Source organism: Aotus nancymaae, unplaced genomic scaffold, assembly GCF_030222135.1.
Source record: "Aotus nancymaae isolate 86718 unplaced genomic scaffold, 86718_ANA_hifiasm-v0.15.2.pri h1tg000040l, whole genome shotgun sequence".
NCBI lineage: Eukaryota > Metazoa > Chordata > Mammalia > Primates > Aotidae > Aotus > Aotus nancymaae.
In genome coordinates, this window is record NW_026988454.1 from 56899093 (window position 1) to 57475808 (window position 576716).

The 576716-nt window shown below is 40.6% G+C and overlaps 6 protein-coding genes, 1 non-coding gene and 1 pseudogene across 18 annotated transcripts; 5 read left to right on the forward strand and 3 right to left on the reverse strand.

The window, feature by feature from the left end:
• The first annotated feature begins 611 nt into the window (after positions 1-611).
• SLC22A16 (solute carrier family 22 member 16) lies at positions 612-50715 on the forward strand. The gene is made up of 8 exons (XM_012438480.2): positions 612-703; positions 16293-16772; positions 26559-26676; positions 31139-31670; positions 35033-35160; positions 37853-37962; positions 43727-43826; positions 50316-50715. The coding sequence occupies exons 1-8, from the start codon at positions 651-653 to the stop codon at positions 50526-50528; spliced, it is 1734 nt and encodes a 577-aa protein (XP_012293903.2). The 5' UTR covers positions 612-650; the 3' UTR covers positions 50529-50715.
• On the reverse strand, positions 34038-34099 carry LOC135268552 (U7 small nuclear RNA). Its single transcript, XR_010336857.1, has one exon. It is a non-coding gene; the product is annotated as a U7 small nuclear RNA (small nuclear RNA).
• Positions 50716-60346: 9631 nt separating the features above from the next.
• Positions 60347-89732, forward strand: DDO (D-aspartate oxidase). 5 transcript variants are annotated; one of them, XM_064360783.1, is made up of 6 exons: positions 60498-60606; positions 62950-63125; positions 68351-68459; positions 71827-72003; positions 84103-84238; positions 88909-89728. In XM_064360783.1, exons 2-6 carry the CDS (start codon positions 62954-62956, stop codon positions 88945-88947), a joined length of 633 nt encoding a protein of 210 aa, XP_064216853.1. In that variant the 5' UTR covers positions 60498-60606; positions 62950-62953; the 3' UTR covers positions 88948-89728. The 5 variants fall into 5 exon arrangements, with proteins under 5 accessions (XP_012293889.2, XP_064216853.1, XP_064216854.1 ...); XM_012438466.3 differs by lacking the exons at positions 60498-60606; positions 88909-89728 and adding an exon at positions 60347-60448 and having other exon boundaries at positions 84103-86491; XM_064360784.1 differs by lacking the exon at positions 71827-72003 and having other exon boundaries at positions 88909-89732.
• A 28475-nt stretch (positions 89733-118207) lies between these two features.
• METTL24 (methyltransferase like 24) lies at positions 118208-235604 on the forward strand. 2 transcript variants are annotated; one of them, XM_021670490.2, is made up of 5 exons: positions 118208-118602; positions 156328-156426; positions 163410-163549; positions 179091-179319; positions 228865-235604. In XM_021670490.2, the coding sequence occupies exons 1-5, from the start codon at positions 118285-118287 to the stop codon at positions 229177-229179; spliced, it is 1101 nt and encodes a 366-aa protein (XP_021526165.2). In that variant the 5' UTR covers positions 118208-118284; the 3' UTR covers positions 229180-235604. The 2 variants fall into 2 exon arrangements, with proteins under 2 accessions (XP_021526165.2, XP_064216851.1); XM_064360781.1 differs by lacking the exon at positions 163410-163549.
• WASF1 (WASP family member 1) lies at positions 229228-363853 on the forward strand. 6 transcript variants are annotated; one of them, XM_064360780.1, is made up of 9 exons: positions 229228-229245; positions 336251-336411; positions 350670-350804; positions 355356-355509; positions 356558-356675; positions 358154-358326; positions 360166-360345; positions 361488-362116; positions 363001-363853. In XM_064360780.1, exons 2-9 carry the CDS (start codon positions 336279-336281, stop codon positions 363156-363158), a joined length of 1680 nt encoding a protein of 559 aa, XP_064216850.1. In that variant the 5' UTR covers positions 229228-229245; positions 336251-336278; the 3' UTR covers positions 363159-363853. The 6 variants fall into 6 exon arrangements, with proteins under 6 accessions (XP_064216850.1, XP_012293844.1, XP_012293843.1 ...); XM_012438421.2 differs by lacking the exon at positions 229228-229245 and adding an exon at positions 291814-291833; XM_012438420.2 differs by lacking the exon at positions 229228-229245 and adding an exon at positions 291999-292230.
• On the reverse strand, positions 242066-291289 carry CDC40 (cell division cycle 40). Its single transcript, XM_012438423.3, has 15 exons — positions 291032-291289; positions 278736-278822; positions 270988-271117; positions 265769-265852; positions 264172-264311; positions 262585-262681; positions 261106-261245; positions 260219-260293; positions 258235-258280; positions 255788-255889; positions 254123-254238; positions 253748-253881; positions 247403-247479; positions 245339-245483; positions 242066-244352 (listed from the first exon to the last, which is right to left on the reverse strand). The coding sequence occupies exons 1-15, from the start codon at positions 291218-291220 to the stop codon at positions 244175-244177; spliced, it is 1740 nt and encodes a 579-aa protein (XP_012293846.1). The 5' UTR covers positions 291221-291289; the 3' UTR covers positions 242066-244174.
• A 66767-nt stretch (positions 363854-430620) lies between the features above and the next one.
• LOC110568203 (heterogeneous nuclear ribonucleoprotein A1-like) lies at positions 430621-431609 on the forward strand (annotated as a pseudogene).
• A 55821-nt stretch (positions 431610-487430) lies between these two features.
• GPR6 (G protein-coupled receptor 6) lies at positions 487431-489843 on the reverse strand. Of its 2 annotated transcripts, XM_012438361.2 has the most exons (3): positions 489687-489843; positions 489352-489460; positions 487431-489063 (listed from the first exon to the last, which is right to left on the reverse strand). In XM_012438361.2, the coding sequence occupies exons 2-3, from the start codon at positions 489376-489378 to the stop codon at positions 487951-487953; spliced, it is 1140 nt and encodes a 379-aa protein (XP_012293784.1). In that variant the 5' UTR covers positions 489379-489460; positions 489687-489843; the 3' UTR covers positions 487431-487950. The 2 variants fall into 2 exon arrangements, with proteins under 2 accessions (XP_012293784.1, XP_012293785.1); XM_012438362.2 differs by lacking the exon at positions 489352-489460.
• Between the last annotated feature and the right edge of the window lie 86873 nt (positions 489844-576716).

Consider the following 576716-nt stretch of genomic DNA (forward strand, 5'->3'; position numbering starts at 1 on the left):
GCTATATGTTGCCCAGGCTGGTCTCAAACTCCTGGGCTCCAAGCAATCCTCCCGCCTCAGCCTCCCAAAGCGCTGAAATTACAAGCCTGAGCCACTGCGCCGGCCTAAATGTACCTTTTAAACCAAGTACTGCAGTAGATTCTTAGGCATGAAAGTTTGAGAGCCACGGTTGTGAGGGGCGTCACGCTGAAGGCCGTATGTTCTTGCGGCCCCCAGACCGAGCGTGGCCCTTGCATTCCCACCCTGGGCTCTTTCTCGGTGACAACTTTTCCGAGGCGTTGGGGCTTCCCTCGAGCGTGGCGACCCCGCGGAACGTGGTGTCAAGAGCCAGGCTGGGCGGCAGGGCGGGCGGGGGAGCGGCGGGGCTTGGGGCGTGGGCACCCTGGGACCGCGGGCTCCGGGGACCACAGCGCCCGGGGAGGAGGCGGGAAGAAGCCGAAGATACTTAGGGGGACGAAGGGGCCGAGCGACGGAGGGAGGAACAGAGTCCAGCCTCGCTCTCGTTCCGAGCACTGGGACTCGCCGGGAGCGCAGGAGGCCAGGCGGGGAGGTTCGGGGTGGTCCCCGCGCCCTCTGCGCAGGGCGGGCGGGGCGCGCTGCCCGCAGCCCCCGGCGCTCCGATAACTCTGCGCCCAGTGCACCGCCGCAGCATGGGGTCCCGCCACTTCGAGTTGATTTTTGACCACGTGGGGCACTACGGCAGGTAGGGGGCGGGGTGGGGAGGGGGCGCCACGCGGGAGGGATCTGTTTCTTTCCGTTGCGGCGGGGTTCTAGCGCTGCACTCGCGATCCAAAAACATCTCCACTCCCTCCTTCCTCCGCGCAGTCGGGACTCTGGCGTCCAGACGCGGGCCCGGAGCTGGGCTTGTCCCCTAGGACTGGCAGCGGGTCTGCTCTGGTGAGCAGAGGCGCTGGGCTCGCTCGGGGCGCGCCTGTTGCCGGAGAGGTGGGACCTGGCGACTGCTCTCCGTGGCAGCCGATGCTGGAGGCCCCCCCGGAGGGACCGGATCGCACGCGTAGCGGGTGCCTGTGCCTGGCCGCCGGTTTCTCGAATCCGCCGCCCCTTCCCTATACTGCTTGCTGCCCCGTTCCGCCCCGCGCCGCCTAGGGTCTCTGTCTGTGCCTGGCAGGTGTTCCCCAGAGACAACCGTTAGTCAGAGTTGGTTGCAGTTCATTGAAACTTAACATGTATACCGGGCGCTTACACACAGTTCTTCATTAATGTTCACAGGGACCCTGCCAAGGAAGTGTTCAAATTCTTATTTTCGTGATTGGGAAACTGAAGCTGGCGGGGTCAAGGGCCCATAGCCAACGCATGGTGGAACCACATTTAACCTTCGTACACCCTCTTTTCATTTGTCAAATGGATTTAAAAAAATTTAAATTATTCATTCATTCATTCATTCGCGTATGGAGCTCCTCTGTGTGACTCAGAGTGTTTTGAGAGGGGGAGGCAGGCGGGTGAGGGCCATGCAGCGTGGTGGCCGGAGACTTGGAGCTGCATCTGAACCCTGGCCTGCTGCGGACCTCTGATGCGATTCTGGGGATACTTTGTGTCTCAGTTTCCTATGCAGAAAATGGGAATCAGGCTTAGTGAAGAGATGATGTGGTGCTGTTCTTCAAGGTGGAAGGTTGTGGGCATTTTGGTTTTGATTCCCAATGTCTGCGAAAAGGAACAGTTAGGACAGAGGAAAGGGGCAGGAAGCCCCAGCTCTCGCCTGCTTCCTTCTGCTGCTTGCATCATTGAGCACTGCTTTGTGCCTGGCTCGGTCATAAGCCGTTGGTACATATTGCTTCCTTTAATCTTCACTACAGCCTTATAAGGTTGGAAGTATCACCCTTGTTTCACAGATGAGAAAACCAAGGTTTCTGCCTAAGCACAATTCTAATACTAGCAGGGCAGAATTGGATGTCATTGGATGCCCATCACCTCCACAGCCCTCAACCATGATGCACTCCTGAGCACGGTTAGGTAGCGGCCCCTTGGCTGGGCCAGGCCCTTTATGTATGAGCTCATTTTAGTCTTCTGGAAGCAGAATAGCACAGAGGTTAAAAGTTCTAAGGTTGGACGTCTGAGTTTCCCTTCGGGCGCTACCACACATTAACTATATGGTCTTGAGCATCTTATTTACCACTTTCTCATCTGTAAAATGGGGCTAATAATAGCAGTATAAATGTTTTCAAAGAGGAGTAGTGAAATGTTTCTATGAGGACTCAACGTGCAGTTTCTCATCCTCACAGTAACTCAGTGAGGTAGGAGGTGCTAACACCTTAGCTCCCCTGTGTTTTTTAGGGATTAGCTGAGTTAATTATATTAGTTGGTGTTTGACTAAGGTGCCCTATCAAACAGATTCCTCAACTGGAAGTTTGTACCTCTCCAGTAACTGCCCACAGCAGGATCTGTTCCACGAGGTCATTCAGGGACCCAGGCAGGTGGGGCAGCTCTGTCATCCATGGCATGGGGCTCCCTGTCTGTGCTTGGGGCAGCCACTTCCCCATGGCGACAGCTCACCATGGTTAAGAGGGGGCAAATGGGTTTGAGGAGACAGCTCTTAGCTGGCCACCATAATGTATGCAAAAGTCTTACTATTCAGTAAGTCACCACTATCATTGTTACCTGAGTTCCCATATTAGTGGGCAGGGTTGATTGTGAAAGCAGCTTACAGGAGGGAAAAGGGTAACAAACCAATGCTTATATAGCAGAAGGTGAAGACAGCATGACTGTAATACAGTACCCCATTTTCCTCAGGTATTTGCTCTAATTGATCTCTATTCTTTATAAACAGAAAGGGAAGTTATCGTGATGATTATTTAGTCCTCTCTTTAAGGAAACCTACTGAAAGTGCTAAGTAGAGCAGCGGTCCCAACCTTTTTAGCACCAGGAACCGTTTCGTGGAAGACGTTTTTTCCACAGACCTGTGGTGGGGTCAGCAGAATGGTTTCAGGATGAACCTGTTTCACCTCAGATCATCAGAAATTAGTTAGATTCTCACGAGGAGCATGCAACCTAGATCCCCCACATGTGCAGTTCACAATGGGATTCATGCTCCTGTGAGAATCTAATGCACCACTGATCTGACAGGAGGCGGAGCTTAGGAAGTAATGCTGGGTGGCTGCCGTTCACCTCCTCCTGTGCGGCCCAGCTTCTAACAGGCCACCGACTGGTACTGATCTATGGCTTGGGGCTTGGGGACCCCTAAAATAGAGAACCCTGTTTTCCTCTCATTTCTCATTGGTCATTTCTAGAGTAAGGAAGCACTACTGTAGTCACCTTGAAGAGGGGAAAACAGGATACCTGAGAAGAATTAAAATACCATTCCAAGATTGGTTCTGAAACCATATCATAGTTCCATAAACTTCACAGCTTAAGCCCCCTGTGAAAGGAAATTGCGGAGACTGAGATTCAGGCATCTGTATTGGGAGAATCTGAACCTGGATCCCTAAGTTAGTTGTCCCAGGATAAAAGTAGAGACAGTTTAAAAGTTGAGAGTTGCAATGTGGAGCCTGTGGGAGACCTTCACTGATGGATAGAGGTAGGTTTTGTTTTTCGATATATAGAACTTTTCTGGCTCTTCTTTTTTGACTTTAGCATATGAACATCCTAACAGCTACCACTTAGATACAGCTGTGGTGTGCTTTCCAGGTGTTAACTCATTTCATTCCCACAAAACCCATTGTTCAGATGAGGAAACTGAGGCACAGAAAGGATAAGGGTCTTGCCCATGGTCCCTGGTGGTAACAGGGCCAAGACCAAACCTTGGCAGTCTGGCTCCAGAGTCCATCCTCTTAACCACAATGGGCTCCATCAGTTATGCTTTTATGCAGAATGGTGTAATCTAGGACTGAAAGCAGTTTTCTTCATCTGTCACCCAGGTTGCATGGGTCCAATCCCTGGGGCTTCTGGCTGCCTTTGCTTTTCCTCACCTCTGGGTTTTCTGCTGATTATGTTTGTGCGGTTCTTTTTACATTAGTGTGTTGTATCTATAAGCCTGTTGTCCTGGTGGACCCCTAGGTTGGGTACATGAACGACACTTCTGAGGGCCAAGAATCTTTGTAAAGGAGAGAGTGATGTGTTAGAATGCTAGATGCCACTTTGGGAGGCCGAGGCAGGTGGATCACAAGATCAGGAGTTCGAGACCAGCCTGGCCAATATGATGAAACCCCATCTCTACTAACAATACAAAAATTAGTTGGGCATGGTGGCGGGTGCCTGTAGTCCCAGCTACTTGGGAGGCTAAGGCAGGAGAATTGCTTAAACCCAGGAGGCGGAGGTTGCAGTGAGCCAAGATCACACCACTGCACTCCAGCCTGGGTGGCAGAGTGAGACTCCATCTCAAAAAAAAAAAAAAAAAAAAAAAAAAAAGCTAGGCGCCTAAAGAAATAGGGTTTGGTTTTTTCAAGAGGTTATTCTTACAAAAAGGAAAGGGGAGTTAGAATTGAAGGAATGCTTAGGGCTTTTCTAGCACATGGAAAGCATATTTATGTGAACTAACATGGCTTGATTGGGGGCCACTTAGTGGTTTATTATTTCTGGGGTATAAAATATGAGAGTGAGAGAGGTAGGAGGTTACAGTCATCTCCACGAGTGTTTCTGATGTCATGCTGCAGAGTTTGGGTATCGAGTAGGGCAAGGGGGCCAGTGAGGACCTCGTAAGAGCCCAGGTGAGAGAGAAAGGGGTCTGCATCGTGGGAGTGTGGGCGGGGAGGACAGGACAGTATTAGCAGGTGGAGTTGATGGGACCTCTTGGCCCTAAGGCATGAAGGAGAGGTGAAAGGGACCACATGCCCCTCCTAGCCCACCCCGTGTCCCTTGCCCTAGATTTCTAGTTTGTGTGGGTGATGGTACCCTAAACTCAGAAAGTTACCCTCCAGGCGGGGCAGGGCTAGATATAGAGTTCAGTTTGAGATTGGTTTACCTTGAGTTCCTTGTGGGAATTCCAGGTGGAGACATCCAGTGGGAAGGTGGGTAGATACTCTGTTGCTCAGGAAAAATGCCCCTTTGTCAATATGGATCAGGTGGCCACCCAGGGCTGCAGTCCAGCTGGCAGGCGCCTTGTGGACAGATTAGGCATGCCTTGGCACCAGCTGTTCCTCGGCAGGGGCGTTGCTGAATACTTTTTCCTCTCCCTGCGCCCTGTAGATAGAAAACTTTTAAATTGATATATTACATATATGCAGAGAAGTGTGCACCATAATCTATGAGCCAATGAATCATCAAGCAGTGAACACACCGGTGTTACCCCTGCCCAAGTCATCTCTTCCCTCCGTCCCTGTCCCCCAAGCTCACTATTGTCCTTACATCAGCCATACTAAACATTACATAAGTGGGGTAAAAAGCACGTGCTCTTTGGCTTCTTTTGTTCCACACTGTTTGTGAGATCCACCCATATTGTGTATCACAGTAGTTGGTCAGTTTTCATAGCTACATAGTATTTAATGGCATGAATATTTTATGGTTTATTCATTTACTGTCAACAGACGTTTAGACTCTCTCCAGGTTGGGCGTATTATAATTTGCCTTTCTTGCATATGTCCTTTAGGGTACGGTTATGTGTCACTTAATGACAGAGATACTTCCGAGAAATGCATTGTTAGGTGATTTTGTTGCTGTATGAACATCACAGGCTGTACTTACACAAACCTAGATGGTACAGCCTGCCACACACTTAGGCTCTGTGGCGTAGCCCACTGTTCCCAGACTACAAACCTGCACAGCATGTTATTGTACTGAATACTGTATGCAGTTCTAACATAATGGGAAGTATTTGTGTACCTAAACGTGGAAAGCATACAGTAAAAATGTGGTATTAATATTATCTTATGGCACCACTGTGGTATACGTGGCTCATCATTGACTGAAACGTTGTTTTGTGGCATGTGACTGTACTTGTGCCTGCATCTCGCTGGGTGTATACCTAGGAGATGCTGTCATGGGGCGTGCATGTGGTCAGCTGCCAGATCGTTTTGCAAAGTGGTTGTAACAAATGACACCCTCACAAGCTGTTTATTGGTTTTCTAGTTGCTCCACAACGATTGACCAATATTTTGAATGTCAAACCTTGTATCAGTATATCATTAAACCAGAAAACTAGATATCCTGGGGCAATGTTTTCATCCGTACCTGAATCTCCTAGGAAGCTTCTTAGGCTTGTAGAGGCCTTGACCCCACCTTAGACCTCCTGCATCACAACTGCTAAGAATGGAGCAGAAAAGACAAATCCTAGCTTCAGAGGCCTGCCAGAGTGGGTGCTGTGTTGGGGCGTGTGTGTACGTGTGTGTGTGTGTGTGTGTGTGTGTGTGTGTGTACAAGAGAAAAAGAGACAAAGAGAGAAAGAGGGGGAGGAGAGAATAGTTCTGGTGATGACTGTGGGGGTCAGGTGGCTGAGGAAGAAAAAATCTGAGACCAGGAAGGTAGCAACAAACTGAGGAAGCTGGTAGGATCTGAAGACTGGATGTCTGAATGGTGCTGGAAATGGGGCCAGTGGGAAGGACGAGGACGAGGACGGGGGAGGTAAGAGGGTGGGAGGTGATGGTCAGAATGGGAGCTGTTCAATGGTGGAGCAGCTCCACGTGATGAGACTAGTCAGGGAACAAACCCAAATGCCTCAGGTAAACTTTAGCCAAGTTAAACATGTCTTCTGTTTGCAGGGGCTGTGTTGTCATTTGCTGAGTTGAAATTTCGGTGATGGGAGTCAAAGAATTACAAATATGTGCCTCATACGTACATGATTTATGTTCTATTTCTCATCATATTCATATGGGATTGTTATTATAGGATGCCTCTTAGGCCCTCAACAGAATTTAGTTTCAAGAAAACCTGATTCCCATGCCCCTTATTGCCGTGGTGTCTAGCGGGTAGACGCTGGTGTCACAACAAGCCACGCTGTAATGATTGGGATGGGCTGATTCTCAATCTGGTTTGGACCTTAGGAATGCTCCTTTAGTTAAACACGGCATGCTGACCTTTCTCTCTAGCATCTCCTAGGAGTATCTATACTTTTATCTTACTTTCACCATAATTTCCCTAACCAGTCTCCTGCCAATGGACATTTCAGTTTTCGATGTTTTGCAGTTGTAGACAGTGCTGAACATAAAATTTATAAATTAACTTTGAGAGAGATGATATCTGTGTGATGTTGACTACTTGCTACTTTCAGAGAAGTCAAGTTTAAGTATTATCAAGAGCAGACAGTAACACCTACTAGTGTAATGTCTTTTAACAAAGCAGAGACACAGAGGTGCTTGATTTTATAAAAAATTAGTACATATGAACTGTTTTCTTAAGCAAGATAAGTTTTCCATTTTATTACATCAGTGATTCACCAAGCAAGGATTTTTTTGATCTGTACAGTTCAGCAGGCTCACAAACTCTGATGTTTGTTGAGATGATTAAATGAGATAATGAGTGTGAACATGCTTTAAAGCATGATCGAATGTAAGATGTTAGTATTATTTTATTTTATTTTATTTTTTTGAGACAGGATCTCTCTCTGTCACCCAGGGTAGAGTGCAATGGCACTATCTTGGCTCATTGCAACTTTTGCCTCCCTAGTTCCAGTGATTCTCTTGCCTCAGCCTCCTGAGTAGTTGGGATTACAGGTGCACATCATCACGTATGTGCCTGGCTAATTTTTGTATTTATAGTAGAGAAGGGATTTCACTATGTTGGCCAGGCTGGTCTCGAACTCCTGACATCAAGTGATCCACCCACCTCAGCCTTGCCCGGCCTAAGATGCTAGTATTATAGAATATGCACAGTGACCAGGACAATGCTGAATGAGCTGTAATGTGCAGCACAGGCAGGTGTGAACAGAGTAGAGTGGAGAGGGGAGAATTGACTTCAGCTGTGTAAGATGAGGCCCGTGTAGAACCTGTGCAATAGAAGCAGACTGGATGGCACTGTAGGGTAAGAGAGCCATTCTTATTGACTGGAAGATGCTTCCTGAGAAAATGTCAGGGAAGGAAGAGACACCCCCTGAACTGACAAGCCTGCTGCCTAGGGGCGGGTGACTCATCAGCAATGCCAGGTGCTCACTTCATGAGGCCACAGGTAGTATAGTGACCCCAAGGCTCTGTGGTGACACGGCAGCCAGGGCAGGGGCTGGGGGCGAGGGAGTCTGACCTGCGGGGAGAGGGTCAGCACCACTCCTTCAATCCAAGATCCTGATTTGTATTTATTTATTTTTTTTGAGACACATTCTCGCTTGCTCGCTCACCCAGGCTGGAGTGCAGTGGTGTGATCTTGGCCCACTACAACCTCTGCATTCCAGATTCAAGCAATTCTCCTGCCTCAGTCTCATGAGTAGCTGGGACTACAGGCACATGCCACCATGCTTGGCTAGTTTTTAGTATTTTTAGTAGAGATGGAGTTTCACCATGTTGGTCAGACTTTCTCGAACTCCCGACCTCAGGTGATCCACCTGCCTTGACCTCCCAAAGTGCTGGGAATACAGGCATGAGCCACCATGCCCAGCCTGATTTCTGATCATTTTACTAGTGGCAGGGACATATTAATATTTTCTGGAAAAACAGAGCTAGCTCCCATTAGCTCATCAAGCACTGGGGCTTCAAGCTCTTCTCTTGGCTGCTCATCTCAAAGAGACCCTGAGAATAGGAATTAGTGTGTTCTCTCTCATTCTGGAGCTAGAACACCACTTACTTCCTGTGTTTTGCTTTGTATTTTTCTTTCATGGACTAGCTAGCTAACAGGGCCAGTGCCATAGAAGGAGTTCAGTTTTGAAACTGTGGCCAACATGACCAGCCTGTGGTGTCCTGATAGCTGCAAGACTTGAAAGTCACTCCATTTAACCTATTATTTATCCACATGAGGTTCTATGAGAAGTGAGGAATGGTGGCCATGTGCCAGCCTATCTGTGAGGACTTGGAGGGGTCACTAGGTTGCAATAGCCTCCAAAGTGGGGCGTGTTCACCAGTGGAGGGTTGAGATGATCCCTTGGAGTGCCACCAAGAAAACACCCATTTTATATATGAATGTGTGTACACAAGTCAATATGTACAAATGGAAGTTTATATTTCAATTTACATAATATGTTAATTTAGCATTATATGAATATGTGATTATATGTTCACTTTATATGTGTGCATACACATCTGTGCACACACACACTTTTTAAAATTTAACTGATGGAGAACCAAGGCTAAAGTTTTGGATACACTGGCCTATTGAACATCTCTCTTCACCAGAGTACTGAGCATGAGTCAATTTCAGCGCTGTTCATTTTCAGCCCAAGGTATTCTCCAGCATTCTATAGCCACTGCACTACACACTGTGCTGGGTGCTACAGGAGATACTAAAGTGACTGAAGCACAGTTTCTGCTCTGATGAGACTTTAACTCAACCTTTTACAGGACTTCTGTTGTTGGTTTGGTAGAGAAATAGAAAACAGTTGCCTGGTGTTCTTTTAAAAAATCAACATAAATAACAGAATGGTACTTCAGTTGCATATTGTGATCATAGAAGAGAAGGAAAAATTGGGGGTTAGAAAATGCATAAATGAGAGTGGGAAAGAGGGACGCAAGTAAAAAGATGGGACTGAGAGAAGCTGGCAGTGAAGGATAAAGAGACTGAAAATTGGCATTTAGGTTGCAGGGAAAAAAGGATGGAGAGAGAGGAGCAGGGGAGGAACAGGCTAGACCAGCAGTTCTCAAACCGTGAGAATTCTTGTAGGTCTCTGAAGTCTGCAAGGGCAAAACTTTTTCCTAGCAATACTAAGATATTAGCTGTCTTTTTAAAACTCTCATTCTCTCATGAAAGTACAGTACAGTTTTCCAGAGGCTAGATGATGATAATGCATCAGATTGAATGCAGACACAGACAAGAGAAACCAGCTGTCTTCTGTTAATGCAGATGTTAACTGGAACAGTGCCACTCTTCTTACTAATTTTGTTTCATTTTGTTTGGATAGCTATAGCTATATGTTAATGTTACTATGTAATGAGTTTATTATATTTAAATGGATTAGTAAGCATTTGAAAATTTCTCCATTTCCAGCCCCCTTTTTTGCCTTAGGAATTGCATTTATTTTTATTTTTGTTATTTTATTTTGTTTTAGATTCAAGGTTACGTGTATGGGTTTGTTACATGAGTATATTGTGTAATGGTGAGGTCTGGGCTTCCAGTGAAGCCCTCATCCAAATAGTGAACATTGTGTCCAATAGGTAATTTTTCAACCCTCATCCCTGTTCCCTCTCTTCCTTCTTTTGGAGTCCCCAGTATCTATCATTTCCATCTTTATATCTATGTGTACCTATGGTTTAGCTCCCGCTTATAAGTGAGAACATGTGGTATTTAGTTTTCTGCTTCTGAGTTATTTGACTTAGGATTTTCCAGCTCCATCCATGTTACTGGAAAGGACATGATTCCATTCTTTTTTATGGCTGCATAGTATTCCATGGTGTGTATATATACCACATTTTCTTTACTGAGTTAACCATCAAGGGACACCTAGGTTGATTCCTTGGCTTTGCAACTGTGAATAGTGCTGTGAGAAAGAGACAAGTGCAGGTGTCTTTTTGATATAACGATTTCTTTTCCTTTGGGTAAATACCCAGTAGTGGGATTGCTGGATCAATTATTTTTGGTTCTTTGAGAAGTCTCAATAATGTTTTCCATAGGGGTTGTACTAATTTATATTCTTGCTAACAGTGTATAAGTGTTCCCTTTTCTCCACAGCCTCACCAATATCTGTTATTTTTGACTTTTTAATAATAGCTATTCTGAATGATATGAGATGATATCTCATTGTGGTTTTGATTTGCCTTTCTCTGATGATTAGTGATATTGAGCATTTTTTCCTATTTGTTGGCTGCTTGTATGTCTTCTTTTGGAAAATGTCTGCTTATGTCTTTTGCCCACTTTTTAATGGTTTTTTTTAATTATTAATTTGTTTGAGTTCCTTATGGATTCTGGATGTTAGCTCTTTGTTGGATGCATAGTTTGGTTTGCAAATATTTTTCCCATTCTGTAGGTTATATACTCTATTGATTGTTTCTTTTGCTGTGCAGAAGCTTTTTAGTTTAATTAAGTCCCATTTGGCTATTCTTGGTTTTATTGCATTTGCCTTTGAGGACTTGGTCATAAATTATTTGCCTAGGCTAATGTCCAAAAGAGTTTTTTCTAGGTTATCTTCTAGGACTTTCAGAGTTTCAGGTCTTACATTTAGCCCTTTAATTAATCCTGAGTTAATTTTTGTATATGGTGAGAGATAGGAATCCAGTTTCATTCTTCTGCATGTAGCTAGCCAGTTTTTCCAGCACATTTACTGAATAAAGAGTCCTTTTCCCATTACTTATTTTTGTTGATTTTGTTGACAATCTGTTGGTTGTAGGTGTGTGGCTCTATTTCTGGATTCTCTATTTGGTTCCATCGGCCTGTGTGTCTATTTCTGTACCAGTTCCATGCTGTTTTGGTTACTATAGCCTTGTAGTATAGTTTGAAGTCAGGTAATGTGATGCCTCTGGCCTTGCTCTTTTTGCTTAGGATTGCTTTGGCTATTTGGGCTCTTTTTTGGTTCCATGTGAATTTTAGAAAAGTTTTTTCTAATTCTGTGAAAAATGATGCTAATTCAATAGGAATTACATTGAATTTGTAGATTGTCTTGGGAAGTATGGTCATTTAAGTGATATTGATTCTTTTAATCCATGAGCATGGGATGTTTTTTCATTTTTTGTATCATTTCTGATTTCTTTCATTAGTGTTTTGTAGTTCTCCGTGTAGAGGTCTTTCACTTCTTTGGTTAAGTGTATTCCTAGGTATTTTGTGTGTTTGCATGGCTATAATAAATGGGATTGACTTTTTTATTTAGTTTGCAGCTTGAGTGTTAAATAGAAATGCAACTGATTTTTGTACATTATTTTTGTATCTTGAAACTTTACTGAAGTTGTTTTCGAGTCTAGGAGTCTTTTGGAGGAATCTTTAGGATTTTTCTAAGTATAAGATCATGTTATCAGGGAAAAAAGATAATTTCACTTTTTCTTTTCCAGTTTGGACACCTTTTGTTTCTTTCTCTCCCCTAATTGCTATGTTTAGGACTTCTAGTACCATGCTATTTAGGAGTTGTGAGAGTGCAATCCTTGTCTTGTTCTAGTTCTTAAGAGGAATGCTTTTTACTTTTCCCTGTTCGTTATGATGTTGTGGGAGGGACGTGGTGGGAGATGATTGAATCATGGGCAGGTAATTCCTGTGCTGTTCTTGTGATAGTGAATGGGTCTCACCAGATCTGATTGTTTTTAAAATGGGAGTTTCTCTGCACAAGCTCTCTCTTTGCCTGCTGCCATCCACGTGAGATGTGACTTGCTCCTCCTTGCCTTCCGCCATGATTGTGAGGCCTCCCAGCCATGGGGAAGTCTAATAAACCTCTTTCTTTTGTAAATTGCCCAGTCTCAGTACGTCTTTATCAGCAGCATGAAAACAGACAAATATAGAGCTGTTGTTTCCTATTTTTGAATTTGCCAACATTTGAATGAGGCTTTTAAATTTTATATTCTTTTTTCCCTTGAGGATGTGACTGTAGTATAGATTGTGTATGATTGTTTGGCTTTGTTTCTGGGTGCTTTCAGGGGGCCAAGGGTCTGTCTGGGTTCCTTGGTTATGGATATCATTTGTGTGGTGGCTTTCCCAGATGCTGCTTGTTGTAGTGATATATAGGAGGTATGAGTTGACACACTATCTTCTGTAGGGCTAGGAGTATGGAGGTCTCAGGAAGCTTATCTCATACACTAGCACTGTGCTTTTCTGACAGCAGGTTTTTTGTTTGATGATGCAGTTCAGTCTTTTGTCCAGTAAGTGATGCTTAAGGGTAAGAGGTACCTCACCGTCAGGTTGTTTGATGATGAGTGGAAGCCCCTGCCTTGATGGGGGTGCAGAGGTCTTAGGGGTGGGGGTCATCAGAGGGCTGTACCAGCTCCTCATCCTGGGCAGGCAGGAACACAATCCACTACCTCTCATGCTCCTTTCACAGTGCTTATGACCCTCAGTTCATATAAACACTGTCCTGTGGCTCCTGGCTGCTCCTGAGGTCTATGAGAATGCTTCCATTGTGGCTACCACCAAAATGGCCTCGAGTCAGAGCCTCTTTTCCCAGGCCAGAGCAGTCAGCTCTGTGGCTTGTCTGTCCTCTGTTGCAGGGACATTGCTACTTTGTGTAGGGAGGGGGAGATGGGGCCCTGCCTTTTCTGAAAGCCCAGGCAGTACTGTGCCTCACTTTCAGTGGGGGTGCAGCCACTGTGAAAAGTGCTAGAAAGCCTCTCTTCAACTGCACCAGTGCCAGCTCCCAGCAGGGAAAGCCTCTCTACATCTGCAACAGAGATGGTCCCCTCTCCATGTCCCTTCCCAGCTACTACTACTGTCCCCTTCAGAGATTGGTGCTGTGCCTACATTTTTTTTTTTTGTCCCAAGGGGCACTTTGGTGGGCTGTGCTCCCCTGTCTCCTAGAAGCAACCTGCACTGAGGGCCAGATTTCTAGGGTTCCTGCAGCTCCCCAGGGTCCTGGCAGTCCCCCATGGATGCCGAAGTCAGAGTGGTTGTGGGGTATGTTTCCGGGGGATCTGGTGATACAACATCACAAAGGCTGAGGTTGCTTGGACAGGGCAGTGGCTCAGAACAGGTGTACAGCCAGTATAGTGCCCACCATCTCAGTTCAGGCCTGAGGGGAGTGCCAGCGCACCTGCATGAGTTGGTCACCTGGTACTCTATTCCCAGGAAGTTCCCAAATCACCACTGACAGCATTGCCCAGTGTCATGAAGGCAGAGGGGCTCTCCCACAATATGGCAGTCAGCAGTTTGTTACGGGGGTGAGGTGAGAAGAGATGCACCCTCACCTACCCTTTCTGTAAGACTCCAGGCTCCTCAGGGGTCAGTGTCTGCCAGATTCTTGCTGTTTTCCTTTTCTCTGTCCCAGCTTCTTCCCGTGGCCTCCCTGGCAGACCCTGGCTCTCTTTCCTCTGCTCTTTCTTAATTTTAATTTCTAATACATAAATAGTGATAAACATGACCCACATAAGGAAAGGCCTTTTGGAATCCTCAAAATTTGTAAAAATATAAAGGCTCCTGAGACCAAAAAGTGTGAGAACTGCTGAGCTGAGGGATGGTCAGAAGCACCTTCCAGTGAGAGAGAGCATCAGGATGCAGTAGGGTGGGCAGGTCTGCAAAGGAGGAAGGGCGATGGAGATCACATGTGTCAGTGGTACGATTTGACCTCAATTTGATCTGACAGGACCTATCTCCTACCTCCTATTTTAATGGTTTTATAGCAATGTTGGTGACTGTCTGAACTGATTCTGTTTTCAATCTAAATAATTAAGTCACCTGCTCAAAGATCTGCTATGCCTCTTAATTTCAGGGATTGGGATTCTGTGGGGCATTCCAAATTTTATCTGTTCTATCCTGCTGTCCTGTGGGCATAATTGTCCTTATGAGGCAGTTTTTATTTCAGAAAATATGTCACTGTTGGTTGGAGTTTATAAATTTGGAGACTGTATTTTTAAAAAGTTTTTAAATAAACTTTTTATTTTTGGATAATTTTAGATTTATGGGAAAGTTACACAGATAGTATGGAGTCTCCATATGACCCTCACCCAGTTTCCCCTATTGTTAACATCTTACATTACTATAACATATTTGTCAAAACTAAGAAGCTGATATTAATATGTTACTATTAACTAAGTATACTAACTGTATACTTCATTTGAATTTCGCCAGTTTTTCCAAGTGTCCTCTTCCTGCTCTGGGAAGTCCAGAGCACCACACTGCTTTTGTCTATAGCAGTTTCTCAGTCTCTCTTTATTTTTTATGACCTTGACAGTCTTTAGGTATATTGGTCAGGTAACCTGTAGATGATGCTCAATTTGGGGTCTTTTTAAAATTATTAAACTCGGAGTACGGTTTTTGGAAAGAAAACAACAGAGATGAAATGCCCTTCTCATCAGATCATAGGAGAGTTACAGCATATCCCCATGATGTCACTGGGGATGTTAACCTTCATCACTTGGTGACATCAGTGTTTGCCAAGTTTTCAGGTTTCCCCATTGTAAACTTACTATTTTTCCTCTTTTCCTGCTCTGTTCTTTAGAAGAAAGTCAGTAAGTCTAGCCCACCCTTTAGGAGTAAATTGCAGGAATTAAACTCTACTTCCTGGAGAGAGGGAATGTCTACAGTTAGTAATTGGAATTCTAATTTAAGAAAGATTGGTCTCTTCTCCCCCTTTTATTTTTTCATTCATTTATTTATATGAGTATGCTGTATTGTATTTGTCAGGTTTCTCCAGAGAAAGAGAACCAATAGGATACACACACACACACACACACACACACACACACACACACACACACACACGAGATTTATTATAGGAATTGGCTCACATGGTTATAAAGGCTGAGAAGTCTCATGACCTGCTGTCTGCAAGCTGGAGACTCAGGAAAGCTAGTGGTGTACATTCAGTCCCAGACTAAAGGCCGGGTGTAAGTTTTAGTCTAATTCCAAAGCCCAAGAACCAGGAGCTCTGATGTTTGAGAGCTGAAGAATATGGATGTCCCAGCTCAAGCAGGGAACAAATTTGCTCTTCCTTCATCTTTTTGTTCTATTTAAGCCCTCAAGTGATTGGATCATGCCCACCTCAATTTGTGAGAGTGATCTTCTCAATTCAGGCTACTGATTCATATGCTAATCTCTCCCAGAGACTCTCAGAGACACACCCAGAAATAATGTTTTGCCACCTATCTGGGCTTCCCTTAACCCGGTCAAGTTAACACATAAAATTAACCATCACAGTATGGATTCATGTATATTTGCTTTATGCTTTGGCATATACTATGTGATTTATTTTGTTGTTCAAATTGTTTCAGCTCCCAACTGGCCATTGGGAACTTTTTCAGGTTGCTACCTAGGACCCTTTCATATGCCCTTATCCTTTTGTTTTCTGAGTAGTTCCTTACTTTCTGGTGTTATAAGATATTCCAGGCTTATCTTGTGTTCTTGTCCTGGTTTTAGAATCAGCCATTTTTTCTGGCTTTTCTCATTGGAGAATAGTATTTAGAAACTAAGATCTGGGCAATGGGAGTGCTTGTTGCTATTGGGATGTCATTGCTTCCAGGCCTTCTCAGTAGACGGAACTAGGTAATATATTAACCCATAGATATAAATACATCTATAATTATTTCTATGTTTATCTATTTGTATATATGTTAAGATAAACATAATAAAGACCCTTCAAATTTGCTTATGTTCTTTTTCAGCCTATAGACCAGATATAATATTTAGCTTTTCTTCTCTTGCAGATTCCAGAAAGTCCTCTATTTAATATGTGCCTTCCAGAACATCTCCTGTGGTATTCACTACTTGACTTCTGTGTTCATGGGAGTCACCCCTGATCATATCTGTAGGCCCCCAGGCAATGTGAGTCAGGTTGTTTTCCACAATCACTCTAACTGGAGTTTGGAGGACTCTGGGGCCCTGTTGTCTTCAGGCCATAAAGATTATGTTGCAGTGCAGTTGCAGAATGGTGAGATCTGGGAGCTCTCAAGGTGTAGCAGGAGCAAGAGGGAGAACACATCAAGTTTGGACTATGAATACACCGGCAGTAAGAAAGAGTTTCCTTGTGTGGATGGCTACATATATGACCAGAACAAATGGAAGAGCACTGCAGTGACCCAATGGAACCTGGTCTGTGACCGAAAATGGCTTGCAATGCTGATCCAGCCCCTATTTATGTTTGGAGTCCTACTGGGATCGGTGACTTTCGGCTACTTTTCTGACAGGTAAAATGAAATATTTAGGATTGTTGCATCAGTGTAGGGTTTATTTTCCTATCTGGTTTTCTTGGGAGACAGGGAATTGTGTTTAAAACTTGTCATTTTTATACTTCCTATCTAAATACCTACCTCTTTGCTGATCCATTATTTAGGGATGCATAATGATAAGGATAGGTGCTGAAGACAGTATAACTGAATCCACATCCTGGTTCTACCACTTACTAGCTGTGGACCCTGGGCAAATTGCCTAACTTACCTGTATTTCAGAATCTTTGTCTATAAGCTGGTGAGGAAAATAATATCACTTACTTCAAAGAGTTATTGCAAAATTAATACAGAAGAAAGTACCCTGGGCGTATAACCATTCAATAGATACTGTTTATTACTTTGAATATTTTCTCTTCTTGCTTTTTAAGAAGAGTAGTGTGATTCTAAGCAGTTTAACTGTAAAATTATGGGCTTGATATAACAGCCGCTTTTAGTCTTTCTGTGCTGCTGTAACAAAATATCACAGACAGGGTAATTTACAAACAATAGAAAATTATTTCTCATGGTTCTGGGAGTTGGGAAGTCCAAGATCAAGGTGCCAGCGGGATTGCTGTCTGGAAAAGCTGTTGTTTGCTTTCAAGATGGTGCCTTATTGCTGCATCCTCTGGGGGGGATAAATGCAGTGTCTTCACATAGAAGAAGGGATGAAAGGGCAAGAGATTGCCTTCAACCTTGAGCCCCTTTGCGAGGGTGCTAAGGGCTCTGCTGTCCTGACTTTATCATCTCCCAAGGCAACCTTTCTTAATACTGTTGTACTGAGGATTAAGTTTCAACATGAATTTTGGAGGGAATACTATCATTCAAAGCATAACATGATCATGCTTTTTAAAAATTTACATTAAAATGAATATATAATTCTTAAAATAAAGCAAAGCTCGTCTCTGTATGAACATGGGCCACATCAAAGCACAGAGATGAACTTATTTGGTCTCGATAGTTGTGGATTTTACAGGCAGATGGTGGGCACTGAGGACCTAAAGGCAATAGCTTAGGTCGGAAATCCCTGCCCTTGAGGTATACCAGTCTAACGGGGCTGATAAACATGTCAAAAGAAAAGTTACACAGCTTTGTCATGGGCAGGGCCATACGTCTCACAGTATGTTCAAAGGTGCTAGGTCTTACTGTTTTCATTCAGCAAGCTGTTATACAAATTATCACTTGAGCCTTTTCTATTGAAATGTGTTCACTGCTTGACTCTTGAAACTCAAAATATTTGCAATTACATGTATGAAATGTACTAAAATACATTTGCTGTATGACAAAAGCAGAATATAAATAATGCTTATAACAAGGTCAGAGTACAAAATATGTTAAACGAAAATAAATTTAGTTCCTTTGTCTGAACTTGGTATAGTTATAGAGACATATATTGAACACTTACTTACAGTCACTTTGATAAATGCAGTATATTAGATTATAATATATAAATAAATATATATTAGTGAAATTATATACATATTTCAGTGAAATATGTATATATATTAGTGAAAGCAACTTTATTAAGAAAGTAAAGTAATAAAGAATGGCTACTCCTTAGGCAGAGCAGCCATGACGTATATTTTTTAAAGTCCTTGAGAAGTTGTAAACCATTAACTGGTATTCATTTGGCTATGTAGCTTGAATTAACATGACTTGGGAGTTCCAGAAAAATCTTAAGCTAAAAAATTGGTTTGACATGGTCCATGACTCCCAGTGTCTGTATTCTCACAGCAGAACTTTTTGAGACAGACAGCCTCTTTACACTTTTTGTAGTCTTCTACACTTCTTGCTGGATGTGCCAAGATGGCAAGTCCCTGACCACTTTTTTACATGGGCCATTTCTCAGAGTTGTCTATGCAGCCAGTACCTTAAAAGGTGAGTACTTTGGTTTACATATGATTTGTCTGTTCCCACCAAGGCTCATGTTGAAATTTGATCCCCAGCGTGGGGGTGTTGGGAGGTGAGGTCTAGTGGGAGGTGTTTGGGCTATGGGGGCGAATCACTCATGAATGGTTTGGTGCTGTTCTCATGGCAGTGAGTGAACGAGTTCTTGCTGCCACAAGACTGGATTAATTCTCACAGGAATTTATTAGTTCGTGTAAGAACGGGTTGTTTTAAAGTGAGGACGCCCCTCAGTTTTCTCTCTCTTTACGTGTGTCTGATTCACCTTTGACTTTCTCTGCCATGTTGTGATCAGCACGAGAGCCCTTGCGAGAAGCCAGTGCCCTTGAACTTCTCAGCCTGCAGAACTGTGAGCTAAATAAACCTCTTTTCTTTGTAAATTATCCAGTCTCAGGTGTTCTTTTATAGCCACATAAATAATGTTGCTATAAAAGATGAGATAATGTCCCTTCTCTGCCACAAAGAGTAGGCTTCCTAACTGCCTGCTACAAAACCAGTGGATTCCCCACATCCAGTTTTCCTCCTCTCTAATTGAACCCACTACACCCGAAGTGTCATCTGGGTTCATTGTGGGACCTGGGGATAAGAGGAACCATCACAAAGATGCTGCTGCCCTACTGCTTGCTAATGAAGTAATGAAGTTCTTCATCTCTGACCCAACTGTCTTGTGTTTTTGCCAGCATCACTTAAATAGTACAGATTAATGTATAAACTTAGTGTAAAATAAAATTTAATACCCTTTGTTTACCCTCATCTTGGGCCCACATTAACATATTAGAGGACAAAAATCATATGATCAACTCAATACATATAGGAAAAGCATGTGATGAATTTCAAAATTCATTCATGATAAAAACTAAAAATAGAAGAATGCCTTTAACCTGATAAAAGATTTCTACAGTAAGGTTTACTTTGAAAATTGTAGTTTATGACAGGATTCTCATAAATTGTTTTTCAAGGTGAATAAGTAGCTTAGTGAAAACCAAAACACATGATTAAAAGGCACCATGAGTGAGAATCAACAAAACAGTTGGCAGCAGAAGCAGACTTCTGCACAAAGACTTTAATTACTAGAATTAGGGCACAAATAATAAAATAACCACACTTTCTATTTTTAAAGAAATAGAAGACAAGCTTGAAAATATTGATAAAAACTGAACATTGTATTAAAACTGAAACAAAATTGAAGAATACCTAGAATATGTAGAATAAAAAGTGAAATAAGTGAATAACAAATCTCCTGGATAGTTTTAACAACCTGCTATACGCAGCTACAAAAAGAATTCATGAAATGGATGATAAGTCAGAAAAAGTTACCAATATTAAAGCTCAGAGAGACAAAGAGGTAGGATATATGAGAGCATAAAATTCATGGAGGCTGAAAAAGGAAAAGGTCTGAAATGTATTTAATTTTAGAAACTAATCAATAGAATTTACCACATTAACATATTAGAAGACAAAATTCATACGATCAACTCAATACATACAGGAAAAGCATTTGTTGAATTTGAAAATCCACTCATGATAAAAACTAAAAATAGAAGAATGGCTTTAACCTGATAAAAGGTTTCTACAATAAGATTTGCCATAATTGTGACATTTAAAATATTAATTTCTTTTCTTTCTTTCTTTCTTTCTTTCTTTCTTTCTTTCTTTCTTTCTTTCTTTCTTTCTTTTTCTTTTCCTTCCTTCTCCTTCCTTCCTTCCCTCCCTCCCTCCTTCCTTCCTTCCTTTTCTTCTTTTCTTTTCTTTCTTTCTTTTTTTTTTAAGAGACAGGGTGTTGCTATGTTGCCTAGGCTGGTCTTGAACTCCTGGGCTATGCAGTTCTCTTGCCTTAGCCCTCCCAAGTAGCTGGGATTACAGGCATGTACCACTGTACCCAGCTCTTAATTGTGAAATGTTAAAAGTTTTCCTTTGAGATTAGGAACAGACAAGGATGTATGAAACTTGTCTTCTACTCAGCATTGTACTGGAGAGTCTAGCCAGTGCTATAAGGAAAAAGAGAGAGAAAGAGGGAGAAGGAAAGGAAGCAAGAAAGCAATAATGATTGGGAAGGAGGAATAAAAAGTCATTATTTGTAGTCATTACAATTCTGTATGAAAAAAGTCCTACATATGATTTATTAGAATTAACGAGTATTTAAAATTATATTTCTATATACCAGTAACAAATATAAAATTTTAAAAATTTTCATTGTAGAAGCCTAAAAATATGAAATATAAATGAATAAATATAACAAAAAATGAGTAAGGCCTTCTGTGGAGAAAATTAGAAACTTTAAGAATCAAATCATTAAAGTAAATATATTACTAGACAATCAGATTGAGGCTCCCTTAGAGTCTCCTGGAATAGACTTGTGCATTCATAAACATAAGTATAAACACATAAAGCATTGTATATTAGCAAGGAAAGGATCAATCAATAAGTGGTGCTGGGACAGATGTCTAGCCATATAAAGAAGGACATATAATTGGATTAATTTTCTCAAATTTTACAGCACAATAGCAGTTCCAGAAGGACTGAAAGTGCATATGTGAAAAGCCGAACTATGCAACTTTAGGAAGAGAATTTAGGAGAATATTTTCAGAACCTAATGGAAGAAAGGATGATTTTTTCAAAAAAACAAAAAGCATTGAGCATGAAAGAAAAGATGGATAAATTTGACTTCATTACAAGAATTTGTGTCCGTCGAAAGACACCATTAAAAGAGGAAAGACATGAATGTGTGCACATAAGAGAGAGAAAATATTTGCTTTACCTATAACCAAATCATTAGTGTCCAGAATAATCAAAGGATTTTTACTTACATCAATGGGAAAAAGGCAACCCAATAGAAAAATGGGAAAAAGATTTGAATTCACTTCATAGAAGAGAAAATCCAAATGGCTAATGAAAAGATGAACTGTCAGTGATATATAATCACACCATTTATTTTTGACCAGTTGTCAAAGTCTTGTAATACTAAGTGTTGGCGAGGATATGGAGTAACAGGATCTCTCATCCTGCTGGTGTGAATGCAAATTGAGACAATGTTGAAGACTGATTTGGTATCTCATAGAGTTGGTGATGTGCACAGCCACATGTTCTAGGGCATATACCTTGAGCTGCTCTTGCACAGGTCCACAGAGGTACGTGGATAAAAGTGTTCCCAAGTATTGTTGCTAACGGCCCTGCACTTTGAACAACCCCGGTGTCCTTCAATCATCTCATGGACACATGTTTTATAATATATTCATACAGTGGCTGGGCACAGTGGCTCACACCTATAATCCCAGCACTTTGGGAGGCCGAGGCGGGTGGATCATGAGGTCAAGAGATCAAGACCATCTTGGTCAACAAGGTGAAAGCCCGTCTCTACTAAAAATACAAAAATTAGGAGGCTGAGGCAGGAGAATTGCCTGAACCCAGGAGGTGGAGGTTGCGGTGAGCCGAGATCGCGCCATTGCACTCCAGCCTGGGTAACAAGGGCGAAACTCCGTCTCAAAAAAAAAAAAAAAAAAAAATATATATATATATATATATAAAATATATATATATATTCATACAGTAGGATATGTGTCAATGAAAATGAATGAGCCACAGCTACGTGAAACCACATAGATGAATCCCCTAATGTTTGGTAAAAGAAGCAAGTCATAAAATAACACATGTGGTGTTATACTGTTATAGAAAATTTAAAATCATATTGCAAAACTGTTTATAAACAGTAACCTGTATTGTTTAGCATTGCTTATAAAATGGTAAAGTGAAACAAAAAACAAGGGGTTATCACCAAAATTAGAAAAACGTTTCCTCCTAGAAAGGGCAAGGGATTTGTAGTCATAAAGAGAGGTGCAAGAAGCTAACAGGGGGCTGTCAATCATCTCTTTCTTGCCTTGGGTTGTGATTTCTAGGCATTTGATTTTTATTATTCTTGAAATTGTACATATTTTATGCATTGTTATATATGTATAAAATATTATAATAAGAAAAGCAAAGTAATAAGATCTGATCCCATACTTAAGGAGCTAACAGGGAATAATATAGACTATTAAACAGGTAATTTCAATGAAATGTGGTAATTTTTTTTTTTTTGAAAAGAAGTCTGGCTCTGTTGCCCAGGCTGGAGTGCAGTGATACAATCTTGGGTCACTGCAACCTCTGCCTCCCAGGTTCAAGTGATTCTCCTTCTTCAGCCTCCTGAGTAGCTGGGACAACAGGCATGTGCCATCATGCCTGGCTAATCTTTGCATTTTTAGTGGCGAAGGGCTTTTACCATGTTGGCCAGACTGGTCTTGAACTCCTGACCTCAAGTGATCTGCCTGCCTTGGCCTCCCAAAGTGCTGGGATTACAGGCATGAGCCACTGTGCCCAACCAGTAAATGTTTTTAAAATAATAAAAAACTCACACTTATGGACAATTTACTTATACAGTAGGTACTACTTTAAATGTCTTATATATCATCTCATTTAATTATTTAAGGAAGTCTGTGAGATAGACACTATTGCCCACCCCCACCACCTTTTAACCAATAAGGAAAAGGAAGCATAGAAAGTTCACATGGAAAATAAGAGATGGAGCTGGGATGTGAGCCCAGGCCAGCATCCCCAACTACTGCATCACACTGTTTCTGAATTTCTGCTATGAGACTCCAAAGGATGATCAATGGAAGTTGTCAGATGGAGAAGGCCCCAAGGGAAAGGAGGAGCTTTGTGTCATGCAACAGCCTGGCAGGTTTGGAGAATTGTGGGAAAGTCAGTGTGGCAGAAGTACAGAAGGGCAGATTGTTCAAGGAAATGACAAGAGACAAAACCACAATGGGGATTATTTTATTTTTAGAAAGTGTGCAAGGTATACTGGTGTGAGATTAGGAAGATCAGCTGGGGAGCTATTGGGATGAATGATATAAGAAATGGTGAAGACTTGAGTGAAAGTGGGAAAAGCAGCGAGGAAAAGATGAAGACATATTTGGGAGGCATTTCTAAACTGACAAAATTTGATGACCAATATGCAGGAGGAAGTGGAGGAATGTATTAAGGTTTAGAAGCCTGATGGAAGGGGATGTTGCTAACCAATTCAGGAAATACTAGGGAGAGAGCAGCTTTAGAAGAGAGGGGAATACGTTTGGATATATTCCAATGAGCTTGTCCCATTCCTATACTAAGAAAAACAAAGGGAAGACGTATTCAAAGTTAATACCTTCTAACAGCAATAAGAGATTGCAGCTCTGCAGGACATTAAAGTGGAGAAGAACAACTGGGGCCAGATGGTGAGTGGGGAGTTAATAGCTCATACTTAGGAATCAGAGGCAGGGAATTAGATGAAATCACAAGGGCAGTATGTGCAGCAGAGGACTTTAAGGAGTGCCAGCATTGAGGCAGGTCGGTCATCAGGGAGGTACAAGCGGAACCAGGAGAAAGGGATGTTTTGCAAGCCAAGGGACAGCAGGAGCCTGATGAGTAGGCATGGTCAGTGGCACTAGGGAAGGCAGGCAGAAAGGACCAGGAGAGGCAATGTGAAGGTCCCTGGTGACTGCAAAGTGAGCTCAGAAAAGCTGGTTGCACCTGGTCATCACTGGCTGAGGAAACAAGTAGGAGCTGAAGAAGGAGATACTCCCTTCTGATAAGTCTGTCAAGGAAGGAAATGCAAGGTGGCCAAAGGAGCAGTGGGGTCAAGAGAAGGTTCTTGTCTTTGGTTGGAGGAGACTAAAACTGAAAGGAAGAAGTCAAAGGAGAGAGAAAAAATAAAGGAAAAAGGAGTGATGGGTTTCAGAGGAGGTGGAAAGAGGCACAGTCTGATACTAAGATTGCAAAAGGGTATTTGGAGAGAAAGGGGCATGTGTCTTCAGAGGGGCAGGAGGATGAGAAGGCTGAATGCAGATGCAGGTTGTGTTGGTAAGTGGACAGAGCAGGAAGTTGTGGGGCTTCCTCTTTGATGGTCTTTGTTCTCTGCAGGAGATGGCTGCTCATCTACTGAGAGAGAAGACATTGGAGGTGGGAGAGAGGGTCGAGCAGTGGTAGGTTAAAACTGTTTTAGGTGGCATTCAGGGCTAAAATTAGACTGGGGAACATTCATGCATAGGGCCAACAATCCCCACTACTGTGCAAAGGAGCAAAGAAGGCTGAAGTGTGAAGAAGATGACAGTTTCTTATTTATTTGCATATCCTCTGCTGCACCAAGCAAACCTGTTGGTTGCAATTTCCAGACAATATTTTTTTGCCTTAAACTATCTATCTATCAGAGACAACCCATAGGGAGAAAATATTTGCAAATTATATATCTGATAAGGGTCTAGTAGCCAGACTATATAAAGAATTCTTACAACTCAATATTTAAAAAGCAATAGACTAATTCAAAAATGGGCAAAGAATTTGGATAGATATTTCTCTGAAGAATATATGCAAATAGCCAATACGCACTTGAAAAGATGCTCAACATCATTAATCATTAGGGAATTGTAAATAAAAACCACAGTCAGACACTGGGATGGCTATAACAAAAAAAAAGGCAGACAATAACAAGTACTGGGGAGAATGTGGGGAAATTGGAACCCACATACATTGCTAGTGGGAATGGAAAAATGGGCCGGCTGTCTTGGAAACCAGTTTGGCAGTTCCTCAAAATGTTACACATAAAGTTACCACATGACCCAGGAATTTCACTACTAGGTGTATACCCAAGAGAATTGAAAACATAAGTTCACACAAAATCTTGTTCATGAATGTTCAGTGCAGCATTATTCATAGTAGCCAGGAAGAGGAAAATGACCCATCAACTGATGAATAGATAAAATGTGGAATATCCATATAATGGTGCTACTCAGATATAGAAAAGGAATGAAGGACTGATACATGGCACTATGCAGATGAACCTGAAAACATCACGCTAGGTAAGAGAAGCCAGACACAAAAGGCCACATATTGTTTGACTCTATTTATGGGAAATGTCCAGAACAGGCAAATCTAGGGAGACAGAAGGTAGACGAGTGGTTGTCAGGAACTGGAGGGAGCAGGGAATGGAGAGTGGTGGCTCCTGGGTACAGAGTTTCTTTTGGGAGTGATGAGTATATCCTGGAATTAAAGAGCGATGATGGTTGCACAATCTTGCAAATATGCGAAAACCCACCAAATTGTCTACTTTAAAAGGTTGAATTTTGTGGCATTTGAATTATATCATGATTTTTAAAATCCAGGTGAAACCCCGTCTCTACTAAAAATACAAAAATTAGCCGGGCATTTGGCACGCGCTTGTAGTCCCAGCTATTTGGGAGGCTGAGGTGGAAGAATTGCTTGAACCCGAGAGGCGGAGGTTGCAGTGAGCCGAGACTGTGCCACTGTGCTCCAGCCTGGTGACAGAGCAAGACTCCGTGTCAGAAAAAAAAAAAAGAAATATTATTTGTTTTTTAGACAAAGAAATGCCTCTTTCAATTATGAAAAAATAGGGCAAATAAGCACATTATTCTAGAAGCAGAAGGTTAGCAAGACCTCTGTTTTTAGGGGGGCTTGGCAAGAGCTGTCATAACCTTGGTGAACAGAGCCAGCCTGGTAGGGAAGAGGATCCAACAGAGAGCCAAAATCTTGGAAGCGAGAGGACAGATTCTCCCCTCTCTTCCCCCAGTTCCAGGTTAAGGGGTACTGCGGGAACAACTCAGAGTGATCAGGTATGTATATTAGCAGCTGAGGTAAAGGCCTCTCCACTGAACAGCTGATCTTTTAAAGAAGCCATGGAACTTATGGTTTGCTCAAAATAAATAAAAGAAAAACAATCAATACCTAAGCTATTCAAGGTATATAGGTAACACCTATCTTTCATGAATTGGAGTGGATGTTTAAACGGTTACAATGCTACCTTGCCTCTTCCAATGTGTGACTCTTATTTTTCAGGCTAGGACGCCGGGTGGTCTTGTGGGCCACAAGTAGTGGAATGTTTTTGTTTGGAATAGCGGCGGCGTTTGCAGCTGATTATTACACCTTCATGGCCACACGCTTTTTTCTTGCCATGGTGAGTTGTTGTTTTTTTACCTGCTTAATTCTGCTGCAGTATTTCCATAGGAAACCTTAACTCTCTTCATTTTGCTCATTTAAGAGCTAGTGAGCGAGATCAAGGACTAATCTTTGTCCACGCCACTGCAGAAGTCTGTCTACAGAATATCAATGCCTTATGTTTAGAATGGAACTAATTAAAATGAAAAATTGTTGCTGGCTAGGCAGAAACTTTGTGTTTGCCTCTGTGTCTGGCACGTGGCCCACATCTCACAATTACTAAGCCATTATTTTATTTCTGAGCAATTATATTGGTCTAGTCAGGGCCTGTTCACATGAGCGAACACACAGTTAAGGTGTGTGGGTAAAGTCACTTGTATAATGTGCAGGAAGAATGAAAACAGGAAGGCATTAGGCCCTTATGTTAGCAGGAACGGGAGTGTAGTGGAAAGGGCGTGAGTTTGAACACCAGCTCTGTCATATATTGGTTTGTTGCTCAAGGTCATATTCATTATCCTCTTTGAACCTTAGGTTGTAGTCTGTAAACTGTAGAAAAGAATCCCTGTTTATTCTTCTTCTCAGGATTCAGTGAGATTAAGTGTAAACAACCCTAGCACCACCCCTGGTTATAATGTTGACCGTTACTAGAAATGGACCAGCGAACAAGGAAGCTGTTTCCAGGCTCAGTGAGGCTTCCAGACAGATTTCCAACTATCAAACAACAGCAGCAGTGATTTTCAATTGCAAATCACTGATCAAGAATAATAGCGGGAAGTTTCCACCTGAGGGAGGCACTTGTGATCTTGCTAACCGCAAAGCAGCAGCTTGGATGGTCTGAGCGTCCGGAGAGAAGCAAAGGACTTAAATCTCTCTGCACTCCCTCAGAGAACAAGATGGGGTGTCAGTTTTGGAGTCTTTATTAATGGATAGAAAGGGTTCCTAGCAAACCATACAGATGGCCAAGAATAAGGAAGATGCATAAAAATAAATCTAGGAGAATAGAAGGTGCTGTACCTCATCAAAAAGTAAATACATATCTTTGGGACTGTAGAGAGTTTTAAATACAAGATAGCAACCAGTAATTCTGCTTCCACTGAGGACATAACTCTGGAACTGTGGAGTGAGATTTCATGAGAGAGACCTTCTGGTGGGACAGAAGGTTCCACGGAGGCACAGATACTGAGGAAGTATAAAGATCATCTTTTGGAAGACGTAAGAGGATATTTCCGAAAATATCTGTTTCAGTCTTGCAAAATACCCTGCTTTGGTTTCTAGAGCCAAGGAAACAAGACCACAAACCCATAGAATATATCTGTGAAATGTGACCTTAATTTTCTGTGACAATTTCCTTTGATGTTCATGGGAAATTGGTTTGTGGTCAAAGTCTGAGTATGGGAGATGCAGGCAGATTCATTTACTCAATGCATTTATTGATCTGTCTACAGAGTGTAATGCTGAGTAAACCCGACCCAGCTATCTCAATAAGTCTAGTAGGAAAGGCAAGACATTGATCGGCCATCTTCAAATATAAATAAAATGTTGACAGTGAGGGCATAACAGCAGTGGGTCTGGAGGGTTCACCAGAGTCTGGAGGGTCAAGGACTTTTTCATTGTGAGGATGGGTGAGAGAAGAAGATTTCAGCAAAGGTAGAAGCAGATGAAAGGGCCCTGAGATGAGAAAGAATTAAAAATCAGAATGTCTGGAGAATAGAGAGGAGGAGGGATGCATTGATGAGGCTGAAAGGGTCGAGGCGGTTAGGTGGTACCTTGTAGGATTGTCAGGATTTTGCTCTATCTCCTAAAGGCAATGGCAGTCCACAGAGAGGGTTCCAGGGATTCTGGCTGCTATGAGGGGCTGGAGTCAGAGAAGATGTGAGGAGTAGAGTATTATCAGTGGTAGGGATGGGTGTGAGTGGAGTCACAGAGTGTTTTGGAGTTAGATATTTGTATATAACTTTTCTGAATCCAATGACAGAGGAAGTTGTAGCTGACACATGAGAAATAATGAACATTGAAAAACATGACAGGGACAAATATTACAGCTTAATTTAACTGGGAAATTTATAGTATTTGAAAGTTATCACAATCTTTGTTTACTCTAACAGCAGCACTTACCAAAAGCGACTTCTGGATTCTTGGATATAGGGTACTAGTGATCTGAGTCTTATCATTACAAAGTTGCACAGGGAAATAAAAGCTGTTGTCACAAAAATGTTAAACTGATTATGAATAGAGTAGTTTTCATAATCAGCACCTCATTGAGCACCTTCCTGCCTTCTGCTAGTGTCAACCTTTCTGACAGCAGGAATATCCTTGTAGGCCAGCCTATTTGTGACTTTCTGATGCAAGATGAAATTGCAGATATTATGAGGGATGCGTGTTTACAAAAAGTCTTTAAAAGCAATGAGGGAACACTGCCTGAATCCTACCCACAACCTCTGGCAGAGATAGACCTATTAACTTTTGAAGAAACTAACATCTGCAAGGATAATCACATGATGAGCCTTTGAAATAGTATGATTCAAATATCTAATGATTATGAGAGGCCTTTGGGGAAATTAGTGGTGCTCTTGAATAATTTTACAAAAATTAACTTTATGATTTGTGTTGAAGTCAAATGTGAAATAATTTTGTAGAAAAAAATTTTAGCCCCTTCCTCCCAAAAAAACCATCATTGGACTCATTCTTTGTTTATCCCAAGAATGATCACATATTATATTCTAATCACATATTGTAATCTAATTTTAATTTAAGATAGACATATTTTCAAACTAAAGTTCTTGCCTGGTTTTCCTTATTGTGGTAAAGTACACATAACACCCAATTTACCATCTTAACCATTTTTAAGTGTACAGTTCAGTGATATTAAGTGCATTCATATTGTTGTGCAATTATCACCAACGTGCATCTTCAGAACCCTTTTCATCTTGCAAAACAGAAACTCTGTCCATTAAATCATAACTCTCTATTCCCTGTCTCCCTAGCCCCTGACAACCACCATTCTACATTCTGCCTCTATGAGTTTGGCCACTCTCAGTACCTCATAAAAGTGGAATCATACGATATTTGTCTTTTTGTGACCGATTTATTTCTTCTTACCTGTTCATCTGTGGACAGACACTTGGGGGTTGCTTCCGTGCTTTAGCTATTGTGAATAATGCTATGAGCCAGCGTGGAGAAATAACTCTTCCAGGCCCCACTTTCTTTTTTTTGTTTGAGACGGAGTTTCACTCATTACCCAGGCTGGAGTGCAATGGCGCGATCTTGGCTCACCGCAACCTCCGCCTCCTGGGTTCAGGCAATTCTCCTGCCTCAGCCTCCTGAGTAGCTGGGATTACAGGCACGCGCCACCATGCCCAGCTAATTTTTTTGTATTAGTAGAGACGGGGTTTCACCATGTTGACCAGGATGGTCTCGATCTCTTGACCTTGTGATCCACCCACCTCGGCCTCCCAAAGTGCTGGGATTACAGGCTTGAGCCACTGCGCCCGGCCCAGGCCGCACTTTCAATAAGCATGGAGAAATATCTCTTCCAGGCCTCACTTTCAATCCCTTTGGGCATATACTCAAAGGTGGAATTCCTGGATCATGCTGTAATTGTTTTTTAAGGACTCACCATATTGTTTTTCCTAGAGCCTGTATCATTATACATTCCAATCACACATGACACATGGGTTCCAGTTTCTCTACATTCCCACTAAAACTTGTTAATTTTTTTTTGTTTTTGTAATTAGCCACCCTAATGGGTATGAAGTGATATCTCTTTGTAGCTTTGATTTGCATTTCTCGATGATTGGTAAACATTTGTATTTCTTCTAAAAATGTCTATTCAAAGCCTTTTCCCATTTTTGAATTGGATTGTTTGTATTTTTGTTGTTGTTGGGTTTTAGGAGTTCTCCATAAAATCCCTTATCAGATGTTTGATTTGCAAATATTTTACTCAGTTCTGTAGGTTGCCTTTTCACTCAGTTGATAGTGTTCTTTGATGCACAGAAGTTTTAATTTTCATGAAGTCTAAAATTTGTCTAATTTTTTGTCTGTCAAAACAAAATTTTAATTAAATCTGTTTTTCTTGCCACTAGTTAGTGTAAATTTTTTGTCTCCATTTAGCAATTAAGATTTAACAAAAAGGACCTCCTGGATACAGATAACTTGATGTGCTCATTTACAAGGGACTGAGAAATACATCGACATTATAATGGAATGTTTAGATGAAACAAAAGGCAGTGTCTAACATTTATATTATAAATAATCTATCAAGTTTTGCTATTTGGGGTGGGGAGGATGAGGGAAGATGAAAGGACTTATCAGAAGAAAAACGATAGATTGGATTGAATGTCATTTTATGCATGTGATATGGGTTTCAGAAAACAAGTCTTTGTCATTTTCTTTTTTGCCAATATGTGATTTGCAGTGGGGTCAGACACCTTAATAGTTATAAGTGTGACCTTAAATACAGATCCCTATTCTTTGTTTTTCAGGTTGCAAGTGGTTATCTCGTGGTGGGGTTTGTCTATGTGATGGAATTCATTGGCATGAAGTATCGGACTTGGGCGTCTGTCCATATGCATACCTTTTTTGCAGTTGGAACCCTGCTGGTGGCTTTGACAGGCTACTTGGTCAGGACCTGGTGGCTTTACCAGATTATCCTCTCCACAGTGACTGTCCCCTTTATCCTGTGCTGTTGGGTGCTCCCAGAGACACCTTTTTGGCTTCTCTCAGAGGGACGGTATGAAGAGGCACAAAAAATAGTTGACATCATAGCCAAGTGGAACAGGACAAGCTCCTGTAAACTATCAGAACTTTTATCGCTGGACCTACAAAGTCCTGTTGGTAATAGCCCCACTGAAGTTCAGAAGCACAACCTATCATATCTGTTTTATAACTGGAGCATTGCGACAAGGACACTTACCGTTTGGCTAATCTGGTTCACGGGGAGTTTGGGATTCTACTCCTTCTCCTTGAATTCTATTAATTTAGGAGGCAATGAATACTTAAACCTCTTCCTCCTGGGTAAGTAGTTAAAGTGTATTTAAATTTTGCAGTGAAGTGAGATTTCTACCATTTATGTGTGTTTCTGTGTGAATTTGAGAAAAAGAGTATGTTTTTAATAGGCCTTTTAAAACCAAGAGCAGTCGGGCGCAGTGACACCAGCCATTTAGTCCATCTCTAAAGAACTGAGGGTCCTGAGAATGCACCCATGTCAATGCAGTCTTATTTACACTATTAACTGAAGAAAAATGGGTGCCATGTACAGATTTTTTTAAGATTAGGAAACAGAAAGAAGTCAGAAGGAACCACCATGAGGACTGTAAGGTGACTGCCTAGTGCTTTCCCATTAAAACTCTTGCAACATTGCCTTTGATGAGAGGAATGAGCCGGACCATTGTCACGGAGGAGAAGGACTCCCCGGTGATGTATTCCCAGGCATTTTTCTACAAAAGCTTTGGCTAACTTTCTCAAAACACTCTCATCATAAGCAGATATTTTCATTCTTTGGCCTTTTAGAAAGTTAACAAGCAAAATGCCTTGAGCATCCCCAAAAAACATTGCCATGACCTTTGCTCTTGACTGGTCCACTTTTGCTTTGACTGGACCACAGCCACCCCTTGGCAGCCATCGCTTTGGTTGAGCTTTGTCTTCAGGATCACGCTGGTAAAACGGTGTTTCATCTCCTGTTAGAGTTCTTCCAAGAAATGCTTCAGGGCCTTGATCCCACTTGTTCAAAATTTCCAATGAAAGTTCTGCCCTTTGCAGCTGATCTGGGCACAACTGTTTTGGTACCCATTGAGTGGAAAGTTTGCTCAATTTTAATTTTTCAGTCAGAATTCTGTAAGCCAGACTAATTAAGGTGTCTATGGTATTGGCTATTACTTCTTCTATTAATCTCAGTCCTTGTCAATAAGGGCATAAACAAGATGTATTTTTTTCTTCGATGTGGTTGCTCTGCCACTGTGGGCTTCATCTTCAATATCGTCTTGTTCTTTCTTAAAATAAGTTCTCCATTTGTAAACTGATGATTTATTTAGGGCATTGTGCCCATAAACTTTTCGTAAAGCATCAATGATTTCACCATTCTCCCACCCAACCTTCACCAGAAATTTGATGTTTGTTCTTGCTTCAATTTTAGCAGAATCCATGTTGCTCTAGTGGGAGCTCTTTTCAAACTGCTATCTTCTTCTCCTCAGTGCCTCAAACTAGCTCCTCTTCAGACATGTTCTAAGAAGTTAGTACAAGTTTCTTTTGGTGCAGAAAAAAATCTGAAAAAAACAATGCACAGCTTTTTCATAATTTGCACTTTTCATGAAAAAAAAAATTTTTTTTGAGACAGAGTCTTGCTCTATCACCCAGGCTGGAGTGCAGTGGTGCTATCTCAGCTCACTGTAGCCTCTGCCTCCTGGGTTCAAGCAATTCTCCTGTCTCAACCTTCCAAGTAGCTGGGATTACAGGTGCATGCCACCATGCCTGGCTAATTTTTGTATTTTCGTGGAGACAGGGTTTCACCGTGTTGGCCAGGCTGGTCTCAAACTCCTAACCTCGGGTGATCTGTCCATCTCGGCCTCCCAAAGTACTGGGATTACAGGCGTAAGCCACAGCATCTGGACATCCATGACCTTTTTGAAGACTCCTTGTATTTTTCCATTTGAAAAAAAAAATGCATCAGAAGAATTTAGTTGCTCCATTTCTGGCTTCTCTCCTTGCTCACCTTCTTCATACCCGTCCCCAGCCCAGAATTCTTCCCAGGGGTGACTTCTATCATGTTTGGCTTGTACCCTTTCAGATCTATTTTTATGCATTTATACAGACATAGTGGCACATGCCTATAGTCCCAGCTACTCGGGGAGGCTGAGGTAGGGGGATCGCTTGAGCTCAGGAGTTCTGGGCTGCAGTGCGCTATGCCAATTGGGTGTCTGTACTAACTTCAGCATCAATATGGTGACCTCCCGGGAGTCGGCAACCACCAGGTTGCCTAAGGAGGGGTGAACTGGCCCAGGTCGAAAACGAAGCAAGCCAAAAGTCCCGTGCTGATTAGATTTATTTCTATGCATTTCCATATACTTGCGCATATAAATGTTTTATATTTTAACACAAATGAGATCACTTATTATATATTGTTCTTTGTAAGTTGCTTCCCTTTTAAAATTTAATATGCCTTGGCTATCTCACATCTCTCAACCTTTAGGTGTCCTTAATTTAGAAATTTTAGTTGGCAAAATAACTTTTAAATACATGCAACTATAATTTATGTTGTCATTTCTTTCATTTCGATGGCAGGTTAGATCGCTTTCGATAGCTTGAGATGTGACTCCTAGTATAAACCAAATTTGAACTAAAACGTGAGGGAAATATTAGAAACCTCTTTCTTTTTTTTTTTTTTTCTGGGGCTTTCTGGCAAATACTGGAAAGCCTGCCAGACAAATTCTAAAAGAGCTGTAACACTGCTTAGAAACCTCTTTTTATCCATCTAGTCTTAACTCCTGGTTATTTCCATGTAGGCTGCCTGTATTTTTATATTATCCTCAAAACATCTTGCTTCTAAATTTTTATACATAGGTATTGTGCCTTCTCAAAAGCACTCTGATGACACATCTGGCTTTCTTTTTGATTTCCTCAGCAGACACATCTATTTTGTTTATTATAGCTCAGCAGGAATTATGAGAGAAGTCTTTTTAAGAAAAAAAGATTTACTCTTTTTTTTCTGAAGCAAACTAACAAGTTTCTAGAAAGAGCCTGTCTTGACTTCAAACCCATTCTCTATGACAATCTGGGATGGTGCAGTATCCCTAGAACAGAGTGGCCAATGGTAGGTGGATCAGGTGGGGTGGAGTGTGGATGTGGAAGCTTAGGTAGGCTAGAAGTTTAGATCTTCATGACATAGTTTCTTACTTTTGCCAAAGACACAAATTCTCAAAAAACTGGGCAATCTCATAAATACAAAAACGTTTCCAAAGACAAACACACGTGGTTTTATATTAGCCACTGTTGTGGATTTTTCATGTCAGTATCCTTCCCATTACTATTCTTGCAGACGGCTGCTTCTGCTCAATAGTTCTCTGCTGTGAAATTTTTGAATAAGTTTTTATCTCCGGAGATGATTTGGGGCTGGTGGGAATTTGGGCTCTGGTTTTGTGCCATTCGCAGGTACCAGGTGGATTATGAGCATTAGAGCATTTCACAGGAAATGCTTATCCTCGCTGCAGTGAGTTTTAAAATGGAGGGACCTGCTGCCTCACAGCAATCCTTAGAGAGTTTCTAAAGGCCCCTAGAAGTGAGGAAAGGGCTGCTCATGCCTTTTGGGTGGTGGGTTAGAAGGCAGGGTCCCCTTGTGCAGCCAGATGCCTAGCCTTATAGAGGGCCTGCTTGCTCAATGACAGGTGTAGTGGAAATTCCTGCCTACACTTTCGTGTGCATCGCCATGGACAAGGTCGGGAGGAGAACAGTCCTGGTTTTCGCCCTATTCTGCAGTGCACTGGCCTGTGGTGTCACTATGGTGATCCCCCAGGTGAGTTATTGTATGTTTTATTTAGGGAATTGTTAGTTATACTGTGACAGTTTGATGGGAAGAATTTTAGCTTATTACAGTTAAGTTTGAAGGTCAATTCAGAGTATGAATTGGGCAGAGTATATAATATTTAAAAATATGTTTTCTTTAAAAAATTCTTTCTCTCTTATGTAAGTAATATATGTTAATTGTAGAAAATTTAATGAGAAAAATGTCAAAAAAAAAAAAAAAAAAAAAGCCCGACCTGGGTGCAGTGACTCACACTTATAATCCCAGCAAATCAAGAGGCTGAGGTGGGAGGATGGCTTGAGTTCAGGAGTTTAACGCTGCAGTGAGCTATGATCAAGCCATTGTACTCCAGCCTGGGTGACAGAGTGAGACTCCATCTCAACAAATAAAAAATAAAAAGTCCATAATCCAATTCCCAGAGATGACCAGTGTTGCATTTTGTAAACGCAATAATCTTGTGTGAGGAAAGTCTATCACACCTTCCAGCGTCATCATCATATTGAACATTCACTCATTTATTAATTCGGCAAACATTTACCCACCATCTTTTATGTGCCAGGTGTGGGGAACACACAGTGCATCAGGTTTCTGTAAGTGTAACGAGTAGGCATAGGGCAGGTGTGTGTCCTCTTTTGTCTAGGGTGGTCAAGGATGATGTGCCCCTCAGAGGAGGTGACATGTGATCAGAAACCTGAATGAGGGAGGCAGCCATGGAGACATCTGAAGGATATGAGTCAGGTATTCAGGACTTCACCACTCTGTTTTTCATTGCAGGAGACTAGTAGTTTCCAGTGTTTGGTATGTATAAACACCCCGAGGAGCTTGTTTTTAAAAACAATTTCCTAGTGAGAAACCCTGCCCAGAAACTACTGAAATGGTTTTCATATTTCTATATTTTGGCAAACTGCATCCCCCCAAAATACCTTTTGCATCCAGAATTGCTTCCTCTCTGCCCCAAAAAGATGTTATCAGACCTGTTTTAAAATTCTTGATTTGGAAAATGTCACTATAACAGAACTTAAAATATTTTATTTAATGTTCTCCTGTGATTATATAATCACTAAGCAATAGTATATCAGCATTTAGAGCAAAGCATTTTAAGTTTTGCATATGGTTTGAAATGTAATTTAAGCTAACGAGTGACTTCCTTTTATAGTAGCACTTTACTTAATGATTAGGATCGATGAGCCAAATATTTTATGTAACTAAATTTCCAGGTGATTGATACACAACTCACAATGCAATAAAACTATTCAGGACAAGGAGGTCTCTGCTGATTTGAGGGAACTTCATCACATCTTTTAAAATGTAGTTTGCAGTTATGACGGTTGAGTAGTTGGCCACTGCCTTTAGGTTGGTGAAGAGTTGGGGAACACCAGAACCTTTGAGTTCTATAGTAATAGGGAAGATGAGAAAGAGGCTGATGGAGATTTCTAGAAATAGAGCACTAATCCACAACCACAGATTTCTTCCCTTCAATAAAATTTTCCCCAAATGATAATGCCAACACAATACAAATACTAATTTAATTAACAAATAATATCTACAATTGTAATTAAGGTGACATTAGCTGCTTTAATAGAGACATTCCAGAATCTCAGTGACTTAACATAAAGGATGTTTGTCACCTGCTCATAGAAAGTTCTATGGTTGGCCTGGTTGGCCAAAGTGGGAGTGGTGAGTGGGTGTTCGGGTCCATGGAGTCATTCAGGGATGCAGGCTGACAGAGGCACTGCCTTCCTTAACAGGTGAACCCCAAGGCTACCCTGGGTCTCAGCATCCAGCTGGCAGGTGTGGGGGGGGAGATTTTGGAATATGGGGTGTCTTTGTTAGTTTCCTCTAGAAGTGGAACACATGAGGGAGAATAGAAACTGAGGTGGAGATAAAGGTTTTGCTGTTGAGGAATATATCAGCCACAAACAAACAGTCTGTACTAATAATTCAGTTATCACTTTCAATTTATTTTCTGAAGATACTTTATAAGCCAGGAATTACTGCCACAAAGGGTATAAGTTTTTTTTTTTTTTAATAAATAGATTAAATAGAGACAAGATCTCACTCTGTCACCCAAGCTGAAGTGCAGTGGTGTGATTATAGCTCTCTCTAATCTCAAACTTCTGGCTTCTCCAGTAGCTGGGACCACAGGCATATACCATCACACACAGCTAATTTTTTTTTGTTTTTGTTTTTGTAGAAATGGGGTCTTGCTCTGTTGCCCTGGCTGGTCTAAAACTCTTGGCCTCAAGTAATTCTCCTACCTTAACCTCCTAAAGTGCTGGGATTACATGTGTGAGCCATTGTGCCTGGCCGACAATTGTTTTTATGGCTCCTTGATTCATTCTGTTGGATCAGTTCCAGAAGGAGTGGGGAAATTCTTGGTGCCACCAGCACTGTCTGGGCGTGTCTCCTTCCAAAACAGTCTTCCCACCTGGCTTTTATCACAGTTCAAACCCTCCAAAGTGGACGGAGAGGAGAGGCACACTTTCCTCTACATTTCATAAAGATGGAAAGCTTTTACAGACTTTGAGTAGAGTTTCATATATTCAAACAGAAAAATATGGCTCTTCATTGTTCTGAAAAAATACTGAAGGAATTAGAATGTTTTAAATAGTGATTTTGAAGATTTTATATTTTCCTTTTAAAATATTACTTGTGATGATCTATTTTGCTAAATTATTTTCAGAAACATTATGTTTTGGGTGTGGCAACAGCTATGGTTGGAAAATTTGCCATTGGGGCAGCGTTTGGCCTCATTTATCTTTATACAGCTGAGCTGTATCCAACCATTGTAAGGTAAGGATGAATTATTTTCTTATTGTTTTCCTGTTATCTTTTCACTTGTGTGCCATTTCATTGTATTTGGCCTTTACATGTAAATGCTGGATTTTTTTCATAGAAGTCACCTGGATCTCTGAGATGGGAAAATGACATGCTGATGCTAATTCCGAGTCTGAGGCTTTGTACCTTATTAGCAAGGATATCAAACAAATTATTTTGAAATAAGACTCTATTATTCCAAAAACATTTTAAGTTTCAAGTACCATAGACTTTCACTGAGTCTCTGTATTGACTCAAAGCTAATTTCTCAGGATGTGTCTCTCGATGTTCTGATGCCAGTTGTGTTAGTCGGCTTGGGCTGCTGTAACAAAATACCACAGGCTGGGTGGCTTAAACAATAGAAATTTATTTTCTCACAGTTCTGGAGGCTGAAATCCAAGAACAAGGTGTCGGCAGGTTTGGATTCTCCTGAGGCCTCTCTCTGTGGTCTTCAGGTGGCGCCCTCTTGCTGTGTCCTCTCGGGTCTTACCTCTGTGTGCACCACTGGTGTCCCTCTCTCTTCTTATAAGACATCAGCCGGCCGGGCGCAGTGGCTCACGCCTGTAATCCCAGCACTTTGGGAGGCCGAGGCGGGTGGATCACGAGGTCAAGAGATTGAGACCATCCTGGTCAACATGGTGAAACCCTGTCTTTACTAAAAATACAAAAAATTAGCTGGGCATGGTGGCACGTGCCTGTAGTCCCAGCTACTCGGGAGGCTGAGGCAGGAGAATTGCCTGAACCCAGGAGGCAGAGGTTGCGGTGAGCCGAGGTCACGCCATTGCACTCCAGCCTGGGTAACAAGAGGAAACTCCGTCTCAAAAAAAAAAAAAAAAAGACATCAGCCATATTGGATTAGGGCCTCACCCTAACAGCCTCATTTTAACTTAATCAGCTCTTTAAAGACCTTATCTAGCAATGCCATTACGTCATAAAGTACTGGGGGTTGAGACTTCAACACTTGAACTTTGGTAGGCACAACTCAGCCCATAACACCAGCAGTCATTGGCTCCCTGAGAAGATCACCTTATCTGGAGGCTCTCAAAGCTGGAAGCTCATAAGAGTCATTGAGGCATTTCATTAAAAATACCAGTCTTGGGTCCTTACACAAGACTTGCTGGATCAATCCAAGAATGAGACTCAGGATTTTTTTTTTTTTGAGATGGAGTCTCGCTCTGTCACCCAGGTGGGAGGGCAGTGGCATGATCTCAGCTCACTGCAACCTTGGCCTCCCAGGTTCGAGTGATTCTCTGGCCTCAGCCTTCTGAGTAGCTGGGATTACAGGTGTGCACCACCACACCCGGCTAATTTTTGTATTTTTAGTAGAGATGGGGTGTCACCATGTTGATCAGGCTGGTCTCAAACTTCTGACCTTGTGATCCACCTGCCTCAGCCTCCCAAAGTGCTGGTATTACAGGTGTCAGCCACCATGCCCAACCGAGACTCGGGATTTTTAACAAATCTGCAGGTGACTCTGAGTTGCCGCCCCCTGTCTTTGGGAATATCTGATGTGATTCCCACTGATTTGGGAACCTCAGGGACTTTCAAGGTTTTAAAAAGCTTTTCCAAACAAGTTTTACTTGGAAACTCTTTCTGTGGTGAAGAGGACAGAGATCCTTTGTGGAAGCTCTGCTGGGGAACCTGGAATCCCCCCAGTGCTCCTGCCTTCTTGCTCCAGGGTCCTGCAGCAGAACTTCAAGGCCTTAACAGAGCATTCTTTGTAAACCACAGTTCTTGTTGTAGCCCAGATAAGACAGCTGAAAGCAGGGAGATCAAGTACCTGGTGCAAGATGCACAGCTGGGTCCCCAGCTATAAAGGGAAGGCATCCTTTCTCTGATTCTCCATCGGACTTGTTTTTTTTTTTTTTTTTGAGACAGAGTCTCACTCTGTCACCCAGGCTGGAGTGCAGTGGCATGATCTTGGCTCACTGAAACCTCTACTTCTTGGGTTCAAGTGATTCTCATGCCTCAGCCTCTTGAGTAGCTGGGATTATAGGCACCACCACACCCAGCTGATTTTTGTATTTTTAGTAGAGAGAGGGTTTCACCATGTTGGCCAGTCTGGTCTTGAACGCCTGACCTCAAGTGATCTACCCGCCTTGACCTCCCAAAGTGCAAGGATTACAGGTGTGAGCTACTGCGCCCGGCCCATCAGACTTTTTAAGTCTTTCTTCGCAACATGATCTTGTATTTTAAAGTGTAAATAGTTAGGGTCACACTGCGGCCAAGAGACCTTTGTCCCGCAGATCTCCCTCTGAAGTTTCATAATAGTTTCCTATCAGCAGTCCTCCCTTAAATCCTCCAAGTGGCATTTTCCTAACACCTGCTTTATCAAATATAAGATTTTCTTTTCTTTTCTTTTCTTTTTTTTTTTTTGAGACAGAGTCTTGTTCCTTCGCCAGGTGCCAGGCTGGAGTGCAGTGGTGCGATCTCAGCTCACTGCAACCTCTGCCTCCTGGGTTCAAGCAATTCTCCGGCCTCAGCCGCCTGAGTAGCTGGGACTACAGGCATACGCCACCACACCCAGATAATTTTTTGTATTTTTAGTAGAGACGGGGTTTCACCATGTTGGTCAGGATGGTCTCGATCTCTTGACTTTGTAATCCGCGCGCCTCAGCCTCCCAAAGTGCTGGGATTACAGGCGTGAGCCGCCGTGCCCGGCCAAGTTTTTATTTTCTAAGGGAAAAAATTTGTCAGTGAGCTTGGACAATTTCTTAGCCTATTAAAGACCCAATCTTAACGACAACAAATACACAAACAAGATATTAAGTTTCCTCACAGGAAACTTTTTCTAAAAATCTAACTGCTCAGCTAGTGGATTTATCCCTTTTAGGAGAATAATATTTGTCATGTGTTACAAGTTTGAAAGGCAAGTGACTTTCTGTAGAGATAAGTCCACATAACACCAGCCCAGAGGTGTCTCCTCCTTGTCTCCACAAGCAGGAGGGATACACGAATTGGAAAATCCATTAGTCAAAAGATAGCATAAATCTTTCCCTGGGAATTTTCCATGCCCACACACCTGCCTGCTGAAATGCTAGGGCAGGCAGCCCTGTGGACCAGGATGGGTAAGTACATTTGTTTTGGCTGTAGACAGATAAATGGATGGATGGATGGGTGGATGGATGGATGGATGGATGAATGGATGGATGGAAGAATGGATAGATAGAGTAGGTACACACATATATCTAAGAAAAAGTTTATCAGACTAATATGTGACCAGGGGTATAAATAGCAGAGGAATAACTCCCTATGTAATTATCTCTTAACCCAGTTGTCTGAGAGTAGAGTTTTTCTTCTTCCTTCCTACTTTGCCTCTAGGTCACCCAGAGTGCTTGGGGGAGCAGTCTAAAAATAAATACATCTTCTGTCCATTTTACAGGTTTTGGAACTGAGATTCAGACAAGATTAGGGTCGTGGCCAAAGGCACCTGGCTAGTCAGTGACCCATCAGAACTCAGATCCGCATCGTTTGGCCCTTTCTGCCACCCAGTGAAATACACGAGAATTTTTATGGGAGACAGTGCTTAACATTAGCCAGGGATGGTTGCTAGCAGTAGAGCTTTAGTAGCAGAGGGGAAGAAGGTATTTTGGGGTAAGGGCTTTGTGAACTCTTCTCAGATCATATTGTAAACGTGGCAGGCAGAATACCAGATTACATTCTAGCGCTTACGGGGTGACAATGGTGGAGACTAGTTGAATGCAATAGAGTGAAGTTGTGTAATCGCCAATTCATGTTGTAGCTTTGGCTCCCTTGTGGCTGACCCAGGGAAGAAGCTGCTCTAAATCAGGGAGAATGTCTTTGGCATGTCCTGTGGGACCCTTCTGGCCTCTCAGGTGGATTTCTGCTCAGCCAGGAAAAGCTGCAGATTTTCCCAGTTCAGAATCCAGATTGGACCAGATCCATGCAGTGTCTGGCATGTATTAGACTCTTGACACACATGTGCTAAATGAATGAATGTTATATGCTAAAAAGGTGACAATCCAATCAAATAATGTCAATATGCATTGCAATTATGAATATTATAGTCTTTTTAAAGATTTTTTTTTGTTGGGTTGGTTGTTGGTTTACAACCACAGTTACATGACCTCAAAAAAATCTAGTATGTAAATATTGAATATAGGAAATCTTTAACCAACTCTATGAGCTCCCTAAACACCCTAACATTACATGCAAAACTTTACTTATATATGATTGCTTTCTCAGAAGAATGCCATACTTTTTATCAGTTTTTTATAGATGCATATGACCCAGAAAAGATGAGGCACCATTAATTTAAAGAGGTACTTACTTGCATAAAAGAAGTCTTTCCTTACTAACATTCTATACGTTTTCTCTAAGTAACCTTTAAAGAAAAGCACATTAAGATATTTCTTGACTTGGCCGGGTGCGATGGCACATGCCTGTAATCCTAGCACTTTGGGAGGCCGATGCAGGTGGATCACGAGGTCAAAAGATCGAGACCATCCTGGCCAACATGGTGCAACCCAGTCTCTACTAAAAAAATATAAAAATTAGTGGGGCATGGTGGCTTTCACCTGTAGTTCCAGCTACTCAGGAGGCTGAGGCAGGAGAATTGCTTGAACCCGGGAGGCGGAGGTTGCAGTGAATCAAGATCTCACCACTGCACTCCAGCCTGGCGCCTGGTGACAGAGCAAGATTCTGTCTCAAAAAAAAAAAAAAAAAAGATATTTCTTGACTCTAAAAAGTTGAAATAGAATAGTCCACAGGTATACAGATACTTTGTTCTCTCCCTGCCTGAAACAAATTCCTTATTATTCCCACTCCCTTCCTGAAACAAATTCCTTATTATTCTCAATATTAGTCTGGACCAATACACATAAGGGCCTGATCTGCACAGCAGATGAAGGATGGCTTACCTCCACACCTCTACCTTTTTTTGTCTTTTTTTTTTTTGAGACAGAGTTTCACTCTTGTTACTCAGACTGGAGTGCAATGGCTTGATCTCGGGTCACTGTAACCTCTGCCCCCCAAGTTTGAGCGATTCTCCTGCCTCAGCCTCCCAAGTAGCTGGGATTGTAGGCATGTACCACCACGCCCGTCTAATTTGTATATTTTGGATAGAAACAGGGTTTTACCATGTTGGCCAGATCCGTCCGCCTTGGCCTCCCAAAGTGCTGGGATTACAGGTGTCAGCCACCACACCCGGACCCTTTTAATGTCTTGAATTCTCTTGAATTGTCTTGAATTATGTGCATGCTTGTATACACCACTGTTTCACACAACGTAGGTATTGTGATTCTTGAAAACTAAGTAAAATTATTTTCAAGCTTACATTTTTTTACGGTCATGTGTTGCCTAAGGATGGGCATATGTTTTGAGAAATGCATCCTTCGGTGATTTGTGGTTGTCAGAACATCACAGAGTGAACTTACACAAATGTAGATGGCCCAGCCTACTACCCAGGCTGTGTGGTACAGCGTGTGGCTTGCTCCTCAGCTGTGATCCTTCATACCATGCAACTGCACTGAACACTGCAGGCAGTCATAACAATGGTAAGTATTTGTGTACCTACACATATAGAAAGATAGAAAAAATCGAGTAAAAATGTGCTATTATAATCTCACGGGGCCGTCGAGGTTGAGCAAAACGTTGTAATGCGGTGCCTGAACACCCTTATCCTTGCTGGGGAGGTGGAAAAGGAGCTGCAGGAAGCAGGTCCATCACTCCCCACGTCACTTGTGTCTTACTTGTCTCGGCCTCTCTCCTCTGTTTCCAGGTCGCTGGCTGTGGGAAGCGGCAGCATGGTGTGCCGCCTGGCCAGCATCCTGGCACCGTTCTCCGTGGACCTCAGGAGCATTTGGATCTTTATACCACAGGTTGGCTTCAGTTTGCAGACCCTTCCCAAGGTGGCAGGGAGGCACAGTTTCTAATTGCTTATTAGCGACTTCTCTACTGTTATTTATTGAATGCCAGTTCATAATTTCCTAATGGGGTTTGTAGAAACAACCCCATTATCCACAGCTCGCCAGTTGGTGAGTAGGGTGGTGACTGCTGTGCGACTGGCTATTGGTGGCCTTCCACCACTGCTGAGCTGTGCATTACAACTCTGTCTGCCACAGAAAGGTGTGTCCTCACTCTTCCCTGGAAGCCAGGCCTGGGGAAGGGAGAGCTCTGATCTCTGTCCTCCCCAGGGCATCTGTCCCTACCCTCTGGCCTGGCCCTTGCCTCTGTGTTTCCACTGAATGCCTGCGGGGCAAGACGAATTCTGGAGGCAGCCTGCTTCCTAAAGATTCTGTGGTGCCTAATGGAGAGCATTAGCAACCCATGGTTCTCAGCTGACCTGAACCTGAGGGGCTCCTTGTGGGTGAGGCTTCTGGCTCCAGCAGTGTGACCTATTTGCCTGGTTTCAAAGAGTAAGTGCAGGGACACTTAGTTTGCAGATCCTCAGGTAGGGGCTGAGAGGCTGGGAAGGCACGTGAGCACTGCTGCACCTGGCTTTAGCGGACTCTTCTACTCAGGAAGAAGATGCTGGACGGGTGGAGAGCAAGGATGACTTCCGGGCCCAGAGCCCCTCCCCCTCCCTCCCGTCCAGTGCCTTCTTTCTTTTTTCTGATTGCGCTTTTGATAGACTCAGCCTGCAGGATTCCCTCCTGGCCTCCTCCCCGCCCCCTGAATGCATGACCTCTCCTCCCAGCTGCAGGCACACGTTTCCTCCAGCCTCATGGGCATTCTCCCTGGATGTCTTACCACAAACTCAGTGTCTCCCCACAAACTCAATGTCTCCCAAGCAGAACTGACCAGTGACATCTGTCTCCCATTTTTAGTTAAGGATAAGTCAGTGGCCTCAAGCATGACACGGTGGCATCGGCTTCTTATTGGTCCTGTTCTTTCTCCTACCCTTCTAACCCATTCATCACTGAATCCTCACATTCTCTTTCAAGACTGTGCCAGCCTGCCTCCAGTGACTCCCCGTCTTCTCCCTGTAGAAAGTAAAAAGTTCCGGCTGGGTGCAGTGGCTCACGCCTGTAATCCCAGCACTTTGGGAGGCCGAGGCGGGTGGATCATGAGGTCAGGAGTTCGAGACCAGCTTGACCAACATGGTGAAACCCTGTCTCTACTAAAATTACAAAAATTAGCCGAGCATGGTGGTGCGCTCCTGTAGTCCCAGCTACTCAGGAGGCTGAGGCAGGAGAATCGCTTGAACCTGGGTGGTGGAGGTTGCAGTGAGCTGAGATTGTGCCACTTTACTCCAGCCTGAGCAAGAGAGTGAGACTCTGTCTCAAAAAAAAAAAAAAAAAAAAAAGAAAGTTAAAAGTTCCTCTTCAAAATCTCTCTTCTTGTTAAAGAATAATAATAATGAATGCTGGAAATAATAGTTTGTTTTAAAGACTAACTTTCTTCAAAGCCTTCTTGCTTTTGCTAATAACTTTGTTAAGTACTATCCTATGTAGCTGTTAGACATGCTCACAAGCACGTAGTACATTCTATGTCCTTGTACTTTAACCAAGATATCTGTGCTGGACGTGCTCACAGGCATGTCCCAGCTCTCGGCCTATGCCCCTTCCTTATTTAGACTTCCTCTTTTCCTTTGTTCTCTATTGCCTTTACCTACTGAGAAAAGTTTTAAGTTGTTAGCCTATCAAGTTCAGTTTGAATTGTGAAGTCTAGCTCCAACCAACAGAGATCAGACACAGCAGTAAAGACCCGATGCATAAAGAATAAATATGCCTGCCTTTCCTTTGTTCATTATATTCTCATAGCAAGATAGCTAACCAGAGCACGCTTTCTGCAGTAAGTAAAATTGCCTTGCTAAGAAAACATTTTGTCTGAATGCTAATTTTTCCTTGCAGTACCTAAGAATGAGCATCTGTCTCTAACAATCCCCACCTCATCAGGGTAGCATAGACGGCACCATGGCCATGACTTAGTGCCCCAGTCAGCTTCAGAATAAAGATCCAAACTCGGCCGATACCCAGGGCCTTTCCCGATTGACCCCCCCTGCCCATCTCCCCTGTTCTGTTCCTCATGCGGCTTCCCCTCCTCTCCACACTCAGCCACCATGCTCAGCCCCTTTTTTTGTCTTGAACTGTCTTGAATTATGTATGTGCTTCCCATCTCCTCCCTGTCCTCACCCCATCTCCTCCCCTTCCATGCCACTCCCCAGTGGCCCATCCAAAGAGAATGCTTCTCTCTCATGTATCTGTTAAGTAGCCTTCCAGGTATCCTGTTTCCAGGAGGCCACCCAGATCCAGTGAGCCCGCCTCTCCTTTTCTCAAGCATGTCTGTACAGCATTTAGCAGGTGCCTCTTTCCAGTCCCTGTTCACAGTGTGGTTTTATCACTTGCACGTGTGTCTTTGTCGCCTCAGTCAGGCTGCTGTGCTTTGCAGAGCAGGGCATTTTGCATCCCCACAGCTAGGGCCAGCAAAGTGTTTCCCTCAGCTTGTATGCCACCCATGCTGTCATTCACCTACTATTTTAAAATCAAATAGATTGCCTTTTGGAAATTAGCTTTGTCCTAAACAATAATATCAGTGAGATCATGGGTGTTATACTAGTTATGTGTTTTTCTAAAAGACACTAACATAATTTCACAATTAATAAAACAGTGCTTGGTACCCCCCGGAGTCTCCTTGTACACACAGCGGGTACCCATACTGCTCTTCAGGAACTGCTGGCTTGGCACAAGTGTCTCCCACGTCCCAGGAGCAGGTGCTCAGTAAAGTGCTTGGATGTGTCATTGGGGTGTTAGATCCCAGCCTCTATCTCAGGCTGACTCAGGTTAAGAAACCATATGGGCTGTGTGGGAGGTGTTATTGGGGAGTCTATCACCCTTTTTAGGTCATGGACTTTTCCAGAAGCATCTCCTTTGTGCTAGCACTTATTTTCCTTATTTTGTTTTAAGAAAAGATAAAATGGAAAAGTGTTTATTAAAACAAGTTGAAACATGCAAAAATGAAATAGATAAATTTATAAAAGCAAATTACTATAAATAGACTAAAACCAAATAAAGGTTTTTTTAATGGATATCTGTAAGGCTCAATTAAGGACTATGGACTTAAAAGGGATCTCTAATTTTATTTAACAGATATTTAAACAAGCTCTTTTCATTTTTATTGTTTTTCTGAGACAGAGTCCCGCTCTGTCAACCGGGCTGGAGTACAGTGGTCTGATCCCAGCTCACTGCAACCTCCACCTCCTGGGTTCAAGTGATTCTCCTGCCTTAGCCTCCCAATTAGCTGAGACTACAGGCATGCGCCACCAAGCCTGGCTAATTTTTTTTGTATTTTTTAGTAGAGATGGGGTTTCACTACGTTGGCCAGACTGGTCTTGTACTCCTGACCTCAGGTGATCTGCCCACCTCAGCCTCCCAAAGTGCTGGGATTATAGGCATGAACCACCACGCCCTGCCTAAACAAGCTCTTTTTAAAGTGCTTTATAAAAATTAGTCTTAATATAATGCAGATACTGTTGTTGTTCTCATTTTACAGATGAGGAGACTGATGGACAGAAAATGATCATTAGCCCAGGGTCACACACCTTAAAGGTGACAGAGCTGGGATTTGAAAAGTAAAAACTCTGATCTGAAAGATGTTTATATTTTCTTTTCTGAAAAGAGGCACATGAAAAATCACTCATTCTGATGCCATTATTTTCTAATAATCTAAAAAAGGTGGACACATAATTAACTTTTTGTGTGTTCATTAACTCATTTGGCAAACATTGACAGAGTGTTGATTTTGAACTAGCCACCCTGCTAGGTGCCAAGGAGCAGAGATGAAAGAAACAGACTGTCTTGAGAGATGTCCAGTCTGGTAGAAAGGGCAGGAGAGCAAACCATCACCAGCCCCGGAGAGAAGGGCTGGGGCGGGGAAATGCCAGGTGTGGTGATTTAAAAGATATAACAGCAGTAGTGACGAAACATTAAGAAACATCTTGTTTTTCAATATGTAATGGCAGTAATGGGAGCTTACGTGTATTGGCTGCTTACCGCGGCCAGGCACTGTTCCACGTGCCTTTTGTGTAATATTTAATTCCATCCTCTCAACAGTACTTTGCGACAGATACTACTCTTTCATCTATTTTACAGAAAAGGAAACTGAGGAGCAGAGAGGTTAAGTAACTTGTCCAAGGCCACACAGGTAGCAGGTGGCAAATAACCCAGGCAACGTGGGTATGGAGATTATAAAAGGGTCAAGAACATGTCTTTTTCTTTTTTTGAGACTGAGTCTCATTCTGTCACTGAGATGGGAGTGCAGTGGGGCGATCTCAGCTCATTGCAACCTCTGCCTCCTGGGCTCAAGCGATTCTTCCACCTCAGCCTCCCAAGTAGCTGGGACCACAGACATGTGCCACACACACCTGGCTAATTTTTGTATTTTTCATAGAGACAGAGTTTTGCCATATTGCCCAGGCTGGTCTCAAACTCCTGATGTCAAGTGGTCCACCAGCCTTAGCCTCCCAAAGTGCTGGCATTACAAGTGTGAGCCACTGCACCCAACCTTTGAGAACCTTTTTTTTTTTGAGACGGAGTTTTGCTCTTGTTGCCTAGGCTGGAGTGCAGTGGCACAATCTTGGCTCACCGCAACCCCTTCCTCCTGGGTTCAAGAGATCCTCATGTCTCAGCCTCCCAAGTAGCTGGGATTACAGGCATGTGCCACCATGTCTAGCTAATTTTGTAATTTTAGTAGAGATGGAGTTTCACTATGTTGGCCAGGCTGGTCTTGAACTCCTGACTTCAGGTGATCCACCTGCCTTAGCCTCCCAAAATGCTGGGATTATGGGCATGAGCCACCATGTCCGGCCCTTTGAGAACTTTGCTTTTTGCTGAGGGAAAATAACTGGCAGAAAGGAAAAGGTCAAAAACATGTGAGAAGGAGGTTAGACCACTGATGGAGGGAGATCTCTGAAGAGGAGGTAAGAGGCGATGGGGTCTGGAGAGTGTAAAAGGATCCACCTGACCAGGAGGAGGGAAGGGTGGGGAAGTGGGGGATTGTTTCAATGTTTGGTTTGGGGTTTGTGGGATTGTGGGGAGCTGGCCAGGGGAGCAGGAGTAAGGAGGAGATGGAGATGTATGATTTGTTTACTGCCTGACTATTTTTACTACCAAGCTAAGAAGAAAAATTCCATTCTGTTCTGGATCTTCCATTTGATTCTACTTTGCTTTTAGACTTACTCAGTGTTTTTCAGACTCTGACATCGGGCCCTCCTGGGGTTTCTAGATCACTGGATGTACTTGCTATGTCTTGAGAGATCAAAAAATGCCTTTAAAATTCCTTTAGAATGTCACTTGAAATTCTGCTACTGCTTCCAGGTTAAGCTTACTCATATATTTCTTAGAATTAGGTTATCAGTGCTCTGCAAACAAAATAAAAAACTGCCTTCCCAGTTCTCATCTGTTATGGATGTGTTCTGGCATCACTCACTTGCTCTATGTATTTTATGATTCTCATTCTCAGAGGCTATAAACAAACCAAGTGTGAAGATTTATCAGAAAAGTCATACCTTAATTTATTTTTATAGGGTCTTTCTAGCAAATATATTTTGCTAAAGAAGTTTAAATTAAGTAAGGATGGATTATGTTTTTACAGATTGTATAGAGATTTAGTTCTGTTAATAAAAACCACTTAGCATCTTCATAATGATAAACAGAGAACAGATATGCAGACTTTAATTTTTAATGTGACCTACATTTTTAAAAGCAAACGCCTTGGCGCTAGTCTAAAAGGTTGCCTTTTATGTGTCAAAATCTGGAAAATAAAGAAATCATACCGAACTATATAGGAAATCACATGGATCCCTCCCCCATAAAGTAACCGTTTGTTTTCACTGTCTTTGCTTAGCTTCCCCCAAATTCTGGTTTGTTGAAACCTGTATTCATTCATTCATTCAATCATTCATTCCCTATTATTTCCTGAACTCTAATAGTGTACTGATTATTGGGGCAGAGACAGGCTTGACTAAGACAGTCCCTGCTTGGTGTGTCCTAGCCCAGGGCTCAGTTGCTTGTCTCCTCCACAAGACTCTGGGGTCTGGAAAGATGGGGCAAGGATCTTTTTCCTTGGAGACCACAGCTTCTAGGACAGCGCCTCCAGAAGTAATAATGCAGGCAGCAGCTGGCAATTGAGTAGGCGCTCCACTGTGGGTCATGAATGAGTGAATGAGTGAGTGATGAGATTAAGTCTCATTGATGAGGAAAAGAACTTGAAGTCCAGCATAAGTAACCAAAGGTCTCACCGAGTAATCACAATGACAACTGTTATATCAAACTCAATTTCATTACCCTCTGACAACAGTTAGGAAATTCTATTATTTGATGAATGCGTTTCTTGATGTGTCACTTATCATTATTTTTAATTCCTTCTAGGTGTTTGTTGGGACTATGGCCTTCCTCAGTGGATTGTTAACACTGAAGCTTCCAGAAACCCTTGGGAAGCAGCTGGCATCTACTTGGGAGGAGGCTGCAAAACTGGAGTCAGAGAATGAAAGAAATTCAAGCAAATTACTTCCCACAACTAATAATATTGGGCTGGAAAAAACAGAAGCGTTTACCCCAAGGGATTCTGATCTTGGTGAATAAATGTGCTGTGTGTGCTGTCTTAGCACCTGAAATATTATTTACCTTAATGCTTTTGTATTTGAGGAACCTTATTCTCATCTCCCACATGTTGTTTGTATGTCTTTTTAATAAATTTTGTAAGAAAGTATTAAAGCAAATGTGTTATAAAAGAAATAAAAACTAAGATGAAAATTCTCATTTTTAAAAACTGCTTTCTTCTTGCTGCAAAATATTTTTCCACATTTGTTTTTCTATGTTGCTGATTCTCAACGTTTCCCCACCACCACCCCACCACGCATGCCAGAGGGGGTTCACCTATTTCTATCCACACCAGAGCTGCCCCGTCACGGCTTCTGAAAAGAAGGGGGCATGTGAGAGTGTGTTTCTCTTGACAAACTTCCTCACAGATTCTGTTTCTGATATTTTTTCCCCTCTTATGAGAATCATAGCTCTAAATACAAGTCTCATTCAGAAATGCCCTGTCAAAAAATGCCTGTCTTCACAATCAAACCTTAAAAAATCAGAGCTACAAAAATGATGTCTTGCTTTCCAGAACCTTGAGGCAAGAAGGCTTGATGTACAGACGATTGTGCTTGTGTTTGGTCTACATAAGGGACACGCACCTGCTGGGGTCCAAGAGTGAGCTTTCTAGTCTGGCATTCTCATTTTTCCAGATTTACCAAATTCTCCCTGTAAGTCTCCTTCACAGCCCAGAGAGGCTGCGACATTTTAGTGCATTGCAGACTTTTTCAGTTTGCAGATCATCCAGGAAACTGACTTGAAGTACCATCTGGATTTCTGGCCAATGTAAAAACATTTGTAAGTAATCTTGCCTTTAAAAAAATAACTTACGTGAAGATTTTACTCTTTTTTGGTATACATTTTTTTCCAACTCTACTTAAAACCATAGTCTTCCAAAAACATTAATATCCTGGACATTTCAACTGCAAATTATGTCCTCATTTATCTGTGGAAGAATGCATTTCAGATTTACAGTCAGTTTCCCATAGGTTTTGGGTTTTTCTTTACTGTGGTTTCATCATAAGTTCATTATTTTTTTCTTTGCTCTTGAGGTTTTACTGTTAGGTATGTCTTACCTCCTGCATTTGAATTGGTGAAATATTAGCGTTATCTGCAGAGGCAAGTAGAAGAAGGCAGTTATATAGACGTTGTGAGTTTACAAAGCATTGCCAAGGGGAAATAAAGGAGGAATTTAACCTGAATTATCGACTTTGTATATGAGTTTAGTTCCCTGGGTAATTGCTTAGTTCTTCGCTTGGACTTTCCATTAACAAAGTAAAAATAAAGCCAAAAATTTTTCTCCCTTTATAAAAGAAAATAAAATATATAGGAATTTATGGGAAAAAAAGGAAGAAGACATTTCTTGAACCTTTCATTTCTTATTTTGTCTCTTTTTTCTTTTCCTTTGGCCTGTTTTTCCACTGCCATCAAAATTTTTCATCTTAGTTAACATTTCATTCTTTCTTTCTTTGAGACAAGGTCTGGCTCTATCCCCCAGGCTGGAATGCAGTGGGCTCACCGCAACTTCCACCTCTTGGGCTCAAGTGATCTTCCCATCTCAGGATTGCAGGTGTCCGCCATCATACCCAGCTAATTTTGGTATTTTTCACAGGATTTGTATTTTTTGACAGGATTTCACCATGTTGTCCAGGCTAGTCTCAAACTCCTGAGCTCATGCAATCCACCCGTCTTGGCTTCCCAAAGTGCTAGGATTGCAGGTGTGAGCCACCGCCCCCGGCAATACTTTTTTGACTTTACTTTTATATTCTGTTCATTTGCTAAGGTGATCATAGCAGAATACCACAGACTGAGTGGCTTAAACAAGAGAAATTATTTCCTCAGAGTTCTGGAGGCTGGAAGTTCCAGATCATGGTGCCAGCACAGTTGGTTTTCTGATGCCTCTCTGGCTAACAGCTGGTTGCCCTCTTGCTGTCTCTTAACACGGTCATCCCCTTGTGCATACATACCCCTGGCTGGTATCTTTCCCTCTTCTCCCCTTGTGCATACATACCCCTGGCTGGTATCTTTCCCTCTTCTCCCCTTGTGCATACATACCCCTGGCTGGTATCTTTCCCTCTTCTCCCCTTGTGCATACATACCCCTGGCTGGTATCTTTCCCTCTTCTCCCCTTGTGCATACATACCCCTGGCTGGTATCTTTCCCTCTTCTCCCCTTGTGCATACATACCCCTGGCTGGTATCTTTCCCTCTTCTCCGCTTGTGCATACATACCCCTGGCTGGTATCTTTCCCTCTTCTCCGCTTGTGCATACATACCCCTGGCTGGTATCTTTCCCTCTTCTCCCCTTGTGCATACATGCCCCTGGCTGGTATCTTTCCCTCTTCTCCGCTTGTGCATACATACCCCTGGCTGGTATCTTTCCCTCTTCTCCCCTTGTGCATACATACCCCTGGCTGGTATCTTTCCCTCTTCTCCGCTTGTGCATACATACCCCTGGCTGGTATCTTTCCCTCTTCTCCCTTTGTGCATACATACCCCTGGCTGGTATCTTTCCCTCTTCTCCCCTTGTGCATACATACCCCTGGCTGGTATCTTTCCCTCTTCTCCCTTTGTGCATACATACCCCTGGCTGGTATCTTTCCCTCTTCTCCCCTTGTGCATACATACCCCTGGCTGGTATCTTTCCCTCTTCTCCCCTTGTGCATACATACCCCTGGCTGGTATCTTTCCCTCTTCTCCGCTTGTGCATACATACCCCTGGCTGGTATCTTTCCCTCTTCTCCCCTTGTGCATACATACCCCTGGCTGGTATCTTTCCCTCTTCTCCGCTTGTGCATACATACCCCTGGCTGGTATCTTTCCCTCTTCTCCGCTTGTGCATACATACCCCTGGCTGGTATCTTTCCCTCTTCTCCCCTTGTGCATACATACCCCTGGCTGGTATCTTTCCCTCTTCTCCCCTTGTGCATACATACCACTGGCTGGTATCTTTCCCTCTTCTTTTACGGCCAGCAGTCATATTGGATTAGGGCTCCACTCCAATTACCTCATTTTAACTTAATCACCATTTGAAGGCCTCATCTCCATATATGGTTGCATTCTAAGGGTTGGGATTTCAACATATGAATGTCGATGCATTTCTTTACATTTTTATTGCCCACTGTCTTTGTCAGCTTGGGCTGCTATTCAAAAAATACCACAAACTGGGCAGCTTGAACAACAGAAATGTATTTCTTACAGTTCTGAAGGCTGGGAAGTCCAAGATTAAGGTGCCAGGAAGGTAGGTTTCATTCTGAGTCTTTTTCTCTTGACTTGTAGGTGGCTGACATCTCACTGTGTGCTAACAGGACCATTGCTTTGTGTGCACAGGTGTGGAGAGAGAGCAAGCTCTCTTGTGTCTCTCATCATAAGGGCACTAATCCCATCAAGGACCCCACCCTCAGGCCCTCGTCTAACCCTAATTACCTCCCCAAAGCCCCATCTTCCAATACCATCACATTGATGGGGGTAGGGCTTCCACATCAATTTTCAGGGGACACATTCAGATCATGACGTCTACATATGTATCACTGTATCAATGTCTAGTCAGGAAAACAGAAACCACTGGAGATAATTCAGAGAGGAATTTCAGGCAGTTAGTTATGAAAGTGTAGGAAAAACAAAATGGAGAAGTTACCTAGCTATCAGGATGCCACTACTAACATGGCTGGGTTGGGAGCCTACAAGCCTGCACTTTCTGCTTCCACTGCTCAGGCTGAAACCACATTCCTGCTGCTGACCAGAAACCTAGGAGCCCATACCCCCACTGATTCTACCTAAACTGCCTATTATGCTTTCAACTGGAATGAGTTGAATTTTTACACTAAGTTAGGGGAAATTCACTCTTTTTTCTGGTGTTGACTCTTCTATCCATTATCATGGGTTATCTCTCTTCATTTACTTGGGTCATCATTAATATCTTTTAATGAAGTATAATTTTCTTCATAAAGGTTGTACACATTTTTGTTATATTCTTATATATGAATTTCCATTATAATTAGAAATGAGAAGTTTCTAATAATTATATTTTCTGGCTGTATATTGCTGGCATGAAAGAAAGTGATTTTTATATGTTGATTTTGTATCCATAAATCTTGATTAAAGTATTTTAATTCAAAAGGAAGAAAATTTCTTTATTGGGGCTGGGTGCAGTGGCTCATCCCTACAATTCCAGCACTTTGGGAGGCTGAGGCAGGTGGATCAGCTGAGGCCAGGAGTTTGAGACTAGCCTGGCCAAACATGGTGAAATTCCATCTCTACTAAAAATACAAAAAAATTAGCCAGGCGTGGTGGTGTACACCTATAATCCCAGATACTCAGGAGGCTGAGGTAGGAGAATTGCTTGAACCTGGGAGGCAGAGGTTGCAGTGAGCCAAGATTGCACCATTGCACTCCAGCCTGGGCAACTCTGTCTACAAAGGAAAAATAAAGGTTTTTTTTCTTTATGGGAAGAAAAATTAGGCTTTTTGTTGTAAAAATTTACAAATGTTTATCCTGCAGGAAGTCAAACATACTTTGTTCCTTCAGCATTTCTTATATGTGCAGCCTTCTGATTTTATACTTGGAAAATGGTGATATTTTGTATAGATATATATCTATAATTGTTGGAACCTAGTCATAACACATCCAATCTGTCTCTGATTACAAATATTTCAAGGCATACTTTGCCATAGCATTGGAGTGATCAGAAAACAAACCACATACAAGTAGGTAAATTTCAGAGAGGTGACCTTGTGTCTCAGTTCTGTGTAACCGAGGTTCAAGCACTAACTTGACTTTGATAGGTCATGAAGTGTGAGGGGCAATAAAAGCCTGAAATAAAAAAGCCCTGGCCATAAGTCTTCCCACGTAAGCAAACCAATCTCTCTTTACCTCAGTCTTCTCATTTGGAAATTCAGGATTATAATACAATGTCCCTCTGGAAATGGGAATATTAAATGAAATAATACAGCGACATCATTTAATGCCTCTCTGCACAGCCCTGATATTTTACAAGCCTATTTCTCCGTTCTCTGTATGCGACTCCACCCTCATTGGGTGTCCTGCCCAGTCTTGGCCCTGGCACGTGGGCATGGGGGCCCTCCTGTCAGGACTCCACATGCTGTCACTGTCCGACTGTGCCTGCTGCATGCTGTTGTCCTCCCTTGTGGACTCTGCAGTTTAGCTACCTAGAGGTACTTCTGTGGTCTCCGCTGTGCCCTGATGGTTAGTTTTGGTCCATGATAGCTGCAGGGAAGACTCACTGTGAAACTAATGATGCATAAACTTCAGGCTCCTTGAGTTGCAAAGGCTCCTGTGATGGAGCTTAATAATGGGTCCACTTGGACATAAGCTTTCGTAAAATTTTGTAAATTTTGCAAAAGTAAGATCTATTCACTACAATCAGCTGTGACCACTGTCTTTTTCCACTTGGTATTCTATCACATCCCCCCTCTGTCATATGGCATCAAAGTGGTCACAGGCATTCTTTTCTTTCATGATTTTGTATTTTTTTCCTCTAAAGAGGGCTCTTGAAACTGTATAAATTTCAAGACCCCAAAAAAGCTGAATCTGTCCCCTGAATCACTGTTAAAAGGTATGTTGTCAGGGAGGTTCATACTCAAAATATGCTCTGAATGTACTCAATTGAATGCTCTGTTCTGAGGGGCACACCTATGCCCTTTCTCTCACTCCTATCAAATATGTACTGAAAACATACTAAATGCAAAACGGTGTAGGCAAAGGAGTACTTAATAAATTCTTGTACATGGTGAAGAGGAGTATTTTCGTATCGAAGCTGTTAAAGCTGACTATGGCAGCCAACATCTTTAGCAACTTCCCCCAAGAGAATGTCTGGAAGTTTGGATGTTTGTTGTTTTACCTGAATTTGCCAGAAGTCAGTGATGGTGCTGTTTTTACGTCTGAAGTCTACAGTGCACCAACATTTCACTGGCAACTGTTCACTCTAAGTGAATTAATTTTTTTCATTCCCGGCCTCTCTCTGGGCTCACCCATGCCAGCTGGGTCAGCCATTCTGCTGAAATTGCGGCTCTGAAGAACACCTTAAGCAATTCTTGGGAAAAAGATCCACTGTCAGAGATTTTTATCTATAGGAACAAGACCTCGGGGGAGCAGGTAGTCAGCATGCTGCTTGATTCTTGATTAGTTAACAGTTTCAGGGAAGTGGATCAAAAAGTGCACCAACCCACCCTGGTCAATGTCTAACTAGAATTCTCCCTAAAGCCTGACTTAAAATCTCATTAACCCTGTGAGGACAATTTCACTGTCCTTCTTCCCTGCCCCAAACTGCTGTACACATGGGAATCCCTGGCTCCTGAGCCTGGTATCTTCAATAGTCTTCTGAAGAATGTAGGCTTAGGTCCTGCATTTACTGGCCACGGGCACACCAGCAAGGCTAACACCCTGCAAGCCAGCAACACCCGTGAAGATCACAGCAGGATGTGCTGCAGAAGTGAGGCCCTGGGACCTCTGCAGCCCAAGTTTCAAAGTGTCTGAAGAAGCGTTGGGAAGATTATAAAGCCCAGCTCCCCTGCAGTCTCAGGAAGATGACGTCAGCTCTTTGGGCCTCAACCACTTACCTGGAAATCAATAACACTGATTCTCCCCAGGATGTCCTGAGGTCCCTCTTAGAAGTTACTCTCAGTGATATCTAAATCAGTTTTCCTATCCATTTTCTGAAGGACTCTTCACTCAAGTCATAGTGCTACAGCTCTGTGCAAAAAAGAAAAAAATAAAGGATTTATTAATCTTATCTGTATAGACTCTTACTACTACAAAGAAGCTTTCTTTCTGGGTTTCATTTCTAAGTATTTCCTCCTCTTCTTGCTTTTCAGGAAAACATGAGTCCTAACCTGGGCCAGGGGAAGAAGGAGCCTTCTCAGATCTCTTCCATGGCTCCCGTTACCTTTTGAGGACAGTCTTGCATCCTAGCCAGATTTCCAGCACTTTCACACCGTGGTCTTGTGCAAACCTCCCCGTGAACCCCTCATTCTTTCCTCAGCTCATTTCGAACTTCCTGCCTCTGTGGCTTTCTGTATCCTGAGACTTTTCTCCCTCCTCTTCTTTGTCCATTGAAATCCCATTCATTGTTTGGGGCCTTCCTCACTTTCCATTGATGCCCCTGGACTGGCCACTTGGGTCCACTGTACTCCTCTGTCTCCTGAGCCTTCACAGCAGCTGCAGTCTGTGCTGTTGGTTAGAGGACAGTCTTATTCTGTCTTGTTTCCTTTCTTGAGGGAGAAAACATCTCAGAAGTCCTAAAATATCTTATAGCCCTTGCAGAATATCTTGGACAAAGTGACTGCTCTGTAAATGTTTGTTGATTGATTTTTTATAGTAGGTGCTCAATAAAATATGTATACCACTTGTGATACTGGGAAATAAGTATTCAGTTTTCATTCCCATTTCCTGACATACAGATCCTAAAACATTGGAATCTGCAGAGTGATGAGTGTCTTTTGTATGCTAATGAGAGATCTAGTGGCTGGGACCCCCTAGTAAGCTTTAGGGTGGGAGCTGATCATTTGGAAAGGACAAGATATGATCAGAGAGTGGGGACTTTCAGCCCTATCCCCAGCCTCTGGGGAGAAGGGGTTGAAGGTTAAGTTGGCCACTAGTGGCCAATGTTTTAACCATCAGGCCTACATACTCAAGTGTTCATAAAAAAAAAGAACACAAGACAGTGTTTGGGGAGCTTCCAGATGGCTGAAAACATGGAGGTTCCTGGAGGTGGTGCCCCCAGAGAGGGCACAGGAGCTCCTTGCCCCTTCCCACATGCCTGGCCTTGCCCTCTCTGCCCCGTGACTCTCCATCTGTATCCTTTGTAATATCCATATTAGTAAACGTGTAAAGGTAAGCAAAGTGGTCTCCTGAGTTCTGGAGCCACTCTAGCAAATTGAACCATTATTACTTGAACCTGAAAAGAGACTTGTAGGGACCCCAATTTATAGCCCATCAGTCAGAAACCCACAACCTGGGGCTTGTGATTGGCATCTGAAGTGAGGGAAGTCTTGTGGGACTGAGCCCTCAACCTGTGGGATCTGACACTATCTCCAGGTAGCTGGTGTCAGAATTGAATTGAATTAGAGGACACACAGCTGGAGTGTCTGCTAGGGAATCTACAGAATGGGATACTTGGTATGCAGGGAGACAACACTCACCACCTGGTTACAGGAAGTGTTTTGTACTCAGTGACTGACAGTATTGAGCATAGCTGGAGAAAAAGCTGCTTCCTCCCCCTGCCCTCAGACCTTACAGAATTGTACAGATCTTAATTTATCAGAGACCTACAACAACATGGCATCAAAGTGGCCACAGGCATTCTTTTCAGTTTTTTTTTTTTTTTTTTTTTTTTTTTTTTTGTGAGATAGCATTTCACTCTATCACCCAGGCTAGAGTGCAGTGGTGCAATCTTGGCTCACTGCAGCCTCAATCTCCCAGGATCAAGTGATCCTCCTACCTCAGCTTCTTGAGTAGCTGGGACTACAGGTGCATATCTTCATTTTTGTAGAGATGAGGTCTTGCCATGTTGCCCAGGCTGGTCTCCAACTGGCCTCAAGGAGTTGGAGACCAGCCTGGGCAACATGGCAAGGCATTCTTAGTTCATTCTCAGTTTTCAGATGGGCAATCAAACTCAGAAGTTAGGTGATTTGCTCAGGTAAAAAGGCAGGTCTCTTGAGACCAAAGTTTGTGCTTTGGTTAAGAACTTGAGCCTTAATATCAGATACCCAGACTAGGTTTTACCACTTAAGAGACCCTGTGTCCTTCCTTGTTGTCTTAGAGCCTCAATGTACTCATCTGTAGAATGGGGATAGTGATAATAGTACTTGCTTCATAGGGTGGTTGTGATATATGATGTCATACATGTGCCTAGGACACAGTTAATGCTAAATATACATTATTGGAAACATTATTGTCACTATTTTGACACATCGCACTGCCTCCCTGGAAACAAACTTGTTAACTGTAAAGTGCTTCATGCCTAGAGCACAGTAGACACTCATCAAATACTGAATCCCTTCTTTGAATATATGGGTTAAAGCAGGGATCCCAAATTCCTAGGCCACAGACCACTACCTCTCCACAGCCTGTTAGGAACTGGGCCTCACAGCTGGAGGTGAGCCGTGGGTGAGTGAGCGAAGCTTCACCTGTGTTTACAGCCGCTCCCTACCATTTGCATTACCGCCTGAGCTCCACCTCTTGTCAGATCAGCTGCAGCACTAGATGCTTAGAGGGGCGCAAACCCTACTGTAAACTGTGTACATGAGGGATCTAGGTTGCGTGCTCTTTATGGGAATCTAATGCCTGATGATGTGTCACTGTATCCCATTACTTCCAGAGAAAAATATCTAGTTGCAGGAAAATAAGTTCAGGGCTCCCAATAATTCTACGTTGAGTTGTGTAATTATTTCACTATATATTACAATGTAACAATAAAAAAAGTACACAATAAATGTAATACACTTGAATCATCCTGAAACTATCATCCCATCCCCAGTCTGCGGAAAAATTGTCTTCCACGAAACCAGCCCCTGGTGCCTAAAACGCTGGGGATGGCTGGGCAAAAGAATCATGTGGTTCTATCCTAGATTATCTCCTGAGTGATGTTTCCAGCTCCAATCAATCAACAACATTACTCAGCCCTCACGCCCTCCTTCCTGCTTCCCCACCAGCTGACCCAGCAGAGCCAGGCAGCCGGCTGACTATGGGCAGCCAAACAAGGTCGGAAGTTGGACAGGCTTACCCGTGATTCACCAGGCCTACAAATCAGCTGGAGAAAGCCCAGGCTGGCGGCCAGATGGAGGGTTTGCAGGCCAGAAAGGGAAGGGCTTGGCAGAGACAGTGCCAAGGAGGTGGCAGGTTGAGGTCACTTGCTCCTTTCTCCAGGGCAATGGGTGACAGAGACAGCCGTACAAGCCAATGGTAAGTAAGACCAGGGGGAAAGGTCCTGAATAAGTCACCAATGGGAAGCAGTTTCGCTTTCCCTCTGTCTCTCAGGGCACGAGACCAGCTAAGCACCGGGAAACAAGTTTTGGTGCCAGAGACTTTGGTGGCTTCCAGGACTGCTTTTTCAGAGACAGGTACTTGAATTCCTGCTTTCAGCTGAGGGGTCATTCCATCCAAGCTCTGGGAGTGTGGGGGTGCATCTGAATAGGGTCAGGGGACAGTGACGGACAGGCCATTGTGCCAGGACACACTGCGCTGCTGGCTCACTCCCCCTCCCTGGCAGCTGGTTATTCTTAGCCACAGATTGCTTGCCCTTTCAACCTGGTTTATTAGAGCTGTTTTGAGAGAGTTGCTGGACACGGGAGGCCGACGTGCAACAGCAAAGCCAGGAAAGGCATCGGTGGCTGCAGGGCTGCCGTCCTCAAAACTGCCCCCACCAGGCTGCTCCAGCCCGGGTCCCTTCCCTTCTCTTTCCTCGGCCCCGGCAGGTCTGCTCCTTCTCAGCTGACAGCCCACTGTACTGCAGTCAAATTAACAAATCAAATTAACACAGAAATGCATAGACTGCTCGAGGAATAGGAATAACACATTAAACCTCATTGGAGGGCTTTAAAGTCTCATAGTGCGAGAATCTTCAGAACTGGAAGAGAAAGCAGAGACCACTAACAACCAAGCCCACGTTTGTCCTGCCAACAGCCCTTGCTGAGGAAGCCGCCCACCCTCTCCGGAGGAAAGGTGAACCTCTGTGTGTGGGAGGTCATGGTTTGTACCTTGTGGCCCAGTGCCCTGACCACTGTGCTGTGGACAGAGAAGGGCAACTATGCCAAGGGCAGACTCAGAGGCTGGCTTAGCCCAGCAAGCTGGCCTGGTGCTAGAATTTTGTCCAACAGGGGTGGCAATGACCAGGTGGGACAATTGCATTTTCTCTGTCTGGAGTTTAAACCTGAGCCATACAGAGAGAGTTAGAGCAGGAACGGATGGGGAAAGCCAAAAACAGGGAAACAAAGGCAGGCGGGGATGCTGACAGTGGACCAAGGCTCCGTGGGTAAGGGGTGGGACACTGGGTGCCAGCCCCAGGATGCCCAGCTTGGGCTCCGGGATGTCTGCTACTGAGTTCTAGCTCCGTCGGGAGACTTCCACCCAGGCGGCACTGAAGGCAATGAGAAGCAGACATCCAGACAGAACAACAAAGTGGGTCTATCCGGGGTGCCTAGCGAGCTGAGAGCCTCAGGAGCTGACAGCATTCCAGGCTGAAGGCCCCAAGCAGATGCTGATCCATGTATTTATTCTCTCTTAATAAGTGATTATTATTAATAAACAGGTGTTCTGTATTCACTTATAACGCAAAAATATTCCAAGCAGGCAGCTGTTACCCATTTACCACTAATCACAAACGAAAAGGTATTCTCCACAAGGGAGCCATGGGGGCAGGGTAAATTTAATGTTTCTCAACAGTCTGCCTCCTGCATTTCCATTCAGACTCTCCCAAGGAGCCCCCTTTATGAGACCACCTCACTGGGTCTCTCCTGTTTACCACTCAAAGGAGCAAGTAATCTGTCTGTTCTGTGTTACAGATGAGGGAGTCGAGGTGAGGAGACCACAAGCTGCTCCTGAGGTTACAGGACCAGTCCAGGACAGAGAAGGGGCGGGTGTCAGAGGCAGATGACAGAGGAGATTGAGTTCAGCTGCTGAAACTTTCTGTGACGTCCTTCTTATTAGAAACACGTTTGTAGACAGAGTTGAGTTTCGAGTTGCTCATGGGTCATGCCCCTCACCACCGCTCCTCAGGTGGTTTCTGGGAGCAGAGACTACAGCTCTGTGGTTTTTCATCAGCCTTCCTAGGTTGTACCCTTAAGGAAAATGGTTTCGGAAAGGGGGAAGAGGCCTGGTGTGGTGGCTCACTCCTGTAATCCCAGGACTTTGAGAGGCTGAGGCGGGTGGATCATGAGGTCAGGAGTTCAAGACCAGCCTGGCCAACATGCTAAAACCCCATTTCTACTAAAAATACAAAAATTAACTGGGCATGGTGGTGGGCACCTGTCATCCCAGCTACTCAGGAGACTGAGGCAGGAGAATTGCTTGAACTTAGGAGGCGGAGGTTACAGTGAGCTGAGATTTTGCCACTGCACTCCAGCCTGGCGACAGAGCAGGACACCATCTTGGGGAAAAAAAAAGGAAAAGGGGAAGAATGAGTAGAAAACTCCCTCCAAATGCAGAACTACTTAATGGCTGTGTGTTCTAAAGGCAAATCCAAGCCGGTTTTGTACTACTCTCTAAAAACCCATAGAGACCTTGTTGCCCATACCCCAATAATTAATGGAAAGCGAGCTTATAGGGATATCCTCTTTATCCCACAAGAAACACCAATAGACTAAGTTTTATTCTGAGTGGCTGAAGACCTAAGGGAAAAACTGTCAAGGCCAAACTTTGTCTGGATGGGATAATCCTTAAAACAAGGTGTATATTTCCCTCTACAGGCCCATGGACACAGCACAGATTGCAGTTGTCGGGGCAGGTGTGGCAGGGCTCTCTACGGCTGTGTGCATCTCCAAACTGGTGCCCCGATGCTCCGTTACCGTTATTTCAGACAAGTTTACTCCAGATACCACCAGCGATGTGGCAGCCGGAATGCTCATCCCTCACACTTATCCAGGTGAGAGATTTCAGCTCCTGTGTCAGACACAGTAGATGTCTGATGGAATGATGTTAGTGGAATTCTGTCGACAAAGATGGCTGGCTGTAGGTGTAAAGGGTAATACCTGTTTTTTTTTCTTTTTTTCATTTTTTTTTTTTTTTGAGATAGGGTTTCACTCTGTCACCCAGGCTAAAGCACAGTGGTGCGATCTTGGCTCACTGCAGCCTCAATCTCCCAGGCTCAAGCAATCCTCCTACCTCAGCCCCTTGAGTAGCTGGGACTATAGGTGCATACTTTCAGACCTGGCTAATTTTTGTATTTTTGTAGAGATGAGGTCTTGCCATGTTGCCCAAGCTGGTCTCCAACTCCTGGTCTCAAGCGATCCACCTGCCTCGGCCTCCCAAAGTGCTAGGATTACAGCTGCCATGCTTAGCCATGATGTGTAGTTTTCACATCCTGTTGGTTCATCTCTTAGGACAGCCTCAGTTATGCTGCAGGACAAAAACAACCTCCAAATCTTAGCAGCTTAAAAGGCAAAGGTTTGTTTGTGCTCACACTACCTGTGGGTTGAGCATCAGCAAGGGGCCAGCTTGTCATCCAGGGACCTAAGACGATGGAGCGACTGTCATCCTGATTGTCATCAGCGCATGTGCCCAGGGGCAGGGATCTCTGAGGGTCTCACTTCTATGATTAAACACTCTGGACAGGAAGCAACTTTTAATACTTCTGATGATAGCTCTTTGGCAGAGCAGGCCACATATCCCCACCCTCAGCAGGAGGCCAGCAAGTGTGACTCTATAGTTCCTAGAAGATGTGTAGCAAAAGCACGTGATGAACAGCACTGACGACTACACGATTGGTGGCTCTGCCTTTCCGCTGACGTTCAGTAATGACCACCAAGTCAGAAATTACTTGTAGTGGAACTAAAATTATCCTGACTTCTAAGCCTGTATAAGAATAATTATCAATACGTTTGTAATCAGTCGATCATAGTTAGTCAATATGTATTAAAACCTGAAGATGCATGGATTTTTTTTTTTTTTTTTTTTTTTGAGACAGAGTTTGCTCTGTCACCCAGGCTGGAGTGCAGTGGCATGATCCTGGCTCACTCGCTCACTGCAACCTCCACCTCTGGGGTTCAAGCAATTCTCGTGCCTCAGCCTCCTGAGTAGCTGGGACTAAAGGCATGTGCCGCCACGTCCAGCTAAGTTTTGTATTTTTAGTAGAGACGAGGTTTTGCCATGTTGATCAGGCTGCTCTCGGACTCCTGGCCTCAAAGTGCTGGGATCACAGACGTGAGCCACTATGCCCCACCAGTGCATTGATTTTTGAACAAGTCCATGCATCCTTTCCTTTCTGCATTTTCCACTTGAAATGAGAAGAGGAAGAAAATAGCATTAAATAGAAACCAAAATCACACTGCAGAAATGAGGTTTATACTCACTGTCCCCATTTTCTCATTTCCATTGTCTTTTTCCTCTTCAATTTTATTTTTTATCAAAGTTACGTATGTCCAAAGTGTAAATGATCAAATAGTTTACACCATTGATTACAAACCCCAGCAATCTGGAATATAAAAATTGCCCTGTCCTTTTAATCTGGAAACTCATGTTCTTCAATTTGAGAAGAAGTCTTGGAGTTACTCAGTTGTTAACTTCCTCCCTGCTGAAGTCCTTTTCCCTCTTTCTGGAACTGTTAATATGCTGGACCTCCCAGACTGGTCCTCCAATTCTTTTAGCTTTTTCCTCCTCCTATTTATCTTTCTTTATTTTACTTTCTGAGAGACTTTCTCAATTTTATCTTTTATCTTGCTATTGAATTTTTTATTTCTACTATAATATTTCTAATATTCCAAAGCTCTTTTTTGTTCTCTGAATTTTCCTTTGTTATAACATCTTATTTGTGTTAGAGGGTTGCAATGTCCTCCCTTATCTTTATGAAGATACTAATAACAGTTTTTAAAAACTTTCTCCCTGAGTAGTGTCTGAGTTTCTGTCATCTCCAAATTGTGGGGGCTTTTTGTTTTATGAGGTTCTCCTTTTTCATGATAGAGGTTTTTCTTGGCCGTGTGGTATTCTTTACCTGTCTACTGATGTTTACGAGTGGAACCCTGAACAGCAGATAGGAATTTCTGAGTGTTTGCATAGGGCTTGTTGCCCGTGAGCTTGCTGGAGTAAGAGGGCAGGGCCATTTATTTGGAGACATCTGTGATGTCATTCAGTTTAAGTTTTTCTTCTTGGGTGGGTCATGTTTCCCAGGGAAGAGGCTTCCATGTCCTGCCTGGGGAGAGTGAAGGCCCAGATGCCAGCTGGCATTCTAGAAGGTGAGGGGCAAAGAGGCTGGGGTCCTAGCATCCAGTTTGCATGGGTTTCCTTAACCCTCCTGTTTTCAGCATGGCACCCCTGCCTTTGCTGGTGCTTGGTATTTTCCAGCCCAAAGACCCCTAAGAAAGAATAGACACATCTTTTGTTAGGGTGGTAATTGCAGTGGCCTTTGCATTGCAGGTCCAGGAACTTGGCTGGTCAGCTCCTGGGCACTGCCTGCCAGGAAACAAACACAGGTACCTGGTATGTCCACCAGATGCCAGCTGATATAGTTTGGCTGTGTCCCCACCCAATTCTTGAATTGTAGTTCCCATAATCCCTAAATGTCATGGGAGGGACCCGGTGGGAGGTAATTGAATCACGGAGGCAGTTACCTCCATGCTGCTGTTCTCACAATAGTGAGTGATTTCTCAGGAGATCTGATGGTTTTTTTCTTTTTGAGACGGAGTTTCACTTTTGTTACCCAGGCTGGAGTGCAATGGAGCGATCTCGGCTCACCGCAACCTCCGCCTCCTGGGTTCAGGCAATTTTCCTGCCTCAGCCTCCTGAGTAGCTGGGATTACAGGCATGCGCCACCACGCCCAGCTAATTTTTTGTATCTTTAGTAGAGACGGGGTTTCACCATGTTGACCAGGATGGTCTCGATTTCTTGACCTCGTGATCCACCCGCCTCGGCCTCCCAAAGTGCTGGGATTACAGGCGTCAGCCACCGCGCCCGGCCCGATCTGATGGTTTTATAAGGGGCTTCTCTCCCTTCGCTCAGCTCTCATTCTTCTCTTTCTGCCACCATGTGAAGAAGGACTTGTTTGCTTCCCTTTCCATCATGATTGTAAGTGTCCTTAGGCCTCCCCAGCCATGCTGAACTGCGAGTCAATTAAACTTCTTTCCTTTGTAAATTACCCTGTCTGGAGTATGTCTTTATTAGCAGCGCCAGAACAGACTAATGCACCAGCTTACACTAGGTGCTTTTCTTGGGATGAGAGTTCTTGGTACCGTTTTCCAGGTTCTCCCTTGTCTGCTCCAGGCCTGAGTGAGTGTTCAGAAGGCTGCCAGCTAGTCATAGAATCATCCCTCAAAGAGGGTCACTCATCTAAGGGTTCATCGGGCCGTCGAGGCCCAAACTCTCTCTTTGGCCAGGTGGCTGGGTCTCCTGGCCCAGGGTTTTTATCTCTGTGGTGCTGCTAGATAAAGACTTTGGTCTTCTCATTAGGTTTGTTTCTAGACACTATTCAGATGAGCCCCAGTCATAAATATCTCCTGTGCTCATAAATGCCAATACCGTATGGAGGCCATGCCTGTCCCATAGGGTTGCTGTGGGGATTGAATGAGTTGATATATGTAAAGCATTTAGAAGAGTACCTGGCACATTGTAAGTGCTATATTGGCATTTGCTATTATTCCCACCATTCCAGCTATAGTTTGTGTTACCAGCACTTGAACATGAATTAGGTTACCAGGCTTCCTAGACCCACTGTTGAATGGGAATTGTCTGTTCTTTCGGGATAACTTCTGCAGCATGTGAGTCTCACCCGCTATTTTGTTTTTAAGGTTTGGGGTGAGAACAGGGAGTTGCATTTCAATACAACCTCACACATTAGCATAGATTGTTGGGTAAAATCTACTTGAGGTCTAATTTAGTTCTCCCTGAAGCTTATAATTTATTTATTCCTTATTTCTAAAGCAGCATCCCCAGTGTGCAATTTTGGAATATAGTGTTAATTTCACATGGGCACATGTTTAAAATTGGCAGTACAGGTTTGCTACTAAAGAAATATTTATTGGCCCTATAACAAGTGAATTGTCTGAAAAATCCCACTACTGACATGCCTTCAGTGACCTGGGGGCTTTGCCTGGGAAGCAGGATATCTCCAAAGGTCTTTCTATCTGTTCCTTGAATTTCAGGGACACCTCTCCAAGTGGAGCCAACCTAGCATCCTGTCTGCCTCAGTTTCCGTGTCTCCTCTGTGGCTCCCCTCGTAGCACCCCCTCAGGCTTGTTGTTCCTTGGTCCCTGCCCTAACACTAGCCACTCTCTCATGATCCTTCCACAGGAATCAGATGGCCACATACTTCAGCCACAGTTGGATTTGTCTGTGATTTGGGGTCATTCCTGCTCTCTCTGTGCCTACACTGGACACTATTATTTTGAGGCTTAAACTCTGCATCTTGTTTCTTCCCCAACAAGCCTGGCACCCTTCTAAAAGCTGTGTCTGGGTCCAACCTCATGTGCTCTGGCAGAGATGCCTGGGGGATGGTGTAGTCCCAAATACTGTGCTGACCTCAGAAATGCTATTCTGGCTGGCGCCTGATTCCTTGGTGTGGAGGTTAATGGCAGCCCCTGCTGGAAAGTCTGGCCTGCAGGGGGCTGCCTCCAGCATGCAAGGCTTGTTTCCTTGTACCAGGAGGCGAGCCCGTAGGGCTCCCAATCAAGGTGCAGTCTGTTCCCTGTCCTGGTTGACCTGGGCCCCACACACCTACCATGTCATCCATTATGTTTTCAGTCCCCAAGAAAGAGGCCCTCAGTCCTTTGTCCTATTGTCTCAACTGTGTGGCCAGCTGGATCCTGCAGCCATGAACTCTGCTCAGGTTGGTTATAGACCTGCCAAGGATCTCTGCAATATACCTAGTACCAAAGACCACCTTCCAGCCGGCTCACAGGTCAGGTTTGGCCCTTATTGGCCTATTTTCCTCCATTGATTAATCATACGAGCAGATTTGGACAGCATGTGTCAATGCAAATCTCTTGTTGCTGACAGATCCTCCACGACACTGTGGTACTTTATGTTAATGTTCCTCCCTGCTTCCTTATTTTATTTTTGCCTCATTTTTTTTCCAAGTTTCTGGGAAGGAGTTTATTTGAAGCACTGTCATCATCATCATTTTCCTTTCTGTTGCACTTTGCCTTTCTCCATGATTACAGACACACCCATTCACAAGCAGAAGCAGTGGTTCAGAGAGACCTTTAATCACCTCTTTGCAATTGCCAATTCTGCAGAAGCTGGAGACGCTGGTGTTCATTTGGTATCAGGGTAAGTGAGGAAATCTGAAGTTGTTTTAGAATGTAGAATGATCTTAACGGGCATTAGAGTTCAACATAAAACATTTATTGAGTATCTACTGTGAGCAGAGTGCTGACTTAGATGCAGGAAGATTCAGAAAGAGCATTATAGGCTTTACCCCAGAGAACTTAAGAAAGACAAGTTGTGGTATTACGCTTTTTAAAAATAAACAACAATCACAGTTTCACATCACAAATACGATTGATTTTGGGTTTCCTCAGAGACCATGCAGTGATTTGCAAATTTGGTTAAAAAAATATGTGGAAGGTAAATGCTGGGTGATGTGGGGATGGTGCAGCCGATGGAAAGCAAACAGGTATGACGTTGGGATGGCTGCAGAGACCTAAGGGAGAGGGGCTTCTTATTTATTTGGTGTCCTTGGAGAATGAGATATTCCAAAGAAGTAAATTTTAGAGGTCACTAAACTTGTCTTTTGAAGGGCCATTTGGAAAAAAATATTCCTGAAACTGTTAGCACACTTCTATTTCATTTTTAAGGTGTAATTTCAGTAGATATCTATAATTAAATGAAAGTTTGAGAATAAATACTATTTAACATTTCTGTTAGTAAGACTAGCACTTAAAACATGACATTTTAAAATATCTTCTTAAACAGAGATCACTAAATATTCTATTACTTTCAATTTACGTCTCAGTGTCATCAGATCATGTAACATACATGTGTTATCCTGTGTGATAACACAGTCTTTTTGCAGCCTTCTGAAAAAAATGTGTCTTACCTCCTCTTTCGATGTGAGGCTGTCCACTGACATTTTCTGCTAGTCTAGTGTATACACTTGCATTGGGTGAATTTCTACCCTTTTTCTCTTCTTGCTTTCCCTTACCATTGCAAACACCAAGACGATGTTGACATCAGTAATTTCCCAAAAGCCCCTTCCCCAAGTAGCAGCTTTGCTTTGCTTTTCTATCAATCTATGGATCAATTCTTCTGTATAACTAAATTTAGAGCCAGTTGCTGAGCCAAGTAGAAAAAATGTCTCGTTGATTTACAATCACACCGTCTTTCTCCCAAAACCAACATGAACCAGTCTCATTCACAAATTTTGGTTCTAAGTAATTTTTGGAAATAGCCATGTCCAAAATTCAAATGTCCTGTGCAACTCTGGCATAAGTATATAGCCTTATTCATCTATTCATTCCTTCAAAACAATATATTCAGCATTCTTCAGAATCAGATTCTTTCTTAGGTATTAGGGTTATAGTAGTGAGCAATTTAGTAATACTGCTTGGTATATAGTACATGCTTAATAAATATGTGTTGAGTTAATTTTTAAGGAAGCCAGACACAGTCCTGCCCTTATGTAGCTTATGGTCTGTAGGGAATGCACTAAATTGAATGAATTACCAAACTCACTGGGACATGAGTTACCAAGAGGAAGAGGCTAGGGTGCTTTGGAAGCATACGTCTGGAGAAGAAATTTGCTCTGGGAAGTGGTGAGAAACGATCCAGATCAAAGTGTTTTATCTGGGACCATCAGGAAGAGTGTAAGTTAGACTGGTGATGTTGTAGAGGTGAAGTGGGGGCAGAGACCGGGTGGGAGAAGAAGGAGACAGCATTCCAGGTGGAGGGAACAGCACACACCTAGACCTGAGTCTAGGGCGACTGTGATACGTGGGAGGGACTGAAGGAAGTCCAGAGAAATGAGAAGCCATTGAGGGAGTTTACACAGTGAAGTGAGTGGTCATAATTGCATTTCAAAGATGTTTTCTGCAGTGTAGAGAATAGATTTGTGGGAAGAGACAATGATGAGATAGATTGGGTGTGGGTAGTAGAAACAGAGAGTAGATGGACTTGAGAAATGCCTAAGAGGATATTTGCTGGGACTTGACAGTTGATGGTGTGTGAGAGGTGAGTAGGGAGAGAGAATCAAAAGTGATTCTTGGGTTTCTGGGGATTAGCGCCTGCCTGCATGGATGGATAACTCATTTTCTGAGTTACGTAGGACTGGGAAAATTGTGTGTGTGTGTGTGTGTGTGTGTGTGTGTGTGAATACATGAGACTTCTAAGTGGACTTATCCGGTAGGGAGTAGGTAATATGGGTCAGGATCTGTTTTTGGAACTCGAGAGAGAGAATGGACTGGAGATATAACCTTCTAAGTGCTCAGGACTGGAGAGGTGGCCTTCTATATGTCTAGCCTGTAGGTCATGGTGAGGATATGGAAGAGGGCGATCTAGCCCACGGCAAGAGTGGGCCAGCACAGAGCGCTGCAGTAAAGGACATTTGTACCTTCATGGGGACTGCTCTGAATCAATTACCTAGAGATGCACATTCTGATGTGGGAATTATTAGCAACTATGCACAGCACTCAAATTATTTTCCTTGCTTTTTTTGAGTAATGATGATTTATAACATTTATTCTTTTTTTTTTTTTTTTTTTTGAGGCAGGGTATCACTTATCTAGGCTGGAGTGCAGTGGTGCAATTCAGCTCACTGTAGCCTCCACCTCCACCTCCCTGATAGCTGGGACTACAGCCTTGTGCCACCACACCCGGCTAATTTTTTTTTTTTTTTTTGTAGAGATAGGGTTTCACCATGTTGCCCGGACTGGTCTTGAACTTTGCCTCGGCCATCCAAAGTGCTGGAATTATAGGTGTGAGCCACAACTCCTGGTATTATAACATTTATTCATTTACTGATAAAAACAACCCAATACTTACCAGTCTAAACATTTGCATAGCAGCTATTAGTAGTACTATTACAGCCTTCTTGTTAACAACCAAATCTGGGCAAGAGCTTTTTAGAAAAGAAGTATTAAATTCAATCTTTAAAAGGCATGTTACTTTTAAGATATCTTATTTGCCCAATCACCAACATCTGCTATTTATTTAGCTACTGAGTTATCTGAATCCAAGAGGATAGTAAAATAGATCATTTTCTCTTTGTGTTTATAGAAACTACACTTTTTAAATGCTCTAGGCCAGGTGTGGTGGCTCATGCTTATAATCCCAGCACTTTGGGAGGCCAAGGCAGGTGGACCACTTGAGCCCAGGAGTTTGAGACCAGCCTGGGCAACATAGTAGGACCCTGACTCTACAAATAATTTAAAAAATTAGTTGGGTGTGGTGGCATGCACCTCCCAGCTACCTGGGAGGCTGAAGCTGGAGGATTGCCTGAGCCCGGAAAGTTGAGGCTGCAGTGAGCCATGATTGTACCACTGCACTCCTGCCTGGGTGATGGAGTGAGACCCTGTCTCAAAATAAAATAAAATAAAATAAAATAAAATAGAATAAATGTTCTAGAGAATGTCACATGAAGTTTACTAGAAATACGTTATTTCACAAATTTCAGGAAAATTTTTCATTTAATGTGTTTGAGTTGGCAGATATTTCAGAGCACTCCTACCGAAGAAGTGCCATTTTGGGCTGATGTGGTTCTGGGATTTCGAAAGATGACTGAGGCCGAGCTGAAGAAATTCCCCCAACATGTGTTTGGTCAGGCTTTTACAACCCTGAAATGCGAATGCCCTGCCTACCTCCCCTGGTTGGAGAAAAGGTCAGTTGAAATGCTTCTTGTTATTTCCTTATCTGTCACAGCCACAAATCATTTCATAGCTATTCATAAAATACATACTGAAAAGTCTCTGCCATCCCTCAGAGCTCTTTTACGTTGTCTTGTTGCTCACAAATGACTAGGGCTTTGTAAAACAATCTGAAGACAGTGTTTGTGTCACAAGGACTAAGTCACACCATGCTTATAGTAATTTGTCTGTCTTCTATTTTTGGTGTGTACCTTGATGCCTGACTTATTCCCTACCCTTCTTGTCCCAGGTAAAACCCTCTTGTTGAAACAGTATCTTAGTTTTCCTCATCTGTAAAATGGAACAGTTTGGAAAATATGTTTCCAGCTATAAAATGATATGATTTACTCTAATTCTTTGGATGAGAGAATTGCTTGCTTATTATAAATTATTTTTGTATTTTTTTCTCATTTGTGGTAAAGAAAAAAAGTTTATTTCCTTTTGTCTTAAATCAGAACTCTAAAACCGAGGGCCTATCCAAATTATGTCACTGCTTCCTCACTAAGTTCAGCCCATAATACCTCGAACTTGCGTTTTGGCTTAATTTCCAGGACTTTCGAGAAACTAGTACCTATTTTCCAGTTAGGAAACACATCAAGAGTGTCTTCATTTGAGAAGCATCAATAAATCTGTCTTTAGTTTATTCTGGACTTGCAGGCATGTTGAGGGTTGTGAAACATTGGTCCTTTCGATGCCCATATGTGTATATTTGATAGGTAAATAGAAACAATGTGAATTATTGTGTAAATGTTGGAAAAGTGACTTGAAGTAAGCCGGGGCAACAGTGATCTGGTTCCAGATGTAGGTTATAGGATAATTGATTCATGTAATTCATTAATTACACAGTTTTTTGTTGAACACTTATATATATAAATGGCATCATGCTAGAAGCTGGTCAAAAAGAAGGATAAAATATGATTTCTTTTAAAAATAATTGGTGATGATTATGTGTGTGTGTGTTTGTATATTAATTAACAATGACAGTGACACACATGGTAAAATAAAGTACAGACTTATGCAGGTTGGAATGGGAGCACAAAGGAGGAAGCCTAGGACTGCTAGGCACATGTCAGTGGCATCAGGATCTAGTTTTGTAGCTTTATAAGCACTCTTCTCACTTTTTCCTCTTAGCAATTTATATAGGACATTTTGCTTCTGTAAGTTTTAGTTTTGTAAAACCCATGCCCTTTTGTGCCTTGTTCACTGGCCCATAAATCACTGTTTATGTGCCAAGTTTGGACTTGTATTCATCAGCTGATAAACGTATGTTTTGAGCTATCACATGATGGAGTTGCCTGCCAGCCAACATGCAAATTTTAGCAGCATCACCACCTTTCCTGAGAGGCAATAGTGTGTAGTGTTGCATTTTTCCCCTTACAAAAATGACTAGAAATAGAAAATTGGAAACACTGATGCTAGTGATAGGAAATTGAGGCATCAACCAGGCGCGGTGGCTCACGCCTATAGTCCCAACACTTTCGGAGGCTGAGGCAGACGGATCACCTGAGGTCAGGAATTCGAGAACTGCCTGGCCAGCATGGCAAAGCCCGTCTCTACTGAAAGTATAAAAATTAGCCATGTGTGGTGGCAGGCACCTGTAATCCCAGCTACTTGGGAGGCTGAGGCAGGAGAATCACTTGAACTTGGGAGGTGGGGTTGCAGTGAGCCAAAATTGAGCCACTGCATTCCAGCCTCGGCTTAGTGAAACTCCATCTCAAAAACAAACAAACAAACAAACAAAACAGAAAAAGACAAAGAAATTGAGGCATCATATACCTTATCTTAATAAAATCCAAAAAGTAAAACAAAAAAATTAGAACATGTGAAAAAAGGCAAAAAAATAAAAATAAAATTTAGGTAAGTAGAAATTATTAGGTATGCCAAAAAATGGTAGAGTTTAGATTCAATACAATGCGTAATGTTTTGGATTATGAACCCAAAGAAGCTGAAAATGGAAGAACATCTACAAAATATTGTGTATAAAAGGTAAAAAAAAATTAGCCAGGTGTGGTGGCGCATGCCTGTAGTCCCAGCTACTCAGGAGGCTGAGGCAGGAGAATCGCTGGAATCTGGGAGGTGGAGGTTGCAGTGAGCCAAGATCTTGCCACTGCACTCCAGCCTGCACAATGGAGGGAGACTCCATCTCAAAAAAAAGATGAGGTGTTATTCGGGAGTTTAACATTTTTTTTTTTTATATTTTTAGTGGTCTTGGGCTAAAGTTTCATTATTATCCCCAAGTCCATTGTGTGGCTTTCTCATCTGGAATTTTTGTCTTAATGATCAGGAAGGTCTCTAGAAAACGGCTGGAGCCCTGTGGTCTCTGGCAAATCAGGAAGATGCAGATCAGTGAGAGCCTGAGAGTGTTGTTCTCCCTCAGTAACATGGTCAAGGGCTGATCAAGGGTGTGGGGACGGTCAGGGGTGTGTGTCAGGGATGGTAATGGACACAGCTAAGGGAGATAGAGGAACTCTGACTCTTCATCCAGATTCCTAACATTTTGCTTCACTATTTTCTCCTTTTTACTCCTTATACGTATTTTCCTTCAGAACCATTTGAAAGTAAGTTGCAGATACAATGCCCCATTATTGCTAATTACTTCTGTGTTTGTTAGTTAGTACATTTATTTATTTATTTATTTATTTATTTATTTTTATTTATTTTGAGATGGAGTTTTGCTCTTGTCATCCAGGCCAGAGTGTAATGGTGCGATCTTAGCTCACTGCAACCTCCGCCTCCTGGGTTCAAGCAATTCTCCTGTCTCAGCCTCCCAAGTAGCTGGAATTACAGGTGCACACCACCATGCCCAGCTAATTTTTGTATTTTTAGTAGAGACGGGGTTTCACCACATTGGCCAGTCTGGTCTTGAACGCCTGACCTCAGGTGATTCAACCATCTCAGCCTCCCAAAGTACGGGGATTACAGGCGTGAGGCACTGCGCCTGGCCCCATGTTTAAATACTTAAATACTTGTTCTCAGAACAAGGGTATTCTCTTACATAAACACAGTACTATAATAATATCAATATCATTATATTGATACAACACTATAATCTATGGACCTTATTCATATTCTGCCAATTGTCCAAATAATGTCCACGCATAAATATAAATACACACAACACGTAATTTTTTCCGTCCATGATCCAATCCACAATCACACATTGTCTTCAGTTGTCATGTCTCTTGAGTCTTTAGTCTGTCTTTGTCTTTTATTACATTTACAACTTTGAATAGTACAGACCAGTTGTTTTATATAATAGAATGTCCCTCAATTGGGGTTTGTGTGATGTTTCCTCGGGATCAGATTGAGGGCCTGTGTGTTGGCATGAGAATGCACAGAAGTAATGTTGAATCCTTATTGCCTCATAGCAGGAGGCCAATGATATCAGTTTATCCCCTTACTGAGGCTGTTAACTTTCGTTACCCAGAATGCCAGGTATCTCTACTGTGATGTTACTACTTTTACTCTTTGTAATTACTAAAGATTTTGTTGTGATAGACCTGAGAGTATGTAAATATCTTATTCCCATGGAATGAGTTTCTATGAAAGTAGTACTTTCATCTATGAGTTTTAGCATCCATTGATGATTCTTGCCTGAATTATTTATTACTGTGATGTTTGCCAAGTGATTATTTCATAACTCCATCTACATAGTTTGTTTTCTACTGCGAAGAAGTTTTCCTTTTCCTATATTTATTTATGTCAGCCTGAACCGATGGATACCTATTTTATAAAATGAATTATAATCTACCCCATCTTATTATTTTGATGTTCAAATTGTCCAAGATTAGCTGTGTAGGAGCCCCTTCAAACTGCTCCTGTGTCTTTTTGATATGTTCACTTGATTTGCTTTTTTTTTTTTTACTTTGGGGCACAATAAAATTCCACACACACCCAGTTGCGAGAAGAAAAACATTTTCTTTTCATGAATATTTTCCACCATCTTTCCCTTAACACAAACCTGAGGCAACGCCACAATTTTAATTTATGAATTCAGTGCAGGAAGAAATTGTCTTTACTCTTTTTCCATTCTTTTTTCCTCTGTCCCCTGAAATTTTCTGTCTGTTGCAATGTAAATCCTGATTTGAGGTGTAGCTAAAGAACACACCCAACATCAGACCAACCTCTACCACAACCAGCAGGAAGGCCAAGTTGGCATTTAGAATTTATAGAGTCCTGAGAGTGTAGCATCTTCACATGGCAGCAACAGGCCCAGGGACATGGCAGGAAGCACCTGTGCTCCATCCATATTTTCCCTGAAGACAGTTGTCCCTGGCCACTCCGTGGGCTCTGGGGTGCACACAGTGGCACGGTCTGCCCCTGGGAGGAAGACAATGCAGGCTCTGGAAGAGGACAGGGAATATGGGGATCCTGGGTCCCCAGAAGACGGGCTGGAAGTGAAGGGAGAGGGCTCTGGGTGGGCACATACTCACTTCCTTAAGAAGAAGGGCATGGCTGGAGTAGGGCCAGAGCCGGGTCCTCCGGGTGCCCAGCTGAAAGAAGGTGCGGCTCAGATGAGCCAGGGTAAGTTTTGAGTCCTAGTGATAGCCTTGAGCTTATGGGTAATCAGGGAAGGGAGTGTGAAGCATTTCTTCACAAACTTTCTTCTGCCCAAACTTTCATTAAAGCATTGGCTCTAAAGCCTAGAAGTGCAATGCAAATGGGTAACTCTTCCTGGGGGAGAGGGCTTAGTTGCTTTCATTTTGCTTTAAAGGGCAAATTGTTGATAAGGCCCTGGGTAGATGAGGAGAGTTCTGATGGGGCAGGGACGAGGCGTGAAGGCCCAGGGCACCTGAAGGGGTGTCACTGTGGAAGGGGGCAGAGGCAGGCAGGGACACGCCAGCTTTCTCCCCCAGTGCACAGTCACCTTCTCTGAGGAATCCTCATAAGACTCCCAGTTGGCCTGGTGCTGCCCTGCGTCACGGGCAGCGACCTCCTCTGCGGGGGCTGGGGGTCCCCCATGTGGGACTGTGAGTGGGCGCCAGCCCTCGCCTCGGCCCGCTCCTGTGCACCCTGCCGGCTCCCACTCCTCCGAGAGTGAGTGTTTTAGCTCCAAGTAGCCCCCGGTCATTTCCATACCGAACCAGATATTATCTGAACAATGTCTTCTTCCTGCTTCCAAAGCATCGCCTTCTAGAAGACAGGCCTGGTAGTTCCGTCATCGCCGTGTTTTCAGGCCTGACCCCTGGCTGCGGCAGGAAGGCCTGGGAACAACACTGCCACCCGGTCCTGAGCTGCGGGCCCGCAGTCAGCGTTTCCCGCCACTGAAAGTGACCCCCGCCTGGGGGCTTAGAGCTTGGCGGGGACACAACGCCATTGGCCTGACCCCGGCAGAGGCGGCGCTACCTGGGAATACGCCACCTCCCGGCTGTGGGTAGGTTGTGGACAGCGGGGACTAGAGGACCGAGGGCTGCCCTTGTCCCCCGGAGTCCTGGGGAGACCTTCGGTCCGTTTGATAAGCGTTTCCTCCAGGAAGGCGGGTGAGACTTGAGTGCCTCAGACAGAAGGCACAGGGTCTGCTGCGGGAGAAGACTTCAGCACCCCTGCCCCTTACCCCCGGTTCCCCTGAGACCTGGCTCCCTCCTGCCCCCCGGTGTGGGCCTCCACAGACAGTGCCGGGTGGCCCCTTGCCATGCCGATTGGCTCCCTGCAGCCCGCAGCCTGGGTCCGACTAGGCTGGTGGAGGAACAGGGACACGTGTCCCTTTTCCTCCCACGGAGGCTTTCAGGGCGAGCCTTTCAGGCGGGGTGGGCCCCGGTGAGAGTGAGGGGGCGACACCTGGGGCTCACTCTGGGCTGCCACCCACTGGCCTCCCGCCAGGTGTCGCAGATGGAATGCCTCACAATCCCTGCTCCGTCCTCACACTCGGGGTCTATGCTGTTGCTACCTACGCCTCTTCCACACAATGTGAATGTTCAGCCTTCAGTGTTCTCACTCAAAAATAAGCATTGGCTCAGCAAGCCACACAGCAATGGCTTCAGCCTAAGCACCATTCTTCTGAAATAATACAAACTTCCACCACAAAAAAATTTTTGTACTGCAAATTAGATCTACATTATTTTTCAAAAGATAGAAGTGATCATCTCCTTCGCAAACAAAAAATAAGACCATAATGCCCAATACTATACAGAACAAAAACAAAACCCCCACAGAGTTTGAATCACCCATGCGGGTCATATTTTATATCATATTCTGCCAGTGGAGTTCAATTCTGCTGCTTTTTAACTGGTGCCTTCCAGGAAATTAATCAGCAAGGCAGTAAGTCTTCCTCCAGGCAGCCTACCTAAATCCATCCTCCCGGAGGGACCAAGATTGTCCTGCCTCTGATGACATTCAGAAGACTGGGTGGCCCATTTCTGTGCTGGGCCCTGTAACATGGACACATGGATGTGTTTCCAAGAGGCCACAGCTTATCCTGTGTCCTCTAGGAGGCACCCATGCTGACTGCAGCTCTGGTCACACGGAGCTCCTTGCCCGACATTTCCCTTGCCTCTCCTCGTCTGATTAGGTTTCTCTGTGACTTTCTCTGGGAGACTCCTCTGGCGCCCATCTTTTTCTTCTCCTGTATCTTGTGTTCTACTGCTCGGCCTGACTCACAGCAATGCCTACGAAAGAAACTGACTTCCTCGGCACCATCATTAACCCCTTAGCCAGCAATGTGTCTTTCGCCTGTCCCTGCTGCCGGCCATGGGGTCTCCAGGTCACAGTCCCCACCTCCCTGTTTAGTGCTACCCAAGATTCCTTTCTCACCAGGGCTTCAGCTTCAGTGGGGTGTGGGAATCGTCTCTGATTCCAAGAGCCAGAGGGGATGAGGGGACTGTTTGCTCCTGGGAGGCTGTGTGTGTGTGTGTGTGTATGCATTTAAGATTTGCTTAGTGGACCCTTGTTTTTCTCAGGGGCACAGCCAACTGAATTTGGGCATTAACTCCTTGCTGAAACTCCCAGTGAGGTGAAGGAAGGGCGCTGAGGACAACCATCCTCCATGTTCGTGGGTCAGGCTGAAGCAGTCCAGCAGGGAGCTAACTTAAGCTTGGGGAAATGAACACTCTTATGTTTTAGGGTGAGGACCAGAGGATGCTGGGCTTGGGCTATTTCATGAGCCCTGCTTCTTGAGTGACCCCCAACCCCATTTCCTCATGGGAGGTTGGGACAAGGGTATACACTTTCTCCAGGATGAAGTCTTGCTCAGTTGCAAGAAGCCCCAAGAGGAAAGTCACCATGCTTCTTGTACCTCTAACCATGTGACCCCAGACTTCCGGATAACTACCTCATATGGTCATAAAAGCAGCCTGGTAGGCACTTGGTCACCTAATTTAACATCTGACTTCTGGGTACAGTTCCCTCCTATGAACTGGTGCCATCTGATGCATTGCCCATGGGATATATAATAATGACTGGGCATCACTATGTGGTTGCATTGCAACAGTGTAAAGGTGACCAGTCTCCAGACATGTTTAGTAAGTTTCCCTCTGGGATCCAAGGCCTGGGAGCAATCCAGCCCAGCAAGCCTGACAAGGCCCAGCTACTAGGATAGCTTAAGAAGTCAGCAGGCACAGGTTGGACTTTTATTAGTAGCTTGACCAGCAGGGAACCCTTGAAATGAAAAAGAAAGACATTTGCACTTATTGAATTCTTGCATAATCATCATAAAAACTCTGTAAGCTAGGCGCTCTTACCCCTAGGAAACAATTTCAGTGAGTTTTAGAAATCTGCTGAAATCCCAAGGCTGGCAGATTCTCTTATTCCCTTGAATTAGGAAAATAATTCTGAGTTTTAATTAGGATATCTGAAGCTCAGAACATAATGTTCAAATATTAACACATGGAATCTACAATGTAAGAATAAAAACAAACCCCACAAAATCAAAATAATGTTCAAATAATGATCAGTTAAAACTTTCCAAAATTGAAATATCATCCTTAATAAAATGTAAGTGATATACAGGTGTGGAGGGTAAGAATACTCAGAGATGATGCACTGGGTCTCGTATTTTATAATAGCATGAAAAAACCCTAAGCACTTTTTTTTTAAATAAACAGTCTTTATTGAGCAGCTGCAGTGTGTTTTGTACAGTGTTATGCTTTTTTCAGATATTGTCTCATTTCATTTTCACGAGCCTAGGGAAATCAGTATTATTACCCCCGAATTATGGATATGTGATTAAAGCTTAGAGAAGTGGAATGACTTGACCAGGGTCGTATGAATGGTAAAGGGTAGAGCCCTCCTAAGCCATTTTTAAAGGTATTTTCTTCGTGTTCACTTTTTACAAGATTCTAAAAACACTGAAATGTGTTGCTCAGTATTACTACAAAACTCCAATTTACTCTTCTTTCTATGCCAATGTTATGGGAAAAAAACCTTTACAGAGTTATTTTACGTTTAAAAATATTTATCTATTATATGCTTAACAATGTAATTTAAGCTTCTAAATTGGTTATTCTTACTGAGAGAGCAAAAAAAAACTTATCCCCATAAAATTTGCTGCATTAAATACTTTCTATGTATGAGTAGTTTTATTTATAAAACAAACAAACAAAACAATCGCTCCAGCTTCATTCTCTCTCTTCTAACTACTTTTAGTTATACCAAAGAGTAATCCATTGGCTCTGTCGGTTCTCCGTGGCCCCAAAGCGTAGACGCTTGCCAGATTCTTTTCTTTGGTTTCCTCATCTCAGGTAAACAACCACTGCTTTCCGTGGATTTTTAGAATAAAAAGCAGCAGCATTTATGTTCTGTTGTTTGAAGCATTGATGCTGGCAATGCAGCTTGCATTTAACAGGAAGCGTGCTGCGGGTTCCTGTGATCTCAGAGCAAGCGTAGCCTCTGAGTTCTTCTTGCCTCCCAAAGGTGCTGGGAACAGTATAGGCTCTCAAAAAATATTTGTTGAATAATCAATGAATCTAATCCAGAGGTTTCAAACTGTTCTTGAAACTGCTCAGTGGAGATACCTTAGAGGTCTCTGCAGAGGGACGGAGTGTGGAGAGACTGAGCAGATGGAGCTCTACCCAGCAGCTTGGCCTTCAGTCAGATGCAGAGAAGCTGCAAAAATGCTGAGACAGCCTGAGGCTGGTACTTGATGGAATAGGCAGCTGAGCTATTGGGGTTAGGATCTAAGATGCTGTGAGCAGCAATATTGGTCTCTTCCATTCTCACTCATCAATGTGAGGCTCACTCTTTTTCTTTCTTTCTTTTCTTTTCCTTCCTTCCTTCCTTCCTTTCTCTTTCTTTCTTTCTCTTTCTTTCTTTCTTTCTTTCTTTCTTTCTTTCTTTCTTTCTTTCTTTCCTTCCCTCCCTCCTCCCTCTCTCCCTCCCTCTCTCCCTCCCTCTCTCCCTCCCTCTCTCCCTCCCTCTCTCCCTCCCTCTCTCCCTCCCTCTCTCCTTCCCTCCTTCCCTCCTTCCTTCCTTCCTTCCAATGGTGCCTTGCTCTATATCTCAGACTTGAGGGCAGTGGTGCAATCCCAGCCTGAACCTCCACCTTCTGGGTTCAAGCGATCCTCCCACCTCAGCCTCCTGAGTAGCTGGAATTACAGGCATGCACCACCACAAACATGAGGAATTTTCTAGAAATGCAACCCAGCATCAGAAGGCCAGTTTTCTGCTGATCTTAATACAAGTTTCAATTAAACTTTCCAATCAGGAAGTGGGGTGGAAAGTTAGAATCACTTCAAAGAGTCCCTCCTTGCTAAGTTCAAATTAGTTGTCAAACCCATGCTGTTCATTGACCATCATTGACCACCTCAGCTTCTGCAGAAGTTTCTGTCTTTTCTTATTATTTTCCTTCACATTAAACCTGTTTATCTGGCCTTGAAAGTAGATGGTGCTCAGAACTGCCAATGATGATCACTTCTGCTCTCTTAGGGGCAGGCAGGATACAAGCACTCTGCCTCCATTTTTAAGGTCAACCCTTCCCGGTTTCTCCCTGAAACAACAGTCAGAGAGAGAAGATGCCAAAGTTATGCCACCCTGTATTTCTCTCCAGATAAAAAGAACTAATAGTATGTGTAAGATCAGCAGGATGAGTTGGCAGGCAAGCAGGAGACCCAGGAGAGCTAATGAAAGGCCAGCAGGCTTGAGACCCAGGAAAAGCCAATGTCCCAGGCAGAAGGCAGTCCAGCAGAAGGAATTCTTTCTTCCTTGGGGAAGAGTCAACTGTTTTGTTTTATTCAGGCTTTCAACTGATAGGATGAGGCCTACCCACGTTAGAGAAAGCAATCGGCTTTATTCTGCCACCAATTTAAATGTTGTTCTCATCCAAATACACTTTCCGCAGAAATACAGAGTATGTTTGACCAACTATCTGAGCACCTCATAGCCCAATCAAGTTGACACATAAATTAACCATCGCAGGTCCCAACCAGGAAATCATATTGTCTTTAGTATTGGCTAACACATACTTCCAGTCTACTAGGTATGGGTCACTTAGCTGGGTCACAGGGATGGTAAGAAGCATAAGAAACAATCTCTTCCCCTGAGGAGTTTGTGATTAATTGATATCAGTCCTCTAAAATTTATTGTGATTAATGACTTTTCAAAGAAGTGGCCATTATTTCACTGGAAACTCACAAGCATCCTGTGAGACAGGCAAGGGAGGTATCCTCCCCATGATGCAGATGAGGAAACAGATTTGGAGAAATGAGGTGAGTTGGCCAAGAGCTCAAAGCTAATGTGAGGCAGAGCTGGGACATAAAGTCAGGCCTTCTGATTCCACATCACTTCTCCTTTAGGACTTAGTCCATTCTGCCAAGCATTTACACTTCTGTCTGCCAGTTCCTCAGTCAGCCCTTGAGGAAGGGCACTGTCACTCACACCCTTCTGGTCCCTCTTAGCAGTGCCTTGCATCCAGGCATTCGGCCTGCGTCTGTTGAACAGAGCTGCTGATAGCAGCTGATAGCTTTCTCATATTAAATCTCCTATATTCTACAAGTGACCTATGAACAAGATTACATGTCCTGAGGGTTATTGCTTAATGGGTACAGACTTTCCATTTTGCAAGATTAAAAAAGTTCTGGAGGCCAGGCTTGGTGGCTCATGGCTGTAATCCCAGCACTTTGGGAGGCCGAGTCAGGTGGATTGAGTGAGCTTGTGAGTTGCAGACCAACCTGGACAACAAGGTGAAACCCTGTCTCTATCAAAAATACAAAAAATTAGCCGGGCATGGTGGTGCACACCTGTGGTCTCATCTACTCAGGAGGCTGAGGGGGAAAGATCACTTGAGCCCAGGAATTCAAGGCTGCAGTGAGCCAAGATCACGCCACTGCACTCCAGCCTGGGTGACAGAGTAAGACTCCCAACTCAAAAAGAGTCAAAATGTTCCGGAGATGGATGGTGGATGTGGATGGTAATTACGGTTGCACAACAAGGTGAATGTGCTTAATACTACTGAACTTTACACTTAAAAATGGTCAAAATGGTAAATTTTATGTTATGTGTATTTTATCTCAATTTAAAAGAAGACTACAGGTACAGAATAAGCCTTTTATTTTCATTATTGATGTACTTCGTCCAGAAAATACAATAATTATCAACCACAGCTGCCATTTAGCTCATCAGCTGCAAATATTTTGTGTTCTTCTTGTGCTAACATACTCATAGACATAAAGCAGGTGGGGATATGACCCCGTACCTTTTAGTTAGGGAGACCAGGCTAATACAGAGGAGCATGCAAAAGTTAACAATATGAGACAAAATGTTTAAGGTGTAAATTTAGGTGTTAAATAAGTGGTATAAATAAGAAATGCCTGGACCCTTAAAATACCAGATCAACTTTGCATTTATTCAGCATCTAGTATAATATAGGAACTCTACAAAACTTAAAAAGGTCAAAGCGTATAATCTCCCTTGTTTTGAATTTTCAAAAGTGGTTTCCATTTAGATTCAACTTTAGAAATCCCTAGTTCCTAGGATGTGAAGCAGTCGATGGCTAGAATTTGGCCTGATTGGGCCCTGGAAGCTCTTGAGGTGTCTGTTCATCAGACTATCATCTAATTTTTGTTCCCGGGTTCCTTTTCTTTACTTCCTGGAAGTAGTTGATCAGGATGCTAACAAAGGATCACCTCATGGTCTCTCTTCCATAGGATAAAAGGAAGTGGAGGCTGGACACTCACTCGGCGAATAGAAGACCTGTGGGAGCTTCATCCGTCCTTTGATGTTGTGGTCAACTGTTCAGGCCTTGGAAGCAGACAGCTTGCAGGAGACTCAAAGATTTTCCCTGTAAGGGGCCAAGTGCTCCAAGTTCAGGCTCCCTGGGTGGAGCATTTTATCCGAGATGGCAGTGGGCTGACGTATATTTACCCTGGTACATCCCATGTAACCCTGGGTGGAACTAGGCAAAAAGGAGACTGGAATCTATCCCCAGATGCAGAAAATAGCAGAGAGATTCTTTCTCGATGCTGTGCTCTTGAGCCCTCCCTCCATGGAGCCTGCAACATCAGGGAGAAGGTGGGCTTGAGGCCCTACAGGCCAGGCGTGCGACTGCAGACAGAGCTCCTTGCCCGAGATGGCCGGAGGCTGCCTGTGGTCCACCACTATGGCCATGGAAGCGGGGGCATCTCAGTGCACTGGGGCACTGCTCTGGAGGCCGCCAGGCTGGTCAGCGAGTGTGTCCATGCCCTCAGGACCCCCACTCCCAAGTCAAAGCTGTAGATGACATAAAATGATAGCAAATAGACTGAGAGATTGTTGATCAACGCACAGAACAGATTCAAATAACTTTTCCACTGCATGGAAGTTTAATTAAACATTTCTTTGTTTTCTGCATTAGAAGTGGCACAACATGTAAGCTGATCATGGTGGCATGCCTAGAGTCCCAGCTACTTGAGAGGCTGAGGCAGGAGGATCACTTGAGCCCAGGAGTTTGAGTCCAATCTGGGTAACATAGCCAGTCGCCACCTCTAAAAAACCCAACAACAACAAAAGAAATGGTGCAACATGTAGACTTATTTAGGAAGTCTAGTATTAATGACATAGGGCATAAAGCTCTATTTTTTCTTAAAAATACTTCTTACAGAGTAAAATTTCTGTAGATCTGATGTCCAAGGACCTATGCAGATTTATATGAATGTTGGAAGCTATACAGATTTAGATATCATTTGGCTCATAAATTCACAGAAGGAGATAATGTATGGAAAACATTTAAATCACTGTCAATTGCAGAGCTGCCCATGATCTTCTTAGGTTATAGCCAAGTCATCAATATCATTCCTCTAAATAAAATTACACGGTGATCACACAATGCAGGATTACTATGTTTAATTGAAGACAACCCATGCTTGCTGTTAGTACTAGCGGCAACCTTTTCCTCCCCTCAGCTGGTAATGATGGTAGGAGACAGAGATGAAGTTGCCTATAGATGTCGTATATATTCAATAGCTGCTTGGGGTCAAACACCTAAGGGTTGTACGTTCGATTACTGTAAGTGATTGAGAGCTGGCTTGCCATATGATTGGCTTTGCCTAAGCATTTTTGAAGATGAACAGCATGTGCAGCCAAATAACTAATTTGCTAATTAAGGTGGAACAATCATTCTGAATGAAATATAATCAGAGTATTCTGTGGTTTGTAAAGAAGTATTGGGAGGAGGGGAATGTGTCTCACAATAAAATGAGTTGGAATTGTCGAGTTAAATGAATTTAACCTGATTTTTGAGTCAGACCTACTCAGAGCCTTTAATGTGTGCATGTGTATTATGAATCCTCTAGAGGATTTGGGTGGATGGAAAAGGACGTGCTGGATTGAGGTAAAGAGGCTTGAGGAGGCCGGGCGCAGTGGCTCATGCCTGCAATCCCAGTACTTTGGGAGGCTGAGGTGGGTGGATCACCTGCGGTCAGGAGTTCAAGACCAGCCTGGCCAAAATGGTGAAACCCCATCTCTACAAAAATACAAAAATTAGCCGGGCATGATGGTGGGTGCCTGTAATCCCAACTATTTAGGAGGCTGAGGTGGGAGAATAGCTTGAACCCGGGAGGCAGAGGTTTCAGTGAGCTGAGATCGCACCATTGCACTCCAGCCTGGGCCACAGAGCAAGACTCCGTCTCAAAAACAAACAAACAAAAAAACAAAACAAAGATGCTTGAGAAAGGGATTTAATTTTAATTTTGGGGGAAGACGACTTCTGTTAAATGATACAATAAGATACATTTTGGACATCCAGAGTGAGATATAGGGTTGCCAGTGAAAGTGTGGGAAAGAGAAAGCTCTCAGCACAGTTACAGCGCTACTGCTGTGTTCATCCAGAACTTGCATATGATTTTGTTTGCAGAGAACATTCTGCTAGTAGACAGTGAGAGAAGCCCACCAGTGTTTTATGTGATCATAATCATTCCCTGCAGTATTAATATTCTCAAGTAAAATCAAGTGTGGGATCTTTCTATGGATTTCCACCAGGGGGTGGTGTTGTATCAGATTCAGATATAATGGTACATTCAAAAATTTAGAAATGACTAGAAATAAAAGATGGATACCAGGTGTATAGAGTGTGTGTGTGCTTCTTTTGAGGTTTTGGAGTTTATATATCCCAAGTGAAATTCTTCTTAATTCTGTTTTAAGCATTTGAGAAATGTATATGTTTAGACTGAAAACACAGATCACTTCATAATCTGTGAAAAATAAAATGTTATGATAAAATGGCATTTTTAAAAAAAGGAAGTAATTTTTAATAGTTAAAATTGCAGGATACTATTCAGAACAGGTAGAATTTCAGTCATTTTGAAGCAGCTTTAAGTGTACTCCTTTGTTCATTATGCCTGTGGTTTAGATCCTGTGGCATTTTTATTGTGTGTAGTGGGCTCACGCTCTATGACCTTTGCCTATTTGCTACTCTAGTTCAGCTTCACTCTGCATTTTATATTTCTTTTTATTTTTTGAAATGGAGTTTCACTCTTGTTGCCCAGGCTGCAGTGCAATGGCACCATCTCAGCTCACTGCCACCTACACCTCCTGCGTTCCGGTGATTCTCCTGCTTCAGCCTCCCAAGTAGCTGGGATTAGAGGCATTTGCCACCACACCCGGCTAATTTATATTTTTAGTAGAAATGGGGTTTCTCCATGTTGGTCAGGCTGGTCTCAAACTCCTGACCTCAGCTGATCTGCCCGCCTCGGCCTCCCAAAGTGCTGGGATTATAGGTGTGAGCCACTATGCCCAGCCTGCATTTTGTATTTCTAAAGCGTAAAGCTACAAGAATGCAAGATTGGAGGCTTCTTGAGAAAGTGGTCATAGCTGCATGTCCTGATTTCATTTTCACTAATTGCTAAGTATTTGTTCCCATTGTCTCTGAAATATTATTCATTTTGGTCAGCAGCTGCCAACCCGGGCTGTACCTTAGAATCACCTGGGAAGTTTTTAAACAATGTTGATGCCCAGCCCTGCTTTATGAAATTAGAATCTTTGGTGGGTGGGGCAGAGTTGCTGCATCAGTGTTAAAGCTGTCCACAATGTTCTGACTGAGAGCCAGGGCTGAAAAGCATTGAGCACTTCTTTCCTCTTCTCCTCCTAGGCCCCCACCGCTAGCATCACCATTATCCTTCCCTTCCTTCCTCACCATCTTGGTGCATCAAGCTCAGAGGGATGTGCTCACTCAGGCAGCTGTATCCTTAGGCACTTCTGGGCAGGGTGGCCTAGAGGAATTAGCTTTCTCCCAAAGTAATTCTCTAGAAATACTGGAATCACCTTGCTGGCTATCGGTCAGCTGCTCAAGACAGCTATCTGTCTTCATCTGAAAGACAAGAGACTAAACACACAAATGGACAATGGCTAGACTATATAATATACAAAAATAGAACTCCAGACCACAAGCTGTAGCAACCTGCCCAGGAAACCAATTCCCTTATCTGCACTAAATAACACAAGAAGCCAGCCTGCTATGTGAGTATATCAGACTTGCAGGAAGCCAGACTACTATCTCTAGAAATAATCCAGAAAGATAATAACTTGTGTAACAATTGGCACAAAAGGGCCAGGACTTGATTAATAATTGACAGCATCCCTAATTTTTGCCCCCACTACTAACAGAACAAATCAGAGAAAAAAAAATGCGTTTGACCTCACTTCTAACTTAGGACAAACCACACAGGATGCTCTGCTTCCAGTTAACTCACCTGCAGTGTCCCCGTGCCGACTGGGACGTATGTGAAGTCTTCTCTTTGTTCTACTGTGAAGCTTTCTCTCCCCTCTGCCTACCTTTGAATCTCTGCCAAATGTAAGTGTGGTGGGCTGACTCTCTTGCCATAGTAAAATCTAAAGAAATAGCCTTTGCATTTCTCATTTGACTGGTATATTAGTCAGGGTTCTCCAAAGAAACAACCAGCAGGACATATGTAGACATATAGAAAGAAATTTCTTATGAGGGTTGGCTCACAACAATTATGGAGGCTGAGAAATCCCATGATTTGCTGTCTGCAAGCTGGAGGCTCAGGAGAGCTGATGTAGTTCTAGCCCAAACCTGAAGGCCTGAGACCCAGAGGAGCCAGTGGAGTAAGTCTGAAGGCAATGGTGCTGATGTCCAGGGACAGGAGAAGACAGATGTCCTAGCTCAAACAGACAGCAAATTTGTCCTTCCTCACCTTTTTCTTCTATTCAGGCCCTCAACAGATTGGATGATGTCCACTCAAATTGGTGAAGATAATCTCCTTTACTTAGCTTACTGTTTCAAATGCTTAGTGCTTCCAAAGATATCCTCATGTATACACCCAGAAAGAATGTGTTTGCCAGCTAGCTGGGCACCCTTAGCTCAGTCCAGTTGACACATAAAATTAACCATCACAGCTGATCTTCATTTACTTCAAAGATTTCAACAATGTTTATGTAAGTTGAGGTCTTCCAGGGTGATCAGGGCGACTGCCTGAGAATAGACTGCTTTTATTTTTCTTTCTTGTTTTCTATTTCAGAACACCTTTTGTTTTTTTCTGAACATGGAGAACAAGTGATTTCCTTCTTAAATCTCTGCTTTCAAGTGTCTGGCCTTTGTGGCTGAGTGTCTGCCTGCTGTGTCTGTGACCCAGAGGAACGAGGCTGCTTTGAGCTCTGTCATTGCCTGTGTGCTGCTTCAGTAGGCAAAAGTTATGCACAAGCACAACTTTTAGGATTTTTTTTAAACTTTTGGGATTTTATTTGCTTAGGAAGAAAAAAAAAAATTTAAACAGAAAGGCCATAGCCCAGTTGGACACAGTTGTATAGAAGAAAGGCTGTTTTTAAAAATGACATATATTCTTCCTTTCATTGAATAATGCATTCAAATCAACTGATATTTGAACCAGTTTTTCTCAATCAATTAAAAGATTTTAGAAAAAAGGAACAAAAGAATGGTGGAACCTGTGTCCACTGGGAGTTGTAGTTCTTAGAAATCTGTTCCAGGACTTTCGTAACTTGTCAAATATTTGAAATGAATGTAGCATTTTTTATTTCTCTCATCTTTCTTCTTGAGGGTGTGAATGATGGAGACACATTTGAAACCTACTTCCCTAGGATATCATTCACTCAAGAAAAGCCAATTTAGATATTTAAGCGGTCTCCTTCTTCTTGAAAAATCTCAGCAGTTTGCCACCAGACCTGGGGGTTTTATTATCCTAAGTGACTTTGCTGCCTATAAATCACAGCCCTAAGTAGCCAAAGGGAATGAGTTAACCAGATCTCTTATAAATATAACCAATGTTTCTTCAATTATTAGCAGAACAATTGACTTCCGTCTACTCAGGGCACCTGTCAACCTGGCCTGCAGCCATGATTCCCACAATTCCACCTCCCAGAGCCTTGAATTGTCATTTTTGTTCCCCTTGAATTATAATTTTTTATACTGGTGCATGTTCTATGGTATGAGCCCATTCCCCAATTTTTCATGTATCACAGTGTTTCTCTTCCTTGCAGCCCCAAGTCGTCTGGCAATGGAACTCAACTATCGTGGTTGAAACTCCACATGGTCCTCCTGTTCTGCCCAGGCCTCCTTTCCTGGGAAATCTGCTCAGGCCTGAAAGAATCACTGTGTGGGGAGTATCCCACAGGCCCTACCTCTCCGGTCACAGCTTATTGAATCAGAGGAACTGTCAGATTCAGACTCTGTTGCAGGTAACGGAACCCCCCTAAATATTTGCTTAAACAAGGTGGGCATGTATTTTGCTCACATAAAAGAAGCCTAGATATAGGCAGTTTAGGGCTGTTGGTGTCTCCAGTGGTCATCAGTGATCCAGGCTCCTTCCAGCTCATACTATGCTATCTCAAGGTTGTGGCCCTTTGCCCACATCCAACAGAGCAGTCAGAGCTCCAGCCATCACATCATTATATCCACCCTCCAAGGACACTTCCCAGAAGGTTCACATAACACTTTCACTTGTATTTTACTTCATAGGATTTAGCCTCGGGATTACACTGAGATACAAGGGAAGCTGGGAATGTTGTCTTTGGTCTTGGTGGCAATGTAAAAGTCAAAGTTTTAGCAGGCTTTGCAAAAGTATCAAAGTATAAATTGAGTTAGGACAGTGTTCGGGCTCAGAAACTGAAACCCCAGAATATGGCACTTTGACATGCTGAAATGAAGATGTCTCAAGGTCTCCCTGATCTCTTCTACCCCAATCCTCTGTCTCTCTCAAAGCACAGAATGCAGCTGCTCTCTGAAGTTCCCTTATCTGTCTAAAGTCCAAACCACCAAAGAAAAAAATCAATTACCTCTGGTCCCTTCCCTGAGTTTTCATGAACTGAACTCATATGACAGGAAGAAAGACTTAAGTCTGTCAACACACCTGGACAGACTTCTGTCACAAACCATTGTCTGCTCTGCAGGCCCAACAAACTTTGTCCCAGGCCATTATATGTTCTTTAAACCCGTTGAAATCCCCTACAAATCATTTACAACTCCCCTAAAATCATCTACACTTCCCCATCTTCCTTTCCCTTAAGAAAAAGGTATAGAACCATCTGTACCCCATTGCATGGTGGAGACTCACTCTGATTCTCCCCTGTGCACATTAAGAAATTTGTATCCCTATTCTTCTATTAAACTGCCTTTTATCAGTTGGTTTCCAGTGAACCATTAGAGGGTAAAGAGGAAAATTTGCCTTGGCCCCTACAACAGTCAGATTCAGAATTTACACTAAGGATTTCCCGGTGATGGTAGGCTCTATAGACCTGTGGATTGGGGCTTGACAATCCAAGTTGTTTAGATTTAGGTATACAAAAACCCTTGTATAAGCAAATTTATAAAAAACAAGGAAGCCAGGAAGAAGAAGAAGAGAAAAGGCAGAGATGGAATCACCAGGACCCACGTACTGTTGGGGAAGCGTTGAGAATGACCTCAGTTCTGATCCAGCCCTCCTTCTTATCTTCTGTCTCACTGGACAGTCAATTCTATATTCCTCAGAAACCTCACATTAAAAAAAAAACTACTTTTAAAACAATTATTGTTTTAAGAAGGTGAACAAAAAGAGAGCTGCAGAATTTCAGTTTCCCAATAAAGTAGTTGTTTTTTTCTGTAATAATTTCAATAATAAGAATGCTTTTTATAGCTAAAGAGTAAAATCTAAACCTCACAGATCAAATCCAGCATTTGGCGACTTTTGCTTAAAAATCTTGTCCCTTCTTTTCCTATCACTAACTTGTGATATTTTATAAGTCCTTATTTCCTTTATTATTATAACCCAGTGTTAAGATAAATAGAGTCAAAGCTACCCAAATAAAGCCTTTGCATTGCTCAGGCCAACAGTTGTTTTTTTTCAATTGGTGCTAGCTTCTAAATGTATTATTAGTTCCTAGTCAAGATTTTGCTATAACCAGTAGTGACCTCAGTAATGCAGATTATGTTATTTAATTAATAGAACTGAATTATGTCCAATTTGTGTGGCAAAACTTGTATTTTAGGAGTAACGTCTGTATTTAGTTTCCTGTCCATGGATTCTATTGGGTGAATATTTTATCACAATCCTCCTTTTTCCTTGAGCCCATTAAGTGGATTCTCTCCTTTCAACCAAAAACACTTGTATAAGTAAATTTATAAAAAACAAGTGGATCTGCTGGGTGCAGTGGCTCACAGCTGTAATTCCAGCCCTTTGGGAGGCCGAGGTGGGTGGATCACCTGAGGTCAGGAGTTCGGGACCAGCCTGACCAACATGGTGAAACGCCATCTCTACTAAAACATACAAAAATCAGCGAGGCATGGTGACAGATGCCTGTAATCCCAGCTACTTGGGAGGCTGAGGCAGGAGAATCGCTTGAACCTGGGAGGCAGAGGTTGCAGTGAGCCGAGATGGTGCCATTGCACTCCAGCTTGGGTGACAGAGCGAGATTCAGTCTCAAAAACAAACAAACAAACAAACAACAACAACAAAACCAGTGGATCACTGTGATGGGAAAGCAGAGTTCAACTATCCACTAGACCAAGGGCAGCAAACTGCTTCTGTAAAGAGCCCAGTGGTAAATATTGTGGGCTATATGGTCTCTGTTGCAACCACTCAATTCCTCAACTTTACCATTGTAGTCTGAGAGGCGTCATAGACAATGCATAAACAAATGATCATGGTGTGTTTCAATAAAACTTTGTTTAAAAAAACACAGGCAGAAGACCATATTTTCCCTGAGGACTATAGTTTGCCTTATATTAGACAATAAGCTCCATGTGGTCAGGGAGATATCTGATTTAGCACTTTATAGCCAGCTCAGGCACCAAGCCTGGTACTTGATAAACATTTGTTGAATGACTAGGTAAGTGAGCTATTAATGCAACATCAATGGTTAGATTATCCCAGTTTAAATTTGATTTTTTTAAAAAAGCAGGCCCCATTCAACAAGCTCTTGTTTTGGCCTGCTGATTGATTTTCCTTAAAACTGTAAAAATCTATCTACTACTAAAATTTCACAGCTTGAATATACCATTGAGAATACATTCATGGCCTAGATTCTTAGGCAGCTGAATTATCTAACCAGCTAGAAGAAACAGGCTGAAGAAAACTTTCTTGGGAGCAAAGCCAGCATGTGTGTGCCTTCGCCCAGGTCTGCATATCTTCCTGGCATTACTCTACTAAGCCATGAAGCAGGGGCCATGAAGCAAAGTAAGGGTGCCTCTGGTAGAGAAGCAGCTGAAAGCCATGTCTCTCCCCTGTTTTTATGACTTCTGCAGGCTCCTACCACAAGAGGAACAAGATAATAGTTTTTTTTTCTTTATTTCTTCTAAAAAAAAAAAACACACACACAATGGGATACGTGTGCAGAATGCACAGGTTTTTTATATAGGTGTGTGTGTGCCATGGTGGTTTGCTGCACCTAATGACCCATCCTCTAAGTACTCTTCCTTCAAACCCCACTGCCCAACAGGCCCTGGTGTGTGATGTTCCCCTCTCTGTGTCCAAGTGTTCTCAGTGCTCAACTCTCACTTATGAGTGAGAACATGCAGTGTTTGGTTTTCAGATCCTGTGTTAGTTTGCTGAGGATGATGGCTTCTAGCTTCATCCATGTTCCTGCAAAGAACATGAGCTTATTCCTTTTTATGGCTGCATAGTATTCCATGGTGTATATGTACCACATTTTCTTTATATACTCTATAATTGATGGTCATTTGGGTTGGTTCCATGTCTTTGCTATTGTAAATAGTGCTGCAATAAACATACATGTGCATGTGTCTTTATAGTAGAATGATCTATATTCCTTTGGGTATATATCCAGAAATGGGGTTGCTGGTTCTGGCAGAATTAGAAATGATATTTCTGGTTCTAGATTCTTGAGGAATCACCATACTGTCTTCTATAATTGTTGAACTAATTTACATTCCCACCAACAGTATAAAAGTGTTCCTATTTTTCCACAGCCTTGCCAGCTTCTATTGTTTCCTGACTTTTTAATGATTGCCATTCTAACTGGCATGAGATGGTGTCTCATTGTGGTTTTGATTTGGATTTCTCTGATGATCAGTGATGTTGAGCTTTTCTTCCTATGTTAGTTGGCCACATAAATGTCTTTTTTTTGAGAAATGTCTGTTCATATCCTTTGCCCACTTTTTGATGGGGCTGTTTGTTTTTTTCTTGTAAATGTGTTTAAGTTCCTCATAAATTCTGGATATTAGACCCTTGGCAAATTGGTAGATTGCAAAATTTTTCTCCCATTCAGTAGGTTGCCTGTTCATTCTGATGATAGTTTATTTTGCTGTGCAGAAGCTCTTTAGTTTACTTAGATCCCTTTTGTCAGTTTTGGCTTTTGTTGCCATTGTTTTTTGTGTTTTAGTCATGAAGTCTTTGCCCGTGCCTATGTCCTGAATGGTATTGCCTAGGTTTTACTCTAGGATTTTTATGGTTTGGGGTTTTATAATTATGTCTTTAACCCATCTTGAGTTAATTTTCATATAAGGTGTAAGGAAGGGATCCAGTTTCAGTTTTCTGCATATGGCTACCCAGTTTTCCCAGCATCATTTACTGAATAGGAGAGCCTTTCCCCATTGCTTGTGTTTGTCAGGTTTGTCGAAGATCAGATGGTTGTAGATGTGTAGTGTTATTTCTCAGGTCTCTATTCTGCTTCCTGGATCTATAAGTCTGCTTTTGGTAACAGTACCATGCTATTTTCATTACTGTCACCTTGTAGTATAGTTTGAAGTCAGGTAGCATGATGCCTTCAGCTTTGTTTTTGTTTTTTTTTACTTAGGATTGTCTTGGCTATACTGGGTCTTCTTTGATTCCATATGAAATTTAAAACAGTTTTTACTAATTCTGTGAAGAATGTCAATGGTAGTTTCATGGGAATAGCATTCAATCTATAAATTACTTTGGGCAGTATAGCCACTTTCATGATATGGATTCTTCCTATCCATGAGGATGGAGAGTTTTTCCCTTTGTTTGTGTCCTCTCTTGTTTCCTTGAACAGTGGTTTGTAGTTTTCCTTGAAGAGGTCCTTCATATTCCTTGTTTGTGGTATTCCTAGGTATTTTATTCTCTTTGTAGTGATTGTGAATGGGAATTCATTCACGATTTGGCTCTCTGCTTGCCTATTGTTGGTGTAAAGGAATGCTTGTGATTTTTGCACACTGATTTTGTATCCTGAGACATTGCTGAAGTTGTTTATCAGTTCAAGAAGCTTTTGGGCTGAGATGATGGCGTTTTCTAAACATAAAATCATGTCATCTGCAAACAGAGACAACTTGACTTGCTCTCTTTCTATGAATACTCTTGATTTCTTTCTCTTGCCTGATTGTCTTAGCCAGAACTTCCAATACTATGTTGAATAGGAGTGGTGAGAGAGGGCATCCTTGTCTTGTGCCAGTTTTCAAAGGGAATGCTTCTAGCTTTTGCCCATTCAATATTATATTGACTGCGGGTTTGTCATAAATAGCCCTAATTATTTTGAGATATGTTCCATCAATATCTAGTTTACTGAGAATTTTTAACATGAAGGGATATTGAATCTTATCAAAGGCCTTTTCTGTGTCTATTGAGATGATCATGTGGTTTTTGTCTTTGGTTCTGTTTATGTGATGGATTACATTTATTGATTTGCCTATGTTGAACCAGCCTTGAGTCCCAGGGATGAAGTCAACTTGATTGTGGTGGATAAGCTTTTTGATGTGCTGCTGCATTCGGTTTGCCAGTATTTTACTGAGGATTTTCCATTGATGTTCATCAGGGATATTGGCCTGAAGTTTTCTTTTTTTCTTGTGTCTCTTCCCAGTTTTGGTATCAGGATGATGCTGGCTTCACAAAGTGAGTTAGGGAGGAGTCCCTCCTTTTCAATAGTTTGGAATAGTTTCAGAAGGAATGGTATTACCTCCTCTTTGTATTTCTGGTAAAATTCAGCTGTGAATCCATCTGGTCCTGAGCTTTTTTGGGTTGACAGGTTATTAATTACTGCCTCAATTTCAGAGCTTGTTATTGGTCGATTAAGGGATTTGACTTCTTCCTGGTTTCGTCTTGGTAGGGTGTATGTGTGCAGGAATTTATCCATTTCTTCTAGATTTTCTAGTTTATTTGCATAGAGGTGTTTATAGTATTCTCTGATAGTAGTTTGTATTTCTGTGGAATTAATGGTGATATCCCCTTTATTATTTTTTATTGTGTCAGTTTGATTCTTCTCTGTCTTCTTCTTTATCAGTCTAGCTAGTAGTCTATCTATTTTGTTAATTTTTTCAAAAAACCAGATCCTGGATTTGTTGATTTTTTTGGAGGCTTTTTTTCCATGTCACTATCTCCTTCAATTCTCCTCTGATCTTAGTTATTTATTATCTTCTGCTAGCTTTTGGGTTAGTTTGCTCCTGCCTCTCTAGCTCTCTTAATTGTGATGTTAGGGTATTGATTTCAGATTTTTCTGGCTTTCTGATGTGGGCATTTAGTGCTATAAATTTTCCTCTTAACACTGCTTTGGCTGTCCCCAAATATACTGGTATGTTGTCTCTTTGTTCTCATTGATTTCAAAGAACATCGTGATTTCTGCCTTAATTTCATTATTTATCCAGGAGTCATTCAGGAGCAGGTTGTTCAATTTCCATGAAATTGTGTGGTTTTGAGTGCATTTCTTAATCCTGAGCTCTAATTTGATTGCACCACGTTCTGAGAGACTGTTATGATTTCTGTTCTTTTGCATTTGCTGAGGAGTGTTTTATTTTCAATTATGTGGTCAATTTTAGAATAAGTGCCATGTGACCCTGAGAAAATGTATATTCTATTGATTTGCAGTAGAGAGTTCTGTAGATGTCTACATAAAGTCTACTTGATCCAGAGCTGAGTTCAAGTCTTGAATATCCTTGTTAATTTACTGTCTCTTTGATCTGTCTAATATAGACAGTGGGGTGTTAAAGTCTCCCACTATTATTGTGTGGGAGTCTAAGTCTCTTTGTAGGTCTCTAAGAACTTGTTTTATGAAACTGGGTGCTCCTGTATTGGGTGTACATATATTCAGAATAATTCGTTCTTGTTGAATTGTTCTCTTTACCATTATGCAGTGCCCTTCTTTGTCTTTTTTGATCTTTGTTGGTTGAAAGTCTGTTTTGTCAGAGACTAGGATTGCAACCTCTGCTTTTTTTTTCTTACCATTTGGTTGATAAATTTTCCTTCATCCCTTTATTTTGAGCCTGTATGTGTCTTTGCATGTAATATAGGTCTCCTGAATACAGCACACCTATGGGTCTTGACTCCTTATTCAATTTGCTAGTCTATGTCTTTTAATTGGGGCATTTAGCCCATTTACATTTAACATTAGTATTGTTATGTATTAATTTGATCCTGTCATCATGATGCTATTTGGTTATTTTGCATACTAGTTGATGCAGTTTCTTTGTAATGCCATTGGTCTTTATATTTTGGTGTGGTTTTGCAGTGACTGGTAATGGTTTTTCCTTTCCATATTTAATGCTTCTTTCAGGAGCTCTTGCAGGGCAGGCCTAGTGGTAACAAAATCCCTCAGCATTTGCTTGTCTGGAAACAATTTAATTTCTCCTTCACTTATGAAGCTTACTTTGGCTGAATATGAAATTCTGAGTTGAAAATTCTTTTCTTTCAGAATGTTGAATATTGGCCCCCAATCTCTTCTGGCTTATAGAGTTTCTGCTGAGAGGTCTGCTGTTAGTCTGATGGGCTTCCCTTTGTATGTGACCTGGTCTTTCCCTCTGGCTACCCTCAACAGTTTTTTCTTTATTTTGATGTTGGAGAGTCTGATGATTATGTGTCTTGGGATTGATCTTCTCATAGAGTATCTTAATGGTGTTCTCTGTATTTCCTGAATTTGCATGTTGGTCTATCTTGCTAGGTTGGTGAAGTTCTCCCAGATAATATCCTAAATAGGTTTCCAGCTTGTTTCCTTTCTCCCCATCTCCTTCCGTTACTCCAATGAATCATAGGTTTGGTCTTTTTATAAAGTCCTATATTTCTTGGAGGCTTTGTTAATTCCTTTTCATTCTTTTTTCACTATTCTTGGCTGCATGTCCTATTTCAGTAAGGTGGTCTTCAAACTCTGATATCGATTCTTCCACTTGGTCGATTCAGCTGTTGATTCTTGCGTATGTTTTATGAAGTTCTCATGCTGTTTTTCAGCTCCATCAGGTCATTTGTGTTCCTCTCTAAACTGATTATTCTAGTTAGCAATTCCTTTAACCTTTTATCAAGGTTCTTAGCATCTTTGCTTTGGGTTAGAACATGATCCTTTAGCTCAGCATAGTTTTTTATTACCCATCTTCTGAAGCCTGCTTCTGTCTATTTGTCCATCTGACCCTCCGTCCAGTTCTGTGCCCTTGATGGAGAGACATTGCAATCATTTGGATGAGAAGAGGCACTCTGGCCTTTTGGGTTTTCAGCATGTTTTCATTGATCCTTTCTCAGAAACGTCGTGAGTTTGTCTAGTTTCTGTCTTTGAGGCTGCCGACCCTTGGATGGGGTTTTTGTAGGGTCTTTATTGTTGTTGTTGTTGATGATGCTGTTGTTGTCGCTTTCTGCTTGTTTGTTTTTCTATCAATAGTCCAGTCCCTCTTCTGTAGGGCTGCTGCAGTTTGCTGAGGTTTCACTTCAGGCCTTATTCATTTGATTCACTCCCATGCCTGGAGATGTCACCCAAGGAGGATGGGGAGCAGCAAAGATGGATGCCTGCTCCTTCTTCTGGGACCTCTGACCTCGAGGAGCACAAAGCTGATTCCAGTAGAATCACTCCTGAATAGGGTTTCTGACAACTCCTGTTGGAGGGTCTCACTCAGTTGGGTAGCACAGGGAATGGGACCCATTTAATAAAGCACTTTGCCCTTTGGTGGAGAAGGTATGCTTCACTTGGGGGAAACCCACTAGTCTGGGCTGCCCAATTCCTCAGAACTACCAGGAGGTGAGGCTAAGTCTGGTGGTCTGCAGAGACTGAGGCCACTTCTCCCCCTAGGGGCTTAGGCCCAGGGAGATCCAAATTCTGTCCCTGAGCCTCTGGCTGGTGTTATTGGAGATCCTGCAGGGAAGCCCCACCCAATGAGGAAGGATGGGTCAGTTAGCCCTGAAGAGGCACTCTGGCTGCAGACTGCCACAGCTGGTGTGTTGGGCTATGGGGACAAGTCTTGGGACCAAGCCATCCAGCCTCCCTGGCTCCAACAGGGGCAAAGTACAGCCTGGAGCTACAGAGATAGGTGCCACCCTTCCCTGGCCCAGGGAGCTTAGCACATTAGGCAGTTGTGAGTTTCAGTGCTGGCTGCTGCTCTTCCCACAGGGAGCTCAAAGGGCTTAGACAGCAGGCATCTGCAGCTGGTGCCGGTCACTCCTCCCACCTGGGAGGATTTGGTAGGCTTAAGCAGATTCCAGCTGAGAGGCTGTAAGAATCTGCATCTTCCATCATTGGGATGCTAGGTCCCAGCAGTGTGGGTTTGCGAGTGGGATCTTTCGATCCATGGGTTGCACAGTTCTGTGGAAAAAGGACAGTTTCCACGGCTGGGTAGCCTACTCACTCACCACCTCCCTTGACTGGGGGGAGAGGGTTCCCCTTCCCCATGTGGCTCTCAGGTGGGCTGCACACCACACTGCTCTTCCTTCTCTCTGTGGGTCACACCAGCCTTCCTGTCAATTTTGATGACAGAACCTGGATACCTTGGTTGCTGGTGAAGGATTCACACACTTATTATGGTTTATTTTTGATGGGAGCCTCTGAGTGCCATTGCTTCTAGTCGGCCATCTTGGCCCCCAATATAATAGATTTTAAAAAGTCAGACCTGTGTCAGCAAATTGCTTTGGCCAGAAAGTCTTCTGGTGAGGCTGTTGGTTCGTCTCTGCCTGGCCCTTCTGACACTGCCCCAGGGCACTGCTGTCTACCTGGCCCACCAACAGCCCTTCAGTATATCTGGTTTCCCCGAGGTTCGCCATGCCCTTGCACTCACTCAAATATGAGTTAACTTCCCCTAACAAATTCCTCTGGACCAGGGGTCTTCAACGCTGACTGTGCATTAGAATCACCTGGGCAGCTAAAACCAACCCAACACCAACCAACTGAATAAACAAAAAACAAACCTGAGCCCACTGCCAGATCAAGAGAATTAGAATCTTTATGATGCAGATGGCAAGTATTAGTATTTTTTAAAAATCTGCTCCCACTCCCACCTTGGTGATTTTAATGTGCATCTAGGATTGAGAACCACAGATTTAGATTTTCAGCACTGGTAATGCATTAGAATCACCTGGGGAGTTAAAGATATACAGATGTGTAAGCTCTATTCCAGACCTCACAAATAAAAATCTCACAGGATGGGACCTGGGAATGTCTATGTTTGACAGCTTCTCTGGGAACTTCCTGATGAACAGCTAAGGCTGAGAACCAGGCTTTAAGTCATGCTGAGAACATACTGTTATAACGTGTCCTGGGCATGGGCATGCTACAACCTCAGCCACCTGAGCCCATGGGGATGAGAGAAAACCTGGGGTAGACCAAAAGATGGATGGCAATGCAGCCCACCAGTCCACATCCCAAAGACCTCTGACCCAGACACCCGCCTCAGTCCCTCTGCCACTGCTGTCCAAGCCTGGCAGTGTGGGGGATGCCCATCATCAACTATGCCCAGGACATTGAATCAGCCATGGCACTGATGATCAGTCCATTTTCTTAATCAGTCCATTAATTTTATCAGTCCATTTACATGCTACTGATAAAGACAATTTTGATACTGGGCAATTTACAAAAGAGAGAGGTTTAATGGAGTCACAGTTCCGTATCACTGGGGCAACCTCGCAATCATGGCAGAAGGTGAAAGGCACATCTCACATGGCGGCAGACAAGAGAAGGTAACTTGTGCAGTGAAACTCCCCTTTATAAAACCATCAGATCTCGTGAGACTTATTCACTATCACAAGAATAGCATGGGAAAGACCTGCCCCTATGATTCAATTATCTTTCATTGGGTCCCTCCCACAACACGTGGGAATTATGGGAGCTACAATTCAACATAAGATTTGGGTGTGGACACAAAGCCTTACTATATCAGGCACCAAGGCTGGCATCTGGGAGGCCTGAGCACTTGCCAGCCAGCCGGGCTGAGGCCAAGCTCTGCAGATCTGGTTTATCTGCTGCCTAGAGGTTCTGGTATATCACTGGCTTCTGTGCCAGAAGTAGGATCCTGTGTTGAACCCCATCTCGTTTTCCTGAGAACTTAAGCCTCTACTTAGATCTTGCCAACTCCTTCCCTCTTTCTTCTCAGGAGCAGACTTGCTTCTTGTACTCGAGAAGCACCAGAAGAGATTTTAGGTTATACATCCTAGGTCCTACTGCTTGAAATTGTGATTTATTGAGTCTGGAATATGGCTCATGAGTTAGGATTTTGAAGAAGCTCAAGTGATTATGATGCCAAAAAAGAAAAAAAAAAAAAAAGCCTTAGAAATGTTTTCTCAACCTAGGATCTAGTCTTCCCTCCCGCATTCCACCTCCCCGTCAAAACACTAGGAGCTTCTTTTCCTTATAGCTACCAATTAGACTGCTTGTCTAAATAGCCAGTCCAGCTGAATTACTCAGTCTCCCTTCTCCCTTGATCTGTGGTTTGCCCACGGTCCCTAGACATGATGCTACAGGATTTTTTAAGCTCCCTCCCCCATTCCTGTCTTCTTAGGTTGATCAAGTTTTCTTTTAGTTCTTCCCCCTCCCCACTGCCACTAGTTACGATGTTATACCTCTCTCCCTCCCTCTCTCTCTCTTATTCCCTGCCCTTTTCTCCTTTCCTTCTTACTTCCTATGTCCCTTAGTAGTTAACCTAAATATTGTATATGCGTACTTGACTTAAAAAGTGTAAAGTTAACCTCCTCATTTTCCTCCCAATCAATACAATAATCTTAGAATACTGTATTCCCAAGCACCTCACCTATCTTCTATGTTATTGTTGTTTTATATTTTGCTTCCACTTGTTTTTACGTCCTCCAAATTTGCTATTAAGAGTTTTAAAGGCTGGGAGATGTGGCTCATGCCTGTAATCCCAACATTTTGGGAGGCCGAGACAGGTGGATCACCTGACGTCAGGAGTTCGAGACCAGCCTGACTAACATGGTGAAACCTTGTCTCTATTAAAAATACAAAAATTAGCCAGACGAGGTGGTGCATACCTCTAATCCCAGCTACTTAGGAGGCTGAGGCAGGAGAATCACTTGAACCCAGGAGGCAGAGGTTGCAGTGAGTTGAGATCATGCCATTGCACTCCAGCCTGGGTAACAAGAGCAAAATTCTGTCTCAAAAAAAATAAAATAAAATAAAATAAAAATAAAAATATTTTTTTTAAAAATCAGTAACTACTCAAATGAAGCCATACTTCTGCTTACATATTCATCACTTCTTGTAGTTAACTTCTGTCTGATTCAACGTCCTTCTTGAAGTGTACTCTACTTTCCTCAAGGGTTCATGACTGTTAAACTCTCTTGGTAATTAAAAATGTCTCCATCTTGACCCCGTTTCTAACGACAGGTTATTTGTGCAGTAAATTCTGGGTTTGAAGCTATTTCCCTCTGCTTCTTGAAGATATTACTCTGTCTCTCTGGCTCCCATTGTTGCTGTGGAGAGGTGTGCTGTCAGTCTAATGGCTGTCCTTGTGTAGGTAATTGTTTTTTCTTCTCTGATTGTTTTAAAACATATTTTCCCTTTGTCTTTGATATTTGTTCTGCAGTTTATTTTTAAATAGTATGTCTAGGTGTGGATTCTGTTTTTCTAGACTGCTTCTTCAACCTGGGGATTTAGGCCTTTATTATTCTAGACACTTCTGCCACTATTTGTTCAAAAATGTCATCTCTTCCTTTCTCTCTATTCTCTCTTTCTGGATCTCCTATTTGACTTTCTCCAGCCCGAATGCCTATTAATTTCATGTTTTAAAAATCTCTACCTCTTTGCGTTCCATCTCAGTAACTGCTTTAGATTAATTATCCAGTTTTTAATCTGTCCTCGCCTGGGTCCATTCTGCTTTTTAACCCATCCAATTAGTTTTACATTTCAATAGTTGTTTTTTAATTTTAGAAGTTTTATTTAAATGTATTTAAGTTCTATTTCTTTTAAACATTCTATCTGTTCTTTTTTCATTATATCTTATTCTTTTCCTGTGGTATTAATTCTTTCTTTTATCTCCTTAATCACTTTAAATATACCTATTGTATAATCCAGTATTTTAAAAAATATTCTAGTTTAAAATTTATTCTATTATCTCAAGACTTTGGGGGAGGGTGCTAATCTTCCTATTTGATTTATGTAGAAATTAATACATATGGTGGATTATGTCTTCATGTATTTTGTAATTTGGGAGTTGTGGGACTATCTTAAGTTGATATTTTCCGCTGTGGAAATCCTATAGCCTGGGTTGGCGAACTGTCTTTCCAGAAACATTTCGAATTGACTTCTGTCGACACAATCACCAATCTAAAATCAGTGTTTATATTAATTTCTCTTTGGGAATTTCTGCATCATAGGAGATGCCCAGAATCCTGGATTGAGGTAAGCTTCTTTGATCAGTTTGTCAAAGATGAGATGGTTGTAAATGTGTAGTGTTATTTCTGACTAACATGGTGATAAATCTGTGAAAATATGTCCAATGTTACTTACACTTAAATAATTATAGCTCAACAATAGGATTTAGTTTTCCACTTACCAAACCAACAGAAATTATAGGGAAAGTTGATTTCCAAGGATGTGGAGAAATAGGCATTTATAAATAGTAGGTGAATATATAAATGACTTTTTAGAAGAAAATAGTCTCGATTGTTTTAAAAAATTAAAAAATACTTGGTCCCTTTGACCCTATGTTTTTCTTCTAGTAATTCATCCTAAATAAATAATGGTACTTCTACATGATGGAGTACTATGCAATCATTCAAAACATTGTATATCTATATATACAAATATGGAAATGTGGCCAGGATGCACTAAATAGAGCAAGTTGCAAACAATGACCTGTTCTAATATCTTTTTTGAAGAAATATTAATAACAAAGTATAAATATTTATATTTCAATGTATACCAAAGAAAAATTGGAGATGTATCCTCAAAATGTTAACCTGGATTATCTTGGAAAAGAATTGTGGGAGATGTTTCTTTTCATCTACACTTAGATTTACAGTGATTACATTTTGTGTTATAAAGGGATGTTAATTGTATAATTTTTAAAAAGAAAAACATAAAAAAGGAAAAGATCTCCTGTTTTTGGAATTTAGGAGGGTACTGGGGGCTTTGCCCAATAGTTTCACTGGGGAGTTGCAAGTGAGAATCAAAATACAGGGGACTGAGGAGTGAATATGTTGTGAGGAAATGAAAACCGCAAACAATACTCTTTCAAGAAGCTCATCTGTTGGTTTCTATAGGAAGCAAGATACGGGGGAGTCATTTCAGATGGGAGAGACTTGAAAATGCTCAGATGCTGAAGGAAACAGGTCCTAGGATGGGAGAAAAGGAAGATCCAAGCCACGGAGTGTTAATGTACGTAAAGTTCAAGGGAATTTGATGTACAGTGTCCCTTGGGGAAGGACAAGGAGAAGATGGTAGACAGAGCTCCTCCACTAAGGCAGAGGAAGGCTAGCAAGGGGAAGTGGATGTAGCCACGTTTATAGGCACAGGTAAAGACTCTGCTGGAGTTCACGTCGGATGACCTCGGTTGCTCCCTGTAAAGTGGGAAGCAAAATCATTTGCCGATGTGGGTGGGATACTGTAGGATGGAGGAGTCTGAAGAGAGGAGTGAAGTTTTAAAAGAGTCATATGAAAGATATCTGTCCAGGGGCACAGGAAATTGATCACTAAGTAATGCTTGGAGGTTGGTGATCCTAAACTGGTGGTGTCCCAAATCTACAAAACTGATTAATTAATTAAACAAAGGCGTATTTATTAAGTGCCAGTGATGTGGTCAGCAATGTTTTCAAACAGGGGGAAAGAGTGGTGAATGAGACAAAAGTCTTGTCTTCATGGAGCTTATATTCAACTGGGGGAGACACCATACATAAGTACATATGCTAATTTGAGGTAGTGATAAGTGCTATGAAGAAAAAAACATGTTTTTAATAGGGAAAATCAATGTCTGTTATTTTACATAGAGCGCTCTGGTTGGGCCTCTCTGAGCAGGTGGCACTTGAAGAGAAGCCTGAGTGAAGTGAGGGAATTATGATCCATGTGAATATCTGGGGAAGGACATTCCAGGCCAAAGGAACAGCAGGTGCAAATGCCCTAAGAGAATGGAGTGTGCTTGGTTTGTATAAGCAATAGTAAGGAGGCCAATATGGCTGGGTGCAATGAGCAAGAAGGAAGTGGGAGACGATTGGGTCAGGGATATAGACCCAAGTGAGATCCTGCAGGATTTGGGGCCATGGTAAGGCTTTTGGATTGTATATTAAGCACAATGGGAGGCTGTCAGAGAGTTGAGGATAAAGAAATGACACGATCTCATTATTCTGGCAGCTGTGTAGAAAACTAACTGAAGATGAGGCAAGGAAATGAAAAGGGAGAAAGCAGTGAGGAGGCCATTGCAATAGCCCAGCAGAAAGAGGAGAGCGGGTTGGTCTAGGGTGGCAGAGGGGACAGGAAGTGGCTGCATTCAGTATGTATTTTGAAGGTTGGAATTACAGAATTTGCTAATGGATTAGATGTGGGATGTGAAAATAAAAAAGGAGGTAAAGCTGACTCCAAGGTTTTTTGTCTGAGCATCTGGATAAATGAAGCTGCTGTGTTCTGAGATGGAAAACACTGAAGGAGGAGAAGGTTTAGCAAAGGGGCAGGAGGCACAAATAATCAGGTGCTGGAGAAGCCATCCCCACCATTCAGTTCTCAGTGCCTTGAAGCCATGCACTGCAATCAGGGCCAGGTTAGCCTGCAGGTAGACTGAAAAGGAACCAAGCCCAGTGACTTTGGGATACTTAGAATATCCTCTGTTTCTTGACTTTACTGCCCTAAATTTCACCTGAAATTTTATCTGTTATATGAATTGATTTTTAATAGAAAGAGAATTTCTTCTCTGTTCTTCTCATTGGGGGTAGGTTGTGGGAGAGAATATACAGGGAGACTTCAAAAAGTTCATGAAAAATGAAATTAAAATATAGGAAGTATAAACTTTATTTGTCATCAGAAGTTTCATCAAGCTCAGGACACCTTTGTAAGCCATGTTACCAGCCATTTAGTTCACCCCTAGAGAACTGAGGGCCCTGAGAATGTGCCATGTCAATGCAGTCTATTTTACATTACTATCTGAGAAAAAATGGGTGCCTTTTACACATTTTTTGTTTTTGAAGATTAAGTAACAGAAAGAAGTCAGAAGGAGCTGCGTTGGACTCCTAAGTCTAATGTGGATGCCTAATGATTTCCCATCAAAACTCCGCAAAATCACCCTTGTTTTAAAGCAGGAATGGACTCGAAAAACAAACCTCTCGAATACGGAGCTGGGAAGGAAGGGGTGATTTGTTGGGCGGGAGCAAGGCGGTATAGCTGCCTAACAGCCAAACTCAAATATAACAAAGAAAATCCCTGCTCTTACAAAGGCTCACAACTCTAGAAATTACATGAGAAAGGGTCTTGGGTTTACAGCTTTAGAAATTACATGTGAAAGGGTCTTGGTCCAAGGAGTAGGCATGGGGTATGTGGCTTAGGTGGGGGTTTGATCCTGTTTAAGTAAAAACAATGCCTTCTGGAAAGATTCCTCCATACCATGCCTGTTATTTATAGGAGGGCAGTTAGGGTGGCTCCCAGTCTGCCAGCCTTTACTTCTCCTATTGAAATGTAATGTGGAAGTCAAGGGGGAGGCGAGCTTAGATGCTTATGTCTCCTCCCTCAGTTTGATGAGTGGAATGAGTGGGAGCATGGTCATGGAGGAGAAGGACACTCTGGTGATGCTTTCCCAGGCATTTTTCTGCTAAACTTTTGGCTAAATTTTTCAGAACACCCTCGTCATAAGTGTATATTATCATTCTTTGGTGCACTAGAAAAATGTTTTGAGCATCTTAAGAAAACATTGCCATGACCTTTGTTCTTGACTGGTCCACATTTGCTTTGACTGGACCACAGCCACCCTTTGGTAGCCATTGCATTGATCGTACTTTGTCTTCAGGAACACACTAGTAAAACCATGTTTCATCTCCTGTTACAATTCTCCAAAGAAATGCTTCCGGATCTTGATCCCACTTGTCTAAAATTTCCATTGAAAGTTCTGCCCTTCTCTGCAACTGATCTGAGCACAACTGTTGCGACACTCATCAAGTGGAAAGTTTGCTCAACTTTAATTTTTCATTCAGAATTCTGTAAGCCAGATCAATTGAGATGTCTACGGTGTTGGCTATTGTTCGTGCTCTGTCCTCTTCAATTAGGACACAAACAAGATTAATGTTTTTCCTCACAAATTGACATGGATGTCTGCTGCTCTGGGCTTCATCTTCGACTGTCTCATCCCTTCTTCAAAAGAGTTACTATTTATAAACTGATGATTTCTTCAGGGCATTGTGCCCATCAACTTCTCATAAAGCATCAGTGATTTCACCATTCTTCTACCCAAGCTTCACTGTAAATTTGATTTTTGTTCTTACTGCAGTTTTAGCAGAATTCGTGTTGCCCTGATCTGGGCTCTTGTAGACTGATGTCTTATCCTTCTCAGTACCTTAAACTAGATCCTGTTCAGTCACGTTATAATGAGTTAGTACGAATTGATTTTGCTGAAAGAAACTTTTGAAAGTCATGCATAATTTTTTTATAATAGGCACTTTTCATCAACTTTTTGAAGATCCATCGTACATGAAGTGTGGAGAGACTGTGTGTCAGAGACTGAAGGAGATGCATAGAAAGTAAAAATGCCTGAGAAGGCACAGCTCTTCAAGCAGACACTAGTGGTCTTACAACCTAACGTGAACATGTTGCAGGTCTATGCTGAGAGTTGGTTTTGATAATGTAGAATTGAGGATGAGAAGGGTTGTTGTAGTAAAAGGTGGAAATGTTTGAGAAATCCACATATATTGGGTCTCTGCTCAGGTCTGAAGTTTGTTGCCAAGGGTAATGGTGTGCTGAGCACAGAAATATAGGAAGATATATTTTGTTGAGGCTGGGCCAGGCCTGTACCCATTAAGGCTTACGTGAAAGAGTAGAAAATACTGACATGTACAAATGTAAATTGGGTATATGAACAGCAGGCAGTGCATTTGCTAGTTCTTATATTTGGAAGGAGACAAAGGAAAATGTATTTAGAAGAAAGGATGTGAGGGGGTTACAGGGGAATAGTTTCACTCCTAGACAAGGCAAGGCTGCTGAGATTTCTCTGTGGGATAACCCAAGAAGGGTTTGTAGGAACAATGTGTGGGTTTTTTTTTTTCCTTTTTGTCAGTCGTGTATTAAATACTTTGGGGCTATGAGTGGAATGATTTAAAAGAGCTATTCAGAGACAAGGGAAATGACTGCTTGATCAGCATAATCCTGGGCTTTTAGGGAGAAGGCTGAGACAGGTTCATTACGACTATTTTAAGCTTGCAACAAAGGGGCTTATCCACAAAGCATTTCTGCAGGTTTCCTATGAGAATTAGAAACTTTCACAACTATCTAATTTTAATCTTTCCAACATCCTTGTGAGGTAGGTAAGAAGAAATATTTTTACGCTGTTTTTTTTTTTAACAAATCATAAAATTTCATGACAAGTATTTTCCAAAGAAATCACGTGGGGCCAAAGTGCAAAGCCAGTTGGAGAAGCCTGAGAGCAAAGCTGTTACTCTTGCTGAAGCATTTTGTTTAGTGTGTACTTTCTTTTTTTTTTTTTTTTTTTGAGACGGAGTTTCGCTCCTGATACCCAGGCTGGAGTGCAATGGCACGATCTCGGCTCACCGCAACCTCCGCCTCCTGGGTTCAGGCAATTCTCCCGCCTCAGCCTCCTGAGTAGCTGGGATTACAGGCACGCGCCACCATGCCCAGCTAATTTTTTGTATTTTTAGTAGAGACGGGGTTTCACCATGTTGACCAGGATGGTCTCGATCTCTTGACCTCGTGATCCACCCGCCTCGGCCTCCCAAAGTGCTGGGATTACAGGCTTGAGCCACCGCGCCCGGCCTAGTGTGTACTTTCTACTTTCTATTCTGATCTTATGGCTGTTGATGGCCTTCAATCTAGTAATGTAGAGGAGTTTAGCACTGACCACCTTAGTTATAAAGGCTTCCTTATGGTTTTGAGGGGGACTGTGCATAGTGTATGTATGTATGTTTTCTCTGATACATGAAGCTGCTGAACCTTAGGAGCAATCTTTTGTTCAGCAGCTCCAAAAGCCTTTCCTGGAACATGAACTGCTAATGAAAGGCAGAAATTTTTTTAAGTCATTGCTAGTCATTATTCTCATACTTCCTATTGTCTGAGGGGAGAACTAATTCTATTGATCTGCCCAGCTAAGTTTTACCCCTGTCAGTAACAAAGACTTAAGCTCTAACAATGGCAATGAATAATAGACAAACACAGCCAATTTATCCTGGGTTGTTAAAGCCTGAAACATAATGGAACTTCTCCCCTTTGTTTAACATGGGATTTGAGGCAGACTACACAGAAATAGTTGTACTTCATTAAAGCATGATGGTCAAAAAGATAAAGAACTTTGTGTTAAAGAGGGTTTCTGTGTTTTAAAGAGATTTGATTGTGATGGGTTATAAATTGGCTTTCATTTTTATTTCTTATCAATGAAAGTTTAGGTATCTCCTTTTCACATTTAATTTGTAAAAAAATCTCAGGGCTAGAGACCCCTCAGGAAGTCAACACCCTTTTGCTGTTAATCCAGAATTAGGCAAAATGAAGGATTTAACTGGTCATATTGTAGTGCTTAATGCTCACCACACTCCCCCTTATGCTGAAATTGAGTGCTGGAATATGAGAATGTGGCTTGCAAACAATTTTCATGATTGTCTACCAAACTTAGGGAGGCTGTAATCTAATGAATCAAATGTACAAAATCAAGATTCCCTTGAAATTTCATCACTGTAGCTTTTAAGTGCTTCAAGAAAGACACTTCAGATGTACATTATAACATTGCTATGAGGCTATTCTTGGTGCATTCCATGAGGCTGCAGCAAAAAAGTGAGAGGATTTATTCTGAAACAGTTTTGCTACATCATTATCTAATTCTGTGTGAAGAAAATGCACAGTTGGGTAATGAGCACTTTATTTATTAAATCTCTGTGTTCACAACTTTTAAATTCTATAAGTTTCTGGGAGAATGTTCTATGGTAAAGAAAGAGACTCATTTTAGTTTTTGGTGGTAAGAAGCAGAGAAAGGCCTGGGAAAAGGTTCTTTTTGGCTTCAGAAAGATCTAGAATCAAGCTTTTTCAATGTCAACATATCTGATGTTTTGTGTTTTACAGTTTGGTACTGCTTTATTTTGAAGTATTTAAGGTGGGGGCTTGGGGAGTACCACAATCTGCATTCTTGGACTCCATGCAGATCTTAATGAGATCCTACTTCAAATCATGCCAATGTCTTCTGCTCAAAAACCATCAGTGACTCCCCATGACCCATTTAAGGCAATTAAAACTCCTCAGCCTGCTCTTTTCCAGACCTACCTGGAACCATTCCATTTCCATAGCAGGGCTCATAGTGTTCTTTTTTGGGCAGGGGGAGTGACAAGTTTCAGAGGCAGGAAAGCACAGCAGGTGCTGGGGTACAGTGAATAAGGGCACCTGAAGGTCAGATCCACATACACCAAGTTCAGTATTGTGGGTTTCTTGAAATCCTCTGTTGCATGTGTTTCACTGAGCTCCTCTCTGTGCCAGAGACTGGTTACCAAGAGGGAGGCAAAAATGAATAATTCACCATCCACATCCCACCCTGCATCTGCTGTGGGACTTAGGCTGGTAAACAGTCACCGCAGAGGCAACTACGTGCTTTGATACCTGGTGGGGCCAAAGTTATAGCAATAATGGGAATTTGTTTCCTGATTTTTACATGCTCTTTCCCTACATTAAGGCAGAATTTAAAAACCACAAAGACATTAAAATACAGACTGCTGCTATTAAAAACCTTGCCAGTGATCTCATAGTTGGTGGTTGAAGCAGTTAATGTGCACACGCTGGCAGTAATAGCAAGACACAGACTCTTCCCCACTCTTCTTTGTCGTCCATCCTACAGGAGCTTTTCTCCTGGCTGCACTTTGTGACACGGAACTATTTCTCCTTCCTTCTCTCTTAGCAACAGCAACATTCTTGCAGACAGCGTTTGCCTCCCTCTCTGAGCAACCACCCAAGTCACTGGGGTGGGAGAGGTGGGGTAGCCCCTGGCCTTCTTCTCCCTGGGGAGGAAGCTGCTCTTTAACACTAGAAACATTCTTGAGGGAGGGATGGGGTGAAGTGTCCTCTGTAATTGGATTTGTATCGAATTCTGATGGTGCAAACTCACACATGATCAGGGCTGAGGCTATTCCAAGAGGCCAATGATAAGGAACCAGGTGATGGAGCTGGAACAGTACCAAGAGCATGCTGTGAAGAGAAAAGCAGTGTGAAGTGAGCACAGAACACAGGAAGAGAAAGGTGGAGGAGGAAAAGTGGTATGGTTACATGGCACACAAACCCCACAGAAAACAGAGATGAAAGGGAAGAAAGGAGCTGTTTTAGAATAGCACAGGTCGGAAGGGGAAGGGAAGGATCCACTAGTTAAATTGGATTAATGTGCTTTCCCAGAAATAATAGAAACGTTAGTGAGATACTCTTGGAGTCACCACATCCCTGGCATGTGATGACTGCAAGAAAAAGACTAGGGGTTTGGTCGGAACAATGGCAGCATGACTCTGGTTTCCATTTTCCTTTTCTTTCTCTCTCTCTTTCTTTTTGTAACAGAGAGGGGGTCTCACTATGTTGTCCATGCTGGCCTCCAACTTCTGGACTCAAGCAATCCTCCCACCTCAGCCTCCTGAATAACTAGGACTACAGGTACACACCGTGGTGCCCAGCTTCATTTCTCCTCTTATTTCAGTTGAGTCTAAATCCAGTAAGGCCAAGCCCCAAACAATTCAACCTGAAGGCAAGAGAAAAAGGAACATAAATGAGTGCAAAATTAAAACAAATGTCCTGTATGATTTATAGTGAATGACAACAGTAACAAATTACATACGATACCACCATGTGCCAGGTGCTTCAAATATATTAGCTCGTTTAACCATCATGATAATACCTCAATACCCTATGAGGAAGTTACTATTATTACTGTTATTATTATCCCCATTTTAAAGATGAGGGAACAAGGCACAGAGGGCAAGGGTAACTCGTGAGCTGATGGGCATTGCATCCCAGCTAGGGCACTGAAGATTTCTGGGTGCTACTGCCTCATCAGAAGAATTAAGGGACAGGCTCTAACTGTACAAGGTACCTATGGGTAATCAAAACTCCTTCCTTTCACGCTACAGCTTTGAGAAATTCTCAGAGCAACTAGGGGAAAGAAGGAAGGAGGAAAGGAAGAAGAGGGAGAGGAAGCGAGGAAAGGAGGGAGGAAAAGAAGGAAGGAAGAAAAGTTCCTTTTGCAATCCCTTCACTTCCCGGTGAGGTGCTGGGGGGAGAACGTAATGGCTGCCAAGGGGGTGCCTGTGCTTTTGAATATAAAGAACCCTCATTAATGCCTAAAACTTTGCTAATAACTGTGCTTGGAGGGTTGAGGGAGAACATTTGCACCCATGGATACAAGGACACATTGTAATAAACTGCTCCCTACCTTTTGCTCCCTACCCTCAACCATCACCACGGTGGAAACCACTGTGCCAGGATTTCTAAAAGTTTGATCACGGACCACCTGAAGCTTACCTTTGGGGGAGTCAGCACTGACTTAAAACTCTCTGGAGGTGGGGCTTTTGAACCTGCCTTTGAATAACTCCCTGGGGGATTCTCATGTACACTTAAATGTGAGAGCCTCCACATCATGATCTGAAAATAATATAGTTCTTAGCCTTTCCCCAGGGCAAAAGCAGTAATGTGATGAGAAAGAAAAACGGCTTTTGACCTCTGGATTTTTAATATATTCACAAGCTGAGTTGAGATGACACAGCCCTGAGATTTTCGACTTTAAGCATGCTGTGCCTCACTTTATCCTGTCAGTTCCCTGGTAATCTTTTTTTGACCTTAAAAGGTTTTGTTTTTAAAACCCTTGACTTTGGGAACATTTTAACCAGGAATGTTTTTGACTTCAAAGTGATCTGTAGCTGGGAGATTATTTCTGGCATGCGTCATCATGGTAAGATGAGTGGAAGGTGCAGGAGGGTCAATGCAGTATAGGTGGTCCTATGAAAAAGCGATGTTTTGATAATTCTTAACCTAAGCCCCTTCATTGTTGTAGAATCCAAGAATGTCTCACTGTGGGAGCGAATGCCTGTAAATAAACCTCTCTAACAATGTCTCAGATGTGTTTTCCGAACATATCCATGAAAGTGTGTGTGTGTGTGTGTTGTGTCTTCCATCAGAACTTCCTGCCCAAGGCTCCAAAGTCTAGGGTTTCCCTCAGAGCCGCCACCACAGTGTTTACCCTGTTCTCCCCACACCCACTTCTTTGACCTTAGTTCTTTGTCCCTCGATGGCTTATGTGATGCATTCCCTGATTCTTCCCAAGTTCCTTCAGAGAAACAAAAAGGTACCAGGTTGCAGATATTATGATTTGTGAGCCAGCCAGTATGGGTTTGACTATGATTCTTTTTAGGTTAGGATGGATGAGCAACAAGAACTTTGGTATCTTGAGTCTGACTCCAGCAGAATTGGGGTACGAAGTCTCTTGTCTGTTAATGATTCCAGAGACATGATTAAGGCCTACCCCATGCAAGGCATTGCTGGGGGTGCAGAAGTGATTCAGACCCCCATCCTGATGCCTGAGAGACATCCACAGTAGAGGAAGGATAATCAAGTCCACAAATGTTAATGTAAGAAGTGAGGGGACTCAAAAGAGGCAGGGAAGCTTCGTGCTCTCTTTCCCAGCCAGGCCTGGGCATTAAGACATTCCCCAGGCATTTTCCATAAAACCAGCCCAGAGCCAGCTGTATTTGGTTGTGGAATAGGCAGTGGTGTGATTTTAGGCAGGTTTCCCAGCCTCAAATAGCAGTTCCAGTGTCTGTCATTCTATTATAACTTTGTTCTTCTAGGTCTTGAAAGCTTTATCTTGGTGGGGTCTTCCTTGAACACAGATGTTTCTGTTAGGGTCATTAAGTCGTGGTGAACTAGTATCTTATTTATTTATTTATTTGAGACCAGGTCTGGCTCTGTCATCACCCAGGCTAGAGTGCAGTGGCATGATCTTGGCTCACTGCAGCCTCAACCTCCCAGGCTCAAGCAATCTTCCCCCTTCAGTCAGCCTCTTGAGTAGCTGGGACTATGGGAGCATACCACCATGCCTGACTAATTTTTTATGTTTTTGGTAGAGGTGGGGTTTTACCATGTTGCCCAGGGTGGCTTTGAACTCCCGAGCTTAAGCAATCCACCCACCTCAGGCTCCCAAAGTATTGGGATTACAGGCGTGAGCCACTGTGCTCAGCCTGAGCTAGTATCTTAATCATCTGCATGTGTAGGATAGCTATCTCTGAATCCTGTTATTATGAATGACTGTTGATATCTTCTTTTGCTTGTGTATTTTTCCCACAGTGAACATGTACATAGAGAAAAGGTGATGAGGGGATGGGGGATGTTGATGCCAGACATTCTAACTTCATTCTTTTGTAAATTTAAACTTTAATTCAAACCGGGTAATATGGTTTGGATGTTTGTCTCCTCCAAATCTCACGTTGAAACGTGAACTCCAATGTTGGAGGTGGGGCCGAGTGGGAGGTATTGGATCATGGGGATGGATTCCTCATGAATGGCTTAGCACCATCCCCGTTTGGTGATAAGCGAGTTCTTGCTCTATTAGTTCTTGGGAGATCTGATTGTTTAAAAGGAGCTGGCAGCTCCTTCCTTTCTCTCTTGCTCCCATTCTCACCATGCGGTGTGCTGGCTCACCTTTTGCTTTCTGCCATGACTGTAGACTTCCTGAGTCCTCACCAAAAGCAGATGCTGGCACTATGCTTCGTGTACAGCATGCAGAGCTATGAGCCAATTAAAGCTCTTTTGTTATAAATTACCTAGCCTCAGGTATTTCTTTATAGCGACACAAAAAAGGACTCACACACTAAGTATGTCACATTGTGAAATAGAAATAACCACTTGATGGAGGTGAGGATACTGTTGGCTCTATTTTCTCTTTGGACAGTCTATAATTTAAAATGGCCACATTAGCATTTATAGTTACAGCAGGTCTTCTCAACTTCAGTTCTCCTGACATTCTGGGCTGGACAAGTCTTTGTAGTGGAAGGCAATCTTTTGCACTGGAGGACGCTTAGCAGCATCCCTAGTCTAATGGGTAGCCATTAGATGCCAGTAGCATCCTCCAGTGGCAACAACCAAAAATGTCTTCAGACATTGTTAAATATCCCCTGGGAGGCAAAACCACCCCTGGCTTAGAAATGTTCTATTTCACGAATTTTGCTGGCTATAACCTCAAAGAGGATGTAATTTGCGATCTGATAAAAGCTGCTCTTGTGGTTTACTGACCCGATTGTTTAATTAACCAACCTATGACATGGCGGTTAATAATTATCTGCATTTTTGAACCACATCCAGAAAGGACTGAGACAAGTTGAACTGTATAAGAAAAGTAAGTAAAGGTCGTGAATGAAAGATCGCTTCTTAGCTACAACAGTGATCCGTTAGATTTGCCTCTTCAGCCCACAGACTGACCCATTTTACTATTCATTATCATCCACAACACAGAAAAACACTGTGTGGAAGTTAAAAATAGATTTCTTCCAGAAAATTAATGATGCTACATATATATAAACAGTTCCTGTTTATTAGTAATAAACACATAGACATAAACACAACTGCAAAAGATAAAAGGCTATTTAAATATTCCATTTAATTTGAAATATTTTCCATAATGAAAACATTTTATTAGAGAACTGTGGAAATGAGATAAAGGAAAATATGAGCTCATCCTGCCCATTCTCTTCAAGAACTACACTGTTCTGTACACACCCCCACTCCATCCTCCACCCCCAGCCCGTAGTCTTATTAAATATCCCCATTTTAATAATATAAGATACTGCTCATGCGTTCCCCCGGGACAGAAACTCAACAGATGAGCAGAGGGCACACATTAGCGGTATCAAGATATTCAAAAGATTACTTTTTTTTTTTTTTTTTGAGACGGAGTTTCACTCTTGTTACCCAGGCTGAAGTGCAATGGCACGATCTCGGCTCACCGCAACCTCCGCCTCCTGGGTTCAGGCAATTCTCCTGCCTCAGCCTCCTGAGTAGCTGGGATTACAAGCACGCACCACCATGCCCAGCTAATTTTTTGTATTTTTAGTAGAGACGGGGTTTAACCATGTTGACCAGGATGGTCTCGATCTCTTGACCTCGTGATCCACCCGCCTCGGCCTCCCAAAAAAGATGACTTCTTTAGTTAGCGGCACTGTGTTGACTACATAGAAAATAAAACTTCCAGCAAAGTCTACATCAGACATTGCCAATCCAGGTTTATCAAGCACCCTACAAACTCTGTCTTAAAGATCCTTATACAACTTAACAGAGTTCATTTCTTGATGCTTAATGGTTGTTTTCTTGGAATTATTGGGTACTCTGAATTCCAGAGGATACTGTATAAGTTATTTTTAAATGTCCTTATACTTTATCTTTGCCCACTTTGGAATCAATGCTTATCTTTTGTTTTTCATGACAACATCCAGGATTTTCTTTAATGGTACATAACAAAATCATTACTGAGACCCTTCTGTGAGCCAGGTATTATTTGGGCATGAAACATATAGTATTCTATGCAATATTTATAATCCTGCCATATATATATATATTCATGGGAAAATGGAAGCTCAGAGCGGTCTGGTACTTGGTTGAAAGTCTCACAGTACATGAATGGCAGGGTCCTGGTTCAAACACAGTTCAAGTAAATAGTCACAGGATGTGAGGCTGGCTCTCAGTCTGTGTAAGGAAAAACTTGTACTTGTTTAGATTTGTTAAAATAGAACCCATCTGCAATATCCCCTGGACTTATCTAAGAAAAAAATAAAAGTCAATCCTAATGGAACATTCAGGAGCCTGAGGACCTGGTGTGGCCAGGGGGTGGACTAGACTGGGTGGAGATATTTTGTTACATGTAGAGAAACAGCCCAAGTGCTTTGTTCACTAGCAAGGAATAAATTTGGTCTTTCTTAAGCCTGGAAGGGAGGAGGATTTTAGAGACGGGGGCTCCCTATGGAAAACACCCAACATTCAAAAGGGCAAGGGGTAGGGCGCTATATTTGTTTTCTCTCGTCCATGTTGTAGCCTGTTAAGGGGGAAGAGGATAGGTCCGCAGGCGCAGTCTGCATGAAATGCAAGAGTAATGCAAGGGAAAAAAAGAAAAGTGACCACAGCTTAAAAAATCCAAACCCAAACTCAAGCTTAAACCTAAAACTCAAACCCACCCCAAATGCGTTGTGGGAAAGGATTCTACTAACAGTTGAAAAATGGAACACACAACTGGACTTCAGGCTGTGAGAGTGCAGTCTGATTAATTAAGGTCAAGGTGGTGAGGGAAATACCAGCTGGGGAGCATTTTGCCGAAAGATAAATTTGTCCCTCTGTATTTCTGCGAGACAGCAGGGAGGTGTGTGTTTGGAGCTAAATTAATTTGATTTACATCATGCCATGGTAACTTCTGTTCTCTTTCCCCGCTGTCAGATGTCTTAGCTGGCTTTTTCCCTCTCCTCCTTCACCCCCACACATTTCATAACACGGAAAGAAAGCACGAATTGGCTTCAGGCAGAATTTAGACATGGAATAACTCTAATTTGATTATTCTACATTGAGTGCTATTCTCTTCGCCCCAATCCTCTTCTTTCTTGAGAGAGAGAGAGAGAGAGAAAGTTGTAAACCCGAGCATAAGTGCTATTTATTTTTATATTGTGCTTAACGGCGCACACCGCTTGACTGTTCTTGTATGCTCACCTACCCTCCTGTGTTTCTCCAACAAACTAATAGCAGAAAATGAAGTTATGGCCCGGATCCCGTTAGGAATGCGCTTTTCCTGGCCCTGTATCTTTCAGCTCCTTCAGGCTTTGGAGGCCGGGGCGAAGGGCACCTCTTGAGGGACACTGCACAGCCCCGCCCTGGCACCTCCGGGCAGGGTGAGAGGGCGCCCTGTGACCGCGCTCGGCCCACCGCCCGTCGCCCCTTCCAGCGGCGGGGCGCGCTCGGCAGGGCAGGATAAGGTTACGCCGAGGCTTCCTCGGTCGCGAGGGAGGGAGGCGGGTCCCCGGCCCGTGGGGGAGTTCCCAGAGTTGGCCGCTCCGGCCCTCGGGGCCATATCCCTGCTGCCGGCCAGGCGCGGCCCGCGGGACCCTGAGAGCAACGCCATGGCCCGGGAGAGGCCGCCCAGGAGGGGCTGCGGCGCCCTGCGCCGGTGTCTACTCGGGGCCGCGCTCCTGCTCGGCCTGCGGTTCTTCGCGGAGCTGCGGCGCGCAGGGCCCGGGTCTCCCGCCCACAGCGCCCCGCCGGGCCCGGCCTGGCGGCCACCTGGGCCGCACCTGCTGCCCGCGGCGGGTCCGCTGCGCGGCGCCAGCAGGAGGCAGGTGATCTACGTGCGCAGCGGGCGGCGGGTGCCGCCGGGGGGCGGCGGGAGCGGGACGCTGGAGCCGAGCTGCTGTGCCCCGCGCGGGAGCCCCCGCCGGAAGGTCAGTGGCAAAGCGGGCGGTGTTGGGCCTGGGACCAGAATCCCCCTCCCGACCGCGCTACGGAGCCTGGCGCTAGGGTCCCGCAGGCCGCCCCGCTGGGACCTCCGGAGGCTTCCGCTTCTTCTCTTCCCCCTGTGCTCTCTTAGGCGGCTCCACGGGTCGCATCCCTCAGTGCCCAGATAGACTCAAGTGGGGCCGAGCGGAGTTCATTCACTTTTCAGCCATTACTTGGGGGGCGTCGTGGCCGGGCGCCCTTCCAGGCTCCGCGCATCCCGCGAAGAAGGACGGAGCTCTGTTCTGGTAGTTTAGTAGGGAAGGGCTTGCTTGACAGGCAGGGAAAGGGGAAGGCTGGAGGTGAGGCTGCCATTGATGTGGTGTGCTGCTGCCAGCCTTCCGCTCGAGGCCTGGCCAGAGCTGGGTGGGTATCGCCGTGAATGGCCTGTCCACTCTACTGCCCTTCCTCTCGCTGAAGATCCACCAGCTGAACGAATTTCCCTGCAGTCCCATTGCAGGCTTTGGCTAGGGGCTGGGAGGCTGGAGCCCGGTGAGAAGCAGAGCACCCGGCCCTACTTAATGAGAAGTTAATTGGATCCTCAAGGACCCAAGTAATAACCTGAGTTTGTCTTACAACTCTCGACAGTGTTGTGCCTCCTACCTCATTAACTTCTTGGCTCACACCTCACTGAGTGGTCCAGTTTTAGCCTCTGATGGTTAAGGTTTTGGCCACTTATCTCCTCTTTGGAGCTCGGTAACTTGCGTCGTACTTGGAAATGAAAAGAACTACAGGTATGAGCTCGGCTTGTCCTTTTACCCATCAGCTCCTCCTTCTAGCCTCAACCACGTTCTCCGAAGCACTACTCTCTGTTTCCCGGCTTTTCCTCGTGTCTTTTAGACAACTACCCCAACCTCCACCCCGCTTCCCACCTCCGGCCCTGGAGGGGAGAGAACAGCTCATCCTTTGCCTCGCTGCTGTCTTCGGCTGCCCAGTGCTAACCTCCTTCTCAACACCACAGCCCAGCACTGCTGCCGCGGCCTCCCTTCCTCGCCTCCTCCGTGCCTCGGTCTCCGTCTTTCCACGCCACCGCTGTTCCTTTCTGGGCCGTCAGTGCTAGCTTCCTGATACACTGAAATACCTTTTTCTATCTCGCAAACCTCCCCTCCTATGAAAAGTCTTAATTAGCTCTTCCAGAGGAGAGCAGCCATTTCCTCTCCAAGTTCCTAACTCACTGTCCGTGACACCATGTTAAACATTCAGCACAGTTTTGCCAAGGGCTTACCAGATAGGCATCAGGTGCTGGAGGCACAAAACGAGTTCAGATTCTCGTGGGGGAGGCTCTTAGCACAGGTATCCGGTGATTTCCAATCCTGTAATTGAGGCCTTCAGCTCTGCCTGGGGAGCAAGAAAGGCTGCTCAAGGCGGGGGATATTTGACCTACAATGTGGTGTTTCTTTTTTTTTTTTGAGCCGGAGTCTCACTCTGTTGCCCAGGCTAGAGTATGGTGGGATTACAGGCGTGTACCACCACGCTGGGCTAATTTTTGTATTTTTAGTAGAGATGGGGTTTCACCATGTTGGCCAGCCTGGTCTCGAACTCCTAACCTCAAGTGATCCAACCACCTCTACCTCCTCCCCCACACACCGAGGTGCTGGGATTACAGGTGTGAGCCACCATACCTGGCCAACAGTGTGATGTTTCTTAAGAGTGGAACTTCTTTTATTCCCCTGTGGATGTCCTCCAATGTCCCATCCTTGATACCCTCAGCCCACCCTGTAGTTTTCCTTTCAGATTCACTCTCAACATCCGTTGTTTCTGCTGTCACCTGTCAAAGAATTACTCTTAACTCTGTCTCTACCTCAGACAGCAGTATTGATGGCTGGACCATGTTCTATAAAAGACAGGTTTGGAATGCATAGACTCAGTGGGGCACTGGAGGGGAGGTTCACACCCATCCCCACTAGGAGCTAGGAGGCTGCCACAGTGATTCATGCTGGAGATGGGGGTGGCTTACCGTGGTAGGTGTGGGAGGTGGTGAGAAGTGGTTGGTTTCTGGATATGTTTGGAAGGTAGATGAGGAGGAGCAGTTATTTCTCTCTGTTTTGTTTGGGGGATAGATGGAAAGCAGGAGTTCGGTTTTAGGCACTTCGTTTAAGTTTGAGAGATCTTTCAGGTATGCATGTGAAAATGTCAAATAGGCAGCCAGAGGTGTGAGTCCAGAGCTTGGAGGAAATGTCCAGGTGGAAGGTGGTGATTTGGGAGTAATCCAGGACAAGTGGCACTAAAACTGAAAGATAGTATGTGATTATCTAGGAAGTGAGTGTGGCTGACAAAGAGAATCAACCCGAGCCTGTGGCCTGGGGCTCAGTTTTATTAAAATTAGGAAAAAAAGTAAAGGAAATGTTTAGCTTTGTGCCTGGCATATTTAGCTCTCAATAGTGGTAGCTTTGCTTTCTGTAGTCTGCCCCAGCTTTGTAGCCTCAGCCAGTCTCCACATGTCATTCACTGTAACCTGCAAAGGTGGCTTATGCTGACTCCTCTACCTGCAAGGCCCATACTCCCCTTTCTTATGACTCCTGCCCTTTCCATCCTTGGACATTCCTCAGGTCAAAGGTTCATAGCCCAGAAATCTTCCCATAGCAACCCTGCTTCATGCTGCCCCCTCCCCCATTTGGAATGACAACAGAAATAGAGTCTGATTTGTGCATAGCTTTGTACAAGTTGAGACCTGATAATCCATTTCAGATGGAGTGTTTTGTCTCCACAGTTGTTCTTGATGGGAAGGATTGCGTTTCCCATAGTGACCCCTAGTAAATATTTACTCCAGAGACCCCAATATGTGAAAGTATAAGAATCTTACTATTTCAGCCTATTCCGTAACTGTAAATGTCTTTGGTTAAAAATGTATAAGAAATAAGTGGTATCTTTGCTATTTCTAAAATATTAAGTTTTTAGCCTCCTAAGACAAACATTTTCTTAGATTTCCTTCTCCATAGCTATGATTTTCAGGATATACATTTAACCTCCCCAAATCCCTAGGTAGTGGGGATCTTGAATTTGTTTTATTCTCCCATTATTTCACAGTTGAATTAAAATATTCCCTAAAACTCTAGAAAGATCAGTTCTCTAATCCATCCTCCCACTTCTGGGAACAGAGCTCAATACCCCATATCTCTCTAGGGATAAGTCTTGTTTCTTTTTCAGCCTAACATCAAGACAGCAGTGTAATATAAGATGAATGTACCATTAAGTATTTGAAATAAAATTAGGAAGCTATTTGTTAAACTCCTTGGATCGTATTTTACTTATATTTCGTTTGTTGAAAATACTCATCAACAATATTGTTAGGTTCTTGGTTACTTTGCCCCCGGTACCTCCCAGATTAATAAAGGAGAAAAAGTTCTATTCTATTTTGAGGACAACTTTCCGGGTAGATGAAAACCTGCGTGAAATAATTGGATTGCCAAGTATTTCTTGTTACTCTGCTTCCATTGCAGGTGTTAGAAGCACCAAAATTCTGCCACTTTCATCATAGCTTATGTTTCTCTTAAAGAAAACAATCTATTATTAAAAAAAGTAGTGAAGCATAGCCCTCATGTAAATCTTTCTTTCTTTATCCCCTTCTTCATGGAGTCATCCAAGAACTAGCTCTAAATATTTTCAGTTCTTTGACATCAGGGGTTCTCATCTTCAAGCTTTGTGAAATGAGAGCCAATGACAGCTGATGGATAAATACTCCCCTTTTCGGTTATGTCTACCCTGGAACCTATATATTCTTGTGTATTACAGACTCTTTAAGCATTCTGTTGGGGCTCTTCCTCTCCAAATTTTGCATACTGTGCATGCATAAAAATATCACTGTGATGCTTTTTCTTTCTCTTCTCTCTGTTTTCTTCTGTATGTGTTTCTGTTTGGGTTTTTATTTTCTTTCTTAAATGAAACAGACCTTTACTATGATTATGGATAAAGTTCTTTGTGAAGGGATTTATAGAGAAGTAGATACAGTCTCCATGATTTATGCTTTTTAATGCAGCTCTTAGGAGGATGTTTTGTCTCTTATAGGTTGGCAATCCACCTAAAAGGCAGATGCAAAATACAGGGCTCATTTGCAAAGGAGAGACACTCACTCAGTGGCCAAGCTTCCCGTAGAAATTTCATTTCTCTTATCAGATATATTTTACTTGACATTTAATACGTTGGATAGAAAAGTGACTTCTGAGTCACAGAGCTCCAGAACCCAGCAATGTGCTGGCTTGGTTCGTCAGTTACAGATCTTTTGGAACAATGTGTCGGGGGGAAAAAAAATAGAACTGTTTCCCCTTCTCCTGAAAAACCATATGGCAAATTTGGTCTTTCTTCCTCACTTCTTGTCATCCTCTTAGTTTTCTAATTCTGTGATTGTCATCAAGAAGAAAGAGGAAAAATGGCATAGGATGCCCCCCGAAATATCCAACTGCCTTAAGAGTCCTTATTCTTTACAAAAATATTTGAAGGTAGGTTTGAATTGCTTGTGAAACCTGGCCCAGCAGTAGTTTCCAGCTCCTCAGGTTTCTGCCTGTGTACCTACACTTCTGTTCTTCAGGGAGCAACATTAATCAGTCCTCTCACACTGTCCTTAGGAGGCAAAGCATTTTCATTTTAAACAAAGTCATTGAGGGTAATTGAATAAGCTCAGCAATATGTGGGTGTGAAACAGCAGTTGCTTAGTCGCACAAAGAAAAGCAGGTTTTTATTACAACTTTGGTGTGTCCTGGATAAGGAACAGAACCCCATACTTTTTCCAAACCCCATAGTTCCTCAGAGAGCATTCTGTGGGCAAAGGAACTATTAATGGAGGCTCGATTGTTTTTCAACCACTGGTGGTGGAGATTTTAGGGTTTTGTGTGTAATTTGTCCCAGTCCATTTTCTCCAAGGAAAAGAATGTCTTGTCAGTTTTCTCAAATAGAATTGAATTTCCTTTTTTAGTCTGTGAAGAGAATCAGGTCAAGTAGTTAAACCAAAGACTGTCAAGGGTAGGCATTTGAGTTTTCCATCTGTGCTGTAATACCTTTGGAGTCCTTGTGTTTCTAAGGAGTTTGGCATGCTTTGTTCTGCGGTTCATAGAAAGTAACATGAGCCTGCTTCACTTACCATGAGACACACTGAGGCAGGAATCTACCAACATTGATAAGCTTCTTTTAAAAACACCACTTGGGTTCTCTAGATACCTCACATTGGCTCCATTAATGTCTTATGTTCTGCTAAAAAAGAGTAGGAAAATTTGCTGTGCAAGAAGCATTTTTATCCTGCTCAAATGATTGAACGAAAATTGAATTTTAAGGGCCTTGTAATCTAGACCCATATGTAATATAAACCAGTGGCAAGCTGGATTGCTACTTGACAGTTCAGGAGGTAAATTTGGCCCACGAATTTTATTTGAACGACAAGTGTTTTAAGTATTTGAACATAAATATTTTTATATGGGGCATATAGTGTCTAGTGAGATCCAGCTCACCATTCTCTCCATTTACCTCACCTGTGTGACCTCTGAGGCATTTGAAGTTACAACTGTAAGCCAGAGGTTGTTAAAAATAGTATTTTCCTAAAAAGTGACAAGGCTAAGGCTGCTGCCAAGCTCAGTGATAGCATGGCACATGACTACTAGGTTCAGAAAAGCCAAAGGTCCTTTTATATTGCTCCCGTTAAGGAAGATGAGTTACCTAAGGCTGGAGCTGGATGTTGGTGAGATGATAAGATTGTAGGGGAATGGACTTAGTTAATCTAATATTCTTTTGGTTATAAACAGGAACTGGGCTCTAGCCTAACTTAAACAAAAAAAGGAAGAAAAAAAGAATTAAAGAATAAACAACTGTATGTGCCTATGATAACTAACAAATTTTTTTTAGAATTAAATTTATTGGGAAACCTTGGGATTTCTCACTGAATTGGAGGAAGAGTTAATGACTACCACGTGGAAGAGAGAAGGAATAGGGCCGCTGTGGAAATCCCAGCTTTCTGAATTCTTTGATCTTCTCCCTCAAGTGCTATTATAATACAGCTCACCTCACTGGACTCCAGGGCTTGGTCTCTTTGATATTCACCCTGAATCAGCCGGCTCAGGCCGCTTGACCTAAACAAAGGCCAAGGGTCCCTGCCCTATCCTGGAAGCCATTCTTAGAGAAAAGAGAAACTTTAAGTTACCGTAGGAAGGCAAGTCCTTGGCATGCCATAACTATTCAGTATAATTTTTACACAGTTTTGCCCTTAGGTTTTTGTGTTTCTCATATTTTATTCTATTATTTCAACCAGCCCTTGGACTTACCTAGAAATAGAGTATAAGGCAGTTTTGGTTTTACTAATCCTAGACCCTAACATCAATGTGTGTGTGTGTGTGTGTGTGTGTGTGTGTGTGTGTGTGTGTGTGAATATATACATATCTATACCTAGCTAGATCTTTCTTTAAATATTAACTATACTTCTCTATCTATATATAGTCTTATAGATAGCCTTATTTCCAAGTAGCATTGGCAATAAGTTGGCACCTTGGGTATACTACTGACATTTTAAATTCAGTGAATATATGCACACAAGATCTATGTATAGGTAATATTTTTTGAAGTAAAAAGTTATTTGTGAAGACGTTTATTAATTTTTTACTTATTTGTTTATTGTTTTTAGAGACAGGGTCTCACTCTGTTCCCCAGGCTGGAGTGCAGTGGTGCAATCATGGCTCACTGCAGCCTCGACCTCCCAACTCAGGCCTCCCAAGTAACTGGGGCTGTAGGCATGCACCACCACACTTGGCTAATTTTTATTTTATTTTATTTTATTTTGTAGAGACAGGGTCTCACTCTGTTGCCCAGGCTAGTCTTGAACTCCTAGGGTCAAGTGATCCTCCCACCTTGGCCTCCCAAAGTTTTGAGATTACAGATGTGAGCCACTGTGCCCAGCCCCCATTTCAAGGACTTTTAATAGAGAATGTATCAGTATTTAGCCTATGATCCCAATTAGTGTTCTCAAACCAAACTTAGAGTCTTATATTCTTTGATTTTTTTTTTCTGTCATGCATAGTTACCTTGCAGGAAAAAAAATCTGAAAATTTCTTCAGAGCATCTGAATATTCACAGCCCCCCTTGCAACTGGCTATGCTGGGATTCTTTAATGCATGATTATTTCCGTATCAGTTAGGACTCTGGGTTGCAAGTGACAGTCCCATCTGAAACTAGTACAAACGGGGATTGATTGAAACCCTACTAGAGAGAAAAAGAAGAGCTGCAGAGACGAGGAAGGCTCTGGAAGTTGATTACGACTAAAATGAGCACTGAAGACCTTAATTATCCATATCAGCCACTACTACGGATATAGTGGGTATTTATTATTCTTTTTGGTCACACCTTTGAATATCTTTCCTGTGTGTGAGGAATTCTCTACCTTCCTAAGAAACAACAACAAAAAAATCGTCCCCACTTTTCTTTGCACCCAAACTGCATTCATGTGACCTAGGCTTCATTTAGATACACCTGCATGAGAATTTGGATTGTACCCTACAGATGCAAAGCAGGTGGCACGAGGGCCACAGAGTAGCTCAGTGGCCAAGGTTCTAGCAGAGGCATCCAGAGCTCAGGATGGTGTCTGTGCCCAGCAGTGAGGCTGTGCAGTCTACACTGGCATGTCTGGAGGTGGTGTCCCTACCCTTGAGATTCTGTAAGCTAATAAATCTTTAATCAATTCCTTTACTGCTTAACTAGCCAGAGTGGTTTCTATTGTTTACAACTAAGAACCCTGGCAGACCAATACATTAGAACTGACCGTCTGGAAGGTTACAACTGTAACTTTTCCTTTTCAATTTTGCTTAGGTCTATTTAATACAGATTTTGGAACATGGTGATCGAGGGTGCAAGTGAACTATGGGCTGAAGGACCTTTCACTGACAAGATAATAACATTTCACTTCAGATACTAAATTACACCAATCTGCTAACTTATTACTAGATAAACTCAATTTAATCAACACCAAGCCCTTTTTTCATGGCACCATGTGCCTGAGGCATTGGGTGGGAGAGGCCAGTTTATGCTGTGGTCACAAACAACGCTCCAGCCTCCAGGCTCATGCTAGCAGAGGTTTATTTCTTGCTTGCACCAGATATCTGTTGCCGGGGTGGGGCGTTGCTTTGTGCTGTCACTGCATCTCTCTGGACCCCAGGCTAGCAGTGTAGCTGCCATCTGGAACGTTGCTGGTCACCTTGGCAGAGGAGGGGTGAATGCTCTGGAGGATATTTGCGTGGCATTATTAAAAGCCCTAGCCTGGAAGCAGCACACATTACCTCTGCTCACAATCCAATGGTCAGAGCCAGTTGCTCAGTCCCACCCAAAGCCAGAGGGACCATCCTGCTGTGTGCCACAATCAGGGAGGTGGAGATGTGTGGCAAACAATGCCGGCGATCACCACAGTGTGTGGTAACCCTTCAATCATCCGTGTCTAAATGGACATCATCCAGGTCATGTTTCACGTTCGCTGTTTTGAACGCCTCACTGAATCTGCATATTTGACAGTATTGAACACAGCACAGGAGCCTCTTTTCAGGGGACCGAGATCTAAAATGAAGCAGACATCTAAATTTAGCAGAACAGCAAAATAAAACAAGACTCCATTTGCATCTTTTAAACAGTGCCATGGTGCATCCTGGAGTTTGTTAAAGGCAGTGATCCTTGTTGACATTGTTTATGTTAGATTCTTTGCACAGAGCAGGGGTGGGATGATGGTCTGCTGGTCTTTTTCTCTGGAGGGAGAATAAAGCAAATTATTTGAATAAATAAAGTCATGAGTGTAAATGGGCCAAAGACCCCTGATGAGATGAATCAAACTCCATGTCAATCCATCTTCATGACCATCACTTACTCATTTTTAGTTGGAGCTGGTTGAACGACTTCCAAACATGTTTTCAGAATCCAGCCACAAATCAGAGGCAATATTCATGCTTTATAGTGTGTGCTATTGTGCATGATGCGACAGCAAGTCATTTTAGTTTATTTTTCATGTACTTTGACTAGAGCACAATCACTTAAAAATCCTGATTAGCAAAATACATGCTCATTCAGCTCAGAGTAATTAGGCCATAGGAGAAAGACTCTTCCTCCAGCAGTTTTGGGAGTAGATTATGGGAGAAGTCAGTGAAAGTAATGCGTGGGATCTTGGAGACCTCTTTACATGGTTTTACAAATTTCATGAAAATACTTCAGTATGGTGCAGCCTCATCTATAAGATGGGCTCACATTTCCATACTTGCAGTCAGCAGTTTAAATTCTGCTCTCCTACTTACTGAATATGGACAAGTGGCATATCCTCTCTGAACTTGAGTTTCTTCCTTTGAAAAAAAAAATTAGTAATACTTAACTCACAGGGTTCTTGTGAAGATGAAATGGGAGCAGGTAGGTGAAAAGCACCTTGCAGGTGTCCTGGCCCATGAAAATAGTTCAATGAATATGGTCTGTGTTCAGTCTTGTGTTTCCAACTGGGGCACTGGCCTGTGAGTACCAAAAAGGTATAGATATGTGTGCTTATGGTGAGTAAAGCCCAATATTCATTGCAATTTTTAATATTTCTTTTATTGTCCTTGAAATGTAAAGCATATATAATATGCTCAGGGATCAGCAGAGTTAGAATTTTTCTTTTTAGTCTGAAATAAAAGCTAGCCATAACTAGTACATTTTTGTTAGTGTTTGTATTATAAATGTATTCCCCATAAAACTCATTTATTATGAAATTATTAAGGCTTATTGTTCACATTAGTTTGTGATTTTTTTTTCCTCTCAGAACTAATTACAAATATCTTTTACAACATTCTGTTCAATGATTTTGGTCCATAGTAGGATTAACAGTATAAATGGGATTCTAGGGTTTTGAAATACAATTTTCCCTCAAAAGAATGTTTACAAATTTCCTATTAACTGGGTCACTTACTACCACTCTGTTACCTCTCTAGTTCAAGGGAGACCAGTTGGAGTAATTGTGTGTTAAAGAGCTAATTGCTAAATTATTTTTCTGGTCCTGTCTTCCACATTTTAGGCAATTAAGTGCACATTACTATACTTGGTATTTTATATACATTTTAAAGTTAAACTCGGTCAGCACAATTAATAAAGTCTAAGTATCAGGGTTGCATGTGGTTTTATGGGGAATATAATTTCTTCAAGCAGCTTATAATTTAAGAGTGGGGTGGGAGAGGAGCCCATTGTACGAGGAGATTTGCATATGTTCTTTCATTTAATTCTCAAGACAAAACCTTGAGGTAGGAATTGTCCTCATTTTGCAGACAGGGAAGTCAGGGCTCAACACTTTAATAAATTTGGGCAAGACACAGCTATAAGGGATGAAATGAAGGTTTAAACTAAAAATCCATGATTTTTTTTCTGTATTTCCCTGCTGAAAAGCGAGCTAACAACCAATTCTTATATAGAGTGGATTCTTTACCAGATAAAAATTAAAATCTTGTAAACAAGAGGCACTACAAAATTAAAAGACAAGTCATAATCTGGGAGAGGATATCTGCAATGTATAGCATCAATAAAGGATCAATATCCAAAATTTTAAAAGAACAGCAACAAAGTGAAAAAAACAACAGAAAAATAAATGAGAAATCAGGGATTAACAGGAGGAAAACTGAAAGGTCAAAAAATATACATTTACATATAATGATGATTAATAAGAAGGGGAAGAAAATCAAAACACAATGAGATTCTATTTCACCCCTATAATATTGGAAAAAATACAAATGTCTGATTGAAAAACAAGATTGATGGCCAGGCTCGGTGGCTCATGCCTGTAATCCCAGAACTTTGGGAGGCTGAGATGGGTGCATCACTTGAGGTCAGGTGCTAGAGACCAGCCTCACCAACATGGCAAACCCCCATCTCTACTAAAAATTCAAAAATTAGCCGAGTGTGATGGCACATGCCTGTAATCTCAGCTACTTGGGAGGCTGAGGCAGGAGAATCACTTGAACCCAGGAGGTGGAGGCTGCAGTGAGCCAAAATTGTGCCGTTGTACTCCAGCTGGGTAACAGAGCAAGACTCCATCTCAAAAAAAAAAAAAAATAGTATTGAGAATAATATAGGGACAAAGGAACTGCTTATTGCACTGCATCATTCAAAGCAGCTCCCTATCCCCACTCCTCCAATATATTCTCTTATTTTCTCCATAGCACTACTGCTCTCTGACAATTTTTTCTTGTTTTAACTTTTGTTTGCAGTCTCATCCCCATGAAGGCAGGGAGCTCATCTGTCTTACTCACCACGATATCTCCAGCGACTATGATAGTTCTGGCACATAGTAGGTTCTCAGGAAATACTGGCTGAAAGAATGGTTGTTTCTATCACTGGGGTACTAGACTGATGGGTTTGAGGAACAGCTGGATCTTTCAAGTGCTACTTCAAAGTCCATTTGAGGTCTCTAATTTCTGAATCAGGGTATTGCATTACAGACTCTTAGCACGGATAGCCCAGCATTCAATTTGCTTCAGATAACGGTGGCTGCAGAACAGAAGTTGAGAACCACATGTAGCCCATGTTCAGCCCATAAGCTAAGAATGGTTTCTACAGAAGAATGTTTGTAGTCAGTTTGATGTTAGGAAACACTAACATCAAAGTTTGTTTTTTGTTTTGTTTGTTTATAACTTTTATTTTAGGTTCAGGGGTACATGTGCAGGTTCACTATATAGGTAAACTTGTGTCTTGGGGGCTTGTTTTATAGATTATTTCATCACCCATGTACTAAGCCTGGCACTCAACAGTTATTTTGTCTGCTTCTCTCCCTCCTGCCACCCTCCACCCTCAAGTAGGTCCTAGTCAGTGTCCGTTGTTCCCTTTTTTGTATCTATGAGTTCTCATCATTTAGCTCCCATTTACAAGTAAGAATATGTGGTATTTGGTTTTCTGTTCCTGCATTAGTTTGCTAAGGATAATGGCCTCCAGCTCCATCCATGTTCCTGCAAAATATGTGGTCTCATTCTTTTTTATGGCTGCATAATAGTCCATGGTGTATATGTACCACATTTTCTTTATCTGCTCTATCATTGATGGGCATTTAGATTGATACCATGTCTTTGCTATTGTGAATAGTGCTGCAATGAACATTCATGTGTATGTGTCTTTATGGTAGAATGATTTATATCCCTCTGGCTACATACCCAGTAATGGGATTGCTGAAATGAATGGTAGTTCTGCTTTTAGCTCTTTGAGGAACTGCCACACTGCTTTCCACAACGGTTGAACTAATTTACATTCCCACCAACAGTGTATAAATGTTTCCTTTTCTCCACAACCTCACCAGCATCTGTTATTTTTTGACTTTTTAGTAATAGTCATTCTTACTGGTGTGAGATGGTATCTCATTGTGGTTTTGATTTACATTTCTCTAATGATTCATAATATTGAGCTTTTTTTTGGTTCATATGCTTGCTGGCTGCATGTAAGTATTCTTTAGAGAAGTGTCTGTTCATGACCTTTGCCCAGTTTTTAATGGGGCTGCTTTTTTTCTTATAAATTTAAGTTCCTTATAGATGCTGGATATTAGACCTATGTCAGATGCATAGTTGCGGACATTTTCTCCTATTCTGTTCAGATCGTTTGTTAACTCTGTTGATTTAACTAGATCCCATTCGTCAATCTTTGCTTTTGTTGTGTTTGCTTTTGGTGTCTTTGTCATTCCATCTGTCATTGATCATTCCTATGTCCAGGATAGTATTGCCTAGGTTGTCTTCCAGGGTTTTTATAGTTACAGGATTTACATTTAAGTCTTTGATCCATCTTTGGTTGGTTTTTGTATATGGTATAAGGAAGGGGTCTAGTTTCAGTCTTTTGTATATGACTAGCCAGTTATGCCAGCACCATTTATTGAATAAGGAGTCCTTTCCCCATTGCTTGGGAAACACGAACTTTGAATTCCAATGTAAAAAAAGGCTATCAATAAATAAATTTTGAGGCAGAGATCCAAGGTGGCTGATGATTAGCAGCTCGGGCACGTACCTCCCAGTGAAAGCGCAAAGAACGAGAGGACGCCACACTTTCAGACGAATATTAGTTGCTCACGGACCAGGAGATTCCCAGTGGAGGAGCTCCACGGGTCGCCAGGGCGACTCTTGTGGCCGGCGTGGCGGTTTTGCGGGTGCCTTAGCACGCCAGTTCTTGGTGCAGAGTCCGGAGATTCCCGGGCAGAAAAGCACCATCAATCTTAACACCGCTGTTTTGGCCGGCTCAGTGGATTGCTCAGATTTCGGCGCAGGGAATCAACAAGTTGGACGTCAGAGACCCAGTTAGAAAGTTGGTAATTATAAAGACGACAGACGGACAAATATATAATGAAGGGAAGAAACCAGCATAAAAAGGTAGAGAATACTCAAAATCAGAATGCCTCTCCCTCTACAGGGGATTGCAATTCCTCATCAGTAACGGAACAAGGCTTAATAGATTACACGTGTGTTCCAATAACAGAAGCAGGTTTCAAAACGTGGGTGATAAGAAACTTCTGTGAATTAAAAGAACTTGTTCTAACCCAATGCAAAGAAACTAAGAACCTTGAAATAAGGTTTGACGAAATGTTAACGAGAATGGACAATTTAGAGAAGAATATAAGTGAATTGATGGAGCTGAAAAACACAACACGAGAACTTCGCGAAGCATGCACAAGTTTAAACAGTCGAATTGATCAAGCAGAAGGAAGGATATCAGAAGTCGAGGACCAGCTCAGTGAAATGAAACGAGAAGACAAGAATGCAGAAAAAAGGATGAAAAGGAATGAGCAAAGTCTCCAGGAAATATGGGACTATGTGAAAAGACCTAATCTACGTTTGATAGGTGTACCTGAATGTGATGAAGAGAATGAATCCAAGTTGGAAAATACTCTTCAGGATATCATTCAGGAAAATTTTCCCAACCTGGCAAGGCAGGGTAATATTCAACTCCAGGTAATACAGAGAACACCACAAAGATATTCTTCAAGAAGACCAACCCCAAGGCACATAATCGCCAGATTTATTAGGGTTGAAATGAAGGAGAAAATACTAAGGACAGCCAGAGAGAAAGGTCAGGTTACCCATAAAGGGAAACCTATCAGACTTACAGCAGATCTCTCAGCAGAAACCCTACAAGCCAGAAGAGAGTGGGGACCAATATTTAACATCCTTAAAGAAAAGAACTTTCAACCCAGAATTTCCTATCCAGCCAAACTAAGCTTTATGAGCGAAGGAAAAATTAAATCTTTTGCGAACAAACAAGTACTTAGAGAGTTCACCACCACCAGGCCTGCTTTACAAGAGCTTCTGAAAGAAGCACTATACATATAAAGGAACAACCAATATCAGCCTTTCCAAAAATATATCAAAAAGCAAAGAACTTTAACACAATAAAAAATTTACAACAACTAATGGGCAAAACAGCCAGCTAGCATCAAACGCCGGTATTAAACTTATATATATTTTAATTGGATAAAAAGCCAAAACCCATCGGTATGCTGCATCCGGGCCCATCTTACATGCAACAATACACAAAGACTCAGAGAGAAGGAGGAAGATTTACCAATCAAACAGAGAGTAAAAATAAACTAATAAACAAAAAGCAGGGGATGCAATTCTCGCCTCTGATAAAGTAGACTTTAAAGCAACAAAGATCAAAAGAGGCAAGGAATGACATTACATAATGGCAAAAGGATCAATGCAACAAGAAGAGCTAACGATTCTATAGATCAACGAGATAGAAAATTAATAAGGATATTCAGAACTTGAACTCAGACCCGGAACAAGTAAACTTAATAAACATTTATAGAACTCTCCACTTCAAATACACAAAACATACATTACCACCTCACACCTATTCCAAAGGTGACTATATAATTGGAAGTAAATCACTCCTCAGTAATCGCATAGCATTTCATAGGTTTAAATTAAATATTGGTTGGCTGTTTGTTTGTTATCTTCTTCCCTTATTCCTTCCTGACTACATCATTAAGTATAATTATCAGTATAAAAGAGGTTTTCAATACCCATTACTAAATTGCATTCTAGCCTGGGCAAGAAAGCAATACTCCCATTCTCTCTCCCTCTTTCTTTTCCTTCTCCCTCCTCCCCATTCTCTCTCTCTCTTTCTCTTCCTTTTTCCTCCTTCCTATTCTCTCTCTCTCTTTAAAAAAATAAATAAATAAATAAATAAATAAATTTCAGTCTTCTCATTAACAGATCTGTATTACTAAAAATTGTGCACAATTGTTTAATTTCATCAATAAAAATGTGGAAATTTCTCTTGTTATGTAAGTACCCATTTATTAATAATATTCTTGATTTTGCTTCTTGGCTCACAAAGGTTAAATTATTTACTGTGTGGCCTTTTTCAGAAAATCTTTGCCAACTCCTGCTACAGAAGTGGCCTCAGTGCCTCTTAGCTGTGACTGGCAGGAGAGTGGGTGAGAAAAAAACTTCAGTGGACCCAGTCATGTCCAGGAGACTCTCGTGCTAGAGTTTTTCCATCTGCAGCATGAGAACAGTCCTGGACTTCCACAGGGCACTGAGAGAATGTTTTGGTACTGTCTGACCATTCATGGGAATGGCACCATAAAGTCTTGAAGGTCAAGAGTCCATTGTTATGCAGTGAACATTAAAGTGATAAATCTTGGATTTGCCTCCTACTCCCTGTTACCCACCTTTATAACATAACTGTTGTGTTGTTGGGCAGATTATAGTATGAAAGGCAGGTGATCTCATCTCTTCCAGCTTCTGGGGTCACCCTTTTTCCTAATACTTAAAATGGCTTGAACCATGTACTATAAGTTCCGTACCTTTTCTTCCCTCCAATATTCTGATAATAATGGGGCTTACCCTTCCCAGTCATCTCTCTTTGAATTCCTGCTGCTAGCTCAGTGTTTCACCTCTGACCACTGCTGTCTCCTCTTCGCTCTGCATTGCCCACTTCTCTAATATTCCAGAGTGACACCAACACAGGCCTTACTGAAGGTCTCAGGGAAAAGCAGGAAGATATCAACGTGGTTCAAAACAGAAATCAACTAAAACTGATTAAAGTTTTCTTGGCCATTGGGATTTCTTACAGGCTGTCTTTTCTTCTTAGGCCCCTGCTCCATTGCTCCTGCCTTCTTTTATCTACACATCAATCCCTTTTCCATTTTCAAGCCTTCAACCACCCCACTCCTTACCTTGCTCTAGCAAATAAATGTCATTTTCTTCCTCAGGCAATTTAGCTTCCTCTGTTTTCCCCTTTCCTTACAGGCCTATCCTAGACATGAATTACGCCACTCTGGCAGAAAGCAGAATTGGCCTCAATGAGTGAGTGTTTTCAATCATCCTGTTTCCCCTATCCTCTCTACTATTAGACAATCTATAAAATGTGCTCAGCACAGTGCCTTGTGCATAGGAAGCACTCATTACTCATTATATGTTCATTGTTTTTTTTACTTTTTTTTTTTTTTTTGAGGTGGAGATTCACTCTTGTTGCCCAGGCTGGAGTGCAATGGCACTATCTTGGCTCACTGCAACCTCCGCCTCCCAGGTTCAAGTGATTCTCCTGCCTCAGCCTCCCAAGTAGCTGGGATTACAGGCATGCACCACCACACCTGGCTGATTTTGTATTTTTAGTAGAGACTGGGTTTCTCCATGTTGGTCAGGCTGGTGTTGAACTCCCAACTTCAGGTGTTCCATCCGCCTTGGCCTCCCAAAGCGCAGAGATTACAGTCATGAGCCACCATGCTGGGCCTCATTGTTCTTATTATAAAGAGGATTGTGCCAACTGAGGCCCAGTGCTGCATCCTAGCTACAGCTACTGCTGTGTTATGGTGCAGGGGAGGTATATTATTAATGGTACTTTGAGAGCAGCAATATATTGCTTCATGCAGAACCTTTTTTTCCCTTTCTACCTGTCTTCATTTTCTCCTTTGACTTTTGGGGTTCCTGGTGAACTATCTTTCTTTCTGTCTGCCATGGAAATGGGTACACAGAGGGTGATGACATAAACTTTAGGGTTAAAACATGCCCAGAAATGACCCAGCAATTGCATTCCAGGTATATACCTAAGATAACTGAAAACATGTTTACACAAAACTTGTTCATGAGTATTCATAGTGGCATTATTCATAGTAGCTAAAAGTTGGAAACCATCCAAATGTCTATCAGCTGATGAATGAGTACACAAGATGTGGTATACCCATACAGTGGAAACTTATTCAGCTATTGAAAGCAATGAAGCTCTGATAGCTGCTACAACATGGATGAACCTTGAAACCTAATGCTAAGTAAAAACAATCACAAATGGCCACATATTGCATTATTCATTTTTTAAGGAAATGTCCAGAATAGAGAAATCTAGAGAGACAGAAAGTAGATTAGTGGTTGCCAGAGGCTGGGGGTAGTGGGGAATGGGAAGTGACTACTACTTGGAACAGAGTTTCTTTTGGGGTGATGAAAGCATTCTGGAATTAGATAATGGTGTCAGTTGCACAAGCTGTATATATGCTAAAAGTCACAGTGAAATGGTAAATTTAAAATAGTAAATTTTGTGGTATGTGAATTATATCTCCATTTTTTAAAAAATGCTCAGAAGCCTGTGGAATGTATGACAGGTGTGAAAGTACATGATTTTCTCTGTTCAGATAAAGAGAAATGAACTGAGTGCACCCTGAGACTTCAGCCTGATGGTACTCACTTGTGAGCACAGGCGTGTTCAGCAGAAATGTGGAGCCCATGTGCTGGCTCTCTAGGTAGCACCTAGCCTGGCCTCTCAGGAATCTTCTTCTGGCTGCTGGTTATCTTCATGATTCTCCCTCTCCCAACAGCTCCTAAGGCATGGCAGATGCATTGCAGAATCAGATACACAAAGCCTTGCATTAGAAACATAAGACTTTGCTCTTTGCCAGAGGAGAGAGAGCCTCAAGCTGCCATCACTGTGAGCTTGCTGACCTCCTAGTGCATTAGTTTTTTGCACAAAGCACTGACACTGAGCACCAGGGGGTTGTCAAAAGATGTGGCCAGGCAGCTGTCAGCCCATTGCACCTCTTATGCAAGGGAGTGCTTGTTCTGCTAAGGATTTGGGCTACCTTGGCCCTTCTTTCTCACCTTCATTCTCACACAGATAACCGTTGTCACCTCATTCTAATGACTTGTGTGCAAGAAGCATACTATGCATTTTGGAAGACTTTTGCTTTCAAAAGAGAACAGCAGTTACAGTACCTTGCTTTTAGATAGCTCTTCCTAGCTTACAAAGGCTTGCTCTGTTGTTATCCCAAGTGATTCTCATCATAGCCTTACGAGTGAGATGGATGTTATTTCCATTTTACCAAGAAGGAATCTGGTTAAATTGCTGGATTGAGAGAAATTGAGATTATAATCCATGTCAAATAAGGTCAGATTTCATGTTGTTTCTGCTCTACACTGAGACTGCCTCTATGCTGAAATCTGGATCTCAAAAAAATATGTCGATTACTATACATTTTAGGTTTGATATTAAGGCTTCTTAGAAATCTTCCTAATGAACGAATATATCTTAAAGCTTAATTTCAGCGATTTTGTCAGGTTGGCATTTCAAGTATGTCTTACATTTCTTAAAAACAAATTTGAACTGGTTATATAATTATGATAGGGCATGTTCTTTTGAATAGTGAATATTCATTTTGCTCAGAAATAGTAGAAAATGGCTTATCTAATGTGCACTTAGAGGAAACTCAATCAGGGGCAGATAGCTACATCAGTTTTGAAATCGAAATGCTTGAATTGATTTGGATACCCTGGTTACAGAGAGTTGTTTTGGAAAATCTGAATGCTTGGGCCTTATTCCTGGACAGTGAATGTTCTTATTTATAAAACCAAATTACCAGCACAGATTGGAGCCTGTTTTACACATACAACATTGTATCCTTTCCTGTTATGGTCATGTGTTTAGACAAGACACAGGAGAAAAGAGAGCTATCTATATGTATAATCTGTAATTTTAAAAACATAGGTAAGCCATGATGCTGACAATTAAAATAAATACATGTATATTTGTTCAAGCCGTTAACTTAATAGGAAAAACAGACATAAAATGCCCTTCATGTTTTTTTAAAAATGTTTTAATAATAAAACCATACAGGAATGTGTGAGAAGTAGGGTAAGGGAAATTGGAAATTTACTTTTCTGTGTCTTTTATCTGAGGAATTCTTAGGTTATAGTTATTTTGAAACCCAAACTTTTCAGTGTAAAAATAGAAGTGAAGAAAGAGGAACAGATTGGAGTCTGGAAAAAAAAACCAGAGAGAACATACAGCAGGAAGGCTGTGTACGGGGGAATGCTGTGTTCAGCCTCATCTCAGATTTCCTCAGGACTGTGGAGATAACCAGGATGGTGAAGACTTGAACTGAGTTCAGAACAGTGGTTCTCCATGTTTTTGAGTTACAAAATTTTGATGAAAACAATTTGATGGAAGCTGTGGACAAGCGCTCCAGAATACTGAACATTTGCACACATGCACATTCATTTGCGGTGGATTTCAGGAGATTTGTGATTCTCATGAAGGTTGCTCATGAAGAGAGGGGTCAGAATTGTCCATAGGAGTTTTCAGAATACAGATACCTAGGCCTTTCCTAGCCCAGGCTCCTGTGATGGACCACTCTGGCAGGGAGGCATGAGTGCCGGGGTAAGACATGGCCCATGATGGTTGTGATGGTCGATTTCTAAACTTGGTGTGGAGAGTTCAGTAACTGGTGTTCATCTTTAACTGAGAGCTGCCCCTGTGTGATGGGTTTCTCTCTTCTGGAATCACTTCACGGCTGGCTGGACTGAACCCTCAGGAGGTGGACCTGCTGTCCTGGACAACAGCCCCTAGAGTCAGGACCCCTCCTGTCCACCCCACACCTTTGCCCCTCAGCACCCCTGGCCTGGCCTAGCGACCTCCTCGTGGTGGTGCCAGGTGTGTGAGCACTTTGGATTCCTTAAGTTAGACCTTAAAGAAGATCTGTGTTTTCTTTTCAGGATAGTAGCCAATGGTTCTTCCCTGCTATTGATGTCTGTGTTGTTTCATTTGTAAATAAGTGCTTGTTCTAAGCTGTAAAAATGATGAATGCTTAAACAGTCTTTAAAGGTGGGAAAATTCATAGCTTCTTGAGAAAATAAATATAAAGGAAGTTATGGGTCATCTCTTCAACCTTGTCCACATCCTGATGTGTGTTCATATTCCTCCAGCTAGGCACCAACATTACTCTGGCATCTTCTAAGTTGATTAATAACATTGCACTGCCTCTATCTATACACTTGTGTCATCTCTACAACCATTTAATTAATAAGTGAGTAGAAGCCTCACACCAATTTGTAGTAATTGATCAGTTATATACAATAAAATGTAGTTAAAACAGTGAATCACAAAAATATATACATAGACCATGTGCTTTAACTGAAAATATATACATGTACATTTGTTTGCCGATCTTTTGTTGTGTGTATTACCCCTGGCTGGAGTTATGATCTTTCTTGCACGGAGCCATCTAAACTATATCAGTCATCCTTCCCAGTTTTGATTTCTTCTAAGTGGAGCAAGAATTTGACACTTGTGAACAATCTAAGTGCAGAACACCTCCAGATTTGAGTGATTTTGTTACTCTTTTTTACAGTTACCTCACCCATACCTAATACCTATTTAGAAATAGCACCTAGCCTTTATTGATGTGTTGCTTAATAGAAAAGAGAACCCATTTTCTTTCTGTGCACACATTTCATTGGTTTACCTAATTTTCAATTAAATTATGTCGTTTCAGTAACTTGTACAACTGATAGGAACTGGTTTTGGAGCAAGCCAAATGACTCCTATGGGGAGAATTAACCAAGCTGTTAGCAGCAAGAGCACACAGATAGGGAAGATTCTGAGTTGGTTTTGTAGAGACAGATGAAGAGTGCTTCTACTGCAATATTATTGACGAAAATAAAAGTTGTGCACCATGTTTTAAGGTATATTGAAGCTACTTTATTTTACTTGTAAAATAAATTCCTATAAGGAGGAATGCATTTAGTTAACTTTAAGAGAATCTGCACAACATCACTCTCCAGGATGGATGACTAGAAGTAGACCAGACCAGTTATGATCAGGAGGTTATCTCTGAGAGGTCATCTCTCTGGGATCAATCTTCCATGACAAACACTGTTTTCATCTTGACCTTCACCAACTACTTTTTCTACATTTAACCAATAAAATTTGCATAAGAAATATTGATAGTTTCAAGATTACATACCAACAGTCTTTGGAATTATGAAAGCCAACTTTCAATATTATAGAATAATTAGCTCAGTGCTCTAACCTTATGATTTCAAGTAGAGAACTTACACAGATTTAGCTTAAAGTTTATTATAACTGGTATGTAAATATTTAACTTTTTAACCTATTAGAAACAAATGCTAATTTTTAATGAAGTGTTTTAAATTCTCAAAAATGCTTTCTTGTAGTTTTTCTCAGGGTTCCTGCTAAACTACTTGTCCTCTCTGATTTTAATTTGAATTTGAACAAAGCTGAATTAAAGACATGTAGGGTTTTGGTTTTTTTAATGGAGTCTTGCTCTGTTGCCCAGGTTGGAGGGCAGTGGCGTGATCTCGGCTCACTGCAACCTCTGCCTCCCAGGCTCAAGCGATTCTTCTGTCTCAGCCTCCTGAGTAGCTGGGATTACAAGCACATGCCACCAGGCCCAGCTAATTTTTGTACTTTTAGTAGAGGTGGGGTTTCACCATGTTGTCCAGGCTGGTCTCGAACTCCTGACCTCAGGTGATCTGCCTGCCTTGGCTTACCAAAGTGCTCAGATTACAGTTGTGAGCCACTGCGCCCAGCTGACATGTAGTGTTTATAATAATATATTTCCACCTAAAGAAAGAGTACTATGTATATTTAGCTAGATTAAGGCATTACTGTAAAGTCCAGTTAGTGAATTTCTCTACTTTCTTCCAAAGTCATTAAAACAAATTGTCCTCAACCCCAAGGATTATACCATGTTCTTTCTTCCCTGGCATTTAAATCAGTGTAAAAATGTCCTTTGGAATCATTTCTGTGGGGGACTGTAAAAGCAGTAAAACACATGGCATCTTCACAGGGCTTGTAGTCTGGTTAGAAAAACAAGATTGACATACTTGAAACAGATTATACCAAATGTTTGATTAAGTATAAAATGGGAAGTGAGTAATAATTGCTGAAGCACCTGCTTTACATGGTCTCTTTTGCATATAGTAGAGGCTTGAAGGGTTAGGAAATTTGAGGGAATATGTGGAACTAAAACTAGAGTCTGAAGAATGAGTGGAATCTGAACTGACTAGTGAATAAGCAGGAGAATTCTGGGCAGGAGGAAAAAGGCCCAACACAGTACGTAAGGGGCATGATGCACCAGGGCTTGTTTTGTAACCCGAATTTCCTTATGGTCTATCTGAGCACTTCCGAACTTCCCTGAATCTGATCTTGACACTGACTTGCCCTTGGTTATACTTTTCTTTCCCTAGCCAGGAATCTGCATAAGACCAGTGGTCTGTTCTAGCCTACCATTCAACCTCTGATGGTGTGGCATCGGGAAAGTGCTCTAGGGGTGCATTCATAATGATCACCATTTCTTTTGTTTATTCTGTGTACTCTTTTTTCTTTTATTTTAGGTTCCAGAGTACATGTAAATGTTTGTTACATAGGTAAACTTGTATCACAGGGGTTTGCTGTACAGATTATTTCATCACCCAGGTATTGAGCCTAGTACCCAATAGTTATTTTTCCACTCTTTTCCCTTTTCCAACCCTCTACCCTCAAGTAGACCCCAGTGTCTATTGTTGCCTTCTTTGTGTCTATGAGTTCTCATCATTTAGCTCCCACTTCTAAGCGAGATCATGCAGTATTTGGTTTTCTGTTCCTGCATTAGTTTGCTAAGGATAATGGCCTCCAGCTCCATCCATGTTTCTACAAAAGATATGATCTTGTTCTGTTTTATGGCTGCATAGTATTCCATAGTGTATATGCACCACATTTTCTTTACACAATCTGTCACTGATGGGTATTTAGGTTGATTCCATGTCTTTTCTATTGTGAATAGTGCTGCAATGAACATTTGTATGCAAGTGTCTTTATGGTAGAATGATTTATATTCCTCTGCGTACATACCCAATAATGGGATTTCTGGGTTGAATGTTAGTTCTGCTTTTAGCTCTTTGAGGAACCACCACACTGCTTTCCACAATGGTTGAACTAATTTACACTCCCACTAACAGTGTATAAGTGTTCCCTTTTCTCTGCAACCTCGCCAGCAAATGATAACCATCTTTTATCGAGTGCCTTTTAGTAGGTACTCACATAAATCAGGATAGGCTAGGTTATGATGTAGTAACAAACATTCACGTGGATGTCTGGATTTCAAATTTCAGTGGATTAAAATAATGAACTTTTATTTCTTGCTATGCTACATGGCCAGCATAGGTTGGTAGGGATGAGAGGCAAGGTTTCATCTTGATGCTGTCATTCAGGGACTCAGGCTGGCCTCTGCCTCTACTTACATACACTACTGCCACTCATCAGAAAGACCCAAATCCTTTCCCTAATCCTTTCACATTCCAATCCTCCTTTTTAACTCATTAAAGATTCCATCCTCCATGACATTTTCAGAGTCACTAGTGAACTTTTCAGTGTGTTCTGTATTTTATGGAGAAATAATTTCGTGAATTTCTTACCTGTTGCACTGAGTTTATCAGTGTAAGACAGCTATTGTGGTTTTTACCTGGGAATCCTTTCTGAATTACTACTGGGCATGCCACGTCTGTATTATCAGCTAGCTTTGGGGAAGATAAAACTCTGAGACCTGGGATGGAGGCAGCATGGGGTAGTGGAAAGGCCAGAATCTATCACTGTCACCTCCTACTATAACCGGATCTGCTGTTGTAGGGTTCACAGCCTTTGCCATGTCTAGCTTGGGCTCTGGGCTCAGGTTCTTGGCTTCCCTTGCTCGAAGAATTGAGCAAAGGGCCTTACCCCCAGAGTGAGTGTTCCAGCTCCAAACAAGCATTCACGGACCGAGAGAGTGAGCAGCAGTGCAGTTTATTGTGCAAGTGAAAGTAAAAGCTTCCACAGCATGGAAGAGTAGAAGGGGACCTGAGAAGGTTGCCATTGTTGGCCAAGGCTGCCTGGGCTTATATCCCCAAGTAATTCTGAGTTGCTGAGTGTTTGTCTCCTAGTCCTGTGTGGGGAGAAGGCTTGTGACCATGAGTTGCCTAATTTTCTCTTTCTGGTGATTGTTTCCTGGTTTCTTTTGATCTTGCAAGCAGTATCAGAATGTGCTTGAACAGCTAACTGATACTTTGAACACAGCCTCCTGATATGGTTGAAGTACCCATCTTGACCTTTTCCCATGCTAGGGTTTCCCTCACGACCTGGGTGACTTTGGGCCTCTGAACTTCATTTTCTTCAATTAGTCTAGACTGTTGTTAAGGTCTCTCTTAATGCGAAGATCTCCCACCAGTACAATAGGTGCAGCGTAGTCTCAGCTACTTGGGAGGCTGAGATAGGAAGATCACTTGAGCCCAGGAGTTCAAGTCTAGCCTGGGCAATATAGTGAGACCCTAGTCTTAAAAAAAAATACAATGATTCCAAACAAGTACAAAGCAAGTAAAATTTAAAGCTTGAAATTATTTGTGTCTTTTGGATTTTGTAACCTGCTTTTTTTTTTTTTAAGTTTTTACTTATGGATGGAAGGTTGTTTTTCTTTAATGAAAGGAATATTAATCACTTCTCATACAATTAAGAAATATGTTTAAGATTTCATTGGCTCCATCTGCCCTGTTAGTACGGTTTGTCCCCTGCGCTCTTATTTACAGTCTGAAATCGGGAGGGGGCCTGGGCCAAGGTCAGTTGCCACTTTGGCAGCTTCGCTTCTAACCTTGGAGATTCTCACTCCCATTCACCAAAGACTCCCGAGTCCAGAGAGTTCCACAGCAGCAAACCCAGTCAGAGTTATTGACTTCCAAAAAGGTCTGCTTCCTTCAGCAATTCTTCATATTCCTGAAAAGGGCTGCTTCGTAATTAAGACAGTGGATTTTTCCTTCCATTTAGGGTTGAGGTGGAAATACTTTTGGTTCCAGAGGAGGATTCCAGTCAGCTCTGCCTGCCTCGTTCTGCCCTGGTGGCAGCTTCCCAGAGATTCAAAAGAAGATTTTATGTAGCTTCTCCTAACTTGTCAGCCACTATAACTTATAGTGCATGCGTACAGAAAAAGTTCTATAAATACAGAATCATGCGAGGAATGTCCTGGAACCAGTGTTATCTCTAATTGTCAGGTAGGATTTACTGAGACTACCAAATACTGTATCACTGTCTAAGGGCAAGAGAGTAGGATAGGCCAGTATGAAACATAAACAATATGAAAATGACAAAAGAATTAATGAATGAAGGAATGCACACTGAGAACTGAGAAATACATACATGTGTACATGCACAGTTAAGTGCAACCAATGACATATTCAATGGGATGTGATAGCTTCATGAGGGAAACAGCTGCTATTTTTTTTTTTTTTTTTTTTTTTTTTGAGATGGAGTCCCGCTCTGTTTTCTAGGCCGCAGTGCAGTGGCATGATCTTGGCTTACTGCAACCTCGGCTTTCCAAGTTCAAGCGATTCTCCTGCCTCAGCCTCCCAAGTAGCTAGGACTACAGGCACATGCCACCATATCCAGCTAATTTTTTTGTATTTCAGTAGAGACGGAGTTTCATCGTGTTGCCCAGGCACGTCTCGAACTCCTGAGCTCAGGCAATCCAACAGCCTCGGCCTCCCAAAGTGCTAGGATTACAGGCCTGAGCCACCGCCCGTCACTACTCTTTAACCATGAGGTGAATGATGTGTGGCTTTGCTCTCCCCCATCCCCCAACCCCTGGGGCTGTCCTACTCATGGCAAAGCACTTTATGTCCTGCTTGCTTTTGTCCTGTCTCAGAAGAGAGAATCCAAAAATCATCCATCTTCTACAACTGGTTTCCAAGAGAGACTTTGCTTCCCATCAATGTCCTGTGCCACATGTGTCCTTTGTCCCCTCGTCAGCCTTTGGGGTGACTGTGGGATGCTGCCGCTCTGTGTTTTGGGTGCTCTCTGTGGCCTCTGGGATACATTCCTTCTGCCATTATCCCTGTTCCCCTGCACTTGCTAACTGGGTGAGGCATTTTAATTATTTTTGGTGATAAAAGTCACTTCTGGTTTAGAGCCTAGAATGGAAACACTTTCCCTGACTTGATTGAAGTTGAGACTGCCGTGGGCTGAGAGCCACCAAAGAGACCCCGGGGAGCCCTGTGGACCCCCTGGGTTGCAGGTTCTCTTGTGGGGAAGATGGAGATTGCTGTGCAGGCGTTGCTGGAAGATCTCTCTTTCCTCTGTTTTCTCTCAGGCACCCCTTTTCCTGCTCTCTTTTCCATTCCTCTCCCTGCTTTTTTTCTCTCTGGCTTATTTATTTATTATAGAGAACACTACTCTAAGATGAAAATAGAATATATAACTTCTAAATTACTCTTATTAAAAATGATGAAATACAGAAAAATCAGAATGCCAACATGTAGGGGGTGGGTGGGAAACTTAAAAAGAAAAGCCCCAAAATAAAAGTATAAACAAAGTAATGTAAATGCACTTAAGTATTTCAGTTATCAGGAAATATAACTGTTGAAGGGCAAAGTTTATAAAATTAAATCAACCAAATACTGTATACAAAAGAAGTATTCAAAATAACATAGGTTAAAAATCAAGACTGGGTGTGGTGGCTCACGCCTGTAATCCCAGAACTTTGGGAGGCCAAGGTGGGCAGATCATTTGAGGTTAGGAGTTTGAAACCAGTCTGGCCAACATGGTGAAACCCCATCTCTACTAAAAATACAAAAATTAGCACACACTTGTAATCCCAGCTACTCGGGAGGGTGAGACAGGAGAATCACTTGAACCCGGGAGGCAGAGGTTATAGTGAGCTGAGATTGTGCCACTGTACTCCAGCCTGGGTGACAGCGAGACTCCCCTCAAACAAACAAATAAATAAATAAATAAAATAAAAATCAAGTGAAAAATATGTCAAGAAAATACAAATCTAAAATAAAAACATGGTTTACAAATATCAACCAGGCAAAATTTCAAGGCAAGAGTCATTAAATGGAGCAAACTGGTGGCTTTTATGTCCTCCCCACCCACTGCCAACCCCCATTTCCCTTTGGTTTTAATAGCAACTAGGATCCCAAGCATCATTGAAATGGGTTTTTAGGGGTGCAGCAGACCTTCCTCCCAGATACTTCGAAGTCTCAGAGCTGGTCAATGTTTGGGGGAAGATCAACTGACTGGAGTTTTCTGACTGAAGTAAGTGGATGAACATAGCAGATTGGTGTTGATTCAGATGATGTTAAACTTCTAAGATTCAGAGTTGCTGAAAGTCCAGGTAGGCTTATGTATTTTGAATAGGATGTGTATATATGTGGGGGCAAGCTGTGTGAGAGAGACAGAGACAAGGAGAGGCAGAGAGAGAGAGATAATCCTTACAAATATGGTTAGTGTTTCCCGGTAAACTTTTTTTGTTTTGTTTTGTTTTTTAGACAAATGATCTCCTTCTGTTGCCCAGGCTGGAGTGCAGTGGTGCAAGCATAGCTCATTGTACCCTTGAATTCCTGGGCTCAAGTGATCCTCCTGCCTCAGCCTCCCGTGCAGCTGGGACTACAGGCATGCACCACCACACTTGGCTAATTTTGCAACTTTTCATAGAGATGGGGGTCTCGCTTTGTTGCCCAGGCTGATCTTGAACTCCTAGCCTTAGGTCATCCTCCCGCCTCAGCCTCCCAAAACTTTAGGATTACAGGAATGAGCTACCGTGCCTGGCCCAAACATTCTTATATAAACTTACTTTCATAAGAAAACTGAAACTCATTTCTCCTTTCCGGGTTGATGTGCAACTTCAATAAAACCCATAATTTGATATCTGAATCTTTACTATGTATGCAGACACTGTATCGTTTCTACCTCATGAAAACCTCTGGCTTTCACTAGATCCACTCTAGGTATATGGCTTCTCCTTTTACTGCCTGTGATAAAAATCTGAAATACATTATGTTTTATTCTCTTAGCCATCCCCTGGTGTGTTTCAGTCTCACTCATGTTTGAACCATTTTGACCTACACAGAAAATGTGGTGAATTTAAAGATGTCAGTTTAAAAACAAACTCCAACTCAAATTTGTTTAGCCACTCTTTCCAACTTACCAAGATAACTTAGGGAATAAATCCAGAGCTGAGTGTTTATCCCTTCTTGTCTTTTATTTTTGTATTCCTTCCTAAAAGTTATCAGGGCCTACTTGAATTATAGTGCATTTCTCTTGTCAGAGCTGATTTGATTTCTGGCTCCCCTGCCTCCCAGCCTACCCTCTGTGTCATGCTGCAGAGGCGGCAGATTGGCGCTCTGGATTTGAATTTCAGCATGCCTGCTGTCTGCTGCCAGAGACATTTAGCAGATGGGCTTGCAGAGGGGGAGCTGGGTCTTGACAAGGAGGGGGCCTCAGGGGAAGAGGCTCCTGTGGGACGGGCTGGCTCTGCCTTTTCTCACCTTGCTGTTTTGACCCTGGCCCACTATTGGGTCTGTCACAAGATTAGCAGATGCTCAGTTTCTTTTTGTTGTCTTTAATATCCAGCACTTTGCTTATGATGCATATGGGTATGGAATTCTTTGAGTTTTCCTCTAAGGGGTTTGCAAAGCTTCTTGAATCTTTATGCTGTATCTTCCATCATATTTGGGGATCTTTCCATCATTCTTTCTTTTTCTTCCTCCTCCTCCTCCTCCCTTTCTTCTTCTCCTCCTCCTCTTTCCTCTTTGTTTTCTCCTACTTCCTTCTTTCTTCTTTCCCCCTCCTCCTCCTCCTCCTCCTCCTCCTCCTTCCTCTTCCTCTTCCTCCTTCCTCTTCCTTTTCTTCTGAGGCAGGGTCTCCCTTTGTCACCCAGGCTGGAGTGCAGTAGCACAACATGGCTCACTGCAGCCTTGACCTCCCAGTCTCAAGCAATCCTCTCACTTCAGCCTCCAAAGTAGCTGGGATTACAGGCATTTACCACCATGACCAGCTAATTTTTGTATTTTTGTAGACACAGGGTCTCACCATGTTGCCCAGGCTGGCCTTGAATTCCTTAACTCAAGTGATCCGCCCGCCTCAGCCTCCCAAAGTGCTGGGATTGCAGGTGTGTGCCATAGTGCCTGGCCTCATTATTTCTTTAATTTTTTTCCCCGCACTGCACTCTTTCTTCCCCTTCTCTGGAGTATCAGTGACATGAATGTTAGACCTCTTGGTATTGTTGCACAGGTGCCCAAGGCTCTTTTTGTCTTCCCCCCACCCCACTCTCTGTTGTTCACACTGGATACTTTCTATGATCTATCTTCAAGTTAACTCTTTCTTGTGTCACATTCATTCTGCTATTGAATCCATCCCCTGAGATTTTATTTCAGTTATTGTATTTTTCTGTTCCAGAATTTCCATTTGGCTCCCTATACCTCCTGTTTTTTTGCTGAGACTTTCTATCTTGCCTTTGGTTTCAAGCATGTCCACCTTTACTTCATGAATTATTTTGTAATAGTCGCTTTTAAGTCTTTGCCAAAAATTTCGACATCCGTGTCATGCCTACATGGACATCTGTTGATTGTCTTTTTCCCACATAAGTTGGGATTTTCCTGATTCTTCATGGGCTTAGTCGTTTGGGACTGTATCCTGAAAATTTCGAATATTATAAGGCTGAGTTTTCTTTAAATACTGTGGATAATGTTGATATATTTAACAGGCGATTATCCTGGTTGGGTCCAGGCCTCAAGTTCCCCCCAGCCTTCTGTGGGTTGTAATTTCCACGTCAGCTCTGTTTTCAAAGACTTTGTCATGGGTTTCACCTCTGTCCCATGTGCATCCCACCCAGTGGCCAGTCTGGGGCTTGGGCAGAGGTCTGTCTGTGAGCTCCCGAGGTCCATCTGTTAGCTCAGTTCTAAAAGTCTTTGCTGTGCCAGCCAGGATCAGATCCACACATGTACAGTTCTAGAGTGAGCCCGGGGGTTTACAAACCCTTTCATGGGGCTGCTTTCCCAAGCTACTCCTTCCACCAGTTGCCCTAGTATTGTCCAATTCCCTGTGGTTTTTGAATCTATGGCCAGAAAGTTTGATCTTTCACCCCTGCTTTGCCTATGCTCTGCTGCACACTTCCTGTGACTGTGCCTGAGTCCAAGACCAAGCTGTGGGAAGAGAGAGACAGGAATAGTCAATGAGGATTCACCCCACTGTCTGGGGGCCACTGCCTCAGATGGGAGAGGAAACTTCCATTTTTGCAGGGTTCTAGGTGCCTTCAGGCCCCCACTGTGGCTTCTACCATCTTAGTGGGATTACTTGAGAGGGAATTCGAGAACAGAGAAAGGAAAAAAAAAAAGGAAGAAAAGTGAGGATTTCCTCTACTTTCCCTGAGCATCAGGAGACGCCCTGCCTCCTGGAACCTGAGCTACCGGACTGCTCCTGGCACTTCCTGGCTGTGCCAGTGCCCACCACTGGTGCCAGGCAGCCTACAGTCGGGGCGAGCAGGATACCAGAAGGAAAAACAATGGTGACCTGGCTCCTAGTTTCCAGGTACTTTGAATTCTGGTCTTCTTCTGCAATCTACCTGCTAGTGTTTACTTTTCAGATTCCTCAAATAACTGCTCTGTGCATTCTGTCCAGGTTTCACTGCTGTATTCTGTGAGAGACATGGGGTGGGAGTGTGCTTACCCAGAACAGAAACTGAGATCCTTTGTTTTTACATGAAATTTTTGCATGGGTTACCTGAATTTTAAACATCATTGCACAATTTATAACTGACTCTTGCTCTTTCTGAAGCAGGGCCAGGTCTGAGAAACAAGCCAATTACAGGAGAATGCTGAGGGGAAGGGATGTGAACTGCACCCTGCACTCCCCCTCCCCACCCCCTCCCCCCTGCACCCCCCTCCCACCCTGCAGCCTTCAGAAGCCCTGGGCACACACTGAGGGTGTTACAGAAATGTAATGGCAGCACTCACAGTCTCAGCCAGGAATGGAGTCATGTTCTGTCCAGATACCATTCTATGCCTCTCCCTCCCCCAACTATTCCCACCCCTCTTCTAAAAAGGAATAAACAATTTCCTTCAGTCATTGTTTCCTGCCCACTAACAGATGCTCTTAATTAGCACAAAATTGCAGCAAAATTGCTAAATAAATCTATTTTATTTGTTTTGGATTTGTTTCTCCCAGAAAGCTTAGGCTTCTCCATCATCAACACATCAACACACACTCACTTGATTGTTTAGTTGGAGTCGAGGACTGAAAACCTAGTTCCTTGTTCATTTCCACTTGCACAACTGTGATGCACAGAATCGAGGGTTAGTCATCTTTCCCAGCAGAAAACTGCTGCTTTTAAAACCATTCAGGAGCTTACTAGGGGTGGGAACATGCATCTGAGAGTATTGAAACTTTATAAAAAATATCCCAAACACTCTATCCGTTATCTGTCATGATAAAGAAACTGATCATTGACATCAGTCATCATATAATTTCATCCTCCAAAGGACTGTAGCCTTGAAACACATAGGAATGGAGGCTTAGAAGCATCCTTTAGGTTTATTTTATATAAAAAATGTAGAAACATGCTTGTAAAGCTGATGGTGGCACTATTTTTTGATAATGTCTTCATGGGCTGCCTGAGGTCATTCATGGGTGTGAGGGTATGGTCTGTGAAGGAGGATGCTTTTATTCCAAATTTTAAAACAAAGAAAGCTTCTGCCCAACACAGAATTGATAGCTCCCTTTCCTAGGTCATGAGTAGGCCTGCTTTTTCTGTGTAAATTTTTTAAATGCTACCAGTTTTGCTTGAGGCTCATGATCTTGAATTAATATATTTCTATTATGTGTACAAGTGTAAGCTGGTAGGCAAAGGAGTATTTTAAAAGATTGTGGGGTGTTTTTGGCATTATCTTTTAGGAGTAAAATCTTGGAATTCAGCTTCATGGCTTGAGAGAATCATTTTCTTTTTTTCAAGAAACAAAACTTTATGCTGAGATCACAAATGATAAAAATATCCCAAAGCCTCATGGCTGTGCTTGTTGCAGTCTTTCTGAGTTAAATCCATTATCTCTATGCACTGAATGTCTCGGTGATCACTTTTTACCCTTCGGGAGGTAGACTCTCAGATATCTGCAAAATAGTCACTAAATAACTTGAGTTAGTTGTATATGGAATCTTCTGCTGTCCTTAATCTAAACTTTTGGATTTTTTTCCTAGTAATGAAGACATTTGCCTCTCATTAGAAGAAGGCTGCTCACTTTTCAATGCACATTTTCTGGACAAGGTGCCAGATAAGGCCTTTGCAAAATGGAAAGGGGGCTGCTTCCTTACTTTGGAAATCAGGACCACACCTGCCCTGAGAAATCCTTGTCTGAGGTGGGGCAGTCCCCTCTGTATGAATGTCCTGGTGGTTTAGAAATAGAGGGGGTCCCCATTCCTGCAGGAGTTCAGGAGCAAAGCTGCTTCTCTGTGGCAACTCATTGTAACGCTCCATTTGACATTTCATCTCAGGCCTGCTGAGGACAGACAAACAGACCAATCCAAAATTATGGTATTTCCAGCCACCTCTTCTTACACTGCTGTTTTACCTGTCTGAAAAGGAAGTACAGGTGGCAGGTGGGATTGGGAATCCACGTTCCCACCTCCTGGGAGCAATGGGGCTGGCGTTGTTATGGCCACTTGATATTTGAAGATGTGGATGATAGGCATTTAATATGCCCTGGCATTTAGAGAATTGTTTGGAGTAAAATCACAATGATTTTTTTTAAAAAAAAGCTTTTAAAAAGGGAAAGATGATTTTTGTCCTTTTCTATTTAACCTGCCATTGATGTTTTAAGGTGCTCAGAGAATTCTCTTTGTGGGAATTTGGGAAGGACAAATGTTGATGTGTACACTAGAGAATTAAGACAAATGATAATTGAAAGAGATGATAAAAGCTAGTGGTTTCCATGGGGAAATAATCACAAACTGCTGTCAGACTGATTCCAATAAGAACATTGCTTTATGTGAAATGTTTTTTAAACAGCTCAACCAAAGCATTAAGCCAGAGCACTTCTGAGGGCATCTATTTGCAGTGTTTCTATTATATCCCCATCTGAGACTCCTCAACTTAACATTATTCACTGTTCCAGCTGCTGCACTTAGCTCCTTTGTGGTCAACATTCAGTTGGAAATGAAAAATATTAGGTTGCAAGAAGAATACTATTTGTGGACCTTTAAGATAATTCTATAGTTTCACCATATTGATTTACCATATGGATTTGAAATTACTGATCTGTGAAGTTACTTTTGTGTGTTAGCCCAGGTTAAATGCTACTACTGTGTTTAGGGTGTCTCTTTAATAATGCAGGAAAAACCTTTGATGTGCTTTTGGGCTTCTAGCAGTGGAGACTGCTTCCCACGCTCTGCCTTTGTATTTTCAGGCATTTATTCTGGAGTAATACTCAGGCACTGCACCTTTCTGTGCCCCAGTGTACCCTGTTGAGATTTCTGTCAGAGCCCCTATAACCTTTATTGCATTCATTGGTTTACACAGCTGTAGCCTATATCAAATTGTAACACAGAGCCTGGCATGTGGCACAAATGCCCACTGAATGAATGAATGACTCCTTGGTCAAGTCTCACTGCCTCTTTCCAAAGAATGCTGGAACAAGAAACCTTCCATTTGCTCCTGCTGGCCCAACCTCCACCCTGCTCCACCCCTGGGAGGCTGACCCGCAGGGACCAAGCACAGTCTTACTTTGAGTTTGACCAACAGGAGGCAGGAGATTGTTGGGTGGGGCAGACAGCGTGGAATATGTAATAGGATTGTCTGTATTCCTCTATTACAGACTTCTCCATGTAGTTCCCTTTAGGCTTGTAAGGGCTCTCTGGTGTTACCAGACACAGATATTGCATTATTTATTCCTTATTGGTTTCCTTAAGCCCTGCCCACACCTTCGTAAATAGTCTTTTTGTTAAATTCTCTCAAATTAGCCAGTTTGAATGAGCCCACTGGATCCTGCTGGGACCCTGACTGACTGCCCAAGTCACCCAGATGACAACCTTGGTTATAATCTAGACATCATAGGGGCGAATGGTGTAATACCTTTCCTCACTCATTGTACGCACACAGCCAACACTCCTTTAACAAAAGACAGGTTAATGAGAGAAAAGCACAACAAATGTATTTAATCAAAATTTTACATGACATAGAAGCCTTCAGAAATGACCCAAGGATGCAGAGAAAATGATCTTTTTAATGCTTAGTTTCCATGAAGATGTACAGCTACATGGAAGTGTGATTGGACAAAAGGATCTGATCTCATAGTAGTAGACCGAGTGGGGAACTCCAGCAAGGACTGTCTGTTCAGCTTTTTCTTGGTCTCTCTGTGTAGCGTTTCTTCATCCTGGGTATGGGGCAAGATCCCTCTGGAACAGAGGTATTGAGGGAGAAGGGAGAGAGTGACCTTTATAGATTTTATGGCTTGCTTTGGGGAAGAGTGTCTCCAGTTTCTCTCACCTGCCTTGCAGAAGAGGAATTCTGGTTTCTAGAATTCACTTTGGGGAAGAAAGAGGAGTGAGAGGCAGGAAGGAGAGAAGGTCAGAGATAACTTTCCTTTGAGGCCCATCCAATGCCCTTTTGAGACAGCCAAGTATAAAGCGGACCCGGGAGAAACGCTGACCGGCCTGCGCACTGGGAGGAGTGCACGCTGGGGCGGAACCTCGGGAAGTTGGCAACGTTTGCAGCGGGGAGGAGCCTGGCCTCTCCTGTTCTGGGGTGGAAACTGGGATTCAATCTGTGAGGCAAGAAGCCAGCTAGCAGAACTTTTGCTTTGCTGAGAGTCCCTGTTTCCCTCTTTTCCTTTTTGCTCAAAAAACTCCATTTTTCTCACCCTTCAAAGTGTCTGTGAGCCCAGTCTCTCATGGTCATATGACAAGGAGTCCATTTTATCTGCACTAAAGAGAAAGTCCTACAACACTTTAAAGTATATAACATGCCAAAGCACTAGACTTTCGGGAATCATGTTCTGAGCCCCAACAACATCATAGTCTGTCTCCCTTGCGTTATTGCAGTAACCTCCCTTTTCTAGGCCAGCCTACCTCTGAATTAGAATCAGCTGGAGCAGGAGTCGGCGAACTACAGCTTGCAGGCCCAATTCAGCCTGCTGCCTGTTTGTGTAAATGGAGCTTTATTTGAAGAGAGCCATGACTATTTGTTTACTTGCTGTCTATGGCTGCTCTTGAGCTACAACAGGAGGCGAGGAGTTGCAACAGAAACTGTGTGGCCTGCAAAGTCTAAAACATTGGCTATTTGACCCATTATAGAAAAGGTTTGCCAACTCCTGATTTTGAGGAAAACCATAACATGTGAACTTCATCATTTTCATCCAGGGCCTCCTGGGCCAGATGTTGGAGGCCCTTGTGAGTGGTCCATGACAGTGAAGTGGGAGGTTTTAAATCCCGGGCCTCGCTGAGTGCTCTTGGGACATCATGTTGCTGTGTTGGCTGCTGCAGCAACCTGGGAAGCACTCACTTTCTCAATGTGACCAAGCGGGGCTGGAGGCATTTGTGTTTAAATGTGTTTGTAATTTATGATTCCAGAATCGAATAATTTCCTAAAGAGAACAACTCTCCTGAATATTTTAGCATTTTCCTATCAAAGTTATTTTGCACATATCTGTCTCCACCACCTGACCATGAGTGCCTCTTGGGAGAGCCTGGGCTTTAGTCATATCTGTATTCACCAGGGCCTGGTACAGAGTGTCTAAGGCTTAATAAATATTGTTTGCCTAAATGGTAATCAACATCGAATTCAAGGAAGGAAAAAAGAAATGGAGGGATGGTGGGAGGCATTAACTGGGAAGGTGTGTGACTTAATGTTCTCCTGCTCTCTTACTCGAGTCTCTGCCTGCTCAGCCTGCACAGAACAAGAAGAGCTATAAGAAAAGGCTGTTCTTCCAGGAGGTCCCCCTCGGGGAAGACTGGCTACATGATTTGTGGGCCCAGTATAAAATGAAATGCAGGGCCTCTTGTTCAAAAATTATCAAGAATTTTGACTATAGGCGTACTGCCTATGAGTTCGCAAGGAGCAGTTATTAAAAACAAAATTACTAAGAATTTCAAGAGAGCATCAGCAGAGCATTAAACTGAGCATGGCCTCCTAAGACTGCACTGGTTGCATGCCCATGCAGCTGGCCCTGCTCTATGGGTTTCTGAAAAAAGGGAGCCTGTGGAAACCAGGGAAGGCTCCTTCAATCTAGAGGGTCTGCATGGTGCTCAGCCCCTACAAGGGCAGTACAGGCTGTGGGGATGTAAGACTGGGGGCTCTACAGGGTTTCTGCAATGGTGTGTGTCTAATGATGCCTACACTGAATAACACTTCATCACTTCCAAAGCGCATGCATTGATCTCAGACCCTCATGTGAGAGTGGATTCCTCTTCCCCAAACCCAGATAGATGGTCTGGCCTCACACAGACTAACCTTGTTCTCCACTACTTCCTTGTTTTCCGTGTAACCCCGAGTTACCTAGGCCACCCCATCTAGGGGCAACAAACCACATTTGTACTAAAGTGTCTCATGGCTGGCCTGTCTAGATGTTTCCTTCTTTGGGTTCAGACAGTTCCCACCACAGTACCTGACTGGAAAACACTGTGTATATGTGAATGATCCCTTTATCTTCCCCCAGAACCCTCCCCTGCCCACTTCTTCACCATAAAAAGGGGCTTAGGGGCCCATTCTCGCCACACTGCAGGAACGCTATGCTATGACACCCAAAGCCTTTCCTGGCGCTAGACATTGACCCCACCAGCTACTGGAGCTCTCCCTTCCCCACCCTGCGAAGGCCCTCCCTGCCCTGGGAATTGCAGCGAACCTCCTGCAGGTCTCCCAGTGGTGACAAGGGAGTTCTGAGCTCTAATAAGGATTTCCTGACTAGTGCCCTCTTCTCATTGAAGGGGCTCCCATTTTTGCTTTCTCCAGACCACTGTGTTCCCCAGCCCTTCATCCACTGATCCTTACTGCAAAAGGGGGCTGAACGGGTCATCCTTAACCACTCTGCTTATGAAAGCACCCATAACTTCTGCTAATAGGTGGTGGTTAGCAGTGTTTCTAACACTTTCATCCCAAAGTGCTAGAAAGCCACCCGCCCTGGCAATGACAGCTCCAGGGTCCTCACTTCGCATATGCAGGGTTCCAGCAGCCAAGGGGTATGGCCCCATCTCCTTGTACTGCGGAAGATAAGCAAGTGCCCAGAGCATTTCTTTCCCACAAAGAGGAGTCCCCAGCATTATGGTGCTTTGCTTAGGGAGGCACATATTCCTGAAGCTCTAAGTTTTGGGAAACTGTTGTTGATAGGGAGTTTTTCTTCCCAGTGGAGCACGGCCTCATATAAAATAAGCTGCAGTTAAGGGAGAGCCCAATGGGATCAAGTGGAGTTTGCCTTTGTTCATAAATGCATAGTCAGACCTTCCCGGGGCCTTTGAACTCTCCTGCTTAACCTGGGAGCTGGGTTGCTTCAGGCCTCATTTGTCTCCCTGTGACTGATGTGGCCTTAATGACAGCAGCTCCCAAAGAGCCCGCTGCTGCCTGCGTGCACATGTGTGTGTTTTGCTGACAGCTAAAGCAGCCTCACGCCCTCTCTGATACCATGTCCTTCTCCTCCCACCCAGCTCCTCCTTCCTTACACACAACCTGTGTTTTCTGTTTCTTGCAGGGTCCCCGGTGGCATATAGATCTCCAGCCTTGGGCAGGCCCTGCTCAGTCCCTGGATGAAGAAGCCTGGAGGTTCCTGAGATATATTAGCACCACCCAGGTTGTGTTTCAGGCTCAAACCAGTTAGAGAAGCATGTAAAAGATCCTGATTGCCCCTTTGGAAAGAAGGAGGTGGGGAGGTTCTCAGCGACTCCTGATAAGGACTTGACGGGGAAGTGTGTTCAGAGGCGTTGTTGCTTACACTCATCCACTCATTTGGAGGCAGATAAGATGCTTTCCATTTGCCAGGGCATGTTCCTACTTCCAAGAGTGTTACCAACCTGAAATGTTTAAATGATTCATCCCAAAGTGTTTTAAAGATCCACTTTAGAAAATTGCTTTGGAAAACCATTTGAAATGACAGATTGGTCCCCGTGAGTAGGCAGTCGAGTATGTCACAAAATAAAACCATCATCTAGAGGTTCAAGCACCATTTTGTATTTGGAGGAACTTGCCTTTCCACTCTTCTGCCACAGATGCTTGGCAGCCAGGGACGTGCTAGGCAAGAGAGCAGAGGAGGCTTTGCAGGCAGTGTGCTGAGGAGTTAATGAATCCAAAGGCTGTCTATCCTCAGAGCACTTTAAATCGTTACTGAGTACAGGCCTTTATTAGTGACTTAACACATTTTGGCAGCTCCTACCCACCTCAAGGCTAAGCCAGTGCCCCAAGCAGGCAAAGAGACTGTCCATTAAGGAGAGTCTATGGCTTTTGACATGTTAATCAGGAGGTTCCATTCTCAAGTTGCCTGATCCCAGGGGGAGAGAGAGACAGAAAAGGAAATCAAGGCCCAAGGGAAATTTAGCCCTGAACTGAGAGGTGCTAGCAAATTAGGAGCTCAGACTGCCTGTGAGCTGCACATGGGCTGGCTCAGGAAGTTGCACAGTGGAGCTGGTGCTGTACGGGGGATCCTGGATTTAAAAAATCTCCCACAAGCCTACTCTTGGCATCCCTCTTCTCCTCCCCAGCCTCGCTGGCAGCAAAGCCCACTTTTCCTCTGTGGGAGAGAATATATTTCTAGATCTTTAGGAGGTTAGTTTAGGGGTAAAAGGAAGTCCCATTTCTCATATAATGCAGTCAGACAATCATAGGGATTTTAATATTTGTCACTCAAATGTGGACGTAAAAGCTTGTTGAATTAATCATGAGTGATGGGATAATGAATTAGTCCCTGTGCGTCTCATGATTTTATCTTATTTTGCTGCTGCAAATTAATTTGATGGACTTAGGCAGACTTAATTAAAATACTGAAATTTTAATTTTGTAGTTTCATTTTACATAAAGGATAAGAATCTGGACCTCTTCACTGTGATTTTCAAAAGCTCTTAAAGGCTCCAGAAGAAAATAAGAGGTGTTAATTTTATGAATTGTGTTTGAGAACTATGGGCTTCACCTGCCAAAATAAATTTATGTAGCGCAAGCCACCAAATTCCATTTCTATATGTATTTCATATTAATGTTCCATAACTTATAAAAGGCATGTTTACTTAGAAGTTATTGAGGCATGAAATGGTCATTTTTAGATCCCTCTTGGCTCTTTCCCGGAAATTATGGACTGAGAGGAGAAAAATTCTTTTTTTTATTTTTTGAGACAGAGTCTCCCTATGTCATCCAGGCTGGAGTTCAGTGGCACAATCTCAGCTCACTGCAACCTTTGCCTCCCGGGTTCAAGCAGTTCTCCTGTCTCAGTCTCCCAAGTAGCTGGGATTACAGGAACCTGCCACCATGCCCCACTGATTTTTGTACTTTTAGTAGAGACAGGTTTTGCCATGTTGGCCAGCTGGTCCTGAACTCCTGATCTCAGGTAATCCACCTGCTTTGGCTTCCCAAAGTGCTGGGATTACAGGTGTGAGCCACTGCGCCCGGCTGAAAAAAAATTTTTTTTCAAAGCATCCTCTGTAGTCCAATCTTGTAAACCTGGGTGCTTTACTTTGCTTCTCTGGCTCTCCTTGTTCTGATCCTAAAATGGAAGAGATTATATCAAAATTATTTCTACGATCCCTCCCAGTTCTGTGAGCTTGTAGTGTGCATAGAGTAGTATAGAATGGTTATTAACCAAGTATTTTTGAGTGCCTACAAGGTGCCAGGAACTGTTCTGGGCCCTGAGGATACAGTCTCTGCCCTTAAGGATCTAACCAACTGGTTGTGAAGGTAGATAACTGGATGTATAATTATTATTCAGCTTGATGAGCAATAAAAGAGAATTTGTTGTTGAAGCTCACTAGAAGGATTTTTTTGTCCTCTAAAAAGAATGATGTAAAGTTCTGGACCTCACAGTGGTTTTTAATGGGTGGCCATTTTAGTCAGGTAAGGTTCTGTGCTTTGATGTACTTCTGGGTTACTGGAAGACCAGCAGGTGGGAGTCACCAGAGATGACGCTGAATGATTCTTAATCAGAATCCTTTACTAACCAATACTCCTTCCCCTTCTGTATGTAATGCAAAGTTTTATGGTTGCTTTTGTGGCTTATGCCTTGTTTAGAACTCATCTTGACAATGAAAGCCTGCAAAACTGGTAGAATATTAGAGTCACTCTTACCTAAAACTTCCAGTTAGCAGAAGTGAGTCATAATGGGCAAGGAAAAAAAATAAAAGCTCTGAAGGTACTAATGCAAATTCCACCCCCATCCTCTTATGCTGCTTTTTAACATTAAGAAATATACTTCCCCCAAATCTGTGCTGAAGCTTGTACAGCAAGGCCAGCATCTGATATGTGCATCGTTGACATATGCATTTCTCAATTCAGAAGGAATTTGTTGAACACCTGCTTTGTGGCTGGCCTTGTGCTGGGCCTTGGGATATTAAGCCTCAATAAAACACCCCTCCATACTGGTAAATAGCTAGGGTGCAAGAGAGTTGAGTGTTCTCTAACAGGGGGCAGACGGATGGCTGGGGAAAGTTTCGTAGGCTATGGGATCTTGGGAGCAGAGGCTTAGGGTATAGGACAGGGTGGCACGAGATAGCAATGGGCGTGGTACCCCTTGACTTGTGCGTTGTGGTCCTGGAGGCATGGTTAGGGCCATGCATTTTTAAATGAAAGTGCAGAGGATATGGTGTTTGGGTAGAGTATGCAGAACATCAAGCTCAGTTTAATTAAGTATTTGTTATTATTATTATTTTAATGTGAAAGACCATGATACATGGCAGAGTTCTGCAGTCCATGGTACACTATCTGCTGCTAACAAATAGTTAAATCATAAATACAGTGCTCTGCTCTAAGGGAAGTCTCCAGATTCAGCTTTTTATGGCAACCCCCAAACCATATGCCTCCAGGAAATATGCGTTGCAGTATAAAATTAATCTAAGCAACAGTGGCTGTTTTAAAAAAGAAAAAAGAAAGTATGTTTTAAAACCTGTTTATCTATCTATCTATCTATATCTATCTATGTTTCTATCCATCTATCCATCTATTCATTCATACCTGTCTCTCTACCTAGTTATTTACCCATCTGTCAATTTGTAAGAATAACCTAAGAATAAGAACCCATGCTCTGGATATTTGGACTATAACTTTATAACAATAGTATCTGTTGTATTTACTGCTACACACACACACACACACACCAGGATAAAAACAATAAACATAGAATTCTGCCCTTGAGCCTTTCAAAAATAATGGTACTGTCTAAACATACAGCTAGAGTTGATTATTCTGTAAACATGCAGAAGATCATTGAAGTGATTCTTAAGTTCCAAAATTTTAAGGGCTCCCTTTGCCAGATTCTACTTATGGGTTGGCAGAAATGCCATTCAAGCTTTTGGGATCCAAAATGAAATGAAAATAAATTAGATCCCTTTAAGTTAAATAACTAAAAAACATTTCAGAAAATATTTTTTCCTGGAGTCTGTTTTCCTTTGTCTAGGCCTAATTTGCTTTATTTGGCTAAAATTACAAGGGGAATTAGAGAGACAGAGAACATAATTAGTTGAGTTGGAACTTAGCTAGAAGTTACTGCCCTCACTTATTTTGCTTATAAGAGAGTTTATTGAAGCCCTGGCCATAAGTCTTAACTAGTAAGTTTGAAAAATCAATGCTTAATTAATTTTTAGGAGCAGAAGTTTATGGAGGACTTTCAGTTGTTTACAAATCTAATGTTTATCAATGAGATGGTTAACAAATGGTTAAAATCGAATAATTCTTGTTTTTTTTTTTTTTTTTCTGAGCTAAGGAAGGAAGAGGGGATGTTATCAGAGGGAGTGAATGAAAAAGAATGTCTCTTCAATAGGGATATATCTGTCCAAGATGAAATCTGTAGAGTAAGAAGAAATGCTTAAAGTAGACAAAGTGTCATCTTTATAATAAAGTAAATCCCTAGTTCCTGACTTTAGCAAAGGAGTTGCAGCTGGATCTGAAAGTCCTGACTCCTCATCTTCAATGCCTACCTGACTCTCAGAGGCCTCTGGCTAATTGTCAGTGCCAGCCCCTTCAGCCCATTATTAGGGGTGGGGGTCAGAGGGGCTGCTGTTTACAGTTTAAAGCTCTGGCCCAAGTGTAGCCTCTTTTAATTTGCTAAGGCAGAGATGTGATTAGACTGGAAAATTTCGCTGGGGCTTTACAAAAGACCTCCAGTAAACTCAAAAGGTCATCTGCATAAAAATCACCTAGGGGAGCTTATTAAAATGCATGTTCTCAGGTATCAGCCTGAGAGATTCTGAGTTTGTAGATCTGGAAGGAGGCCCAGGAATCTGCATTTTAAGTACCTCCCGGGTGATTCTGATGTAGGTGGACCACGCCTTGAGAAATACTGTGGGAAAGGCTAGAGCTAGGTTTTGATGGCATTAGAAAGGAATAATGAGCAAGGACCTGCAACACATCATATCTTGATCTGTCATTATGGAGGTCTTCGGGGACATGTACACAAAGAACAATAGCAAATGGGAATCATCATACCTCTTTAATAAAAATATCTCAGGAGGCTTCCCCAAAGCAGATGGCTCAGGCTTATAAGGTCCAGGCATGCTTTTGGGGTACACAGAACTGCCCTGGACTAACTAGCTTTCCACTCGAGATGGGGCTCAGGAAGGTGCCCATGTTTAGGGCACAGTAATCTGCCCACTAGCAGAACAGGGTCCAATGAACACATTGAGCTCTGACTAACTAGATTAGCAACTTCTCTTCCCTTAGGCGAGTGGGTGGGGAATAGGAGGTGGGCAGGCAGAGACATAATTTCCATTTATCTGTGGGAGAATAGTAGGAGATGAATTATCAAATTAACATGTTGATGCACCCAGTTAATAAATGTATTCTGTAGCTGTTGCTTGAGAAAAGATTCAATTCCATTTTCTCTGATTATTTTTTCCGTTAAACAGTAGTTGAAGATAGAGAAGTAGAAAAATACTGGATTCAACGAAAAGATACATAGGGGTTTGACTTTTTCAGCTTACCTCTGAAAAAAAGGAAATATCCTAGCAGAAGACTCACATTCACTGTTAAATAGTGCAGGATGGTATTGCCAGGCCAGCTGTAGGTGATAGCAAGAGTAATGCCGATGCTGTGTTAGTCAAATAGGCTCCACCTAATATGATCTTCTTAGATTAAAATTTTGGAAAATCAGTTAAAGGATTGAACAAACTTAGAATATCTTCTTTTATTTTTTAATTTTTATTTATTTATTTATTTTTTGAGACAGGGTCTGGTCTTGCTCTGCTGCCCAGGCTGGAGTGCAGAGGCACAATCATGACTCACTGCAGCCTCAACCTCCCGAGCTCAATCAACCCCACTGAGTAGCTGGGACTATAGGCACACACCACCATGCTTGGCTAGTGTTGTATTTTTTGTAAAGATGAAGTTTTGCCATGTTGCTCAGACTGGTCTCGAGCTCCTGGGCTCAAGCAATCCCCCTGCCTCGGCCTCCCAAAGTATTGGGATTATAGGCATGAGCCACCACGCCTGGATCTAGAATATCTTCTTAAGAAGAAAATTGCTTGCTGTTAATGTTTTCCAATGCATGAAAGCAATGATTCTCAAAACATTCTTTGCATCTGGAGTGGTCTGTGGTCTATGCTGTGACAGCAAAAGCTGCTGCATTCATGGAGCATCACGATGACTGAGAGTTTTAAGGGATTGGGGGAAAATACCGTTGCTCGGTAAGGTAACCACAGAACTTATTTTCCTTATTTTCTTTGGTTTCAACAGCCTGCGTCAGCTGTGCAAAATGTACCAGCCTGAAACACAAGTCAGAATCCCCTATGAAGTATATTTGCTTTGTGTGCAGTTGAAATTAGAGACTTGCTTCTGTTTGACTTACACACACATTCCCTTTGGTTTTCTTATCTAATTTAGATGGATGAGTTAAGAAAAGTGCTTCTGTTAGCTCAGGAAGAGCCTCCTGCCTGGGGCTCTTGCCCTTCTTCCCCAGGAGGAAGTACATTAGAGCAGTGTATCACAAAGAACACTGCCTTATCAGCAGGGACTGCCAATTAATTTCACTTGACCCGCGATCAGCTATTTACCCTGGATGACACCTGCCACCTTTTGGGACCTTAGTGGCCCCACCTTATCTGCCTGAAATAAGGGATAGCTAATCTTGAGAGTATGCTTCTGAGATCTCTGCTTATGATTGTGCCCCACATCTTATAGCAGGGACTCTGGGTAACAAAGACCTCTATGTATGGTGAGCACTGTTCTCTGTGTCTGGATGCATGGTGAGCACAATTCTCTGTATCTGGAATGCCCTTCTTGGTCCGAGCTTCTCAGTTCATCCTCCAGGACTAGCACCCCTCTACAAAGCCTTCCTGACACCCCCACACCTCCCACCTTTTGCTTCTGATTTGTTCTCTCCTGTACACCTGCACATGGCTACAGCAGCTCTTAACTTCCCTCCAAACCTGCATATAGTCTCCATGAGATTACTTATTATTTGGTAATTGAAATTCCTCCAAACACTTTATAGCTGTCTTGTGGTTCCCTGGGGAGGAGAGTAGTTAGCAGTGGAGAAGGATATAACTTTCCTATTATGGTTTTCAGGGATGGGGAAGCAATAAGTCCCTACCTGCTATTTATCATCCAACATTTCAAATTATTCACATTGATTTCCAATCTTTACAGATTGCATGCAATCACATGAATACAGACAGCCTGGCTACTGACTCTAGTCCTACACACAAGCCCTGGTCAGTGTGTCTTGACGACAGGTTCAATTTAGCTCATCAAATCCGCAACAAGCAGTGCCGCCTCTACTCCTTAGGGTGAGTACATTTTATACAGCAGAAGAAAACACAAACACTCCTTCAGGCAGCCCAGGCCTTTTCAGCAACACAGAGTTAGAAGTGGTTGCAATGTATAACAGGTGCCATTCTTTGCCTCCTGTCATCATTTCAGGCTGATCCGTCTGTTGTGTAACTGGAGGCACGTACAGATCACTGAGGTCTCCTTGGCGAGAGGCACTTTCCCTCTCATTCTGCTCGTAGCAAGTTGGCAGCCCCCATTCTCAGCATGCAGATGATCCTCTTGGTGAAACCAGTGATATCCAGTTAGAATAAGAGCATCCTTAGTATTAAGAGAGAGAAGAATATTACTGTGTGCAGCCAAAAAAAACAAAAGAGTATGTTAGATTTTGTTTCTTTTCTTGAGAGGGGATCTCACTCTGTTGCCCAGGCTGGAGTGCAGTGGCAGGATCACGGCTCACTGCAACCCTTGCCTCCCAGGATTAAGTGATCCTCCCGCCGCAGCCTCCTGAGTAACTGGGACCACAGGCATGCACCACCACACTTGGCTAATTTTTTTGTATTTCTGGTAGAGACAGGGTTTTGCCATGTTGCTCAGGTTGATCTTGAACACCTGAGCTCAAGCGAGCCACCTGCGTTGGCCTCCCAACGTGCTGGGATTACAGGTGTGAGCCACTGCACCTGGCCGTATGTTAGAAATTTTATGCACAGTTATGATGTATAACAGAAAACAAATAATGACCATTGTTAGATTTGTATGTTTTATACCAATGATAAATCTATATCTAGTTACATTTTTAAAAAAAGGAATAAAAGGGAACTCTTATAAAAAACCATGTCATGTTGTCAAAACTGAGAAAGAATGGTATCCAGTTATTCAGGTTGAAAATGACCTAGATGTACAAATGGATTAAGAGAGCTTTTTTTGTAAAAGGGTGACTACAAAGTAATGGGACTATTTTGCCAAAATATAACAGTACTTATATAAAAACAGTTCTGAACTTACAAATGATATATGACTCCAAAAAAAAAAAAGGAGGAAATTATTTTTGTTTGGAACTCTTTGTAAGGGCAATGTAGATCCTCAGGCTAGACCACTGAAGTCTTTTACAAACAGCACTGGGGACCTTAATGTGATATTGATCATTTCCATGTCACATGCTTCCTCCTTACCTGTAGGTTTCATCAACTCTAGAGTCTACATTCAGGCCCAGGTACAACAACCACCAGCCAGAATCCTAGGTGGTCAGGGTTAGGGGTAGACATCTGGGTGATGTTGGATGTCAAGGTCAAAAGGATGATTATCACTGTCAAACTGTAACAAACAAGAATTACCAGTCATTGTGGATTTTATTTTTTAAAAAACAAAATAAGAGTTTAAAGATAGGGTTCTCCTGTGGGTTAAATGAAGAGCAATGGTGTATATTGGTGGAGCTTGGCACCTACTAGGCACACAATACATATTTGCTGTGTAGACGATGGCTTGAGAGGAGAGTCCAGGGAGGGAAGCTGGTTATGCTGTGATTAAAGTGTGGAGGGTGTGGATTAGAAAATGAGATGCTCAGCTAATTGATTAGAACAGAGCTCTCTTTCTGGAAGCCCACCAGCTATGCTTCAAGATTGGAGGGAGGATGGGAAGTTGTGACAGCAGAATTTGTTTTATGTCACATTAAAAATGTCTGAAAGTGGGTCATTAAAAAATTGCATAGTACCACATGCAAGTTGGTTCTATTTTCTTGCTCCAAATTGCCTCTATATTTTGCTGAATGTTTTATGCCCTGTGATAATTTCATTTAAAGGTTATAACTGAGTAAAATAAAACTTAGAGAGGTGTTTTGGGGGAAAGTTTCTAAATTCCTTTTTGCTTTCCTTATACTTCAGAGCTGTTGGATAAGATAGTTCTGCAGTAAGAGTTCAGATTATTACATGTAAAAAGGTAGTTTCCTATTTTAAAATATTTTTATTGACATATGATATTTGTACATGTTTATGGGGTACATGTGATATTTTGTTGCATGAGTAGTAATCAAGTCAGGGCATTTAGAGTATCCATCATCTAAAGCATTGATCATTTCTGTGTTGGGAGCATTTCTAGTCCTCTCTTCTAGCTATTCTGAAATATAAAATTTGTGGTTGTTAACTAGTCACCCTACTCTACTTTTGAATATTAGAACTTATTCCTTCTGCGACAGGAAAATAGGGTCTGGAGGCAGGGAATACAAGTCCAATTCATACTTCAACTATGACAGGAAATATCCTCTCCCTAGGGCATACACCGAGTAAATGACTTTGTAACTTTACTTCATCCTCTTCATTTACATAGGGTGTACACCAGGTAACCAGTGGAAACCTCTAGACGGTATTTAAAAGCTCCAAAATTCTGTAACGGGGCCCTTGAGCCCCTGTGCTCAGGCCTGCTCCCACAATGTGGAGTGTACTTTCATTTTCAAATAATTTCTGCTTTTGTTGCTTCATTCTTTCCTTGCTTTGTTTGTGCGTTTTGTCCAATTCTTTGTTAAAGGCACCAAGAACCTGGACACGCCTGCACTGATAACACTTTTATCTAACTGTATGTTTGTACCCGTTAAACAACCTCTTTTCACTTCCCTCTAAACACCCTTCCCAGCCTCTGATAACCATCATTCTACTCTCTCTACCTCCAAGAGATCAACTGTTTAGCTCTAGCGTATGAGTGAGAAGATCCAATGTTTGTCTTTCTGTGTCTGACGTGTTTCATTTCACATACTGACCTCCAGTTCCAAACGTGCTGCAAATGACAGGATTTTATTCTTTTTTATGGCCAAATAGTATTCCGTTGTATATATGCGCCACATTTTCTTTATCCATTTATCACTAATGGACACTTAGCTTGACTCCATATCTTTGTTATTGTGAATAGTGCTGCAATAAACATGGGGGTGCAGGCATCCCTTTGATATACTGCTTTCCTTTCCTTTGGATACATACTCAGAAGTGGGATTGCTGGATTGTATGGTAGTCCTATTTTTGGTCTTTTGAGAAATTGCCATACTGCTTTCCGTAATGGCTATACTAATTTACATTCCCATAACCAGTGTGTAAAAGTTCCCTTTTCTCCAAATCCTTGCCAGTGTCTGTTATTTTTTGTTGTTTTAATAGTAGCCATTCTGAGACAAGATAATATCTCATTTGGTTTTGATGTACATATTCCTGGTGATTACTGAGGCTAAGCAGTTTTTTATATATTTGTTCAAAAGAAATATAGACAAATGGGACTGTATTAAACCAAAAAGATTCTGCACGCAAGAGAAAGAGTCAACAGAGTGAAAAGACAATCTGTTGAATGGGAGAAAATATTTGCAAACTATTTATCCATCAAGTGACTAATATCCAGAGTATACAAGGAACTCAAACAACTCAATAGCAAAACAAACAATCAACTAATTTCATGAAAAAGTGGGCAAAGGATATGAGTAGACATCTCTCAAAAGAAGTTTCTTATTTTCACTTAAATGTTTACCATTAAAAATCAACTTTGGGGCTGGGCGAAGTGTCTCATGCCTGTAATCCCAGCACTTTTTGAGACCGAGGCTGGCAGATCACTTCAGGTCAGGAGTTTGAAACCAGCCTGGCCAACATGGTGAAACCCTGTCTCTACTAAAAATACAAAAATTAGCTGGGAGTGGTGGTGCACACCTCTGGTCCCAGCTACTCGGGAGGCTGCAGCTGGAGAATCACTTGAACCCATGAGGCAGAGGTTGTAGTGAGCCAAGATTGTGCCACTGCACTCCATGCTGGGTGACAGGGCAAGACTCCGTCTCTTGCCCTGTCAAAAAATAAATAAAGAGAAAAAGAAAAGAAAAGAAAATCAACTTTGTAAAGGGCATCTGAATTCCACTGGGAAAAGAAATGGATAGATTAAGAGGGCCAATATTTGACTAAAAACATGAAAGCACTTAATTGAAAACTGAAACTAAAGAAAATATTTCTGATGCCTAAAAAAAGATGCTTTGGGTTGTGGGTAATTATGTTGATTGCACTTACTAAGGCTCCAGGACCCAGACAAATATGACCCTGTTCAGGTGAATTGCTTGCCTAGGGCGCAAGTAGATAGCTGGCTGACAACACCTCAATTGATACCGAGAGAAGAGAGAGACCCAGACCAGAATTGGTGTTCCTGAAATGAGGAGTGAGAACAGGGAAGGTGGCCCCGGGTTCCTAGCACCAGGGAGTGTTGGAACGGTTTTGAGACAGGCGAGGAGGGCAGGTGGTAAGTGAATCGTTCAGGCAGTACATGCTCCCAGTCACAGGGCTGCAGCAGCAACAAGAAGGTGCCACTGCTATACCCAGTAATTCCCAGGCAAACCGAAGACAATGGATGCAGCTGCAGCTGGGAGTAACTTCCTGGCAGGAGGGAAAGGAGGGCTCTAAGGACGCAGGAGTCAGAAGGCAGAGGCTGATGGCCCCACTTTTTGATCTGTCTCATCTCCTTTCCTCCACCCTCAAGAACTGAAGCAGGTGTCACCTCCATCTTCTCTCTGATGACTGAAGTTTATTTACTAGGAGTCAAAGGTTTTTATTCCACAATTAATGGAAAAGGCATTTGTCTGTGAGAGTGCATTCTGTATCATGTTCAGTTGAAAATGAAAATCAGAGCATTTTCAGTTTTGAAATGAGGTAGACTAGACCAATTAAGATAGGGGAAAGCACTGAAAAGAAAGGTGTATATTATGGAGAAAGGGATAGAGAAGAGGGAAAAGGAGAGGCTGTGGGTTCAGATGATAATATCGTCTACATAATGACTTCAGACAGGGCGTGGCCTGCAAGGCTTCTCTTGTCTGGAGCAGGGAAGGGTGATGGTGGGGCGGTGGAGGGAGGGTGGGGTTGAGAGTGGTAGATAAAGCAAAGGGGGAAAGTCACCTTTTCTCCTTTTTATGTCAAAGATTGTATTTTGGGGTAGGAGTGGGCATGAGAGGAAAGATTTGAAAATGGCTGATACATAGGTACATATTTTTTGTCTCTTTTTTAGTTCTGTAGTAGGTTGTGCCTTTTAGTTTCAAGACACAAATTCTCAGTCTAAGATAGTAGATGATTTCATAAGTGACACATGGTTAGATTGCAAGAGCCCATATCTTATACAGAGAATCTGGGAGCTTTGGTTATCATAACGATCTAGATCTGCAAGCTGCCAACTATTAGAGGGGGAGAAATAGGCTTTCTAAAGCATAAATGACACACTAATGGGTAAAAACACTTTATTATTGCTAATTTTTACTAAATAACCTTGCAAGAAATGCCACGTTTCATCTAAAATATGTTCTCAACAGGGGCAATATATTAGTTCGTTTTCATGCTGCTGATAAAGACATACCCAAGACTGGGAAATTTACAAAAGAAAGAGGTTTAATTGGGCTCACAGTTACACATGACTGGGGAGGCCTCAGAATCATGGCAGAAGGCAAGGAGGAGAAAGTCACATCTTACATGGATGGCAGCAGGCAAAAAGAGGTTGTGTAGGGAGACTCCTGTTTTTAAAACCATCAGATCTTGTGAGACTTATTCACTATCATGAGAACAGCATGGGAAAGACTTGCACCCATGATTCAATTATCTCCCACCAGGTCCCTCTCACAACATGTGGGAATTATGGGAGCTACAAAACGAGATTTGGGTGGGGACACAGCCAAACCATATCAGACAATATCATCCCCAAAGGAGTAAAATATATTCTTAGGGGCAAAAAAAACCTTTCCTCTTTTTATGTATAAAGCACAGATATGCACATATTACATAAATAGATACACAATATATCTATGGTTTTAAATTTTAATGGAGAGGGTAACGGGAGAAGATACCCAAAAAGCGAGCTTCAGGTCCACGGTTTTCTGATTCTTCATTCACATACACCAGACAAACCCTCTTTCGGCTATGTGAAACTATTATAAGATGAAAAAATTTGGCTCTTTCATTCTTCTGGAAATTGAGATAATCATGTGGGTTTTGTGTTTGATTCTGTTTATGTGATGAATTACATTTATAGACTTGAGTATGTTGAACCAGCCTTGCATCCTATATATGAAGCCTATTTGATCGTGCTGGATAAGGTTTTTGATGTGCTGTTGGATTCGGTTTGCCAGTATTTTATTGAAGATTTTTGCATCAATGTTCATCATGGATATTGGCCTGTAGTTTTCTTTTTTAGTTGTGTCTCTGCCTGATTTTGGTATCAGGATGATGTTGGTCTCATAGAAAGAATTAGGAAGGATTCCTTCTTTTTGTATTGTTTGGAATAATTTCAACAGGAATGGTACCAGCTCCTCTTTGTACGTCTGGTAGAATTCAGCTGTGAACCTGTCTGGACCTGGACTTTTTTTGGTCACAGGCTATTAATTGCTGCCTCGACTTCAGACTTTTTTTATTGGTCTATTCAGGGTTTCAGCTTCTTCTTGGCTCAGTCTTGGGAGTGTGCAAGTATCTAGGAACTTACCAATTTCTTCCAGATTTACTAGTTTATGTGCATAGAGTTGTTTGTAGTAATCTCTGATGGTAGTTTGTATTTCTGAGGAATCAGTGGTGATCTCCCCTTTATCATTTTTTATTGCATCTATTCAATTCTTCTCTCTTTTCTTTTTTATTAGTCTAGCTAGTGGTCTATTTTGTTGATCCTTTCAAAAAACCAGCTCCTGGATTTATTGATTTTTTGAAGGGTGTTTTTGTGTCTCTATCTCCTTCAGTTCTGCTCTGATTGTAGTTATTTCTTGTCTTCTGCTTGCTTTTGAGTTTTTTTTATCTTGCTCCTCTAGCTCTTTCAACTTTGATGATAGAGTGTCAATTTTGGATCTTTCCTTATTTCTCATGTGGGTATTTATTGCTATAAATTTCACTCTAGACACTGCTTTTAATGTGTTCCATGGGATCTGGCACATTGTGTCTTCATTCACGTTGGTTTCAAAGAACATGTTTATTTCTGCCTTCATTTCATTGTTTATCCATTTGTCATTCAGGAGCAAGTTGTTCAGTTTCCATGTGATTGTGCAGTTTGGAGTGCTTTTCTTAATCCTGAGTTCTAATTTGATGGCACCGTGGTCTGAGAGACTGTTTGTTATGATTTCCGTTCTTTTGCATTTGCTGAGGAGTGATTTACTTCCAATTATGTGGTCAATTTTGGAGTAAGCGCAATGTGGTGCTGAGAAGAATGTATATTCTGTGTTTTTGGGGTTGAGAGTTCTGTATATGTCTATTAGGTCCACTCAGTCCAGATCTGCATTCAAGTCCTGGATAGCCTTGTTGACTTTCTGTCTTGTTGATCTGTCCAATATTGTCAGTGGAGTGTTAAAGTCTCCCATTATTATTGTGTAGGAATCTAAGTGTCTTTGTAGGTCTTTAAGAACTTGCTTTATGTATCTGGGTGCTCCTGCATTGGGTGCATATATATTTGGAAGAGTTAGCTCTTCTTGTTGCATTGATCCTTTTAGCATTATGTAATGCCCTTCTTTGTCTCTTTTGATCTTTGTTGGTTTAAAGTTTGTTTTATCAGAGACTAGGATTGCTACCCCTGCTTTTTTTTGCTCTTCATTTGCTTGATAAATCTTCTTCCATCCCTTTATGTTGAGTCTATGTGAGTCTTTGCATGTGAGATGTGTCTCCTGAATACAGCACACCGATGGGTCTTGACTTTTTTTCCAGTTTGCCAGTCTGTGTCTTTTGATTGGGATGTTTAGGCCATTTACATTCAACTTTAATATTGTTATGTTTGAATTTGATCCTGCCATTTTGTTACTGGCTGGTTGTTTTGCTCGTTAATTGACATGGCTCCTTCATTGCATCGTTATTTTTTACCATTTGGTACATTTTTGCAGTGGCTGGTACTGGTTGTTCTGTTCCCTGTTTAGTACTTCCTTCAGGAGCTCTTGTAAGGCAGGTCTTGTAGCGATGAACTCTCTCAGCAATTGCTTGTCCATAAAGGATTTTATTTCTCCCTCACTTATGAAGCTTAGTTTGGCCGGATATGAAATTCTGGGTTGAAAGTTCTTTTCTTTAAGGATGTTGAATATTGGCCCTCACTCCCTTCTAGCTTGCAGGGTTTCTGCCGAGAGATCCACTGTGAGTCTGATGGCCTTTCCTTTGTGGGTGACTTGGTCTTTCTCTCTGGCTGCCCTTAGGATTTTTTTCTTCATTTCAACCCTGGTGAATCTGACAACTATGTGCCTTGGGGTTGCTCTTCTTGAGGAATATCATTGTGGTGTTCTCTGTATTTCCTGGATTTGAATGTTGGCCTGCCTTGTTAGACTGGGAAAGTTCTCTTGGATAACATCCTGAAGAGTGTTTCCCAACTTGGATTCATTCTCCCTGTCACATTCAGGTATGCCAATCAAGTGTAGATTAGGTCTTTTCACATAATCCCATAGTTCTTGGTGGCTTTGTTCATTTTTTTTTCACTCTTTTTTCTCTTTTCTTGCCTTCTCATTTTATTTCATTGATTTGATTTTCTATCTCTGATATCCTTTCTTCTGCTTGATCAATTTGGTTGTTGAAACTTGTGTATGCCTCACGAAGTTCTTGTGCTGTGTTTTTCAGCTCCATCGAGTTGTTTATGTTCTTCTCTAAGCTGGTTATTCTAGTTAGCATTTCATCTAACTTTTTTCAAGGTTCTTAGTTTCTTTGCATTGGGTTAGAACATGGTGTTTTAACTCAGGGAAGTTTGTTATTATCCACCTTCTGAAGCCAGCTTCTGTCAATTAGTCAGATTCATTATCTGCCTTTTGTTCAATTGATGGTGAGGAGTTGTGATCCCTGGGAGGAGAAGAGGTGTTCTGTTCTTTGGTGGTTTCATCCTTTTTGTGCTGGTTTTTTCCCATCTTCGTGGATTTATCTCCCTTTAATATTTGAAGTTGGTGATTTCAGGAGGAGTCTGAGTAGACTTTTTTTTTCTGTTGAGGTTGGAGCTGTATCTTCTTTGGCCTGTAGAGGGCGTTGCTGGCCTCTCTGGGGTTCAGTCAGGTTGTTGGGTGGGTGGTCCTTCCCTGGAGTTTGTTTGCAGGTGAGATTGGCCCCGCATTTCCAATGGCGTCTCTCCCAGAGCTTGATCTTCCTGGTTGGGGTCAAGCTGGTGTATTTGCTGCCAAGCTCTCTAGCCAGGGCTTCAGTTTGAGTTCGGTGGAGGTGGGGCCTGCCAGGCCTTACGGTCTGTTTCCCTGCTTTCAACTCTGCCTCCCTCTGTGGGACAGTCCGTGGCGCTGGCGTTAGTCTAAACTCCTGCCCAGGTCCCTGTGACAACTTGCCGTGGGGCAGTATCCGGAGGTATCTCTGCTCAGATTTTCATCAGCTACCCACCGCGCCCCACTGTCTGTCAGGGCTCCCGTGGACCGTGGGTTGCAGGAGGGATGATGCAAGCACAGGATCTGAAAGGGAGCACCAAGGGAGCCAAGTCCCCCGACCCTCCTAGCCAGTTGCAGGTTTCAGGTGGGGACACGCCCCCCTGCACCCCTTCTTGATTTGCCACCCCGGGTGGCTGTGCCCTGCGGCTCCTTCCCTGGGCCTAATTCTGGTGCCCTGTCAGTCCCACAGAAAAGAACCTGGCACCTTGTTTGGAATCGTGAAGTCCTCTAGCCCTCTGTGTCTCATTCGCTGGGAGCTGCATTCAGGTGCTGGCTCTCGGCCATATTGGCGCCCACCCCACCCCGCAACAAGTTTTTATGTGGACATATGTTTTCATTTCTCTTGGGTATATACCATTTTGCATTCCCAAATCTATGAGAGTTCCAATTTCTCTATATCCTTGCTACACTTATTATTATTTGTCATTCTGATTATAGCCAGGTCATTTTGGTATCTCACTGTGGTTTCGATTTGTATTTCCCTACTGGCTAATGATCTTGAGCATCTTTGTATGTGCTTATGTTCTGAGTTTTTTGTTCCTGGAAAACATAAAAGGCCACTCACTTTAATACTTTCAGGAATATTTTTAAAAGAATAATCAAGGGCCTGAAACAGTGCCACAACCCACCGCTTCTGCCCTTCAGCAGCGTTAAAGGGCGTGGGGCTGCGGTACCACATGCAGCTTGTCCAAAGAACACCTTTATACAATTTGGGAAAGAGCATCACTCCCTCAAGAACTTTTACTGCTAGAAAATCATTTTTATGGTAATTATGATGGAAATGACATTTCCCAGAGTTGTTCAGTGCACAATCCACACAACCACCTTCAGGGATCTTAGTTGTTTTTCTCCAAGACATTGGAGAAAGAGGACCAAGGTGGCTCCACTATTATTCATTACCTTTGAAAATTTAGCCCTGTAAATCTCCCTTTTCCTATTTCTTCAAGAGTTCTCAGATTTAACAGTCCTTCTATGTTGAAAAGTGTGTAGTTACTTCTAACCCCAGCCTTAATATATGCAGAATAATATTGTCAGGATGAGTTACATAATTTTGTTTCTTCCCCATAGGGAAGGAGAGGTTGCAGTCTTAATTCAAAGATATATAAGAGCTTTGAATACACATGTTGACTGCTTAATTATTTCAGAAATGGGTTGTAGCAGGAACTACTCATTGTCCCTCAATATTTATCCTCCCTTTCTTTTTTTGGTAACAAAACTCCTGAGGTTAGCAGGGCACATGGCCACCTTTCTGGTGGCTGTATTTCCTAGCCTTCGATGTAGCTGTAAATGGCCATATTAATAGCTTTAAGCAGTGAGCTACGAATGGAATTGATGTGTGAGACTTTTAGGCCATATCCCCAAGGGGACAGCATGAGACTATCACTTTCCCTTTTACCTTTCCTCATGGCCAAGATACAGACAGGTTGGCAAAAAATGGAATAGTTGTTTAGACCCTGAGATGGAAGCCTTGTGATCTATACTTCTTGCTTCATTAAATAAACATTAAATGAAATATTTCTATCAAGTAACATTTTCTAATGTATTCCTTTTCTAGTAAATAATAGCAGAACATGATTTCCTTATAGATTAAATATATTTTTTGCTATAAATAATGGTTTTCCTTTTATTATAATTATTTCTTAAAAAATCTTTCTTCATTACTACTTTGTGAACCTCTTCAGAGCAAGGACCACTTTTAATTTATCCATTTGTCCCTGGTGTCCAGTGTAGTGCCTTGAACATGTAAAATGCTCTATAAATATTTGTTTATGAATATGAATAAGTCAGTGAAATGTAGCTCACCACAGTCAACATTTGGATATTGAATATTGTACTGTGTATTCTGGGAATTCCAGACCCTGCATCATAGTTTATTTCACTTAGGGCAGCATTTTGTAGGTCTGACTGTCATTCATCTATTCAGCACTGGGGATTTAGAAATGAGCAAGATTGACACAACCCATTTCCTCATGGAGCATTACCATCTGGTAACTGACAGTTCCCTAGACCTAAGATCACAAATATTCCTTTCATGATCCTGTGATCTGTGCTCATTGATAGCGAGGTGGTGTGTAGAGAGCATGTGCTGTGGATCTGCTTGGATTGGATTTGACTCCTGGTTTTACCTCTTTGGCCATGTTTTGCAACAACTGTGCGTATTACAATTACTCCTCCTCTTGCTTTTCACACTGACCACAAACTTGACCAATTTCAACTACACTTGAAGAAGCACCATTTTAAATAAACAAAAGTAAGAATTTTATGTATCAATTAAATGAATATAGTTTGTTACATTCTAATATGGTACATGTTTATATATTAAGATTATAGTAAAAGTAACATAAATTAATCATAAAAATTACAAATTACAAATAGTTTTATGTTATCTAATGTATTATACAAAGCAGTTCCTCATTATTTAATGACTAACTTATGTGTGTATGTGTGTGCTTGTGATATTTATAATAAACACTTGTATATATGTAGAAAAATTCTGGAAAGATATATAAAAAACCTGCTAACCAAGATCATCTCTGGAAATTAGTGGCTAAAATTTCTAATGGTAAAAAATTCTTTTTATTTTATATACTTCTTAAAACTTGAGTTATTTATATGTATATTTATTTAATTATAAGCAACTAGTTTAAATAGAAACCATATCAATATATTAAAAGGTCTTACTAAACAACAATTATTTAAGGAATTGTATGTGGCTAATTTAATTAAGTTTCTTGAGAACAATATTCTGAAAATTCAGAGGAAAAAATTATTTACATATTTTACTCCAGATTTAGATACAAATTATATGTAATGAATACTTTTTTGATATAATGTTCTCTTAGTGAAACTATCAAATTGCCCTTTTCTACTGGTGACCTATTATAATACTGCTTTGTTCATCTAAATTTTGACAAATTTAATTAAGTGAAAATTCCTTTTGGATAATTGAATTCTACAATATTCTGATCGCTATAAAAACAAATCTATTGGCTAGGCTTGGTGGCTCACACCTGTAATCCCAGAACTTTGGGAGGCTGAGGTGGGTGGATCACGTGAGGTCAGGAGTTCAAGACTAGCCTGGCCAACATGGTGAAACCCCATCTCTACTAAAAATACAAAAAATTAGCCAGGTGTGGTGGCTTGCACCTGTAGTCCCACCTACTTGGGAGACTGAGACACGAGAATCTCTTGAACCCGGAATACAGAGGTTACAGTGAGCCAAGATCGTACCACTCCAGCCTAGGTGACAGAGTAAGACTCTGTCTCAAAAAAACAAAAACAAAAAAACTATCTACTAAAAAATGCTTTGTAATTTCAACTGCAACTCTTGAATTTATATTTAATGCCAGACATCTCAGTTAGCTATTGGTGTGTAATCACTCTAAAACTCAGTGGCTTAAAAATCACCATTATTTACTATTGCTTGTATGTCTTTACCGTTGCTTGTATGTCCGCAGGACAGCTGGGCCTCTGTTGATCCAGGCTGGGCTCAGCTGGGAGGCTTTCTTTACTTCAAGCTGAGATGGCTAAGGGGGGGTTCTGTATTTCATAGAGGACTGGGGGACTGGCTGGATTACAAACTCTTGAGGGCACATTTTTATGTGATGATAGTGCAAGAGAGAACAGAAGCACTCAAGGCCTAGGATCTGGACTGGCACACTCCCACTTCCTTCAAAAAAGCAAGGCATATGGCCAAGCCAAAAAGTCAAAGGGCAGGGAAGGACACTTTCTCACAATGAGCATGGAGTAGTATGGATGGTACAGGGTTGAAGGAGCAGAGTCACCGAGGCCGTCTGCCACACCAGATTAGATTATGGAAAACTGGAGTAGAGACTTCAGTGGTCTGAGCTGTGTGGATTCAATCAATAGGAGGTAGAACACAGGGAACAGGATCTGTTAAGTGAAGAAATGGAAGTGCTTGTGAGAGGAGTGCTGAATTTTCTCCAGGCAAGAAGGGTTGAAAGAGCTATGGCTGAGGAACATCAGAGGGCTGACTTCTCCTGGGATCCAGTGGGAAAAAGAGCAGTATAGTTGGGTGAAGGGAGAGTAAGAGGCAAATAAGACTATAACCACCCCTCAGCACCCGTTGAAATTGGTTGCAGGACTACTGCAAAGACCAAAATCTAGGATGTTCAAGTCCTGGATATAAAATGGTGTAGTATTTGCATATAACTTATGCACATCCTCCTGTAAAATTTAAATCATTTCTAGATTACTTATAATACCTAATACAATGTAAATGCTATGTAATAGTTGTTATACTCTATTGATTTTTATTTTTACTATTTTTAAATGTTGTATTATTTTTATTTTTGTTTTTTCAAATATTTTCAATCTGCCGTTGGTTGAATTTGTGGATCAGATCTGGGGATACAGAGGGCTGACTGTATTAAGAATGTCTAGGTGGGGTGCCATGGCTCATGCCTGTAATCCCAGTACTTGGGGAGGCTGAAGAGGGTGGATCACCTGAGGTCAGGAGTTCGAGATCAACCTGGGCAACATGGTGAAACCCCGTTTCTACTAAAGATACAAAAATTAGCCAGGCATGGTGGTGCACGCCTGTAATCTCAGCTACTCGAGAAGCTGAGGCAAGAGAATTGCTTGAACCCTAGCAGTGGAGGTTGCAGTGAGCTGAGATCACACCACTGCATTCCAGCCTGGGCGAAGGAGCCAGCCTCCATCTCAGCGGGTGGATCACCTGTGGTCAGGAGTCTGAGACAAGCCTGGCCAACATGGCAAAAACCCGTTTCTACTAAAAGTACAGAAATTAGCTGGGTGTGGTGGTGGACACCTGTTATCCCAGCTACTCAGGAGGCTGAGGCAGGAGAATATCTTGAACCTGGGAGACGGAGGCTGCAGTAAGCCAAGATGGCGCCACTGCACTCCAGCCTGGGCGACAAGAGCGAGACTCTGTTTAAAAAAAAAAAAAAAAGAATGTCTAAGTGGATGATCTCTGAACTGAAGCCTTATTTTAGTTAAATAGTTATTATCCACTGAACTTGTGTATTTCCAGATTTTGCAATAGTCAGTCATCCCTCTGTATGGGGTTGACGGTTGGCTCTAGGCTACCCTCTCCCCTGCAACAATACCAAAATCCATGAACTACCAAGTCTGGCTACAGAACTTACAGATACAAAACATCAGCCCTTTGTATTGGTAGGCTCCTGCATCCCATCAATGCTGTATTTCTGATTCATGTTGGTTGAATTTGTGGGTGTGGAAACCACAGTTGTGGAGGGCTATTTATTGAAAAAACATCCACTTACAAGTGGATCCATGCAATTCAAACCTGTGTTGTTCGGTGGTCAGCTGTAGTAGAATCTACGAGAATGAAGTTTTTCTGCACTGGGTTCAGGTTTGGCCAGTGGCGTAGCTACTCTGCAGGATTTTGGTATCCTAAATCACACCTAAGTACAGTATTTGGAGCAGGGAAGACATAATCACCATTAAAAAAATCATTCTCAGTTAATGTCATGCTTTTCATTAAAACTGGCACTTTAATCAAAGTAATGATCCTTGCACCATTAAATAGGGAATATTTCTGAGTCAATTCAATATTTGTAAGTTTATAATTTTTCCATGTGATGTGCTGCCTGTTGAGTACTTATGTACAATTCATTTGTAATTTCTTCCCCTTTTGATGTGAATTTAGGTGAGGAACCCTTCTGCTTCTTGAGTTCTGGATGCAGTAGAATCACATACCTTTGCCTTTTTTCTTATCTGCACTGTTTAAAAATATTTTCCATTACTAAGAAAACAGCTGTTGTCTTTAAGTCAAGCTGCATACACAGCACTGTGGTCATTAGAATGGAGACAAATTACCTCATTAGTAGAACACACTTCTCCTCAAGAGAACTAATCCTAGGGCTTATATTTTTGGACATATTCTGAGAAAATCTCTTAAGACTACTGGATAGTCTTCTTTGTTTCATTGCTACTGTGATTGACATCATTAAAAAGAAAAACAATTTGATGATGCATCTACATGTTTGAGTATGTGATTCTCTGGTCTTTGTTTAGCAGATAATTTCTCTTTTATCTCTTTGAGCAATAATGCTTTTTGTCAAAGAAAGTTTATTGAACGTGTACATTAGCCATGTGTTAAAACAGGAGAAGCTTGATATAACTAAGAACATTGGCCTTGGAGCTGTTATCTTGTCAGTCGAACACTTTTTGTTGTTGATGTCCGTCCTCTTTCTTTCTAGGCTGGGAAGTGATGATACCCACTTTGAGCTTAGCATGGCCAACAATGGATGTGAAGTGCATCGTTTTGATCCTAGTGTCAAGTCAGCTCACATTCTGGAGAGTCAGCACCTTTGGTATCACCGCTTGTCCATCGACTGGCGGGATCCCCATCCAGCTGTTGCTGCCCAGAAACCACACAGCAACACCAGAAAACTGGGAAGCATTTTGAATGAATTTGGGCATCAGAAGGTGAGATTTTTCATTTGATTTTATACTTGAATAAAGTGAACAAATCCATCAGCTTTTTAAAATGCAAACCAATAATAGCAACATTGACATTAGATAGTTGAAGTTCCAGTTATTTTATTTTATTTTTTATTGTACTTTAAGTCCTGGGGTACATGTGCAGATCTTGCAGGATTGTTGCATAGGTACACATGTGCCATGGTGGTTTGCTGTCTCCATCCCCCCGTCACCTACATCAACCATTTCTCCCAGTTTTATCCCTCCCCAACCTCCCCGCCTCCTGCTGCTCCTTCCCTGGCCCCCTACCCGCTAACATACCCCTGTGTATAATGTTCCCCTCCCTGTGTCCATGTGTTTTCATTGTTCAACACCTGCCTATGAGTGAGAACATGCAGGGTTTGGTTTTCTGTTCTTCTGTCAGTTTGCTGAGAATGATGGTTTTTAGATTCATCCATGTCCCTACAAAGGACATGAACTCATCATTTTTTATGGCTGCATAGTATTCCATGGTGTATATGTGCCACATTTTCTTTGTCCAGTCTATCACTGATGGGCATTTGAGTTGTTCCAGGTCTTTGCTATTGTAAACAGTGCCACAGTGAACATACATGTGCATGTGTCTTTATAATAGAATGATTTATAGTCCTTTGGGTATATACCCAATAATGGGATTGCTGGGTCAAGTGGAATCTCTATTTCTAGGTCCTTGAGGAATCGTCACACTGTCTTCCACAATGGTTGAACTAATTTACACTCCCACCAAGTTTTAATCTCACTAATCACCTAACATTAGAGAGTCAACTCTAGACATAAAGTGTTGACAAGGATAGCAATATTTAAATTGATTTGAAGATTTTAGTTGCTGTTGAGTAATATTAATGGTCTTGGCCAAGACTAAGCAAGAAGACTAAGAAACTTACTTCTGGCATAGGCTGAAGAATACCATTTTCATTTGGCAACTGATTTACACTTTCCAGAAAGAGCAAACTACTTATGTTGACCTCAAATAAAAAAAAAATAATTGGGGTTATGTTTAATAAGATATTGCTGTGCATCATGTTATTCACTGTTGTTACATGTTTCTCACTATTTTGAACCTCTAGGCTCTATACAGAAAATATGTATAACTTTGATTAAAGTTTACTTTATAAAATTGAACGGACATTATGTATGTTGAAATTATATATCAAAGGATATCAAATCTCTGCAAACATTTTATTATGAATGAACAGCAAAAAAGAAACTCAATCTTTGAACTGTGTTCTTTGAAAGCAATTTTTAGTGTAGCATACCCCAGCTGATTGTATTCTGAGGTAGATGCTAGGGAATTTCTCCTGAGTGTAGTTGGCTTGTGTTTGATCTTTAGCCCTTCTTGGGTTTGGCTATTTTGGCCTGTGTTCCCAGCCAGAGATGCCACGTAATTTAGAACAGATCACAATGGGTGTTTCTATTTGAGAAACAGTGTACATGAGACTCAGTTTTAAACTTGAGTTGGCTTCTTGATCATCAGCAAGAGTCTTTTCCCCACATTGTTGTTCCTCCTCCTGCTCTTTCCCATCTTCCTCCCTTTTCTCCTTTTCCTTTCTTCCTCTTCCTTCTCCTTCCTCCCTCTCTTCTTCTTCCTCCTTCTCTTTCTTCCTCTAAACAACCTTTAATTAGATAGCCCATGCTTCATCAAGAATAACTTCAAAAAATTTGCTATTCTTTTAACACACTATTAACTATTGATCTGTACCTTGCTTTGCCACCAAGAGTAACTGGTGGCATTTAATAGTCAAGAGGCTTAGTGAGGCATATGTAGGATTTTTGGGTAAAATCTCAGAACAGAATTCCTTTTTACATGCTGTTAATGTTTTTCATATGTGTGGGAAGAAGCAGGAGCATTTTTCAGAACTTTATTTAGGGTTTTGTTTTTTTCTTTTCTGTTGCTTGTTACCTTTGTAGACCTGTTTTTTACTGCTGAAAATTACAGGCCTGTTTCTCTAATATGTCAACTTTAGATTATTCAAAGAGCTAAGTAGTTATTCTTTGTGTTCAGTTAGGAGTCTTGCTGTTCCTCTTTTATGCTCTTTACATCCTAGCCTTCTCCAACCCCACTCTTCAAAGAAAAGACTGAGTAGGAAAGAGAAACTCAATGCCATTTTGCTTATAAATAGTATTTTAGCAAAAGATTTGGTAAAGGTGAGGATAAAATAAGACTTTGAAAAAGGGATCTGCGGATATAATTTATCTAACTACGTTTCCTATGGGAAATGTATTTTTAGATAACAAGATATGTACCTGAATTGTGTTTGTTTAGCTGCAGTGGGCAAACCCTTATGCTAAGGGTAATGCATGAGGCCTTTTGTAATGCTGCTCCTGAGATAGTAGAAATATTTACAGTGATGTCTAAAAAGGAGAAATGCTTTAAGGGATTGCTTATGTTTCTAAGGCTACTTTTTTTTTTTTTTTTTTAATGTTTACAATGAAAGTGATCTGGCACAGAATTGCCAGGAATGCATTTGTTCCTTTTTTTTTTAAATTTCATATTGAAGAATTTAAAAGATACTGCCATTCTTCCCTAGAGACTTTTTTTTTTTTTTTGGTGACTGCTTAAAACAAAAACAACAAAACTAAACCCATCAGTGATTGCTTTCCTTAGGAACATGCTTCTAAGAGCTATGCGGGGCCAGATAAATGGAAACCTTTTTTGTGGCATGCAGCAAGCATGGTCTGTTTTCATTTTTCTGCACATGTGCAGACAGTGGTAAATAGGATGTGACTGTGGCAGGGGAAGCAGATAGAAAAAAACACAGTAACAAATGTCAGCGTTTCTGCCTTGACACCTTCATTCATTTATTCTGAAAATGAGTGTAGAAACCAAAGCATTTTAGCTGTTTTGTTTTCATTTCATAACTTTAAAATATCTCATATAGTTTTGTAATAATTTTCCTACTCGGCTGCTAGTTTTCCTTTTCCCTATATCTATACCTGGATTCCAGCCACTCAAGCAAAATATGGGCAAAAATGAAAGCAGTCTTCTGAGATAGTGACAGAAAGACGCATACGGCTTTCGTACTGCTTTTAAAACTCTTTGGTAATTTTAACTTCAAACTATAAATCAAAAGCTTTTCTACAGCATTGGGTTAGAGCAGCTGCATCAGCAAAACCATGTGGACCAGAAGCCCAGTCTGTCAGGAAATAATATCACTTGGATCCAGCATTATGTGAGATGATTAACTGTCTACTCTTTGCAGAAGTGGTTATTGTTAACTAAGCATACAATTTCTTTTCAGACTGCAACTAGAAATATTGAATCTGAAGTTTCTGCTCATATTAATCATAATGTATGTTTTTTAAAAGTCTTTATTACTTTAGATTTTGTTACACTCAGAGTATCCTCAATGATCCAAGCTAGTTAATGAGGAATTATAACTATTATTTTTGGTCTTAACCATGCTGCTGATAACTCTGAATAACAGAGGTGCCTGAGGGTTTCCCTATGTAAGCTCATCAATCTAGGTTTGAAGCGTGATCCTCTTGTTGGCTTTTGGTGTTGGCAGACTCATTTAACCTCTCTGGAGCTCAGTTTGATTGACAGCTAAATGAGGACAGTGATACTTTCTAAACTGTGGGTTGTTTTTGAGAAGTAGATCTCAGCACACAGTGTGAAAGTCTCCAGCAGAATGCCTGGTGTGAATTAGTCATTCAATTGTTTTCAGTAAATTCAAAGGGTTTTTATTAACAATTTTAGTAAATTTTATAGAAAACCTTTTTTTTTCTTTGTTATCAGGGAAATGTACATGAGAGATTTCTCTGGAAATTGCTAACTGTAGCTAGTTCCAGTCAAGAGTTCTTAATGAGAGCTTTGTGTGAAACTGAAAGGCAATTGGTCTTTCAGATGTGGTTGTAAAGAAAATATTGTTTGCTGCCTTCAGGCGCTGAACAGCTTTAAGGGTGACTGTATAGAAAGTAAATACTGTGCTGTATAGAAATTAAATAAACTGCTGAGAGTTAATTGAGATTTATTCCACACAGAACAGATAGACCTTTGGGCTAGGGCCCTCTGGTCAGATGCCCTGGGAGAGCTGGCCTCCCTGTCTGTCAGCTCAGGGAACTGTGTCTTCCTTCACCTGCCCCTGTCACCATTCAGGACATGGCTCAGTGTCCACTTGGACCCTCACAGGACTACCAGTTTCTGCCTCTCTTGGCTGGGAGCTCACCTTTGATTCCAGAACATCAGTTTTGTTGTGTGTTCACTATGATTGCATTTGAGAGAATATGGGCTTTGAAATGAAATTACACAGCTAGGGCAACATAGTGAGATCTCATCTCTACAAAATATTTTAAAAATTAGCTGGGCATGGTGGCATGCTCCTGTAGTCCCAGCTACTTGGGAGGCTGATGTGGGAGGAGTGATTGAGTCCAGAAGGTGAAGGCTGCAGTAAGCCATGATCACTCTGCTGTACTCCAGCCTGGGTGACAGAGCCAGATCCCTCTCTCAAAAAAAAAAGAAAAGGAAAAGAAATTAAAGATTCACTCTTGTTTTTCTTTTTACTTACCAAATTGCTAAACATAAACAAGATATTGATACTGCCCTGTATTGGAATGCTTGTTGGAAATAATACACTTTGCTACTAGAAATGGAAAATAATATACTCTTTCAGGAAGATTTCACCATATGTATATAGTGTGTCAGTTTTTATTTCTAGAAATATTTTTTGCCTTAAATTCTGTTTTATCTGCTGTTAGTTCTGCCATACTAGCTCTCCTTTGATAAGTGCTTATATGAAATAACATTCTAGATTATTTTCATTCTTTTGATATAGTTTTAATTTATGTATGGCTTATAAGAGACATGTATTCAATCTATGTCCGGATTGTGTTTTTAAACCCAACCTGATAATGCCTTTAAACAGGTGTGTTTAATTCTTTTATATTTATATTTATTGGGATTACTGGCATATTGCGAATAATTTCTACTCTTTTAAATTGGGCCTTTGGTTTTCTGCGTTTTCCACCCTCTTCTTGGTAAAGCTTATATCTATTCTTCATGCTTATCTTTAGATTTAAAAAGTATATAATTAACTATAAAATTTTAATACATGTAAAATCATTCAGTATTTCTATATTTCTTCTGAACATACAAGGATCATAAAACGTTAATACCTATTGAACCTGGGTGCCCACATTGTTATTATCTGGAGTTTTACATATTTTTATTTAAAAAAAATTTCAAATGCCAGAGTTGCTAGAATATAATGAACCCTCACAGATTTTTCACTAGGATTCACCATTTGTTAATATTTTGCCATACTTGCTTTCTCTCTCCCTCTCTTGCCATACACTTATCTCTGCAACATAAAAAAAGATTAAAAACTCAATAGAAACTAATGGATGAGGACTTCCATAATAAATCTATCCGTATATGTGAGTTTAATAGGTATTATGTTTGCTGATATATTTGGATTAATTGCTTCTTACTTCGGTATATCTCAGTCCAAGAGCTGACATCCTAATTAATGTGGAAACAGTAGAAATATCCTTATTAAAGTCAGGGAAAAATAAGGATTTTTATCATCACCATTTAAAAAGAAACTAGATTAGAGCTCTTTAAAAAAACAACTTAACATTTTGAGATAGATTCATATGCACTTGTAAGAAATAATACAGAGACTCCAGATACAGAACATTTCTGGCACTATAAGATCATGTTTCCCTTTTATAGCCACACCTACCTTCTTCCCCTTACCTCCTTTCCTAACCTCTGGTAACCACTAATCTGTTTTCTATTTCTATAATTTTGTCATTTTTAAGAATGTTATATTAATGGAATCATACAGTGTGTAATCACTGTTGTTATTTAATATAGTTCTTAAGATAATAGCTGATATAATATGAAAAGAAAAAATTGTAGGAGTATGAATTAAGAAATAGGTAAAAATTTTACTATTTGCAGATATTATTATTATTGAAATACATATTAGTTGAAGATAATATGATGGTATACTGGAAAACTCAAGGTAATCTAATGAAAAACTATTAAACAATAAGAAAATAAAATGAGTTGTCTGAGTACAGTATGCCAAAAATTTTAAACTACACATTTGTGAATAAAAACCAGTTAGAATATAAAAAGGAAGTAAAGGTTATTTACAAAAGCAACAAAAATAAAGCTAAAAATAAACTTAGTGAGACATGTGCAAGGTCTACAAGAATAAAACTTCAGCCACTCAAGGACTTAAAGGAAGACTTGAATGAATTCAAAGACATAGTACATGCTTTGATATAAACACTAACCAGCATAATGATTACCTCTTTCTTATGTTAATCTATTGATTTAACATGATCCCCATAAAATTGTCAATAGGATTTTTTTTTTTTTGCAGAACTAAAGAAGCCTATTCTATAGTTCATCTTGAATTAACAAGCAGAAAAAGCCAATCAAATTCTGATAAAGGAGGTTAACTAACCCTATGAGATAATAAAGCTTCTTATACAACTATAATAATAAAAATGGTACTATTGCATGAAGAGATAAAAGTGGATAAATTTTAAAAATCCAGAAATAAATCGACATACCTGCAGAGTTGATATATAATCAAGGTACTGTCTCGAATCATAGGGAAAAGATGGATGTTTCAGTAAAATTATGAGTAAGCCTTTATTTAAAAAAATGTTTCTTTGAGCTTTATTTGATGCCTTTGGCCAAAAAATTTAAACCAATAAAAGTTTTTTTAAGACCATAAAAATATTAGAAAGAAAACTATGGTGATTAAAAAAAAAATCCCGGAGTTAGGAAGTCACAAAGAAAAGAATAATTAATTTGATTGTGTACAAAATTTATACATGGTAAAACTACCAAAAACAAAATTAAAAGACAAATACCAAGACAAATATTGACAATTCATCTTATAAGTAGAGAGTTAATTTCACTGGTATAGAAGGGCTTCAACAAATCATTAAGAAAAAGATATACAACTTGATAGAAAATTGGATGAAGAAATAGTTGATGAAAAACAGTTCACAGAAAAGGAGATACAGATAGCTTATATGAAAAAGTATTAAAACTTGCACATATGAAGAGAAAGACAAATAAAACTATAGTTAGATACAATGTTTTTATCAGATTATCAAAGATAAAAATCACAGGAATATAAATTAGTACAACCTTTCTGCAGGGCAGTTTGGCAATATCTATCACATTGCAAATGCAAATCCAGCAATTCTACTTCTGTGAATTTGCCCCACAGTCATATCCCATATGTATGAACCAATATATGAATAAAGTTATTTTTTACAGTATTGTTTGTAATAGAAAAGGCTAGAAAACAATCTGCATAGCCCCATTGTGGAAGTAGTTAAATGGAGTATTGTATATCTTTTGGACAACTTACAAAGCCACTTAAAAAAAGGACAAAGCAAATTTTTATGTACTGATGTGGAACAATTTCTGAGATATATTTTTAAGAAAAGAAATTTATAATGCAAAGCAATTACTAAATAATTTTGAAAACAAAAAACAAAGTTAGAGAACTTATACTACTTGATTTCAACACAACATAAGGGATAGTAATCAAGATAGTACGGTACTGACATGAAGATAGACGTATAGATTAATGGAACACACCAAGAGAATTTGGAGATGGAAACACATATATACATTATCCTTAGCAAGCTAACACAGGAACAGAAAACCAAATACTGCATATTCTCACTTTTAAGTGGGAGCTAAATGCTGAGAACACATGTACACATAGAGGGGAACAACAGAAACTGGGGCCTATCACAGGGTGAAGGGTGGGAAGACGGAGAAGATCAGAAAAATAACAAATGGGTTCTAGGCTTAATACCTGGGTGATGAAATAATCTGTACAACAAATCTTCATTGTACAGGTTTACCTATATAACAAACCTGCACATGTACCCCTGAACTTAAAATAAAAGTTTAAAAAATTTTTGCAATGAAGAAAAAAAGAAAAAAACATATATAACTAACTGATTTTTTATAAAGGCATCAACATAATTCAATGGGAATAACCTGTAGTCTTTTTCAACAAATGGTGCTGGAACAACTGATTACCTGTATGGGAAAAAAGTAAAACCTGACCTGAACCTCACATCATCATGAAAATTATTTTGAAGTGGAACATAGACCTAAACATAAAAGCTAAAATTATAAAACTTCTAGAAGAAAATATAGGAGAAAATCTTTACAAGTTTGACATAGGCAGAAATTTTTAGACAGTATATTTCTTAGCATAAACCATAAAACAATTTTTTAAAATATAAATTGGACTTTAGCAAGATCAAACCTTTCTGCTCATCAAAAGGCATTGTTAAGAACATAAAAACTGGGAGAACATATTCACCCGCAAATATATCAGAAAGGACTTGTATCCAGAATACATAAAGAACTCTTATAGCCAAAAATAAGGAGACAAACAGTTCAATTAATAAATGGGCAAAAGATTTAAACTGGTGCTTCACCAAAGAAGACATACAGATGGCAAAAACATGCATGAAAAGATGCGCAATATGATTCATTATTAGGGTAATGAAAATTAAAGCCGCAATGAGATACCACTTCACAACTACCAAAATGGCTAAAATTAAAAAGATTGATGTTACTAAGTAATAGTGAGGATATGGGGTAACTGGAAATCTCAAACATTTGTAGTGGGAATGCAACCTCTTAGGAAAAGAGGTTGGCAGTTTCTTAAGTTAAACATATATTTACCAACTGATCCAGCAAGCCCATTCCTAGATATTTACCCAAGATAACTGAAAACATCTATCTGCACAAAGGCTTGTAACTGAAAGTGTATAGAAGCTATGTTCATGATAACCTCAACTGGAAACAACTCAAATGTCTGAAACATGTGAATAAATAGAGAAGTTATGGTATTAATATATCTCTTAATAGTACCATAACCACACATTCATAAGGATGAAATAACACTGAGCAATAAAAAGGAACAAGCTTTGTGATACATACAACACAAATGAGTCTCACAGACTTTATGCTGAATGAAGGAAGCCAGATTCAAAAAGCTACCTGTTATGTGATTCTCTATATGAAGTTCTAAAATAGACAAAATTATTCTATGGTGATAGAAATCAGATCAGTGGTTGCCTAGGACAGGTGGTGAAGGAGCAGAGTTGAAGACTTACTGAAAAGATCAGAAGGAGATTCTTTTGGGGTGATGGAAACATTTTAACATTCTATATTTTGAGTATGTTTGTGGTTACATGAATATATACATTCATCAAAAGTTGTCGATTGGCCAGGCATGGTGGCTCACACCTGTAATCCCAGCACTTTGGCAGGCTGAGGAGGGTGGATCTCTTGAGGCCAGGAGTTTGAGACTAGACTGGACAACGTGGCAAAACCTCATTTCTACAAAAAATACAAAAATTAGCCAGGTGTGATGACATGCACCTGCAGTCCCAGTTACTCGGGAGGCTGAGGCAGGAGGATCAATTGAGCCACTGCATTCCAGCCTAGACAACAGAGCAAGACCCTGTCTGGAAAAAAAAAAAAAAGCCATTGCCAATATACTTAAAATGTATGAATTTCATTGTATATAAATTATATTTCAATAAAGGCAAATTGCAGAAGAGTGTGTGTAGATTTTCACCATTCTACTATTCACATAATTGTTTTTTAAATTACATGCAAGAAACTAGTGATGCTGGGAGCTTCCAGGGAGAAGAACTAGATGACTGAGGAAGAAACTCTGTACTCTTTATATCTCTTGAATTTTGTACCTTGTGAATATTCAAAAAATTAAAATATTTTCTGTGGTTTCTTATCTATTTTTCTTATTCTATACTTTTGGAGTACTTTTCAGATGTATTTTGGAGGCTCTAAGTCTATCCTCCTTGTCTCTTCATTGCTTTTTTCATTCACTCTGTCCTATGTTAAGATGCATTCCTCAGAACTAGATCCCAATTCTTTAATTTTCTTTTTAACTATATCCAGGCTATAGTTTATACCATTTATTGGTATTTTTACCAAAAAAGACTGTATTTTTCACTTCTAAGGTTTCTAATTGGTATCTTTCCTATCCATTTGTTCATTTCTAGTTCTGTATGTTTTTATTGAAAATGTGTTGTCACTGCTTGGATGTTTGTGAAAGTCAATGTTCTTATTGATTGAGCTGAGTTTCCCAAACATACTTATTTTAAACTTTTGTCAGACTTTTCAACACAATTAATCTTGGAACGAAGTAACATTCTAATTATTGCATTGGTTGACTCTTTCTCTTATCCTTTGACTTCTGCATGTATTTTGGAATTTTGGTTTGCTGGCATATTTTCAGTAGAAGGTTTTTGGTTTTGTTTTCTTTTTCTCTTTCTTTTTGGCTTGCCCTTCTCTGTCTAGTGACTTTGCAGTTACATTCAGGACCTGGTCTTTTAGAAGCACTTGTCTCCTACTTTCCCAGTAGTATGTGGACTATTCAAACACTGAACCATCAGAAGTCCAGCTCATTTGCTATTTGCTAGGGCATGTCACTCTCCTCTCATCTTCTTAGGCCAGCAGCTAGTTTTGCGCCATAGCTTCCAGCCAGTGGTTGTTGGCAGTTTATTTCAGTCTCCTTTCTGCAGCCAAGGAGTTCCCCTCCTGCCCCTAGCTTTAAGCAATGAATGGGCTCTCGCCACTCTCTCAGGGGAGCACCTTGAGTTCTTATTTCCTGTAGGAGATGCACACTCAGCACCACTGCCACCTGCTCTACCATGGAAGCCTGCCATTTCCTGCCTGCCATCCTGCTGACCGCCCTGTGTTCTGGTCCACAGAGATGTTCATACTGGTTTTGAGCCCTGCTGTGTCCTTTTTGTTTCTTTTTTTCTCTGTCTCCCTTTCAAATAGTTCTCCCTATTTTTGCTTTGTGTTTGGCATAGGGGGAAGGTGCACATGTCACCTTCATATTTTTTTTAAACAACTTTAAATGGAATGAATTATCTGAATGCTGTCCATAGACTTGTGAGTCAGCTGTCCTAGGTTTGTTAAAACATTTAAAACACCTAACAAATGAAAGATCCATATTGCCTCCAAATCATATTCTACATCATTATTTCTTAAATTTAATGTATATATGAATCACCTTGGGAATGTGATTAACATGCAAGTAACAATTCAGGAGGTCTGGGGTAAGACCTGAGATTCTGTATTTCTAGTAAGCCCCAAGATGATGCTGATGGTGCTGGCTGGGAAACTGAACTTTGAGTAACAAGGTGTGTACCACATTTGGAGAAACACAGGACCGGAGCAGAAACATATTGCCCATGCCTATGACTTCATAGTCATGTGCAATGCTGAGATTTGAACGCAGTCCCTGCAGAGCACAAGCACTGGGCTACTTTGTGTCCTGTTGATGTCTTTCACCCTCAGCCTGAGACCCTGGTATGAAGGACAGACACTGTCATAGTTTCATTGTTTTTATTTCCATGAAGCCTATCATATCCGATATCTATACTAGCTGTTGTCCTGGAACAGATTTTTTTCTCAGGAGGGAAGCTCCTTGTGTTCCCTGCTGGTCTGCCATACCAGGTCAAAACCCAGGCATACCTGAGTCTTAGATAATGATTTACCCTCGAGCTGGAGCCCTCCTTCTGAGATGTATGTTCCTAAGTGGGCTGTGTGGCTCACAGGCAGAGATCCCTTATTGTACGGATTCCCATTCCAAGTACCCAGCAAACACTCTGGAACTATACAGGATACATGTTGGCCTAACTTTTTCTTCAGCACCTTCCTAAATAAAACATACAAGGAATGAAAGTTTGAATACCTTATCTTTGAACACAATCTACCCTGGAATTAAGAAGCAGCAGCCTTGAGCATCCAGAGACCTTAGCTCCTGATATTTCAGAATGCTTGGGCAGGAATCCTTACAGAAAACCAGATATACTATGGTAAAGGTGGGAGTCCAGGTGATTCTTTCAGGTCCCAGGGCAATTTCTATCTAAATTTGTCTAAATTCCTTTTTCAAAGAGAGGTGTATATCTTTCTGTGTATTTGAAGGCAATTTCATCTTGCAGAATTGTGATTTAATCAGGAAGGTGCTATGTTTCTGTGAAATAAGCCAGTGGCAATTTAGCAGTAATGAGTCATTCACGGTGCTGAATTGCAATTTGAAATGTGGAGACATCCTTTGGTCTCCATCAATCTGCAGTGGACCCTAAGGACAAGCCATCTTGGGAAGTGAGTCAGGAACTTCTGAACTCAACATTTAGGAAATGAGTTTTTTGTTTTTTTGCCAAAATTCATCCATAAAGGTGAAATTTGCAGCGTAGCAAAAATGTCTTGGCTCTTCTGCATATTTTTCAAACCATTCAGTATTTAACTAACATGGAGTTGCAATAGAGTAGAATGTCCATCTAATGAGAGAATTAACTACTAACTACATCTGGCTTTAGCTGTTGTATTAGAGTTCTCCAGAGGGACAGAACTAATGGAATATATGTGTGTGTGTGTGTGTGTGTGTGTGTGTGTGTGTATATGTGTGTGTGTATATATATACATTTGTGTGTATATATATACGTATATATGTGTGTATACACACACACACACACACACATATATATATAAAGGGAAATTTATTAAGTATTAACTCACATGATCACACGGTCCCACAATAGGCCATCTGTAGGCTGAGGAGCCAGGAGAGCCAGTCCGAGTTCCGAAACTGAAGAACTTGGAGTCCAGTGTTCAAGACCAGAAAGCATCCAGGTAGTCCAGTCTCTCTTTTTCATGTTTTTCTTCCTGATTAGATTCTACCTGCGCTGGCAGCTGATTGTGCCCACCCAGATTAAGGGTGGGTCTGCTTTTCCCAGCCCACTGACTTAAATATCAATTTCCTTTGGCAACACCCTCACGGACACACCCAGGATCAATCCAGTCAAGTTGACACTCTATTAACCGTCAGAGCTGTGGTTAGTGTTGTCTTTGGAGGTAGAAGCCATGACTGGCAAGGTTGTAAGCACGTGGTGTTCTGGAATCTGGGGACCACTCCCAGCTGTAGGACTCTGTGGTACTTAGACTCTCAGAATGGGGGATGCTGGACAACAAAACAAAACAATATCAATAATACACCACAAACAAAGAATTCAACCACAAAGGGAGCTTGATTCAAATATCACCCAGGCAGGACCAACCCCAGAGACTGTGATGTAGTAGTTCTGGGATGGAGCCCAGGAGCCTGCATTTTTAACCAACTTCACCCACCTCTAACCCAGGTGATGTGAAGATCACCCTTTGAGGAACCTCTGTGTGTGGAAAGGACTTAAGTGACTCAGCCTTCCCTCTGCAAATCCCCCACCCTCTTTTTTGCATAAAGCCCTTAAAACAGGAAGTGGGTCAGGAGCCTGGCTGTCAGCTTCTGCAGCATCCCCTCTGTCTCCCCACCAAGTTGCTGAGTCCCCCATTCCCTAGTTTCCCTTATTGCAAGGTGCATTATATGAACCCTTGCCACCGGAGAATGTTGTGGAAGCAAACAAGCACGTGTTAGTGAGAGGAAGGAGCAAGGAATTTTCATGAGACCAGATTTGTGATTTTATGGAGAATGATGACTGACTATAGCTTCTTCGAGATTTTTCAAAGGACCTAGTGTTATTACAATAGAGGAAGATTTCACACGTGGAAGAAATCAGCCCTCAGGGAGCTGGCATTTTTCTTTGTTGCTGTGGACAAGGAGTGGGCGTGCTTATCTGATAATCTTGCCATTTTCACATGTTTGGGGAATGAGAACCAAGTGCCTCTTGAGGGAGTGAAGGGCCGTAGGCCCATGTAGTTCACTGGGTTCCCTTTGTGTGACTTACTTTCCTAAAGGAGATGATGGGTCTGTAGAGGAATGTTATGTTCAGTGAGCACAGCTCAGATTTGCAAGGTCATGCCACTCTGCAATTCCTTTTTGAGTGTTAAAGAAACAGTTATTGCCTTTTGACTGTAAGAGCATTGAGAACCTGCTATCATATTACTGAATTCTCTGAGGGAATCTGTATTCCTGAGCAAATCCTTCCAGGTCACACCCATGCTGGCCATTTCTGCCTTGGGAGCTCAGCGGTACCAGTTTTCATAAGTGCCCAAGCATAATAGACACACCCATGAAACAGGCTCTGGGTGCTTGGGAAAAGGCGGTCATAGTTTCATAGAGGTAAAACCTGATTTATTTTCCAGGCAGTGAAAATATCAGGAAAGAAAGGTTTCATTTCCCCCTTTTTAGTTAAAAATATAAGGGCTTTTTAAAAAACACAAATTTCCTAGCATGGATTGGCATTCAACAGTTTTGCAATTAAAATGATAATGAAACATTTCTTATAAGAACTTCTCTTTAAAATCAGCATGATGGGTTCACAGCACACTATTAGAAGGAATTATGTAAAGCAGCCTCTCTGTTCCCAGTTTTATTTTAAGATTTAATTTATTCCAGATTCTGCAGGAAAAAAAACGCCCATGTGACAAGCCTGCTAACAGATGTCAATTTAGTTTTATAGCACATGCCTGCACTTCAGAGTCAGAAAATGGAGATTATTATTTTTGCCTGCTGTTTATTACATGCCGCAGCTTCATAACACTATGCCCCAGAGGCCAGCTGATTAATAACCTGTGGGCCAACAACGTATCCTTGCTTCTGTCAGTCTTCTGCAGTGTTAAGTGTAAGCTTTCTTTCACATTACCCTTTTGGATTAAGAGAGGTGCTGGAAAGAGCAAAGGTGACAGAAAATGGATGTTTCTTTGTTTTAATGTCATCTAGCTCAGAAGATGGATTATACTGTAGTATAAATAGCAGAAGAGAAATAAGATTTAAAAATAAAAATTATTAGCTAGACAGTACCAGATTTATACTAAAATTTTTTGTGGTGTTGGTGGGTAAAACAAAGTAACTCTATATGATAAATATTATGTCAAATTCAACCATAATAAGAAACCTTCACTTCTTCATATTCACAGGGATCATTTCCCTACATGGTCTAGTAATTATCAGCTTATATGTATATTGCCTTTCCGTTCATATCCCAATCCATCTTTCTCTCCGTCTGTCTGTTCATCCATTCATCCATCCAATAAATATTTATTAAGCATCTTCTATATGCAAGGTCCTGTGCTTAAATAATAAATATGGAAGGATAAGGAAGTCTTTTTAATTTTTAAAAATGTTTAATGGAGGTAAAAATACACTTACCATAAAATTTATCAACGTAACCATTTTTAAATGTACAGTTTAGTAGTGTTAAGTACATTCACATTGTTGTGCATTCAATCTCCGGAACCTTTTCATCTTGCAAAACAGAAATCCTGTACCCATTAAACAATAACTCCCCTGGCCCCACTCCTACCTGGTAACCTCTAATCTACTTCCTGTCTCTATGAATTTGCCTATTCTAGGTACCTCATATAAGTGGAATCACACATTATTTTGTCCTTTTGTGTCTAGCTTATTTCACTTAGCATAATGTTTTCAAGGTTCATCCGGGTTGTAGCATGTGCCAGAATTCCCTTCCTTTTTAAGGCTAAATAATGTTCCATTGTATTAGGTTAGTGCAAAAGTAATTGTGCTTTTTGCCATATGCATAGACAGCATTTTGTTTATCCATTCATCTGTGGATAAACACTTGAGTTGCTTGACTTCTTGACTATTGTGAGTAATGCTACTATGACTGTGGGTGTACAAATGTCTCTTCAAGGCCGTGCTTTCAGTTCTTTTGGGTATATTCCCAGAAGTGGAATTGTGATCACATGGTGATTCTATTTTTAATTTTTTGAGGAACCACCATAACTGTTTTCCATAGCAGGTACATAATTTTACATTCTCATAAACAAATCTTTTAAGATGTAGCTGAAAAGACAGAAGTATGATGAGTGCTATGAAGAAAAAGTACAGCATGCTATGGGAATGTTTAATAGAGAAAGCTGGTCTAAGCTTCATTGACTCCTGTATTTCTGATGCCTAGTCCACCATGGAGGCTTGATAAGTGTTGGATGGGTGGGTGAATGAGCCATCCAGACCCTTGATCATTAGGCCTCTTTCCCTTGTTTCCTTCTTTCTATTCAACTACCCTCCTTTCTATAGAATGGCTCTGGGAGCAGTGAGAGGGTTTGTTAGCTTCTTCTTGGTTGCCTCTGTTGATCTCTGGCAAGACTATGGAAAAAAATTTCCTAGTAATTTTTTTTCTTATTCTGTATATGATCTAATATTCCGAGATGTTAAGATAGTTCTACCAGATATGTGCCTGCCTTCTCCTGGGGGAGAAAAAGGGAAGCTGCCTGTGGATGTAAGATGAAAATGTAGTGGATACAAAATAAAATTGTAGTGATGTTAGGGAGTGGTGGGGTATTCAGGGAGAAAAATGTTCTTTCTATTCTTAGAGCATTGCTTCTATTTTCTAACGAATTTTGTTCTATAAAGAAAGCAAAAAGGTCTTTTGCTCAGTTTCTCATTTCACTTAAATCAGTAGCATTTTGCCCAATTATATGTTATTCATAGCTAGTTTAAATGGAAATTTCATTCTTGAGCTTTTTCAAGAGAATTCCAGATATTTAAAATAAATAGACATTATATTTGAAGACTTAAACGTCTTGTTTATGATATAAAAAGAATCTGTTTATCAGATCCCCAAACTAATGAAAGACATAATTATTATTCTGCCCAGTTTTTAATTTTGCTAGCAATTGAGGCAAAGAAAGAGGCTGGCCACAAAAATATTTGTCACAGCTCTTTCTTTAGAAATTCGTATTGGTTTTGAGGTTCGCCATGGTGTTATTATTCTGATCAGCTAGAGGGATAAGTTGTTGGTCTGAAATGAGTCCTGAGGGTTTCTTATAATTGCTGTGGTCTTGGTATTGACACAGGAGAGCAATGTTAATGACATTTTCAAGATGCTGGCTTTGGGTCAGGTAGCAGGCATGGGGCCATGGTGCCCAGTGGGAGTTGCTGGCTCTCAACCCAAGACCTGAATACCAACTTTACAACCTGTTTGTTGTATGAATAGCAAGGTGAATTAAGTTCTCTGAGCCACATTCTATTTTTTTCCATGAAATGGGGTGATAATACCTTTCATGCAAGACTGTTGAAGGGATTAAAGACAAGAAGGACTATAAAGAAACTAGCACAGTGCCTGGCTGGTTGCTCCCCAGATGGGCACTATTTATTAAATAGTTATTGGGTTGGATTTATTTGAATTGTTTAAGGCCAATATTCAATTATTGGGGAGGGAGTATTATAGTATGGATGATTTGGTATATTTTATTGCTCTTTTACTTTCTTAGTATTGGGGGAATTTCTATTAGGTTAACCATTTACTGAAGAAAACGTTAAAGAGCATCAATTTTCTGGGTTGGATTCTGAAAGTATTTAGAACAGCAGCAGTGTGCTTCTGATGTCCAGACATCACTTTAGTGCCCTTGGGATTCATCTTTCTCCATTGACAGCCATTGATGTAACTGGTGTATGTTTCAAATAGTCCATTTGCTTCTTGGCATTGGTAGACATCTTGTAATTTAGTGATCTCTCCCCTGTGCATCTCATCGGTATAAGTATTTAAAGTCACACAGCCTTATTGAGGATATTTTCATGAAATAATATAGGTGGTGAGTATTCACATCTTTGAAATTTTTTTTTTTTTTTTTTGAGATGGAGTCTCACTCTGTCACCCAGGTTGGAGTGCAGTGACGTGATCTCAGCTTACTGCAACCTCTGCCTCCCAGGTTCAGGCGATTCTCCTGCCTCAGCCTCTTGAGTAGCTGGGATTACAGGCACACACCACCACACCTAGCTAAGTTTTGTATTTTTAGTAGGGATGGGATTTCACCATGTTGGTCAGGGTGGTCTCAAACTCTTGACCTTTTGATCCACCCTCCTCGGCCTCCCAAAGTACTGGGATTACAGGCGTGAGCTATCATGCCTGGCCTGAAAATATTTTATGTAGTGAAAGTTCAATACTTTCTATTACATTTGCCTTATGTCATTGTATTTCCCTTATGATTGAACTCTTTCTGATGCCTTCTGTTATGTCATTTTCACTCCTTCTGGGGACACATCAAATATAGTGCCAAGTGTTGGCTGAACTAAGTGCTCAGGAATATGCTGGATAACTAAATTCTCTGACTACATGGAAGTGGTGTTGCTACCCACCTTGTCTTTGTTGTTCCCCTCCTGTGCTACCCAGTGTATTAAATGTAATCACCCCATTTGATGTGCGAGGTCTCAATTCAGTTTCCCAACCTCTTTATCTTCCACTACCTTCCTATGGCTATCCCATGCTCTAACCTAGATGGTTTTACTTCCAAGTTGCCTAAACTTTCTCATCCTATGTAGCTTTAATTATAATTCCTGTTATCTTTAATACTTTCTCTGTATCTGAACAAGTAAAAAAAAGTCACCCATCTTTCAAGTCCTATCCCGAATGCCGTCTCTTCCACAAAACCTTTCTCTAAATCATTTATTTTAATATTTTAATAACATAAGTGGTGTATGTTCACTGTAGAAAATTTATATAATAGAGAACTCCAAAGGTTAAAGGATGACAATTAAAGTCACCTGTAATTTTGCCACTGAGATAACTACTATTAATATAGATAATCTCAGGCCAGGTGTGGTGGCTTATGCCTGTGATCCTAGCACTTAGGGAAGCTGAGATGGGCAGATCACAGACCAGTTTGGGCAACATAGTGAAATCCTAGCTACTTGGGAAGCAAGAGGATCACTTGAACCCAGGAGCTTGATGGTGCGGTAAGCCAAAATAGCACCACTGCATTCTAGGCTGGGTGACAGAACAAGACTATGTGAAAGAAAGAAAGAAGGAAGGAAAGGAAGGAAGGAAGGGAGGGAGGGAGAGAAGAGAGAGAAATCTCTCCTTGCACACTTTTCCCCTGCTGCATTCTAGGCTGGGTGACAGAACAAGACCATGTCTCAGAAAGAAAGAGAGAGAGAGAAAGAAAGAAAGAGAGAGAGAAAGAAAGAAAGAGAGAGAGAAATAGAAAGAAATCTCTCCTCGAAAATTAGGCTTTTTTTTTTTTTTTTTTTTTTTTGAGATGGAGTCTAGCTCTGTCGCCAGGCTAGAGTGCAGTGGCATGATCTCAGCTCACTGCAACCTCTGCCTCCTGGGTTCGAGTGATTTTCCTGCCTCAGCCTCCCAAGTAGCTGGGATTACAGGCACCTGCCACCATGCCCGGCTAATTTTTGTATTTTTAGTAGAGATGGGCTTTCACTGTATTGGCCAGGCTGATCTTGAACTCCTGACCTCGTAATCCACCCACCTTGGCCTCCCAAATTGCTGGTATTACAAGTGTGAGCCACTGCTCCCAGTTGAGTCTGAGTTTTTTAACTTAAAATATCTTGAACATTTTTACATAGTATTAAACATTTCACCTAAATATATTGCAGCACTGTTTGTAGTAGCAAAATTCTGGAAACAACATAATTGCTTTTTAATAGGGAAATGAATAAATGAAGTATAATAAAACCCATGCAGTTGAGTACTTGGTGACTATGGAAGTACATGGTATATATCTGTATTTTGCTGACATGGAAAAATATCCAACATGATTTGTTAAGGGCCCAAAGCAAAGTGCCAAACAGTGGGTGGGTATACTACGACACCCACCACTTGAATAAAAATAAAGAAATGTTCGTAAAGTACGTGCTTGTTTATGTACTCTTAAGCACAGGTCTTTGGGAAGTGATTTTGGGTAAAAGTACTGGGAATTCTTTGGTAAAAGTACTGATGTAATTTGAATATGTGTGTCCACCCAAATCACATGTCAGATTGTAATCCCAAATGTTAGAGGTAGGGCCTGGTAGAAGGTACTTGGCTCATGTGGGTGGGTTTCTTGATGTTTGGCACCATCACTGTTGGTACTGTCCTTGCGATAGTGAGTTCTCATGAGATCTGGTCACTTAAAAATGTGTAGCACCTACTCCCTGTCTCTTGCTCTCCTCTGGCTGTGTGACGTGCCTGCTTCCCCTTTGCTTTCTGCCATGATTGTAAGTTTCCTGAAGCCTCACCAAAAGCCAAGCAGATGCCAGCATTATGCTTCCTGTATAGCCTGTGGAACTGGGAGCCAATTAACCTCTTTTCTTTATAAACAACCCAGTTTCAGGTATTTCTTTAGCGCAATATGAGAATGGACTAACACAAGTACTTTGGGTTTTTGGGCTAAGGGGTGACTTTGGGTCAAGGTACTCTGGGTAAAGTTACTAGGGATTCTGGGGTGGAGAAAGATACTTCATTGTCCTCTTGAAGAGTCTGAACATTTTTCTTACCATATGTATTAATATTTTATAGTTTTTCCATAAAATCTTATGAAATACTTACCTACAATGTAATTTGTAATGCCTACTTATATCCTAATGAGTAAATGTATCATAGATTATTTAACCACTTCCCAATTGTTGGATATATAGATTATCTCCAGTTTTTTACTGCCATAAACCGTACAGACTTAAGGCTTTTTATATGCTTTGCTAAATTACCCTCAAGAGAGTTTGTACCATTTCACTCTACTGGGATTCTTCCAATGGATGTAATTGCTTACTTATTTGAATGCCCATAAAGCTTCGTTTGTGTGTCTTTTATGGAAGTTAGCTAGTTCCTTGCATCATAAATACCTGGGTACTTAGGGTATCTCTTGGATACACTATGTATCTGTCCGTACAATAATACATCATGTGTCTATTTATACTGTACACTTTGAAATTTTTGAGGTAGCAATTTTGTCATATTTGCCTTTTTCCACAGCAGCCTACAGCATAGTACCTGGTCCATGTGAAATGTTCATTAAATAAATACTGGATGCATTGACATGAACCAGTTTCATACTGCTAGTGAGCATCTTTCTAAAATGATAGTAGTGAATCTTGTTCAGCTGGCTGAGTATGCAGTGACCATAACCCTTGTTAGAGACCACCATACTCTGTGGAACATCACTGTTGCCCAGGCTGAGTGTAAAGGCACAATTACATCTCACTGCAACCTTCACCTCCTGGGCTGAAGCAATCCTCCTCACCTCGGCCTCCCAAGTAGCTGGGACTGCAGGTACATGCCACCATGACTGGCTAATTTTTCCTTTTTTTGTAGAGTTGGGGTCTCACTGTATTCTCTAGGCTGGTAATGAACTTCTGGGCTCAAGTGATCCTCCCGCTTTGGCCTCCCAAAGTGTTAGTATTACAGGCATGTGCCACTGTGAACAGCCTGTTTTTATTTTTAAAATAAGATTTCCTATATGCATCAATTCTCTTATAATGCAGCTCCCTTATAATTAATCTGGAGAAAAAATTATTTTAGCATATTTTTAAGCAGTGTCCAAGACAGTGCTTTGTGATAAATAAGAGTTTTTCTCTTATGGTGAAATTCTGGTTAATTGTGATTTTGCTCTTTAGTTAATGGCTATCATTTCAGATATGTTCAACTAAAGAATATGTATTTGAGGACAAAAGTCTTTGGTCTAGACCTAGTACAGCCAGGCTCTAAAATTTCACAGAAAATTTAACTCACCAAATTACTGATTATCACCACTATAGCCATCACTTTCAGTTGCTTCCCCAATCTAGATTTTAACACAAACTGTTTCAAAGAGGAAAGTGCAGAGATAAAGTTTAGCCTCTTCTAGCTTTGGTGTAAAAAGTGATCAAGTGTAGAGAAGCCAGAGGCATTAGCAAGGAACATAAACAGGAGGAATATTCTATCCACAGGAGAGGTAGCACTTGGAATGCCCTTTTCGCAATTCACACATGGGAACCAGAAATAAAAGACTCAGCATGCCTGTGAAATAATTACCTTAGCCTGAAAGAATTACAGAGCATAGAAAGGATGGGAATTTGGCCAATAGTGTTGTTACTAACAATGTTAAAAAACAAACACGCTGATACCATTGACGGTGCTTTCAATATGCCTCCCCCTGACAATAACACAAACTTTTCTATCTCATGGTTGGGCTTATAACAGGCAAAATTTGGAGAAAATTTATCATTGAAGAATCGCAAACTCCCTTCTTTTTGCTTCTTACACATTCTGTTATGAAGGATATTTTTTCTTAAATATTTGGGGGTAAGTTGGAATAGTTTTGCATGGTTTAGTTCAGAATAGAATATTCCTATTTATATTTTTTGACATGCTAAGATAACTGTTTTAATCTAAACAAATTCATTTATTTATAAGAAGACTCTACATTCAGGAATCAAAATGAAGAATAAGAAGAATAAAATCTTCTATCCAAGCAGAAGAAGGTTTACTGGGACAGCCAGACATATTAAAGGAATTTTAGATTTCTATAACATTTTCCTGACAAAGATTTCTTTACTATAACTTAAACAGCACTTTTTTGAGGGCCTTTTCCACTTAGAATGAATTTAACAATCATAGATTTAATATAGGGTAGCAATTTCCAAGAAATTATTGGACAGCAAAGGATAAAGGAAGCCTGTTCCCTAGGCAACCTCATGGAGGGGTATAACATCCTTCAAGCTCCTAAAATGAAGTTTAGAGTTGCTACTATTTTTGGTTTCAGCTTCCTCTGGAAATGGTTTTTATTCCTTGAAATTATTCTTGTATAGAATGAAGTCTGAGCTCTTTCCAGCTCTTTTCCCTGTAACGCTAGTCTTGTATGTAACAGCATCTCCATCCTTTGATCTCAGCATGCGTGGCTATAAGAGGAATGGCCGCCCTGGAAATAAAATCAAATTGGGGATAGCAATGAATCTCATGAGAAGCGAAGGAAGAGCTGTGACATTTCCAGCCATTTGTTAGGCTTTTGTAATTTCGCGAAGAAAAGTGCTCTGGGATTTTCTGACCCACGCAATCTTTTGTGATTTTTTTTTTTAAAGCTAATGTACTACAGGACACTCAGGTTTAGGTAGAAAACATTTTAAATAGAAAAAATGTTGGAAATGGGTGCATTTCTGATTCTTTCAGTAGACTTCTTGTGTGTGTGCCAAGTGCCATCCATCTGGGCCTGGCAGCTTCTCTGTGGTTCCCCCAGGATCGTCACCCTGTCTTATCTGCCACTTTTCTCTTGGCCCCTTTTCCCTTGCTCTCTTTGCCCTAATTCTATTTGTTTTATAATTTTTCTCCCCCACTAGGCCAGCAGTGAATACTGAGGGATTGCAATTTTAGGAACACTAATTCCCTAAGGAAATCCCTGCAGAAGGGCCAGGTGTCGGAAACCTTTCAGAAATGGGGGACTGGGGCCTTGCTGCTGACCCCCACCTCTTCAACATGTTGGAGATGGTGGTATCTTGTGGCCTTGAAAGTCCAAGGGACTTCTGAAAGTCCTTCCAATGAAAATATCTCTTAAAAAAAAAAGAAAAAGAAAAAGAAAATATCTCTTCAGCATATTCTACCAGTTAGATTCATTTGGGCTATTGAGCTAATCTTTGAAAGATATTTCTCTCTGGGGACTGAGTTTATTCTTGACAGAGTACAACTACTTAAATCATGTAATTCTTTTTTTTTTTTTTTTAAAGACACGACCTTCTTACTCTTTCACTTAGGCTGGAGTGCAGTGGTGTGATCACAGCTCACTACAACCTCAAACTCCTAGGCTCAAGGGATCCTCCTGCCTCAGCCTTCTGGGTAGCTGGGACTATAGGCACATACCATTACACCTGGCTAATTTTTTATTTATTTCTTTTTAATTTTTTTTGGTAGAGATGAGGGTCTCACTGTATTGCCCAGTCTGGTTCAAACTCCTGGCCTTATGCAATCCTCAGGCCTTGGCCTCTTAAAGTGCTGGGATTATAGGCATGAACTACCACACCCAGCAAGTTATGTAATCCTATTGGTTTCTCACATAGTTGTTTCATGAGGCTTGGCTAAAGGAATGGAAGGTGGCAGAGGTGGGAAAGGGAGAAATGTTGACATATGGCTTGGTATGTGCATTCTACAATAAGAGCTGTGACCAGCCAGAAGTCATCTGACCATGAATACTGTGGGTGGGAAGGCACAAGAGGTGGGAGAGAAATGCAGAAGGCAAGTGTAAGGAGCAACACTTGACTATCATTTGCCTTCTTTGCCATTTTGGCTGAGGCTATAGACATGTGTCTGTCTGAGTGTCATGGTATGATTTCCTCATGCAGGTGAACCATATGTTGTTAATTAATGATTGTTACATATTAACTACTATCTAGTTCATATTCTATGCCATAGGTGAAGAAGAAAGACTGGATTTTTTTGTTGTTGTTTGCTTTTGCTGGATAATACTGATAATTATTTAGGTATTCTGTAAACACTTTTTGAAGGCCTCATGTCAATCAGGAGCTTAACCAAGGACAGAAAATCCATGCTGAAGGTCCTTGCCCACAAAGACATCATGGTCTCTAGGAGGAGATAAACATTTGTACAAAGATTATATGATAAAGTACTTGGTGCCACCACAAGGGAAGCAGAAAAGAAGTAGCTTATTTTGCTTGGGGAGTTAGGGAGGGGGCATAGAGGAGGTGATATTTCAGATGGCTCCTGGAAGTTGACAAGGAATTTACCAAAGGTAGAAGAAGGAAGAGGAAATGGTAAATGCAAGGGCATAGAGGTGAGAGAAAGAAGGAGAAATTCTGAGAATGGTAGAAGACTCAGCATGGCTGGCACAGAGGGTAATTTGTGGAGGGAACAAGGATGTGAGGCAAGAAAGGGAGGTTGGGCGCAGGCTTTGAAGAGCTGGAGTGGCTGTAAAGGCATTCAGATTTATATGTAGTTGCAGGGAGCCAGCAGGGGCCTGAATCAAGGGGCTGAAATAACTAGGTTCAAAATTAGATAGATAATTCTGGAAACATTGTGGAAGGTGGACAATTCAAAGCTAAGATCTCTTGAGAGCGTAGACATAGGTCATTAAAAATATCGAGCAAGCAGCCAGGCACAGTGGCTCACGCCTGTAATCCTAGCACTTTGTGAGGCTGAGGTGGGAGGATCACTTTAGTGAAGGAGTTTGCGACCAGCCTGGGCAACATGGTAAAGCCCTGTCTTAACAAAAAATACAAAAATTAGTTGGGCATGGTGGTGCGCACCTGTAGTCTCAGATCCTCGGGAGGCTGAGGTGGGAGGAATGATTGAGCCCGGGAGGTGGAGATTGCAGTAGCCAAGATCGCACCACTGCCCTCCGGCCTGGGCAACAGTAAGACTCTGTCTCAAAAAAAAAAAAAAAAAAAAAGGCTCTACCAAGATTTGAAACGTGGGCAGGCATGAGGGACTTTTACTTTTTGCTTTATACATTTCTCTCTTAGTTGTATTTTTATAACCAATTATTTTTTAACTTAAAAAAAATTTTTATGTCAATAGTTTTTGGGGAGTGGGTGGTTTTTGGTTACATGGAAAAGCTCTTTAGTGGTGATTTCTGAGATTTTGGTGCAACTGTTGCCTGAGCAGTGTGCACTGTACCCAGTAGGTAGGCTTTTTTCCCTTATTCCTCTCCTACCCTTTCTCTTGATTCCCCAAAGTTCATTGTATTATTCTTATGCCTTTGCATCCTCATAGCTTAGTCCCACCTATAAGTGAGAACATTTGATGTTTGGTTTTCCATTCCTGAGTTACTTCATTTAGAATGATGGTTTCGGCCTGGTGCAGTGGCTCCTGCCTGTAATCCTAGCACCTTGGGAGGCCAAAGAGGGTGGATCACCTGAGGTCAGGTGTTTGAGACCAGCTTGACCAACATGGTGAAATCCTGTCACTACTAAAAATACAAAAATTAGCTGGGCATGGTAGCAGGCACCTGCCATCCCAGCTACTTGGGAGGCTGAGGGTGGAGAATTGCTTGAACCCAGAAGGTGGAGGTTGCAGTGAGCCGAGATCATGCCATTGTACTCCAGCCTAGGTGACAAAGCAAGACTCTGTCTCAAAAAAAAAAAGAGTCTTCAACTCTGTCCAGATCGCTCTGAATGCTATACTTTTGTTCCTTTTTAGGCCTGAGTAGTATTCCATATGTATCATATTTACTTTATCTACACATTGGTCGATGGGCATTAAGATGGTTCCATATTTTTGCAATTGTATATTGTGCTGCTATAAGTGTGTGTGTGCATGTGTCTTTTTCATATAATGACTTTTTTTCCTTTCGGTAGATACCCAGTAGTGAGATTGCTGAATCGAATGGTAGTTCTACTTTTAGTTCTTTAAGGAACCTCCATTCTCTTTTCCATAGTGGTTGTACTAGTTAACATTTTCACCATTACTGTAAAAGTGTTCCCCTTTTTACCACATCCATGCCAACATCTATTTTTAAAAAAATTTTTAATTATGGCCATTCTTGAAAGAGTAAGGTGATATCTTGTGGTTTTGATTTGGATTTCCCTGATAATTAGTGCTGTTGAACATTTTTTCATATGTTTGTTGGCCATTTGTATATCTTCTTTTGAGAATTGTCTATTCATGTCCTTAGGCCACTTTTTGATGGGATTATTTGGTTTTCTTTCTTGCTGACTTGTTTGAGTTCCTTGTAGATTCTGTCATTAGTCCTTTGTCAGATGCATAGTTTGCTAATATTTTCTCCCACTCTGTGGACTTTCTGTTTACTCTGCTGATTATTTCTTTTGCTGTGCTCATGTCCTTTGCCCACTTTTTAAAGGAGAAAGGTCAAATCCTACTGCAATAAAATTTTGTGCTTTAGCAGAAAACACTTAAAATCTCCATTTGAGAACCCAGAAATACAGCCAACAGATCTTCAATAAAGCGAACAAAACATAAAGTAGGGAATGGACACCCTATTCAATAAATAGTGCTAGGTAAACTGGCAAGCCACATGTGGAAGAATGAAACTGGATCCTCATCTCTCACCTTATGCAAAAATCAACTCAAGATGGATCGAAGACTTAAATCTTAGACCTGAAACCATAGAAACTCTAGAGGATAACATGAGAAAAACTCTTCTAGACATTGGCTTAGGCAAAGAATTCACAACTAAGAACCCCAAAGCAAATGCAACAGAGACAAAAATAAATAATTGGGACCTAATTAAACTAAAACCCTCTGCACAGCAAAATAATAATAATAATAATAATCAGCAGAGTAAACAGAAAGCCCACAGAGTAGGAGAAAATATTTGCAAACTACGCATCCAACAAAGGACTAATATGCAGAATCTACAAGGAACTCAAATCAGCAAGAAAAAAAAAACTCAAACAGTGGGTGGTAAAGGACATGAATAGACAATTCTCAAAAGAAGATAAACAAATGTCCAACAAATATATGAAAAAATGCTTAACAATACTAATTATCAGGGAAGTGCAAATCAAAACCATGATGAGATACCACCTTACTCCTGCAAGAAATGGCCATAATTTAAAAATTAAAAAAAATAGATATTGGCATGGATGTGCTAAAAAAGGAAGAATTTAATACTGCTGGTGGGAATATACATTAGTTCAACCGCTATGGAAAACAGAATGGAGATTCCTTAAAGAACTAAAAGTAGAACTACCATTCAATCCAGCAATCCCACTACTGGGTATCTACCCAGAGGAAAAGAAGTTATTATATAAAAAGACACATGCACACACACGTTTATAGCAGCACAATTCGCAATTGCAAAAAATATGGAACCATCCTAAATGCCTATCGACCAACAAGTGGATAAAAAAAGGTGGTATATATACACATGAAATACTACTCAGTCATGAAACAGAATGAAATAATGGCCTTTGCAACAACTTGGATGAAGCTGGAGGCCATTATTCTAAGTGAAATAACTCAGGAATGGAAAATCAACTATCTCATGTTCTCACTTACAAGTAGGCTAAGCTATGAGGATGCAAAAGCATAAAAATGATATAATGGACTTTGGGGACCTGAGGGCCAGGTAATGGATGGGAGGAGGGTGAGGGATAAAAGACTACATATTGGGCACAGCATATACTGCTTGGGTGACAGGTGCACCAAAACCTCAGAAGTCACCACTAAGAACTTACCATGTAACCAAAAACCACCTGTACCTCCCAAAACTATTGAAATAAAATAATAATAAAAAAGCTCTATTCAATAATTTATTTGTAAAGGAAATACTCATTCCTAAAGTATTTAAAAATTCCTATAGGGCTTGCTATAAACAAAATTTGAACTGGGTTTTTTGTCTAAGAAGAAAGTGGACATATGTCTCACTCTCCACAAACAAATCTGTTTTTGCACTATCAGCAATTTATTATTTCCCCAGGAATCCTATTAATCTAAATTGTAGATAATGCCAAATAAATAGTTTATATTTTGCTATGAACTGTGCATTTATAATTGCATTTAAATGTGGGTTTGGAAATCACCCTATAGATAACTGAAAATTGACTTTTTAAAAAAATGTAGATTATATAGATTTTTTTACATGGACTATGAACTCACTTTATTGTTGATCCTTCCCTGTGAACTGTATAAGTTCAAATGTATGCCTGGGTGAAAATTTTCAGTGTATAGATCAAGAAGATCATCATTAATACAGCCTTGTTCATCACACTCAATTTTTTGGAAACAAAAAAATTGAAAATGTATGCTCTTAATCAGCCAGGTGTGGTGGCATGTGCCTGTGCCTGTAGTCCCAGCTACTTGGGAGGCTGAGATGGGAGGATTGCTTGAGCCTGGGAGGTGGAGGTTGCAGTGAGCCAAGATTATGCTACTGTACTCCAGCCTGGGCAACAGAGTGAGACCCTATCTCAAAAAAAAGAAAAAAAAGAAAAAGAACATGTATGCTCTTAACTGAAGATACTATAAAGCTGTCTTCAGCACAAACTTATTAGTTAAACATCCACTTACAGTCCTTTAAAGTTAAGTAACCAAATTTGGCAACTGCACTTCAAAAGAACCAAGATGACCGGGCGTGGTGGCTCATGCCTGTAATTCCAACACTGTTTGGGAGGCTGAGGCCGAGGCGGGAGGATCATCTGAAGTCAGGAGTTCAAGACCAGTCTGGCCAATGTGGAGAAACTCTGTCTCTACTAAAAATAAAAATAAAAAATTAGCCAGGTGTAGTGGCACACACCTGTAGTCCCAGCTACTCAGGAGGCTGTGGCAGGAGAATCATTTGAACCCGGGAGGCAGAGGTTGCAAAGAGCCAAGATCATGCCACTGCACTCCAGCCTGGATGACAGAGCAAGGCTCCATCTTAAAAAAAAAAAACAAGATGGCACTGTTTTTTTCCTCTCATGTAATGTAAGACAAGACAATTAGAACTCATTTGTCTTCTTTAAGATATTTATGGGAAATGATGGTATGAGGATCCTTAGTAATTTTAAAAATGTAGAGTCACTTAAATTTGCTAATATAATGTCTTGTAAGAGATTTGGCTTTACAGGAAGTTCAAATATTGTTATATGCATGAAAGAAGCCATTAGGCTGTGAGGTTGTGGGTAACACCCCCCATGGGCACCAAGGAAGGAGAACTGTCCAGACCCCAGGCACAACCAGTGCCTGAAGAATATCTTAATTTATAGTGTTATTGCTCAGATGTTTCCTTTATATAATCCTGCTATATAATCATATATTAGTTTATAGAATTAGTGCTTGAAGTATAACTTACTGCTTACATATATCTAGTTTATATAATCATACTTCATACTTATATCTATTAGTTCTATATAATCTTTCTATATAATCGTATAGGTATTGTAGTTGGAGCTGTACTGACACATTTAGTGCTGATTTATATAATCCTTCTATATAACCATATAGTATTTTGTGGTAGGAGGAATGCCTAGAGCAGTCACAGAACAGAAGCAGTACATGGGAAAACAGCCAGATCAAGATGAAAACCAAAGATCCAGGTAGTGGTGTCCCTGCCTGAAAGGGCATACGCTGTATGGCAAGAGCCTCTCCTCCTGATAAAGGAGTTGTAGTACCTTGCATCCAGTTCCTGTGGAAAGTAGGCCTCAGGCCTGAGATCCTGGAAGTAACCGAGGGAGAAGAACCCCTCTGGTGTGACCAGTCACGGCGGCTGTACACCCTGTCAGTCTTTTCTCACTTCTATGCTAGTTAAAATCATCCTCCCATGAATATCTTAAGAGAAGATCACAAGTCTGTCAGCTCCCACTGCATTAAGCTTACAGTATCCTTCTATGAGAAATCCTTTGAAGTCTCCAGCCCCCAGATAAGAAGTGTAGCACACGACACCTGTTGCACACAGCCCACCTCTTTGCCTCGGTGACCTAATGGGGGTGAACCCCTTTTCTGTACATGACCCTCTACTACTGCGAACGGCACGGCCCTCTGCTGTGCACGGCCCACCTCCCTGCCCAGGTGACATAATGGGGTGGCCCCCTTGCTTGTGACTCACATGATTAGATATGCCCTATTACTAAGCCTATAGATGATAACCTCACTCATGACCCTGCCCCCTGCTTGTACCTAATAAATACAGATGCTCTGGGGCATTTGGGGGCCGTCGCTGATCTCTGCTCACAGGTGGTATGGCCCCCCCACTCCAGATGCTCTTCACCAGTTCTTCAGTGTCCTGTCTCTTTACTTCTCGGATCCTGCACCTCAACACAGCACAAGGGACACCCCACGAACCTGTGGGACCCCAACAACCCTACAGAGGTAACAATTCTCATTCTATGTAACTAAATTCGGAGCTCTCTTTGGTGCCTAAAAACTGTCTGCTTGAAACCACCCACTCCTCAAAATGTAGAGCATACATTTTATTTTGAGAAGGTGTTCATGGCTACAGGTTAGCAACTGACTGGCTGCTTAGCTCCATAAATGGCGTACGCACACTGGGGAAGCTGTATTCTACCCTTTGTTTCCATTGAAAAAAATGCCATTGGAACCCCACCCCTCCCCCCACAACCAGCTCCAGTAAAACTGCATTGCCTCCTGGCTGAAACCTCCCAGGCATCAGCAATTTCTTTAAGGAAGGAGGATGAGAAAGAGGATAGAGAATCCTGGAAACTTCAATCTAAAAATTATAAAACCAGCCACCACCAAAGTCAAGTAAGATGACACAGTCCCTAGTTGACAACCCATAAAACTTTAACGATTATCTCTACTCTCTCTGCTCTGAGCCAACATATGCACTCAAAAAAAATCCATTTATGTATTGATCTCTTTGATTCAGTTAGAAGTATATATTTTTGGATGATTTTCAAAAGATCATCGTTTGCCAAAGTCCCCAACAGTTTGATTCATATCAAACAAAGACATAAAAGTGTCTTTTTATTTTAACTATTAGACAGCCATCTTACTCTTTTCTCTGTTGTGAGACTGAGGGCAGTCAGGGAGGAGAAATCTCAAGCAGGAGTCCTGTAGAACACTCCTCTTCCTTGTTCTTTTCCTTTATATCCTCTTCTTCTGCCTCCTTCTTGTCAAACGAATGAGGCTTTTGACATCATATGACTGTAGATGACTCACTCCTCCACTTCTCCATCCCTTCCTTCCTTTTGAATTTGCAATCTTTTCTGCTTCTACAATTCAAAATTGCCAAGTGTGAAACAGTGGATGTTGTGAAACATGAAAAAAAAACCAACTTCTTCCGAAATTCATATTGGCGTAAAAGTACAATGACCACAATATTTTTTCAGGATGGTCAGCTCTCATTTTTTATCATAGCTCTATATAGGTTAAATTGTGTGGGCACATTTTTACTACTACGTGATCAAAAAGTCCCAGGACAGCCTACTGAATTATGCCCAAGAGAAGCTTAGGCTGTTTGCAGTCATCAATGAAATGCTGAATTCAAAATTTTGAAATGATCTTTTCCTGAAATATAAGGGAGCTGTTCAGGAGTATTAAAAAAAGATGCCCGATTAAAGGGAAAAACAACAACAACAAAGAACTCACCAGAAACAGATTTTAGAATAATATCTACTTTGATCGCAACTATTAATATTTTCTAAAGTAGATAAAATACTGCAAGAAATATAACCAAAAGTTGATAGATATTTCCTCTTGGGACTGGGATTTTGGACAATGTTTTCCTTCTTCTTTGTGTCATTGTTACTTTTCTGATTTTTAACAATGACTGTATCTTAAACAGAAACAGTTTCCCAAATTACTGTCCCTTCCTAAGAAATGGAGAGGCTTGGGGTGGGGTTGGGATGTCATATGTTTGTTTCTTGGTATATAGGGTCTCAAATAATTTTCTTTTTGACACTTTAACGTGCAGGATGATGTGGGCTATAGACCTGGCCTCTTAAAATTAGACCTAATCCTGAATTTAAGAATGAAAGAGAATAGCACAATCCATTTTAGGTGTGGAAGGGGATCAGTGAGAGGGAAGAAACCCCTAGTGTAGCAGAACAGGGAGGGGCTTTGTGGCAGTTATTCCAGGTTCTACAGATGCAAATGGTGGCTCTCTTATTATGTAATTATATTAATTCATATGGAATTTTATAAAACATGAAATGGCAAAGAAAATGTCCCAGCCCCAAATTATCCCATTTGGTCATACAGAGCCTATGAAGTTAATATGAATGGCAATGTCATTACTCAAAAAAAAAAAAAAAAAAAAAAAAACATGGAACGAGGAGGTGGGAGAGGGGCACTAGTTCTGATGAGGTAATGAGCTACAACTGCTGAAATGTGTGTGCCTTGTTTGCAGCCAGGCTGGATTTCTGCCACTCATCCCCAGGAATGGCAGCAAGTGGGCCATGCACATGCTAGAAATTCAACAAAAACTCAGATTAATAAATACTCCACATTTGCTTTTCTCCTGTCAATCATTTTTATCAAAGGAACTGTTAAGTTATAAACCCTCAATACTGTTGTATTTTGTGCTTGGATCCTTCAAGATTGTGGGGATGTTAAGAACATACTGCAAGAACCCCTGTTTTGAAGTCAGACCCAGTTAGAATCCAATTCCACTGCTTAATAGATATGTGTGATCCTGGTGGGTTGTTTAATCTCTCTGAATCTCAGGTTTGTAGGGACACTGATTGGTGTTGGTCTTGGCTTCAACCCTTTCTAGGTCATACAGCTAGAGTTTTCCCATCTGTAACATGAGGATAACAAAAGGGCCTATTTTATTTGCTTATCTGAAGATTGATTGAGGCATTCCATGTAGTGTTTAGCATGCTGACTGGCTGGTTACATGATTTGGATGTTTGTCCCCTCCAAATCTAATGTTGAAATGTAATACTCAGTGTTGGAGGTGGGACCTGGTGTGAGGTGTTTGGATCATGGGGGTGGATCCCTCATGAATGGCTTGGTGCTGTCCTTGAAATAGTGAGTGACTTCTCACTGAGCTCATGCAAGATCTGGTTGTTTAAAATAGTCGGAGGTCTATCCACTTGCTCTCTCTTGTTCCCTCTCTTGCCATTTGACATGCCTGCTCCCCTTTCACGTTCCACCATGATTGTAAGCTTCCTGAGGTCCTCACAGAAACAGATGCCAGTGGCATGCTTGTACAGCCTGCAGAACTGTGAGCCAAAATAAACCTCTTTTCTTTATAAATTACCTAGCCTCAGGTATTTCTTTATAGCCTAATACAGCTGGACACAAAAATGGCCTAATACAGCTGGACACAGAGAAAGTGCTTAATTAAAGTTAGCTATTGGTTGTGACATTATCAGTAGATACAAGATAAACAGATAAACATCGTGTCTGTGGAATGGTGCATCCAAAGCAAATATTAGGAACTTTTCAACAATATCCAGTGAGAGCCTATGCATGGTTATTTCTGCAAGTAAATTGTCCAAGCATTTTTACTAAGATGAAAGTTTAGATCTACTCTATATCTGATATCTGTTTTATTTGTTTGGTTATTATACGGGTGATGTGAATAAGTGGTATGTACTGATCTTTCTGTGTTTTTCCCCTCTCATTCTAATTGCTACGTAAATTTAACAGGAAGTTCAAAACTTGGACTGCTTGAACTTTTTCTTGCAGGTTTTTCTTTTCTTATTTTCTGGCCTTTAGCCATACATCTGTTTATAGTTTGCTTTCACTTAATCCTTCCTTTTCTCTTGGACTGGGCCTTGTATATATGTGTTGATTATAAGCAGAGGTGACTTTACCATAAATTTAGTGAAACTCAAGCTTTGGGGCCTGTCACTTGCATAGGCCACAGGCTCCTTCCAAGATCTTCACTTAATTCCATATTAGATGTTATAATTTTATATTTAATAAAAAAACAGGGTCCCTCAAGTTAAATAAGCTTTAAGCCCCACAAAATCTGGATCTCCCCCAATTATAATTTACATCTTTTTTTTTCAGGTTAAAGACTCGACACATTCAACTTAAAATTGTCTAAAGTTAATGTTACTATGGGAGCATTATGAGACTAAGGATATTTTAATTTTCTTGTTCTACTTGAGCTCCTGATTACATTTTGCTCTGTTTCTTCAAGAAACTAATCTATGCCTTCATTAAGATCCATTGGCTAGTCAAAATAATGTCAGTGTCTGGCTTCTTAAGTATATTCTAGAATTTCAAATGTATAGAATAGATAAAAAGAAACCTAACTTTGTGAACATGCTGTCTCAAGCTGAGATTTTTCAGACTAAAGGAAGTGACCAGGTATGATTTTGCAGCCCAGTTTTGCTATGCATTGTAGTTTCCAGAGTAAGAAAGGAGGGGTAGTGCAGTGTGGTGGTCATGTGAACTGTTGCAGGAGAACTGCCATGATCCTGGAGCAAAAGAGGAGGAGGTAAGAAGGAAGGATGTAGGGAATCTAGTCAAAGAATAGAGATCCCAGAATTAGAAAGTTGCTTACCAATTTGGCAGTGCTAAATAAGAATAGTAGATGTTTAAGTGGGAACTTTAACCTTCAAAAGACACAGGTTATTGGTCTACTACACATCCACCAACCACTTCTTCACTAAAGCTTTGAACTCCCATTAATGTTTCCAATTCGGATATCACTCTATAAGTAGCCGAGAATACTAGAATATGTTGAATGTATTTCAGATTAGATTGAGTTGCATTATAGATAACAGAAACATTGTCTTCCTGCTAGGCACAGTGGTTCATACCTGTAATTGCAGCATTTTGGGAGGTTGAGATGGGAGGATGGCTTGAGGCTGGGAGTTCACAACCAGCTTGGGCAATATAATAAGACCCCATCTCTACAAAAATATTTTTAAAAAGAGCCTGGTGTGGTCATATGGACCTGTAGTCCCGGCTACTCAGGAGGCTGAGGTGGGAGGATTGCTTGAGCTCAGGAGTTTGATATTGCAGTGAGCCGTGACTGTACCAGCATACTCCAGCCTGGGTAGCAGAGCAAGACCCTGTCAAAGAAGAAGAAGAAAGAATAAAGAAAGGAGGAAGGAGGAAGGAGGAGGAGGAGGAGGAGGAGGAGAAAGGAATAAAAAAGAAAAATTTTCTTTCTCCTTTTACATAAAAGAAGTCTGGAGGTAGTACAAATCTTGTATGGAGACTCCACAGTCATCAAGAACCCAAGCTCCATCCAGCTGTCTCCACCTCCACCCCTAGCATCTAATCCTTCTTCTTATGGGTCAGTATTGCTGCTGGAGCTTCAGCCATTACATCCTCACTCCACTTGAAATGATGGAGGAAGAACTAAGTATAGCCTTTTCCTTTAAGGAAACTTTCTAGAAATCCCACATGACACTTTCACTTATATCTTTTTGCTCAGATTTTAGTTACATGGCCACACAGTCATAAAGAGACTAGAAAATATAGTCTTTTGTCCAGGCAGCATTAAGGTCAGCTAGAAGTCAGGGTTTTGTTGTTGAGGAAGAAGGAAGAATGGATACATGGGCCAGCAACTGCCCTGCCATCCTATGTTTGCCTTTAAACTAGAGTATATGTTGCTATTTTCTTTATTTTATAAAATGCATTCCTCAGTACATTTCATAGGATCTACATTTGTATTAATGTGCAAACTGGTATTGATCAGAAGTAAATTTAGAACACACCAGATTGTGCTTTTCTGGGCACTTCTGGTGCAGAAAGATTCTTGGCAGAGAGGGATATTACCCTCCAAAAGATATTGGGGAAAAAAGGGACTGTGCTTCTTTCTAAAATATTGTGGCTGTCTTTAAGGTTACCTAGCTACTCCTTAAGTTCCGAGCGAAATGAAGGCTTAGAGTTGTAGACTTGCCTCAAGGCCGTGTTTTGTGTGTGTGTGTGTGTGTGTGTGTGTGTGTGTGTGTGTGTGTAAATGCATCTAAGAGTCAGAACAGAGGAATGATGTTTGGGCTGTGGACTCTCTGTACTAATAATTATTTTGTGATCTTGAGTATGTCATTTGGTTTTATCTGTTAAATAAGGAGTTGGACCAGATTTTCACAAAGTTCCTGCTGGCTCTAATCTTCCATAACCTAGAATCTGTGAGGTCCATTTAACCAGCCACCTATCCCCCCATCCACCCATCTACCTCTCCATCTGGTTTGTTTGTCCACACATCCATTCATTCACCCACTCACCCATCCATCTATCAAATATTTTTGAGCACCTGGCAAGTCTGTATAGTGTGCTAGAGGCTAGGTATTCAAAAATAAATAAATATCAGCAATATAGTCCAGCATAAGGCATAAGGAATACATACCTCTTTGCCTCTTGTCAGATGAAAATGCAGTTAAAGAAATTGTTTTCAATTTCATCTGTTAATGTACTGTATATAGATGGCTTTTGGTGATCATGTTTGAGATACTTCTGTATATTTCCTGTACCAAATTTTAATTTTGCCCCTGAGCCACCTCACAAAATATAGCTGCTGTGATTCACAGAAGGCATATTTTGATAGACAATCTTAATATTTTTTGGATTATGGACCTCGTGGAGAATGGGTGAAAATAATAACAGCTAACACTGATGGCACTCTTACTCTGTGTGAGGTACTGTGCATGGCGCTTCACATGCATTTCTTGTTTAGCCTCAACACAGCCCAGTGATATGGATGACATGGGTCCTGTTGTTTTCTTCTGAATCACTGAGAGGCTAAACAACCTGCCTGAGAGTCAAGGCCCTCAGTCACCACATTGTTCTTAGAAAAGTGCTTATGTGCACAGACATACATTTTTTTGCATACAGTTCCAGAGAACATAAGCCTTGCTGAAACCTAGGCATGTGTTTAGGAAATTCCAGTCTCAATATATCATAATTGAGAAAGCAGCTGGTTAGAAAACTATCCTATACCTTCCAAGGCCAAAGATTACCAGTAGGTGGATATTTTCTGCATCTGATCATGGGCTGAGGCTGAGTGTTGTGCACACATACTGTGAAAAGCTCACCTCATGTCATCAGCCAAGGCCAGTGATTCTCAAAGTGCCATAATTGTACAGCAGCATCACTGGTACCTGGGCTCTTACTAGAAACACAAGTACTTAGGCCCCACTTCAGATCTATTGAGTGAGTGAGAAACTGTGTTTTTTACGAGCCCTCTCAGTGATGATGCTGCTGTTTGTGATCCTCTGAGTAGCACAGTCCAGTAGAACTTTGTGTGGTAATGTAGATGTCCTGTGGCTGCACTGTTTAGTAAGGTAACCACTTACCATATGTAGCTACTGAGCACTTGAAATGTGGCAGAGAAGCTGTAATTTTAATTTGATTTAATTTTAATGAATTAATTAAAATTAAAATGGCCACATGTGGCAATCTTCTGCTGTACAGGACAGCAGCTCAGCGGCTTTCCTAAACATTCCTATGCCTTATGTCTGAACAATTCACTTCCTTGTACACACCCACAACAAAACAAAAAACTGAATACCATTTGGAGAATTACATATTGATATTATTCATTTCCTTATTTCAGTGCTAATCTCATTTAACTAGAAAATATATTTGAGATGGGAGCCCTGTAGTTTAATGCTAATGAAATATTCCATAAGATAAAACCAATTTGTATCTATTTCTACATCCTGTTAGAACTTATGGTAAGTCATCCTTTTCCAGACTATTGCCCCTGCTTTAGATCCTAAGAGTTTTAGAAAAACCCAACAATTCAAATTTCTTGATGAAATGCAGCCTGTACTTGAAGGACAGTTGTTGTGCCCTGTATGCAGACAGAGGGGGAGATGTCCAGCAGAAATTCTGGTGTTCCACATAAAGGAAGTGGCATGAATAAAGAAACAGGGGCAGGAAGGTTAGTGGCATTTTGCAGAATAGCAAAGAATTACATTTAGCTAAGTGTTGTGTTCGTGAAGAGTTGAAAATCAAGACCGTTACACAACATATGTGCCCCGTGGGACAATGGAATTGATAACTACTGTCATTCCTAACTTCCAAACCTTGACCTCTCTTGTCTCCTCTCTTTCCATCAGTGAGGTCTGAAGCAAGGTCATCCTTGAGGTGGAGGGTGAAAGGCCAGGGGGAGGGTATTACAGAGGCAGAATAACTGGGACTCGTTATCTGATAGGATCTTGCACCTGCTGTGAGCCAGGACCTCTGATTGATAGGAACTTGATACCCAAAGAGAGGTTAGATTCCTGGCCTGAAGGAACTTACAGCCCAGGTAAGGGCATCAATCAATCAACACAAGAGTGACCATGCTACCTACTTCACTAGAACTCTGCATGGGGCTCAGAAATAGAGGACATTAAGGTGACTCTGACAGGTCTAGTGTGAGCTTTTGTGCTGGGGTTAACTGTAGCACTGGGACTCATATATTATATGAGCCAGGAGGGAATGTTGAGACTTTGAGGTTGATTAGTATGGGGTGACACTAAAGTCTGAGGTGAGGTTAGGCTTAGTGGTAAAAATAATTTCCTGTAAATATTTTTTCAAAGCTGCATTCTTTAGTCATGTGTGTGTGTGTATGCATGTGTATGTGTGCACTCACATCCCAAGACTTCTTAATGTTCTTTCATCTTCTCTCATTTCTGGCTTCTAACACTTGACCCCACTCACTGCTGATTATTTGATTATTTTAGTTTCTTCTCACTTATATTCTAGGATACGCTTAAAACACAAGCAAAAACTAAATACCAAATGAGTTTCTTTTGTGTCCCTCTAGATTAGTGCTTGCTTTTTGCATTGGGACCGTGTTTTTTGTGGCCTAAGTCACATTGCTGGCCCCAGCATGCTCTGGGGTTGACCCAGTCCCACCATCTAAGGGCAAAGATTCTCCTACTGAACCCCAAGAACATGTCTTCCTGAAGAACATTTTATTTGGCTGTTTACTTGGTTATTTGTTTATACATCTATTCATTTAGGAATCATGTATAGATGTCTGAGTTTTATGTTCTATCTCCTTCCAGAAATACTTGCAAAAAAGTTAACCAGGTGGTATAACTTTAAGGCATTGGATTCTGATCTTAAGATCAGAGATTTGTTTTCAGCTGCCCAGGGAAGTAGGGTAGAAATGAAGACATAAAAGCGGCTGCCTGGAGCTGTCCGTGGTTCTGCCATTGCCCTTCTGCCTGACTCTGCCCTTGGTCAGGTCCCTTGCTACCGCCTTGGTCTTGCCTATATTTGTGCTGCTTGGTTCCTGCTTGGTTCTTTGCTGTTGCCCAGGAATCACCCTGCTGACTCCTGATATTTTGGTTGGTCACCAGCTCACCCATCATCTGTCCCTGACTTGGGTTTCTGGGGCTACGTATTCTATCATCTCACCCAGCTCAGAAGATTCTTGCTCAGCAGCCTCAAATTGGATTCTTTCATCAAGCTGGATATCTGGCCAGAAAAGAAGAGTCTGTTTGTAAATGTTTTTCTCATTTCCTTTTTAATTCATTTGTAGAGTGTTGCTCCCTGCAGAGGTCATTTTTGTGAGCTAATTACTACATAAAATTATTTTATTTTATGATTAGTTCAGAATTGGTCCTACATTATCTTAGAGTGACCCTTCATATTTCTCATAATCTATAGGGAAAACCTCATCTCTTTTTATTCGTAGTGATAGCAAAAATCTTGTACTGTTACATTTCTACCAGTCGACAGTGATAATTGAAATTGATTTAGTGTGTTTAAAGTCTAAGGCTCTCAAAGAGACTTTTAATACTCTTGTTCACATTTACGATAGATTAATTTGTTCTATTTTTCTGCAACAACAAGATCCTCTTTCTAATGCATTTAACTTCTAGTTTTGCAGGTACAGATGTGTCTTTCTTTAAGTAGACTTGACATATAAAAGCCTAGATAGATTTTATTATTAAATAACAACTTTTCACAATTAAACTAAAAAGCAAGAAGTTTTATTGAAGTAATTATTTTTAAATTGTGATTGAATATTGACCCAAACTGTAACGCATATGGAGAATGACCATTGATTTGTTAAGGTGTTAGGGAATTGATGATAATTGAATTTTTTTATTTTTATTTTTTGAGACGGAGTCTCACTCTGTCACCCAGGCTGGAGTGCAGTGATGCTATCTTGGCTCGCTGCAACCACCACCTTCCTGGTTCAAGCAATTCTCTTGCTTCCCAAGTAGCTGGTATTACAGACACATGTCACCATACCCAGCTAATTTTTTTTGTATTTTTAGTAGAGATGGGGTTTCACCATGTTGGCCAGACTGGTCTCAAGCTCCTGACCTCAGGCAATCCGCCCACCTTGGCCTCTAAAAGTGCTGGGATTACAGGTGTGAGCCACCGCACCCAGCCTTCAATTATTTATTTATTTATTTATTTTATTTTATTTCTTTTTGAGACAGTCTTGCTCTGCTACCCAGGCTGGACTGCAGTGGTGTGATTTTGGCTCACTGCAGCCTCTGCCTTCCAGGTTCAAGTGATTCTCCCGCCTCAGCCTCCCAAGTAGCTGGGACTACAGGCACATGCCACCATGCCCAGCTAATTTTTATAGTTTTAGTAGAGACAGGATTTTGCCATGTTGCCCAGGCTGGTCTTGAACTCCTGGCCTCAAGTGATTTACCCGCTTCAGCCTCTTAAGGTGCTGAGATTACAGGTGTGAGTCACCATGCCTGTCTGATAATTCTATTTTAAAAAATATTCATAAAAAACAGATGATGTAGCCAAAAATAACAGTTCTTAAAATAGGAACTCAATTACAAAACTTAATTTCCACACTTCCTTTCAGAATTCTGTTTTACAAAATGAGAAATTTTGTAAAAAGACATCTGTAAATGACTTATAGTATATGATTCTGGCCCCAAAACATTGAGGCAAGCAACTTAATTTTCAGGTCAGTTAGAGCCTGAGTGTAAAGTCCCTCATTCTGGGTTAGGTGATTGATAAACTGCATAGTTAATATTGACATTTTATTGGTGTTACTTATGTAGATTTGGCTTTTAGTCAGGGATTTTGATTAATATAATGATCAGTTGTCTTCATAATTGATGGTAATTGCCAGTTTTAAACTCTAATATGCATGTTCCAGGTGGAAAAAATCTATATCCTTTTAAAGGTTTAATATAGAACAGTAAGTTAAAGCATTTTTATCAAAATATTTTAAATAAAACATAATATAAAGGCAGTTTAACATGCATTTAGTTAAAATGGATTGTTTTCTCTTCCTTTAAATCGCATGCAGGTTTTTGTCTACTCTAGGGAATTGTTCAGACATGGAGGCATAGGGGGTTTAGGAATGCCCCCAAGTGTCATGTGGCTTCAGGATGAGAAAACCAGCAAGGTGCTGACTGGGCTGCTGGCAGCAGAGGAGGCTTTTATGGTTTCTCTGCACTGGGTTCCCAGCTCCCAGCAGCACAACCTGCTTTGTCCTCAATGTCTCAAGAGCCAGGGACAGGAAGGCTTTAGGACAATTAAAAGTTGTAAACCATACCCATTTTTTGCACCTGCTATCCTGCTTTTGGGGATTTATTCTAAGAAAATAACAGAACACACACACACAAACTTGGTTACCCAGCTTGTTGATTGCATCGGTTTGTAACTTTAATCACTTGGGAAAATATCTAAATGGCCACCAGAAGGAGGATTGATTAAATAAATTACGTTATTACAAAAGCTATTAAAAATAAGTTATTGATAGAGCCTTTTGTATTTTTTTAAGCAAGAGAGCTCTTTTCCCAAGTGAAAATATGTGACGGATTCCAGATATATCAAGGAGATGAAAGGGGAACTGCTCTTGAATTGAGGTCTGAGCTTCACCCACTTGACACCTAATCCTCCTTCCTGGGGACCCGCAATCACCTCCTTCATATCCTGAAAGCTCTGAGGGACTCTGAGAGTAAATTTTAGAGGAAAATTTATTGACATGGAAATATATTTATGGTCTGTTATGTTAAAAAACAGATTTGAAAACACAGGATAATTTCAATTTTGTAGAAAATGTGTGTGTTTCAGTTATGCTCAGGTGTGTTAGAATCTGTCTTGTGTGTTTATATAATGATCTGTCTTGTGTGTGTTTATGGCAAAGAAAAATGTTTGGGAGTTCAGAAGTAAACTGTTTCAAAATTCTGGATTATAGATATTTTACTTCTTTTTTCTTATCTATAATTATAATTTTTAAATAATGACAATGTATTGCTTTTATAATAAAATATTTTTGGTTAAATGCATATTAATTTCTAGAACTCACAGCTTTGGAATATATAGTAGTTGATACAATTCAAGTAACTTTTAGATTTTGAAAAAAAAATTTCATAAATAGCACTTAGTCTCTGTTCTAGTTATCTATTACTGCGTAATGAATCAACCCCAAAGCTTAGCTTTTTAACCCAACAGTTGATCCTTCGATGCTCTCTCATAGTTTATGTGGGGCAGAGTTTTGGGAAGGGCTTTGCTGGGTGCTTCTTGCTCGGGGTCTCTCATGCAGTTGAACCGAGATGAAGGCTGGAACAGCTGGGGGTTGGCCAGGCATCTCTCTCTCTCTATCTCTTTCTGTTCACTCAGGGCCTCTTTATTGGTCTTTCTGCAAAGGCTAGTTTGGATTTTCTCATAGCAGGACAGCCTCAGGGCAGACACCTTTCCAGACAGCCAAAGTTTTCAAGAATAAATATACCCATGAGCAAGGTAGAAGCTGCATCACCTTTTACAGCCTAGGCTTGAATGTCACTTAGAATCACTTTTATCAGACTGCGTTAGTTAATCAATCATTCACAACTCATCACAACTCTGGAGGATGGGCTACATAATTTATGGTGCCCAGTGCAAAATAAAAATGAGGGGTCCCCCTTGTTTAAAACTAGTTAAGAATTTCAAGACAGTGACAGCAGAGCATTAAATCAAGCACAAAGCCTTTCTAGGCTTGGGGCCCTGTGTGACTACGTAGGTCGTAGGTTGACCCCATGTCTCAATGGTGGGAGTGTCTAGGCCAAATGTAGAAAAGCATGTGAGACGGGAAATAATGGTGTTACATCTTTGGAAAATAATATCTACTACAGTCTCTGTGACTCACCTCCAATTAATTTGGTGGCTCACACTTGTACTACCTAAAACCGGAGTTAACCATTAAATACAGAGGAGATGCTGCAGGCTGCCATAATAGTATCTAGGATGTATTCTAAAAACACTTATGGAGATAGTGGTTACCTCTAAATAGAGCATAGCAAAATTACTTGTTTTAGATCTGTTTTGCGTAGAAGAAATTTATAGATTAAAGCCCTAATTCCCAGTGTGACTATATTTAGAGATAGGACCTTAAAGGAGGTGATTAAGGTTAAGTGGGACCCTAATCCAACAGGACTAGTGTCCTTGTAAGAAAAGGTAGAGACACCAGGAGTGCATGCAGAAAGGCCACAAGAAGACTCAGGGACAAGGCAGTCATCTGCAAGCCAAGAGGGGAAGACTTAGGAGAAACCAAACCTGCTGACACCTTGATCTTGGGTTTCCAGCCTCCAAAGCTGGAGAAAATAAATTTCTGTTGTTTAAACCACCCAATCTGCTCTGGTTTAAATGTTTTTGTCTCCTCCAAAATTCATATTGAAACTGAATCCCAATGCAGCACCTTTTGTTTTGTTTTCTTTTTTAAGGCAGAGTTTTGCTCTGTCTCCCAGGCTGGAGTACAGTGGCGCAGTCTCGGCTCACTGTAACCTCTGCCTCCAGACTTCAAGCGATTCTCCTGCCTCAGCCTCCTGAGTAGCTGGGATTGCAGGAGTGTGACACCACACCCAGCAAATTTTTGTATTTTTAGTTGAGATGGGGTTTCGCCACGTTGGCTAGGCTGGTCTTGAACTTCTGACCTCAACTGATCCTCCCGCCTCAGCCTCCCAAAGTGCTGGGATTACAAGCATGAGCCACTGCACCTGGCCCAATGCAGCAATATTAAGAGGTGTGGCTTTTAGGATGTGTTTGAGTCACGAGGGCTGTACCCACATGAATGGGATTAGGTGCCCTTATAAAAGGGCTTGATGGAGGGAGTTTGCCCCTTTTCTCCCCTTCCATCCTTTCTGCCATGTGAGGATACTTAGGTGATGCCCTCCCAGAAGGACAGGTTCTCTCCATACACCAAACCTGCCAGCACTTTCCCAGCCTTTGGAACTGTATGATATAAATTTTTGTTCTTTATAAATTACTCAGTCTAAGATACCTTGTTATAGTGGTGCGAGCACACTAAGACACAGACCAAGCAGACTAATACAGTATCTAACTTAGACTTACAAATATTTATTTTGGTTGTCCTATTTATTTTTTTCTTTGTTAGTCATCTTAATCCATTGAATATCCCAGGTTCTCTGTTAACTGTCAAGTAAAACCAAATTTGAAAACAGATGTCATGTTTTATTAATATTCCATCTTTAATAACATTCTGATGAATAAAGCCTTTACTATTCATTTTTCCTGGAGTATTAGTTGTGTCCAGTAAAGGTTCCTGTCCACTATACTACTGTAGTTGATTTATGGATTTATATAAAGTAATATTGCTTTTAATTACTAGGGTCAATTGTTTGTAAATTTAGCCATGAATAACTTCTCTTCCCCTCTCTGTGTATGCCACTTCTCCCCTCAAGGGCTAGAGTTGCAATTTGCCTTGACCAATGGAATGCAGTGGAAGTGATGTTTGTGACTCCCAGAACCAGGCTTTACTTGAAAGGTGTTACAGCTTCCATGACTGCCCTCTTGCAGCCCGGCGAGCATGTCATAGAATCTTCGTAGTTTGTTTGTGAGCCCTCTTAAAGGGGAAAAGGGTCAGATCAGGAGCTGTAGATGTGAGGATATTAAGTAGTCATTCAGACCAGTTAATATCCTCACATCTACAGCTCCTGATCTGACCCTTTTATATAGGGAATGGGAGAGCACCAAAGACAAACTGCCCCTACTGGGCCTGGTTGTTTTTGCTGAGAAGGAACCAAGGAATGAAGTAGAGGGACTTCCAGGTGGTGGTTTCTGCTGGCTTTGGAAACTTGTTGACCTGCTCTGGGTGTGGCACTTGGCAGGGCCGGAGCTGTTAGTGTTGGCTGATGTAAGGACTTATCCATTAGTCAGAATGGTAATGGTAATTGTGTTAGATGGTTGCTGGCCCTTGGATCGCTAGAGCAGGGCACTTTTCCTAACCATTGGCCCTGGGAATTGGCTCCTAAACACACTGCAAAAGCCCTATTGCAAAAGTTACCCCAAACACTGTTATGAGTTGAACTGTGTCTCCCCCAAATTAGTATGTTGAAATTCTAACCCTTAGTACCTCAAAATGTGATCTTATTTGGAAATAGTGTCGTTCCAGATATAATTAGTTAAAATGAGGTCATACTGGAGGAGGGTGGGCCCTATTCCAGTCTGACTGATGTCCTTATAAAAAGAGGAAATTTGGACACAGGGAGAGAACACCGTGTGAAGATGAAGGCAGAGATCAGGTGATGCAGGAGCCAAGGAATGCTGAAGATTGCTAGCAAGCCACCAGAAGCCAGGCAAGCGGCACAGAACACATTCTCTCTCAGGGCTCTCAGAGGGATACTTAATATTGGAATTCTAGTCTTCACAACTGTGAGACAATACATTTCGATTATTTAAACCTCCCAGTCCCTGGTCTTTTATTATGGCAGTTGTTGGAAACGGATACGAGCACCCATGCCTCTTCCTCCCCTTTCCTCGAATCTCTGCAGTTCTGGGTAAATGATCACAGGGATAAACTTGAGCCTGTGATAAGGAAGCTGCCAGATGGCATCAGGTAAATCTGATGCCAGTTAAAAATGAAAATTCTCATTTCTTCAAAAGGTTTCTGAAAGTCAATTTATTGGATATTTCAGGTACAAAGAAAAGGTGACAATTTTTGATAGGAGGACCACTTTAATATATTGGAAATTATACCAAATAAGTTGTTTCATCTACTCTCTTTGAAACCTTTTTACCCAAGAATGTCTTCACTTATTCTAGAGTTTTCTGGGAGTTAAGCTTCCGTGGTTTTTCTCCAGAAACCTGATTTATCCTAACTGTATTAGGATTGGCACTTGATTATTCCCATCTAATCATTTGTATGATTTTAGTGCCATAATTGTCGAAAGCTGATATTAGAATCTTTAAAGTGGCATATCCTATTCAGCAATGTTTAGTGCTTTATAATAAAAATAATATTGGATGCATTATGCAGTAATAATGGAGATCACATTTGCAAAACCATTGCAGTAATGGGATGTTCTAAAATGTGAGAAATAGAAAAAGCACACTGGAAGAGCAGAGCATGTTTTATTCACAGCCTTTTGGCTGCCTGTACTCTCAGGTCAGAAGGCAGAGAAGAGCTTATATGCTCCCCAGGGGGGCACCACATTGGGCTGCATGATGTAGACCAACCTATATAATTCTGATTGAAGTGGGGGATTTTCAGTCACTGGAATCAAAAGAGGGTGGGAATGTTGTGTTTGAAAATACTTTTTGCTCTTTGGAATAGATTAAAACTTTATAAATGAAAACTGGATTTTCAAAGAAAGCCTATATTTGCTACGATTTGGCCTAATAATTTGGTTCCCTTTGGGTTGCTCATAACTTCTGATTGATAGTTTATTTTTAAGATATTTGCAATAAATATACAAAACATTTTCCTTATACATCACTAATAGAGTTTTTAGGTCAATTTAAAGCTGATGAATTTTACTCTGTCTTTAATATTTTGATGTATTCCTCACATTCAACATATGCAAACTCACAGAAGACCATGGTGAACACGAATCTGTAAGGAACCTAAGACATTCTTGGCTATGTGAATCGACACAAAAAATGCTGGCTTTGAGTTTTGGATATTTTCTATACCAATTGGAAAATTTTATAAAATTTTGATTAAATATTTCCTTTGGCAGATTAATTCCCCTTAATCCTGGAGTATTCTGTTTAAAACTGTCAAGATTAAACAAAGCTATGGACATGCCAGGGCAGCAGAGATGGAAGAAAGTTAATTTCTTTATTAATAATGTTTTATTTATTTATTTATTTATTTTCATTTTGTAGAGATGAGGTCTCACTATGTTGTCTAGGCTTGTCTTGAACTCCTGGGCTCAAGTGATTCACCTGCTGGGATTACAGGCATGAGACACTGCATCTGGGTAAATTCACTGTGTCTGATTCACAAGAATTATTTTAGCCTGGTGTGTGTTCATATGCAAGCTGTCTTTGCTCAGTTTCTCTCATGAAAAAAGGTTTTGTTTTGTTTTAACTTTTTCTCTTTCGGTTTGGAACTATTGAACTGACAAGCTGCTTTATAGACACTCAGTCTTTCCTAAGGCACTCAGTATTCTTGGGGTATTACCATCACTTTTTCCTTGGTGGACCAGGAGGTACAATCCAAGGCAAGAATGTGAAACCATGTCCCACAGAGTCTCAGGCATCAGGAGAAAGCCCATTTTCTTATAGCTGTTGTATATAAATTTTGTGTACCTTCTCTTCCATTCAACTCTGAAATCACCCAAGGAACGTGTGTTAGGCTGTTCTTGTGTTACTATAAATAAATATATAAGCCTGGGTAATTTATAAAGCGAAGAGGCTTACTTGGCTCATGGTTCTGCAGGCTGTAATCATGGTGCTGGTATCTGCTCCTGGCAAGGCCTCAGGGAGCTTACAATCATGGTAGAAGGTGAAGAGGCGCCAGCCTATCAGATGGTAAGAGAGGGAAAAATAGAGCGGGCACAGATGCCACACTCTTTCTACACAACCAGATCTTACGTGAACTCAGAGCTAGAACTCACTTGCTATCTCCAGGACAGCACCAAACCATTCATGAGGGACTCACCCCCATGACCCAAACACCTCCCACCAGACCCACCTCCAACATTGGAAATCATATTTCAAGATGGTATTTGGAGAGGACAGTTATCCAAACTAGATCAGAATGTTTCTGTGCACAGGGAGCCTCATATGAGAAACGTATCAAACAGACATGCCATGAGAGGGGAGAGAATGGGCAGCCTCCATCTTGGTGTTTATCTGTTTTTTCTAAACAACCAAAGGTATTGTCACTTTCCTGGGGCAGGATGTTTCATGACTTCAGTCAGCAGCTTCCTGAAGGGCTGCTTAAGGTTCTGCTCTCCCCTCTTGGGGCTACAGCCTTTGCTCTTTTGTAATGATTTCCTCCTGCCTCATGATTCCAGTTTATGTCTGAATGCTCTCAGCTTTCCTCTGTGTGGTAAAATTATCCCCCTTGAGAAGTGCTCTGCAAATGTCAGGTGGCAATATTGATAATAACACTTTACTCACTGACACATATTCGCTCTCCAGATAGCACCTTCTTTTCCAAACCCCAAACCTCTCTGGGACTCTGAGTTACCCATTTTTTCTCTTGGGTATATTGGAAGAGGCAACATTATATAGGGGTTAAGAATGCAGGCTCTGTAGACAGACTCTGTTCAGAGTTCACCACTACCTCTCTAGCCATGTGAGTGGCAATGGGTTCCTCAATGAGTCTGGTTTCCTAAACTTTAATTAGGGATACTCACAGAATCACCCTTACAGCATCGTTGAGAGACTTAAATGGAGATTGCAAGGGGAAGCCCTTAGCATGGCGTCAGGCACATATAACTACTTGGTAAAGATGAACTTTCATTGATTTCTGAAGGTGTTTAGGGTTATGGTGTTCTAATGGATTTTTCACACAGGCAGAAAAAGGGAGCTGATTCCCATAACTTCATTAATTGCAAAATATTGATCTTCCAATCCTCTTCTTTTATTCTGTCTCACTTGAATGTGAACCTGTGTTCACTAAATAGACAGAGGATGGTGTTGCTGCTGCTTTTTGTTTTAGAACACTATACTGGTATGTACATTTTAAAGAAATCATGGAATAATATATATATATATATATATATATTTTTACAGTCCAATATTCAGATACTCAAGAACTTCTTCCTTGGTGTCCAGTCTTGATGAAGTTGGGGTGGGAGGATGAGGCTTGCAAGATAGTCCCTGCAAAGAGTGGCTCTCTGTCACTTCCTTTCCATAGACACCTACTGTCAAGACTTGGCTGAGTTTCCTAGGGTGGCAGATAGTTTGCGGGGTGCACAGAGGTCTGCGATACACTCACGCTACCTTCTCCTTCTCAGGTATCCATTCCCATTGTGCAGAAAACAAGAGGGTCTGTTGTGATTTTTGCCTGGCATTTCATCATTTGTATATTAACATATATTAATGTAATAGACTCACACCTGTAGTCCCAGCCACTCAAGAGGCAGAGGCAGGAGGATTGCTTGAACCCAGAATTTTGTACTAGCCTAGGCAACATATCGAGACCCCCATCTCTTAAAAACTAGAACAAAACCCAACAACTCAAAACGTTTAATATGGAATGAGGTTAGAAATTTATGTTGTAAATGGCCACTTGAAAACTACCCTCAACTCCAAAATTTTAAAAATTCTGCTTCCTTCAGAGGTAGTTATAATGTGAAACTCCTGATATCAAGACGGTTTTACTATATCTGCTAATCTCATTTGATTGCTTTGTTACAGATTGACGTTCTCAAGGCAGATCTGGAAAGTGCAGAATGGAAAGTTCTGGAAAATCTTATTCTGGAAGATGTTCTTGAGCAGATTGGACAGCTCATCTTTGAGATCCATCTCCACTGGCCTGGGTTTGAGGTCAGTGGTAGCGACAGCAGTGTTGTGCGGTTCTGGTACAGCCTTCTCAAAGAGTTAGAACAAAAGGATTTCAGGCTTTTTTACAGTTACAAAGATTTATCTAAACCTCAGCTATTCCTGAAGAAAGACATTTTCAATGCAAGTAGCTGTTATACTCTGAGTTGGGTGAACACAAGATGGAAATAGGAGGCAGGATGTCATCAAGAGCGCAAGAAAATATTTGCAGAATGGAGCACGTCCACGATTCTAATCGTGAGTGTACTCATCCAGTCTCCTGCTAGCCCGTGCCCTGCTTGAGGCAGGGAGTATGTTATTATCTTTGCAGTACATGAAGCCTGGTGCTTGGTATGTGATAGGGGTACAGTTAATACTTGCTAAAGAAATGAACGCAGTCACCCCCATTTGCCCAGACTCTTCCTTCACCTTAACTTGGAAGATGATACCCCACTCATCTCAGTTTTTCCTAAAATTCTCTATGTATCTATAATCTATGAATTCACCAACATTGAAATGAAATTATATAAATTTCCGTTTTTACTAGGTTGGTGAGATTTTTAAGTTTTTGCCTACTGTTTAAAATAGGGCTTTAAATTTGAATTTGACTGTCCTTTTTCAAGGTTTTTCTTATTTACCTTGTCAATGATATTCTTTACAATCTTGTAGATTTCAGTCATACCTTCTCAGCCTTTGCTGAGGCCAGGGTGTGGCTTTATAAGTAGCAATACTTCTGATTTCTGGGAACTCAAAGCATCAAATTCTGTCACTGAGTTAAAGAGACTAGACTATTAAGAGCTTCAACTTGAAGGTGTAAATTCCAGTTTGAGACCAAGTCTGAAGGCAGGAGACCCATCTCCTAGCTTGAAGACAGCCAGACAGAGAATGAATTCTTCCTTACTCTGCCCTAGGTTCTATTCAGGCCTTCAACCAGTTGAACGAGGTCCACTCATATTGAGGTGAAGAATCTGCTTTATTCAGTCTACTGATTTAAATATTAATCTCATCTAGAAATATCCTCACAGATACACCTAGAATAATGTTTAATTAAAGATCTGAACACCCTTTAGTCCAGTTAAGTTGACACATAAAATTAACCATTATAGGTAGGTAGGTAGGTAGATAGCTCGATAGATAGATAGATTTTCCTACTGGCATGTTTCACCATTTTCTTGACTTACATATTCTTTTTTCCATCTTGTTCCTTCAGTCTGTGCTCTCCTCGCGGAAGTAAGGCCTTTAATAATTACTTTATTATGAGTCCATAGGTGATAAGGTTTGGCTATGTCCCCAACCAAATTTCATCTTGAACTGTAGTTCCCATAATCCCCACGTGTTGTGGGAGGGATCCTGTGGGAGGTAATTGAATCATGGGGTGGTTTCCCCCGTTATTCTCATGATACTGAGTAAGTTCTCAAGAGATCTGATGGTTTTAAAAGGGTCATCCCCCTTCACTTGGCTCTCATTCTTCTCCTTCCTGCTGCCATGTAAAGAAGGACATGTTTGCTTCTTCTTCCACCATGACTGTAAGTTTCCTGAGGCCTCCCCAGCCATGCTAAACTGTGAGTCAATTAAATCTCTTTCCTTTATAAATTACTCAGTCTCAGGTATATCTTCATAGCAGTGTGAGAATGGACTAATACAATGGGTATTTTGCTTTTTAGATTTTACGTATTTGAAAAAGCACTTGCTTTTCATACCTGAATAAAATTTATTTGTGCACAGAAAAAAAAGAACTTCAACTCGAGATGCTTTTCATACTCAACCTTAATTCCCCTTCACTTCCTATTAAACTAAGCACAGAGCAGAATCTGAGTATCTTTGCTGTTTTCTCTTCTGCCTTCAAGCATGATTTTCCACCCACAGATTTGCCTATACTGTCAAATCTTTTTTTAAAAATACATTATCTCTAATAATGTTAAGTGCATTTTTTCTTACTTCCAGTTGGCATCACTTACACAATTGTGGTCTGAGGACCTCGTCTCACTTTCCTAGGTTAGTTAGACAGTTTTTCAATAGCACCAAGCCTTTCTACATTAAAAATTAAGTGGAAAGTTTAGGTTCTCAGTGGTTCAAATGCTCTCTCTCATTACTAGTTACAGGATTAAATACATGCATAATTTTCTAAAATCCTATTTCAAATAAATAGCATAAAAGCCAAATGATTACCGTATTGTCAATTAAATATATTTTTGGCATTTTTATAACCTGAGAGAGTATAAAACTGTATGTACATTGTTCAAAAATTAGGGGAGGCAGTAGAATACTGATTATTACTAGACTTTACCCCTTCTCCTAATTTTGCACTTCCTTCTATCCTCAGACATTCCCCAGGTTGGCTCTTTGTTCCTTGAAGTGGTTTGAAAATGCCATTCCTCAACTGAGAAATCAAATTATATTAGACTAGGATGATCTTACTAGCTTGAGTTGAAAAGAGAACAGGACTTTCTGAGTTAGTTGTGATAATTAAAAAAAATATAGACATGAGGCTTTTATTTTAAAATTTATAGTCCACTGATAAAAAGTTGTTGAGCTGAGAGGACCGGCTTGAGTAAGTGTGATCTGAAAAGGCAGTTAGTCGTTTCAATGTACAGAGGTATTTCAAATGTGCAGAAAGGTCCACACACACTCTAAATTTTTTTGTACTGTTAGTTAATATGGTGTCTCCAAAGCAAAGCTAACTTTACCCCAATTCTGTTTAGATTATATAACAGATTTATTTTCATAAAATTTTTGTATGCTGAAATATATAAACATTTATATATATTAAAGTGTAGAAAGTGTACTCATCTTATGTCCAGTCTGATCAGCTTTTAGACATGTAACACACCCATTTTAAGATTTTTAATTCATGGAATTGGAGATGTAGGGCATTACTGAAAGCCCCTTTGTCTACAGCAAGTTAACCGTTTATTTCAGGTTGGTGGTGTCACACATTGACTTCATCACGCTATCTATATCTGAAGCAAGAATGAATGTACTGTTAAAAAAGAATAAATAACAAATGTACCCACCCACACTCAAGGCAGCCTGTTTAATAGTTATTAAAACTTATTTTATGCTTATGTCTAAAATGGTCCTTCACTGCCTTTGTGGATAGTTTGAAATCTATGATGAATATTCTGACAGTTGTTAAGGTTTCCCTGCCTCTAGAGTTTATTATGCTTATCATGTAGGCCAGGGTTTCTTAACCTCAGCACTATTGCCATTTGGGCTGGATAATTCTTTATTGGGGGAGGGCTGTTCTGGGCATTGTAAGATATGTCCCTGCGGGGGCAAAGTCACCCACTGCGGAGAACTGCTGGTGCAGGCCATGAGAAAGGGACCAGGCTACTGTAGCACTGTTTGCTTGTGAACAGGCAAACACAAGATCCTCTTATGAGGAACAGGCAAAACCGTAATCATCACCACCGCAACCACCACAAGAGCAACACAAACAACACACAAGCAAACAAAATCAAAAGTAACTCTTTACTGAGAGCTTACTGTCTGCCGGACCATGTGCATAGCTTATTCCTAATTCCCCTAACAAGGAAGTGCATTTTTTTCCCCAATATCATGGGTAAAGAAACTCTGAGAGGGGTTGGGCATGGTGGCTCACACCTATAATCCCAGCGCTATGGGAGGCTGAAGTGGGCAGATCACAAGGTCAGCAGATCAAGACCATCCTGTCTAACATGATGAAAACCCGTCTCTACTAACAATGCTAAAAAAATTAGCTGAGTATGGTGGCACGCACCTGAAGTCCCAGCCACTTGGGAGGCTGAGGCAGGAGAATTGCTTGAAACTGGGAGGCAGAGGTTGCAGTGAGCCGAGATTGTGCCACTGCACTCCAGCCTTGGCAACAGAGTGAGAGTCTCAAAAAAAAGAGAAACTTTGAGAGGTTAAATGGCTTATTCAGATTGCTCGAGTTGTAGATGGAGGAACAATCATTTACATTTCTGTCTGTCAGATCCCAAAACGTCTGTGTTTGGTCCCATCCACAATGCTGCTTCCACAGCCTGTACCAAACATCAGATGCTTTGTCCAAAAGACACATTTTTGCCTCCCTATTAGTAAAAGGTGGGAGAAAAAAACTACAAATAGTAAAGACCTGCAAGTTTGAGTCAGAATCATTTTGTAGCATGCAAGTTTGCTGAACTTAAATCATCTACTTGATTAAAGTATGCCTGCCAAATGGAAGCTTACTGAAGAAATATGGAGACACAACAACTTCTCTGTCAATATATTTAGGCTGCCAGGAAAGCTCTTGCAGGCCTGGAAGTGACTCTTCCTCTGGCTTGTCCCAGTACTTGTCACTTTCTGCCTGGGTTTTAGAAATGGCAGTCACTTGGAGTTGCTTAAGCAAAGTAATTCTCCTTTGCTTAAAACTAGTCTTTGACTTGCAGATAAATGAGCTAAGATGTGAATATCTGTGACATGCATCTCCTTAATTTTTACTAGAGCAGTGTTCGTAAGTGATTCTGAAAATACACATTTGATAATGCTCTTATCAAATGAGTAACAATGCTCTTTTGTAGGTATGAGACATATGAGGATGGAAGAAATTCACAAATTGCCTTTTAGCATAAACTCTGTGTCATAATTTGTCAAAAAAAATAACTTCCCCTTTCATGCAGTTATAATATAAAAGGTTATCATATAAATATTTGTAACTACTTGACATGTTCAAATGAAGAGCTAGGGAGAAGTGAACAAGTTTCTACTAGAATTGACTGAAGGTCCAAATTTACCTCAGGTTAGGGCGTAAACAAACTCACGGGTTTACAGTGCTTAGTCCAAATCAGTTATTCATGTAAGCATTTCTGCCTTGGTTATAAGATCTTTTAGTAAGTATAAGAATTGCATTTCTTAAGTATTAAATGTTTGGATTTTGCAAAGCTTGGATTAGTCCCAGGAAGCCACGCTTATCATATTTTGCCAGTGTAAAAATGATGACCTCATTTAAATAGATCATTCTACTTAACAATACAACAGTAACTCCAAGCTCAATTAGTATAATTGTTCTTTTCTGGTGGAGATAAATTTATGTTTGATTCTTAAGCAGTAACGTAATTCTTTTTGAACTAGCCAATTGCTGATACTTTGTGGATTCAATAATACATTTAACCTTATGCTAAAATGTCTTACTTTTTCTTACATTGAAAGAGGTACTTGAACTTATCAGATAAAATTATAACCCAGAGATTCAATATATTCCTAAAACTGCTTACATTTAGAGATTATTGAAATTCTTTAAATGATTTGATGGTATTTCTTACGAAATATAAATCAAGCATTCTTAATGTTGTCACACTTTATAACTGTATGGAGGCGGGGTGCAGTGGCATATGCCTGTACTTCCAGCTACGTGGGAGGATCGCGTTTGAGACCCGCCTGGGGACCACAGTGAGACTCCATCTTAAAAAAAAAAAAAAAAAAAAAAGAACTATGTGGAAAAATGGTTCTCAACACGTTAACATTTAATGCTTTCTTAAAACCAGCAACTTCTTGTTTTTCTCAGATAGACTATTTTAACTTTTTCTTAGTGATTAGTTTTGTACAATATGGCTATCTGAAATAATAAGGGATTTAAATTTGGGGGATCAAATTTGACTAAACTATTCAACACTAGACTGGAGAATTTCAGTACAGAAACCAAATGTGCAGAGGACTGATATCTAATCAGTATGTACCAGTAGAGAAGAGCTATTGTGCAACATGGTGATTAGAGTTAATAGCAATGTATCATATACTGGAAAATTGCTGAGAGTAGATTTAAAATATTCTCACCACAAAAAATAAGTATTTGAGGTAATGGATGTGTTAATTATTTGACTTAGTATTCCACAATTATACATATAAGAAAATATCATGTTGTGTGCCATACATATATACAATTTATTTGTCAACTAAAAAAGAAAAGTATGTCCTTTGGAATATATTGGACATATTTATACTTTTTAAAGAAAGTACCAGTAGAGAGATAGTGGTTCCCCAATGGTCTCTCTCCATTGGAGACACTCTCATAGGGTGCCCAAGCCTTTCCCCATGACCGGGCAATTAAAGGCTAATGCATAGCACAAATGGCAGCTTCCGGGATCCTGACCCAGCCCTGTGGCTTGCTTCTGTTCTAACTAACTGGTCTGTCTTCTGCCTTACTTGCCATTGGATATTTTGAATATCACTCCTGGGTGGATCTATAAAATAAAGGTCCAACTGTGTTCTATAACATAATGAGACAGTTCGATTATGTACCAATAAAAATAATCTTTTATCTGTATAAGAAAATATTTCTCAAGGTTTGATGTCAGATCAAACATAATTTTCTCAGGGACCCCTCTTATTTAAGGCTCCCTGCTATGTGTCCCCACAATGTCCTCTATTCCTATCTTAACACTCTCTGTACTTTCTCTGTTTGTATAATGTCTGGTTTTCCCAAAAGACTGTACACTCCATGAGGGTAAGGGCCGCATCTGCAGCCCCAGTGCCTAGCATGAAACCTGCTAGGTAAAAAGGGCTCAATAAATTTTTATTGAATATAAATTTAAAAAGCTATTTCCATATAATTTTTTCTATAAAATTATTTCATCATGTTATTGAAGTTTTTCTGGCATTAAAAATTGCTTTGGAATTTAGATGGACTACTGTCTCTCATTTTGTTTTTTAAATTTGGACACAATTTGTTATTTTCTTGACATGGCTGTTCATTGCACTGCATGTGATACTCCCTATTCCCAATTAAAGGATGCCAACCTGGAGATCTTCCTGGCCTTGGGGAACTGAGAACCATATAATAATTTAATTGAATGAATACAATAATAATTGAAGATTCAATTATTACTAGAAGCTATCTGAGTCCTAGGATATTAAACTTCAATCTTTCTCATTGTCCTTTCTTTGTAGCAACTCCCAGCAGTCTTTTTTAGTCAGTGTATGGAACCACAATTCACAGTAGCATGGAAAATATGTTTCAGTTAATGAAAGAAGGAAGGTAGGATGATGTGAGACTATTTCTACCAATGATAGGGGTTAGCATTTTTACAAAAATGATTCAAGCCATAGTTTTTATAGAATATGGAGTATAAAGTGCATAATAAAGACAACAGTTGAAAGAGTAAAACCAAGGTGAGAAAAGGTATTGTAGAGACTGAAATATGAGCCAGAGGTTTCCTTGTGGGCACAGAGAAAGTGAGGGGGTTCAACTCTAATGGAAGGAGCCATAAGAATAACAGGTTTGGTTTTACTAAAGGATGAAATAAACACTGTGTAAATAGCCATTTCTTTTAAATTACCTAGCTCAGAGACAGCAAACCTAGAAGCCACAAAAGTTATAACACTAATCCAACAGTTTTAAAAATATACAATTAAGTGGCATTATATAGAGGCAGGACAGTAGAATGAAATAAATAAGGGTCTCTTGATACTGCTGCTAACTAGTTGTGTTATATGAAGCAAGTCATCACCTTTAACTATTTTCTTAGGTTAGAATATTTAATTTCTAAAGTTTCTTCTTGCTTGCAAATTTCATTATTTTGACTACTGTGATTACATGAGGCTTAGACAATGATAATTTCTTAATTTGTATGCTGCTATGGTCTGAATATTTTGTGACCCTCCAAAATTCATATATTGAAATATTCCCAATGTGTTGGTATTATGAGGTGGGGCCTTTAGAAATTGACTAGATTATGAGGGCAGAGCCCTTGTGAATGGGATTAGGGCATTTATGAAAGGCCTGAGGAAACTTTTTCCCCCTTTTGCAATATGAGGACATGTGAAAAGGCACCATCTTTGAAGCAGAGAGCTAGCCCTCATCAGACACTGAATCCGCTGGCACCTCGATCTTGGACTTCTCAGCCACCAGAACTGTGAGCAATACATTTCTGTTGCTTATAAATTACCTGGTCTAAGGTGTCTTGTTATAGCAGCCTGAATGGATTAAGACAAGTGCTATAAAGGGAAGTCTTCCAAATGATGTGCTTATGCAGAAAAAGCCCAGATAAAAGGTGAATCCATTATGATGGTTCTCTGGTCATCAATATGAAGTACCCTTAGAAAAGTACATTTTTGTATCACACACTTAAACTCACATGGTTCTAAAAATCAGAATGTACGTTTTTTAGACTGTACTAGATTACATTCCTGTTTTTAGATTGTTCCAATAACATGGTGACATCTGAAGATACAAAATACAATTGTACATAGATCCCCAAATATCCTTCCACATATATACATATATGTGTATATGTATGCATGTGTATATATGTGTGTATACATGTGAGTATATATGTGTGTATATGGTATATATGTATGTATGTGTGTGTAGACTGAATGTCTAAGAAGAAAAAATCTTCCAGATACAAAAAGCCCAGAGGGAAGGAGCCTAGAGCCAGACAGGTAGACAGGAACCTACACTGCAGTAGCCTTTGGAGTTTAGTATAATGGAGAGAGGCCTAGAGCACAAGGTAAGACCTGGTCCTGGGGAGAAAGGATTGGGACTGAGGACACCTACAGCAAAGAGGGACTGTTACAGGGCTACAACCTCAGTGAAAAAGGGACCTAAAAATTCTACATCCACCAGCACAAGGACACTTATCTCTGCTTACAGCTCTGAGTACAAAGAAAAGTTTTCATGAGAAATTGAAACCTCAGGCCTGTGCAAGGAGTTGACTAGTTGAATTTATCCTAATCACATGCTGAGAAAAACCATAAGCTGAGAAATTAAGAAAAAAAAAAACTGGTCCTACCCAGAACTATAAAAACCCTGTAAGAAAACCTAGGCAATATCATTCAGGACACAGGCACGGGCAAAAATTTCATGACGAAGATGCCAAAAGCAATTGCAATAAAAGCAAAAATTGACAAATGGGATCCAATTAAACTAAAGAGCTTCTGCACAGCAAAAGAAACTATCATCAGAGTGAACGGAACCTACAGAAAGGGATGTTTGCAATATATGCATCTGACAAAGGTCTAATATCCAGCATCTATAAGGAACTTAAACTTACAAGAAAAAATCCATTGAAAATTGGGCAAAGGACATGAATAGACACTTCTCAAAAGAAGATATACATGCGGCCAACAAAGATGAAAAAAAGCGCAACATCACTGATCATTACAGAAATGCAAATCAAAACCACAATGAGATACCATCTCACACCTGTCAGAATGGCTATTATTAATAAGTCAAAAAACAAAAATGTAAATTAGTTCAACCAGTATGGAAGACAGTGTGGCAATTCCTCAAAGATCTAGAGGCAGAAATACCATTCAACCCAGCAATCCCATTACTGGGTATATACCCAAAGAAATATCAATAGTTCTATTATAAAGACACATGCACATGTATGTTCATTGCAGTACTATTCACAACAGCAAAGACATGGAATCAAGCTAAATGCCCATCAATGATGGACTGGATTAAGACAATGTGGTATATATACATATGGAATACTATACAGCCATAAAAAGTAATCAGATCATGTCCTCTGTAGGAACATGGAAAGAGTTGGAGGCCATTATCCTTAGCAAACTAACACAGGAATAGAAAACCAAACACCGTATGTTCTCACTTCTAAGTGGAAGCTAAATGATGAGAATATATGGACACATGCTGGGGTCTGTTGGAGGGTGGAAGGTGAGAGGAGGGAGAGGATCAGAAAGAATAATGGATGCTGGGCTTAATACCTGGGTAAGGGGATGATCTTTGCAGCAAACCACCATGGCACACATTTATCTATGTAACAAACCTGAACATCCTGTCCATGTCCCCTTGAACTTAAAAGTTGGATATTAAACAGGTTCTAGGGGTGATACCTCAGAGGTATATGTCAGAAGCAGATGCAAAAGCACTCTGAAAGGACTTTTCACCAATCCAGGCTACAGAGGATTTCCTTAGAAAAACAAGACCCATATTAAATATTAAAACATACAAGGAAATAAACAGTCTCCCATGAGGTAGAGTTACTAGACACAATAAACCACGTGATTTTCAGCCCAAGAACTTGAGATAACAGAACAATCTTAAAGTATAATATACATGATCTATCATAATTAAAGGCACAAAGGACTATATAGGAGCCATAAGAAAATACGACATTGTGAAAAAGAACAGGTAAATATAAAAAAAGTACAAATAAACCTTCCAGAAAAGAGAAACAGCCACGGAAACAAGAAGTTTAATGGAACAGCAGCACACTGGACACAGCTAAAGAGACTTTACAATGAACTGGAAGACAAACCTGAGGAAATTACCCAAAATGTAGCACAGAAAAAAATGAGCGTTTGTATTTTTTACAAGATATTTTATGATCAGATTGAACCTTAGAATGTTTTTCAGAGGATGAGGCAGTACATTGAATATCTGAGCTATTCTTATGTAAAAAGTAGTACTAGCATTGTACTGTGCAACATGGTAGCCTATAGACACATTGCTACTGAGCACCTAACTGTAGTTAACTGATTAAATTTTAAATTAAACTTACTTTTCATTAATGTAAATTAAAAATCATATACAGGCACATACCACATAATAACCTTTCAGTCAGTGACAGACTACATATATGATGGTGGTCCCTTGAGATTAAATGGAACTATATAATGGAGTAGGCTATACCACCTACATTTGTTATATACACAAACGTCGTGGAGTTACATATGTAAATTACATATATAATTTAGCTGGTCAAAAATATGTACTGTACACACGTTATGTACATGTGTATATAATGTATGAACATAGCATATATGTACATATTCCATATTCATAGTCACCTTAATAATTGTGGAAACAACTTTCTCAACTTAATTGCAATTTTATCTGGAACTTAGAAGAAGTCACAGACTTGCAGCCAGAGCCCTTAGGGCGACTTTATTTTTAGTGACAGTAAGTGAAAGTGAAACTCTTGATTCTACAGCTTCTTATATCTGCAATAGCTGTCTTCAGATGAGTTTCTTTTATTCGATTCCCCACTCTCCAGCCTCCAGCGTTTTAGATCTGGGGGAGCAACTCAGATCTCTGTTTTTTATTTGTTCTAATACAGTAGAACATCGTCGAGTTACATATGTAACTCGATGATGTTTGCACAACAATGACATTGCCTAATGACACAGTTCTTAGAAAAAAGTAAAATATTAATTTTTTAAACAATTGAGTACATCTTAAGATAAAATTTTGGATATGTTAAATAAAATTATTAAGTCCCTTTTTAACCCTGGCTATTAGAAAATTTAAAATCACATATATGACTGACATGTATCTATTGGACAGACTGATTAGAACAAATAAAAAACGGAGATCTCAGTTGCTCCCCCAGATCTAAAACGCTGGAGGCTGGAGAGTGGGGAATCGAATAAAAGAAACTCGTCTGAAGACAGCTATTGCAGATATAAGAAGCTGTAGAATCAAGAGTTTCACTTTCACTTACTGTCACTAAAAATAAAGTCACTCTAAGGGCTCTGGCTGCAAGTCTGTGACTTCTTTTAAGTTCCAGATAAAATTGCAATTAAGTTGAGAAAGTTGTTTCCACAATTATTAAGGTGACTATGAATATGGCATGTGTGCATATATGCTATATGCATACATTATATGCACATATACATGTACACATACACGTGTGTACAGTATGTATTTTTGACCAGCTAAATTTCTCTTTGACTTTACATGTTCCAAATAGTCTAGTTTTCCAAATACCCAAGACAAATTCGGGACTCTACCTCAGTGGTTCTCATTTGGGGATCTTGCTAAAAGTGCTGACTTTGATTTGGAGGTCTGAGTTGGTAACGAGAATTCTACATTTTAAAAAAGCTTTCCAGTGATTAGATATATATATATATATATATATATATATATATTTGTGTCTACATATGTATATTAATATGTTTTTAATTGCAATCTTTAGTTAGTTCATTCACTTTACTCAGTGATCAAAGACACATTTCATAACAGGAATTTTGAGCCCAGTGCTACAATAGACACTTTCCTTCCATTGGATCTTTTCTTCTTCTCAGGCCCTTAGTACTCGCCTTATTTTTACTGTATTTCATTAATTATTTTATGATACACTAAGAAAGAATTGAATGCTGCCCGTTGAACTATGACATTCATTTATTTTAACTATAGCCCTATTCACAAATGTCAAAATGTGAAAAATACGAATCTGGGATGATACAGGGAATCAGTATTCCCCAGGTCTCACTTTGAAACCCACATTTAATTCTGCTGATGGATACTGTGACCTGGATGCCACTTTATACCCCTTCACATACCTGAATTCATGATGGCTCCCCCAGATAATCCCTACTTTCTTCTGAATTCCACATCTCAGTAAGCAACGCCACCCCTAGGTAATGCAGACGGTTCTCAGTCCATGCCCTGAGAAACAATGTTCTTCAAAGAACATCTCTATAATTGTTCCCAGTGTTGTGATATTTATGGTTGCCGTCTAAGGGTTTGCTATTTCAAAGTCAGTGTCTTCTTAAAGGTATTTTACAATACATCAAGGATACCAGCCAGCCCCACAGTGTAGCCTCAAGAACTACTTAGAAATGTGACTGTGTGACACTACTCCCTGTTTATCATCTTAAAATTTGCTCCTTATTTAGGACAAAATATTTCCAGCTTGTGCCTCAATATTTAAATATTCATTCTAGTAAATCTTTCACTAAAGCATCTCTTTTTATCCTAACTTTTAGGAAGGAAATCTGTCCTGGGTATGACAAAAAGGCTGCAAGAAGGTAAAGGAGCCAGATAGTAACTACCTAAGTCCAGTAACAATGAGATCGTGAGACTTTTTATGCTGAAATATAACCCCACTCACTTATGTACTCTAAAATGTTGTGTAATCATGACTTAGTGCCACCACTAAATGAATAAATACGGAATGTGTTAAATTTAATGTGCTCTGAGGGTACCACCATGTATTTTATTACTTAATTAGAATAAACCCATTGATATACCTGAATAAACCACATCCACCTCTAAAGCATCGTTTCTTTCCACATGACCCTTTTAAAACTGCAAATGGCTTTAATCTAGTGTCTCAACACACTTAAGACTTAAAGGAGACTAAAGATGAACAAGATGAACATTTCGATAGCACTTTCTACAAAATAATGCTTTATTTAAAAATACGATCTTTTTAAAAAAGAGACAACTTTTATATACACTTACTTTAGAAACAGTCAAAAACACAACACGATAAATCCAGATTTAGAAATGATGATTTGTAACGTACAATACTGGTGTACTGAACAAGACAGTTTAAATGTATGATTCTTTCTGTCCCATCACATTTCAATAATTCACATTTGTTAAAACTACTGGTTGGGACTAAAGAAAAGGTCATATCTGAATCCTTTCCCCTTCAGAAATCTGTCATTCTTCTGGGCAGTTACAGAAATAGCAGCTAGGAAGTGTTTGTATTATTTCTTTGGGTGCCTCTGTGTCAAAAAATACATCTCTGCTTTTATTCTTTTTCTATAAAATTTATTTATATGTGGCTACAGAGCCTGGTCATATATCCCAGGCCTTTTAAAATATAAATTTCTAGAAATGGATGCTCCCTAAGGGCAGGGAGCATACACTGCTATGACCGCACAGGACTCAGAGCTTAATGCTCTTAGGTTATCAGCAAGAGACATGATTTTGATCTCAGCACCCCAAGCAGCTATCAACCAATCTTTTTCAGCATGGTAGTGAAATATTTCAAACCATATTCAAACATCTAATGTAGACTTCTAATGAAATAGGAAAAATGGCTTATCAAATTAAAGTGCTATGAGCTACTACATTTAAGAGGCTATCTTGATTTTATTTTATTTTTTGAGACGGAGTCTTGCTCTGTCACCCAGGCTGGAGTGCAGTGGAATGATCTTGGCTCACTGCAACCTCTGCCTCCTGGGTTCAAGGATTCTCCCTGCATCAGCCTCCCGAGTAGCTGAGATTACAGGCAAGCGCCTGCTACCATGTCTGGTTAATTTTTATATTTTTAGTAGAGACAGGTTTGCTGTGTTGGCCAGGCTGGTCTTGAACTCCTGACCTCAGGTGATTCGCCTGCCTGAGCCTCCCGAAGTGCTGGGATTACAGGCGTGAGCCACTGCACCTGGCCTATCTTGATTTTATAATCTGATGTTTTCAAAACTATTTTTCACCATGGTCACTACTTCTCAAACTGGGGAACCCTAGTCATCTTCCTGGCGTGTGATTTTCTTTTTTTTTCCAGACATATAAAGAGGTTTAAAATTTTTTAATCTTAAAAAGTCCTGTTGTATATATTCACAGGTAAAATCAGAATAATTTTAAAGATAAGACATAGGACTTCAAAGAAATTACATGTTGACATCTTGGACTCTACCCCTCATAACTTATCTCCTATGAGGAGGATTTCAGTAATTACATCGAGAAGCAATGACCTTGGAGATCCTGATTTCTGAAAGTGTAGCCAGGTCTTTACTGACAGTGAATACAAATAAAATTCAAAGTCTTGGTGCATCCTCCTGAGTTCCATCTTCAGATACAACGTAATTCTCTGATTAAATATATATAGTCCTGTCTATACTGATCAGGACTTAAGTTAATGGAAGAACTCTGGATTGATTTTTATTTTACATTGTTTATAATTAGAGGAATGCCACAGTTAAAGATTACTGCTTTACAACTAAAAATATACAACATGTTATCAGAGGAAGTGGAATTCATGAAGCCAAAAGATCAGAACTTGACCCTATGAAAATAATGGGGAAAGTAACTGTGGGTGGTTTTATCCTTCTTCCAAATTTACGTTACATTATCCCTATTCTTTACCACCCTTTTGGTTGAAGAGGTAAATACATAGTATTTTTCTGAATAATTAATTACATCACCTCCTCTAGAATCCCAAATCCACTTGGGATTCTTTCCTGACCCAAAAGGGATGCTTTCAGTATGTCATGAGTATAAACTCAAACTGCCTGCCAATTATAACTACTTGTCAAATAGAAAGTCAATAGCCATTTTCTATATAAATAACATTTATAAAGAACAAAATGAAGTTGCAAATGAAATTAGGTCAAATTTAGAGTCTTTTTTTAAACAATGGGTCAATGTCATCAGGCATGTAAGGAAAACATTATCTGTAAATCAAGTTATTATCTGATACATTTAATAATTTAGTTAAATATGACAGTGGATCAAAAATGATCCTAGATAGTTTAAGGATTAATCTCATTAATCCCACAATTTAATGAGACCATCCCAACCACATGTTATGACCTTAGATGTTTCATGAGGATGCCACACTGCACCTATACACACTTTATCATGAGCTTTAAATCGACTGTAGAGTTTTGTGGTCTTCCAGTCCCAAATGTTTAATTTTCCATTTCCATCTCCTGAAATCACATAACTATAATGGGAAGAAAAATAAAATAAATTCAAATTATTAAAATACCTTAAACTGGTAAGGCGAAGGAAGAATAGAGAAAGATTTTATCTTTTCACTTTAATATTTTAAAATATCTAATGCAAATTTACAATACTCAGAATAACTGGGTAGAACATGAAGCTGTCTATAATTTCAAATTCTATTAAAAAAATTCTCCCCACTGAGCTACCAATCTAAGAGTAGAGAATTATTTTTAACTTGTAAGACTGGGAGTCCCAGGGACCACAATAAATAAGGTTACACAATCAGTCTCTAGAGAGTCAGAAACATAGAAGTGGAGAACCAATTTCACATATAGCTAGGGAACACTTTTAGATCTATTCTATCATAGTAGACTCTACCACTTTCATAATTATTTTTTTGGCTTTAATATCTTTTGAATACATCTACGACTGAATCAGAGGTAGGCCCAATTACTAGGCTAAACATACAAAGTTATAGGGATTTCTAAATTACCTATACATTTTAACTAAGAATCATGCTGTAGGCTTCACAAATCCAGTGTGACCTAGAAATGTTCAAAAGCTGGATTTGAGGTTTCAGCACAGACAAGCCGTAGTGAAGCTGTAACTGCAACACTGTAATACACAATTAATTCCTTTCGTGTTCATTCAATCATAGCAATACAGTAATCACAGTATTTCTAGTCTTGCTTAGAAAAGCAGAGAGAAAATAAGGCATTGGTTATATACACAGGGATTTATTAGGTGCCTAAAGGGCATAAGCCTAGTAATATAAGGGAATATACTGAAAGAAGAACCTAAAAAAAGCAAAATGTATTTTTCCTAATTTGTTCTGACCTTTACATCCAGCATTTTGACAATTTTGACACATTACTGAGTTCTCATAAAAATATAATATGTGAGTGATGTTAAAGTGTTATTTGTACAACAATAGTTTATATCATCATATTTGAATATGAGAATGAATTAGAAGATTTAACTTACCTCATGTCTGGTGAAAAGTCCACCTGACAAGCGTAGCCTGCTACCATATGGCCCTTAAAAATTTTTTTCTTATTTAATCTAAATCTGTTCTGTGCTCCGAAAATTAAGATTTGGTTGTCCATTGATTGGCATGCTAGCCATTTTCCTGTAAATTCAATAAATGAGGTATTTTAGAGAAAGATGAAAACATTTAAAAAATCTTTTTAAGTATGTTCACTGTGATTAATATAATTTTTACTCCCAAATACGCTGTAATATTAAAAAATAAATTTACTATACCACCTGTAAAGTGTTACAAATATGTCACTGGCAAGAGGTATTAATATATAAACTAATGGCTTTTGCTTATACAAACTCTCTATCACTGAGCACTCTCACATAAAAGCTTTTTTTAAAAAAATAAGGAAACAGAGAAATTCCAAGCTTAGTGTTAAGAGAAATAAACTAAAAGTTATGAACTAAAATTAACTTATAGTAAGCATAGACAACAGAACTATGGGACATAGAAGAAAGACACTTATCTGTGGTAATATGGAATAAAGATTAACTGGTGAGAAAGCCTAGTATTATTAAATAAAACTATGCAAAACAAGTTTAAAAATTTTAAAAATTGTATTAACTTTTTAAAAGGCTACAATGCTTTTCTTAAGATTCATCAAAGCCCCTAGAGCCTAAACTGCAGTGTTTACAGTCATGTGCCACTTACCAATGTTTTGGTCAATGATGGACCATACATGACAGTGGTCCCATAAAATTATAATGCCAAATTTTTACTGTACCTTTTCTATGTTTAGATACGTTTAGATACATTTATTTGCATAAATGCTAAGCATTGACTACATTATTCAGAACAGCAATATGCCATACAGGGATAGAGCCTAGGGTAATAGGCTGTCCCATACAGCCTAGGGTAAGTAGGCTATACCATCTAGGTTTGCTCTTCTTGTAAAAATGACAGAGCATCTGACGACTATCACCATTTGCTTGTGTCAGAGGCCCTGATGGAAGAGCAAACTCTTCCTTGCCCCACACTTGGGGTAATTATGTGAGTTAACGGTGGTTTTGATGACAATGTCCCCCAAACATCAGAATCTCCACTTTAAGACTCATGTAGAGCTATAATCACATCAGTATATTGTCAGTATATCTGTAGCACAAATTATCTTGTACTTAAAAGACAATGGATTAAACAATATTAAATAGATTTATCTTTTTAATTTTTGCCTGAGAAAACATTTTAAAGAGAATTGCTAAAGTGTTCTTATTATGGAGAACCAGACCTAAATTTCCTATCCCCTGAAAGAGCTTACAATAAATCATTATTATTATTTTTATTTTTAGAGAAAAGGGTCTTGTTCTATTGCCCAGGCTGGAGTACAGTTGCATGATCATAGCTCACTGCAGCCTCAACCTCCCGGGTCAAGGGAACCACCCATCTTAGCCTCCCAAGTAGCTAGGACTATAGGTGTGCACCACCATGCCAGCTGATTTCTAAAATTTTATTTTGTAGAGATGAGGTCTATGTTGCCCAGACTAGTGTCGAACTCTTGGGTTCAAGTGATTCTCCTGCCTTGGCCAAATCATTATTAAATGATTTACTAAACGTGATTCTGTTTGGAAGGAGAATTAGAAAAGAAAACTCTGGTTGGGAACAATGGCTTAGGCCTGTAATCCAGCACCTTGGGAGGCCAAGGTGGGAAAATCACTTGAGCCCAGGAGTTTGAGACTAGCCTGAGGAACGAAGGGAGACCCTGTCTCTTAAAAAAAAAAAAAAAAAGAAGGAAAAGAAAAGAAAAAACTGATTGTTAAATAGAAATCTGATGTTCAATATACATTAGCTATAAATCATTTTATTTTTATTTACAAAAAGACACAGAAAAGTAGGCGATGTGACTTACATATGAAAACCAGTAATTCTTTTTAATATTGTAAAGGCTACCTTATCCAAGTAATGGCACTGTGACACACCTTCCCAAGAAAGAAAGGGCCAAAGTTCTTTTGAATAAAGAAATCACACTGTATCTCAGAAGCTCATTTAAAAATACAATCTACGTACTAACTTACCATTTGGAGACAAAGTCACTGCAGGCATTGAGTGCATACTGGGTTCTGCTATATACTTGAAATCCACAGGGATATCCCTAAAAAATGTCATATCAGAATAAATAATTCTTAAAAAGCACCTTCAGAAGAATTATCTCTGTAATATAGGAATAATATGCAAATAAAAGCAAACTATTGAAATTATACATTTAATAAATCTTTCGTGAAACTTTCTAGAAGAAAAATCACAAAATGATACTATATGGCTTATGGTAAATCCTGTCCTTCATAAATGACTTTCCATGATAATTATAACAGTGGCAGTGATTTTGTTTTCTATTTGATTTAGACTTTGTCCTTTATGTTAAAAAATTTGTTACTAGAAGTTCTTTAATAATGTACCATGGTGATAGGTAAACTAAAATCTCAGAATTCACCATCATATAATTCATCCATGTAACCCAAAACCACTTGTACTCCAAAAGCTGTTGAAATTTAAAAAATTTTAAAAAATGTACCATGGTAGGGCGAAGCAAGGTGTCTGAGGCAAGCCTATGGGGAAGTGTTATTTTACCCGCCAGTCAACCTTAACTCAGTGGGTGAGAGTGTTAAAGAGCCTGCAGCAATGCAAGCGGATGGCAGGCAAAGCTGTAGGGATCCATGAGCTGGTCTAGCCCATCCAGAAATGATGTCCACGGCCAGAGAGATTAAATGCTTGGTACCTGGACTATTTTCAGTTGACATGCAAAGCATTTCAAATGTGTTCGGTGAAGGAGAGAAAACATTAAAAAAAAAAAAAAAAAAAAAACTCATGTGAGTGATAAAAAGACTGAAAGAAAAACAAAAATTCAAACTAGCCACCTAAATTCAGAACCATCAAAAGTTATAAGTGCCTTTTTATTTTTAAAATTCTCCACGCTAAAAATTCTTTTCTGAAAGGATTTTTGGTCTTGTTGCTTTTCATGAGACCAGAAATATTTTTTACAGAGTAATGTGTGGGAAATGCAATCTGATAAGTAACACAGATTATGCAGCAGCAATTTTAACTTCAAACCCTGTTTCAAGTTCCAATACTTTGATTAACTGGAAAATAATAATAATTTGCCTTAATATAAGGATTTTCCCTATTTATCCATCCACCCAGCAGAAGGAACAAATGACTAGAAAAGACTTTGATCAGGTTCATGGTCAGAGGAAAACATTTTCAGGAATAACCTGGGGAATGACATCATTTGTCAGATCTCCAACCCTTTATACCTCTATGGTACCAGTGAGAAATGACATTTAGAATGACCTAAATGTATTTTAAAAAGCTGCAATCGAAAAAAGGTTTGTTTCTTCCCTCCTCATATTTATTGTTAGTGGTTAATTATTTTACAACATGAATTAAAACATGAGAATTTTCTAAATTAACTATAGTCTAGGTTCATATTGATCAACGTGTTAACAAAAGTAAACAAAAATATTCAAATTGATACCTTATTTCAAGGAATCTTCATACCAATAACTATGGAAAAAGAATTTTTGAACTACCCTGCAGACTTCATTATTTCTAGCAAAAAACTATAACATAGTTATAGTTAATAAACACAACATGGCCAAGCGTGGTGGCTCGTGCCTATAATCCCAGCACTTTGGGAGGCCATGGTGGGTGGATCACTTGAGGTCAGGAGTTCAAGACCAGCCTGGCTAACATGGCAAAACCCTGTCTCCAATAAAAATATAAAAATTAGGCCGGGTGCGGTGGCTCACGCCTGTAATCCCAGCACTTTGGGAGGCCGAGGTGGGTGAATCACGAGGTCAAGAGATTGAGACCATCCTGGTCAACATGGTGAAACCCCGTCTCTACTAAAAACACAAAAAATTAGCTGGGCACGGTGGTGCGTGCCTGTAATCCCAGCTACTCAGGAGGCTGAGGCAGGAGAACTGCCTGAACCCAGGAGGTGGAGGTTGAGGTGAGCCGAGATCGCGCCATTGCACTCCAGCCTGGGTAACAAGAGCGAAACTCTGTCTCAAAAAAACCAAAAAATATATATATATATATACACACACACATATATATATATAAATTAGTCAGATGTGGTGGCGTATGGCTGTAATTCCAGCTACTCAGGAGGCTGAGGCAGGAGAATTGGTTGAGGCCAGGAGGCAGAGGCTACAGGGAGCTGAGATCATGCCACTGCATTCCACACTCCAGCCTGGGCAACAGAGCGAGACTCCATCGCAAAAATATATAAATAAACAAACACAACACTATTTTCTAATCAGATACTGTAATTCAGTATAATGAGCTAGTAACTCATATCTTGCAAATAATCTCCAGTTTAAAAATTCACCAAAAAAACCTAATAAAAGTCCATGAAATTTTAAAGCTAAAAGATAAACAGTAGTGTCAACTTCTATAAAATTTTCTTTAAAAATTATTTTACCAAAATAAAGACCTTCTGGAGAAAACATGTCTATGACATTTCATGCATTTGGTTGATTAAAATACCACAAGCTGCTGAATATCTAATATAGTCTTTTATGCTCTTTTAGTACATAATAGAGTTAGTTTGTATAATATTATTTAAGAAAGTTTCCTTTGTTTTCTGGTATCATTATGGTTCTCTAAGCAGGTACAGCATATAAAAGTTTGGCAAACACCACTTGTCTGAATTAGCCCCAGTGTTGCTAATTTTCCCACAGAGGAGGTCAGCTGTCACTTTGAGGAGGTCAGGGCCTCCCTTCCTCTCCTAAGCAAGTGGCCACTATCACTAGTAATTGCTCTTAGGGATGATTTATGCAGTAAGCACAGTTCTGGGGATCCTGAACTGGTATTGCTTCCTACTTGTCTTTGTAGCAAAACAGACCCTCACAATTATTACTTTCTCACTAATCAAATCAAATACAAGTTATTAATACCTTCTCTCCTTACCAGTCCCCTCATTCGTCTAACTATCCATTCGTATGATCAAGAATTCAAGCTTTGTGAGGCCAGGAGTTTGTGACCAGCCCAGCAAACAGAGTAAGACCCTATTTCTACAAAAAATTTAAAAATTAGTGAGGCATAGTGGCATGCACCTATAGTCCCAGTCACTCAGGAGGCTAAGGCGGGAGGATTGTTTGAGCCCAGGAGTTCAAGGTTGCAGTGAGCTATGACTGCACCACTACATTCTAGTCTAGGCAACAGAGTGAGATTCTGTCTCTTGAACAAACAAACAAAAAAAATCAAGCTTTGAAATCAGTTTGATCTGAGTGTGAACTCTGGTCCTTTCATGTCCTATATAACCTTGGGCAAATTACTTAAACTACCTTAGCCTCCTTATACATAAAATGGGAATAACAAATGTACGTATCTTATAAGATTGGTTTGCACACTAAATCAGATAATTCATGTGAAATGCTTAGCATAGTAACTGGCATATAGAAAGAGCTCAATAAATGTAACATCATTGATAATTACACCAATAATTACTTCTTTAGAGGTACAGCACATATTGTGTACCAGGCATTGTGCTGGGAACAGACAGTAAGCATGACTCACACTGTTCTTTCTCTCATGGTTAAGAACTTGTGAGGGAATGGAAGAAATAAACAAGCACTTGAAGTATGCTAAAAGCTGTGGAAAGCCAATGACAGTGTGGGATGATGGAGAGGAGGCACCTAATCTCGTCTGAGGACTAGTTATTTTCTTTAGAAAAGAAAATATGCTTGCAAAAAAGTGCTTAATAACCTTTTTGTTAAAATGAATGTTTGGATGGAAGCCACCTTGTTTTTACAGTCAGTTATGAAGCACAGCTCTACCATGAGTCCTAGCAAGGACTAAAAAGTGTGTCTGTTCTTTTCTCCTTACCAATCCTTTCATTCATTTAACTATCCAGGCTCTCGCAGTAAGGGAAAGCTCATAGTAAGGGTTAAACTGAAATCTGTTTTTTTTTTTGAGATGGAGTCTTGCTCTGTTGCCCAGGCTGGAGTGCAATGGCGTGACCTCGCCTCACTGCAACCTCTGCCTCCCAGGTTCAAGAGATTCTCCTGCCTCAACCTCCTGAGTAGCTGGGATTACAGGTGTGCACCACCACACCCAGCTAATTCTTATATTTTTAGTAGAGATGGGGTTTCACCATGTTGGCCAGGCTGGTCTCAAACTTCTGACTTCGTGATGTACCCACCTCAGTCTTCCAAAGTGCTAGGATTACAGGCATGAGTCACTGCATCTGGCCTGAAATCTGTTTTTAAAAAATTATTTATTTTTAATTTTTTTTATTGAGATGGGGGTCTCGGTCTGTCACCCAAGCTGGAGTGCAGTGGCACAAGCACAGCCCACGGCAGCCTCGACCTCCCAGGCACAAGCAATCCTCCTGCCTCAGTTTCCTGAGTAGCTGGGACTATAGGCCTGTGCCACCACACTAGCTAATTTTTGTATTTCTCATAAAGACAGGATTTCACCATGCTGTGCAGGCTGGTCTCAAACTCCTGGGTTCAAACAATCTACCCAACTCAGTCTCCCAAAGTGCTGGGATAACTAACAGGCATGAGCCCCTGTGCCCAGCCAAGTTAAAGTAAAATCTAAAGAACATCATCATTTGTAACAAAACAGTATCATGACTTTTTAGGAGTATTTCCCAAGATCTGAGAGGAATGGGGGGGAAAAAAAATACTAACATTACCCGTTAGTTTAATAAAAATTCTTTGCTCACCAATGTTTTACTTTAGGACACCCACATACACATGTCCTTAAGCCCTGTAATTGCTTAAATATTTAAATATTTACAAATTTCTTTTATATCACTCTATATTTAAAATTGAAAATATCTGAAGGTAGAAACATCAGAAAGTTTGAGTGTAGTCAAACTGTTAGAGTATATAAAACGAAATAGAACGTGTATATGTATGTTTATTCTCCAGAGTTTGTGCAAATGATCTAAGATGGCTCATATAAAACTTGGGGTCCATATTAGATTCTCTGTAAAAAAACATTTCTGAAGTAAGAAAGATCTCAGCTATGAGGTGGTCTCCAACATGGGCTATATGTTAAGAATATATATAAAGTACAGTCAACTCTCCACTAATTGGGAGAGTTGACTTCACTAATCTGAAGGTGTGTAGTGATGGTGGTGGTGAGTGTGGGAGAAACTACAATTAAATGACATTAAATGTTCAGTCACCCAGATTGTCCTGACAATGGTTAGGGACCTGCTCAGGTCCCCAGAGGGACTTAGTATAAAGAGGAAACACCACTGGCCGTGGTTCAAGGCTTCCCACTTGTTAAAGCAGAACAACTTTTGGGGGATGGACAGACACATTTTTTAGTCTTGCTAGGAGGACTCATGGTTGAGCTGTGCTTAATAACTGACTGTAAAAACAAGGTGGTTTCCGTCCAAACATTCATTTTAACAAAAAGGTTATCAAGCATTTTTTTTGCAACTGAACTATAGAACACACTATGATATGTAATGAAACTAGTATATTTCTTAACTTTAGAAAAATATTTTTTTCCCTAGGAAAGTAAAATTAACCAATATAATATGATTATATTCTACAAGTAAAACATTTGTACCAGCAAGATGATATGGGGTGATATGGTTTGGCTGTGCAACCTTCCAAATCTCATCTTGAATCGTACTCCCATAATTCCCATGTATTGTGGGAGGAACCCAGTGGAAGATAATTGAATCACAGGGGTGGTTTCTCCCATACTGTTCTCGTGAGGTAGTGAATAAGTCGCATGAGATCTGATGGTTTTATAAGGGGAAACCCCTTTCACTCGGCTCTCATTCTCTCTCAGGCTGCCGCCGTGTAAGAAGTGCCTTTCTGCTTCTGCCATGATTGTGGGGCCTCCCTAGCCACGGGGAACTTTAAGCCCATTAAACCTTTTTCTTTTGTAAATTGCCCAGTCTCCGGTATGTCTTTATCAGTAGTGTGAAAATGGACTAATACATGGGGTGTTTGTCAGTACTCAATAATCATAAAAAGTAGACATTTAAAAAATTAAGATATATACCACTATTTTCTTTGAGTGGTTCTAGGGCCACAATCTTATGCTCAATCTCCCTACTGCTTGCCAGTTATTTTGCAGAGATGAATAAGATACCTAATAAAGAATGTAAGACAGCACAATACAAATCTATCATCACTATAAGAAAAACAACCCCAAATACACATCTTTTGGAAAGACTATCCAAGATTATAAATGGTAGCATGTTTAGATTTTAATCTCCATATTGCCAGTACTTAAATAGTTAAAACAGTTTGACTGGCAAGCCAGGATCACAGTTGCAAAAAATATTCAAATAGTTGTATATTATTATCAGGTTTCATCTTTGACTATACAATTTTTAACTGCTTGCTTTATATAAATCAGATTTTCTACTAATGGAAACTCACCATTCCCAAACTCTTAGGCTTTTATCATCAGAAGTGCTCACAAATCTCCTATTCTCATCCACAAAAACAATGGTGTTGACAGCTCCCAAATGCCGATCATATTCCTGCACAATTTCTCCACTTCGAATGTCCCACTGTAGATCAAGCAAGAGAAAAGGTAAAGACAGAAGTAGAGCAGATTTATGAAGGACCATAATTCTGGAAAGTGGAGAAGGAAAAGATCTTCAACATGATATTTTTATAAATGTAGAGTGGAGCATTAGCTGTCCCTAAAAGTAGCAAACATTAAATGAGTAATATTAGCTTATTAACTTATTCCATCCCCTTATACCACATAAGCTTGGGAGTCTTAACAAAATACTGTGAAAAACTTACTTGCACAATCTTCTTATCAGACATCCCAGCCACAAAGAGATTTTGCTTATCTTCATCAGGATTGAATTTGACACAATAAGGTACTTTTCGGTTTGTAAATCTTGATATACACTGTCCTAAAACCAAAGACTCAAATTAAATAGGTAAAATAAATTTGACCACTTAAAGATGACTGTGAGATTAAGATCTAGAGATTACCTGCTTAATAAATTTTGAGGAAGGACTGCCTGCTTGCTCTTTAATGTAAACTACATTTGTTCTTTTTCATAGACTTTTAATAATTAAAAATAATTTTTTCAAAAGTAAATCTGTACTTCCAATTGTAGAATAAATAAATTATAACTTCACTCATGTAATGGAATAGTGCAAGCAATAAAAAAAAAAAAACCAAAAAACACTACTGGTTCTAGCCAATGAGTGAATCTCAGACATTATGCTGGAGCTAGAAACAAGAGTATAAATGGTATGATTTCATTTATAAGATGTTTAAGAAGAGGAAAAATGAATCTGAGATGACAGAAGTGGTTACTATGGTTACTGGCAGTGGGCATAGACTGGAAAAGGGCACAAGAAACCTTTACTGAGTGCTGGAAATGTTCTATATCTTGATCTTGGTGACAGATAACTACATAGATATGTTTACCAAAAAAAAAAAAAAAAAAAATCACTGAATATTTAGACACTTCATACATTTTACTGTGTGGATATTTTATCTTAATTTTTAAAAGAACCTGCAAAATGGTGGTTTCTCCGCCTTGGCTACATAGTACAATCATCTAGTCTATAGCCTGTACCAGTTACATAAACACCTCTGAGGGTGAGACTCAGGCATCAGTAGTAATAAAGCTCTTCAGATGATTACAATGTGTGACCAGAATTGAGACCACTGCTAAAGTGCTGAAGAACATGGGCTTTGGCATCAGAGAGAGCTTCGTCTGAACACAAGTCTGCCACTTATTAGCTGTGTGACCCTGAAAAAGTTAGCTCTTTAAGCCTCAGTTTCCTTATTTATAATATAATAATAGTACTTACCTCATAGGGTAAATTAAGATTGATGGAGATACTGAACATCAATGCTTAGCAATTATGCCTGGCAAATGATGTTTAATAAATATTAACCATTAGCATTACCCTTAAAATGATGGTAAGACAATAAAAAATAAGATGATTTTTCTAATTACATAAAAATATACTAGCCACAACATATTAATGTGAATCAATTAATAAAGAGCAATTAGTATGGCTGTGAATATATAAAACCAACTGGCCTGTGGAAGTTTAGACCTACATTTTAATCAATTTGTCCAAATAAATTTAATTTTGTTCATTAGACATTTATTGCATTTATGTGCAATGTACAGTACGAGGTGACGTAGGGGGACAAAAAGATCAATTAGATGGCCTATACAAGATTTCGACTTTGTTTATCTGTCAATATGTTTGCTTTATAAACTCTATCTGGTGCAAACAAGTTTCATAGTGAAAGAGCTGCTTATGCTTAGTTTTGAGTCTACAAATGTATTTTGTGATATTAGCTGATAGTGAATAGTATGAGAATCAGCAGTTAGAGAAGGTGCCATTTTGCCACAGAAGACTACTCATACCATTTCATATATAAACGATAACTTGTAAGATTAATATGTATTAGTATAAGCGAACTCTTACCTGTCTCAGTGTCCCAGAGCTTAAGATACCTGTCATAGGCTGCACTGAGGAACTGTGTTCCTGCAGTATTGAAGCAGATATCCCTAACAGCTTTACTGTGACCTAAAGGTGGAGTCAACAGAAACAGCAGTGAGGTGAAGTATATCTTCTCTTAAAACACAAACACATAAAGAGAAACAGCACTAAGCAGTTGTTGTCAGCTGTGAGTTAAGATCACCGGAATGCTACTGCCTGATTTACGGACTTAGAATATGTTATGTGTGGGCTTCAGAATGTGGGTTTTTTCCCCTTGAAGAAGCTCCTTGGGTGATTCTGATGCAAACATCTTGGTAAGAACCAAGAGAAAAGTTTTAACATTTTTTTGTCTGTCATAGCAATTTCTTAATATGCAGTACGTATAAGTGATGACTAACTAGCCAAGAACTGATGGAAATGTAAAAGACCAATTATTGCCAGTGAAAGAAATGGCTGCTGGAAGTTTGGAGGTTCACTCTGATTGCTCACCAGGCTTCAAGTGAAAACAAAGTGACCTAAACCTAAAGTTCAGGAAATTGTAGCCCTTGTTCAACAACTGTATATTTCTGTGATCACATTATCAAATTTCATAGAAACTAACTCTGAATCTAGGAGACTTTTTGAAAACTATATTAGCTTGTACTGTTTTTTTTATTTTTATTTTGTTTTGAGGCAGGGTCTTGCTCTGTTGCCCAGGCTAGACTGCAATGGCTATCTCAGCTCACTGTAAACTCAACCTCCTGGGCTCAAGAGATCCACCCACCTCAGCTTCTTGAGTAGCTGGGATTACAGGTGCATGCCACCATGCCTGGCTAATTTCTGTATTTTCTGTAGAGAAAGGGTTTTGCCATGTTACCCAGGCTTGCTTCTATTGTTTTAAGATGGTATGTTGACAATACACTAATTTTAAGGTGCTGATTATACTTTACTTAAAAATGAATCTTGCCAGACCACTCAACTCTTTTAAAAATTACAAAGAAAAATAAAATGTGGTTAAACAAAAGCAAAAATATTCCTATTGTTACCACTTCACCATGACCAAAACATGTACAATTGTGCAAAATGAGCATGGCACCAATTGTTAATGACATGCAGCAGCTCTAAACCATCACCTCCAGTGAACTCCCATCAGGCAGGATGTGTCATGGCAATTAGGCATCCTTTTCTACAGCCGGAGTCCCAGTCAGAGCTGTTATCATCTCCCTCAGGACGAAAATTTCAGTTTTCCACAGAAAAATGGTCTGCCAGTGCAGAGGAGACAGATGCGGACCAAATCCACTCTATCTGACGGAGACATTTTGTTCTCCTGTACACAGCTAACAGCCTTCCACAAGTCTTCCTTTAGACTGCAGTGACATCTTAGGCAGTATTAATTTGTGCAGGGAGGCCCTACAATCATAAAGCACTGCCAAACAGACTCCCACTTTAATCTAAAAACAGAGCCACTACAAGTCACACCGTTTCAATGTGGTACAGTTAAATTTGGAAAGAGGAGCTAGCCTTCACATGAAATTTGACAAAGACAATAAACCTTTCTCTATCAAAAAGGCTGGCATGTCACAAAGCTGTCCTCCCTTTGGCCTTCTTCCTTTCTTCGAGGAGTTCTCTCAATCTCATCCTTTTTCTATGCTTTAGCTGCTAATTCTCAGTCTCTCTTCAAAGCTTGACATCTGGCTATCTAATTGCTTACTGGACATTTTCACCTCAATATCCCAAAGGCAGCTCAAATTTGGTGTATCTAAAACCTCACCATCATCTTATGTTCCTTCTTGGTGAATGGCACCATCATTCATCCAGCCTCAGGGGAGTTACCCTAGATTCCTGTCTCATTCTGATCATTTACATGCCGTTACTCAATCTCACTGACTTGAACTCTAATACGTAGTTCCTTTCTTCTCTCTTTGCTGCTTTGGTTCAGACTCTCATCATCTCTAAATCAGACCTATGAAAGAACTGTGTAATTTTTTCCCTTCCTCCAAGCTTGCCCTACCAAAGCATCCTGTGTATTGCCATTTGATCTTCGTAAACATCAAATCATGTTGCTTTCCTGCAAGAGCTCTCTAATGGTTCCCCAATGCCCTCAGAATAGAGGGCACTCTTTATTAATGGCACAGAAGGTTTCCCCTGCTCTGGTCCCCCTCTTGCTACTTTTCTCCACTTCTGTCTCTCAACATCCTTTAACAATCCTGAAACATACGTGGATCCCCTCAGCAGCACTCCTTCTCACACCACTTTCGTTTTCCATCTGCTGCTCTTGCTTCCTAGTTCTCTTTCTTTGTCTACCTGGGGGGACTGACTCCTCCTTCCAGATTCAGCTCAAGTCTATGAAGACTTTCCTTCCTATCAGTGTAGTGAAATTACTATCAATTATGTTATCTCACTTTAAAAATTCTTCCCAAACAGATTTATGTTGGAGAGAAAAGAAGCATTACCAATAAATGTTCTCAGACAGCGCCGGTCTCCATAAACCTCCCATAGCTAGGGAAAAAAAAATAACACATGGAAATATTACATTTAATACAAGTCTTTCAATCAATAACCATAGCCCTATGCTGGTTATGTGTGTGCATATCTGTGTGTGTAAACACACAGCTTTAATTATTAAATAGTAAACACTGAATATCATTAAATATTGCTTGGTGCTGCCAGCTTGTGTTGTAATATTTGGAACGTGCACACACACAATCACACACACTCAAAACTAAGGCGTTTTAAAGATATTTACATCAAAATATCATGAGACTTAACTATAGGTGGAGTTAATTCAGGTGAGTTTTCATTTTCATATTGTTCTTTTCTGTTTCATATATTTTCTATGATGAAAAGTTTCTACTTTTGTAGCACTACAAACAACTTTTAAAGGAATTAAGTGTTAAAATGGCATGTATATAACATTTTGAAAGTGAAAGCCTTTTTGTTTACTTTTCTAAAGTAACAAGTATTACAGAAACTATATGGAAATGATGATCTAGACTAAAATAACAGGCTCATAATTCTCAGCATATCTAACGTGGATTAATACAATAGCTTCAAGACTAGCTTTATTCTTGACTGCCTTGAATCCAATCCTAAACAATGTTGCTAGTACTCTAAAACAGAAAGCATTTCCTTGCCACCAGTGCCAGTAGGACATAGTCTCAGTTACTTTAGAATATTAGGAAAGGACCTCTGTCTGAGACCTGGTTCCTTGCCCATGACTGCCATCATTCCTTGTTTCTTAGTTGTTATGCTCCACCAAGCACAAAACCGTTGTTTCCAGCACACACCATGCTGATTCATTCTCTTCACTCTTTTCAAACAACTCTATTCCTGTTTCCTCATCCTTTACTTAGTCAACTTTCTTACTAAGGTATGCTTCCTCTTTGAAAGCAGCATATCTTGTGCTTGCCTCTATAATAATCATTTATATCATAATAAAATGATCATCTTAACGGGAGAGACAGTGCCTTAATAGCTTTTGCTTTCAGTCCCTTGAACATAATAGAATGTTTATAGAAGTGAACTAAATTGAATTCTATGCTTTCTCGGTTGGCCAAAGAAAAGACCAACATCTCAATTAATGTAGTTCGTACACAGTAAAAGTTAAATAAAATGGGTGTTTTTAATTCCAAAATGTTGGCCTGTCATTTTAATCTATTAGAGACAAATGCCTACATGGTTGCTCTTATCAAAAGAAGAGGCCTCTTTTTATTGTTAATATCCATGAATTATTTACTAACGATAAAATTTTAATGACTCCACTTTCCAAGCCCCAAGAGCACTATAGGGTTGGTATTTATTGAACCATCATAATGGTCCGGACAAAGAGAAGACACAAAACCGGTCAGAACTATCCTTTCAGATTTAAAAATTTTTTTCAAGACTTTCTGCATATTCAGGCTGAAATGCATTGGCGAATGAGTTTTTCCTACCACACATTCTACAGCTGAATAGAAGCTAAAGATGGAGCTTCCCAAGACTAGAAAAGGTGAAAGAAGGGGCTGGGGGCAGTTCTGCTACTTGGAGTCTCCTAGTATGTAGAAGAAAAAAGATGAATTACATTTTTTACTTTCTAAAAATGGGATTTCTATCATGTGTCCTCTCTATTTCGTAAGGTTTGAAGAAACAATTACATATACAAAATCTCTATAAAAATGATTTGTGATTAAATATTTATATGTCTAAAGCCAAAGTGACTGGATTACATTTTCATCAGTTGTCTAAGCTTAAAAAGGAGACTGGCAAATTGGACCACAGAGCCATATCTGAATCTATGTTTGGAAGTAGTTCATAAATTGCTGCATTTACAGGGTCTAAGAGAAAATAATTAGTTTCTAATTGCCTAACAAACCCAAATTTATTTATTTATAATTAACCAAACAGATTTAACCAAAGAACTAGCTTTGCAGCACTCCTACTCTGTTACTGAAAACTCACCTTAATTTTACAGTCCATGGAACAAGACAGCAATAAATGGCCAGAGAGAGGAAACAATCTGACTGCACTGACGCCCTATAAAAAAGTATTAAAGTTATCAACCAGAAGCATTCTAAAGATCAGCTAAAATTAAGCATCAAGAAAAGACAGTATATATTAAGCAGCTTAATTTGCTATTTGTCTTCATTCCAAAAATCACACCTCAGAATAACCTTCATTAGCATTCCAAGAGCAGGCCTTATTGACACTAAGCTTTTGAAGATTTTTTTTTTTTAACCTTTAATATTGAGTTCCTCACCCAAGGGAATCCTGAGTCAATCAAATTGCTAATGCCCCCACTTGTCTTCCTTTTTTAACTTAGTCCCTTTGCTCTTTGCGAAGAGTTGGAAATTACCAGTTGGAATAGTGCAGAAGACGAAGAATACCAACATCAAAAGTTTGTCTTGTCTCTGCATTAGTTTAAAAATTACCATAGTTTATAAACCAGGGCACATCTAATCTCTGAAATGTGATAGCCACAAGAGCTAAAGCAAAATTACTGAAGCTAAGCAGGAGACTTGGTGCTAATACCAGCCCATTACTCACTGATTTGGTGCCCAAAAGGAAGAAGATTGTAGCAGGAGCTTGTGGGGAAAGGCCTGGGCTGCAAGGATGCAGGGCACTGAACCATGAATGCTATGGCATGGCCAATTCAGATGGCCTTGAAGACTGATTAGTCACTTGTGATGGATGTGTGGGCACCTCCAAAGCCTAAAATTCAGCTTACATTCAATTTAATTTCCCTACACGTTTACCAGAAATACTAAATGTTCCACATCGATAGCTAAAACTTTACTTTGGCTTCATTATTATAACATTACAGCAAACACACACAACTACTTGCTTACTTTTGTGTGTCCAGACCACACATGAATTTGTTTTTTGGGAAGATAACACTTCTCAGGTGGCATAGTGGACCGTAGATTAACACCAACGTCCTGAGGTATGTGAAGATAGGACCTGCCCTGATAGTCATACATTTCTTTAACTGAAACAAAAAGGCAAAGAAAATCAATAAACAAATACAAGCCATAGTCATGAAATCTATATCTTAAAATAACATTTTATTCACAGGGATAGCATTCCATATTAAGGTTAGGTAATAACACTCCAATGATGTCAAGATCAAGAGTCAGCTAAGATTTAAGTGCTTTAAATCACTGCTATCATTTACAACTAGAGGTAGTATTTTGAAATTCCTAAATACCCAGAGATTATAGACCTTTAGATAAGATCTATACTTCTTTTCATCAGTTACACATCTTAGTGACTTATAAAGACTTCACTGTAGCATAATTATAGCAAAGGAAGAAAAGATAATACTTGGGCCTTGTGAGTCATTGGTAAAGAAGCAGAAGTAAAACAGGTTAAGAAGGAATTTAAAACAAACAAACAAAAACATCAACTATCCTTTTCCCCTGCTTTCCTCTTTTATGCCCTTCCAGTTCCTTTTCATCTATCTTTTCCCGCTTTCATCACAAATTTTACAATAAAGTCACCTATCGGAATTAAATGACATAGTATATATAAAGCAATTAGCAGCATGCCTGGCACAGAGTAAGTACTCAATAAATGTTATTATTATATTGTTGTTATTATAGTTGTAAGTACCATAATACTGAATAGACTCCTTGGACATAAAATGGAAGCTTGAAGAACCAAATATGGCTTCATCAAACCTAAATATCTGATGTAATATTAACATTAGAATAAGCAACACTATAAGTACTAAGTTATTCTTTACAGTTTTAGATAATCATTATGTAATTTCCTAAATATAACTAATTATTAATGAACAGGTACATTCTAGAATACTTATGCATTTCCTTCTACAAGTCAAAATAAGTATGAGAGGCTTAATATCTATCTTTTCACATGAAAATCCAAGTTTATTCTTTCTGAGTATGGTTTAGTAAACGGTTATGAACTTTGTGAGGATACCTGATTTGGCTTCGTTAAGAACAATTTAAATGACTGGGGCACTATTAATACACCAAAAGAGTCAACTTTATCTTATGAAAGAACAGATTGTAGACTATTCAAGTTTCTTTTTTATCTACTATTTAATAACATTCATTAACACTTGAAAAAAATTATCTGTGGCTATCATTAATCATGCTATGTTTTTCTCCTTTATCAGTATACAGAAGTCTGCTATAATTTCCCAGGGATACAAATTGTCCAACACAATTACACTCAACATAATGATATTTTTAACAGCTGATAGTAAGGAGATTTGATATTATATGAATAGCATATCTGCTATTCATATAATATCAAATATGAAGTTTTTTCATAAAAATGAAGATGTATAAAAAACGTAATACCATGTAAGATCGTCTTCTCCTCCCCAGGTTTCTCTTCTTCCTGTTTTCCTTTTTTCTGCCTCTTTGCTGTGATTTCATCCAATTCTTTTTGTTCTTCCTAAGAAAATTAAGGAGTAAAATTTAAAATGAATGTTTTAGAACCTCATTATGCCTAAAGATGGTTATAAATTCTTTATAATGAGGTCTACAAATTTGGTCTAAGTATGTTCCCAGAATAACAAGCTCAACTCTTTTTTTTTTTTTGAGATGGAGTCTTGCTCTGTCGCCCAGGCTGGAGTGCACTGGTGTGAATGAATCTCGGGTCACTGCAACCTCCCTCTTCTGGGTTCAAGTGATTCTCTGCCTCAGCCTCCCGAGTAGCTGGGACTACAAAGCATGCACCACCGTGCCCGGCTAATTTTTTCTATTTTAGCAGAGATAGGGTTTCACTGTGTTGCCCAGGCTGGTCTCGAACTCTTGAGATCTGGCAATCTGCCCACCTCGGCCTCCCAAAGTGCTAGGATTACGAGCATTGAGCCACTATGCCAGGCCAAGCTCAACTCTTCTATAAGCAGAGATCGAGTACCTTTTCTACAAATTACAAAATGGTACTAAATACATAATGGATACTAGAAAATACTTTTCAACTATATAAAATCAGTTTTCAAAACTCATCCTTCTGTGACACCTAGAAATAAATTTTAACATGTTATACTAGTTATGCAAGCAAAAAGACAAGGCAATCAGAAAATCTAGTTCCAGAATGGACACTAAATTTTAGCACAAGATGTTGTTTTTCAGTTAATTATTTTTACACAGTCCTAGGATGTAAGTGACTACACCTCTGTGACACGACTTTTTTAAGGAGCTGGGGACAGAAGATGGCATAGCAGTAAATCTGTATCCATAACAAAGAAGTCAACAGATAAAATCTAAAATAAATAAAAAACAGTAGCATACGTTTACTCATCTTAGATGTCACCTGTTTATTTCTATCATTATAATATAGATTTACTGGATGTAAGTAACAGCTAGAACATAAGCTTCATAAGGAAAGGATTTTCTTGATCTTGTCCAATGCTGTAGGCCTGGGACTAGAACACTCTCTGGCTCATAGAGACAGTGAGATTAGGAGGTGAGGAAGGGAAGGGCAGAGCATTTACTTTACAAACTTTATAGTAGTTTTAAAAATATAGAGAGAGATGAAATTTAAAATTTTAAATAAATTCGGAATCAATAAAACCTATCATCAATTCTAGTATCATAGAAGGCTGATTTTGTAGCTATTATCTGAATGTCAAGTATCAGAAGAGCAGCTACTATGGCAGCCTAATAGCAATATCCAGGCAATCTTTATGAAAATTGTTTAATATTGTATTTTAATAAAAAAGCATGAGAGAAAACAAATCAGCAAAAAAGGTAAATAAAAATATTCCAAAGAAAAACAAATAAATTTTATTGTATATTTTCAATCAACTAAAGGCAGAAAATTTTTGATGAGTCATTTGGTAAGTCATTTTTAAGGAAATCTCAAGTGTATTAATGTAGATATCGTTCATAGAGGTACAGCATACACCCGAATTGACAATGAAAAACATCAAAGCTTACTTCTGAAGGTTTGGCTACATCTTTTTCATCCACGTATTTTGCCCATGGTCCCAAGAAACCATCAATATTGGATGCATCATTTTCTTTGAACTTTTTCCTCTTTTCTGTTTTCTTCTGACCAGTTTCAAATACAGTTAAACCTACATTAACCCGCAAAAAAGACGGATTACAAAGATGTACATTTTCTAAAGAAATATTAGCATGTTTAATTTTATTTTATACAGTAAAAGAAAGATGATTGCTCGAGTGACCACAGAGTTATTAAAAAACAAACAATCTACATGAAGCTACCAAATATGCTGACTCATGCTACACAAAAAGGGATTCAATCTTCTGGGCAAAGACACTTAAAACTAATTCAATATTCTGCAAATTCTAATAACGTATACTTAAGAAGAGACCCAAGTATGTACTCCTACAATGGTGCACAAGCCTTTTATTGAATCAAGAATCTGTGTCAGTGGATCTGTATGACTTTCTGGAAAAAAACTCAGGAACTCATTATTGCTAAATAATGATAAAGTTACCTTTGAAAGCAAGAATAAACTGTAATTTATCATTTTAAAACTAAATTAAGTTATAGTAAGTACTTAATAACTTATCTTCATTTCACTTGTAATGCAAAAACGTAAATAAAACAAGGTTTCACCAGAAGTGGTATTTCTTCCAAGTGATTTCAGTCTCAACTTGACCTCTAATATTATCAATGTTAACAGTAAAAGAAAAGGAGGAGGAGGGTGTTTCTGGTTGAGATTCTGATTTGATTAGTAGGATGTGGCATACTGTGTATAGTCATTATTCTGGAAAAAGAAAGGTTTATGGAATCATAGTCACAAGTTAACTAAGAATCAAGCTACCTTTAGGTGGGACTTGCAGAGTTCTAACTTAAAGAAATGTCTACCTATATTAATTCAGGCTATGCTTTATAGCAAAGCCTGTTAAAATTCTATTTTAACAATAATCTAGCTCACGAACAGAGAGTAGCATGATCACATAGCTACTAAGCAGAAGTGTCCTATGCAATCAGCAAATTACTTTTTAAATGGGATTTTATGGATAATATTCTAATGGACTGATGAGCCTTGTGACAAGTTAGCATTTAGCATATATTGTTTTGTCTTATTGTAAGTTCAAAATGAGTATCAACACAAACATACATCGAAACACATATTTAGACTCAGCGTTCAAAGCAACCCTTCAAAGACAGTCTTCACAGACTTACAAAATAAAGTATTTCTACTCTGTTAAAATGAAGCTTGACATTAGTGCTGATAAGTCAATTGCCAAAATTATCTATATATTTGTTATAATTTATTGAATTATTTCTACAGGGGTGGCACGGTGCCAAGTGATCAAAATTCTAAGAGATATGTACCATTATTTTCCCTGCAAGGTTACACAACTGTAAGTGGCAAAAGCAAGCTCTCAGCTGTAACCGTTCAACTATATTGCTCTAAACTGTATCACCCCATTGTTTCAACTTAAAAAAAAAAGAGCTAAATAAAATGCTTTTTAAGTAATTAAAGTCATTCTGCAAGACACTAATTACAGATGTGTACATATATATATTTGATATTAAATGTTTCAAATAAATTACCTTGATTTTTTTCAGCTTCTTCTACAGAACCAATGTATTTAGCAGACACTTGATGATTATCTAATGAAGGGTCTAATGCATAACCTGAAAGGAAAAAAGTGCAAATTATTAACTTGATTTTGCTGTTTAAATTCATTATATTATTATAATACAAATATACACATTTCACATTTACTTTCCCAAATGTCAAAAATGATCTCTTTAATATAAGACCAATCATTCTGCCCTCAGCTATATTGCTTTCTTTTTCTTTTTCTTTTTCTTTTTTTTTTTGAGACAGGGTCTCACCCTGATGCCCAGGCTGGAGTGCAGTGTTGTGATCTCAGCTCCCTGCAACCTCCGTCTGCCAGGCTCAAGAGATTCTCCTGCCTCAGCCTCCAGAGTAGTTGGGATTACGGATGTGTGCCATTACCCCTAGCTAATTTTTGTATTTTTTGGAGAGATGGAGTTTCCCCATGTTGGCCATGCTGGTCTTGAACTCCAGACCTCAAATGATCTACCGCCTTGCTCTCCCCAAGTGCTGGGATTACAGGCATGAGCCACTGCTCCCAGCCCCTCAGCTATATTTCTATTTAGAACCCAAAGCTATATTCTTCTATTTAGAACCTAAAGCTCAGGCTGGACTCCAGCAGAATATATTTTTTACAGTATGAATTTTGCACACTGACATTACATTACTAAGTGCCTCTCTAGCCAAGATATCAAACTTTAGTTTTAAATATTCTAAGAGCTTGAAAATATATGTACATGATGCATTTGGAAATTTAGAAACCATTTCCCTTTTCTTCTTGGTAATAGAAATTGCAAGGCTAAGTTTATCAAATTATATAAATTATTAAATAATAAAAAAGAAATAAGGTAAGAAGAGTACATTAAATCTAGCTATTATTTTGAAAATGCCATTCTCAGTAAGGTTAGTCTTCCCTCCCAATCTTAAAATAATATATTTCTATTTCACCAATCATTCTTTATATCTTCTTAAGGGAAGTAAGGAAGGATATCTACCAGCATATGAATGCACTTCTTTAGTTATAGAGTATGTGGCTACATATAAATGTGGTCTTCAGTGGTCTATGGGAATTTAAGGAAAGAAAGCCTACCTAAGTTAGCTCAAATCAATACTTTTCTCAAGTGGGTGTGCTAGCACAATAAATGTTTGGTAACATAGTCTGGTATATTCACAAGAGTGCTAGATAACTGATCAGTCTATGGCCTACAACTCATGTGAACAATCACAGAATACATAAAAAGGTACTAAGCCCATTTTTTTTTTAAAGGGCACATCCTAGTGGATAGATTTAATATTTTCATTTTTCACCTAAAGAATATAGACAACTTCTTTTGGGAAACAGAAAAAGATTTGTCATGAAACATGCTTTTCAAACAAGCTAAGGATGTAAGTGCTCAATTCACCCTCATGATATGCTAGAACAGAACCAACCACCTGGCTATTGGATGATTTGCATATAGTTTTTTTCAGGATTAAAATATGTTACTAGCCAGAGGAGAGAGCCTGATGGCAGAAAAGTAGCTTTGGAGTAGAATCTCTGAAATCACAGATTCAAATCCCATGAGTTATTTTATCTTTAATCTCTTTGACGTACAGAATAGTGTTCAGTACATAACTTTTTCCCAAAAATGAGACTTTTATAAGTGCATATAAAGTTCAGATCAATATACCAAGTTAAAAGTTCTCATTTCAATAATAAAAAACTTATCTAACTAGAATGTAAATTTCTACTTTGAAAGGAGATTTAACGTCTACATAAATGGCATTTCATGACGTGTCTGGAGGGGAGAAGGAGTAGACAGAGAGGGAAGAGGTATCCCCGGTCCCTGTCCCTGTGTAAGCACCATTCCCCAACTCACCTGGCCATAGTCTTGTTACTCAAAAAAGAAGTTATGCTTTCCTCTTGCTCCACATTCCCTGTGGTCAAAATCTTTACTGCCATACCAACATCCCCACTACTGCCTTCCACCCCACATGATTAGGAAACAGTATTATTTTCCTTTTACAAATAAGAGTTAAGGATTTGGCCTTATGTCTTCCTACAAATCAGCCAGTGATAGAGCAAGATGTAACTCTAACACTACCAAATTTCAGTCCAATTTGTTTTCTAACTATCTTGTGTCTTAAATAAGTGAATATATCTGCATTTCTTAAATGTTCTTATCTATCTCTCTGAAGCTTATTTTCTCTTTTATCTTTTTAATGGAGTTAATGTCTACTTTATTCCTTTTGATAGTCTTATTTGAAATGACTATAATATTGATTTTATTATTATACCCTTAAGATTATTAAAACTAATTCCATTAGGTAAATGAAAAGAGATTATGAACAATTTGCAAAAGAATGGTCATAAATATACAGAAAAACCTTCAACCTCACTAGTAGTCCAGAAAAATTAAGTTGTAATAAAGAAATATAATATTTTGATTATCAAGTAAACAAAGAAAAAATTACATGGATATTTGATAAAGAGAAAGAGGGCCAGGCATGGTGGGTCAGGCCTGTAATCCCAGCACTTTGGGAGGCCAAGGCAGGCAGATTATGAGGCCAGGAGTTTGAGACCAGCCTGGCCAATATGGTAAAGCCCCATCTCTATGAAAAATACAAAAAAAAGAAGAAAAAATTAGCTAGGCGTGGTCATTCACGCCTCTAACTCCAGTTACTCAGGAGGCTGAGGCACGAGAATCACCTGAACCCCAGAGGCAGAGGTTGCTGTGAGTAGAGATCCCGCCACTGCACTCCAGCCTGGGTGACAGAGCAAGACTCTGTCTCAAAAACAAAAAAAAGAGAGAGAGAGAGAAATAGGACTTTTATATGCTGTGACAATAGAACAGGTTGAGAGAATTCTTTTAGAAAACAATTTGATAATATACAACAAAAGTTTTTAACACATACATTCTTTGACCTACTTTTGGGAACTCATTTAAGAAAATAATGTAAAGAAACTATAAAGTTTTATGTACAAAAATATTCACTACCACATTTTAAAAAGCATTTTGTAGCATAACATATACATCACATTTTTAATAATGAAAACTGGAACCAAACTGAAATCTAAATGATACAAGTAATTCTTTATAAAATTATCTTTGTTCAGTAGACTATTTTAAAAAATCATTTAACAATGTTAATAAAGGGTTTCAAATATTGAAGTTAAAACTCATGTTAATAAGGACTATTGTGGGACTAAAAGTATTTATTTAAAATTCTATTTTCCACTTCTATAGGTGGGTATAGAGAAAATTCTAGATGAAAGTAGAACAAAAGAAAGAAACCTCATTGAGAAGTCCCAAGTAAAACTGGCAGGGGAGCAGGCTAGGGTCCAGTAGGGAAAACAGGACAAAATTCACACAACGACTGAGGGACTGAGAAGTCAGGAGAAATACTATAAATGCAAGCTAAAAGCAAAACTGTAGAGTAAGTAAATGGGATGGCATAGTAAATGAGACTATTTTTGGTGATAAGGATTCTCTAGGTGGGCTCTATAATAAACTAACTGTATTATAGAAATCTTGCAGAAATAATTCATTGGGATTATAACAATCTTACAACATTTAAAAATAGGAAGAAAATTAAAATAAATGTTCACACTATATTCCAGCAGTGATATCCCAGGGTTATGAGATTGAGGTAAAACTGAATTCATGTGTCACCTCCTGTATATCTGGTAGATAACACCACTACATGGTACAAGAAAGGTTTGCTGCCTTGCACTTTGCAAATGAGGAAAGGTAACAAAAAGGTCTCACAGCCTTACATTTCATGTGGAAGGGTTAAAAAACAAGAACAACAACAAAATTTGATAGAAGTTGGTATAGAAATTACTATCAGAAGTCAGGTAAGAACTTTCTATAAGAAAATTATAGGACAAACTAATAGAAGTCATATTCTTGGCTCAGTACCTATAGGCAAAGAAAAAAAGAGACACTGTTAAAACTCAGGTTTAAAGAGACAGTTGTTAAAGCTTAGATAAGATTGATCTTATTTATTAAGTTCACTTATTAAGTTTACTTGAACCTAATAAATAAACTGTCTCTTTAAACCTCAGTTTAAACCTTGATCTTATTAAGTTCAAATTAACCAAAATTTTCTTATTTTTGCAACTGGCCATTCCCTTTATTTTATGCTGCCTAATATCCTATAGCCCCAAATTCATTTTTTGTCTCTAAGTCAATAGTTCAACCTGTGTCCTAGCTTGCCACTTCCTAGAGGGAGAGGTAAAAATCACCAGATACTTAAAAAAAAAAATTCTGAAACCAGGTCTAAAGCCAGCTGGATAGTTTTAAATGCTTATTCTTGTCACAAGGTAATTTACAAAGAAATGTAAGTGTCAGTATAAACTTACTTGGACTTTTGTTTTACTTTAAAGGAGACAAGAGAACTAAACTATTGCTTAAGGTCCTTCTAAAGTAGAAGAAAATAAGAAAAGTCTTTAAAAGTCTCTTTTATTATAGGCTAGAATATAACAAAATCATCATGCAACAGAGTTTATTTTCAGATTACTTTAGATTTACATGGGACTCCTTATACAAGCAATGGGTACAATGTATTTGCAACCATTTTATTGAACGGGAAGTGTTACAGAACTGTTTTGGGTGATTTAAGTGGTGTATAGTCTTGGCTGTGATTTTTGGCACATTCTAAGTCTATTACAATCTTACCATGGTGACATATGATCTAATACATGATAATCCTTTATACAATCAGTTTCCATATACATTACCACTGATAGGATATAATTATTTTACACAATGAATTTGTGACTATTCTCTTTCCTAATACCCTTCAGTGATCAAGAGAAAGCATTTCTGAGATAAGATTTGAGAGAGTAAAGTTAAATAGCCTATAAAAAGATAAAAAAGTAACCTCTGAACACTATCTTTTCATTTGTCAACTTCAACAGCAATTTACATGTAATGGACATGAAATAACAGTGTCCATTACCTAGTACAACGACAAACAGCATTCTGGTTAAGATCATGGAATATTTCCAGTACTCAGAAGTCCCAGTAGATTTACAATGACAGCTAAAAATATGAATTCACCTTCCCATTTATATAAATATTTAAGGATATGTATAAGAAGGCATACTATCCTTTTTGAAGGAATCTAATGAATTTCAAAAGCCAGAAGATAAAACAGATTAGCACACACATATCACACTTCTAATAAAGCCAAAATTGAAACTGTTTAAGTCTTGTCACATTACCATATGTTGCAAAAGTTCTCCTTTGCTGCTCAAACATGAAATCATTGATATGAGCTGGTTCGGCATATCCAGAAAGCATATTTCTAGGGGCGGCCATTTGCTGTGTCCTAAAGGGATTTTCTGGTCCAAACTGCAATGTTGTGAGAAAAAATAAAAATAAAAAGAAAGAGACAAAAGTTCTGAGTATATGGAAGCCAGAATTACTGGAATAACTGTATGATATTTTTCTCAACTATAAATCACCAAGGGCCTATTAACCTATCTGGGAACACTCTAACCTGATATGGTTCTGTGCAACTGGACAATGGCTAATTAGCACCATTTGTCAGCCCCAGGGACAGAAGGAGAGGAATCCCTCTCACTCAAATCTATATGTAGTTATTTCTTTCAAGAGCTCAGTAGCCACATGTGGTTGTCAGCTACTACTACATTTGCATTATTGCAGAAGTTCCATTTCACAGTGTTATCTAGAAAACTGAGAGTTACTATAGTTTGTCCAAACCATGATTTGAGGGATTTCGGTGACTTTTATATCAACAGTGGCACTGTGATATAATTTTTTTAAAAAATACTTGTTTCTTTTCCACTAGCTTATGAGTTCCTCAAAGTGGGAGACTCAGAACACTCAATATTTACCACAGTGCCTGGCATATAGAAAGTACTAATGAAGGAACGATGAATCAGAATTCCACTGGGGGTAGAGGACAGAAAAACAGAATAAAGTGCTTGAAAAAGTACCTAGGAAAAGGTATTCCAAATGTCAATAAAATATCTCCACTCTGAAAAGTCACACTGTGAAGAGTCACATGATTTGTCTTACACCAAATAGTACCATTATTATCTATTTATAATACTTTTGAGTTTCTCCAAATGCTATTTAATTTGATCTGTACAAAAATTCTGGCAAGTTAGAGAGTATTCTTCTTCTCATGTTGCAAATAAAGAAAAAAACCCCAAAGACAATGTATTTTACCTGCCCTAGGGTCAAAAGTTTTATTAACTGGCAGAACCAGAGCTAGAACAAACCGTAGTCAAGCATTCTATCATAAAGTTCCTTAAATGCACAATCAGAGCCTCTTAACTTTTAAAAATTGGGTAAAAAATTACCAGAATATATTATGTCAAGTGCTATTAATTCAATGCTATTATAAAAGGTACTGGGAAAATCCAACTCTTTTTTTTGTTTGTTTGTTTGTTTTTAAATAAAGAATCAAATGAGTTTCCCACTTTGGAAAAGGCGAAAATAACAGGCTATTTTCATTAGAACTCGATAAGACCCACTGTCATGATGAATTATTTTGACATTAGAACACTGTAGGTCATTACCATTAGAAACCATCTTTTCTATGATACATTTCCAGAGCCACAAATAAAAATTACTCATCTTCTTTTAACCAGTACACTGCATTCTCGAGATATCAACATTATACTATGTATGAAAATCTAAATTTAAATGTTAGATGTGCCTTATATTTTTTCTGCTTTTGAAGAAAATAAATTGCTACAAGATTCCTATATATTGACAGCTTCCATTTATATGTTTAAAATGATTCAACTAAAAAATACCTGATTTACATACAAAGCTTTTATTACTATATATTCTTAATTATAATGGATAGTGCAAGACTTTGCAGTCCATATTAGTTCTTCCTTTGTCTGCTGATGGGTGAAAAATGTTGGGGAAAAAAAGATTGCGGAATGCTGGAAGCAGCAGTCAACTTCATTCAGTCATGAAATTTATTACAAAAACAGGAGCAATCATAAAATCCCAGATAACAAAATGATTTAAAAGTTTCCTAGATGCTCTACCTGCTACAGTCAGCTATCATCCACAGAATAGCATCCGCTATTTCTGGACAGAGATGGGGTGGAGGGGGTATGGTGGGAAATCTAAAAATGATAAAAATTCCCACTGTCCTTATTGTTATTCATATCACATGTAACACATGACCAATCACTGTGCTTTAAGTAACTTTCCATTTAAAAAAGGAGACTACAATTTCCATATTCTTATTTAATTCAGATTTTACTAAAAAAGAAAGAACAATTCTTCTATAGGCCATACATACAAAATTAGCTCCACTTTTTAAAGAAAAATTATCAGTGTAAAAGAACTGTGATTTCTATGCAAAGACAACTCCATATATTAAAGCTATGTATGCATTATATAAGGTGCTATACCTAAAGCAATCTAAAAATGTACATGTGCCTATGTCTCATACAGATTTAAGCTGAGGCAACAAAAAAATCTTCTAGTGATATAGGGAATCGGTGGGAGGAGGATTCATCTACTGGTAGCTATTAGAACTGACCTCAAAGATACTGAATATTAACAGAAGAAGGGAGAGAACACTATTTAGCAGAACTCAGCTCTTCGTAATTACTCAAGATATGTCTCAGATGTTCTTGGTCCCTGTGAATATGCAACTCTCTTTATTCTGGAACAACCGTTAAAACATACAACAGAGCACATAGAAAACACACAAATTTGATTTCCAAACATTTCTTTTCAATGTTTAGTAGTTAACTAAGCTTAAGAGTAAATTTGTGTTCAAGTGATTTATAACAATATACAAGTAAACACATAACATAAATATGAATGCATAATATATCCAAGTTCACATGAGTATTTAACAATTTTTAGCTAAAACAATAATGAAGCACAACACAGTAAATTACAATTGCAATCTCCTTATATAAAACATACACATTTAAGTGAGAAAATGTTTGCAAACCATACATCTGGTAAAGGGTTAATATCCAAAATACACAAGGAACTCAAATCAATAGCAAAAAAATAAATAACTCAATGAAAAATTGGCAAAGAACCTGAATTTCTCAGCATTTCTCAAAAGATACATAAATAGCCAACAGGGGCCAGGTGTAGTGGCTCATGCCTATAATCCCAGGACTTTGGGAGGCCAAGGCAGGCAGATCACTTGAGATCAGGAGTTCAAGACCAGCCTGGCCAACATGGTGAAATCCATCTCTACTAAAAATACAAAAAATGAGCTAGGCATGGTGGCCTGTGCCTGTAGTCCCAGCTACTCAGGTGGCTGAGGTGGAAGAATCGCTTGAACCCAGGAGACAAAGGTTGCAGTGAGCTGAGATCACACCACTGCACTCCAGCCTAGGAGACAGAGCAAGACTCCGCTCAAAAAAAAAAAAAAAAATAGCCAACAGGTATATGAGAAAGTACACCACATTACTAATCACCAGAGAACTGTAAATTAAAGTCACAATAAGATATTATCTCAAACCTGTTAGAATAGCTATTATAAAAATGATAAAGGATAACAAGTGTTGGCAAGGATGTTCTGGAGAAAAGAGAACACTTGCACACTGTTGGTGGGAATGGAAATTAGTATAGCTACTATGGAAGATAGTATGGAGGTTCCTCAAAAAAATCAAAAATAGAACCACCATACCCAGCAATTTCACAAGCGGGTATATGTCCAAAGGAAATGACATCAGTATGTTAAAGAAATATCTGTATTCCCATGAATCAACCTAAATGGCTGTCAACGTATGAATGCATAAAGAAAATGTGGTATGTCTGCGCAGCAGCATACTATTCTGTCTTAAAGAAGGAAATTTTGTCAGTTTTGATGGCATAGATTAACCTGGAGGGCATTATGTTAAGACATAGCCAGGTGCTGGGACATGATCCCACAATTGTAATCCAAAAAAGATGAACTCATAGAAGCAGAGAGTAGAATGGTTAGCAGGAGCTGGGTGGGTAGGGATGAGATGGGATGGAGGGGTTTTGGGTGATTGGTCAAAGGATATAAAACTTCAGTTAGATAGGAGAGGAATAAGTTCAAGAGATCTAACATACAACATGGTGGCTATAGTTAAGAACCATGTATTCTTGAAAACCACTAAGAATAGATTTTAAGTGTTCTCACCACAAAAAATGATCAGTAGATGAAGTAATGCATATGTTAATTAGCTTGATTTGGCCATTCTGCAATGGATACATATTAAAAAACACATTGTACGTTGTAAATATATGCAATTTTTGTTAATTAAAAAATTAATTAGTTAAAAGGCATGTAAGTACTAATTCAGATCGCTACACCCAAAGTATGTATGATGTTCCCAAGGGAGGTAAGTATCCTTAAACATCTGTCAACTGAGTGAAGCAGTAGTTTACTTAAAGGGTTGGGAGAAAAGCACTTTTAATTTGTGAAGATGCTGGTTGATCACTCTCAGAGATCTGTACTATAAGGATGTGGATCTCAAAAATCTTCAGTAGGTAGAATATTGGTGAGTCAGCATTTTAGCAGCGTATTATAACATCGCAGGAATTAAGACAATTTATACTACTAAAAATGGACTATATAAAATCATAGTTGTAAGTTAACATATAGAAAAATAAACCAAATTACTGAATATATAGTAGATTGTTGGTATATTTTTCATTAATATTTATTGTAGTTATTATTGTTTAAGAGATTTACAAACAAATTTTAAGGTGAGAAGAATCTGTTAATTATTTCCTGCAAATTAACAGAAGATTCCCTACAATTCAATTTTATTGGTGGAATACTTTGATCTTGTAAGACATAAAAATATTAGTATAAGAAAATTTCATTTATGACCTTTGACCTCTGTTTTCTAAAAGATCTGAGCTATATGATTTCTAAAGTTCATTATAACATTAATATTTACAGCAGCCTTTATAGCCAGATTCTTAACTGTAACTGGTGTTTTTTTCTCTTAACTTTTAATATTTTTTCTATTCTAAAGTACTACTATTTTAAACAGTCTGGAATTCTTCCTGAGACTTACAGGTTTTATGAATTTAGAGAAGCTAATTAATACATTTTTCTCTAGATTCAAAAATAATTGAGTGAAATGACATAGAAATTACTAGACTAAAATAATGGCTACTACGTCTTCAAGTTCTATCAATTATTTGAGAAAAATTATCTGTATAACCCAAAAGTCCTTGGTCAGAAGAGGGAAACAATATTTTATAAAATAAAATAAGCAATTCAGTAAATGTTCAGAATCAGCAAAGTCAAAGGCATAGGGGTGTACCCTGCAAACTCCACAGTGGTCTTTAAACTGGTCTTGCAGTTACAGAGAGATAATTAAGAGTGATCTAGACTCAAATTTCTAAATATGCCACTTGCTGGCAGTATAACTTAAGACTTGGTTTCCTCACTATAAAATAAGGACACAGGTACTTACTTCATAGGGTTGTACTGAGGACTGAAGGAGATGAGGTATGTAAATCCTTCAGTATGGTACCTGGTGTACAGTAATAAATAGTGGCTTTATTTCATTAATCTATATCCCTGTTCTTTTCCATCATGCAAACGCATACCAAATAAACCTTCCTAAAAGTTCAGCTTTGATTATGCCACTCTTCCATTTAAGACCCTCACAAATCTATTTATCATCGATTAAATCAAGACAAAACTCTTTACTTTGGCCCCAAAAGCTTTGTGAAATGTTATACAAAATACCATTCTAGTCTTATCTCTCGATTCTTTCTTCTGGTAAGGACTCAGGCACTCCTGTTCTTTAGATCTTTTATGATTTGGCTCATGCTGTTCTCTTCTTGGAATCTTTCCTCATAAAAGCCTACCTAGCCACCAATGCCAATAATTAATAATGCCAATAACAATGATGACACCATTTGTTAAATGCCTACTCTGTACCAGAGTATTTTTAACTATATCATATATCTGATTTATCCTTGTAACTCAATAAAATAAAAATTATCTTCATTTTACCTATGAAAAAACTAGGAACTTCCAAGGTTACCCAAGAGCTAATAAGTATTCCATTTAACTCCACATCTCATGTTCTTAACCTAGATTAAATTGTCCATTTCAAATAGTACTTCTTTCAGGAAACTTTTAAAAGTATTTACAACCAGATGCAATTTTTTCTTAACCTTGAGTAGTACTTCAGAGGCATAATAGGAAATAATCTGGTCTCTATCTTTTTAAAAAAAATACATGTGACCAAACAAACAAACACACACTTAGCATATCCTCTCTGGTAAACATTAGCTTGAGGAGAGGGATTATATCTTGTTTCTAACAACGGACACTCAAGATACAGGAACTTTACATTTAAACTCATGAAATTCCTAGTGATACTTTTCCAGACTTTGCCAAGTGATACACATCCTAGTCATAGAAGACAAAAGTTCAAAATTTGTTAAGGTACAGAGGATTCATTTGGCAACCAGGAAAAATTATTATTTTGATTCCCTTTTATATCTTATCAGTACTTTCTCATACTGTAAAGAACGATTGTAGTGCTCCTCACATAAACTAATTTATATATTTAATGTGAGGTTTCCCAATACGAGGACAAAGAACAACATAAAAGGACTGAAAATCCCACGAAGAGAATGACAGGCCTCTTGCTAATATCAACACAAACAATTTTAACTGAACTTTTAAATTTTTCTTGAAAGTTTTGAAAACTAATTACACAGCAGTGTATTAGTTACACATGAACTTTAAGAACTTAAGAAAAAAAGCAGGCTTCAGAGAAAATAAAATGACATCAGAATGTTATACATCACAATGCTTCCAAATTTTCTTGTTTTCCTAATTCAGTGGCTTCATTTTATTAAAGTACTTTTCATTTTTAAGAAATCATGAAGCATATATTAATATATAATATACAACTTCTTTTCAATGGGCTGGCTAAAATGGTGCCAATGGTTATGAGACAGCCTGTAGTCTGACAGGCTAGAAGGATTTTAGACACATGTAATAAAATTTAAAATGTACTGTAGTGTCAGAGCATGGGAAGATTTTTGCTAAGTGCAGACCCAGTGAATCGCTGGAGCTCTGTCTAAATACAAGCCCTGACATTTCTGGCTGTGCTACACATTTCAATGGTCATCTTTTAAATGACTACAGAAACCTAGGCAGGGCAAGTACTATATGAAACAGCTCTATGACTCTCACATGTCACAAAAGGGCTAATTTATGCAACAAAATGAAAAATGTTAAAAGGCATGCCATTTTCCACCAAGATACAAGATATAGCTCCTCACCTCCATCTTGAAAGTGCTTGTTAAGATTCTGCTACCGACCAAAGCTGTATTTCTTGGTTTTATAATGATCATTTTCTGGCATCTCTGTTTTGTCAATCAAGCATTCTTTTCCACTTTAAAAGGCAAAATATCTAGAAATTTAATCTTTTCTACAAACTTCCCTAAATCGCTAATATTCAAATACTTTCTTAAATGAACAATATTCACTGTTTCTGTTTTTTTTCATCAGAAGAGAAAAAAAAATCCAGTACTTTGTTTTATTCAGAGCAGGCATCAAACACTGTGACTACTTTCCAGCAGTGTGTCAGTATGACATTTCAGGGCCATCTGTAACTAGATGTTTCATAATATACTACATATTGATGCTGATAAGCCCCACTATTTTCCTTTATGGTTAATTATAATACTCCCTCATCAAGACTGAGAGGAAGATGTCAACTAAGTTCATATTTAAGAATCAGATTTCCTTTTTCAAAAGACATAGTTCCGTTTATCAGACATTTGTATACAGGCAGATAAGCAGCTATTGGATTTTTAAAAGTATTCTCACAAAAGCACACTATTTAAACTTTTGGAGAATAGAAGAATATAGTTTCTAAGAGTTTAAATAGTATGCTTATGTGAGAAAACCTTTAAAAGTTCACTGCTATGTCTAATTATCTACTATGATTTAAATTCTTTAGCAAAAGTCAAAACCTTAAATATGTTTTCTTACCTCAGGAGCAAACATGGTCTCGTAAGTAGGATTATACTGAACTTCTTTGACAGCAGGGTCAAGGTGAACTCCAGTCTCCAAATCTTCCTAAAAAGAATACCAAATAAATATTAAAGATCTGATAAGTGATTATTTTATTTTAGAAGCCACATTAAAGTCATGCTAGCTATCTTTAATACCTATTTTATGGTTATAACAGTATCATATGAATAATTCTAATAAAGATTAATAAAATTAATGTATACAATTAGTGTTAGAGGTTAAAATATTTAAAAAATTTTCTTTTCAAAATACTTTTATTAAAAATTTAAAATTTTTAAATTTAAAACTAAATAAGTTAACATTACTCAAAGCCTTAAATTAGGTTAAGAGATTTCAACTCTTCTTTGTTATTAACTCAAAAAACCTGGACCTCTAGCACCAAATTCAAGAGGTATTTCTTTTTTTATTCAGCAAACTGTATTAGATATGTAACCAAATTGCACTTGGTTGGGTACTGGAGGGGAAACAAAAGGAAGTAACAGGGACTGAATCTTCTAAATCTAAAGTCTTATAATCTACATTAATATTTTAAACATCTTAAATTCGTTCCCCAGATTATTGAAAATAAAAATCTCACCTCCACTGAAGAATCACTGGTAGTATAACTTCTGTATAACCCCACCACTTACAAATATGACAATTCTCAAATTGGTATCTTTAGCCTGGACCTCTCCTGATTTCTGGAGACTTGTATATACAACCTTCAACTTGACATCTCTTCTCCCAGGACATCTAACAGACATCCCAAACTTAATATATCCAAAAGGGAACTCGTGGCCTCCCCTCCCTCAATGAATCCTTCTAGTCTCTCTTAATCGCAATCCCACCCTTACAGCTGCTCAGGTGAAAATCTGGAGTTTCCCTTGACTCCTCTTTATTTTACACTTTATATCCAATCCATCATCAAATCCTGTACCTTCTATACACATCCAGAATTCCACCACTTCGGACATCCTTTATCATGGTGGTTCAATTTAACGTCTTGCCTTTAGATTTTGGAGTAGTTTTTTACGTGGTCTCCCTGTTTTCTGCCCCAACCAGCCACAGCCTCACTTTCCACAGGAGATAGTAGGATTCTTTCAAAATATTAGTCAGGTTATACTACTCCTATGCTCGAAACCCCACAGTGGCCTCCCCAGTCAGAGTAAAAGCCTAACGAAGGCCTAACAGGGCCCATTACCACTTGTTCTCAGGAAGCAGGCAGGCTCCCTAGAGTAGTTTTACAGGGCATTTTTGTCTTTCTGTATTGTCCTGTCTGAATATTCACATATTGAAAAACATATTTGATTATAAGTACCTTTCCTTTAGTTAATGTACTCATGTTCTATTTTAAAAATCATAAAGAAGTTATATATTATCGACAAATTATATTTCAATAAAGTTGGTATTATAACATTGTTGTCATAAAATGACAGAGCTGAGTCTAACTGGTTGAGAATTTGCCCTCCAAGATCAGCCCCCTACCCCTACTAACTTCTGTCTTCATCTAGCAGTACGCCTGTGCTCACTTTACCCCAGCATCACTGGCTCATTTGCTATTCCTGGAATAGGCCAAGGAACAATCCTCCTTCAGGGTCTCTGTACTTATTTCTTTTGGAATGAAATGTTTTTCCTGTGGCTATTCACGTGATTGTTATCTCTCATTTTAAGTCTCTGCTCAGCTTTTCTGCTTTCCCCTTATCTTACTTTATTTTCCTCCATTCTATTTATCCTCAATGGACAGATATATTATCTCTCTCTCTCCACTAAAATGTAAACTACACAAGGTGGATTTTGCACACACAAATGTACAATCAAACCCTTGAACTATCCCTATTACATCACCATCTTTATTCTGCTGGCCTCTTGCTGAGGTAGGATGTATCCCCTAACACAATGCAAAAACAATGCAAAGTAACGTCACACATTCTGCAAAATAGGTAGGATTTCATGAAGTTGATATTGATGTTGGAGAAGCAGCAATGCCACAGACAAGTAAAGATCTGGTAGAGTTAGGTCAGCTGATGACCAAAGACTAAAAAACCAACAAGAAAAATAATACCATAAGCCCATATTCACTGTTTCAAAATTTGACCACTCTAAAAACACTTTACCATGGCCCCTTTATCAAAACAGGCAACTTAGTTTCTCTACTTTTTAAAGATTCAGAGTCTATCAGGTCCCTTGAGCTTCTCTCCTCTCTAAACTGTCCCTATCTTTACCATATCTTATCCTTTTCATGACTTCAATTACCACCTCCAATTTTCATCTGTAGCCTTAATCACACTCCTAACCTCTGGATCCACATATCCAACTGCCTACTAAATTTCCTTATATGAATGTCCCACAGCATCAAACACTATGCTATGTCCAGAATAGAACTTACCATTCCCCCATGACTCCATCTTCACTAATAAATCAGGCACAGTCTTGCTGATTGTACCTCTGAATATTTCTCCAGTAATCTCACTTCTACCCTCCCCTCTTTGCATCCCAGCTACACTGGCCTAGTTAGGGCTTCATTATATCTTGCCTGGCCTATTGTAATACTTCCTTATATGCTTTAATACTCCCTCACTTTTGCCATATTAGACTAATTGCTAATTTTTAAAAATAGCAAGCACTTTGATGCTTTCTGTGCTGTAGGCAATGTTACCGCCTTGTATCTTAGGCATTGCCTTCATTATTTTATGTTGCCTTCTTATTTTCCCTGATACTTTCCCTCCTCCTGCTTCAGAAGAACTGTTTGTTGTTGCTGCTGTTGTTGTTTGCAGCCCTAAAAAAATACTGTACTGTTTGATAGTACTTGTGATATATTATTTGTTGCACATGGCTTTTATATATGTCATATATCCTCACTGCCCAGTAGAACACAGGGCATTCGGCATATATTCAATAAACATTTCTTACATTAAACTGAAGAAAGAAAAGCCAAATCCATGGAGAAATTAAGTAGGATAAGGCTGACCAAAGATCACTGGATCTGGCAATTACAAAAAAATTTGCGAGAGTGACTTTGTTAGTAAGGACTATGGAAAGCCAGTAGCAAGAGGCAGAGGTGTAAATGAGGATTTGGAAAAACACCACCATATAAATCTGTACTGAAAATACCTGGTGGTGAAAAACAGAACAGATGGGGTATCTGTTGGAAGGATTTTCAGGGTCAAGTTTTTCTTCTTCCTTAAAAAGAGACTAAGTCAGGTAGGGTGATGCCTCCAGCTTTGTTCTTTTTGCTTAGAATTGACTTGGCTATGCAGGCTCTCTTTTGGTTCCATATGAAGTTTAAGGTGGTTTTTTCCTGTTCTGTGAAGAAAGTCATTGGTAGCTTGATGGGGAGAGCGTTGAATCTATAAATTACTTTGGGTAGTATGGCCATTTTCACAATATTGATTCTTCCTAACTATGAGCATGGAATGTTTCTCCATCTGTTTGCGTCCTCTCTTATTTCCTTGAGCAGTGGTTTGTAGATCTCCTTGAAGAGGTCCTTCACATCCTTTGTTAGTTGTATTCCTAGGTATTTTATTCTCTTTGTAGCAATTGTGAATGGCAGTTGGTTCTTGATTTGGCTCTTTTTAAGTCTGTTATTGGTGTATAGGAATGCTTGTGATTTTTGCACATTGATTTTGTATCCTGAGACTTTGCTGAAGTTACTTATCAGTTTAAGGAGCTTTTGGGCTGAGATGATGGGGTCTTCTAATTATACAATCATGTCATCTGCAAATAGAGACAATTTGACTTCCTCCTTTCCTAACTGAATACCCTTTATTTCTTTTTCTTGCCTGATTGCTCTGGCTAGAACTTCCAATACTTTATTGAATAGGAGTGGTAAGAGAGGGCATCTTTGTCTAGTGCCAGATTTCAAAGGGACTGCTTCCAGTTTTTGCCCATTCAGTATGATATTAGCTGTGGGTTTGTCATAATAGCTTTTATTATTTTGAGATACGTTTTGTCAATGCCTAGTTTATTGAGGGTTTTTAGCACAAAGGGCTGTTGAATTTTGTCGAAGGCCTTCTCTGCATCTATTGAGATGATCATGTGGTTTTTGTTTTTGGTTCTGTTTATGTGGTGAATTACATTTATAGACTTGCGTATGTTGAATCAGACTTGCATTCCCGGGATGAAGCCTACTTGATCATGATGGACAAACTATACTACAAGTCTACAGTAATCAAAACAGCATGGTACTGGTACCAAAACAGAGATATAGACCAATGGAACAAAACAGAGGCCTCGGAGGCAATGCCACACATCTACAACCATCTGATCTTTAACAAACCTGACAAAAACAAGCAATGGGGAAAGGATTCCCTGTTTAATAAACGGTGTTGGGAAAACTGGCTAGCCATGTGCAGAAAGCAGAAACTGGACCCCTTCCTGACACCTTACACTAAAATTAACTCCAGATGGATTAAAGACTTAAACATAAGACCTAACACCAGAAAAACCCTAGAATAAAACCTAGGGAAACCATTCAGAACGTAGGCATAGGCAAGGACTTCATGACTACAACACCAAAAGCATTGGAAACAAAAGCCAAAATAGACAAATGGGATCTAATTAAACTCCACAGCTTCTGCACAGCAAAAGAAACAATCATTAGAGTGAACTGGCAACCAACAGAATGGGAAAAAACTTTTGCAATCTACCCATTTGATAAAGGACTTATATCCAAAATCTACAAAGAACTAAAACAGATTTACAAGAAAAAAAAACCCATTCAAAACTGGTCAAAGGATATGAACAGACACTTTTCAAAAGAAGACATATATGAGGCCAACAAATATATGAAAAAATGCTCATCATCACTGGCCATGAGAGAAATGCAGATCAAAACTACATTGAGACACCATCTCACTCCAGTTAGAATGGCAATCATTAAAAAATCTGGAGACAACAGATGCTGGAGAGGATGTGGAGGAATAGGAATACTTTTACATGGTTGGTGGGAGTGTAAATTAGTTCAACCATTGTGGAAGACAGTGGCGATTCCTCAAGGACCTAGAAATAGAAATTCCATATTTGACCCAGCAATTCCATTAATGGGTATATATCCAAAGGATTATAAATTGTTCTATTATAAGAACAAATTGAACAACCCTCAAGAAAATGAAGGGCTGTTATTTTACAAAAATTTAATTAGAAAACTTGGACAATACCACCACCTTGTTTTAACACCCATGAGGAGTTCAATTCCAATTAGACATGCAGTTGGAATTACCACAGAATAACAAATAATTTCTATTCAGTTTCAATTATCCACAAAAATTAAAATGCACTAAGTGAAGGGCACTCTGTTGGTCAAATAAGTTTAAATAGTTTATCTTTTGTTGATTCAAAGTAATTTGAGAATAAAACTAGGCAATATTCATTTTCTTTTCCACATTTCTTCCTGTGTCCGAATAAGAGATATATATTAAAAAAAGTAAACTGTAAAGAGGATCACAAATATTATTATTATAAATTACTTATCAATTTATGGCATAGTTTTTGTTTTTTTCTCCCAGAAAACAGAAATGACTAAACTTCCTAATAGAAGAATTTAGGTGAATGATACAAAAGAACAGAAATTCAGATAAAGATATCCTCTGAGTTTGGCCCTTAACAGATGCAGAGGGAAAAGATGGTCCATTTGAAACTAAAAATAAGAAATACCACTCAAAAAGAAACCAAAAAATATGCCTCAAAATTAGAGGCAGAATTTTTATTTTACTTTAGTTGGCTATGCTAAGGAAACAGTACAGTGAGGGGAAGTAATATGGTCACTGGTTGAAACGAGAGAAAGCCAGGTCTGCTTTTGTTTTTCTAACCTTAAAGTCACTTAATAAGCAACTCTTGCAATCCAATAGGGTCCACTGCATGATTTCCAAAGTGCAACCCTTACAATGTTGCATTCAAATTAATTTCTATCCAGAAAATACTCATTGTCATAATATACTGGAGAATACAAATATGTTTAATTGGAGTTCCAGAAGAAGAGAAGACAGAATGGGACTAAAATAAGATGTTAAGTGATAAGAACTGACAACTGCTAAGAAATGTCCAAAGGTCCACATTCCAAACCAACTGATCCGCAATTAAAGAAATCCAACAAATTCTGAACAGAAAAAATAAAAAGAAATCCACATGTGTATCCCATAATAAAACTAAAAAATAAAACCGTATCTCAGAAAAAATGGGGAGGAGAGTCTTAAAAGCTATCAAAAGAAAAGAGAAAATCACTTTCAAAGAGAATCAGCTATACCAAAGCTGATTTATCAGTAACAATGAAAATCAGAAGAGAGTAGAATATCTTAAAAGCGCTGAGAGAAAACTGCCAGCTAAGCAAACAACCCAGTGAAAATATCCTTTGAGAAACACAGTTAAATGAAAGCATTTTATTTATGTATTTATTTACGAGACAGGGTCTCACTCTGTCTCCCAGGCTGGAGTGCAGTGGCGTGATTCTGGCTCACTGCAACCTCTGCCTCCTTGGCTCCAGCAATCCTTCTAACCTTATCCTCCCAAGTGGCTGGGACTACAAGTGCACGCCACCATGCCTAGCTAATTTTTGCATTTTTTCTAGAGACAGGTTCTCTCCATGCTGCCCAGGCTGGTCTAGAACTCCTGGGCTCAGGCGATCCACCTGCCTCACCCAGCCAAAACATTTTAAAAGACAAACTAAAACTGAAAGCATCTGCCACCAGTCAATCCTCACTAAAGGACATTCTAAAGAATGTGCTACAGGCAGAAAGAAAGTGTATTCTGCATATGAGATGCAAGAATCATCATCATTCACCATCATCTGGTGTGTGGGGGGGTTGTACATATGTAAATGTATGTGTATATACCAAATAACAATAGCTAAAGTAGGAGTAGAGGGGATGTGAATAAAATTAAAGTGTTCTAAGGTTCTCCCATTGTTTAGAAGAAGGTAAAAGTACTGATCAAATGTGTTATGCTTTCCAGGGGTAATCACTTAAAGAACAGAAACAGAGTGCATGACTTACAAAAAGTACAGGAAAAGAATGTAATGATTTTAAAAATCCAAAAGAATGGATGCCTAGCATACTAACTTTCTGTCTTTCTTTTTTTCTGTGATATGTATTTATGACTATACCTTTAAAAAAATTGCTATGGCTACACCTCACATGTTCTGATGTACAGGTTGCTTAGAAGTGCAATTTCACAATTTTCAAATACGGAAATTTTATGGCTATCTTTTTGTGGTTAGTTTCCAGCTTAGATGCACTGAGGTCAGAGACTGTGGTGATAAGATTTTTAAATCTGTTGAGACTTATTTTATGCCCCAGTTCAGGGGGTGGCTACCTACAGTCTGTGGGCCAAATCCAGCCCAAGGTCTGTTTTTTTGTACCGAGCTAAGGATGATATTTGCATTTTTAAAAGGCTAAGAAAAAAGATGAAGAAAAAGAAAGGGAGAAAGAGAAAAAGAAAAAAGTGACAGAAACTACACAGGGCCAGCACAGCCTAAAATATTTACTGTCTGGCCCTTTACTGAAGTTTGCCAATCCCTGCTCTAGCATATAGTCTTAAAAAAATGTTTCATTAGTGCTAAAAACAACATTCTGTGTTTCTGAGTGCCATATTCCTTAACATCTTTAGATGCAGTTTACTAATTTTGCTGTTCACATATTCTGTATTATTACTGATATTTTTTGCTTGTTCTATCAATTTTTGAGAGATATATAAAAATCTCCCACTGTAATTGTACATTTGTCCATTTCTCTTTGTAGTCCTGTCAATTTTTGCTTAAATATTTTGAGCTTACATTGTTTTATATCTCTTTGTGAACTGAAGGTTCTATCATGATGAAGTGACTCTTTTGTCTCCAGTAATACTTTCTGCTTTAAAGTCTGTTTTTACTGATCTTAATACAAGCAGTGCTAGCTTTCTCTTGGTTAGAATTTGCCTGGTACATCCTTTTTATTTTTATTTTAGATCTTCCTAGAGTAAGCACGGCAAGGCAAGAAAAACAAATAAAGATTAAGAAAAGAAAAAATACTGTCATATTTGCAGCTGATATGACTATGTAAATAATAAGATCAGTAAGAAAGTTAAATAAATGAAAAAGACAATACTATTTATTACTATAATAGCATAAAAATAATATGCACCTAGAAATATCTCCAATAAAACTATACAAAATTTTGATATGGAGAAGAATACAAACTTTAGAAGAAAAAAAAAAAAACCTAAAAAAGGCCTAAACAAACGAAGGGATATAACATTATCTCCAAGTTGACCTATGACTCAATATACTCCCAAACAAAATCCCAACTGGATATTAGTAGAACTATACAAGTTAATTCTAAACTGTATATAGAATTACAGGGCCCAGAAGAGCCAGCCAAAACATTCTTGAACAACAACGGAAAAGGACAAGGAAAGTGCCTTATCACATATCAAGCCATGCTGCTATTAAGAATGTTCACACTATAGACAAACATTAATTTCATAGGGATTAATGACTTAAATGTGAAAAGCTTTCAAGAAGTAACATGAGAAAATATTTTCATGACTGTGAGTTAAGGATTTCTCAAACAAACAGGAACCACAATACATAATGGAATAATTTGGTAAGTGCAGACTACATAAATGATTGTTTATAAACAACAGGAACAGTGAGAAGACAAGTCACAGAAAGAAAAAATTTTGTAACACACACAATTGACAAAGGATAGTATCCAGAATATGTAAAGATATCCAAAAAATCAAAAGGAAATGACAACCCAGTTGCTTTCAAAAGAAGAAATAAAAAAATCACCAATAACACATATGAAAAGATACTCAACTGCAGGAAAGAGCTCAGAAAAAATATGGATTAAAAACGCTGCATACATGTATTCTCTGCCAAAATGCTGGCTATTAATCACAATACAATTAGTCAACTACAGATGAATGTATTTGCACGCTTCACATCTCCCTTGGTCATTTTCCAATTTTCCAGTCATTTGCAATCATTACATTTAATATGCATAAGTTTTTTCCTTCATATAAACAAGTGTTGGTTCATAAACCAGCAATGAGCAATGCTCTCTACTCTCTCACAGAACCCAGATCATGGGGTAGACTAGCTCCAGCTCTACCTCTAATGGATCTCTGGTACCTTATGCAATCTTTTCTCCTGGATTTCCTTATTTATGTTTGATTGACCTAAGTGAGCTCTAGACAAACACCCTCACCCCTGCCACGCTCGCCCAGCTCTAAAATTCTGATTCTTAATGTGCGTACTTTTATAAGACTTTCTTTTTCATTCCATTCTCTTACCAAATATATTTCCCTAATCTTGTACACTAGGCATTGGAGACACAAATGAATGGATACCGCAGTCTCTGGGCCCTAGGGTCTCACAGTCCAGGGGAAAGAAAAAGGTGAACAAGTCACAGCAATGTGATAAGTGCTACAGTTAAGATTGATAAAGGGGCTAAGGTAGAATAGGAGGAAACATGTGCACTGAGACCGAAGGACCACAGCGTTTGGAGTTGGGGAAGGAGGCATTAGACAAGGGATTTCCAGGCAGAAAGACTAGCGTGGGCAAAATCTTCACAGGAACAAAGAAAATTTGGCTTTCAGGGCTTTGTGGAGTTCAGCATGGAAGAATAGCAGGTCTCACATGCTATGAAAAGAGCTTAGAAATTACTCACTGGACAACTTGGTGTCTTTGCGCAGGGAAGTGATAGGATGCAAGTGTAATTGACAAAGATCATTCCAAGTGCACTGCAGAGAAAAGAATAGGGTATAAAACTAGGAGACAAGAAAGGAAGACGTAGAAAGATCAGTTAGAAGGCTCTAACTGTCTGAAGAGAAACGACGAAAATCTGCACTAAACAGAGGCAGCAGAAGAGGAGAGAGATTTGATAAATATCATTGAGTTAAAGTGGACAGGACCCACTACCCAAGAGGCTGAAAGAGAAAGAAAAGAATACTCCTGGGAGAAATAAGGAAGATATGAAGCCTGTACCAATGAAAATAGAGAGGAAGGAGTTAATGTGAGAAAAATTAAACAGAAATGTTACAATCAATTGAATGACTAGCTTCAGGGGCTGAGGAAGAAGGAAGAGAAAAGGATACCTCCTTTGTTGTTGGCTTGAACTAGTGGGTGGATTGTGGGATCATAGATCAAAATGGGAAAAGCAGAAGTGGATTTTGAGGGAAAGCAAATAATTTTTCAACACACTTGAATTGGAGGTGGCTGAGCGCCAACCTGCAAGAGACAAATGTACCATTACAGTGGGAGATTTTTATATACTTAGCAAGGCTGTAAGCTAGCAAGGAGGTTAGAACTGGAAATAAAAGAACAGCAAGCATTTAATTAGTGTTCATTGTGTGTGGCACTGTTAAAAGGGCTTTACATCTTTTATGACAATTCTTATAATTCCGTTAGATAGGTACTACTGTTAGTCCTACTTTATAGATCAGCAAAAATTAGGCACAGAGCATTTAAGTAATTTATCCAAGGCCCCCATATGGGTAAGTGCTGGAGGCAGGATTTAAATTACAGTCTTAATTCCAGAGCCTGTGCTAACCATTTCAGTGTTCACCTTGAGCTAGAAGCAGCACAGACTGAGGTTGAAGGTATGGGAGAGTATGTGAAATGCATAGCGGACTAAGAGCAGAGTCCTGGGAAACACCAAGATTGAAAGAGAGAGTAAAATAATTGGACCAGAATGCTGAGGAGAGCCCCATGGAAGTGAAACGGAGAGAAAGTTTGAAGAAAGAGGAACTAATGAATAGTGTCATTTGGTGCAGACATTGAAGTCAGATGGTGGAATTTGACAACTGGAAGGCCTGAAACGTCACTCACAGACAGTAGTTTGCCAAGAGGGTAGGGCCAGACTGCACTGTGTTGAGAAGAAAATGAGACGAAGACAAAAAGAGAATTCCAAAAGGCTGAGCTGAGAAAGAAGACTTAGGAGGTTACTGGAGGGGCCAAAGTTTGGAAAATTTTGTTCTGATAGGAAGTTAGGAGGCTTCTAAGCATTCTTTCATGGCAGATGTCCATTTGTAAAAAGTAAAATTCATAAACAGCTTGTTAAAAACCTGTTAAACATGTCTTAAGTCATTAAACTAGACTTGGGGATATGTTACAAAGGAATTTTTGGACACTGCCTCCCCTCTCCACATGTTGAGCTGATCACCTACATCAGGCTCTACTGGGCCTACACTACTAATTGGTCGATGCTGTCATCAGGCTCTAGACACATCAGCTTTGCCTCAGTTCTTCAAACACACGAAGCTCTTTGCCTTCTCAGGCATGCCTGTCACCTTTGCCTGGAAACTCTTGCCTTAACTTGCACTGGGGCTAGCTTTTTGTTCTTCAAAGCCACCTTTTCAGAGAGGATTTCCCTGACCGACCTATTGAAATAATATTTCTACTTTATTTTGTATTATGGTACTCTATTTTTCCTTCACAGTGCTCAATCCAATTTGTACACTGTATCTGGTCACATTTAATCGGCTGCCTCTTTCACTACATTGTATGCATCATGATGGCAAAGATGTCCGTGGCTTGCTGGCCTCTGTATCAGGAACAGTTCCTGGCAAGTAACACGTGCTCAATAAATATTTGTTAAGTAAACTATAACCCAATCTCTCCATTTATCAGCTTCCTCCATTGAGATCATGCAGCTGTTTCTCAAATCCAAGGCCTTTTTCTCACTGTAATAGCATATATATTCATTAAACATTTGCTGCACTCTCACTAGATACCAGGCTCTGTGCTATATGCTTTATTTGTGTAATTTCACTCAATTTTCACACTCATCTTCTCATGTAGACAGGTGTTTTGAAAATGATCTCTACTGTATAGGTGAGGAAACAGGGGAGGCTGCATAACTTGTCCAAATTCACCTAAGTGGTGGTGCCAGGATTAGAACCTAGTTCTTACTTCAAAAACAAAACAAATCCACGCCACTGCTACTTCAAGTGAAGGCACAATATTCGATTCTGGGAAGTCCCGATCTAATTTAATTTATGTTCCGAGATTACACCTGCACTTTTCCAGACCATGTCCCTAATCCATAAATTCAAATTTCATCCCCTCTTTCCACTTGCTTTCTGATGGCGGGAGGCAAGGGCAGAGAGCGTCGGAGGGCTATTTTGAAATTCCAATTCTGCTTCTCCCGAGGAAGATGCATGTGGGAAGGAGAAAAAATCCAAGCGTTAGCAACTTATCTCGGAGCACTGAGAAAGCGGTAACCCGGGACCTAACAAGCGACCGGCAGTTTTGGAGCTGAAGCTAACAATTCCCACACCGCATCAGTAGCAAAAGTGCTTACCTTCACTGCCACCTCCGGAGCCGAGTCCACGGCCACTGCTAGAGACGGCTTGGCCGAGGGAGATTTAGTCAAGTGCATGAGAGAGTCGGCGCCCGGCAGCGGACACCGACTGCTCTCACTGTCCGAGTCCGACTCGGACCCTGAACCCGAACCATAGGAAGCGGCCAGAGCCGCAATCGCAGCCGACATGACGGCAACAAATCCTCTGCGGATACCCTGCCAGGGCGGAAGAAGAAGAGGCTCCCAGGTCCTGACAGATTGCCATCTAACACATTATTAACCTTCTTTGCTATGAAATGATTTATCACATTTTAAAACAATTAGATAATTATTATTAGAATAGCTAATGTCGAACTGAGGACTTTGAAAAGTTTACCTAGGGAAAAAGAGCGAATTATAATAGCTTATAACTTTCAGGACCTAGTTGACTAAAGAATACGAGTTCCAAAATACCTTGAGGCCTCGCGGTCCTACACTCCCAGCGTGCAGCGCGGCAGGAAGCGCTAGAGGGCACAATGGGAAATGTAGTTTGGAACGAGGGGGGCGGGGCGGGGCCGGCGGGGGCGGGTCCCTCTTTGGCCACGCCCCCGAATGGATGTTCCATTCAATTGGCTATCATCTTCCCTCATTCCCTAGCCAAGCACTGTTCTCTCCGTCCCCCTCCCCCAAACTGAGGATTGGGCAATACCACAGAGCCTCAGGAAAGGGGGAAGAGCGAGCTTCAGACCCACTGATGGGGGAGTGGGCGGAGGCTGGGTTTCCCACCTCGGCTGCACCTGGTCACTGGAGGCTAAATAGGAAAGTGAGAATCTGAAGTTTCGAGACCTTTAACCGGACGGGAATAACTCCCGGGGGAGGCAAGGATGGGATTTTAGGCGGCCAGAGTCCCGCGGTCCCCCCTGCTTCTGGCGTGGGTCCCTGCGCCGGTTGTGGAGCGTCCGCGCGGGGAGGGGGCGGGGGGAGCTGCAGCTCGCGGTGTTGTTCACTCGCGCGTCGAGCGCACGGTGGGTCCGGCGGACGGTGGGAGCCCCAGGCGGCGCTCCCCTTGGCCTGGCGCCTCGGCCGCTGCCCCGAGCGGGTTCCGTCCCGGACCCTGACGCTCCTGGGGGCCCTAGGTGGAATTCCAGGAGCCGAGGGGGACAGGCGACCGTTGCTGAAGCATGAAGAAGGGGTAAGGCGAGAGCCCCCAAGATTTCACGGTGAGCGCGAGTCCCCGAGGAATTGCATTTTTCGGGGAGGGGCTGGTAGGAGAGGAACTCTTACTCATCGGCCGGAGCAGACCGAGGGGAGTGTGGCCAGCAAAGGTGGCGAGGATGGATGGGCGCGCCTCCCCCGCCCCGGCCCCCACCCCCCATCCGCGGGTTTCCCGAGCGCCCGCCGCCCACCCGCCAGCCGGGCTGGGTGCCGAGGGAGACGGCTGCGGGCGCGCCTAGGGCTCGGCTGCAGGGACCACCCCGGGGCGGCTATCGCTGGAGAGACTGTGGGTCTCACCTGAGGTGCCACCACCCGGGCTTCCCTGCCCACCCGCGCCCACGGTCCGCTCAGTGCCTCTTTCCGGGGGAGGCGGCAGCCCGGGGCGGCGGAGAAGCCCCTGTTCGCCCTGCATGCCCGGGGCTCGGTAAAGCGAGCTCGTGCGTTTGCGTGTTTGCGCCGCGAGTCGGTGTCTAAAGACATAACGGTAAAGCGAATGCGGGCATCCTTTTTTCCGTTGGAAGGGGAGGCGAAGCGGTGCTGTCGTCTCTGATGCCTGTTCTTGGGGGCTGCCTCCAGCAGAGTTACGGAGCCGCTCACTCAGCGCTCCTGTCGGCAGGACTCGCCCATTGTGCCACCCAGATAATTATTCAACTATGCAGCATCCATTGCACCTTTCCCATTTTTCTTTTCCCCTTGCTACAGCATGCCCCCTAGCTTCAGTACTCTGACACCTTCTCTTGCACTTGAGGATGATGAACTGGAATAACCATGAAAAGAAAGCAGATCCGACCTCAACATTCCAGACCTGTCCTATAACCGATTAATTAATTGATCCCCAGCTAGACTGGGTACTTAAATACGACCTAATGTAATGATAGCCTTTTCTATATAATAAGGTGTGCCGTGTGGATTCGACTTAAATTTTTTCTTTGATGTTAGATTCACGATTAGCCAAGGTCTTGTTTCTGTTCACTAATTGATGTAATTGACTAATTGGTTATTCAGTCCGTCTAATGTTCTTAAATTTAAATTTGCATGGTAGGTAGCATTCATTTTTCTGATTGTTCGTAGCACTATATCATAATTAAAAATGCAGTCCCAATTTGAACTCTCAGGAACAATTTATCCTTTATGCTCTAAGTTTTGGTTAGGAAAAGTATATTTACACTGAATATTTTAATGAAGTATTTGATACAAAATTTTGGAAGTTTTGAATAAGAAAAGTTTTATATTTGTTTTTCACTAGCAGAAGATGTCATTACTAATCATAGCCTTCCATTGAATGGAAGAATTTAATATTTAAGAATAGATTTTTAACCACCATATCAATCATTCCCTAACTTACCTGATTTTATTTTTTATTCACTTTTTTCTTTGCAATATTATGTATTTAATTACTTGTTTTAGAATTAAAAATTTTTTTCTAACTTCGATCTACATGGATGAGTAGGCTCCAATTTTGCATGATCTACCTGAAGGGTGAAATTTTTTTTTTTTTTTGAAAATAGAAGAAAAAACTGTTAGTTACTTGATTTTTATGTTAAAAACTGTTTACATCTCATTATTTAAAAATACATGATTCACTATCAAAAATAAGTGTTGCATTTTTATAATTTTCCTTTTCCATCTTTCCTTGTTTAAGCTTGTTGCATTAACCCTTTCGATAACACAGGATCATGTGTAAGCATTGCAGAGGCAGTTTTAAGGTACAGTAATTGTTCTGTGGCACTTGGAAATGGCATACATAAAAGTTGGTGGTGTAGGATTAGTTGCTTGGTTAAGAAATGACCTTGCAATTTACAAAATGGATACCTTTGTGCCTTGGTTTCCTTATATGTAAATGGAGATAATACTCATTTACACTGGTAGGTAGTGTGCATAAATTCAAGAAAGGTGTGTTTTTGTGTCTTTTTAAAGAAAATTTTGTAGCCTTTTTAAGAAAATTTAAATATTTTTAGCTGATGAATGAGAAAAAATTTCCGTGAAACATACAATGAAAAAATGTCATTAGGATTTTCTATAGCATGTTAGAATGGCTGATTTACATTGATTTTTGCTTTGGAGAGATATACCTCTGAATTGAAAAACGTTTTTCATCTATCAAGGGTTTTAAATAATTGCAGACATAAAGGTTATTACAGTTAATACCTACATATAGTTAAACATATAGATAAAATAGTTAATAGTAAATAAAAATTATGTGACGATAATAAGTAGAATATTGAATTTAGTTAAGAATAATATATTCAAAAAATATTAAGGCTTTTTTTGTTAAAAGAAAAAAATTGCAGGTGATAACAATCCAAAATACATGATTGTGATTATTTATAAGGTATGCTATAGAGTTACTTTATTACTCATGTCTGTAAATATTCATATATTCAGAGACAGTGTATTAATATTGTATGACTATATTTAATTATACATTTTGCTTTTTTTATGAATAGCTTAAGATATCTTTTCCAAGTGCTTGATTTTCATTATAACAGTACATAGTAGCTTGTGATTTCCTTATTGAACTACTATCAAAAGATTGTATTATTAGCACTTTTACCAAAACAGTGCTTTTGGTTACTTTGTGAGAAAACTTTATATAGATGAGACTATTAAAGTATGTTTAAAGTTACTATTGTATGGTTTCTTTTTTGAGAATTTGATTATGTTTTATAATGTTTTCTTAAATGAACTAAAATTTAGTTGTCACTGTCACTTTGGTAAATGCAGTGAGGTCATGGTTTTTCTTAGCTCTTTAAGGAGAGGAACTGACTTGCATGTTATTGTCATAAATCCGAAGTTATCAGTATAGTGTTTAACAAATAGTAGGGGCTCAATTTTCTTTGTTGAATAAAATGAATAGGTAAAGAATATCCATTGAATTAATATACTTAGTGAAACAAAAAGATTTATCAGACATTTTAATTAATGAAATGTATACCTTTATCTCAGGAGAAAAGAGAAAAATGAATTTGGGGGTTCCTTGAACTCCATTTACCTGTTCAGATATAATTCCATTACTTGTACATTTTTGAACTGGCACTAGATACTTAATAATGTATATGTTAGCAGTCTTTGATTTATGAAATGATATAAACCATATTCTCAATCACTTTATATAGATGTATGTTAACGTATTGTTTTTCCTACACTAGATAGAAGTGTTTGATTCTTTGCGACTTAAGTTGTCTGGTGAAATAGTAATAAAAAGATACATGTAAATTAAATCCTGTTGTAAATGCCTGAGTACCTAGTTGTTAAAAATAAATGACCCCTGAGGTGGAACTTTTTATAAAATTAAGAATCTTCTGTTTTTAGTTTATCATATTCAGCTTATAATTTTGAGTCTTTGTGAATTAGTAGTTCTAACTTAGAACACAATTGATCATATTTTACAACTTGTAAAATGGTTTCAAACTTGAGTCTTATTTTCTCAGAAATGGTACACTTAGTGGTTAGAGTCACAAAGAGCCCACTAAAGCCTATTTAAATCTTAAAATACCTGAATTATAGGATTATGTTAATAATACTAAAGAAATTATAAAATTATGTTAATAATTAGTATAAATATATTAAAATACTTATAATAATTTGTATGAGAATCTATGGGAAAAATAAATTTCAGATCTACCTTGAAATGCTAGGATCTGTAACTCTTGTATTAGACATGACAACATTATTAGGAACTTGTTCTCTTTCACCCAGTGGACCTGAAGAGAAAGAAGGCTGTTCCTCAGTTCAGTGAGTGGTGTAGCCTTACATTCTCTGGGACAAGAAGTTAGGGCAGAAATTAGAAGGAAACGTAGTCTTCTGTGTGACTTGACTTCTCAAGATGTTTGATTATAAAACAAAAAGGTAGAAGTAGATGACTTCTGAGATCTGTTTTAGCTACAAATAAAATTCTAAGACACTTTGAAACTTGGCATAGCTCCTTTTTTTTCTGAGAGTTCATTTTCCCTAATGTTACAACTGATGTACCTCTTGTGAGGACATTTCTTCTTTCTGGATCTACCTCTGAGAAAGAAGGTGGTCTTGATCTTTTTACATGTCTATTCTCAGAAGCGATATTTTTTAGTCTCTTAAATGAGTTATTTTTGTTATGGGTTTTTTGTTTGTTTTAATTTTTAAAAATAAACTCCCAGCACTGCCAAGAAACAGGATTTTTCCTTTGGATTTTTTCTTTGTTTCCTTCTTTTGAGCTATTAGTAAAGTCAAGGAAGATTTTAATCATATTTTGGAGAAAGATCATATCCAGTGACTCTCCATAGAATTTTTTTAAGGAAAAAATATTGGAATTAGGTAGTGAAGTGGGAGTATGAAGATATAAAGAGGGATTATTGCCCCATAAAGTATGGGGCATCTTGTATTTGTAGCAGCCCTGCCTGGGGGTGCGATGCAGCTTTGGTATGGATGTGATGGGCTGAAGGCAGATTGAGAAAATGAATCTATAAACTCCTTGAGGACAGTTTTGTTGTTGCCGTTTGGTTGTTTTGTTTTGCTTTGCTTCACTTTTGTGTTCCCAGTGCCTGTTTTTGGTTTAAGCCAAATGGATTTTGAGTGTATGCAATTACTACAGAATACCAGATAAGTCATTTTCTTACTAGGTGAAAAGATCAGGGTGCTGTGAGAGAAGAGCTCATGAAACACAGCTATTTTTGTTGTATGCATTGGAGTATTTCATAGGTTTTTATTAACTCCTTATTTGGAGATCAATGATATTCAAAAATTATGTAACATGGTCCAAAAGGAAAAGAAGTAACATTGCTTCCTTGCTATATGTACAGGTCACTGTATAGGTACTGTCACATTTATTATTTATCTTGTTGATACCATAGCCCTATGAGGATTTAATTGAAGAAAAAGGTTAGCTGAATTGAACAAGTTGTTCGTTCTGCTTAGCAGAAACCTAGATTCTCTTGCAACTGCTTTATCTCCCCTTTTACCAAAAAGTTACTATTGGAGTAGTCATTTTACTAACTTGATAATAGCAATTTTGCCTGCCTGCTACTCTTCCCTTATTTGTAGTTGGTTGATTTAGTGATGCCCCCATGCTAAACCAATGATTCATAATTCATAATCAGCACATAATTATTGAGGGCCAAGTAAGTGCTAAAAAGGATAGGCCTCTATCCTCTTGGAGTTAACAGTATAGTAAAAAAAAAAACCAAAAAACAAAAAACAGGTGTTGAACAAGTACATTTGTAATTATAAATTTTGGTGAACGCTATAAAGGAAAAGAAGAGAAACTGGATTTACATTGGGAGTCAGGGAGGCTTCTTGGAGGCAAGAATAATGGAAGTTAACTAGGTGGGAAAGGAAGAGAATGCAAAGAACACGTGAAACAGTTTTGAAGTAAGAAAAAGCTTGGTAGGTTCAAGGAAGTGAAAAAAAAAAAAAGGCCAGAGTAGATAAAGCTTAGTTTAAGAGGGATTGTGACTTGATATGAGGTTGTGGAGGTAAACAGAAGCCAGACTATGCAGAGAGCTTACAAGAAGCTTCCTTCAACAAGGTTAACGATTTTAAGTCTATTGGGAAAGCCCATGAAGACTTTTAATCAGGTTAATTACTGGATCAGATCTGTCTTTTATAAAGATCACTTTGGCTTGGAAGGGGTCAGAGAGACCAGTCACAATTCTATTCATTTCTGTGGTTTATTGGCCTGGTTTTAGACGCTTGCACTAAGCCAGGTCACTCAGAAATTTTACTGGTTCCTACATGCCCAGAGGTTGAATAATTTGTTTTCTCTTCAGTTGCTGAAGCTGTGAGATATGTAAAACTCTGGAACTGTTAATGGCCTTGTTTCTTGCCCTGTGAGCTAGATAAGCTGGGGCTTCTAGAACAAAGAGTGCAAAGAAGCAGATGCACAGAGTTCTGACTGTATTCAAGTTCCTTTGTCCATGGTCCTGAGATTGGGTTCCAAGAGACATCCTAGTATCTTTGTCATAAGTCCTTCTTTTTGCATAAACTGTTAGAATTATATTTGTGGTGCTTGTCAACCAGCAGACTGAGTCCTCTCATAGATTGTGTAGTTTGTTCAAGGTCACATGGCTAATAAAAATGGAGATGGAATTTGAACGCAGATATGTGTGATTTCAGAGTCCCATTTTTTAATGTTACCAAGGTACCATTTCTTAAAGGAGTTTTAAAGGTCCTAAAGGAATTGTAAGGAGGTAGATTTTGGGTGTGGTGACATCTATTGGATGATGATGACAGCAAAGTTTTTTTTTTTTTGGTGTTCTTGGCAGTTCAGCATCTAGCCATTCTTTCCTTCTAACCCTTAGCCAGGTCTACTCCAATAAGTTACACTGACTAACTTACTCAAAAAGGAGAAAAGCTTATATGTCAGGGCATGGATTAACTTGTTTGATATTGTACCAAAAATTACAAAGTCTGTTATGTTTTCACCTTATGCTACAAAAGTAAGCTTGTTTTCTAGTCTTTTTAATAGGGACATCTGTTGTCTTATTTTGGTAAATTTTTATAACATGCATGTGCTAGAGGTTATGCCAAATAATTGTGGAAAGATTAAACGAAATGGGAGGAACAGTGAAGCATTTTATGTTTTAGTAGAGGATGAAGACTGGTACTCATTTTTTAATTTTTATAGATTAGAGGGTACAAGTGCAGTTTAGTTATATGGGTATATTGCATAGTGGCAAAGTCTGGTCTTTTTACTATAGTGTACGTTGTACCCATTAAGTAATTTCTCATTCCTCACCCATCATCTATCCTTCAACTCTTCTAAGTCTCCATTGTCTATTATTCCACTGTTTATGTCCATGTATGCAACTTATTTAGCTCCCACTTCTAAATGAGAACACACGGTATTTGACTTTCTGTTTCTGAGTTAGTTAAGGTTAATGTCCTGTAGTTCCATCCATGTTGCTATGAAAGACATTTCATTGTTTTTAATGGCTGAGTAGTATTCCATTTTGTGTGTTTAAATTTTCTTTATTTACCCATCCATTGATGGACCCTTAGGTTGATTCCATATCTTTGCTATTTTGAGTAGTAGCACTCAGTTTTTTAAACCAAAATAAAAGCTCTGTGTGGTACATCATAATACATGACATCAATTTTGTTGATGTTTTCAAATAATCTTCATTTAGTTTCATTGATTTTTTTCTCTTGATTTTCTGTTTTCAATTTCATAGATTTCTGCCTTAATCTTTACTGTTTTTTTCTTTAGCTTGCTTTAGGCTTTATTTCTGTTCTTTTTCTTATTTCCTAAGGTGGAAGCTTAATTATCGATTTTAGATTATTCTACATTTCTAATACAGACTTCGTGATATTTTCAACTTAAAATAGATTTATTGGGGTGTAACCCCATCATAAACTGAGGAGCATCTGTATATACACTCAGTGCTATAAATTTCCCTACAAGCACTGCTTTTGATGCATCCCACACATTTTGATAAATTGTATTTTTTTTTTTTTGAGACAGTCTTGCTCTGTTGCCAGGCTGGAGTACAGTGGCATGATCTCGGCTCACTGCAACCTTTGCCTCCCAGGTTCAAGCGACTCTTCTGTCTCAGCCTCCCGAGTAGCTGGGACTACAGGTGCACACTGCCACACGCAGCTAATTTTTCTATTTTTAGTAGAGACAGGGTTTCACCACGTTGGCCAGACTGGTCTCAAAACTCCTGACCTCGTGATATGCCTATACTGCCTTGGCCCCTGCAAAGTGCTGGGATTGCAGGCGTAAGCTACCACGCTAGCTTTTCGTTTTCACTTAATGCAAAATATTAAGAAATTTCTCTTGAGATTTTGAAACGTGTTATTTAATAAGTGTGGTGTTTAATCTCCAAATGTTTTGAGATTTTCCCATCTATCTTTCTGTTATTGCTTTCTAGTTTAATTGTATTGTGGTCTGAGAGCATATACTCTTATTTTTTCTGTTCTTTTAAATTGTTTTCAGGTGTGTTTTATGGCCCAGAATGTAGTCTGTCTCAGTGAATGATTTATGTGAGCTTGAGAAGAATGTATGTTCTGCTGTTGTTAGATGAAGTACTATATAAATATCAGCTAGATCCAGTCGTTAGTTCAACTGTATTGTTACTGATTTTTTGCTTAATCTGTTAATTACCGAAAGAAGGATGTTGATGTCTCCAACTGTGATCATGAGTTCATCTATTTCATCTTGCACTTTTATCAGTTTTTGCTTCACATTTTGATGCTCTGTTAGGTGCATATACATTAAGAATTATCGGGTCTTGGAGAATTTTTCCTTTTATTGTGATGAAATGCCTTTATCTCTGTTAATTTCCCTTGCTCAGAAGCCTACTTTGAGATTGGTATAGCTACTTCAGATTTCTTTTGATTCATGTTAGCATGGTATATCTTTCTCCATTTCTTTACTTTTAATGTTTCTATATTTAAAGTGGGTTTTTGTATACAACATATAGTTGGGTCTTGTTTTTCTTTAATTCTACTCTGTCTCTATCTTTTAATTGGTATATTTAGACCATTCACATTTAAGATGGTTATTGATTATAATTATATTAAAATCTACTGTATTTGCAACTGTTTTTTTATTCATTGCACTTGTTCCTTGTTTCATTAAAAAGAAAAAGTTGGCTGGGCCTGGTGGCTCATGCCTGTAATCTCAGCATTTTGGGAAGCTGAAACAGGCCACTCAGTTGAGCCCAGTAGTTTGAGACCAGCCTGGGCAATGTGGTGAAACCCTGTCTCTACAAAAAAAGTGCAAAAATTAGCCAGGTGTGGTGGCAAGTCCCTGTAGTCCCAGCTTGGGAGGCTAAGGTAGTAGGATCACTTGAGCCTGGGAGGTGGAGTTTACAAAGAGCCAAGGTTGTGCCACTACATTCCAATCTGGGTGATGGAGGGAACCTCTGTTTGACTTCCTCCACCCTCCAAAAATGTCCTTCCTTTTTCTGCCTTCTCTGACTTCAGTTGAGCACTTTATATGGTTTCCTTTTCTCTCATCTGTTAGCATATCAACTATACTTCTTTTTAAAAAATTTTTTGAGTGTTTGTCCTAGTTTGCCTTTTTGTGTGATACTGAGAAGTCCAATCTAATTTTTATCCTTGCCCCTCTATAGGTAAAGTAGTTTCTCTCTTTCAAAATTTTTCTGGTTTTCTGCAGTTTGAATGTCATATGCCTAGGTGTAGATTTTCTGGTGTTTATCCTGCTTAATGTTCTCTGAGCTTCATGGATTTGCTGTTTGTTTTCTAAATTTTGGGCATCTATATATGCTAGGCACTGTACTAAATATCTTATGTATGTGATTTAATCCTCACAAAAACCCTGTGAGGAAGTATGAGTCTACAATAGTCATTAAAATTTAACTGTCTTGGGCTTACCCCTGACATAAGCTTCCTCTAGATGTAATGAAAAAAATGGAATTATTTTGATTTACTTGTTAGGTCACAATACTGGAGTTTGGTGTTGGGGATTGATTTCACAGTTCAAGCCATGAGCAGTGTATCAAATTTGTGTACCATCAAAGGAGTTGAATGAAAATGACTATATTGTGTCCTTTTGATGAGATGCAACTGTTTTACCAGCAATTTGCATACATCTGAAAGTTGACTGAACTGATTAATGGAGAATCCAGTACTTTGGTTTAATTTGAAGATGATCTCAAATCCTAAGTGATTTGGTGCTGTTACTAGAAATAGAGAAGCCCAAAGAATGAGTAAGTTTCCTTTTTGGGGAGAGCAGGGAATGATGGATGATGAATTTGATTTTGGATACTTTGAATTTGAGTTAGTGAGATGTCCCTGTGGAGCTGTCTGCCATTGATTGTATAAGTTTGTGTACGTAATTTAGAGGTGATGGTTAAAGATCTGGGAATGACAGATTTATGAAGAGCAAATGTATAAGGAACTAGGTATTACAAAAACTGTTGACTTCTGACATTGAGTGGAAAGGAAAAGGAGAGACAGAAGAGGATGCTGAAGGTGTGATCAAAGAGGATATAATGTGTTGCATTCTTAATATGACTGTTCTGTTGGGATAGGGGATCAGGCCTTCTGGTTTGGGCAGATCTCTGAGGAGGAATCTGAGATGCTAGTGAGTAGGAAGGAAAGCAAAGACAAAAGTATGTTGATGGTTTTGAAAATAGAGGAGAATGACAGGATTGCAGGAAGTTGGCAAGGAAGGACAAAGTTGTTTTATAATAATGAGGCAATGAATGGATAGGATAGAATATGTCAGAAAGAGACACTTCAGAGATGGAGCTCTCATAGGTAGAACTGTTTAAAAAAAGTCTGTGCACAGACACTTGAGGTGCTTATTAGTAGAAGGGAAGGTGCTACTCCTAAGGACTGGCAGTACTGGCAGTGGAGTCCTCAGGAGAGATGGGGTACAGTTTTAAAAGCCTTGCTCTTGTCTGTATACTTCTAACAGTTGTTCTGGGCTTGGCAAGTAGTACAAGCCACATCATTTGAAGTGGAAATCTTGGAGGGATGAAGGTGGTTATGCATTACTACTGATTCCTGTATTCTAAATGTATTTTTCTTGCTTGCAAAAATCAGTCTTTTTCATTGTGATAGAGGCAGCTCACAGCTGCATGCCTCATATATAGTAGATAGTGTTAATATCATAAAAATCACCATTTTCACTGTCACAGAAGAAAATGAAATAGAGCATGTCGTCCAGTGGAATTGTACATACTTAATTTCCTTCATTAGCATTAAAAAGAAAATGTTAATTTTTTGGTAAAGCTACACTAAGTACAGAAAGATGACATTAATGACTTACAGTTGAACATGAATTTTAATATGTATTTCTTATAGTAAGGATGGATTTATGAGTTTCTTAACAATTTTAATTAAATTCATTAAATTCACTCATTATTAATTGTTACGTGAGAGGTCATGTTAGGGCCAGAAGCTGTGGTGGAAATAGTATTTATTTTACTTACTCTAATGAAATCTTCTTTGGGGTGTAAGAGATAATTGTTATAAAAGGGCTTTTGAAAGAAGTCTGTATTAACGTAAGATGCTGCTGTTAAGTTCTAAGGCCAGGGAACTAGGACCATAGACAAGACCATGATTTACATTTTACATTACATAGACAAGACCAAGTATTTATATTTTTTATGAAATACTCAGTGTGGTATTTAAATATTTCCAATGTAATCAATGACTAGAATAAACAGTAAGTATTTGTTTTGGTTATCGTCAATTTAGCTTTATTATTTTGAATTTTTTTGCTAGTTTTATTTTGAATTTTCAAGTGGGTGTACCAATAATATTGAACTTAAACTGAAGAAAGATGGTGATTTATTGAAACTTAAGTCACTTATTTTTAATTATGTTGTTTCTATTTGAATTTTTTTTCATTTGCAGCTGCCTCACCAAATATTAGTAGAATTATCTATAGTTGACTTTATTTGAGGGTTATAGTGAAACATGAAAGTTAGATATAGATGTATCTCATCTTAAGAAAATATGAATGAGATTACTAATGGAGTGAGTATAGATAAAAATAAGAGAAAAGGTATAAGGACTAAGTCTTGGAGTCCTCAAAGAATTAGAGGTACAGAAGATAAAGAGAAGGATGCACTCGCGAAGGAGACAGAGAAGGAAATAGGAGAAAAGCCAAGAACTTGAGATGCCTGGAAGTCAACTTAAGCTGGCATTTTGGGGACTGAACAGTTGAGTTTGTCAGATGCTGTTAATAGTTTGAGTGAGAAGAAGCCTGAGAATTAACCGTTGGCTATAGCAGATGCAGTGCTGGGAATGGAAGCCTGAAAAGGATAGATTTTAGTGAGAATTGGAAGAGAGAAATCAGATAACTCATTGAAGAAATTTTACCGTAAAGTAGAACAGAAAAATTGGGAGGGGGTGGCTATAGGGAGATGTGGGACGAAGAGAAGTTTTTGTTGGTGGTGGTGGTCCCTTTTTTATTTTTTTTAAAAGATGGGTGAAATTATAGTGTGTTTCTATGTCAATGGAAGTATTCAGAAGAGGGAAAAATGATGATAGAGAAGAAGGGAAGGATAATTAATTCCTACTGCTTAAATAGGATTTGGGAACTGGCCTGGAACTTCACCACTGTGTGAAATGGTTTCTGTGGAGAAACTTTTGACTTTGGCGTAGGCAAATTACAGATGCTTAATAATCCAATTCATGTATTGTTTTATAGTTGTAGATTACCTTTATTGATATGCACTGTACTCGTATACATTTTAAAGCTTATGTCTGATATTACTAAGTTTAAATCAGTTGTTTTTTTGTGAATAGGCAATAGAAAATAAGCATTCTATAATATGTGATTATTGTCTTTAGTTGGAATAAATAGTTGATGCTGTTTGATTAAATGGATTTTTGAGAACTTTAGTGAAATACAATTGACATGTAATAAACTGTACAATTGAATAAGTTTTGATTTATGGATACACTCAGGAGACTATCATGACAATCAAAATAATGAACCCACAAAAGTTTCCTAGTTCTCTTTGTAATTCCTGCATCTTACCTCTCCCTTCTGCATCTACAAGCCCTCACCCCTTCCCTAAGCAATGACTAATCTACTTTGTGTCACTATAGGTTAGTTTGCATGTTCTAAAACTTTATATGTATGGAATCATGTAGTATGCATATAGTATGCAACAGTCGTGTTGCTTGATGACAAGGATATGTTCTGAGACACTGTTGGGCAATTTCGTCATTGTATGAACATAGACTGTACTTAAACAGTTCTAGATGGTATAGACTACTACATACCTAGGCTATATGGTAGAACCTTTCGCTTCTAAGCTGCAAACCCATACAACATGTTACTGTACTGAATAATGTAGGCAGTTGTAACACAATAGTACTTATGTGGATATTAAACATAACTAAATATAGAAAAGGTACAATTAATATATGGTATTAATATAAGAGATTAAAAATGCTACACCTATATAGAGCACTTACTATGAATGGAGCTTGCAGGATAGGAAGTTGCTCTTGGTGACTCAGTGAGTGAGTGGTGAGTAAATGGGAAGGCCTAGGACATTATTGCATATGACTGTAGTTATTATAAACACTGTATACTTAGGTTACACTAAATTTATTTTAAAAATTTCTTCAGTAATAAATTAGCTTACTGTAACGTTTGCTTTAAAAATGTTTATTTTTTTTTAACTTTTTGACTTTTGTAATGGCAGCTTAAAACACACACTATACAGCTGTACAGAAGTATTTTCTTTATATTCTATAAACTTTTTTTATTTTTAAAAATTTTAAAGCTTTTTTTTGGTTAAAAACTAATACTGAAACACACACCTTATCCTAGGCCTTCACAGGGTCAGGATCGTTGATATCACTGTCTTCCACCTCCACATCTTGTCCCATTGAAAGGTCTTCAGAGGCTTTAACAAGCATGGAGCTGTCATCTCCTATGATAACAATCCCTTCTGGAATACCTCCTGGAAGAACTGCCTGAGGCTCTTAACTTTGTAAAAAAAAAAAAATTATAAGGAGTAGTACAGTGTAAAATAATAATAAAAAGTATAGAATAGTAGATACTTAAACTAGTAATATAGTAGTTTATCATTATCAAGTATTACGTAACCATACTTTTTTTTTTTAATGAAATGTAGTCTCGCTCAGTTGCCCACACTGGGGTCAGGTGGCGCGATCTTGGCCCACTGCAACCTCCACCTCCTGGGTTCAAGCAGTTCTCCTGCCTCAGTCTCCTGAGTAGCTGGGACTATAGACACATGCCACCATGCCCAGCTAATTTTTTGTATTTTTAGTAGAGATGGGGTTTCACCGTATTAGCCAGGATGGTCTCAATCTCATGACTTCATGATCTGCCTGCCTCAGTCTCCCAAAGTGCTGGGATTACAGGCGTGAGCCACCACGTCCAGCCATAATATACTTTTATGTAACTGGCATCACAGTGGTTGTTTTTTGTTTTCGGTTTTGTTTTTTTTCCCAGCATCACCACAAATATGTGAGTAATGCTTGCATTATTATCTGTATGATGGCTACAATGTTACTAGGCGATAGGAATTTTTTTAGTTCTCTTAGAACCTTATGTGACCACCATTGTGTATGTGGTCCATCACTGACTGAAGCTCATGACCGCAACTCCAGTTATATGAAGATAGAGTAGCCCTTTATCCTTGGAAGATTGTGCTTTAAGAAATACTTTAAAATTTTTCGACACAAAAAATAAACATTTTTGAGTTTTGTGTTGTATGTGCCAGGCTTTGTGCTAATCATTCTATCTTATTTGATCCTCATAAACAGCCAGCCAATGAAGGCAGGACTAGCCACAGAGGGACAGAGAAGTTAAGGTTCTTTGCACAGTTTGTAAATGGCAGAGCCAAGATTTAAACCCATCTGGTCTGTGGTCAGACACTATACTCCTAACTGTTATAGGAAACCACCTTTTAAATTTTACAGATTAAATACAACTAGCAAATTTTTCGGATAGAGGAAATAAATTCTCATCCATTGCTAGATATAAAATACCAATATTAGTTTATTATTTTAATGAATTTGACATTAAAACTGAAAAACCTTTTAATTCATGTTGAGTTTCTGGTGGCCCTGGTCATTTTTTGAGCCTTGCTTTCTGTAAAATGAGTAAGCTATTCTCATTGTCTTCTGGATATTCTTTGTAAAGACTGTACTTTGGTGTGTAAAGGTAAGTTGGGGAATACCACTGATATTTTTAAAACATTTAAAATCTGATCAGGGTTAAAGAGTTCAGAAATATTTTGGTCGAAATGAGAACTCAAATTAGGAGAATTATTGTAGGGCATTTTTTTTTAATTGGTAAACTCTCTTCTTAGTCTTCTTTCACCCTGGTTTCCTGATCCAAGACTCTTTCTTTTCCATAAGCATTCATCTGCTTTCCCGTTTCCCTTATTCTCTGAATAATATAGAATAAATGGCTTATCCCATTTTGGCTTGGTGTATCACTGATTTTTTCATGAATGATTCTGTTTTCCCATCTACATCCTTGACATCTTTTAAATTTAATTTTGCACTACTTCATTTTTATCCCTTCTTTTACAAAAACTGTGCCTATCTGTTTGACTTTCATTGTGCTTTGCTTCCTTTATTCCTGGAATTCATGCCTCTTGCCAGGAACATAAATGGAGCTAGAAGGGTACACGAGAACTAAGGCTTCCGGAACGTTGTATTCAGACTTTATCATGCATCTTGTTAAAAAGCAGATTCTGATCAGAAGTTCAGAGGTGGTACCAAAATATGCAGTTCTTACAAGTTCCTAGGTGATGCTGATGCTACTGATGCTGGTTTAAGGACCACACTTTTCATTATCACTGGTATAGAAGATCTATGTCAGAAGGAAGTAGTTAGAAAAAGTATTGCTTTAAAGGGAATATATCCTTAAAGATCATGTTTATAAAAGAGATGAATTCAAAGGAGAGACAAAAGGTCAGGTAGGTAGTTTGAGTGAGAAAAGGTAGAAAGGCAACAGACATCTGAATAGAATACCTTCTTAGTTCCTAATGTTGTTAGAACTCTTTTATGGCATTTAAAAAAATGTGGTAAGATATACATGAGTTAAAATTTACAATCTTAATCATTTTCAAAGTGTATAATTCAGTGGCTTTAAGTACATTCACATCTTCAACTTCTTTTTAAAGATACTTTTATTTTTTACGTCAGTTTTAGGTTCATATCAAAATTGAGCAGAAAGTACAGAGAGTTCCCATAAATATTCTCTGACCCCACATATGCATAGCCTTCCCTACTATCATTCTCTATCAGAATAGTACATTTGTTAACAACTGATGAATTTGCATTGATAAGTCATCACTCAAAGTTCATAGTTTATACTAGGGTTAACTCTTGGTGTTTTACATTTGATGGATTTTGAGAAATGTGTAATTTCACCTATCTACCATTTTAGTATCATACAGAATAGTTTCAGTGCCCTAAAAATCTGTACTCTGCCAATTCATCCCTCTCTCCTTTCTAACCCCTGGAAACCACTAATCTTTTTACTCTTTATAGTTTTGCCTTTTCTATCATGTCATATAGTTGGAATCATAGAGTATGTAGCCTTTTCAAATTGGCTTCTTTTACTTGGTAATATGCATTTAAGGTTTCTCTCGTGTATTTTCATGGCTCGATATCTCGTGTCTTTTGAGTGCTGAGTAATATTCCATTATTTTGGTGTACCACACTTTATTTACTTACCTACTCAAGGACATGTTGGTTGCTTCCAAGTTTTGGCAGTTACGAATAAAGCTGCTAAAACATCCATGTTGAGATTTTTGTATGAGCATAAGTTTTCCCCTCATTGGGTAAATACCAAAGAATGTTTTTGCTGGATTGTATGGTAAGAGTTCGTTTCATTTTATAAGAAACTGCCAAACTGTCTTCCAATTATGCATTCTCAATAGCAGCGAATGAGAGTTCTTGTTGCTCAGCATTCTCTCCATCATTCGGTATTGCCAGTGTTTTAGATGTTGGCCATTCTAAAAGGCATGTAGCAATATCTCATTTTAATTTGCAATTCCCTACTGACACATGTTAAACATCTTTCTATATGCTTATTTGCAATCATGCAATCAGTGTATCTCTTGGTGAAGTATCTGTTTGAGATGAGAACTTTTTCCCAATTTTTAATTGTTCATTTTTTTGTTGAATTTCAAGAGTTCTTTGTATATTCTGAATAACAGTCTTTTATTAGTCTTTTGCAAATATTTTCTCCCAGTCTGTAGCCTGTTTTCTCATTCTCTCAACCTTGTCTTAACAGAACAGAATTTTTCAATTTTAATGAAGTCCAAGTTATCAATTATTTTTCATGAATTGTGCCTTTTGTGTTATATTTAAAATGTCATCTTCAAACTCAGTCATCTTGATTTTCTGCTTTGGTACCTTCTAGGAGTTTTCTAGTTCTGGATATTATGTTTAGATTTATAAACAATTCTGAGTTCATTTTTGTGAAGTTTGTAAGGTCTTTGTCTAGACTCAGTTTTTTGCATGTGGACATCCAGTTGTTCCAGCATCATTTGTTGAAAAGACTATCTTTTCACATTATAATGTCTTCGCTCCTTTGTCAAAAATCAGTTGACTGAGTGGGTCTGGGTCTGTTTCTGGGCTCTCTATTCAGTTTCATTGAACTATGTTTCTATTCTTTCTCCAAAACTACACTGTCTTGATTACTGTAATTTTATAGTAAGTCTTGAAGCTGGATAGTGTCAGTCCTTCAATATTATGTTGGCTATGCTGGGTCTTTTGACTCTATATAATAAACTTTAGAATCAGTTTGTTGGTAGTCACAAAATAACTTGCTGGAATTTTGATTAGGATCGTGTTGAATCTATAGATCAAGTTGGGAAGAACTGACATCTTGACAATATTGAGTTTTCCTGTCACGGACTGAATATGTGTCCCCATCCCCCACCCCCAAATTCATATGATGACATTCTAACAATGTGATAGTATTAGGAGACAGGACTTCAGAGAGATGATTAGGTCATGAGAGTGGAGTCCTCGTGAATGAGTGCCTTTATGAAAGACCCCATAGCACTCTCCCGAGCTTTCTGCCATGTGAGAACACAACAGGAAGTCTACAGCCTGGAATAGGGCTCTCACTAGAACTTGACCATGCTAGCACCTTAGTCTCATGGAGTTCTAGCTTCCAGAACTGTAAGAAATAAATTTCTGTTGTTTATAAGACACCTATTCTGTGGTGCTTTGTTATGGCAGCCCCAAATACAACACTACCCACGAACATAGATTATCTCTGTATTTATTTAGTTCTTTGATTTCTTTCATCAGAGTTTTGTAGTTTTTCTTATATAGATTTTGTACAAATTTTATTAGGTTTGTGCCTATTTCATTTTGGGGAGACTTGCAACATAAATGGTATTATGTTTTTAATTTCAGGTATCACTTGTTCATTGTTAAGATGTTGGGAAGCAATTGACTTTTATATATTAATCTTGTATCCTGCAACCTTGCTATAATTGCTTACTAGTTTCAAGAGTTTTTTGGTTGATTCTTTCAGATTTTCTATGTAGACAATTATGTCATCTTTGAACAAAAACAGTTTTATTCTTCCTTCCCAATCAGCATCCTTTTTATTTTCTTCTCTTGTATTAACTAGGACTTTTGGTGTGATATTGTAAGAGGGAACATCCTTTCCTTGTTCTTGATTTTAACAGGAAAGATTGTTGTTTCTTACCATTAAAATGTTAGCTGTAGGTTTTTTGTAAATCTTTTCAAGTTGAGGAAGTTACCTTTTATTCCTAGTTTGCAGAGAGTTTCTGTAATGAGTGAGCATTGGTTTTTGTCAAATCCTTTTCCAGTATCTTTTGATAAGATCATGCAATCTTTTCTTTAGCCTATTGATGTGATGCATTATGTTAACTGATTTTTGGATGTAGAACCAGCCTTGCATATCTAGGATGAATCTCACTTGGTTCTGGTATGTAATTATTTTTACACATTGTTGTAATCAATTTGTTAATATTTTGTTGAGGATTTTTGCATCTTTGCTAATTAGAGATATTGGCCTTTAGTTTTTTGTCATTATCTAGTTTTGTATTAGGGTAATGTTAACCTTAGTAGAATGAGTCTGCTTGTATCTTTTCCTTTATGCCTGCTGAAGCAAGAAATATGTTGTCTGCATGACAAATCTTAATTTATATCTTGCTTGTTTTGAGGATAGTGAATAATGAAAAAGTTAAATTGTGATTAGGTCAGAGTAGACTCTCAGAAGATTCTACAAAAAAGTAGAAGAGCAGAAGCAGAATTTGTCTCCCTGTGTTCTACGACCTGTTGCAAAAGATAGAAAGTTTTTTATTCATAAGTAATAATACTTAATATGTTCATATTATTTTTACTCTTTAAAAAGTACATTGAATGGTTTTTTCTTAAAATATATTCACTGAAGTGCACAGTATATACTTCAGATATATCAGTGATACAGATAGAATTCTGAATTTTACCACTCATACTCTTTCAAAATTGCTTAATAATAAACTTTAGATTTATTAAATTCATTTGGTGATAACAAAGTCCTCCCTGTTTTGTTTTGTGTTAGGCCTCTTTTCTTTATTTGCATATGTGGGTAATACATATTATTTGAATAGTTTGTGTAGGGATTAGGTTCTTGCTGAAATTGTGGTCCTTTCACAGAGGTCAGGTTGAGGCTGGGCCTTGATTCTTCCTGTCATGTAGCTTGTTCATAGAGTACAAAGGAACATGGCTCATCATAGTAAGTGAGAAATCTGGAATGCAGACATCATTGTGTAATAATTCATTGCAAAAGGTATAATTAATTTCTCCCCAGTTTTTTACTGAATGGCAAGGAGTGGGTGATTCCTCTTTAGATTTTTTTTTTTTAAAGCTACATTACCATCAATTTTCTTCAGGGAAAACATAATACAGTGTGATAGATAAACAAGGTCTCACATATCTTGACCATGTAAAAATATCTGGACAAGTAAAGTGTAATCTAGTAAGATAAGGTACCCTTGACTGAAGAATGGTCCACTGCTGTCTAAGAGGCTCCTGTGTGTATGATGAGCTTATTAAGGGGATCAGTATGTGGAATGAAAGAGGGATAGCCAAATTTATCCAACAGTTGCTGGGATTTTTGGATTAGTTTCATTGCTAGTTAAATAAAACATTAGACTAGTTAGTACCTCCCTCTTAAGGACATATGTTTTCTTCTAAATAAGTTGGTGGTAATGAGTAAAATGAGGTTAGTTGATAGAAAATGTAATGCACTATTTAGTACAGTTAAACAGTGTAAAAGACTATAAGTAAAAAGGTACTTAAAATATTTGTTGAGTTAATGAATTTAGAATACTGCTTTTTATCTTCAGAACTTAGAAGATGGAGGAAGACACCTTGAAAGGACTTTCTGATTTCTTGAGCCTTAATTTTTACTGCTAAAGATTTTCCAGTCAGATATGGCTTTAGTAGCAATAGGTAAAGATTTTTTTAAAAGAAAAAAATGTTTCATACTTCTGAGTAAGCAAGAATTGCATTTATTTCATCTAGATAATTTCAAATTCATAATTGGTAGAATATGATTAATGAGTATTTTACTATATTGATCCTCTCATTTCATAATATAATTAAAAGTAATTGACTAAGCTTAAATTAACTCAAGTCTCATGTTTCATTGTTCTAATTATTCAAAGAAAAAGGTAGATTCTTTGAGTATGAGAAACAAGGGATAATAAATTTGTATATTATTTTTGTTCTCCATTTTAATTAGCATGTTGGAGAAATCAGCATGTTAAAACAAGTATTGATGATAGCTGTTGGAATAAAGTTACAGTGGAAGCGATGGCTGTAAAATCTTTAAAATCTTCAAGATGAAATTAAGAAGTAATGTATCTCAATAGCAACTCCTGATAGCAGGTGTCAGTTAAAAGCTGCTTCTCATTTCTACTTCAAAAGTTATAAATAAAAAAAGTGGAATGGTCTTTGAAAGCATCTTCTACTTTTAAAAATTAAGTGTATAGGGACAGGATTAGAAAATGTTGGTGGTTTTACAGTAGGTTCAATAGGTTTGGAACCAGCTTCTCAATCTTTTCATTTCTGTTAAAGGTAGCACAGTCTGTCTCCTAAGCTCAAAACCTTTCTTATTCTGTATCTAATGATTTTTCTTCTCTAGTTTCCAACTACCAACAGTCTAAACCCAGATCCCCATCAATTTTTAAGTGGTAAATTAAAGGTGCTCCTAAAAGCGTCTTATATCTGGTTTTCCCATTATTTTTAGTCCATTCAGCAGTTAGCTAACATATTATAATGCCTTGGGTTGTTTCATTAGACACTTGATTTTAAATCAGCTATTTTTCTTAGTAAACTACTGTCTTATAAATACTGTGATGTAACAAGTATAACTAACATCATTCTTAATATAATTTTGTGGATGATAAGAGTGTATATTCTGTTTTTTTTTTTTTTTTTTTTTGAGATGGAGTTTTGCTCTTGTTACCCAGGCTGGAGTGCAATGACATGATCTCGGCTCACCGCAACCTCCGCCTCCTGGGTTCAGGCAATTCTCCTGCCTCAGCCTCCCGAGTAGCTGGGACTACAGGCATGCGCCACCACGCCCAGCTAATTTTTGTATTTTTAGTAGAGACAGGGTTTCACTTTATTGACCAGGATGGTCTCGATCTCTTGACCTCGTGATCCACCTGCCTCGGCCTCCCAAAGTGCTGGGATTATAGGCGTGAGCCACTGCGCCCGGCCTGTATGTTCTGTTTTTAAAGTAGACTTAATATTCTAACCAGGTAAAACTTTCAAGATAATATTTTTGAATTAAAAAGGTTATTTTAATGCTAAATAGGAGTTGAAAAATTGCTGAAGCCGTGGTTCATTTAGACCTATGTTAAAGAAATAGATGCTTCCCAAGGTATAGGTTCAGCATCCCTAATCCAAAATCTGAAATGCTCCAAAATCTGAGACATTTTGAGCACTAATATGACATCACAAGTGGAAAATTCCACATGTAGATACTTAAGACCACTTTGTTTAATACACAGAATTATTTAAAATGTTATATAAAATTATCTTCAGGCTGTGTGTATAAGGTATATATGAAACATGAATGAATTTCATGTTTGAACTTGGGTCCTATCCCCAAGAGATCTCATTACATATATGCGGTATTCCAAAACCCAAAAATATCTGAAACTGGAAACACTTTTGGTCCCAAGCATTTCAGATAAGAGGGGATACTCAGCCTTTAACTGTGGTCTCATGAGTAGTGCTATTTATTTGGTTTGCTGGCCACAGCCCGGCATTAGGCTCCAACAGGTACCATCTGGTGTCAGTTGGAGTTGCTATTTGAAGACCCCTATCAGGTGCCAAAAGATGGAAGTAAAGATGTGGAAAAAATCTTGTAATGTCACTTCACTTCAGTGATAGTGTTCCTTTTCTCAGACTCTAGCAGTGTCACATGGTTATCCACTGTATCAGTGGTTCTCACCTTGAGTATGCATGGAGCTTGGTCTTAGAACCCTACTTTCTTTAACTCAACAAACTTTTTTTTTTTTTAATCCAAATGCAGGGTTGACTCTAGCTACTAACCTGTGTGTTATTTTTACTTATTTACTTTTTTCTTTATCTATGCTTGCTTCTACCAAATTTGCCTTCCCCAGTTTTTAAAGTAATCTGTAATTTTTTGTTGTTACTCAGCGCATTCTGAATAGTCAAAATGTAAAATGTTGTTAGTTGCTGTGAGACATATGAAGAAATATAAAGATCACAATGCAGCAAATGGCTATTTGGTTAATAAAAATAGTTACTGGCATAGAGAATGGAACTCTAAATACAGAGGAAGGACCAACTCACTATGAACTGGGTATATTAAGAAGGTTTTCATGGTGAAGGAAGGCTTTGTTCAGGATATTGAAGGATTAATTGGATTGAGCTAGATGGGGAAGAAAATAGACAGCAATTCTAAATAAAATAGTAGCTGGTTCTAATCTTCACTCTTAACTCCAATATGAATTGTCTCATTTAAAAAAATGTTTATGCTTATAGAGTAGAACACTGACTTACACAATTAGTGTCTTATTATTCACTTATTTTATCTTGGGGTCAAAGAAGCTCATGTGAGGGTTTTTCATTCCCTAAAATTTCCCTTTTATATTATGTAAGATTGTAAACAAGAAGGCACTTTAGAAATAATATAATCCATGTGCCTGGCAAAATGGCCAAATAGGAACAGCTCCAGTCTGCAGCTCCCAGTGAGATGAGTGCAGAAGGTGGGTGATTTCTGCATTTCCAACTGAGATACTCGGCTCATCTCACTGGGACTGGTTAGACAATGGATATAGCCCATGGAGGGTGAGCCAAAGCAGGACGAGGTGTCACCTCACCTGGGAAGCACAAGGGGTCAGGGAAGGGGTCAGGGAACTTTCTCCCCTAGCCAAGGGAAGCCATGAGGGACTGTGCCATGAGGAATGGTGCGCTCTGGCCCGGATACTATGCTTTTCCCATGGTCTTTGCAATCTGCAGACAAGGAGATTTCCTTGGGTGACTGTGCCACTGGGGCTCTGGATTTTAAGCATGAAACTGGGCAGCCATTTGGGCAGACACTGAGCTAGCTGCAGGAGCTTTTTTTTTCATACCCTAGTGGCACCTGGAATGCCAGTAAGACAGAACTGTTCACTCCCCTGGAAAGGGAGCTGAAGTGAGGAAGCCAAGTGATCTAGCTCAGCAGATCCCACCCCCATGGAGCCCAGCAAGCTAAGATCCACTGGCTTGAAATTTTCCTGCCAGCACAACAGTCTGAAGTGGACCTGGGATGCTTGAACTTGGTGGGGTGAGGGGCATCCACCATTACTGAGGCTTGAGTAAGCAATTTTCCCCTCACTGTGTAAACAAAGCTGCTGGCTGTCGGGAAGTTTGAACTGGGCAGAGCCCACTGCAGCTTGGCAAAGCTACTGTAGCCAGACTGCCTCTCTAGGTTCCTCCTATCTTGGCATGGCATCTCTAAAAGAAAGGCAGCGGCCCCAGTCAGGGACTTATAGATCAAACACCCATTCCCTGGGGCAGAGCACCTGGGGGAAGGGGTGCTTGTGGGTACAGCTTCAGTAGACGTAAACTTTCCTGCCTGCCGGCTCTGAAGAGAGCAGCAGATCTCCCAGCACGGTGCTTGAGCTCTGCTAAGGGACAGACTGCCTCCTCAAGTGGGTCCCCGACCCTTGTGCCTCCTGACTGTGAGACACCTCCTACGGGAGAGCTCTGGCTGGCATCTGGCAAGTGTCCCTCTGGGACAAAGCTTCCAGAGGAAGAAACGAGCAGTAGTCTTTGCTGTTCTGCAGCCTCTGCTGGCAATATAGGCAAACAGGTCCTGGAATGGACCTTGAGCAAACTCCAGCAGACTTTCAGCAGGGGGGGCCTAACTGTTAGAAGGAAAACTAACAAACAGAACGGAATAGTATCAACATCAACCAAAAGGATGTCCACACAGAAACTCCATCTGAAAGCTTACCAACATCAAAGACCAAAGGTAGATAAATCCATGAAGATGAGAAAAAACCAGCACAAAAAGACTGAAAATTCCAAAAACCAGAACGCCTCTTCTCCTCCAAAGGAACACAACTCCTTGCCAGCAGAGGAACAAAACTGAATAGAGAATGAGTATGACAAATTGACAGAAGTAGGCTTCAGAAGGTGGGTAATAACAAACACCTCTGAGCAAAAGGAACATGTTCTAACCCAATGCAAGGAAGCTAAAAACCTTGACAAAAGGTTAGAGGAATTGCTAACTAGAATAACCAGTTTAGAGACAAACATAAATGGGCTGACGGAGCTGAAAAAAACAGCATGAGAACTTTGTAAAGCATACGCAAGTATCAATAGCAGAATCGATCAGCAGAAGAAAGGATTTCAGAGATTAAGATGTACTTAATGAAATAAAGTGAGAAGAATAGATTAGAGAAAAAAGAATAAAAAGAAATGAACAGAGCCTCCAACGAATATGGGACTGTGTGAAAAGACCAAACCTATGTTTGATTGGTGTACCTGAAAGTGATGGGGAGAGTGGAACCAAGTTGGGAAACACACTTAAGGATATCATCCAGAAGAATTTCCCTAACCTGGCAAGACAGGCCAACATTCAAATTCAGGAAATACAGAGAGTACTACAAAGATGCTCCTCGAGAAGAGCAACCCCAAGACACATAGTTGTCAGATTCACCAAGGTTGAAATGTAGGAAAAAATGTTAAGGGCAGCCAGAGAAAGGTTGGGTTACCCACAAAGGGAAGCCCATCAGACTGATAGCAGATCTCTCAGCAGAAACCCTGCAAGCCAGAAGAGAGTGGGGGCCAATATTCAACATTCTTTTTTTTTTTTAAAATTTATTTTTCAATGAGCTGCACTACTGTGGAAATATTCAACATTCTTAAACAATTTTCAACTCAGAATTTCATATGTAGCCAAACTAAGCTTCATAAGTGAAGGAGAAATAAAATCCTTTAAGACAAGCAAATGCTGAGAGATTTTGTCACCACCAGGCCTGCCTTACAAGAGCTCCTGAAGGAAGAGCTAAACATGGAAAGGAAAAACCAGTACCAGCCACTGCAAAAACATACCAAATTGTAAAGACCATCGACAGTATGAAGAAACTGCATGAACTAATGGGCAAAATAATCAGCTAGCATCATAATGACAGGATCAAATTCACACATAACAATATTAACCTTGAATGTAAATGGCCTGGTCTCGAGCTTCTGAGCTAAAGTGATCCTCTTACCTCAGCTTCCCAAAGTGCTAGGATTACAGTTACAGGTGTGGGTCACCATGCCCAGCCTTGTGTTAGCTTTAAGCAGGATAAAAAAAAACAAACTAAAATTATGAGATACCTCTGTACACGCACTAGATTGACTAAAATTAAAAAGATTGACTATACCAAGTTTTGGTGAGGATATAGTGAGAAATCAACATAGATTGATTTAATCTATGGCTTCTCGTAAGTATTAAGGCTCTTATTAAATCAGTCTTAAGCTTTCCTTTTGGACTTAAAATATCAGTATATCATTACATTGTATAGCTAGTTATTCTTTTTATCTGCTGTAAGGTCAAACTGGAACAGAAACCAGAACTGTAGATTTGGTTAAACTATTTTGCCATTTATTATTTCCTGGCTCCATATCTTCAACTAGAATTCTTTTGGTGGGAATGTAAAATGGTTAAACTGCTTTGGGAAGCAATTTTGTAGTTTTTTTACTAAGCTAAACATATAACTCAATCATTTCACTCCTAAATATTTGCCCAAGAAAAACAAAAACATACCCACACAGAGACTTGTATGAAATGTTTGTAGTTACTTTATTTATAATAGCAAAAATGGAATATTACCCAAATGTCCATAAGCAAGTTATGCTACAGTCATACAGTGAAATACAGTTTAACAATAAAAATGAATGAACTGTTGGTACGTGCAACAACATGGATGAATTTCAATCATCTCAATCGTTAGACTGAACAAAGAAGGCAGGCAATAAAGAGTTATTACTCTTTGAATCCATTTACATAGAATTCAACAAGCAGATTAATCTGTGGTGACAGAAAGGTCAGTGGTCCTTGGAAACATGAGGGGAGAAAGAGATTATAAAGGGACACAGAAAATTTGGAGGATGATTGTGACAACTTCACAGTATTAAGCTGTGACAAACTGTTTTAAACCTAATCAAATTTTACACCAGTATTTGTAGTGTATTATTTTTCTATCACTGCTTAATGAATTACCACAAATTTAGGCTAAAACATCTTCTCATAGTTCTATAGGTCAGAAGTATGAGTAGGCTTGGCTAGGTTCTCTGCACAGGTACTCACAAGTCCAATGTCATGGCACTGACTAAACTACATTTCTTTCTGTTGGCTCTGGGGAACAGTCAGCTTACAAGCTCATTCAGGTTCCTGATAGTTGTACAATCTTAAGCTTCCCTTTTAATGTCTAATAAGTACAGAGGCAGATTCTGTTTTTGCTGATGGATATAATTCTTCAATGAATTGTGAATTTTTCTGTTGGATTGTGAAGACAAAATGAAAGTTTAGAAGAATTTTGATAATATAGATATATATGAAATAATAACAGAATCCCAACTAAAACAGAGTAGTTAGCCAGAGTAAGTTTTTGTTGGATTTGATATTACCATTCCTGGTTCCTGGTTTCCAGGTTCCTGTTTTTTTCCTGGGTGTCAGAAGAAGATTTCTAGCTCCTAGAACTGCTTTCAGGTTCCCTCTGTCTTTAAGCTAGCAGTAGCTGCCATGTCTCCCTCATGCTTCAAATCTTTGCCTTCTTTCTCTGTTCAGCTGGAGAAAGCTTGGCTTTCAAAGGGTTTGTGTAATTAGGTTAAGCCCATCCATATAATCTCCCTATTTTAAAGTCAACTGATAATTGACCATAATTTTATCTTCAAAACCTCTCTTAAAATGTAATATAATCATAGGAATAGTGCTAGAGACTGGATATCATGGGGCCATATTAGATTTCTGCCTGCCACATGCTGTATATTGCACTTCACTTATACCTCAATAAAGTTTATGTATTTTTTTCTAAAAACAGGACAAAAAGATATAATAATATGTACATATAATCGGATGGTTGTGACACCCAAATAAGATGTAAGTTGATTTTTCTTACTGATTTGATTTGGCATGGCATTTCCATGTCCAAATCGGGAAATAGAACTAAGATAATAATTTACTTACTACTTGTTCTATATTTTTTATTTTCTTTCATCTGTGATGATAAGGAACAGTTGAAAGGTGACAGGTGATTTTGTAAGTTTTTAAAGTTTGCTCAAAATTGTCATTCATACTGTGATTTAATGTATATCTACAAATACAAATGTAGTATTTAAAAATTACTATGACTTCGTTAAACTTGCGCAAGAGATGCATGAATGTAAGTGTACATTTTGTTAATCCTATTGTTTAGACCAGTCTTGGAATTCTTGAGTTTATAGAATTCTTACATTATAGAATATAGGAAATACTGTTTTTATAACATATAGGATGTCTTAGCTCCATATTGTTTATTTCCTATAAAGGATTAAATCAAGAGTAATACATTTAATATTATAATTATTTAACAACCAAAGGTTTTGGAAATTAAAAATTTTAGAAGACTAGATGAAACTTTAGAATGAAACGTGATTAGTCTTGCCTGGATCTTCAGGCAAGTGTTACCAAGAATGTCAAACAACTGGAACTCTCATAAGTTGCTGATGGGGGTATAAATTAGTTCACTTCCAAAATTATTTGACAGTATTTACTAAAGCTCTATATATGTATATGTATATATGCCCTATGACCCAGTGGTTTACTCTCTCTAGTCATTCCACGTTTACTCAATAATACACATTAAAATCTCTTTTTTAAGATCAAATGTTTGTCATCTTTTACTCCTTTTTTTTTCTTTTTCTTTTTTTTTTTGAGACAGAATTTCACTCTTGTTGCCCAAGCTGGAGTGCAATGGTGCCATCTCAGCTCACTGCAGCTTCCGCCTCCTGGGTTCAAGCGATTCTCCTGCCTCAGCCTCCTGAGTAACGGATTACAGGCATACACTACCACACCCGGCCAATTTTTTGTATTTTTGATAGAAATGGGGTTTCACCATGTTAGCCAGGCTGATCTCCAACTCCTGACCTCAGGTGATCTGCCTGCCTGAACCTCTCAAAGTGCTGGGATTACAGGTGTGAGCCACTATGCCCGGCCCTTTTACTTTTTTTTCAGAAGACTTATTTGTTCCTCATTGACTACCAAAGTTCAGAATCTTCAATTCAATTGCTTTTTAAAAAATATTTTATTCCTACTTCTGTTTTCCTTTCAAGCAAGTGTCTTTATTTTTCCTCTCTAATTCTCGACTTAAAATATCCTCTCTCCATGCCATTTTATTCATCATGGATGTCACTGCTGCCCAATAGAACTTTCTGCAGTAAAGGTAGTGTTCTGTAACTATCCTGTCAAGTATGGCTGTTGAGCACTTGAAATGTGGCTAGTGTGACTGAGGAACTGATTTTTAAATTATTTACTTCGTTTTAATTTAGCCACCTGTGGCTAGCAGTTAATGCATTGGACAGCACAGGTCTAAATAAATACTGTCTTCCTTTAACCCCTTTAGCTTGTTTTGATTTCATTCTCTCTACATACATAACACTTTATCTTAGCCTACTTTAGACCTTAGCTATATGTTCCTTTTTATTGTTTTGCATTTTTTGTTACATATTTTTGCTTCCTGATTATTTTGTAAGCTTCTGGGTGGTAAGGCTATTTTACTTCTTTTCTATTTCTTTTACTTTCTATGTTTTAATCATAATATGTAATCTGTAAATATTTAGTGAAGAAAGTAGTCATCTGGGAATTGGGGAACATTATTTATTATTTGGAGCTTCAAAATACCATGGAAAATCTTTTAGGGTAATGTGAAATTTGGGAGGCCGATTTGTCAAGAATACAAAATGGATTTAAAAACAGTAATAGGAAAGGGCATGGTAGCTCACACCTGTAAACCCAGCACTTTGGGAGGCTGAGGCAGGAGTATTGCTTGAGCTCAAGAGTTTGAGACCAGTCTGGGCAGACAACATAGGGAGACCCCCTTCTCTACTAAAGTAATAATAATAATAATTTTAAAAAGTAACAGATTAAGAGGGTAGGAGGGGGCTGAGGGATAAAAGACTACATATTTGGTACAGTGTACACTGCTCGGGTGATGGGTGCACCATAATCCCAGAAATCACTACTAAATCACTTATCCATGTACCCAAAAATCACCTGTACCCCTTATACTTGAAATAAAAAGTTAAATTTTATATACTGACAAAAATAGAGCAAGCAGTAGATGCAAAATCTGGAAACAAAATCTAGTCTCATCTCTGCCATTAATTTTGTGAACTTAGAGAAGTTTCTTACCTTTCAGGTAAATCTGCTAATCTACAAAAATGGGATATGAATTAGTTGGTTTTTTAATGTCTCCTCCAGGTTAAGATCCATTCTCCTTTCCTCCCTCCCTCCCTCCCTCCCTTTCTCCCTTCCCTCCTTCCTTTTTGACAGAGTCCCCCCCTGCCATGCTGTCTCCTACAGAAAGAAGATGACTCGACATTTCATATGAATTATGGGGCATTGGAAGGTGAAATGCTAGGAATATGGTTTTATCCTGGCTCTCTAGTCTAGAAGTCAGGTGGACTGAAGTTACAAGGCATAGAGAATGGCAACGATGTAGGGGAACAAAGCGCTTAAGTAAATCTAAGATTTCTCCTTGAGACTGAAATTGGTAAAGTGGGCATATGCCATGTAGAGTAATAAAATACAAGGAAAAAAATAAGAGAAGGAAAAAAACCCACTAAATGTTGTCTTGCTTTCTCAATTAATTTTGGCTTTAAAACTCATCATTCTCCCAGTACCCCATCCCAAATATCATTAAATTACTCTCTCCATGAGCCCAGTTACTGTTGTACGTATTACTACAGTTAGTCATAAATCTTTTCCTAATCCTTTGTGGACGGAGGGGGTCATATATTAATATAATTGATCTGCTTTAGAAATAATTTTCAGTTTTTGGCTGCTTATAGAAAGTTTCTTAAGCCAAGAACTTGGGCTTCACCCCTTCTGGTAATCTAATCAATCTTCAGTTCTGTTTCTTTCTACCTCCAGGATATGTCTTGAGTTGACATGCTTCTGTATCACTGTTGTCTAGTCCAAGTGACTGCCATCTCTGTCACTGGACTACTTCATTCATCTTCTGTCTGGTCCACCTGCATTTATTCTGCCATTCCCCACCGCCCAAGTCTCCATAGAGCAATTAGAATGAATAGTCAATCATTTCTGATCTTGGCACTCCTTTGCTTAAAACCCTTCAAAGGTTTTCCATTAGAACAACATAGAAAATCATCAATACGACCTTCAAGGTCCTACCTAATCTGACCCCCTGCTAACCCTAGTGTCTCTCATTGCACTTCAACCCGTGTTGGCCTGCTCTCATTGTTATTCCCTGTCTGCCTTGAATTCTAAGAATGAAAACGCACACGCGGATGCTTCAGTTTCTCTAGCTTAGCTAATAATCCTTTTGTTCTTAATTTAAATATCATTTCCTTAAGGAAACAGGTTGCTTTATAGTGCCCCGTACTTTTACTCCATTACACTTATAAGTGTAATTAGATGCTAGATTCTAGCAAATATGTGGGGGATTGTTTGCTTTTGCTCACTCCTTTATCTTTAGCACTTGGCACACAGTACTTGCTTCACTGATGTTCAGTAAGTGGATGGTTAGATGAATGAATGGATGCCAATGTGTCAGTACTGCCATTTTTCATATAAAGTACAACATATTTGATAGGTATATATTGTTTTTATAAATATTTTTAATATGAAGAACACAGTCTTGTTTTTTAAGTAGATTGATTCTGCATTTGTGGTTTAGATACCTCAAACTTCAATTTTAGCATCTTTTAAACCACTAAAAATAAACGTGGTGGTTGAGTGCGGTGACTCATGTCTACAATCCTAGCACTTTGGAAGGCTAAGGCAGGAGGATTACTTGAGCCCAGGAGTTTGAGTACAGCCTGGGCAACATGGCAAAACCTCATCTCTTCAACAAAATTAAAAAATTAGCAAGATGTGGTGTAGTAGTCCCAGCTGCTTGGGAGAATGAGGGTGGGAGGATGGCTTGAGCCAGGGAGGTCGAAGCTGCAGTGAGCTGTGATCATGCCACTGCATACCAGTTTGGCTGACAGAACAAGACCTTGTCTCAGAAGGAAAAATAGCAATAATAACCTTGGTGCAATATTATGCTTGTATAATGATTTGTCAGGTAAGTTTTCAGTAGTGGTTATATTAATTTAAAAGAAATACAGATTTTCTTTTGAATTACATAAGAAACTATTCAGTGGATTTTATTACTAACTGTACTGAGTCAGTCTTCTTTCCACTCTATAGGTGTCCAATACTGTTTATTATTTCATTAGCATATCTTTGCTAATGAAATGAATCTTTGCCTATGCATCTTTGCCTTCTTTCTCTGTTGTAAGTTTATTTTTCTCACTGATTTGATTTGGCATAGCATTTCCATGTCCAAATTGGAAAATAGAACTAAGATAATAATATACTTAACACTTTTTCTTAATTTTCTTTCATCTCTGATGGTAAGAAACAGTAGAAAGGTGAGGATGTAGCTAAAACTTAAACATAACAGAAAGAGGTGATTTTACAAGTTTTTTAAGTTCACTCAGAATTGTGATTAATATTGTGATTTAATGTATGTCTACAAATATAACTATTTAAAAATTAGTATTTTCTTGACTCTATCAAAAATATTGGTGTTACGAATTGCTGAGTATGTAGCTTATTTCTTCATTTCCTTTTTACTTTAGTTTGCGTAGCAGTGTATTATTTTCAACCTTAGTAGCCTATCAAAATTTAAGGCTTTGCTGTTGTGACTTCAGGTGACATAATTATTTATCTATATATTTATTTTTGGTAAAGATAGCATTGTTTTAGGGCAATTTTTTTAAAGCAAGAGCCAGAGTACCTCAGAGCAAATGACTGGCGATATTCAGCATGATGAATAGTTCTTTAGTCCTGTGCGTACCTACATTGGTTTTGTCATTTTCCTGTGAATCTCCTTTAGAAATTCATAAGTAGTGAGTAGTTTTAAAGTTTGCTACTCACAACAAAGGGGAAATTTATTATTTTTATATATTTGTGAGGTTCTTTTGCACAAGAAGTGCAAGCTTCTATTTCATTGGTAAGTGGAGTTATTTTTAACTTCAGTTTTTTAGTTTACAATAATGAAACAGTTTGAGATAATATGCATTGTAGATTTAGGGAAAAGGTAAGTTATAAAATTCTGTTTCTGATACATTTCTAAACAATAACATTTTAAATATATTTTATATTAAATCACCGTTAAAACCTGTGGTTTTACATAATTGAAATATGGTTTAAAATTAGATATAATGTATTTTTTAATGTACAGCTCATGCATTCTTATTTCAAATTTTTATATTTAATTGTATCTGTCACAATTATAAAGTATTTTGTCATTGGCATGGAAGTTTATTAGGAAAATTATTTCTGTGAAGAGCAAAGCTCTGTTTAAACATTCTTATACTCAGATTTAACTGGCCTATTATGCATAATTAAGTGGCTTCTATTCTGAGGAAGGGAGAACATTTCTTAATAAGTATTTGCTCTCCCCAAAATTCTTAATGTATTTGAAATACTGAAATTGTTTTTGTTAGAGTCCTTATTTTAACCTGTTCCTTTAGGTCACATAATATAATCTTTTAGTTTAAATAAGTAAGAATTTAACACTATATTATGAAAATTGAAAATTATATTTCTATAACACAATTTTTTAAGTTAATATTGATGTCATTTATAAAATACTGAAACATTTTACATGATTATAAATTATTTCATTGATCATGAATGTAAAGAATTAATTGCTTGTCATTGATAATAAAATACTTGTAATTCTTATGTTCTTTATATAACTCATAAAGCAATTATTAACTATCCATATAATTATTTTGGGGACATAGTAAAATAAGCAGCTATTTTATTTTTCTCTCAATTGTTAACTACAAGGAGTCATTTAAACATGTTAAATAAACTTTACTGGCCATTTTTTGAGTTCTGAAATCAGAACTTAGTATATTTTCTGTTTTCTAAATTCGTAAAATCATTATGACATCTGAACTTGGGTTATTTTTAATACTTTATATGTTGCTTATACATATATGTGCCTCATTTTGAATCAAGAGAAGGCATTCTTAAACTAACAGAATATATTATTAATATTAGCAGTAGTCACCAAAATAAACTTTTAATTTAGAATTCTGTCAAACATTTTGCTATGGTTGGATTTCAGTAGTTTCATTTTCCTTGCCCTCCTAAAAGAGGGCTTTCAATATAAGATATCGTGATAGCTTATCAACAGTATTGTAGCTCATTTTATTTTAAATGTAAAAATCTATATCAGAATTTAAAAGCATACCCATGAAAAAGGTTTTTTTTTAAATTAAAAACAGATTATTGAGATTTTAGCTGTTTTTTTTCTTAAACATTATTTTAAAATCTTTCTTTTTGAGGGATATATTCTTTAGTTTATGTACTCTAGCAATCTATTGATTTTTGCTTCAGTATATAACAGTTTAATTGATAAGAACACAGGAAAATGTGCAAAGAAACCTAGGAATTGCTTTTTTTTGTTTGTTTTTTAACATCATTGGGAAACCAAATTACTCTTAGAACTACATGTGTTATAATAGTCGGGAAATTCAAAAATTTGGTTATTTTATGTTATAGCACAGTATAATTTAGCTCTTTTTAATAAAAGAGTTGCCCCTTATTAAGCAAGTTAGGTACAGATGGATTAAAAGATGTTAAATTCTGGGAGGCAGAGGTTGCAGTGAGCCCAGATTGCGCCACTGCACTTCAGCCTGGGTGATAGAGTGAGACTCCGTCTGAAAAAAAAAAAGATGTTAAATTATATGTAGTTGGTTCATTCTATGCAATGTTTTCTTAAACAGTGTATCATTTGCAATATTAAAAATACTGAGATAAATTTGATTTTATATTTGCTTGATAATTAAATCATATTTTAGCATTTAGAGTTTCTTTTGTTTTCTTGATTTTTTAAAAAAATTATTTTCTAGTCTGACAAAATATCCCATGAAAAAGATGGGATTTAGGATTGCTCTAAAATGGGAATCAGGCAGTTTTTCTCAGGATTTAGGAGGTAAAGTTATTAGGCTTTATTTTACTTTTGGCCACTAAGACTTTGATAGTTGAGTTAGATAAATGACATTAGAAATCAGGGAATAAGGCAGAGAAGTAAGAAAATGAATCTGTTGTTGAAACTGAAGTAAAAAGAAAGATTTTCTCTCTAAAAAGCTTTTGCATTGTACCTAAAGGCACTATTTTAATCACAATGAAAGCCATTTTTCTTTTGAGATTTGGATATTTCAAAACTACTTTGTATGCTGTACATTCCTTTCATCAAAATTTGTGTGATTGCTATACCCTAGAACTCTGAGCTAGTCCATAAAGATGAAGAAATGAATAAGATATGATCCATCCATGCTTTTTCTTGGGAGAGTGAAACAAGCAAGCCTATGATTTCACAATACAATTGTAAGATAGGATTTTTCTCAAATGTATTTCTTTTCCTTGCACACACAAAAAGGCAGCTCCTTAGAATCATGATTAAGTAGTTGCTTTGGAAAAGTGTATGTGTGTCTGTCTTCCCACAGTAACCTAACTAATTTTTCTTTTTTGGCTTCCTTAAAGCTCATGATTTTATTATTTCTTCCATGTATATATTGATTAACTGTTGAACATCTGTTTTCTAGATCTTGGAGATACAAGTTGAGTAAGGCAAGATTTTTGCCTTCTAAAAGCTGACATTCAGGCATGGATGTGTAAACAAATAAGTACAGTATAGTAAAGTATAATTGGTAGTAATTAGGTAGATGCACATGTGGATCAAAGTTGAGGGTATCAAAGAGTAGATGGTTATATCGGCCTGGGGGATTTAGTTAGTCTTCAGAAAAGAGTTGCTGCCTGAGTCTAGTCTTGAACAATTATGTATTCTTTATGAGGATAAAAAAGTGAAATACATTCCAGGCAGAGAGCAGCATGAGAAAAGGCAGTAGTCCTGCAGCAAGATGTATTCAAAATAATTAGAGTATAATGTAGGAGTATAGTGAGAAATGAAGGTAGAAGTAAGGAGGGGAGGCTAAATCTTGAAAAACCGTGTATATTATGTTTGGACTTCATTGACAACAAGGAATCAAAGAAGGATTTGATTTTGCAGAATGACATTACCAGATTCAAAATTTTTATAATACAATAGTCCCCCTCTCATTCTTTGCAAGTTCAGGCCTCTAGAACTTCTGACCTACCCATTTCAAGTTGGGTTCCTATGACTCCCCCTTTGGGTTCGATTAATATACTGGAGTGGCTCAGAGAACTCAGGGAAGCACTTACATTTACCAATTAATTATAAAGGATATCACAGAGAACACGGATAAGGAGGATGCATAGGGCAAGGTATAGGGGAAGGGACATGGAGCATCCGTGGCTTTCCAGGACATGCCAATTTCCAGGAACCTTCATGTGTTTAACTCTCTGGAAGCTCTCCAAACCCATCCTTTTGAGTGTTCAGGGAGGCTTCATTACATAGACATGATTGAGTAAACCTCTGGCCATTGATGATAATGTTGAGCCTATATCCCGTCCCTGGATGATAAGGGGATGGGGCTGAAAGTTCCAACCCTCTAATCTTTCAGGTGACCAGCCCCCATCCTACAAAAAAGTAACACTTTGGACATTCTAAGGATTTTAGAAGTTGTAGCCCAGAAAATTGGGTGGAAAACCAACCAAATAACTATTTCACAAGTACAATTAGATGTTTTGAGAGAGAGCATTCATGTAACTTTTATTATAGTATATTATTATTATTGTTCTGTTGTTATTGGATTCTCTTACTGTGTCTAATTTATAAGTTAAATGTTACAGGTGTGCATAGGAACAGACAGTATGTATAGGTCTCAGTACTATTTGTGATTTCAGGCATCCACTGGAGGTCTTGGAATGTATCCTCCATGGATTGGAGGTGGAGGGACCTGCTGTATTCTTAAAGCAGTGATGTGGGATGGATTGAATTGGTGGAAGTGGTAGTATAGATGGAATGGCAGGGAGAAAAAATAAAAGACTGGAGCAAGACAGTCTACTGTCAACCTGAGATAATTGAAAGGATCAGAATCCACTTTAAAGAGTTTGTTCAAGCAAAAAGCACAAATAGCCATCCAGGAGACACAGGGATCAGTGCTCTGAAGTTAAAAGTTAAGGTTTTGCTTATGATGGCAGCCGGAGCTCATATGTAGCTGCTGCTGCAAAGATGCCAGCTGCAACCAGGGAGGAGCAGTCAGGGCTGGGAACAGGGGGCCCTACCAAGTTTGTGGGATGGGCGCCCTGTGATCCTGGGTGCCACTGCAGCTCCCCAGCTGCAGCGCTGGACCTGGGCATCCCTGTGCTCTTGGGGGCCTGGGAAGCCTCCTTGCCCCTGCAGGCTTGCAAGTGCCTGCTCCCACTCCCTGGCCTCTCCCCCATCCTGGCACCTACTTCAGGGTGGAGCAAAGTCGTGGCTAAGCCTGGGTGCTGTAACAACCTGACTGGGTATGCATGCGCTCAAGGCTGTGCTGACACACCAGCGCATGCCACCTTGGCCCCCTTCAGACTTTGGGCACCTATGAGCATGGGAGGAAGACCAAAGTGGGGCTGAGGGCAGCTGGGCTCAGGCCCACAGGCATCCCTCAGCATGAACAACCTGGGCGCCATAGATAGCATGTTGATGGTGGCAGGAGGCAGACAGGCTCTTGGGTAAAAGGGGCAGTCCCAGTTGAAACCACATCTTCAAGCCAGGGAAGGCCTGAAGCCTGGGGGCTGGGCACTCAGTTCTGTGGACCAGGGTGAGAACTTGGTGCTTTTCCCGAGCCCACCATGGCTGCCTTTGGACCAATCAGCACACAATTCCTCCCTTCTGAGACCATAAAAACTGCAGACTCAGTCAGATTCACACACATGTTGGGACTACCAGCTGCAGGAAGGAGCTACCCACTCTGGATCTCCTCAACTCATTGGGACAACCTCCCTATGAATAAGAGCTACTCACTCAGCTGGTCTCTTGCCTGCTGAGAGCTGGACACTTATCGGGACGACCTGCCTGTGGAAAGGAGCTACCTACTTTGGGTCTCCTGAGAGCTGTTCTGTTGCTCAGTGAAGCTCCTCTGCCTTATTCACCCTCCAGTTGTCTGCATACTTCATTCTTCCCAGATGTGGGACAAGAACTCAGGACCTGCTAAATGGCAGGACTGGAAGAGCTATAACACAGAGCTGAAACATGCCCCCGACTCACCATGTTGCAGGTGATAAGGAGAAGAGAGAAGGAGAAGAACTGTGGTCCTTCAGAGAGCCCAGACCTAGGAACTTTCTAAGCCAAGAGTGTGACACCCTCTTTGGGGCTCTGCAGTTCCTGGTGTTTCCAAGCGTCTGGGTGCCACTTGTGGTACATCTAGTCCAGCTGTAGCCTCTCAGGGAGCCAACACCTGTGCCAGCACCTGGAGCTACCTGCCCCACTGCAGCCAGTGTGTTTGGCTATGCTTAGTGGCCAGACCCTGTGCTTGCTCACACATCTTTGCTACTCCGTGCCTTTCTCGCCCTTGGCAGGTATGGGATCCAGGCTGGTAAGTGTGAGCCAAGTGTAGCCTGCCAGGCCAAGCGGGCAGAACAAGCCCAGCGGCCCTGAGCAAAACTCTAGCACAGGTGCCACTGGCCACAGAGGTTTCCAGCTGGAAATGCGACACCCTAAGGATCCTGTGATACTTGTATAGGAGGAAAACAGAAATTTAATAGGATTACAACATTTATTTTAATAAAAGGCTGGTTTCTGAGTTACAATAATTAGTTACAGTTTATTTTCTTTTCCACCTAGCTTTTCTTTCTTTTACACCTATTTTATTGCCTTTCTGATTTTAAATAGTATACTTAACATTCCATCTTAAGACAATGTGATAGCCACAAAGTCTTTGTGTGAGAAAGGTCAGAGGGAAGTTAATCTATAATGAAGATCAGCAGTAAAGAGGGAAGAGATATTCCTTGGGGTCCTTTAGTCATGTGCAACAGTTTACAAAACAATGTAAGTAAGGAAGAAGGCAAATATATAATCAGAGAAACAAAGGTTACAGCTGCCTAAGTTACAGCTGCCTGTCACCTGACTGCAGATGTAAAATAATTGAGTCCAACAGCTTACATTTTGAATTACCTGTTTTCACAAATCTAACCAAGTGAGGACTATGGTTTGAATTAAAGCAGTAGCAGTTAGAATAGAAAGGGATTATCAGAATATGAGAGATGTTCATGGGATAGAATTAATAAGGCTTGATCCCCTACAGAGAGTGCAGTGGTATGGCAGAACTAAAGATGATGCCTAGATTTGAAGAGGAAAATATAAGGAATTTAGTTTTGGATATTTTGAATTTAATAAGTGTTATGGAACTTCAGGTAGAAATATCTAGGAGTCAGTTGCATGTGCATATCCACAGCTGAGGAGAGAGATTTGAACAGGAGTTAAGAATTTTTGAGTTACTCAGCAAATATATATTGAACATTTCTTATGTACCAAGCATGTACCAGGCACCAAGGATACTGTAAAACACATAAAACCTGCTTTATGACTAATAAAGGAGAAAAATCAATCATGAAGATACATAATTACAAACTAAGACAAGCGTTATAAGGAAAAGTTACAGGTTGCTGTGAGAAAATTTTAACAGGAGGACCACTTCTAGTTGAGACTGGGGGATCAGGGAATGTTGTCATTGGAGCTAAAATCTGAAGAACAAGTAGCAGTAGGGAAAAGAGAATATGAGCAACTGAAATATCTTGGGCAAAAAGAACATTAGCATTATACCAGTAAAATCACATTCCTTTAAGGTGCAAAATAATTTAGAGTCCAATAGCTTACATTTTGAATTACCTGTTTCAAAAGTTAACTGAATTAAAGAAAAATAAAGCAAAAGGCAGCAGCTAACTGTATTCTGTGAAGAGATAGGTTTAAAACAAAGATAAAAGAAGGTTGAAAGGAAAAGCTCTATCATGCAAACACAACCAAAAAAGCTGGTATGGCTGCAAAAGTAGACTTTTAAGCAAAAACCATTATTATTAGAGATAGGTGGAACTTCGCAAATATACCTTATAACATAGTCATGAAATACATAAATCATATGGAGAATTTAACAAATCTGTAGTCACAGTGGGACATCTTAACATGTCTCCATGATAGACCAGTAGACAAAAATCAGTAAAGCTATAGAAGATGTAGATACATTAGCAAATGTAACTATTGGACCTACGTAGACCACTGCAGCCACTAATAAAATATACATTATTTTTCAGTATGCCTAGAATGTTTAGAAAAATTGACTATTTTGGACAATAAAGTAAGTGTAAATACATTTTAAAAGGATGAAGTTGATACAAAATACATTTTCTGACCACTAATTTCTAGTGTCCATAATCTAGAAATTAATACAAAAAAAATTTTCAAGGACATTATATTAAGATAATGGACCGTTTTCTCTCATGGGTGTAAATGCAAAAATCTATATTAACCAAAACTACACTTGATCTTAGCTAAAAGGCCGAAAAGTGATGACAAACCAAAACTAAATCCAGCAATATATAAAAATAGATAATCTTCCTATTTTAAGCTCAGCTGATTAAAATCTTAACTCCATCAGCTACCTTAATTCTAAGCCCTTTGCAATATAATGTAACATATTTATAGATTCAGGGGAATAAGATCATGGATAGCTTTGGGAGACCATTATTCTACTACCACACATCAAAATAACCACTGTCATTCTTTATAGAAATAGAAAAAGCAATCCTAAAATTCATATGGAACCAAAAAAGGGCCTGCATAGCTAAAGTAAGACTAACCAAAAAGAACAAATCTGGAGGCATCACATTACCTGACTTCAAACTATACTCCATATTCACCAAAACAACATGGTACTGTTATGAAAATAGGCACATAGCCCTGGCATGGTGGCTCACACCCGTAATCCCTGCACTTTCAGAGGCCGAGGCAGGGAGATCACCTGAGGTCAGGAGTTTGAGACCAGCCTGGCCAACATGGTGAAACCCTGTCTCTACTAAAAATTAAAAAAAAAAAAAAAAAAAATTAGCCAGGCATGTTGACAGGCACCTGTAATTCCAGCTATTCAGGAGGCTGAGGCAGGAGAATCGCTTGAACCTAGGAGATGAAAGTTGCTGTAGGCTGAGATCGCACCACTGCACTCCAGCCTGAGTGACAAGAGGGAAACTCCATCTCAAAAAAAAAAGGCACAGAGACCAATAGAACAGAATGGAGAACCCAGAAATAAAGCCAGATACTTAAAGCCAACTGATCTTCAACAATAACAACAAAAAACATAAATTGGGGAAAGGATACCCCGTTCAACAAATGGTGCTGAGATAATCGGCAAGCTACACGTAGAAGAATGAAACTGGATCTTCATCTCTCACCTTATAAAAAAAGAAATCAACCCAAGATCAGGCATGGTGACTGAGGCAGGTGGATCATGTGAAGTCAGGAGTTCGAGACCCAGCCTGGCCAACATGGCAAAACCCCATCTCTACTAAAAATACAAAATTAGCCAGGTGTGGTGGTATGCACCTGTAGTCCCAGCTACTCAGGAGGCTGAGGCAGGAAGATCGCTTGAACCTGGGAGGTGGAGGTTGCAGTGAGCTCAGATTATGTCACTGCACTCCACCCTGGGCAACAGAGCGAAATTCTGACCAAAGAAAAAGAAAAAAAACATACAAATTCTAGAAGATAGCATCGGAAAAACCCTTCTAGACATTGGCTTAGGCAAAGACTTCCTGACCAAGAACCCCAAAGCACATGCAACAAAAACAAAGATAAATAGATAAGACTTAATTAAACTAGAAAGCATTTACACAGCAAAAGAAATAATCAGCAGAGTAACCAGACAACCCACAGAGTAGGAGAAAGTCTTTACCGTCTATACATCTGACAAATATCCAGAATCTACAAAGAACTCAAATCAGCAAAAAAAAAAAAAAAAAAAAAAATCTCATCAGAAAGTTGTCTAAGGACATGAATGGACAGTTCTCAAAAGAAGATATACAAGTGGCCAAAAAACATGAGAAAATGCTCAACGTCACTAATTATCAGGGAAATGCAAATCAAAACCACAATGTGATACCACTTTACTCCCTGCAAGAATGGCCATAATAAAAAAAATTAAGAAATAATAGATATTGGTGTGTATGTGGTAAAAAAGGAACACTTTCACACTGCTGGTTGGAATGTAAACTAGTACAAACACTATGGAGAACAGTGTGGAGATTCCTTAAAGAATAAAGAATTAAAAGTAGATCTACTATTTGATCCAGCAGTCCTACTACTGGATATCTACCCAGAGGAAAAGAAGTCATTATACAAAAAAGATAATTGCATATCCATGTTTATAGCAGCACAATTTTTAATTGCAAAAATATGGAACCAGCCCAAATACCCATTAATCAACAAGCGGATAAACAAAAGTGTGTGTGTGTGTGTGTGTGTGTGTGTGTGTGTGTACACACACACACAGAATCAAGTGTAAGTGAAGTAACTCTAGAATTAAAAACCAAACAGTCAGAAGTGGGAACTGAGCCATGAGAATGCAAAGACCTGAGAATGATACAATGGACTTTGGGGACTTAGGGGAAAGGGTGGGAGGATGGTGAGGGATAAAAGGCTACACATTGGATACAGTGTTCATTGCTTGGGTGATGGGTACACCAGAATCTCAGAAATGACCACTAAAGAACTTACGCATGCAACCAAGCACCACCTGTTTCCCCAAAAACCTATTAAAATAATAATAAAGAAAGGAACTTCCTTAATCTATTAAAAGTTGTTCATAAAACAAAGTAACCACACAAAAAAAACCCTTTTACAGACGCCTTGTGAATTGTTGAAGACTTTTCCCTTTGAGTTCAAGAAAAAGACAGGGATGTTTGCCATCATCCTTACATATATGAAATACATATTTCACATTGTATTAAAGATTATAGCTAGTGTGGTAAGGCAAGAAAAAGCAATAAAAGATATAAGATGAATTAGAATGGAGGAAATAGTCACTATTCACATACAATCATATGTACATTTAAAAATCCAAAACAATTGCAGGTAGGTTAGAGATTAGGAATGTCTTGGGATATAGAGTCAATACTTTAAAAATCAATTTATTTTCTATATATACAACAACAAAATATTAAAATCACTTCCAGTATTATAAAAACATCTACATCCAAATAAATAAGGATTTATAAGACTTCTCTTTAGAAAACTATAAAACATTGAGAGACTTTAAAAAATCTTGAAATAATTGGAGCAATATATTATGTTCATGGATAGAAAGAAATGTATAAATACCAGTACTTCCCAATATTATAGGTTTAATACAGCTCCAGTCAAATTCTCAATAGGTAGGGGTGTGTGTGTGTGTTGTGTGTATGTGATGTGTGACTTGATAATCTTATTCTAAAAATTTACATGGAAATACACAGGGTCAAGAATAAATGTTTTTTGCGAACAAGGTAGGAGAGCTTGCCCTGTTGAATATTAGTACTATAAGCCAAGTGCAGTGGCTCATGCCTATAATCTTAGCAGTTTGGGAGGCCAAGGCAGGCAGATTGAGCTCAGAAGTTTGAGACCAGCCTGGGCAACATGGCAAAACCCCATCTCTCCTAAAAATATAAAAATTAGCCGGGCGTGGTGGCATGTGCCTGTAATCCTAGCTATTCAGGAGGCTAAGCCAGGAGAACCGCTTGAACCTAGGAGGCAGGGGTTGCAGTGAGCCAAGATCATACCACTGCACTACAGCCTGAGCAACAGAGTGAGGCTGTGTCTCCAAAGAGAAAAAAAACCACTTACTCTAAATCCTGATTAATTAAATCAGTTTGTTATTAGCTCTCAGTTAGTCAAAAAGAGCAATGGAATAGCTCACAGTTAATATACTGTAGTAAGTGAAATTTGAATCATGGTATTGGACACTGGTGTTACTTAACTTGAGCCACTCGAATTTGTGCATATGGGAAACATGCAAAGTGAGAGCAACCTATGATTCAAAGACAGTTGAACTTTTTGATCAGTTAAATAAAGATCTGGTAGGTTCTGATGAGATTTCAGGTGCAGGGCTACTTGGAGTATTTGATCTGAGCTGTTGAGCACCTGAAACATTTTATGTGGAATGTAAATTTGGTATTACTCTCACAGCTTCCTTAATCTTTTTATTTACTACCTTAGGACATCTCGAAATAACTCTCTAGAACAAGATCCCTATTATAGTAAATAAAAACAATGTTTTTAGGAGAATAGTGATGATGACTGAATTCACCATGTAGCAATTGACATTAAAAGCAAGTTTAAAAAAATGTTTTATATAATGTTGATATTCTAGTAATTGAAAGTTAAATCAATTTTGATTCTTTTAGTTGGGTAATTCCATTTTTATTGTCTTCATACAAGCAAACAGAGTTGGCTCTTGAACAACCCAGAGATTAGGGGCACCAACCCTCTGCATTATTGAAAATCTGTGTATAACTTCTGACTTTCTAAAAACTTTTAACTACTTAGAGCCTACCTTTGACCAGAAGCCTTACCAAGAACATAAACTGTTATTTAACATATTTTGCATGTTATATGTATTATATGCTGCATTCTTACAATAAAATAAGCTAGAGAAAAGAAAATGTTATTAAGAAAACCATAAGGAAGATAAAATACATTAAGCAGAGGTGTCATTTTCACATTGAGAAGGCTGAGGAGGAAGAAGAGGGGTTTGTCCTGCTGTCTCAGGGGAGACAGAGGGGAAAGAAAATCCACCTGTAAGTGGACTCATACAGTTCAAACCCATGTTGTTCAAGGGTCAACCGTACTTTATTTTTCAATATGAAAGGTAGAGTCTCATTCTGTGTTGGCTGAAATTGAATATTGTTAATTTATTTTTTATTTCCTACAGGTGAACTGGCATAAAGGTTAATCTCAAGATGCCACTAGTGAAAAGAAACATCGATCCTAGGCACTTGTGCCACACAGCACTGCCTAGAGGCATTAAGAACGAACTGGAATGTGTAACCAATATTTCCTTGGCAAATATAATTAGACAACTAAGTAGCCTAAGTAAGTATATATCAATTAAAAATATACTCACAAACCAGGATGTTATGCTGGAGTGTTAAGAAGTTGTGCTTCTGACTAATTTGAGAGTATGGTTTGGTGAGAAGAGTACAAAATTATCCTGAAAAATAGTCACTTGAGTATAATTATTGAGTTTTAGAATAATTTCTTCTTCTTCTGCATGATGTTTCTTCTGGGAAAGGAACATAAGGACAGTTCCTTTAGTAACAGAACGACATGATGGATGAAAATTATTGAGATTGTTTTAAAAATATATAATCTGTGAAAGGACCAGAGTTGTACTTTTGCTTGGTTATTATCACTATTTACTCTTTTTAGAGGCCTCAGCTGTTTGTGTTTTGAAACACTAGTATCCTATCCCTCTTTTTATATATATTTAATTCATTTAGGGAAATATTTTTATATTAACAAAGATCTAAAGTGAAAGGTGTGGGGTCATCACTAGTAAGAGGAGTAGGCTAGTCAAGTAGGTTGTCTAAGAGACATTAGGATATCAGTCAGGAATCAGCATGGTGTGAAAACAGCCAGTGAACCTGGCTTCTGGCAGACAGAAGTCAAGTAGGTTGGCCAGAGAATAAAGGCCGATGGAAGAGGCAGATTAGGAGAAGGAGACAGCCAATATGTTCTCATTACAGATTTACAGAATAGAGCTACTTGGCTAAAGAATTAAACAAATTATTTTTTGTTATTCTAAGTTTAATCAGAAAATTTTTAAAATAAGCCTAGTCTATCTTTTCCATGGAAGGATTAGCTTTTTCATGAGACATTGATATTTTGTTTTAAAGATAAAACAAGGTGTTCTTGGCACAGATAATATCCTCCACATGGTCCTAGATTTATCTCATCAGTCATATAAATTCTCCTGATAAGCAGGCTTGGCTTTTCTTTCCTTTTCCTTTTAACTTTTGTCCTTTCTTTTATAATTGAGTCCTTAGCACAGGAGGTTGTTAATCTAATTTGTTTCAAGTGAGAAAGTTTAGGCATACACCTGTAGCGAGAGCAACATAAAAAGTTAAATTTGAATGTTCTCTGTGAGAGTACTTTTTGCATTGCCTGTGAAATAGAATAAATAAAAGGCTATTTTATTTGAATTTTGTTTTAAGTATATTCCTTGTTCCATTTGGTGGCTTGTTTCAGGTTAGTGAATCACTAAAATATTGTTTACTTGAGACTAAAAAAAAAGTGTTAGAGTTCCCAGATTAAATATGATTCACCATATTGTTTAAAGATATTTACAAATTTTTGTGACCTAGCATGAATTGAATCTAATATAACATGATGTCATATAAATTGTGTTTTATATATATTATGTACATACGTGAGTATATAAGCATGTTAATATTAAAATACATGTTAAGAACCTAGAAATGGCATTAGTAATTTTGTATAAAATATTTCTTAAAATGAATTCTGGATCCAATATAGGCATCTTGTTTTTGGCATATACCCAATATAGAATTTAGAACTAATATTATGATTAAGGGTGTTAATTTGCAGTACTAACCCATTTCTTACATAACTTAAATATGAAAATTTAAGGAATTTTTAAGTCTCATACAGTCCATATAAGCAACATCTATCAGCAGGCACATGATTATGCTGTAGCCAAACTGAAAATTATAAATACCTTGTAACAATATAACTAAATTAGGTGTTGGGTGCTTGCTTCACATTTAGAAGGCATTGTTTAAACAGTTTGCAGAGATTCAAAAACAAAGAGAAAATCCATAAAATGTTGTAGCAAGGTGTGACAATACTGCCCGAAATTAACTTCTCTGGCAGCTTTCCCACTTGACATAGTTGAGAAGCTGGAATTAAATTTAGAAGGTCTCAAGATAGCCAGAATAAATAAACCCATGCACTAAAGACCATTCACATAAAATAACCAATTGATCCCTCTCTCAAAACCTGTTTACTTTTACTTGGATAGTTCAAACAGATTTGATGATGTGGTTTCCAAACAGTTATGCTTCAGAGGATAAAAGGAGGAAGCATGGAAGGAGATACCAGAAGGAGGCGTCACTGAACCCAACTGAAAGAAGATAGTTTACAGGAAAGAACAAAGTGACGTAAGGGAAGATGCAACATAAAAACTGGAAAGGAGCCATTTAATGTTAAGCATATATCCTTATACACATAAAGGCTGTTTTCTGGCCTAGGATAATGTTTGATTTTCATAATTCATGCCCATGAGTCCCCAAGAAAAAATTATGTTTAATTTCATATTCCATTTAAGAAGAGGAAAACTTAGAATACGTTTCACAAGTTTCCATCCAAAATAGTTAAGATAACAATTGATGTATTAGATAATATCCTCTGAATTACTTAGACAACTTGGCTATCCAAAATGTTTCTAGATAATGGAGATTTTCCCTTTGGTGCTATTATTAGTACCAGAAGTGCTTGAGAGTATAGCAATGAAAGTAAATTGCAGGGCTCCACATGGCTTACTTAGGGCTGGATATCTTCCTGACCTTTTCCTCACAGAAATGTACTTGCTTTTTTTTTGAAACAGTCTTTCTTTGTTACCCAGGCTGGAGTGTAGTGGCACGATCTTGGCTCACTGCAACCTCCACCTCCCAGGTTCAAGCAATTCTTGTGCCTCAGCCACCCGAGTAGCTGGGATTACAGGCAAGTACCACCACGCCTGGAGACTTTTTGTATTATTTTTAGTAGAAATGGGGTTTTGCCTTGTTGGCCAGGCTGCTCTTGAACTTCTGGCCTCAAGTGATCCGCCCGCCTCAGCCTTCCAAAGTGCTGGGATTACAGGCATGAGCCACTATACCCAGCCAGTATATCTGTTTTTTGTGAGATTTTTCCTAGTAGAACATAATTCTGTTTTATATTAGATAATTACCACAAACCAATAATTCACTTTATATCAATTTCCCCTTTCTCATTTTCTTGTTTTCTTAATGATGCAAGATTTTTTATTCCTTAGCTCTGCTAGGTCCAGGTTCTTGTCTCACGATGATGAAGAATTAAGCACACGGACGCTTCAAGAGTTAGAATAGATTTTATTAAGCAAAAGGAAAGCTCTCAGCAGACAGGGGTCCTGAAAGCAGGTTCCAGGTTGCACCCTCACAGTTGAATACAATGGCATATATATATATGGAGCTGGGTTCCCTATTTGTGTAAGGCACAAATTCCTGGTAGCTTCACCACATTCCCCGCAGTGCACATGCAACATGCAGGCCCTTAGTCCACTGTGGGCATGTTTAGGCAAACCCCAGTGCAAGTTCCCTTATCTATATAAAGCATCTGGTATAAGCATTTGTGGGGTGGGTCGGAGGTTCTCTGGGGACCTTCCCTTACTGTTTTCCTAAAGCAATCTGTCTAACTCCTTTCATTAACCACCACTGGGATTCTGATTACCTAAGGAATCTCTTCCCCTGGCTTTTCTTTTATTGAATATGGTCAGTTCTTATTGCCAAGATTAGTCTTTTCCATATCTGTATCTACACCTAGCATTTGTATCTCTACCATTTGTTGAATATATGAATAACTTTATATCTGCTTTTTCTTCCATTTGGGATGCTTCCCTTATCTGCCAGAGAAACCGTCTCTGGGAGTGTCTTGAACGCCGAATACCTTTTGACACCTGAAAATGAGGTGCTTTTATCTCTGTGCTGTGTTGCTCTTACCTTATATTAAGAGCTGCCTGTTAGTGAGCTCTTCTGTATCAAGTGCACTTCAAGGCTCTTTGCTCACTTCTTTTTGAGACAGATACTTTTATTCCTATTTTACAGGTAAGGAAATTTATACCAAGGTCTCACAGTAAACAGAAAAAGTGTTTGGATTTATTTATTAAATTGCTTTTCATATTTGTTTAAATGTCTGGTTCTCCCTCTGTTCACAATTCAGTAATGGCAGGGACGACCTTCTTTCAGTTATTTTGGCATACTTTTTTCAGTAATAAGAACTTACAGAACTAGAGGAATACAGTGATTTTAGATTTTTTTTTCCAGAAATTGTAACAAGAGAATGTAAAAGATCTCCTAAATTTCTGAATCTGTATCTTGGGCATACCTGAAACAGGTCATCTATTAGGTCTTTGATGAATCTTGCATTCTGCCACTTGGCCTAAAATTTATTTCTAGCGAATATAAATTCTGATTATATATAAATGCTGAATATATGTAAATGCTACAGTCTACATATAAATGTTTTCAGATTGAAAGGCATATTATTTGCATATATATTTACATCATAATCTTTAACCTTCATCAGGTGGACAGATGTAGATAAAGCAATTAATTTCCATTTTAGACACACATCACTTAACAGGAAGTCGCAGACCAAGGTTTAAAAGCAGGTTTTCCAGGGTATCTGTTTTTTTTTCCCCCCCCCACTTTGTCATGGCTAAGAGACTTTAGATAGGATTTAAAGTTTAAAACGCAATTGGCCCTTGAACAATGTAGGAGTTAGGAGCACAAATGCTCAGTGAAGCCAGAAATTTGCATATAACTTTTGACTGCCCCAAAACTTAACTGCCTATAGGCTGCTACTGACCAGAAGCCTTACTGAGAACATAAACTGTTGCTTAACACATATATTGTATGTTATATGTATAGTAGTATACTGTATTCCTACAATAAGGTAAGCTAGAGAAAAGATGATGTTATTAAGAAAACCATAAGAGAAAATATACTTAGTGTTCATTAAGTGGAAGTATATTATAAAAGTCTTCAATCCTCGTTATCGTCACATTGAATAGGCCAAAGAGAAGGAAAAGGAGGAGTTTGTCTTGCTGTCTCAGGGGTAGCAGAGGCAGAGAGGTAGAGGAGGTGGACGTAGTAGAGACAGGCATACTGGTGTAACTTTACAAAAACACATCTTGATTTATGAGTTTTTTGCTTTTTCATTTCTCTAAAAATGTTTTTTTTATGGTACTAGTCCTTCTTCTATTTGCTTTAGTTTCAGTACTTATATTATAGAAGAGTTCATGTTGTAAAAGAAATCAAAAGTAGTCTTGAATAATTGGAATAATTTTGCCAGATTGTCTATGTCAGTTTGTTCTCTGATACCACTTCTTCTGTGTCTTCTTTCTCATTGTCTTCACTGGTTTGGAGGCGATCATGTCCACCAAGTCATCTTCTGTTAATTCCTCTGGTGTGCTATCTAATTAGGTCTTGAATTTCTTCAAGATCCATACCTAGCCACCCTTCACACCCACCCTTTTTTCTATATCCACTGTCTCTTTCATTATTTCCTTGACTGGCACTGTTATAAACCCCATGAGGTCATGCACAACATCTGGACACAGTTTTCTCCAAATTTATGAATTTATTGTCTTAGGCTTGATGGTTTTCTTGGCTTTTTCTGTAACAACTATGGCATCTTTGATGGTATAATCCTTCCAGACATTCATGATGTTCTCTATTGGGATTCTCTTCCATAGTGTTAACAGTCTTCCATAGAATACTGTGTGTAATGAGTCTTAAATGTTCTTATGACCCCCTGATCTGGAGGCTGAATTAGAGCTGTCAAGTTTGCAGGCAAGTGGACCACTTTGACACCTTCAGTGTGAAATTTATGGGGTTCTAGGTGGCCAGGGATGTTGAACAGTTATCACAAGAACTTTAAAAGACAGTCCCTTGCTGGCAAGGTACTTCCTGACTTCAGGGACAAAGCATCAATGGGACCAGTCTAGGAAAGGGATTCTCATTGTCCATGCCTTCTTGCTGTCTTGCCTTCTTCTTATGGCCTTTTGCCTTCAAGGGTTGGAGGTTAGCAGCTTTATAGATAAGGGTAGTTCTGATCATAAACCTGACTGCATTCGCACAAAACAGTAGAGTTAGCGTGTCCTTTCCTCCCTTAAATCCTAGTGCTCACTTTTTCTTACTAATAAATGTCCTCTGTGGAAATTTTTTTTTTCTGGAATAAAACGCTTTAATCTACATTAAAAATCTGTTCAGGCAGATATTGTTTCTGTTCAATTTTTTTCTTTTCTGTTTTTTTTTGGGGGGGAGAGAGAGAGGGTCTCACTTTGTCACCCATGGTGGGCTAGAGTACAGTGGCATAATTATGACTCACAACATCTGAACCTAATGCCTTGATCTCCCAGGCTCAAGTGATCCTCCTGCCTCAGCTCCCAAAGTAGCTGGGACTAGAGGCATGTGCCATCATGCTGAGCTAATTTCTGTATTTTGGTTGAGACGGGGTTTCACCATGTTGCTCAGGCTGGTCTCAAACTCCTGAGCTCAAGCAGTCTGCTCACCTTGGCCCCGCTAAAGTGCTGAGATTGCAAACTACCCTGCCTGGCCAATTATTATTATTTTTCTTAAGGCAGCATACATGGAAACCAGTTATTTTTTTAATGTCATCGGGGAATTCATCTGCTACCTCTTGCTTGGCAAAAGCTGCTGCTTCTCTTGTGACATTTTTAAAGCCAAACCTCTTTCTTTTTCTTTTTTTTTTTTTTTTTTGAGACGGAGTTTCGCTCTTGTTACCCAGGCTGGAGTGCAATGACGCGATCTCGGTTCACTGCAACCTCCGCCTCCTGGGTTCAGGCAGTTCTCCTGCCTCAGCCTCCTGAGTAGCTGGGATTACAGGCACTTGCCACCATGCCCAGCTAATTTTTTTGTATTTTTAGTAGAGACGGGGTTTCACTGTGTGGTCTCGATCTGTTGACCTCGTGATCCACCTGCCTTGGCCTCCCAAAGTGCTGGAATTATAGGCGTGAGCCACTGCGCCCGGCCGGCCAAACCTCTTTCTGAAATTATCAAACCATCCTTTGCTGGCATTAGTTTTCCAGGTTTAGATCCTTTACCTTCCTTTTGCTTTAATTTGTCATATAATGACTTCACTTTTTCTCAAATCATGTTAGAATCTAAACGTAGGATTTTCTTATAACAGCTATGCACCCTCAAAAGTTGCATTTTCTATATGAGATTAGAAGGTATTTGCAAAAAGTGTAAGGTTTTTCAAGTGTCTGCTGGTGTAGCTGCAGCAACGTCTTCGTGATTTTCCTTTTCTTTTGAAAGAATTATTATTTTTTTTTTTCTGTTGCACTTTAGGTTCTGGGATACATGTACAAAACACGCAGCATTGTTACATAGGTACATACATGGCAATATGGTTTGCTGCCTCCATCCCCCTATCACCTGTATCTGGCATTTCTCCCCCTGTTTTCCCTCCCCATCCTCCTTACCTTCCACTGTCCCTCCTCTATTCCCCCGCAACATACCCCAGTGTGTGATGCTCCCCTCCCTGTGTCCATGTGTTCTCATTGTTCAACACCTGCCTATGAGTGAGAACATGCGGTGTTTGATTTTCTGTTCTTGTGTCAGTTTGCTGAGAATGATGGTTTCCAGATTCATCCATGTCCCTACAAAGGACACGAACTCATCGTTTTTTATAGCTGCATAGTATTCCATGGTGTATATGTGCCACATTTTCCTTGTCCAGTCTATCATCAGTGGGCATTTGGGTTGGTTCCAGGTCTTTGCTATTGTAAACAGTGCTGCAATGAACATACATGTGCATTTGTCTTTATAATAGAACGATTTATAATTGTTTGGATATATACCCAGTAATGGGATTGCTGGGTCAAATGGAATTTCTATTTCTAGGTCCTTGAGGAATCGCCACACTGTCTTCCACAATGGTTGAACTAATTTACGCTCCCACCAACAGTGTAAAAGTGTTCCTATTTCTCCACATCCTCTCCAGCATCTGTTGTCTCCAGAATTTTTAACGATCGCCATTCTAACTGGCATCAGATGGTATCTCAATGTGGTTTTGACTTGCATTTCTTTAATGACCAGTGATGATGAGCATTTTTTCATATGTTTGTTGGCCTTATAAATGTCTTTTTTTGAAAAGTGTCCATTCATGTCCTTTGCCCACTTTTGAATGGGTTGTTTTTTTCTTGTAAATCTGTTTTAGTTCTTTGTAGATTCTGGATTTTAGCCCTTTATCAGATGGGTAGATTGCAAAAGTTTTTTCCCATTTTATTAGTTGCTGGTTCACTCTAATAATGATTGTTTCTTTTGCTGTACAGAGCTCTGGAGTTTAATTAGATCCCATTTGTCTATTTTGGCTTTTGTTGCCAGTGCTTTCAGTGTTGTAGTCATGAAGTCCTTGCCTATGCCTATGTCCTGAATGGTTTTGCCTAGGATTTTTATGGTGTTAGGCCTTATGTTTAATTCTTTAATCCATCTGGAGTTAATTTTAGTGTAAGATGTCAGAAAGGGGTCAAGGTTCTGCTTTCTGCACATGGCTAGCCAGTTTTTCCAACACCATTTATTAAACAGGGAATCCTTTCCCCATTGCTTGTTTTTGTCAGGTTTGTCAAAGATCAGGTGGTTGTAGATGTGTGGCATTGCCTCCAAGGCCTCTGATCTGTTCCTTTGCTCTATATCTCTGTTTTGGTACCAGTACCATGCTGTTTTGATTACTGTAGCCAGGTAGTATAGTTTGAAGTCAGGTAGCTTGATGCCTCCAGCTTTGTTCTTTTTGCTTAGAATTATCTTGGCTATACGAGCTCTCTTTTGGTTCCATATGAAGTTTAAGGTGGTTTTCTCCAGTTCTGTGAAGAGGGTCATAGGTAGCTAGATGGGGATAGTGTTGAATCTATAAATTACTTTGGGCAGTATGGCCATTTTCACAATATTGATTCTTCCTAACCATGAGCATGGAATTTTTTTCCATCTCTTTGTGTCCTCTCTTATTTCCTTGAGCAGTGATCTGTAGTTCTCCTTGAAGAGGTCCTTTACATCCTTTGTTAGTTGTATTCCTAGGTATTTTATTCTCTTTTTAGCAATTGTGACTGGCAGTTCATTCCTGATTTGGCTCTCTTTAAGTCTGTTATTGGTGTATAGGAATGCTTGTGATTTTTGCACATTGATTTTGTATCCTGAGACTTTGCTGAAGTTGCTTATCAGTTTAAGGAGCTTTTGGGCTGACACAATGGGGTCTTCTAAATATACAATCATGTCATCTGCAAATAGAGACAATTTGACTTCCTCCTTTCCTAATTGAATACCCTTTATTTCTTTTTCTTGCCTGATTGCTCTGGCTAGAACTTCCAATACTATATGAATAGGAGTGTTTTGAGATACGTTCCGTCAGTACCTAGTTTATTGACAGTTTTTAGCATGAAGGGTTGTTGAATTTTGTCTAAGGCCTTCTCTGCATCTATTGAGATAATCATGTGGTTTTTGTCTTTGGTTCTGTTTCTGTGGTGGATCACATTTATAGACTTGCATATGTTGAACCAGCCTTGCATCCCCAGGATAAAGCCTACTTGATCGTGATGGATAAGCTTTTTGATGTGCTGTTGCAATCGGTTTGCCCATATTTTATTGAAGATTTTTGCATCTATGTTCACCATGGTTATTGGCCTGAAGTTGTCTTTTTTTGTTGAGTCTCTGCCGGGTTTTGGTATCAGGATGATGATGGTCTCATAAAATGTTTTGGAACGGATTCCCTCTTTTTGGATTGTCTGGAATCATTTCAGAAGGAGTGGTACCAACTCCTCTTTGTATGTCTGTTAGAATGTGGCTGTGAACCCATATGGACCTGGCCTTTTTTTTTGGTTGGTAAGCTATTAATTGCTGCCTCAACTTCAGCCCTTGTTATTGGTCTTTCAGGGTTTCAACTTTTTCCTGGTTTAGGCTTGGGAGGGTACAAGTGTCCAGTAATTTATCCATTTCTTCCAGGTTTACTGGTTTGTGTGCATCGAGTTGTTTGTAGTAATCTCTGATGGTGGTTTGTATTTAGGTGGAATCAGTGGTGATATCCCCTTTATTGTTTTTTATTGCATCTATTTGATTCTTCTCCCTTTTTTTGTTACTATTAATCTGGCTAGTGGTCTATTTTGTTGATCTTTTCAAGAAACCAGCTCCTGGATTTATTGATTATTTTGAAGGGTTTTTTGTTTCTCTGTCTCCTTCAGTTCTGCTCTGATCTTACTTATTTGTTGTCTTCTGCTAGCTTTTGAGTTTTTTTTTTTTTTTTTGATCTTGCTCTTCTAGCTCTTTCAATTTGATGATAGGGTGTCAATTTTAGATATTTCCTTGCTTCTCACGTGGGCATTTATTGCTATAAATTTTCCTCTAGACACTGCTTTAAATGTGTCCCAGAGGTTCTGGTACATTGTGTCTTCATTTTGTTGGTTTTGAAGAACATCTTTATTTCTGCCTTCATTTTATTGTTTATCCAGTCAACATTCAAGAGCCAGTTGTTCAGTTTCCATGAAGTTGTGCGGTTCAGAGTTAGTTTCTTAATCCTGAGTTCTAATTTGATTCCACTGTGGTCTGAGAGACCGTTTGTTATGATTTCCATTCTTTTGCATTTTCTGAGGAGTGATTTACTTCCAATTATGTGGTCAGTTTTAGAGTAGGTGTGATGTGGTGCTGAGAATAATGTATATTCTGTGGATTTGGGGTGGAGAGTTCTGTAGATGTCTTTTAGGTTTGCTTGGTCCAGATCTGAGTTAATTTTCTGTCTCATTGATCTGTCTAATATTGACAGTAGAGTGTTATAGTCTACCACTATTACTGTGTGGGAGTCTAAGTCTCTTTGTAGATCATTAAGAACTTGCTTTATGTATCTGGGTGCTCCTGTATTGGGTGCGTATATGTTTAGGATAGTTAGCTCTTCTTATTGCATTAATCCATTTACCATTATGTAATGCCCTTCTTTGTCTCTTTTGGTCTTTGTTGGTTTAAAGTCTATTTTATCAGAGACTAGGATTGCTACCCCTGCTTTTTTTTGCTCTCCATTTGTTTGGTAAATCTTCCTCCATCCCTTTATTTTGAGCCTATGTGTATCTTTGCATGTGAGATGGGTTTCTTGGTTACAGCACACTGATGATTTTTGACTTTTTATCCAATTTGCCAGTCTGTGTCTTTTGATTGGGGCATTTAGCCCGTTTACATTTAAGGTTAATATTGTTATGTGTGAATTTGATCCTGCCATTTTGATGCTAGCTGGCTATTTTGCCCATTAGTTGATGCAGTTTCTTCATTGTGTTGATGCTTTTTACCATTTGGTACATTTTGGAGTGGCTGGTACTGGTTTTTCCTTTCTGTGTTTGGTGCTTCCTTCAGGAGCTCTTGTGGGGCAGGCCTGGTGGTGACGAAATCTCTCAGCAATTGCTTGTTCGTAAAGGATTTTATTTCTCCTTTGCTTATGAAGCTTAGTTTGGCTGGATATGAAATTCTAGGTTGAAAGTTCTTTTCTTTAAGGATGTTGAATATTGGCCCCCACTCTCTTCTGGCTTGTAGGGTTTCTGCAAAGAGATCCACTCTGAGTCTGATGGGCTTCCCTTTGTGGGTAACCCAACCTTTCTCTCTGGCTGCCCTTAGCATTTTTTCCTTCATTTCAACCCTGGAGAATCTGACGATTATGTGCCTTGGGGTTGCTCTTCTTGAGGAATATCTTTGTGGTGTTCTCTGTATTTCCTGCACTTGAATGCTGCCCTGCCTTGCTAGGTTGGGTAAGTTCTCCTGGATAATATTCTGAAGAGTGTTTTCCAGCGTGGATTCATTCTCCTTGTCACATTCAGGTATACCTATCAATCATAGATTAGGTCTTTTCACATAATCCCATATTTCTTGGAGACTTTTTTCATTTCTTTTCACTCTTTTTTCTCTAATCTTGCCTTCTCATTTTATTTCATTGAGTTAATCTTCAGTCTCTGATATCCTTTCTTCTGATTGGTTGATTTGGCTTTTGAACTTGCATATGCTTCACAAAGTTCTTGTGTTGTGTTTTTCAGCTCCATTAAGTCATTTATATTCTTCTCTAAGCTGTTTATTCTCATTAGCATTTTGTCAAACCTTTTTTCAAGGTTCTTAGTTTCTTTGCATTGGGTTAGATGGAACATGTTCTTTTAGCTCAGAGAAGTTTTTTATTACGCACCTTCTGAAGCCTGTTTCTGTCACTTCATCAGACTCATTCTCCATCCAGCTTTGTTCCTTTGCTGGTGATGAGTTGTGATCCCTTGGAGGAGAGGCATTCTGGTTTTGGGTGTTTTCATCTTTTTTGCACTGGTTTCTTCCCATCTTTGTGGATTTATCTACCTGTGGTCTTTGTAGTTGATGACTTTCAGATGGGGTCCCTTAGTGGATCCTTTTTGTTGATGATGAAGTTATTTCTTTCTGTTTTTTAGTTTTCCTTCTAACAGTCAGGCCCCTCTGCTGTAAGACTGCTGGAGGTCCACTCCAGACCCTGCTTGCCTGGGGATCACCTGTGGTGGCTGCAGAACAGTAAGAGTTGCTGCCAATTTCTTCTTCTGTTATCTTCGTCCCACCCAGAAGGATACCTGCCAGATGCCATTATGAGGTGTCTCTTTGGATATACAGGTTCAGGGAGCTGCTTGAGGAGACAGTCTGTCCCTTATAGGAGCTCAAGTGCTGAGCTGTGATCTCCGTTGTTCTCTTCAGAGCTGCTGGACAGGTTTATTTAAGTCTGCTGCAGCGGAACTCATAACCGCCTTTTTCCCCTGGTGTTCTATCCTGGGAAGGTGGGGCTTTGTAAGTTCCTGACGTGCTGCTGCCTTTTTTCAGAGCTGCCCTGCCCAGCATGGTGGTAGTCTAGCTACTGTCTGCCAGCAGAGGCATTGCTGAGCTGCCATGGGCTCTGCCCAGTAGCTGTGTGAACTTCCTTGCTGTTTTGTTTATAGAGGTATAGTTAGAACTGCGTTGGTAATGGCAGACTGCCTCGGTAATTTCGGACTCCCTTGGTAATGGTGGACTGCCTCGGTAGTGGTGGTCTGCCTTAGTAGTGGTAGTCTGCCTCTGTAGTGGCAGACTGCCTCGGTAGTGGTGGTCTGCCTCAGTAGTGGTGGCCTGCCTCAGTAGTGGTGGTCTGCCTCGGTATTGGCGGTCTGCCTCTGTAGTGGCGGACGCCCTTCCCCCAACAGAGCTGGACCATCCGGGGTCCAGCTGCGCTTGCTGTGAAGCTCTCAATCCAGAGCACTTCAGATTGCTGCTCTTTGTGGGGGTGGGACCTGCCGAGTCAGATCACCTGGCTCTGTTTCAACCCCCTTTTTTTTCAGTTGAATAGGCAGCTCTGTCTCCCAGGCATTTCATGCGCCAGTTGAAACGGTTACCCAGATTTGTGTGAGTTTTTGTGCAGAGACCCACTGCGCCAGCTGAAACAGCCGTGCTGGAAACTCGTGGCACTTTTCAGCCAGGAAATCTCCTGGTCTGTGGGCAGTAATAACTCGTTTGGAAATGTGGTGTTCACTCGCCCTCTGCGTTGTTTTTGCTGGGAACTACACTCCAGAGCTGTTCCTATTTGGCCATCTTGGATCCGCCCCACCCCTTTTCTTTTTTTATAATTGCCCTTAAGTTTGATTCATTTATCTTGAAGTGGTAAGCAACCACAGCTGTAGACCTCAATCTGTGGTTCATATCAAGCAATTCAACTTTTTATTATAATGTTATGACATTTCTGTACTTGAGAGTACTTCCAGCGTCACTGGTGGCACTTTAAATGAGGCCCACGGTGTATTCAAGGTTTACGGTATTGCATACAACATGATGAAAAATACACAAGAACCATGAGAGATTACTTCCTACTCTCATATGCAATTTAGTGGAGAGAGAACTGCTCAAACAGCATTTTAAGGAGATACAACACTAGAGCTAACTGCAGTATCAACAGAGGGTGGCTATAAAATTATTACAGTAATACAGAATTACTACATTTAAATTTATTGTTAAGATATAGTACTATTTAGTATTATTAGGTTGGCAAAAACCACAGTTACATTTGCGCCAACCTGATACATCTTTACATTTCTTTATATTTCTCTTGACTATGAATGGCACTATGTTTGTGTTTTGTGTGTAAATTTTGATAAATTTTAACTTTTTATAATGGATTTCTATATATTTTATGGTAGTGAATTATAAAACACACTAGTATTTACATATATTTTATGCATTCATAACATATCTTTAAAATAATGTTAAGGCTATGTGGTTCATCTGCAAGTTTTTTCAAATTGTCTCAAGTCTCCAAAATTTTAAAGATCTCTATTGGAAAAAATCCACGTATGAGTGGACTAGCACAGTTAAACGATGTTGATCAAGGGTCAACTGTAGTTCCAAATAAATGCCAGATTCAACAGGACACCAGTTTTAATGTTACATTGTTCAGTGTTTATCTCTGATCACAAAGTATCTGAGGCAGATACCATTTTAGATTTCTACTGCTTGCAAAGATAAAAACTCAGTGCTCTGGACATTAAATTTTATGATATATGTTTCATTTTTGCTCAGGTAAATATGCTGAAGATATATTTGGAGAATTATTCAATGAAGCACATAGTTTTTCCTTCAGAGTCAACTCATTGCAAGAACGTGTGGACCGTTTATCTGTTAGTGTTACACAGCTTGATCCAAAGGAAGAAGAATGTAAGCTTATTAATATTGTTTTTTTTTCTGTGTATATATTTTAAGTTAGATGAGATGAATGATATATTTAAGAACAATATTAATTGTGAATTTATTCCAGATCTTACCCATGTTCTGTGGTGTACATATGTAATAAATCAGTGAATTATCTAAAAATGCCATCAGTAAGAGTCTCCTGGCTTTTCTATTTTAAATGTCTTCTTTTTGTACACTAAACAGCTCCTAATTTTTTAAACATAAAAAAGATGTTTTAGTCAGACATTTTCCTCCATTCTCTTTATCTTTTCTCCCTTGTAATTTATTTGTATACTTTTGTCTTAGAAATAAAAATTATTAGAAAATTACCTGAAATCTTTAGGTTTGATTTTACAAGAATGTAACCCCTTTTAATATGTTTTTGTATGTGCATATTGCTAAAGTCTTATTAGTTATTTAACTGAATGCAACTTCCTACTTTAAATGAACATTTCAAAAGCAAATTGCCAGTTAGAGTGTAAACATTCTATACCAAGATATTAAATCAGGAATAATCAGGTAAAAAAGCCACTCTGTAGGCTAAAATAATTGTAGAAATTTTAGTGGTAAAATCATGTTTTATGCCTTGATAGAATACATTGAATGCTGATGTTTCCCAAATGCCTCTTTTTCTTTGTTTTACAAAAAGAAATGCAGTACTAAGAACATAATTTGCACTTATCTACCGCAGAGAATTGTTTAGTGGAGTTTCTTACAACACTCTTCAAAATATTTTTGTTGCATTAAATAGTACAAATACAAATTATATAATCTAATTTTTAGTATAAATGCAAATTATATAATAGATCTAAACTTTAACAATAAAAATATTAAAGGATGTCACTGGAAAGAACAAAAAATACAATGTTATAATGAATGTCTCAGTGATGGAACCAGCTACTTTTGAAATAATCTAATGTGTAAATAAGGAGAGGCAAATACTTAGCACACTAGATTTCTACTGCTTGCAAAAATAAAAACTCAGAGCTCTGGATACAAGAAAAAAATGAAATAATACTTTAAAAATAGCTTTATTAAGATATATTTCACAACCTACATATGCCTTGCATCCATTTAGAGTTGAAGTGTACAATTCAGTATTTTTTTAGTATATTCAATAGTTATGCAACCATCACCACAATCAATTTTAGAATATTTGTATCACTCCAGAAAGAAACCCTGTACTCATTAGCAGTCACTCTGTTTCCCCTTCAGTTCAACCCTTAGCAATCACTGATCTTTCTGTCTATATGGATTTGCCTGTTGCCTGTTCTGTATATTTCATATGAAATATGTGGTCTTTTGTGACTGGCTTCTTTCTTTTAGCACAATGTTTTCAAGGTTCTTTCATGTACATGTATTTATATTATATTTCCCTGATGGCTAATGATGTTGAGCATCTTTTCATGTGCTTATAGGCCATTTGTATATCTTCTTTGGAGAAATGTCTATTTAATTCCTTTGCCCATTGATAATTTGGATTATTCATATTTTTACTTTTGAGTTGTTAGAATTCTATGTATATTCTGAATCTAAGTCCTTTGTCAAATATATGATTTGCAAATATTTTCTCCCATTCTTTAGGTTGTCTTTCTTGGTGGTATCCTTCAAATCATATGCATATATTAATACATTAATTACATCTCATGGAATTCTTGAAATAAAATCGTAGTTAGAGGTGAAAAATATTTTAGGGTCATGTTTTCAAATACATAATTTGTAGCCAAAATTTATTTTTTAGATAACTCAAATATTTATAACTTAAATATAAACTTATGCCACCAAATAATACAGAAATACATAGGCTTTTCTCATATATAACAGAAATAAAAATCAATGTGTAGTTTCAAAATATTGTTAAATTTTAACAAATGTCTTAGAACCACCTTAAACTTGTACAGTAAATAAAGATGTTTATGTTAAAAAAAAAACAAAAACAAGTTTTAGGCCAGGCATGGCAGCTTACGCCTGTAATCCCAGCACTTTGGGAGCCCGAGGCATGTGGATCACAAGGTCAGGAGTTCAAGACCAGCCTGGTTAATATGGTGAAACCCCATCTCTACTAAAAATACAAAAATTAGTCAGGCATGGTAGCAGGCGCCTGTAGTTCCCAGCTACTCTGGAGGCTGAGGCAGGAGAATTGTTTGAACCTGGGAGGTAGAGGTTGCAGTGAGCCGAGATGGCGCCACTGCACTCCAGCCTGGGTAACAGAGTGAGACTCCATCTCAAAAAAAAAAAAAAAAATTTAATATGTCAACAACTATACTGTCAGAATTATACATAATTTTCTTTAAACTTTTGTGGAGCAGTGGGGAAGAATTCAGAATCTAAAAGCTGAACTACTTAATTTGAAATTGTTTTGGAGAGGTTGTATTGAAAGAGTTTTCAGTTATTTAACCTAGGTTTTTTTAGTAAGTGGGAGTTAAAATAACATCATGGATACAGTACTGAATTGCACAGTGTGACATCAGTTTTTTTAACCATTATGCAATAACAAAACTACCAATTTTGAAAATATTTTTTAAAAATGAATTTTAAACAAAGACTTGTACAATTATATTTTTCAATTATATTTACAAACGTTATGCTAATTTATCGTTATATAATGCTATTAATTAATATCAGATGTTATTGTTGGCAAGTGGAAGAGGCTTCACCAAAATGATCTGTTATTAATAAGACAAATGATAAACGAGAGGGGTTGAAGGTAGAAAAGTACATCATGCTTATTACTTTACATGCCCCTTATATCCTTTACCAAGGAAGTTTGGGGAGATGAAACACTAGGTTTCATCTCAGTTACATACTTACTGATTAATAAGTGGGGCGGGAGGGTGGCAAGAATTGATCCATTTTGACTGCAGAAACACAAGCCACTTCTGGCAGGAGCCTAAGAACAGTATTATGGCAAAAAGATTAGCCTCAAAGGTAGACAGATCTCAGTTTTCTATTCTGGCTGTGCTGTTTATTAACTGTTTAGCCTCAGGTCAGTTATATACCGTTTCCTAGCCTCGGCTTTCTTATAGTATTTAAAAATGGAATAATAATTCCTGTCTTACTGAATCATAAAGATTAAATGAAATGAAATTTAGTGAAACCATCTTGCCCATAGAGTATGTACTCATTAAATATTGTATCTTCAGTGCCACTTTTTACTGTTAGTGGGGAAAAACTTTTTGCTTCTCCGAATTTTATTATAGTATTTATAAGTGTGTTACAGGTCATGCAGAAATGCAGTTATGGTGCCGCTGTTGCAGAGCCAGCCTCTTGCATGCACCTCCTGTGCCATAGGTCCCATGTTCATGTTGAGTGAATTTACTGATAGGAATATTATTTTAGGGAGAAGGATAACTTAAGAATTGTTGAACAGGTGCGGTAGTTCATGCCTGTAATCCCAGCACTTTGAGAGGCCAAGGCAGGCAGATCACAAGATCAGGAGTTCAAGACCAGCCTGGCCAACATAGTGAAACCCCATTTCTATTAAAAAATACAAAAAAAAAAAAAATTAGCCAGGCATGGTGGTGGGCACCTATAGTCCCAGCTACTTGGGAGGCCAAGGCAGGAGAATCACTTGAACCCAGAAGGCAGAGGTTGCAGTGCGCCGAGATCATGCCACTGGAATCCAACCTGGGTCACACAGCGAGACTCTGTCTCAAAAAAAAAAAAAATAGAATTGTTAGGATTGTTATACTGACCTTGCTATGGTAATTTGTCTGTATACTTAAGGCCATATTAAATATGTAAGAAATTACCTTATTTTGTAATATCAGGAAATCTCTCTAGGAATTAAGAATATAGTATTTTTGTATATTTTTTGTTTTAACATGCTGCATAGTTCAAAATAAATGAAGTTATTTTTAAATCATCATGTATGTGATGGGGCTGTGCTAGTTACTGGGAATACTAATGTACAAGATAGTCTGAGTCTTCAAGAGCTTATAGTTAGGTAGAAATCCTTATAGTACAGATAAAAGATAAGTGAAATAGAGAATAATATAGATCACCCAATACTTAAAAAAGTTTTTTTACAGCAAAGTTTGTTTTAACTTGATAGTACACATACAATATTTGTAGTATACATAGCATGGAGGTTAACAGTGTGTTTAGCCCACAGTGCCAGTAATAAGTGAGTAATTCCCTTGAGAGTTACTCATGTAAGGTAAAAAGAAGAAATAAAGGGAGATGGAAAAGATTATAGGAGAAGAGAACCTAAGTTGGTGGGGGCCCATGATGGCAGGTAGAAGAAAGAAAAAGGTATGTTTGGTTGAAATGTAGATATGTGTCAGGTATCATTAGGGCCCTCTGAGCCTTAGAAATCGAAGGCTAATTAAAACCTATTTGATTGGGAAAATAAGGCACAGAATGATAAGGGTAAATATAATGATAGAACATTTAAAATTTGATTTCTGATTCATAAACCACTAAAGTCACAGCCTCTTGAGCCGTGCTGACTTTTAGACAAAGTATATGAATTTGCGGTTATGTTAAACCATCATAGTAAAATAAAATAAAATGAATTCTTGATTTTTCTTTTAGTGTCTTTGCAAGATATAACAATGAGGAAAGCTTTCCGAAGTTCTACAATTCAAGACCAGCAGCTTTTCGATCGCAAGACTTTGCCTATTCCATTACAGGAGACGTATGATGTTTGTGAACAGCCTCCACCTCTCAATATACTCACTCCTTATAGGTAGGTAGGTTAATAAATAGTAGCCCTGTTATTTATCTCAGACTTCAGATTGACATACTAAATCCCCAAACATTCTTTATTTCATTGGCTTCTAGCCAACACAGAGAGCCCTCTCTGTCTAACCACCTTTGGAAAACCTTTGCTTTATTCACTGGATGAATTCCTAAGATTCTGGCATACAATAGACAAGACCTATTCAAAAGAGTTGTTTTGACAAGTAAAGAAAAGCCCCTGGTAAACTTATTAATGTAAAGAGATAGGGAGTTATTATTGTCCTTTTAATTTAATTTTTAATCAAATGGAAGAAGCTCAAAATTCTGTCCTACTGACAAAATAAGCACAATAATTTGTGCTTGTTTTGTCTACTCTTGACCTGTATACGTTAACTTCTTACATAATGAATATGTAGTATCTTTTTAAAATGCTTTTTACCACTTAGAATAAAATCGGGAATTATTCAGCCTTTCTTTGAAGTTCTTTCACATGGTTTGTTAAATGGGTAATTTAAGATGTACAACACATATCCTGAATAAAATAGTATTCAGAGAATTATTTGAAATTGTAAGTCAGTGTGCAAATCATTAGATATAAATGTGACTATTAGAATGACTGTTACATGATACCTTTTGGATTTAGCAAGATAACAAATTATGGTATTAGCAGAAACTGCAAGATTTCTCTATTCTAGATGATGTTACTGTCTTTTTAAGCTTTTATCTTTGGCAGACCTATTTGTAATTATTGGAATTGCCGAAAGGACATTTTTTGAAAATTTGGGATTCAGCAGAAGTTAGGGATGAAAATTGCCCAGCTGTACTTTAAATTATTAGTGCCAACTTGGAAAAGCATCTGGTTTTCCACTTTTCTTCGTTTCCTCAGATTTGTGAGAAATTTTCCATTGTTGGCAATATTCAATTTTATTTTGGCAGTATTTTAACTCATGCTGTATTTTATTAATGTAAGAGGATAAACATTTTAGTGAAATTATTTCTATTCTTATTGCCTAAGTCTTACTAATGTGTGTTTTAACTGATATTTTATATTTCAGAGATGATGGTAAAGAAGGTCTGAAGTTTTATACTAATCCTTCATATTTCTTTGATCTATGGAAAGAAAAAATGTTGCAAGATACAGAGGATAAGAGGAAGGAAAAGAGGAAGCAGAAGGTATTACAAGAGATTAAAATATTGAGGTTAATTTTTGTCTATTTGTGTTTTGTTACATATATTGAACTTCATTAATCTTGTATTTTGACAGTTTTATTTTATTGGGTCCATATAGTTAAATACTGAAGTCTTTATAACTCCACAGAAAGAACACAGTTTGATGGGGAGCAGATGAGCAATTAGATTATTAAAGTATGGTATAGTAAGTGCCATAGCAGAGGTATGCATAAAGGGTTTAGATAATACAAAATAGTATCTGCTTTAGCTAGCAGGCAGGGTAAGCACTTCCAACAAAGCTTATAATGAATCTTGAAGAACAGGTAGGAGTTAGGTGGACCAAGGAAGAGAGGAACATTTTGGTAAGAAGGAACAATGGAATCTTGTACAGATATTATTAACATAGATTAAGCTAATACTTTCTTGCTGCAGAGCACATCCTAAACATTTCTCTCCTAAATGTTTTGGAGAGGTTATTATATTCTCATGAAATTTATGTTATTTCTATTATTGTCATTTTCTACTTTCTAACATAATTCGCTTGTATATGCTTTATTTAATGTTAATGATAACTGAAGATACAGAAGGATAAAGCAAAGTTAGATTTAGGCTGAATTACGAAGGAGGCAAAGTCTGTCTTTATCACCTCTCTGTTCATCCTGTAGCTATCTCTACTTTCCTTAATCCCTGCATAATGCCATTGTGTTATCATCTTTGCTAGATGGTAACCCAGTGTTCTCGCCAACATTTGCAAACTGGTGACTGGCAAGCTACATTGTGCCTGTAGGCAGTATGTTTTTTGCCAAACACAGAGGTTTCTAAATTTTTGAATTACAGTGCCTGAGATGGACATATCTGTCTAGCTCACTGCATGTCCCATCTTGCACCCGACTGACTTTATTCATGTATGTTATCCGCTTGGCCGCTTTCTCTACTTTCTCCCCCAGTTTTGAATCACTTTTTGTCTTATTGTTTAAAGACCAGGTTTTCTGTTGAATGATATATTTATTATGGGTTAATTAGATAATTGGACTTTTTTCTAATGTGTTGGCTAGCTAAGCTAATCAGTTACTTCCCAGATAACATAACCTTAGTAAATTTTTACATTTTGGTTAGAGTAGATATTGCCATTCATGGTAGCAATTTCAAACTAATGCCTGTGGAGTGAGGGTTCATGAACCTTTTTTCATCTGAAAGACTTTCTGACCTCAAATTATATTCCTTAGGTATACTATTTTATATCTGGCACATCAGTTCAAATTAGGGGTTAAACAAAACATGGCAGGAAACTGGGATTACAGCAAACTGGCTAAGATTTAACTCTGAATGTACAAGTGAACATTTCTGTGTTAACTTTTACTATATTATAATGACATTGTCTTTTTCAGTGTTGATGTTGGAATTTTATTTTGATTCTTATAACCTCTTTTTTAAAAATTAGCACTTCAGCATTTGGCTTTCTTTCAATACATCTGTTATAGCAGAAAAATCTAGATCGTCCTCATGAACCAGAAAAAGTGCCAAGAGCACCTCACGACAGGCGGAGAGAATGGCAGAAGCTGGCCCAAGGTCCAGAGCTGGCTGAAGATGATGCTAATCTCTTACATAAGCATATTGAAGTTGCTAATGGCCCAGCCTCTCATTTTGAAACAAGGTTTCTTTACTTTTTTTTTTTAATAATGATAAAACATTGGCTTTATTTGTAATATCTGTACTTCTGAGTCTTGAGTCCTAAACTGTTGAACAGGCAGACCCTGTTATAAATATAGAGATGATTTCAAAATCCTGACCACTGTGAGCCCACTAAAGTCTGGCCTTGAGCAGGTCATTTTCATACCTGGACCTTAGTTTTGTCATCTGTAGAAAGAGGTGGTTGGAATGGCTGATCTTTAGGGTTGTTTTAGCTTTAGTGTGAGGTCTCAACAGCCTCTCAATATTTGAGGCACAGTCTGGTAGAATTCCATCATAAAATGTGGAGTCTGGTATTTTTTTTCAAATACTATTGATTTGTTGCATATAAAATAGGAGTGGGGAAGGGGTTCTGTTTTGTTCCTTTTACTTTCCCCTAACTTCCTTTTTTTGCCACATCCCCCACCTCAGATATATTAGGACTTTCAAACAAAAATATTCATCCCTTTTTGTAGAAAAGAGTGGGTCTTTTTCCTTTCTCAGTGACCAGGGGCCCTAACCAAATCCAGAAAACACATTAAACTGGCATCTCTCTGTGAAGACATTTATTTGTGTAAAGTCATATGATTTTTTTGTTGTTGTTGAGATGGAGTCTCACTCTGTCACCCAGGCTGAAGTGCAGTGGTGTGATCTTGGCTCACTGCAACCTCTGCCTCCTGGGTTCAAGCAATTCTTCTGCCTCAGCCTCCCAAGTAGCACATGCCACCATACTCAGCTAAGTTTTGTATTTTTAGTAGAGATGGGGGTCTCACCATGTTGGCCAGGCTGGTCTTGAACTCATGACCTCAAATGATCTGCCTGCCTTGGCCTCCCAAAGTGCTAGGATTGCATGCATGAGCCACCGTGCCTGGCCTAATCATACGATTTTTTTAATGGAAAAGAACTTAAGGTTTTCTTTTAAGTAATATACATGTAAATTATTGGGCCGTAAGTGTGAAACAGCTTGACCTATTTTAGGAGAAATATACATCTGAGAGATACTATTCATCTGTATTACTGAAATAATTGACATTAAAAAATTAATAAACAATAGATATATTTATTTCTACTACAGTTGATTATTAAGGTATTTATCTGACCCACTAAATACAGTAGTTTCTGACTTGCTCTGTGCACATCTGTTAAATCCAACTTTGTTCCCAGATTGTACTAGTAAATATTTGTAAATCTTAACATGTTCGAGGTGTCTAAAATTTTGCTTACATCTAAGTCACATGTTGCTATGTTACTCAGCTAGTTTCTGAGTACCCTAGTACCTTTGAAAACAGCAGAAGGACAGAAACAATATAGCTAGCCACCTCTGTGGTGCTAATATCAGGGAGACCTTTCTGGAGCAAGACTTTTGAAAGTCATTTCAGTTTAAGAGCACACCGAGATATACTAGTAGTAGAAAACTCATTTTCCTATTCTACCTTTTCGTCATTGGCATCTTCTTGTAAAGAAAAAAACTGAAATAGAGGCAGATAGCTTTCTAAATTTGCTAAAAGTTAATCATTTTCTTGTTTATTAGATTACATATGTAATACTTTTCATCCTGTGAATTGAATTAGTATTCTGTTATAAAATAATAAAATAACTCTGATGGTCATCATAATAAATCTCTAAATCAACAAGTAGATTACATTGCCAGCAACTTTCTTTGTTTTAAAAGCAGGATTAATGTAATACATTTCTAAAAGTTTCTTAAAAATAGTTAAAATATTGGCATTGAAAGGATAAACTTTAAATATTTGATAGCTCATGTAGAACACTTTTCACCCCAATAATTCAAGGAAAATTCGCTGATACTATATATTTCTTTTAGACCTCAGACATATGTGGATCATATGGATGGATCTTACTCACTTTCTGCCTTGCCATTTAGTCAGATGAGTGAGCTTCTGACTAGAGCTGAGGAAAGGGTATTAGTCAGACCACATGAACCACCTCCTCCTCCACCAATGCATGGAGCGGGAGATGCAAAACCCATACCCACCTGTATCAGGTATGTTGGAACAAGCATATGATGTTTTACCTTAGGAGTCAGTAACCTTTTTCTTTAAAGGACAAGATAGTATTTTTGGCTTTCAGGGCTTACAGTTTCTGTCACAAGTACTAAATTCTGCCATTGTTGCACGAAATCCACCATAGACTACATAAACAAATGAATGTGTCTGCATCTAAATTCTATTTATAAAAATGGGGAGCAGGTCAGATTTGGTCTGTGGGATGTTATTTGCAGTATTCTGATTAGAGCTGACACATTCTCATAGGAAAATTTAGCTAATAAGAATTTAAAGTCTGTTTCATTTTATTATAATGTTGTTATCAAGCATATCATGTGCAGTGTATTAAGAAAAATTAAGAATTTTTTGCAATATGGGTAATGGTCTAAGAAATGGGAACCAAAGATGTGATTATTAATACTACTTTGATAGTAAGAAAAATACTTAAAAGAATTTTAGAGAGGATTGGCAGTTGCTCATAATAATCTTTCAGTAAAGCTATTTTGAAGTTTAATCATGTCAGTTATTATCCAAATGATAAATTTCGAATGGATAAATATTTGAGAAATTTTCTAATAGAGATATAGAGATCAGCTTTACAATTTTCAGTTAAAAATCCAATTTTCTATCACTGACTCATTTGATGTTCCATCCTCAGGAAGAAAGAGAGCTGTAAATTTCTTTTTGTGGTTTGTAATTAGCTGTCATTGATTTAACTGAAATAGCATATGACAAGACTTAATAGCTTCAGTATAAATACAGCATTGTATTGGCCACAAGTATTGCTACAAAATTGCATTATGATCAAAGTTGAGTCATTACAGAGATTCCTATCAGTATAGAATTGAGCATTTTATTTATCAAAGTAAGCATAAAATGTCTGAGTGGATACAAAAGTTGCATGAGAGAATGAGACCATTTAGACTACTGCAAACCAAAGCACCACTCATTTATTTTTTTGTTGATGTGCTTTTAGTTCTTTTTTTCCTAAACACTATTGAAAATGTTAAATTTCTATAGGAGCATGTTAATGGATCTATTCTGATATAATTACTGATAGTTGTTTATAGTTTGTGTGGTTAGATTTTCTCTTTAGGCTTTTCTCTTTTAATAACTTGCTAGAATCTCTTTGTCATTTCAGTTCTGCTACAGGTTTGATAGAAAATCGCCCTCAGTCACCAGCTACAGGCAGAACACCTGTGTTTGTGAGCCCCACTCCCCCACCTCCTCCACCACCTCTTCCATCTGCCTTGTCAACTTCCTCATTAAGAGCTTCAATGACTTCAACTCCTCCCCCTCCAGTACCTCCCCCACCTCCACCTCCAGCCACTGCTTTGCAAGCTCCAGCAGTACCACCACCTCCAGCTCCTCTTCAGATTGCTCCTGGAGTTCTTCACCCAGCTCCTCCTCCAATTGCACCTCCTCTAGTACAGCCCTCTCCACCAGTAGCTAGAGCTGCCCCAGTATGTGAGACTGTACCAGTTCATCCACTCCCACAAGGTGAAGTTCAGGGGCTGCCTCCACCCCCACCACCGCCTCCTCTGCCTCCACCTGGCATTCGACCATCATCACCTGTCACAGTTACAGCTCTTGCTCATCCTCCTTCTGGGCTACATCCAACTCCATCTACTGCCCCAGGTCCCCATGTTCCATTAATGCCTCCATCTCCTCCATCACAAGTTATACCTGCTTCTGAGCCAAAGCGCCATCCATCAACCCTACCTGTAATCAGTGATGCCAGGAGTGTGCTACTGGAAGCAATACGAAAAGGTAAGTTTCTGAGCACCATGAAAAGCTTTGCTATAGTAGCATTGGAAACATTCTAAATATTTAAGACAAAGATGTGTTCCTCATTTGTAAAATTTTAGGTGATCGTGTTTTTGTACAAATAGCCTTTAGAAACTATATCAACCTTATATTTAAAATTATCTTTAAGAAAATAGATCACATTTAATCATTTTATTTTCATACGTTGTAGGTATCCTTAAAATGTTCATTGAGTGAATGAGAAATTTAAAATATCAGACTTAAATGTTATAGAACATTTAATTAAAACCCTTTATATTATGCTTAATGCATATATTAACCCCTTTAAAAATGGTATTTTCTTCAGTATTAGCGCTGTTCATTTCGGATATCAGTGACACTTGCTATACCAGATACCTTTATTCCTCCCTTTACTAAGGAAAGACTTCTCATATTCATTTATTGTCATTATTTTCTAAACAGTGACAACATGCCAGGCACTGGGCATATAGAATGAATAATAGTGCCTTTCCCTCGAGTACAATGGATAATAAAGCCACAGAAAACATATTCAACAATGTTTAATTTATTTGACCATTGAGGTGATAGAAGAAATGTACCACCTCATTAATGTTTTAGGGAGTGGTGAGCAGGGAGGTACAGTAGACCATGATGAATAAATAAACTGTAGATATGTGCTGGGATACCTGGTAAGTTTTACCAGCTAATAACACAGATAACATAAGAGATTTAATGCCTCTCTTAATATGATTTCTTCACATTCTTTTCTAACTTTTTATTTTCCTGTTAGTATTTCTCATGTGTATTTGATTTTATTCCAGAAATATTAATAATATCTAGTATTTAGTATTTTGATTTAAACGAATGGTTTGGATTCACTGTATCAGGTATTCAACTACGCAAAGTAGAAGAGCAGCGTGAACAGGAAGCTAAACATGAACGCATTGAAAATGACGTTGCCACTATCCTGTCTCGCCGTATTGCTGTTGAATATAGTGATTCGGAAGATGATTCAGAATTTGATGAAGTAGATTGGTTGGAGTAAGAAAAATGCATTGATAAATACTACAAAACTGAATGCAAATGTCCTTTGTGGTGCTTGTTCCTTGAAAATGTTTGGTCATTCTAGTGTTTTGCTTTCTTTTATAAATAACGCTTTTCCTCCATAACTTTTGATTTCTAAGAAAAATCTTAGCATACATTTCAAACTAAATGTTTTAGAGTGGCTTATCTTTTTTTCCCCCTGAAAAGACATAATTTGGTCCAATAAATCACTAAGTATTAAGCATGGACAGCTGTTGTTAGAGTAGCAGATTCAGTTTTTTGATATATCTTAATTGTGTACTTCGTGAATTTTAATTTAAAGAAAGCAACTGAAATTGAAACTTGAGGGCAGCTGTATCTATTAATGAGCCTTATTCCATTTCCTGATGTTTTAAAAGAAGAAACACTGCCTTGATTATATGAATACACTCAGAAAGTACATTTAGCTTGTAGTGTTGAATTCTCTTAAAGGAATGCTTGAATTTTTTAATTATTGTTTTATTGTTTTTAAATACTTGCCTTATTTGAATGTTTAGCAGTATCCCCTTCCCACTTATATATTGTGTGATATGATTTTGCTTGCCTATAGGAGTTAAAAAATTTTCCATGTGAAATACTCTGACTTAAACATACATGTAACTTACATAACTGTTAAGAATAACAGTCTGATTTAATAAATGGTTCATTTTAAAAGTTCATGGGTGTTGCTCTATGAATAAAATGATTTATCATAATTTATCAAATACTGTAAGGTAGGCTCTAAATAGTGAATGAAAATTTAAAAAACCACTTAAGCTACATAATTTCCTCTTAATTGCACAGCTTCATATTGTCTACTATGTAAGGTAGCTTTTATGTTATTTCCCCATTAAGGTCATAAACTCTATATTTCTCAATTGCTTGTGGTTTTAAATTAAAACCTCAACTTGCTGTCTAATTTCAGCCTACCTTAATTTCAGTTTAACAGTGTTCTTGAAATTATGTTTTGCAGCCAGACACGGTGGGCTCATCCCTGTAATCCAAACACTTTGGTAGGCTGAGACTGGTGGATCACTTGAGCCTGGGAATTTGAAACCAGCCTGGGCAACATGGCGAAAACCCCATCTCTACAAAAAAAATACAAAAATTAGCTGGACATGGTGGGATATGCCTGTAGTGCCAGCTACTTGGGAGGCTGGGGTGGGAGGATCACTTGAACCTGGAGAGGTTGAGGCTTCAGTGAGCTGAGATCATGCCATTGCATTCCAGCCTGGGCAGAGTGAGACCCTATCTCAAAAAAAAAAAAAAAAAGAAATTATATTTTGCAATGATAAAATGAGTTAATGTTTGCACAGCTTAGATTTAGGGGTGGAGAGGAAGCACCATTAATACCAGATGACTTCATTTAAAGAAACGACTAAATGAAGTTTGAGTAAGTTGATTGTAAAGTGACTGCAGTCTTCAGCCTTGCCTCTGTCTACTCCTTTTGCAGTACAGTTTCCAGTTTTTCCCATTGAGAGGTAAGTTCTGTTCCCATGCCCTTGAATCTGGGTGTCCCTGAAACTTGATTCGGCCAATAATAGCATGCAGCAAAAGTGACATTGTGCCAGTTCTAAGCCTGAGTCTCAAGAAACCTTGCAAGCTGTAGCCTTCTCGTCCATCTCCCTACCTCCCTGTCTCAAACCTGCCTCTGCCATGAGAATAATCCCAAACTAGTCTGGCTGAAGATCAGAAACCTCATGGAGGAGAGGTATCTCAGGAGAGACCATCTTGGACCAGCCAAGCCCAAACTCACTTGCTTGCTGATCATAGACAGATAAGCAAGCCTGGACGATGTTAGCCTAGCCTAGCCCAGCCCAGTCCAGTCCACTGATCCATAATTTCATGAGCAAAAATAAATGCTTATTGTCCTACACCTAAGTTTTGAGCTGCCAGCATTATTGTGGCAATAAATAGTTGATATGTGAGGTCACTTAGTAATTTGATTTGAAGGTTATTTAGGCAGACCACTAATGACCTGTAATCTTAATAGACTAGGAATAATTAACCAAGTTTTATTGTTCAGTTTGGACATAACATTTCCTGATAGCTTTAATAAACAAAAGATTTGATTTGCTCTTTTGGGTAGCTTAGAAAGAACAAGAGATTAGATAGCCATTGAGGTTCCTTTCTAACCACATGAAAATGTATATTGTCAAATTTAACTCAAGAAAATATGTCACAGTTTAAAGTCTAAGTGTCCTTATGGTCAAAACGCAGCAACTAATATATGTGTTTTATAAAACTCAAATATATATATATTTGGGGCCAGATAACCAAAACATAGTAGTACTGATTTTGAAGCAGCTAAGGATGTTACAAAAGGAAATTGGTGAAGATTTCTTAATAATAGAAGTAGACATGGTAGTAAAGTTTATTTTAGACTTTTTGTTTTACAGAACATTTTTGGAAGTTGAAAAAGTGCCTGCAGACTAAATAAGCAGATTTGTAGTGTCCATTTTAAAATCAAAATAATCTTTTTAATCTAGATATTTAGCTTAACTTGCTGAGGGGATTTTGGAACAGAGCATTCAGTGGCAATTATCATACCCTAAGAAGAATAAAAGTTACTGGGTAATAATTACTTTCCTGTTAAATTGTTTTACTACTCAGCAGGGTCAGGCACAAGCATAGAATCAGGGGAAAAAAAGAAAAAGATGCATTGTACACCATGGGAGAAACAATTGGTTTTGCTTGTTTTGGTTGACGTCACCCATTTACCTCTATATTGTGAAATTCAATGAATGCTTTTTAACCTTAATTCACATATTCTGTGTTTATTCTACCTCCTCAAAGCTTTCAGTCCCTTAAGCTTTCAATCCCTTTCGCTTTTATTATGCTGATCCTTCTCCTTTTCCTTCCCATTGTGGTGGGACAGAAGGAGGAGAGGGAAATACCTAGCAGCAGTGGTGTTTGGGATGAAATGCAGTCATTATGGAGGAAAAGGGAGTTTCGCTGTATCTTTTCCTAATGAAGGGATATTCATAAGCTTCAGATTTATAAAGCATTTTAAGCCATCACCACTGCCTTTCATGACTTATAAATAATCTGGGCACATGAGATGACTTCCAAAGCATTTTCATGTTGTAAATATTTACTGAAAGATAATAAGGTTCATTTAGGTTATGTTTTATAAATCATGAAACATCTTTCTCTGTTTCCACTTTTAGAAAGCTCTGTCCTTTAATAACCATCTCACATCTGTATTCTCTTGAAATCTTCTCTGATTACAACTGGAGTTCATATTCCTTTTGAATTTCTTTCTTTTTATTTTTTTAAGACAGAGTCTCACCGTAGGCTGGAGTGAGACTGGGCCCAGAGTCTCACCCAGGCTGGAGTTTAACAGTTCGATCTTGGCAGGCTCTACCTCCTGGGTTCAAGTTCCTTTTGAATTTCTGTAATTATTGTATTATAAGCTTTTTTCAAGTAATACTATTTCACATCACAGTTATTACATATTTGAGCTTGCCAAATAGACTATTTACACAACAGCAAGGGTGTTGTCTTAAATACGCAGCTCACAATATCTCTTCGCATAAGCAGGTTCAGAAATACCTTCTTTTTTGTTTGGTCCACTAGGGCTGTTAAAATTATTTCTTCCTAGGCACTGCTCCTGTTTAAAATTTCTTTCTCCACTAATCTCAGTAACATAGTTGATGTAAAACTAATCCTGATTTCATCAAAACTCTGTATGTGTGTATTTTAATAAATGAAAAGTATAGGAATGATTCTTCTAACCAAAATGTGAAACATATTAGTATTTCTGAAGTCATTTCTTAAGACAGCAAAATTAATTCTGTGTTTTAATTTCATGGGAGTGCTCATTAATTACTTTCAAAACACAGCTTTAACTTTGCCCTTAGTAAACATAACATTGCTGTTTATTTTTGCATTTTCACTCCACTACATATATCAGGACCCTAGTTTTTTTTTAAAACCACTTTCCTCAACTGAAGCAAATCTAAATTTAAAGCTCCTAAATAGTTCAGAAATTCCTTTTGGAATGCATTATTTCTCTAATATCTACTTAGTAAAAAAAAAATACAAATAAACCAAGATAATAATCATGCAGTATCAGGGTTTCAAGGATGGCTTTGCTATGTTGAACTAATGAAATGGAATATCAAACTAACTGTGTCATATAGCTTATAATTAATCAAAATAATTTTACTGAAGCCAAACAGAATGCATAGGACCCTTGGAATACAAAGATTAAGTTTTTTCCTCCCTTTATTCATTGTTGTACTGAGAGCAAATTTATGTTCTCCGTGATTTGGCTCTAGAATGCATCAGTAATCTCTGTTGCTTTTCAAGCCTGACAACCACGCTCTGAATAAAGAATGAATACCAGCCTTGAATGAACATTTCAGGCACTTTTTTTTTAGAAGACTAGTCATCAATACCTTTTTCTCATTATTGTAAGACCAGCTGCTCTGACTGTTTTTCCTTTAGAAAAAAAATTAACATAACAGCATATATTGAAGTCATCTTTCTCAAGGTATTTATAGTTTCTTTTTTGTGTATTTGTTTAATGGTAATGATTTTAAATATTTTATAGTATCTACATGAATGTAATCTTTGTGTATATGGTATGTGTTATACTCAAAGACTTCTTGATAAACTTCTTATTTGTCCATCCTGTCTTTAAGCTAGCTTTTGCAATACTATTCTTTTGACACCGATGTCTCGAGGAATATTAAAATTCTCTATCTTCCTTTCTGGCCTGGAAACAATATAAAAGACACAAAAGCCATTAAGTCATAGTATGTTTTCCATTGTAACAGCTTCCAATATTAAAGTGTCCGTTTCATTCTTACCTATGAAAACCATGAGATGTTACACTTCTAACTTTAATGAAAATCAATGGTAACTATTTATACCATTCCAGATAAAGAAGCACATCTCGTATTATTATTAAATCCATAATAATATAATATTTTTATTATGTATTTATTATATTTTTATTTATTCAGCAGCATTTTTTGATGCCTGCAGAGTTTTGAGAGTGCTGGGTATTGGGGCCACAACAGTGAATAGACAGAGCCCTACTTTCTGAGTATACAGATAAATTAACAAAGAACAATGAATGTTGTCAAGGAAGCTCATAGTAGAGAGACTAGTCCTAGTCTAGGAAGTCAGGAAAGGCCTCTAAAAGGAAATGACATTGAAGGTTTGAGATGAACCTAGACAAATAAATGTTAGTGAGTGTGGAGAGTCTCCCAGTCAAAGGAAACGTGTGAATGTATGGAAATGCTTGGTGCAAAGCATACAAGCAATACAATAGCTGGAAATACATTAGAAAGATAAGCAGGAGCAAATCGAGAGGATCTTAAGAAACATAGTAAGGAGTTTGCATTTTATTCCATGGGCAATAAAACTGAAGAAGTGAGTTACCAGTATAGCATTTTGAAAAGATAGCTGATGGCTACAAAGTGGTAAATGGATTAGAGAGAAGTCAGCTTGCCAGTCAAGAGACCAGTCAGGCTGTTAGAATGGATGGACAGATGATAGTTATGGTAGAGAGAAATAATGAGATAGATTTAAGAGATATTTAGGATGTGGAATATATGGGGCTTGATAATTGGAGAGGAAGGCGTCAAGGATGACTTCCAGGGTACTGGCTTACTGATGGGTGGAACATTAGAAGAGGAACAGGTTTGGGAGAATGGATGATAAAGTTGGGGATATTAGGCAGGGAGAGGATCACTGATGTGAATGGAGGGAGGAATTAATTTTATATTTGTGGAAGGAAACCTCATATACAGGAAGGAGAAAAGCATCACAGCTGTTAAATTGAAGGTCTGGTGCCAAAAAATTGAAATTGATTTTTTTCTTTGAAGTAGATGACAACACTGCTTAGGGTGATTGGGGAATACGAAGAATGTAAACAGTGTTAAGAAAAGTAGAGATGGCTTAACAATAGTCATTGTGAAAATGGGAGAACTTTCCAAGGAAATAGGAAATTATCACAATATTGAAGCCATTGTTAAGGTTGGTGACAATGAATTTATGGTGGATCCAATTTACTACGTATGATTTTTTCTTTCCAGCAGTCTGAAGACAATTGCCAGAAACAGTTGAATTTTTACAGAGTTTGAGGTCTGAATCGGGTGGAAGGACTATCTCTTGGGAAGATTGACCAATCTCCTTAATATCTAAATCCCATGATTAAACTCCCATGTAGAAATTCTTCACATCAAATTTACTGTAATATGAGTTTGATCTCCTTTTCTTATGAAGTCCATTCAAAGGCTCTCCTTCATTGTCAAATCATGCAGATGAATCTTCCTATCTTTTTAAGACTTTTCATTCCACTTTTCTAGATTCAATATCATCTTGGTTTTCTTTCTACTTAGGTATATTATGCAGTCCTCCCTTTTTTTCCTGTTAACACCTACACAATTTCTGTCTTATTCACATTTTAACATGCTCAGCTATCCTTTATACTGCTATCTTTTAAATCTAGAAATCTTACTTCTAAAGATTCTGTCAAAGATAATTCTGCCTCTAAAGTTACGTAATTTGAAACAAGAAAGCAGCAAAGGGATTTGACTTTTTGTGTATCCCTTTCATGTCTGAGTTATCTCATCTGCCTAATTTACTCTGTGGACAGGAATCCTTTTCCTTTAAAGAAATTTCCTTCTACATAAATAATTATGCTTGATTCTATTGTGGTTTTTAGAGCATATTATAAGTAGACCAGATTTTTAGGTTTGATTTTTGGTTTGGTTAATTTTCTACAGCTCTTTGGCAATAAACTTTTTACCCTTAGCCAGCCATCTCAGAAATGTCTGGCATAGGGTCTGAGCAAAAGAATGTGGATAATTCAATGTAAACTACATATTATTAAGAAAATAAAGAGAAGGGCCTCCTAACCAATTACCAGGCTTTTCATCTTGATTTCAAAAATTGACTCATTCCTTTTGCTTGATTGTTTAATCTTTTTATTATGAAACATGTACAGAAAAGTACATAAAATTTTCAGCTCAGTAATCTATTATTACAGTGTAACCACCATCCAGGTCAAGAAATAGAATATTGCCATCACTCCAGAAGTGCTTCTCATGCACCCTTCTAATCACCACCTGTTTCCTAACTCCATCCCTAAGGATAGCCGCTATCCTGATTTATGGTAATCACTTCTTTACTTCCATTTAGACGTTTGCTATCTCAGCATGTGTTTCTGAATACTGTAGTTCAATTTGCCTCTATGTTGGACTTTAATTAAAGTGCATCTTTAGGAATGCGCTTTTTATTGTCTGACTTCTCTTAAAATTTTGTGAGATTTAACCACATTGTTACTTCTAACTACTTTGTTCCTTTTCATTGCTTTTTTTTTTTTTTTTTTGAGACGGAGTTTCACTCTTGTTACCCAGGCTGGAGTGCAATGGCGCAATCTTGGCTCACCGCAACCTCCGCCTCCTGGGTTCAGGCAATTCTCCTGCCTCAGCCTCCTGAGTAACTGGGATTACAGGCACGCGCCACTATGCCCAGCTAATTTTTTGTATTTTTAGTAGAGACGGGGTTTCACCGTGTTGACCAGGATGGTCTCGATCTCTTGACCTTGTGATCCACCCGCCTCGGCCTCCCAAAGTGCTGGGATTACAGGCTTGAGCCACTGCACCTGGCCCTTTTCATTGCTTTATAGTAGTCCATGGTGTAAACATACCACAGTTTACCCATTCTACTGTTGATGAATATTTTAATATACAATTTGGGGCATCTTACAAATAATACTGCTATGAATATTTTTGCATATGTTTCTTGTTCATTTTCAGGCATTTTTGTTAAGTATATACCTAGAAGTGGAATTACTAGATCATAGAATAAGCATATTTTCAGCTTTAGTGGATAATGCCAAAAATGTTTTCCAAAAACATTGTACCAATTTATACTCCCACCAGCAGTCTGAGAATTCCTGTTGTTCCACATCCTTGTTACCCTCTGGTATTATTCTATTTCATTTTAAGCATTCTAGAGTGCAATCTCTTAGCGTTACTTAAATTTTCATTTTTCCAATTACTAGTAAGGTTGAGAGCATCTTTTTGTGTTTATTGCCATATCATTTCCCTCTCTGTGGCTTATTTCTTATTTTAATTTTCTTTGAAATTACTAATTTAATATAATCTGTATTATCCAATCTTTTTTATGGTTAGTGCTTTGTATGTACTGTTTAAGAATTATATTTTTATGCCAAAGTTAAATGTTTCCCCTATATTGTCTTCTGGAGACTTTGTTGTTTTACCTTTCACATTTACATCTGTAGTCCATCTGGAATTAACTGTGTGTGTGGTGTGAGGTAGGAGTTAAGTTTCAGGTTTTCTCTTTTCCAATCAAAACAGTCCCATTTATTGAAAAGACTGTTCTTTCCTTACTGCTCTTCAGGGCCAATTTATCAAGAATACATAAATATAGACAACAAATAAATATGCATGTATTATTTATGTTGATATACAACTGTATAATGTTGACATAGATACAGATACATGTCTATTTATAGACTTTATTTTGTTCTGTTGGTCTATTTTTATAATAGTATCACAGTTTTTTAATTGTCACAGCCTTACAGTAGGTGTCAATGTCCAGAAAGCAAGCCTGTCCACCTTGTTCTTTTTCTTCAATATTATCTTTATTATTATTGGCTCCTTGCATATCTATATATTAAAATCCGATGGGCAGCTAACAGGACATTCAGAGGCAGCAGTAGCCATATTGGCCTTGGTGAGTGTGGGAGCTCATTACATAGCCTTTATTTCTGCCACTGTGACCACTCTGTTCATGTGCCCTCATGCAAGTTTTCTTGGCTTTAACAGAGCACACCTGCCTCAACTGAGCATTTAAATGTCTCTAGAACTCTAATGAACAGATCGCCAGTTGGATGCTTAGCTCTATCTGCTCTTCCATAGCCAGAAATAAGGGTCTCATTGTAAGCTACCAAACTAAGCTTTTATACTTAGACTTTAACTGCCTGTTAACAGCTCTCACTTTCTCATTATCCCTCTGCAGAGCATCATAGCAACTTAGCAATAACCAGCAAACCCCACTGTCCTTATAGGCATTGCTTTCCCCATTTCATTCAGATGACTGAATCATTACACATGCATTCTCCTCACCAATATGTTTTCCCAGGTTACCATTGGTGAAATCTTTTTTTTTTTTTTTTTTTTTAATTGCATTTTAGGTTTTGGGGTACATGTGAAAAACATGCAAGGTTGTTGCATAGGTGCATACGTGGCATTGTGATTTGCTGCCTTCCTCCCCTTCACCCATATCTGGCATTTCTCCCCATGCTATCCCTCCCCAATTCCCCACCCCCCCGCTGTCCCCCCCACTCCCCCACAACAGACCCCCATGTATAGTGCTCCCCTCCCTGTGTCCATGTGTTCTCCTTGTTCAACACCCGCCTATGAGTGAGAACATGTGGTGTTTGATTTTGTGTTCTTGTGTCAGTTTGCTGAGAATGATGGTTTCCAGGTTCATCCATGTCCCTACAAAGGACGCGAACTCCTCGTTTTTAATGGCTGCATAATATTCCATGGTGTATATGTGCCACATTTTTCCTGTCCAGTCTATCATCGATGGGCATTTGGGTTGGTTCCAGGTCTTTGCTATTGTAAACTGTGCTGCTATGAACATTCGTGTGCATGTGTCCTTATAGTAGAACGATTTATAATCCTTTGGATATATGCCCAGTAATGGGATTGCTGGGTCAAATGGAATTTCTATTTCTAGGTCCTTGAGGAATCGCCACACTGTTTTCCACAATGGTTGAACTAGTTTACACTCCCACCAACAGTGTAAAAGTGTTCCTATTTCTCCACATCCTCTCCAGCATCTGTTGTCTCCAGATTTTTTAATGATTGCCATTCTGACTGGTGTGAGATGGTATCTCAATGTAGTTTTGATTTGCATTTCTCTAATGGCCAGTGATGATGAGCATTTTTTCATATGCTTGTTGGCCTCATGTATGTCTTCTTTTGTAAAGTACCTGTTCATATCCTTCGCCCACTTTTGAATGGGCTTGTTTGTTTTTTTCTTGTAAATCTTTTTTAGCTCATTGTAAATTCTGGATATCAGCCCTTTGTCAGATGGGTAGGCTGCAAAAATTTTTTCCCATTCTGTTGGTTGCCGATTCACTCTATTGACTGTTTCTTTTGCTGTGCAGAAGCTGTGGAGTTTGATTAGGTCTGGTGAAATCTTTAGCAATTTGGCCACTGCTTTGTGCCAGGGACTATCCATGCCCCACATACGACTCAGGATGATATTCTCTTTGCCCACCAAATAGTGAAGAAGCCAGTCCAGTATTCTAACATATGTCTTCAGACTACTTCTGCCACCACCTATAGTATTAGTGTAGGTCCTTGGAGATGCATATGCCAAGACAAGAATTAGATGTGTAAGAGAATTATTGGAGGGAATGCCTATGAAGAGAAAAAGGGAGGGGGTCAGAGAAGGCATGTAAAAACCTTCCAATTGCAAAGGAAAGGAGGGAAAAAGGAGAATTGGTTGGAAAGTGTTGCAGACTACAGCGCTATTCTAAGAAAGTTTTGGCCAGACTTATGGGGAATCCTCAAGCCGAAGTTGCCTGTTAAAGGAATGGGCCAGTATTACTGACCCTGTTGTGCTCATTGGCTGTAAGTAGCATAAGCTAAGCTTGGTCTTAGCATAACTGTGGTAGTAGATTCAGAAGGCTGGCAGCTGGGGCCATCAGTCAACTATGTTTCCCTCAGCAGGAGATAGACTGGTACGTTTTCATGGCCACCACGGATTGCTTTAGTGTCGTTAAGAATCAAATGACTGAGTTTGTGTCTGTTTCTAGTCACTCTACTGTTCCATTGATTTGTCAGTCCTCCAGCACCTCAGTTTTGATTACTGGTACATTTTGTAAGTCCTGGTCAGGTACTGTAAACCCTCCAATTTGTTCTGAATCAAGATTGCTTTAGACATTCTAGGTCCTTTGCATTCTCGTGAATTTTAGAAGTAGCTTAATTTGTTTTTAAAAAATTCCTGGGGTTTTCACTGGAATTGCATTGAATCTATAGCTCAACTTGAAGGAGTATTAGCAGCTTAACAATAATGAGTCTTCCGGTTGATGAGTATGGTATCTCTGTTTAAACCCTCTTGAATTCTCAGCAGTGTTTTGTAGTTTTCAGTGTAGAGATTTCGCATGTCTTCTGTTATGTTTTTCCCTAAAGTATTTTATGTTTTTGATAGTACAGTATTTAAATTTTAAAATTTGACTTTCCAGTTGTTTGCTGTCAGTAAACAGAAGTATAGTTGATTTATGTGTGCTGACTTGGTGCCCTACAAACTTGCTAAACTCACTAATCAGTTCTAATAGTTGTTTTGTAGATTCCTTATAAATTTTAATGTAAACAATCATACTGTCTGTGAATAGAGGCAATATGCTTTGTTTTCTAATCTGTGTATGCCTTTTATTTGTTTTTTGTTTGTTTGTTTGTTTTATTACCATGGCTAGGACTTACAGTACAGTGTTGAATAGGAGTGATAAGAGCAGGCATCCTTGCTTTAATCCCATCTTTAATGAGAACACATTCTATATTTCACCATTAAGCATGATATTAGCTGTAGAGTTTTTATAGATGCCCTTTATCAGACTGAAGAAGTTCTCTGCCTGTCCAAATTTGTTGAAAGTTTTTGATTTGGAGTTGAGTTTTATCAGATGTTTTTCTGTATCTACTGAACTGATGATATGCTTCTTCTCCTTTATTTTATTAATATGATGGATTACATTGATTTTCAAACATAAATCAGCCTTGCATTTCTAGATTAAGCCCTTGCATGATTATGATCTTTTAAACATATTACTGGATTTGATTTGCTAATGTTTTGTTAAAGATTTTTGTATTGCAGTTTAGGAGAAATGTTTTCTTTTTGGAATGTCGTTTTCAGATATTCCTAGTGGTATTATGAGTGGCCTCATAAAAACAGTCCCTCCTCTATTTCCTGAGAGTTTGTATAAGATGGGTATTATTTCTTTTTAAAATGTTTGATAAAATTCACCAGTTAAACCATCCAGGCTTAGAGCTTTCTTTATGTGGTGTTTTTTTTTTTTAAATATATAAAATATTTAACTTATTTAAAAGGCATCAGATTATTTAGATTTTCAGTTGTGTCCATTTCATCCAGATTGTTGAATTTATTGGCATAAAGTGATTCATAATATGTCCTTATTATCCTTTTATTGTCTATAGAATCTGTGATAACAGGAATTTCTTTTTTTTTATTGTTCTTGGAATCCAAAGGGCTTCTTAAATCTTCAGCTTGATATCTTTCATTAGTTTTGAAACATTTTCAGTCATTATCTCTAAAAAGTTACCTGGTCTTCTTTTCCTCCTGAAATTCCAGTTATCGACATATTAGACTTTCCTACTTTCTCCTTTTTCTCTTAATCTTTCTTCCATGTTTCCCATCTTTTTGTCTGTTTCATTTGGATAGTTTCTTTTGGCCTCTTTTGTAATGTACTTAATCTATGTCTATTCTGTTATTGTACCTATTGTGCAAGTGTCTAATTTCAGTTATGTTTTTAACATTCCTGGAATTTCCTATTTTAAAAAAGTTTTAGTTTTCTGTCAATTTTTAATCTTATCGTTTGTGTCCTTGAACATTATAAGGATAGCTATTTTATAGTCTCTGTCGGATAATTCAGTAATTATGGGGCCCCTATTCAGTAAGATTGAATTGCAGCCCTTGCAAGGCCTGTCTGTTTCTGATTCAACCTTAGTTGCAGGATGCAGCCCTTTAGGGACTAAACCTAAAGCGAGGAGGTTCACCTGACTTCCCGCTTTGGCCAGTTCCATACTTTAGCTCCTATCCTCTTAGTACTCTGAGTGTGTCAGAAGTACTGCTTATTTTTTCAGCAGGCCTCTCAGAATCCTAAACTCATCCAGAACAAAAGTGATCCCCAAAATGGAGCCATCGAACACTCCCAGATCTTGGCCTGCTAATTCTTTTTTTTTTTTTTTTTTTTGAGATAGAGTTTCGCTCTTGTTACCCAGGCTGGAGTGCAATGGCATGATCTCGGCTCACTGCAACCTCCACCTCCTGGGTTCAGGCAATTCTCCTGCCTCAGCCTCCTGAGTAGCTGGGGTTACAGGCACGCATCACCATGCCCAGCTAATTTTTTGTATTTTTAGTAGAGATAGGTTTCACCATGTTGACCAGAATGGTCTCGATCTGTTGACCTCGTGATCCACCCGCCTCAGCCTCCCAAAGTGCTTGCTAATTCTTTACTATCTGGATATCTCTCAGGTAGTCTTAAGCATATACCTTTAATAATTGGCGCAGCTTTTCTATTTGTCCTCAAAAGATCGTAGATCCAAATTACCTAGTCCATCATTATCAGAAGAGATCAGCCAGCCCTTGTATCAGGAAAAAGGAAATTAATGTGAAGCCCAGTTTTGGTACTTATAAAAAGTGATCTTAATAGCCAAATATTTTTTTCTACCATGAGTTACAAAAAATGCACAGTTTCCAGATTTTAACTGAGTTCATTAAGACCACAATTAAACCATTTATTGCATGCAGCTGCATTTAAAGACATATCAAAACAGAAAAAGAGAACTATGAACAGTTCAGCTTATTTTTAACTAACAAAAGAAGTGTTCAAAAGCGTAGATACAGAGGCTTGCATAAGTGGAGACAGTGCATCCCTGGAGTATTTTGAGGAATAAGAAAAAGCAAGTGACAGACCCGTCAAATGGTTCCCATTTGGCTCCCGATTTACTGCTTGGGGACTTACAAGATGCTATTTGAAGCTGAACAACTTGCAAAAACTTCATCAAAAATCAGAATTCCCCAGTGGCACTTTACTTTGAAGCAGTCTTGCTTAAGGGAGGGAAAGTGTGTTTGAACATTTAGTTGAACTTCAGTTCTATTTTAACTCTTTAGTGACTGTAGAATCTTTGTTACTACAAATGATATCCTAGCAGATATCACTAATAATACTTCTGCTAGAGGGTAGGGACTCTTGCTCATCTTTCTACTCCCAGTTCTTGGTACATGTTCGTTAAAATATTAGCCCTCTAGAATCTTTTAAGAAATAAATTGCTCTGGATAAGTCTCCTCTTCAGATAATGAAGGATTAAAATTTTGCATACTATAAAAGAAGCGTTACTGTTACCACCCCCACCCACCACCACCATTTATTATTTTTGTGCCAGGCACTGTCTGTCCTAAGTAGTTTACATTCTTTCCCTCATTTAATCTTTTTAACATTAGGATGAAGTAGGAAATGGTATTGTCTCCATTTTGCAGAGGAGAACTGAAGTTTGGAGAGGTTGTGACTTGGCCCATGTGTCACAGCTTCTATGGAGTAAGGGCTGGATAAAGGCTGAATTTGAATCCAGGTCAGTCTGATTCCACAGCGCATGTCTGAAGTCAGTGTTGTTACTGAAGGCAACTGTGAATTTCTCTGATTTTTAAAAAAGAATATTCTAGACATAATATCCATTTAAAAAGATACTAGTGTAGCATTTATTAAAATGTATTATAACCCCATCTCTACTAAAAATAGAAAAATTAGCCAGGCATGGTTGTGGCACATGCCTATAGTCCCAACTACTCAGGAGGCTGAGGCAGGAGAATCGCTTGAACCCGGGAGGCGTAGGTTGCAGTGAGCCGAGATCGCGCCACTGCATTCCAGCATGAGTGACACAACTAGACTCTGTCTCAAAAAAAAAAAGTTATTTATTTATATTACTGTCTCCTAGTAGACTGTGAAAATCTTGAGAACTGTGTCTTGTTCATTTTTGTGTTCCCAACCTTCAGTATAGGCTGTAGTTCATAGAATGTATACGTGTTTGTTAAAATAATGGAAGAATGAATGAATGAGTGTCATGATTATCAGAATTAGTTACTGTGAGGTGCTAAAAATATAGAAGTAGAAATAAATAAAGATTACTGTGGCCAGGCACGGTGGCATATGCCTATAATCCCAGCACTTTGGAAGACCGAGGCTGGAGGGTCACTTGAGCCAAGGAGTTTGAGACCAACCTGGGGAACATGGCAATACCTTGTTTCAACAAAAACAAAACAGATTACTGTGGTTCGCAAAGTTAAATGGGTAGTGTTTCCATCCTTACTCTTGAACCATGCTTTTTTGAGAAAAGTTCCAGGTGTCATTTTTCTTTTTCATTCATTTATTTCATTCATTCAACTAGTATTTACTAATAATTATATGCCAGGCACGTAAGACTACGTATGTGCCTGCAAAGATAAGGAACACATAGATCTGAAGTAACTTACAGTCCTTTTCACATAAAGTATTTAAGCTGGTACAGCTGTACCTCTTTTAGGAAGGATAAGCATTTTGTTTTGTTTCCCTTCCTAGCAAGATTTAATAGAAATCAGACACTAAAGCACCCTTACCATAGGGAATATTCTGTCTCCAAACAGAATTCTCTTCTTTACTGTTTTATTTATATTGACCTGTCAGCATAACTGATGCCTCATTAGTATGATGAATAGCGGATACCTCTGGATAGCTTCTGTGCAGTCTTCAGTTCACTTGTTAGTTTATGAAGTGAGGAGGAATATCCTCTCATATACCCAATGGTTATCAAACCCGGCTGATCATAAGCATCATCTATGAAACTTTTAGGAACTTCTCAGCTATTTTTTGATCAAATATTTCTTCTTTCCTGTTCTGTCTTTCCTTCTGCTAAGGTTCTGATTACATGTATGCTAGACAATTTGGTACTGTCTCACAGCTCTTGGATGTGATGTTCTGGTCCCACTCCTCCCTGCTACGCACACACACACACACACACACACACAGTTGTGGTCCCACTTCTCCCCACTACACACACACACACACACACACACTCTTTGCTGTATCTTTGAAGTTCACTGATTCTTTTTCTGTTTAGTCTACTAATGTGAAAGCATTCTATAGCTATTACCAGACATTTTATTTCTAGCATTTCCATTTTATCCTTTCTTACAGTTCTTATCTCTCTGCTGACAGTCCTCTTTTGTTCATGCATGTTGTCTACCTTTTCCACTAGAGTCTTTAACACAGTAGTCATTGTTTTGTTTTGTTTTTTATTGTATTTTAAGTTCTGGGATACGTGTGCAGAACATGCAGGTTTGTTACATAGGTGTACATCTGCCATAGTGGTTTGCTGCACCTGTTAACCCATCTAGTAGTCATTGTTGATTTAAAATTCCCTGATGGTTCCAACAAGAATAGGTACTGTCTGACAATTTTTGCAATTCTGGTAAGTGTGAAACAGTATCTCTTTAGTTATCATTTTTCCATATGTATGTTAGTCATTTAAGTTTCCCCATCCTATCTATTAATATTCTTTGCCCATTTTAATAGAGTATTTGCCTTTATTGATTTATATTATACAATAATATGAACTATATAAATATCTCTCCCAATCTGTAGCTTGCCTTTTGAGTTTTACTATGCAGAAGTTTTAATTTTTGATATGTAAATTTGATATTATTTTCCTTTATGGTTTATACTTTTCATGTCATGTTTAAAACATGTTTTTGTACCCTGAGGTCATAAAGATATTTTCATATAATTTCTTCTGAAAGCTTTAAAAGTTAGCTTTCCACATTAAGTCTTTAACCATCTAGAATTTATTTTTGTTTAGGGTATGATATAGGGAATCTAATGCCATTTTTCTTTATGAAAATAATACTATTATACAGTTTCTTCTCTCTTCACTGAATTGCAATGCCACCCCTCTCGTATATCACATTCCCATGTGTGAAAGAATTGGGATATAATAGCCCTCCTCTATAGCAAAAATACATTTCCCTAATTACTATCCATTTCTAAGTCTTGGTTTCTGATAGGCCAAGTTCCTTTTGATTCTTTTTAAAAATAATCTTGACTATTCTTGGTCCTTTATTCTCATAAATACCTTTTTTGAAATTTTGATTGGAATTGTATAGATTGCTGTTTGTGCAGGGATTGCACAGATAGAATATGACAGCAGTTTTCAGGAAGCACATGTCAAGCCAGTCTCAAGGACTTCCTTTCCACACTTAGATGGCAACATCAGGCTCAGCCTCCGGATTTTGCAGTTCAGCCATCAACCAACTAGAAAACCCACTATTAGGCATCTACTACAGTCTCTCTTAGTCACTTGAACCCTCTGCCCTATCCATCCCTACTCAGCTATAACCATGGATTACCACACCCCTCATAAGGCTACTGCTGGACACTCCTTCTGTCCTTGTCAATCCTCTACTTACTACACAGGGAAGGAATGGTGGTGGGTGATAGTAATTCTGCATTTCCTGTAGAGAGGACTCTGACCCCATAGGTGGTCTGTGTATGGAAACGTTCCTGTAGATGGTGTACTTCATGACTTCATCCTTGTTTTTGGTCTTTAACAGTTCTAGGGTAACTGAATAGAAAACAGTCCAGCTCACCATCTGTTTATAGTTAGATTATTATTGGATACCTTTAATCTTTTTAGTTATAATTAACATTATCTTTTTAATTATGTTTTCTAAGTTGTGATACATATTTTTCTAAATATTGGTACTTAGATGAACTTGCCTAATAATTCTACTAGTTTATGGATTGTCTTGGATTTTCTAGGTACATATTGTAAAATCCTTGGGAACAGACACAATGTCTTGTTAAACTTGGTATCCCCAGCATTAACACAGTACCAGTACAAAAAGAGTGGAGTGGTCAGTAAATGTTTTTTGGAATAGATGGGAGCCATATATGATTTAAAAGTTTAAATTCTTGATTTAAAAAAAAATTGAGCATGATAGTGACTTTGTACCTTTGAAAGCTTGGGAATGAGAAAGGTTTTTGAATGTTTGAAAAAAATTAAAGTATATTAATTTCATTATGAAGTAGAAACCTTCAATGAGGTCTAAGATGCAAAGGAGGAGCAGGAAACAAACAACTGCAGCTAATACCCAAGACAGGGGAACATCCAAACCAGAGAGGAAAGCAGTCCAAATCAGGGGCCGTGACCAAAGTGCCATCTCATGGAGGGTGAAGGGTGAAAGGAAGGGCTCAGGGAGGAGGAGGCAGCTGCTGAGGGACAGAAACAGACAATACAAACAAGAGAGCTCTTTCCCATCTTCCTTGGGAGGTTCCATCCTCCTTATCTGGTAGGGACCTGCTTTCTTTCTCTACCTCTTCTACTTAAGCAAGGTCGAGACCTTGGATGAACTATACCTCCCCTCCCATCCATCTATTCCTATCTACTGTTTTCCTAGACAGTCTACCCACATTAGCTCCATGCTGAATATGTTTTGGTTTATGACTGATAGCCTGCACTATGTCAGGCTATCAGTTCTCACTAGTCATCTAACTGTTGCTGAGAGGGACTTTACTGGGAGATTGTCCTCCATGACTTTTGCACTCCAGAAAGGCCCTGACCTCTGTTTATCTAGGTCATTTCTCAGGGTTGTTTTTTCAGCGGGCAAAAAACCTTGAAGGAGGAGATAATGTCTCCCTCCAGGACAAAGAGCAAACTTGCTTATTATAAACTTGCCTGCTCTAAAACAGCATTTACCCAAAGCTGTCCTGTAATGCAACCCACTGCATGCACGGATCCATCTCCCTCCAGGACAAAGAGTAAACTTGCTTATTATAAACTGGCCGGCTCTAAAACAGCATTTGCCCAAAGCTGTCCTGTAATGCAACCCAGTGCATGTGCTGGTCCATCTACATCTAGGTCCATTCATAACACCCATGTGGGAACTGGAGCTTGGGAAACCGTTGCAAACATCTGTGATTCTGGCTACTGCTTTTGCTATAAGTAATGAAGTCTTTCATTTCTTAGCCAGGTGTCTCTGGTCTCCTGTCAGCATCCATGAAACTGGTTTGCAAGTAGGATAAAAATGTCAGACACTTCATAGTTCTGACGGACTCTGAACTCTAACCATGGCTGTCCCATTAATTGGGTTGTCTGAGATTTGCCTGGAACTAGATCTATCAGATATGATTGGATTTTCCCTTTTTGTTGTCAGCCTCTCTACGTTATTCCGGGAATATTCTGAAAATTGAGCATATCTTAAAAGTGGAGGTGGGGGCCTTACTCTTAGAACCAGAGCTTGGGTCTCTAAACCCAGGACAGAAAAGAATACTTTATTCCATGAGAACTTGGCTATATAAAATCTTTCTTCCTGTCATTAATGTAAGATGACAGCCAATATCAGAACTGGAACTTGTTGGTCTGGGCCTCAGGGGACTCCTGTGTACTTAGCTGGAAACTTAACATATCTTCCTGCCTTCTCTCTTCCCCAAACTCCAAAATTGACCCATTAACATTTTTTCTTAATGTCTTATTTGGAAATAACCTAAAATTTACAGGAAAGTTGTAAGAATAAGAACAGTACAAAGAACACTCCTATACCCCAACCCAGATTCACTTGTTATTAAGTTTATACGTAATTTCTTGTGTTATTTACTCTATGTCTGTGCTTGTGGGTGTCCTTTTTTAATGAGTCATTTGAAACTGAGTTGTGTACATTCAGGCTGTTTATTTTGTGTATAAGCTTGTATTTGAGATCCACCTTTCCCAAATTTCATTTTGTTTTGAATAATATTAGCCTAAAGTTGTATGTATTCAGAACAATTTAGAGAACTTAAGGAACTTCAGGTAGTTTAGCGTTTGAGCACCTAGTATTTCTCTAATAAAATTACTATTTTCACCTCATAGGAATGTTATATTTCATATCATAGTTTCGCATGAATATGTTATATTCAAAGCATGGGTTTTAGAGGTACCATTAAAATTGTTTATTTCATTGCTCCTTTCTTATTGGATATAACTTAAAGTTACATGTTTTCTACAGTTATTTGGAATATATGATTTTAAAATATTAATAATTTTCTCAAGATTTTATACATGTTGGTGGCATATGGTTTGTACTAGAAAACTGCAACAAAAGAACTTTGATAATCTCATATTGAAAACACATGCCAATGCTAATACTACACAGATACGGCTTGTAACTACACATGGTACCAGTCTTATGTGTAGAAAAAGAAAAGTGGCTTAAAGAAAAGGTACAAATGAACCATTTGATAACATTAATTTTTTAATTATATGGGATTCTGTATGCATGGTCTTGGCACCGCCGTGATGCCAGATAAATAAGCAGAAAATATTTTTTGAATATTTTAATGGAAAATTGATAAATTTAGGAAGATATTAGGAGTGGTTTATACCTCATGAAAATATGATTTTATTATTGGCCATTGTTGATTATAACGGTGAAACCTGAAGATATGAACAGAAATTGTAGCCAATTGGTTTTTGCCAGTTTAGAAACATAGTGCCAGATCCACATTGATGCCAGTTAATTTTAGGAGAGAAAAGAGCTGGTTTTATTTAGGAGTGAAGTTTTCTACTGTGACTTGTGCTTAAACAAGAGAAAGAGAGTGTCAAGTTAACTTAAAATGACAGAGGCTGTCTTCCTAAGAAAATAGAACCAGCAACAGCTTATTGTAATTTTACGTTGTGAGAAGGCAAATAATAAATGATTCTATCAGAATTTTAGCTAACCTTAATAAAATATCTGAATTACTTTGTTACAGCAGAAGCTGGAATGCATTTTATTTTTATTTGTTATGCAATAAGTAAAATTTGTAACTACATAATGAATATATTCTCTACCACATATCCTCTACCCATCTTAAGAAATATGCACTAACCAATACAGTTGAAGCTACTTCTTATCTCCTTGCAGTTGTAACTACTACCATGAATTTAGTATATTATTTCCATACCTTTATATTTTTATTATATACATATTTCACATAGTGTCAGGAAAATATGTGTATGTGTGCATATCCCTAAGAAATATACAGCATTGACCAGGTGCAGTGGCTCATTCCTGTAATCCCAGCACTTAGGGAGGCTGAGGCAGCCAAACCACTTGAGGCCAGGAGTTTGAGACCACCCTGACCAACATGGCAAAACCCCATCTACTAAAAATATAAAAGTTAGCTAAGCATGGTGGTGCATTCCTATAATCCCAGTTACTCGGGAGGCTGAGGCAGGAGAATCGCTTGAACCCAGGAGGCAGAGGTTGCAGTGAGCTGAGTTCGTGCCACCACACACCAGCCTGGGTGACAGAGTGAGATTCTGTCTCAAAAAAAGAAAGAGAGATAGCATTGTTGTGAATAGCTTTCAAACTATATTCATGGTATATGCATATTTTTCTGCAGCTTGCTTTTTTCTTCAATAATATGTTTGTGAGTTTCACTCATGATAATATATAGGGTTCTAGTTCATTCATTTGCAGTATGCGAATGGAGGAATGGACCTTAAGTGATTTATTTAATCTCTCATTGATAACATTTACTGGATTGAAACTTATGAAGCTTCTGTTTTCCCAGTAAGAGATAGATCAACTTTCTCACATTCTCATGTGCACATGAACAGTGCGAGTCTCTTGAAGAAAGACGCTCTCTGGTATGACTTAGATATTCCAAGGACAGCGATGGGATGGACAGCACCAAGGAGGCTTTTCAGAGATGTGGGACTAGAAATATTCTCCTGGGCACCAGAAGGAGATAATTCAGATAGAGGGAGAGGCTGGGAAGACTCAGCTCACTACTGTAAGAATATGACAGCGAGGACAGGGAAGAATAAACAAAGGCTGGAATGCTAATGAGAGATGGTTGGGAGATGGATGCCCATGGCCAGTAGAGTAAGGTATTTTGGTGATTTCTGAGCAGAGTCTCGAAGACAGCAGGCAGGTTGGTCTAGAAAGCTAAGAGAGCAGTTTTGATGTCAAAGCTGGTGGACTTGCCCCCAGACAGGAAAATATCCTTCTTTTCCAGAGACAGTGTCTGAAAAGGAGAACTCAACCTAGCGTGGGGCTTAAAAGCCTTCAGGGCAGACAGCCCCCCAACCCTTCTCCCACCCCTCACCTCCACAAGACTGAAAACTAAGAAAGCAGCTCCCAATGTGGTCTGAATAGGACAGTTTTAACATGTGTCATCCATTTTTACCTTATATCTACTGTACTGCAGTAAAGATTACAATATAGCTATCATGGTGTGTTACAGAGGAAGGGGAAAGGATGGAGGTTCAACTAAGGAAGAAGAGTGACGAAAAATCTTGAACTTAAGGAAGCTGCCTCCCTTTGGGTGGAGGTAGAAAGACTTCTAAATAGCAGCTAAAGGTAAACCAAAGCAAAAGATTAAACCATGGCAAAAGGGCAAGTTTTGGAAGAAGGGAAAGGTATACCGTGGGAAGCAGCTCTTCGGTCTTCTCACAAGAAAAAAAACTGCATTGAAGATAATCATAATTCCCTGAAGGTAACATTTAGTACCTTTTTTTTTTAGAGTTGAGGAAACATATATTCAGATTCTTTAAAATCTTATAGGCATAATCACAATTATGCAAATATAATCACATAGAACACTTAAATATGTCAAAACATCTTTAGACTATAGGATTATCTTTTTTAAAAAACAGGATAGTATGCTTTTCTACATAAAAACATTTGTTTCAAAAGGAATGTTTAAAAACCCTATCTTAGAGTTAAAAAAAAAAATCTATAAAAGACCACACTGATGCTGGGTTACAATCACCAACTAGGGCCAGCCAGGGGTGGGAGGGTGTGTGTGTGTGTGTGTGTGTGTGTGTGTGTGTGTGTGTGTGTGCATGTATATGTATATGCAGAGAAAGAGATTTTACTTTTTTTTTAGATAGGGTCTCACTGTTGCTCAGGCTGGAGTGCAGTGGTGCAATCTCAGCTCACTGCAACCTCAACCTCCTGGGCTCAAGGCATCCTCCTGCCTCAGCCTCCTGAGTAGCTGGCACCACAGGGATACACCACCATGTCCGGCTAATTTTTGCATTTTCAGTAGAGACAGGGTTTTGCCATGTTGCCCACTCTGGCCTTGAACTCCTGAGCTCAAGCAATCCACCCACCTTGGTCTCCCAAAGTACTGGGATGACAGGCGTGAATGACCATGCCCAGCCAAGACTTTACTTTGGATACTTTTCCTTATCTTTTTCCAGAGGAAATTTCCCACCTCACTTAAAAGGATGCCATCTCCATCTCATCCCACCCCACACATCCCTCTCTGTGCCTGGCAACTCTACAGGTCCCTAACATCATGATATCTTACCTATTTCTCTGGCTTTCTGAACACAGACTAATTCTTCATGTCTCAGGAACAAAACTCACCAGTCCTTGTCCATATCTCCAGTGAGTTTAACAGGCTAATCACCAAAAAGGTTTATCACTAATAACTTATTGTCTATAGGATCTTTAACTGGTGATGTTAAGGACCAGAAAGGCTTAAACCTACAGAATGATAATTGACAGGTGATGTTTGGCATTTTGAGAAAGTGTTTTGGGCCCAGGTTTCCTAAACGCCCCTCTCACTTCACACCCAAGAGATGAGATTGTGGATTGATTTTATGACTTAAGGTGTCTTAAGGTATCTTGTGATTTTAATACTGAGAGAGACTCGGTAAGTGATGTCTGAGCAAACACAGCTTTAGAGAAAGGAGCACTGTGCTTAGTCCAGCTGTGGCCAGCTGAGCTCTTCCAGCCCCACTGTTGCATGTTATGGGACCTTGAAGAACCCAGTGTTTTCCTTCAATAAAAATCACATTATTCTAGATGCGGTATTTTGAGATCCCTGGATAAATTGTGCCAGGTCTACCATTATCCAATATGAGATCCAGTCCTTCAGGAGATAGGGTAAAAGAGTGAAAGATGAGATGACAAAGAATAGAATATAAAACAGAGCTATTCCTAGACTGATATAAAATTAAAAGGCTTCATTCTGTTTCTTAGAAATTGAAGTCTATTTGATTGAATTGATTGAAGGAAAAAAATATATAAATGCATATAAATTTATATATTCTCGTAGCATGAGCTACCTTTTAGACATATTTTCTATGTTTCTGTAATTTATCAACAAGATTTATCCCTAACATTGATACTTGATTGAGCCTTATATTTTTAGCAGGAAATGATTTGTCTTCTCAGAAAATGTGTGAATTTCTGAAGTTCTTTAAAAATACTCCACTTTTATAACTAAAAATGCTATCAAAATAAATTTTTTTTAATCAACAGCAGTACCAACTGTTTTAAGGCTGTGACTTTAATTTGGTGTACATTAGCTAAGCTAAAAGTTAAAAGTACTAAACTCTCTTTATTGAAGTGCTGCTGAACTCCACAAAAATACAGATCGTTTAAAACAAGATGGAATAGAATTTTTTTCTGCTATGGTATTTTAGAAAAAGCTATCTTAGTTAAATGTCAAAACACAGAGGATGTAGTATCTAAATGGTGATACTTTTAAATAAATATTTTCAACCTCATAATTTAAATGCCTAAAATTACCATTATTCTTCAACAGATCAACAAATATTAACATTTACATGACAGGGATTTCATATAAAGGGAAAGCACCTAGTATAAATATTCAAAAAATATTTGTGTAGCTCCACAGTACTATAATAATAAACCATTGTGATGAAAAAGACCCATTCATTCAATATCTATTCAGGTGTTATCTAAGTTCTCAGTGGTTTTAGTTTTGTTCAAACTCTGAAGTACCACAGATCTGCCTTCAACTGAAATGATATATTCACATGGACTGTATCTCCTTTAACTGAAGGAACTAATATATTCACGTTACCACTTTAAAATCTGAATTTCACATGCACACTGTTTTTTTTTAAAAAAAGATGACAGGAATGTGGAATGCATTTCCTATACGATGTCTTCTAACTGTTTTGTCTCTATTGTTGGGTGTGCTTGCTTGAAACAGAAGTGAGAAGTTGTTGACTGAGTTCAGTCAAAACTGGATCTCCCACCCATAGACAGCATCATAATGCAGGGGTATAAAAAGAAGGTTTGGACAGGCACAGTGACTGACACCTGTAATCTCAGCACTTTGGGAGGTCAAGGTGGGAGAATCACTCAAGCCCAGGAGTTTGAGACCACTTTGGGCAACATAGTGAGACCCCATCTCTATAAAAAAATAAAAATTAGTGGGTGGGTGGTACATGTGTAGAGTCCCAGGTATTCAGGAGACTGAGGTGAGAGGATCACTTAAGCACAGGAGGATGAGGCTGCACTGAACCGAGATCATGCCGCTGCGCTCCAGTCTAGGTGACAGAGTGAGACCCTGTCTCCAAAAAATTAAAAAATAAAAAGGTTTATGTTGCCTTTATGGGCAGTGAACATTTAAACATGACCCCAAAGGGTTGATACCTCAGCTGCTTAGCTTGTGGCTTAATTGCTATAGTTTCTTGCCACATGTGGACGCCATTACTAGACCCTGGCATGTCAGAGGGAAACCTTATAGTAGAAGAGGGAGAAATAATAAAAGAAAAAAGCAATACTTTTTTCCATTGGTCACATTTTAACTAAAATTAATTTCAAAATTGCCCGCAAAATCTGAATATAAAGTTTCTTTATTAAGTAAAAACACAGCTAACACTTATGTGGCACAATGTGCTATGCTCCATTCTACATGCTTTCCATGTATTATGTTTTAACACAACCATTCTGCAGAGTAGTTATTAATGTGTTCCACATTTTGCAGAATCCAAAGCACAGCAGGTTAAATAAACGTCTTGGGGTCACCTAAGTAGTACAGTAGTCCCCCCTTATCCACAGTTTTGCTTTCTGAGGTTTCAGTTACCTGCAGTCCAGAAATAATACAGGTAAATGGAAAATTCCAGAAATAAACAATTCATGAGTTTTAAGTTATGCAGTGTTCTGAGTAGTGTGATGCAATCTTGTGCCACCCCTCTTTGTCCCACACAGCACATTAATTGTCTGCTTATCCAGAGCATCCATGCCGGATACAATGCCTGCCCATTAATGACATGAGCTGCTCCTGACATCCAGCCATGGATCATCATGGCTCAATGATCCAGGATCACCTGAAGCAGGTAATGACATGATGATGTCAGAATCCTGACATCTAGGATCACCTGAAGCAGATGAGCCTTCTGAAGTGTTGTCAGACATTCAGTAGTAGCCTGGCACTATGTCACAATGCCTAAGTCATTCACCTCACTTTATTTCATCATGTAGGCATTTTATCATCTCACATCATCGCAGGAAGAAGTTAGCACAGTAAGTTATTTTGAGAGAGACTACATTCACGTAACTTTTATTGTATTCTGTTTTATTATTAGTTTGTAATCTCTGTGCCTAATTCATAAACTTTACGGTAGATATGGCTGTATAGAAAAAACATAGTATATATAGGGTTCAGTACTATCTGGTTTACAGCATCCACTGGGGGGGTCTTGGAATGTAACCCCACGGATATGGGGGAATGCTATAACTAGTAGAGCTAGTATCTGAGCCCAAATAGCCTGGCTTCGGTGCCTGTGCTCTTCACCACTGTGTGATACTGCCTTTTATACAGTGTGAATATTTTCAAGGTCAGATGCCTAGAGGAGGTTAAGCAGTATATATCTACGTTAGCTGGACCTCTGCTAAACCCATCTGGATTGGAATTAGTGACTGTTGTGCGTGTGCACTATTGAGATGCTGGCTGTGGACTGAGTGTACATGCCCATAACAGATCAGCTGTTTCAGTTGTGTTCAACTTGCTAGGGATGTGGGCAAGTTTCTCTTTAGAAGAGCCATGTGTCTTTATTAAAGTTTTGGATGTAGTTATGAAGCTTTCTCTCTTTGTAAACAAGGTATTAAATGTTACATAGTCCCAGTAAGCAGAGGCCAATTATGGACCACAGAAAATTTCACCAAAAAGACTGTCAGGAAATACAGAAGAAAATTATTCAGCCTCTATTGTTATATTTTAAAATAACTGAATGGATGGCTACAAAGTAACTTTGTGTATTACAGAATAATAGACCTAAAACCCCATCAGTAGGCTATAGTCTGTGTTCAGGCAAGAAAAGCTTTGGAGTCAAGTGGTCCCAATAGAACAGAATTAACCTTGTGATTAACAAACCACCATGTGATTTGAGGCATACCAGCTTGTCTAAAAAATTAACCCTAGGACCCATTAATGCCACTCTTGTAGATGCATTTTTTTTTTTTTGGGGGGGTCTTAAATCTTCTCGATTTCTTCCTAAGTCTCCTTTTAAAATGTAGCTACCTCTGGGAGAAGGTGCAACTTTTGTCTTTATCAGCCCACAGCTGATACTGTTCGTTACTTTAGCAAGCGTTAGATGACAGGCAGTCCAGTGGAAGAATGGTGCACGGAGTCAGAAGGGTGAGACAGAAAAGGTACAGAGAAAGGTGGAGACAAACTGTTACTCCACAGATTTTCCCATCCTTGGTCTGCCTCAGAAACCTGATGAGTACAGTATTCAACCTAGAAAAAATAAGGCTTTGAAAGCCCTTTACAAAGAATGTCTTGTTTGATGGTGATCCCACCATTCTTTTGGTCTCTTGAGCTTAAAATCTTGATCCTAAGGCATAGAAAGTTCACTTCTTTCCATTCCCTCAACCTAGTCATTTATCAAGGCGCATCACATTTCTCTTTGCATTGTTTTTCCTATTTACCCCTTTCTTTGAATTCCAACTTTTAACATCGTAACTCAGACCCTCATTACTTGTCTAACTTACTGTGTTGCGAGGTTGCTCAGGGTGACCGTAGATTCCTCTGAGATGTGTAATTTCCAAATGAGGTTAGGAAGCCCCTGAATGGTCTGCTATTCATAAGCATTGTTCCACCCTAACTATAAATTCAGACCCACTTCCTAGTGAGAGTCAGTATCATGAAGAAAGGACAGAAGAAAGTGCTGAATAGAGTCAGGGACTCAGGAGGCTGAAGAGGGCGGGGAAATAAGATTGGAATAACTCCACCTTCAGGTAGAGAAGAGAGGGTGAAAGCAGGAAGCTTTTAGGTACAAGGACCTCAGAAATATAACTGAGAACTTTTAAAGGTTCTGGATCCTCCTTCCGGACCCTCGTCATTGCCCTTTTCATTCTCCTAAAAAAATACTTAAACGAAGAACGGCCTACATGCTTAATTGTAGCGATAAAAGAAAAGGGAAAAAGCAAAAACCGAACAGTGCTTAAAAGGATATCATTTTAGTTAATCCATGTATGCAACATTTGCTTGTGTATGCATAACCCAGTTCTGCAAGAACACCTCAAGAACTAGAAATGTGGTGACTTCAGGGAGGAAAACTGAGGCTGAGAGACAGAGAAGAAGGCAGACTAGGGTTTTACTCTACACTGTGTGCCTTTTGAGTGTTGTGACGTGAATAAAATATCTCTCAAAAATTAGTAAAATAGGGAATAATATTGGGACATATACTTTTTCACAAACTGTTATATGTGGAATGAGAACTTCAAAAAAGGAAAGTCAGGCAAACTCCAGGGAAGTATGGGAAGAAAGAATGAGGTACATGGGAGAACCCATGATTCAGGATGCTGTCAATCTAGGTTTAAGCATCAGCAGACCTGACTGTTTAAAAAAAATACTGTAAAGATCTACTTAGTTAGGGATATAGCAACCTGACTAACAGTCCTAAAACATAATATTTCCTATATCATGTTCCCACTCAAATGCCATCGATGGAATTTGACCTTTCAGTGACTTTAGTGGTGGGTGAGTTCCAAATTATGACTATTTTGTAAAGTATCTCAGATGATTCTATTGTCTGGCCAGAGTTGGGAATCATTGCCCTGATCTAAAAGTGATAAACAGCGTATAGACGGTGTGATAGAGAACACTGTTTTAGGGCTTAGCCTGTGGAGTGCAGACACTCGTAAGTTTAGTTCAGCCGTCTGCATACCGTCTTTCGGTGGACCTGTGGGGAAAGTTCTGTGGAGAAGCACTGAATATCACATTGACAACCAAAGAGAATGAATTCTGAATTCCATCGATGGCATTTGAGCGGGAACGTGATATAGGAAATATTATGTTTTAGGACTAATCAGAATGAATTCTGAATCCAAATTCCAAATACAATTTTATTTATTTATTTTTTTAAAGTACACATAGGATCAAGTTTAAGTCAATCATGAAAATATAAATCAAATGTATGGGAGATGCATAAACTTCCAAAATTTATTTTCTTGGTAGAAACATGGATTTTATTTATTTTTAAAAATAATTTCAACTTTTTGATTCAGGGGGTACATGTGCAGGTGTGTTACGTGGGTATATTGTGTGATGCTGATGTTTGGAGTACGATTGATCCCATCACCCAGGTCCTAAGCATAGTACCCAATAGTTTTTCAACCCTTGCCCACCTCCCTCCCTGCTCTAGTAGTTTCCAATGTCTGTTGTTCCCATCTTTATGTCCATGAGTAACCATTTTTTAGAGCTCGTAAGTGAGAACACGTAGTATTTGGTTTTCTGTTTCTGCAGTAATTTGCTTAGGATAATGGCCTCCAGTTGCATCCATGTTGCCTTAAAGAACATGATTTTGTTCTTTTTTATGGCTGTGCAGTATTCCATGGTATTTATGTACCACATTTTCTTTATCCAATCCACCATGGATGGACACCTAGATGGATTCCATGTCTTTGCTATTGAGAATAGTCCTGCAATGAACATAGGAGTGCATGTGTCTTTTTGGTGGAATGATTTATTTTCATTTGGTTATATACCCACTAATGGGATTACTGGGTCAAATGGTAGTTCTAAGTTCTTTGAGAAATTTTCAAACTGCTTTCCACGGTAGCTGGACTAATTTACATTCCTCCCTACTGTGTAGAAGCATTCCCTTTTCTCTGCAGTCTCACCAGCACCTGTGGTTTTTTGACTTTTTTACAATAGCCATAGCTAACTCACATGAGATAGTATCTCATCATGGTTTCAGTTTGCATTTCTCTGGTGATTAGTGATATGGAGCATGTTTTCATATGTTTGTTAACCAGTAGTATGTCTTTTGAGGTGTCCATGTCTTTTGCTGATTTTTAATGGAATTAATTGTTTTGGGTTTTTTTTTTTTTTTTTTTGCTTGTTGATTTAAGTTCCTTATAGATTCTGGATATTAGACCTTTGTCAGATGCAGTTTTTGAATGTTTTCTCCCATTCTCTAGATTGTCTGTTTACTCTGTTGATAGTTTGTTTTGCTGTGCAGAAGCTCTTTAGTTTAATTAGGCCCCATGTATCAATTTTTGTTTTTGTTGCAGTTGCTTTTGAGAACTCAGTCATAAATTATTTCCCAAGGCTGATGTCCAGAATGATGTTTCATAGGTTTTCTTCTAAGATTCGTATAGTTTCAGGACTTATGTTTAGGTCTTTAATCCATCTTGAGTTAATTTTTGTATATGATGAAAGGTAGGGGTCCTTGTAAAACCCAGCCATTCTGCATATGGCTAGACAGCTATCCCAGCACCATTTATTGACTAGGAGTCCTTTCCCTGTTGCTTACTTTTGTCAACTTTGTCAAAGATCATATGGCTGTAGGTGTGTGGCCTTATTTCTCAGTTCTCTATTCTGTTCCATTGGTCTTTGTATCCGGTTTTGTACCAGTACCATGCTGTTTTGGTTACTGTAGCCTTACAGTATAGTTTGAAGTCAGGAAATGTGATGCTTCCAGTTTTGTTCTTTTTGCTTAGGATTGCTTTGGCTATTTTGGAATCTTTCCATTTCCATATTAATTTTAGAATAGTTTTTTCTAGTTCTTTGAACACTGATACTGGGGCTTGATAGGGATAGCACTGAATGTCTAGATTGCTTTGGGTAGTAAGTCTACTTTAATGATACTGATTCTTTCAAATAAGCATGGAATGTTTTTCTATTTGTTTGTGTCATCTCTGATTTTTTAAGCAGTCTTTTATAGTTCTTCTTGCAGACATCTTTTACTTCCTTGGTTAGATGTATTCCTGGCATTTTATTTTATTTTTTGTGGCCATTGTAAATGGGATTATGTTCTTGATTGCCAAAATCTATTTTTACTTTGTTCCTGGACGAAAGGTAAGTATACCAAGCCTAGAATCTCCTCAGAAGCTTTTTAATTGAGGAGATGACCATTCTCCAGAGTCCACCTGATGGAACAGCCATAGTAAATAGCCCAGAAGAGAATTCATGTTGACGCTACCACTGCCTGACAATATGACTTTGGACAAGCCACTCGAATTCTCTTGACTCTTATTTCTCCATCTACTGTAATGGAAAGTGCTCTATGGGTGCCTGTGCTCTCCATGGTTTTATGGAAGAGCACCTTCCCACCTCATAGTGGTTAGGAGTATAGGATCTGGGGTGAATCCAGGCTTTGCATCCCAGCTCTGCTACTCACTTGCTGTGTATGTTACCTTGGGCAAGTTTCTTAACCTCTCTAAGCTTTAGCTTTTTTATCTGTAAAATTGGGGCAATAGTAGTACCCATTTTTTTAGTGATGCTGTGAGGATTTAAAGGGAAATCACATAAATCACTTCTCACAGTGCCTGGTAATGGGTAAATAAGTGTTACTTATGACTATGGTTATTATCCTGTGTATAGAATCAGAAGGCACCACAGAGTAAGATGGACACCATCTAGTCCCACCCCCTTGAGTTACAAATGAGGAAACTGTGGCCCAGAGGAGGTAAGTGACTTGCTCAGGGTCTCATATTTCACCTTGTATGTTTGGGTATTGTAACATCAGAGTGTGTCCAACAATGCTATTTGGCAGTAAGACTCCATCTGGGCAACACAAAGCAGTCTGTGAATGTAGCAAAATGAAGAAATATAGAGGGTTTAGTCCGCACCAAGTTTAAAAGATGTATAATTACTCATTATACATGAAAACAACAGAACGAAACTTAGTTAAATATACTTTTTAAGTAGACATCAGACACTACCTTATAATGAAAGAAGTAAAAAGGAAAAAAATTACAAATACAAAAGACATGCTTTGCCTCTTAAACTGAGCTAAGATAAAGTTCCAAATATTTGCTTTATTTTATCTTACCCACTTTTATAGGATTCTCCATCAGCCCTATGTTTAGCAGTTAGTAGTTAGAGCTGGTTCCATCATAAAACGTCTTCACCACCCAGTCTCTAGGGGCAGTAATCTCTTACTGGGATCTTTCAAGCCAACTGGGAAGAGCAGGGAACATGGACCTGGACCTCCCACTCCCACCTCCCTCCCACGAGTCATCTATTACCTACTATGTGACCTCAGTCAGATCACCCGACTTTTCATTACCTTAGGGTTTTCATTGTTAAAATGAGGCATTTGAACCTAGTGGTCTATAATGCCTCTTGTAGCTAAGTACAGAGAGGCTATGCAGGTGATTAAGAGCATGAATGTTGAAATCAAACCTCCTCGACTTGAATCCCAGCTGTACATCTTACTAGCTTTGTAACCTTGGACAAGTCAGTTAGCCTCTCTGTGCTTTTGTTTTCTCATCTATGAAATGGGACTGCTAACAGTACCACCTCACAAGATTGCCGTGAGGATTAGACAAGTGAACGTCAAACAGGTAGCATATCGTTAATGCTCAATACATGGTAGTTAGTATTTAAAATTCTGTAATGATATAGAGGGGATTTTATTTATTTATTTTTAGCAACTAGAAGGAGAAGTCCTCTGGGAGAGGCACCTGTATTAGCAGGATGCCTTGGTGAATGAGCTTAGGACAGGTTCCTCCTAACTCATGCGGGTTGGAGGGCACATTTATATTTGCTCTTGGGGAGGAGGATACAGAGAGAATACTCTTCCAGATCTAAAATCCTACTTCTAGTTCTATTCAGACTCCTCTATTAGCTAAATTTCTGAAATCTCTTTGATAGCAAAGGAATGGAACAGAGCCATGTTTTGACCCCAAATGTTGTTAATTCTGTGGCAGAATGATTTATTTTATCACCTGATTTGTTAAAGGAGCTAGACCATTTACCAACAAAATCAAGTTTAAAAACTGCTGGACCATTATATGTCACAGCCAATGTGTTACACAGATATGCAGTTGTTTTCTTTATGCGTGTGTTTGTTCATTCATTTACAGATATTTGCTGACCACCCACCACGTGCCAGGCACTATTCATGTGTCCTGGGGAGAAGCAGTGAGCAACAACAAAAAGTCCCTGTTTCTGTAAACTTCACATTCTACTGAGGGAGACAAATTACCTATGATAATAGTGTGGCAAAGAAAAATAAAGCAGGATAAAAGGATAGAATGGAATGTAGGAGTGGGGTTTGTTAAATAAAATAGGCAGAGTGGTTTTCTCTAAGGAGAGAACAGAAACTGGGATAAAGGGAATGAGCTATTCTAGGCATTCCAGGCAGAGATAACAGCAAGTGCGAGGCCCTGCAGTCATGTTTGAAGCAGCAGAGAAGGCCCGCATGCCAGGAGCGGCGTGAGCCAAGAGGAGAGGGTAGGGGAGCTTGAAGAGGAAGCACACCTGATGATGCCCAGCGGCTGTGGCAAGACCTCGGGCTTTTATTTCTCATGCGACACAAAGACATGGGGAGGTTTTGAACAAGGTAGTAATGGGTCTGATTTGTATTTTTAAAAGAGTCTGGCTGTGGTGTAGAGAATAGACTATAGAATAGGACAAGGGCAGGCTGGGCACGGTGGCTCCTGCCTGTAATCCCAGCACTTTGGAAGGCTGAGACGGGCAGATCACGAGGTCATGAGATCGAGACCATCCTGGCCAACATGGTGAAACCCTGTCTCTACTAAAAATACAAAAATTTGCTGGGTATGCTGGCGCATGCCTGTAATCCCAGCTACTCGGGAGGCTGAGGCAGGAGAATCACTTGAACCTGGAAGGCAGAGGTTGCAGTGAGCGGAGATCACGCCACTGCACTCCAACCTGGTGACAGAGTGAGATTCCATCTCAAAAAAAAAGAAGAAGAAAGAAAGAGAAAATGGCAAGGGCAAAAGTAGGGAACTCAGGAGGCCAGGGGAGTAGTCCAGTGTCGACTGGGCAGATAAGGGCTGAGAAGCAGAGTTGGAGGGCTCCGATTTGGGATGTACTTTGATGGTGGAACCATCTACCTACTAAGAGAAGACAGTTTGGGGCATGCTGTAGTTGTGACGCCTGTGAGACATCCATGTGGACATACCGAGAGGGAGGATTGAGTCCAAGACCTACAGTTGTTTTGTTTTGTTTTTTTAAGACAAGAGTTTCCTTCTTGTCGTCGAAGCTGGAGTGCAGTGGTGTGATCTCTGCTCACTACACCTTTGCTTCCTGGGTTCAATCGATTCTCCTGCCTCACCCTCCAAAGTAGGTGGGATTATAGGCATGTGCCACAGTGCCTGGCTAATTTTGTATTTTTTTAGTAGAGACAGGGTTTCACCATGTTGGTCAGGCTGGTCTTGAACTCCTGACCTCAAGTGATCCACCCACCTCGGCCTTCCAAAGTGCTGGGATTACAGATGTGAGCCACCAGAACCGGCCATAGCTACGGATATTAATAGGAGTCATCAGTATGCAGAGGTAGAGAGAACCACGACATTAAATGAGGCCATATAGGAAATGCAAGAGGAAGACTTCCAAGACTTAGGTCATCTAGAGTTGGGGAATAGAAGGAAGATCCTACGAGAAGCAAAAGCCCTGGTGGGGCTGGAGGAAAACAGAAGAGTGAGTTCACCTGAAGTGCGTGGAGGGAATGTTTGAAGAGGAGGTGGTAATCAGCTGCACTGAGTGCCACAGTGAGATGCATGAACAGAGCCTGAGGCTGTGTCCTATACAGTACACCAGTTCAGCCTGAAAGGTGCCTGCCTTCTGCCCACTTCAGAGACCGGATTGCTGAAGGTCACTGGAGTTCACCTGGCATAGTAACATTTGTCTAACCGTATTTGCTCCAGGCTTTTTAATGTAAAGCATCTGATGAGAAGAACTGAGTTTCTTCTGTGGGATCAACTATGCAGCTTACTAAGTTAAACTTAAAAAAAAAATTCCTACCAACTACAAAATCTAACTATATATGGTGGGTTACTGGTGTTAACTCCACTCTTCCTTCCTGTAGAGTTGGTGAAACCTTTTCCAGGAGCCTGATGGAAATACCCATACCCCGTCTGGGACCTACTAGTAACTCATCCTAGTTCCTGAGTGTGTACTGATCTTTTCCTGTGTTCCATGCCAGTGTATATTAGAATGATCACAATTGGGCCGGTGTATTCATTACACATAATTCTCATTCTGTTTCAAGAGTTCAAAATCCTCTGTTCAGCCTTCCCCAGTTGTACTACTCATTCTTGCTCGTAATTTCTTCCTTCATAGACCCATGTAGTGCAAAAACTTAAGGAGGTTTACTTTCCTTCATGTGCCCTTTGCGTAGCTGGCCTGCTGCCTCTCTTGAATAGCTTCTGTCTCCCTGTGGTGTGTCAGTGGGAGGGCTGACAAGGCTTACCTGATTTTTGGCAGGGAAAGAACAACTTCTAAAGCAAGTTGCTATAGTTACCAAGTCTTCCCACTGCATAGCAGTCACTGACTCTGTGCTACTTTTTAATGTTGCTCTATCACATTCTCCTTGGGTACGGCAGCTTGGGGTTTTGTTACTTAATCATTTCATGCCCACTTATGCATAGGTTACATAGAGAGTGAGAACAGGGGCCCTATTATGGGGAGCATACACATACACCCACACACGCATACATGCATATTTCAGGTTTGACATGCCTGAAACCACAGATGTTTTTCCACTAGGATTTCTCGCACTGAGTCCATTTTAGAAGATTTTCTGCAATGGTAACAGATTGTATGTGGAATCATTTTGTACATACTAAGGAAATGTTTGTATCTATGTTTCTAGACACAAATTATGTGCGTGGAAAGTTTCCCCAATTCGTTCCTCAGTAATTATCTATTTTGTATCTCTAGGAGAAAAAAATAAAATAGAAGTTGATTATAGATGAAATGATTCATTTGTGAGCATTTTTGAAAGTTAATGTTTCAAATCAGACCCATTGTTGAGCTTTTTCTATTGTTTGTGCATGACTGTAATTACTAGAAATAGTGACATTTGGAGGCTAATTGAGCTGCTGTCTTATCTGACAGGCACACGTGTTCTAGGTAGAAATTCAGAAGCTAATATAGTGGGTGATGAACATTATGTGAACATCACAGAGGCCTTCTCCTCACTTGGTTGAGCTGCTCTCAAGGAAACACATCGCAAACCAGAATTGTAGTTAGTTCAGCATCACAACGTAGGCATGGTGGCAGAGCTTGGCGTGGTCCTGGGTCTCGCTTCCCATCCGTTCCTCACCCCCATCCTGTCTTGGCCTCCCGGGGCTGTCTCACCTGGCCAGGCTCCAGGATGACTTTCCTGGAGCTCTTAGAGCTGACTTTCTGAGTGGAGATTCGGCTTTGCTTTTCCCGCCGGCCTGTGTGATTTTGTGGTTCTGTGGGCTGCTGCTGGCAACACTAGGTCTTTGGCACCTACAGCTCAGGCTCTTGGGCAGACTGATTTGGGGATCACTGCCTCTGAATAAAGATGTTGGTCCTAACTGATGACCGACACCAAAGAAAGGAGGGCTTTGGCCTGTCACTGCCTCTGAGGTATGCCAGGATGGGCTGCCCACAGGGAAGGGGTCAGCATGGGGACTGCATAAACTAAAACACGACGCGTTGATCTGGAGGATAAACATTGATCAAAATGGTAGCCTTGTCTCTCCCACAGAGCTGGGCTTTTGGGCCTGGTGGGTGGGCTTCTTTCAGCTGTTTCTTCCATGAAGTTAACAACAGGTGTGTTGAACTCCAGACAAGTTTCTCCAAAGACAAACTTGAGTCAGAGCAGCTGCCAGTTGGGGGAGAAGGGGGTGCCTGCCCTGGCAAGGACCCTGGCAGTCCTGAAGGCCCTGCAAATCCACTCAGCTGGCCTCACCCCTGTACCCAACCCTTCCACACCCGGAAGGCTGACCCTCTCTTCCCGCATGGACCTGCACTCTCCAGGCAGAATGGGCGCCTCTATCACTTCTCCCGCCTAGACTGCCTGCCATGTTTTTACCCACTCATGAGGCTATTTGCAGCTAGTTCCAATCTGCCACGGGCTCCTCCAGACCCCAGGGAGAGCCCAGTGTAAGACACAGATTTCAAAGCTCTCTGGAAGAAGAGAGAGGAAAAAATAAATTGGTCTCCCCGAACTCTCACTTCTGTCTCCTTGACCCAGGAAGACTGTCAAGCTCTGTTTAGCTCCTCCCTCTTCCTTCCTGGAGCCTGGAAACTCACAGGCAGCTGGCTGTGTCAATTGCAGGAGAAGCATCTTATTTATTTCTCGTCTCTCAGGGATCACTGTCCTGTGCTGCCTGAAAAACCGCGGTTTAATGTCTGAGAACCATGGTTTTATATACCTTGTCTGTTTTAGTAGCTGTTTAAAGCAGGAGGGTAAATCTGATCCCTAAGTCTATCGTAACCATAAGCAAAGTCCTCTTGTTTATTCATTAAATATCTCTTTCCCGTTAGCTTTCGAGACCTGACATTCTCCCTTGTCTCGAACTCTACAAGCTCCTCTTAGCCTCCTCGGCAGGCTCATTAACTACTGGAGTTCCTCCACTATCCACCGTCCTGTTCTTCTCTCCTCCCATTCTATAACTGCTCACTGGGTGAACTCGCTGTGCCTAGGGCTTTGGCAGCCACCTCTACCATAAATGAGGTTTCTGGCCCAGAGCTCCTGTCACTAGACTTCAACTGGGATTTCTTGCACTGAATCCATTTTAGAAGGTTTTCTACAATAATGATTGAATATTGAATCATTTTGTACATTCTAAAAAAATGTTTGTTTCTGTGTTTCTAGACACAAATTATGTGTGTGGAAAGTTTCCCCAATTTTTTTCTCAGTAATTATCTACTTTCTATCTCTAGGATAAAAAAAAATAGAATTTGATTATAGATGCAATGATTCACAGACATCCAACTGCCTCTGACTCCACAACCTGAATCTTTCTACGCATCTCAAACTCAATATGTCTGAACGTGTTCGTTGTCTTTCCTCAAATTTGATGCCCCTCCTAGTACATAACCAGTTATGAAGTCAAAACCCACATATATTCCTTGACACCTCCTTCTCCCTCCCCGCCACGTCAAATTACTGCCTAGTCTTGAGGTGGGTCTCCTGCAATTGACACAGCCAGCTGCCTGCGAGTTTCCAGGCTCCAGGCAGGGAGGGAGGAGCTAAACAGAGCTTGACAGTCTTCCTGGGTCGAGGAGGACAGAAGTGAGAGTTTGGGGACACCAATTTATTCTTTCTTCTCTCTTCTTCCAGAGAGCTTTGAAATCCGTGTCTCACATTGAGCCCTCCCTGGGGTCTGGGGGAGCTCATGGCAGATTGGAACCAGCTGCAACTAGCTCTTCAGAAAGAGCTCTGATGTCTGTTCCCTTCCCCATCTGCACAGCTGCCACCTCTGGTCCAAGCAGTAACCTCTTAACCCATCTCTACCATTTCATTCTATTTTGTTCTCTGCTGCAGCTAATACAGACTTTTTAAAAATGCAAATCTGATTATTTTGCATGACCACTTCAGACACTTTAAAGACTCTCCATTGTTCTACCTGATCTGTCACCCTCTGGTCTCAGATTACAGCACACCCCCTTCAGTCTCCCATTTCTACCCTCACTGGCCTTATTTCAGTTCCCTGGAGGCCACACTTTCTCTTGCTACAGGGCCTTGGCACATCCATCTCCTCTGCCCGCAACTCCCCGCTTTGCCTGCTGTTCCCTGAGTCAGCTCAGCCACACTTCCCAGGGAAGTCTCACTAGGGCAGGCCCCCTGCTACATGCTTTCATGGTACCATGTGCCTCATTGCCTTGGCACTTGGCACAGTTATAATTTTACTTTCATTTGTCTAATTCTGTGATTAGTGTTGGTCTTCCTTCCTAGACTTGGTGAGCTCTGTGATGGCTGTTAAGCTCCTCTTTCCCCTCATTGTCATCATGTCCCCAGCCTTGATGTAGGGTTGGGATTCGATGAAAATCCTGCTCAGCACACGAATGAAACGGTGGGTGTCCAGGAGCAAGAGAGGAGCAGTCCGGCTCCTCAGCACAGGGAGGGACCTCGGGCAGGGGTGGAGAGAGCCCTGCACACACCGAGGGCTGTGGGGGTCACAGCTGCCCTGTCACCATCAGGAGAGGAGCAGCCCCTGCTGGGACTGGGCACCCACAGGCTCTGTGCGTCTGACTTTGGGAGTGTCCTCTGTTATCAGAATGGAAGGACTCTTCTAAGCTTTTAAAGCGATCCACTCGACTTTCTTTTCCTTCCAATATTTTAATAAAACATTTAGAGGGAAAAAAAACAAACAGGAAAAATGGAACTCTCATCTTCATAACCAGTAGAGGAGGCTGCAACTCCAAGCTCTGGGTACTTGACTGTGCAGCAAGGCCCAGAGCCGCCGAGTGCAAAAGCTGGATGCCGGCCTCTGTCCGCAGGCCTTCCCAGCCTAAGAGCATCTGACTGTGGATTTCTCCAAGGAGCGCAGCACAGCCCCACGGCCCCGCCCTCTCCTCATCTGCCCTGACACTTCAGCACTTTTGTGAGAGAAGCACTAAGAAAGCATGAGAGTGAGCCTGTGAGCCCGGGGCCAGGTCTCAGGGGACCATGAAGCCACACACAGTCCCACGGTCATTTTGGAACCCCTGCATAAAATGGGCAAGATGGTTTGTGCACATGAGGACCTAGTGGTTAGAAACACAGCAGGGGGTACTTTGTAGTTTCTTCTTTATGCTTCTTGCGGCCCACAGCCCAGCAGAGCTTAGCTGTGGGGAGCCGCAGGCCCTTTGTGCAAGGTGAGGTTTAGCTCACAGTCAGGGCTCCCTTCTGAATCAGGCAGGCTCTGGGTGATTTTGCTACAGCATGAACAGGACCACGTCTTTATGAGATCCTAGGCAAAGGCCAAAGTGTTTGCACTTAGACAATGTTTCAGCATGTGGCAGGCGAATGTGGGGATGACGAGGATGGAGAGGGAGAAAGAGGGAGCGAATGCGTTACAATGACTCCCCTAGAAGGAGAGTTATTAGCTGTGCTCTGACAGCAGATGGCATTTGTTCTTAAAGAATGCAGCAACTCCTGATTCTGCCTTGGAAACTGAAAAGCAGCGTTCCCCTAGCTCTGATCTTTTCAGGAATGGGGGTGAAGGTTGGGCTAATGAGGAGCCATGGCGGGGCAGCCATTCCTGGGGCTTCGTTGTCAGCCTCTCCTCTCCAGGACCCTGCATGGAAAGCACAACCTCAGCACCGAGGGGAAGCCCCATCAGCCAGAGCCCTCCGCCCCCTCCCCCTGGAGCCTGGCATTTTGCTGCTAAAGTTGCAAAGGCATTTGAAACTCACTTTAGTGGCCTAGGGCTTCCCGCTCCCCTTTGGGAATTTTTGACATGAAAGCAGAAAGCCTGGCACAAAGAAATGGGTGTGTGTGTGTGTGTGTGTGTGTCTGTGTGTGTGTGTGTGTGTGTGTGTGTATAATGAAACCAGGCCTGGGGCATGGAATGACAGGCACCTGGCAGAGGGAACTGGGAGTGAACAGTCCAGTGGATGTTAATATTCCACATTCCTGCCCAAGTGAGGGTGGGAATCCCTCAGACCCCCCAAAAGTATCCAAAGTCTTAAGGGTCAGAGTTTGTAAGAAAATGCCAAGTTTCCCGTTAGACCAGGCAACTTATGTTTTCAGAGCCTCAGTTTCCATATCTACAAAGTAGGAATGTTGCTATCTGTCTCTTGGGGTGCCTTAGGTATGGTTCCTGGGAAACACTCTGAGACAGAGATGGGGAGTAGGGGCCAATGCCTGTAGGGGCAGGAAGGACTCAGGACTGGGCAGGGGAGCTGCTGGGACAATCACAGGGCCTCGGCCAGCTTCGCAGGATGCTCTGACAGATGGCCTTTCAGAGTTGTACCACCTTCCGTCAAGGGGGCCAGGGCCTTTGTATCTCATCTACAATTCCCCATCAACCAGCCACTGGCCACTGGCTGCCCCTGGGGAGAGCGTGATTCCATGGCTGAGAGGCTGGTGAGCCCCCAGCCACCAGCACTCCATTCCCTCCTGCACCAACCAAGGAGGGCTTGGGCTCTGCACTATAGCAACTCCTGCAGGGCTGTGGGAGGGAATCAAATGACACAGCACGTATATAGTATGGTAACAACAACAGCAAACCAACTGATTCATCTTGCCCAGGCTTATCCTTGGAAAAAGTGGGCTCGTGTTTTTAAAGTTCTGAGCTGTCCTTCAACTCAAGGGCCCTCAGGGAAGAGAAAAGCTTCTGTTTCAAATTTATTTAGTGGGAGGAGGCTGGATGGTTCCAGCTCAGCAGGATGGAGGCAAGGTTTGGAGTAAAAGAGATAGAAATGGCCTTGATTTTAAAGTGTGTGATGGGGCTGGGTGCAGTGGCTCACGCCTGTAATCCCAGCACTTTGGGAGACCGAGGTGGGTGGAGCACCTGAGGTTAGGAGTTTGAGACCAGCCTGGCCAACATGGCGAAACCCTACTTAAAAAAAAAAATTGGCCAAGTGTGGTGGTAGACCCCTGTAATCTCTGCTACTAGGGAGGCTGAGGCAGGAGTATGCCTTGAACCCAGGAGGCAGAGGTTCAGTGAGTCGAGATCATGCCACTGCACTTCAGCTTGGGTGACAGAGCAAGACTCCATCTCAAATAAGTGAAAAAATAAGTAGTGTGTGATTGGAGGAAAAAAAATTCTTTAAAACTGAGAGAGAATCTGTGGACATGGATTCTGGAATTTATGAATGTTAGAGCCATCTCATTTCTAGTTAGTCCTCTAGGAAGTGGTATATGCATTTAGGGGCAGGGAGATTGTACATTATGGGTTGTTACTTTGAAAATCTCAGAGAAAAATCCCTGGACTGATGGTGGCTGGCATAGAAGTAGCCAAAGCCTGTCTCCAGAGACTGCACAGAGTCCTCCACCAGGCCGGTGGGAGCCAACTAGCAGGTACCCTTTCAGGAACGATCTAGGCTGCATAAGACTCTTTCTTCTGGGACTTCTGTAAGATCCAACGAAGGGAAAGCTTCTTTCATCACCAAGACTGACTTTTCTCCTGGCCAGGTGGGTGGGGGCCCAGATCGGGTTATCTAATTTAGAAAAACAGATGAAAAAAATTATGGAGTAAACTTCATACTCAACTCATATATTTAGTACTTAACAAATTCCCAGATTTAGTGGGCACACAATAAAAGGATCCATTTCTTTTTCTTTCTTGTCCCCTTTTGTCAGGGATATACCTATATCTTTTAATCAGTTGAACCTTTTCCTAAGAAAACAAACAAACTGGAAAGAAGGACATACTTCTTTGTTAGCTTTGTCAATCAATTACAAACATTGATTAACCATTTACTGTGTTAGGCTGCTACCAAGAAGGTAAAACTAGCTCAAGTTGCTTGCTAATCAATGCAGCAGAAAAACAGAAGCAATGGGGAAATGCACATTTGGGAAAACAAACAAAAACAGTAATGAAAACAACAAACAAAGCCCCCAGTAGAAGCCATGGAGCCATGAGGGGCAGCCATTCCCGGGGCTTCGTTGTCAGCCTATCCCGTCCAGGACCCTGTATGGAAAGCACAACCTCAGCACTGAGGGGAAGCCCCATCAGCCAGAGCCCTCCAGCCCATCTTTCTGGAGCCTGGCATTTTGCTGCTGAAGTTGCAAAGACATTTAAAGTCACTTTAGCAGCCTAGGGCTTTCTGCTCCCCTTTGGGAATTTTTGACATAAAGACAGAAAGCCTGGCACAAAGAAGTGTGGTGTGTGTGTGAGTGCACGCACGTGTATGTAATGAAATTGTATGCCTGGGGCATGAAGGTTTTCTTGAACTGTAGTTTATGGAGGGGTGGCTATATCCCAGGGTAGAGAAACCCCAAGGCAGCAGTGAAGAGACTGCCTGCAGAAAGGTAGTCCTTTCCCACCTCTTCAGTGTAGGATTCTGTGGCAGCAGCCTGGACTATTGGTGCCGGTGTCTGCAGGGCAAGTTCATGGCAGCACCAAAGGCCTGCCAGAGGGAGGAAGTGTTGAAAACAGCTGTGGACTGAAAACTAATCTCCTGCATTCACCTATCACCTCCTTGCCACAGTGCAAGTGATGGGGGCTATCTCTTTTCCATTCTGCCTTATCCTAAAGGTTTTAAGATGAAACCTTGGCCAGAGAAGTCATCATGATTCCATGGTGCACAGGGCTCTCCACTGACAGCCTAAGCCACCACTGGCTCTTCCCGATACACATTACAAAATGGAATAGAGGAAACATTACCAGGTATGGTAAGTAGAGGAGAAGAGAGAAAAAGAAGCTCACAAGCCAAAATGACTAGAGCAATACGACTACCAGACAAACAAGCAAACTGCACATGTGCAGAAGTATTTGAACAGGTGGACCAATAATTTAAAATAAGCATTATAAATATGTCTCAAGAAATAAGAAAATATATTAACAAAAATAAAAATCACACAAAAGAACCAAGTAGAAATATTAGGTATGGAAAAGGTAAGCAATGAAAGAACTCCACAGATGGGGTCACTAGTAGGATGGATATAGCTAAAGAGCAATTAGTTGGGAGATCAGATTGAAAAACTCTCCCAGAATACAACAGAAAAGGGTAAGAGAAGAAAGAAAATATGTAGTTTTTAAAAACAAGCTGAGTCTGGAAGACAAAGAAATGTTTACATCTGCATCAGATGCCTGGAAAGAGAAAAAAGGAAAAATGATAAAAGGCAATATTTGAAGACGTAATGGGGATAAATTTTCTGGAATTAAAGAATTATATCCCACCAATCTCTTAATCAAATGTAATGACATAACAAAAATATTCCCAGGCATATAAAGCTTCAGAAAGTTTTACAAAGGAAGCTCCATCTTGAAAACACTTTGGGGAGTCCTTAAATAATCAGAGAAATAAATCCACATGATAAAGCAAGAGTTATAGGAAGAAAGAGTAATCATATATCTTGGTAGAGTTTACTATTGTCTTCAAAATTAAAATGGGAGGGAATATATATAGTAGCCTAGAACTCAAGTTCTATCAGCATGATATAGGGTGTCAAAATGAGAGGAAGTGCAAGGGGACATGAAATTCATAGTAAAGCAAGAAAGATGATACATTGCTAAGTTCAATGAAACAATAGATGGAAACATGAGTGTGGAAGGTCAACCACCACAGGGCAAAAGCAATGTATAATTTTTAGTCTTGCAGAAGAAAACTTGTTCTATTCAATGCAATTTAGGAACAGAGGAAAGAAAAAAAAAATAAAGCAAATGGAAATAAGACAATGGGGCTGGGCACGGTGGCTCACGCCTGTAATCCCAGAGCTTTAGGAGGCCGAGGAGAGCAGATCACCTGAGGTTGGCAGTTCGAGACCAGTCTGATCAACATGGAGAAACCCCATCTCTACAAAAAATACAAAATTAGCCCGGCCTGGTGGCACATGCCTGTAATCCCAACTACTAGGGGGGCTGAGGCAAGAGAATCGCTTGAACCTGGGAGGTGGAGGTTGTGGTCAGCCAAGATCGTATCATTGCACTCCAGCCTGGGTGACAAAAGCAAAACTCTGTCTCAAAAAGAAAAAAAAAAAAAAAAAAAAAAGAAAAATAATGGAACTAAATTCTAATTAAGTAGCAAAAGGGTTAAACTCACCAAAGACACTGTCAGATTGGATTAAAAAACAAACAAAATATAATACAACAATATGCTGTCTTAAAAACACACACTGTGGACAGTAAAACAAGAAAATTGAGGATAAAAGTAGATAGAAAAATATATACTAGGTAGCCATGAAGTGAAAGAAAACTAGTATAGCAATATTAGTATCTTACAAAATAAGAATTTAAGGCACAAAATATCACAAAGGATAGATGATAGACATTATATATGCATAAAAGAAGTAACAAAAAGAAAAGATATATCAATTGTGATCATATGTATATGTAATTAGAAAATCTCAAAATGCTTTGACCACTGAAAGAACTGATCGTCTTACAATTGTAGTTACAGAAAGAGATTGATAAAGCAGACAAAAAGAGCAGAGACATCAAAGACCTACGAATGAAAATAAGCAAAGATTTCAAGTACACATGGAACATTGACAAAAATAATCTATCAGGCAACAAACTAATAAGCGTATGCAGAGTCACTAAGAAAAATAGAGCTAAACAGTCTCTTATGTTTGGAAACAGAATAACATACTAATTAGCCTTTGAGTTAAAATCATAAATTTTAGAAATATTGGAACTACAGCAAAACTACACATCAAAATTGTGAGATCCAGCTGAAATTTTGAGGAACATTTAGTTTTAAAAAAAATTGTTTTTTTTCTTTGTGAGACAGAATCTCACTCTGTTGCCCAGGCTGGAGTGCCGTACTACGATCATAACTCACTGCAGCCTGGAACTCCTGGGCTCAAGAGCCCCTCCTGCCTCAGCCTCCCAAGTAGCTGGGAATACAAGGCACACAAGACCACGCCTGGCTAATTAAACATTTAGTTTTAAATTTATTTATTAGGAAACACAATATGTTGATGATAAATGAAGTGAGCTATTAATGAAAAAATCACAAAAGAGCAACAAAGTAAATAAAAAAGAAGGAAACAATTATAAGGGCAGAAATCAGTAAAATAGTTCACAACAAAATCAATTGAAAGGATTGAGCAAAAGTTTTGTTGAAGTATTAAAAGGATCTATGAAAAAAAGAAGGATCAAGGAAAAAAAGACATAAGTGAAAATACAGAATGGGAAGAAGGAGTTAACAATACAAAGATGAGAAGAGTATAGAAGAGCACACAGATACCGATCTGCCATTAGATTTGAAAGCCTCGCTAGATGAAAGAAAGAAATTCATAGAAAAACATGAGATGCTAAAATTGGTACTGGAAATAAAACTTGAACTAGGTCAGTAGAATTAAACAAATTGAAGTCAAAAGCCTACCTTCCAAAAACAAAAATTACAGGCTCAGTCAGTCTCCCAGGTGAATTTTACCAAGCTTCGAATGGTGTGACACGTAAGCGATGTCAATTAACATCCAAATCAAGCTACATATCAAATGCAACTTTAATCAAAATTCCCATTAGATTTTTTTTGAGGCTCTTGGTTAAATTAAATTATATAAAGGCAAAGATTCGTGACTAATACACCTTCATAAAAAGAGTAAAGATAGGGGAGGGGGCTAATCCTACCAGATGGTGACGTGCTGTGAAACCATAATTAATTTTTTAAGTGTAGCTTTTGAGTAAGAACAGACAAGTTGGTCACTGGAGAATAATGGAGAGGTCAGGGACAAACACAGATATATGTGGAAATGAATGAAGGACAGAGGCGATGCCACAAATCAATAGGGAAAGGACAGATTGTTCAGTAAAAATGTTATTAGGAAATCTGGCTCACTACATAGAAAAAAATAAAACTGGGTCCCTACTCAGTGTCACATCGCTGGCAGACTGGAAATAGACTAGAAACCAAAATGTTTTCTAGATAAAATTATAAAGTTAATCCAAGAAAATACAGGAGGTATCTTTATGACCCAGAAGCAGGGAAAGACTTTATAAACAAAACTCCAAAAGCACAAATCACATTGCAAAACAACAACCACCACCTAACAAATAACAAACAAATGAACTGATTTAAATCAAATTTAAATATTCCTGTTCAATAAAAAACACTAGGGACAAAGTTAAGATGGACAGATGACAGGATAGGAGAAAATATTTGCAATGACTAAACTAGACCTGGGATTAACAGTTACGTTATGCAAGAAACTCTTGCAACTAAAAAATAAAAAGAAGCTCTAATAGAAAAATGAGTCAAGTATAGGGCCAGGCAATTTACAGCCACTCCAGAAGCTAATTACATAACACTATTATAATACATATGAGGAGAGTCTAAAAATAACTAGTAATTAGACAATGCAAATTAAAATATGAGATATTAATTTATACTGTTAGCCTGGCAAAAATATGAAGCCAGATGATGCTAGCTGTTTATAAGAATGTGGGTACCCATATGCATTGATAGAGGGAAGGAGGGGCTGGTTCAGTCTTTCTGGAGAGAGCAATCTTGTCCCATTTAGAAAAGTGTAGCATACGAATCCTAAGGCCATCGAGTCTCTCCTGCATATTTATCCCAAAGAAACTCATCAGATCTACAAGGAAATTGCTGATTACAGTATTGTTTTTAGGGGTAAGGAGTTGGAAATGAAGTTGGTGTCCCTCACAGGGAAAGCAGAGGTGACACGTGATGGGCGCACAGCATGGGGTATTTTGCAGCCGTCATACCCAGCCAAGTTACTATGAGATGGCAGCTTGGATGGATCTTAAAGACACAATGCTCAATGAAAAATGTAAGAAAGAGGCCACGTATGGTGGTTCACATCTGTAATCTCAGCACTTTGGGAGGCAGAGGCAGGTGGATTGCTTGAGACCAGGAATTCCAGACCAGCTTGGGCAACATGATGAAGCCCCTTTGCTACAAAATACAAAAAAAAGAGTGTGGTAGCACTCCTATAGTCCCAGCTACTCAGGAGGGTGAGGTGGGAGGATGGCTTGAGGCTACAGTGAGTGAGTAGTGATTGTGCCACTGCACTCCAGCCTGGGTGACAGTAAGACCCTGTCTCAAAAAAAAAAAAAAAAGGAAATGTAAGAAAGAAAGTGAGCTACAGAATATAATACCACTCACATAAATAAAATACAAGTATACGAAATAACAACATGCATTTTATAGGAACACTGATAAGCAAAAATACACAAAAGATCCTGGAATATTTGCCTATGTGAAAGTGATAGGAAAAGGAGGGTGGGTTGTGTAGATAAAGGAATACAGTTTTTAAAATGAATGAACAAATAAAAAGTGTGTGGAACTCATAAACAGCTGGGTAAAGGTCATCTTAATAGATACATCATGAGGAAGTTTCTGCTTCATCATGTCAACTTTGGTTAATTTGTGTTGTGCAAAGATTTTTAAAACTAGTGTCATTTCCAAATTGTTCTCATGGTATCTTACTGTGTAATGGAGTTTGAAAGATAATTCTAAAAGCAAAACTGTGTGTTAATCTGTTTAATTTAAAAAATTAAATTTTAGAAAATACAGCACCTAAAAGGAAAAGAAAGGGAAATCACCAAGTCAGACGATGACCGGATAGCCCATTCGGGTGCAGTAAATCATTTAAAACAATGGTTGTCATCTGTAATTTTTCCCTTACAGCCATTACACATTTTATGCTGAACTGTGAACTCATGTACTCCTATTCTGTCCTCTTGGGGGTGTCACCCTCTCTATGAACACCAGCGTGTCTAAGTTCCCTGAGTCACCGCCACCTTGCCTTCTTAGGGCCGGCGTTGGAGACCACGGCCCGACCTCCCATCCCCAAATGTCTGCTCTCGCTGCTCGTTTCCTGAAGGCCTCTCTGTCTCTATGAATCCATTAATAAAATGCAAATTGCTCATTGAAGGGAACTCTTAGTTGAAGCAGATTGGTCAATACTCTTGGATGTGCGGATGGTTGGAAGGCAGCCAACAGCTGGGCAAGTGCAGAGAGGAAGAGAGGATTAGGATGGAGGAAGGAAACCGAACAGGGCAGTGAAAACACACTTTCGCCCCTCACACTTTTCTGAGGCCGCTTCTCTCCTGGTAAGCTTCAGTGTCCTGTGGAAGATGAGCAAGGGGCATGGTCAGCTGTGTGTTTCCACTCAGTCGGGTCCAAATGATATCAATTTTCACCTTCCTGTGGGTTCCCTGAGACTCCACTGCAGCTTCCTATGTCATTTTCCCGAAGGCTTGATGGGTGCTGAGGCTGCTTCCCTGACTGCGACTGTGAGGTGAATTCTGCAGCTCCATGTCCACTGGCTTTTCAACGCAGTCTCGCCTTGCTGGTGGCCTTCAGTTTGAGACGTGCCGCCACCCCCAGCTTCATTTCCGGCTGACTCTCCAACTTTTGAGCCCCTGTCTTACCAGGTGTGAGAAACAGTACTAATGGTGCCACACACCCTCACCCTCCACAGCCACACACAGAGGTGTCTGCAGTGGTCAGGAGGCACTGGTCTTGTTTGCTGCCAGTCAAAGGTGACAAACTTCTCTGGGTCTCCAGCTGATGGTCCCTGGGGTTCCTCAAGCTGGGGAGGATCCCTGCTCTTGTGCACTCTGTCTGGAGCATCTGGGCTTCTAGAGGGAGCTGCAGCCAAGGATAGTTTGAGCACACCCTCCCCTCTGAAACAATAAGAAGGAAACCATTCCAATAGATGTGGGGAGGATCGGAACCATTCCAATGGATGTGGGGAGGATGGATGCATAGCCATTTCCCCAGTCGGTCTCTCGCTTCATGTACTTCTTTTCTGTGAGCCCAGTGAACTGTTGCAGTGTGGTATATTGGGGAAGGTGTCAGAGAGGGCTCTGTTTAATTGTCTTAAAATAGGATTTCTGGGATGGGCACGGAGTTTGAGACCAGCCTGGGCAACATGGTGAAACCCTGTCTCTACAAAAAATAGAAAAATTAGCTGTATGTGGTGGCACATGCCTGCAGTCCCAGCTACTCAAGAGGCTGAGGTGGGAGGATCACTTGAGCCTGGGATGTGGCGGCTGCAGTGAGCCATGAGTGCACCATTATACTCCAGCCTAGGCAAGAGAGTGAGACCCTGACCCCCCTGCCCTCCAACCCCCCCAAAAAAGACTTCTGCAATAGAATTCTGATGTTGTCCTTAGTTCAGAAAATTCGCTCATAATGTCTTGCCATCATGTCCCCAGAACCATACAGTATGGGAGCTGGAAGTCCCCTGCCCTCAACTACTGGTGAGAGAGCCCTCGAGGCAAAGAGCCTTGCCCAATCCCACAGCTAGACAGTGGCTATGCAAGGTCAGAGTCCACAACTCCAGGCTTGAAGTTCAAGACTCCTTTACTCCTTTGACCCTATGTAACTTTAATATATACAGTGGGGACCTGGTTAATCAAAGGTGACTTTGAGAATAGGAAACTGGTTTTAAAAGGTGATTTAAGTAGATTTACTCATTATTTGTGTAAAAACTGACACACTGTACACAATTATAGGATATTGGATTAAGTACTCAGCACTAGTAAAGGGCTTTTTTTGCTTTTTTAAAAGTATACATGGAAATTTGTTTGGGATGGAGCAGGCATTGTGGATGATCAACAGGTGGCAGTGTTTCCCTGCTTTATCCAGTCCCGCCAGTCTGTTCAGGGGAGGAATATTGTTCCTGGGTCTGGGCTTAGACTCTGATCAAAGGATTTTTTAGAAACCCTGCCAGGTGGAGCGACGACACTGGGAAGGGGAGGAAGCTCCTGGCTGCTGTTCAGGAGAGCTTCTCCAATTCCAAACCAGGCAATGGTGAAACCTGCCCTCTGGAGCTACTTGAGGGCAGGCAACATATTTACCTGATTCACTGCTATATCCCCAAAACCTAGCCCACAAAATAAAGAGCAATAAAAAGAGTGAACTTTGTTTAGTATTTTGTGATATGCTAAGTACCATTCTAAGCATGTTCGTGACTCTGCTTTAAGTCTTATAACAACCCTTCAAGAAAAGAACTATTAATGCCTCTATTCTCCAAGCAAGGTCACCAGGCCGCCTTCACCAGAATCACCTGAAGGCTTCTCAAAATGCAGATTTCCAGTCTATCCCCGATGTGAGACAGGACCTCTGGGGTGGGGCCCAGAAGCTGTTTTTTTTTTTTTTTTTTTGAGACGGAGTTTCGCTCCTTACCCAGGCTGGAGTGCAATGGTGCGACCTCAGCTCACCGCAACCTCCGCCTCCTGGGTTCAGGCAATTCTCCTGCCTCACTCTCCTGAGTAGCTGGGATTACAGGCACGCACCACCGTGCCCAGCTATTTTTTGTATTTTTAGTAGAGACAGGGTTTCACCATGTTGACCAGGATGGTCTCGATCTCTTGACCTCGTGATCCACCCGCCTTGGCCTCCCAAAGTGCTGGGATTACAGGCGTGAGCCACTGCGCCCGGCCCGGTTTTTTTTTTTTTTGAGATGGAATCTCGCTGTGTCACCCAGGCTGGAGTGCAGTGGCACAATCTTGGCTCACTGCAACCTCTGCCTCCCAGGTTCAAGCAATTCTCCTGCCTTGGCCTCCTGAGTAGCTGGGATTACAGGCATGCACCACCATGCCCAGCTAAATTATTTTATTTTTAGTAGAGATGGTGTTTCACCATGTTGGCCAAACTGGTCTCGAACTCCTGACCTTATGATTCACCCGCCTTGTCCTCCCAAAGTGCTGGGATTCCAAGTATGAGCCACTGGGCCCATCCCAGAAGCTGCATTTTTAACAAGGTGCCCAAACTGCCTCTTCTTACCCAGAAGCTCTAAGGTCTAACCCCTGACTCAACTTCCTTTTGAGATCCCAACTGACCAAATCCTACAGTGATGTGCATTATTCATCTCCAAGTAAGAATACTTCCTTTAACCATTAACCCTCTACCACACACAGAGAAGTTGAGTGATTTCTGCCCTGTGATATGGGATTCATAGCAGACAGGCAGAGTCACAGCTCTAGAACCCAGACAGCAATTCTTTCCAACGCATAGTAATGTATTAGATACATCTACAAGCTGCCCCAGATTCTTTAAGCTCTAAGACTTCTGGCTCAAAGTAGGCTTGAGTAGGGAGTCATCCAAACTGGATTCAGAAAGGCTTAGATACTTGTGTTGCTGTTGTGTTGTTAGATCTCTATAGCAGCTAATGACTATCTTTCCAGGCACCAGTGCAGCCACTGAGTGGATTCCTGACTTCCTACTACATGAGCCTGACACTAAGCCCTCATATGTTAGTCAGGGTTCTCTAGAGGGACAGAATTAATCACACACACACACACACACACACACACACACACACACACACACCATATACATGATCACAAGGTCCCACAGTAGGCTGTCTCCAAGCTGAGGAGCAAGGAAGCCAGTCCAAGTCTCAAAGTTGAAGAACTTGGAATTCTATGTTCAACGGCAGGAAGCATCCAGCGTGGGAGAAAGCTGTAGGCTGGGAGGCTAGGCCAGTCTCTCCTTTTCACGTTTTTCTGCCTGCTTTATAGCCTGGCTGCACTGGCAGCTGATTAGATTGTGTCTACCCAGATTGAGGGTGAGTCTGCCTTTCCCAGCCCACTGACTCACATGTGAATCTCCTTTGGCAACACTCTCACAGACACACGCAGGTCAATACTTTGCATCCTTCAGTCCAGTCAAGTTGACACTCAGGATCAACCATCACACTCTACAGAAGCTGAAGAGCCTCCTAAGATAGAGAGTGAAGGACCTGGGATTCCTGTACCCCACAAAAGGATACTCCGAGCTCTTGGCTCACCTGGGCGCAGGGTTAGACCTCAGAATTTCTGGGTAGGGACGACATCTGGGCACTCTGGTAAAGTTCGGAGGGGAGACCCTGGACATCTGCATCTTAAAAAGCCCCAGGTGATTTTGGAAAAGGTGCCCTGGTGGCCGCTCGTGGAGAATCCTGGGTATACCAGCTGCAGCTGCTTTTGTACCCTTCACTGTCGTCTGGACCTGGCTCCAAGGCCCTGCTACCGGAGGATGCAGGGGATTTTTAAAGGCATAAACGTGTATTTCTTTCTTCCAGGAATTTTTAAAACTAGTTACTAAATAATGTAGTTTAAAGAAATAGACAGAGGGCAGGACGAGCCATTTGTCACGTTGAGCCTTCCTCGGGGCCCTTGTCGTGGCTCAGGAGGCACAACGATGGGACCGGGAGAAATCTGTTAATCCCAGTCCCAGCCGCCACCAGTCCGTGCTCCCAGCCGCCCTCCTAATCTGCACAAGCATTTGTTGACTTGATTTTTTGGTTGATGTCTCATTCCCCCAAATATAAAATAACTTGGAAAGAAAAAGAGCAAATGAAAGCCGAGGAAAAACGAGTGTCAAAGTAGACTCAGGATTAAAACCATTCATGCCTTTCATGCGGCTTGGGTGAGCCGGTGGAGAGATTTGTTGCAGAGATATGAGTTTTCCCCTCCTCTAACTGAGGTCAGGGGAAGTTTCTGTTCTCCCATATATCCCTGCAGTGGGACAGGATTCCCCATGCCCATCGGAGACACCCCAGCCCCATCCTACCAGAAACAAGGACAAAGTTCGCTTGACATTGGATCTCTCCTTCCTTTTGAGGTCCTGACTACCAAATTGCACAAATTAGTGTGCATTATTCATCTGCAAGTGAGAATGTTTCCTTTAACCATGTTAAAGGACAGGAAAGGTTCTATCACTTAACCCAACGCTTGTCAGTGCTAAATTGCCTTTCTTATATATAAAAGCTCTCTGGGATTGCAGGAGGCAGAATGTCATTGCTGCTGTTAGTTACATGGTTGACTTCTTTCTGATGGGTCTAAATTGTTACCTTAGTGATTTCCTGTCATGCTGGATCCAAGCTTTGTGGGGCCTGAAGCGTATATAATTTTAGAGGCTTTCTAAAACAAAATACATATTAAAAATCTAGGTATAAAAGTGTTTATTTAGAATGAGAAAAGAAGTCACAACAAATCAGAAATTCCACAAATATCAAATTCAAACAACATGCCACTTTTATTAACTCTTTGAAACACCCTTATTATGTCACTATATTGACACTTTATTCGCTTCATTCATTCCCCCTTTTTTTTCTTCCATACTCTTCCATCACCTCTTCACATGAGAACTTTGTGGGTTTTTTTATGAAGAGAAGAAAAAGATAATCCACTTTTCCTCAAACATGGTGGGAAACATTTCTTTTCTTTATTGTATTTTATCAAAGTTTGTTCCAGGTCTTTATTGGCAATGTTATGCACATTTTCAGGTTTGCTGTCAAATGTTTGAAACCTGGTGTCAAGTTTCTCATGTGAGCTGTGAGAATTGGATGAATATTCCACAGCCTCGCTCTCTCCGTCCCAAATTCTGCCTCTCCCTCACCGTGGCTGCACAGCCTCTGCCTTGCACCTCTGGGGCAGGAGGGCGGTGAGATATCCTGAAGCCATTCCTCGGAGCAGCTAGCAATTATTTAACACATAGAAGTAACTGTGGACCGCATAAACTGTCTCAAGAAACCCCAATTAAACGTTTCCTGCATTTAATTCCCCTTAACCAGATGCTCAGAACGTCCTCTGTCACTCTACAAAAGGCGCTTTGTGATGAAGGGGACATCGGCAGGGAAAGAGGTTAAGATAGCTTAAATCTAAAGACACATGACATAGGAACGCATTGCCGGGACCCTTCCCAGATCCTTGAAGTGAGGCACTAAAGCGTCATTCGCTTCAGGGTTAATCCTTCTCTGCCTGCTGCTGGGCCTGCGGAAGTGAAGTGGGCTCTTCCTGTCATGCTCCGTGGTTAGCATCTGTGCTGGAGACACATGTGGGCAGGGGCAGGCCCGTGCATGGCTGCCCCGGCACCAGGAGAGCGCTCAGCTCAGCTTGGGGAGCAGGGCGGGGAAGGCCTTTCAATCCCCACGTCCTTTGCTAAGATACAGGAAACTCAGGCCCTTGATTTCCTGGCATCAAAACAGCTTGGGAAGTGGCTGCTTCCACGGTCTGGTGATTTCTGCCCCGAGGAGAAGCACGGCACACTTGGTTTCTCTTATGGTCCAAAGGAAGTATGTAGGGGAGAAGGGGAGCTAGGGGGTTGGTGCTGGTCTAATGTTCTGTGTGGACTGGCGTTACAGCAGTCCAGTTTGCAGGCTCTGGTCATGGGAATGGCTTCTTGGGAGAGCTCCACGTGTCAGGAAATTGCTTATCAGATGTAAAGGTGATAATAGGACACATCTGGCAATGTTTGAGGGCACTGAGAAGGCAATGAGATGGAAGGTTTTTTTTGTTTGTCTCTGCCAGCACAGTCTGGTTTATAGGGCAACTAGGGGCCGGGGGTCAAAAGGAGACACTTTTTGTGGGGCTCAGTTTTCATTTTTGCATTTTTTGTGGGGCTACAGATTTGCCATTGGAGGTGCAGGCTCAGGCCAGCTGGTCTGTAAAGGTCCCTTCTGGGATAACTTTCTATAATTATTGTCTTTGTCTTAAAGCACAGGCTGGTACCTGATGGAAAGTCTTCATTGAGTTGTCCAGGTTGTTGGCGTGTTGAACACAACACACAAACAAAGCAACAAAAGAATGAAACAACAAAAACACAGATTCACTGAAGTGAAAGAACATTCCGCAGAGTGGGAGTAGGCTCGGGCCAGCGGCTCAAGAGCCCCTAATTTAGGATTTTTATTTTTATTTTTTGTGAGATGGAGTCTTGCTCTGTCACCAGGCTGGGGTGCAGTGGCGTAATCTCGGCTCACTGCAACCTCCGCCTCCCGGGTTCAAGTGATTCTTCTGTCCCAGCCTCTAGTAGCTGGGATTACAGGTGCCCACCACTGCACCCAGCTAATTTTTGTATTTTTAGTAGAGGTATGGTTTCACCACCTTGGCCAGGATGCTCTCGATATCTTGACCTTGTGATCCATCCATCTGGGCTTCCTAAAGTGCTGGGATTACCACCATGCCTGGCCTAGGGTTTGTATTAGGCTAAAATAATTTGGTAACACCCTAGGTGCCCTTTAGAGGCCTCCAATTGGTTACCACCTATGAAGGATTGGCCTGCAACCAATCAGAGGCTGAAGTGGAGACTTCTGTCCTATTACAGGAGCCAGGATGTGGCTGGTATGCTATCTAATCCTGCCCAGAACTGTCTGTACTTGTTCTTTTGCTTATGCCTTAACCCTTGGTTACCCTAAATTCCTCTTCTCCTGCCTCAAGGCCCCATGATAGGGCAGCTGCCCTTGGAAGGTCATCACACTAGGCTGTGGCCACACCACAGTGAGAATTTGTTCATTAGCTAATTCCATAGACTTGGTGTCTGGAAATATCAAGAAGGGGACCAGCCTTGTAAAGGGTTAGGAGGAGAATGTGGGAGGGTCCAGGTCTCTGTCCTCTCATTCCCTCCTGTTCTTCCTTCAGGGTGAGGGGCCCTAAGCAGTCTGTGAATAGCAGGAAGATCCTGGTGTCAGAAGTGAGGGGGAACACAAAGAGGGGGAGATGGAGGTGACAGAGACTTAGAGGGACATTTCAGTCACTTCAGGGACCGGTACCACTTTGTGAGAAACGAATCACTATATATAGAATGTAAAAATTATTACAGAGGCCGGGCGCGGTGGCTCACGCCTGTAATCCCAGCACTTTGGGAGGCCGAGGCAGGTGGATCACGAGGTCAAGAGATCGAGACCATCCTGGTCAACATGGTGAAACCCCGTCTCTACTAAAAATACAAAAATTAGCTGGGCATGGTGGCGCGTACCTGTAATCCCAGATACTCAGGAGGCTGAGGCAGGAGAATTGCCTGAACCCAGGAGGCGGAGGTTGCAGTGAGCCGAGATCGCGCCATTGCACTCCAGCCTGGGTAACAAGAGCGAAACTCCGTCTCAAAAAAAAAAAAAAAAAAAAAAAAAAAAAAAAAATTATTACAGAAAACAGGATAAACTTTGACCACCCCCGTCTTTTGTTCATTTGTGGATTAAGTGGTATAATACTTGATTTTGGCATTTGACTCTTAAGATTATGTAACCTAGCTACTTCAGGATGGCCTTAGAATATTTTGCTGATAATTTGTTCCATTTCCTGACTCTTCCTTGCAAACAAAATGATAGTGACACTTGATCCTGATTTTTTCTTCTTTTTTGGTTTATGCCTATTCTATTTTAATTAAATGTGTATACATAAAGTTAAAAAAAAAAAAAAAACAACCAGGAATCTCTCGGAGAGCGAAGTCTTCTGTTCCTAGAAGCCCTGCTGGGGAAGACAGGAAGTGATGCAGTTCAAGGTTGGCACCAAAGTGACCATGTTCTCAAACTGCCCAGGGTCTGGGCGGTCCCGAGGGGTAGCAGTAACGATGCCGACTATTCAGTCCGCCACACTCACCTCTTCATCTACTCTCCCTCCCAGTCTCCCCTCTCTAAGGAGAGGGGAGTTCGGGTCTTAAGCGTTAGCTGCTCTAAGGAGAGGGCAGACTGGGAGGGAAAGTCTCCTTCCTTTTACAAATATCAATTGAGTCCCAGTTACTCTCACTTGTACTGAAGTGACACAGAAGTGAACAAACACAGACCAAGTCCCCAACCAATCGTGAATACGTAGATGTTTATGTTGAATTTCCCTAACAACTCAGAACATTGGGGTTATTATTCCCATTTTACCAACATGGAATGAACACCTCGCACGGTGTCTGAAAGCCTCTGCTTATTTTGTAGAACAAATGAATGAACAGAAGCACCAAGAAGGTAAGTGGCTGATCCACGACCACACAGTTCCCAAGTGGTTTAGCCTTGGTTTGGCTCCAAACTTGCACCCTGCTTGGCCTTTTAAATTGGGTGGGGTTGAGAGGTTACTTCACCTCTGGTTCTGTTACCAAAGCCAACTTGGGTCTGCTCGCCTAATGCACGGAAAAAGCCAACTACTGACACCAGGATTTGCAGTGAGAAAAAGTGAGACATTTATTGCAGGGTGCCAAGCAAGGAGAATGAGAATGAGCAGCTAACGCTTAAGACCCAAACTCCCTGATGGCTTCCAAGCAGGGGTTTTTAAAGGTGGCAGGGCGTGGGTGGGGTGGGGGGCTCTCCAAAGTGAGAGAATTTCTGGAACTTTTAAAATCTACTTTTTGGCTCTAGTCTGTCTGAGGTCACTGTGAAGACAGTTGGCATTTTCCATCAGGTAGGAGTCCTGGTTTCTTAAAAACAACTCCAGGACATATGTCAAGATGTTATCTTTAGTTTCTGTAGGGAAATAAACATCTTGTGACTCAACTTGGGTGGCTGTTGTTAAAGTTATTATGATCTTCTCATTTAGTGGGTTATTTATTCAATTCTCTAATGGCTGGCTGTAGGGCTAACTGGGTGCCTGGAATTTCCCTTGAAGGGACTCAAAATTTTTCCATGCTGGGCAGGGGACAGTGGTTGGGGGAGCCCAGGAGGCCCCTAAGACGGTTCCCTGCTTGTCTCAATTCTGGAGACTGGGGAGCGTGAAAATCACCTGGTGAGCGCTGAACAGGCCTGGGAGACAAACACTTGCCTGAGCAATTCAGAACGGAGCGAAGACCACCTGGGGACCATCAAACAGGCCATCCAGAGGCAAAACGCTGTATCCAGGGAATTCAGAAGTGATCAAACTTCCCTAGTATCTAAAGTTGGCACCTTTAAGCTGGAATGCAGTGGCTGTCACCTGTAATCCTAGCATTTTGGGAGGCCAAGGCAGGAGGATCACTTGAGGTCAGGGGTTCAAGACCAGCCTGGCCAACATGGTGAAAACTTGTATTTGCTAAAAATACAAAAATTACCCAGGGGTGGTGACCCACGCCTGTAACCCCAGCTACCAGGAGGCTGTGGCAGGAGAATCGCTTGAATCCTGGAGGCAGAGGTTGCAGTAAACCAAAATCATGCCACTGCACCCCAGCCTGGGCGACAGAGCAAGACTTCGTTTCAAAAAAATTAATAAAATAAAATTGGCATCTTTAAACTTTTAGAGGTTCCAGGCCTCTTTCAACTTTTATAAGCAACTAAAATTTCTATATAGCTCCAGAATGCTGTGTGGAAACTCACTTCACAACCCTAAGCTCCCACCTTAAAAGGTCCATAAATGCTCCTCAGGAAAACCCACCAGCGTGCGCCCAGTCCTCTCACTGAGGTGCTCCACTGCACCCCTTTGCAGTGTTCTTCCTGTCTAATAAACGTTCCTTTTTCAAACCTATACTGTCGTCGGTAAATTCTTTTTACTAACCTTGCAGCCGACCACTTTCCGGTGCGGGGCTCTGACACCTGGCGAGCTGAGACAGAGGCAGGCAGCCCCTCTCCACTGCCTCCTCTCCCTGCTGAGCTCACGAACGCTCTCGCCTGAGTTTCTCCTTTTTCTTTTCCATTTCGTCCTTTACTAAAGGCACAGCTGCTCTTCCCATGGACGGTCGGGTCCATAGAATCAGCTGCTTCTAGGACAGCGGTGTGAGGTGACCAGGGAGCTGAGGGGAAGGAAAGAGAAGATCCAGTGCGCCTCGTCTTGGTCCCACACACCCAGGGAAAGGGTTTCAGAAAGGCCTAGTGGATGCTGACACACCGTCCATTTTGGGAAGACTCCTCGTGTGGGCGGCAATGTGCTTCCTCAAAACGCCGACGTTGAACCCCTAACCCATAACACCTCAGAATGTGACTGTTTAGAGACTGGATTTCTCAAGAGGCGATCAACTTTAGAGAGACCATTAGGGTGAGCCCTAATCCAATCTGCCTGCTGTTCTTACAAGAGGAAATTGAACAAGGAGCCATGAGGGCCTTGTGCACAGAGGGATAACCGCGTGCAGAGGCCACAAGAGGGCGCGCTCTGCAAGCCAAGGAGAGACCTCAGAAGACACCAACCCTGAAGAGGAAATTGATCTTGGACTTCTGGTCTCCAGAAGAGAGAGAAAATACATTTTTGTTGTTAAAGAGAGAGGGGGAGAGGAGAGAGACAGAGGTAGGTGTGTGTGTGTGTGTGTGTGTGTGTGTGTGTGTGTGTGTGTGTGTGTGTGTGTGTGTGTGTTGTGGCAGCCCGAGCAAAGGAATACAATTTTTGTTCTCATGTTCTCAAAAAGCTTAGTTCATCTGCAGAATTGAAAGTCTGAGAAATTGATCACTTACAAATACTTTGGTTTTTTTTCAGGGTCTCACTGTCGCCCAGGCTGGAGTGCAGTGACACAGTCACAGCTTACTGCAGCCTCAACCTCCTGGTCTCAAGTGATCCTCCCACCTCAGCCTCCTAGATAGCTGGGACTACAGGCATGTGCCCCCATGCCTGGCTGATTTTTAAATTTTTTTGTAGGGACAGGGTTTCACCATGTTGCCCAGGCTGGTCTCAAACTCCTGGGCTCAAGGGATACACCCACCTTGGCCTCCCAGAGTGCTGGGATTCCAGGTGTGAGCCACCATGCCCAGGCCAACAAATACTCTTTTGAGGAAGGCAGTCAAGCTGGGCAGTTTCTACAAGTTTTTTTTTTTTTCAACAGAAATCAATCATTTCTCATCTTAGCTTCTAGTAATTATACGAGAGCTGTTCAAACATTAGCATGCATCAGAATCACCAGAGGGCTTAATAAAACTGAGACTCCTGAGCTCCACTCCCTGAGTCTCTGACTCAGTAAGTTTGGTGTAAGGCCTAAGAATGTACATTTCTACAGAGTTCTCAGGTGATACTGATGCTGCAGGTCTTGGGACCATATTTTGAGAACCAATACATTCTATTTTAATTCCACCATTCATGATTATTTTTTATTTTATTTTTTGGAGACAGGGCCTCACTCTGTTGCCAAGGCTGGAGTACAGTGGTGCAGTTATCATAATCTTGAAGTCCTGGGTTCAAATGGACCTCATGCTTCAGCCTCCTGAGTAGCTGGGACTATAGACCCACACCAACACCATGCCTGGTAATTTTTTTTCTTTTGTAGACACAGGGTCTCCCTGTGTTGCCCAGGATGGCCTCTAACTCCTAGACTTAAGTAATCCTTCCACCTCAGCCTCCCAAAGTGTTGGAATAACAGGTGTGGGCCCACACCCCAGCCTGATTCCACCATTAATTTTTAAGTGGTTTCTGCTGTGCTTAAAACTTCTTGGAGGACACTTAGGAAGCCTTCTTCCCCTGTGGTCTCTAATGAGGAGTGGGTACTGTGAGTCAGAGTTCTCAGCTAGGGGATTTGATCCTCCCATTTGGGGCCATTTCCTGGCCCTGCCCACCCAGGAGGGCGGAAGAGAGCTGTGGTCATCTGAAAGGACACGACAGCAGAATGTGAGGGCCCAGGCGACAGGGTAAAGAGCTACCAGCATGTGTGGCTATTCTCAGGCCTAGAATTTATGTAACTGGAACACAAAGTCTCAATCCCTAGGGCCAGAGAGGGATTTGGGTCAATGGGAAGTTGAAAACAGCACAAAAATGAACCCAAGTAGCTCCGTGCACGTGAAGCAGAAACTCAGCCTCCTCATGGGGAGTGTGAAATAGGAAATAATTAAATGTCTGGTGCTCGTGTAGTCTGCAGGGTTGGGACATTTACCCAGGAGCCAGCTGGGAACATTTCATAGAACTTCTGAGTAATTGAGAAAGCAGCTTATTCCAAAATCAAAAATCAAAGCCATTTTCATTTGGTTGCATGTAAAATGCCCACTCCATTGGAGTCATCTATTAAAAACCAGAGGTACACAAGGGTGCTATAGTTGAGTCTTCTGTTGGTAAAGAATTCAATAGTACCCCCTCCTTTCCTCCTCCCCAGAGAAAGCCACTTCTGGTGTGTTTTCTTTCAGACCCTTTTCCATGCATTTGGCATGACTGGCACCTTTACAACAATTTTACCAAGTTGTAAATTTCTTGAGGACCTCATCCATGTCTTCATTTTAGTAGGCCCAGTGCCTAGCACATCGTAGATGCTCAGTAAGCGTGTCTCCACGCATTGAGTAAAGGAAGAAATAAAGGAACTGGTTAATTTTCGGTGAGGAGAGTGAGAGTAAGGCAAAGAGCTGTAGCTGTTAAGCTCCTGAGAACCATTGATGCTTGCTCACACTCCAGTTCATGTTGATGTTAATTTCCTTGGAAAACCCCTAACATTTGTGTAGTGCATTGCAATTCACAAAGCACGTTTTCATAATTCCCCTGTCCAGGTCTCACCAACTCCTTTGTTGCCAACTTTTACCGGTCCCATGGGTCTGAAAGAGAAGCACAGACCGTAGTGTTCCAGCTTTGAGTGTGGCTCTCTCAGAAGCAGGTGTGACAGCTGCCTCCCCAGTAAGAGAAAGACCTTTCGGTGTCTGCCTCCTAGGGACGGAGCCCTCTGGTGACTCTGAGGATGGCACAGGACTCTCCCAGCTAACACCACACAGAGGCTCCCCTCTTCACGCCACCCCTTCGCCAGCTGCAGCCTGTGTGGACCCAGACACTCCTGACCCTGACCCAGGCTCCAGTGCCCGCACATCTGATGGCCTATATTTCAAACTCTGGGCACTCCTGGACATTCCCCCTTTGGCTGTGTGTGGTGTTATTTTTCAGACCCATGTACCGTTGCCCGGTGGCCTGCCAAGACATTTAGATGAAGACGCTGCCTCCCTCGCCTGCTCCCCTTTGTTCTTTTCAAACACACACCGTCAGGCTGGAATGCACATCCCCCTTGCTTCACCTTCCAGGTTTGCTACCCCTTTAGTGCAGAAAGGTGGTCTTTCGTGAACTCCACAGAAAAGGATTGGTATTTACCCCTTGTGCTGATTTTGCATCAAGGATGGCATTCAGTGAAGGTGGCTGGGACTGCCTTCTGTTTCAAAACCATAAGCAGAAGCTAACTCCACAGCCTATGCTGCCCCAGTTGGCTTTCCTGCTTTTGCACCACAGGGAGCCAAGGAGAGCCCATGGCAGCCCCGTGGTCTCCATGAGGAAGGGAGGAGACCAGCACAGGGCATAAGGCTGAGGGTCCTGGTGAATGTGCTCCAGGTTCCTCTAGCCGCCTTCCTGTTGGCTTCTCAAAGACAAAAGAAGCCTCAACTTTTCCCTCAGCAACCAGGGAACAGGCAGGAACCAAGTTCTCGGGACACCTTATTTAACTGCTCAACAGCACTAGCCGCATACTATTGAACACTGAGGAAGACAACTTTCAGGTGCCGGGAGTCAGGAGACAAGGCCCGGGCAAGCGCTGCTTCTTCCATGCAGCCTTCCCTGATTCCCTGTTTTGTGTTGTTCTTCCTGTCTCCTCTCTGCCTCCCGAATGCATTGCCTGCTTCTCCGTTAGAGCATTCACTGTGTGTCATCCTAAGTTGCGGGTATGAATTGTAAGTCTTATGTGTTCCTGTAAACCTCTTAACAGTGAGGACTGTGTCACCTAGGAAAGTGGTTTGCAACATGGTAGGTACCTGAGGTTTGTTGGATTGAAATGAATTTTAAGTTTTAAATGTTAAGTTCTTACTATTTCAAACTCTCATCACGGCCAATTCCAGGTGATGCTCTTTTCTGGGTTCTAAACAACACAGGGGCTTCCTGGGGTGAGAAGAGCTCCCCAGCACCTGGGCCTGGGAGCAGCTTGTGGCCTATGTGTGGTGGGGTGGGGGTGAGGGGTGGGAGCTGCTGGCCTGGCTTCACCTTAGGGCTCTCCACCCTGCCGATGCTCAGCCCAGCAGGGGAGTCTGGTGCCGTCTTTCTCTGGGATCTGGACCCTCTCAGGGGCTTTCTCTTTTTCCCTGCCCTTATTTAGAGCAAAGCTCTGTCCTTGCCCTTTCCAGCTTCTGCCACGTGCTGCATGAGGCTTCAGACAGCACAGGTCTGTTTTTAGATTCTGCCTCACGTGTGTGCAGCTAACTTAATGAGCTCTCTATAGGGGTAGCTTTCTTGAGAGACCGTTGCTAAGGGCCAGTCACACGTTTTTCACCATGTTGTGATGGAAACGTGATTAGATGCTGATCTGTGCTCAGCAGAACCTGCTGGAGTGTCTGGTTAGAGTGGCCTCTTCTACAGGGGCCTGCAGGATTTCACAGACCCACAGACCCAGCCTTATGATTTCAGCAAATGGACGCAGGGTGGTAAAATGCAACAGGGTGGAGGATTTTGGAAGACCTCAGATCCCTACGACTGAGGGCACTGATCCACTTCAACAGCTTTGCCTGAGCACGGTCTGCGGTGGGTACCAGAGACGCAGGAGCTCTGTGGCCCCCGCCCCCCAGGAGCTTATAAGCAGCTGGGCAGTGACAGTAGACCGAAAGGGTTATTTAGCAATCTGAGGCTGCCTGGGACAAAGGGCAGACGGCCAGTGGGCCGGAGTAGTTAGAAAAGTTAGCACTTCAACCAGGTCCTGAAGCTCCAGCCTGGAGGATTGGGAGTGGCGGGGAGGAAAGGTGAGGGGCCTGCAGCAGGGAAGGAGGGATCAGTGCACAGCAGGGCTGGAGGCAGACGTGAACTCATCTGGCAAAATAACAGCGACAGCCACCATTCCTTGACTACTACACTTTTTGGGCCAGTCTCCCTTCTAGGTTTTTTCTCTTAACTGTCCTCACAAGCACCGTGAACAGTTCTTGCTGTGATCCCACGTTACAGATGAGAACCGAAGCCTGGAGAGGCTCCATACACTGTTCGGGTCACACAGCTGGGAGGCAGCCATCCGAAGTCAACCCCAGGCTGTTCTGACTCTGCAGCCTGTGTTGGGATGGAGGGGTGTGGAGGGTGAGCTGCCTGGAAGAGGGAGAAGTCTGGGCTGGGATGGAGAAGGAGGCTCAGCTTTAAGAGAGAGGGGGTCGAGGCTGGAAAGCCAGGGCAGCTGCCCTGACGGGCTTGTCTGGGTCCTGTGGTTAAGGGGTCTGCAGAGGAAGGATGTACCTCTCATCTGCACCACATGCAAATTCCTGTAAAAAAATATTCCTTTGTGTATATTACTTCTCTACACACATGAGAGTTGCATTTATCTGGCCGTGTAAGGCTGTGCTTTATCATGTATATACTATGCTGGCATAGCAGTGCATGCCTATGATTGGTGTATAACTGAACATACATATATTGGATGGAATGGTGTAAACATGTTTTACTGATGGAGTTTCTGATAAAAGGCCTTTGGTGTCTATGGCTGGAGACGTTGTTTAGAGTGCTAAGGGAAGGGGCAGTCCCCGCAAACCTCAGGAGTGAAAACTACACAAAACACTAAAAGAATGTGGAAGCTGATGGGCAGCGTAAATTCTGCCAGATCCTGGTGCCGGTCTAGTGAATCACAGAGGAGTGAAGCTGCCGATGAGAGATTGAGACCTGGAACTGGACCCATTCCCTGGTCAGGGAGGCCTGGGCGGACGCTGAAGCCAGCAGGCAGAAACTGGAATTGCACCAGTACAGCAAAGCGGACGCAGCCCCTGACGTGACTACAGGGTATCCTGGCACAGGCCAGGCTCTTTCAGGTGGCCAGTGGGGTGGGGTTTGGGGTGTCAGCATCCAGCAGGTTTCTGGCCATGGGGTGGCGCCTGAGGCAGGAGAGTTGGCAGGAGCAAGACAGGTCCCAACGTTCAATGCACAGAGAAACTTGGCAGCATAGAGACGGGAACTAAGATGGCAATTCAGGGATTGACGCTGGCATAGCCGGGGCAGTGCTGCCTAATGGTTATGAGCACAGGCTTTAGTGTGAGAACAATCCGGGCTTAAACCTCCGCTCTGCCACTTCGAAGCTGTGTGAACTCGTGTTCCTGGCCTCCCTGAGCCTCACTCCTCACACGTGAAAAGGATAATGATACCTAGCCACAAGGTGGTTAGTAATAAGGATGAAATGAAATGTGCCCTGTGTGCGTTTGGCACTGAACGACCTACAACAACTGCTATTATTGTTTTAGAAATATTATTTATTCTGGCGGGTCTTGGGAATAAGGCAGCTGCCTGGAATCCTACCTGGGGCAAAGGCCAGAGCCGGGCCCGCCACATGGATGACCAGTCACCCAGCCCTTCAGTCCCTCCTGCCTCTGGTCAGAGCTGGGGAGAACGGAGGATTGTAGATATGAGGAATTAGGCCAGGTAGAACAGCAGCTCCCCAAAACCTCAGTAAGCATAAGCTGTGAGGAGGTGATTGTCCTCTAATGACAGCAATTACAGGGCCTGCTCCAAGCTTCTCATCCAGCCACCCCTCCCTATCTCAGCATCTCTGCCCCAGCCACTCCCTCTGTCCAGCCTGCTCCTTCCACAGTCTGCCAGGTTGGTTCCTTTATGCCATTGATAAATTTTGACTGTCACCTTCTCAGAGAAGCCCTTCCTGACCACTCCCTCTTAAGCTGCCCCCAATTATAGGACCCTCCACCCAACTACAGTGGAATACCCATTTTTTTTCAAATCTACGTGTTTCATTCACTACGGCAGACCATATGCTGGTCATAAATCATGTCTCAATAAGTTAAAACGATTGAAATTATGCAGAGTACATTCCTTGACCACAACAAAATTAAAAATCATTAACCAATAAAAAAATCTGGGAAATCTCCAAGATTTTGGTATTAAATAATACTTTCCTAAACAAACCATGGATCAAACAACAAGTCATAGGGAAATTAAAAAATATTTTCTACTGAATTATGGGGAAAATACAACATAACAAAATTTGTCGGGTGCAGCTAAGGCAATGCTTAGGGGGAAAGGGTTAGCTTTAGATACCTACATTTAGAAAGAAGAAAGGTCTAACGTGAACGGTCTATGCATCCACCTTAAGAAACAAAACATATATAAATAAATACAAGGAAAAGTGAATGGGAGTGATAAAGAGTGAGAATTGATGAAATATAAGATGAATAGCAATAGATAAAATTAGTAAAACCAAAGCTTGGTTCTTTGAAAATAAAACGGATAAAGCTCAACAAATCAAGCAAAAAAGAAAACACAAATTGAACACGAGGAATGAAAGAGGAAACATCACAAACATTCTACAGACATCAAAAGGACAATAAAAGGATATTAGGAATATTTTTAAGTTTGACAATCAGAAAATGTGGCTACCCCTCATTACAATACAAAGTCTGGCATCATTTTTAGATGTTTGACTGCTGAAAGCTTTTAGGCCTCACCCCTTGCTCTTCACCTTATGCCCCACATCTGGATAAGTTGATAGAAAGCCCTAGTGCTCTTCCCGTCACTGGCGGAAGGTTCAAACCATGAAAGACCCTTTCCCCACTTTGCATAGGAACCCTCACCCTGACCCACCCCATCACTACATAAATATCCCAAGCCAGTCTCCTTTTTCTGCTGTCATATAGCCAAACCAGATTGTGTACTCAGTACACTAGGTTCCAGCCACCAGGCTATACGTTTTCAATAAAATTGCAGACAAGTTGATGGAGGGTGTTTGTGGGGGAGTTTTGAACTTTAAATAGCACGTTATAAACCACCAGCCAAAATATCTCATTCCTATGTGGCCAAGGGTCAGTTTCATGGCTCCACATGGCTTCAGAAATAAGCACAGAGCTACACAGACCAGCTTCAAGTTAAACTTATACAAAGAGCTTTTACAAAACCTACATCTTGCAACCTATTTAATGGTGAAAGGTAACACTCTAACCTAATGTCAAGAAGGCAGCAACTCACAGCTCCATGCTCACAACGCCAGTGCAATATTGTAGTGAATTCTACCTGGTGCAATAAGGTAAGAAAAAGAAAAGCCATACAAACGAGAGCCGAGAAGTAAAACTATTCTTATTTGTAGATGTCGTGATTGTGTATGTAGGATACCCTAAAGAATCTACAATAAAAGCTACTAGAAATAAAAATGGAGTTCAGCAGGGTTGCTCAATACAAGGCCAATATGCAAAAATTAATTGTATTTTTATATTCTAGCAGCAAACCATTATATTAGGTTGGTGCAAACGTTATTGCAGTTTTTGCCATTGCTTTTAATGGCAAAAACTGCAATAACGTTTGCACCAACCAATAGTATGAAAATTTTTAAATAACACCATTTATTTATAATAGTATCCAAGAGATGAAATAATTAGGTATACATTTAACAAAGCCTATAAACCCTCTATATAGAAAAGAACAAAACAATGTTGAGAGAAATTAAAGGACATTTACACAAATGGATTAGAAACATCACTATGTTAAGATGTCAGTTCTTCAGCAGAGTCATACAATTCAAATCAAAATTCTAACAGGTATTTAAAAAAACAGAAATTTCCTTTCTGCCCGTGGATGCCGCCGAAGAAGCATCGTTAAAGTCTCTCTTCTCCCTGCGATCATGTCTAAGTCAGAGTCTCCTAAAGAGCCGGAACAGCTGAGGAAGCTCTTCATTGGAGGGTTGAGCTTTGAAACAACCGATGAGAGCCTGAGGAGCCATTTTGAGCAATGAGGAAGGCTCACAGACTGTGTGGTAATGAGAGATCCAAACACCAAGCGATCCAGGGGCTTTGGGTTTGTCACGTATGCAACTGTGGAGGAGGTGGATGCAGCCATGAATGCAAGGCCACACAAAGTGGATGGAAGAGTTGTGGAACCAAAGAGAGCTGTCTCAAAAGAAGATTCTCAAAGACCAGGTGCCCACCTAACTGTGAAAAAAATATTCGTTGGTGGCATTAAAGAAGGCACTGAAGAACATCACCTAAAAGATTATTTTGAACAGTATGGAAAAATTGAAGTTATTGAAATCATGACTGACAGAGGCAGTGGCAAGAAAAGGGGCTTTGCCTTTGTAACCTTTGACGACCATGCCTCCATGGATAAGATTGTCATTCAGAAATACCATACTGTGAATGGCCACAACTGTGAAGTTAGGAAAGCCCTGTCAAAGCAAGAGATGGCTAGTGCTTCATCCAGCCAAAGAGGTCGAAGTGGTTCTGGAAACTTTGGTGGTGGTCGTGGAGGTGGTTTCGGTGGGAATGACAACTTTGGTCGTGGAGGAAACTTCAGTGGTCGTGGTGGCTTTGGTGGCAGCCGTGGTGGTGGTGGATATGGTGGCAGTGGGTATGGCTATAATGGATTTGGTAATGATGGAGGCAATTTTGGAGGTGGTGGAAGCTACAATGATTTTGGCAGTTGAAACAATCAGTCTTCAAATTTTGGACCCATGTAGGGAGGAAACTTTGGAGGCAGAAACTCTGGCCCCTATGGTGGTGGCAGCCAATACTTTGCCAAACCACGAAACCAAGGTGGCTATGGCGGTTCCAGTAGCAGCAGTAGCTATGGCGGTGGCAGAAGATTCTAATTAGGAAACAAAGCTTAGCAGGAGAGGAGAGCCAGAGAAGTGACAGGGAAGCTACAGGTTACAACAGATTTGTGAACTCAGCCAAGCACAGTGGTGGCAGGGTCTAGCTGCTACAAAGAAGACATGATTTAGACAAATACTCATGTGTATGGGCAAAAAACTCGAGGACTGTATTTGTGACTAATTGTATAACAGGTTATTTTAGTTTCTGTTCTGTGGAAAGTGTAAAGCATTCCAACAAAGGGTTTTAATGTAGATTTTTTCTTTTTCTTTTGCACCCATGCTGTTGATTGCTAAATGTAATAGTCTGATCGTGATGCTGAATAAATGTCTTTTAAAAAAAAAAAAAAAAACAAAAAAAAACAGAAATTTACAAGTTGATTCTAAAATTCATATGAAAACTCAAAATTACCTTGAATAGGTGAAATTATTTTGAAAAAGAACAAATTTGGAGATTTTATACGACCTGCCTAACAAAACAGTAACCAAGACAGGTTAGTATTGGCATAATGATAGTCATAACCATGAGTAAAACAGAATATCCAGAAATAGATTCCCACATGTGTGGTCATTTGATTTTCAGTAAAAATTAAGGTAATTAGATGGGGGAAAGGATAGTCTTTTTAGCAGATGATGTTGATGTCCATTTGGAAAGAAATGAACCCAGAATCTTATGTTGTACTGTATGCAAAAATTAATTCAAAATGGATCACAGACCTAAATATAAAAGCTAATATTGTGAAACTTCTGAGGAAAATATAGAAGAAGAAAATCTTTGTGACCTTGGGGTAGATGAATAATTCTTAGGACACAAAAAGCACACACCATTAACAAAAAATTGAAGTATTGGACTTATTCAAAACTAAAGATTTCTACTCTTCAAGATAAATTATTTTAATAAGCAAAAAGGCAAGCCACAAACTGAGAGAAAATATTCTTTATATAGTTATCATTTAAATTATATATAAATGTATATTTATTTTACATATTAATATAAATTGTACATAAATATGTATTATATATTTCATATTATATAAATGAAATAAATTCTTTGTATTAACAAATATATAAATATATGTATTTATCAAATATATTTGTGAATATTTTATCAATATCTAAATCTATCTAAAAATCATAAAAGGCTTATATTTAAAGAATCAGGAAGATAATGAAAAATCCACTGATAAAATGGGCAAAGTTTTGAACCAAAGCCTGCTTCTTCACAAAGGAAGATATACAAAAGGCCAGTAAGCACTTGAAAAGATGCTCAAAGTTATTAGTCATCAGGGAAAAATAAATACACAATAAAATACTATGACACACTCTCAAAAATGGCCACATTGAAAATAAGCTGACAATATCAAGTGTTAGCAAGGATTTCATATTACTGGAACTCATGAATTGCTGAAGGGTGTGTAAAATGGTATTATCATTATGGGAAAATCTAGCAGTTTCTTAATGAAATTAAACATACACTTGCCATATGATCCAGCAATTTCAGTCATGTGTATTTGGCCAAAAGAAATGAAAATATATGGCTCCAAGACAGATTTTCATGCAAATGTTTATAGTAGCTTTATTCATATATGCCCCAGATTGGAAACAGCACAAATTTCCATCAACAGATGAATTTATATGTATATATACATACATATATACACACACATATATATATATACACATACATACATATATTGAGATGATCATGTGGTTTTTGTCTTTGGTTCTGCTTATGTGGTGGATTACGTTTACAGACTTGCATATGTTGAACCAGCCTTGCATCCCCAGGATGAAGCCTACTTGATCGTGGTGGATAAGCTTTTTGATGTGCTGTTGCAATCGGTTTGCCAGTATTTTATTGAAGATTTTTGCATCTATGTTCATCATGGATATTGGCCTGAAGTTTTCTTTTCTTGTTGAGTCTCTGCCAGGTTTTGGTATCAGGATGATGTTGGTCTTATAAAATGATTTGGGAAGGATTCCCTCTTTTTGGATTGTTTGTAATAGTTTCAGAAGGAGTGGTACCAGCTCCTCTTTGTATGTCTGGTAGAATTTGTCTGTGAACCCATCTGGACCTGGGCTTTTTTTAGTTGGTAGGCTATTAATTGCTGCCTCAACTTCAGCCCTTGTTATGGTCTATTCAGGGTTTCAACTTCTTCCTGGTTTAGGCTTGGGAGGATGCAAGTGTCCAGGAATTTATCCATTTCTTCCAGGTTTACTGTTTTATGTGCATAGAGTTGTTTGTAGTAATCTCTGATGGTAGTTTGTATTTCTGTGGAATCAGTGGTGATATCCTTTTTATTTTTTTTTATTGCATCTATTTGATTCTTCTCTCTTTTCTTTTTTATTAATCTGGCTAGTGGTCTATTTTGTTGATCTTTTCAAAAACCAGCTCCTGGATTTATTGATTTTTTGAAGGGTTTTTTGTGTCTCTATCTCCTTCAGTTCTGCTCTGATCTTAGTTATTTCTTGTTTTCTGCTAACTTTTGAGTTTTTTTGATCTTGCTCCTCTAGCTCTTTCAATTTTGATGATAGAGTGTCAATTTTAGATCTTTCCTTGCTTTTCATGTGGGCATTTATTGCTATAAATTTTCCTCTAGACACTGCTTTAAATGTGTCCCAGAGATTCTGGTACGTTGTGTCTTCATTCTCATTGGTTTTGAAGAACATCTTTATTTCTGCCTTCATTTCATTGTTTATCCAGTCAACATTCAAGAGCCAGTTGTTCAGTTTCTATGAAGTTGTGCAGTTCTGAGTTAGTTTCTGAATTCTGAGTTCTAATTTGATTGCACTGTGGTCTGAGAGACTGTTTGTTATGATTTCCATTCTTTCGCATTTGCTGAAGAGTGATTTACTTTCAATTATGTGGTCCATTTTAGGGTAGGTGTGATGTGGTGCTGAGAAGAATGTATATTCTGTGGTTTTGGGGTGGAGAGTTCTCTGTAGATGCCTATTCGTTTTGATTGATTCAGAGCTGAGTCAAGTCCTGGATATCTTTGTTAATTTTCTGTCTTGTTGATCTGTCTAATATTGACAGTGGAGTGTTAAAGTCTCCCACTATTATTGTGTGGGAGTCTTAAGTCTCTTTGTAGGTCATTAAGAACTTGCCTTATGTATCTGGGTGCTCCTGTATTGGGTACATATATCTTTAGGATCCTTAGCTCTTCTTGTTGCATTGATCCTTTTACTATTATGTAATGTGCTTCTTTGTCTCTTTTGATGTTTGTTGGTTTAAAGTCTATTTTATCAGAGATGAGAATTGCAACTCCTGCTTTTTTTTGCTCTCCAATTTGCTTGGTAAATCTTCCTCCATTCCTTTATTTTGAGCCTGTGTGTGTCCTTGCACGTAAGATGGGTTTCCTGCATACAGCACAGCAATGGTTTTTGACTTTTTATCGAATTTGCCAGTCTGTGTCTTTTGACTGGGGCATTTAAGCCTATTTACATTTATGGTTAATATTGTTATGTGTGAATTTGATCCTGCCATTTTGATGCTGGCTGGTTGTTTTGCCTGTTAGTTGATGCAGTTTCTTCATTGTGTTGATGGTCTTTACCATTTCATGTGTTTTTGGAGTGACTGGTACTGGTTGTTCCTTTTCTTGTTTAGTGCTTCTTTCAGGAGCTCTTGTAAGGCAGGCCTGGTGGTGATGAAATCTCTGAGCAATTGCTTGTTCGTAAAGGATTTTATTTCTCCTTTGCTTATGAAGCTGTTTGGCTGGATATGAAATTCTAGGTTGAAAGTTCTTTTCTTTAAGGATGTTGAATATTGGACCCCACTCTCTTCTGGCTTGTTGGGTTTCTGCCAAGAGATCCACTGTGAGTCTGATGGGCTTTCCTTTGTGGGTGACCTGACCTTTCTCTCTGGCTTCCCTGAACAGTTTTTCCCTCATTTCCACCCTGGTGAATCTGACGATTATATGTCTTGGGGTTGCTCTTCTCGAGGAATATCTTTGTGGTGTTCTCTGTATTTCCTGCACTTGAATGTTGACCTGCCTTGCTAGGTTGGGTAAGTTCTCCTGGATCATACCCTGAAGAGTGTTTTCCAGCTTGGATTCATTCTCTCCATCACATCAGATACACTTATCAAATGTAGATTAGGTCTTTTCACATAATCCCATATTTCTTGGAGGCTTTGTTCATTTCTTTTCACTCTTTTTTCTCTAATCTTGCCTTCTCATTTTATTTCATTGAGTTGATCTTCAATCTCTGATATCCTTTCTTCTGCTTGGTCGATTCAGCTATTGAGATTTGTGTATGCTCTGTGAAGTTTTCTTGTTGTGCATTTCAGCTCCATCAGGTCATTTATATTCTCCTCTAAGCTGTTTTTTCTTGTTAGCATTTTGTCTAACCTTTTTTCAAGGTTCTTAGTTTCTTTGAATTAGAACTTGATCTTTTTAGCTCAAAGAAGTTTGTTATTACCCACTTTCTGAAGCCTGTTTCTGTCAATTCATCAGACTCATTCTCCATCCAGCTTTGTTCTCCTCCTGGTGTGGACTTGTGATCCCTTGGACGAGGAGAGGTGTTCTGGTTTTTGGTGTTTTCACCCTTTTTGCGCTGGTTTCTTCTCATCTTTGTGGATTTATCTACCTGTGGTCTTTGTTGTTGTTGACTTTCAGATGGGGTCTCCGAGTGGACATCCTTTTTGTTGATGTTGAAGCTATTTCTCTCTGTTTTTTAGTTTTCCTTCTAACAGTCAGGCAGGCCCCACTGCTGTAGGATTGCTGGAGTTCCACTCCAGACTTTGCTTGCCTGGGGATCACCCATGGGGGCTGCAGAACAGTAAGGGTTGCTGCCAGTTTCTTCTGTTATCTTCATCCCAGAAGGGTACCTGCCAGAGGTCAGCCAGAGCTCTCCTTTATGAGGTGTCTCTTTGGTTATATGGGTCAGGGGGCTGCTTGAGGAGACAGTCTCTCCCTTACAGGAGCTCAAGTGCTGAACTGGGAGTTCTGTTGTTCTGTTCAGAGCTTCTGGGTAGGTACGTTTAAGTGTGCTGCAATGGAACTCATAAATGCCTTTTTCCCCAGGTGCTCTGTCCTGGGAAGGTGGGGCTTTATTTATAAGTTCCTGACTTGCTGCTGCCTTTTTTCAGAGATGCCCTGCCCAGCAAGGTGGTAGTCTAGCCACAGTCTGCCAGCAGAGGTGTTACTGAGCTACTGTGGGCTCTGCCCAGCTGCTGTGTGAACTTCCTGTTAGAACTGCCTTGGTAATGGTAGTCTGCCTCAGTAATGGCAGACTGCCTCGGTAATGGTGGACTGCCTCAGTAAAGGTGGATTGCCTCGGTAATGGTGGACTGCCTCAGTAAAGGCGGATTGCCTTGGTAATGGTGGACTGCCTCAGTAAAGGCAGATTGCCTCGGTGATAGTGGACTGCCTCAGTAATGGTGGACTGCTTTGGTAATGGTGGACTGCCTTGGTAGTGGTGGACTGCCTCCATAATGGCTGACACTCTTCCCCCCACCGAGCTGGACTATCCTGGGTCCAGCTGCACTTGCTACGAAACTCTCAATCCAGAGTGTTTCAGATTGCTGGTCTTTGTCAGGGGTGGGACCCACTGAGCCAGATCACCTGGCTCCCTGTTTCAGCCCCCTTTTTTTTCAGTTGAGTGGGTGGCTCTGTATCCCAGGCGTTCCAGGCACCTGTTGAAATGGCTGCCTGGATTTGTGCGAATTTTTGTGCAGAGACCGGCAGCACCGGCTGAAACAGCCATGCTGGAAACTCATGGTGCTTTCAGCCTGAGAATCTCTTGGTCTGTGGGCAGTTAAAACTCGTTTGGAAATGCGGTGATCACTCACTCTCTACATTGTCCTTGCTGGGAACCGCACTTCAGAGCTGTTCCTATTCGGCCATCTTGTATCTGCAGATGAATGTTTAAACAAAATATAGAGAACACATATAGTTGACTACTACCCAACAGTACCAATAATCTAACTTCTAATGTGGTCAATATTTATGCTTTTATTTGTATAAAACTCTACAAAGCTAATTCATGGTGATAGAGAGCAGATAAGTGATGATGGGGTAGGGTATGGGGGCAAGGGATTGACTGAAAAGGAACTTAAGGGAACTTTTGAAGTGATGCTGAAAATCGCTATGTCTTGATTGGGGGTGATTGACACACAGGTGTATACCTTTGTTAAAACTTACAGGTCTATATCCAAAACCAGTATATAAAGTTGGCATTTAAAAAATATTAATATCCCACTTTTTAAAAGAGATTGAATTAGTTAATTTTGTGGGGGTGAAATTATTAGGGCTCGAATCAGTGATGGCTTTGATCCTGCAGTTAGGTTTCTTAGAGCAGGGCTTATCAGGGAGCATGCCAAGCACGGCCAAGGTGGTCCAGGCACCTGTCTCCAGGTGCACCTCTTCAGGCAGTCAAATATCAAAAGAAATGGAATCAGAGGCACTCTGGCAACAAGCATAATCCAACATCTGATTAATCCATGTGGCTTCTTTCAAAAATGGGTTGGAATCAGCTTATAAAATTATCTATAAGAGGATAGAAGATAAACAGTTGAGGAAATGGAAACAAAGGGAAAATAATGAATGGAAGAGATAAAGCTAGGAGTGAGGTGAAAACACTAAGATAACTACTGCTATGGTCCGAACATGTCTCCCAAAATTTATGTGTTGGCAACTTGACTTCCAGCACAGCGCTGTTGGAGGTGGGGCCTTTTGGAAGGTGTTTGTTCACAAGGGCTCTGCCTTCATGTATGGATTAATGCTGTTATAAAAAGGGCTTGTGGCACTGGGTTCTTTCTCTTCCGTTCCTCTGAGGACACAACATTCATTCTCTTTTGCCCTTCTGCCATGTGAGGATGCAGCAAGAAAGCCCACATCAGATGCCACTGCCTTGATCCTGGACTCCCCAGCCTCCGTAACTGTGAGAAATGCATTTCTGTTAGTTATAAATTACCCAGTCTGCGGTATTCTGTTATAGCAGCACAAAATGGGACTGAGAGCTACCTAATATTAAGTTCTGTACAAGAGTAGAAGTGGGCTGCAAAATTGACTGAGCCTCCTAACAACTGGAGCAAGAAAGGAAACATAATGACTGTAAGGCTGGTTGCGTCGCCGAGACCTCAGACACACCCCCTCCCCTGCGGGGAGCTCGGACACACCCCCTTCCCTCGCGGAGACCTCAGACACCCCCCACCCAGGAGCCTGGGGAAAAAAAAAAAGCCCCGCCAGGACCTACCTGATACCATTTTGTCCAATCCAGGCCCTGCTGCCTGCCTGACATTTTGTCTTCCTGCCTACCATTTTGTCCTATCTGGGCACCACTCCCTGCCTGCCATTTTGTCTTCCTGCCTACCATTTTGTCCTATCTGGGCCCCACTCCCTGCCATTTTGTTCCATCCGGGCCCCACTCCCCACCATTTTGTCCCACTCACCTTGGGCACAACCAATCAAGCGCCTCCACTCCCTATAAAACCCCACGTCTAAGAGGAGTCCGCGTGACTTCTCCGGCCCTTCTTGTTGGACCGCAGAACCTCACCCGGGAGCCTGAATAAATTCCTTTGCATTGGATTATTTTCGTGCTGGCCTCAGTTTCTTCATCTTACACTCTGCGAGAACAGACCTTACAATGACAGTTCAGTCAGAGTGGCCATAGATAAAAACAAGCCTGTTGCTACAAATGGTATATTTACCACGTCATGTTTCTGAGAAGATTTGTTGGACAGAAAGAAGACTTGTTGATATGGACTTACATGAGATTTGTCAGAAAATCTGAATGCTTTTTACTATCATTATTGTTTTTGACTTTGCAAAAATTCTGTCCTAGCTCATGTGTAAATTAGAAATGTTATGACTTCAAACATTGGATCTTTCAGCTCCTGACCAAGTTGAAAATCGCAAACTTGTCAGTAGATTTCGAACCCAGCCCACATTCTCAATGTTCTTGAGCCTCAGGAGTATCCTTGTGTTGAAGTAGATTCCAGAGAGGAATGGACTTCTCTGGCTCCAGTGTAACTGATCAGAGACAACCTCTGGGAAGTTGCAAGGATTGTGGGAACCCAGAACTGAACAGCGGGTTCTTCTAGGGCATCAAGGGCCAGAGTAATAATGTTATCTTGTCAATACAAAGGAAAAATTACAAGTTTTATAGCTACTAAATACAAGGCTCTTCTGGCATTAGGGCTGATAAGTATCTGAGGAATGGGAGAAGTTCAGTACTCATTTGAGTAAAGGTTCCCCTGATCTGGGACAGAGAGGGTATTCCAGTTGGCCTGAGGGGAGAAGACTGCAATTCACTTCAGTCTTCATTCTTGACAAGATTTACAATTTAAAAATTATGATAAAATAGATATTAATTCTAGGGGAAAATCTCTTCTATTTTTTATTATAACTAAAGGATAAAAAATAATTAAAATGGGCACTGATATTTTCATATTTTTTAGATACCTATAATGCCCAATGTTAAAAGATACTTTTATTTATTGGCTATGAAGCTTTTAATTTTTCAATTGTTTTGGCAAGATAACATTTATAGTCAATAATATAAAACGGAAAAAATTTTACCCAATTATTTCGACACAATGTGTCGTTCTTATTATTTTGTATTGTATTCTGCTTTTGTACCAAATGAATTATAAAAATTTAATGTTATGCAAGCATATTCATAATTGTCTTTGTAAATTGCAATATTAATTACATATGTAAGTTAGTTAATTATTTCCTTGTGCATTTAGATTTATCCAGTTGCTTCACAATTATAGATAGTGCTTTGATAAACATTCTTTTCTTTTGGAATATTTTATTCAGTGGCGGGGTGTGGTGGCTCATGACTGTAATCCCAGCACTTTGGGAAGCTGAGGCGGGGGGCTCACGAGATCAGGAGTTCGAGACCAGCCCGACCAACGTGGTGAAACCCCGTCTCTACTGAAAATACAAAAATTAGCTGGGTATGGTGGCATGCGCCTGTAATCCCAGCTATTCAGGAGGCTGAGGCAGGAGAATCGCTTGAACCTGGGAGGCAGAGGTTGCAGTTAGCCAAGATTGTGCCACTGCCCTCTAGCCTGGGTGACAGAGCGAGACTCTCTCTCAAAAAAAAACAAAAAAAAAAGTACTTAGATTATATTTCAGAGTTGAAAGGCTTGAAGATTTTAATGGCTTTTAATATGTATTGACAAATAGTCAAAATTCTGCATCAAATTGCAATAACACCTAGCAATATATAATACACAAGTTTTACCAGTCTCATCAACATTGGGTTTTATAACATTTTCTACATTTGTCTAATCTATCATTTATTTAATTTTTTAACATAATGTATCTGGGGGTTTTTTTTTGAACTTTTTTCCTTTTATTTTAATTTTTCTTCCAACTTTTCTTTTCGATTCAGGGGATACATGTGCAGGTTTGTTACTTGGGTATATTGCCTGATGCTGAGGTTTGGGGTATGAATGATCCTGTCACCCAGGTACTAAGCATAGTACCCAATAGTTAGTTTTTCAAACCTTGCCCCTTCCCCCCCAATATCCCTAGTGTTTATTGTTGCCATCTTTATGTCCATAAGTACCCCATGTTTACCTCCCACTTATAAGTGAGAATATGTGGCATTTTGTTTTCTGTTTCTGCATTAGTTCACTTAGGATAATGGCCTCCAGCTACAACCATGTCATTGCAAAGGACATGATTTTGTTCTTTTTCATGTCTGTGCAATATTCCACAGTAATACATACAATTTAGTTCCTCCCTCTTGTATGAATTTTTGGTGTGTGATGGAGTGGGGAAGCAGAACATTTTTTCATATGTATTTTGCTAATTATATATTTTCTGTATGGATTGTATCATTTTTCATTTATAAGTCAGAGTCTTAATATTTTCTTCATAAATCATAATTTCTTCATACAATGTAAATATTACTTCTTTACATTTTTAATAAAAATATTTTTTCTACTGTTTTCTTAGTTGGCCCATCAAACTATTACCCTTTTATGTCGTTGGTTCTGCTGATCTTTACTTTTGTACTTTCTTCGATCACTTAATAGCTTTAAGTTAACTAACCCAGCAGAGATTTGATAATCACTTAGTTTTGCTTTCTGCTGGTTTTTCTGTGTTTTATAAAAAATGTTTAACTCCTTAATACACATATGGAATTTATTTTCAGTGTATGATATGAAGGGTTAAATTATTTCTTTCAAAATAGCATAATTATCATTCCCAAGAACATTTAAGTGATTCTTTTCCTCATTATTTTGTGATGGTTTCTTTACCACGTAATTAAGTTCTCACAATAAGAGTAAGTCTCCTATGCTTTCTATTCTGTTTATTCACATGCCCATCTCTTTTTTATTTTTTCTGTCAATATCTTGTTGCTTTTACTCATTGTTTTAAATGATACTTAAATATCTGGTAGAACTAGTTTTCTCTGGTGTTCTTTAAAGAAATATTTTGTATTTAAAATTAATCAATAATCATAACAGCTAATATGTAATGAGTGCTGACCTTGTGTTACGCACAGTTCCAGGCTCGTCGTTTGCAGTCTGCCATTTAATCTTTGCCACAATTCTATAAGATGGGGATTATTGCTATCCTCACTGTACAGATGAGGAACGGATGCTTAGAGAGGTCAAGTAATTAGTTAAGGGTCAGACAGCTGAAGCCAAAGCCTGATCAGTCTATTTTTGTAGGGAGTCAAAAATAAGATTTTTGGCAGATGGTAATCATTCTCTACTTTGAATGGAATTGTTTTCAATCTATAAAGTAATGAGAAGGACAATGGGCATTTTAGTAATTATTTAACAGTTCTCTTGGTCCCTTTTCCATATTCAGAGCTTATATAGTGCGCTTCTTCATTTACGTATCTTGCTAATGCTTTTTAGATTTCTTTATAAGATTTCATGCATGTAACATGAGGCTTATTGCTAAGTATGTTCTGTGTTTTGTTGCCATCGTGAGTGGAGCCATTCCTGCTGAGGCTACATCACAGGGTTCCTTTGGAAATGGCACCCTAGCATGGTAACATCTTTAACTTCCACACTTGTAGGCCCACTGCGGGGATAGAACCCACCCTGCATGACTCAGGCCTCACTCAACCAGGACACCCTTTCCTTTCATGCTGGCATGGATAGTAACACAAGTTATGTTCCTTGCCCACTATCTCATTGTATGGGAAGAGCAGGTTTCTAGGCCAGTGTGAAGAGAGAATGGGGAGGAGGCAGAGGGGATGGAGAGGAAAGGCACATTACAATAAATTCAGAACCCACGACAAGCACACTGCATTTTGTAGTTACCAGGCTTGTTTCTTGAAAGCAACTAATCATGCTTTCTGGGTATAAGCACTTATATTTTTCTGGAAAAAAAGAGTCATTTGATCAGCAACATTTATTGACCACCCATTTTGGTGTCTCTTGGGGCCACAATGTAACTGAAAGTACTACTTCTTCCCTAAAAGCACGGGAGGCATTGGACCTCTTTGTTTTCTCCTTCAGGGAGAGAACAAGTCTTGAAGCATCAACTGCTCTTCGAACACTTCCCAGAAGACTATTCAAGGTAAAATAATAAGTATCTTTTACAGCAGAAATCCTTCTACCATTGTCTATCAGAAAGTGATCGGGAGCAGAGGGTGGGCAGGACGTTAACAGCATTTCACCCTGGCCAGGAACACACCAGCTGGAGCCCACCCTCATCACTGCAGAACCCGTCATGCCTTCGCCATGCCTCTTGGCAACCTTCACCCACTGGCAGTGCAGGGGCTGCAAGACTCTGAGCTCTATCATGAACTGATGCTGAACCTGTGGGCAAGCTGGTTAATTTGGGTGAGGGTTCATTTCTTCAGCTCCAAAGTGGTAAGCGATTTATTAAAACAACAAGTGGCCATTCACAATGCCTCACACCTGTAATCCCAACACTTCGGGAGGCCGAGGCAGGTGGATCACTTGAGCTCAGAAATTCAACGTCAGCCTGGCCAACCTGGTGAAACCCCGTTATCTACTAAAAATACGAAAAGTAGCTGGGCATGGTAGCGCATGCCTCTAGTTCCAGCTGCTTGGGAGGCTGAGGCATGAGAATTGCTTGAACCCAGGAGATGAAGGTTGCAGTGAGCCAAGATCACAACACTGCACTCCAACTTGGGTGACAATCAATCAATAAAACAAGTAATAGCCAAAAATAAATAAATAAATCAGTCAGTCAGCATACGTGCAGACTGACAGGGATTTCAGAGGCCTAGGATGCACTGACATATATCTTCAAAAGATTTTTGTGATAATCAAAATAAGATAATGTGGATATTAGTCAGAGAAGAAATATTCAAGAACAATTTCTTTTTCAAAAAAAGATGCAAAAATCCTTTAAAAATATTACCAAGTTGAATCCAGCAGTGTACAAAACAGACCACCACGAGCAAGTGGGGTTTATCCCAGAAATGCAAGATTTGTTTAACATACAAGAATCAGTATAATTCATCACATTAAACAGACTAAAAATATAAAAACAGTATAATCATCTCAAGAGATGCATAAAAAGCATTAGATAATATTCAACACTGATTCATAAAAACAAAACAAAATACAAGGAATGGAAGGAAATATTCTCACCTAGGTAAAGGAGATTGACAAAAATACCCATAGTTAACGTTATACCAAATGGGGAAAGGCTGACCTTGATGCCCTCAAGATGGGGAACAAAGTAAGGATGTCTACTCTCACTGTTTCTATCTAATATTATATTATCATTCCTAGCCCATCTAACAAGATTAGAAAAGATATAAAAGGCGCACAGATCAGAAAGGAAAAAATAAAACTGTGTTTGTGGATGACATGGCTGTCTATGTAAAGAAATCCTAAGAAATTTACAAAAAACGATTAGAGCTAATAGATGAGTTTGGCAAGGATGATAAGGCCAGCATACAAAAATCATATTTTTACATATAATCAATGAGTAATTAGAAATTTAACAATGTCATTATAATGTCATGAAAATATTAAATACATAGAGGTAAATTTAGCAATATGTACAAGGCTTGCACAGTGAAAAAATGTAAAACATTGCTTACAGAGATTAATGAACACCTAAATAGAGACCTATACCATGCTTATTAATGGAAAGACTCAATGTTCTTACAACGCCACTTCTCCACAAATTGATCTATATGCTCAACACATTTCCAATCAAAATCCCTGAGGGAGCTCTGCAGAAATTGACAAGCTAATTCTCAAATTTGTAGGGAAATGCAAAGGATCTAGAATAGATCTGTACCCAGAATAGCCAAAACAATTTTGATTAAACTTTTGATTAAAAAGAACACAGTCATAGGATTTACAATACCTGATGTTATGACTTCATATAAAGCTGTAGTAATCAGCAGATTGCAAACATACATATATAAATGTGTAGTTCTGACCACTAGTGCACCAAGCATTTGGTGAAATGAGAAAGAACTATGTGTGGGCTGAAGCAGAGAAGTTTTTATGAGTGGGAACGGACAGGGAACTGGAGAATGCACACCTGAATTTAAGTCTGCAGATCCAAAGCACTTGATAAGGTTACACAGTGTATTGACAGATTGGATGGGGCCCACCTGCACTGGGGAGGTCAGCCTGCTTTACCCACTTTACCGATTCCAATGTTAATTGCATCCAGAAACACTCTCACAGAGACACCCAGAATCACATTTAACCAAATATCTGGGAACCCTGTGGCCCAGTGGACACATAAAAGTAACCACCACACAAGATCTTAGCTCTACCTTGGAAAATCCTGATTCTGTGGCTCTGGATGAGACAAAGGAACTGTATTTTTAATGCATTCCCTGGGTGATTTTGACATGCAGGTGTCTTTTTAACTCCGGTTCCTAACCATGGTGCTTAAGCAACGTGATAAGGTGGTGCTATGGGAAGGCTTCCTGCACAGGCGAGATGAGGGGATGGTGCTGCCTGGAGCCTGCTGTAAGTATTCATACTAGCCACTCCCAGGATACTGATCTTGCCTCACTCATTCTCTCCTGCGAAAACCTTTTGCTTTTTGCTTGAGCTTTCCCTCGCTCCTTCTGCCTCCTGCCTTACGCTGGCGCTTCCCCGTGTGGCTCTCTGCATGGTGGACAGCCCTCCTGTTTCTAGGGCTCTGTGAGCAGAAACTTCTGCCTCCATAACAGTCATTTCCATGTCTCCGTGTTTTACCATATCTGATAAAAACAGATCCTGGGTACATTTTAAAACAAGATGCCCATACCCATAGAAAAACAGGGAAGGGGCTGAGCCTTTCATTGCTAACACTTTGTTTGAAAATCTTTGTCTTCAAGTGTCCTCTGGAGAAGAGAAAACCTCACCAAGAAAGACCATCAGCCTCAGGGCTGGCTTCAAGAGCACTTATCTCTGTGGGCCACAGACCCGGCGTGCTCTCTCATGGGGCATACTGCGCATGCGCCCGGCCCGACCTCATGTTATCTGTTGATGTCACAATGCAAGTGCTAAATTTTAGAAACTGCCAGAGACAGACTCTCTCATAACAAGAGCCAAACATAGCAAGAGGACACTTGAATTTTACCTGGAACCACTCTCATGAGGTGACCAATTTAGGAGAAATAGAATGCAACCTTGGGCTTTTGTGACAGTGAGTGCAAGAGGCTTGGTGCTACTGCCTCTCAAATCATCTTCTGTCAAAGTCTCAAAGGGGGAGTTTAGGGGCAGCTTGTTCAGTGCAGAGAAAGAACATCTTTTCTACACAGCAGATCATTGTTTAACATCGCTAAGATTGTGGTTTCTCCTCTCATTCTCTCTACTCCATCTTTCAAAACATTTTGACCTGATAGTGAGTGAAAATGGTTTTGATATCGTTTTTTTTCTTTTATAGTCTAATTGTTTTTGACAACTAGTTGCATTTGCTCTCTCTCCTATGCTTGGCCTGCTCCTATAGCACATCTCTACTGGAATCAGAATTATTTCCTTGGAGACGGAGAGCCCCAAAACTCACAGTGCTTGGAAATGAGTATTGTGCGGTTGGAGATAGTTTGCAGAGTTTAGATGATAGCTGTGGATGGTGAACTGAAAGTCATCCTCAGCTTAATGATGAGTTGTCATTTATAAAAGCTATATAAATTTTTTATTGCAATTATTGTATAGAAGTGATCTCACATCTGTTCTCCTTTTCTGTTTCCCAAAGGTATTATTACGAAAAACATTGTATAAAATATTATTCTTTGAGGAGTTTCATCTTTTTCATTAATTTTCTCCTTTGTGCCTTTTATAAAATTTTAAAATAGTAACTTTGGTATTTGCCGCCTCAGTTTTTTTCCTGTGAAATCTCTCGGTATTTATAATGCCAATGCCAGCTCTTTCCAAGTTGTACTCAATTTAATAAGTCTAATGAGAATAGCATGAGGGTGTTTTCAGGTGGAGGATGCCAAATGAATTCTCAGATTCTCTTCAGAGTTTGGTCCTTGGGCTCTTGGGCTCTGACCCTGACCTCCCTCCAAGCCTAGGTCTGCATTTCAGTCATTTCCTGCAAGTCTTCACATTAATGTCCCTGGAACCTGGCTGGGTTTCTGTTATTGTGAATCTCTAACAAGTGGGAAATGACTTGCAGGGGGAGCCTGACTTGTCCTTCACTCAGGAAGCTGGGGTTAAGAGGTGGGCTGGGGTCCTGCCCCACGACCATTCCCCCAAGTGCAGAACACCACAGCGTTCTTTGTCCTATAAGTAAGAGCACAAAACAACCCTTCAGACAGGAAACTGGGGGCACGGTGGGAAGTCTGAGTGGGCTTTGGGCTTCAGAACAGAAGGCGGGAGCTCTGCTGTCCTTTTTTTTGCGATTGGGAGGAAATCATGAGAAGTGACCAGGCTCCAGGGACAGGGTGGCTCCACACCTAGGATGCTGGGCCAGGCAGAACCAAGAATCAGAGTAGCGGTCTTCTGAAGGCTGCAGACGTGAACATGCTTCAAACTCAATGGAGGAAGAGAAGGGCAGGATATAGGATCCCATCTCCAAAATGCATTCCATGGAATAGATGTCTTGTGAGTTTATAGGTCTCCCATGAGAAAGGAGTCTGTAATTGCTGGGCACGGTGGCGCGTGCCTGTAGTCCCAGCTACTTGGGAGGCTGAGGCTGGAGGATCAGATGGCTTGAGCCCAGGAGTTCTGGGCTGTAGTGCGCTATGCCAATCGGGTGTCTGCACTAAGTTTGGCATCAATATGGTGACCTCCTGGGAGCAGGGGACCACCAGGTGCCTAGAGAGGGGTGAACCGGCCCAGGTCAGAAACGGAGCAGGTCAAAACTCCCGTGTTGATCAGTAGTGGGATGGCGCCATTGCATTCCAGTCTGGGCAAGATAGTGAGACCCAGTCTCTTAAAAAAAAATAGTCTGTTATCAAATGCATTTGGGTGAAGCTGGGCAAAAAAAAGTTCAATAGGTTTCTTGGCTGTAGGAATTCTCAGAGCCTTTAACAACCTAATGTTCATTGTGAAGGGGGAACAGTACACCGAATTTTCCAAAGGTACCTAAGTCATATGACAATCTCTGCATGTAAAGAGGCTATGGGATTGTGGAATGCTAGAATGGCGTGAAACAGTTTCTTCAATAACTAATTACTGAGTGAAATACCATCTACCTCTGAGATTACCAAAGAACATGAAAAGTTTACCAGAATCCAGAACTGTGGACAGCCTGAGAGGGGTAAAGAAGATGAAGTCCCCATGCAGGCTGGTCAACATAGCCCAAGGCTGGGAGAAAGGAGTTTTCTGAGGCCAGCAGGCCAGAAATAAGGGTGCGCGCCTGGTGGTGCTCCTGGCTCATGCACACACACACAGCCATATGCACCCAGCCAGGATGGCTGGCAAGCATGGGCACCTTGTAGCCCATTCTGGTAACAGATGCTGGAAGGGGTTGAGGGTACCTCAGAAACAGTGAAGAAATCTAGCACAACTGCTCCTGTTTTGCAGGCTTTCAGCCTCTGCAATCTCTGAGTCAGTCTGGGTCCTTCTAAGTGCTGTTTCCCAGGGAGGCAGGCAGTGCAAAGGAGAGCACTCTCACCAGGGAGAGGAGCCTGGGGCATGGTCCTGGGACACTGCCTACCCCCGCCGCGAGTCCATGGCAGATGCACCTGACACCAGTAAATTAAGCACACCCTGAGAATGACCCTGCATGGCAGAAACACCTGAATGTATGTTCTGAGCTCTGAGTTAAGGAATCTGGGCGTGGCCCACCTACTCATCTATTTACTTTTCATTTGTGAGGACCATGGGAACCCCTACCTGTCCTGTTGAACTCAGGCCATGCAGAGGATGGAGGCCCTTTGTTTTGAGTTAAATGAAGGTTGCCAGGTGGGGGTCGTTAGGGAGAGTGCTAAGTGAAGATGCTGTAGAAACTGCATGCTTTCCACAGCAGTGATGGTCCTCCCATCCAGCCTGCGGCCCCCGGACCGCTCTGTGTGTAAGTTCCCACTGATAAAACCCTATGTCTCTTCTGCTGGCTCTAGGTCTCCTCAGCCTCTTGAAGGAGGCTTAAACTTTTAAGGAGGCTTAAAGTGTTGTTGTAGGATAAACAACATTTTGTTCATCTATCCATTCATCCATTGATGGACATTTGGGTTGTTTTCACTTATTGGCAGCTAGTAACACCTTATAGATTCCTAGGAAGCTGGAACTGAAAGGGGCCTTTGAGTCTGGAAATCCCAACCCTTGGTTTCATGGATGAGGAGTCAAGTGCTCTGGGAGGTAGCTTGGACTCTGGTCCAGTCATTCCTTGATTCCCTGACAGCTGGAATGGAAGCCTGGTCCTCTGACTTCCAGGTCACATGCATCCGCTTCCTCTGGAAACAAATCTCCTAGAGAACTCTGAGGAATAATCTGTCTAACCCTAACCTTTAGGGTTCTCAAAGCACTTTTTGGTCTCCTGAATGTTCTGAGCTTTCCCTTCCTCCTACAGGAGGGAATGGTTGAGGGAAGTTAGAATTTTTTTATGCGTACTATTTCTTGACGTTGTAATCCTTCATATTAAAATCACAAACATCTGTCCAGGAGCTAATGTTCTATGACAAAATGGAATAAAGATAGAAGTACTACTGGGGAGAGAGAGATCATCTCTTGTTACATAATATTTCTTTATCTATTCATATTTACCAAAAAGGGCCCCAAAATGATTTTATGGTGACAACATATGTCTTGAACAGAGTCAGACAGGCCTCCTCTTACTGTAACATCCAGATCTGTTCCCCCAAGGGTGCTCCCCATGGTCCCCCTCCCCCAGTCTGCTGTGGACTTCACTGCTATCCCCCATCCTCTTGTCTACCCAGCTCCTCTTTACACTCCCCTCCGCCAAACCTACGCTCCCATTCCCCCAGGAGATCACAGAAGTCCAGGGCTGGAAAAAATAGCTTCTTTTGTCTCACAGAGGCTCCAGGACTCATGGCTTAACTCATAATAGAGTTTCCGGAAGAAAGGAACAATTAATTAAAGATGAGAAACAAGCTGCTTCTTGAAGGGAAATTGCATTGGTAATTTTCCTTTTTCTCCTACCAGCCATGGGAAAACCAGATCAGTGAGTTGCTGAAGTGACCTAGTTTACACTGCGCGGCCTAAGGCAGGACTGGATGATTTTGTATTAATGTGAAACCATGTAATTTAGAATTAAGAGGACAGGACTCATTCACACAAGTACCCCAAAATGATGACTAGAAAAAAATCCAAAGGTGTTAGTAGCTATTTTTACATGAGTAAAAGAAAGTGAAAATGGAATTGAACTAATAAGCTCCGGGGGACATTTAGAAATTCTGCGGTCTGAAGTAGGGTGGAGAATTTGCATTTCTATAAGGTCCCAAGTGATGCTGAGGAAACCAGTGAAGAGCCACACTGGCAACCACTGATTTAGATAAGCTTTCAGCCCTTGAATTTCCCTTTATTGCTAACTTTTTCCCTTTTCTTTCTCGTTAACAATATATTAGGAAAAACAAAGAACATGCCTCTTCCTTTAAACCAGCTCTAGAAAATCATCTAGAAACACTTCCCCTCATAATTATATTCAATTGTATTGCCTTGTTACATGCAAAAATAATGCCAAAATCATGATCATCCAAGTGCTTTTAGTAGAATCAGCACCAATGGAATAATGTTGCAGCCTTTACTAGAATTTGTACCTTTGTATACAGAAGAGTTGTTTAGATGATAGTAATAAAAAATAAATAAATAAAATCCCAGTCCTATCGCTTTACCTGAGGCTGCGCATGCTGGTTAGTCTCTAAGCTTCTTTTTTCTGGCATCTTCTTCTGAACTCAAAGCAAGTGAGAGTGGAGCAAGGGATCCGGTGCGTGGTTCAGGGGAGTTGGAAAGAGGATATTTCTTTTTTATTTCTAGTCCACTGGGTATTTTCTTTCCCCAACCCCAATGTATTAGAAAAGAATGTGTTTGTAGCTAGTATTGGAAGAACTTTTATTTCTCTTAAGATTCAGAAACTTAGCTTTCAATCATTTGTTTACTGATTCAAAAAGGGTAAAAAGAGAAGGAGAACCTGGAGAAGAGATATTTTCCCCTTTGCCTTAGAGGTGGTAACAGTGTGAGGTTACAGATGAGTCCTCACCGCAGGAAGCTCATGGAGGGAAATGCACTGCGTACAATCTTGGCAATTTTTTTTTTAACCTTATTTTTAAAAGACCACTTTGGGAGGCCAAGGTGGGCAGATTACCTGAGGTCGGGAGTTTGAGACCAGCCTGACCAACATGGAGAAACCGTATCTCTACTAAAAATATAAAATTAGCAGGGTGTGGTGGTGCATGCCTATAACCCAGCTACTGGGGAGGCTGAGGCAGGAGCATCGCTTGAACCCGAGAAGCGGAGGTTGTGGTGAGCCAAAATCATGCCATCGTACTCAGCCTGGGCAACAAGAACGAAACTCCGTCTAAAAAAAGAGAAAAGAAGAAAAAAGACATTACTTCATGGAAAGAACACTACAACTTCCAACAGAAATTTGTTTTGGTGCAAAAGGTAAAAATGTGACGAATCCCCACTGCCTCCTAACCCTCTACATCCATTGGTGTCCCAGAAGCACAGAATGGTCCTTGGGAGCCTGGGTGGTCACACTGATTCTGGTTTGGGACTTTACTGCCTTCACATTTCTCAAACGGGCTGTCAGTGCCTCCCAAGCAGGAGGTGCTCACCTCCGAAGAGAATGGCAGGCGGGGGAGGCTTTGTTGGTGATGCAGCTGTCACATCCTATTAGTGCATAGGTGGGTGTCATAGGGTACGGGAGGTATGTCATTTATAGACAGAAATTGCATAATTAAGCTTGATAGAATTTTGACGTTTTCTTGGCATGCAATTTGTTCGTCAAGTGAAAAGCCTTGAGGAAGTTGATCATGTGGAATTTGGAACTCCAAAGTTCAAGACTAGGAGTTTTTCACAGTGGAACGGGAGCTCAAGAGCAGGTGTGATTAGAGCAATCTTAAAGGCTCCTGGAATGTCCTGCTCTTGCCTTTGGCTTCTGGCCTTGTACACTCAGGAAAAGAGGATGAAGACAAAGCTACATTTTTCCCCCAAATTGTTTGAGAATGTGGACATATGCATGGACTTTAGTTCCTCCCTATTTGTTCTCTCTTAAAAAAGGCATTTTTATTGTGAAGTGTAACTCACATGTGAAAAGTAGACAAAGCACGAATATGTAGCCCAATTATCAATGGCAATGTGAGCACTAATGTATCTGCCACGGGTCGCCACTTTGACCTTGGTTATACAAATGAACCCAAACAATACGTACACCTTCGTGTCTGGCTTCCTTCCTTCAGCACTGTGTGTATGACATTCATCCACGATGGTGTGCGTAGCGGTAGTTTTTCACTGTCAGCGCTGTGTAGAATTCTATTGTGTGACTAGACCTCAGTTTATTTATTCTACTGTTGAGAGACATGATGGTTGTTTCTATGTTTTCACCGTTACAAACAGTGCTGCTATGAACATTTTTGCACATGCCTGCATATCTGAAGCATTTGATAGAATTATAATGCCTAGAATGTACCTTGGGAAATCCTGATTCCTTGGGAATGAACACGGTTGAGGCATAAGACATAGATATGTCCAAAGTTCATAGATTATGCAAAACTGTTTTCCAAAGAAAATGTAACAATCACCCAATGAAGTAACTGTATTCAGGATCTGACATCTTTTATTACTAGTCATGCCAGCATCTGATTTCCACCTCAAGGTGACCCTGATAACAGACCTCAAGGTGCATATGGACATTCTTGCTCAGTAAGAAGATTCAGCTCTGCCTGTTTCTGGTCACAGGCTCTTAGAAATGTCTTCAAAAGAACTTGTTGGAATGGCTTTGTCACAAAAAGCAAACAGGAGGAAAATAGGGTACAATTTGATACTTCACCAAAAATTAAAAATGTCTTTCAGTGGTTTTCTAGAAGTTGGCCATCAATGATTTCATATTTTTCTGTTGGCTAATGAAGAAAAAACAAATCTGGTTTTGAATTGCAACGGACCTAAGGAAGCACACATTTCGAGGGGAAATATAGTATTCTGTGACACTGTCTGGAATACCACACTGGGATCCTTTAAACTTTTATGTTCATTTTGTCAGAACAAAGACTTCTGAGATGAAAAGCAGGTCTGGGCATACCTGTTCCTGTGAGAGCTGTCACCCACGTGGGGAAGAAACAACAGGGAGCTCTTGTCTCTTTAAACTCTTCCTAACAGATGCAGATGCTGGTATTGCCATGTTCTGTACAGTTAGCTGAAAAGATCTATCCCCTCTCTAGACACACGCTCACCCACACACTGTATGGACAGTTCCAACAACTGTATGCCAACATCGAACAAGAGCCACAGCACCACTTCTGAGTTTTCAGCGGAGTCGTGCTTTTGTGCCTCTGCATCACTTAGGAAAAGAAAGACTGAAGATGTGTGCCTTGCCACCCTTGCCTGCTACCAGCGATCTCTCAGTCATAGCAGCACTTGCCACTTCCACGTGAGCTTTTGGCATGTGACTGTGCCAGTCTCCCAGCTGGCATTTTAATTTGAGATTGTACACTAGCCAAGGTGGGGAAGAAATCCAAAGGCAGTGTGTCGAGAAAGAGGAGGAGGAGGATTTGTCAAGTGGTGGAAGGACATTTCTGAAGACTTTCAGCAAATCAGCAGATTGACTATGTGGCCCCCAAAGCTGGGTAAGATCGTGTCCTGGTAAAGTGTTGAATAATCAGATTGTTAAGAACATCATCATGTGTGTGAAGACCATACCACTGTCATAGATAAGTTAACTGCTTTCCCACTTTCTCAAAGAAAAGGTTAGTAGAGTTTCCCAAAACAGTTGTCAAACTGAAGAAGGGCTTTTAAATATTTAGCAAACTCCATTTGGGCTAGAGTGGTTGGGAGTAAAACCATCCAGCGATGTGTATGAACAACTTTGGGAGGCAGCATCTTTCAGGGTCTTGGAGAACAGGCTCTGCAGTTGGATGCCTGGACTTCATGAACCCAATGTTATCAATTCCTAGCTCAGGTGACCTTAGGAAGTCACTTAACTACTTTCAGCCTCAGTTTCCTGAGTAAGGGTTGCTGTGGGATTAACTGATAATGCTAATGCCTGACACATAAATAATTGCTCAATAAATGTGAGCTCTTATTGTTCATGTGAGAGCAAGGATACCATGGGCCCTCAGGGATGGCTTCTCAGGGCCCCTCATGCTGGGGTCCTCAGAGTCAACTGCATGTTGATTAAGTGGGATCCAGGGGATCTGAAAACATGACACTGTTTTCTGGCATCTTATTGGGATATCCCCAAACATCAAGTGGCTTCTCAAATGACTATCCCTGTGGCTTTCTGCCAAGAGACCACTAGGGATATGACCATGAGGGATATGGCCAACATCCATTCCTACAAGTCTAGGGAAAGTATTAGCCTTTTATCATTCAGAAAACGTATCCCACCCATCTTACCTCAGCATCAGGGGGCTGTCTCTTCTGTCTCTGAACTCTAATCTCTAATCTCTGTAATTTTAAATCTTTCCTCTTGCTTTGCTATGTAACTTGCTACTCATTCATTTATGTAAAAGTCTTTGTTGAGCACCAACCACACATTACAAACGCTTAGAATATTGCAATGGGCTTTGCATTCTTGTGAGGGAGATAAATAAAATCTAAGCTAACAGACAAATAAATAAAACAGTAATAAGTGGTAAGAAGTTTTACACCATGAAGGAATTCAACAAGGGACTGAGAGAAGAGGAAAGGGGATGCCAATTTGAACTGAATGGTCAGAAAAGGGCCTTCCAGAAGAGGTGGCATTAGTGCTCAGACCCCTCTAATCCAGAGAAGCAGTGTCTGTGCACAGTGAGCGGGGGGCTGGGGAGCTAGGCAGAAGGGGCCACATGGCAAAGGTCTTGAAGTAGGAAGAAGCTGGGACAAAGGAAGAGCAAAGGGGCCAGTGAGGTGGGAGAGAGGGAGCAAGGAGAGAATGGTAGGTGAGGCCAGCGAGGGCAGGGCAGATGGTGTGGGGCCTCGGAGCCATGGAAGGAAGACAGGCTTAGTTTAACTAGACTGGTTGGCTCTTCTGGCAGGGAGAATGCTGTATTTCTCTTCATGTATCCTGATTTTTCCACTCTCACCCTGTATTAGTCTGTTCTCACGCTGCTAATAAAGACATACCTGAGACTGAGTAATTTATAAAAGAAAGAGATTTAATGGACTCACAGTTTCACACGGCTGGGGAGGCCTCACAATCATGGCAAAAGGCAAAGGAGAAAAGCAAGGGCACATCTTACATGGTGGCAGGCAAGAGGGCATGTGTAGAGAAACTCCCCTTTATAAAATCGTCAGATCTTGTGAGACTCATTCGCTATCATGAGAACAGCATGGCAAAGACCCACCCCCATGATTCAATTACCTCCCATCAGGTTCCCTCCCACAGCACGTTGGGATTATTGCAATTCAAGGTGAGATTTGGGTGGAGACACAGAGGCAAACCATATCACACCTCAAAACCATCCCCATCACCTATCCCAGTGCCATATAGCAGGTACAATAAAGAGTTGCTGAATAGGATAACTCTGGTGGTCTGGGTGTACATTAAAGGGCGAATTAGTGAGAGGATCTGGAAAATGAGAGCTTGTAGAGCTCCCAGCATACAATTCGTCTTTGCACTTGGTTTTACATTTGGAAATACCTTTCATAAAGGTAAATGCTGGAGATGACTTCCTGAGAAAGCTTTATGTAGATTAAGTTTTATCTTACATACAGTAGGGGGGCTGACAGATTGAAGAGATCCAACTTTGAATCATTTTCTGCAACATAGACCTATTATGAAATACGGAAAATAAATCCTCCGTCTTTCAAATACAAGTTTGCATTTTCGTAAATGTCCACTGTGTGACCTGCACCTAGTTACCCTGGGCTGCCCACACAGCCCAATTATTGTTAATATCCTCCACCTGAGCCTGGCTTGACTTGCCCAGGGATGGAAGGAAATTGCTGCATTTTATAGCAGAAAGCTGGCAGTGAAGAGAGAATCTTTACTTCTCACCACATAGGGAAGGTAGCTAGGGTTTTAAAAAAAAGTATTGTGTATTAGGCACCTGTAGGCATTGTATTAAATGTACTATGTGCATTCTTTATTCACTTATTATTTAACTTATGAGGAAGCCAGTGCTCTGAGGGATGGAGATTGTTGTCTAAGCCCACAGTCACTTCCAGGATTTGAACCAGGTTTTTCTTTGATTTAATTTCTGAAGGGGAGCTCTCACAGATACCACTTCGGCCATTTTTTGTATTTTGTCACTTGCATGGACATGCAGCTCATACACTGGACCAGGCTGAGTGTCTAAGCAAGGCTGTGCTGTGGACAAAAGGGAACTACACACAGAGAGGCAGCCATTGTTATTCAGCCTTATAAAACACAGCTTGTTCGTCTTCAGTCTATGATCACCTAGTTGAGTGATAGTCTTGCAGGAGAGCTTTATAAAAAGACATATTTCTGTTCCACTCTTAGAAAATGGTCTAGGCCAGGCACGGTGGCTCATGCCTGTAATCCTAGCACTTTGGGAGGCCGAGGCGGGTGGATCACCTGAGGTCAGGAGTTCAAGACCAGCCTGGTCAACATGGTGAAACCCTATCTCTACTAAAAATAATAATAAAGGGCCGGGAGCGGTGGCTCACGCCTGTAATCCCAGCACTTTGGGAGGCCGAGGTGGGTGGATCACGAGGTCAAGAGATCGAGACCATCCTGGTCAACATGCTGAAACCCCGTCTCTACTAAAAATACAAAAAATTAGTTGGGCATGGTGGCGCGTGCCTGTAATCCCAGCTACTCAGGAGGCTGAGGCAGGAGAATTGCCTGAACCCAGGAGGCGGAGGTTGCGGTGAGCCGAGATTGCGCCATTGCGCTCCAGCCTGGGTAAAAAATAAATAAATAAAATAAAAATAAGAATAAAAAAAAATTAGCTGGGTGTGGTGGTGCGTGCCTGTAGTACCAGCTACTTGGGAGGCTGAGGCAGGAGAATTGCTTGAATCCGGGAGGTGGAGGTTGCAATGAGCCGAGATTGTGCCACTGCACTCCAGCCTGGGTGACGGAGTGAGACTCCATCTCAAAAAAAGAAAAAATAAGAAAAAGAAAATGGTCTGCAGAACTGGAGAGAGGCCTGGAAACTGACATATTTAAAAAGCTGTCTCCAAGGATTAGGCTATGTAGCCAGGTTTACAAAGTGCCTCACTGCTTGGCACTCAGCCTGCCTCACTGAGGTATGTTCCACTTTACTACCCAGACCGCCCTCAAATAACTTTGGACTCCTAGAACCCCCAAAGTGAGATTTAAAAAGCTTCTTTTCCCACTGACATCTAGTTTGTAAATAGGCCAGCTTCTTCCTCTTCAAAGAAATAGCATCCATCCTTCAAGCCTTAACCAGAAAATAATCATTTCGGTACAATGCCATCAATCTGACATTCAGACAAGACACAGACTTCAAGGCATGGGAGTAAGTCATCACAGTGTCATCATAACCCAATGTCCAGAACACCCCAACCTCCTCCCTTTTTGAAAAATTATTTCCTGGGTTCCATTAGCCAGAGGTTCTGCTTTTTGGTTCTGTTGCTGTGTCATTGAGTTTTGACACATCAGGATCAGTGTTTTAATAGCTAATATGGGTTAGAAAGTACCTATAAAATTTAAACCCTCTCTGAGCCTATTTCTTCCTGTATAAAAGAGGGATGCAAAATACTGATCTCATAGGGTTGTTTTAAAGATTAAATGAGGCCGGGCGTGGTGGCTCAAGCCTGTAATCCCAGCACTTTGGGAGGCTGAGGCAGGTGGATCACGAGGTCAAGAGATCGAGACCATCCTGGTCAACATGGTGAAACCCCGTCTCTACTAATACAAAAAATTAGCTGGGCATGGTGGCGCATGCCTGTAATCCCAGCTACTCAGGAGGCTGAGGCAGGAGAATTGGCTGAACCCAGGAGGCGGAGGTTGCAGTGAGCCGAGATCGCGCCATTGCACTCCAGCCTGGGTAAAGAGCGAAACTCCGTCCCCCTCCCCAAAAAAAAGATTAAATGAGATTATATATCTGAAACAATGGCTTTTAAACTTGGATGTATATTGGAATCATCTGGGGAGTTTAAAAAACTACTGATGCCTGGATCCACCCCTAGGGATTCTGATTTAATTAGTCTGGGGTTCCACCCCATACTAATGCATCAGGAACTTTAAGCAGCATCCAGGTGATTCTTAAATGCAGCCTGGGTGTGAGCTGGTGATCTAAAGCACCTGCCTGGTGCCTGACCCATTAAGTGAACAATCAAGAAAGCCAATGGGGAGATTTTGGGAACAGGACTGATGTTAACATCTCACAAATAATTTGGAGAATTATCTCTAATCTGCATGCTTAAAACTAATTTCCTAGACTGTTCCAAATGGCTCTTGGGGAAACTCTTCACCAGTGTCCACATTTACAAACTTTTCATTGCTCCCATTGATTGATCTATTAAATATTCCCAAGCGTATGTAGTAAGAATTGACCTTAGTGATAGAACAAGTTATGGGTCTCAAAGGCACAGTAAGAATGGGGACCAGGGTGTAGGTATCCTTAAATTCTCAACCTGCTTGGCACTGATAACTGTTCAATCTTGTTGAATGAAAAAACTTGTGATTGTCACTCCTTATTCCAGGTTACTTTGGTTTGAAATGAATTCCCACTGTTCCCCTAGTCCCTGAGTATCTCAGGCTTGAGTGTTCATTCCTGAAGTGGGCCCTGCCCTGCTGTGTCACCCAGGCGTTCAAGCCCCAATTGCCTGCAAACTAACAGGAGAATTTCAGCCAAGGGTATTCAGTCTGCAGACTGATTCTAAGTGGGTGGAATGGGGTAATATTTCTGCTTGTGGTCCTAGAGCAGAACATTTTTTTCCCAAATTTTTAGCCTTTGAATTGTCAAAATCATCTTTGGTGACTTGACTCCTTTTGCTCTAGTTTAGCCAGGAAATTAATTTTTTCTTTCTTTACTTTTCTTTCTTTCTTTCTTTTTTTTTTTTTTGAGTTGGAGTTTTGCTCTTGTCCCCCCAGGCTGGAGTGCAATGGCGTGATCTCCACTCACTGCAATCTCCGCCTCCCGGATTCAAGCGATTCTCCTGCCCCAGCCTCCCAAGTAGCTGGGATTACAGGTACCCGCCATCACATCCAGCTAATTTTTGTATTTTTAGTAGAGACAGGGTTTCACCATGTTGGTCAGGCTGGTCTCAAACTCCTGACCTCAGGTGGTCCACCCACCTTGGCCTCCCAAAGCACTGGGATTACAGGCGTGAGCCACCATGCCCAGCCAGGAAATTTCTTCCTGCTTTTTGATTCCAAGACTTTTACTGGTGATGGGTGATGAGATAACAATGAAGAATGCAGACAAGTTCCTAGCAGAAAGTACCTTTCTATCAGAGAGGCTAGAACACCTTCACTCAAATGCGTTAAGGCAGAAGGTGCAGACCCCTGCTTCCATCACCAAAAACAATCTGAGGAGTCATGAAATGAGAATTTCAAGTGGATGTCACTGAAGAAAAGTAAAATTCTTACCGGGGCAACTTTTCTGATCTTAATCACATTTCAATCAAAAGCAAATTGAACATTCTGTGTGTAAATAGGAAAGTCTCTCAGGAGCTTGAGTGATGTGAGCCAGCTGAACAAAAGGGTCTCATGACAAGGTGTTTGCCTTTTTTATGCAAATATAAAATACATATTCATGAACTTTATTTTAGGGAGAGAAATTCTAAATGGCAAAACTAATTTAAGTTTTATTTCACATGTGCACAAATATCTTAAATCCTCGTGAGAACAACGTAGGGGTATAATTATACATTTTTAAATGTACAGGTGTAGGTGTACTTGTTCATATGTGCCCGTTTTCACTGGAAATCAGATATTGAATCATGGTCAATTCCCATCCAAAGAGGATGAGGATGGCTTGAAAAATCCCAGAATTATTATTATATAGATGTCCCAGGCCAGGCATGGTGGCTCACACCTGTAATCCCAGCACTTTGGAAGGCAGAGTGGAAGGATTGCTGAAGCCCATGAGTTTGAGACCAGCCTGGGCAACATACTGAAACCCTATCTCTAGAAAAAATTAAAAAATTATCCAGATATGATGGTGCATGGCTTTAGTTCCAGTTACTCAGGAGGCTGAGGTGGGAGGATCAGTTGAGCATGGGACACTAAGCTATAATCACACCACTGCACACTCCAGCCTGGGTGATAGAGTGAGACCATGTTGCCAAAAAAGAAAAGAAATCTCACAGTTGTTCACCCAGGAATTCCTTGGCCCTAATCATATCAAAATAGCAAGTTGGCTGAGTTTGCCCAGCTAGCTAAACTAGTAATGTCTTGTTTTCTTTTAACTGTCTTCAATACAAATAATTTTTTCCTTTTTATGGCAGAAAATATCAAAATACCAAAAGTAGAGAGAAGGCTATAAGATATCTCTGTGTATACATTACCCAGCTTCAGCAGTTATGAGCTCATGGCCCATCTGGTTTCATCTATGATAATCCATCTCCACTCCCGGAAAAAATCCATACAAATCCAAGATAGAATGTTATTTTGTCAAAGCTTTTTGTCTTTTAACCCAAAGCTGAAATAACCAAGTGTTCATACATTAAAGGTATTAACCAATTTCCATCTAGTCATAAACTGTTCAATTGACCAAATTCAGTTGCTAGAGGATGCAAAATAATTGCTAGGCTAAATTTAACTTAAATAGTTTATGTAACCAGTTACAATCACTGTTTATAAATTCTTCTGAACATAATATAGCAAGATGCTAATCTAGCTTTAAATTTGAAAATGTTAAATACTGGCCTTAACCTTCTGGGTTTATCTCCTAAGAGATGTGTTTCTGTCTGCATCTGTGTATGGCCATAGGTCTCTGATTATCTCACAAGACCGCATTCAAACTCTCCTATGCCTGCGAGTTCAGTTTTTGATCTGTTGGTTATGATATTTGTGATTTACAGATGTGAAAATTGTTATCCCATTGTTTTTAGGTAAGACTACCGAAGGAAAATTAGGATAATAGGAAAATGTTTATAAAGCTTTTGTAAGTTTTGCTGAGTGTTAAATACATTCGACTTTATTACTCAATTTAAAATGGTGTTTGATGTTTTTAAAACTTAACAAAGAAAGTCTTTTAGGTATAATTTATATCTTGAACTGTGGTCATTAATGGTTATTATGCCTTTAGAAAATCATTTCACTTTACTTAAATAGTTTTCCAACTATTTGTTAAATTAGTCACCACTGATTAAAGCAGAATGCACAGGGAGACAGAGTCATTAATTTGGACAAACTGAGGTGATCAGTCTAAATTTTAAGTATGTTTAAAGAAGTACTGTAAAAAGCTGACATACATTGAAACTTATATTGAGATGTTTCCCTATTAAGAGTTATTAAGAGAAAATACATATCTGAGAAGCTTGTTTTACAAAAACATTTCAAAGGATTTTATTTACATTTTTTAGATAAGCAGACCACATCTATCTGAAGTCTTATTCATGTTATATTAGTTTGCTAGGCAAACTCTTTCTTTGTGGATTATTCAAAGGCAAAATTTTAGTCATTCCAGCTGAGACAGAATTATCAAAAATTCTGAGGGAGAATGCAAATTAATGAAAATTTAATTTGCAAAAAAATCAATCAAGCTGGGCATGGTGGCTTACCCCTGTAATATCAGTACTTTGGGAGGCCAAGGCAGGAGGATTGCTTGATGCCAGGAGTTTGAGACCAACCTGGGAAATAGAGTAAAACCTTGTTCTACAAAAATTTAAAAAATTAGCTGGGCATGGTGGCATGTGCCTGTAATCCCAGCAACTTGGGAAGCTGAGGCAGAAAGATCTCTTGAGTCAGTTCAAGGCTCAGTGAACTATGATTGTACCACTTCCTATGTGACAGAGCATGACCCCATCTCAAAAAAAAAGAAAAAATTATACCTACCTGGATACTAGAGAGTTAATCATTTAGGAAAGCCAAGTTTTCTGGATGCTTGAGACTTTATCTTGTTAAGTAACTTAGGAAAATAAATCTTAATTTTTATGAAACTCTTTAAAATAACCCAAATACTTCCCTGTTTTCTTTAGGAATTAGCCCAAAAACATGTCTTCTTAGGCAATGAAAAGTAAGCTTTCTGAACAATTACTTTACTTGTTCAGAGGCATCGTGTATTTTTTTATTCTACTAGAATCAAGTGTCAGAAAGTGTGTTTGGGGGGTGTGTGTGTGTATACATTTATATTCCCACATATTTCCTAATCACCTCACTGTTGCTATGGTCATTATGTCCACCTATAGTAAAATACTCCACTCAACAAGACCCTACCTTCAACTTGATACTTCCATGAATGCTGTCTTCTTGGGAAACAGATAATCATGTTCATTAGAATGCTGCCTGAAGTCAAAGCCATACAACTCTGTGTGAAGCCCACTGGGCTCCTGGAAATGGAATGCAGGCTGCTAAGTGTGGGGGCATCAGTACCTCTTGATCTGGAGGCTCAGCTGTTGTTCCTGCTCACTTTCTAGTTCTTAATTGGGTCCCAGATTGATAAGGGCTGAGGCACCAGTGCTTTAAGCTGGAGTGACATTCTTGTATTTAACACCTTGTAGTTCCTCTTCAGACCAGTAGAAAGGATGCTGATTAGAATGTCTCATTTGTTACCCAAGTTAGAGGACATGCATGTAGAATGTAAGTAACAATTAGAAATTCTGAATCCCTTCAATAAAATAGACTCATTACTAATCAAGCCAAGAAGACTCAACTTAATATGTTAATTTTAAAACATATTTTTGTATCATTAAAAAAATTATTGGCCTCATATCTATGAGACAAGTACTGGTTTTATCTTAAATATTCATCTCTATCAGACAAATGGATGAAGCTATTAAAAGATGGGCCCTCTCTAATTTGGGCACCTTTTTGGCCACATTACAGTAAAATGATCACACATGACAGATATTAACATACTTCTAATTAAAACATGTTTGCTCTCTATGTTTTCAAAAGTATTTGTTAATTTTAATCAAATAGAGCATTTTTGCTCTACAATAGTGTGGGGGGGTTAATAATGGCTACGCTTCCCCTACGGTTGTTCGTGTCCTAATCCCTGGAACCTGTCAATGTTACCTTACATGGCAAAAGAGACTTTGTGATGTGATTAAGTTACAGATCTTGACATGGGAAGATTATCCTGGATTATCCTCATGGGCTCAGTGTAATCACAAGGATCCTTATAAGAGGCAAGAAGGTTACAGCCAGACAAGAAAAGGCCATGTAATCATGAAAGCAGGAGGAGAAAGGGTGACACGATGTGGAGTCCCGGAGCCATGGAATGAGGACAGTCTTTGGAAGATGGAAAAGGCCAGGGATGGTGTTTTAATTCATTTTCTGCTGCTATAAACAGAATACAGTAGTCTGGGTAATTTGTAAATGATAAACGTTTATTTGGACTACAGTTTGGAAGGATGGGAGGTCCGAAATCAAAGGGCCACATCTAGTGAGAGTTTTGTTGCTGTATCCTCCCATGGCAGAAGAGCAAACACAGTACAGAGAGGAAGGAGACCAAACTTCTCCTTTATCAGGAGCCCACTCCTGAGATAACATCATTAATCCATTCATGAGGGCAAGTCTAATTCATGATCTGATCACCTCTTAAAGGTCCCACCTCTTAATATTGTCACAATAACAAATAAATTTCAACATGAGTTTTGAAGGGAACATTCAAACCATAGCAGGTAGATTTTTTTCTAGAGCCTCCAGAAGAAACCAGCCTTGCTAACTTTAGCCCTGTGAGATTGATTGTGGGTTTCTGTCCTCCAGAACCTTAAATGTCTTAGTCTGTTTTGCATTGCTCTAAAGGAATAGCTGAGGCTGGGTAATTTATAAAGGGAAAGGGTTTTTTGGCTCATGGTTCTGAGCTGAAAGTTTCAAGATTGGCCATCTGCATCAGGTGAGGATCTCAAGCTGCTCATGGCAGAAAGTGAAGGAGAACCCACACGTGCAGAGATCACTTGGTGAGAAAGGAGTCAAGAGAGCAAGGAAGATGCTTTTTTTTTTTTTTTGAGATCGAGTCTGCTGTCACCAGGCTGGAGTGCAGTGGCTCAATCTTGGCTCACTGCAACCTCTGCCTCCTGGGTTCAGGTGATTCTCCTGCCTTAGCCTCCTGAGTAACTGGGACTATAGGTGCATGCCACCATGCCCAGCTAATTTTTGTATTTTTAGTATAGATGGGATTTCACCATATTGGGCAGGATAGTCTCAATCTCCTGACCTTGTAATCCGCCTGCCTCAGTCTCTCAAAGTACTGGGATTACAGGCGTCAGCCACTGCACCCGGCCCCAGGTTCTTTTTAACAACCAGCTCTCATAGGAACTACTAGTGTGAGCACCCACCCCTGAGGGAGGGCATTAATCTATTTGTGAGAGATCTGCCCTTATGACCCCAATACTTCCCGTTAGACTCTACCTCCAACATTGGAGATCGAATTTCAACCTGAGGTTTGGAGTGGACAAACATAGCAAAGACAATAAATTTGTGTTGTTTTAAACCATGAAATTTGCAGTAACTTGTTACAGCAGCCATTGTAAACTAGTACACATGGGAAATAAGATCTCCTGCTTAAAAATAGGCATACATTAAAAAACACGGAAATCATGTAGTCCACTCAGATTTTACCTTCCTCTTCCTGTTTATTCTTCAACAGAACAGTAAGCATGAACTTTCTTGTCTTTTTCAATTTTTAAGTAAATTCTTAATTTAGGATTAATTAACCTAAAAGAAGGAAATGTACTTCCTAAGCCCTTTAAAATCTCAGTGGATAAAGCTGGCTTTTCACTTCAGTGGACTCCCTTGTATCATGGCTTCCACTATTCACTGGCAAGAAAGATTTTTTGTAAAACCCTACCAGCAAGCGTACTTTTGAGTGACTCATCCTTAGTTCTAAAATGTGTTGCAGGGTGGTGGTTCTTACTGAGAGATGATTGCTATGAGCCCACGCCATCCCAGCTCCTCGCTAGATGATTAAAAGTTGATTAAGAGTTGACTCTGCTACTGTGTGTTGAGAATCCTGGCAGGAAATTGAACTAGAAATTTGGAACAAGAGGCCAAGTAATAATACATTTGTAACGTTTGTCAGAAGGTCACAATACTATATTGTCTCTAATACTAGACAACATATTCTCATTTTACATTTTTTATTATAAATTGGTATTTCCACTATTAGTGTGCCATATCACAGATAATTTAGAATGCAGGAAAATAAGAGAAATGATGCATGTCCCTTTCTTCACATAACCACTCTCAGTGTTAGTATATTTTCTTACACTCTTTTCCTCTCTGTTAACACAGTTGTTTTGTTTTAATTCAAATAGCTGTCAATGTACCTATGGTTTTGCATCTTTCTTTTTAAACTGAACACTGTGTCATAAACCTAAAATAACGATAACTCTGAACTTTAAAATATCTTCACATAAGGATCTGAGTTTATATCATGATTCTTTAGTTGTAAACAACAGAAACCAAGTTTGGTCACCTTCAGCACAAAGATACTATATTGAAGAGATATTGAGGAGTTCACATAATAGAAGGATGGAGAACTAGGAGAGGAACAAGAACAGGAACTGGGACAGCTCTGGGCAGTGAGACAGCAGAAGGCATCCAGCTTTTTTTCCTGGCCACTGTCTCTAGAACGGATGTAGTTTTTTCTGTCCTTAAGGCACTATAGTCAAGAATTGAATCTTGAAGGAGAGAGTTTGGTTGACCTAGCTTGGGTTCTCTGCCCAATTTCTGGCAAGGTAGGCCAGGACAGTGTGCAAGTAAAAGGGCCACGAGAAGAGGGAATGGAAGCTAGGTGGCTGGAGAAACAACAACCAGGTCAGAGGATGGCCAGGTGGAACTCATAACACCCCTGTTCACCAAAGTCAACTCAATTGATCTTAGAGGCTGGGTGAAATGGGATGCCCTTCCCAGGGAAGGAGGACTGCTCTTCAGTCAAATAAACATTTCAAATAGCAACTATTTTGATAAACCAATACAAAGTGTTTTGTCTTATTTTGTTTTAGAAAAAGCAAATTGAGCTCCACATTATATTTCTATCTTTTTTTGTTAATATGAAGTCTTCTAACCAATGTGACAGAAAAAGTAAGTTTTTTTCAGCTGCAGTAGCTGCCTCTGAAAATGTAAGAAGCACGGATGCAGTGTGTCTTATATGTAAGTAGGTTTCAATAATCATTTTGCTCATTAAAAACTATTTGATCATTAAACAGTATTTATATATAAGACATGCTGCAACCATGCTTTTTCTAATGCGTTTCTGCTTGAATTGGTAAACCCTGCAGTAACACGTAGATTTCTCAGACTTCCCAGCTGGCTTTTTGGATGTTCTTTACCTCTGGGACTCCAGAGTTTTCCCAGGGATGTGTGGTTTAGCCACGACGGATGGTTTCCAGATGCCTAAGGGTACTGTAAGATGTTGGGGGAAAGGAGTATCCTGTCAACCTGGGGCATTAGGCAGTTGGAAATTAACTTTAACTAATGAGTCAAGACATCAAAGTGGGAAGGATTTAATGCCCTCTTTGGTTCAAAGTTGAAGGAGGCCAGGTATGATGGCTCGTGCCTATAATCCTGGCACTTTGGGAGGCCAAGGCGGGTGGATCACCTGAGGTCAGGAGTTCAAGACCAGCCTGACCAACATGGTGAAACACTATCTCCTCTAAAAATACAAAAATTAGTGGGATATAGTGGTGGGAGCCTTGGGAGGGCTACTTGGGAGGCTGAGGCAGGAGAATCACTTGAACCTGGGAGACGGAGTTTACAGTGAGCTGAAATCACACCATTGCACTCCAGCCTGGGTGACAGAGTGAGACTCTGTCTCAAAAAAATAAAATTGAGACTCTCTTCACTTTTTGCTTTTTAACTGGTTATTTGATCAGCTAAGCTGCATCCCAGAGCTGTGATATGCTGACAACATCTAACAGCCTCATTTTTCCCAGCCATCAGAATTGTCTGGAATCCCACTTGGAGCCCTTCCAAACCCAGTAACCACCTCTCCACCATTCAGCATTTTAGCTCATTAAGTCACTTAACTAGAACATCTTGGAGGCTGTTGGACCAGTTGCCATGGACTTGCCAAAGAACGAAGGTGTCTGTCTTATGAAGAGAAAAAACTTCCTCTGTAGCCCTCATTTAACATGTCCGTTTTTGAGTACCTTCTATAGACCAGCTGTGTCAAAAGTCTCAGGATACAGTGGTGATAAAGGGCAGGGTTTCTTGCACCTAATAGTCTAGTAAGGAGGCAGCCAATTTAAAAAGTAATTATCATGAAGGGGGAAGAGTCCTGGGGATGGTGTGGAGTTCAGGGTACCTGGGGAACACCTCATGGGGATCTAATCTGGTCTAAACTGGAGGAATATACAAGCTAAGACCTGAGTGTGAAGAAGGAACATGGAAGGTATGATCTGAGTATGAAGGAGAAACATGAACTGTAAGACCTGAGTATTAGTTGCCAGTTGGGAAGACGTGGGAGCACTGAGATGAAAATAGTTCAGGCAAGAGGTAATGGTACACGCAAAGCCGCCAGCATATTCAAAAATGGAAAGACATTAGGCATATCCAGGGAGAGGAGATTGGTGGGAAGGAGTTGACAGGGATCAGATTATGAATGGCTTTTCTTCATAAACCCTTATTAGTCATGTTAATGAGTTTGACTTTATTTTAGTGGCAATGGGGAGCTACTGGGGGTTTAAGCAGAAGAACTGATGTGAAAACAACACTTCTCAGCTATTCGTAGACCTTTCTCCAATGGAATTGGAGCCTTTGGAGGGAAAGAACTGCTAGAATATGAAATTCCATCAAATTCCAACCATTTCTGCCACAGTCAAAGCCAGAAAGCACACGGCAGCCTCTGGATATAATACACGCCCTCCAAAGATATTTAAGCAAGGGACCTCCCCGAGATCCCGTACAATGAGCTAGTTCCCAGCCAACATAGCATCTCTCTATGCTCCCTCACAGATAGGATCTTGGCCAGTCAACTGCTCTGAACAGAGTGGCAGGGTTAAAAGAGACCTCAGAACTCATCTTAGTCCAAAGCCCTCATTGCTGATGAACAAGCCGAGGGCCAGAGAGGTGAAGGGCCTTATCTGAGGTCACACAGCCATTCAGGAGAAGAGCTAGGGCTGAGGCCCCTGTCCAGCTCCCAGGACACCAGCCACCAATTAGCAGAAATCACATCCTTCACGATCCTCCAGGGCTCTATTGTATAAACCTACCTCTTGGAAGACTTTAGATGGACCTGGGTACCTAGGGCCTCTGCTTTGTCTCACATATTTCACCCCAAAGATGGCCAGACTTATAATTCTAAGAGGCAGAATGTAGTTGAGGATGGTCTCTGTGTGCTAAGAAAATCTGCAGAGGTGCCTATCTGGACCCTGGCCTGTCCCTTTCCTGTGTGGAGTTGAGGCAGTACAGGAAGAGGCTTGGGGAGGGAACTGAGCGGAGTCTGAGTGAAGATGCAGGGGTTCCCCCATTCCAATGCCTGGTATCTCATGTGTCCTGGAGAACTGTGGAAATCCTCTGTATTTTTCCACTGCTTGGTTCCCAGAACTTTCCACAATGTAGAGGATCTGAAGAGAAAACTAATTTATGATGAAAATAATCAGTGAGAATGTCAAATGAGACGACTGAAGAAGATGCAGAGTGTCTGGACAGCTCCCCAGCAAAGCATAGGATGCTGGCCCTAAAAGTTCAGCATTCCAGGACAAAAGTGCAAAGTGAGAAGCTGCAGGGAAAAGAGGGAAGAAAGCTACAGAAAAGAGGAGGGCCCAGCGGACATAGGAAGAGGTGCCAGATACAGGAGGAGCTGACCATGGTGCTGCAATCCTACCAAAGGGCAGAAAAGGGACAACGGAGAGCAGACGACCACGAGGAGGAAAGAGATAAAACCAGTTGCTAGAGCATTCCAGCTCTCTGGGTGCACTCAAGGGTGGACAAGCAACCCTTTGTACACTTCAAGAAGACTTGAGTATAGTGCTGTATCAAAGAAGTTTGCAATGAATGATATTCAAAACGGGTCAAATATTAATAATATTTTATACTGTGAGTCATAGTCTCAATTCTGCATTTGTATCTTGAAAGCACCGTAAGAACTGTATAAATGAATGAACTGGCTGTGTATCAGTAAAACTTTATTTACAAAACAATGTGCTCTGTCTACTAATACAGGAAAATGTTATGTATTTTCCCTCCCTCCCTCCCTCCCTCCCTCCCCCTCTCTGAGATGGAGTCCCACAGTGTTGCCTAGTCTGGAGTACAGTGGCTATTCACAGGCACAATCATAGTGCACTGTGTTTCCAGACTCCTGGGCTCAAGTGATTCTCCTCCCTCAGCCTCCTGAGTAGCTGGGACTAGAGGCACTTGCCACTGAGTCCAACTTTATGTATTTTCTTAGAAGCTATTTGTTTGCTAGAAACTTAGCCCATTTGAGCTAGTATAGATAAAGTCAAGATTTTTTTTTAAGGATTCAACAACTATCCTGGTAGACATCCAAAATGGAAACCAAAATTCAGCCACATCCATGAGGACCGGGTCCAGACAGTTACGGAGATAAACTGCTCCCTCCATCCCTAATGAAGCCATGTGTATGCGTCAGCCTCCATTCCACCAGTTTTCTCCCTCTCGACTGATTCCCCCTTGTGTACGCTAGTTTCTAACTGGGTTTTTTAGTGTTCGGACCCCAAATTCTTGGTAGAAAGAATCTGAATAGCTCAGCATGACCTAGAGCCTGGCTTTGTCAATCAGCTGTGGCTTGTGGGGACCAGTTAATGTGGTAAAACTAAGGATGCCAGAGCAGGAAGCAGGTGTGGGGATGAGATCACAATGATTAGCCTCACTACTATATCCATTCTGCTGTACAGAAAATTCCAGATACTCTTCCATAATACAAGAAAAATTGAGGTAGAGATAAAGCCACTTGGAAAAGCCATTTAGTCAAATGTCATAATTATCTGACTGAGAAATTCTGGATCAAATGACCTAGTAATGCTGCTCCTGGGTATATGTAGTTCAAAAATACCTGAGAATGTTCATTCTGATACTGTTTGTGGTGTTAGGAAGTTGGAGACCATCTGGGCTTCTTTACTGGGAGACCAGAATGTGGTAGAAGCACATGGTGAGATTCAACAACTAGAAGTATAATTTAGACACACACATTGATACAAACATAGCTTAAAGGCATGGTGCTGAGAGAAAAAGGTAAGGAATTCAATGTGATCTCACACAGCCCAAAACAATTAATGTAAATATAAAACACATGCATAGAAAACATAGATTCTGCAGGAACACATTCAAATAGAATGATATCCATTAAAAACATATTAGGGACTTCTGACTATGATGGGGTAGCTGGTAATAAACTGGTTCTCTCACACAGAACAACGATAAAAGTTTAATAAAACATATGTGTGAATCGATCTTATTTAGCAAAATGCTCTTTGGATATGTAATTAAGAATCTTGAGACAAGATCATCCTGGATTATCTTGGTGGGCCCTAAATCCAATGATAGACATCCTTATAAAAGAAGAGAAGGCAGAGAGAAGAAGGCCATGTGAAGAAGGCAACAGATTGGAGTGATGAAGCAATGGGCCAAGGAATGTCTGAAACCACCCAAATCTGGACGGGGAAAGGAAGGATCCGGCCATAGAAACTTCAGAGAGAGCACAGCCCTACTGAAAACTCGTTTTCCAATTGCTGGACTGTGAGAGAATAAATTTCTGTGGTTTTAAGCGATGCAGTTTGTGGTGATTTGTGATGGAAGCCTAGGAAACTGATACAGTACTGTCATGATTTCCCAAACACTGCAAAGGTTTAGTTAACTTTTCCACCATACAGTTTTTTCCTGATTCATAAATTTCTCCTTTTAGACAACAAAATGTTACTATTGTTTTATTTTAGTTCTACACATATTTAAAATCCAACAAGACATTATGATTATTATTTTGTCAATAGTCAACTTTCATTTTAAAAATTACCTGACTTGCTAGAAATGGTGTATCATTTTAAGTCACATTTCTTTGGGAATACAATCCAATAGTTATTCATTTTCCTTCAGGAAATACCTTTGATATTTTTGTCAGCTTTCCTGTTGGGTTCATTAATATTTTTGTGATTTATAAAAATTCTTCATATGTAAGAGAGTAAACCCTTTGTTATATGTATCTTATTTATTTATTTATTTTAATTTTTTTTTTTTAGATGGAGTCACGCTCTGTCAGCCCAGGCTGAAGTGCAATGGTGCGATCCTGACTCACTGCAACCTCCGCCTCCGGGGTTCAAGTGATTCTCCCTGCTTCAGCCTCCTGAGTAGCTGGGATTATAGGTGCCCACCACCATACACAGCTAATGTTTGTATTTTTAGTAGAGATGGGGTTTTGCTGTGTTGGCAAGGCTGGTCTTGAACTCCTGACCTCAGGAGATCCTCCCACTCGACCTCCCAAAGTGCTGGGATTACAGATGTGAGCCACTGCACCTGGCCTATTTTAATTTTTTTAAACTTTTTATTCCATAGGATTTGGGGGAACAGGTGGTGTTTGGTTACATGAGTAAGTTCTTTAGTACTGATTAGTGAGATTTTGGTGCACCCATCTCCCGAGCAGTATACACTGAACCCAATTTGTGGTCTCTTATCCCTCACCCCCTCCCCACCCTTTCCCTCTGTGTCCCCAAAGTGTCATTCTTATGCCTCTGCATCCTCATAGCTTAGCTCCCACTTAATGAGTGAGGACATATGATGTTTGCTTTCCTATTCCTGAGTTACTTCACCTAGCATAATAGTCTCTAATCCCATCCAGCTTGCTACGAATGCCATCAATTCATTCCTTTTTATAGTTGAGTAGTACATCATAGATATTTTAAATATTTTCTCTGCTATTTTTTTTTTGTCTTTTAGATTTGTTTCTGGCAGAGCTTGTTTTAGCACACATGCTTTAATTTCTTACGTACCTTTGTAATTTTGTTCATTGCTTTTAGAAAGTCTTCCTCAACCCAGAGATTTGAGAGATAGGTACTCACTTGTATTTTCTTCTAATTTTTTAATAAAATGATTCAAAAACTTTTAGCTCATTAATCTATATTAAATGTAATTGGGGGAGGTAGAAAACTCTTTTGACTCACTGAGCTAAAAGCTTTACCTGAAGACCTTAGGATGGCCAACAGCGTGATTTTGTTGTTGATGATGCTGAAAGCACTAAACAAGACATAAGAGAGGTCCTGGACTAAATTACAGAGCTCAAGAGAGTTTGGCTCTGGTGTTAGGGATGATGGCTCAGCTTGTCTACCAACTCCCTGAATGCTCAGTCAAAGAGAATCATCTACAACAATAGACCTGGAGGCTGCCAGCAGACTCTGCTTCCTTGGTAGTATCATTTTGTCTTGTGAGACTCTGAAACAAAGAAGAAAAGCAGCCAAACTCAGCCTTGAGAGAATGATAAGCAGAGCATGGGGTCCACAGTCCCTTCCCCTCATCACATCAAAGAGCAAGAACACTGGTGCTGTGGGACCATTTCCTCTTAGCCTGGTGTCCAGAAGAGAGATTGTCAGGCTTTGAAAACTGCTCCATCAGCACCGTCTTTGCCAAAGGTCAGGCTTGCATCACCACCCCTAATAACGCTCGGAGCTCAGTCTGGGCCCCAGGGTTGGTTGTGGAGTGCTGGCCCAGCTGTGTTCCTAGGATGTAAGGAAGGGACATGTCTGAGAGCAGCGGGAGGAACAGAGAGGGGCTATAAAGACAGGCAAGAACACAGCAGGGCCTGTGGGGCTGACAGAATGCTGAACACCTTATGTGGTAAGAAGCCCTGGCAAACTGAGTTTCAGATCTGTCTTCCCTATTTATTAGCTGTGCAATTTTGAATAAGTGACCATCTTTCTCTGAGACCTGATATGGAAACCCAAGGGAGTTGCAAAAGATGGCGTCTAAGGTCCCTGCCAGCTCTGATTCCCTTCTGATGCTACAACCAAAACCCCCAGCAAACATAGTTGGCTCCTTGGATAGAGAAGGTGGCCCTATGTGAAGAGGAAGAAGGTCAAAAATAGTCATGGGCTCCTGGAGTTAGGTGCAATCTGAAAATCCCAGGCAGACTGCCTTTCATGTGCATGCTGCATGACACAGAAAATTCTGCTGGTTTGGTACCAGTCCATTCAGTGACACCTGTCACATGGTAATTAAATGTCTCCACAACAAAAATTGATGTTATCAGCTGTCAGACATTTCAGTAATAAAGTGGATGGTCATCCACAATGGTGGAAATATGATTTATCAAAATGTTCTCAAACAAATTATTATTTAGCTCTTTACCTTCTGCCACAGTTTTCATATTTACCTTGTGTGTAACATTTGCAAAATGCATATTTAACACCCTTCCAGTAAAAGCAACAGTGCTGTCTCATGTTCATCTCCTGTGTGTTTTCCTTAATAATAGCAATTTTTAAAATCTAGAGGCAATTATTCTTTTAATACAAGGCTTATTTCACTAGTACAGTAACACCCCACTGCAAGGCACTGTAATAGTTGTTGGATTTGGTTATGCGACGATTTAAGCTGACACACAAAGGAGGTGTTCAGCACACAGCTCTCACCTGCATAATCAGACAGCCTGTATACATAGACTCTTTTCCTCCAACCCAGTGTGCAGCACCTGATAAATGGTTGTACTCAGAATTCTCTTAGTGACTGTAGGCCCTTGTTTCCCTTGTATTCATGTCTGTATTCATCCAGCCACTACTCTGGCTGGAAATGTTGGTCTTGCAGTTTATAAATACATGCTATGGTTTGAATTTGGTTAATCTCCACCCAAACTTATATTGAATCTTGGTCCCCAATGTGCTAGTGTGGGAGGTGGTGCCTTTAAATGGTGATTAGGTCATTAATATGGATCAATGTGTTTCTCCCAAGACTGGATTATCTTTTGTGGAATGGATTAGTTTCTGAGAGAGCAGGTTATTAAAGTGAGGTTGCCTTTCATGTTTTCCCCTTCCATTTCTTTACCATGTCTTGACATAGCACAGGGCCCTCACCAGAAGCTACCGGATGAAGCTGCTCAACCTTGGACTTCCCAGTCTGAAGAACTGTGAGCTAAATAAATCTCTTTTCTTTATAAATTACCCAGTCTTAGGTATTTTGTTATAGCAACACAAAATGGACTAAGACAATACCTCTGGAGTTTATCCAAACAAATTGCTTTCTTCTACTTCTTTAGGGAGTAATTCAGTTTTGCAGACCATCCTTAAATGCAAACTACTGCTGGGTGTGCATTATATCCTCCCAGTGAGTGAGCCCTGGTAGGTCACAGGGACTCCCAGGCACACGATGTTTGTATGTTTCTGTGTGTGTATGCATGTGCATCTGCATGTGTCTGTGTGTGTTAGGGAGACAGAGACAGAGACAGAGAGAATGTATGTATTTGCTGGTTGTTTTTTCTGTACAAAGAAACTGGTTTGGGGGAAGCCAAGATGATATAATCAGTGTTAAGGTTATTCTGCTCAGGTATTCTTGAACATCAATATTCTATTAGAAAATTGAAGACCAATATTTTATAACAAACACATAGATCTCAATTTTAGTCTGTTGGAAAAAATGAGCATAATTTTTATTTGAATTGCTGTATTGGAGATAAATCTTAACTACATGTCAGTAATAGTTATTTTCAAAGCAACAGCTAAAGATATCAAAAAGGCAACTTTCAAGATTTGTAGATTACTGAAAACAGGTAACATATGAGAAATATTTTATGAGTGCAATAGAGGGAAACTTGAAAAGCAAAATGCACTTGAGGCTATAAAATCTAGACTATGAAGTTCAGCATTCATAAAATCTGCTTAATAATAACAACCAGAGTAATACGATAGTAGCTAAGGCACCTCTACCAGACACTATTCTAACTTAATTTATTAACTCAATCCTTACAGCAATCCTGGTATACTGTAAGGTGCCATTCTCTCTTTCCATCTTCCTGTTCGCTATACCCCTAAATGGCACGAGTACTAATCCAGTTTGTCCCTCTGGCAAGTGGCCAACTGCTTACTCCCTTCTTCCTGGCTGGAGTGGAAGGAATAGGCACTGCTTCTTGTCTGGAGCCTAGCCAGAGGTCCCCCCTCCCTGTCTCTCTCCCCTTCCCACGTATGGAGGTTTAAATTTGCTTTGGCTTGTTTCGTAATGATTACCAGCAAGATCTGAGACCTGGGTTTGAGTATTAATGGCTTAAACTGGGCAAAGTAAGTCAAGCTTTGAACTAAGGTTCATTAGCCCTTCCTAGGTTAAGAAAAAAAAGAACAGTTTATGTGGCCTAGGTCAGCTTCCAAGAATGCTCTGTATTTGGGTTATGTGCCAAAGCCACAGCTCATTGTCATAGTGAGGAGTTGGTGCTAAACCTTCACAATTCTCCCTTCCTGTGTGACTCAGGCAAAGTCTGGTTGAGGCTAGAAAATTAGGCTCATCTCTGGAACAGCCTTTTCTTTATGTTTATCTCAAATTTTTCCTTATTTATACTATATTCAACTAATTTAACCCCTCATTACAAAAGTTTTATTAAAGAACCATAAACTTCTGTCTAGTCTTAAATAGTATTTGAAAATTTGGATTTGAACCTTGAGAATCTCTTATCTCTTGAAACCTGATATTCATTTTGGGATGGCAAAAATGATGTATTTGTTCTTGAAACCATGAATGGTAAAATCTTCTCAAATGCATTCATTTCTGATTCCCCTTTCTTTCTGAGCACTCGGGAGTGTTGCCCTTGTAGTTAGGTGAGGTCATATGACTAGATCTGTGAGTGGAAATGTCACTTATGAACTGTGAATGGAACTGTCACTTATAGGCTAAAGCATTTAATTGCTTGCACGAGACCCTCCAGTGCTCTTTTCCCTGCCCTAGTAATTACAGAGAAGGCCCCAAATTGAGGGGATAGAGCCACAAGATGGCTGGCTATATTGCTGCATAGAGAAGCATTGCCTTGTGAAGTTTCCCAGACATTGCAGGTAATGTTACACAAATGAGAAATCTTTGTTGTGTCAAGCTATTGTGACTTGGGAGTTGTTTGTTACTGCAGCATAACTTTGCCTATTCTGACAAATAAATCACATTATGTTGGGACTTGGCATTTTATTTTCATGTGGTATTATTTTAAATTATCTGCTATTGTACTATAGCTCTTTTTCTGACCTTTATTTGTTACAAGTTTATTGAGGTATAATTGATACAATGAACCATACATCTTTAAAGTGTGTAATTTGATGACTTTTGACATCTACACATTGGTGAAACCATCATCACAGTTAAGATAAGAAACATATTCATCACACCAAAAGTTCCTCTTTTTTCTTTATTCCTTCTAAAAAAATGGGATACATGTGCAGAACATGCAGGTTTGTTACATGAGTATACATGTGTCATGGTGGTTTGCTGCACCTATTGACCCATCCTCTAACTTCCCTGCCCTCAACCCTCACCCTGCAACAGGCCCTGGTGTGTGCTGTTCCACTCTTTGTGTCCACGTGTTCTCAATGTTCAGCTCTCACTTATAGGTGAGAACATGCAGTATTTGGTTTTCTGTTCCTATGTTAGTTTGCTGAGGATGATGGCTTCCAGCTTGCAAAGGACATGATCTCATTCCTTTATATGGCTCCATAGTATTCCATAGTGTATATGTGCCACGTTTTCTTTACCCAGTCTATAATTTTGGGGCATTTGGGTTGGTTCCATGTCTTTGATATTGTAAATAGTGCTCCAATAAACATACATGTGTGTGTGTCTTTATAGTAAATTCATTTATATTCCTTTGGGTGTATACCCAGTAATAGGATTGTGGGGCCAAATGGTATTTCTCATTATAGATCCTTGAAGAATCACCATACTGTCTTCCACAATGGTTGAACTAATTTACATTCCTACCAACAGTGTAAAAGCATTCCTACTTCTCCACATCCTCACCAGCATCTATTATTTCCTTTTTAATAATCACCATTCTGACTGGCATGAGATGATATCTCATTGTGGTTTTGATTTGCATTGCTCTGATGGTCAGTGATGGTTTTTTTCATATATTCATTGGCTGTGTTAATCTCTTCTTTTGAGAAGTGTCTGTTCATATCCTTTGCCCCCTTTTTGATGGAGTTGTTTGCTTTTTTCTTGTAAATATGTTTAAGTTTCTTGTAAATTCTGGAAATTAGACCTTTGTCAGATGGGTAGATTGCTAACATTTTCTCCCATTCTGTAGGTTGCCTGTTCACTCTGATGATAGTTTATTTTGCTGTGCAGAGGCTCTTTAGTTTAATTAGATCCCATTTGTCAATTTTGGCTTTTGTTGCCATTGCTTTTGGCATTTTAGTCATGAAGTCTTTCCTCATGCCTATGTCCTGAATGGTATTGCCTAGGTTTTCTTCTAGGGTTTTTATGGTTTGGGGTTTTACATTTAAGTATATAATCCATCTTGAGTTAATTTTTGTAGGTGTAAGGGAAAGGTCCAGTTTCTGTTTTCAGCATATGGCTAGCCAGTTTTTCCAACACCATTTACTGAATAGGTGATCCTTTTGCCATTGCTTGTTTTTGTCAGGTTTGTCAAAGATCAGATGGTTGTGGATGTGTGGTGTTATTTCTGAGGTCTCTGTTCTGCTCCATTTGTCTATATGTCTGCTTTGGTACCAGCACCTTGCTGTTTTGGTTACCGTAGCCTTGCAGTATAGTTTGAAGTCAGGTAGCATGGTGCCTCCAGCTTTGCTCTTTTTGCTTAGGATTGTCTTGGCTATACAGGGTCTCCTTTGATCACAAATGAAATTTAAAATAGTTTTTTTCTAATTCTGTGAAGAATGTCAATGCTAGTTTGATGGGAATAGCATTGAATATATAAATTATTTTTGGCAGTATCATCATTTTCACGATATTGATTCTTCCTCTTTTTGAGGATGGAATGTTTTTCCATTTGTTTGTGTCCTCTCTTATTTCCTTGAGCAGTGGTTTGTAGTTCTTCTTGAAGAGGTCCTTCACATCCCTAGTTAGCTGTGTTCCTAGGTATTTTATTCTCTTTGTAGTGATTGTGAATGGGAGTTAATTCATGATTTGGCTCTCTGCTTGCGTATTGTTGGTATAAAGGAATGCTTGTGATTTTTGCACATTGATTTTGTATCCTGAGATTTTGCTGAAGTTGCTTATCAGTTCAAGAAGTTTTAGGGCTGAGATGATGAGGTTTTCTAAATATAAAATCATGTCATCTGCAAACAGAGACAATTTGACTCTCTCTCTTCCTATTTGAATACCCTTTATTTCTTTCTCTTGCCTGATAGCCCTGGCCAGAACTTCCAATACTATGTTGAATAGAAGTGGTAAGAGACGGCATCCTTGCCTTGTACCAATTTTCAAAGGGAATGCTTCCAGCTTTTGCCCATTCAATATGATATTGGCTGTGGGTTTGCAATAGATAGCTGTGCAAATAAACTAGGAAATCTTGAAGGAATGGATAAATTCCTGGACGCATACACCCTACCAAGACTAAACCAGGAAGAAGATAAATCCCTGAATAGACCAATAACAAGCTCTGAAATTGAGGCAGTAATTAATAGCTTACCAACCAAAAAAAGTCCAGGACCAGACGAATTCACAGCTGCGTTCTACTAGAAATACAAAGAGGAGCTGGTACCATTCCTTCTGAAGCTATTCCAAACAAGTGAAAAGGAGGGACTCCTCCCTAACTCACTTTATGAAGCCAGCATCATCCTGATACCAAAACTGGGAAGAGACACAACACAAAAAGAAAACTTCAGGCCAATATCCCTGATGAACATCAATGGGAAATCCTCAGTAAAATATTGGCTAACTGAATTCAGCAGCACATCAAAAAACTTATCCACCATGATCAAGTTGACTTCATTCTTGGGATGCAAGACTGATTCAACATACACAAATTAATAAACATAATCCATCACAAAAACAGAACCAAAGACAAAAAGCACATGATTATCTCAACAGATGCAGAAAAGGCCTTTGTTAAAATTCAACAGCCCTTCATGTTAAAAACTTTCAATAAACTAGGTATTGATGGAACATATCACCCCAAAAGTCTCACTGTATTCCTTTTCAATCCCTTCCTTTCTCTCCTATTCCTATACCCCCAATCCCAACCAATGATCTTCTCTGTCACTCTACATTTTAAAGGATTTTGCATAAACAGAATATTGCTCTATTTGCTCTTTTTTTGGTTTGGCTTCTTTCACTCAGGATAATTATTTGAAGACATAGCCATGTCGTTGCATGTATCAGTAGTTCATTCCTTTTCATTTCAGGGTAGCATTCTATCATATGGATGTACCACTATCTGTTTGCTCATTCACTGTTGGAGGGATATTTGAATTGTTGCTAGTTTTTGTCTATTAAAAATAAAGCTACTATTAACATTCATGTGCAAGCCTTTATGTAGACATATTCTTTCAATTCTGTTGGGTAAATACTTACCAGTGGAATGATTGAGTCACATGTTAGGAATATGTTTAACTTTTTAAGAAACCACCTAAAGATTTTCCAAAGCATTTGTACCATTTTATTTTTTCACCATCAGTCTATGAGAATTCTAATTGCTCTACATCCTTGCAGTACTTGGTATGGTCTGAATTTTCACTTTGGTTAAATGATTACAGTGTCTCAAGTGTGCAGCTTTGTTCTCAATGTCATCAACTCAGGTTCTCGATACTTCTTGTAACAGTCTCTTAACTGGCACTCCTCCTTCGGATAAATCCAGGTTGTCAGGTAGGAACTCTGTGAACTTCCTCCCACCTCCCATAATCTTAGATCTATCAGTACCAATTATCCCCACTTGCCTCCTGTTAGAACAGGGGAACTGTGTCCCTACCTCCTCCTATCTGCACTCCTCTTTCCTCTGACACTGTGTCCTGGACCCCATCCTCCTCCTGTCAAGCCTCACTCTGTCAGCCAACTTTCCCTTCTCCTATTTTCAGTGTTTCCAGTTATGTGGTGCTTTCCCCTTGGTCTAAAAGTGAGAAAGATTATCTGTGACCTTGTATTTCCCTCTAGATACCACCCTTTCTCTCTCCTTCCATTTAAAGCTAAATTTATTGAAAAAACTGAAAATCCCCATTTTCTCCTCAATCCACTCAATCTAGTTTTCATCCTACTCTCCATGGAAGCTGCTCTCACTGAAACCGCCAATGACCATCATGTTCCTAAGTTGAACACTGCCAATCCCTGTCTTATTTGATCTCTCGTCAGCCTTTAACACTTAATCACATCCTCTTGGCTTCTCAAGATCTCCCTGGGTGCCACTCTTAGGTCTCCTTTTCCCTTTTTCTTTTCTTCATTCAACTCCCATATGTTATTGGTCCTGGACTGTGACATTGGCCTCTTCCCGTTTCCTCTCCTGGCTTCACTTCCACCGTAAGGTCAATGACTACAGAAATTACATCTCCATTCCAAGCATCCTTGTGAGCTCCAAAGCCACAGGGTCACTTGATATCTCACAGATCCTGAAATTCAATACATAGAAAGCTTGACTCATTCTCTTACTCAAATTTTCCTCTCCCGCTATGTCTCCATTTCAGTGAATTGACCCAGTTTAACACTCTTTACTTCTAAACCGTTCTTCAGCCCCTACAATCGCTCAGTTAGTCTGAAACACTCTACTTCTTTGAGATCTCTTGAGTTTATCTCCTCCCCAGCCCTCTGCCTTGCTTAGCTCACACTGTTATCACCTCTCACTTGGATTATTGCCAATGGTCTTTGGGTTTCTGTCTTTCCCAGCTACACCCATTGACAGTGTAGCTCTTTGTGCTCTTGTTCCTTCTGTCTCTCCAGACTCATCTCCTGCCACCTCCTCTCTGGGCTCTATATCTCATTCACTCCAGCTATGCTGAATGGCCTGCGTTTCTCTGAGTAGACCATGCTTTGTGCCTCTTGTTGCCCTCTGGCCTAGAACACCCCTCTTCAATGCATTTGCCTGGCAAATGTCTTTTGTTCTTCTAGACTCAGCTTGGTGTTGTCTCCCAAGTGGAGACCTACACATTTTCCTGACGTTCCTATTGGGTCCTTTCCGAGTCTGTGCATACTTTTGTTGTCGTACTTTTCCTTAGTACTGTTGTCAGAGCTGTGTCTGTTGCCTTATGTGGCAAAAGGGGCTTTGTAGATATGATTAAGAATCTTTAGATGGGGAGGTTATCCTGAATCACCTGGTCAAGGCCTAAATGTAAACACCAGCATCCTAATAAGAACGAGGCACAGGTGTATTTGACTGCAGAGGAAGAAGGGAATGTAACCACTAAGCAAGATGTTACACTGCTGGCTTTGAAGATGGAAGAAGGCGCCAGAGGCCAGGAAGACAACTCTAAAAGCTGGAAAGGGTAAAGAAAAAGATTATCCCTTGAGAACCTCTGCTGACATCTTGATTTCATCCCAGTGAAATTGATTTCAGACTTAACTGTAAGAGAATAAACATGTGTTATTTTAAGCTTACTACCAGGGTTGTGGTAATTTGTTACAGCAGCGATAGGAAACTAATATGTGGGGCCATGTGGAGCCCTGCTCTGGGGCTTATGCTCTAGAGGCCCCTGCTCGAGGCCTCTTCCAGTTGTGCACCTTCTCTTGGAGTGAAGTCTATGGCCTCACCTCTAGACCAGGCACCAGGTACCCAGGACCCCAGAATTTCTTACTCAAGAAATTTTTACTCAACGTCTATTTCCAGGGCCTATATACCTCTTCTCCAAGTTTGTTCCTTTGAGACAGAACTCCTGGTGGAGGCCAGGCGTGGTAGCTCACGCCTGTAATCCCAATACTTTCGGAGGCTGAGGCGGGTGGATCATCTGAGGTCAGGAGTTCAAGACCAGCCTGGCTAAAGTCTTTACTAAAAATGTAAAAATTAACCAGGTGTGGTGGCAGGCACCTGTAATCCCTGCTACTCGGGAGGCTGACGAAGGAGAATCACTTGAACCTAGGAGGCAGAGGTTGTGGTGAGCTGAAATCAGGCCATTGCACTCCAGTCCAGGTGACAGAGTGATACTCCATCTCAGAAAAAAAAAAGAACTCCCGGTGGGTTTATGCCTAGATCTGAAGAGTAGTCAAGGAGCAACTGTTTGTGTGGGTGAGCCACTGTGTAGACAGTAGGCTGAAATAACTGAAAGTGGGAGACAAGACAGGAGGCTGCTATAGTAATTCAGGCAAGAGATGATGAGAGTGGTGTGGATGGTGAGAAGCGGCTGGATTCTGGGTATGCTTTGAAGGTAAAGGCAACAGGCTTTGCTGACACACTGATTGTGAGGTATGAGAGAACTAGAAGGGCAAGTATGAGTCTAGGGTTTCTGGCCCGAATACCTAGAAAGATGACATCGTCATTAACTTATACATAAGGGATAAAGATCTGGTTTGAGGGTGAAGATCAGTGGTCCAACTTTAAATGTGTTAAATTTACGATGCCCATTAGACAACAAAGTAGGTAGGCATTTAGCTGTTTGTGTGAGTCTTGCCTTTCTCCAAGACTGTATGTTTAAATATATATACTTACTATATACCCACAAAAATTAAAAATAAAAAAATTAAAGAATTTTTAAAAAGATTATGTTTCTAGCAACTAGCATAGGATCTTGCAGTAGGTTATTCTTAATTAAATTTGATAAGTCAAAAGAATATGTGACCTTCTTCTGTGGAAATGTTTCAAGATCTACCCACAGTTTTATATTTTCACATTCCCAGGTTGGTTAATATCAAGCCTGCTGACGTTACACAGCCTGGAGAACTGTGGAAGTCAGCATTAGTAACAACCTGATTGTTTAGTACCTTCTTATACTTGGCTCTCCCAAACATTTTGATTAGGACCAGGACTGATATTGAATATTAATAAGTGGATTGAAGACAAGACCCACGGTTTGTGTCTTATTATTCTAGTGTCGAACTTTCTTAATGTGATGATTGCAAGACATTTTTTCTCTGTAAGTATACAAGATAAAATAATATTGACTTTTTTGTTTTACTTCTGAAATTATAGTGTTTTCCCCATCACACAGTATAGGAAATAGAGGCACAGAGAGCTTAGCTATGCATGTCTGGAATTCAGGACTGAGGTCTAAGCAGGACAAATGAATTTGGGATTTATCAACATATAGGTAGTAGGTAACGTCTTGGGTCTAGAAGGGGTCACCTCATGAGTACATGAAAAGAGAAGAGGGCCAAGAAAGTTGACAGCAAGAGCTTTCGCCTTGCAGTTCACTTGAATGCATTCCAGATGATAAAAGGACCTGAAACAGTATCTGGTGATGCTGAAGAGTCCATGAAGGTTAGTACTTTAGAAAATTTTAATTTGATGAGTGAGCAGTAATGCTGATCTTCCCTGATTTGAATTTATAGACAGTGTAACACTCGACATCTATAAAAAGTGGTGTGTTTTATAGTGTTGAAAAGGTCACAGTTCTGTTGTGAGTTGCTGGAGACTAGATTGCTTGTACATCTTCTCTCTTACCTTCTACAGTCAGGCTTTTTTTCTCTCTCTCCCTCCCCTGAAGCTTTTCTTGTCAAGTTCACGAATGACATTCACATGACATCATCGTTGGAAATTTTTTAAAGTCCTCATTTTGCTTATTCTCTCAGCGGCATTTGAGCCAGTTGACTACTTCTTCCCCACACACCCTTTTCTTCTTTATTTTTCAGGTCGCTGTGCTCTTGGTTTCCTCCCACCTCACTGATCGCTTTGCTTTCTCCCTTGCTTGATCCTCCATTTCTTCTTGATTTCTAAATGCTTCAGTTTCCTGGGGATCAGTCCTTGTCCCTCTTCTGTTTTCTATGAGTATTCACGAGGCGACCCCTTCTAGACCCAAGGCTTTACGTGCCACCTACATGTTGGTAAGTCCCAAAATCATCTGTCCTGCTTAGACCTTGTTCCTAAATTCCAGACATGCATAGCTAACCTCTCTGTGCCCCTATTTCCTCAGCTAAAAAGTGGAGCAATGAGAGTACTGAGCTCACAGAGTTTGTACTGGATATTCTCTGCACCAGCAGATCCACCTCTCACCCTTTCCATCTGCTCAGTCCCCAGGGAAGCTGATCTGTGTGGCCTGCACCAAAGAGTTGTCTTGCTGTCTGGCTTCTGACTGAGTTTAGTTAATGGAAGCCTCCATCAAGAGGTGGGACAGAGAGAAGAGAGAGTTCTGGTAATTTATTCTCCCAGATCTCTCCCTGTCAACCTCTAGGATGGCAGTTGCTACCTTCCTCTGTCGAAGCCCATAGCTCCTGCTGGACAGCCAAGACGTAAGCCTTGTCTCCTTGTTCCAGTAATTGCTCTCTCTTCCCTGTTCTCGCAGCCCTGCTGGTGCCAGTTCTGGGGCATTTCACTATTCCTTGTTGATTTCCCTTAGCTATGCTCACACTTTTATAAATAGTCTCCTCATTAAACTCTCCTCAGTCACCTGGTTTGGGTGTGCCATTTGTCTCCTGCTGAGACTTGACCAGTCTGAGATTAAATGAAGGTGGTGATTAAATAAGCTAATATTTGTAAAGGACTTAGAGCAATCTCTGGCATATAGTAAGTGCTATAGAAGTGCTTGTGAAATAAATAAATGAATAAACTGCACACATGAGCTCTCTATTTAGGTATTTAAAACTAACTCTTAAAATTTACCACCCTTCCTGTATTGGTCAAGTTCTTCAGAGAAACAGAACCAATAGGATGTATATGTACATAAATACATCCTACCCATAGGATGTGCATGTGTGTGCACGCACATGTATGCATATGTGCATATGAAGACATTTATTCTAAGAAATTGATCAATGATTATGGAGGCTGGCAGGTCCAAAATCTGCAAGGTGGGCCAGGGGGCTGGAGACCCAGGGAAGCTGACGCTGTAGTACCAGTCTCCAGACCACCTGCCATAGAACCGGGAAGAGCCAATGTTGTAGGTGGAGTCCAAGGGAAACCCACTAAAGATTTCTTTCTTGCTTGGGGAAGGCCAATACTTTTGTTCTATTCAGACCTTCAAATGATCAAAATGTGTTTGACCAAAATATCTGGGTACCCTATTGTCTGGTCAAGTTGACACATAAAATTAATCATCACACTTCCCAATGTACCCCACCCCCAGACCTGTTTTTCCTTGCTCACTAAAGTCCCGTGCATTCACTCATTTGACTAATTCTGAACTTTTTTCTGTCATGCCCCACATCCCATCGATCCTTCAACACATTTCTAGAACCTACTATTTCTCACCATCTTCACCACTGCCACTGTGCTCCAAGCCACTGTCATTTCTCAGGGGATTATGTTTATAGATCCCTATCTCCTGCTCTCACTCTACCCTCCTAGAGACTATTTTTGACAGGATAGCTAGAGTGATTTTTTTAAAATGTAAATCATATCGTGTCACTTCTATATCACTCAGGGTCAAAGCCCAAGTCCCTAGAGTGATCTGTGAAGTTTGAGATGATCCAATCCCAGGTCCCTCTCCTATCTCTTCCCCTTGCTCAGCTTGTCCAGCTACGTTGACCTTCTTGCTGTTCCTTGAACTTGCCGAGCATGCTCCCACCTGGAGGCCTGCATACTTGCTGCTTCCTCTGTCTGGAAAGCTCTTCCCTCACATGCGTCTCACTCTCGCTTCACTGAGCTTTCCTCCTGGATGTTGTCTCCTCAGAGAGATCATCCCTGGCTGCCCTTACTGGAGCACCCTCCACAGCTTGCCACCCCTCATCTTCCTTTATTTTCCTTCCTCGCATTTATCCTAACAGGACATTATGTATTTGTTTGTTTGCTTGTTTGTAGGCCATCTCTCCCACTAGAAAGTAGCACTATGGAGTACAGAGACTTCTTGCCTGTTTTTTTGTTTTTTTTTTCCACTTCCATATTCCAAGCCCTAGAATTGTGTCTAGGAACTCAATTGTAGTAAAAACTCAATAAATATTTGTGAAATCTATGAACAAATTTTCTTGTGTGTCTTTTCCTAAGGCCTAAGAGTAGTAATGACTTGGGCTGGTGTGCATATTAATTCACAGAGGGCTCAGAGCATGCCCTCATATGTTCTCCGATTTATCCCCACATCATCCTGTAAGAAGGGAAGAAGAATAATCATGACTCACACCTATCAGTGGAATGGGAATGTTTAGTGCTCAAGGATTTTAGTGTCCTCTTTTGAAGATTAGAATACCTCAAGAGAGGATACTGGATATAATTTCATGTACCTCATGAGGTTGGAGGTATATTTCTTGGAATTCTGTCTTGGAAGAATTTATTCATTTTACAAGGCTGTGAATTTTACTACAAGATCTGGCCAGCAATAATGTACTAAGTCAACATGAATTTTAAATCTTTAAAATTCTTGCCATACTGGAAAAATTACAATTGAAAGCTGTGGTTTCAGGATTCACAAGTGCACAGGGAATAAAAGGAAAAAATAGTTTTGGACGTCCTCTGACACTTGTTTTTCAAACCCAGTAACCAAAGGAGTAGTGCTCTTTGTTGTCCTGTGAATGCTGTTACATAAATACATTACTCTCTTCCTGCACACTCCCTCCCAACCACAACAATATAAATTTGGTATTTCAGTGAAAGTTTACAAACAATGTGCAAATGCATATTTTTTTTACATTAAGGTTTTCTCAGGAAAATGATGCTACAAATTAAACTTGCAATTGCAAGGATTATGGAACCAACCTAAGTGCCCTTTGACCAAGGAGTGGATAAAGAAAAGATAATCGTATACACTATGGAATACCATTCAGCCATAAAAAGAAGTGAAATAATATCTTTTGCAGCAACTTGGATGGAACTGGAGGTCATTATTCTAAGTGAAGTAACTCAAGAATGAAAAATCAAATACCATATGATCTCACTTACAAGTGGGAGCTAAGCTATGAGGACATAAAAACATGCAGAGCGATATAATGGACTTTGGGGACATGGAGTGGGTAAAGGCTGGGAGGGAAGTGAGGGATAAAAGGCTATATATTGGGTACAGTGTACACTGCTCAGGTAACAGGTGCACTAAAATCTCAGAATTCACTACTAAAGAACTCATCTAGGTAAAAAAAAAAAAAAAAACAAAACCTGTACCTTCAAAACTATTGAAATTTTAAAAACTTTAAAAAAATAAATAAAGTAATCTGGGTGCTGTGGCATGCCTGTAGGCCCAGCTACTAGGAAGGCTAAGGCAGGATTTCTTGGGTTCAGCAGTTTGAGGCTGCACTGAGCTATGACTGAGCCACTGCATTCCAACCTGGACAACAGAGTGAGACTCTATTTTGAATGAATGAAAGAAAAAGAAAGAAGGAAAGAAGGAAAGAAAGGAAGGAAGGAAGGACACTCATACACTTATAATTCAGTTCTCTAATAGTTCTATAGTCAGTCACATACCCCAAATTACATTCTTATAATGGGTTTATTCGTGTACAAAATATGTTGTAATTTGTTGATGCATGTGCAGCAAAATATTCTATCACATACAACAAAAATACACCTTTTCATCCCTTTTCCCTGCCCTTGAAAATGGCAACACTGTTTTGGCAGTTCAGCAGCTAAAAATAAAGTGCTATAATTAAGCAGTATTGGAATGTCTTTACTTGACAAATGTGATGTAAAATTTGAGTATACAACCATATCATTTTCTTGGTTTTTCACAGAATAGGAAGCTCCACATCCTGAACACCTCCAGAAGATACAAATATTTGTATATATATGTACACATGTATACACTGTATATGTAAAGTGCCAACAAGCCTCTTTGTCCTTGTGAGTTTGTTGCATTTCTCTTTAGTCCCTTTTTCTTTCCGAAGTCAGACTCATGGCATTGGGATCTCAGAGTTCATCAGCAGACACCGAGCTTACCAAAGGCTAGCTTGTTGCGGGTGCGGTGTTGGCGAGAGGACACGGAGCGAGCCCTTCAGACCTCGCTGGGGGACCTGGAACGAAAGGGCACTTTGGACTGGAAACAGCCACAGAACAGGAGCCACAGGGCGCGCTGGATCTCCTGGTTGCGGAAGGCATAGATGATGGGATTGATCATGGAATTGTAGGTGGCAGGCAGCAGGGTGGCGTAAGTGTAGACCGCCGGGTCCTCGTGGCTGCCCACCACGCAATAGATGGCGAAGGGCAGCCAGCTGGCGCCGAAAGTGCCCAGCACAACGGCCAGCGTACCTACGCCCTTTCTGGTGGCGGCGAGATGGGGCGGTGCCAGGCAGTGTTGCTGCAGCGCGATCTGGTGTGCGTGGCGCCAGACCACCTGGCAGATGCGCACGTACAGGTGCAGCATGATGCCGAAGACCGCGAAGAAGGCGGCAGAGAGCAGTGCCACGTGGCTGCGCGCCAGCGGGCGCACCACGCTGCAGGCGGCGCGCTCTGCCAGGCAGTTCCAGCCCAGCACGGGCAGCAGCCCCAGGCCTAGGGACACGGTCCAGGTGGCGGCAAGCAGGAGGTGCACGCCCAACAGGGTCCGGCGCGAGTAATAGGTGAGCGCGTTATAGAGGGACAGGTAGCGGTCCACCGTAATGGCCAGCAGGCTGCTGACAGAGGCGGCGAAGGAGGCCACGAGGAAGCCCACCGTGAGCAGACTCACAGTCTCCGAGGGCACCATGTACTGGAACACAAAGTGCAGGATGAGGCCACAGCCCGCCAGCAGGTCAGCGGTGGCCAGGCTGCCCACCAGCACGAACATGGGCGTGCGCAGCGCCGGGGTGGACGCGATGAGTGCCACCACCAACGCATTTTCTCCAGCGATCACTGTCCCCGACACACAGAGGAGCACGTCCCACGGGTTCACCGCTGGCAGCAGGAGTCCCGGTGGCCCAGCCGACAGCTGCGAGGACAGCTCCAGCGACCCATTAGCCCCGCCACCTGCTCCTAGAGCCGCCGCCGCAGCAGGGGGTCCCCATTCGCCTGTATCCGCCCCCCCTGCTGCTGTGGCCGCCGCCGCCGCCGCTCCTTCGGCCGCCACTACTACCACCTGGGAGTCGTTGAGCGAGGCGGCGCTCGCGTTCATCTCGGCCGGATTTGCACCCTGCATAGAGAGGGAGTGTAGGCGTCAGGTGTACCCTTGAGGCTGCCAGGAAACTTCCCCTCGCGTAGAGCCTCCTCTCGCATTGCCTCACTCGAGTTGCACATCCCACCCTGGGACCCCAGAGCAGAGCGGGGAAACAGGGGTTAAGTGCGAACCCAAAATAAATACCTGTTGAGTGAGTGAAATGTCCACTCGGACTTCTGAGTTTTTGCAGATACACACCAGGAAAACATGCACTCATATGCACACGGATCAGTCCTTCAAGGGCGCCAGTATTTGCACGGGCACCCGAGTGCACCAAACTAGGAGTGTCATCCTGGGAGAGTCCCGCCGGGGTAGTGGCGGCGAGATCAGGGCATCGCCACCGAGCTGGGCAGCGGAGACGCTGTCCGCGGTGCTGAAAGCGAAGTTTCTGCCATTGCGAAGCCTGGAGCTCCTTGGAGCCCAGAGACCCCTGCGAAGAGGGTCTTGAAGGAGAGACTAGGGTGTGTGTATGGGGCAGCGGAGGTTCAGAGTGAAGGTTGGCTCAATTTCTCCGCTTCTTGTAAGACCCGTCCCCTGGCGGTCTTTCTCCCCTTTTCTCCCCACATCCTCAAAGTTCCCTGGGGAACTCGACCGCTTACCTGGGGCGTCAGGACTTCTGGAAGTCGCTGGTCATGGGCGCCGAGGCGGGGCGCCGGGCTGAGCTCCCCGCGCGGACAGAGCAGCTGCCTGCAAGAGGCGGCCGGGCCGGGGAGGAGGCGAGCGCCGGGCGCCTGTAGCTGTGCCGGCTCCGCTAGTGAGAGACACAGTTAGTGGCAGAAAAGGCGGCTGCGAGCGGCGCGCGCCGGAGATTGACAGGCAGGGCGTGGTGACGTCAGGCTCCTGGCTCCTGGTGCGAGCCCAGCACTGACTCTCCTCGCCAGCCCATCCTGTGCCCTCCCCGCTGCACTCCCCCTGCCCCCAACACTATCTGAGGCTCCTAGGAGGGAGGAGAAGCCAGAGCAGCCACCTCCAGTCCAGAACTTCCAGGAATGGGATAGGGGAGAGACAAGGAGAGGGAGAAAGGAGTGAAGAAGACCCTGAGACCGGGCGGCGAAGAGGGTGAGCTGGGAGGGGAGGGGTGAGGGATGAGTGGCACCTGCCGGGCAGCAAAGCCCAGCGTCAAAGATCACTGAGGGATCAGGTCGAAAAAGAAGCCCAGGATAAGGGGGAGGTTAGGACAAGGGTGTTTCATGGAAGAGTAGCTACCCTAAAAAAAAAAAAATTGCTGCTCCCAAAACAGGAATTATCTGGGAAAATAAATTCACTTTTTATTTATTTATTTATTGAGATGGCGCAATCTCAGCCCACTGCAACCTCTGTCTCCTGGGTTCAAGCGATTCTCCTGCCTCAGCCTCCAAGCAGCTGGGATTGCAGGTGTGTGCCAACACGCCCAGCTAATTTTTGTAGAGACAGGGTTTCACCATGTTGGTCAGGCTGGTCTTGAACTCCTGACCTCAAGTGATGCACCCACCTCGGCCTCCCAAAATGCTGTTATTACAGGCATGAGCCACCACGCGAGGCCTAAAATCCAATTTTTATAAAGGCTGTTTGTGATACATGCTCTGTTGAGTAGATTCAGGAAAGAAATCTACTGATTTATGGAGAGCAGACACAAGATGAATAAAAAGGGGACATCTGAAGAATACAATCTCTTCTTTTGGAGGTTGCCTGTGCAATTCCTCTCTTTCCCATTATCTTTTTTGAACTCTATACAGCAGATTTCACCCTGATCTTTTCTGCCCAATGTTTCTCGATTTCAGTAGCTGATAGTGCCCTTGGAACTTGCACTTTAATTAAAGACCAAGTCTGTGTCTTGCTATAAAAGAAGAAAACAGCAAAATGTGATTTACTTTCCTGGCAATAGACTTTGCCCTGTTAATTAGTACCCTATAAAACAAATTACAGGATGAAAATAGTGATAACTCAGCTGCACCAGACTTCAGTAGGCAGGAGTTTTATTTTCAGCCCAGATAAATCATCCTTTTGGTTTAAAGGTGTTTTGTTTTGTCAGTAAGATACGAATATTAGTCTTCTTCTTCTCTTTCTTCTTCCAGAATCTGCAATAGCTGTACTTGGGCAAGAGCTAAAATAGTTGATGCCATCTGAGGTTCTAAAATAGATGATTGTACATTGGCATGATGGCATTGCACAGAGGCCACAGCCATAGTTTTCAGGGACCACATGGTCTGGGCAAAGCGAAAATCAGCAATGTTTGTTGCTAGTGCTCCCCATAATTCTCCCTGTGGACCCTCTCCTCCCTTCACTTTGCCTCTAGCTCCAAAGAGGGGGAAAAAAAGATACTCAGACTGTCCATGGGTTGGGGGATGAGTTTACCTTAGATTGCCACCTTTAAACACAACCTCCAAGTCCAGACTATTCCTACCTCAATGCAGCCAAATTTAATTACAAGAAAAAAGGGCATATGACAGTTCAATTCTTTGTTGAAATAGCTGATGCTGGACATAAAGTGAGTTTACACACAATTTATTCATTTAGGGAGCTTAAAAAATCCACACGCCACTATTTTCTTGAACCCTGAAATTGACTGAAGTTAAATTTCTGAAAAGAGCCATTTTGTGTTTTAGTACAAGATTGTCATCTAAGAGTCAAGAATGTTATTTCAAGTGAACCCTCAAGCATGTTAACTGAGGATAGCATGTTAACCGAGGATTTTCCAAATGATCAGATAAAGGCCCAAGGGGAGGAGAATCCTCCTTAATGTCTAACTATGTTCCATTTTCACATGCCACAATGTAGCAGAAAGTATAGGGTTAAAATAGAACCTACCACAGGATCTCTGAGTATCCTTAGGCTTCAACATTACCAAGAATGGATTTCTCAGTGGTTTCCAGAGGATGACAACACATGTAGAATCATGTACATAAATGCTGGTTGAGGATTTGTAGACTGACTTTAAGTGATGCCAGTCTGTGGTTACCTCTCTTGGATGCTAGACTAGGTCCTGTGCAGACAGGGCATGATCTTTTAAACTCCTCTTTATATCCCCCATAATCACCCATCTGTTGGAAGGTAGAAGATGGAAAAGCAAAATGTGTGTTTCATCAGTTATGAATGGAAATTAGATGGACTTCTTTGCCTGCCTTGCCTATAGCTACTATATAAGCACCTGCCCTTCCAATGGTCTCCTAAAGTGTTCAGCCTGTGAACCACATGAAATTTTCCACCCATACCCTAGTATATGGAAGGAGATTAACACCTCACCTGAAGGTAGATAAGATCAGATCAGCCATCCTTTGCCGGGCTAATGACCAGATCTTTTTCTGTTGAAAATTTGAACTAAGAAACACCTTAACAATTGTTAGTCAGTGTTGGGCTCTAGACATGAAAGATAGTGATAAGTTAGAGCTGAACCACTTGTGTGTGGGACCTTGTGTGAAGTATGTAATCAGAGAAAGGCAATTGCAATGGAAGAAAGAAGCAGATGTGTGAAGAGGAACAGAGATGAAGGAGCCCAAATCCCTGGATCCTGTGAAATTACCTTTTGGGTCTCTATCACAAACCTTCCTAATCTTGAGCTACCTTGAGTGGGTTTCTATTCTGTGAATCCTTGATAGTTGACTGAAACTTACAACTAAATGTATTATGTTTGGTTGTAAACAAAACATAAACAGCTTGTCTGCTCTTGTTTATGTTTTGGGATCTGCAAAGTTTGGCTTCTGATTGGTAGTCACAGATTAAATTCATTATTGTCAACCCTTTGACAAACTCATCACAGGCTGAGGTGCCCTGGTTCTTTCTATTCTAGTGCTATTTAAGCATAAACATGAGGAAACTTTTCTTGTCTGGGGCTAAGCCCAGGAATCACAGCCTGTCAACCACAATTCTTTCTCTGGCTTCCTTTGGTATCGCATTTCCATCTCAATCTAAGCTAGCAGTTCTCAGTCCTAGTTGCATATTAGAATTACCTAGAAAGGTTTTTAAAACTACCCATCTTTGGATCCATCACAGAGAGATTCTGATTCATTTTGCCTGGAGTGGGTATTTTCTGAAGATCCTAAAGAAAACCCAGGGTTGAGAATCCTCATCAGAACAATCCCTTTGACAGTTTAATGTGTAGAGACACTCCTGAAATAGTGGTTATCTTTTTGGAATAGTTGCAAAAAAGAAATTTCAGTGAGAATCCAGCTTTAAATCATTCAGTGTAACTTCAGGTTTAACGCACTAACTGCATCTCCTCTTCAGACCTTTAATTTTCCACACACACAGAACCTCCTTTTGCTCTCAAGAAAAAGGCTGGCACCTGGCTTGGCCCCGATGAATTCAATAGCCCCATCAGGAAGCATTAAACTCTGGCTCTGGTTCAGGTTGCCCTGAACCCTTTATTCTGCTGTAGGTTTCAAGATACCTCAGCATTTGTACCCTTTCTCTGTGCTGATCTCACAGCTGCCTCCCAGGTGTGCCCTCTCCTGGCTCAAGTCCTTGCAAATCAATTCTGTTTTATAATATTAAGACTGCAGCCAGTCAAGCTGTCCAGAACCTCATAAAACTACGTTGGAAAGACTCATACTGGCAAGAAATTCTGGTCTCTCTGTTTCTCTCTCTCTGGGCATCTGAGCACACATACACACACACACACACACACACTCACACACTCACACACTCACGCTCTCTCTCTCCCTGTTCTTGATTCTTGCAGATAAGCAGTATAGTTTTCAACTGGGAAGTGTAAGTCTATCTTGGGGCATCCAGATGCTTGTGCTGACATCTCAGGAAGACAGCAAGTTCTTGGTGAGATGCATGAAGCTGTTTACTAAGAAAGATTGTTGCTACAAGAGGCAGAAATCACAAAGGGCCACTGAATACATTACATTGTTTGTCCAGATCCATGGTGCTGGGTGGAGTGTAATCTTTTGGGGACACATGCTGAGGTAGATGAATTCTATTAAAAATCTTTTTTATTTCTGTTTCCACTTGTCCCCAGGGGTTCCTCTCATCCTCAGGCATCAGTGCTCTGTCACAATATCCAGGGTACCTGCTTCTTCATCATATCCAAACACATCGGGGATGTTCCTCCCTCATGCCAGATATGCAGTCCCCACTCAAAAGGGCTTCTAACCTAGGAGGTCAGCATAAACTGATGTTTCCACCAAATTGAGATAAGGAACAGAGCACCATTATTATCATTATATGTCCACAGGATGCAGCACACTGCAGGAAAGTTGAGATTTGGGGTTTAATTCACTTACTGAACATATTTTTTGCATGAGAAATAAATTGTAGCATTTAAAGGCATGTGTATTTTTTCACAAAGATTGAAAACAATTTTATCAAGTTTATGAAGGAATGTATAATATTACAACTTAGAGCACCAACTATACTGAATATGAGAATGTTAATAAGAAAATTGTTTCTATTAGTGTATTTGAAAATAAACACAAGGCAGTCTTCTAATCTGCCATGCCCTCCATTTTCTTTTCTCTCTCTTTTTGTGTTTTAATCTGTATTTCCCTGATAATATGTAATGTGGAGCACATTTTCATATGCGTAGTTACCATGAGTATATCTTCTTTGGTGAGGTGTCTGTCAAGGTGACTGGCCTATATATATATATATATTTTTTTTTTTTTTTTTGAGAAAGAGAGACAGAGTCTTGCTGTTTCACCTCAGCTGGAGTCTCTCTCCCCCACCCCCATTTTTTTTTTCAAAAAAAGAAAGATTCGGGGTAGATGTAAAGGTTTATGACATATGTAAACTCCTATCACAGGTATTTGTTGTACAAATTATTCATCACTCTGGTATTAAGTCCAGTACCCAATAGTTGTCTTTTCTGCTCCTTTTCCTCCTCCCACTTTCCATCCTCAAATAGATCCTACATGTTCAAAGTGCTTTGAAGCTCATTCTGTGGGTTCATACTCATAATCTCATTTCATTCTTTGAGACAATTACATGGAGTGTGAGGTTATGATCTTTGCAGGCAGGATAACTGAGGTTCAGAGAGCTGAAATGAGTTGTCCTCAGGTACACAGGGCACTAGCAGGAGACTTGAGCCTTGAACGGGCTCATTTCACTCAGTGCCACACTTACTAAGGGCTGCTGTTTGCCAGGGACCATGACACATCCTGGAACTGTCAATGGAAAGAACAGGATGATCCTCTCCCTCCCCCTTCCCTGGCATGGCCATCAGGACCCCAGTAGCAGCTTTGCCTCTGTTTCTGTCCCTGCCTGGGTCATGAGGGCAAGTGGGGCCTGATGAGCCATGCAAAAGGGAGCAGCACTATCATCATTGACGCTGGTCTCCAGGCTACTGGGCACGTGGTGATGGGTTTCCCGTGTGGTGGGACAGGTGCCTCTCCTTCCCACAGTTCTCAGCTCCTCTCACTTTCCCTGAAGGTGAGCAGGGGCTTGGGGTTGAGTAATTCAAAAAATGTTTCTCTCCATTTCTAGCATAGAGTCTTCCCTATCCCACCTTACCCAAATATTTCTGTTTTGTATGAAAAGAAAGGCCACCCTTAAACTAAATGGCAAAGTTAAGCCAATCAAAGGCTGCCAAGCACCTGTTTAATTAGATAAACCCATTGTGTACAAGAGACTTGCAATCTTGTGGGAAAGCAAAACAAACATGGATCACTGTGTGCAGCGATATGTCGGTAGAATCAAAAACTCTAAGAGGCTTTACTGTGGATTGGCGGGTCCAAGATGACGGAGGCTGAATTTTATAGCTTCAGTATTACTATGAGTAGCACTTGATAGACTTTTTTCTGTTTTGCAAGCTGTTTTTTTAAATGTATTTCTTTGAACAATTAAAACGAATTTTGAAAGAAAATCATTTCCCAATATTCCCATCAGCTAAACAAGATTGCTCCCCCAATCCCAAGACTGTAAACCTTTCGAGAGGATGGGTCAATTTGAATTAATCTTTCCATTAGTATTATCTGACACAGAGTAGGTGCTAAATAAATGTCTCTTGAATGATTATTTCCAAAATTTATCCACATGTGTATGTATTTCATGTAGTTATATTGCATAGTGTGCAGTGTACTATACATACAGTTTACAATTCAATTTTTCACTTAGTAATGAAAGGCATGTTGTCAATATTTTCCTTTTCTTTTGTTTTCTTTCCTTTTCTTTTTCATAGAGACAGGGTCTCACTATGTTGCCCAGGCTGGACTCAAACTCCTGACTCAAGTGTTCTTCCAGCCTCAGCCTCCTGATTAGCTGGGATTTCAAGCATGCCCCACCACACCCAGCTCCTTATTGTCAGTCTTTTTCTATGTTGCATTGTAACTATGTTTTTATACTTTGCATAGTCATTCATTCATTCAATTAGCATTTATTGAGTGCTAACTATATGCTAGACGTTGTGCTAGAAAATGAAGCCAAAATATTGTCTGTATTGAGAGACAAGTAAACAGATTCCATGAGGACAGTGTAATGCGAGTTATAAAATATGTGAAGATGGGGTAATGAGGACACTCAGGAGACTTTCACCTAGCTTGGAGGAGTCAGAGAAGGCCTCTCAGGGGAGGTAACACCTGAGCTGAATCTTAAAAGATGAGTAACTGTTATTTAGGTAAGGAAGACACGGCAGTGGTCCAGGCTGAGGGACCTGCATACCCAAAGGTTTGCAGGCAAGGAAGCCTGGCATAGGGCCTTGAAACTGTGGGTAGTTAATGCTGGCTGCCCAGGAAGACAAAAGGACAGAAGCAGAGATACACCAGGTAGGTGGAGACAGTTCATGAAGGGCTTCTTATGGCATAGCAGAAGTTGATTTTATCTTGAAGGTAATGGGGAATCAGTGCCAGATCTCCGTAAGCAAGAATGGTTGATAAAATCAAACTTGGGTTCCTCTAACAATTTACGAAGTCCCCAACAACAACTGTGTGGAGAACAAATTAGAAAAAAGAAGGAGCAAAGTCAGGCAAACCTGTGAGAAGGCTGTTTCAATGATCTACTCAAAAAAGGATTATGAAAGCTCAAGGGAGGATTGTAACAGAGGGGATTGGAGCAGTTAATGAATCCTCCAGATATTTCGGACTTATAAGGTTAAAGCATCTCTAGTTGCTGTGAAGATAGTTTCAAAAATCTTGGTGGCATAAATACTAGGGGATTGTTTCTTAAAAGAAATTCAAAGCAGGCCTTTCTTCCTGGCAGGCAGCCTTTCACATGGTCAGTCCAGGGCTCCAGCTCCTTTTATCTTACAGCCCTGGGCTCCTCTACAATCTTAGAGTTTTCAGCATTTACAACTTTGGCACTTCACGATTCTGGTGGTTGGGGCATGATCTTGGGGAAATCTACCTGGAGTATTTTATGGGACATGCCTGGGGAGAAAAACACAGATAAAGGGAGAGAAGGTATCAAGGATGTCTCCCAGTTTTTAGATATGGTCAGGAATGTTAATGCTATTGTAGACATATGGAGTTTGAGGAAGGGCAGCCAGGCAAAGGCTTCCAGTAGGACACTGAATACAGGAGTTGCTCTGAAGGTCAGCAGAGTCTAGATGGAAAAAATAGAGGAGGGTATCACATAATAATAATAAGAAGAAGAATAGCTATCATGCATTGAATGTGTACCATTTACTAGGTATGCTACAGGGTGAGTTCTATTATTATCTCCATTTTACAGGAGAGAAAATTGATGCTTAAGAGGTGGAATAACTTTGCCACCTGTTTGGAAAGTGAGAAAGTTAGAATGTGAACCCCATTTTTCTGACTCCAGCTAAAGAAAATTAATGAACTTGAGTGAAGAAGACCAGTGACAGTCCCTTGGGGAATACTGTCTTTACAGGAGGGTACAGGAAGAGGTAGCCAGAAAGGGTGTTGAGAAGAGCAGTGAGAAAGGCAGGACATATGATAAAAACCCAGCCTCAGTCAGGGAGACAAGACAGTGGGCTGTGGGAATCAAAGGAAGAGCAGTTTCGGGAGAAGGAGAGTCGAAGCACAGCCTGGGAGGTTAAATGAGCTAAGGTCAAGAAGGAAAAACTATTCACTGAACACAGCAACCAGGATGATGTTGGTGTCCTTGCTGAAAGCACAGGGCAGCTAGGCTGAAGTGAATGGGTGTCAGTGAGGAGTGAGAAAGTCAGTGCAGATGCCTCTAACAAGAAGGTGGGCTTAAAGGGGGAGGGAGCAATAGGGCAGTAGCTAGATAGAGATGTAGGTTCCAGCGGGAGCTTTTCCTTGAAAATGAAACCAACAAGAAGGCAAAAGAGACAGCCAAGAGGCTGAGGTTGATTTCGGGGGGACGAGGTAGTTGAGGGAGTGAGATGGTGGGGAACAAAGATAGAGAAGGTCTGCAAGACAGGTGGAGAGATTAACCTGAGAAAGGGGATGGGGCAGAAAGATGACAAGCACAGATGGGACCACACGCGAATGTTAAGTAGCGGGCACGGAAACCAAGGGCTTGCCTTCTAATTCCTTGTGCAATCTGGGGATGAGGACATCAGGTAACTGTGAGATGGTAAAGGGAAGGATTATTTTGATGGCTGCACAATATTATATTGAGGACATGGGGCAACGTTTAATTCACCATTCCCTTACTGTTCGACATTTAGATGGCTCGTATTTTTGTTGCAGATAACCCTACAAAGATTACTTTCATGCACATAATTATTTTATTTTGCATGATTTTCAATGTGAAAATTGTCAGCCAAAGAGCAGAAACATTTTCACGGCTCTTAAAATGCACTGGCAAATTGCTTTTCAAAATGATTGTAATAATTTACAGTGCCAATAGCACTCTGTGAACATACCGGCTTCTCTGCAGCTCTTCCAGTACTGGGTTTTATTATTTTAAAATAATCTTTCAATCTAATGGGCAGAAGTGGTGCCTCATTAAACATTTAAATTGTATTTATTTGACTACCAATAACATTAAATATTTGTCTTTTTTGTAAGAACTTCAATTTCCTCTTATTTGAATGACCGATTCTTTACCCTATCTGTTAGGACCTAATGCTGTATTTGCAGAACTGATGAAGTCCACTGTAGCTAGCAACGCTTTGTATGTCTAATTTGAGGGATTTATTTTTCATTTTTTATTTTCTAACTATCGTTTTGATTGTACTGGAAATTACGTTTTTATAATGCTGGTTTTAAAAGATAAGTTCCGCTGAGACTTCTAGCCTTAGAAAGACACATCCATGGCTTTACAGTGGAGCTTTTTTTGTCATTTATTAGTGAAAACAGAGGACTGAGAACTTCTGGGGAGACAAAAGGTTCTGGAAGGCAGGCTACAGTCTCTGCCTGAATGCCCAGAGGATGACTCTGCGGCCAAGACCTGTACAATGTACCCAAGAAGGGCATTAGCATGCCAGGACAGCGGAGGCTTTGGGAGCTGGGAGACAGTAGCCCTCAAGTTCTGGCACAGAGTTCCCCAGGGAGATCAGAGGCTAGAACCTGAGCTGCAAGGAAAGCCAATGGGCTCTGCACAACTGGACAGCCCAGCCCACGAGGAGCAAGGTGAAGACCAGCCCAGAACGAGTGGCACCCAGGCAGGACACAGTCTGCTGGGAACTCAGCAGAGAAAAGGCCCTCAACAGAGAAAAACGACTACACAAGAAAAGGAAACGCATGGGGAGAGGAACGTCACAGTGACTTAGTCCCTTGCCAAGGGCCAGGCACAATGCAGGGCACTCTGTGTGCATAGTGTGACCCAGCCACGCCCCTAGGGGACCATATTTGTTATTCCATTTTTTATTATTCTCTCCTATGTATTATTGATCACACAAGAAAACAGAGGCTCAAAGGGGTTAAATAACATGCAGTATCATACAGTTCATTAGAGATAGAGTCTATTTGGTTCTCAAATTCGCACTTTCTGTAAAAAATAAGGTCTTCCTTTAAAAGGGGTTAAATAACATGCGGTATTATACAGTTCATTAGAGAGAGAGTCCATTTGGTTCTCAAATTCACACTTCCTTTAAAAAATAAGGTCTTGGAAAGGGAACCCAAGGTGTCACCAGCTTCAGTGCAAGGCAGGAGCTGGCAGAGAGCCCGCAGTGGGGAGCAGTGAACTGATTGCAGAAGTGGCTGCAAGTTCAGAAGAGAAGGCTGGATTTGGTGCAAGAGGAAGCAGGGACCCACAGAAGAATTCTCAGCCGAGTTGATCTGAATTGATGCTTTAGGAAGACAGCAAGGGAGTGGAAAGCAGAAAGGAAGATGTTTTCCTGTGACACATTTGTGGGGACCAAGTCAATAAAGCAGGCCTACTAAAGGAGAGCACACAGGAACTGAGATTTCTGAGTTGCTGCTAAGATAAGTCACCACTCTGCATACTTATCTGAAATGTAATCCTCTGAGCTTTTGAGAAGGATTTTAAATCCTAGGAGAAGTTGCTAAGGGAATAAAGCCCTAAGTATCATAAACAGCAGAATTCATAAAATAATCTTCCCAAAATATCATGAGCTCAATTCTCCAGCCAGCAGCAGCAGCACTTGAAGGTTTGGCTGGAGAAGGGGAGGATGCCAGAATTGATTTGTATTCTCTTTCTCTTCCACTTTTCCCAGGAACAGAGAGGTGAGTCCCACCAGGAATCCATCCTTTACACCTGCATTCTCAGGCATGTGCACACTCCCCCATGTGTTCCTTGAGGCAGGGACGCTGCCCTCTAACAGATTCTCAATTCCTCCCAGTTTTTGCATGATATGAAATGGGTCTCTTTGGACCCCAGAACTGAATGATGCATCAAGCAAGAATTAGTGAGTGTCTTGTATAACATGCTTATTGTATTAGGTTGAATTATAGATTTTTCTTTTAAGCTTTTTTAAAAAGGATATTTACACATAGTCATCAAAAGACATTCACAAAATGCAAACAAAAAAGTGCATATGGTATTGACTCAGTTTTGTAAAAGAAATTATGTGTACACACACACACACACACACACACACACACACATGCTACATGTTACAATGTTAACAGTGATTCGGTGATTACCTCTGGGTGGAAGATTTTTTTTTTTGAGAGAGGGGTCTCACTCTGTCACCCAGCCTGGAGTGGAGTGGCACAATCACAGCTCACTGCAGCCTCAACCTCCAAGGCTCAAGTAATCCTCCTGCCTCATCCTCCCGGGTAGCTGAGACAACAGGTTCATACCACCATGGAAGGCTAATTTTTGTATTTTTTGTAGAGATGGGGTTTCATCACACTGCCCAGACTCCTGAGGCTATTTTTAATTCTTTAAACAAATGTGTTGCAGAAACTAATAGCGATCTTATTTTATCCACTCTCTTTATTCTATGATAATAGACCCCAAATTTTAGCTGGCCCATGGCCACTTAGAATAAATACCATATGTCTGCACCTCTCTTGCAGCTAGATGTGGTCATGTTACTAAGCTCTGATCAGGAAGATGTACATGCATGTGTGCATGTTACCTTCCAGAAAGTGCTCTTGAAAGAAAGGGGCATGCCCTTCTCCTTCCTGTTTCTTGCTGACTGGAATGTCAGCATGATTGCTGGAACTGGTGCAACCATCTTAGACCCTGAAGTGGAAGCCATATGCTGAAGGTGTTGGAGACACAAGAGAGGAGAAGCCCATGTCCCAAGTGGCCATCCAGCCACCATGCCAGCCCCTGGACATTCTATATACACATGAGAGAAAATTACTTTTCCTCTTCTGTCTTGTTTAAGTCACCATTTTGAGTTTTTACCCCTTGACAGCTGAACCAAATCCTAGCTAATACACTTGTATATATTTAAAAGCCACAAAATACAAAGGGATATGTCGAGAATTCAAGACCAAGTTCTGTACAGGGAATGATTTTTCTGGTTACAGCATTTTTAACTGAAACCACTTTTCCCAAGTTTCACTCATATCTGCCCTTATGCTCCATTCAAACACATTGCATCAAATCAGCCCTGAACATCATGTTCAGTTTTTTACAGAAAGAACTCATTGTCCCATCTCTGGTTCATGGACTGTCTTGATTTTAATTCAAAGGGCTTCTCACAACTTTCCTGGGAATAAGGTATTGACTGTGGCTCCACTATGATGATTTTAGGGTATTCGTGATAGGCTTCTAGATCACTGGAGACACTGTAGGTCAGCGGGCCCCACACGTTTTGGCACCAGGGACCAGCTTCATGGAAGACAATTTTTCCACAGACCAGAGACATGAGGATGGTTTCGGGATGAAATTCTTCTACCTCAGATCATCAGGTGCACAACCTAGATCCCTCACATACGCAGGTTCACAATAGGGTTTGCTCCTATGAGAATCTCATGCTGCTGCTGATCTGACTTGCCCACTCACTCACCTCCTGCTGTGCAGCCCGGTCCCTAACAGGCCATGGATCAGTACCAGCCCGGGAATTCGGGACCCCTGATGTAAGCCGAAGCAAAACCAAAGTTGTGATGGTCAAGGCAGCACTTTTCCTAACCAAATGAGCTGCTTCTATCAACATATTGAGACTATAGCCTGTGAGGGTCAAGAGGGAAGTCAGAGTAGGTGTGTGTGTGGTGCAGCTATGTGCTACACATTATTTGTGTGAGTGTGTTATGCTCATGCGCTGTGTGGTACTGCTGTGTGGGGGATACACATATATTCTTGAGGTGTGGGTGTTCATATGTTTTGGGGGCCTGTGTTTGCCAAACCTGTGTGCTATGTAGGGTTGGATGTGGGAATGTGTATTGTGCATTGTGTCACATAGATGTGTGGGTGTGTGCATGCATATTATGGAGGTGTGTATTTGCAGTGTCTGTATGTGTGTGAGTGCATGCTCACACATGCAAGTGTGTTACATGACACGGATGTGTTATATGGTAGTGACAGGAGATACCTGTGATAATGAGTCCTAGAGAAGGTTGCAGTTGATTTAGAAGCCATGCCAGAATTAGTCATATAGGAGAACCCCCACCTCCTCCACACCTCCTTATATATTTCTAAATCTCAGGCATCTCCATTCATTCCCAATAATAATGCAATGTTTACATTACACTTGGCTATCTAGACTGTAGGAGACTATCTGCAATTTAATTTTTAGTTGGCTTCAATTCAGCTGGTACTTCTGTTGTTCCAAATGATTAGAAGTCATTTTTTAGCATTTTAAATTTTATGGTTTTTTTTTTTGAGACAGGGTCTCACTCTGTCGCCCAGGCTGGAGTGCAATGGCACAATTGTGGTTCACAACAGCTCGAACTCTTGGGCTCAAGTGATCCTCCTGTCTCAGCCTTCTGAGTAGCTAAGACTACAGGTGTGTGCCACCATGCCCAGTTAATTTTTTTTTTGTAGAGATGGGGTCTTGCTATGTTGCCAGGGTTGGTATTAAACTCCTAGCCTCAAGCGATCCTCCTCCCTCAGTCTCCCAAAGCACTGAGATTACAGATGTGAGCCACTGCACCCAGCTTTACTTTTTAAAATTAATTATTTCCAAGAATTTGCTTACAGTTTGAAGGGAAAATTATCCTGAAACATAATACTTAATAAAATAAGAGGGAGGTATCAGATAAAGAAAACAGATGTCAATGAAGCATAGTGATGATATTTTAGCTATTCTCACATTTGGTATGAAGAATATCGTTTAGCACCCCAGACATCACTAGTATATTTCCACCAGGAATCCAGCTTCTTTTGCTTGTCAACTCACTTACTACACTGGCTGTTGCTCCTGAGCAGGTCTAGGTTAACAAGAACCGTCTAAAAGGAGGGGAACGCCATTCCTGTGTGAGTATTTACAGATTCCACCTCTAGGCATGTAGAGATTTCCGACTCCTCAGGACTGTACTGCCCCCGTGAAGCCTCCCTAGCACCAGAAAGTGGCCACTTGCTACCTCCTTAATGGCTAGCCCTTGCCCGCTTCCTTCCATTCTCAGTGCTGCATACAGGCAGAGCGTTGCTGAGGTGGAAGTCAGTTCTGTTCCTCCGCTGCTCCAAGCCCTCTGAGGCTCGCATCCCACCAGGCTCTGCAGTGGCCGTGCAGGCTCGCCATGGTCTGGCCGCCCTCTCTCCTCTCTGAACGCAGCTGCCGCTTTCCTTTCCCCACCGCCACTCCTGGCACATGGGTCTCCTTGTTCTTCCTCCAACAGACATGCACGCTCCCCAGTATGGGGCCTTTGCACTGGCCACTCCCTCAGCCTGAAACGCCATTCTGGTAGATGTCACAATGAACTCTTTCACTTCCTCAGAGTCTTTGCTGAAAGCCACCTTCTTGATGAGGCTCTCTGTGACCACTCTATTGACAGTTGCAACTCGCCCTGCACCATGGCTCTCTGGAGTCCTCTTACCCACTCTGCCTCTTCCCCATGCCCCTTATCAGATTTACCATGCTATATGTTAGTCATTTATTATGTTTCTTGTTCAATGTCTCTCAGCACACCTGAAGTGTCTGTAAAGGTCAGTTGTGGTTAGCATTATCTACCTGCCTATAAAAGGAGGGAATCCTGGCCACTGCCATGACCTTTGCTTCCTGTTTTTCCAAAGAAGCTCCATTTCTGCCTCCTGCCTTTGGGGTGAGGCTTGGGCTTAGCTTCATGTGCTATCTAGGAAATGACTTAGCTGGATTACTGATGTAAGCCTGCCAGTCTGCGAAGAGAGACACCAGCCCACAGCCAGGAAGCAAGACGGCTGAAACACATCACTTCTCTCAGAGATCAAAGGAAGCCTTGGGAAGATTGCCCTCTGGTTCAGGGGCCTTCTAACAGCCTCAGGGACTGAAGGGAAAGTGAGTCATTTCTTTAGCAGCCATAGATTTTACCACTTTAATATACCCCTCCCTCCAGATGGTCTCTAGGTGTCAGACCAGATGGTGAGGTAGTCCATCCAACTTGACCTCTTCCTTCTGTCTGCTGCATGCACTGACCGAGGCCCAGCTCTGCGGTTGCAGGAGTAGCCGAGAGATCCACAATATTTCCAGCTGATAGCAGTGTGTTTGCTTTTTGGCTTAAAACAACACAAATTTGTTATCTTGCTGCTCTTCCACCAAAGTCCACATGGGTCTCACTGAGCTAAAGTCAAGGCGCGGGCAGGGCTGCATTTCTTTCAGAGGCTCTAGTGGAGAATCAATTTCCTCACCTTTTTCAGCTTCCCTAGTCTGCCTGCATTTCTCACCTCCTGGGCCCTCTCTCCATCTTCAAGGCCAGCAATTTCTCATCCTTCCAACCATTCCTCTGGGGTCACATCTCCCACTGATGACAGCCAGGAAAGGGTCTCTGCTTTCAAGGAACTGGGTAATTAGATAGGGCCTCCTGGACAATCTAAGATGCTCTCCCTATCTCAGGGAACTTAATCATATCCTCAAAATTGCTTTTGCTATGTAAGGTAACATATTTACAAGTTCCACTGACTGGGACAGGGGTCTCTTTGGGGACCATTATTCTGCCTGTCACAACCCATCAAGATAAAATGGTCTTTTGGCCATAAAATCATCTCTGCGTGTACGGAAGACCGTCCACCCCAATTTCAACTCTCATTATCTCCAAATGCTGGAATACGTGCTGGCTGCTTTTGTTACTCTTTGATAGGTTTTTAAAAGATATCATTAAATGATTTTGTCCTCCTATCCTGATGCCTTGGGGAGCTTCTACTAAGGGCAATGTGACCTCTGTCCTTTCTTTAGTGTTGCTGGAGTTCATAAAGGGCCTTCCTTTTTTTTTCTTTTGAGACGGAATTTTGCTCTGTCACCCAGGCTGGAGTACAGTGGCATGATCTCAGCTCACTGCAACCTCCGTCTCCTGGGTTCAAATGATTCTCCTGCCTCAGCCTCCTGAGTAGCTGGGATTACAGGTGTGTGCTACCATGCCCGGCTTATTTTTATATTTTTCGTAGACAGGGTTTCACTATATTGGCCAGGCTGGTCTCAAACTCCTGACCCCAAGTGATCCACTGACCTTGGCCTCTCAAAGTGCTGGGATTACAGGTGTGAGCCACCGTGCCCGGCCTGTGAAGGGCCTTTCTTAAATGCAGAGGTGAAAGGCTTCAGCCAAGCCTGGGTAGCCAGGGAGGGTTACATATGAATCAGGAACAGCAAAGGGGTCTGAGGCATGGGGCTTTGGTCAGCTCCAGGACTTACCTGGAATCAGTATCTTGCAGGTGGACCGCCTGGTAAAGGCAAGTCTAGATGAGGAAGAAGCAAATTCTGCCCCCTTTTGTCCACTTATAGGGGAAGGGAGGCTGGTAAGAGTTGACTGGGAAGGTGAGTAATTTTTAATGGCTTCCTCCTGAGCTAGGTCTGAGGTAAATTGTACAAGGACTGAAGAAGAGAATTTGCCCTTCAGGTGCCCAAATGGCACAGAAATATAAAATATTTTATTTGCTACTTTGGGTCAGAGCAGATGCTGGATAAAGGAGTACAGGATGGTGGATGCGGAAGAGGCCAGAAGGAAGTGCGGGGTGGATGGCAATCCCTGGACGGCAGTGGGAGACAGGGCAGGGCATTAGCAGAGCTTCAGGGGAGCTCTTGGGAAAGAGTGGAATCTACTGAGAATGGAAAGTTCCATGAGGAGTTCTGGAAGCCCCTTTCCTCTCCCTTGGAATTTTAGACAATTAAGCCTACTAGAATTCTGAGGAGAACTTGTTTCTCCTCTTGTTCTTGAGGAAGGCCCTTTCTCAAAAGGCAGTTTCAGTTGTGAGTTGCAAAGTAACACACCAGCTCTCTAGGAAACTCATCCATCAGAAACTCAGACAACTGATGCCTGCATTTTATGCACAGCACTTTTGCCCCTTTAACCATAGGACAACCCCACACTAGAATGTACTTTTAATTTCATCACAACTAGGGCAGGCTGAGGTCTTATTTTGAAGCAACATTTTAGAAAGCAAGAAGAGAGATTGTGGCTGTGCTCAGAAGGTCAGCGGGGAGCCCAATGGCAAGGATGATTCAACTTTTACAACCAGAACATAAGCACCAAGGGTAGCCGAGGCTGGGACTTTGGAGTCGGCGCAAACATCCCTCTACTTCCCAGGATACCTGGAGGGTTTCCTGTCCTCAGCACAGTACAGTCACTCTCGCTTATAATCATGGCCCCAACTCATCAGGAAAAGGTGAATTTGATCATTTAGTGGGAGGCTTGGAAGGAGGTCATGTGTTTCCAAACTTTCCATCAAATATGGAAGCTGCTGAGAAACTCAGCTACCCAGAATGATACACTGCCTGAGAGCACACCATGGCCAAAGCTTTTCTGAACTGTGGGAAGTGAAAGTGAGCAGAGGAATTCACACGAGTGTGGCTGTTGTGGGCAGCAGCATCTTACGACCCCCGTATGACCCTCCAAGGTAGAGTCGAAGACATTCACAAACTGCAGAAGTTGTGCCATGTATGGGAGGCTAAAAAACTGGGAGTTAACCTTGACTCTGCCTTCTTGCCTCATCCCATTTTTCTTATCTCATCTTGTCTCTTTCCATCTCATTCACTCATTCATCAGATGTTGGGTGCCTCCTGTGTGCCAGCTACTACTCTAACACTGCAGTTATATCTAAAAATAGCAAAAATCCCTCCTTTGACAGGAACTTTGACTTTCACTATTGGTGAGGTGGTGAGCCTTCAGAAAGTATTAGAAGAGAAAGGATGGACTTAAATTTTAACAAGATCACTCTGACTTCTGTGCTGAGGAGGAAAGACTAGTTAGCAGACTGTTATAATAATCTAGGCAAATCATGAGGCCCCAAGGGCTTAGACTAAGCTGATAGCAGTCAAGGTGGGGATTTTTTAAAAATTAATTTCATTTAATTTTATGTCTATTTTATTTATATACATATTTTTATTTATTTATAGTCTATATAAATATATATATTTATTTTAATATTTTGAATTTAAGTTTCACTTTAGTAACACTTTTCACACTAGGTCTTATTATTTGTAAATTTTTTAGAATATAATAAACAGTTTTTTTCAACTTTTATGTTAGATTCAGGGGGTACATGTGCAGATATGTTATTTGGGTACATTTCATGATGCTGGATTTGGAGTGTGAATGATCCTGTCACTTAGGTACTGAGCATAGTACTCAATAGTTAGGTTTATATATATATATATATATATTTTATTGCACATTAGGTTCTGGGGTACATGTGAAGAACATGCAGGATTGTTGCATAGGTACATACATGACAATGTGGTTTGCTGCCTCCATCCTCATCACCTATATCTAGCATTTCTCCCTGTGTTATCCTTCTCCAACTCCCCACCCACTGCTGTCCCTCCCCTAGTCCCCTCAACAGACCCCAGTGTGTGATGCTCCCCTCCCTGTGTCCATGTGTTCTCATTGTTCAACACCCGCCTATGAGTGAGAACATGCAGTGTGTGATTTTCTGTTCTTGTGTCAGTTGGCTGAGAATGATGGTTTCCAGGTTCATCCATGTCCCTACAAAGAACACAAACTCATCACTTTTTATGGCTGCATAGTATTCCATGGTGTATATGTGCCACATTTTCCCTGTCCATTCTATCATCGATGGGCATTTGGGTTGGTTCCAGGTCTTTGCTATTGTAAACAGTGCTGCAATGAACATACGTGTGCATGTGTCCTTATAATAGAATGATTTATAATCCTTCGGATATTTACCCAGTAATGGGATTGCTGGGTCAAATGGAATTTCTATTTCTAGGTCCTTGAGGAATCGCCACACTGTCTTCCACAATGGTTGAACTAATTTACACTCCCACCAACAGTGTAAAAGTGTTCCTATTTCTCCACATCCTCTCCAGCATCTGTTGTCTCCAGATTTTTTAATGATCACCATTCTAACTGGCGTGAGATGGTATCTTAATGTGGTTTTGATTTGCATTTCTCTAATTATCAGTGATGATGAGCATTTTTTCATGTTTGTTGGTCTGATATATGTCTTCCTTTGAAAAGTGTCTGTTCATATCCTTTGCCCACTTTTGAATGGGTTTATTTGTTTGTTTCTTGTAAATCTGTTTTAGTTCTTTGTAGATTTTGGATACAAGTCCGTTGTCAAATGGGTAGATTGCAAAAATTTTTTCCCATCCTATTGGTTGCTGGTTCACTCTAATGATTGTTTCTTTTGCTGTGCAGAAGCTTTTTAGTTTAATTAGATCCCATTTGTCTCTTTTGGCTTTTGTTGCCAATGCTTTTGGTGTTTTAGTCATGAAATCCTTGCCGATGCCTATGTCCTGCATGGTTTTGCCTAGGTTTTCTTCTAAGGTTTTTATACTGTTAGGTCTTATGTTTAAGTCTTTAATCCATCTGGAGTTAATTTTAGTGTAAGGTGTCAGGAAGGGGTCCAGTTTCTGCTTTCTGCACATGGCTAGCCAGTTTTCCCAACACCATTTATTAAACAGGGAATCCTTTCCCCATTGCTTGTTTTTGTCAGGTTTGTCAGAGATCAGATGGTTGTAGATGTGTGGCATTGCCTCTGAGGCCTCTGTTCTGTTCCATTGGTCTACATCTCTGTTTTGGTACCAGTACCATCCTGCTTTGATTACTGTAGCCTTGTAGTAGAGTTTGAAGTCAGGTAGCGTGATGCCTCCAGCTTTGTTCTTGTTGCTTAGAATTGACTTGGCTATACAGGCTCTCTTTTGGTTCCATATGAAGTTTAAGGTGTTTTTTTCCAGTTCTGTGAACAAGGTCATTGGTAGTTTGATGGGGATAGCATTGAATCTATAAATTACTTTGGGCAGTATGGCCATTTTCACGATATTGATTCTTCCTAACCATGAGCATGGAATATTTCTCCATCTGTTTGTGTCCTCTCTTATTTCCTTGAGCAGTGGTTTGTAGTTCTCCTTGAAGAGGTCCTTTACATCCTTTGTTAGTTGTATTCCTAGGTATTTTATTCTCTTTGTAGCAATTGTGAATGGCAGTTTGTTCTTGATTTGTCTCTCTTTAAGTCTGTTATTGGTGTATAGGAATGCTTGTGATTTTTGCACATTGATTTTGTATCCTGAGATTTTGCTGAAGTTGCTTATCAGTTTCAGGAGATTTTGGGCTGAGATGATAGGGTCTTCTAAGTAGACAATCACGTCGTCTGCAAATAGAGACAATTTGACTTCCTCCTTTCCTAATTGAATACCCTTTATTTCTTTTACTTGCCTGATTGCTCTGGCTACAACTTCCAATACTATATTGAATAGGAGTGGGGAGAGAGGGCATCCTCGTCTAGTGCCAGATTTCAAAGGGAATGCTTCCAGTTTTTGCCCATTCAGTATGATATTGGCTATGGGTTTGTCATAAATAGCTTTTATTATTTTGAGATACGTTCCATCGATACCTAGTTTATTGAGAGTTTTTAGTATAAAGGGCTGTTGAATTTTCTCGAAGGCTTTCTCTGCATCTATTGAGATAATCATGTGGTTTTTGTCTTTGGTTCTGTTTATGTGGTGGATTACGTTTGTAGACTCAGGTGTGTTGAACCAGCCTTGCATCACCGGGATGAAGCCTACTTGATCGTGATGGATAAGCTTTTTGATGTGCTGTTGCAATCGGTTTGCCAGTATTTTATTGAAGATTTTAGCATCTATGTTCATCATGGATATTGGCCTGAAGTTTTCTTTTCTTGTTGAGTCTCTGCTGGGTTTTGGTATCAGGATGATGTTGGTCTCATAAAATGCTTGGGAAGGATTCCCTCTTTTTGGATTGTTTGGAATAGTTCAGAAGGAGTGGTACCAGCTCCTCTTTGTATGTCTGGTAGAATTCAGCTGTGAACCCATCTGGACCTGGGCTTTTTTTAGTTGGTAGGCTATTAATTGCTGCTCAACTTCAGCACTTGTTATTGGTCTATTCAGGGTTTCGACTTCTTCCTGGTTTAGTCTTGGGAGGGTGTAAGTGTCCAGGAATTTATCGATTTCTTCCAGGTTTACTGGTTTATGATCATAGAGTTGTTTGTAGTAATCTCTGATGGTGGTTTGTATTCTGTGTAATCTGTGGTGATATTCCCTTTATCTTTTTTTATTGCATCTATTTGATTCTTCTCTCTTTTCTTTTTTATTAATCTGGCTAGTGGTCTATTTTGTTGATCTTTTCAAAAAACCAGCTCCCGGATTTATTGACTTTTTGAAGGGTTTTTTTGTATCTCTATCTCCTTCAGTTCTGCTCTGATCATAGTTATTTCTTGTCTTCTGCTAGCTTTTGAGTTTTTGTTTTTTTTTTTTATCTTGCTCCTCTAGCTCTTTCAATTTTGATGATAGGGTGTCCATTTTAGATATTTCCTTGCTTCTTATGTGGGCATTTATTGCTATAAATTTTCCTCTAGACACTGCTTTAAATGTGTCCCAGAGATTCTGATACGTTGTGTGTTCGTTCTCATTGGTTTGAAGAACATCTTTATTTCTGCCTTCATTTCATTGTTTATCCAGTCAACATTCAACAACCAGTTGTTCAGTTTCCATGGAGTTGTGAGGTTCTGAGTTAGTTTCTGAATTCTGAGTTCTAATTTGATTGCACCGTGGTCTGAGAGACTGTTTGTTATGATTTCCATTCTTTTGCAGTTGCTGAGGAGTGAGTTACTTCCAATTATGTGGTCAATTTTAGAGCAGGTGTGATGTGGTGCTGAGAAGAATGTATATTCTGTGGATTTGGGGTGGAGAGTTCTGTAAATGTCTATTAGGTTTGCTTGGTCCAGATCTGAGTTCAAGTCCTGGATATCCCTGTTAATTTTCTGTTTTATTGATCTGTCTAATATTGACAGTGGGGTGTGAAAGTCTCCCACTATTATTGTGTGGGAGTCTATATCTCTTTGTAGGTCATTAAGAACTTGCTTTATGTATCTGGGTGCTCCTGTATTGGGTGTATATATACTTAGGATAGTTAGCTCTTCTTGTTACATTGATCCTTTTACCAGTATGTAATGCCCTTCTTTGTCTCTTTTGATCTTTGTTGGCTTAAAGTCTATTTTATCAGAGACTAGGATTGCAACTCCTTTTTTTTCCCTCTCCATTTGCTTGGTAAATCTTCCTCCATCCCTTTATCTTGAGCCTATGTGTATCCTTGCATGTGAAATGGGTTTCCTGGATACAGCACACTGATGATTTTTGACTTTTTATCCAATTTGCCAGTCTGTGTCTTTTGATTGGGGCATTTAGCACATTTACATTTAAGGTTAATATTGTTATGTGTGAATTTGATCCTGCCATTTTGTTGCTGGCTGGTTGTTTTGCCTGTTAGTTGATGCAGTTTCTTCATTGTGTTGATGCTCTTTACCATTTGATACGTTTATGGAGTGGCTGGTACTCATTGTTCCTTTCTATGTTTAGTGCTTCTTTCAGGAGCTGTTGTAAAGCATGGCTGGTGGTGCTGAAATCTCTGAGCAATTGCTTGTTCATAAAGGATTTTCTTTCTCCTTTGCTTATGAAGCTTAGTTTGGCTGGATATGAAATTCAGGGTTGAAAGTTATTTTCTTTAAGGATGTTGAATATTGGCCCCCACCCTCTTCTGGCTTGTAGAGTTTCTGTGGAGAGATCTGCTGTGAGTCTGATGGGCTTCCCTTCATGGGTATCCTGACCTTTCTCTCTGGCTGCCCTTAGCATTTTCTCCTTCATTTCAACCCTGGTGAATCTGACGATTATGTGCCTTGGGGTTGCTCTTCTTGAGGAATATCTTTGTGATGTTCTCCGTATTTCCTGGACTTGAATGTTGGCCTGCCTTGCTAGGTTGGGGAAGTTCTCCTGGATAATATCCTGAAGAGTGTTTTCCAGCTTGGATTCATTCTCTCCGTCACATTCTGGTACACCTACCAAATGTAGATTAGGTCTTTTCACATAATCCCATATTTCTTGGAGGCTTTGTTCATTTCTTTTTACTCTTTTTCTCTAATCTTTCCTTCTCCTTTTATTTCATTGAGTTGATCTTCAATCTCTGATATCCTTTCTTCTGCTTGGTCAATTTGGCTGTTGAAACTTGCGTATGCTTTGTGAAGTTCTCGCATTGTGTTTTTCAGCACCATCAATTCATTTATATTCCTCTCTAAGCTGTTTTTTCTTGTTAGCATTTCATCAAACCTTTTTTCAAGGTTCTCAGTTTCTTTGCATTGGGTTAGAACATGTTCTTTTAGCTCAGAGAAGTTTGTTATTACCCACCTTCTGAAGCCTGTTTCTGTCAATTCATCAGACTGCTTCTCTATCCAGCCTTGTTCCCTTGCTGGTGAGGAGTTGTGATCCCTTGGAGGAGGAGAGGCATTCCAGTTTTGGGTATTTTCATCCTTTTTGCTCTGTTTTTTTCCCGTCTTTGTGGATTTATCTACCTGTGGTCTTTGTGGTTGGTGACTTTTAGATGGAGTCTCTGAGTGGATGTCCTTTTTGTTGCTTATGAAGTTATTTCTTTCTGTTTCTTAATTTTCCTTCTAACAGTCAGGCCCCCCTGCTGTAGGAATGCTGGAGGTCCACTCCAGACCCTGCTTGCCTGGGGATCACCTGCAGCAGCTGCAGAACAGTAAGGGTTGCTGCCAGTTTCTTCTTCTGTTATCTTTGTCCCAGAAGGATACCTGCCAGATGCCAGCCTGAGCTCCCCTTTATGAGGTGTTCTTTGGTTATATGGGGGTCAGGGAGCTGCTTGAGGAGACAGTCTCTCCCTTATTGGAGCTCAAGTGCTGAGCTATGAGCTCTGTTGTTCTGTTCAGAGCTGCTGGGCAGGTACGTTTAAGTCTGCTGCAGCGGAACTCATAACTGCCTTTTTTTCCCAGGTGCTCTGTCCCAGGAAGGTGGGGCTTTATTTATAAGCTCCTGTCATTCTGCTGCCTTTTTTCAGAGATGCTCTGCCCAGCAAGGAGGTAGCCTAGTCACAGTCTGCCAGCAGAGGTGTTGTTGAGCTGCTGTGGGTTCTGCCCAGCTACTGTGTGAACTTCCTTGCAGTTTTGTTTATAGGGGTATAGTTAGAACTGCCTTCGTAATGGCAGACTGTCTCTGTAATGGCAGACTGCCTCGGTAGTGGTGGACTGCCTCGGTAATGGCAGACGCCCTTCCCCCCACAGAGCTGGACTGTCCCAGGTCCAGCTGTGCTTGCTGTGAAACTCTCAGTCCAGAGCATTTCAGATTGCTGGTTTTTGTGGGGGTGGGACCAGCCAAGCCAGATCACCCGGCTCCCTGTTTTAGCCCCCTTTTCTTCAGTTGAACATGCGACTCTGTCTCCGAGGCTTTTCAGTCGCCAGTTCAGACAGTGCCCGGATTTGTGTGAGTTTTGTGCAGAGACCTGCTGCACTGGCTGGAACAGCCACGCTGGAGACTCGTAGTGCTTTTCTGCCTAGGAATCTCCTGGTCTGTGGGCAGTAAAAATTCATTTGGAAATGCGGTGATCACTCACTCTCTTGTGTTTTCACTGGAACCTGCAATTCAGAGCTGTTCCTGTTTGGCCATCTTGGATCCTCAACCAATAGTTAGTTTTCCAACCTTTCCCTGCTCCCTCCTTCTCTCCCTCCCTCCCTGTTTTGGTAGTTCCCAGTTTTGATTGTTGCCATCTTTACGTCCACTAGTACCTGATGTTTAGTTGTCACTTATAAGTGAGAACATGTGGTATTTGGTTTTCTGTTTTTTTAGGATATTGCTAAAATTTGCTTAGGATAATGGCCTTCAGTTGGATCCATGTTGCTGCAAAGGACATGATTTTGTTCTTTTTCATGCCTGCATAATATTCCATGGTGTGTATGTACCACATATTCATTATCCAATCCACTACTGATGAACACCAAGGATGAGTCCATGTCTTTGCTATTGTGAATAGTGCTGCAGTGAACATACAAGTGCATGTGTCTTTTTGGTAGAACAATTTGTTGTTGTTGTTGTTGTTGTTGTTGTTTTGGATATATACCTAGTAATGGTAGTTCTGTTTTAAGTTTTTTGAGAAATCTCCGAACAACTTTCCACAGTGGCTGAACTAATTTACATTCCCCACAAGAGTGTGTAAGCATTCCCTTTTCTCCACAGCCTCACCAACATCTGTGGGTTTTTTTTACTTTTTAGTAATAGCCATTCTTACTGCTGTGAGATGGTATCTCATTGTGGATTTGACTTGCATATCTCTGATGATTAGTGATGTTGAGCATTTTTTCATATCTACATATATATTTTGAAGGAAGTGCTAACAGAACTAGATTGGGGTAAGGATGACTCCAAAACAACGAGAAGGATTTAGTTGCACTAACTTAGATGGGGAAGACTGTGGGAGGAACTAGTTTTCAGGGGAAGATGAGTTCCATGTTGGACATGGTAAGTTTCACATGCCTATTGGACACACCCAAGTAGCATTGTTAAGCAGGAGTTGGATTTACCAGGCTGGAGTTTAGGGAAGAGATCTGAGCTGGAGCCACCAGCTTACAGGTGGTATTTAAGGACACAGGACTAGATGTAATTAGGGGCAGTGAGGGGTAGAGACAGAGAAGAGTAGGGGTGCAGCTTCTGAGCTCTGAGCCTTTCTGTGTTAGAGAACAAAGGGATGAGGAAGAAACTGCAAGAGAGACTGAGAAGAAAGAGCCAATGAGATGGGAAGAAAACCAGGAGAGTGTGATGTGCTCGAAATCAAGTAAAGCAAATATTTTCAGGGGAAAATGATCAATGGCCTCAAATACTGATGATGGGTTATGTAATACAAGGACTGAGAACTGATCTTCAGGAGAAAACAGCTCATTTGAGTCACTGAAAGCTGTAGATTCTTTCTCCACGTTATTTCTTAAGTCAAGCCATGTTGTTCACCACCTTGTTTCAAGCCACTGTCTTTTCTTGCCCTGCAATTGGAGCTGCGGCTCTTAACCAGTGCTTCTCGTGGTGCCCTCCATCTAAATCTGTGCTTTTCCTTAAAGGAGCTGCGGATCACACGTGGTGGTTGAGCAACTGAAAATGTGGCCCATCTGAATTAAGATGTGCTATAAGTACACACTGGATTATGAAAACTTAGCATGAAAAGACAAAAAATAAAAAAGTATACATGTCTTATGAATGATATTTTATATTAATTGATGTTGAAATGAAAACAGTGGGAATTGGGAGATAAGTAGACTATATTTTTAAGATTCCTCACACATGAGATTTTTTTCTTTTTATAGTTTTTAATGTGGCTCCTAGAAAATTTGAAGTTACATCATGGACTTGCATCTGTGGCTTGTGTTATATTTGTATTGGATAGTGTTGGAACACACCGTTTATGACCCTGCCCCCACAGGGATCTTTTAAAGTGACAAAATGACCATGTCATGCTTCCCACTGCTAAGATAAACACCTCAACTTGAACACAAGGCTCTGTGAGAACAGGGCTCTGCTTGTCCAGCCTCCCCTCAGGTCACTTTCTTCTCTGTTGCCTGTGCTCAGGGCACATTGGCCACATCCCTTTTCACCTGGGTCTGCTAATGTGCACTCCCCTCTGGTTGAAGCCCTCTTCTCTAGCTTCTTTGCCTTGCCAATGTCTACACATCTGTTGGGTCTCAGCTTAACCATCGCTTCCTCAGGGCATCCTTTCTTGGTCCTCAAACTAGGGTAGGTGCTCCACTCCTAAGTCTTGAACTTTTCATTTATAGTACTTGATTCCCATCATTATTTGCCTAATTAATTTAGCTCTTTCTCCACTAGACTGTTTGCTCCTTGAGGGCAGAATTGGTGCTGTCTTACTCATTAGAATATCCTCTGCACCAGCCGCTACAGACAGAAAATTGAGTCTATGTTTTTTACATTACTGTGCTGTTTCTTCCTGAGATTACCTCTATTCTATTTTTTTTTCTAAGTTGTTACATCAAACCTTCAGATGTGGTGTTTTAGAAAGTGTTCTTATTTTTAAGTTGAAGAGAGTTGCTTTCTGGTTTGTTTTGGGTTTGGGGTATTTTCTGCAATTTATTTTTCTTACTCTTTTAAAAACTAAGGTTAAATTTGCATAGAGAAAAATGCACATGATATGGTTTGGCTGTGTTCCCAACCAAATATCATCTTGAATTGTAGCTCCCATAATTCCCACATGCTGTGGGAGGGAGCCAGTAGGAGATAATCAAATCATGGGTGGTTTCCCCCATGCTGTTCTCATGGTATTCTCACAAGATCTAGGAAACCCCTTTTGCTTGGTTCTCATTCCCTCTTGTCTGCCGCCATATAAGATGTGCCTTTCACCTTTTGCCATGATCATGAGGCCTCCCTAGTCACATGAAACTTTGAGTCCATTAAACCTCTTTTTCTTTATAAATTACCCAGTCTTGGGTATGTCTTAATCAGCAGCTTGAAAACAGACCAATACAGCAAAAATATTAAATATATCATTCAGTGACTTTTGGCAAATTAATATATCCATGTAATCAACATTCCAATCAAGACATCGAAGACTTCCATCACTCTCAAGAAAGTGCCCCTTTACATTCAATCCCTGCCCTCAAACACAACCACTTCCTGATTTCTACTGTCATAGATTACTTTTGCCTCTTCATAAGCTTCAAATTAAATAGAATCAGACAGTGGATGCTTTGTTCTGTCTGGCTTCTTTGACTCAGCATTGTGTCATATGGTTCCATCATTTGTTCCTTTTTATTGCTGAGTAATTGAATAGAAATAATTCATTTTTCTATTAACCTCTTTTTTAAAAATAATTTCAACTTTTAGTTTAGATTCAGGGGGTATATGTGCAGGCTTGTTACAAGGGTAAATTGTGTGATGCTGAGGTTTGGGGTGTGGATGATGCCATCACCCAGGTAGTGAGCACAGTCCCCCAGGAGGTAGTTTTTCAGCCCATGCCCGTCTCTCTCCCCTCTCCTTCTGAGTCTTTAGTGTCTATTATCCCATCTTTATGCCCATGTGTACACAATGCTTAGCTCCCACTTATAAGTGACAACATGTGGCATTTGGTTTTCTGTTCCTGCATTAATTCGCTTAGGATAATGACCTCCTCCTTTTCTTATTATGCCCTTATTTTCCTTCTCTCTCTTTTATGATGGATTTTGTGTAATATTGGCAATATTTACAGACTTCATCAGAGAAATAATCTGGGCCTGGAATTTTCTTATTGAAAAGGTTTGTAATTGCATATTTAATTTCTTTAATATAGGAGATATTCAGATTTTCTCATTTTTGTCAGTTTTGCAAAATTATCTTATACAAGGTATTTGTCCATTTAACTGAAGTTGTCAAATTTAGGGACATAAGATTATTCATAAATTTTCTTTATTATCCTTTTGATGTCTTTAGGTTCTTTGGTGATGTCCCCTCTTATTCCTGTTACTGGCAATTTATATTTCTGTCTCTCTTCCTCATGAACATGGATTCAAAAATGCATTCAGAAAAACATTAGAAAATGGAATCTAGCAATATATGAAAAAGATAGATTATAACCAAGTGGGATTTATCTCAGGAATGTAAAGTTGGCTCAATATTTGAAAATCAATGTAATTCACCACATTACTAAAACAAATGAGAAAATTGTATGATTCTTCCAATAGATGTAAAAAAATCACTTGAAAAATTTTAACACCTATTCATTGTAAAAACTCTGAAAATTAAAAGAATAAGGGAACTTCCTCAAATTGATAAAACTAATATCATAATTAATAGAGATATATTGCACGTGTTCCCACTATACTTGAAAACAGAAAAAATATCTATTTTTATCATAAAATCTAACACTTTGGTAAAGTCCAACCAAATGCAGTAAAGCAATACAAAGAAATATATAACATAGAAATTGGAAAGGAAAAAGTGAAATTTATTCAAAGACAACGCAATTGTGTTTACAAATAATCCTAAGGCATCCACAAAAAATTTACTAGAACTAATATGTGAATTTAGCAAAGACACAGAATACAGATCACTAATGCAAAAATCAATTCTTTTCTTATATTCTGACCAAAGAAGAAAAAGAAAAAGAAACATTTAAATACCCTTTAAAACAGCATCAAAAACATGAAACATTTGGGAAAAAATTTAATGAAAGCCTACAGTTTGAAAACTGCCAAACGTTGAAATTAATATTTGCTTTTCTTTGCCCTTTTCTGTCTTCTTTTGCATTTAAAATTGAATTTTTACAAGTAATTTATTTTATTTCTTCTGTTAGTGTTTCAGCTATACCACCTGTATTGTTTCAATAGTTGCTTGGTGGTTTTAAATATTCACCAGTAACTTTTCACAAACTACTAAGAATTAATATTATTTAATTTCACTTATACCGTAAGAAGTTTTTAACAGAATATTCAATTTATTCTCTCTGTTCTTTGTGCTATTGTCATATACTTTATTTATACACATGAATGCCACAAAAAGTTATTTTTTTCTTTAAGTAATCAATTGTCTTTCAAAGAAATTAGCAAAATTAAAACTTTTTTACATTTACTAGCATCTTTGCCATTTCTAGGAATCTCCATTCTTTTTTGTAGACCTGAATTTTCATCTGATATCATTTCATTTCTTTTCAGTCTGAATAACTCCTTGTAACTTTTTTTTAAAAAGAGACAGCATCTTGCTCTGTTGCCCAGGCTTCAATGCCATGGCACAATCCTAGCTTGCTGCAGCCTCAGACTCCTGGGCTCAATGATCCTCCTGCCTCAGCCTCCTGAGTAGCTAGGACTACAGGTGCATGTCACCATGCCTGGATAATTTTTTTTTTTATAGAGATGGGATATATTGCTCAGGCTGGTCTTGAACTTCTTGTCTCAAGAGATCCTCCTGCCTCGGCCTTCCTTTCAGCATTTCTTATAGCACAGTTCTGTTGGCACTTAATTCTCGCAGACTTTCCTTTTCTGAAAACTTTCTGAGACTTTCTATCTGTTGTCTTTCTGGCCTCCATTGTTTCTGGTAATATGACAAGTATCTTTCTTATCATCGTTCCTTTGTATACAATAATGGTTTTTTTTCTAGCTGCTTTTAAGGTTTTCTTTTATCTTTGGTTTCAAGAGTTTTATTATGATGTGCTCAGATGTGTTTGTGTTTTTTCATAATTAATATGAACTTAAAGAAGAAAGAAAATCACATTTGTAGTACATCTACCTTCTGACAAATACCATAGAATGCACTGATACAGAAATGATCTCTTCTAATCCTTTCTGTGGATTAATAGCACCTCATTGATGAGGAACCAAGGTTCATTGGTGATGCATCCAGTCATGACAGAGTGACTGATAATGGACCTGTCATCTGGCCATAAACAACAATACAATCAGACAAGATATAGAACCAACTGTTTCAGGCATTGGACAAAAGATAACACAAATCTATGCTCTTCACACCTACTATATACTCCCAAGAATTTAAAAAATAAAATAAAACAAATAAACAAAAAAACAAATCTGGGCTCTCTGAGAGAAATAAAGACCCTAAGTGAGCTCTGCATTCTACTCCTACCCTGTCCCTACCTTCTGCCCTAACTTTCTTGGACCTTGGTGCCAATAGGTGGAGGTTAAATGGAAAGCTACAATTTCACTGGGCAGGGGGAGTAGAGATCAGAGTTGGGGGCTTCTGGTACTGGTGGAGCACGGGGATATGGAGGGTAGATTCTCCTTGGACCCCGGTCCACTGAATGTTGGAGGAGCAGGGGGAGATTTCACAGGGCCTGAGAAGCAGGCGGTTGGGGGCTGAGGGCTGAATGTGAATATCAAAGATTGCCCAGTGCTAGTCCACACAGGAGTTTTGGTTCAGCCAGAGAAAAGAAAACTTGCTGAGCCTCCAAATCATTTCTTTGAGATCTAAGAAATGCTACATCTTAAGAGAAAGGATCACATTCAGGGGCAAGGGTTCTGCACTAAAATAAAGTACAAAGCTGAACTAGACATGCCCACTTCCCAAATTTGGTTGCTCCCCTAGACTCTTTCTCTTCCCCTCCCTCTGCTTCTAATGACACTGATGACAGTCAACACGTTCAGCATGCTTACTATGTGCCAGGTAGGGTATTCTGAGAATTTTTTAACCTATGTTGATGCAACATACATCCCAACAACCCTGTGAGGCAAGTAATATTTTTATCTCCGTTTCACAGGTATGGAAACTGAGGTACTGAGAGAGTAAATAACTTGCCCAATACTATACAGCTAGGCATTAGTAGAGCTGGAACTCAAACTCATGTGAGCTGACTCCAAAGTCTACACTTTTAACTACAACTCTCACTACTTCAGTGTTCTCTGGGTTGTTACTTAGAGGCTAAAAAATCTATAATGCCTGCTTCCCTTCTTCTCATGCACTGTCACCAGAACCTCAGTTCAGATGTTCCTCATCCCTGGCTGTATTAGTTCATTCTCGCATTGCTACAAAGAAACATCTGAGACTGGGTAATTTACAAAGAAAAGAAGTTTAACTGGATCACAGTTCCACAGGCTATATAGGAAGCATGACTGAGGAGGCCTCAGGAAACTTACAATCGTGGTGGAAGGCAAAGGGGAAGCCGGCAAGTCCTACATGGCTGGAGCAGGAGGAAGAGAGAGAGAAAGGGGAGCTGCTACACATTTTTAAACAAGCAGCACTAGGAGGATGGTACTAAAACAATAGAAACCACCCCCATGACCCAATCACCTCCCACCAGGCCTCTCCTCCAACACTGGAAATTACAATTTGACATGAGATTTGGGTAGGGACACATAGCTAAACCATATCGCTTGCCTAAACTTTTATAATGATCTTCCCATAGAGGTTTCTCTGCCTCCATATTTTCTCAAAGGTATATTTCTAAATTGTACATTCCAACATAGAAACTTTTTTCTGCTCAAAATCCTAATGTTCACTATGATCCACTCCCCCTCACCTTCCTATCCAGAATTTCCCTAAGCGCTTTCTCCCCACTTTCTTTTTCTCTATTTACCTCTTCACCACTCCAGTAATACACTTGCGGTTTAACAAACCATGCCATTCATGCCTCTGAGCTTCCGCCCATGTTATTCCCTCTGCCTCAAATATATCCCCTCCTTGTCAGCCTGGCAAGCTTGCCTCCTCTCTGAAGCTGTCTGACTTCTTCCAGGCACATGGGGGCCTTTCTTCCTCCATGAGTCATAAACATGCATCCACTAGTCCCCAACACAGAGCATGACAAAGCTCTCTGTCTCTGGACATCTCACCCCTGGGGGTCTTAGTTGTTGCCCAGCACCCAGCACAGGCTGGGCACACAGTAGGCACCTAACAAATGCTCCTTGAAATTGCAAATAAAATTCTAGGGCCCCCCTCTCAATCAAAAATAAAATTCCAGGGCCCCCCAACCATCCGAAGAGACACTTCTTCTTGGCCAAGCACATTACAAAGTTAACCTGAAAAGCTAGTTCAGGCCATGATGGGAAGAAGGAGGTTGAATATGCCTCATTATATGCTCCTCCCTTTTGGAATTCAGGAAAAGCTGACCAGCATTAACATCAACACAGACCTTAAGTCTGTTAAGAAACATTTACAATCTATTCTTTCTAAAGCCTGATACCTGGAGGCTTCATCTCCTTGATAAAAACTTAGTCTCCACAACCTCTTATCATAACCCGGACAATTCCTTTCTATTGATAATAACTCTTTCAACCAATTGCCAATCAGAACGTTTTTAAATCTACCTATGACTTGGAAGCCCCCCGCCCCAGCTTTGAGTTGCCCCACCCTTCCACAGCAAACCAACGTACATCCTACATGTACTGATTGAAGTATTATGTCTCCCTAAAATGTATAAAAGCAAGCTGTACCTTGACAACCTTGGGCACATGTCAGGACCTCCTGAGGCTGTCATGGTCATGTTCTTAGCCTTGGCAAAATAAACTTTCTAAGTTGATTTAGGTCATGTCTCAGACACTTTGGGGTTTACAAAATATTGTACACATCAAATTCCTAACGACAGCTGAATGGCATCATATTTTCTTCTCCTCAGGAAGGCAGAGGAGGGGTGGTACAGGTAGTCCTGAGAAGCCTGCAGGCCTCAGGAAAGGAGGGGAGAAAGGTGGGAAATATCTTTCTCAGGGGCGGCTCTGCTCTGCTAACAAAAGGTCAATGTACTCACAAGAATGAGAGATGCCTCTTTTCCTTGTTTCTAGACAAAGCTGAGATGTGACTTCAGCATTTCATTGTTCTCTGGTCTGCATCCTTGGCCTAAATGTTTTTCCTCGGAATTGTCTTTCTTTCAGAAGGGAGAGTTCACAAGACACAGCTGATCACAAAGAGCTTGGTAATAGTTCCTTTGGGGGAGGCTCCTCAGCCCTGCAGCTGGGAGACTGGGAGTGGGAAGGCCTCTTAGACTCCGTGCACCTGCAGTCCTTCTCCTGCCCACATGCCGTGAGTGGGGAGGGAGCATTGTCACCGTAGGTGCAGCTGAGCTGGCCAACCCACCTTCTCACTCCACCTTGCCAGAAAATGGGGTCAGTAGGATAGTTTTTGTTTTTGTTCTTTAGATTCTTTGTTTTTCCTCTTTAAAGCATTTTTTTCTAAGATTCTGAGAAGATGACTGTTTGACCAACATGCAGCTGTGGGGAGATGGGAGAACTCACCAGCCAACCAACCCTGATGACTATGTGGGGGCAGGGACCCTAGCCAGGATCCCTTGCAGGCCAATTGCACTAAAGTTGGGCTGTCCTGGGGTGGGTGGCAAGGGCCAGTGCCTCACGCAGAGGGAAGCAGTCCTGTTGTCTGGGCCCACACAGGCACTCTGGATCCCTCTGACTGTTCTGCAGGGAGGAAGCTTTTTACCCCCAGCTCGGGTCAGGTACCGCATTACACTATCTCTCACCCCAGTATTTTTCTTTCACAGCGCTCCCAGAATTTGTGATAGAGTTGAAGGATTCTTTTGTGTAATAATTACGTTTTCTAGTATTTGATGCTTTGACATTTATGCTTTGCAGTTCCTGGAGGGATTGCCCCTCCCAGAGCTAGCCAATTGCTAATGATTAGGTGAACAACTCACCTGGAAGCAGGTCGTTCCTATGCACAGCAACCAGTCCAGAGCCCATAAGCCCCAACCACCTCCTTCCCCAGGTTCTCACACTCCCAGGCCAGTATTTCCTTGCCCTCAAAGCCTCAGGGCCAGAGCCCCTGAAATTATTCCAATGAGCCAATGCTAAGCCTTCCCACCCTGCCTCACCTGTTCCTTCCCCAGGTAAACCACAATAAAGGCTCTTGCCCATGTTTTCTCCTCCCTCCCTCCCTCTGCCTCCTGACCCACCTGCTGCTTTTCCCCATGGCCCTGAAGAGCATGCCCTGCCTCCTATTTCTAGGGATCGGTGAGTACAGAAACTCCTTCCTCATGCAGTCATTTCCACGTCTGCATGTCTTGCTATGCCTGATTAAAAGAAAGCGTGGATACCCTTACAACATCTTCTTAATAATTCTCTCTTCCACTGGATGGTGACCTCCATGATGAAACAATGTATCTGTTTAATCCAGTTCCTGGCCCAGCACTTGACTTGTAGCATTTGTTAAATAAATGATTGAATGGATAACCAAATGTTTTTAAGATCCCTTAGCGATTCTAGGAAGAGGAAGAGTTTTATAAAATTTTTTTCGTCTTAATGTATTGTCCATCTTTCAACAGGCTGACACTCCAGTCCTTACTGATTGAGATGAGGCCCCTTCTGAGCTGCTGTCCAGGAGTGGAGGTGGTTGGCCACATACTCAGCCCAAGCGTTTCCCTCTGGACTATGCGGGACAATATGGCAGGGTACTGGGCAGAGCTTTACTGCAAAAATAAACAAGGAAAGAGAATCACTGCTTCTATGGGGTCTGCAAGACTTTGAGGAGCAGATAGTACATAAGCTGGTCTTGAAGAAACAAAAGGACTTTAGCAGATTATGGAGCACCTTCTGTGTACCGAGCACTGCTGATGTTTTATTTGTGTGACCTCCTTTGGGCTGACTGCATCCTTGAGGTATATTTAATTTCTTCTTTACAGATGAGAAAGTTGAAGCTAACTAAGTTTAGGTAACTTATCTAAGGTTACACCATTAAGTAGCAGAAGCAAAATTTGAATCCAGGAAGACTTTGGACCAAAGCCCATGATCTTTCCATTATGCCAGGCACGGCGTGTGTTCAATGATAATACCATGCCCACAATAACATGTGCCTGGCACGTGCTGAGGTCACATACATCATCTAATCTAATCATCTTCAAAAAATGAGGGTGATATTCTGACTATCTTCATTATACAAATTCCAAAGAGAGGCACAGAACAGTTTAAGAACGTGTTCAAGTTCATATAACTAGTAAGGGGCAGAGCTAGGAATTGAATCCAGGCTGGTGTCTGAATCCACGTACTTAACACAATCATTTAGTTTGTTCATATATGCGCATGCATAGGGGTTGGGGACTGGCATGGAGAGCAGAGGGCAGGGGAGAGTGGAGGCTGGATACTTGTGGTTTTATCAATTTTGGCAAAAACTCTTAGGACAAGTATTGATTGGCAAAATTCTGTGTGAGCAGTAACAATAGTAATAATCAGCAGTGATAAATATAGCTGAATATTTGTTTTCTTTATGGCAAACCAGTTAGGGTAAGGACAGTGTGTCTGCCTAACTCTGCACTCCCAAATGGTCACAATGTCCCTGGTATTTCTGGGATGGAAGGGACTATGAACTGAGACCTAAGAAGATCGGTGACTAACAATCCCTGACAATGCCATGGATCCCTGAGTTCCTCTGCCTCACAGTTATGTCTGCTACCAAACTCTATGGCCAACAGCCAGCCATCAGCCTGGCAGTGAGAGAAGGGCTTGGGGCCTATGGCTGCAGGAACATGTGCAGAATGGCCGCCTTCCAGGCACAGCACCTGGTGAGTCATCAATGTTCCATCACAGCATATTAAAGGTGAACCTCTGTGGGAAAGACAGCTTACCTAGCCTTGAGTGCTCTCACAAACAGGCCCTGGGCCTCCCGAGCTTTCCTACTTCTGCTGTCATCACCGGCAGTACCCACAGGAGCCTGGGGTGGTTGCTAGGCAACAAGCCATCTCGGCATCCTCCTCCAATTTGTAGACATCTTTACTCAGATTCCTTGTCTCTAGGTCCATCCTTCCTGCAGGAGAATTGGCCAGACCAGGGTCAGAGATTCTGCAGGACTCCTGCAGGATGCTTGGGTCCTTCCTTCAAGAAGAGCCTCCCTGAGAACCAATCACTATCACTTAGGTGCCTTCACCGTTCAATATTTCCAGTGTTCCATGGACACAGGGAGGGGAACATCACACACCAGGGCCTGCCTGGGGGTGGGGGAGCTAGGGAAGGGATAGCAGGGGGTGGGGGATGGGAGGGATAATATTAGGAGAAATACCTAATGTAGATGACAGGGGGATAGATGCAGCAAACCACCATGGCATGTGTATACCTATGTAACAAACCTGCACGATCTGCACATGTACCCAAGAACTTAAAGTATAATAATAAAAAAAATTTCCAGTGTTCTCATTTTCTAACATTGAAAATATGCATCTTCTAGAGGCAATTCATTATGGAGACGTTAATTAGCTCATGCATGAGTTATCTGGAAGTATTCCTCTTCTCTCTCCTATTACTTTTATGGCCATTTTCTGCTAGGAACCAGAGGTCTGGGAGTAACAGAAGGGTAACCTATGTTTTAAGACTTTGCTGCCACTGGTTTTGGAGGCAATGTGTTATTAATTGAGTTAAAAAAAAAAAAAAAAAAAAAAGCTTTTTCTGGTCCGTGGTCTAAGGTGAACAGATTGCAAAATTAAGAAGTAAAATATTGGCCAGGCACGGTGGCTCACACCTGTAATCCTAATACTTTGGGAGGCCGAAGTAGACAGATCACTTGAGGCCAGAAGTTCAAAATCAGCGTGGCCAACATGGCGAAAAATACAAAAATTAGCCTGGCATGGCAGTGCAAGCCTGTAGTCCCAGCTACTTGGGAGGCTGAGGCACAAGAATTGCTTGAACCTAAATCACTTGAACCCAGGAGGCAGAGGTGCAGAGAGCTGAGATCAAGTCCACTGCACTCCAGTGTGGATGACAGAGCAAGACTCTGTCTCAAAAAAAAAAAAAAAAATTAAATAAATTACCACCCTCCCCACCCCCTGTAACCTTCCCCTTACCACCCATGTCTTTTTCCTACTCAGGAAAAGGAAATGTTGGCCACTCTGTCAGGAGGACCTGCGAAGACTGCACAGGCTGCCTTCATTTCTTCTCAGTCTGCCATGCTCAGTGTCTCCTTGTCCCTCTGGCTTTAAATCTTATTTGCATTGCTCTGGTGAAACTCGCAAGCAACACAAGACTGAAGAAGGCGGCAACTGGCAAGAAAGTACTGTTCAGACCTTTTAACACCATCAGGGCTGTTTCTATCAAATATCCCAGAACTCATTCATGGGTCTTGTTGGGCTGGATTCCACCCAACACATGCCCACAACCCTATCCCAAAGAATAACATTCTTTGGTGTGTGTTCGTCTTCTCTTCCTCCCTGTCCATTAAGGCAGCTCTCTCCCTTTGTAGTTTATTTGCCTCTATCTATGGAAGAGCCTGTCTTCCTGAAGGAGGGTGGTCTTAGGAGTAAAAATTGAGGGGAAGAGAACCAATATTTATGGAGACCCATAACTGGCCAGGCAATGTGCTAGGTGCTTTCTCTACTTTTTTGCATTAAATCCTTAAAATAATCCTATAATGTATAAATCATATTTTAGAAATAAGGAAGCAAAAACTCAGAGAGATTAAGATATGTCATTTTATACCATCACACAGCTGACAAAATCCCCAGCCCTTGCCCTGTTTCACAGCCAGTTCTTTTCACTAGGGGTAGAGTCTCCAGAGAAACAGGGGCTTGCTAATCCTCAAACCTATCCATGACAATCACCCATGGCGCAAACAAGGAGAGAAAGGAAAATGCAGGGGTAGCAGCCAGGTTTCAAGCCCAGGTGCTAATATTTGCAATTAGCTGGCAAACAACACAGAACTGACCAGAAAGTCTAGAAGAAGAGCAGAGATTTAAGAGAAATGCCAGCAGCAGGTGACAGGTTTCCATTCTCTTCCAGCCCTTGGATGTCCTTGGGAGGGTTTGAAACTGCAGCCTTGAGGACCCTGGCTGTGTTTCCTGAATGGTAGAGCTGGAAGCTAAGTGGAATTTACAGTATTCCCAAGAACATGACCATTTCCTTTTCAAGGAGAGCTTTAGTCTGAAAAGGAAGAATTCACCCGCTACATTCTATGATCCAGCATAAGTGATGGACTTGCACTGCCATCCCCTTGTTGCTATAGGAACGATTTCCTACCCATTTTCTGAAACACACGGGCCAGGGTAAATGCTGCCATTATTCTTGCATGTACTTCCGCCGGTTCAATTGGAAAAAGACTGCCAGATGGTCACCTACCGAAGACAGAACCTGAAGACCTCTTTCTAATGTGAAAACTATTTGGCAATCCCATCTCTAATCACAGGGGTGTTTGCAGACTCTGTCCCATGGTGTGCTCAAACTTTTCTCTCAGCTTGTTTCCTAGGTAAACAATGATTGGTGAAGGAGGTGCTGTGAGATTCAGTGGAAGGAATACATCCTGGTGGATACGACTCATCCAGGAGCCAGGGGTTCAGTGTGAGCACAAAGGAGCTGAGGGTGAGTGGTGTGTGCACAATCATTCAGGCCACACACACACAAACACACGGCTCCTCCCTTCATTGTTGTTGTGCTCCATTATGTTCCCTTCCTGGAGGTCACATCACATTTGGTCAACAAAAATTTCTCAGGTGAGCCGCTGAGCCTTAGGACTCAGACGATGTTTGCTGCCTCCCTGCATTGAGTCTGCACACAATGTCTGCACACGATGTCTATTTTGCGTGGGAGTGCAGGACGTCTCCATTTTTTAAAGGTAGAACTCTCCATGCGGAGGCAGCCTCAACCTAAGTGGAAAGGGGACTGGATTTAAACTCAAAAGACTTGCCGTTCACTGAGCTAGCTCTGGGACCTTGACCAAGTCATCTGGTTCAACTGGATGATCTTTTTCTCATTCCGTGAAAAGGAATGGTCAAGCCTCCTTCACAGCCCGATTGGTTCAGATAAGTACATTGATTTATGCCTTCAACAGTTGTCTAGGACTGGGGATATTTCAAATGAAGATGAGAAAAGGTCCTGCTCTCATTCTAACATAAGGAAGTGAGAAAAATAATAAACAGGGGTAAATAATATGAAGATAAATAATAGGAGAGTGTGAAAGAGAGGATCTGACAACTGCTTTAGATTGGGGGGTCCGAGAAGGCATCGCTGATGGAATGGCACCTAAGCTGAGATCTGAATGACAGAACGAACCAGTCACGCATGGGAGAAGAGCAATCAGCAGAAGGAATATGCAGTGCAAAGACCCTGTTATGGGAATAAGCTTGGGCTGTTTGAGAAAGCAAAAGAAGGGTGACATGGCTGGAACGTGGTGGGTGAGGGGGAGGGGGAGGCAGAGGCCAGCTGCAGCCCTTTGTAAACCCAGGTAGTAAATTGAGATTTTATTTTCATACGTAGGAAGTCATGATAATGGTTTGAGAAAGGACAGGGCTGCATAGTTTGTTTTTAAAAGACTTCTGTGCTCGCTGTAAGGAAAGTAGATTTAGAAATAAGAAAACAAGTTAGGAGGCTATTGCATTAGTGCTAGCAGAAGACGATGGGTGGGTTGGTCTAAGGTGATAGGAGAGAGATGGAGAGAAATCGACACCTGGGCTCTGTGTTGTAGATTGCGTTAATGAGTTCCAGTCATGAGTTGATATGTGGGGTAAAAATAATAGAGGATAGGTCAGATTTTGTACTTGAGAAGATGGTTGAGAGAGATGAGGAAGCCTAGGGGAGGAGTGGGTTTGGAAGGATCAATAATTCTGTTTATGATGGGCTTCTGCTGTGTTTTAGATCTCTAAGGAGAGGTGTTATCTAGTCTGTTGGTTACAAGGTCTAAAGCTCAGGAGGCAAATCGGAGCTGAGATAGAAATGAGGAGTTTGTGAGCATAGAGAAGGTGTTAGAAGCCATGGGACTGGACGAGGTCACCTAAGGAGAGGGGAGAGGTGCAAGGGCTGAGTCCTGGCTCTCTCTAGTCTCTAGGGATGATGTTTGAGGACGAGGATCCAGCAAAAGAAACCAAGAAATGGCAGTCACTGCAGTCAGAGGAAAAACAGAAGAGGGTGGAGTCCCTGAAGTCCTGTCACAGAAGTGTTCAACCAAGAGGCCGAGTACAAGGAGAAAAATGATGGGCCTGCATTTGGCAGCACGGAGGCAGCCTCCCTGGGCAGCCGTGTGGAATGTGAAACTGCTTTGGAAATCGTGAGGTGCTGATGGTGCTTCTCCCAAAGGAACATTTGTGCAGAAGTGCCCAGGGAGAGCTTTTTCAAAATGCACACGCCTGAACCTCAGCCCTGATCAACTGAATCTGAATCTTTAGAGTGTTTAGAAAGTTCTGCTGCAGCCCTCGTTAAGAGCCACTGTGCTATACAGCTATAAGTTACTGTTGCTATCACCTGCATGTCTCACTCCCAAGAATATTCTGAGCTACTTTCAGCTTCTTTGCAGATATCTTAAGAACAGTTCTGTGGGAGGAGGGTTTATGTTCTTCTTTCCAGGCACATTGATAATATGCATAGAACAGTCCTATTCAGTGCCCCAACTGTAATTGTTTACATAAAAGCATTCTTTGCATTGTCTAAATACCCTTGGAGTTTTAGAATTAACAATTGAAGAGTTCAAAGTAAGTATTGCTGATGGAGGTCTTCTTTGATTTGGTTTATTTATGAAGTTTCCCTGCTCAAACATGAGTTCCAGTTGACTTAGATGAGAACATTAGTCGGTAATAGAAAATGCCCAGCAGACACATTTCAAGGCACAGCAAACATGTGTGTTTCAGTACATGGCAGGCAGCCATAGTAACCCTGCAGAAAATGTACTCATCATCCCAATTCTCTTCCCCCAGCTCTGTGCCTTTCACTTTGTTTTCATATTCTTCCATTTTAGGGGCTCTGGATTCGTAAGCAGATGTGGACCATGTGGTGGAATGGTGAAGGGAATATTCTAAAAAATATCTCACCAATGCTTAATTGATTTTATAAAATGTCATTTTGAAAGCAACTCTAATACTTGTTGACAATTGCTTCTGAGAAGTCTGCTGAACCTTTGGGGAAACAGTTATGAACACATCATTATGACAATGATCACACAAATAATCAAATGGCCTTCTTCTCACACTCATCCACCTGGATATGGCTCAGGAGGGCTGTCACGAGAGTCTGCTTTGCCATGATATCTTTATTAATGAGCAAGAAGCAGAGGTAAATATTGTGCTAATTAGATCTACTGTGGATACTAATCTAGAAGGTACAGTTAGCCATGGGAAGCACAGATGCCACACTAACTCACTCTGAGCTTTTTAAATACGTGGAATGAGAACAGAAAAATTAGTTTTGATGACAGAGAATGAAAATGTGAGGGAAAAAGATCCTAGATGCTCAGATTATTGGACAGATGATAGGAAGAAGTAAATACCATCTATTACCATTATGGCTCAGCAGGAACACTGAGGTAGCATGGCTCTCTGCCCACAAATTGGATCTTCAGGGAAGGCTGAAACATTAGTCGGAAGTTTAGTTTTTAAAGACAGAAAAAAGAAAGTTAGGGTGATTTGAGATCAGATTTACTGGAAGGGAGTGGTTGAGGTCAGGTCTGCTGGGGCCTGCTAGAAGATGCAGAGACCGGTTGAAGAGGCTTGCCTTAGAGGGAGAAGCTAGGAGGCAACTGAGGAAAAGGTGAATTAATGTAGGATCTCTTTCCCTCAGGGTCTTGAGATAAATGATCAGTGGGAATCTTGCTGGGCAGAGATTGACATTAATATACGGGGATTGTGCCTAAGAGGGAAAGGGAGGAAAGCATTTACTGCCTCGGTAGCATCAGCCTCTTTTTACCTTTTCTTCCTTTTTTCCAAGCTCTCATCCCTTAGCAGTACATCCCTCCTTCTGTCAGCCCTGGCCCTGGCCCCAAGAATGACTGTGAAGATTTCCAGGAATCTAAAGAATTAACTACCCTTTTCTGCTCCTAGCAGCACTTTCTGGGTCTGAAGAGACAGCTTACCAACAGGCAGAGGGTTTAGGGAGAGGTGAGGACAGCAACTCTGATGTGGACCACTGTGTCCAACCTCTTTGGACCTGGAAAGTCTTCCCTAGAGGTGGGCCCCATGAGGAAGACTTGAACTCTCCCCAGTAAAAGAACACATTCATCCACTCAATTAAATTCTCTACATATTTACTGGGCAACTGCCAGTGCCAAGGTCTCTGTTAGGATCTTAGGATATAAGGAAGCAGAAAAAGCAGATACATCAACAAATCATGTCAACACTGAGAAGTAAGCTCAAGCAACAGCCTGCCCCATGCCCTAAGAGTGACACTGAGGAGGGTGCAAACCACTCATTGTTGGGGCCAGAGGGCTATCAGGGAAGGCTCTGTAGCCTTCACAACCGAGTGGGGGGTATTAGTCTGTTCTCACGCCGCTAATAAAGACATACCCGAGACTGGGTAATTTATAAAGGAAAGAGGTTTAATTGACTCACAGTTCCACGTGGCTGGGGAGGCCTCACAATCATGGCAGAAGGTGAAAGGCACATCTTACATGGTGGTGGGCAAGAGAGAGAAGAGAACCAAGTGAAAGGGGTTTCCCCTTATAAAACCATCAGATCCCATAACACCCATCCAGTATCATGAGAGCAACATGGGGGAAACCACCCTGATGATTCAAGCATCTCCCACCAGGTCCCTCTCACAACACATGGGAATCATGGGAGCCACAATTCAAGATGAGACTTGGGTGGCGACACAGCCAAACTATATCGTGGGGCATTGTGTAAAACCAAGTTTCCCGGGAGATGAGCTGGCAAAGAAAGAAAGGCTGGGAGAGATGGGAAAGGAAGGAGGGGAGAGGTGTTCTAGAGAGTTGGAGCAGCACGTGTAAGACACAGGCATGGCATGGCAGGGTGTGCTAAGGAGGGCACAAAGTTTTCAGCATGCTTGGAGCACCAGGGGCACCAACATCAGTAATATCTGGTTCTTTCTTTCCTGAGCACACAAGAGACTACATTTCCTACCTCCTTTGAGTAAGGCAGGACCATAGTGAAGCCCGGGAAATGTGAGTGGACGTGATGTCACTTCCAGGCAGAGGCAGTGAAAGCCTGTGTGTCTCCAGTCTCTCTCCTCCACTGCCTGAAAAACAGAGGACCCAGATTGAGAGGACCACAGGATCAAAGTGGCCTGGATCTCTGAGTCACTCAACCAAGAATAGGTTCTTGGACCCACAGGAGTTTTTGCATGAACATAAAATAAACTTCTGGTATGTTAAGTCACAGAGATTTTAAGAGTTGTTTGTTTCTGCAGTATATCCAAGCCTATCCTGACTCATGAGAAATATGGGAAATGGTAAGGAGTTGGGCTGGGGAGACCAGCAGGGCCCAGATCTTAGATGGGGAGCTACAGGGACATCTTCTCTCTGAACTTAAGAGTATAGATATTCTAGGCCATAGGGAGATGTAAAAGGAATTTTAAACACCAGAGTTACATGATCAGGTTTGGCAACTGTATGGAAGGGTGTGACAGCCAGCAGAGAGGCCAGGTAGGAGCAGCAGAGTGATGTTAATGGCTTGAATAAGGCCATGGCAGTGAGAATGGAAACATGCTAGTGTGCTAAAACTGAAGGCCTTAGAGATTTCTCAGATGGTTGGAGAAAGAGAGAAGGAGAAATTAATCCAAGTGACTTTTTAGTGTTTGGCATCAGTGATTAGATGGTTAGTTTCATCATTAACAAGGATTCAGGGTAAAGATGGGCTTGGATGACAGGTTATTTATTTATTTATTGTTCCTGCCAATTCCCTGTAGGTTGGTGTTACATCCACTAAAAGCTTCAGTCTACAGGGTCTGGCTTTCAGGTTCTTCCTTCATGGCCTGGACCTGGAAGCATATCTAGTTATTCCCAATCTATTTTTCATCACCCTGCCATCCCACCGATGGGAAAAACTGTTGAGACATCAATGACTGGACTGTAAAATTAAGATCTTCCCAGCCTTCAAACCACACACTTGAGGCTTCTGATGAAGTTATATTACTTGGAATGGCCAGTAGTAATGATCCAGACCATGTTAGACTCCAAAGCCTTGGAAGGCACCATTCATCAAAAGGAGGTGAGCCAGGTGTGACCATTGGCCCAGAAAAGTCACTCCAAAAATGTCTTGGTGAAAGGACTCTCCTGGCCAGATTACCTAGGACCTAATGACCACCAAACACCAGGAGCAGTGGCTTCTCCATATATTACTTGGCCCTCCCTACCCCATTTCCATGTGTCTTTGGAATTCTATGGCTAAGTTGATAGGTCCTGGTTGTGACTTGGAACAATTATGTGCCAAATCTAAGAGTTTGGATATTGCTAACAATGATAACGATAATGAACATTTGTTGAATACTGGACCAATATATGGAGGCACCCAGCACCTAGACTCTGTGACTTATAGGTGGGTGGGCACATCTTACCCCTCAGGCTGTCCGTCTAGATTAGTACAGGCTTCAAATTAGGGGTGCAAGAGAGGTGAGGAGAACTGACTATTTCTGATTAGGAATGAGAGTGTGGACCAAGAATCTAGTCCCAAACAGGTGCAGGGAGAGGGACAAAAAGTAAGGAAGAAAAGGTGTAGCTCTGTGCTCACATGACGGCCACATGGCTGCTGATGGGCCATCAAGTGCATTCCAGCCTCTGCTCACTGAGGTGCTGGCTGGCTTTGCTTGTCTCTCCTAGGTTTGGTAGCAGGAGCAACCTACATCTATGGGTAGCTGAGGAAGGCGGGGTGGGCTGGAAAAGATGGTGACCTCCAGCAGAAAAGTGAACCTGCAGTGCAGGCGACTTGTCCAGCCCAGCAGCCTTCTGGAACCCAACAGGGTTCCATTCCTCTGAAAAAAAACAGATGGGAGGTAGGGTATATGATGATGATGGAGCTCTTGGAGCTGGCATTCTCATACTCATGCTCTGCCCCCTCACCATCTTTGGACCTCATTGCAGTAGCTGGGAGCATATATTGAATTCACTACTACATATTTTTCTATGTCATGTTTGAAAATGGCCACTTAACTTCTCTGAACCTTGTGTTTCTCAACTAAAAATTGCAGATATCAACACCTAATTGCAGATAACAATTAGAATTATTGTCGTGAGGATTAAATAAGATGATTAAGGTCTAGGGGAAGGTCCCCCTTCCTATCAGCAACATTATTCATGGAAAAGTGGACTAGAAAATGAAGGATAGGAGCCCAACCTGGGACAGTTTTCAATAATGGAAGAAGAACTTGGAAAGCAAATGCAGGCAGCATCTGGTGACTACAGACTTGGGTCCTACTAAGGCCTTTAGATCTCTAATCTCTCCCAACTATAAATCTCTAGTATCAGCTTTGTCAGAATCTGCATCCAGATTTGCTGACTTGCTTAAGGTTTTCTTTCATGGTTGCTGTGAATAAGTCCCACCACTGTGGTGCATTTTCTGCTTAGAAACATCTGCCCAGCAAGCTTAATGTGAGATAAGATAATACTTGTTTTGCAGATAGGCTGCAAAACAAGATCTCACTGCAGCTCATGCAGCCACGCAGGCTCCCTGAACTCACACTGAGGGGAACATTTCGGCTCATACCCATAGCCTCTGATGATGAGTTTGTAACACTGAACTGGATCAGCATTTCAAAGGACAGAAGTGAAGTAGAAGCCCCAAGCTAGCTGAAGATCTAGCCAATTAGCAAAGTGTTTTTTCAAGATTAAGTGCATCAGAATCTTCCAGATTGCTTATGAAAAATCAGATGTGTGGGCCTCCCTCAGAGCTACTGAATCAGAATCTCTGAGCTTGGGAGTTGGTACATTTCATGCACAACAAATTCCCTAGTGAGTCTGATGTATAGTAGTATGAGAGCTACTATAAGGACTATAAAGACTGAAGGGAAAAAACATTCACTTAAATAGATTAAAACCAAGTTGGTAGATTGAGTGAGTTAAGGGCACCATTGTTCACTCCTTCCTGGATCCTTCCATTTGCAGGTAACTTTGCAGGGTTCTTCTAGTCTTACTCCAGGCTCAGCCATGTAACTTGCTTTGGCCAATGGGATAAACTATACACAATCATATAGTAAACACTCTATGTGCAATCGGGCCTCTGTTCCTGCACCTCTGCCATTTCCATGAAAATACTACCTGGGCCTGCTGTAGGAAAAGACACCTGGCACAGAGTCAAGTCCCTCAGTAGTCTCAGCTAACAGCCAGCCAACTTTCACTTGTGTCAGTGAGCCCAGCCAAGATCAGCTGAGCTGCCTAGCTGGCCTACAGCTGACTGCAGATATGGGAACAAGCCCAACTGACATCAGCAGAACCCTGTAAAACTGTTAGTTATATAAGTGTTTATTGTTGCATGCCACCAAAGTTTTGTGGGGGTTTTGTTTTTGTTTGTTTGTTTAGACAGAGTTTTGCTCTTGTTGCCCAGGCTGGAGTGCAGTGGTGCAATCTCGGCTCACTGTAACTTCTCCCTCCTGGGTTCAAGCAATTCTCCTGCCTCAGCCTCCCAAGTAGCTGGAATTATAGGCTTGTGCCACTGTGCCTGGCTAATTTTGTATTTTTAGTAGAGAGAGAGTTTCTCCATGTTGGCCAGGCTGGTCTTGAACTCCTAACCTCAGGTGATCGGCCCACCTTGGCCTCCCAAAGTGCTGGGATTACAGGAGTAAGCCACTGCGCTCAGCCTTGTTGTTTTTTTAAAACGCAGTTTGTGTTTATTGTATGCCACCGAAGTTTTTCTGTTTTTGTTTCTGTTTTAATGCAGTCTGTGTGTGAAATGGTTTAGCTGTGTCCCCACCCAAATCTCATCGTGAATTGTAGTTCCCATCATTCCCACATGTCATGGGAGGGACCTGGTGGGAGGTCATTGAATCAAGGTGACTGTAACTCCCATGCTGCTGCTCTCATGATAATGAGTGATTTCTCAGGAGATATGATGGTTTTATACGCACTTTTCCAGCTTTGCTCTACACTTCTCCTTCTTGCCACCATGTAAAGAAGGACATGTTTGCTTCTCCTTCCACCATGACTGTAGGTTTCCTGAGGCCTCCCCGGCCATGCTGAACTGTGAGTTCATTAAATCTCTTTCCTTTATAAATTACTCAGTCTTTGGTATGTCTTTACTAGCAGTGTGAGAATGAACTAATACAGGTGCATTTTTTTTTCTAAAAGCAGCACCACCATAGCCATAGATAACTGATACAATGGAGGCAGGAAGTAGAGTTTGGTAACTGAAAGCTTTGACTCCAGAGAAAGCCTGTATGAGCTTAACTCCTCACCCCTCTGTGTATATGTTATGTGGCTATAGGTAAATTATGCAACCTTTCTGTGCTTGAATCTTTATGTGTAAAATGGAAGTGATGATAGTATTTGCCCCATAAAACTGTCTTAAGGAAAAAAAAACTTAATGCATGTTAAGTTCTTAAATAGTACCTGATACATAGTGCTCAAAAATTGCTAGCTATTTTTGATGCTTTCTAAAGTGTACTATCACTCTTGGGCAGGAATTCCTGTGTCTGTTAGTGAAACAGTAAGCATTTGTTTCCACCAACAATGTACAGGACTCACAGAAACACTTGCCCACCAGAAGATGATCTGACCATTATCTGTTCTTTTGTGCCATGATAATTTCTTCAAGGCCCATGTTTTCCTGCACTCATGTCATAGTCTTAGGATGGTCAAAAAGGTGTGTGTTCTATAAAAATATTGTGGAACATCATCTGTGAGTTGTGCCTCTGTGAGTGGAATCCTTGGGACTCCAGCTTTTCCAAGCTGTGACTCTGGGAAAATCACTTCAACCTTTTAGAACCTTTGCTTGCTGCCCTGTCAAATGAAGGCAACCCCTAGCTCAGAGGCTGGGGTGGAGGAGTAAATATGTTAACACTCACAAACAGCCTAGCACAGTGTGGGGCCTGCAGCAGGTGCTCGGTACACATTAGCACCCTCTTCCCTCACCCTGGCCCTCCCTGCAGTCCCTGTAGGTGGTTCCTGCATCCACTGTGCACAAGTCCTTCTCCGTGTCAGGCCTGGTGGGACCCTGACCTGGCAGCTTCCCCAGCACTGCTCCCATCTGTCTGGATGGGTTAGGATGGGGTCTTTGAGATTGCCACTGGACTGCATGTGTTCTCCAGCTCCACTGATGAGGGCCACTCCTCTCAGTCCATGAATGGGAACCAGCTTCCTTGTGTCAGCACTGCTGGGGGCTGCGTCCCTGAGCTGCCATAGCTGTGGTAGGGGCACGGCCTTCCCTCCCTCCCCATCCTTCCCAAACTGGTCACTTCATGGTGCCAGACAGGGCTCTCTCTCAATTTCTTGTAGCATCCCCTAAGGAGCACACCCAGGTTCATGCAATTTCTCCCTCACTATGATGGGGAATTTAGGACACTTTCCCTTGAGGCAGGGTCAAAGATCAATGTGGAACAACACATGGGGTCACTTCAGAAACCTCCCTCCCCTCCCGCAGCACTCCATGAGACATTTGGCACCTTGATGCAAAACCCCCACAGCTCAGGGGACCTCTCACCTCTCCTCCTCCCATGGTAGCTACTGCTTTTGCAGCTTTCTGCCCATCTTCTCCAATCCCTTCTCCTGGCTGAGTAGAGGCTGGGTAGGGGCCTTTAGACTAAGCTAGATCCTGGGCCAGCTGAGACGGGTAGATGTGGGCTGAGAGGCTGCTCTCTGTAGTCTAAAGTGGGCTTGGCTGAGGGGCACACACAGAAGAGGAAGTATTTGGAGAAGAAGTCAAGTCAAAAAATTGGCTTCACAGAAAGAAAGACGCAGGAATCAGCCTGAGCAGCCTGTGCACTCTCTGAGCCTCTGCAGCCAGGGAGGGCTATTTTCTTTTTTCTTTCTTTCTTTCTTTTTTTTTTATTTGAGACAGAGTTTTGCTCTGTCACCCAGGCTGGAGTGCAGTGGCACGATCTCAGCTCACGGCAACCTCTGCCTCACTGGTTCAAGCAATTCTCCTGCCTCAGCCTCCTGAGTAGCTGGGACTACAGGTGCATGCCACAACACCCAGCTAATTTTGTATTTTTAGTAGAGATAGGGTTTCACCATGTTGGCCAGGCTGGTCTCGAACCCTTGACCTCAGGTGATCCACCCGCCTCAGCCTCCCAGTGTTGGGATTACAGGTGTGAGCCAGTGCGCCTGGCCGGGAGACCTGTTTTCTAAACCAGGCCTGTAAACAAACTTTTTCTACAGAGGCCCAGGTAACAAATATAATTAGGCTTTGCATGCCATACAGTTACAGCTGCTCAACTCTACCAATGTAGTCCAAAAGCAACCATAGACAATAGTAAACACACGAATGTGGTTGTGTTCTAGTAAAGTTGTATTAATTCCAATAAAACTCTACTGAAAAACAGTCATGGACTTGTAAATATTTATGAACCTTGATATTTAAATATTCTATAATTATCACATCACAAAACATTCTTATTGTTTTTATGTGTTTAAAAAAAATCATTAAAAAATGTAAAAGCCATTCTTAGCTTACAGGCCTTATTTTAAAAGGTGGCAGGCCAGGTTTGGCCCATAGTCCATGGTTTGCTGACCCCTGGTCTAAACTGCCTGTGGGCTATGGACAGGGCCAGTCCCTGAGCCTCAGAGACCATACTTGCGTCCTTTCATGAGTCCCATTGGATCCTCATGGGGAATCCCAGGCAAATAAAGGCAGTGTTTTTAAAACTGCAGATTTCTACCTATATATATATGGGTTAGAACATCAATTTAGTGGATCACAACCAGCATCTTTTCAGTGAATTAAAATAAAGTGAAAAAATACTAGAATGTGTTGTTCATAGTAAGGCTAAGTATTGCTTCATTAAATTTTATTTTCCCACTATGTTGCCCAGGCTAGTCTTGAACTCCTGGGCTCAAGTGATCCTCCGAGCTCAGTCTTCCAAACTTCTGGGATTACAGGCATGAGCCACTGTGCCCAGAAGTTTCATTGAATACTAATTTCATTTATATACATGTGTGATGGTTAATATTAGGTGTCAACATGCTGGATTGAGAGATGCCTAGATGACTGCTGAAGTACTGTTTCTGGGTTTATCTGTGAGGGTGTTGCCAGAAGAGATTGACATTTGAGTCAGTGAACAGGAAGACAATGTTCAATGTGGGTGGGCACCACCCAATCAGCCGCCATGGTGGCTAGAACAAAGCAGGTGGAAGGAGGTGGGAGAGCTTAACTTGCTGAGTTTTCTGGCTCTCTTTTTTCTGCTGAGATGCTTGCTCCTCTCCTTCTGCCTTTGGACAGCCAACTCCAGGTTCTTCGGCCTTTGGACTCTGGGATGTGCAGCAGTAGCTTGCTGGGGGCTCTCAGGCCTTCGGTGGCGGACTGGAGTCTGCACTGTGGGCTTCTCTGGTTTTGAGGCTTTCAGACTTGGACCGAGTCACTACCATTTTCCCTCTTCCCCAGCTGGCAGATGACCTACCGTGGGATTTCACCTTGTCTTCATGTGAGCCAGTTCTCCCTATGAACCTCCTTTCATAGATACATATATCCTATTGATTCTGTCCCTCTGGAGAACCCTAATACAACATGTGATTGTGAATGTATGTGTTTATGTGTTTGAACAAAATTACCACATAAAATGTGTTTCTTACTGAGGGTCGCCACCCAAAAGTTTAAAACACTTGCATTAGAATTGTGTCTTTTGTTGTTGCCTTTGTTGTTCTGTTTTATCCCAATCTTACTTCCCAGTTCATATTTGATTCCAGATGATATTGGAATGGACTTGCCTTTCTTACCCAGAGAATAACCAATGGCAGGACGGGAAACCCCGGACCTCCTGGCATCTTAGTACTTCAGACGATACACAGAGTAGAGCAATAAGCTCATGTGAATCAATGGGCCTGTCCATGCAGACAAGTAGCATCGTTTGAGCATGGCCTAACCCATCACTGGGAGCTGGAGGTGGTAGGGAAAAACTAACCCTGACAGCTGGACAGGCTCAGCCCATCCCAGAGCCCTCTGAGATCCTACTGCTGACATCCTACTAGTCTCACTTCTTTTTATTTCTCACCTTGCCTCAAAGAGCAAATCACTCATTACTCCTTCCAGACTCCTGGCTCACTCACACCTTTGGGCCTTAGTTTGCTATTTCCTCTCTCTGCATTGCTTTCTCACCTTCCACCCTTCCCAACCTTAACTCAATCAACACTTCCTCGTTTCTAAAACTCTATCTAGGTAGTACCTCTATAAGGAAACCTTTACTGGTGACCTCTGCCCTGCCCCAGTTTGAGTTAAGCCCCTTCCTCAGGTCCATCCTGACAACCTTGGCCATCAAAACCTATCATATTATAGCTCTTACTATATTGCTTCCAAGTGATCTGTCTCCATAACCAGCTCTGCCACACAGAGAAGGGACTGGTGTATATTTATTTCTGTATCCCTAGAACCTAGTGCTGTGCTGAACAGATAAATGGGTGAATGAATGAATGAGTGAATGCCTCAGTAAAGATGATGCAGTTAGGATTTGGCATTCCCAGTCTTGAAGATGACCTAGAGTACCCTTGTAACTAACCAGGCTATGCTGCTGGAGGCTCTGCATCCTAGACATGAGGACCTAGTCCTCAGTTTTGTCTGATTTCTAAAGAATTTGCTGTAGCTTCACGTCATTGATCTTGTAGACACACATTCAAAATAAGTTACCATTGCCAGAGGGTGAGAATAGGAAGGGAGTTGAGTCGAAGCTAGACTTTTCTGAATGAACCTTGTTTTAGGGTTGAATTTTGAAACCAGTAAATGTTTTATATAATTTTAATTAACTAAATAAAAAATTCTCCCAAAATAACAAACCTAAAAGGGAAATCTAATTGTATATCTAGTTTTTGACATGACCACACATAAGAAGGCTTATTTCAAATGACTTGAAACTGCAATATTTTCACTATACATCTTTTGTGGAATCTATCTTGAGAACCAAAATGTATCACAGAGATATCAATAAATCTTACTCTGCATTCAGTGGTCTTATTTTAGGTAGTAAAATATAGTGATAATGTTATTTTGAAACCAGAAAATAAGCTAAAACAAGTAACTTCTTTAATATTGTTAGGATGGAACCCAGATTTACAGTGTAAGGAGACAAAGAAATACAAATCATAAAATCAGGAAGATCAAATAAAATCCTGAAATTCTTACTTTAAGTTGAAAATATCAGTATTAACTCATGATTTTGGTTGTAGGGGGTGGTTTGAGACAGAGCCTCACTCTTGTTGCCCAGGCTGGAGTGCAGTGGTGCAACCTTAGCTCACTGCAACCCCCGCCTCCCAGGTTCAAGTGATTCTCCTGCCTCAGCCTCTGGAGTAGCTGGGATTATAGGCACCCACCACTATGCCTGGCTAATTTTTATAATTTTTAGTAGAAATGAGGTTTCACTTTGTTGGCCAGGCAAGTCTTGAACTCCTGACCTCAGGTGATCGGCCTGCCTCATCCTCCCTAAGTGCTGTGATTACAGGCATGAGCCACCATACCCAACCTCATGATTTGTTTTTGTTTTTCTATAAAATTAATATTTTCTAGTTATGTCCACTGAAAACATTTAGAAGCAGTAATAACTTAATAACAAGAAACACCCCTAGTTCTTAGACTGTGGACTCTAAATACCATTTTCCACTAAAAAGAACAAGGCCTTCTTGATCTGGAACATCTTGTCATGCCTAAAAGCAAGGAAGCAGTCAAAGATTACTGTGATCATATCAAATGATATGGTAGCCAACTTAAAGAGGTTTCCATTGACCAGAAATGAGACAGCTTGGACATTTAAAAAAATTACAAAAACTGACCAGGTACAGTGGCTCAGACCTATAATCCCAGCACTCTGGAAGGCCAAGATGGCAGGATTGCTTGAGGCCAGGAGTTTGAGACTTCAGTGAGCTGTGATCACGCCACTGCACTCCAGTCTGGGTTGCAAAACTTTGTCTCCAAAAATAAGTAAAATAAAAAAATTACTGCAATGGATTGAAATATATTAAATATAAAAAGTCCTTGGGTTCAAAAATAATACTTCTCATCCCACTTCACCCTTCCCCCTCTGCCACAATAAGTAAAACCTCCTTGGTCACTCTTAAGTAGTTGCTAGGACACCAACTCATTATTCTGAAAATTGACTAATAAAGAAAAAGAATCAAATATTCTGTCTTCCTTATACAAACTGTACCTTATAACAATCAAATAGTTGCTATTTGATTTTTTATAGAAGAAGCACAAGTAGTAAATGCAATCAGAATGATAAACTTGCAAAATTACCAGTTTGCAAACCCGAAAGAAATAATGGCTTTAGCAGTCACTGACTGCTAAAGCCATCAGTGACTGCTAAAGCCATTAAGTTAAAAATTGATGAGGAATTCTACAATGCATGGATTAAGTTGATACCAGCTGAACTCAAAGATCAAAGTTAAACCTGCCAGATGTTACGTGCACCCTGATGGATACAAAAGGAAGTATATAATATCACCCATGAAATATTATCATGGAGTATTATTCTCCCCACCAAAAAACCAAAAACCTCAATGTAATGAATTATGTAAAAACTCTTAGTTCATAGGAAATATGAGACAGAGAGGAATGCACTAAGTGACACCATGAGTAATTAATCAGAAATATTAAGTAGGTGGGAAATTCTACAGGTCATATTACCTATTTTCATCTAAAGATAAATGGCTCTTTTTAAAAAGAGATGGGGAACAATGATAGATGAAAAGAGATTTAAGAGACATACCAACTTCAGTGACTCTTGTTGAAAGGTAGGCAGATGTGCATTATACTATCCTCTCAACTTGTCTGTAGGTTTGAAAGCTTTTCAAATTTTTAAAAAATTAAAGACATATCTGCCAAAAGCAGTGTATAAATCTTGTTTAGATACTCATTAGAAAAAGCCAACTACAAAGTATATGTTAAAAATAAACAAATAAATATGTGTATTTGAGACAACCAGGGGAAACGGAATGTGGTCTTTATTACAAATTGTTAATTTGGTTGGGTGCGATTTTTGTACTGTAGTTATGTTTTTAAAAGTTGTTATTTATTAAAATACATAATTAAGGCCAGGTGCGGTGGCTCACACCTGTAATACCAGCACTTGGGGAGGCCAAGGCAGGTGGATCACCTGAGGTCAGGAGTTCGAGACCAGCCTGACCAACATGGTAAAACCCCATCTCTACTAAAAATACAAAAAAATTAGCCAGGCACGGTGGTGGGCATCTGTAATCCGAGCTACTCGGGAGGCTGAGGCAGCAGAGTTGCTTGAACCTAGGAGACAGAGATTGCAGTGAGCTGAGATCACGCCATTGCACTCCAGCCTGGGCAACAAGAGTGAAACTCCATCTCAAAAATAAACAAATAAATAAATAAATAAAAGACATAGTCAAATAGTAATAAATGCAAAGACATTAACATAGTGCTAAGACCTTGAGGTACAGGAGGAGGAATCTATTGGGTGTTGTTAGAGTTAGGATTTGGGCTCAAATCCTGGTATCGCCACTTTTTAACTGGGAGAGCCTGAGTGAGTTTCTTGTCTCTCTCAGCCTCAGTTTCCATCAAATACCACCTGCTTTGTACGACTGTGGAAATTAAATGAAATAATGTTTATGTAAGTGCCTGACACATAGTTGATATTTAACAGACTTTTTTTTTTATGTAAAGGATTATCCCTTACAGACAGATTTGCATTTAGGCAATGTCAACATCTTTAGTGGCTCATGACAGATTTGCAAGCATTCAGTACAGGCTAATGACCAAGTAACTCCTTACATCACTTGAGCCTAGGTCACCTGTAGTTTCCATTGGTCCTGAAAGCGTTACACCATAAAACAAGGAGAGACCTAGAGAAGTAGGCAGCCCGCACTGGTCATGTGAGTGAGGTGGTCACACAGTGGTCAGATTAAATGAGTTAACAAATATAAGATGTTTGGAACAGTGCCTGACTTATGGTAATATTGTGTAAGCATTATGATTATTAGAAATAATCTAGCATATTACAAGCCAACTTCAGCTTCTGCAAATTCCTACTTTTTCTGTTTCTCTGAACTCCCTCTCAGGTGCTGAGGTGACAATCTATAAATTGATATATTTTTTCTACGTTTAGAAATGATGACTCAATCTCTTAATTCACAGATTCTGCTCTTGCCTTGGGCTTGAACCATTTTGAGTTTCCATTTTGACTGCATTATCGCTAATGGGTCTTTGACTCTCAGACAACTGCCTTAACCCATAATGATGAGGGAATCGATGGCCCCATGGAGTCCTCCCTCCAGCCTCATCCTGTTGCTCCAAGGGAAGTCTGGTCCTCATTGCAGCCAGTGGTAATCAGAGATAGAGACACGATTAGTCTTTCACTAATATACTAAGAAGTTCTCAGAGGAGAGCATAGGCTGACTATCACCCTAAGAAATATGCCAGTTTGTAGCCTTTTTGCAGGGGAGGAGATTTCTATGTTTCAAATTCTTTCCCTGACTGTGAGCTGCTCAGTATAAATCACCATGTAACATGTATTCAGTGAGTTGTTCTACGAATTTGCGCTTTGGACTTGGAGCTACTTCAGACAACAAATGCGGACTCTGAAACATGACCTGCACAAGGACTTTGTGACATTAGTGAAGGCATCACTCTAAGGCAAACGAGTTAGCAACAAGACCTGTGATTCTGGGGCTACATCAGCCTGGGAGGAAAACATTTCATTGTCTTCACCTCAACTTGAAATTGCAGGGACCTCAGCTCCCTTGAACCCACTACTACCTGCTATTCCTGGGTTCTCCAGGCTGCGTCTCACATTTTCTCACAATCCCAGCCCTCCTGGCCGGGTGGTGACCAGCATTTGCCTCTTCTTTCTCTAGGCCCTCCCCACCATGTCTCCTGCCTCAACGTGCCTCTGAAACTCACCCAGAGCACTGTGGTTCCAATGTCACTATAAAGCCTCACTGTCCTCCTGGAATCTGCCTTTGATGCTTTTTGGTCATCTGATGTCACATTGCTTTAAATTAGCAAGAATCCAAGTTAAATGAGGTCCAGTGTTACTGGCTGGTTATGGCTTAGAGAAAAGCATCCAGTTGAGATGGCAGGATAGCGGGATCAAGGAGCCACTGAACCAAATTTGCCAGTGTTAATTGGTGAGGCCACATCAGGGCTTGGGCTTCAGAGTGGACAGGAAGAAATGTCAGCAGCACCTGGTTAAGGACTTTGAAAATAGCACGAAGACATCTTAATCTCTCCCAAATGGAAAGTAGCAACCCTCTGCTGAGAGAAGCCCAGCAGAAGCCACCTCGCCTTGCTGGGGGTAAGTGACCTGGCTTAGTGCGGTTGACTTCCCAGCACCCTTTTTTAAGGAATAACTGAATTTTCTACTATATGGCAACCTCTCACTCCATCAGCATGTCGTACATGCATCCATTTCAGAGCCTCTGCTTTGAAATTACACTATTTGAATTCAATACCTGTTAGCAGTGGAAGGTATCTGAGTCACATGCCACCAAAGTATGTTACCAGCAGTGAATCCATAGGGGTCTGCAGCGACCTCAGTTCTTACCTCCTCAGAAGAAAGAACTCAACTGAGGTGCATAAGGCAGAAGGAGAGACCAAGGCAAGTTTTAGAGCAAGAGTGAAAGTTTACTAAAAGCTTTAGAGCAGGAATGAAAGAAGGGAGAGTACATTTGAAAGAGGGCCAAGTGGGTGACTCAGGAGATCAAGGGCATGGTTTGACCTTTTGACATGGGGTTTTTCAATGTTGGCATGCTTCCCGGGTCTTGTGTTACTTCTCCCAACTCCTGAGATCTTATTGGGAAGCTGCTGATCACCAGTTTCAGGTGCCCTCTACCTATTAGGAGACTGCCTTTCCCTGGTGCTGGCTGGGACCATTTACTACGTTAGAGAGACAGTTAACAACAGCCTGACCATGACCTGATGGTTGTCTGGCACTCCTGGTGTGTGTGTGTGGGCCCTCTCCTGCCCTCCTGGTACCCTACTAGCTACCCACTGTAACACACCCGGCTCAGACACTTAATAGAAATGTCTTTGGACTTATCATTTACCCTCTCTCAGCCTCAGTTTCCTCACCTTTTGGTTGGTTTAAGTATCACAAGAATACCTGCCCTGTAGTGTTGTGTTTGTAACATCAAATGCACCTACACACTTAGCATAGAGCTGGCACATGGTAAGCACCCCATCAGTATTTTATGTCATCATCATAAATCACCACCACCATTCCTCAGTGCTTTTATTATCCCAGAATTGTGTATTTGTTATTAATAAAGCCTGCCATACTGACAACGTGACACAGACTACACTTCAGAAGTGAGCCTCCAATCACAAGTCTTGAATCACACATGCAAATAAGACAATCAGGCTGTCGGAGTGGGCGTGGAGATCCCCAGAGGAAGACCTATGGTCTGTTCTTTGCATGGGGTCACATTTATGTGTGTGCAAGAGCCAACATGAATTATCAAGGTTTCCCAGGTTTATTCCAATATTTACTTACATTTCCTGAAGAACTTGAAAGGGATTCCAGTCCATGGCCCCCGCAGTCTACTTCCGATCCTCCCTATTTCCCTCTCTGCCTCAGCTTCCCTGGGGTCTCTTTCCATACAACCCATCACCTCAGTACTCTGCCATACCTGGCCTGCTTATTTTTCCTCTTTTCTCCTTCCCTCCCGCCCCTGCCTCTTTTTAACTTCTGCAGCCTCTCCCATCCAGTCTGTCTCTTTCTACCCCATTCTCCATCATTAAAATGTAGAGCAGGGATGGCTGGCCAAGAGGCAAGTCTTCTTAGGCAACAGTCTCGGGGTTTCCACGATGACTTAAAGTAATAGAAATAATGTCACTAGAAATACATATAGTGCCTTAACATATATTATCACATTTAGTTTTTTTAATTTAATGCTGAGTGGAAAAACACAACATTCTCTTTGGAGGGCAGGGAAGGTAGAAAAGAATAAAAAATCAGAAATACCAGCAGATTACTAAATCTTGGCTCCAAGAAATGTACAGCAAGCATTTCCCAGGTGTTCTTCCGCTCCTCAGGCCTTTGCCAAAGCTCCTTGCCCCTCCCTCTTAGATCGAAACCTGACTCCCAGCTTTCCTTCCTCACCTTTGGGCACTACTGTGGCATTCTCATGTGGGGATGGGACTGTGAGTTCTATGAAGGGCCTCATTTGGATCCAAGTGGAGTCACCACACATAACCTTCCAAAGGCTTGTCATCCCTACAATCTTTGGGGGGGTCTCCTCTGGGGATCTCCACACCACTCCTATAGATGGATTGTCCTATTTGCATGTGTGATTCAAGAGCTGCGATTGGAAGCTCACGTCTAAAGTAGCAGTCTGTGGCATGTTGTGAGTAGCAGTCCTTTATTTCCACAGGTGTTACTATAAAAATAACACCTATAGAATTAATTATAAAGTTTCCTTTAGGCTCATGCCTGTCATCTCAGCACCTTGGGAGACCAAGGTGGGCCGATCACCTGAGGTCGGGAGTTCGAGACCAGCCTGACCAACATGGAGAAATCCCATCTCTACTAAAAATACAAAATTAGCCAGGCATGGTGGTTCATGCCTGTAATCCCAGCTACTCGGGAGGCTGAAGCAGGAGAATCACTTGAACACCGGAGGCAGAGGTTGCAGTGAGCCAAGATGGCGCTATTGCACTCCAGCCTGGGCAACGAGAGTGAGACTCTGGAAAAAAATGTTTCCTTTATAGAGAATCCATATATATATATTTTTTTTTTAAAAAAAGAGTAGTTTTAGGTTCACAGAAAAATTGATTAGAAAGTTCAGAGATTCTCTGCATTCCCCTCTCCACCCCACATACAACCTCCTGCACTATCAGCATCCCCACAAGGGTGGTCCATTTGTTATAACTGATGAATCTACATTAACATAGCATTATCAGCCAAAGTCCAGAGTTTACATTAGGGTTCATTCTTGGTGCTGTACATTCTATGGGTTTGGACAAATGTCTAATGAATGGGTTTGGACAAATGGTTCACCCTTGTAGTATCATACAGAATAGTTTCATGGCCTGAAAATCCTCTGTGCTTAGTCTATTCATCCTTCCCTAACCCTGATTTCTTTTTTGTCTCCATAGTTTTGCCTTTTCCAGAATGTTAAACAGTTGGAATCATACAGCATGTAGCCTTTTCAGATTGGCTGCTTTCACTTAGTAATATGCATTTAAAGTTCCTCCATGTCTTTTCATGGCTTAAGAGCTCATTTCCTTTTAGTACTGAACAATATTCCATGGTCTGGGTATGCCATAGTTTATCCATTCACCAACTGCAGGAAGTCTTGGTTGATTTCAGGTGTTAGAAATTATGAATGGAGCTGCTGTAAACATCTGTGTGTAAGTTTTGGTGTGGCCATAAGTTTTCAGCCTCTCTGGGTAAACACCAAGGAGCATGACTGCTGAATCGTGTGGTCAGAGTAAGTCTAGTTTCGTGTTTTTAATACACATTGTCTAGTTTTATCTTGAAAGATCTCGTGTCACTTGGATGACTCTCCCATTTTGCAGTTTGGCAACTGAGACTCCAAGGGGTGAAGGGACTTACGCAAGGTCACCAGACTAAGATGTACCTGCTGACTTGGAAGAGGAGAGCTCTTCCTTTGCCATCACTGAATTTCAACCCCTGGTGTCTCGACCCCTTGCCAGGCAGAGTTCTAAGCTGGCTCCCTCCCCACCTCTCTTCTCTCAGGCTGTGGTTGACCAGGATGCTTAGAAGGGGGTTCAGTAAACTCCACTGCCCTCTCCAGGACTTTACCCAAAGCAACTCCTGCCCATTGCTCACTGCTCCCTCCCCCTGCATCCAGACTTTGTAGGGACACAAGACCATCTTTCCCCTTCAAGGCTTACGGGTCTGCCTGAGGCTTCACACACACAGATCAAACTTGGCAGACCACAGTTATCACCTAGATAGAAAACCCTGGTCAGCTTCACAGTGCCCGACAGGTGGCACTGTCCTGTAGATGCCCATTTGAAAAACCTGTTCCATGCCAGGAAGAAGGCTGAGTAGGGAGAGAGTTGCGGTTTATCACCATCCTGCAAATCTGTGCAATGGAAGGGAGGTTGGAGTCTCATTTACTTTCTGAAGGACAAGCAACCTACGACAACAGGCAATCAGTTGTCTTGTGAGTGTCTTCCTTTTTTTAAACTTTCTATCAAGCTCTGTTCTTTAGCCATTACTTGTTCAAAGTCGTTTCTTTAGAATTGCCTGTTTATTCTCCCCTACATGTAGTACGTTGTTTCCCGTACAGTATGTCCTCTCCTGGGGACACAGAGAACCCATGCTAATAAGGGCTACACACATTTTGTTGTTCTTTAAAATTTTTTGTGAGCGGGCAAAGCACTCAGAACCTGGGAATTTTCTTTTTGGTAATAGAGATGAGCAGTTGCAAGTGGTGTGATTAGGACTGTCTCTTCACAATTATAACTGAGATCAATTTATCTAGCCTGAGTAGCTCTAGGAAAACAGGAGGGTGGAGATGCAGGAGGACAGAGCCATTCATCTCATCTCCACATCTTGATTTCTTCTTATTCCACGTAGTAAGAAGACAGATACAAAAGGAGGCAACAAAAAGGCTTTTAAACATTAACTAAGTGTCAGGTGCACGCTGATTCCATGGGGATAGACACTTCTGCCCTTGGGACCTTCCCACCTCCCAGACCTTGCCCTATTCTACTTGTCTGTTGACTCTTCCATTTAGCTCTTCCTGAGTTGTATCCTTTACAATAAACCATAGTCATAAGTATTTTTAAAAAAAACAAAATTAACCAAGCATCAGAAAATGTTGATCGCTAAAGTCAGAAGGGTAAATGGTTGCAATGTTCTCTTTGAGAAGCCATTCCAGTGATTCAGAACTCTTAAAAAGCTGATGACTCAAACAGAAAGGGCGGACAAGGACTGGCCAGCTATTGACAACCCTATCAGTCATCATGACAACACATCCTTCCAGCATGTAAATGTGGCACTGGGCCCATACCTTGGAACAGTGAGCATCGTGTTTCTGACAACATGGATTCCTCAGGGCCAGTGATACAGGTGTTTGACTTCTGTGTTTCTGTGCTAGGGAAAGCAGGAGAATTACTGGTCAATACCTTCATCGAAGGAACCAGGCACTGGGCACTATGGACTCCAGGGGCAAAGAAAGGGCTGAGTGGTGGGAGCTTGGGGGCGTGGGTCTGGTAAAGCTTCATGGTGGAGGGACTTTCCTGTAGGGCTTTCGTAGACAGAGCAGGTGTAGAGGAGGGGAGGACTTCCTGGTTGTGCCGGGCTGAGGCAGTGTGAGATGATGCAGGGCGAGGGAAGGAGTGCAGAGCTCGCTGGGCTGAAGAGTAATCCCGGGTGATGATGATCTTGGAGAAACAAGGTGTGTGACATGGAGTCGGATGGCAAGGGGACAGTGAGAACGCTGTCATTCATACTCTGTAAGCAATGATTTCTATTTCAGGCCCATAATCTGTACTGCTTGAAAAATGCTTTGCAAATGGTGAAGGGAGATTGTAGTACTAATGCTGTTGCCCTCAGTCAAGGTGTTTTTGTTTTTTTGATAGAGATAGGGGTCTTACTTTGTTGCCCAGGTTGGTCTCAAACTCCTGGCCTCAAACGATCCTCCCACCTTGGCCTCCAAAGCACCGATATTACAGGCATAAGCCACCACATCCAGCCCTATTAGCCAAGGTATTTTTCTGGAAGAAGCATGGGGGGTGGGTTCTGCTTTTCTTTAGTTTCTTTCTCTCATTTAGTAAGAAAAACATGTTATATTCACCTGTGGCCAGAAACGGAACTCATTGAACTAAGAATGTTTACCCTTCATCTCTAGGAAGTTTAAAAATGTTTTCAAAATCTTTTAAAATGCAAGAATAGGCCAGGCACGATGGCTTGCCCCTATAATCCCAGCACTTTGGGAGACCAAGGCAAACAGAACACCTGAGGTCGGGAGTTCGAGACCAGACTGACCAACATAGAGAAACCCTGTCTCTACTAAAAATACAAAATTATCTGGGCATGGTGGCACATGCCTGTAATCCCAGCTACCTAGGAGGCTGAGGCAGGAGAATCACTTGAACTCGGGAGAAAGAGGTTGTGGTGAGCCGAGATTGTCCCATTGCATTCCAGCCTGGGCAACAAGAGTGAAACTCTGTCTCAAAATAAATAAATAAATAAATAAATAATAAAATATAAAAATATCAGAATAATTCTATTAGAGAGGCTTTTAGGATGCTCATATTAATGTATGTACATTTCAACAAATATTTATATACCTGTATCATGTATGAGGTACACAGCTCAGTGCTGAGAATTAGGTGCACAGTAAGGATAAGAGCAGAAGTTAGGGCACACAGCTACCCCAGTGGGACAGCAGGAGTCAGGGCACACAACTACCCACTGTGGGAGATGACCACGCTACAGGTGTGCATGCCAGAGACACAGGCAGCCCTGACCGTGGTGGAGCCCTGCTGAGCCACTTCCTCTTCCAGCCCTCCTCTGAAGCCTACAGACACTCCAGGGAGACACCATTGACTCTTTCTATATTGACCATAGAGCCTGGGTGTATAGTAGGCTACACCATTTAGGTTTGTGCAGGTTCAGTCTACGATATCTGCATAAAGACAAAATCGCCTACCAATCCGTTTCTCAGAGCCTAGCTCCACCGTTAAGCCACACATGACTGTAATTTAATAAAGGCAAGGTAGTTGGAACAGTGCCTGGCACATAGTAAGCACTGGTAAGTGCTTACTCACTTGATAAGTGCTTATGATCAATTCAGTCTTAGGAGGGGATGGGAGGCAAATGCATCTACTTAGGCCACCAACCTTGAATCAGAAACTAGCAAAGACATTAGCATAGAAAATCAGCATAGAAAAGCAAATTTAAATTTTTTTAGAAAACAGGTTACAAAATTATAATTACAGTCTAATCCCCATTTTTGGGAAAAATGTGTATTTATACATAAAGATTAATGGGTATTATGGGATTGACTGTGTTTCTTCCCATGTCCTCAAAAAATATGCTGAAGTCCTAATCTTCATATTTGGAGGTAGAGTCTTTAAGGAGGTAATTAGGGTTAAGTGAGGCATTTTGGGTGGGTCCTAATTCAATTCAACTGAAACCTTTATAAGAAGGGGAAATTTAGACACAGATAATATATGTGCACAGAAGAAAGACCAGAAGAGGACACAGCATGGTATAGCCATCAGCAAGCCAAAAAGAGAGGCCTCAGGAGAAACCAAACCTCCCAACACCTTGATTTTGGGCTTTCCCACCTCCAGAACCATGAGAAAATCAGGTTCTAGTTTTAAGCCATCCAATCTGCAGTACTTTGTTATTCTCAGAGTAGAGAATTTGCATCAGAGTTCAATTCAATTTATTTCCTAATTAAACAAAAACCCCACTAGTTCTTATACAAGTTTTCACAAAGAATTACAAGACAAAGGAATACCCTCAGGCTGAGCTCCTCAAAAGTTTAGATTTTAAATCTGTTTGCTGCCATTATTTCCCCTGGCTTTGTGGTTCTCTAGCTTGGAGGCCTGGTTGAGTGAGTGACTGGCCAGGGGTCAACCCGCCACAGTCCTTACTCAAACACTATCAGGGGTGTCCTCACCATAGGGTTGTCCTAGAAATTGGTCAGGGCTTCTGAAAATTACTCCATTCTAAAGAAAGGATGGTCCATTTTTACCTACTGAACATTTGAGTCTTTGTTACATCTAAAATGTTAAATTTGGCTGGGCACCGTAGCTTATGCCTGTAATCCAAGCACTCTGGCAGGCTGAGGCAGGCAGATCACTTGAGTCCAGAAGCATAAGACTGGCCTGGCCAACATGGTGAGACCCTGTCTCTACAATAAAATTTTTTTAAATTAGCTAAGGTGTGGTGGCCCACACCTGTAGTCCCAGATACTGAGGAGGCTGACCTGGGAGGATCAGCTGAGCCTGGGAGTTCAAATGAGCCATAATTGTACCACTGCACTCCAGCCTGGACAACAGAGTGAGATATTGTCTTAAAATAAATATAAATAAATAAAATATTAACTCTTCTTGTGGGAATTCTTCAGGGCCCTATCAGAAATCCTCCAGAGCCCCAAATTTCCTGGTTCTGGTCCCTGGCATGGATCAGTGCCCTCATCCATATGAACAACTTGCCTCTGTCAGTCAGAATGAAAGGGCGTGAGACCAAACACCGTCTCTTCATGAACCTCCCAGTAGCTTTTGCCCTTTGCTTGCATAAAACAGCTTTGATCCCTTACGTGAGGCAGCTGGACTCCAGTCAGATGAAGGGAGTAGTGGAAGGAGAGGGGTCAGTCAGACCACCAAGGGCTCCAGCACCTCCTCCCACCCACATTTCATTCCATCCCCAGAGTAAAACCAAATAGATGAAAGCAAATCTGTGTGGAAGGCAGAAAACAAGAGCCCAGTTTCCCTCAAGGTTTCAGCCTCAGCCACTGCATGAACCCCTCACTGCTCCACCAAGGCAGGGGTGGGTGGCCCCGAGGAGGGGTGTGTTGGCAGTAGATAACCCCTACACACACTCTAATTTGCCCCTGCTGATGAGGGCTCCCCTATCTCATCAGCAGTAGGAGAAGCAAAAGAACCTTTCCACCAGGCAGATGCACGGAGCTTTGGGAAACTGTTAGTTCCTATAGAGCCATTTCTGAAGAGGGGCATTAGAGAGGAAGGCTGGGAGGGCCTGACGCTGCTCTGCTGACCTGGCAAGAATAGGGTCAGAAGGGTGATTGGAAAGGCTGCTCCGTGACCGATGACTGCTGCCTGAACCAGAGAGAGTCATACATGTCCAACATTACTGTGGCTGAAGGCTGAGGAATGGTGCCCAGCATCCCATTCTATTTCTGTCCAGAGCCCAGCAGTGAACGTTTCTCCAGGGAGAGAGTAGCATCTACTGAGAAGCACTTTGCATCAGCCACAAGCTCTGGGTTTCCACATACATTATCTCCTTATCACCGTATGCTGGAGTTAACATCCCAAGCTTACTGGCTTTGTGATTTGAACAAATGGCAGCCTTGGTTTCCTCATCTATAAAGTACAGATAAGAATGCATATGCCTCATCATTTGGTCAGGAGCAGGATAATAAGTATTCAATAAGTGAGCCATGATTTAAAATGAGGCAGAGCTACAGTACCAATATGGAAATAGCACTAAGCTATCTTTAGAAAAGAAAAAAAGAGGGATGGGGATGGTGGCAGAAGACAGTAAACCCAGCACAAGCACACCTCAGAGACATTGTGGGTTCAGTTCCAGATCACTACAATAAAGCGAATATCTCAATAATATGTCACACAGGGCCAGGTGCAGTGGCTTGTGCCTGTAATCCCAGCACTTTGGGAGGCTGAAGCAGGTGGATCACCTGAGGTCAGGAGTTTGAGACCAGCCTGGCCAACATGGTGAAGCCCTGTCTCTACTAAAAATACAAAAATTAGCCAGGTGTGGTGGTGCACGCCTGTAAACCCAGCTACTCTGGAGGCTGAGGCAGGAGAATCGCTTGAATCTGGGATGTGGAGGTTGTAGTGAGCTGAGATGATGCCACTGCACTCCAGCTTGGTCAATAGAGCAAGATTCCATCTCAAAAAAAAAAAAAAATATATATATATATATATATATATATGAGTTACATAATTTTTTTGACTTCTGAGTGCATATAAAAGTTATGTTTGTATCATACTATAGTATGTAAAGTGTGCAATATCATTATGGCTTATGAAATAATATACATATCTTAATTTTAAAATGCTTTATTGGCCGAGAATGCTGGCTCATGCCTATAATTCCAGCACTTTGGAAGGATGAGGTGGATGGATCACCTGATGTCAGGAGTTTGAGACCAGCCTGACTAATATAGTGAGCCTACTCTGGAGGCTGAGACAGGAGAATTGCTTGAACCCAGGAGATGGAGGTTACAGTGAACCAAAATGGTGCCATTGCACTCCAGCCTGGACAATATGAGTGAAACTCTGTCAAAATAAAATAAAATAAAATACTTTATTGTTAAAAATGCTAAGGATCATTGGAGCCCTCAGCAAGTTGTAATCTTTTTGCTGGTGGAGGGTCTTGCCTTGATGCTCATGGCTGCTGTTAGATCAAGGTGGTGGCTGCTGAAAGTTAGGGTGATTGTGGCAATTTATTAAAATAAGACAACAATAAGCCTAGGCAACATGGAGAAACTCTGTCTCTACCAAAAAAAAAAAAAAAAAAAAAAAAAAAAATTAGCCTGGCATGGTGGTGCGTGCCTGTAGTCCCAGCTATTCAGGAGGTTGAGGTAGGAGGATGGCTTGAGCCCAGGAGGTCAAGGTTGTAGTGAGCTGTGACAGCACCACTACATTCCAGCCTGAGTGACAGAGTGAGACCCTATCTCAATAATAATAATCATCATAAGACAACAATAAAGTTTGCTGCATCAATTGACTCTCCTTTCATGAAAGATTTCTCTGCAGCATGTGATGCTGTTTGGTAGCATCTTACCCACAGTAGAACTTCTTTCAAAACTGGAGTCAGACCTCTCAAATCCTGCTGCTGCTTTACCAACTAAGTTTACGGAATATTCTAAACCTTTGTTGTCATTTCAACAATGGAGTAGAGGCCATCTCAAGAGCCACTCTCTTTGCTGATCCATGAGAAGCAACTCTTCATCTGTTCAAGTTTGATCACGAGATTGCAGCAATTCAGTTACATCTTCAGGCTACACTTTGAATCTAGTTCTCTTGCTATTTCTATCATATCTGCAATGACTTCCTCCAGTGAAGTCTTCAAGCCCTCAAAGTCATCCATGAGGGTTGGAATCAACTTTTTTCCAAACTTCTGTAGTGTTGATGTGTTAATTTCCTCCCATGAATCATGAATATTCTTAATGGTATCCAGAATGATGAATGTTTTCCAAAATAGATTCAATTTACTTTGTCCAGATCTATCTGAGAAATCAGTATTCATGGCAGCTATAGCCCTATAAAATATATATCTTAAATAGTCTTAAAAGTAGGAATTACTTCCTGATCCACAGGCTGCAAAATGGATGCCATGTTAGCAGGCATGAAAACAACATTCATCATTGTCTTCTTTTTATTTTTAAGGGACAATATCTCACTCTGTTACCCAGGCTGGAGTGCAGTGGCATGATCATAGCTCACTGTATCCTGGAACTAACTCTTAGGCTCAAGTGATCCTTTCACTTCAGCCGCTCTGGTAATTAGGACTGCAGGCACATGCCACCATGCCCAGCTAAGTTTTAAGTTTTCCACAGAGATGTGGTCTCAGCATGTTGCTTAGACTGATCTCAAACTTCTAGCCTCAGGAGTTTCTATCACCTTGGTCTCCCAAAGTGTTGGGATTATAGGCATAAGCCACCATGCCTGGCCAATTTAGCACAATTCTTAAGGGCCCTAGGATTTTGAGAATGGTATATAAACACTTGCTTCAGCTTAAAATTACCAGCTGCGTTAGCCCCTAACAGGAGAATCGGCCTGTCCTTTGAAACTTTGAAACCCAGCCATCGACTTCTCCTCTCTAGCTATGAAAGTCCTGGATGGCATCTTCTTCCAATGTGAGTGTTTCACCAACACTGAAAATCTGTTGTTTAGTTTAGCCACATTCATCAGTGCTCTTAGCTGAATCTTCTGGATAACTTGCTGCATCTTCTCCATTTACACTTGCTGTTCACCTTGCACTTGGATGTTATGGAAACAGCTTCTTTCCTTAAACCTCATGAACCAACCTGACTAGTTTCAAACTTTCCTTCTGCAGCTTCCTCACCTCTCAGCCTTCACAGAATTGAAGAGAGTTAGGGCCTTGCTCTGGATTAGGCTTTGGCTTTAAAGGAGTGTTGTGGTTGGTTTGTTCTTCCATCCAGACCATTCAAACTCTCTCCATATCAGCAATAAGACTGTTTCACCGTCTTATCATTCTTGCATTTACTGGAGTAGCACTTTCCATTTCCTTCATGAAAGAACATTTTCTTGGCATTCACAACCTGGCTAAGTGGCAGAAGAGGCCTAGGTATCAGCCTGCTTTGGCTCTCAACATGCCTTCCTCACAAAGTTTAACCATTTCTAGCTTTTTATTTAAAGCAAGAGATGTGGGACCCTTCCTTTTAAGTTAAACACCTAGAGGCCACTGTAGGGTTATTAGGTGGCCTAGTTTTAATATTGTTGTGTCCCAGGGAGTAGGAAGGCCTGAGGAGACGGAGAGAGGTGAGAGCAGCTGGTCGGCGGAGCAGTTGGAACACACAACGTTTATTAAGTTTGCTTTCTTATACAGGTGCGGTTTGTGGCACCCCAAAACAATGACAATAGTAATATTAAAGATCACTGATCTCATATCACCTAACAGATATAATCATAATGAAAAGGCTTGAAATATTGCAAGAATCATCAAAATGTAACAGAGACATGAAGTGAACACATGCTATTAGGAAAATGGCACCATAGGCTTCCTTGGTGTAGGACTGCCACAAACTTTCAATTTGTGAAAAAATGCGATATCTGCAAAGGGCAAGAAGACAAACTGCAATACAATGAGGTCTGCTTGTACAGTCCTACCTGTTTAAAACGATAGGGATGCATAGGTGTATGTACATGCTTGTGTGGCTGAAGCATAATCTGAGATTTCAACTTAGATCTTTGTATCCTGTAAATTTTTCTCCTTTGCCTTGGGCCTGTTGGGCAGGAGAGCAAAGAAGGTGGCCTTGGCAGCGATTCTCCACCTGCAGCCTCCTCTAAGGGCCCTGGAGCCCTGGGGAAGCCAATGATACTCTCCCTGGTGTCAACAGACCCAGCAACCCTGGTCAGCGCCTGCAGCGGACAGTCCTTAAGCCAGCAGTCAAGAAAGTGGACCCTGCTACATCCCAGCTAGGTGTCTGCCTCTATAGATATGCACCTCCTGGCCCCTGCAGTGTCCCAGTACAACCAAGAATTGTAGGTGGGCCCTGGATCCCTGGGAAGGGACACCTAGACACTCTGCCTCTCCAGCTGGGGAAAGACATGAGAACCTCTAAATCATGGTTCTCTGAAGAAGGGCTCTGGAGAACTGGGAGTGGGGAGGAAGACTAACCTCCCTGAAGCCCTCTCCTTCTTCTCCACTCCCTTTGGCCTACCACCTGGGAGCTTCCTGTGGCTTCTGATATTCCATCATGACTCACTTCTGCCCCACCTAGCAGAGGCTGAGGGCTTGCAAGTCTGGAGTATGAATCTCAGCTCCATCACCGTTATGACCATGAGCAAATTACTTAATCTGTTTCCATTAGCTTCTGTATCCCTAATATGGTGAGAATTATAGTACCTACTTTATAAGGTCCTGGTTGAAGATTAAATAAGATAATGCAGGTAAATGCACAGCGCAGCAACTGGCATGTAGCAAGCATTTAGTAAACATTCACTAGAATTACTGAAGACAAATCTTGAAACCAGTTGAATAATTTAATTACCTTCTAGGTTAAGTGAAAGGGGCAGAAAGGGACTGAGAAAAAGTGGAAAGAGGAGAAGGAGAGAGAAGCCCCTCAGGACACAGGGTTGTGTTCTCCAAGCATGCAGAGCTGTGTCCTGCTGGCGATGGGGAGAAAGAGTGGATGTGACCTCCCATGGTGCCTCCCAGCTTTGCCACAGTGAGAAGGAAGAGTGTGCCTGGCACAGGCAGGAGCTTAGTAAAGTTTTATTGGCTGGTGTTTGGGAAACATGAGTCTCTCCTAGCTCAGAAAACCTCTCCACAAAGATAGTAGAGACAAATGGTTTTATTATTGCATAAGTGAAGAAAATAATGTATACAGTGGTCCATTTCCAAGACAAAGTGTCATAAATCAGCTAGACCCCTGCTTGAATAGCTGATGGCTGCTTGTCAGCCTCCCCCTTCCTCCCCCTTCCCACCTCCCCCCCACCAGCTTAGTTGCCCTCACCCGAACCAAAGAAGTTTAATCTAAGATAAAAGTTAACCCTAAGTAGCTGGGCAGGCTGATACTACCCTAAGTAGCTGGGCAGCTCGCTTTGTCTATTCTTATCAGCCTGCCCAGCTACTTAGGTCATAAGTCAAATATTTGAAGAGCCCCTGAGCTAACTAGGATTGCAATGCATTGTGGGCTGCAACAAAATGCAGCAAAACAACCCTGAAAAACAAACAAACAAGCATAAAACACCTAAAGCCCCTGCCTAACAATCAATAGGTGACATCCAGGAAGATTGTGGCCCCATAGTACTCAGCCTATGTGGAACCGGGGGAAGGACCTGCACACTAGGGGAAAATTGCTTGTTGAAACTGTGTTGGGTGTGCCAGACACCCAGTCTTGCAAGACCATCATAAAAGTCTCACTTCTGCTGTTCTCTGGGTCTCTGAGTCCATTCTTTGGGTTTGGACAAGTGAGTTTGTTTCTCACAATAAGTATTAAACCAGAAAGTGATGTACATTGATTATTGAAGGGGATCAGAATATGCCACCCCAAAATGTGCCACTCTGGCATAAGGATTTTTTGCACTGAAGGCAACTGAGAAAAAGTAGACACAAGAAAAGCATCCTCCTTCTGGTCTCTACCATGGAAAAAATTCTTGTATTGGCTTTAGCTAGAGGAGAAAAAGACTTCTCTCATCTTTATGACAGGAAGTAGTTTTGCAAATTGGAACAAGGTACCCACTGAATTAGACGTCTATCCTTCTGCAGTAATTGAGAGGCAGGGGCACCCTCTCATTTAATGTTCACATTTCAAAAAGATGTTTCCCAGGTCCTTGAGGAAATATTTCTCAGTTGTGAGACTGACAAGAGGCCTATTTTGTCATTATAAAGATTTACATATATTTGAAAAGGACAGAAAGAAATTCTGAAACAAAAAGGGAGAGGTAGGGAGAAGTGTCTTCCCTTAGTTTCAAAATGGAGAACTAAGCTTTTATTTTAAATGTGTGCCTGCCTTTACAATAAAACTATGATTAAAAACTATTTAACAAAAAGCAGTTAAAAATTATTGAGTGCTTACAAAAGGACAAATAGGTATTAACTGATTTAGTGCCCACAAAACCCTATAAGATTCATACAATTATCCCCACTTTACAGATGAGGAAACTGATGCACTAGGAAACTGTTTTACTTGCTTATGGTCACATGGAAATGGAGCATTAACTTAAATCCAATCTCTCTTGACAGAAGTATTAATGAATGGATAAACAGATAAAGGAATAGAATCTGGCAAGAAATCAAGAGTGTTTCAAGCTACAATTGAATTTGAAAATTGAGGCAAAAGGCTGTGGGAAGTCTGCAAGAGATGACACTTGTCTGAAGATAAATATTTTCTCTTAAGTTCAGCAAGGTAATTCCTTCTCCACGACCTTTTCACTACAGCACCTGAGTTCAGTACTCCTCCAATATTCCTCCAACAGTAACAGTTTTTGATGTGTCTTAATGATAAAATTACAAAATCAGATGATTGCTGATTTTAATCTTTGCCCACACATCATGCCCTTGATGATTTATTCTCTGTGCCTCCCCCAACCTTCGCATTTTGGGAAGACTAAGCTCAGTTTCATTCCTCAGCTTTCAGCACACATACTACAGGGCTGCAGTTTTCTGCAGTTTTCAGGACAGAGGTGCTGAGGTTTTACTTTCAATGACCCTTACCTTTAATTTCTCTTCCCCATCATACATAATCATGTCAGAGGATTCACTTGGGGGGAAAAAATGTCTTCTTTTTCATGTCTCAGAAATATGGTTCTGCATTTTCGGAACGTTACTTTTAAAATGTTTTTAATATTGTTTTTAAACAATTTTTCCCCAAAGAACATAAGATTTGCTGAATGGCATTCTGATATCATGCAGTGTAGATTGTAAAATTTATATTGTGTTCAATCCTGCTTCCAAGCTGACATTTTCAGTCTCATTTACCTGATTCACTATGAGTGTTTTAGGCAGATGTTCATAAAAGACATTGGATCACAACCAAAATGCATTTAGTAGGGCCCCATGGTACATCAAATGCTGAAATCAGCTTGCGCTGAATGTTGCTCAGAGTGGTCTCTCCTCCATCTACTCTCTAAAAGGACAGTGAGGCAGGGGACAGCCTGAGAAGAACAGGAGGGAAGGAGAGGAAACAATGAGCCTATCCATCAGTAGGCCGCAAAGCATCATCGTGGAGATTAGCTTGGAGATCAGCGCACGTGGAGCCAGTTCACTGATGAGGTGGGCTGTGTAGGCTGAGTTGTGGAACCCCCGAAAAAAGATAATATTGAGGCTCTAACCCCCAGTACCTGTGAATGTGACCTTATTTTCAAATAAGACCTTTGCAGATTTAATCACGTTAAGTTATCATTAGCGTGGGCTTTGCTCCATTATGAGTGGTGCTCTTACATGAAGAGAAAATTTGAACGCAGACACACAAAAGAATGCCATGCGAAGACACAAAGATGGGAAGACACAGAGGAAAGACTTGTGAAGATGGAGACAGAGACTGGAGTGATGCTGCCACAAGCCAAGGAACACTTGTGGCAACCAGAAGCTGGAAAAGGCAAGGAAGGCTCCTTCCCTAGAGACCTCAGAGGAAGCACGGCCCTGCCAGCATCTTGATTTTGGACATGGTCTTAGTCTGTTTGTACTGCTAGAACAAGATTCTTGACACAGAGTAATTTATAAAGAACCAAAATGTATTTCTCACAGTTCTGGAAGTTGGGGAGTCCAAGATCAAGGTGCCAGCGTAGGTGTCTGGGGAGGGCCGCTTTCTACTTCCAAGATAGCGCCTCGTTACTGTGTCCTCACATGGCAGAAAGTGGAAGGGAAGAGGCCAAATGTTGGGAAAACCATTTTATAAGAGCCTTAACCCCATTCACTCAGGCTCCACTCTCATGACTTAATCACCTCCTAAAGGCCCCGCCTCTTAATACTATGGCATTGGTTATTATGTTTCAACACATGGATTTTGGATGGGACATAAACATTCAAGCCATAGCAGACCTCTGTGGTACAGCAGCTTTAGGAAATTAGTACATGAATTCCACAGGATATAAGCAGAAACCAACTTTACTTTCTTTCTCCGCTGCTATTCTACACCCATACGGTTAGACATTCATCCCCAAGCCTGGATAAAATCTCAGGTAGATCCCTTAACTTTTCTGGTCATTCTGAGCTATTAAAGTCAAATTCTATCTAAAATCAAAACTTTTGTTCTCATCCTATTTAGAGCTTCTTCCCTTTCCGGCTGTAGGTTTAACTCAAGCTCAGAAACCTGCAGAGGTAAAAGGCAACATGGCTGCTTTTTCACTGTTTCCCACCTGCCCGTTCACCCCCTTTCCCCTTTACTTACCATATGGCCTCCAGGGTTGGAGCAAAGGGGAGAAATGAAGGAAAAAAAGAGCACCTTTATGAAGGTACACTTATTATCTGATAATGGGCCCTCCAAAGAAGACAGAACCAAAGTCTGGCTTTTTCTTTTATGGGGCTCAGAATATAGTCACCCCAAATAATTGATCTACCCAGCAGGCTCTTCTTAACTGGGGCCTTTCTACTCCAGCATGCCCCAGTATGGAAGATGGTCTCAGACAGAGCATTTCTGACCCACCCCGGTGATACACCACCAGCCCCTCTCTGTTGTGGTTGCACCCTCCTTGCAGGAAGCTACAAAATACACAGTCCTAGCCACTTCTCTTAGGCAAAAGTCTTACATTTGCCTAAAGAAATATACCATTGGAGGAGGAGGAGGAGGAGAAGGAAGAGGAGGAGGAGGAGAAAGGAGGAAGAAAGAAGGAGGGGGAGTCATTAAAAATGAAAATTAAAACAAAATGTCATTTTTTTTTCATATGTCAAACTGACAAAGATTTTACTTTTAAATTACTCAGCGCTGGTAAGGATACAGGTACAGTTTTATCCTCCTGCTAGGCATATGAATTAAAACAATGTTTCTGGACGATACTTGGAAATATATATCAAAGTGTTAAAATAGGCACACCAGATGGCTAGAGAATGCTTACCTTCCTGAAAGCCTTAAATTCAGGCACAAGCCATGAAGGAGTTTTCCTGAAGGCCAGAAAGAGGACAATCCTGGGCATCCTGAGACGAGCTTGGAGCAGGAATATCCAATTTTTATCAAAAGAACCCAGCTGCAGCCCCTCAGAATTCCTGCTGCCATTCAATGATTTGATTTATAAAGATTTTCCTCTATAGGAAAATTGGGAGCCAGCTGTTTTGAAAGTTGGATTCCTTGGCATATGCTTTGCTATTGTAGGTATTAATTCTACTCAGTCCTAAAAAATTGTTTTTTTTATTTTTCTTTCACAAAATGTATTGGTTTCTTGATGACAAAAAAAAATAGTGGCATTTAAAAATAATAAAAAATAAATGTTCTTGATTATCTCCAGAAAAACTAATTCTGGATGTTCTGTAGTTAACAAAACAAAAACAGAAAAAAAAAACCCTACATATCTCTATAGATTGGTTCTGTCCTTGGTGCCCTATTCTAATTCACCTCTTTATTGCAGTTGATTAAGAATCTCTGTAAAAGAGGTAACAACTAGGCAAATTTGCCAGTTAGAGCATTCAGTTAAAATGTCAGTCAAGCCAGGCACGATGGCTCACACCTGTAATCCCAACACTTTGGGAGGTCGAGGTGGGCAGATCACCTGAGGTTGGAAATTAGAGGCTATCCTGACCAACATGGAGAAACCCCATCTCTACTAAAAATACAAAATTAGCCGGGCGTGATGGTGCACGCCTGTAATCCCAGCTACTTGGGAGGCTGAGGCAGGAAAATCATTTGAACCCAAGAGGCAGAGGTTGCGGTGAGCCAAGATCACGCCATTGCACTCCAGCCTGGACAACAAGGGCAAAAACTTTGTCTTAAAAATAAATAAATAAAATAAACAAATAAATAAACTTGCCAGTCACTATTCATTTATTTATTTTGAGATGGAGTCTCACTCCTTTGCCCAGGCTGGAGTGCAGTGGCACAGTCTCGGCTCACTGCAACCTCCACACCCTGGGTTCAAGTGATTCTCCTGCCTCAGCCTCCCAAGTAGCTGGGATTACAGGCACCTGCCACCATGCCCAGCTAACTTTTGTATTTTTAGTAGAGATAGAGTTTCACCATGTTGGCCAGGCTGGTCTCAAACTCCTGACCTCAGGTGATCCACCCACCTTGGTCTCTCCGGTCAATCTTTTTTTTTTAAAAGGCCAATGGACAAAAGATCTGAACAGACACCTGAGTAAGGGAGACATATATATGGCAAATAAGCATATGACAAGATGCACCATATCATATCACTAGGGAAATGCCAACTACAACTAAGAGATATTATCACATACCTATTAGAATGACTAAAGTCCACAACACTGACAATACCCAACGCTAATAAGGATATGAAGTAACAGGGCATCTCATGCATTGCTGATGGGAATACAAAATAGTACAGCCACTTTGGAAGACAGCTTGATAGTTTTTAACAAGCTAAACTTACTCTTACCATATGATCCAGCAATCGTACTCCTTGATATTTACCTAAATGAGCTGAAAACTTATGTTCATCAAAAACCTGCACATGGATGTTTATAGCAGCTTTATTCATAATTCCCAAAACTTGGAAGCAACCGAGATGTCCTTTGGTAGGTGGATGGATAAACGATGGTACATCCAGATCATGGAATATTATACAGCACTAAAAATGAATGAGCAATGAAGTCATGAAAAGACATGGAGGAAATTTTAAATGCATATTACTAACTGAAAGAAGCCAATCCAAAAAGGCTACATATTTTATCATTCTAAGTGTATGGTATTCTAGCAAAGGCAAAACCATGGAGACAGTAAAAAAAAAATCTGGTTGCCAGAAGTTGGGAGGAAAGAGAGAAAGATGAATAGGGTATTTTTGAGGGCAGTGAAACTTCTCTGCATGGTACTATTATGGTAGATATATGTCATTATACATTAGTCTAAACCCATAGAGTATACAACACAAAGAGTGAACCCTAATGTAAACTATGGACCTTAATTGATATAATAGTAAAAAATATATATTATTTATTTAAAATATATTTTATAGACATATAATTAAAATATAATAAACAAGGTATCAATGTTGACCAATCAATTATAACAAATATACCACATTGATGCAAGACAATAATAGGGGAAATTGTAGGGGTGAGGCCGAGGAGTATATGAAAACTCTGTGCTTTCCACTCAATTTTTCTATAAACTTAAAACTGCTCCAAAAATGAAGTTTATTAATTAAAAAAAAGTGTCAATTTGATTGTTTTACTGAGTAAGTGCCTCAGAAGGGTAGATCCAGGATTTCCACAGAATCTTGGGGTAACTATATAATCTGTGGGGAGATTATTTTTCTTTAGGACCCCAGACTAACAGGACTGCATGTGTTAATTCTGCCGTGACTATATCCACACCTTTGCTGTGGTTCACTAGGACATCTTCAGGAACTGCAATGGTGAAGGCAAGAGGTTTCTCCCTGAATGTTTGGTTTTGGGTTGTTTCCAGTGGTGAGAATCTCAACGTTTCTCTCAACGTCCCCCTGCACATACCCCCACCTTAACGCAGCCTGCCTCATACTGATAGAATGATACTGACTTCTCTAACTTGTCCTGAAAGCTCAGCTTCTTTCAGCTTTTTCCCTTTTTTCATGTGCGAGAGAAAAAAGTAGTACAGTTTTGCCTCATTTCCATAAAAACAGTCTTCTACACCTAGAGTGCATTCATTTGGGTCGGAAAGGTTGTAATTTTGCCTGTCTTGTCATTGGGTAGCCTAGAAGAGTACTCGAGCTGAGGGTAAACCAGAACTCAGAGTGAACATTTGTGTTCATAGCTTCACAAGGATCTGTGCAATTGGACCTTGGAAAAGGGCTGGAGAGAGATGTGGCAGGGCGTTCTGTGCAGATGCATTGGTCCTGGGCTTCCAACCCCATACATGGGCTGCATCCCAGGTACTGGACATGGCCAGTCAGCCTACCAGAGGGTCAGAATCCCAGACAGTTCTCACTGTGGGAGCAGGCAGCAGGCTAGAGACAGCATCAGGGGTCTGCAGCTGTAGGGCAGGCATGTGACACATTTCTGAAGTTTGTCCCAAGTGCTGAAGCCGTTCCTAACCACCAGGGCTGCTCTGCAAAGACTCCCTGGCCAGCCTGGTTCTCCTCCTACCCCTACCACCTTCAGCTGGTAGAGCCTGTTCTTTAGCTCCTTTGCTTTTTTTGTCTCATGTATGTCCTTTTTTAAAACACTCTAATTTAGTACCTGAAATTATAATTGGGAAGAGGACATCCAAGAAATTTCATTTTATATGACTGAAATTGACTAGACCAGGGTGCAAAAGTGATCTGTTGGCCAGCATTCATTCCCTCAGCCAGTATGGAGTGAGGGTTTCCTCTGTGTCAGGCTCTGTATCTGATGCTAAAGACAAGAATGGTGAGTTTAAAAAAAAAAAAAAAGCCCCTACCCTCAGCAATTCACAGTCCATGAGAGATACTGACACTAAAGAGATGATTATCCTGGTGCCCCTCCAGAACTTCCGTTTCCTTTACATGAAACTGTCGCATATCCCTTATGAATTCTAGTTCTGGTATCTATGCACTGAATCATTCTCATTTGAGACCATTGGCAGGGAGGGGTGGGAAGAAGACAGAGCTTGGGGCTGAGAAAGGACAAGGGAGACACTATGAACAGCAGGGGAGAAATGGAGACATTTTCAGTGCAATCTAGGGGAGGAAAACTGAGGCAACACAAATGAGGAGCTTGCTTTTTCCCCTTTTTCATGTGTGAGAGAAAAAGCAGTACAGTGTTGCCTCGTTCCCATAAAAACAGTCTTCTCATACTCCCAGAGTGCCTTCATGTGGGTCGGAAAGGCTGTGATTGTGCCTGTCTTGTCACTGGGTAGCCTGGAAGAGTACCCAAGCTGAGGGTAAACCAGAACCCAGAGTGAACATTTGTGCTCATGGCTTCACAAGGATCTGGAAGGAAGGCGAGAAGAAGTAGAAACGTTTATAAGGTAGGCTCACTGCAAGGGATTTGCATGACGCTGTCGTGGACAGAGCAAAGGCTAAATAACTTGTGCAGGAGGCAGGGAGTTGAGACACTTCCATGCAGCCAAGCTTCTCAACGATCCACGCTGTCTGGAATCAGTGAGAGCTAGGTGACAGGATCCAAGAACTCCAAGATGCAAAATCAGAAAAGCTTTGAGTGTTTGCATAGAGAAGCAGGCAGAAAAGTACATTCCTTTTATTGGACAAACTATCTATGGAAAGTAAAATTTTTTCTTTTAAGTATTTTATTGAAAGAGCCAAGAAAGAAGAGCCTCAAGATGCTTAACAAATGGATGTTAGGCGTATAATGTACATTACAGCTAATGCAGAATATGTAAATGCTATGAATATTCTCTTTATATAAGGTACTGTCTCTATTATTTTAGTGAATGTAATAAATAGAGTGATAGTCACTTATAACGCCTACTCTCCCCAAGCTACGTTTTCATACAAGGTGTTAAACTTCTAACTATTGAATTATCTGGGGGTTTCTGGGGCCTGTGATACATAGCTGGAGAGAAATCTTATGGTAGGCACTAAGGGAGGACAAGGGCAAATCCATTTCAACCTTTGGAATCCAAAGGTGCCTTCTCAAGGAGATGATTTTTAGGCTGGGTCTTAGAAGATGAGATGACATTAGCCCAGGAGTAGGAGACGTCATTGCTTTCTCGTGCCTGCATCCTTCTCGTGGTCACAAACCGTTCTGTCCTCATCTAGTCGTGCTTCCAATTTAAGAAAGAGTTGAGTAGGGGTGTCAGAGAACAGCAGTAATAATATTAGCAAACCATTCCTACCTACATAATCTCATTTGAGCCTTGCAAAAACCCTATGAGATAAATACAAAGAGCCCACTTGATAAATGAGGAAGCTCAAAGAAACTGATTCAGTTGCTTAAAATCACACGGATAGTGAGTCACAGAGCCACGATTCTTCTTAGGTCTTCTGATGCTCAAACTGTATACCATTAATACTGTTTTTATTATTATTATTATTATACTATGTATGTCAGAAAGAATATACCATATCAGCATGGATGTATTCTATGTGACTAAAAGGGTACTAGATCAGAAGGGGACATTTGGAACTATTTTAGATTGGAAAAATCCATTTTTTGAAATCTTAAAAAAATATTTTGACGTAGATGCCTCCAATAAATGATGCTAAACAAGGCAAGTGGAGAAAGAGACAGGGCCAAAACCAGCATTACATATTTAGAGTAATATTAGTTGAAGCAACTTCTACAAACTAACAATAAGGAAAAGTAAAGAGAGCATCAGAAATCAATAGCACAATTTTAGTGTTAGCTGCATTTAAGTGAGACAGCTCTGACTCATTCAACATGTGATGTCAGGACAAGCAGGTTGCAAGGGGCAAAAATGTATTTTGGGGAAAAGTTGGAAAAGGAGCAATAAATTTGAACATACCACATCTTGGTCACTCATCCTGATGGACGAAGATTTTTAGAAAATCATAAGGGACCTTCCTGGAACCCCAAGGACTCTGTATCCATTCTCGAGTCTGCAGAGCAGGACAGAGCATGCACTGCCCTGTATAGGAAGCCAACACAATATGCAAATCACTGATAATAAATGGAAGATGAAGGCTGGTAAGCCTGGAAAAGAGAAAGTCTTAGGGACAAACCAGGACACTATCAGAAGAGTCTCAGTCTGAAGAGACCCAATTCCTTCAGTTCCTGCAGGCACAGAGTGATCTAGGCCATCAGAGGAAAGAAAAAGTATCTAACTGCCAAAGAAAGGAGGGTCTCTAATGGCTCTTGGTGATCCTGTCCACACTTTAATCACATTTGCTCTCAGGTAACAATGTGATTGTTAATTAATTCTTAATCCTTTGTTACATACAAAGTCAGCACCTGCCCCATCCTTGAAGTCCCTCCTTCTCCTTTCCTCATTCTTTATCTCCTTGTCTACCCAGCATCTATGCCACAGCCCCTTTGGTGTTGCTGTTGGGAGGTGGGACTGACATAACCGATGCTGCTGTTTCACTTCAAAAGACGTAATTTGACCAAGGACCCTCAGAGCCATGCAACAAAAGATCTGTGTCGGTTTTGTCTAGTTCTGCTTGCATTCGTTGTCATCTTTGGTCGGGAAGGATCCTTCATCCAACATTATTCATGAACTTTTTCCCTAAATTATAAAAATTTCTGTTATGAATCTTACTTTTCCAACTACTGTTTTCTCCCTGCTGAATTGCAGGAAGCTCATAGAAGAGAAAAGATTGTAAGATGGGTTATGAGATTTTAGTAGACCAGAGAAGGTGAGATTTGAGGCAGCACTGCTTGGTTTGTAGCTAAATTTATAGCAAGTTCTGAGGCTGTGTCTTCCAGGTACAAGGAGCCACAGGCAGGAGAAGCTTCAGAATTGGCCCTTTGCCTCTTCAGCGTGAATGGAACTGAAGTCGTAGCTAGCTACTGGTTTGCCTTCCAGCTGTGAAACTGCTGCAGAGGCCACTGCAGCTTAACTGCACTGATGACCCTGGGGCTGCACGCCGCACTCCATGTTCTTGCAGTGCCTCTGTGCCTGTGCTGACAGGCCAGACCAACCAGGAGCTGTAACTGTGCACCACACCACTCCACTTTCTAAGTTGTTCAGGTTTCCTGTCTCCAACACCCTCTTCTTAGATAACTGGGGCCTTGGGTGTCATGAAATAACCAATTTTCTTTTGAAATTCCTTCTTTCTTGTTACCTAGCAAAGAGCAAACCCACCCACACTTGTGGTTTAGGCTTTCAGGAGCCTGGGAATGATTCATATCCACTGTAAAATGAAGTATTTTACACAATACGAAATACTATTTTTCAACGAGAAACCCCTAGACTGTTTATTCCTTTTTGCTTTATTGTGTTTTTTAATACAATAGTTATCCATGCTTGTTATTATAAATCCTGCTGGAGGGAAGCTAATGTTTGAACAGTTGCATCTCCACCTCTACCCTTACCTGATGCCCCTGCAGTAAAGTGTGTCCCGGCTGTGTGCTCTCTTCCATGCCTTTCTCCAACACACATTCCAACATATACACAAAGGTGCACAAAGCTCAAATCTTGACCTCTTCTAGGAGCCTCTCCAACCTTTCCAGTTTGAGAACAGGTTTTCAACCCTTCCGTCATCCTAGTCATTTCCATTGTGCTCAGAATTCCTAGAATAGCCTTTATTCAATCTGCTGGGGAAGCAGGATCAAACCTGGTAGAAGAGTGACAGTCCCTGGGGAAAGTGCTCTCTGCTTTCACAAAGGCCAGCGGTCAAATAAATCTAAGTCACCGAACTCCTCTCTAAATCTGAATTTGTTGAAGGTGTGAGGATTGGCACATAAGATACTTGTGTAGGTCCTGGTGTAAACAGCAGATTCTGGAGGCTTCTAACCAAGCAAGAGGAGCTGGAGAAAGGATAGTTGTTACAGTCTGATAGCTGATTCTGGAATATTCTGTGACAGTGAGTGGATAATTCCTGACTCTTACTTCTCCTCCTGGGCCTCCTGCTGAGGACAGTGTTAGGGCTCATTAGCACTTCCACTAGAGGCGAGCCCTTGCTGGGAGAAGAGGTGAGAGCAGTCGATTTTGCCACTCATTAGCAACTCTAGACAGACAGTGGTGGGGAGATTGAACCTATTGGCAAAATGAGAGTTTGCTTCTCTGGGGGCACAGTTGCCCATTCTGATCCTTTCTCCATCAGCCGCATCACCCGGAGTTGCTTGTCTGTTGGTCTTCCAGAGCAATAAGCAAGACATTTTTTTAAAAATTAGTTACTTTATAAAATAACTCAATGAATAGCCAATGTTGTGACCCTCCAATGGTGAGACTGCAGAAGGAAAAATATCTCCTGGAAAACAGACACCACAACCACCTTTGTGATCTTACTGTTCTGGCCTAAAGGTCAAAGACTAAGTTTGCGAAGGATAAAATGTGTGTGTGTGTCTGTGTGTGTGTGTGTGTGCGCATGCACAATCTGGAATGCTGAAGTAAGTTTGCCAATGGACACAAAACTGGTTAATATTCTATAAGACAATGCACGTTTGTTGCTATCTTTCTCCTGGGTAGAAAACTATCATATCTCTTCCGGACACCAGCATTTGCATTGCTACGGATAAGAATAACTTCCATTACTGTTTGTTTTCTTCAACTTTTGCTCCTCTAGGGTAAAATTACTAGGTCATTAGAGAGACAAAGGGTCTAATAGACAATGCCCAGCACATCATTGAAAGGACACACAATGATCTTAACATAAAGACAGAAAGATCTATAAACAAATCTTCAATTTAGTAAGGATGTTGTTGGTAGAGGTATGGATGTAGCAGTTCTGGAATTATTTTGTGCTTTATTATTCCAGCACTAAGCTTAAAAGTAAATAGTTTGACTGTGGGCCAGGAGTGGCCGGGGGATTCAGGATTCTTACTATGAAAGAAAGATGATACAAGCATAAAGTAGGAAAAAGCAAAGAAAAAAACGTGGTGTTGAACTGGGATTAGCGGTTACTCCAGGCTCTGTCCACTGAAATGGCAGTGACATCCCAGTAGCAATGAGCACCGATCTTGGTTTTTAAATACCATTGCCACCCAAAAGAAGCCAGGACTTTTTGGAAAAATGGCTGATTTTAGGGTGGGACAGGGCAAGCATAAGAACATCTAGTTGTTCTTCAAAATAAGAAAGTGCTCATAAAATGATGGGAGGATGTTGTAAGAATATAAAAAACAACTTGAAGGGGTTCCCATTGGCCAAATCTGTGACAATTTGATTATCAAAACAAATAAGGATAGTGACGAATTCTAACCCAAGGAAAAATAATACTTCATTGATTCATATTTTACTAAATAACTAAATGAGGAAGAGAGGAAGGCTCTTCTTTAAAATAGAAAGCCAATTAATAAAAGTAGAATGGATAATGGAGTTAGATAATCAACATTTTGCAACAACATAGTAATCATTGATTCAGACAGGAATTATTAATGGATGCTAACACAATGAAAGCCTCAAAGTATCTTCCTATAGATGACATATTAATATTTTTTTTCCTTTTTTGAGACAAGCCTTGCTCTGTTGCCCAAGCTGGAGTGCAGTGGTGCAATCTCTGCTCACTTCAACCTGTACCTCCTGAGTTCAAGTGATTCTCCTGCCTCAGCCTCCTGAGTAGCTGGGATTATAGGCACCAGCCACCGTGCCTGGCTAATGTTTGTATTTTTAGTAGCAACAGGGTTTCACCATGTTGGCCAGGCTGGTCTTGAACTCCTTATCTCAGGTGATCCACCTGCCTCAGCCTCCCAAAGTGCTGGGATTACAGGTATGAAACACTGCACCCAGCTATGACTTACTAATTTCAAAGAGAAAAATAGTAACTTTATATTAGAATAACTTGGTTGACACTATTCTAACTAAGTGATCAATCATCACCTACAATGATGTGATATGCTGAGAACAAAACATAACTTATGTTATAATCCTGCCCAAACCGCATAACCTGCATATAATCATCCAGAAACACCAGACACATTTAAATTATGGAAATTCTACCAAATACTTGGCTTGTGTTCTTTAAGATTGTCAATGTCGGCCAGGCACGGTGGCTCATGCCTGTAATCCCAGCACTTTGGGAGGTCAAGGTAGGCAGATCACGAGGTCAAGAGATCAAGATCATCCTGGCCAACATAGTGAAACCCTGTCTCTACTGAAAATACAAAAATTAGCCAGGCATGGTGGTATGCATCTGTAGCCCCAGCTACTCAGGAGGTTGAGGCAGGAGAATCACTTGAATCCAGGAGGCAGAGGTTGCAGTGAGTTGAGATTGTGCTACTGAACTCCAGCCTGGTGACAGAGCAAGACTCTGTCTCAAACAAAACAAAACAGTTTGTCAATGTCATAAAAGACAAAGACAAAATAATTCTGCAAATTTTCCAGATTAAATGAGATAAGAGAAACAGTACAACTAAGTGTAATGCAAAATCCCGAATTAGATCTTTGATTTGGGGAAAAGTTGCCATAAAGGGCATTATTAAGGCAACTGGTGAAAGCTGACTATAAACTACACCATATCTTAAGTAATAATATGCATTAATGTTAAACTTCGTAAAACTGATCATTGTACTATGGTTATGAAGAGAATGTCCTTGTTCTAAGGAGGTCTATGCTGAAACATTTAGGGATAAAGGGGCATAATTTTGCAATTTTCATTCATATGGCTCAGTAATAATAATTATTAAATTATTAGATATAGACTGCTAGAGAAAGGTGTGGTAAATGTTAATTAGTAAATCTAAGTCAAGAGTATATGGGAGATTTACTGTATAACTTTTGCAAATTTTCTGTATGTTTAAAATATTTTTCAAGATAAAAAAAATTTTTTTTTTTTAAGTATTGTATTCTGCTTTTCTAACCTCACCTCTCTATTGGAGAAGTGAAGATTAGATACTTCAATTAGAATTGAATATTTAGGCCGGGCACCATAATGCCTGTAATCCCAGCATGTTGAGAGGCCGAGGTGGGAAGAACGCTTGAGCCCAGGAGTTTGAGACCAGCCTGGGCAACATCGTGAAACCCTGTCTCTACAAAAAATACAAAACTTAGCCAGGCATGGTGGTGCATACCTGTAGCCCCAGCTACTCATGAGGCTAAGATGGGAGGATTGGTTGAGCCCAGGAGATGGAGAGATTGAGTTGTGGCAAGCCCTAATCATGCCACTGCACTCCAGCCTGGGTGATAGAGCAAGACCCTGTCTCAAAAGAAAAGAAAAAAAAAAAAAGAACCGAAGCTGTGGAATTCCGGAAGAACTTGGGTTGTGTGGGCAATATGCACCTTGCTAGGAGGGAGAGTCAGCGGGGCACTAAAAATCCTTTCCCAAGGTAATGTCCTGGGATGCCCAGGCCCCCAGCTGTGTTGGGTTGAGTCATCTAGGTGAGCTGCAGGATTTTGGAGAATGGAAAGGTATTTTCCACATAATTTCTGTAACAGAAATGTGGGAGTCACCCTCAATGCCAATCTCCCATTCAACTCATCACCAAATTTTATGTATTGATTCCACTTTTTAGCTATTCTTCCCACCCAGCCAGGTGTGGAGTGAATGAAGCTTGGTGCTTTGGTAGGGCTATGGAGAGTGCCACCTCTCCTGCTCCTCCCTCTGCTGGAAACATCTCCCACTGCCTCCTACCATTTCCCGCGGCCCTCTCTCCATCCCTCAATCCACACAGCCTTTACTCCAATAATTCTGCACTATTTTTGAAGCCACCTTTGCAAAAATTACATCAGTAAGAAAATTATGACAGTGAAAGAGATCTGAGCTAACACTTCCTCATCTTGTCTTTCCTTTAATTATTCCTGGGCTATTAGACCGAGATGTTTTTTTGTTTTTTTCTTTTTTGGAAATGGAATTTCACTCTTATTGCCCAGGCTGGAGTGCAGTGGCATGATCTTGGCTCACTGCAACCTCAGCCTCCCAAGTACAAGTGATTCTCCTGACTCAGTCTCCTGAGTAGCTGGAATTACAGGCATGCAACACTACACCCAGTTGATTTTGTATTTTTAGTAGAGATGGGTTTTCTCCATGTTGGTCAGGCTGGTCTCGAACTCCTGACCTTAGATGATCCGCTTGCCTCAGCCTCCCCAAATGCTGGGATTACAGGAGTGAGCCACCACACCCAACTGGGCTGAGATAACTTTGAGAGACATTTAGGCTATAGTTTAAACAATAATAGGCCTACCCCCAAACTCAACCACTTTTGCAAAGCTAATGGGAGGTGATCAGGCTGTGGATAGGAGAGGAGCCTGAATCCTGCTAAGGCGCAGACATAAATGATTGTCAGCATTATTCTGGAGGTTATAAGATATGCAACTTTTCCAATTACTCCTGAAAATAACATCACTATTCTCAAACCTAAGGTTGGCCTTTTGAGATCACTTTTCAGGTTTTGTGCATGTCTGACACCCATGGCTCCACTTAGACCAGCCAATCCTGCTCCTGTGGCCCCACCCAGAAGCAATTCAGCCCACAAGAGGACAGCTTTGACCCCCTATGATTTCATCTCCACCCCAATCAATCAGCAGCAAGCACCTGTTACCTGACCACCCCTAACCCCTTCCCCACAGCTGCCTTTGAAAAACTCCTAACCTATGAGCCATCATTAGATGAGACGATTTGAGTATGAACTCCATCTCCCAAATGGCATGGTCAGTCTAGTGTCTATTAAACTATTTACTGCAATGCTGTGGTCTTTAAGCAGTGGACAGGAAGAATCCCTCAGGCAGTTACATTTTTATTAATAGTTTCCCAAACACACTGTCAAGGCGTCTGTGGAGTCCTGACAAGTAAGCAACAAGGAGGAAGGGGCCCCAGTTAGGGGAAGGCCTCAGATGGAGGAAGGCCCTGTTACAGTAAACCCCACATTTCTCTTCAAAGAATCAGTATGTCAGTATGTTCAGCTCTCTTATTCTTTAATTCTCATTTTTAAAGTTTAATTTCCTTGTAATTCCAGTAAACAGCCTTCTCCACCGGTTCTAATCAGTAGTTCACATCTGTTCCCCTGGCCCCCAGCTCCATCCTGACTCATCCCCATCACCTGCTCCAGTCACCTTCTTTAACCTAGGTCACCCCTGGCTACCTGCTCTGACCCGCGCGTAACCGTCTTTCCCACCAAAGCACCCACCCTGCCACTCCAGCTTGGACCCTTGCTCTGTTTAAAATAGTCAGTCAGGATTAGTCTAGCTTGTGGGGTCTAACCCTAGCCAATAGGGGAATGACACAGCAGTAGGGACGACCTCTGTCAGTCACAAGTACCCCTTCCCCCTCATCCGAGCTCTCGGCTGCCATTACTCCAACCATGAGCCACACCCTTCTATAGAACTGCCTTGCTGAGAGGATTTATCTTTAAGTGCTATTTCTTTTGAGGCATCGAAATTTTACTTCTAA

Excerpts from the sequence above, each read along its gene's own strand:
- SLC22A16 (XM_012438480.2), top strand. The coding sequence starts at position 651 with ATGGGGTCCCGCCACTTCGAGTTGATTTTTGACCACGTGGGGCACTAC. Across the intron at positions 26,677-31,138 it reads CACGCTTTTTTCTTGCCATG|GTTGCAAGTGGTTATCTCGT; the intron begins GTGAGTTGTTGT and ends TTTGTTTTTCAG. Across the intron at positions 43,827-50,315 it reads TTTGGATCTTTATACCACAG|GTGTTTGTTGGGACTATGGC; the intron begins GTTGGCTTCAGT and ends AATTCCTTCTAG.
- DDO (XM_012438466.3), top strand. The coding sequence starts at position 60,417 with ATGGGTGACAGAGACAGCCGTACAAGCCAATG. Across the intron at positions 60,449-62,949 it reads GACAGCCGTACAAGCCAATG|GCCCATGGACACAGCACAGA; the intron begins GTAAGTAAGACC and ends TTCCCTCTACAG. Across the intron at positions 68,460-71,826 it reads GGTGTTCATTTGGTATCAGG|TTGGCAGATATTTCAGAGCA; the intron begins GTAAGTGAGGAA and ends AATGTGTTTGAG.
- METTL24 (XM_021670490.2), top strand. The coding sequence starts at position 118,285 with ATGGCCCGGGAGAGGCCGCCCAGGAGGGGCTGCGGCGCCCTGCGCCGG. Across the intron at positions 156,427-163,409 it reads GATATATTAGCACCACCCAG|ATTGCATGCAATCACATGAA; the intron begins GTTGTGTTTCAG and ends CAATCTTTACAG. Across the intron at positions 163,550-179,090 it reads TGCCGCCTCTACTCCTTAGG|GCTGGGAAGTGATGATACCC; the intron begins GTGAGTACATTT and ends CTTTCTTTCTAG.
- CDC40 (XM_012438423.3), bottom strand. The coding sequence starts at position 291,220 with ATGTCGGCTGCGATTGCGGCTCTGGCCGCTTCCTATGGTTCGGGTTCA. Across the intron at positions 262,682-264,171 it reads ATGTAGCCAAACCTTCAGAA|GAAGAACAAAAAGAATTGGA; the intron begins GTAAGCTTTGAT and ends TAATTTTCTTAG. Across the intron at positions 258,281-260,218 it reads CCATGGACTGTAAAATTAAG|CTATGGGAGGTTTATGGAGA; the intron begins GTGAGTTTTCAG and ends TTTTTTCCCTAG.
- WASF1 (XM_064360780.1), top strand. The coding sequence starts at position 336,279 with ATGCCACTAGTGAAAAGAAACATCGATCCTAGGCACTTGTGCCACACA. Across the intron at positions 336,412-350,669 it reads TAGACAACTAAGTAGCCTAA|GTAAATATGCTGAAGATATA; the intron begins GTAAGTATATAT and ends ATTTTTGCTCAG. Across the intron at positions 356,676-358,153 it reads AGGAAAAGAGGAAGCAGAAG|CAGAAAAATCTAGATCGTCC; the intron begins GTATTACAAGAG and ends CATCTGTTATAG.
- GPR6 (XM_012438361.2), bottom strand. The coding sequence starts at position 489,378 with ATGACACTCCTAGTTTGGTGCACTCGG. Across the intron at positions 489,064-489,351 it reads TCCTAGTTTGGTGCACTCGG|GGTGCAAATCCGGCCGAGAT; the intron begins GTGCCCGTGCAA and ends CTCTCTATGCAG.